This window comes from Furipterus horrens, unplaced genomic scaffold, assembly GCF_987537825.1.
Source record: "Furipterus horrens unplaced genomic scaffold, mFurHor1.1.pri manual_scaffold_17, whole genome shotgun sequence".
Taxonomy (NCBI): Eukaryota; Metazoa; Chordata; class Mammalia; order Chiroptera; family Furipteridae; genus Furipterus; species Furipterus horrens.
The window spans coordinates 418,687-995,402 of NW_028327187.1; the positions used below are offsets into that span (position 1 = coordinate 418,687).

General features: G+C 38.7%; 7 protein-coding genes and 2 pseudogenes across 7 annotated transcripts; 1 reads left to right on the plus strand and 8 right to left on the minus strand.

Annotated features, from left to right (window-relative positions):
* Window positions 1-5,369: 5,369 nt before the first annotated feature.
* Window positions 5,370-5,810, minus strand: LOC149990321 (ubiquitin-conjugating enzyme E2 D2-like). Its single transcript, XM_090264414.1, has one exon. The coding sequence runs from the start codon at window positions 5,757-5,759 to the stop codon at window positions 5,370-5,372; it is 390 nt and encodes a 129-aa protein (XP_090120540.1). The 5' UTR covers window positions 5,760-5,810.
* Window positions 5,811-7,369: 1,559 nt separating this feature from the next.
* LOC149990322 (ubiquitin-conjugating enzyme E2 D2B-like) lies at window positions 7,370-7,831 on the minus strand. Its single transcript, XM_090264350.1, has one exon. It carries the CDS (start codon window positions 7,829-7,831, stop codon window positions 7,370-7,372), a length of 462 nt encoding a protein of 153 aa, XP_090120476.1.
* A 20,591-nt stretch (window positions 7,832-28,422) lies between these two features.
* Window positions 28,423-29,131, minus strand: LOC149990323 (protocadherin-11 X-linked-like). Its single transcript, XM_090265200.1, has one exon. It carries the CDS (start codon window positions 29,129-29,131, stop codon window positions 28,622-28,624), a length of 510 nt encoding a protein of 169 aa, XP_090121326.1. The 3' UTR covers window positions 28,423-28,621.
* Window positions 29,132-71,674: 42,543 nt separating this feature from the next.
* On the minus strand, window positions 71,675-72,115 carry LOC149990324 (ubiquitin-conjugating enzyme E2 D2-like). Its single transcript, XM_090264415.1, has one exon. It carries the CDS (start codon window positions 72,062-72,064, stop codon window positions 71,675-71,677), a length of 390 nt encoding a protein of 129 aa, XP_090120541.1. The 5' UTR covers window positions 72,065-72,115.
* A 1,559-nt stretch (window positions 72,116-73,674) lies between these two features.
* Window positions 73,675-74,136, minus strand: LOC149990325 (ubiquitin-conjugating enzyme E2 D2B-like). The gene has a single exon (XM_090264349.1). It carries the CDS (start codon window positions 74,134-74,136, stop codon window positions 73,675-73,677), a length of 462 nt encoding a protein of 153 aa, XP_090120475.1.
* A 20,652-nt stretch (window positions 74,137-94,788) lies between these two features.
* LOC149990326 (protocadherin-11 X-linked) lies at window positions 94,789-359,162 on the minus strand. The gene is made up of 7 exons (XM_090264435.1): window positions 358,623-359,162; window positions 338,203-340,698; window positions 223,556-223,633; window positions 201,613-201,642; window positions 155,802-156,000; window positions 114,977-115,000; window positions 94,789-95,443 (listed from the first exon to the last, which is right to left on the minus strand). Exons 1-7 carry the CDS (start codon window positions 359,160-359,162, stop codon window positions 94,971-94,973), a joined length of 3,840 nt encoding a protein of 1,279 aa, XP_090120561.1. The 3' UTR covers window positions 94,789-94,970.
* On the plus strand, window positions 136,818-137,210 carry LOC149990327 (small ribosomal subunit protein eS25 pseudogene; annotated as a pseudogene).
* A 44,851-nt stretch (window positions 359,163-404,013) lies between the features above and the next one.
* Window positions 404,014-405,357, minus strand: LOC149990328 (large ribosomal subunit protein uL4 pseudogene; annotated as a pseudogene).
* A 92,876-nt stretch (window positions 405,358-498,233) lies between these two features.
* PABPC5 (poly(A) binding protein cytoplasmic 5) lies at window positions 498,234-500,097 on the minus strand. The gene is made up of 2 exons (XM_090264436.1): window positions 500,040-500,097; window positions 498,234-499,529 (listed from the first exon to the last, which is right to left on the minus strand). The coding sequence occupies exon 2, from the start codon at window positions 499,483-499,485 to the stop codon at window positions 498,337-498,339; it is 1,149 nt and encodes a 382-aa protein (XP_090120562.1). The 5' UTR covers window positions 499,486-499,529; window positions 500,040-500,097; the 3' UTR covers window positions 498,234-498,336.
* Between the last annotated feature and the right edge of the window lie 76,619 nt (window positions 500,098-576,716).

Here is a 576,716-nt window from a genome sequence, read left to right on the forward strand (position 1 = left end):
AGAATCCTATAAAGAGAAATTAAAAAAAAAGTAGGTAGTATTTTAAAATCTTCCTGTTTTATTACAATTTAGTTGAAATGGTTTCCATTTTGATTTATAAGGACAGAAATCAAAGGCTAGGATCCTCAATTTTACAGGTGGTTTATTTTTAAGTCACATCTGAATAAAGAGGAGCAGAAAATGATCCAAGTATAGGTCGTTCTACTCCATGATTCAATTTCTACCTCATCATAAAAGAGTGTCGGTAGATGAAATAAATGGCTATTTTGATTATTTGAGTCTCACCTACCAGACTGATTAAATTAGTTTTTCTTTTTAATCTGATTCTGTAATATCCTTATTTGGCACACTGAATGACTCTCAGTCCTAGGAACTGCAAGTCCTGCAATTTCTACTTCCAAATACATCTCGCATAACTATTTTTTTTACAGTGTCCTGTTCTTTGCCCCAGAAGTCTCATCATAATACTTATTTTTTTGTTTGTTTGTCCTCTTGGTAGACTGTGTACCCCATGAAGACAAAGCCCTGTGTTTATGGATCACCACTCTACAATATGTATATAAGCATATTAAGAAATTGTCCACTGTATAAATTTAATTTCTATCTCTTTAATGAAATGGAAAGGACCACCTTGACTTTATTTCTTCCTACTTAATGTATTACTTTCTTCCCTAAATTCTAGCCTTTCGCTTGAATATTTAATGCAGAAGCTCAGGTTACCTTGAACAAAACAAACTTAAAAACTTCCCTACTCTTTCAAACACATGCTTCATTCCTCAGCCTCTGCCTTGACTGCGCTTCTCAGTTGGATACATCTGATCTGCAAGCTCGGTCCTTAGTGAACCCTGATTGATATAGGCATCATATCAATGGCCTTAGCTCTCCTTGTGACATGAATAGCAATAGTCATATATATTGCTTCCCCCTCAAGTCTTGCTCCCAAACTACCTAAAACTTAAATCACTGATGGATAAACCTCAGAATTCTGGATTGGCCTGGATTCACATTTATATTGTTCACGTTGTGTAGGCCCATGTTGATTAATTCTCATGGATTTTTTTTTCTTTCCAATTCTTATTAAAGTACTGAAGTCCTGCAATATTTTTGTTCACTGACTAGCCTCCCTGCTGCTTTGACTCGCTTGGTCCCTCTCTGCTAAAACTGGAGACTTGCTCCTTAGCCCAGTCTAGGGCACAGGAAATCAAGAATTAGTTCTTTCCTTTCCATAGAAAACTGTGGGGTGGGAGAAGGAGTATATTCATCTACAGTTGAGCTTCGGTGGGGGGCACAACCTCATCAGCAGCCCATGAATCCTGCCTGTCTTTGGTTTCCGAGTTGCCCAAACTTTTAAAAAATGGTATGCAATCATTCCCTCTACTTCGGCAACATCAATCCACTCTAATTCTTTGTATTATAATCCCTTCCTCAACCTTAATGGTAAAATTATTCCATAGACTGATTCCCAAATAATAAAACCAATTTCTTAGTTCTCACTAAGTTGCTTTCCCTGTAGCTGTTTTTATGGAAATGCTCTTAAACTTCATTTGTGACCCTTTCAACTGAGGTTTTGTTGTTTTTCTAATAACTGCTTGCTTTCTTGCTCCTTAAATATAAAATGCTGCTGTCTCATTTCATTTTAGTTTCTGTCTTAGAGAATTAATTTACCTTAATATCTCAATTATCACTTCTACCTGAAGTTTATGTACTTAGTTAAAACCTTTCTGGGACATTTTTCTCGTATTTCTCTTTGATAGTTGGCTGTTTATATTCTGATGCTCCATCGAGACCTCACTTTCAGTGTGTCAAAAATCTGAACCCATAACCTAATTACCAAAACTGTGTTTCTGCTAATGGTTACTACTTTTTCAGTTTTCAGTCTCGACAGATCAGAATTCTTTTTATATGTTTCTACATCACTCCCTATAACCCACTACTCAGTGGGTATTACCAGTGTTTTCCATTACACTGTTTCTCACGTAAGACTCCATCTTGAATATATTCTAGAAACCTAGTTCAATCTCTCATAACACATGCATGAACAATGAACAAGCAACCAAAAGAGAAACAGACTCACAGATACAGGGAACAGACAGACAGCTGTCAGAGGGGAGGGGAGTTGGGGGGCTGAGTGAGAAAGGTGAAGGGGTTACACAAGAAGATGCATAGACACAGACCACAGTATGCTTATGCCCAGAGGGAAAGGCGGGTGGCTGGGAGGTAGGAGAGGGTAAAGGGGGGGACAGAGAGACAGAAGGGGATGTGACCTGGGGTGGTGACCACATGATATGATATAAAGATGATGTGTTATAGAACTGTGCACCTGAAACCTATATAATTTTATTGTAATAAGCAAAATAAGCTTATTACATAGTTCTTTATCAAATAGTGACTATAATTTAGTATGCCACTAAAAAAATACTTGATACGAACTTAATATCTTAATAAATCATATCTTTTTCAATAGAAAATGGAATGCAGTTTTTTTCAAGACTGTGATCCAAGGATCAGCTCTATCCCTGAGAAAGCATACCTCTGCCATATTCATTCCATTCTTACTTGAGATTCCATCTGCAGAAATTTGACATCTGTTTCTCTGTAAGCACAAGAAAATGTATCCACGTGTTCATGTAAACAATTTGGAGCAGGGAGTAAATTACCACAGAGAGCACAGGCTGCAATTAACTCTCTAATATCCCAATTGGGTTTTTTTATATTTTATTACTGTCATTCATTTTCAAAGTATTTCATATAAGTTACTTTAAAACAATTTTTGACCACTGATTGCTGATGCAACTGCAAAGAACATGAGAATCATTTTAAATTTAAGTCATTAAAATATAGTTTTCATCATAGAACGAGGCCTAATTAAATGGAAATAAAATGTGTTGTATAAAGAGTTAACTAAGATTATTCTTGGTTTAGTCCATGTTTTAGTTTTTCTGTATTTTATTCACCCTTTTGGGATTTTATTATTTCTCTACCAATGTCTTAGTAATGTCTAAGCATTTTAATGCTGTTTCTTAAAAATAAAATAACATATAAAATAAAGGCTTTTTTTCAGTTTCCCAATGGTAATACCCATCACCTGTTTTGTGGAGATGAGTCTAGAAATCAGGTGAAAGTTCAGCAATGAATGTGAAAATGGATCGACTGTACCCATGTGGATCAGTCTACTTTCAATGTCATGGTCTATTTATTCAACTGAGATCTAGGACTTCCTTTTAGGGCATTTTATGCAACGATACATATAATTAGAGTTTAAGGGACTGACGGTCTGACAGTGGCACACGGGTTCATCAACTGATAGCTATAATTAAGGAAAGATTTTTGCTTGGCACTTCCGAATCCTATGCAGTTGGGAGATTCCATTCCTTAAAGCGAGTGTACTGCCCGTCGCCACCCTCTAAGCAAAATTCCGGAGGTAAATGTTTGGTGACAAAGGAAAAGAGTCTTTATTGCAAGAACAGCTTCCCACATGCACTAGTCACTTAAGCCTCTCAATGAAGGCTAAACTCTAACACCTGAATTTTCCTATCAGTCTCCCTTGTTTTAATTATCTTATTTCTATAGGATTAGTTTACAAACTAAAACAACGTAAGACACAAAAGGTACACAATTCTGGAAGAATGGCAGGCTTCCGCCTCAGAGCCTGTCCCCTCTAGACCCCTGAAGAAGAATAACCCTGCCAGCCTCTGCCCGGCCAGCCTGATCCTCAGCTGTGGCCAGAGTCCCTTCCCACTCAAAATGCCATCCATTGGGAAATGCAGGCGGCTGCAGCACGGTCATCTGGGCATCTTGGAGGAAGAAGAGCCTCAGAGTCAGAGCTGGCCAGCCCAGGAGCCAGAGACCCAGCCCTCCATGCGCTCTGGAGGCACCAGCTTCTCAGCCAACCCCATCCTAGACTATTTACCTCAGCAACCTCCTCCTACACAGGGCCTCCTCCTTCTCCCCAGTCATCTGATCAGATCTCTCTGTATCATTACCACTCTTATTTAGCACAGTGCACTGGAAAGCCTAGCTAGAACAATTAGGCCGACAAAGAATAAAGGCATCCACATCAGAAAGGAAGATGTAAAATTGTCATTATTTGCAGGTGACATGATAAAGACTCCACCAAAAACCTGTTGGAACTAATTACCAAATAAGGTTGCAGAAATAAAATCAACGCACATATATCAATCACATTTCTATACACTAACAATAAAACATACAAAAAATATAAGGTGTCCCATTCATACTAGCGTCAAACCAAATTAAAATAGAAATAAATTTAACCCTGAAAGTGAAAGTTTTGTATAATAAGAACTTCGAGACTGTGATCAAACAATTTGAAGACGACACAAACAAATGGAACAATATCCCATGTTCAGGATCAGAAAATTTAATTGGATAATTTGTATAACATTATTAAAATATCCATACTAATCAAAGCCATTTGTAGGATTCACTACAATCTGTATCAAAATTCCAATGATGTTTTCCATAGAAATAAGAAAAAATTCCTAAATTTGTTTGGAAACACAGATGACTTTCAACAGCCAAAGCATTTCTGATCATACTTCAAATTGTGCTGCAAAGGTATAGTGATCAGAACAGTCCAGTCCAGGCAGGAAAGTAGCCACGCGGACCCATGGAACAGAATCAAGAGCCCAGAAATAACCGTCACGTGGAGGATCACATATTAACTGACAAGGGTGCCAAGAATACACAACGGGACAAGTGTAGTCTCTTCAAAATATGGTGTTAGGAAACTGCCTGCCACAGGCAGGAGCATTAAATTGGACCCCTACCTTATACCACTCACAAAAATTAAACAAATTGTAGAGGATGAAAGTATTTTTTAAATTTATTTTTCATTGTGTTCTTTTCATCACCATTTATCCCCTGTTACCCACTTCTGTTGGAAGTCCCCTCATACTGCTGTCCTTTTGGTAATCGCCATACCTCCCTACCCCCATGCCTCCGCTACCCCTCCACACACACCCTAATGTGCAAGGTGTACACCCCCCACGCCTCCCCACCCCCACGCCTCCCCACCCCCACGCCTCCCCACCCTCACGCCTCCCCACCCCCACGCCTCCCCACCCCCACGCCTCCCCACCCCACACCTCCCCACCCCCACGCCTCCCCACCCCCACGCCTCCCCACCCCCACGCCTCCCCACCCCACACCTCCCCACCCCCACGCCTCCCCACCCCCACGCCTCCCCACCCCCACGCCTCCCCAGCGCCCTCCATGTGGAAGGAGTACACCGTGTGCCCAGAAAGACGGGCAAACAGCGCTTCCGAGATAACACTCAAGAGACAACCGATGAAATTGCCACGCATTTATTATACAATGTGTCAATTTCCTTGTCAGTTACATGTCAGTTACATGGCGTACTTCCTGGTCCAGGCCCGCGCCGTTTTATCGTACTTGGCCCTATCGGTTAGGTACATTCTTCCGATATGCGGCATTAACGGGTCATCTGGGTTGGGGTTGCATAGGAAGGAGGCGAGGGACAGCAACAGCTGGGGCACAGTCAGTGCCGGGAACCAGTTGGGCCCTAAGATGTCTAGACAGATTTCTCCTTCTCTGTTGATGTTGGGGTGGAAAATCCGTGTGGTGAAGCACACATAAGGGGGGGTTGAGGGGTAATCTGCTGGGAAATACATATTTAGGAAGAAGGCTCCTCCCTCGTACGGGCTGCCTTGGGGCCCCATGATCACCGCCTCCCAGTGGAACATATGTTCCACGTCCACGGGCCCAGCAGAGCACATGGGTGGGGGGTCCTTGTTGATGTGCAGGAGCTCCCTGTGCAGGCGCTTTAGAGCCCTGACTCGCACCTCCATGGGAACGGGCATCAGATCGTCCTGATAGGGAGAAGGGGGCAGAAAGGCCACGGGTTAGGGGGAGACCATGGGTTAGGGGGAGACCATGGGTTAGGGGGAGACCGTGGTTTAGGGGGAGACCGCGGGTTAGGGAGGGGCAACGGGTTGGGGGTCCACGGGTTTTGGGGGGCATGGGTTGAGGGAAAGCCCACGAAGTGTGCCCTACGGATTGGGGGGACCTTTGGTTATGGGGGCTGGCCACCCAGCAGGTCGTGGATAAGTGGGCTGAAGCCGTCTCCAGGGTCAACGGGGTGTCGGGGGACAGGGACAGTGGGGCGGAGGGGGGGCAGGGAGAGCTGGGGACTCGGCTGCACTGCGATGTCTTACCTGTAAACTGCTGTCTGATGCTTCGTCCTCAGCTGATGGTTCTAGCAGCTCCTCCTCCTCAGGGTCTTCCAGGTCTTCCAGGTCGACCAGCTCCACCTCCTCTGAGTCTTCCGATTCTGTCAGCTCCTCCTCTGAGTCTTCCGAGTCTGTAGTCTCCGCCCGCTCCGGGTCTTCCAGGTCTATCATCCACACCACCTCTTGGTCTTCCAGTTCTACGAATTCCGCCACGTCCGGGTTTTCCGGGCCTATCTGCTCCGCCATCTCTACTTCCTCCGAGACAATCTGGTCTGTCAAATCTATCACCTCCTGATCTTCCTCCGTTGTCATATCTACCACCTCCGACTCCTCGTCGGCTGTCAAATCCACCACCTCTACTTTCCCTTTCTCTGCCATTTCTACCGCCTCTGACTCCTCAGTCACTACAAACACCCAAAAACTGCCCTCCTCTGCCGCTCTTTCCTGTTGTGCACACTGGATTGCCCGACAACAGTAGGAGATCCGTTACAGGATGTCGGAGCGACCACTCTGATGATGTCACCGACTCATCATTGCTAGAGAGCTGGCCTGATGGGAGGGGCTGGAGGCTGGGAGGGGCCATGGAGGGAATTGGGGTGGAGGACAGTGGAGGGGAGTGGAAGGGAATGGAGGTGGTACAGAGTGGGAGGGACCATGGACGGGAAAGGGGTGTTACATGCTTAGGGGACATGGAGGGCAGGAGGGTATGTGGAGGGCATGAGGGAGCAAGTGTAGGAATGATGGGGAGGAAGGGTGAGAGGCCTGGAAGAAGGGAAGGGGGCGGGGTGGAGGGAGCCCCGGCTCCTCGGCTGGCCCACCACTTGCGCTCTGTCCTGGTTGGTTGGGTCCCAGGCACTAACCCCCGTGACAGTCGCCGGAATGTACAAGAGCAGTTCCATGAATTCTCCACTCCCACACCCCACGCCTCCCCCACCCGCACGCCTCCCCACCCCCACGCCTCCCCGCCCCCACGCCTCCCCACCCCCACGCCTCCCCACCCCCACGCCTCCCCACCGCCCTCCATGTGGAAGGAGTACACCGTGTGCCCAGAAAGACGGGCAAACGTCGCTTCCTAGAGAGCAGTCAAGAGACAACCGATGAAATTGCCACGCATTTATTACACAATGTTTCACATTTCCTTGTCAGTTACATGTCAGTTACATGGCATACTTCCTGGTCCAGGCCCGCGCCTTTTCGTTGTACTTGGCCCTATTGGTCACGTACATTCTTGCGATACGCGGCACTAACGGGTCATCTGGGTTGGGGTCGCATAGGAAGGAGGCGATTGACAGCAACAGCTGGGGCACAGTCAGTGCCGGGAACCAGTTGGGCCCTAAGATGTCTAGACAGATTTCTCCTCCTCTGTTGATGTTGGGGTGGAAAATCCGTGTGGTGAAGTACACATGTGGGGCTCTTAAGGGGTAATCCCCTGGGAAATCTATCTTTAGGAAGAAGGTTCCTCCCTCGTACGGGCTGCCTTGGGGCCCCATGATCACCGCCTCCCAGTGGAACATATGTTCCATGTCCACGGGCCCAGCAGAGCACATGGGTGGGGGGTCCTTGGTGATGTCCAGGAACTCCCTGTGCAGGCGCTTTAGAGCCCTGACTCGCACCTCCATGGGAACGGGCATCAGATCGTCCTGATAGGGAAAAGGGGGCAGAAAGGCCACGGGTTAGGGGGAGACCATAGGTTAGGGGGAGACCGTGGGTTAGGGAGGGGCAACGGGTTGGGGGTCCACCGGTTTTGGGGGGCATGGGTTGAGGGATGGCCTACCTGTAAACTGCTGTGTGATGCTTCCTCCTCAGCTGATGGTTCTATCAGCTCTTCTTCCTCCAAGTCTTCTCGGTCTATCCGCGTCTCCTGCTCCGGGTTTTCTGGGTCTATCAGTACCACCAGGTCAGGCTCCTCCTCCGCTGTCAAATCTATCACGTCCTGATCTTCCTCCGTTGTCATATCTACCACCTCCGACTCCTCGTCGGCTGTCAAATCCACCACCTCTGACCCCTCCATCACTACAAACACCCAAAAACTGCCCTCCTCTGCTGCTCTTTCCTGCTGTACACACTGGGTTGCCTGGCAACAGTAGCAGATCCGTTACGTGATGGCATAGGGACCATTCTGATGATGTCACCGACTCATCATTGGTAGAGAGCTGGCCTGATGGGAGGGGCTGGAGGGTGGGAGGAACCATGGGGGAGGCCGGGGGGGGGATGGAGAGTGGGAGAAACCATGGAGGAGAATTGGGGGGTGGAGAGTGAGAGGGGCCATGGAGCTGAATGGGGAGGGGATGGAGGGCCAGAAGAACCATGGAGGGAATTGGGGTGGAGGACAGTGGAGGGGAATGGAAGGGAATGGAGGGAGATAGAAGGGAATGGAGGTGGTACAGAGTGGGAGGGACCATGGAGGAGATTGGGGGGGTGGAGAGTGAAAGGGACCATGGAAGGGAAAGGGGAGTTACAGGGTTAGGGGGCATGGAGGACAAAAGGGCATATGGAGGGCATGAGGGAGCAAGTGTAGGAATGATGGGGAGGAAGGGTGAGAGGCCTAGAAGAAGGGGAGGAAACGGGGTGGAGGGAGCCCCGGCTCCTTGGCTTGCCCACCACTTGCGCTCTGTCCTGGTTGGTTGGGTCCCAGGCACTAACCCGCCGTGACAGTCACCTGAATGTAGAAGAGCAGTTCCATGAATTCCCCACTCCTCCCTCCCCAAGATTCATCTTCCCTTAACATTTTACCCCACTGGCAAAGGCTTTAAGTGAAGGGAGAGAAAAAAATATTCCATGCAAGTAGAACCAAAGGAGAGCAGGCATAGTTCTACTTATATAAGACAAAAGAAAGTTGAGGCCAAAAAAGGTAACAAGAGACAAAGAAGGTATCATATAGTGATGAAGGGGTCAATTAGTCAACAGGATGTAACACTCATAAATAATATATTCACCCAACATCAAATTTGCTAAATTTATTGAACAAACACTAATAGATCTGAGGGCAATAATAGATAACCAACCATGCATTAATAGTAGAGTAATTTAATACCCTACTTTTAACAGTAGATAGATTATCCAGGCAGAAAACTAATAAGGAAACTTTGGACTTGAACTATAATTTCTATCAAATAGGTACAGACATATATGGAACAGAATATCTAGAACATTCTATTCAATAGTAGCAGAACACATATTTTTGTAGAGTTAAAGGGAGCATATTCAGGAAAGATCACATATTAAGCCATAACACTGGTATGATACCATAAATCAATCACAGATATAAAAGTGGAAAAAAATCACAAATATGTGGAAATTAGCATGTTTCTGAATAACCCAAATGGGTCAAAAGTAAAATAATAAAGGAAATTAAAAACAAATCTTGAAAGAAACAAAAATGGAAACACAACATTCCAAACCTATGGTATGATGCAAAAAAACAGTTCTAAAAAGAAAACTTATTGTGGCAAACTCCTACATTAAGAATAAAAAAAAGAGATCAAATAAACAAGTTAACTTGTCACTGCAAGGATCTATACGAATAACAAATGCGCTCAAAGTTAGCAGAAGGAAGAAAATAAAGAGCAGAAATAAATGAAGTCGAGACAAGAAAAATGAGGAAAAAAGTCAACTTAACTAAGCTGTTTTTTGAAGATAAACCATATTCACAAATCTTTCGCTAGCCTAACTATGATAAAAGAGGGCACAAATTTTAAAAATACAATCAGAAACAAAAGGAGACGTTACAACTGCTACTACAGAAATACAAAGAATTACAAGAGGTTGCTGTGAACAATTATATGCCAAAAATTGAATAACTTAGAAGAAATGGATAAATTCCTAGAAACATACAACCTACCACCACTGAACAGAAAATGGCTGAAACAGAAAATGGGAACAGGTCATTAATGAGTAAGGAGATTGAATCCTTCATTGAAAACAACAATAAAACAATGAAAACCAAACACAGAAAAACCCAGATCCAAATGACTTCGCCGGAAAATTTTTACCAAACCTTTAAGGAGAAATCAATACCAATTCTTTTTAAACTCATTCAAGTAGTTTTTAAAAAGCAAAAGCTTCAAACTTTTACAAAGGCAACCTTCCCTTTACGCCAAATTCAAGGAAGGACACTGTAGGAAAAGAAAGCTATAGACAAGAACCCCAATGACAATAGTTGCAAAAATGCCAACAAAATATTAGCAAACCAAACTCAACAACACATGAAAAGGGATCTACACTGTGACCAAATGGGATTAAAACCTGGAATGGAAGGATGGCTCAATACATGAGAATCAATAACTTATATACACCACATGAATAGAATAGAAGGTAAAAATCATATGGTTCAATATATGCAGGAAAAGATTTTGACAAAATACAGTATCCTTTCATAATAAAAACCCTCAACAAATTGGGTATAGAAGAGCTCCCCTCAACATATGCAAACACACAATATTATATTCAATGATGAAAAGATCAGAAATAAGACAGCTCTTACTGTCACCCAACAGCAACTGGGGCTCCGCTGCCTGCCACCACCCTCTAGGCAAAATTCCGGAGGCAAAGGTTTGGTGATAAAGGAAAGGAGTCTTTATTCCAAAGCTACACAATTTTGGAAGAACAGCTTCCCACATGCATCTGTCCCTTAAGCCTCTCAATGAAGGCTAAACTCTTTAACTCTTCGGTTACAGCTTTAATCACCAGACCTGTCAGTTAGGCTAAAAATCTTTAACAGCTGAGTTTTCCTGGCATTTCCCCTGTTTTATTTATCTTATTTCTATAGGATTAGTTTACAAACTAAAACAACCTAAGATACAAAGGCTACACAATTGTGGAAGAACAAAAGACTTCCGCTTCAGAGCCCGTCCCCTCTAGAACCCCAAAGAGTAACCCTGCCACCCCCTGCCAGGCCAGGCCCGATCCTTGGCTGCATCTGGAGTTTCTTCTCCCAACCCAAACACGGTCAACTGGGAAGCACAGGCAGCTGCAGCACCATCACCTGGGCATCCTCGAGGAACCTTCTGGCCCATAATCCCATGCGCTCTGGAGGCACCAGCTTCTCAGCCAACCCCATCCTAGACTATTTGTTCTTGTCTCAGCAACCTCCTCCTTCAGTCCCTCCTACTTCTTCCCAGGGACCTCAGCAGGTCCTTACATATGCTTTTAAAGTAAAACAGCAAAGACAAGAAAGACTTGCTCAAACTATCTTTTAGATATTCAGAGCACTTCTTATTTGAAAATCAATTTTCTATAAACAAGAGGCAGTGGGTTCTGGTCTTAAACAAGCATTCAGTAATTTTGGCCTGGTCTTATAAAATTCTACTTTTGAGTTGCCTGGTTTCATAAATCACCTGAAAAAACTTCTGAAAAGCACATCAAGACCACTGCAGTGAGGTATTACATTACAGCAAACATTTCCTAAACTTTTTTTATCTAAGAGAGAAAAGAAAGCGATGTTATCAACATAATAAAAAAGCTGCATATACTACTTGTGCTAAAGAAATCACATAGTAGACTTTCGATTAAGCACAGTCATGCAGTCCAGGGAAAGGACGGAGTTAAACTCCACAGATAATCATTTTCACCATGAGTTTCAAACATCGAAGCCATAGTACCCAATTTTTATTTCACTACCCCATGGAAGGCTGCAAGTCGTTTATGAATGCACTGTGTCCTTGATGTTTCTATAACCCACAAACAATGTTTGAGATTGTCATTGATCTCTGAAAATTGATAAATGAATTGATCAAATGCCTATTATACCTCAACACAAATAATGAATGAAAATACTGTTTTATTTCACTTACAGCTAACACCCAATGTTATTGTATCTTAGTCTTAGGTGTATACAATTATGTAACCTGCAAAGTGATCTCTCCTAACTTCCAGCGCCCACCGATAGTTATGATGATATTATTGACTGCATTTTCACCCAATCCCCTAATGCCCATCCCCTCTGCAACTGTCAGTTTGGAAAGACTATTTTTAATTTTTATGTTATTATGATATATATTATATCACTACCTTAAAATTTGGTAATTACTTCTTGAACATTACTTTCAGCTTTTGAAAACTTTCAATTGGTTCTCTTCTCTTTTGAAATCATAGTTTATTGATGATGTTGTTACAGTTGTCCCAATTTGTCCCTTGGCCCCCTTCCACCCAGCCCACCCCCATTCCCTCTCACTTCTATGTAAATGACCCTCAAATTCATGTCTTCAGTCCTATTATCTTTCTAGAACAGGAGACACTAAAATTTTAACATTTGCAAAACTGGACTCATTTTTTTTGCTCAAAGCAGTTTATTTTCCTGACATTTAATTTATTTCAACAGTCCTATTCAGCCTTGAAATCTCTATATCATTTTTGATTCCTCCCTCTCTCCTATTCCCTATGCTCATCCAGTTGCTGAATTATATTAATTTATTTTTTTATGAGATCCATTTTATTCATTCTTTTCTGTTTCCTCTGTTACTGCTTACGTTCAGGCTTGATGAATTCAAGCTTGTGCTTCTATAAGGCCTATTTATCTGGTCATCATCTCCTTATCCTTCTCACATTCAAATTGCCTACTGTTCTATCAGAAATTTCTTCTTTCAACACAGTTTTATGTATTTTATTTTCCTACTTTAAAATATCTATTGCTTCTCCCCAGCTATCACATTAACTTGAACCATGAAACTTGGCACCAAAGATCCTCATCATTTTATTTCAAATTGTCTTTATTAGGCTTTTATTTGTCTAATCTGCCAGACCATCTACAAATGATCGCTACGCAGCCCTTCCGGGATGCTTACCGATGCATGCTTTTGCTTCATTCATGATTATCTATAGGGAACCGGCCCACGTGGCAATGGCGAATGTAGCTCAGCCCTGGTTCGGAAAACCAGCAGGCGTGAGGCAGCACACAGGAGCCAGGCCTGCAGGTCGGCCTTTCTCGTGGGAATCAGGCCTGCATTGTATCTGTACTGCTTAAAAGCTTGCTTTTGCTAAAAACAACTTCCTCACTCTGAGCTGAAAAACAGCAGATGTTTAATGTATAACTTTAAAGTAACTTCTCAAGGTCTATTCTGAACTATTTTAAGGACAGGATGTGGCCAGATCTCCCATCCTTATCGTTTCCTTGCATGCACAACATTCTTTTCTTTATTATCTGTAAGCAACGACCATGTAAAGCCACCTGAGCAAAGAGATTGGTAACTTTGTTTGATGCGACCCTCCCAGAAAGGAAGAAAAGCCTGTCCAGGCAAAGGTCATGGTGCTCTCACTGAATCAGAGAGTGGCCACTCTGTCCCTTTTCTCCACCGGTGATTTTGTTCGTCGCATCCACAACGCCGCGACAATTATGTTACTCCATCTTTCTGGAATGCCATTTATATCCACCCGGAATTCCAAAGTTTAGTATTCCCCCACTCCCTCTCACTACTTCTTTAATGAAACCTCTTTTGATCCTTCTAAGTAGATGTGATTCTTTATTCATTTTGTACCTACTTTAATGCACACGTCACATACTGATTTTTACTTTAGGTATGTTTCACTTATTTTCCTTCCATCCTCAGCTGCACTCCCAAGTTCATCCCAGCTAATGTGTAAACAATTTAAGAGCATAGATGATCTTTCTTATGTTCGTATTCCCTGTAGTGTTTAAAAGATTGCTTACACACAGAAAGTACTCAGTAAAACCATTCAGTTGAATCAAAATTTCAAATAAGTCAGAATTCCTAATGTATGTGGTAGAGGTATAAACCATCTGTTAGTGCACATGAAGGGAGAGGAGGTCTACTAGATTCTTCAGTAGAGCAAGTGTGACAATAAACATAGCTACACCATGGGCTGTCCCCAAATACATTTCAGATGACACAAAAAATGCGTCATAGATCTTCACTGCACATAAGCGACTGGCTGTGAAATAATGGATGATCAGGAAACTAAAACAGCCTGTGTAGCTCTGGAGGGCAGCAAACGTCCTTATTTCCTTCACCATTGCATCCTCTAAGATGGTGGACAACTCGATACAACCCAGAAATTCCACTGGAGCATTAATTCAGAGACATGACAACTCACTTCACAGAAAAGCTTGTATGTGAATGTTCATAGCAGCTTTGTTTGTAAAAGCCATACATTTCGGTCGACTAGATGTCCCTCAACTGGTGAATGGTTAAAAAGATGTGGTGCACACATACAATGAAATACTACATATGCAATTACAATAAACTATTGATACATACAAATACTACTCAGCAACTTAAACAAATAAACATATTGATTCAACTTAGTTGAATCTCCTTGAAGTTACATAGAGTGAAAAAAATGAATCCCAAAATGTTACCTACTTCCTTTACCCTGCCTCCTGCACTGAAACCCTGGAAATGTCCACTTTTCCTCTATTTCTAAAGACTTTCATTTCAAAAATTGCATATAAATGGAATCAAATTGTAGGAAGTTTGACTATGGTGGTACATTCACAAATTTTCAGTTGTGATAAAATGTCATAGAACTAAGTATAAACATGCACACAGACGCTCACAAATGAATGCGAGTACACCTAGTGAAATCTGAATAAGATCAGCTGGTTCTATTGTCAATATTCTCACTGTGCTACTGTATATCTTTGCAAATGTTACTACTGTACAAATCAGGTGGAAGAGCGTATTTCTGTATTACTTCTTATAACTGCATGTGGATCTGTAATTATCTCAATAAAATGACCTTTCTTTTTAGAGGAAAATAAATCTTAATTTCTTGTTTTAGTGTTAACAGTAGGAGATGAAAAGAATTATACAGCAGGAAAACAAACCACCCAGGGACATATTGAACACTGTATTGTGTCCTCTCGCAACACAGAGTGCTGCTAATATGCTCATGACCTTACCCAGTGTCAGAAGAATTATTCCTGGTGGTCCCATAGAAACCTTGTTAAACATAATATAATGCTTCGTGCTACAATATGCTTAGAGTAATACCTAAGGGACCTTAAAAGTAAAATAAAATATTACCAGAGTGCTGTAGATATTATTTACCATACTAAATATTCCCCTGGGAAAAAAATACTTAATTTCCAAACAAATTACATAGACATGAACTTAGCAGTCTTCTCATAAATTTTAAATGGTTATTATATTTACAGTAATTTTAAAAATATTTTATTTTAATGCAAATAAATTTTCATATCTAAATATATATATATATAAACTTCAAGAATCATCAGTACCACATTCATTATTTGCATTGCCAAGAAAAATTTGATCTATAAAACATGCACCAATTATTTTACACATATATTATAATTTTTAACTCATTTTATTTCCATATATCTCTACTCTAGATTTGTGCTCGTTAATTGTGCTCTTTTTCTTGAATATCTATGAATCAAGTGTGTAGATCTGAAGGGAGAAATGGTTTCATAAAAACAGCTATCCAAGAGATGAATGTTAAGACACTTAAAATTTTAAATTAGGAGTTACAATAAGGAGTATCTCAAAATTATGCTTGAGGGACAGGCACTCAACCAAACCACAACCAGGTTCCTAACCCATGGTAGGGTCATGCAATAGTAAAGCATAAGTGATTTTCAATTGTATCTCTAACATTTTATTTCTTAAAAAGTAGTTCAGAAGCAGATATATTAAATATAGTCAGTAGATAATTGGGGTGCTAATCTCCTTCTTTGTTTTCTCTGCATTTTGGAAATATCTCATAAGTAAACGTAACAGTAATAATGTAAAAATTCTAGATATTTTATGCTTATAAAACATGCTTATCTATATTTTCTGCAACTTGATTTTGTACTGATGAATATAAACTTTTATAGTTGCAGAGTGGCCAATTACATGCAGGTACTATAATGTAGTCATCAACACCGATAAACATTTTAATTGCTTCCAATATTTTATTAAAATGTGGTCTCTAAATATTGTTCACATTTGTGCAAATGCTTGCTCGAAAAAATTTGGAGACATGGATTTTATAATTTATGGTTTTGTGTAATTTACATTTTAATTAATATTTCCATTGGCCCTCTGCATATTCTCCACAAATTTATTGTTGTCACAACATTATATGAATATGTTCTCATGAACACTCTCCATTTTTTATATATGAAATCATTGAAAATGTGATGAGAAGAACATTTTAAGTTGCATCTCTTTGATTAGCAAACTTGAAGTTTCTTTTCCTATTTTATGAGCATTTTGCAATTCTTTTGTTCATTCTTCTTGTGTTCATTTATTTTTATGAGGTTTTCATTTTTTATTGGTTTACACATTCTTGTATATTATAGGTACTGTTCTTTCGTAGTTGTACTTCCCAGTTTGCTACTTGTTTTCTAAATTTGTTTATAGTGTCTCTTGTCACATAGGCTTTTTAAATGCATTTAAACCTGCCTGAGTTATTTTACATTTTAAATCTTTGATTTATGTATATATTCTCTTATATTTTCTTTTGATACTTAAAATTTATCATTCTTTTGGTTTACATTTAAATCTTTCTACCATCTGGAATCTATTTCTGGAAATAGTGATGTGAGCTAAATGTCTAACTATATTCTTTTCCCAAATGGCTAATTATTCAAACACAATTTATTGAATAATTCATCCTTTCTTTCCAATTACTTGAAACACTACCTTTTTAATACAGATTGGACTTTCTAACATACAGTGTGGACAAGCTACATGCAAACATTTCTAAATAGTTTCCTGATCAACATTACATGGGTTAACGTTTATTTTTTAAAATATTTTATTTCTTTATTTTTAGAGAGAGAGAAGGAAGGAAGCGAGGGACAGAAACATTGATGTGAGACAGAAACATAGATCAGTTGTCTCTCTCGTGTGACCTGACAGGGGGACTAAACATACAACCCAGGCAGGTGCCCTGACCAAGAATGGAACCAGCGACCTTTCACTTTGCAGGACAATGCCCAACCAACTGAGCCACACCAGTCAGGGCAATTAATGTTTCATATTAGTTTTTGGTACCAAAAACAGAGCTTTGCACTTCATAGGGTCAGATTATATCAAGTAAAGTAGAAACATCTATTCATAAATGAGACAAAGTTACTGCCAACTTTTTTTTCTAAATTTGTCATGTTTGATTATCAGTGTTACTCCAAACTGATAAATGAGTTCAGGTGGTTTCCTTCTCTATCTATGCTATACAATGGTTTAAAAAACATGAATTATTTATTACTTAAAAGTTAATTGAACACTTGGCAATTATTTAGAGAACAGCAATTTTCTTTGTGACTAAAATATTATTAAATAGATGATTGCTATTTGAAGTGTGCCATAAATATTTGAAGACAATGTACGCTTTCTGTTTAAAAATACTACATAGATAGATGATAGGTGTGGCTAGATGTGTGATGGATGGATGGGGTGGATGGGCGAGTGTATTGGGACATTCTCTGAAACGAAAGATTTGTCTATTGAGGTATGAACAACCTTAAACTACAGCAGATGTGAGGTTACAGTTATTTTCAACATCCCCAGTTCAAATCCTTAGCTGTGTCTTCCTTGTCACTGCAAATAATTTTGCTTTGCTTTAACACCTCAGGCATGGTGAATATTTTTCCCAATTTCACATGAAAATAAAGACATAGATGAGAAAATAATATGTAGATATACAGATAAACACACACCTAGACAACTCTTTAAGCTTTTGTCACCTAACAAATCCACAGTAGATTAAAATGGTTCAAAGATTTGTTTCCTTAGTGTTTGTGATTGTCTAGTAAATAGCCTAGAGAATGATGGCAGTAGCAGGTGATGAATGTCTGCCCCTTAAGCCATAGTGACAAAACTGCACAATCAACTAGCAAAGAACTGGGAGCGTGGCTCCAGGGTCCTCTATCCTGTTAGCTCCTGACTCCTTGTCCTTTAGGACAAATGATGCTTCTGAGAAATGACATTGGAACTGCTTGAGATGATTTTAAACCAATAGCTGGAAAGAAGGGAGTATCCATTTTCAAAGTTGGATTGTAAAAAAAAAAAAGACCTCTAAATGAAAAGTAATCTAGGAGCTCTGGGAGTTGCTGTGGAATGGGAATAAATTTTGACGTATGTACGATGACTGAGTTTTCCAGACTTGCTGCGCACCACAGTGCACATAGTTAGCACTGGACACCTAAATATTTGTTGCGTGTACGTCTCATATTAAGTGTTTTTATCAAACAACAGCAACAAAACAATAAACCTACAAAACTATAAATTCTTCAAAAATTCATAAGGTCTTTCCCAGATGTATGAGAAATATATGATAATGCAAAAGTTAATTCTAGAATCTAAGGATATAATAAATAAAGTTGCACATTTTCATGTATGATTTTTGTACTTTTTAAACTAAATGGTCATTTGTTTTGTGTAACAGTTTGCATTTTTTTCCAGCGAAAGGGATTAAATATGTTTACAGTCCCTAATTTGCTTTTCACATCTCTGGAAATAATGTCATGTCTCCTTTGAAGCTTTTTCTTTACTGTTTGCACATGTGATGAAACAGCCACCTGCGAAAGTCTTCACAGACCGACTGTGACATGGAAGGATCATTAACAGTGAGGTTCCTGAAGCCTCTCAAACACTTTCTACGGATGCATGTTCTATGCTCTTTTGGATATAGATATTGACTTGTAGTGACTTAATGGATTCTTCCTCTTTTCTTTCAAGACCCTGTAATATCTTGCTCCTTCTGGTGTCTTAGAGACATGCTCCGCTGTTCTGGAGGAGGCTTGAAATCTGCCCTTCCTCCCACTTGTTCAGAACAGTGCCAGTCACAGGAAGACACTGTTATTTTTTTGTGGCCTCCACAAAACTCGGTTGGTTCCATCCGGGCTCTGGGTGAAGTGAAACAGAAAGGCCAGCACGCTGGAGACAATGCACATAAAGGCCCAGATGTCTGAGGCATGTTCTCTTCCCTTCCCGTGGAAGAGGTGGGGCCGAGGTGATCTCTCCATGCGGAGCTGGGCTGCCTGTCACGTTTCAGTGGGGCTACCCTTGGAATTATGCTCCTCTGGGGTGCTGCAACTTGCTGTTTTCTAGACCTCTTGCAAAGCTACTTTGTTCCACATCTTACTCTCTACTTGGTGTTTCTGTGGGAAAACCAAGGCCTGGACTTCTGTTTCTCTATCTCACAGATGTTACTCCCTTGTTGGTTTCATTGATGATTTATATTCCAGTTTTCCTAAAATAAGTGAATTGATATCCAAACTTAAGAAAGAGGATCTAAAAGTATTTAGAAGTTCTGTTTAGGTTGATGGAGCTTTTTTTTACTCAATTCTGATTTGGCCATTACGTTGGTGGATGCTCAAGTGCTGAGACTCAGAAAATTTCATTCTATGATAGTTCAATTTCTTTTGATAAAAAAAAAAAAAAAACAACTTCTTGTATCTGGAAGATAGACTTATATCTGGAAGGTAACACTTCTTTTGTAGGGGAGAGGGAGAAAATTGACTCTTTTGAATTCAGTCTTTCAGTCAATTCCTTGTTTTCATCCCAATGTTTCTCTCTAAAAATCTCTTAAGCAGGAGACAAGGTGAAAATAGACACCACAGACTTCCAAAGTGTCTGGAGTGGAAGCCCGTCAACCAGACAGAGAAATGGCATGTCTTTCCAATACCTCCTTCAACTCTAAAAGTGAGCATGCATATTCTAAGTTATTTTCCTAATTCAAATGGCATGTTAAAATTTGTGTTACTTTACAGGATTGATTATGAAAGCAGAGGTTGTTTACCAATTTGGGAGAAAGGATGAAAAGAGAGACAGAGAATCTCACAGAAATACAATTCCTGTCTTGGGTGGAATGGTATAAACACATCCTGTAAGATACGCTAGTGCACCTTTGAAAGGATGGCAGAACCATTTTGTGTAAATGTAGATGAGTGAATTATAATTATAATAGCACTAGCTGCCATCATTGGTTTTCAGGCACCATATTTGCATAGTACAAATAAATTAATCTCCACAGTAACCCTCTATTTTACTCTCGCTTAAGACATTTTTAATCCCAAAGGATACTTTTGTCTTCAGTACACTGAGATTCAACTAATTTTGCAACTAAAACATATTATGCAATTAACCAGTAACAGCAAAAACTCCATTAAGATACATTAACACATCCATTCTGCAGGCAGAAGGCCTGGGGCAAAATAAAAGCTAGGAATTAAACAAGTAGGTTATCTCTATCCCCTTTTCCTAGAGCAGCTGTTATACAAGCCTCACACTTAATCCTAAGGGCAACAGACTAAATTACGTCATTGTTGTTTAACGGATAGCCTCTTCAGAAGTCTACACATTATTCATTTCTTTGATAGTCATGTAAACTCCCCAAGAATTAATAAACATTACTTAATATAGAAAGTTATCACATTATCCTGGCAACTTTGATTGAAGTTTGGCTTTGGAATCAGACTCTTTGAGGTGCATCCTAAAACAATAACCTTTTAATGTCAAAATAACTGACTTTCTAGTCTGTACTTAATGCAAATTTTCCAGTTTATAAGGCTTTCTTTTCATTTTAATTCAGAAAGAATGCACTGTTAAATGTTTCATGTAAGAACCTGACTGGTACCTTGTGAAATATAACTTAATGTGAAGAGTGATATCTTTTGTTACATTTTGAATAGAATATTCAAAATATTCAATTTGAGTACAATTTGTATAATAGGTTCTTTGAATAATTCAGATGTATTCATTTGTTCTTGATTAGTGAATCAAGACCTGAGAAAGAATATATTTTATGACATGTGGCATTAATAATTTATTACTTCACTCACAAATCTTTCTTTCAGAAGAGTAGCAGGAAACTTTCAGGGTAAGTAATTCTAAAAATCATCGCTATACTAAAGCCAGGTAGCCACAGCATGTTATGTGTGATAGGTCATTTTTTACTTTTTTTTTCTATTTTGCCATTTTGCTTTTTACTCCAGTGGCAGGTTATTTTTGCTCACTTATCCCAGGTGCACCAAGAATTTACGAGCTGAAGCCCCTTTGTTAGCTCACCCTGGCTGTTATCTCTATCCCAGGTGCACTAAGTGTTTATCAGCTGACGCCCCCTCTAAATTAGAAAGTGTCTATGTGTAGTTTCTCCCGCCCACTGCTATTATTGGGCAGCTCCAAGGACATGAGTCTAGTTTTTTGCCTTTAAAAACCTTTTAGTCTGTAAGGCGGCGTGGTTCTCCCATCTTCTGCCTCTGAAGGTGGGAAAACCCGTCCCTGGCCAGGTAAATAAACGCCACAAATTTGTTTCTAAATTGCCTCGTGTCCTCTTTGCTTGTGAATGCTCCATAACATTATGAAGAGCAATCTTGATGGAATTTATAAAAGAAGTTTTTCTATGAACTTTCTGCCCTGGTGACCCATCATCCTTGCTCAGTCTGGACCCTGGAAGCAGACAGCAGAAGAGGTTTGAATCTCAGCACCACAGTCTACTAGCTACGGAAGCTTAGGTGGCAGAGGAGTAAGTGGAAGCTACACTAACCCCCTCCCAGGACCAGTCTGGACTTACAACTTAATTGTGGAGAAATCATCTGGAATAACCAACTGAGCACTAGCTGGAGAGAAGCCTTATAACCACAGACAGACAGAAAAAAACAAAAAAACAATTAACCACAACAAGACTGGTAGGGGGCATGGAGGTGGCATGTGCCCAAAGGTGACAGCTGAAGGTCCAGAGAAATATTTCAGCATCCAGGGGGTTCCCCCTGTGATGTATGCGGTCTAAACCTCAAGCTGGGCTCCCCAGCCAACAGCACCTGAGCTGGACAGTAACCCAGATAACATCCAGCTGTGAAAAGCAGTGGGGTTTCTGTCTGCCAGGGAGAGCCAGCTGGAGACTCAGAGTGCCTCTTAAAAGGCCAAGGCACAAAATTTTGTTTGCAGCCACTTACCCAGGGCTCCAGCAGGAGGAGAAAAGAGTAGACTAGAGACACATGAGGAGAGTCTGGGGTTGGTGGCTCTGGGAAGAAAACTGAAGGAACAGCCGCCAGGATCCCCATGCTGAATCGTTCCCCACACTGCAGGGGCCCTATTCTCAGGCAGAGCACTTCTTTCCAAGTGGCTTCAGTCTAAGGGGAAGCAATAGCCCTGCCCACGGACATTCCTCTGCTCCACCCTGTGGATCTTAAGCCAAGCTCCTGATTACAGCTACATCACTTTAACAACCGATGTGTTTAACAGCTGATGAGTGTAACAATGAAGGTGGAAAATACAAAAAGCTGCCAAAACGGGAAGACAAAGAAACAAACCCCAAATGAACAAACAAGAGAATACTCCAGAAGAAGAACTAGATGAAAAGGGAGCAAGCAATTTATCCCATAGATATTTAGTCCCCATTTCTCCCCCATCCGAAACAAAATAAATGTACAAGCAGAACAGAAACAGACTCATAGATACAGAGAGCTTTCTGATTGAAACCGAACACATACATTTGTCTTCTTGCTCTCTTGAGCTAATGTTGCTATGGGATTCGTGAGTCTCTGGAAAGGTTCTACCTATTCTCCAGTGAAAATATTGGAAATCTAAGGTCTAGATAGCTGGAAAGGGTCTTAAAAGGAAAAGCAACAGAATATTTTAATACATGAGAGCTTCTCTTAAAAATACATGAGCTCATGCCAAATCTGTAACAAATATATTTCCTTTGAAAGTCAATAATGAATGGTAATAAATGAACCAATTTCTTTTTTATTGTTTTGAAGATTTTATTTTTAGAGAGAGGGGAGGTGGGGGAATAAAGAGAGGGAAAGAAACATCAATGTGTGAAAGACACATCTACTGGTTGCTTCTCACACGCCCCCAACTGGGGACCTGGCCCACAACCCAGGCAGGTGCCCTGACTTGTGAATTGAACCAGCAACCCTTTGGTTCGCAGGCTGGCGTTCAATCCACTGAGCCACACCAGCCAGGGCTGAACCAATTGATTTTTAGACTAACACATTTTTTATAATGAGAAGTGTCAAACCTATAGAAAAAGTAAAGAGAATTTTATAATAAAGCCACATGGTCTCGTTACCAAATCTGTATGTCCTTTTTGAAGAAGTGTCTGTTCAGGCTCTTTGCCCATTTTTTAAATTGGATTGTTTGTCTTTTTGGAGTTGAATTTTCTTAGAAGCTATTTTTACTACACCATCAACAACTTATTTTATAAATCAGTGTGACGACTTCTGGCAACAAGATCAGCAATTTCAATTATGTTTTTAATCAAGCTAAATATTAGGCCATGAATTTTTGTACTTACTGAATGAAATGTTAGAGATTTTTCAACATTCTTTTCCAGTGCAGCACGTTTCCCTATTCACAGAGTTTATACTCATTGCGTTCACCTTTGCAGGTTCTTGCTCATGTTATTATGATAATGTCTGCATTTGATTCACACATGGCTGGAGTCAGGATGGAAAAGAACACAAATTAACTCACACATATATTATACTTCTCAAATGCCTATATCTCTTTTTGCCGGAGGTTAATTTTCTGCTTGATTTAAATTTTGGTTTTGTCTTCCTTCATCAGCAAACCCTTGGTGATAATGAGTAAGTCAATATCACAATAATAGAAAGGGGGGTAAAAAAAGAAGGAACACATAAGGCACCAGGTTAGGTGTTCTGTGACTGTTAATCAAACTGCAGGACTAATAAAAGTGCAAAATGCAACTGACTATTAACTAATCCCGTGCAGCTGGAGAGCATTCAGTGAGCTGGGGTTCTCCGCAGTAGCCAGAGTGAAAGTGAAGCTGAGAGTGTAGCGATTTTGTTCCACTAGTATTACCGCCATTCTCCAGAAACTTATTTTACTTGGACCCTAAAGGTCTACAGTTGTGAGTACTTGAAACACATGAGTTTGTTGTTGTATTATTATTCATTTATTAATGTATTGTTTTCCATACAAACAACTGTGAGCCTACTTTCTCCCACCCTGTAAAAAAAAAATCTGTTTGTCTTGAAAGATGCAAAATAAATTTTCTAAAACACTACATTATTATTAACCAATGTTACAAAGTGAGAGAAGCGATGTCCATTCAAAGAATTAGTGAAGGTCCTAACGGAGGAAACCAGAAAAGGAAGGTAACTCATGGACATATACCACCAACAAGGTGCATTTTACGCTCTATGATTTAAGAACCAATTTAAAATGAAATAAAAACCGTTGACTTTTGAATGAACAAACACGACAACAAAAGTGCCTCTTTATTTTTATAACTTTATTAATACCTATATTAATGAATATAAGAAAACATGCAATACAGAACCTGAAATAGAACAACCCATACTCATTTGCCACTGGACTACATACCGCCCCCTGGGCCACACGATAGCCAACCAGCTCCCTCCCAAAGCACGACCAAGGCTGCTTTGGGCCACTGTTCATTTCACACGCTGTATGACGTCACAGAGGAGGGATCTTCTCCAAATACAAACTTAAATCTATATTTCATAAAATCCCAAGTATTTTAAGCAGAGATAGCATAAATTTCACACATTTTGTTTCTAAAAATATCACATACAATCACTAAACAATTGCCTTCCTTTTTTTTCCATTTGTGCACACACATGTTTCAGAGTAGCCTTTCCATGACTACTGCTGTTGTCAACTTGCACTGCTTTTAAGTCACATTTACTGAAAGCGCATGGATTGTTAGTGTACAAAAGCTACTATGAATGTTTTAAAGTCTCTGCCTAAAATTGCTCTGGTGTGGTAATTGGCACGTAATGTCACAAGGTTTTGTCCGAACACAGTTCAGCTTCTCTTGCTCTCATGTTTCCAGGGCAATTGGACCCCTTGGAAACAGCCCAAATAGTGCCTAGTGATTGTGATAAAAACTTTATCTAAACATAATTATGAATTTGGCTTGAAACAAATATGAAAGAAGAAGGACAAGAAAATATAAGTCAAAAGAGCGAAAAGAAAGCCTAAACAACTAGATATTCATAAATGTGTGTTAGGAGATATATGAACATCTGGTCTTAATAAAAACAACAAAAAACTTGTTGAAAAATACATGTGGGTCAAACTGACTTAATTTTTTCATGACTGATGAAGATTTCTTTTTAGCATGTGACATGATGACATGATAAGGACTGCACAATTTGTTTTTAGTCGACTTTTGTCCATTTTCACGGAAGTGTGTGACAAATAGTTTGGGAAGGCAAAGGCTCTTCATAACTGTCACCAATACACAGTAGCACTCATCAATAACAGCCATGTTTGCTAACCAAATTTACATTACCAGAAATAAAATGCTCCATAACTAAATTAGGCTACACAAACTGTACTCTCTAAATTTATTACATTGTTTGTATCACATTATGTAACTTTGTTTTAATACACCCACACAGTATTATCTTAAACTTGAAGATAAAATTCAAGGAAACAATGTGTATGCACTTAGCATAGAAGATGCAAGGTGTTTGAATACATACTTATAAATGTGATAATATTAACGCTATAGCAAGTAAATGATCAATCACATGTAACTGAACATGGCCACAAAAATTGAGTAACCAGTCTCACTGAACATATGATCACACTTGTCATTCAATCTGAAGTTTGCATTTCAAACTACGTCAAATCTTTCTTTTTTTCAAGGGAATTGTTTTTGATTGGTGGTAAAACAAGACTTTTCCTAGTTCTGGGACTAAAGTTTTTGTACATCAGAAGAACCACCTGTGAGCTTGGTCAATCTATAGCTTGGCCAATCTGTAGCTCTGTCTATCCACACAAGGAAAGAATTGGCAGTGCGATGAGAAAGATCTCATCAGATCTGAAGCCTTGGAAGTCACAGGTCGCCAAGGCCAGACCTAGTGGAAGCTTGGAAAGAGAATGCATAGGGGAGACGGACTGGGCTCACGCCCCTTGCCTCTTTGGCTACTTCTAGCCTGCTTCCAGTCAAAGCCTCTCTGGTACAAGCCAGAGGGTGCCCAGTCTTTTAATGTTCTGAACACAGTCTAAATCTGACTGTATAGTCAGAGTTAGAAAGGGCAATAAAAGCATATTTGTTCATTCCTATATCTCTAGGAAAGGTATCAAAGCTTTACCAATTTTTAGACATGAGCATTTAAGAGCACATTTTTAACTCAATAAACCACACTACTAGACAAAGATTCCCAAATATCTAACTTTGGTTCCTATTCTGATTTTTATTAACATAGCAACCAGGCATATTCTTAACATATTCTTTAATGATTTTTTCCAGTTTTTCCTTTTTGTCTCTTTTATGTATTTAGTTCTGTGTGTGTAGATCTCAACGAAAATGTGGAGAGAAAAAAATGTGAAAATAACTAAAATACAAGAAAAAAATTCTCACACATTATCTTTGTAAATTTTCAAAGGAAAAAAAAAAAAAAAGAAAACAGCCTACAGTCTACTGGAAGCTCTGATTTTGTCATTCTGGGTTTCTTTATCTTCCCCAGGTTTAACATCTTCATTAGCAATAACATCAACAATAATATCAACACCCATGGTCATACTTCAATAAACTTGCCAACATCCTCAGTCCTTCAGGATTCACATGCACCTGGACTACCAGTATGCTCCAGATCCCTTCTAAGATGAGCAAACACAAAGGAGAAAAAAATATTAATAATACTCATTAAGTTGAAATTTCAGTAATTAAATTCTTGTAGTTGGAGGTTAAGAAGTTATTCTACACACCAAACCAAATATGATTTAAAGAGCTTCACAACGGGAACAATATATCCTCAAACGCTACGTACTCTGCTGGGCACGAGAAGAGAAGCTTTCTCAACATTCAGCGGAAACCTTCACCAATGAAAGTATACATTAACCACAGTTTATATTACAACATTTACACAAAGTTGGATCATAAATTACATATCTTCAAGTTACACATTACAAAGTCTACATCTAATTTAATGAACAAGAGATATTCACTGCCCCCCACCCCCAATTAATACATCAATTGTCTCTTGGTTTAGTGTAATACTGAAACAAGACACTTTCTGGGTTTCACTGTGGAGAAAACTTAAGTCGGTGCTGTTTGTGCCAGTCGGTGAAATGCGCACACAGAAGGGACCGAAAAGGAAATAAAGAACAGGCAAGCGAAGGAAACGAATGTTCCCTACGAATACTGTTGTATTCTTCGCTTAGAACATATTTTGTTTTCATGTATGAGATTTTGTTGGTGTTGTTTTTAGTCATTGTTGTTATCGGGGTATTTCTTGTGTACCCCAAGAAGCAGTCATAGACCTTATTTCTCCCTCTGCACATCTCCTTAAAATTCTGTCCTGTAACACCTTGATGTGGATTTAGAATTATATTTCTTGAAAAGTCCTTCCTGATTCTCATCTTGTTATCAGTGGTTTTCTTCAGTAAGTTGAGCTAGAATGACAAAAATCCCTTAGTCGTATAGGTTTATTATGTGGTTTTATCTACAGTTATATTAATTTATTTATTCTGGTTACTGCAGCCTATTCAGCTGTCATATCAATGTTTAAAACATCCTGCTATTCTTTAGAAAGTAGCAGTTTCCAGTCATCACTCTAAATGAATCACACATCAAATGCATCCACTTTTCTTGTGATTTCTAGGCTGTTCTATACAAATTCCAGAAGGTAAAGACCTAATTGATAGTGGAATATAGGCTTAAATTGCAGATACACTTTAATTTCTGATGCACTTTACACTAACTTACAAAAATAAATTTCTATAGAAAGAGGCCCATTTTAGCAAGCAATTGCCTCATTTGGGCACAGTTATTGCACTTCAGTGTCTCGAACTCTACTAAAGAGTAGAGAATAGGCTATAGACATGTCTGTACAGTGTATAGATATATGTTTTACTGAAAAGGTATATACAAATGTTATCAACAATATATTCTTCAAATAAAGGTAGGAAACATAAAAAGAGAGAAAATATAAGAGTTATTTACACGCTGTCCTGTGCATTTTTGTACAAACACGAAAAACAAAAGACGAGAGCCCGACGAGTATCAAACAGAAGGACACACAGAAATGCTACCCTACGTCTACCTTCTAGCGTTATCTGAACAAAACGAGATAAACTAAAGGTACTCTTGGAAAATCCGATATTTGCTAGTTTTCCATTTGTTACCTCCTAGGTCTACAAAAATCAGAATGGAAAAAAATCAGTAATATTGCACATTTTGTTAAAAATAAAAGGCAAGTTACAGTGCATCAGAAATACTGTACAGTACATATAAATATCTAACGTGGTAAGCCTTTCTGTACAAAGGGGGACGAATTTTTTAAAATCCTTTTCTTTTTAAATACACATTCTGAATTAAACGAGTTGTGAATTTATTTTGATCTTTTGACTAAGGGTCTAGCTCTAGAGTTTGTTCCGGTATCTGCTTCTATTTACATAACTATTTACAAAGCTAACAATTTGGAATAGTTGTTGCAATTGGATCCTAACTTTGGATTATGTACATCCTGTTGACACATAGGAGCTACCGTTGTAGCTTTATAAGGGGTGCTCCTCCATGATGGGAGAATCCCCCCGAGCAGATCGGGCCTGTTGGCCTGGAGTGAAGGTTTTCAAGGGAATGACTTTCATCGAGTCGTCACTGGGATGAAGTCTCTCAGACATGGTGTAAAACTGAGATCTTGCACCGGCTTGCGCTCCCTGCTCAAGAGCCAGCAGCCCTTCGGGTCCAGCCTGCGCCAGGGGAGGGCTGAAGCGGAGAGCCGAGGCCTGGGCTGGCGGGGGGCTGTGACACAGGGCGATGGCCTGGGTCGCCGGCGGGCTATGGCAGAGAGCGACGGTCTGTGTCACCGGAGGGCTGCGGCGGCGAGCGGAGGCGGGCGTGTGCGGGGGGCTGGCGCGGGTCAGGGACGCGGGCATCCAGCAGGCGTCGGAGTGGCCCAGGATGAGGCATTCCTGCGTGCAGTTGTCGGAGGCCTCTTCCAGGGTGGGCTGCACAGTGATCTCTGCAGCTGGGGGCGGGGGGGGGGCGAGAGAGAAAATACGCATGTCAGGGCCCACGTTTATTGGCTGGCGATCGGCAGCTTCACCCCAACGGCGCTCCCGCGCATGCACCACGTCTCATGCAGTTTCCTGCAGGAACATCAAATCACACAGGTGACGCAGCCCTCCCACGGCCCAGACCGGGTGGCCCGCGGCTTCTGGCTTTCCTCAATATGTTAGCAATGGATCCTTGATGTGTCAAAAATCATTCCCAGAGGAACGGAAGCACCCCAGAGTGGGTAGATAGAGTCTCATGTTCATATTTAGGATATTTTGGCTCAGTCTCCCAAAGGTACATGTATGTAATTGTGTTTGTGACTATAAATGGAAACTGTGGTCATTGATCTACACATCACGGTCCGTTGATATGTGGCTGCAAACTAACACAAACTAAGGACATAAGTAAAATGAAGGGGAAAACCAGCCATCAAAACGTATGATGAACTAAACAATTATAACTCACCATTTGATTAAGAATCTAATTAATTAATCTGAGAATATATCTAATAATAATTAACTTGAAAACATAGTTTATTGAACTTTAAAATGCGTTTTTATTTCAAAAATGAAATGTAGCTACAATTATCTCAAATATAATTGATTTTTGCATTTTATTTTCTGAAATAATGACAAACCAGTTTAAGGGCATAATAAACCACAGACATAAAATGCTTAGTGTTAAACTGTAATACTTTCTAAAGCTTTGTAATAAGGTATCTCAGAAGTTTTCAAATGCCAATAGGTATCAAATCTCAATAAGCACACCGTACAAAGACTGGCTAAATAAAAAATAGAGTTCCTATGTCAACATAAAATATAACTTCACAACAAGGAATGTTATTAGCTATATTGAAGGATGTAGCATAATAAAGACATCAATTCCCTGAAAAGACAAATTAAAAATATCAATTCATGATCCTATGAATCTTCAAAAGAGATACAGATCAAGCACAGTCATTATTCTATCACCCTTACAAATAAAGAATAAGATGTATAAGAACTGACTCTCATTAAGACTAAATATTTCTATTAAATAACCATTTACTATGTGATTAAAATTTAAGATATCTTATATTTTTACACAATCGTATTTGAGAAATAGGGAAGGTAAAGTTTTATGTATTGGGGTGATATTAAATTATAAAGTATGCACATAAAAGCAATTCATCCGGCAGCCTTAAATTTTATGATAAATATTGTTGCAATATTAAATCATTTGCCTATTTATAATTCATTAGATATTATTTTTTGTTTATTAAACTTATTGGGGTAACATTGGTCACTTTTAATTACACTGCCTTTGAGGTCAACTTCATAAAATCCTTTCTAAGACCAAAATCCATAAGTTTAGTACCTATGTTTTCCTCTATGTAATTTATTGTTTCAGATGTTGTATTTAGTTCTTTGATCCATTTTGAGCTAATTTTTGTGTATGGTGACAAACAGCAGTCAAGTCTGGTAATAAATAACCAGAAGCTTATTGACATTATTTGCTTTAAAAAACCTCTTTAACTAATGGTTATTGCTATAGTTAGGAACATTTATGATAAAAAAGAAAACTATTCATGAGCTACAGCTGGATGAAATCATATATCCAGAGCTACCAAAAGTAAATCTTATACACAGTTTAGTGTACAGGATATTCTCCACAATATGTGGGTTCGTGTACAATTTATAAAAACTAAAGCTTTTACTCTCAGTAATTCAGGACACCTTGGATGAAAATCCAAGTTTAATTTTTAAAAGTTTCATGATAAACTTCATTGTTGCACATCTAAGAACACAAAAATTCACCAGCTGCTAGTGAATCAATATTAAATAACCGCACAAAAACAGAAGTGCAGTTAATGTTCTAACAGTTCCTATTTGAATGAGTACTGCTAAAATAGTCTCTGTTAGTAGACAGTACAGTAACCCTTAATATTATTGACATCATTTAATTAGCCTAACTATTCCCCAAAGAGATAGTATGAGGCAAGCATGCATTAACTCAGTGTAATTTCAAACAAACCTGTATTGTGAATCAGTAGAGTTAAAATTAATTACACTCAAAACAACATTCTCAGGGTGCTTCTATAACTCATTAATAATATTTAACTTTAAAGAAATAAATTTTTTCCTAGGGAAATATATGATTCTCATGCAGCACCACTACCCTGTGGCTATCACAGTCATCTTTTATAGGGAAAATGTGAGGTAGTCATATAGTTGAGTATTTGATCATGTTGAAAGGCAACTTGAATTAAAGGTAAGGTTTTAACGATGACCAAAAATCTGCCAATATGTATATCAATGAAGTATACTGGAAAAATACAATATGCAGCAGGATAATAAAAATGCCTATTCATAAAAACATATGAGTTACTTCCAGAAAAAGTCCAGCCATTGTTAATATAATGAGAATGATTTGTATGCTATTGATGTAACCTGGCAGCCAAGGAAAGTGCACTGGACTGTACATGCATGAACAATGACTCCTTCACTGTACTACCCAGTGCGGGCAGAAGACTCCATTGAGTGATCACATGTTCTATGTGGCTGTCACATTCAGAATGGCTCTGCATCCAATTTTGCGTTAAAGCTTGAATATTCTGACATGGAAACTATTGGGATGACTCAGAAGGCCACAGCCATGGGCACCTGGTGATTGGAAGCTTCATCATGACAATGTGCCCACTCATGCATCACGTCTCCTGCAGACTCTTTTGGCGAAATATCAAATCACCCAGGTGACTCAGCCCCCCCCGACAGCCCAGATTTGGCGCCCTGTGACTTCGGCTTTTCCCAAAACTAAAGTCACCTTTGAAAGGGAAGAGATTTCAGACCGTCAATGAGACTCAGGAAAATATGACAGGGAAGCTGATGGTGACTGAGAGAACTGTTGTGAGGTCCCAAGGTGCCTACTGTGAAGGGGACTGAGGTGTCAATGTCCTATGTACAATGTTTATTGTATCTTGTATCTTCTTCAGTAAATGTCTCTATTTTTCATATTGCATGACTGGATACCTTCTGGACAGACCCCACATTGCAGAGAAGACGGCTCCGATATCTCTCTTTGGAAATCAGTTACAAAAGAAATGTTTCTCTCTGCATTATATTGAAATATATTTTTAGCACAATGAAATGAAGATTACTGTTAGAGTGTAATTTATATGTTTTGTCTCAGAGAGAAAAGAGTGCTCTTCTGAGGTTAAACAAATTTGTTTGTACCATCTTCTCCTTCATTCTAAATGCTTACTCTTACTTGACCTTTAAATTGCTTTTGAGAACCATCTATTAACCCATATTTATTTAATTGGCTGATGATATATAATATGTATTTCAGGAAACAGAGGCACAAATCACAGTCTCTGAGAATTCAGACATCAAGTTCATGGATGTGATTAAATGTGCTCTAGTGATGCTCCCTATCATTTCTACCCTTTATCAATTTGAGGACAAAGGCATTTTCTTTAGGCTGACGTGAGTGTTCATTACGCAGAAATTTTCAGTCAAACTGTTGCATCTGTTAATCTCTGATAGGAAATTTTACATGATAGAGGTCCTATGCAGGTCATTTGGGTCAGTGCTCAAAGCTGAACTCTTGTGAAAAATAATAAGATATTGTAAATTTGCTTTGATCTCTCTCTCTCTCTCTTGCTCTTTCACTAGCTTCCCAATTGTATTCCCTGAAGATTTTCAATGTTTTGTTTTAGGGGAATAAAGGGTTGTAACTGCTACATTCACTTCAGCAAAACTTTTTGTTGTCCTGAATAAGTCATTATTTGGTTTAATGTGGTCCAAATACAGAGTAAAGGTATTTGAAATATTCAGTCCAGGTTTTACATCTTTACTTGAGAGTTCTGTGACTTAAAAGTTCCACTAATATTGTTGAAGATGCTCATTGCAAACTGAGAGTTTCAACCTATGCATGTAAGCAAGCTAGTCAGAGCAGTGGACGTTTACACCCTCTGGCACTTGTCATCGTCACTAAGGTAATGATTTGGGACCTACAGGGGCAGGCACGCACCTGAGAGTTTATAGGGTGCAAAGGCTTCCTATGAAGACATTAGCGGTGGACACCTTATAGCTACAGATATAGATGCACTGTATGTAAATAAATTGTGTTCAGTTTATATCAAAACTGTAATCAACTCAGTTTCATCATATTTTAGTTTCAATCATTAGACTCCCCAGGATTTTAGTCCTAAAGTCTAACTTAAATAAGTTACCTAGCTTGATGAGGAGCAGGTTTTAAATTGAACAAGTTATTAATATTAACAATCCTGGATTGCACTTAGAATAAAATAGTGAAAGAAGTGAAATTCTCATACAACAAAATAAACTGTCCATGATTAAATAGATATTTTTCTTTTCTCTTTCTGTTCTGTAGCTGCTAACATGTTTTATTTTTTTACTTAGTAATCTTTATTCTATTTTTATTGCCACTTCATCCCTTTATCCCCCCACTCCCCAGCAATCACCACGCTGTTGTCCACGTCCACGAGGCCTTTTCCCTTTTTGCTCAGTCCCTCTACCCCACCAGTGTCCCTCCCACTAGCTGTCACCTGCTCTCCATCTATGACTCTGTCTCTACTTTGCTTGTTAGCTCCGTTTGTTCAGTAGATTCCACATATGAGTGAAGTCATGACTACAAAATATTTTTCCACATCCAATTCTATCCAAAGCTAAAGCAGAATGCACATAAATGCCAAACTTTCAATGACTTTATCCTTTTTCATTTTATCATATTGTTTAAATAATACGCACATACTTGATGAAGAGACAGTGACAACTTGATGGCAGACATTATCATGCAGTTTGTAGTTGGCTTTTGAAATTGGGAAGACAATATTTTTCTAGGGAGCAGAGGGGCATTTCTTTTTTACTGTTCTTTGGGAGTTTGGTTTATATCCTGAACTTAGCGTCTACCGAAGTCCAAAGCAGAGCGGGCCCATTACCTTCGGTATGACTTTTACTTTCTTAGTTTAACAGAGAATTTATCAGACATACATTCTCCTTTCGGAAGACGGAGAAAGTGCCTTTTGGTCTGTGGCCACGGACATTATGAAAAGCATGACAGAATTATTAATGACCAGTAAATGTAGCCAATGCCACTCATCCAACGATCTTGGCCAACTGTGCTAATAAAGTGGGCTACTCCATAAAGCAGGAAAGCTGTGCTTACTTAGATTGGGACACTGGGACACAGCTCCGTGTTAATCCATTCTGCTTGTTTGAATAAATCTTACAAGAAACAGAAGTTGTTCTTTCTAGTTCAAAATTAATAATGCTACCAATATAAATTTCTCCTTTTATAAATTCTGCAAGTTTCTTGCAAGCATGTTAGGCTCTTCAAATAGAGAGTTGTTTTAGAATCCTGAATCATTAATCATAGATGCTGTCCAGTTTATTTATTACCAAACACTATTCCAATACATGTCAATACATGTTATTTCAAGAACTCATAGGTGACTATGAACATAAAATCATTCATAATATTATAGTGATTGTTTTGGGAGAATATTTGTTTATAAATTTACTGTCAGTTACTTATTCAAGAACTATATTTAGCAAAATAAAAAGTTAATATTGATAAAGAGATATATGAACAGTTAATTGGCATATATTTTTAAATTATCAATTACGTTTTAAAATAGCATTGTCTGTCAACTTTTATTCAAAATACTTTGAATTTTAACTAGTCAAACTCATATTCCTAGTATGACTATGTTGATTGCCTTTGAGCAGGAGAAAAATGTTGCTTTTCCTTTTTTTTAGAAATGGCAATTTTTGTTCCACATATATTAGGCATATTATATATTCAATAGGCTTTATTTGAATTACTCTGTACAAGATTTCTAAGGTAAGTGTATATACTATGAAAACACATAGAGACTTATGGAGTACAGTCTTCCTTTAAATAATATTTTCTTCACAGCAAACTAATTTAATTAATAATATAAATAAACTGGAATAATAATAGATAAATATAGTTAAATAAACTGTAGTAATGTAAAGGACCAATCATATGTTACTTACAAAATGACTGAAGAGAGAGGAAGGAAAAAATGGGATTTAAAAAAATGTATTTGATCCTTTGGACAGAAAGTGAATTGGGACAAATGGTCTATCATATCTAATATACTATGTGCATTTGGAAAACAATGCATATCTTGCACTTTTAGGTCAATGTGGTTCTTGTGCTGTTTTGATCTTCTTAATACATTAACACTTTTATAATTATGAAATAGGTTTTTTTATTTTTGGTAATACGATTTTGTCTGGATAACTGTTTTTCTAACATTGATATAGCTACTCTGGCCTCCTTATATTTACTGTTAAATGATATATGTTTTCCCATCCATTTATATTCAAGATCTCTGGGTCTTTGTATTGAAAGTTCATCTCTTCTAGATTTCATAAAGTTAGATCTTGCTTTCTTCCTTTATTTGGAGTGTTCAATTCATTAACATTTTTAACATGTTTTATCGATTATGCTGTTACAGTTGTCCCAATTTCTTTTCCCTTTGCTCCCCGCCACCCAGCAATCCCCCTCTCTCCAGCAGTCCCCACTCTTAGTCCATGTCCACGGGTCATGCATAAAGCTCTTCTCAACATCCCCCTGTTTATTCTGCACCCTCCTACTACACTTCTTAACATTTAAGGTACCTCTTGATGTGATTTAATTTGGTTTCCCATGTTATTATTAATTTTGTTTGCCTTTTTTTAAAAGCATGTGTTCCCCCTTTTCTGTCTTTATTTGATTACTTAATTTTTTTTAGATTTCCAGTTTAATTTATTGTTTTTTAGCTATTTGTATTTGCACATTTTTTATAATTTAAATAGAAGAATTTAAATGTCTATATTTCTCTTTATCACTTTTGTGAGCAGATTGACTGATGACTCATTCATAACAATCATGATATTAAACCCCGCAGGCACATCACAAATACAAGGGTTAACAGAGTATTCCCAGAACATCTTCTTATATTCAACCCAGAGCATTTTAAGGGTGCTTCTTAACTAGGGGTGCCAGCGTTGAAAAAGAACAGAATGGGGTTCCCATTTAATTTTGAATTCCATATAAAGCACAATTAATTTTTTAGTGTAACTATGCCTCATTCAACATTTGTAAATAATTATACTGAAAATTTGTGGTTGGTCTGAAATTCAAATTTATCTGGTAGCCTTATTCTTGTTATGATGCTCCAGTGTATCCGTGGGTTTTCTGCAAATAACATCAATGGTAATTTACTGCCAAGCAGTCATGTGACCCAGGATCCACATTTGCAACAAAGACAAACCTGTTTTTCATCTTTTTATCTCGTAAAGTGCAGGGAGATTTCTCAGCTATGGTACAATAAACATGTGTTTTATACACAAGTGACTGTATGTACCTATATTTATTTTTACCACAGCTATTAAAAGTAAACTTGCATCTAAACAGGTCAATAAGTACGAAGCATGTCTATATCTTTTTATTATCCCTAGTGTTTCAATTTCAACCCCAAACACATTTTTCCCAAGGTTTGAATTATATTTCATTCTCACAGAGCAATCATTAGACATTTCACAATACCGTGATACTGTGTGGTTGCATAAGTTGTAAAATAAAACTTACTATTAAAACGATTTAAAACTTTTGTCATGAATTTAAGATAGTCGACATACTATTATAGTACTCTTTTTGAAAATATACTTTATACCTTAATGATTACAAATTTAAAAGTTTGTTGTAGCTCTGTAATAATGCATGCTATTTACTTTGGTAAAAATATATACTTTCAAAACCTAAATTGGTCTGATAATATTACACCTCTAGGAACAATACAATGCAGGCAATTTTGAACACAACTACTGTGTTTATTCCCACCTAGTCTTGGCAATTATTTCCAATATTGTAGAGTTAGTAAAATATAACTGAAATCTATCTTATGTCCTTGAACTGGGTACATTTTGTATACCATATAATTTGGAAGTTTTATTAGATTCCATTAGTCCTGTTCAAAGAATACAAATACAAAGTAGATAAAAATTCCCAGACAGAATAACAAAATGAAAACAGGCTCAAAAAGAATGAAGAGGGGCTAAGAGAGCAGCAGGACAACATGAAATGTGGTAATATCAGTATAATAGGGATACCAGAAGGAGAAGAAGGGGAACAAGGGATAGAAAACCAGTTTGAAAAAATAGTGACAGAAAACTTCCCTAACTTGATGAGAGAAAAGGTCATGCAAGTCCAGGAAGCACAGAGGGTCCCAATAAAGATGAACGCAAAGAGGCCCACACTGAGACACATTGTAAGTAAAATGGCAAAATTCAAAGACAAAGAGAGAATATTACAGACAAGGGCAAAACAGATAAGAACATACAAGGGAGAGCCAATAAGGCTGTCAGCTGATTTCTCAACAGAAACACTACAAGCCAGAAGGGGATGGCAAAAAATATTTTAAGCGATGAAAAGCAAAGGCTTGCTGATTCTGATTTAAGGACTCTGGCACAAATAAAATCATATGGCGTGAAAAAGATTGTTTTTAGTTTTCTTAATATCTGCAAAATATTGAGGAGTGGGATGTAAATATCCATGTTTTTCAACAGTTAAAACATGCTCCTTCACCCTAGCCAGGCAGTTCAGTTTGTTGGAGTATTGTCCCAATACACCAAAGTTGCAGGTTCAATCCCTAGTCCGGGGACATACGAGAAGCAACCGATGAATACATAAACGTGTGGAACAACAAATTGATCTCTCTTTCTCTCAAATAAAAAAACAAGAGTACTTAAAATAAATATATTTTGAGGATTTCCCAGGTCATTGGAGTGGCCAGTCTGTTCACTCTACTTTTTTTCACTGATGGTGGAAAATGTTGAGTGGAATCAGGAACTACTCACAGTGAATTTATATATCACAAATTTGAAAATGTCCATCCATTTACATAGTTTCCCATTTCATCCATCATTTTAGGGTGCATTTCTCTGCATTGACCCCAGATCACAATACTGTCTATGTAAGCAGCAAATGAGATGAAATGACAATCCACTTCATGTTCAAGATGAAATAATATATATGGAAGTCTTTATAAACTATAACAACTGCTCTAAAATAAGGTAATGGAAGATATCAAATTAAATTTTCAGTTAGGAAAGCAAAGCCAACTACATATATGTAAATCTGAGTGGAATATTACTGTGAAACTTGGCAATTACAGCTTCATATTCCTCATAAAGTCCTGAAGGCAGGAATTTTCACCCTATCCTCATAATTTGTGAGAATATATGAGTCTTAGTTGTAATGTGACCAGAAGTCCCACAGTCAATCCCCTCTCCGTTGTCCTTAAGAGTTTTAATGTCACCTCTGTACAGTGATGACAGAATGAGTTTAAGACTAAGAAAAACTCATTAGCATAAAAATTGCCAACTCTCTTTTTGCTCAAGGTAAGTGTGTATCTCCTAAATTTTTAATAGGGAGCAGCAACACTAAATGTTAAGGGAGGAAAGGATGAAGGAGAGGAGGGAGGGAGGGAGGGGTTGAGAGAGAGAGAGGGAGAGAGAGGGAGAGAAAGACAGTGATTCATATTCACATTTATTCGTGAGAGCACAGGTTAATCTCCACTTGAAAACCCTATGTGGGAGGGAAGTAAAATCTGCATTTAAATAGCCTTATGTTTCCAAAGCGGGAATATTGCCTTAAGCAATGTAAAAAAAATAAACCTGCTGTTAGTTCCCCATGCACTGATCTCTCACCTTTTATGTCATTTTCTAAAGAGTTTATCAAAGCATCTTGACTGTTAAGAACTAATAGAGAAATCAGCCATTAATTTTGGAAGTTCTTGCCAAATCACAGAGAAACTTAACACTCCCTAAAAAGGTTTCTATGCAGAGTTTCTGGTGGTAATAGCACTCTCTAATAGAATTACCTAGAAGTGAGCAGTAGTTAAAAAAAATTCAGTTCTTTTTAAAAGAAAACAAAATCCAAGAAATCATGGAAAACTGAAGACATCATATTGTGACAATGGCTTTGCATTTGAGTACTGACAAGAGGTTTGACCTTCTCAAAGGCATTTTACTGGCTGGGTTTGATGTACTACTTCTCTAGTGAGTTTGTGCTCCCCATAATCTTTTTTATGTTAACATATCAACCTGCCCAGAAAAGTTTTATCTCTGTGGATCTTACCGGTAATGATATTAAGGTAGGTGTCTCATATTTTCAAAATATAGAAAAATAGAATATGGTGGCTTAGTAGTTTAAACAAAGGATTTCAGTAGTCTTACCTGTTTCATTTCAATAAGAGCACTTAAGATTTTTTCTTCAAATTATCTGAACAAGAAATACACACACATCACTATTTAATGAAGATTCTCAATATAATTTGGTGGTAATATCAACAAATCACACTCCTTCCGCAGTCTGTCTGCTACACATGTTGAAACCATGGCAACTATTATAATATAAATCATTATCTTAGCAAAATATGAGTCATATTAGGGTTATTTGTTAAATATTTCAATATTTATAACCGTTTTTATATGTCTTAATATTTTATCTTAACAGGAGTTAAGTTCTGCTATAAAGCTTAGTAAGTTAAAGATTAGTGCTTTTCGTCGGTTCTGCAGTCTTTTGACATACATACAGAGTAGCATTTAATAACGTTTTCATGTAGAAATAACAAAATGTACTAGCTTCAGTTTTACTCTTGAAACTCCTTCCTTGCTAAATACATTACTCCTCACCTTCTTCTGAGTCCCTTTTAATGTATTCTTAAACCTCACTGCATCCAAATGTGAACACTGTCTCACTTTATATGCTGAATTTTACTGGAACCTAATATGCATCTTTTCCCCGTTTTTTCTCAATTTGCCTAAACACATCTTATCTCTACTGTCTACTCTATGCTCAAGTGCAGTGTAGATTTAATTAATTATAATAACACTGTGGTATTTGCTAGTATGCTGTATTTACTAAAAAACTTTGTCTTTAAAGAAACAATGTTAAAGCTACTCCCTGTATTTGAATAGTAAAGGCATCATTAAGTCTAATTTCTTAAGGAGAAGACCATTTTAATTTAAATTCAGGTTGACTTAACCATCTCTATCTGCAAAGGGTTCCCTACTCAGTGTCCCCACTCCCCTTTTACTGCACACTTTGAGGGAGGACACACTATATTTATCAACAGCCAATCTTTACGGACATCAGCTAAGTAATGGAAACTTGAACTAGAAAAAAAAAACAGACCAAAGATTCTACCACAATTAAAATATATTGCTGCCGGCCTCTATTTCTTTTATAAATTCCATTCATTAGACTTTATTTTCCCCAGTGTAGACTGATTGCAGAGGCGCTTCTGTGGCATCATTATTGATACATTGCTGCAGTGTGACAGAAAATCTCATTTATCCCTACAATATCAATGAAAAATAGGTAGTGTATTATCCACATTAGTGAAATTAATGAACTCAGAGATCTTTTCAATTCCAGTCCCTCAGGCACACTGGTAGGCCATGATCTTTCATGATTTTTGCTCTGAAGAAGATAATTGACTTTATTTCTTTGACAATGTACGGCCCTCACCAAACTCAGAAAAGCTCACAGCCAAGGATGATTACGTAAATGGGTGAATTGTTTAATATTAATATCTTTCAAATCAAGTTTTTCAAGTATATCAAATACTCTCAAAATTAAATTTTTCAGTATTAATATAAATATTTGCCAGTGTATTTAACATTAATAAAAACCTCCCTATGACAATTTTTTATAAAATGTAGCCGAGCAAATGTTTAGGGCATGACACATAAAATGCTAATAACAAATAAGACGGCTTAAGGAAATAATATGTAGGGAAATATTTATGAATCCAATGAATTTACTAAGGGTATAGACAGAGTTCAGATTTTCAGAAAACAGCACATTTCTGTCAAAGACATATTACAGGAAATTACATTCACTTATGAGGGTCCTAACTGACATTCTTCTAAAAGAGGTAGCTTTGAATTTTTAATATTATCTATGGTTGTCTTACCCACTGTTCTTGGGACACTGGAGAGAGTTTTATTCACAGAGCTGGTTTTCATTTAAGGTGTTGGATTCAGGCCTAAATCCTTAAAAGACACTTCAGAGGAGTTGAATTAAGCAAGACTGTGTGTGTGCACACGCACTTTTATTTTTATTATTATTTTTTGTACTTTTTCTCACACACACCTTTAAACTGGAGCTTTACTCCCACTAAGTTTATATATATCCTTGGCTCCAAGGATACCTTGACGTGTTTCTCCCAACATATGAGAAATAGCTTTAGAAATAATGTATTACCTTGAGAATTTTTTTTTTAAAGTACATTCTACATCTAAGTTTGCCACCAGTATACCTTAAGACCAACAGAAATTGGCATGGTCTAGATTAGTTTCCACCCACGACAGGATAATTTCAATTGCTTGACTTGAAATTCCCTGACCAGCCTGGTGGCTATGTCAGATGACACTAATACAATTGTTTCTATGGCAATCAGTCATCCAGAAAGATGAAGAAAGAAGTTGGGCTAGAAACAGTTGATTCAGACACTCAGCCCCGAAGTGATATCATATTCTATCTTTGGAATATTTCTCGCTGAGGCATTTCTTGTATGTCCTTTTAAAGTTCTGCAATCTTGTTTTGTAAGCTCAACCCACTGTAAAGTGTTACTGTAATTTATGTACTAAGAGACCGCAGGGTTTTTTAAAGGCCATGCATGACAAAGTATTAAAAAAAATACTAAACATGCTGGTTAACATTGTTTGCACCCGTATCTTGAATTTGCATTGCAAAATAGCTATAGCTTGGGTTTGTTATCGGGGAAAGGATCCATATATTTGACAGTTGGTACAATGACAATGTGGAGCCTGTTTCTGCAGAGGTGGGTGCAAAATAGTCAATAGTCAAATTTTAAGTCTTCTTAGAAGAATTTCTACTTACCCCATGGATGAAGGCTAGTTAGACGGTCTACTAAGCAACTTGAATTTTGGATTCAAAGAAAAATTTTTTAAAATACTAATCTTTAAAAAAATCATTGTTTTTTCCTCTTTAAAGATGAACTGAATTGAAAGCTAAAGTTCGAAGGTTTTTTTTCTTTCTTTTATTTATATTTAGAAGAAAAACATGATGTCACAGTATTTCAAGTGACTTGTTTTAATACTCTCAAGTCTATAACACATTTTATTTATAAAACTCTATTTCACACACAACAATTCAGTGCTCTGCAAAGAATGGGAACTTATGGACAGGTCTTTTGGCTGTATATTCACCAATAAATCCTTATATAAACTAATTTATAATTGACCACAGAACATGTTTTTATTTATGTTTACTTTTTGAAAAAAATATTTCTTAGTATCTCATAGAACATAAAATTGCTGGACTCCACTTATATATCTTTGAGTCAGCTAATTCTGTCTTCTTTTCTTCAACCACGGAATCCCAGAGAATGGATGTGTGGCTTGTTTTCAGCTAATTATTCATGATTTTATATTCACTAACCTTCATCTGCTCCGGGCAAGAGTCTGGATTGACTGTTACTCCTGTAGTTACTCTTTGCTATTACAGTATAAGGGCAATAACGCAATATCGAGGCTCAGGAGCATGAATAGATCATAGACAAATGAAAATATAGAAAGCTGTAGGTGTGGTAATGGCACTCAGTAATGCAAATAATGCATTTAGGATCAGTGGGCTGTGATTAGATCTCTCTTAAAGGTATCACAACTGTGTTCTGCTCTTTGAACAACATTTGCAAATGTGGAATAAATCTAAATGAATCTAGAAACCCTGACTAATGTATCTAGCATGGATAACCCATCCAGAAACAAGGAGTGGTATTTTGCTTGTTATATCAACACAGATTGCACACTAATCACTGCCTATTCTGTAAACATCAATTCATCCGTTTTCTGATTTCCTTTTAAAAACCATTAATCCCATAAACACGTAAGAAGGGCAGCCTTCCAACAGTGAGAAGTACAATGCTTCGGGGAAAGTGTTGTGTTAACAAGTTCTACTCTGTGATCCAGCCAACAATCTAAGTCTAACACAGGCTTGGTGTTTTAAGGTATATGGTTCTGATTATTATCTCATTCCATGTTTCCCTCTGTGACCTTTAGTAACCCTGTATTGAAGTTCTACTGATAATATAAGAAATGTTAGGACTTCAAATGGCATCATTTTCTGAGTCTCAATGCTGATACTCCTCTTATTAACTCTGTAGGTAGTGGGCTCAAGGGTAAAGACCATTGAATGTTCTTTCTTTCACCCTCAGGACTTTTGTACATATATTGACACTTCTTTTCTCAGAGATCTTGATATAATAATTCAAATCCTTAACAAACCATAGAAAGATATGGTCTTTTCTGGGTTACATGCAAATGAATTGAATTAGAATTTCACTAATGATTCTTGTCTCAACTTAGGACTCACTAAGTACATATGCTTTGCACATGTATGTGTATGTGTATGTGTGCAATTTAATCATCTCAAAAGAAAATTTATCTTTAATTTTTAGATGCATTATGTGATTTCTTGGTCTTAGGAAAACAATTAGAAAATTTTAACCAATCAGAGACCTTATTTCACCGCTAGTTCTGCAGCTACCACTCTTCTTCTTCTTTTGTTAGTATCTAGGGCTACAAAAGTGTTTATAGATATTTTTTACTGCCACCCATCACTTCCATCTGCTCCTCTGGGTCAACCCATCAGATCCTGGTCCTTTTCATTTACTCGTGCATTCTGCCATTTATTCATAATATATCAATAATCATTTTTAATTTAATCAATAATTGTTGTTTAACTTAATCTTTCTTGTATTTGTTTCCATTACCATTTAGTCCCCTGACACCCCCTCTCCCCAGCAATGACCACACTGCTGTGCGGGTCTGATACGGTCATGCACTCCTTAGCAATTGGGATACGTTCTGAGAAATGCATCATTAGGTGATGTCACCACTGTGCGGACATCATCGAGTGCACTTACACACACCTAGATGGCCTAACTTATGGCTCTTAGGTCACACACCTGTGCAACATGTCACTGCACAGGAAAGAGCCAGATTAAATCAAGTGCAAGAAAAAACGGATGCAATCAAGAGCTGCAGTAAAGAAAAGATATGCAAGCTCTCTGCCAGCATAACATGATGTACTATTTTACAGAGAACTCCTTTTTTAATAAGTAGAAAGAGTACACTATAAAATACAAACAAAAAGCATAGCATATTGGTTACACAAACCAGTAGCACAGTGGGTCATTGTCATCATCAAGTGTTGTTGACTGTGCATAATGGTAGGCGCGGGAGGCTTGTCTGCACCGGCAGCACCAAAGGCACATGGAATGGGTTCTATCATGGCTTTACAACAATGAAGGCATCAGTGGGGGATAACATTCCAGCTCCATTATAATCTTAGGGGCTGCCATTACATATGAAGTCCCGTGCTGACTGAGACATGGTTATGCGGTGCATGTCTGTATGCTTGACCTTACTGAACCAGAGGAAGGACTCAGTTCAGATATTTGGCATAAACAATTGACTCGCGTCTTGAAGGAGCAAAGGAATGTCCTTCCAAACAAATAGTCCATTCATTATGTTAGCTAGCTCCTCCAGGAATGGATTCTTGAATAAAATTTTATATATTGATCTTTTTGAAAGTGTTTTCTTTCTAAGTTTAGGGTGAGAAGTCTCTTTATGTAAATTAATATTACAGCTAATATCCCAGCCTGTATTAGATAATACAAGCTTTCTAAAGATATGGGAATAACACAATGTGTAATTAAAAAAGGAAAAAATGTGTCCAGTGATTTCAAATATGCTTTATGGGGAAATGTACTATTAAAATGTAGAGACGTTCATTTCATTTTTATATATTACAGTAATCTTTATAATATCTTCATTTATCTATGTGATCTGTCACAAGCATTTCTAAAATTTATGACAAAATTAATTTAATCTGGTATTCTGTCTATAAAGGCACTATGTAAAATTCCCTTCCATGCTTTACACTCATCAAACACATTACATCAGATATCACACTGCTTGTTTAGTTAAATACGTGAAGATTTCAATAATAATGTTGTAAAGATTTAGAAATTATGCACGTCAAGTTAGTCACAACCGAAAACCAGAAGCTCCAATTTTCCCTAAGAACAAAACACATTTGGTGTTACTCCATATCTAAACGTGCCACGTGTGTTTACTCTCACTCTGATTCCAATCAACTCAACCTAAATTTTTACCAGGTGGCTTCAGAATTTTTCTGTAAAAAAAGGATCTTTCTCTCTCTAACCAATTTCATACCATAAAGTCTCTAATTTCCAGAAAATGCAGGGTTTTGTTTTAACGTGTGATGGTATATTTTCATAAGATAGAACAAAGAAAAGTGGAGCAAGACAATGACTCCCCCTTGTGAACACGAGGGATTGAGTAAGGTGAGCACAGCTCCCACCACCGACCGTCCTCCAGAAGCTGCTAATGGACATGCACGTGGGACCTTAGAGCAAAAGCTGCAGCTGGCAGGAGAAGAAAGGAAGGAGTGCTAAGGTCAGTCCACAGGGATGTAACCCCTCCTGTGATGAATAAAGAATGACTTTGATTTCAAGGACAGGTACACTCTTCAAAGTTCAGATGCTGACCTATTGTACTCGGACACCTGGAACAGGAGAGAATCTACTGCCCAGGTACAGAGTTTTTGTTCTTAGTCTCATATCCCCATTAATTCTTAAGTCACTCCACAGCCCTCGGTGCTTTCTCTTCTCCTTAAAAAACTTAGGCCAAGGACTTTGGAAATGGCCTGCGGAATGAATTCTGTGCTCTACTTAAAACTGCATTACCATCGTAATAGTTTCCTTTTAAATAGTTATCAATGAAAACAACAGACTGACTTCCAGAAAGGTTATGGTTAGGATGATTTTAGGACAAGGTTGATAGGCAATGTATTAACTTTTTAATAAGAAGTTGTGATCTGATGGCCCCAAACCTGATAAGATAAAGACTCCATGTTTAAAAAAATCTTATTTTGAGCAATTTTATGCAGTACCACTTTTGTGAATAACTTAAATTATTTTTATCTTTTTCTTGACATCATGCCTGTGTCTCTAGAAAGAAAAATAGTCAGCTTCTTGTCAAGTTGAAAAGAAGACAATTCAGGAAGAAAAAGGTAGCAGTTATCAAAATGAATAAAAATTCAAAAAGAATAAAAAGGATATGATAATGTCAATTATAACACCCCATAAAAAGTAATTTTAAGTTCACTTTTGTGGGTTACAGACATGTAATACTTTTAAAATATTCTACACAGTTTCCATTTAAGGACTCTGTTCTGGCACTGTTTTTCATTCGTGGAGTAAGGAAAAGCTTTACAAAGGTCATTTCTCATTGTCAGATTTACTTTTCTGGGCCACTTGTGAATCAGTGATCAAGAATCATGAAGTTCCTCATAGCAGAAAAACAAGGAGCTGGTCACAGACTCTAACAGAAGACACTAGCTTAACTCTTCATTTTGCTTGTAAGTTAACCAGTCAGTTATCTGTTGCATGGATGGAACGTGAATGTTGGAAGTTAAATTTAATCTGTATTTAGTTCTAGAGAAGACAGGGCTCAATTGACCCTGAAAACAACTGCTCCAATGAAAAGTAAACAACAACCTTTTGGAAGGGTACAAAAACAGGGACAAGATGTTAGAGATCAGAGAATAAGCCAGATAAATATTATTGCCTTGGTTTTACCACACAATGCCTTCACATCAGCTCCTTCTGAATAAAGAATAAGCAAAACATTTAGATTTTTGGATAAGAGATACAGAGCAAATGTTGGACATCGGATAGGTTTACATAGACTAGGTAGGTAACCGGTGTCTTCTCATATTAACTCAAGGTGATTAATGGCCTGATGTGTTTGCTTCATATTATAAACCCCGATCCACATCTGAAGAGCAACTTAAAAAGGGCAGAAGGAAAAGAGCTCTTTCCAGAGGATGAGTTGCCTCAAATCAGTAGAGATAATGACAGAAACTCAGTACTTAAGTGTCATGCCATTTAAATTTTAACTCTACCTAATATGTAATAAATGAAAATGGAATTTTGGTTGCACTTGAAGCCATGTTCCAAAAGTGATAAAACACCAAACCACTGTTGTCTTCTTTGATCAATACTCACACACATGCCTTCTGGCGTCCCTTTTAAAGCATTCTGAAAAATCTCTGCACTCACAGAAAAAGGGTAAAGAAACAGGGCCTGTTTTCACTGATGTGAAAAAATGTTAATAAGCAACATTAAGAATGGATATAACAATGAATTGTGAGATTTAGGACCTTTTTGAAAACCAAAACAAAACAGAGTGCATGTTAAGTGCCAGATTCAGGATGTAGGAAAGGCGACTCTGAGTGAGTAAAAGAAAAGACTCTGATGATTGAAGTTATTAAGTAGAAAGGCCAATGCAATGCTGCAAAAGCTCTTGCCTTGGAGTCTTTCAAAGAGAAGGTCAGTCTGCAGTATATGCATGCGTCCTTTCCTTTAGGGAAACCGTGGGGATGTTAGATGTAGGGTGGCCCAGGCAGAGGTGCGGGATGTTGGCGCTCACGTGGTTAATTAAGACTGTGATAGCGCTGGTTAACGTCAAATTTTGCTCTTTACTCAACATGTCTTTTTTTCTGAGATGTGAGAAATGTGCAGCATCAGTCTTATTATTTATAGAAAGAAAATGTAGCTCACAGCTATCTCGCACATTATGAGGGGGAAATAATGAGGAGATGGGGGGATAAAACACTTGTGGACCAGGTTGTAATAGGAACTTTCAGCGATAGACCAACTATACTCCTGTGTATAATCTAGAAAGTCATTCAAAAGAGCCTGTGGGCAGAAAGTAAGCGAAAGAGGTGGCTCATCCACACTAATAAATATCATCATTTTGGTTGAAAAGCAGTGCATCTTTGACAAAAGGTGATATGACAGTGGCTAGCAATGACAAAATGGATTGCCTGTCACTGTGATGTTACTCTGGGGGAAAAGACTTTCAATGAGATGGCTTTCAAGGGATATGCATACTTATACGATGTCTGCATGAGCTGAGCATATTCCAGACCAAATCATCTCCAGCCAGATTTTGTGGTTTTCTAAAACAGTCTGAGAGGTTTTGTTTTGCTTCTTTCAGCAGTTTTACCCTTAAACACAACATTTAATTGAGTGATCATTAAACTAGTGCAGAACGCTTGGTCCGTCAGTTCCTTTTCTGTCTACGGCAGGTTTGTCAGAGAGCCTTACTTTCTGAATGGTCAACATCTTAACGTGTGGGTGCATTTCATCCAGTGGTGTTAAGTTTCAGGGAAAGCATAGGTATTAGGGTCAGACAGACGGGGGCTTGATTCTCTGTTTGGTGCCTCGTAAATTTTGATCTTGAGAAAGTCAATTAGCTGTCTCTGAGCTGCTTTTCTTAAGCTCCAGCATGAGTTTGTAATTCCTAGCCCTCAAAAGAACTGCTTAGAAAATTAGAGACAATGGATGTAAATTGCTTAACACAGGACCTGTTAAACACATTACAATAGCATTTACTATAAATTTAATAAATGTTAACGTTGATTCCTTCCTATTTCTTGCCCCCACCCCAAGATATTTGTATCTGTCATTGAGTCATGTTTACAAATGATGTCCAATTATACTCTTCTCTCATTCATATAATTGAAAGCCAATCAACCATTCCTTCCACAGGGCAAACAAATCACTTAATATTTTTCAGTATAATTCCTCAACTGTTATGGTAAAAATTCAGATCTACAAAGATGTAGCTATTGATATTGTTATCTCTGGCCACAAACCCTCAAAAGCTTCCAAAATCATATAATGAAACAATAATTTCTTACTAATACATATGTAAAGGGGGCGTTTTAAGGCAAAAGAGAGGGTAAAGGCATAAAGATAAACTACATTAGTCTAATAATAACATCTGCAGAACTGGAATACGCTATTGGAATATACGGTGACTATTAAAAATTAACTAATGATAAAGGTATAATTTTGTAAGTCAGTCAGAGAAAGTGAAATACCATATGATCTCATTTATATGTAGAATCTAAAGAACAAAATTCATGAAATTGACTCATAGATACAGAGGAAAGACCGGTGGTTGCCAGGTAGGTACTAGAAATATCAAGGACAATACTATGTAAAGAATATGACTGTCCAGCCACTAAGCTGCACACCCAAAACCAATATATAATAAAAATAAATAAATCAAAACAAAATGTACCTCTAAAAATATATATAATTTTGATTTATTTTCCTGTCATAAGTAAAAAAAACAAAGAACATGATGTTATTATGGTATTTGTGCTTCGTGATGCAAACAATTAATTGAACTAATTACAAGTGATACGGTAATAAGCCTTTTAATATATGACTCTATAGTCATTAATGATATTTTTATCTCTAGCAAAGAAAGCGTAATAATTAACTTAAGCACTTCATAAGATAGAAAGTGGTACCTGCTTAATCATAAAGTAAAATAAAGACAAAGGACATATTGCCTGTTATTAGGGGGAAAGGAGGAGGTCAAACGTTCATCATGTTTTTACAGAGATGATAAATCTATTCGCTACTCTAATATTAAGATAAATGCAGCTTGTCTCCTTATGAATGAATGAACTCCCAGCCCCACTGTTCCCAAGTCGTCTGGAGTTGAGTGAGTCATCCAGCTTCCCTGCACCCCCTTTCTCTGCCAGCGCAGGTGACACGCACTGCTTTATGTATTCCCCTACAAATGAAGCACTTCGCGTTATCCTTATCTGACAGACGAGGAAATGGGGTTCAGAGTATTTAAGAACTCATTCAAGGTCACGCAGTAAGCAGCAGCAGCAAGGCCTGAAAGACATTTGAATCTGTAAGTCATACTGAACACTTCGTACAAGATTGGTTAGTATCTAACAAAGTCCTCTTCTGCTCACAGGTCTCCGACAGGCCCGTGAAGGGTCTGCTTGTTCTAGCTTTGGTGAAATTGAGGAGGCTCACAAGTTCTGATGAGAAACTTAATATAGTTATATAAATGTGTCAGCCTCATTTCTCTGACTTATATCACCTAGTTCATATGCGTTTTGGTGAAGGCCGGGCTAAACGTTAACTGAAACTTGCCCAGAGGGAACATCCTGAAAGTAATTTAGAAAAACAAACCCCGAACTTTTGGGAAAAAAAGCCAACATTTTTAATATTCAACTCTGGTAAATGAAGGCCATTTTGCAAAACCCTAAACCTGCTCACTTCTGCCATTGTTGCAAAGAACTCATTGGGAAAGGGGCTGTCACAAGTTAGGCACCTCTGCGGCCTTCAACCTTCCCATGTCCAAGAAACTGCAGGTGGTTTACTCAGTCCTCCCACGTGATCAGCTCAGAGAAACTTTCTCCACATTGGGAATGAACCTCTGTCCCCCTGGTGCTCAGCCTCGCTGCTATAAAGCAGCACCTGCCCCGGCGCACGAGAACAGCCCAGACGGCGAGGATAGCTAGTAAACCCCGTCTCTGTCTCCGGTCTTATCCCTCTTCGTTTGCGCCCTTTGAGAGATGCCCTCTTCGTGGGCAAAATCTTCAACTGCTGTTGCTAGAAACCACAGTGTGCTTCCTATGCACTGAGAGTAGATACGCCTTCACAGTAGCTCATAATCTGGACATGTGAGCAAAACAACAAATGCAGCTTCCTTACTTCCAGAGTAAATAAAATTAAAACTGGCCCGGAAGTTAAGGAACTGCTGGGTGCTCTGCGTTTTTCTTCTACTGTAGCTAACTTTAAGGCCTCCCGGCATTCTGCAAGGAGGTCTGCCCTTAAAGGAGCTAACAGCAGTCAAACCTTCGTCATGGTGCAAAGGGATATTTCCCCAATGGAAAACGCAGACATTTTAAATTGCCTAATGGACCGTTCAAGGTCTAGCAAATGGATTTCATACAGCTTCTCCCAGCTCATGGATATAAATACATTTCAGTCACGGTCTGGATGTTTTTTCACTGAACTGAAGCTTTCCCTTTAGACAAGCTGCTGTATCCTGCGTAGTCAAAGTCCTTTGAGAAAAGTTTACCTGTGCCTGGGGACCCCACTCAAAGTCCATAGTGATCGCAATCTATTCTATCCGTCAGGTGCTTCAACAAGTCCGTGCCATTCGGCCACTTTTACAGCAGACCTTTTCACTGTACTTACAACGCTTAATTTTCAGATTTAGCCAAATGCAAAAACAAAGTTATTAAGAATCAACTGGCAACATTTGTCGAGCCTTTCCAAATACCCTGGCCGAAAGCACCGCCATCAGTCTTTTTCAACGTCAGATCCGCCGCCTTCCAGAGCTCATGAACTCTTGCCCTTTGCCGTAGTTACAGGGCAGCTGTGCACTTAGCTCTTTCCACCCAATGCCGGTAAAAATAAACACGTGTGAAAGGGCAAAAGTCGGTTTATGGTTGTGACCCCTCCAGTAGTTCCAGCCACCACCGGGCGCCATGCATGGTTATTAGAATATGATTGATTATGTCCCCTGCGCTCTACTTTACATCCCCAGGGCTATTCTGTAACCGCCGCTCTGTATAATGCCAGGTGGGTGAGGTACGATTGTCCGACCACTATGCTGTACGCTGGAAACCAACACAAAATAACATGGAGTGTAGAGTGTAACTGAAAAATAAATGTCCTCACCTTTGTGTTCCCAAATACAGCCGTTTGGGTGGAGAGCTATCTGGCTGGCATTTTGTTTATGGTCCCACATACTACATAACAAAGATTTTTTTATTGTGTTCTATAGAAATATTACACAATGTCAGTCTTTATAAACATATGTGATGATTTGGTTGCTGCTAAGGAAACTAATCATTGCAGGGAAAGAAAAAGTAAACAATGGAAAGACATTTCAAAAAGAAATGTCATGGCATACGCACCTGCACTCACACACGTCCTCAGACAAAATCTTATATATAAACAAACACATATATGAACTAAAAGCAGGGAGGACAAAACTCATGAGATAGGATAACAACAAGGAAGGGTTTGATCATTCAGATAATAGGGTCAGATGTCCAGTTTGCCTTCCATAGGAACCCGAGTTAGTGGCTCAGGTTCTCACAATCTTCCACCAAAGGTCATTCTCTTCTTCAGCAAGGAAGGGAATTTCTTCATTTTCCTTTTCAGGAAGATAAGCAGTCATGCTTTGCAGGAAGATAATTTGGAGGGAGCGGAGGGGGCAAGGGGTTGAGAAATTCTGCCTGGCCTATTCAGGGAGAAAGTGGGGGCCAAGCAGACAGAAACTGCTACGTTCTGTGTGGTGGTATGTTCATGATGGAATAAAAGCATAACGTTGTACAATGACTGGGTGTAAATTCTCAGAACCATTTATTTTAAGGGCCAAACAAAACAAAGACCTGCGAGCTTTAACGAGAATGGTAGGACATCTCACTTTACAGAGAAACACAGATAAAGCTTTAGAATCGAAACTATTTGTAATAAACCATTATAAACCACGGTTTAATTAGTTTAATTATATGATTTAGCAATGTTTTTCTCCCCCAAGGTTTTTTTTTTTTTTTTAACCAACCTCAGCACTGTGGACTAAAAAAATTGAAATTGTCAAACTATGTGAACTGGAAAGAACTTTTCAAAATGTTTTTCTCCCTTAGAAGGTAAATCCTATTCTCCTGCTCTTCCACAACACAACAGCTCATAAGTCAAACTCTAATCAAGCCAAGAAATTCCAATTTTCTTTCTTCATCTCCCCAGAGGGAATCAGGACATTTCACAGAATCTTTTATTTTCAACCTCTTGATATCAAGACTTTTGTTTAGTCCCGTTCCTTTTTTATTTAGACTCATCATCTTCTCTCTGTTTCTGCTCTAAAATTCTCGTGCTTTTTCAACCTCCTGTGACTGGAAATATTTTGAGCTCAGCAATCAAGTTGGCACAAACATGATTGCAAGGGATTAACAGCCCTCCATTCAGCAGGCAGAGTGATGTTCACACAGCCAAAAAGATATTAATCAGTCGCTTCTTTCATTTTGCTCCAAGTCTGATGAAATTCTCAAGACTCCACTTGGCATAAGAGAAATTTATAGGGAGATACAGGCCTATGAGTCTTTCCTCTTTACTTAAAGAAGATCTGAGCTATACACATTTACTGAATGATGAGCCGTATTAACACCGCGAGAGAACAATTTCTTCCGCATTTGCTCTGCTGCTTCCCCAGATAGATTTGCAAATGAGGGTGCCTTTTCAGTAGGAAATATTAGACATATATATGCAAGCTCTTGTTAATGACACTAAATTCTTACTATTTACTTCGATCAATGAATTATTATTGTTGTACTGAAAAAATAGTTACACCTTTCAGTATGGTGCATATGTTCTTTAGATAAGATTTCAATTAGACGACTCTTTCTTGAAATTCCGATTAGGACATGTGGACATTGAACAGTTGATTTATTAACTTAGGGTATATATTACCTGTATATTTTATCACCTTGAAAGAACTAATTTGTACTGAATCAGCACAATTCAGTAACTTGCCCAACACAACACAGCTCAGCGGTGCCTCCTGCTTTGTATTAAATTTCCGAGCTCACGTTTCAAAATAATTGAGAATATTTTGATTTAAAAAATGCTCTAAAAATCACTCTTCTCATTGTGCTTCAGTTTTATGGCCCGTAGTTACAAGACTGACTATGGTTTTAATTAAACTGTTTTCTTTCTTTCGTATATCATCCTTTAAACATTTTTTCTAGTAATTTCATCCTAGTTAAATAATTCAATTGTCAGCAGCGACTCATCTCAATTCCATATTTCAAAATCGCAGTCTCCTCAAGATGTTTTAGTTGGTTTTCTAAAAATGTTCTAACATAGGTAGAGCATTCTGATAAATTCAATATAATTAGATCTAACTCCCCTATAGTTTCCAGTATTAAAGCGCTACTACCATCTCTTGGAAATGGTGTAGCCATCCAAGGCTGCTGGACTTCCCAGTGATGTGTATGTCTTTCCTTCATAAGAGAAAGCACTGATTTACTGCAATGAACCACACAGATGATATTATTTTCTTTTCAAAGCATAGGCAAGTAGGCAGGCACGTGCATGAAATGTGTTGATGCCTTAGAGAAATAGACTATTATGTTAGCAGGTCCTTCATCTGGCACATGGTATGTGAAACCAACTTCAAGACGATGAGGTTTTGAAAGGTTCTGATATGCAATCCATTGCATTAACACCACCAAGAAGCAAAGACCACAGTGTGGAGTCTCGGGGACTTTGTTTGCAGCCTGGAGTGATTTATAAAAGATAGAGGAATCTTATCACAAACAAGGTCCTCCCTTCGTTTTCTAGCACTAAGAGGGACTGCAATGCCAACAGCAAGCAGGACGACAACCACATAGCAAACGTGCGGTCACAGGCGCTGTGCTGAGGGCCGCAGCACAGTATTTCATTAGGGTTCCTATAATTGCATCCACTTTAGAGCTGAAACATGTTAGGTTAATAACAGATAAGTACAACATTGAAACCCAGACTCGCTCTCCAATAGCCGCCCATTTGCCCTTTGACTACAGAGAATGGGATTTTCAATTTGAAGAGTGTCTGTTGTCCCTTTTGATCTACGTAACCCCTAGCAACGTGTTTCAACAACACTCTGTAACCGTCCCTTCCTGGGCTAAGTGTGCTTACTTAGAATCCTGAAACCACACAGCTGCCAGAGAAATGACCCTCAGGCCCAGGGTCACAGTAGCAATTTTCACGTATATTTTTCTCTCTGGGAGAGATAATACAGGAACGTACATTGGCCACATGCAAAGACACAGCATCCTGTGGGAAATTCATGTCACCACAGGTCATCTGGGGAAACGGATCTGCAGCTGTGTGTGGTCTGAATATTCAGCAAGTTTAAAAGGTATTGCTAGATGTGCACTTCTTGGAGATAAACACTTAAGATAATTGAAAGCCTCAGAATGGATTTCAATAGTTGCCGACTACCTTTCATGCAGTCACGGAAAAGCAGACTGAATCTGGTGCATTGGGGGAAGCTGTACTTGAAAATCGAGAGATGAGTTAGGATAATATGAGCCCAATTTCTTAACAATCTTATAAAATGCACAAACAGGAAAATTCCATTAAGAGAACTGGAGTGTTTCAGATCAACACAAAATACAGTTTATCGAACAGGCAGGCATTGCTAGGAATACTTAGATTGCCCAATACCCGAATCACTCTCGGGTAATAAGTTAGGTTGTTCTGCTAGCGTAGTTACTTTTAAGGCCTGTTCATGACAATGTAGTGCCTTGAAAATTGGCAGCAAGGCATTAAATGTCCTCGGGTTACATCTCCAGGGCAATTCAGACAAAAACTCTTTCCCCAAATTTGTACTGAGAGCTAATTAAAAAAAAAAAAATCAGAGACTGTTATTTGCAGGATTGCTGTCTTTTTATTTAATTCTTTTAACCTTGTCCACCCAGCTCAAGTGTTTACAGTATTGCAGTTATTATTCAGGATTAGGGGAAAACAGCCTTTGTTGACTATTATTAAAGAAATGAAGTAGAGTAACCAATTGAGAACAACTCTGTAGACAAGCTGGGATAGCCTGGTTATTGATGGTCCCTACTAAATATATATTTTTTGCATGTTTTATTGATAATGCTGTTACAGTCGTCCCAATTTCTTTTGCCTTTGTTCCCCTCCACCCAACAACCCTCCTCCCTCCAACAGTGCCCCCCCCCTTAGTTCATGTCCATGGGTCATGCATATAAGCTCTTCTCTACATCCCCATCCATTCTGCACCCTCCCACTATGCTTCTTAGTCCCTGCACCATTTCCCTCCCTCTCCCTCCTTCCCCCTCCCAGCTGATCTTTTGTCAGATGCTCCCCATACCTATGATTCTGTTCCCAATCTGGTTGTCTGCTTAGTTTGCCTTTGTTTCCATTTCCTAACTTCTTTTTTTGATAGTTGTGATACTGTTTTCATTTTACTGTTCATTGCTTTGATCTTTTTCTTCAGTAAGTCCCTTTAACATTTCATGTAATAACGACTTGGTGATGATGAGCTCCTTTAGCTTCACCTTGTCTGGGCAGCACTTCATCTGCCCTTCCATTCTAAATGATGGCTTTGCTGGATAGAGTCATCTGGGTTGTAGGTCCTCTCTTTTCATCACCTTGAATGCTTCTTGCCAGTCCGTTCTTGCCTGCAGAGTTTCTTTTGAGAAGTCAGCTGACAGTCTTATAGGCACACCTTTGTAGGTTACTCTCTGCCTTTCTCTTGCTGCTTTTAAGATTCTCTCTGTATCTTTCACCTTTGGCATTTTAATGATGATGCGTCTTGGTGTGGTCCTCTTAGGGTCTAGCTTGTTTGGGACTCTCTTTGCTTTCTGGACTTGCATGTCTATCTCCTTTGCCAAATTAGGGAAGTTTTCCTTCATTATTTTTTCACATAAGCTTTCAATTTCTTGATATTCTTCTTTTCCTTCTGGCACCCCTATGATTTGGATGTTGGCACGTTTAAAGCTGTCCCACAGGTTCCCAAGCCTCTCCTCATTTTTTCCAATTCTTATTTCCTCCTTCTGTACTGGTTGACTATTTCTTCCTTGTGTTCCAGTCTGCATTGGTTTCCTTTCCCTCATCTCTTGTTTCATATGGACTTTCCTTCGTTTCAGCCAGGACAGCCTTCATTCTTTCCCCGTCCTGCTTAATCTTTGCTGTCAGAGTTGTGAGCGCCATAATCACCAGTGGCTTAGACTGTGCTCCTGTTAGATTAGCTGTCTCCTCATCCGTTAGGTGTGCTACCTGCTCACTGCCTAGTTGTGCCCCTGGGACCTTAATCTGCCCCCCGACCTTCTGGGCCATACTTCTCTGTCTGCTCATCTTTCTGTGTTTGCCTCTGTGGTTTGGGCCAGGGCTGTCGCACCTCTTACATTATGGGGGGCAGAGCTTTAGGGATCCGTCAGTACAGGGCGGCCTGTGTCACCACGTTGTGGTGTTGTGTGTGGGGGGGAGGGGTCTGAGGGGGGACAATGGCGCTTGCTCAGCACTCGCCCCTTTTCCAGGCACTTCTCCCCTGTCCGTACTAAGCAAGCCACCTCCTTTTTGAGACTGGTAGCTTCTTTGAGCCTGTGCGCCGTGGCAGGCGGCTTTGTGGCGCACCCCTTAGTGTGGGCAGGGGGCGCACGGGTAGGGTGGCAGGCAGCTTTGTTGGGGGCCTGTTGGTGCGGGCAGGGGGCACGAGGGCGCGATGGCAGGCGGGTTGGTTTGCGCGCCTGTCAGGGTGGGCCTGGGGTTCCTGGGCGCAGTGGATGTCCTGTTGGTTGCTAGTCTGTTGGTGCGAGCATGGGGCTCGTAGGCGCGCCGGCAGGGGGCTTTGTTGCGGGCCTACTGGTGCGGGCCAGGGGCGCATGCGCACGCCAGCAGGAGGGCTAGTTACATGCCTGTTGGTGCGGGTTCAGGGGTTCTGGGTGCGCCTGGGCGCAGTGCCTGGTGGCTTGACTGCGTGCCTGTGGGAAGCGCCAGTGGCACCTGGGGGCGGCGGCATGCAGGTTGTTTGGTCGCCTGTTGGGGCCTGCCCGGGGTGCCGGGACTCGCCCGCAGGCGGCTTTGTTGTGGGCCTGTTGGTGCGGACATGGGGCTGATAGGCGCGCCGGCAGGGGGCTTTGTTGCGGGCCTATTGGTGCGGGTCAGGGGCGCATGCGCACGCCAACAGGCCGGCTAGTTACATGCCTGTTGATGCTTTGTTGCGGGCCAGGGGCGCATGCGCACGCCAGCAGGCGGGCTAGTTCCATGCCTGATGGTGCGGGTTCCGGCGTCCTGGGTGCGTCTGGGCGCAGTGCCTGGTGTCTTGAGTGCGTGCCTGTGGGAAGCGCCAGGGGCACCCGGGCGCAGTGGCAAGTCTGTTGTTTGGTCGCCTGTTGGGGCCTGCCCGGGGTGCCGGCACTCGCCCGCAGGCGGCTTTGGTGCGCGCCTGTGGATGCGGGCATGGCGCTCATAGGCGCGCCGGCAGGGGGCTTTGTTGCGGGCCTATTGGTGCGGTCTAGGGGCGCATGCGCACGCCAACAGGCCGGCTAGTTCCACGCCTGTTGGTGCTTTGTTGCAGGCCTGTGGATGCGGGCATGGCGCTCATAGGCGCGCCGGCAGGGGGCTTTGTTGCGGGCCTATTGGTGCAGGCCAAGGGCGCAGGCGCACGCCAGCAGGCGGGCTAGTTCCATGCCTGTTGGTGCGGGTTCAGGGGTCCTGGGTGCGCCTTTTGGGGCGGCCAGTGGCGCGTGGGCGCGCTGGCAGCCGTGTTGGTTGCTCACATGTTGGGGTGAGCCGGGGGCGCCTCGGCAGGCGTGTTGGTGCGTGCCTGTTGGAGCGGGCCCGTATCACCTTGGAGTCGGGGCAAGCGGCGGTTGCGTGTCTGTTGGTGCGGGCTTGGGGCTGATAGGCTCGCCGGCAGGGGGCTTTGTTGCGGGCCTATTGGTGCGGGCCAAGGGCGCATGCGCACGCCAGCAGGCGGGCTAGTTACATGCCTGTTGGTGCGGGTTCAGGGGTCCTGGGTGCGTCTGGGCGCAGTGCCTGGTGTCTTGACTGCGTGCCTGTGGGAAGCGCCAGGGGCACCCGGGCGCAGTGGCAAGTCTGTTGTTTGGTCGCCTGTTGGGGCCTGCCCGCGGTGCCGGGACTCGCCCGCAGGCGGCTTTGGTGCGGGCATGGGGCTGATAGGCGCGCCGGCAGGGGGCTTTGTTGCGGGCCTATTGGTGCGGGCCAGGGGCGCATGCGCACGCCAGCAGGCCGGCTAGTTCCATGCCTGATGGTGCGGGTTCCGGCGTCCTGGGTGCGTCTGGGCGCAGTGCCTGGTGGCTTGACTGCGTGCCTGTGGGAAGCGCCAGGGGCACCCGGGCGCAGTGGCAAGTCTGTTGTTTGGTCGCCTGTTGGGGCCTGCCCGGGGTGCCGGCACTCGCCTGCAGGCGGCTTTGGTGCGGGCATGGGGCTGATAGGCACGCCGGCAGGGGGCTTTGTTGCGGGCCTATTGGTGCGGGTCAGGGGCGCATGCGCACGCCAACAGGCCGGCTAGTTACATGCCTGTTGATGCTTTGTTGCGGGCCTATTGGTGCGGGCCAGGGGCGCATGCGCACGCCAGCAGGTCGGCTAGTTCCATGCCTGATGGTGCGGGTTCCGGCGTCCTGGGTGCGTCTGGGCGCAGTGCCTGGTGGCTTGACTGCGTGCCTGTGGGAAGCGCCAGGGGCACCCGGGCGCAGTGGCAAGTCTGTTGTTTGGTCGCCTGTTGGGGCCTGCCCGGGGTGCCGGGACTCGCCCGCAGGCGGCTTTGTTGCGCGCCTGTGGATGCGGGCATGGCGCTCATAGGCGCGCCGGCAGGGGGCTTTGTTGCGGGCCTATTGGTGCGGGTCAGGGGCGCATGCGCACGCCAGCAGGCCGGCTAGTTCCATGCCTGATGGTGCGGGTTCCGGCGTCCTGGGTGCGTGTGGGCGCAGTGCCTGGTGTCTTGACTGCGTGCCTGTGGGAAGCGCCAGGGGCACCCGGGCACAGTGGCAAGTCTGTTGTTTGGTCGCCTGTTGGGGCCTGCCCGCGGTGCCGGGACTCGCCCGCAGGCGGCTTTGGTGCGGGCATGGGGCTGATAGGCGCGCCGGCAGGGGGCTTTGTTGCGGGCCTATTGGTGCGGGTCAGGGGCGCATGCGCACGCCAACAGGCCAGCTAGTTATATGCCTGTTGATGCTTTGTTGCGGGCCTATTGGTGCGGGCCAGGGGCGCATGCGCACGCCAGCAGGCCGGCTAGTTCCATGCCTGATGGTGCGGGTTCCGGCGTCCTGGGTGCGTCTGGGCGCAGTGCCTGGTGTCTTGAGTGCGTGCCTGTGGGAAGCGCCAGGGGCACCCGGGCGCAGTGGCAAGTCTGTTGTTTGGTCGCCTGTTGGGGCCTGCCCGGGGTGCCGGCACTCGCTCGCAGGCGGCTTTGGTGCGCGCCTGTGGATGCGGGCATGGCGCTCATAGGCGCGCCGGCAGGGGGCTTTGTTGCGGGCCTATTGGTGCGGTCTAGGGGCGCATGCGCACGCCAACAGGCCGGCTAGTTCCACGCCTGTTGGTGCTTTGTTGCGGGCCTGTGGATGCGGGCATGGCGCTCATAGGCGCACCGGCAGGGGGCTTTGTTGCGGGCCTATTGGTGCGGGCCAGGGGCGCATGGGCGCGGTGGCAGGCGGGCTAGTTCCATGCCCGTTGGTGCGGGTTCAGGGGTCCTGGGTGCGCCTTTTGGGGCGGCCAGTGGCGCCTGGGCGCGCTGGCAGCCGTGTTGGTTGCGCACATGTTGGGGTGAGCCGGGGCCGCCTGGACGTGGTGGCAGGTGGGTTGGTCACCATTGTTTTGCCATCAACATTTCCCACCGAACAGAAAAGTAATGATCCTAGGAAATTATCAGTCGTTTCAAATTGGTCATAAAGCATCACGCAGCCCTCACTGGTTGAAGTTTGAGTGACACTGAGACTGGTCACTCAAAATTAATTCAGTTCTGTGGGCCTGAACTGACACATCGAGGCAAAATAAAGGCAGAATAGGAATATCCCTGATGATATTATTAAGATATAAATATATTGATTTCCCACAAGTATCAGGATATGGATGTGGTCCCCAAATATTTTTAGTATTAGAAAAAGTTTCCTATCTGCAAACAAACTTTCTTGGTTTTAAAAATAATTTGCTCATTATCATTTGCATTTCATGAGCACGAGGCATACCCTTGCTGAATGCTAGGATAGCGTTTATTCACACACATGGACAACCCACTACAGAGGTTGTTTTAGGTAAAATGGGGTACAATTTGAATTAATTGCTTTCATTTCTTTCAGAAATACGTCACCTGTGACAAACACCACGTGTCAAGTGTGCAGGAGGGAATGCCTTTTCTACCCCTACGTCCTCAACAAATTGTAGTGCTTGCTGACCTAGAGATGTGAAGGATTTGCAGAGGTAGAGAAACACACTTTCAGCTAATATGAAATGTAGCACAACACAAAAGGAATGCAATTAGCAATCCAAACTCATCAGGAATATTAGCCAAACAATAAATCATAGTGGAATTTAATTATAAACGAGAATAAATGTTCAGTGTAACTGAAGATGAGGTCCCATGGGAAGGAAAACTCCAAATTCAATGTCTATACAATTGCAGTTGAGGTTGGTTGAAAGGGCAGAAAGAGGAGATTCTTCGTTCTTGATTTAAGCTCATTCTATTTTCTATCTACTCAACTGTAGATGAATTAGTAATGAATGTAATAATATACTCATTCTCCCACCCCACTCAACTGCTACAGCTGCAAAAGCAGTGGGGAGGATATTACCTTCAGTGTTTAATTAAGCATCTAAACAAATAGAGCTAAAGTACTTGAATAAAAAATCTACATATAGAGGTTACCTGTGGCTCTCCTCTTTCCAAGGAAAAACTGATGGCATTTCACTGAATATCTTGGTGGACAAGGTGACTCAATTACTCTTGTCCTGCCAAGGCCAGGAAATAGCCACATGCAATCATTTCACAGGTTTGGGGCACATTTTAGCAGAATCATCTTGTAAACTGTCAGTCATATTGACATGTTTTTAGAAGCCATAGAATTGGTATGTTTTATTATCCAAAACCTATAGAACTTCTGCATCTTCCCTTCAGGAAATTTCTAGAACCATCTGTATGCCCCAGCTCATATAGTGTTTTAGAAAGTAAGCTGCAACTAGAAGCTAGATTTCCCGAGTACCATTTTTTTGTAACCTATGCTTTGACATCTCACTAGTTTATGGAGAAAAAATAACCCCAAATTAAACTAACAAAGAACAAAAGAGAATTTGATATCTCTGTCACATAGACAAGATGCAACGATTCTCAGAGTTTAGTGTCTAATGACAGGATATACATAGTCTGAGAAAAACCACTGAGCCCTGATAATGATTAACTGGTAAGCTCTGCTAAAGTAGGAGTCATGCTTCAGTGCACTATTTTATCCCCAGAACTGAGCACATACTAGGTGCTCAATATATACCCACTGAAAAAGACAAGAATTTTAAAGTTTTAGTTGATATTAAAGTAGCTATCAACATACTCAGAAATTTTACAATACTGACACCTAGCTCAATAGAGACCATGTAAAAGCTCTGAAAGAAAAATTATATATATATATCATTATACATAAATATATAAAAATCAATATAAAATTATCCTCTATCAGATGAAAGATTCATGGTCCCCAGCACATAAGGGAAAATGTTGTTCATTCAATAGAACCCATGAAGTTATGTTGAATAAATGTGTCATTTTGAAAATAGATGTTTAAACCACTTAAAAGGAGGTTCCAAATCCAAAATAAGGTGTATGGAATTTTGAGTCATTAGCAAGCACACACATTCTTTCTCAGCCATCCTCTCTTGTTTCATCCGTAAGATGCATAAGGTTTTATCTAGAATTAGAAGGGTAAAGAATGCTTTGGCTGGAAAGGCTAGGAGGTCCATTTACAATAATGAACTGCTGTTTGAAATTTTAAGTATGTCCTTATTATGTCTGAAGCCAAGAAAGACCTGGAGGCATTCTGAAACCTCATTTATCATACTCAGGAGGTAATTCTATTAATGACTTTAAGCCAAAGCTTTATGCAGTGTGCTTTAAGGATGTTTTAAGGATCATTTGGTTAAACAATTTCCTAAGGACAACTGATTAAAAAATGGCTGAGTGCAACTAGAACTGACATTCCGTTAGCAACAACCCCCGTCTGCAGTGGGTTGGGCAACATCTCTTCCTGGTGGGAACTTGTTTTGGGAGCGTGGGCTACTTAAAAACTAGCCCCCCAAACAAGTAGTACTGCTTGGTTAGCACTGGGTTTTAGCCTACAGGAGGAAAAAAGTTAACAGTATCAACTGGAAGATTTTCTTGCTTACTCTCTTTGGGATGCAGCCTTTGGTTTGTTTCAGTCTCTAACCCGAAAGGACTTCATTACCTAGGATACATGAGACACCTTGGAGCATTTCTCACAGGCCTGTAGCTATGGCAGAAACCTAGAAGAATCTTAAGCAAGAGTGAGGCAGATGTTGCTTTTACACAGGCCATAATAATCCCATTTATATGAAAAACATAATTATGGTTCCAAAGATCAAATACTGATTATTTCCTTCACAGATGTATTATGTATACAGCATGGAAGACACAGTTGCATCTAATTACTAAAACCTCTCCCAGTTTGCACACAGGAGAAGAAAATACACATGTCTTTGGGAATTCTCTTTGCTTCTGATGTTACGAATACGGGACAGGCCAGTCAACACATGACCGTGAAGAAGCTCCACACCTGGCAGAGAAGCAACGGACAGAGTGGTGCCTCAATGCTGGGAAGGCGTGTTTGTCAGAAGCAGCGGTTCAGTGCGGCCTTTCTCATGGACAGAGGACTGAACCAGTGTGGGCTTCCTCACGGCCACACAAGACAGGTGGGGAACAAATGTAATGGCCTGTTACATTTCTTATATTTTTAAATTATATTTGATTGATTGTGATATTACAGCTGTCCTGATTTTTCCCCTTTGCCCCCGTCCACTCAGCACCCCCCACTCCCTCAGGCAGTCCCCCCTCCATTGTCCATGTCCATGGGTCATGCGGGTAAGTTCTCTGGCTACTCCATTTCCTGTCCTGTACTTTACATCCCCGTGGCTGTTCTGTGACTACCTGTTTGTGCTTCTTGATCCCCTCACCTCCTCACCCATTCCCCCAGCGCCCTCCCATCTGGCATCTATCAAAATGCTCTCTGTATTTATGATTCTATCTCTTTTCTGCTTTGGGGGGGGTATTTTGTTTTTTAGATTCAGTTGTTGATAGACATGTATTCATTGCCATTTTATTGTTCATATTTTTGATATTTTTAATACTCTTAAGTGCTTTGTCAAGACAATATTATTCACCATTTTGTCAAATGAGTCCTGTGCTTACAAGAAAAAAAATGTTTTTTGAATTACGCCCCCTGCACACACTCAAACACACACAGTAGATATTGCACAGTCCTCAGAAGCAGGATAATTCTGAATAGCTGGTAGACTAGATACAAAAATGGTAGAAGAGTATGATTCAATGACTGACATAGATGCCAGAGTGAATCAAGCCTAACCACTTTTCCCTCTCTTATTCTGCTAAAGAAAGACTCCAATTGACTAAGCTTGGCTTTCCTTTATTGTTTATAAACAATAAAGTCAATATGTTTACTGACTTTAGAGAGAGAGGAAGGGAGAGAGAAGTGTTGATTGTTACCCCCTGTATGCACCCTGACTGGGGGTCGAACCCACCACTTTTTGGTGTACAGAAGGATGCTCCAACCAAGTGAGCCCCACCCGATCAGGACAAGCTTGGATTTCTAACTACAGTTTGCCTGAGGAAGGAATGGACACCCTATTGCACAGTCCCATAAAGAATGGTCACCATGGGGAAGGGGAGTTCTTATAAAAGAAAGTCAAGGTGATGGAGAGCCACGGATAGAAAGTTTCTATGGATTTTATTCTAGAATTCAATAGAGCTATTTTGTGTTTTCCCCATTAAGCAGTGGGAAAGGTTTTGAGTCAAGGAAGAAGACCCATTAGATGGTGTGGCAGTTCAGGCTAGTCAGTAGTGCTGGTGATGCGTGAGAAACCATTGTGAGAAATTTCCCTTGTGAATTCATTTTCTGAAATCCATGATAAATTTTCCTAGCATTTCCTCTAGAGGATGAAGAAGTATCATCCCTAGCAAATATTTTATAAATTAGCCTTTATATTGCATGCATGGAGATATGTTGCTACAGACTCCTCACACTATTTTAGAGCCTCTGCATACAGATGAGGTTTCTTATCATTTAAAACATTAATTCTCCTACTGATCTCAAACGGAATTTAATTGTTCCTGTAACTAATCATGAACCTCTCATAAAAAAGCTCTCAAATTGACGTCAGTCTCCTTAAATATTTTTGCAAATCACTAATGACAGTGAAGAAACTCTTCAAGTATGCAAACATCTAATAATGTTTCTAAGCTTTATTGAAGATATCCATTGGTAAATATAAAAAATTACACACATATAAAAATACAACATGGGAAAATAGACACTAAAGTTTCTTTGGGGACATTATTTGTTATTCTTTTTTCTGTATCAAATAAAGATTATCTTAGTAACCATTGGTGCTCAGTTTAGTTAATTTGCTTTAAATCCTACCCACTTCCTTTGACAGTAGAAAAAACTAGGCAACTGACATATAAAACATCCATAACATAACCAGACCTTCAGTATGAACTGGCTTTGAACATTATGTTTCCCATTCCTTTGTTTGTCCTTTTCCGGTGAGAAAATGAAAGCACGTTTTCTTCCTCAGCCATACTCTGGCTGCTGAAATACTATGGGGTACCAATTTTGGTTCTTGGGTTTGCTTATTGCTTGGTATTTCATTAGAGCCTTTCAAACTGTGTTAAGTTTATGGCACATCTACTGTAATATAAAGTCTTAGCATAAATGGGGTTCCCTCGAAGTCAGCAGCTGCCGTACTGTGCCTCTTGCACCTGCTCGGAGAGAAATGGAAGGTATCCTCATTTGGCTCTGCAGAGCAGAGAGGTGCCTCGACAGTACAGTTTCATCTATTTCAAGAGTACTTATTCATTTAGTCATAAAGGAGGAATGGTTTTACAGTTACATAATATACTATCGCTTTAAACCAGACACAGATGTTTCAAATTAAAGTGGGCCATTTATAGAAGCACAGAACCAATGAAGCCTTGATTGTACAATAACCCTTCTACACATAATTAGGATTTTAAAACATTAAAATGGCAAAAACCATGAAGTAGCACCATTACCAATGTAATAAAATTGTCCAGGAAGAAAGACCACATTTACACTTGTATTAACTGAGAAGGTCAGGGAACCTCCATAGCTAATAATATTTATTAAACGGTGGTACACTTACACAAGGGAATGCTATGCAGCAGAGAAAAAGAAGGAAGTCCTGCCATTTGTGATAACACGGATGGAACTAGAGAGAATTATGCTTAGCGAAATAAGCCAGGTAATTCAAGAAAAATATCATATGATATCACCTAATACAGGAAACTAAAGAGCAACACAAACAAACTAGGGGAACAGAGCCAGAGGCAAGTAAACAAGGAACAGACTAATAGTTACTGGGGGGGGGAAGAAGGGGAAGGGTCTAGTCAAGGAATCAGTATTAATGACCCATGGACACGGACACCAGGGTGGGCAGGGCAGGGGAGAGCAATGGGAAAAAACTGGGGCAACTGTAATAGAACAACAATAGAAGAATCCTATAAAGAGAAATTAAAAAAAAGTAGGTAGTATTTTAAAATCTTCCTGTTTTATTACAATTTAGTTGAAATGGTTTCCATTTTGATTTATAAGGACAGAAATCAAAGGCTAGGATCCTCAATTTTACAGGTGGTTTATTTTTAAGTCACATCTGAATAAAGAGGAGCAGAAAATGATCCAAGTATAGGTCGTTCTACTCCATGATTCAATTTCTACCTCATCATAAAAGAGTGTCGGTAGATGAAATAAATGGCTATTTTGATTATTTGAGTCTCACCTACCAGACTGATTAAATTAGTTTTTCTTTTTAATCTGATTCTGTAATATCCTTATTTGGCACACTGAATGACTCTCAGTCCTAGGAACTGCAAGTCCTGCAATTTCTACTTCCAAATACATCTCGCATAACTATTTTTTTTACAGTGTCCTGTTCTTTGCCCCAGAAGTCTCATCATAATACTTATTTTTTTGTTTGTTTGTCCTCTTGGTAGACTGTGTACCCCATGAAGACAAAGCCCTGTGTTTATGGATCACCACTCTACAATATGTATATAAGCATATTAAGAAATTGTCCACTGTATAAATTTAATTTCTATCTCTTTAATGAAATGGAAAGGACCACCTTGACTTTATTTCTTCCTACTTAATGTATTACTTTCTTCCCTAAATTCTAGCCTTTCGCTTGAATATTTAATGCAGAAGCTCAGGTTACCTTGAACAAAACAAACTTAAAAACTTCCCTACTCTTTCAAACACATGCTTCATTCCTCAGCCTCTGCCTTGACTGCGCTTCTCAGTTGGATACATCTGATCTGCAAGCTCGGTCCTTAGTGAACCCTGATTGATATAGGCATCATATCAATGGCCTTAGCTCTCCTTGTGACATGAATAGCAATAGTCATATATATTGCTTCCCCCTCAAGTCTTGCTCCCAAACTACCTAAAACTTAAATCACTGATGGATAAACCTCAGAATTCTGGATTGGCCTGGATTCACATTTATATTGTTCACGTTGTGTAGGCCCATGTTGATTAATTCTCATGGATTTTTTTTTCTTTCCAATTCTTATTAAAGTACTGAAGTCCTGCAATATTTTTGTTCACTGACTAGCCTCCCTGCTGCTTTGACTCGCTTGGTCCCTCTCTGCTAAAACTGGAGACTTGCTCCTTAGCCCAGTCTAGGGCACAGGAAATCAAGAATTAGTTCTTTCCTTTCCATAGAAAACTGTGGGGTGGGAGAAGGAGTATATTCATCTACAGTTGAGCTTCGGTGGGGGGCACAACCTCATCAGCAGCCCATGAATCCTGCCTGTCTTTGGTTTCCGAGTTGCCCAAACTTTTAAAAAATGGTATGCAATCATTCCCTCTACTTCGGCAACATCAATCCACTCTAATTCTTTGTATTATAATCCCTTCCTCAACCTTAATGGTAAAATTATTCCATAGACTGATTCCCAAATAATAAAACCAATTTCTTAGTTCTCACTAAGTTGCTTTCCCTGTAGCTGTTTTTATGGAAATGCTCTTAAACTTCATTTGTGACCCTTTCAACTGAGGTTTTGTTGTTTTTCTAATAACTGCTTGCTTTCTTGCTCCTTAAATATAAAATGCTGCTGTCTCATTTCATTTTAGTTTCTGTCTTAGAGAATTAATTTACCTTAATATCTCAATTATCACTTCTACCTGAAGTTTATGTACTTAGTTAAAACCTTTCTGGGACATTTTTCTCGTATTTCTCTTTGATAGTTGGCTGTTTATATTCTGATGCTCCATCGAGACCTCACTTTCAGTGTGTCAAAAATCTGAACCCATAACCTAATTACCAAAACTGTGTTTCTGCTAATGGTTACTACTTTTTCAGTTTTCAGTCTCGACAGATCAGAATTCTTTTTATATGTTTCTACATCACTCCCTATAACCCACTACTCAGTGGGTATTACCAGTGTTTTCCATTACACTGTTTCTCACGTAAGACTCCATCTTGAATATATTCTAGAAACCTAGTTCAATCTCTCATAACACATGCATGAACAATGAACAAGCAACCAAAAGAGAAACAGACTCACAGATACAGGGAACAGACAGACAGCTGTCAGAGGGGAGGGGAGTTGGGGGGCTGAGTGAGAAAGGTGAAGGGGTTACACAAGAAGATGCATAGACACAGACCACAGTATGCTTATGCCCAGAGGGAAAGGCGGGTGGCTGGGAGGTAGGAGAGGGTAAAGGGGGGGACAGAGAGACAGAAGGGGATGTGACCTGGGGTGGTGACCACATGATATGATATAAAGATGATGTGTTATAGAACTGTGCACCTGAAACCTATATAATTTTATTGTAATAAGCAAAATAAGCTTATTACATAGTTCTTTATCAAATAGTGACTATAATTTAGTATGCCACTAAAAAAATACTTGATACGAACTTAATATCTTAATAAATCATATCTTTTTCAATAGAAAATGGAATGCAGTTTTTTTCAAGACTGTGATCCAAGGATCAGCTCTATCCCTGAGAAAGCATACCTCTGCCATATTCATTCCATTCTTACTTGAGATTCCATCTGCAGAAATTTGACATCTGTTTCTCTGTAAGCACAAGAAAATGTATCCACGTGTTCATGTAAACAATTTGGAGCAGGGAGTAAATTACCACAGAGAGCACAGGCTGCAATTAACTCTCTAATATCCCAATTGGGTTTTTTTATATTTTATTACTGTCATTCATTTTCAAAGTATTTCGTATAAGTTACTTTAAAACAATTTTTGACCACTGATTGCTGATGCAACTGCAAAGAACATGAGAATCATTTTAAATTTAAGTCATTAAAATATAGTTTTCATCATAGAACGAGGCCTAATTAAATGGAAATAAAATGTGTTGTATAAAGAGTTAACTAAGATTATTCTTGGTTTAGTCCATGTTTTAGTTTTTCTGTATTTTATTCACCCTTTTGGGATTTTATTATTTCTCTACCAATGTCTTAGTAATGTCTAAGCATTTTAATGCTGTTTCTTAAAAATAAAATAACATATAAAATAAAGGCTTTTTTTCAGTTTCCCAATGGTAATACCCATCACCTGTTTTGTGGAGATGAGTCTAGAAATCAGGTGAAAGTTCAGCAATGAATGTGAAAATGGATCGACTGTACCCATGTGGATCAGTCTACTTTCAATGTCATGGTCTATTTATTCAACTGAGATCTAGGACTTCCTTTTAGGGCATTTTATGCAACGATACATATAATTAGAGTTTAAGGGACTGACGGTCTGACAGTGGCACACGGGTTCATCAACTGATAGCTATAATTAAGGAAAGATTTTTGCTTGGCACTTCCGAATCCTATGCAGTTGGGAGATTCCATTCCTTAAAGCGAGTGTACTGCCCGTCGCCACCCTCTAAGCAAAATTCCGGAGGTAAATGTTTGGTGACAAAGGAAAAGAGTCTTTATTGCAAGAACAGCTTCCCACATGCACTAGTCACTTAAGCCTCTCAATGAAGGCTAAACTCTAACACCTGAATTTTCCTATCAGTCTCCCTTGTTTTAATTATCTTATTTCTATAGGATTAGTTTACAAACTAAAACAACGTAAGACACAAAAGGTACACAATTCTGGAAGAATGGCAGGCTTCCGCCTCAGAGCCTGTCCCCTCTAGACCCCTGAAGAAGAATAACCCTGCCAGCCTCTGCCCGGCCAGCCTGATCCTCAGCTGTGGCCAGAGTCCCTTCCCACTCAAAATGCCATCCATTGGGAAATGCAGGCGGCTGCAGCACGGTCATCTGGGCATCTTGGAGGAAGAAGAGCCTCAGAGTCAGAGCTGGCCAGCCCAGGAGCCAGAGACCCAGCCCTCCATGCGCTCTGGAGGCACCAGCTTCTCAGCCAACCCCATCCTAGACTATTTACCTCAGCAACCTCCTCCTACACAGGGCCTCCTCCTTCTCCCCAGTCATCTGATCAGATCTCTCTGTATCATTACCACTCTTATTTAGCACAGTGCACTGGAAAGCCTAGCTAGAACAATTAGGCCGACAAAGAATAAAGGCATCCACATCAGAAAGGAAGATGTAAAATTGTCATTATTTGCAGGTGACATGATAAAGACTCCACCAAAAACCTGTTGGAACTAATTACCAAATAAGGTTGCAGAAATAAAATCAACGCACATATATCAATCACATTTCTATACACTAACAATAAAACATACAAAAAATATAAGGTGTCCCATTCATACTAGCGTCAAACCAAATTAAAATAGAAATAAATTTAACCCTGAAAGTGAAAGTTTTGTATAATAAGAACTTCGAGACTGTGATCAAACAATTTGAAGACGACACAAACAAATGGAACAATATCCCATGTTCAGGATCAGAAAATTTAATTGGATAATTTGTATAACATTATTAAAATATCCATACTAATCAAAGCCATTTGTAGGATTCACTACAATCTGTATCAAAATTCCAATGATGTTTTCCATAGAAATAAGAAAAAATTCCTAAATTTGTTTGGAAACACAGATGACTTTCAACAGCCAAAGCATTTCTGATCATACTTCAAATTGTGCTGCAAAGGTATAGTGATCAGAACAGTCCAGTCCAGGCAGGAAAGTAGCCACGCGGACCCATGGAACAGAATCAAGAGCCCAGAAATAACCGTCACGTGGAGGATCACATATTAACTGACAAGGGTGCCAAGAATACACAACGGGACAAGTGTAGTCTCTTCAAAATATGGTGTTAGGAAACTGCCTGCCACAGGCAGGAGCATTAAATTGGACCCCTACCTTATACCACTCACAAAAATTAAACAAATTGTAGAGGATGAAAGTATTTTTTAAATTTATTTTTCATTGTGTTCTTTTCATCACCATTTATCCCCTGTTACCCACTTCTGTTGGAAGTCCCCTCATACTGCTGTCCTTTTGGTAATCGCCACACCTCCCTACCCCCATGCCTCCGCTACCCCTCCACACACACCCTAATGTGCAAGGTGTACACCCCCCACGCCTCCCCACCCCACGCCTCCCCACCCCCACGCCTCCCCACCCTCACGCCTCCCCACCCCCACGCCTCCCCACCCCCACGCCTCCCCACCCCACACCTCCCCACCCCCACGCCTCCCCACCCCCACGCCTCCCCACCCCCACGCCTCCCCAGCGCCCTCCATGTGGAAGGAGTACACCGTGTGCCCAGAAAGACGGGCAAACAGCGCTTCCGAGATAACACTCAAGAGACAACCGATGAAATTGCCACGCATTTATTATACAATGTGTCAATTTCCTTGTCAGTTACATGTCAGTTACATGGCGTACTTCCTGGTCCAGGCCCGCGCCGTTTTATCGTACTTGGCCCTATCGGTTAGGTACATTCTTCCGATATGCGGCATTAACGGGTCATCTGGGTTGGGGTTGCATAGGAAGGAGGCGAGGGACAGCAACAGCTGGGGCACAGTCAGTGCCGGGAACCAGTTGGGCCCTAAGATGTCTAGACAGATTTCTCCTTCTCTGTTGATGTTGGGGTGGAAAATCCGTGTGGTGAAGCACACATAAGGGGGGGTTGAGGGGTAATCTGCTGGGAAATACATATTTAGGAAGAAGGCTCCTCCCTCGTACGGGCTGCCTTGGGGCCCCATGATCACCGCCTCCCAGTGGAACATATGTTCCACGTCCACGGGCCCAGCAGAGCACATGGGTGGGGGGTCCTTGTTGATGTGCAGGAGCTCCCTGTGCAGGCGCTTTAGAGCCCTGACTCGCACCTCCATGGGAACGGGCATCAGATCGTCCTGATAGGGAGAAGGGGGCAGAAAGGCCACGGGTTAGGGGGAGACCATGGGTTAGGGGGAGACCATGGGTTAGGGGGAGACCGTGGTTTAGGGGGAGACCGCGGGTTAGGGAGGGGCAACGGGTTGGGGGTCCACGGGTTTTGGGGGGCATGGGTTGAGGGAAAGCCCACGAAGTGTGCCCTACGGATTGGGGGGACCTTTGGTTATGGGGGCTGGCCACCCAGCAGGTCGTGGATAAGTGGGCTGAAGCCGTCTCCAGGGTCAACGGGTTGTCGGGGGACAGGGACAGTGGGGCGGAGGGGGGGCAGGGAGAGCTGGGGACTCGGCTGCACTGCGATGTCTTACCTGTAAACTGCTGTCTGATGCTTCGTCCTCAGCTGATGGTTCTAGCAGCTCCTCCTCCTCAGGGTCTTCCAGGTCTTCCAGGTCGACCAGCTCCACCTCCTCTGAGTCTTCCGATTCTGTCAGCTCCTCCTCTGAGTCTTCGGAGTCTGTAGTCTCCGCCCGCTCCGGGTCTTCCAGGTCTATCATCCACACCACCTCTTGGTCTTCCAGTTCTACGAATTCCGCCACGTCCGGGTTTTCCGGGCCTATCTGCTCCGCCATCTCTACTTCCTCCGAGACAATCTGGTCTGTCAAATCTATCACCTCCTGATCTTCCTCCGTTGTCATATCTACCACCTCCGACTCCTCGTCGGCTGTCAAATCCACCACCTCTACTTTCCCTTTCTCTGCCATTTCTACCGCCTCTGACTCCTCAGTCACTACAAACACCCAAAAACTGCCCTCCTCTGCCGCTCTTTCCTGTTGTGCACACTGGATTGCCCGACAACAGTAGGAGATCCGTTACAGGATGTCGGAGCGACCACTCTGATGATGTCACCGACTCATCATTGCTAGAGAGCTGGCCTGATGGGAGGGGCTGGAGGCTGGGAGGGGCCATGGAGGGAATTGGGGTGGAGGACAGTGGAGGGGAGTGGAAGGGAATGGAGGTGGTACAGAGTGGGAGGGACCATGGACGGGAAAGGGGTGTTACATGCTTAGGGGACATGGAGGGCAGGAGGGTATGTGGAGGGCATGAGGGAGCAAGTGTAGGAATGATGGGGAGGAAGGGTGAGAGGCCTGGAAGAAGGGAAGGGGGCGGGGTGGAGGGAGCCCCGGCTCCTCGGCTGGCCCACCACTTGCGCTCTGTCCTGGTTGGTTGGGTCCCAGGCACTAACCCCCGTGACAGTCGCCGGAATGTACAAGAGCAGTTCCATGAATTCTCCACTCCCACACCCCACGCCTCCCCCACCCGCACGCCTCCCCACCCCCACGCCTCCCCGCCCCCACGCCTCCCCACCCCCACGCCTCCCCACCCCCACGCCTCCCCACCGCCCTCCATGTGGAAGGAGTACACCGTGTGCCCAGAAAGACGGGCAAACGTCGCTTCCTAGAGAGCAGTCAAGAGACAACCGATGAAATTGCCACGCATTTATTACACAATGTTTCACATTTCCTTGTCAGTTACATGTCAGTTACATGGCATACTTCCTGGTCCAGGCCCGCGCCTTTTCGTTGTACTTGGCCCTATTGGTCACGTACATTCTTGCGATACGCGGCATTAACGGGTCATCTGGGTTGGGGTCGCATAGGAAGGAGGCGATTGACAGCAACAGCTGGGGCACAGTCAGTGCCGGGAACCAGTTGGGCCCTAAGATGTCTAGACAGATTTCTCCTCCTCTGTTGATGTTGGGGTGGAAAATCCGTGTGGTGAAGTACACATGTGGGGCTCTTAAGGGGTAATCCCCTGGGAAATCTATCTTTAGGAAGAAGGTTCCTCCCTCGTACGGGCTGCCTTGGGGCCCCATGATCACCGCCTCCCAGTGGAACATATGTTCCATGTCCACGGGCCCAGCAGAGCACATGGGTGGAGGGTCCTTGGTGATGTCCAGGAACTCCCTGTGCAGGCGCTTTAGAGCCCTGACTCGCACCTCCATGGGAACGGGCATCAGATCGTCCTGATAGGGAAAAGGGGGCAGAAAGGCCACGGGTTAGGGGGAGACCATAGGTTAGGGGGAGACCGTGGGTTAGGGAGGGGCAACGGGTTGGGGGTCCACCGGTTTTGGGGGGCATGGGTTGAGGGATGGCCTACCTGTAAACTGCTGTGTGATGCTTCCTCCTCAGCTGATGGTTCTATCAGCTCTTCTTCCTCCAAGTCTTCTCGGTCTATCCGCGTCTCCTGCTCCGGGTTTTCTGGGTCTATCAGTACCACCAGGTCAGGCTCCTCCTCCGCTGTCAAATCTATCACGTCCTGATCTTCCTCCGTTGTCATATCTACCACCTCCGACTCCTCGTCGGCTGTCAAATCCACCACCTCTGACCCCTCCATCACTACAAACACCCAAAAACTGCCCTCCTCTGCTGCTCTTTCCTGCTGTACACACTGGGTTGCCTGGCAACAGTAGCAGATCCGTTACGTGATGGCATAGGGACCATTCTGATGATGTCACCGACTCATCATTGGTAGAGAGCTGGCCTGATGGGAGGGGCTGGAGGGTGGGAGGAACCATGGGGGAGGCCGGGGGGGGGATGGAGAGTGGGAGAAACCATGGAGGAGAATTGGGGGGTGGAGAGTGAGAGGGGCCATGGAGCTGAATGGGGAGGGGATGGAGGGCCAGAAGAACCATGGAGGGAATTGGGGTGGAGGACAGTGGAGGGGAATGGAAGGGAATGGAGGGAGATAGAAGGGAATGGAGGTGGTACAGAGTGGGAGGGACCATGGAGGAGATTGGGGGGGTGGAGAGTGAAAGGGACCATGGAAGGGAAAGGGGAGTTACAGGGTTAGGGGGCATGGAGGACAAAAGGGCATATGGAGGGCATGAGGGAGCAAGTGTAGGAATGATGGGGAGGAAGGGTGAGAGGCCTAGAAGAAGGGGAGGAAACGGGGTGGAGGGAGCCCCGGCTCCTTGGCTTGCCCACCACTTGCGCTCTGTCCTGGTTGGTTGGGTCCCAGGCACTAACCCGCCGTGACAGTCACCTGAATGTAGAAGAGCAGTTCCATGAATTCCCCACTCCTCCCTCCCCAAGATTCATCTTCCCTTAACATTTTACCCCACTGGCAAAGGCTTTAAGTGAAGGGAGAGAAAAAAATATTCCATGCAAGTAGAACCAAAGGAGAGCAGGCATAGTTCTACTTATATAAGACAAAAGAAAGTTGAGGCCAAAAAAGGTAACAAGAGACAAAGAAGGTATCATATAGTGATGAAGGGGTCAATTAGTCAACAGGATGTAACACTCATAAATAATATATTCACCCAACATCAAATTTGCTAAATTTATTGAACAAACACTAATAGATCTGAGGGCAATAATAGATAACCAACCATGCATTAATAGTAGAGTAATTTAATACCCTACTTTTAACAGTAGATAGATTATCCAGGCAGAAAACTAATAAGGAAACTTTGGACTTGAACTATAATTTCTATCAAATAGGTACAGACATATATGGAACAGAATATCTAGAACATTCTATTCAATAGTAGCAGAACACATATTTTTGTAGAGTTAAAGGGAGCATATTCAGGAAAGATCACATATTAAGCCATAACACTGGTATGATACCATAAATCAATCACAGATATAAAAGTGGAAAAAAATCACAAATATGTGGAAATTAGCATGTTTCTGAATAACCCAAATGGGTCAAAAGTAAAATAATAAAGGAAATTAAAAACAAATCTTGAAAGAAACAAAAATGGAAACACAACATTCCAAACCTATGGTATGATGCAAAAAAACAGTTCTAAAAAGAAAACTTATTGTGGCAAACTCCTACATTAAGAATAAAAAAAAGAGATCAAATAAACAAGTTAACTTGTCACTGCAAGGATCTATACGAATAACAAATGCGCTCAAAGTTAGCAGAAGGAAGAAAATAAAGAGCAGAAATAAATGAAGTCGAGACAAGAAAAATGAGGAAAAAAGTCAACTTAACTAAGCTGTTTTTTGAAGATAAACCATATTCACAAATCTTTCGCTAGCCTAACTATGATAAAAGAGGGCACAAATTTTAAAAATACAATCAGAAACAAAAGGAGACGTTACAACTGCTACTACAGAAATACAAAGAATTACAAGAGGTTGCTGTGAACAATTATATGCCAAAAATTGAATAACTTAGAAGAAATGGATAAATTCCTAGAAACATACAACCTACCACCACTGAACAGAAAATGGCTGAAACAGAAAATGGGAACAGGTCATTAATGAGTAAGGAGATTGAATCCTTCATTGAAAACAACAATAAAACAATGAAAACCAAACACAGAAAAACCCAGATCCAAATGACTTCGCCGGAAAATTTTTACCAAACCTTTAAGGAGAAATCAATACCAATTCTTTTTAAACTCATTCAAGTAGTTTTTAAAAAGCAAAAGCTTCAAACTTTTACAAAGGCAACCTTCCCTTTACGCCAAATTCAAGGAAGGACACTGTAGGAAAAGAAAGCTATAGACAAGAACCCCAATGACAATAGTTGCAAAAATGCCAACAAAATATTAGCAAACCAAACTCAACAACACATGAAAAGGGATCTACACTGTGACCAAATGGGATTAAAACCTGGAATGGAAGGATGGCTCAATACATGAGAATCAATAACTTATATACACCACATGAATAGAATAGAAGGTAAAAATCATATGGTTCAATATATGCAGGAAAAGATTTTGACAAAATACAGTATCCTTTCATAATAAAAACCCTCAACAAATTGGGTATAGAAGAGCTCCCCTCAACATATGCAAACACACAATATTATATTCAATGATGAAAAGATCAGAAATAAGACAGCTCTTACTGTCACCCAACAGCAACTGGGGCTCCGCTGCCTGCCACCACCCTCTAGGCAAAATTCCGGAGGCAAAGGTTTGGTGATAAAGGAAAGGAGTCTTTATTCCAAAGCTACACAATTTTGGAAGAACAGCTTCCCACATGCATCTGTCCCTTAAGCCTCTCAATGAAGGCTAAACTCTTTAACTCTTCGGTTACAGCTTTAATCACCAGACCTGTCAGTTAGGCTAAAAATCTTTAACAGCTGAGTTTTCCTGGCATTTCCCCTGTTTTATTTATCTTATTTCTATAGGATTAGTTTACAAACTAAAACAACCTAAGATACAAAGGCTACACAATTGTGGAAGAACAAAAGACTTCCGCTTCAGAGCCCGTCCCCTCTAGAACCCCAAAGAGTAACCCTGCCACCCCCTGCCAGGCCAGGCCCGATCCTTGGCTGCATCTGGAGTTTCTTCTCCCAACCCAAACACGGTCAACTGGGAAGCACAGGCAGCTGCAGCACCATCACCTGGGCATCCTCGAGGAAGCTTCTGGCCCATAATGCCATGCGCTCTGGAGGCACCAGCTTCTCAGCCAACCCCATCCTAGACTATTTGTTCTTGTCTCAGCAACCTCCTCCTTCAGTCCCTCCTACTTCTTCCCAGGGACCTCAGCAGGTCCTTACATATGCTTTTAAAGTAAAACAGCAAAGACAAGAAAGACTTGCTCAAACTATCTTTTAGATATTCAGAGCACTTCTTATTTGAAAATCAATTTTCTATAAACAAGAGGCAGTGGGTTCTGGTCTTAAACAAGCATTCAGTAATTTTGGCCTGGTCTTATAAAATTCTACTTTTGAGTTGCCTGGTTTCATAAATCACCTGAAAAAACTTCTGAAAAGCACATCAAGACCACTGCAGTGGGGTATTACATTACAGCAAACATTTCCTAAACTTTTTTTATCTAAGAGAGAAAAGAAAGCGATGTTATCAACATAATAAAAAAGCTGCATATACTACTTGTGCTAAAGAAATCACATAGTAGACTTTCGATTAAGCACAGTCATGCAGTCCAGGGAAAGGACGGAGTTAAACTCCACAGATAATCATTTTCACCATGAGTTTCAAACATCGAAGCCATAGTACCCAATTTTTATTTCACTACCCCATGGAAGGCTGCAAGTCGTTTATGAATGCACTGTGTCCTTGATGTTTCTATAACCCACAAACAATGTTTGAGATTGTCATTGATCTCTGAAAATTGATAAATGAATTGATCAAATGCCTATTATACCTCAACACAAATAATGAATGAAAATACTGTTTTATTTCACTTACAGCTAACACCCAATGTTATTGTATCTTAGTCTTAGGTGTATACAATTATGTAACCTGCAAAGTGATCTCTCCTAACTTCCAGCGCCCACCGATAGTTATGATGATATTATTGACTGCATTTTCACCCAATCCCCTAATGCCCATCCCCTCTGCAACTGTCAGTTTGGAAAGACTATTTTTAATTTTTATGTTATTATGATATATATTATATCACTACCTTAAAATTTGGTAATTACTTCTTGAACATTACTTTCAGCTTTTGAAAACTTTCAATTGGTTCTCTTCTCTTTTGAAATCATAGTTTATTGATGATGTTGTTACAGTTGTCCCAATTTGTCCCTTGGCCCCCTTCCACCCAGCCCACCCCCATTCCCTCTCACTTCTATGTAAATGACCCTCAAATTCATGTCTTCAGTCCTATTATCTTTCTAGAACAGGAGACACTAAAATTTTAACATTTGCAAAACTGGACTCATTTTTTTTGCTCAAAGCAGTTTATTTTCCTGACATTTAATTTATTTCAACAGTCCTATTCAGCCTTGAAATCTCTATATCATTTTTGATTCCTCCCTCTCTCCTATTCCCTATGCTCATCCAGTTGCTGAATTATATTAATTTATTTTTTTATGAGATCCATTTTATTCATTCTTTTCTGTTTCCTCTGTTACTGCTTACGTTCAGGCTTGATGAATTCAAGCTTGTGCTTCTATAAGGCCTATTTATCTGGTCATCATCTCCTTATCCTTCTCACATTCAAATTGCCTACTGTTCTATCAGAAATTTCTTCTTTCAACACAGTTTTATGTATTTTATTTTCCTACTTTAAAATATCTATTGCTTCTCCCCAGCTATCACATTAACTTGAACCATGAAACTTGGCACCAAAGATCCTCATCATTTTATTTCAAATTGTCTTTATTAGGCTTTTATTTGTCTAATCTGCCAGACCATCTACAAATGATCGCTACGCAGCCCTTCCGGGATGCTTACCGATGCATGCTTTTGCTTCATTCATGATTATCTATAGGGAACCGGCCCACGTGGCAATGGCGAATGTAGCTCAGCCCTGGTTCGGAAAACCAGCAGGCGTGAGGCAGCACACAGGAGCCAGGCCTGCAGGTCGGCCTTTCTCGTGGGAATCAGGCCTGCATTGTATCTGTACTGCTTAAAAGCTTGCTTTTGCTAAAAACAACTTCCTCACTCTGAGCTGAAAAACAGCAGATGTTTAATGTATAACTTTAAAGTAACTTCTCAAGGTCTATTCTGAACTATTTTAAGGACAGGATGTGGCCAGATCTCCCATCCTTATCGTTTCCTTGCATGCACAACATTCTTTTCTTTATTATCTGTAAGCAACGACCATGTAAAGCCACCTGAGCAAAGAGATTGGTAACTTTGTTTGATGCGACCCTCCCAGAAAGGAAGAAAAGCCTGTCCAGGCAAAGGTCATGGTGCTCTCACTGAATCAGAGAATGGCCACTCTGTCCCTTTTCTCCACCGGTGATTTTGTTCGTCGCATCCACAACGCCGCGACAATTATGTTACTCCATCTTTCTGGAATGCCATTTATATCCACCCGGAATTCCAAAGTTTAGTATTCCCCCACTCCCTCTCACTACTTCTTTAATGAAACCTCTTTTGATCCTTCTAAGTAGATGTGATTCTTTATTCATTTTGTACCTACTTTAATGCACACGTCACATACTGATTTTTACTTTAGGTATGTTTCACTTATTTTCCTTCCATCCTCAGCTGCACTCCCAAGTTCATCCCAGCTAATGTGTAAACAATTTAAGAGCATAGATGATCTTTCTTATGTTCATATTCCCTGTAGTGTTTAAAAGATTGCTTACACACAGAAAGTACTCAGTAAAACCATTCAGTTGAATCAAAATTTCAAATAAGTCAGAATTCCTAATGTATGTGGTAGAGGTATAAACCATCTGTTAGTGCACATGAAGGGAGAGGAGGGCTACTAGATTCTTCAGTAGAGCAAGTGTGACAATAAACATAGCTACACCATGGGCTGTCCCCAAATACATTTCAGATGACACAAAATATGCGTCATAGATCTTCACTGCACATAAGCGACTGGCTGTGAAATAATGGATGATCAGGAAACTAAAACAGCCTGTGTAGCTCTGGAGGGCAGCAAACGTCCTTATTTCCTTCACCATTGCATCCTCTAAGATGGTGGACAAATCGATACAACCCAGAAATTCCACTGGAGCATTAATTCAGAGACATGACAACTCACTTCACAGAAAAGCTTGTATGTGAATGTTCATAGCAGCTTTGTTTGTAAAAGCCATACATTTCGGTCGACTAGATGTCCCTCAACTGGTGAATGGTTAAAAAGATGTGGTGCACACATACAATGAAATACTACATATGCAATTAAAATAAACTATTGATACATACAAATACTACTCAGCAACTTAAACAAATAAACATATTGATTCAACTTAGTTGAATCTGCTTGAAGTTACATAGAGTGAAAAAAATGAATCCCAAAATGTTACCTACTTCCTTTACCCTGCCTCCTGCACTGAAACCCTGGAAATGTCCACTTTTCCTCTGTTTCTAAAGACTTTCATTTCAAAAATTGCATATAAATGGAATCAAATTGTAGGAAGTTTGACTATGGTGGTACATTCACAAATTTTCAGTCGTGATAAAATGTCATAGAACTAAGTATAAACATGCACACAGACGCTCACAAATGAATGCGAGTACACCTAGTGAAATCTGAATAAGATCAGCTGGTTCTATTGTCAATATTCTCACTGTGCTACTGTATATCTTTGCAAATGTTACTACTGTACAAATCAGGTGGAAGAGCGTATTTCTGTATTACTTCTTATAACTGCATGTGGATCTGTAATTATCTCAATAAAATGACCTTTCTTTTTAGAGGAAAATAAATCTTAATTTCTTGTATTAGTGTTAACAGTGGGAGATGAAAAGAATTATACAGCAGGAAAACAAACCACCCAGAGACATATTGAACACTGTATTGTGTCCTCTCGCAACACAGAGTGCTGCTAATATGCTCATGACCTTACCCAGTGTCAGAAGAATTATTCCTGGTGGTCCCATAGAAACCTTGTTAAACATAATATAATGCTTTGTGCTACAATATGCTTAGAGTAATACCTAAGGGACCTTAAGAGTAAAATAAAATATTACCAGAGTGCTGTAGATATTATTTACCATACTAAATATTCCCCTGGGAAAAAATACTTAATTTCCAAACAAATTACATAGACATGAACTTAGCAGTCTTCTCATAAATTTTAAATGGTTATTATATTTACAGTAATTTTAAAAATATTTTATTTTAATGCAAATAAATTTTCATATCTAAATATATATATATATAAACTTCAAGAATCATCAGTACCACATTCATTATTTGGATTGCCAAGAAAAATTTGATCTATAAAACATGCACCAATTATTTTACACATATATTATAATTTTTAACTCATTTTATTTCCATATATCTCTATTCTAGATTTGTGCTCGTTAATTGTGCTCTTTCTCTTGAATATCTATGAATCAAGTGTGTAGATCTGAAGGGAGAAATGGTTTCATAAAAACAGCTATCCAAGAGATGAATGTTCAGACACTTAAAAATTTAAATTAGGAGTTAAAATAAGGAGTATCTCAAAATTATGCTTGAGGGACAGGCACTCAGCCAAACCACAACCAGATTCCTAACCCATGGTAGGGTCATGCAATAGTAAAGCATAAGTGATTTTCAATTGTATCTCTAACACTTTATTTCTTAAAAAGTAGTTCAGAAGCAGATATATTAAATATAGTCAGTAGATAATTGGGGTGTTAATCTCCTTCTTTGTTTTCTCTACATTTTGGAAATATCTCATAAGTAAACGTAACAGTAATAATGTAAAAATTCTAGATATTTTATGCTTATAAAAACATGCTTATCTATATTTTCTGCAACTTGATTTTGTACTGATGAATATAAACTTTTATAGTTGCAGAGCGGCCAATTACATGCAGGTACTATAATGTAGTCATCAACACCGATAAGCATTTTAATTGCTTCCAATATTTTATTAAAATGTGGTCTCTAAATATTGTTCACATTTGTGCAAATCCTTGCTCGAAAAAATTTGGAGACATGGATCTTATAATTTATGGTTTTGTGTAATTTACATTTTAATTAATATTTCCATTGGTCCTCTGCATATTCTCCACAAATTTATTGTTGTAACAACATTATATGAATATGTTCTCATGAACACTCTCCATTTTTTATATATGAAATCATTGAAAATGTGATGAGAAGAACATTTTAATTTCTTTGATTAGCAAACTTGAAGTTTCTTTTCCTATTTTATGAGCATTTTGCAATTCTTTTGTTCATTCTTCTTGTGTTCATTTATTTTTATGAGGTTTTCATTTTTATTGGTTTACACATTCTTGTATATTATAGGTACTGTTCTGTCGTAGTTGTATTTCCCAGTTTGCTACTTGTTTTCTAAATTTGTTTATAGTGTCTCTTGTCACATAGGCTTTTTAAATGCATTTAAACCTGCCTGAGTTATTTTACATTTTAAATCTTTGATTTATGTATATATTCTCTTATATTTTCTTTTGATACTTAAAATTTATCATTCTTTTGGTTTACATTTAAATCTTTCTACCATCTGGAATCTATTTCTGGAAATAGTGATGTGAGCTAAATGTCTAGCTATATTCTTTTCCCAAATGGCTAATTATTCAAACACAATTTATTGAATAATTCATCCTTTCTTTCCAATTACTTGAAACACTACCTTTTTAATACAGATTGGACTTTCTAACATACAGTGTGGACAAGCTACATGCAAACATTTCTAAATAGTTTCCTGATCAACATTACATGGGTTAACGTTTATTTTTTAAAATATTTTATTTCTTTATTTTTAGAGAGAGAGAAGGAAGGAAGCGAGGGACAGAAACATTGATGTGAGACAGAAACATAGATCAGTTGTCTCTCTCATGTGACCTGACCGGGGGACTAAACATACAACCCAGGCAGGTGCCCTGACCAAGAATGGAACCAGCGACCTTTCACTTTGCAGGACAATGCCCAACCAACTGAGCCACACCAGTCAGGGCAATTAATGTTTCATATTAGTTTTTGGTACCAAAAACAGAGCTTTGCACTTCATAGGGTCAGATTATATCAAGTAAAGTAGAAACATCTATTCATAAATGAGACAAAGTTACTGCCAACTTTTTTTCTAAATTTGTCATGTTTGATTATCAGTGTTACTCTAGACTGATAAATGAGTTCAGGTGGTTTCCTTCTCTATCTGTGCTATACAATGGTTTAAAAAACATGAATTATTTATTACTTAAAAGTTAATTGAACACTTGGCAATTATTTAGAGAACAGCAATTTTCTTTGTGACTTGAATATTATTAAATAGATGATTGCTATTTGAAGTGTGCCATAAATATTTGAAGACAATGTACGCTTTCTGTTTAAAAATACTACATAGATAGATGAAAGATAGGTAGATAAAGGTGTGGATGGATGGTTGAAGGTGTGGCTAGATGGGTGATGGATGGATGGGGTGGATGGGCGAGTGTATTGGGACATTCTCTGAAACGAAAGATTTGTCTATTGAGGTATGAACAACCTTAAACTACAGCAGATGTGAGGTTACAGTTATTTTCAACATCCCCAGTTCAAATCCTTAGCTTTGTCTTCCTTGTCACTGCAAATAATTTTGCTTTGCTTTAACACTTCAGGCATGGTGAATATTTTTCCTAATTTCACATGAAAATAAAGACATAGATGAGAAAATAATATGTAGATATACAGATAAACACACACCTAGACAACTCTTTAAGCTTTTGTCACCTAACAAATCCACAGTAGATTAAAATGGTTCAAAGATTTGTTTCCTTAGTGTTTGTGATTGTCTAGTAAATAGCCTAGAGAATGATGGCAGTAGCAGGTGATGAATGTCTGCCCCTTAAGCCATAGTGACAAAACTGCACAATCAACTAGCAAAGAACTGGGAGCGTGGCTCCAGGGTCCTCCATCCTGTTAGCTCCTGACTCCTTGTCCTTTAGGACAAATGATGCTTCTGAGAAATGACATTGGAACTGCTTGAGATGATTTTAAACCAATAGCTGGAAAGAAGGGAGTATCCATTTTCAAAGTTGGATTGTAAAAAAAAAAAAAAAGACCTCTAAATGAAAAGTAATCTAGGAGCTCTGGGAGTTGCTGTGGAATGGGAATAAATTTTGACGTATGTACGATGACTGAGTTTTTCAGACTTGCTGCGCACCACAGTGCACATAGTTAGCACTGGACACCTAAATATTTGTTGCGTGTACGTCTCATATTAAGTGTTTTTATCAAACAACAGCAACAAAACAATAAACCTACAAAACTATAAATTCTTCAAAAATTCATAAGGTCTTTCCCAGATGTATGAGAAATATATGATAATGCAAAAGTTAATTCTAGAATCTAAGGATATAATAAATAAAGTTGCACATTTTCATGTATGATTTTTGTACTTTTTAAACTAAATGGTCATTTGTTTTGTGTAACAGTTTGCATTTTTTTCCAGCGAAAGCGATTAAATATGTTTACGGTCCCTAATTTGCTTTTCACATCTCTGGAAATATTGTCATGTCTCCTTTGAAGCTTTTTCTTTACTGTTTGCACATGTGATGAAACAGCCACCTGCGAAAGTCTTCACAGACCGACTGTGACATGGAAGGATCATTAACAGTGAGGTTCCTGAAGCCTCTCAAACACTTTCTACGGATGCATGTTCTATGCTCTTTTGGATACAGATATTGACTTGTAGTGATTTAATGGATTCTTCCTCTTTTCTTTCAAGACCCTGTAATATCTTGCTCCTTCTGGTGTCTTAGAGACATGCTCCGCTGTTCTGGAGGAGGCTTGAAATCGGCCCTTCCTCCCACTTGTTCAGAACAGTGCCAGTCACAGGAAGACACTGTTATTTTTTTTGTGGCCTCCACAAAACTAGGTTGGTTCCATCCGGGCTCTGGGTGAAGTGAAACAGAAAGGCCAGCACGCTGGAGACAATGCACATAAAGGCCCAGATGTCTGAGGCGTGTTCTCTTCCCTTCCCGTGGAAGAGGTGGGGCCGAGGTGATCTCTCCATGCGGAGCTGGGCTGCCTGTCATGTTTCAGTGGGGCTACCCTTGGAATTATGCTCCTCTGGGGTGCTGCAACTTGCTGTTTTCTAGACCTCTTGCAAAGCTACTTTGTTCCACATCTTACTCTCTACTTGGTGTTTCTGTGGGAAAACCAAGGCCTGGACTTCTGTTTCTCTATCTCACAGATGTTACTCCCTTGTTGGTTTCATTGATGATTTATATTCCAGTTTTCCTAAAATAAGTGAATTGATATCCAAACTTAAGAAAGAGGATCTAAAAGTATTTAGAAGTTCTGTTTAGGTTGATGGAGCTTTTTTTTACTCAATTCTGATTTGGCCATTACATTGGTGGATGCTCAAGTGCTGAGACTCAGAAAATTTCATTCTATGATAGTTCAATTTCTTTTGATAAAAAAAAAAAAACAACTTCTTGTATCTGGAAGATAGACTTATATCTGGAAGGTAACACTTCTTTTGTAGGGGAGAGGGAGAAAATTGACTCTTTTGAATTCAGTCTTTCAGTCAATTCCTTGTTTTCATCCCAATGTTTCTCTCTAAAAATCTCTTAAGCAGGAGACAAGGTGAAAATAGACACCACAGACTTCCAAAGTGTCTGGAGTGGAAGCCCGTCAACCAGACAGAGAAATGGCATGTCTTTCCAATACCTCCTTCAACTCTAAAAGTGAGCATGCATATTCTAAGTTATTTTCCTAATTCAAATGGCATGTTAAAATTTGTGTTACTTTACAGGATTGATTATGAAAGCAGAGGTTGTTTACCAATTTGGGAGAAAGGATGAAAAGAGAGACAGAGAATCTCACAGAAATACAATTCCTGTCTTGGGTGGAATGGTATAAACACATCCTGTAAGATACGCTAGTGCACCTTTGAAAGGATGGCAGAACCATTTTGTGTAAATGTAGATGAGTGAATTATAATTATAATAGCACTAGCTGCCATCATTGGTTTTCAGGCACCATATTTGCATAGTACAAATAAATTAATCTCCACAGTAACCCTCTATTTTACTCTCGCTTAAGACATTTTTAATCCCAAAGGATACTTTTGTCTTCAGTACACTGAGATTCAACTAATTTTGCAACTAAAACATATTATGCAATTAACCAGTAACAGCATAAACTCCATTAAGATACATTAACACATCCATTCTGTAGGCAGAAGGCCTGGGGCAAAATAAAAGCTAGGCATTAAACAAGTAGGTTACCTCTATCCCCTTTTCCTAGAGTAGCTGTTATACAAACCTCACACTTAATCCTAAGGGCAACAGACTAAATTACGTCATTGTTGTTTAACGGATAGCCTCTTCAGAAGTCTACACATTATTCATTTCTTTGATAGTCATGTAAACTCCCCAAGAATTAATAAACATTACTTAATATAGAAAGTTATCACATTATCCTGGCAACTTTGATTGAAGTTTGGCTTTGGAATCAGACTCTTTGAGGTGCATCCTAAAACAATAACCTTTTAATGTCAAAATAACTGACTTTCTAGTCTGTACTTAATGCAAATTTTCCAGTTTATAAGGCTTTCTTTTCATTTTAATTCAGAAAGAATGCACTGTTAAATGTTTCATGTAAGAACCTGACTGGTACCTTGTGAAATATAACTTAATGTGAAGAGTGATATCTTTTGTTACATTTTGAATAGAATATTCAAAATATTCAATTTGAGTACAATTTGTATAATAGGTTCTTTGAATAATTCAGATGTATTCATTTGTTCTTGATTAGTGAATCAAGACCTGAGAAAGAATATATTTTATGACATGTGGCATTAATAATTTATTACTTCACTCACAAATCTTTCTTTCAGAAGAGTAGCAGGAAACTTTCAGGGTAAGTAATTCTAAAAATCATCGCTATACTAAAGCCAGGTAGCCACAGCATGTTATGTGTGATAGGTCATTTTTTACTTTTTTTTTCTATTTTGCCATTTTGCTTTTTACTCCAGTGGCAGGTTATTTTTGCTCACTTATCCCAGGTGCACCAAGAATTTACGAGCTGAAGCCCCTTTGTTAGCTCACCCTGGCTGTTATCTCTAACCCAGGTGCACTAAGTGTTTATCAGCTGATGCCCCCTCTAAATTAGAAAGTGTCTATGTGTAGTTTCTCCCGCCCACTGCTATTATTGGGCAGCTCCAAGGACATGAGTCTAGTTTTTTGCCTTTAAAAACCTTTTAGTCTGTAAGGCAGCGTGGTTCTCCCATCTTCTGCCTCTGAAGGTGGGAAAACCCGTCCCTGGCCAGGTAAATAAACGCCACAAATTTGTTTCTAAATTGCCTCGTGTCCTCTTTGCTTGTGAATGCTCCATAACATTATGAAGAGCAATCTTGATGGAATTTATAAAAGAAGTTTTTCTATGAACTCTCTGCCCTGGTGACCTTTGGAACCTAGCCCATCATCCTTGCTCTGTCTGGACCCTGGAAGCAGACAGCAGAAGAGGTTTGAATCTCAGCACCACAGTCTACTAGCTACGGAAGCTTAGGTGGCGGAGGAGTAAGTGGAAGCTACACTAACCCCCTCCCAGGACCAGTCTGGACTTACAACTTAATTGTGGAGAAATCATCTGGAATAACCAACTGAGCACTAGCTGGAGAGAAGCCTTATAACCACAGACAGACAGAAAAAAACAAAAAAACAATTAACCACAACAAGACTGGTAGGGGGCATGGAGGTGGCATGTGCCCAAAGGTGACAGCTGAAGGTCCAGAGAAATATTTCAGCATCCAGGGGGTTCCCCCTGTGATGTATGCGGTCTAAACCTCAAGCTGGGCTCCCTAGCCAACAGCACCTGAGCTGGACAGTAACCCAGATAACATCCAGCTGTGAAAAGCAGTGGGGTTTCTGTCTGCCAGGGAGAGCCAGCTGGAGACTCAGAGTGCCTCTTAAAAGGCCAAGGCACAAAATTTTGTTTGCAGCCACTTACCCAGGGCTCCAGCAGGAGGAGAAAAGAGTAGACTAGAGACACATGAGGAGAGTCTGGGGTTGGTGGCTCTGGGAAGAAAACTGAAGGAACAGCAGCCAGGATCCCCATACTGAATCGTTCCCCACACTGCAGGGGCCGTATTCTCAGGCAGAGCACTTCTTTCCAAGTGGCTTCAGCCTAAGGGCAAGCAATAGCCCTGCCCACGGACATTCCTCTGCTCCATCCTGTGGATCTTAAGCCAGGCTCCTGATTACAGCTACATCACTTTAACAACTGATCAGTTTAACAGCTGGTGAGTGTAACAATGAAGGTGGAAAATACAAAAAGCAGCCAAAATGGGAAGACAAAGAAACAAACCCCAAATGAACAAACAAGAGAATACTCCAGAAGAAGAACTAGATGAAAAGGGAGCAAGCAATTTATCCCATAGATATTTAGTCCCCATTTCTCCCCCATCCGAAACAAAATAAATGTACAAGCAGAACAGAAACAGACTCATAGATACAGAGAGCTTTCTGATTGAAACCGAACACATACATTTGTCTTCTTGCTCTCTTGAGCTAATGTTGCTATGGGATTCGTGAGTCTCTGGAAAGGTTCTACCTATTCTCCAGTGAAAATATTGGAAATCTAAGGTCTAGATAGCTGGAAAGGGTCTTAAAAGGAAAAGCAACAGAATATTTTAATACATGAGAGCTTCTCTTAAAAATACATGAGCTCATGCCAAATCTGTAACAAATATATTTCCTTTGAAAGTCAATAATGAATGGTAATAAATGAACCAATTTCTTTTTTATTGTTTTGAACATTTTATTTTTAGAGAGAGGGGAGGTGGGGGAATAAAGAGAGGGAAAGAAACATCAATGTGTGAAAGACACATCTACTGGTTGCTTCTCACACGCCCCCAACTGGGGACCTGGCCCACAACCCAGGCAGGTGCCCTGACTTGTGAATTGAACCAGCAACCCTTTGGTTCGCAGGCTGGTGCTCAATCCACTGAGCCACACCAGCCAGGGCTGAACCAATTGATTTTTAGACTAACACATTTTTTATAATGAGAAGTGTCAAACCTATAGAAAAAGTAAAGAGAATTTTATAATAAAGCCACATGGTCTCGTTACCAAATCTGTATGTCCTTTTTGAAGAAGTGTCTGTTCAGGCTCTTTGCCCATTTTTTAAATTGGATTGTTTGTCTTTTTGGAGTTGAATTTTCTTAGAAGCTATTTTTACTACACCATCAACAACTTATTTTATAAATCAGTGTGACTACTTCTGGCAACAAGATCAGCAATTTCAATTATGTTTTTAATCAAGCTAAATATTAGGCCATGAATTTTTGTACTTACTGAATGAAATGTTAGAGATTTTTCAACATTCTTTTCCAGTGCAGCACGTTTCCCTATTCACAGAGTTTATACTCATTGCGTTCACCTTTGCAGGTTCTTGCTCATGTTATTATGATAATGTCTGCATTTGATTCACACATGGCTGGAGTCAGGATGGAAAAGAACACAAATTAACTCACACATATATTATACTTCTCAAATGCCTATATCTCTTTTTGCCGGAGGTTAATTTTCTGCTTGATTTAAATTTTGGTTTTGTCTTCCTTCATCAGCAAACCCTTGGTGATAATGAGTAAGTCAATATCACAATAATAGAAAGGGGGGTAAAAAAAGAAGGAACACATAAGGCACCAGGTTAGGTGTTCTGTGACTGTTAATCAAACTGCAGGACTAATAAAAGTGCAAAATGCAACTGACTATTAACTAATCCCGTGCAGCTGGAGAGCATTCAGTGAGCTGGGGTTCTCCGCAGTAGCCAGAGTGAAAGTGAAGCTGAGAGTGTAGCGATTTTGTTCCACTAGTATTACCGCCATTCTCCAGAAACTTATTTTACTTGGACCCTAAAGGTCTACAGTTGTGAGTACTTGAAACACATGAGTTTGTTATTTTATTATTATTCATTTATTAATGTATTATTTTCCATACAAACAATTGTGAGCCTACTTTCTCCCACCCTGTAAAAAAAAAAATCTAAGTTTGTCTTGAAAGATGCAAAATAAATTTTCTAAAACACTACATTATTATTAACCAATGTTACAAAGTGAGAGAAGCGATGTCCATTCAAAGAATTAGTGAAGGTCCTAACGGAGGAAACCAGAAAAGGAAGGTAACTCATGGACATATACCACCAACAAGGTGCATTTTACGCTCTATGATTTAAGAACCAATTTAAAATGAAATAAAAACCGTTGACTTTTGAATGAACAAACACGACAACAAAAGTGCCTCTTTATTTTTATAACTTTATTAATACCTATATTAATGAATATAAGAAAACATGCAATACAGAACCTGAAATAGAACAACCCATACTCATTTGCCACTGGACTACATACCGCCCCCTGGGCCACACGATAGCCAACCAGCTCCCTCCCAAAGCACGACCAAGGCTGCTTTGGGCCACTGTTCATTTCACACGCTGTATGACGTCACAGAGGAGGGATCTTCTCCAAATACAAACTTAAATCTATATTTCATAAAATCCCAAGTATTTTAAGCAGAGATAGCATAAATTTCACACATTTTGTTTCTAAAAATATCACATACAATCACTAAACAATTGCCTTCCTTTTTTTTCCATTTGTGCACACACATGTTTCAGAGTAGCCTTTCCATGACTACTGCTGTTGTCAACTTGCACTGCTTTTAAGTCACATTTACTGAAAGCGCATGGATTGTTAGTGTACAAAAGCTACTATGAATGTTTTAAAGTCTCTGCCTAAAATTGCTCTGGTGTGGTAATTGGCACGTAATGTCACAAGGTTTTGTCCGAACACAGTTCAGCTTCTCTTGCTCTCATGTTTCCAGGGCAATTGGACCCCTTGGAAACAGCCCAAATAGTGCCTAGTGATTGTGATAAAAACTTTATCTAAACATAATTATGAATTTGGCTTGAAACAAATATGAAAGAAGAAGGACAAGAAAATATAAGTCAAAAGAGCGAAAAGAAAGCCTAAACAACTAGATATTCATAAATGTGTGTTAGGAGATATATGAACATCTGGTCTTAATATAAACAACAAAAAACTTGTTGAAAAATACATGTGGGTCAAACTGACTTAATTTTTTCATGACTGACGAAGATTTCTTTTTAGCATGTGACATGATGACATGATAAGGACTGCACAATTTGTTTTTAGTCGACTTTTGTCCATTTTCACGGAAGTGTGTGACAAATAGTTTGGGAAGGCAAAGGCTCTTCATAACTGTCACCAATACACAGTAGCACTCATCAATAACAGCCATGTTTGCTAACCAAATTTACATTACCAGAAATAAAATGCTCCATAACTAAATTAGGCTACACAAACTGTACTCTCTAAATTTATTACATTGTTTGTATCACATTATGTAACTTTGTTTTAATACACCCACACAGTATTATCTTAAACTTGAAGATAAAATTCAAGAAAACAATGTGTATGCACTTAGCATAGAAGATACAAGGTGTTTGAATACATACTTATAAATGTGATAATATTAACGCTATAGCAAGTAAATGATCAATCACATGTAACTGAACATGGCCACAAAAATTGAGTAACCAGTCTCACTGAACATATGATCATACTTGTCATTCAATCTGAAGTTTGCATTTCAAACTACGTCAAATCTTTCTTTTTTTCAAGGGAATTGTTTTTGATTGGTGGTAAAACAAGACTTTTCCTAGTTCTGGGACTAAAGTTTTTGTACATCAGAAGAACCACCTGTGAGCTTGGTCAATCTATAGCTTGGCCAATCTGTAGCTCTGTCTATCCACACAAGGAAAGAATTGGCAGTGCGATGAGAAAGATCTCATCAGATCTGAAGCCTTGGAAGTCACAGGTCGCCAAGGCCAGACCTAGTGGAAGCTTGGAAAGAGAATGCATAGGGGAGACGGACTGGGCTCACGCCCCTTGCCTCTTTGGCTACTTCTAGCCTGCTTCCAGTCAAAGCCTCTCTGGTACAAGCCAGAGGGTGCCCAGTCTTTTAATGTTCTGAACACAGTCTAAATCTGACTGTATAGTCAGAGTTAGAAAGGGCAATAAAAGCATATTTGTTCATTCCTATATCTCTAGGAAAGGTATCAAAGCTTTACCAATTTTTAGACATGAGCATTTAAGAGCACATTTTTAACTCAATAAACCACACTACTAGACAAAGATTCCCAAATATCTAACTTTGGTTCCTATTCTGATTTTTATTAACATAGCAACCAGGCATATTCTTAACATATTCTTTAATGATTTTTTCCAGTTTTTCCTTTTTGTCTCTTTTATGTATTTAGTTCTGTGTGTGTAGATCTCAACGAAAATGTGGAGAGAAAAAAATGTGAAAATAACTAAAATACAAGAAAAAAATTCTCACACATTATCTTTGTAAATTTTCAAAGGAAAAAAAAAAAAAAAGAAAACAGCCTACAGTCTACTGGAAGCTCTGATTTTGTCATTCTGGGTTTCTTTATCTTCCCCAGGTTTAACATCTTCATTAGCAATAACATCAACAATAATATCAACACCCATGGTCATACTTCAATAAACTTGCCAACATCCTCAGTCCTTCAGGATTCACATGCACCTGGACTACCAGTATGCTCCAGATCCCTTCTAAGATGAGCAAACACAAAGGAGAAAAAAATATTAATAATACTCATTAAGTTGAAATTTCAGTAATTAAATTCTTGTAGTTGGAGGTTAAGAAGTTATTCTACACACCAAACCAAATATGATTTAAAGAGCTTCACAACGGGAACAATATATCCTCAAACGCTACGTACTCTGCTGGGCACGAGAAGAGAAGCTTTCTCAACATTCAGCGGAAACCTTCACCAATGAAAGTATACATTAACCACAGTTTATATTACAACATTTACACAAAGTTGGATCATAAATTACATATCTTCAAGTTACACATTACAAAGTCTACATCTAATTTAATGAACAAGAGATATTCACTGCCCCCCACCCCCAATTAATACATCAATTGTCTCTTGGTTTAGTGTAATACTGAAACAAGACACTTTCTGGGTTTCACTGTGGAGAAAACTTAAGTCGGTGCTGTTTGTGCCAGTCGGTGAAATGCGCACACAGAAGGGACCGAAAAGGAAATAAAGAACAGGCAAGCGAAGGAAACGAATGTTCCCTACGAATACTGTTGTATTCTTCGCTTAGAACATATTTTGTTTTCATGTATGAGATTTTGTTGGTGTTGTTTTTAGTCATTGTTGTTATCGGGGTATTTCTTGTGTACCCCAAGAAGCAGTCATAGACCTTATTTCTCCCTCTGCACATCTCCTTAAAATTCTGTCCTGTAACACCTTGATGTGGATTTAGAATTATATTTCTTGAAAAGTCCTTCCTGATTCTCATCTTGTTATCAGTGGTTTTCTTCAGTAAGTTGAGCTAGAATGACAAAAATCCCTTAGTCGTATAGGTTTATTATGTGGTTTTATCTACAGTTATATTAATTTATTTATTCTGGTTACTGCAGCCTATTCAGCTGTCATATCAATGTTTAAAACATCCTGCTATTCTTTAGAAAGTAGCAGTTTCCAGTCATCACTCTAAATGAATCACACATCAAATGCATCCACTTTTCTTGTGATTTCTAGGCTGTTCTATACAAATTCCAGAAGGTAAAGACCTAATTGATAGTGGAATATAGGCTTAAATTGCAGATACACTTTAATTTCTGATGCACTTTACACTAACTTACAAAAATAAATTTCTATAGAAAGAGGCCCATTTTAGCAAGCAATTGCCTCATTTGGGCACAGTTATTGCACTTCAGTGTCTCGAACTCTACTAAAGAGTAGAGAATAGGCTATAGACATGTCTGTACAGTGTATAGATATATGTTTTACTGAAAAGGTATATACAAATGTTATCAACAATATATTCTTCAAATAAAGGTAGGAAACATAAAAAGAGAGAAAATATAAGAGTTATTTACACGCTGTCCTGTGCATTTTTGTACAAACACGAAAAACAAAAGACGAGAGCCCGACGAGTATCAAACAGAAGGACACACAGAAATGCTACCCTACGTCTACCTTCTAGCGTTATCTGAACAAAACGAGATAAACTAAAGGTACTCTTGGAAAATCCGATATTTGCTAGTTTTCCATTTGTTACCTCCTAGGTCTACAAAAATCAGAATGGAAAAAAATCAGTAATATTGCACATTTTGTTAAAAATAAAAGGCAAGTTACAGTGCATCAGAAATACTGTACAGTACATATAAATATCCAACGTGGTAAGCCTTTCTGTACAAAGGGGGACGAATTTTTTAAAATCCTTTTCTTTTTAAATACACATTCTGAATTAAACGAGTTGTGAATTTATTTTGATCTTTTGACTAAGGGTCTAGCTCTAGAGTTTGTTCCGGTATCTGCTTCTATTTACATAACTATTTACAAAGCTAACAATTTGGAATAGTTGTTGCAATTGGATCCTAACTTTGGATTATGTACATCCTGTTGACACATAGGAGCTACCGTTGTAGCTTTATAAGGGGTGCTCCTCCATGATGGGAGAATCCCCCCGAGCAGATCGGGCCTGTTGGCCTGGAGTGAAGGTTTTCAAGGGAATGACTTTCATCGAGTCGTCACTGGGATGAAGTCTCTCAGACATGGTGTAAAACTGAGATCTTGCACCGGCTTGCGCTCCCTGCTCAAGAGCCAGCAGCCCTTCGGGTCCAGCCTGCGCCAGGGGAGGGCTGAAGCGGAGAGCCGAGGCCTGGGCTGGCGGGGGGCTGTGACACAGGGCGATGGCCTGGGTCGCCGGCGGGCTATGGCAGAGAGCGACGGTCTGTGTCACCGGAGGGCTGCGGCGGCGAGCGGAGGCGGGCGTGTGCGGGGGGCTGGCGCGGGTCAGGGACGCGGGCATCCAGCAGGCGTCGGAGTGGCCCAGGATGAGGCATTCCTGCGTGCAGTTGTCGGAGGCCTCTTCCAGGGTGGGCTGCACAGTGATCTCTGCAGCTGGGGGCGGGGGGGGGGGCGAGAGAGAAAATACGCATGTCAGGGCCCACGTTTATTGGCTGGCGATCGGCAGCTTCACCCCAACGGCGCTCCCGCGCATGCACCACGTCTCATGCAGTTTCCTGCAGGAACATCAAATCACACAGGTGACGCAGCCCTCCCACGGCCCAGACCGGGTGGCCCGCGGCTTCTGGCTTTCCTCAATATGTTAGCAATGGATCCTTGATGTGTCAAAAATCATTCCCAGAGGAACGGAAGCACCCCAGAGTGGGTAGATAGAGTCTCATGTTCATATTTAGGATATTTTGGCTCAGTCTCCCAAAGGTACATGTATGTAATTGTGTTTGTGACTATAAATGGAAACTGTGGTCATTGATCTACACATCACGGTCCGTTGATATGTGGCTGCAAACTAACACAAACTAAGGACATAAGTAAAATGAAGGGGAAAACCAGCCATCAAAACGTATGATGAACTAAACAATTATAACTCACCATTTGATTAAGAATCTAATTAATTAATCTGAGAATATATCTAATAATAATTAACTTGAAAACATAGTTTATTGAACTTTAAAATGCGTTTTTATTTCAAAAATGAAATGTAGCTACAATTATCTCAAATATAATTGATTTTTGCATTTTATTTTCTGAAATAATGACAAACCAGTTTAAGGGCATAATAAACCACAGACATAAAATGCTTAGTGTTAAACTGTAATACTTTCTAAAGCTTTGTAATAAGGTATCTCAGAAGTTTTCAAATGCCAATAGGTATCAAATCTCAATAAGCACACCGTACAAAGACTGGCTAAATAAAAAATAGAGTTCCTATGTCAACATAAAATATAACTTCACAACAAGGAATGTTATTAGCTATATTGAAGGATGTAGCATAATAAAGACATCAATTCCCTGAAAAGACAAATTAAAAATATCAATTCATGATCCTATGAATCTTCAAAAGAGATACAGATCAAGCACAGTCATTATTCTATCACCCTTACAAATAAAGAATAAGATGTATAAGAACTGACTCTCATTAAGACTAAATATTTCTATTAAATAACCATTTACTATGTGATTAAAATTTAAGATATCTTATATTTTTACACAATCGTATTTGAGAAATAGGGAAGGTAAAGTTTTATGTATTGGGGTGATATTAAATTATAAAGTATGCACATAAAAGCAATTCATCCGGCAGCCTTAAATTTTATGATAAATATTGTTGCAATATTAAATCATTTGCCTATTTATAATTCATTAGATATTATTTTTTGTTTATTAAACTTATTGGGGTAACATTGGTCACTTTTAATTACACTGCCTTTGAGGTCAACTTCATAAAATCCTTTCTAAGACCAAAATCCATAAGTTTAGTACCTATGTTTTCCTCTATGTAATTTATTGTTTCAGATGTTGTATTTAGTTCTTTGATCCATTTTGAGCTAATTTTTGTGTATGGTGACAAACAGCAGTCAAGTCTGGTAATAAATAACCAGAAGCTTATTGACATTATTTGCTTTAAAAAACCTCTTTAACTAATGGTTATTGCTATAGTTAGGAACATTTATGATAAAAAAGAAAACTATTCATGAGCTACAGCTGGATGAAATCATATATCCAGAGCTACCAAAAGTAAATCTTATACACAGTTTAGTGTACAGGATATTCTCCACAATATGTGGGTTCGTGTACAATTTATAAAAACTAAAGCTTTTACTCTCAGTAATTCAGGACACCTTGGATGAAAATCCAAGTTTAATTTTTAAAAGTTTCATGATAAACTTCATTGTTGCACATCTAAGAACACAAAAATTCACCAGCTGCTAGTGAATCAATATTAAATAACCGCACAAAAACAGAAGTGCAGTTAATGTTCTAACAGTTCCTATTTGAATGAGTACTGCTAAAATAGTCTCTGTTAGTAGACAGTACAGTAACCCTTAATATTATTGACATCATTTAATTAGCCTAACTATTCCCCAAAGAGATAGTATGAGGCAAGCATGCATTAACTCAGTGTAATTTCAAACAAACCTGTATTGTGAATCAGTAGAGTTAAAATTAATTACACTCAAAACAACATTCTCAGGGTGCTTCTATAACTCATTAATAATATTTAACTTTAAAGAAATAAATTTTTTCCTAGGGAAATATATGGTTCTCATGCAGCACCACTACCCTGTGGCTATCACAGTCATCTTTTATAGGGAAAATGTGAGGTAGTCATATAGTTGAGTATTTGATCATGTTGAAAGGCAACTTGAATTAAAGGTAAGGTTTTAACGATGACCAAAAATCTGCCAATATGTATATCAATGAAGTATACTGGAAAAATACAATATGCAGCAGGATAATAAAAATGCCTATTCATAAAAACATATGAGTTACTTCCAGAAAAAGTCCAGCCATTGTTAATATAATGAGAATGATTTGTATGCTATTGATGTAACCTGGCAGCCAAGGAAAGTGCACTGGACTGTACATGCATGAACAATGACGCCTTCACTGTACTACCCAGTGCGGGCAGAAGACTCCATTGAGTGATCACATGTTCTATGTGGCTGTCACATTCAGAATGGCTCTGCATCCAATTTTGCGTTAAAGCTTGAATATTCTGACATGGAAACTATTGGGATGACTCAGAAGGCCACAGCCATGGGCACCTGGTGATTGGAAGCTCCATCATGACAATGTGCCCACTCATGCATCACGTCTCCTGCAGACTCTTTTGGCGAAATATCAAATCACCCAGGTGACTCAGCTCCCCCGACAGCCCAGATTTGGCGCCCTGTGACTTCGGCTTTTCCCAAAACTAAAGTCACCTTTGAAAGGGAAGAGATTTCAGACCGTCAATGAGATTCAGGAAAATATGACAGGGAAGCTGATGGTGACTGAGAGAACTGTTGTGAGGTCCCAAGGTGCCTACTGTGAAGGGGACTGAGGTGTCAATGTCCTATGTACAATGTTTATTGTATCTTGTATCTTCTTCAGTAAATGTCTCTATTTTTCATACTGCATGGCTGGATACCTTCTGGACAGGCCCCACATTGCAGAGAAGACTGCTCCGATATCTCTCTTTGGAAATCAGTTACAAAAGAAATGTTTCTCTCTGCATTATATTGAAATATATTTTTAGCACAATGAAATGAAGATTACTGTTAGAGTGTAATTTATATGTTTTGTCTCAGAGAGAAAAGAGTGCTCTTCTGAGGTTAAACAAATTTGTTTGTACCATCTTCTCCTTCATTCTAAATGCTTACTCTTACTTGACCTTTAAATTGCTTTTGAGAACCATCTATTAACCCATATTTATTTAATTGGCTGATGATATATAATATGCATTTCAGGAAACAGAGGCACAAATCACAGTCTCTGAGAATTCAGACATCAAGTTCATGGATGTGATTAAATGTGCTCTAGTGATGCTCCCTATCATTTCTACCCTTTATCAATTTGAGGACAAAGGCATTTTCCTTAGGCTGACGTGAGTGTTCATTACACAGAAATTTTCAGTCAAACTGTTGCATCTGTTAATCTCTGATAGGAAATTTTACATGATAGAGGTCCTATGCAGGTCATTTGGGTCAGTGCTCAAAGCTGAACTCTTGTGAAAAATAATAAGATATTGTAAATTTGCTTTGATCTCTCTCTCTCTCTCTCTTGCTCTTTCACTAGCTTCCCAATTGTATTCCCTGAAGATTTTCAATGTTTTGTTTTAGGAGAATAAAGGGTTGTAACTGCTACATTCACTTCAGCAAAACTTTTTGTTGTCCTGAATAAGTCATTATTTGGTTTAATGTGGTCCAAATACAGAGTAAAGGTATTTGAAATATTCAGTCCAGGTTTTACATCTTTACTTGAGAGTTCTGTGACTTAAAAGTTCCACTAATATTGTTGAAGATGCTCATTGCAAACTGAGAGTTTCAACCTATGCATGTAAGCAAGCTAGTCAGAGCAGTGGACATTTACACCCTCTGGCACTTGTCATCGTCACTAAGGTAATGATTTGGGACCTACAGGGGCAGGCACGCACCTGAGAGTTTATAGGGTGCAAAGGCTTCCTATGAAGACATTAGCGGTGGACACCTTATAGCTACAGATATAGATGCACTGTATGTAAATAAATTGTGTTCAGTTTATATCAAAACTGTAATCAACTCAGTTTCATCATATTTTAGTTTCAATCATTAGACTCCCCAGGATTTTAGTCCTAAAGTCTAACTTAAATAAGTTACCTAGCTTGATGAGGAGCAGGTTTTAAATTGAACAAATTATTAATATTAACAATCCTGGATTGCACTTAGAATAAAATAGTGAAAGAAGTGAAATTCTCATACAACAAAACAAACTGTCCATGATTAAATAGATATTTTTCTTTTCTCTTTCTGTTCTGTAGCTGCTAACATGTTTTATTTTTTTACTTAGTAATCTTTATTCTATTTTTATTGCCACTTCATCCCCTTATCCCCCCCACCCCCCAGCAATCACCACGCTGTTGTCCACGTCCACGAGGCCTTTTCCCTTTTTGCTCAGTCCCTCCACCCCACCAGTGTCCCCCCCACTAGCTGTCACCTGCTCTCCATCTATGACTCTGTCTCTACTTTGCTTGTTAGCTCCGTTTGTTCAGTAGATTCCACATATGAGTGAAGTCATGACTACAAAATATTTTTCCACACCCAATTCTATCCAAAGCTAAAGCAGAATGCACATAAATGCCAAACTTTCAATGACTTTATCCTTTTTCATTTTATCATATTGTTTAAATAATACGCACATACTTGATGAAGAGACAGTGACAACTTGATGGCAGACATTATCATGCAGTTTGTAGTTGGCTTTTGAAATTGGGAAGACAATATTTTTCTAGGGAGCAGAGGGGCATTTCTTTTTTACTGTTCTTTGGGAGTTTGGTTTATATCCTGAACTTAGCGTCTACCGAAGTCCAAAGCAGAGTGGGCCCATTACCTTCGGTATGACTTTTACTTTCTTAGTTTAACAGAGAATTTATCAGACATACATTCTCCTTTCGGAAGACGGAGAAAGTGCCTTTTGGTCTGTGGCCACGGACATTATGAAAAGCATGACAGAATTATTAATGACCAGTAAATGTAGCCAACGCCACTCATCCAACGATCTTGGCCAACTGTGCTAATAAAGTGGGCTACTCCATAAAGCAGGAAAGCTGTGCTTACTTAGATTGGGACACTGGGACACAGCTCCGTGTTAATCCGTTCTGCTTGTTTGAATAAATCTTACAAGAAACAGAAGTTGTTCTTTCTAGTTCAAAATTAATAATGCTACCAATATAAATTTCTCCTTTTATAAATTCTGCAAGTTTCTTGCAAGCATGTTAGGCTCTTCAAATAGAGAGTTGTTTTAGAATCCTGAATCATTAATCATAGATGCTGTCCAGTTTATTTATTACCAAACACTATTCCAATACATGTCAATACATGTTATTTCAAGAACTCATAGGTGACTATGAACATAAAATCATTAATGTCTGCCTGGACCATCTAAGGGCAGAGCAGTCTTTACAAGATCATACCAGATACCTTGGAACACTGATACACTTGGAAAATAACTCGAGACATTTATTGAGTCCTACCTCAGCCTTGTTTCCAATATAAACAAGATCATTCTCTATTACACTAGTTAATGACTTGAAACAAAGCAATACAAAAAGTTTTAATGATGGATCAAATACTCAATTACAATAAATAGTTCTCATTTTTATAATTACTAAATATATAAAAATTTCAAGTGAAACTTTCTACTTGGGAGGATTTATCATTCAATTGTAGAATCACAGTGTTGAAATCCTTATGGAAGTCTGACACTAATGCAATATTTTAAAAAATAGTACAACAGTTTTCATTTATCTTATGTTTTGTATTAGATTATGAGGATTTACTTTAGCTTCTATATTAACATAACTTTGTTTTTACTGTATACCATGAGATTCATTGGTATCCTCACAGAACATTTGTTTAGTCTTGATGACTGTATTTTCATTCAGCTTACAAAGTTATTACATAATTAACCAACCAACATTGTAAATCTTGTTTTAAAAACACTAATGCCTCAACTAAGACTCAACTACTGGGATTTTTTTCCTGTGGTTGTTTATTTGTACTTTTGAAGGAATTACCAGTTCTAAATATAGAAAGAGTAAGTAGGCCATTTGCCTCCTAGATTTCTTAATTTTTAGAGAATCTCATATAATTTTTACTTGTAGGTATTAAAACAATCTGACCTATATCTTGGGTAATGAATTATGATTTTATGTATCCTACAAAATTATACTGCCTAATAAAGTCATTTCAATCAATAAATATTGATTGATAAATTATTAGAGTCTAAAGTGATAGCCACTGCCATAGGTACTGGGGACTTAAAGATGAAAAATACATCACCCAATAAATATATAAATACAATAAGGAACCTCCACTTGCTTCTAAGATGGATAAAGAAGGACCTAATTTACCATTCTTCCTAAAACAAATAATGACACAAACAAAAAGAAAAATACAAAAGAAGTGAAACATGCCTTTTAAAATATCCTAGATGGATTAAAAAAAAAAATAGACACTGGAGAAGGAAGGATTAGTGAACATGAAGGCAAAGCAATAGAAACTATTTGCACTGAAACACAGAGAAAATAATTAAAAATGAAAATAGCATGAGAGACTTCTACTTCCTGGTCCAGCGTATAAGGAGCTTAGAAGTTGCCATTCTGTTTTAACAAGTAAAAAGCTGAACAAACTGAAAAACCAACTATTCTTGTCAGATTTAACAGGAGTGAGGTCACAGGGCAAACCAAAGCCCTCAAAACTAGAGAATAACAATTTATAGGAGCAGAAAACCACAAGCAAAGACTCGCATGAAAATTAGTGCCAGAGAAGGAAAGTCTAAGCTATAATCGATGAATGGCTGGAGGCACTACATTCAAGAGAAACTACTGACAAACGCTTATGAAGCACACAGTCCAGAGGCACAGGTTCTCTAAAAGGCTACAGAACTAGGAATTGAAAACAGAGATGGAAAGAACTAAAAAGAGAAGTGGTTTTGTGTTTTGGTTTTGCGTGCTCACAGAGGAGAGAGTGCTCGGTCCTACTGGACAGGAGGCCTAGGAAGCAGTAGATCAGGAACTGACTCTTCACGTTCCCTGTGTATAAACAGAGCAGCTAAGTGAATCATTAAGTGAACTTGAACGCATTTGGAATGTTTACAGCGTTGGGATTGGGTGGCAGATCACGGAAGTCTTGTTAGACTAAGCAGCGCGCAGTAGTCTGTGAGAAGACTGGCACCCAGGGAAAAGGAGTTGCATCATTATATAAGGATACAACTGTGAAATGAGAGCTCAGAAAGGCAAATGATCTTGTTCATTTTTACTGACAGTGCACGTGAAACGCTCCCAAGTTTGATGCATTGGTTGATATCTCAAGTGAGAGAAAAAAGCTCCTCCGTCTCTTTCTCCTTGAACGCATTATGCAAATTCAGAATTGTCAACGAGAAAGGATGGATTACAGCGCCACTGTATTCCCTGGAGAAAACAAAGCTGAATTAAAAATCAAATGTCAGCCTCTCTCTAAACAAAGTGAAAGGTAAACTGTTTATACATATGGCATGACAGCCCCACTAACATATACTTCATTTTTTATAGTTGAAACTGACAGTGACATTTAATACTCCTAACAGGGGAGACGTGCTCTGATCGGTGACAAAAGTGCACTGATAGGCTATTGAAAGGCACCTCTTGAATCACAAATGACATGAGAAGGGTTTAGAATAACTCTATTTGCATGAGCTTCAGGTTGTTTTATAATAACAGGTTCCGAACAATTCATATTTTGTTTGTATTTCACACAGAAGACTTTGACCCTGATTTTCTTTAAGGGACTTGTTAGATTGCATGTGAGTTCAGGGCGTGGTTTTCTCGACTCCCTTTAGGATAGCAGTGGGTAAGCCAGCAAAATGGATTTTTTCCTAAGGGTATATGTTTGGCCATTTGGCATATGCTTTTGTTTGTACTACAAAACTTAGCCTTGTGAAGGCAAAGAAAACAACTTTTTCTTAAAATGTTGTCATAATAGGGATTTAAAAATCAAAGGGGCAGATATTGCATATTGTAGCTTTTACTGCTTCAGTATTGAACAAAAGTCCCCATCTCTGTTGGTTGTAAAGACGGATTTTGTAGTAGAAATGAACACGCTGCGGCCTTATCGGCTTCCACTGAGTCTGAAACAGACGGAGGTGTGAACTGCGCTATTTACTCTGTTGCAATGCCGATGTTATCTTTCATTGACGACTGTTTTGATGTTCTTACTGAAATAGACTTTGGAAGTTGATTTTTAAAATAACATTGCAATCAATACTAAAATACGTCACTGGACTACATTCTCACACAACAAGACATGTATTTAGGCAGGGTGGCGCTGATCCTCCCATCTGACAGGGGACCATTTGAGCCTTATACAACATGTAGAATGCTTCTCAAAGTAAATGATAGAAAAACAGCTAGGACTAGATGCACATCTCTAGGTCCCCAACCCCAGGCATACTGAGTTCCTAAAGAGCTGATATAGGGCCGAGGGAGGAGATCCGCTTAAAATATATAGCGTACTTTCAATGATCAGAAAACATCTGTTCATTTTCACCCACACCCCAGAAAAAAAAAAAAAAAAAACGCTAAGCAAGAACAAAGCTTATGGTTGAATCAAAACACTGAGTTTGGTTCCAGACACCACAATGAAGCGAGTTGCAAAACAAACTGAGCTGGAATCTGTTTGCTGGTGGAGGGTCTTGCTTTCAGTTCATACAAAAATGCAACATCTGTGAAGCCCAATAAAGTGAAGCCCAATAAAACGAGGTGTGTCTGTAGTTAGCACGCATGATTTAGACAAAGCACATTCCTTCCCCTTTTATGGCACAATTAGGTCTGAAACACACTTTCCCCCCAATTGCATGCCCATTTGGAGAAAGTTTTGCTACCTGAATCTCTAATGAATGACACAATAACAGTTTGGCTTGGGCCCAACGATGTACAGAAAAAAGCAGCTGCCTTCAAAGCAAATATATTGCACTCTGAAAACTCCAAGAGAGAGCAAAATAAAGTGATGTCTGAAGAAATATGCTTTGCAAGTTATGTGACTGTTTTGTTCCTAGCTATTCTGTAGTGAAGATGATATCACAAAAAATGTTGCTATACTTGCAAAAGTGAAGTCAGATGAGTTGAATGAGAGCAGCCTATTTGTATAGACTACCATTGTAAAAACACTGTTTTCTAATATGATGCAGACGACTTTAAAGTTTAAGTGGCTTATTATTTTATTGTAGAAGTACAAGTAGCTTGTAATCCTTCAAGTTGTTCCCAGAGGCTCAGAACCAATTGGCAAAAAGTTAATAAACACATGAAATTTTTTTTAAAATTAAAAAGCTAATTAATCACAGCTTACATTAATTTTTAGAAATAGCTAAAGTAGAGTAGGTCTGAGGACAAAACCCCAACTTGCCACACCAGCCACGTGAATCCTGCTGTTAATAATCAGACACTTAGTATAAATTTTGAAATAGAAAAAATAGCTTCTTCAAGCCTGTCTGAGCCTAGCAATTAAGATTTTTAGTAGTTAACTAGCTGAAAAATATAAACCTCACCTGTTTGTAGTGCATGGGTCTCGCATCTATTTGTAAGACACCTAAAAATCTTGTTTTATACTGAAGGAATAGACAGACAAATGATTGATACAACTGACTACAAACTCACTGAGCAAGTCCTTGTCACAAAGCTTCTGAGTGCCACTTACGGTTGTAGGCACGTGAGGAACACCAGTGAACAATGCAGATGAGACGTCTGCTGTCACGGACCTTATGTCCTGATGAACTGACATTGCAGTGATTGTAGAAAGAAATTCCTCTGCGAACACTCACTACAACTGGCAGAGGCTCTCACATCTTGAAAGGAAGCTACCGATGCTCAGAGCTTAACCAAGAAGATTGTGTGATATGGCTCTAATAATACACCCACCAAGCTGGCCCCTTTCTGATGATATTCAGGACCTGAGATTAATCGGAAGGTCATTTGATCGCATTATTACAGGGTGTTCACTGAAGGATGAAGTATTCTTGCCAGTGGTATGTACACATCATTACTTTGCCAATATTAAAGGTCCTGAGAGAAACATGTTAGTTCAGAAAAGTCAAAAGAGATTTCTTGGGAATGGAAAGCTCCATAACTGTACCTTCACTTAAGATATTATACGGAAGGAATTTACTTTGAACCTAAATCTTTCTGAACGCCAGGTTCCGCCGCAATGCTCAGTGAGCTATCACTGCAAAACAATAAATCTTTTCTTACAGTGAAGATTTAAATACCGTTTATAAAGAGCAACTCCTTAAAATCTTACCATTTTATGCTATTTTTTTCTATATACAGGATAACATGGCATAATTAAGTATTTGCTAAGTTTATTTGCTCATATTAATGCAATTGCACAAGAAAAGTAGTTTCCCTAGAAAAAAAGAAGTTGGGGCAAAGAAAATAAATGAATAATGAGTATGATGTAATTGGGTTTGGAACACACTGGATAAAATTAGTATCTTTTCTTCTAAAAATAAATTCAATATAGCAGTATGCAAATATTTGAATTAACTTGGAGTGAAAGTCACTTTACTTTCTAACGGCTTTGCATAGTACGTCCATGATGATTAGCTTTTACAATTCTGTCTCTGTATATTGCAAGGAGCACCTAATATATATTGACCGTTTATGATATGACAGGTGTTTTGAAAATACTAGCTTTAACATAGTACTATCCCACATTTTTTGATAAAGAAATAAAAACAATTAGAGTTTCAAACTATGAGGATTAATAGGAGCTAAGTAAAAGTCACAAATGTCCTGCTTGTTATTTAATGGATTTACACAGAATTATTTTCATGAAAGCCATTGCAAGGGGAGACATTTATAAATAAAAATTTTAATACATTTACAATACTCGACACGTTAAATATAATATCTTTTGTGTCATTCAATCTTTGTATCTTGTCCATTTCCTCATCGCAATGAATAGTTAAAAGCGGTAATTTGTGTATTGTTATCTTTTGAGCATTGGGGGGATCAATGCCACTTCCCTTAATAATAATAAAATACTTTAGTTGTTGTTTTTAAACTGGTGAAGATGCATCTACGTAGTTAGCTCTTGATCTCCAGGAAAGGAGCGGCACTCAGACTCTCCATCCAATGCAGTTGTAATAGAAAATATTACTTGACAGGGAGGTATCAGACTACTCAGTGCTGTACTTGCTAATTAAGTAGGCTGCCCGAAAAGCCTTTCCACTCCACATTTAATGGAATAATAAGGCTTTTTAGATATTTTCCATTTCTGCTCTGTTGACAGAAAAAAATGAGTCTCGAGAACTACAAGACTTCCTTCTCTCGTAATAAATGTGTCTTCTCAGTTTAACAGAACTGATCATTTCATCAATCTTCCTGTTATTATGCAAGTTTTTATCTTACAGGAATATAATATTACCTATTATCGCAAGTAACTAAAACTTTATTGCTTATTAAAAATAATGAGTTGACCCATGTTCTTCAGGCCTTAAAAAAAGTTTCATATTCTATTACCTTTATAAATAAAATTTATATTTAAATAGAATAATTGTGTCATTTTGCTATAATATTAATCCTTTTTATTATTAAAGACAATCTTCATTGTCAATGTACTTCTTATGTAACAAAAGAGGAGCATTTTGACATGATAGATGCAGACTTCCCATGTCATTATCATTAATTACCAATTTCAGGGGGAAACATGTTTATGTCAGTTATTGTTTTATATAAACATATCAGCACTTAGTTAAAAAATATGTATTAACCATTTTTAAGATGAAAATTTAAATCAGCCTTTAATAAAAATCAAGTAGTTCTAGTTAGGACATGAAGAACAGAGGAAAAGAAGATTAACACACTTCCCGATTTTGAGTTTGTTTGGGTCCTGGAGTACATTCCATTTCTCACAGAAAATACTGCATCCCTCCTTCAGAACATACCATATACAAAATGAGCTCAAAGTACATCACATAATTAAATGTAAGATCTAAACCACCTATATATCTCTGAGAAGAAAACAGAAAATTGTGACTTGGGTTTGCCAATGATTTCTTAGATATGTCACCAAAAGTGTAAACAACAACAAAATTGGATTTTACCAAAGTTTAAAACTTTGCTTTAAAAAAAGCCCAATTAAAATGGTCACAAACCTGTTAAAAGGATGAAAACAATAAGTATGTAATGGTACAAAGTATTTGCAAATCATATATGCGACAAGGGAATGTATCCAGAATATACAGAAAAGTCTGACAACGCAACAATGAAGAGACAGATGACCCAATTAAAAATGGGCAAAGAATTTGAGTAGACATTTATATAGATGAAATACATAAGTGGTAGATAATCACATGAAAAGATGCTCAACATTATTAGTGATTAGGAAAATTCAAATCAAAATCACCAGATATTTCTTCACACCCACTACGATGGCCACAATAAAAAGAGAATTGAAAACATATGTCCACACAAAATTAATGATAGCACCATTATTCATAATAGCCAAAAAGTGGGGAAAAAATATCCATCAAATGTGACTGGCTAAACATTATGTGGGATGTTGATATAATGAGATATTATTCATCAATAACAGACTAGTGAGCTGTACACTTAAAATGGTTAATATGATATATTTTCTGTAATGTGTTTTTTACCACAATTTAAAAAAACCCCACAGGAATTGAAGTACTGATACATAGGCTGTAATGGGGAATGAACCTTGAATGGATTATGCTAATTGAAAGAAGACAGTAACAGAAGACTCCAAATAAATCAGTTCCTTTAATTAAATGTCCAAAATGGACAAATCAACAGGGACAGAGGTGGAACGGAGTCATGAGGGGTGATAACCACACAACTCTGTGGATATACTAAAACTATTCAGTTAAATATTTTAAATGAGCAAATTTTATATTATGTAAATCATAGCCCAGTGAAGCTGCTACACTTCGTCTATCTGTCTGGCTGTCTTAGTGGCACACTTCTGAAGAATGTGATATGGAAAGGGGAAAAAGAGCAATTTTGTAAATCCGGCAAAAACCACCTCAAGCAAGTGTCCAAAGACATAATGTGACAAAATACCCATCGAGGTGTTTTTCCCACTGCTCAAAACAGTTTTTGAACGCACCAGACAGACAGCAGACAACCCGAAATGGAGGGTCTACAAAAACCAGACCAATACCCGTCAAAATTGTTAAATTCGTAAAAGATAAAAAAGAACATTCTCAGAAAAACTGGTTTAATTTGGATAGTTCAATACCTGTGTAAAAGGTAATGAATCGCTTAGCTGCAAAGAATGTCAAACAAGGCACGTGGCACAGTAGTAACGATTCTCTTTGTCTTTGGGAAATGATGGGAATCCACATGTCAGTGCTAATTTATAAATTTATCTTGTCATCTTTTTTTAAGGAACAGCTTTTGAATTATCATAATGTCATAAAGCCTACAGGAACTGGAGAATTTCGTCTGAGTTTAGTTGTGTGTCATATGACTGCAGGGAATTTAATAAATACACTGATTATCATTGAAGGGTGAAGGAAAGACAATTAATTTACATGTTCCACATCTTTCCTCGACACACCTCATACACTAAAAAACGATCAAAGGATGAGATAAGAGAGGAAATGCTATGTTTAATGTCTAGTGTCAGATTCTTAATTTAGACACAATCTAGCATTCCTATGGATGTTAAAATGCAAGTGTTGCTGCCTGATCCTTAAAATTATAATTTTCTGTGTCACTAACAATCAAGTTGAGACTTTATAATGTGTCTACATACATAAAAGCATGGGGACTAAGAGAAACAGACTAAAAGCAGAAAGTCCTTATAGTTTTAATAAAAAACACATAACCATAGATTTATATGAATATATGTAATAATTTCCATCAAGACTTCACTGAGATTTTAAAATATGCAAAACCATGCAAATTAAACCTGGCTACCTGGCTTATCATCTTTACAGTTAGACACTAATTGAGTTAACAGTGAAGCTGGCTTGGTTAAGACCAAACTGTATACAGTTAGGGCACTAGAGGGTTGGAAACTATTTAACAGTTATAAGCTTCTTTGATAAACTCATTAAAAAGTCTTTGTCCTGATTTTTAACTTAAGATATATATGCTAAAAATACTGAAGGTGATAACACAATTACACATCCAGCTTTATTTTTTAAAATATAGAAAAGTAAGTATTTCATGGAGCAATGAAATACAAGGCACCTCTTTATTTATATTTGGAATAAAAATACAATAGAATGAACTTGGCCTAAAGTTGAAGCAGGCATCCAGTAAAAGTTGCATCCAGAAAGATAATAATGTTATTCTTGTATTAGCATAATATTGAACACCTCTAGTGTCCAGGGGGTGTATTCCACATCCTTATCAATAAGCAATGGTATAATTAGTTCTGACTGTACTTAAAGTATAAAGCATGTGTCAACTTATTTGAATGCTGTTCTATTAAATGAGCATTGAATTTCATCACTGTGTAAGGTGTTCTCCGTTTTTAGTTTGGTGATATTTTGGACCATGGATAAGTAAGTATCAAGTGACTAAGACAATGTTTTAAATGGTCTCTGACACACACCTATTACATAAATATATTTGTTTAAGATACTATAGACTTCTATTAAATATTTTTAGAAATCCAGCTTCTCACATTCACATTCACGTTTTAAGTTATATCACTAGTCTTTTTAAACGGAGGTACCACATTTTACATGAACTGGGGGATGGGAACATGGCAGCCTTTGAAAAAATGTAGCCTCCAGAGTGGCTAGTGTCCAGCAGTGCTCTTACTCCTCAAGATTTTCAAGGAGCAAACGGCATGAATCGTGCCATTCCTAAGAGACTCAAACAGATTATACAAAGTCTGCAATTAACAGGGTTGACTTTGATCTATACAATCCGTTGCTGCTCCACATTCGCCATGTTTCAATCGCCCGTGGCAGTAAAAATCAACCAGAGTGTTTTTTCCCAAAAGTTTTGTTTTCTTTCTTTGAACTTTGACCAGCCAGGGGGAAATATTCTTAGATGAGCAAGCACAAATTCAAGGGCTTCAAGGGTTTCAAGAGCTGTTGCTTGTTTGTCTGTCTTTCTTCAAGGTATAATATCAAACGAATGTGTACCAATGTGCGTTTTCTCTCCGCAGCCCAAAGCCAGCAATTAATCCTCGGGCTTTGAGAAGGAGCTAAGGCTGTGTGCTGAGTTAGCTGAACTGAGGTTAGTTGTACTTGAAAAGATATGTAAAATATTTCATTAATAATTTTTTATTGACTACATGGAGGAATGATGGTATTTTAGATATATTGGGTTCAATAAAATATATTACTACATTTAATTTCACCTGTTTGTTTTTGCTTTTTAAAAATGTATTATAGATGTCTCTCGTTGTGTTTTCATTTGACAGTGCAGATCAAAATCAATGATAATTGATCACTTGAAATTCAAGACTCTTAGGCTATATTCTTAGATTCACATGTTACCTATCAAGAAAGCTGCCTTTTCAACAATCCATTTCTGTGTGATTGTAGAAAAATGCCTACTTGTAAAGTTGACTTCAAACAAAAATTTCTGCCTCATAATAGGCCTAACTTTTGATGTGGCATCTGAAACATAAGTAAAGAAATGTGATATTTTATCTTGCTCCATGTCAGTCAAATAGAATCAATTTCAAGACAGTTCAGAGAAAAGTGATATATATGACAAAGTCTGTTTGGAAAAAGTCCAACCATTGTTGATATAACAAAAATGGTTTACATGACATTGCTGTAACCTGGCAGCCAAGGAGAGAGCACTGGAATGAGCATGCAAGAACAATGACAACTTCACTGTACTAGTCGGTGGGGACAGTAGACACCACTGAGTAAGCATGTGTACTGTGTGGCCATTCCATTCAAAATGACTGAGTGAGCAGAGCAAGGAATCTGCATCCAATTTTGCGTTAAGCTTGAACATTCCTCCATGGAAACTATTTGGATAACTCAGAAGGCCGCAGCTGTGGGCAACTGGTGATTGGCAGCTTCATCACAACAATGTGCCTGCTCATGCATCACGTCTTGTGCAGAATTTTTTTGTGAAACATCAAATCACCCAGGGGACTCAGCCCCCTAGAGCCCAGATTTGGTGCCCTGTGACTTCTGGCTTTTCCCCCCAAACTAAAATCGCCTTTGAAAGAGCAGAGATTTCAGACCATCAATGATATTCAGGAAAATAATAATGGGACATCTGATGGCAATTGGGAGAACTGGGTGAGGTCCCAAGGTGTCTACTTTGAAGGGGACTGAGGCATCACTGCCTTATGTACTGTGTTTTTGTATCTTCTTCAATACATGTCTTTATTTTTCAAATTACATGGCCAGATACCTTCTGGACAGGCCTTGTATTTTTGAAATGAATAGGGGCAAAGAGGTGGATGGTAGGTTGAGTAATATCCACAGTGGAAACAGTGCAGGATGCATAGTGGGGAGTCTGGAGAGGAGGCTAGAAGAGTAGGCTCTGGTGATGTTTTGTCCAGTTATTTGACTTCTGAGAAATCTGGGTCATCCAAGAATCTTGGATCCAAAGATCATCCAAAGTTGTTAAGGGAAGGAGACTGATTATTAGAAGGTAGGGGGAGCTTTGTTATTAAAATAACATTAAAAACAATACCATTTTATCATAAGGTATATATTTAGTTCCTCATGTCAATGCATAATATATAATGAATATAGTAGAATGAACTTGTTATCTATTATCTAAAGAAGGCAATTTTAGATGTTAAAATATCCAAATGCTTCATAAGACTTAATTCATTTTACAGATATTGTTCTATGACATTTTAGAGTCTACTATTAATACTCTAAAGCAAAACTTCATGTTGATTCATTCCTGTGGTCAGAAAACTTAGGAAGACCTTAAATTACCATGAAGAGATTAATATTATGACCTGTGCTAGAAATTTGTCATTGGAAACTTATATGTGCATTTTCATTAACTGTTGGCCATGGGGGAAAAGATACTTTGTAAAAAAGCATTTCTTTGCTTATTAATTCACATATGAAACACTTCATATCTGTCATGCATAAGGATGAATTATGCGTATGTTCACAAACTCTTAGTCATGAAGTACTGAGACGGAGATGGGTGCGCAGTTCATTTGGCTCAGAGGTAACTCCTTTTGCCAGTCTCTCCTAGAACCTTCCAGCTCGACCTGCTTCCCTTCCCCCCTCTCAGCCCCAATGTTTCTCCTGACTCAGAACTCAACAATTCAGGTCTACAGTAGCAGACCCTGAAATTTCAGCTGACCCTTGAGTACAAGCAACAAGGACTGAACAAGTACTGAGGGTAATGGTTGTGTTATATAACACTGTAAGGATGTGCTCAAAACCGTCTTGCGTAACTATGAACAACAGACGAATGACTGCAGACAGGCAAACCAGTTAACTTTCTACCACTCTATGGAAACAGATGTGCAATCGCTCAAACTCTCACCCGTGTACAAAAACGTGTTCCAAAGAAAGGAATGTACACTCGCAAACAGATTCAATGGGAAGCATTAATTTATAAGTGTGCATTAAGTATGTTTTCCTTAGGAGGAGGGACAAAAGAATTTGCTCTGAATGAATTGGTTTATTCTTGTATTATTATTTATTAATTGTTGTGTTGTTTTCCATATGAACAGGTGTAAAGTTACTTTTGCTCAACCCTGTATCTGCAATTTCTTCCCTGGGGACAAGTAAAGCCTCTGCTAAGAACTTGCATGTACATATCTCATTTACTATGAGAGACAGAGCCTACTTTCTTGTATTTAAGATAATAATGTCATTCCTGGTTATTAGTCAACCTTCAATAGAAAAGTTAAAAGAATGAAATAATCCTTGTTTCGTAAATTTCTGATTAGGCTTACAGAGGGCTTCCCTCTTCTATGTACTGACATTTAATAACATGAAATATCCCTAAGAAATTGTATTACGTGAGCTGACAATGGAAAGTGGTTTTACAAAATAAGGCATGAAAATCATCATAAAATATAACCACAACAGGTACTGTGATGTTTTAATACAGCTTCAAGTCAGAGCCCAACTGTATTATGAATATACTCAATAAATTAGAGCAACATTTAAAGTATGATTTTCCTTGTAATGACTATTACACATTGGTGTACTGAGGAAGGTTAATGTGTTGCACAGGTAAGGAAACGGTCTGTCTGTTCCATGTATCCTGGCCTCTGTGTGGATTTTGCCTGTTAGTTCAGTTTGTTCGTTAGATTCCACATATAAGTGAGATCTTATGGTGTTCATCTTTCTCTGACTCGCCTGTTTCACTGAGCATAAATGTCCCACAGCTTTTTGATCTACTCATCATTACACCTCTGAGTAGCTATGATCAAAGTGCTGTGACTTTGTATCACATGTACAGACGAATTCCCATGACTCCGAGGTTGCTGTAGCTCCTGAGCAGTATCTCAAGAGAGCTACTTGAGCAGGGTATAAAAGAGATCAAAGCAACATTTTACAAACATTTATACTACCCCAAAATGATAAAGCATGCTGTTAGTACTGATATGTCAAAAAAGATGAAAAGTGAGGTTCTTTACATAATAATTTAGATTCTTATGACTGATTTCAGGAAGAGTTATTCTGTGAGTATTATTTCTACTTGGTCAAAATATCAATGGACTACAAAACTACATTTCAAAATAAGTGTATGAAGTGAATCAAATTCTTTTTGAAAAGAGCAATGAAACAATGTGACAGATCCATCCCCAGATATGAAGTAGACAATAAAGAAATGGGCACATATTCAAAGCGAGTGCAAATATACAAAATATCCTGTAGCATTTTAACACTTTATCAGCCCCATAAAAGTATATCCATTTTAACTGATTGCTTAAACTACATACTTAAAGAAATTTCTTTTCTACCAACCTTAACTTGTATATATTTACAGGTAATCCATACACTATTGGTTAGCAAAGAAAACGCATATTACTTAACAAGTTCACAAAGAATGTAAACTTGGATTATTTTGTTAGGGTTGTACACAATATGTGCAATTTACAGATAAATTTTGAAAACCTAAAGTAGAATTATATCTTTAATGCTTCCTCAGAGGAAAAATTGAATAATAATTAAGTCGGTAGGTAATTTGAAAGTAACCACTGTAAATTAAAAAATATGACTATAAGGTTATGGTAATTTTGCTTTCTAAAGATTAATTACACATAACTTGGAAAGAGCATCCAGTTATACAAACTATCCAACTGACTGAAAATCTTTCCTAGATATCAGTTCCTTTTAAACAACTAAAAATGTGTTTGAAGCAAACAGTTGAAATTGCAAAGGCCAGAAGTCCTTAAAACAAACACAAATTAGCAATACATCTGAAAATGGAACATGCGCCATGGTTATGATTTGTGGTGACTTCTACTGTACCTTTCTTTAGTCCAGGAATGAAAGCTAAAAAAAAAGAGTTTAATAAAGTTAAACGTGATAAATATTTTCTCTTATTCTCAACACATTAACATGTAAACAAATGTACATTATAATATATCACAATAGATTTTGAACTTCACTTTGCAAGATCTTGGTAGATTTTCCAGCTTCAATTTCCTATTTTCACAACTAAAACTTTATTTATTTTTTACATTTAGAATATGGGATATTGGAGATCATTATCAATTTCTACATAAATAAATTTAGGCATTGCATTAAGTGACTTTCTTCAAAACACTGTGAGATAATGCTTGGCTTATGACCAACAACGAAGTGTAATTTTAAACAAAACAAGTACATGTTTATAAATACTTGGGTATGTGTTGATCTGGACAAAAGACTCTCAAAGTCATTCTTTGTAAAATTTAAGACCAGCAATAAAAATTATTTCTTGATATATTTAGTAATATGCATACAAGGATAAAAACTTGAAAGATAAACATTTTGAACTTGTTTTAAAATACTTATTGAATAAACTTAAAAACGATTAAACTAAAGACATTAGATGCTTACAGAGAAGGAGTAGGTCAGAAATAGAAAAATGAAAGTGGAAGAAATGTTTCTATGCAATGACGAGGATTAATGAGAGAACATTGCCAAACATTTTAAGTGTCATTGACTCAAACAGTACACTTATTTTTCATCATAAAGTGCTTTATCCATAATCAATATACTTTCATGGCAATACAAGTGGAAGTATAAAAACAGTACTTTCCTACGATACTTCAGGTAGGATTGATCCTCTGAATAAATGTCCACAACCTCACCCCTCAGATAACGATTCTACTTCAATAAGTACTGTGAGTGTGCACACAAAAGATTCTAATTTATTTCTGGAATAAGCAACCAACTCTTGTACTATTTAAATGTAGAGTTTTCAAATATGCTGGAGTGAGGAAAAAAAAAAAAGGCTGCTTTAGCCAGTCCAAACCTTAGTTATCAAATCCTTTCTAATTTGGTAACTGCAAAGGTCAGAAAGAATTACTGTGATGGGGAAAAATAAAGCAGCAAAACAAGTGGCATGACAGGAAGATGGCATATTCAATACGTTGTCTATGTCTCCTTAGCTAACTGCACTACAGTGTTCATTATGTTTCCTGATCCAGAGAAAAATCGGATTAATCTGGTTTTGATTCACCTAAAACTCAACACACGTTCTAAGTTATTATAGGCTAACTTTTGAGAACAAGTTTCTTATGTCAGCCCCGCAGGAGCTTGCACTGAAGGTCATAGAAGATTCCAAAAATCAGTATGAAAAACAACCCAACATTGCACTTGGAACTTGTAATACCAAATTAATAGGCCCAAACCTAGTTTTCTTTGAATACAGGTAATGTTAAGGCATTCTACAAGATATGCCAGCAGATCCAAGTCTTCTGACGTATAATTCCAATCACCCCCATGCATCTCCTGTTGATGGCAAAGAGTCTGAACCACAAACATTGGAGTGCAGCGCAAATCAAGTTTTCTATTCAAATTGTGTGAGAGGGTAAGGCTACAGATGCAAAAGCTGCAGAGTGATTAATACAATGAGCATCGTATTTACAGTGAAAGCAATGCTGTGAGCATAGAATAGATTTCTCATCTCTGGGGCTCCTGAGTTTCTGTAAAAGTTAATTTGCTTCTGGATCAAAGGCACATTCCTTTCAGAATTGATGACAGCTGTAGTCATAGTGTTGGCTTTATTATAGAGGCAACTAAAATCTTAGAAATTAAAATGAAAGATTTTCATCAAATATGTAATTAGCATTTTGTACATCAATAGAATACATCAGTTGACCAAACTCATTCTGTGCCATATACCAAATGGCTCCTTTCCTTCAAAATTTGGCAAAGAAAATACTAAGAAATCAGTATTTCTGAAATGTGCCTCTCAGTTATCCAAAATGTTTGGAACAACTGCAGCTCTCAAACATTTCACACCTTTTAATTTTCATTCTGTTCTTTAATAAGAACAGATTAAATTCAGATCATTCTAAAATGGGACTGTGTGGTGTCTGCAGTCTCTGGGTCAGTGTTCTCTTCTCTGGTTTAATGCAGACAAAACACATGCCTGCAACATACACTAATAAAGGATTTATGTTTTTAACCTCTCCCTTATGAAATGTAATGATTTTCTTTTAAGCATGTTATCCAATTTTAGAAGCTTTGGTTGGCTTGTCAACAAACCTGCATGAGTTGTGTACTTAGAAAAAATAATAGAGATAAATCTCAATTATATCTAGAGACATGTACTGTTTATATTATAAATATATTACATAGTTTTCTGCTATATACAGTATATATAATAGAAAACTGGAAATGAATACCACTAAAAAAATATCTGCTTGAATTCTATTTTGGGTAGAGGTTGGTACATATTTGTACATTAAAGCATGCTTTTTTAAAATCCATAATAAATATGAATGAATCTCAGTTTTAAGAATTGTATAAGCTAATGCAAATGCAAACATGAATTAACTCGTTATTGTTCAACAACATTTGGGCTTGAAAACACGAGTTGTTTGTGACCAGTCAACAATGTGTTAACATATAGAAAACGGAGATAACCTTGAAACAATGGGCCATTTCTAAAAATATAGTCTCCAGCTAGTTTTATTGTTTTAACAGTTTGGGACATTATATTGAATAAAACATAAAAAACAAATGTATCGGAAGGTCTATTTTTTCCATTAGGACAATTAAAAGAATGAATTAAAGTTCAAATCCATGTTTGCCTGATATCAAATGAATTTTTAGCTTTGTCTTAAATTATTTTAAAATCTAGTGTTTAATGGCGATATCCATGCATCGTTGGTGTTCATAGAATTATTTATTTTTGTATTTCAAATGTCAATGGGTAAATCTGATTATAGATTTTGGGAATAAACAGGAAGAGACGTTTTCCATGTGGTGAAACATTGGGCATCGACTGTGGAGAACCAATCATCTTAGAGGATAAATATTTTATGTCAGCAAAGAACAAAGCATAAAAGACAGTGCCACAAACAGGAAAAGAGAATGAAAAGTAGAAGCAAGCTATTTCCAACTGAATTAAATAAAAGTTTATATGCACAGGAAGAGAAGTATAAAGGCCTTATTTTATCGCTCTGACAAGTTAACTGACTGCACAAGACATGTTAAAAGGGTTTTTGAATAAACCAAATGCTATCTGCCTTAGAAATCATCTGCATTTTATGATTAGAAGACACAGATTCAAGATAATGGCTCTTTAGATGCTCAAAATATAAATATTATATTTTGGTATTTGCAAAAGGAGAGCATAACATTAAGAGATAAAATATGGCTTAAGATCTACTTTTTGCATTATAAGAAAGGAAATATAAATCTTTCATACAGTATCACTTTGATTCTGTATTCACTTGAATTCGTAAGTATTAATCTCTCCCTTACTTAACTAAGTCTCTTCAAACATAAAATTATAATGTTTCTGCTTGCCAGGTTGGGGAATTGCTACGTGAATTAGGTCAAATATGCACATTAGTATTGCTAAGAATTTGATGGAAATTTAGCGTAAGAGAATCTAATCCATGACCAACCAAGACATTTATTTATGATACGCTAATCCTATTGTGCTCAGCTGAAACATTACAACACAAGGGCGTACAGAGAAGGACAAAGCCAACCTTGATCCACTGTTTCTACGTATCAGCCAGAGAAGTCACAACTGACGGAAACATTTCCAAAAGTGAGTCTACTTTGCTTCAATATTTTGTTGCACATAGAATTACTTTCAAGTTGTACATGTACTTTCACTTGTAAAAAGTGAAGGAAAATTTTTATAATTAAGTTAACTACCTAAACCACAATGTGTGTTTCCCAAAAATACAGCAATCACTTATTTTGATATGTTGCTTATGATTTGAAATACTATTCAAGGATTTCAGGTGTTGAGAGAGAGAAACATACTCACATTTTAAATAATAAATACAACTTGGTTTAAATACAATCTAAAAGTAGTATTTATTATTTAAAATATGAGTATGTTTCTACTGGAAGTGTGTGTTTTTTAGAATATAGATTATCTTCATATGTAGTTTTGAGATAAATATGCAGGATTTTATAATTATTTTATTTTCTGTAAACTTTTGTTATTTCCAATATATAGTTAATTGAATAACATCAGGAAGAGCCAAAACTAGTGCATCATTACATTTTTTCCAAGATAAAACCATATAGTTTTGAGATAAATATGCATGAATTTATAATTATTTTATTTTCCAAAATTCTCTCTCTATTCACCTTCCCTCAACACACACAAACTTTTGAAAAAGGGGCACTTTGGGGGTTGAATGAATGAAAACACAGTGACATTCCTTCCAGCTGAGTGAAAAGGAACAAAACCAAAGCTACGGATGAAAGGCAAAGTCTTTCATGCATTTTGTACCTAATTCATTTCTCGCTCTTCTAGACAAAGTTTCTAAGTGCCTCTTATATGTAAGTATAGATACAGCTCATAGACCATCGGCTCATTAGAACTATCTTTAGTATTTTAAATTTGAGAATCCTATCAAACGGCTAGTATCTTTCTCCCTTCCCACCCCCTCCCTCTCCATAGACTACATATTGCAAGTAGAAAAGGTTATCATTGAAAATGTTGTTAATATTACAAGATTCAAAAAATAAATAGAAAGAATTATTACAACAGTGTGGTGATTGCTGGGGGGAGGGGGTTATAAAGGGGAGTAAACAGTAATGGGAAAAATACAATAAAGATGAAATCAAAATAATAATAATAAAAAGGCTCAGTCTTACAAGAGTGTCCCCCATCCCTTAAATAAAAAATAATTAGACAATAAAATAATGTCTAAAAGATGCATATGTAGTATCATAGAATAGAAAAATAACTTTATTCTGCTGACTAAATACTTGTGTGTGTTTTCTGTTTTTATGATTTTTGAATTTTTAAAAAATATTTTATTTATTTGGTTTTAGAGAGAGGAGGAGGGAGGGAGAGAAACATCAATGTGTGGTTGCCTCTCATGCACCCCCAACTGGGGACCTGGCCCACAACCCAGGCGTGTGCCCTGACTGGGAATCGAACTGGTGACCCTTTTGTTTGCAGGCTGGCACTCAATCCACTGAGCCACACCAGCCAAGGCTGAATCTGATAGCAGTTTTAAAGCGTCTAAATTTAAGTACTGAGTAGAGAGATAACTAACCCAGTTCTCAAGTATCCACCATTACATTGCTTACTTGCTATGTAACTTCCATTGACTTAATGCACTTTGCAAAGTCAATACTTCAAACAAACAATCAACAGTTTACCTTCCTAGAGTTTCAAAAAGCAATTTTGATTAGGATGAAATCCAGAATTATTACTCATGACCAGAATATTTGCTATTGCTTCTGTACACTGCAGTTATGTGGGATGTAAGAGTACAGATGAAATGCTTATCACAAAGCAAGAAATGTAAGCCATTGCACTAGTTTCCAGTGACTTAGCAGTCAAGGAAGTCACCTGGTCTACAGCATTAGTGTATGAACCCCAATTAATACTTCATACCGCATTAGATATGTCATGCCCGGTCACATTTATAGCATAGATTTAGGAGAGGAACCTTTGTACCTCAGACACTATTATAAATATTGGCATGTCCATAAATGTGCAAGGTAATTATAATTCTATATAGGTCATTTTCTAAGTATGTAAGGCAACTTGTACAAGAAGGGCAGAAGAGAATAAAAGCAAGAATATAGAAGTTAAAGAAGGCAGACATATAAATACCACAAATATTGTATTGTGTCATAACTTATTAAATATTACATAACATTATACCTATAAAATCGTGTTTTGTCTTTAGATTACCTGTTTTACACTATAGCACTAACATACTATTTCCATACCGTATCAGGATGGGTTCATCTTTGATCTTACGGGAAGTTTTTGTTGTAGATGTAAGAGGACTCAGAAAATGAGTTGGTCAACTTGCCCAAGCTAACGAAGCTATTAATATTTGGATGCAGATTATCTGCTTCTGAGGCCTGTATTCTTCCTTATGATAAATGTTTTGTTTTAATAAATGAGTATGATACATGAATCACCCTGCTCAGAAGACATTCGTCCTGGGTGTAATATGTTTATTTACTTGCCACTCTATGTATACATAGCTACACGCAGGTAATATTAATATATGATAGAATTCACACACTCACATGAATTAAAATATCATTTTAAATAGTTCCTCAGTTTTTACACCAATTCTATGAATACCCTCAGATTAAAATATTATTGTTGGAGAGTCAGCAGATGAAATTTTAGTACCCATTTGAATAATTACTGATCTCCTTCCTGTTTCTTTTATTTTGACCATTTAAAAATAATTGAATTTAGCCTAAGAAGAATTTACCATCATTCAAATAAAATTTTTACTTTCCATCTGTCTAGTATTTTGTGATCTTCAAACAAATACTGTTAAATATACTCAGCCATAAACAAATGAGAATGCTGGAACTTTGTGTCTCTTCACTAAATTAATTGCTAGTAATCAGATTTCTTTGTTTTTCTCATCATGAAACCTTTACTATGTTATATCCAGCCTGACAAAGTTTTGAGAACGTGCTTACTTAGCAAACACATTTTCTTCCCTCTGACAACCTCAAATGATTAATGACTGAAATATACCTTAAGTTTTTCCATTTAAATAAGTGGTCCTCTAATTTGCATACACATAAAATCAACTGGGTAACTTCACAAAAATATCACTTCAGCCTCCATTCCCAGAGGAAATAATAACATAGACCTCGAGTGGACATTCACTTTTGCTGCCAAAATGTGTTTGAACACGTTTAAGTCAGCTGCTTTTGTTATTACAATTATTTGGTTTGGTGAAAAGCTATGTTAACTACTGAAATACGAGTGCAAAAACAATTACTTCCGAGAAGATCACATTTTTCAGAAAGACTTGTTGAAAGCAGGTTGCACAAAACCAGTGGCGCAATTATGTCTGAACAGGACAGCGGCCGAAGGTTCTGGAAAGGCGCCACGTAACTCTAGGAGCGTTTTGTCCTCGGAAAGCTTCTCAGGAACGTTTGAATATACACAGCAATTTATGGGACGCCGAAGGGGCGGTCACAGATAATGCACGAGGGCCGTGGTTTGTATAAGAAAGGCGATATGTGGCTGTGATTGGGGAACACATATCCAAAGAAAAGGCAAAGCCTGACGCCAAATAATTGAAGAGAAATGTACACTTATTCGTTCCAGTTCTCTGTGTACCACACGTATTTAAGGTGTAGATGCATTTTTAAACAATGTGCCTTTTCATCTCATTTTTTAAAAATAAACCATCATACGACTGGTTCTTACTGAATCTGTTAGAGGTTTCCTATTAGAATTAAATGTAGTTATATTCTTATAAATCCTTTTAACCAAAGGTTTGTTAAACTTGTAAATAAACTTTAGCTCTAATTTCTGGTCTTTGTGTTTTCATTCTTGGTGTGCGCACATAAATGTATATTCATGTGAAGAGTCTATTCCCAATGATCTGGAATAAATATAACGTAACAGACTTTATCTTTGTCATTTCATGAGCATCACGATAAGTTATTATTTATTTAATGTGATGTGCAATAGCAGTTTTTAAAAACTGCACAAGTCTACATTTCCAAATATAAAATTTGCTATAATACACTTACATTTGTAACACATACTGTGTACCAAGAACTTTTTTTCTGCATGCATCTTATCCCTTCCACATCTGTCTGTCTGTGGTAGATGCTGTCATTCCTGTTTCATAGATGAAAAACCAAGATGTTTATGACCCTTGAGCCCCCAGAATGTTCCCTGGAAGAATAGGCGGAGCACAAGGCAGACTAGGCCCTTCTGTATGATTCAAATATAATTTTGAGACTTTGGGTTTTCACCCATTGTGCTATCATTCCATTGTTGTAAAGTCTACATAATGGAATGTATATTACCTTAAATTTTCACTTTAGCGTTAAAATATTTTTATACTCTCACATGAAGGACATGCTCTTTAATCAGAGGGTTGACCAGAGACCTAGTTTCTCCTTCTCTTGCTTGATATCTCTTCTTGGTCTTCTACAGCTCATGAGAACAGCTCCCTGAGAATGGTATGGAGTCAAATGAAAAAAATAATTCAATTGAATACTTTATTAAAATGTGTGGTAGAGAAAATTGAAGCTATTGTATTAGACGTTAATTAGAAAGTGTACTTTTCAAATATCTGCTTTGTCCTGATTCTGTTTACTTGGCTCTAATATTTGTTCAGACTGTCCACATATGAAATGTCTAAATACAATACCTATGCTATCTACTAAGACTTTTCTCTAAAGCTAAAATCTACACACTACTAGTAGGTTAATTATTGTAGTCCGTCACAAGTTAGCAAAAGATACAGAGCATGTCTATGTTGCTCTTTCTGTTCTCAACCAATTTAGTTCATAGATGAATGTCAAACATTTATTTCTTCGGCTTGGCAAGCTGAAGTAATGACTTCTGTTTCATTTGAAGACAGGTTTAGAAAAGCCCTATATGTTACATCACATCTAAGCAGTGCCTATCTGAGGAATGTCAGAGCCATCTGCAAATGAGAAGATTTTATGTGAATCATTCTTCAAGGATCTGGAAATCTGTTGCTATATATTTTTAAATGTAATATTTTTGCCAGATAATGAACAATAAAATCAGGCCTATAAAAAGTTACTAAAAATGAATTTCCTAAGCCAATACTTATATACACCCTACATAAAATTTTATTTTCCAAAATTCTCACATTGGGAATGGCTAATTAAATCATGCTTCTTCCCCTCCCCTGACAATGTTTTTGGCCTATAGGCCCATTCTCTTTAGTTAGCATGTAAAGAAAAAAAAAAAAAAAGAAGCAATTACAAATGATAAATTGAAGGCAATTTTATATAATATTCTGTTTCATATGTGCTCACTTCTGGGTCTATTTAATCTGGAAAAAGGCACATCATTTGCATACCACGTATGAAAGAGATAAGGCTGATATTGATCTAATGTCAAATACTGGGCAATATTTAGGAAATATCTTGCTTTTGTTAATTCTGCTTCACGAGCTCTTGAAGATGACTTTCTAAGATTAAAAACTAGCTATTATTAAGTAATTATAGGAAACTGAAAATCTAACCTGGCTTTGATGAAATGTGGAGCCATGACAATAAGGCAATATGAGTTTAAATTAAGGGCTTCGGTGCAGTTGAAAGCATTTGATAACTTGATTTTTCCATCAGAATTTTCATGGAATCAAAGAGCAGGGACAAAATAATAGTTCTTCTAATCTAGTCTTCTACCTCATTACAAGACTGACTTTTGGTTATTTGTGACAGTACCTCAGGTCTTACTTTTAACTGTATTCAAGAGAGATGCTTTACCTAAAGGTCTGCCTTACTCTGAAGAAAGTGTTAATGAGAGCTAACATAGTCTCTAATTATAGTTCAATTCAAAGGCCTTCTCTTTATTAGTGGAAACAAGGAACACTTGATTTTCAAATATTCTATTTCTCTAAATAATTATATATTTGTAAATAGTTTGAGAATCACTTTTCAGTCCTTCTTTCTCCCAGTCTCCCAGGAACAAAGGGATGGTGTCAAAGCTTTTCTGTTTCATGTAGCCTGTTACTTATAAAACTTATAATTCTCTAACATGGTCCAAAGTTTATGGTCCTAGTTTGTTTCAAGTGAAATTTGGGCATCATTCCATCTGTGCTGTAATTTGGTGATATTTAAATCATTTTACCTAAAAATTGTTAATTTTATTACATAATGCAAAATAGGTTTATTATGCATGGTCGATGGGTCAAAAATTCTATTATTCACTGCCTCTTATGTTGTGCTTAAAAAACACTTTTCTTTGAAAAATAAATTTTAAAGGACTTCCAGTCAAGATGGCAGCATAGGTAAACATGTTTTGCCTCCTTGCATAACCACACCAAAATTGCAACTGAAATATAGAGCAACCAGCATCCAGAACCATTAGAAATCAAAATGAATGGAAGTCTGACAACTATGGAATTAAAGAAACCACTTCCATCCAGACAGGTAGGAGGGGCGCAGAGATGGAACAGGCTGGTTTCTCACCCACGTGTGGTGGATAAGAATTTGGGAGGGAGATCTGAGAGTGAGGAGTCCCAGACCCACACCTGGCCCCCCAGCCCAGGGTTCCAGTGCCAGGAAGGTAAGTCCCCACAACTTCTGGCTGCAAAAACCAATGGGGATTGAGTCGGTGGAAGAAGATGCTGGAGCCCCAGTCAGTTCCCCTTAAAAAACCCACACATGGGCTCACCTACTCAGACTCCCTCCCTCTGAGCTCCAGCACCAGGGCAGCAGCTTGAAAGGCACCAGTGGCATACAGACCAAGACACAGAGTCAGAGCAGCTCTACCCAATACATAGAAACAAACACAGGGAGGCTGTCAAAATGAGGAGACAGAGATGCATGGCCCAAGTGATGAAAACTCCAGAAAAAAAGCTAAACAAAATAAAAATAAGCAGGATTACTGTAATAGCATAATCAATAAAATATAAGTTTTTCTGAATTGTTTGTACATTAAGATCATCCTTAATGATAATCACTTTGAGTATTTGTATTTAAGACCTGAGTAATACACTTCTAATTTTCTCATCCTCTAAATGGTAGATAATGAATTTACCAATAAAAATTTGATTCCGTTAGGATGCATGCTATGTAACTTTATAAAACGGCTTCCAAGCAATTCTTTAATTGATACACCTTGAAATTAAATTGAATACTCATACCTGGTGAGAACTATTGAAATCCATGCTGGCATTAATTTATATTTTGTATAATTCTCTAAGTCATTTATGGTATTTAAATATATGGAATCTCAAAAATTATAAGATATCATGGGAAGAAAATGGTTTATAAAAAAGTTAACATTTAACATTCTTCAATGTTAGAATGAGGACTTGTATCCGAGACTTCAAAGGGAAAAACAGAATGAAATTGAATAAAAACTAGTTAGCACAGCACTGTTTAACGATAACACTTTAGACTCCATACTTCTATATTACATTCTAAAATTTACACTATTTTTGGCTTATTATTTTTTAAAAAGTCTTGAGTCTTACAAAGTTTGTGAGTATTGTGTCCTGCTTGAAATTATTTGGCTTAAAATGTGTCTGATGTGTAAGGAGATACAAATGAAAAAGGGGAAGGAGGGAAAGGGAACAAAGAGAGAAGGAGAGAAGGAAGGAGAAAAATGAATGGCAAAGACAGAGCTGGGATTTTAAAGTTGACATTTTTTTTTTATATCCCTAAACCTGAATTATCAAAAAGTTCACAAGCATGGTTATTTCAATAGCATGTGTCTTTAAATATGCATAAGAAAAATCTTTTCTGCTTCGACACTAAAATGGCTTGAGTACCACGTACAAGCTGATTTGATTAATAAGCATTCAGAAAAGTTGCCTTTTTATTTATTTATTTTTTAAAAATCATCATATGGAGAGAGACCCTGTGGCTCCAATTCAGTATGTATTCTGTTCATAATCTTCCAGATTTAGGTCATATTTCAATATACTGTAAATGACCACCATGAAAGGTGATTGCTAGGGCAATAAATGAGCTGAATGAATTTTATTATTACAGCACACCTGGTGTTGTTACCATCAGAGGTGTGATTCGAGGGACAGTCCTCTTTCTGTCTTCGTTTTTATGACAGTTCATAACCTCAGTTTAATTATGCAAATGACGTTAATCCCTGATAGCGCCTTAGAAGCCCAAATGAGGTCTGGATTACATCTTTATGCCTAATCTGATATTCACTGAAGTTCCCAATTTCTCCTGCGCATTTTGTTGTTAGAACAGTAAAAAATAAAAAAGTGTTACAACGCTTCCACAGTGACTAAACCACCCAGGTCTTTAGCCACGATCGGGCGCACCAGGGTCACCTCAATGAATGCCGAATTCACTTTTCTCAAGTGCAACAAAATCCTCAATTCCTTTCACTGATAAGTGCGTTGGGTAAAAGCAACGGCCCTTGGCTAGCTTTGTCATTACAGTGTGTGCCATATATTTTATAAACTACGTGCTTAGACAGTCTTCTAAGGCGATGAAAAGAACCTTTCGGGTTGCTATGTGACTGGCTTTGTCACTATGGTGGGATCATAAAAAGGACAGTATGCAGATTGTGTTGCTTGACTGCATACGAAGATGGACTACATGACCTCTAAACTTCCTTATGAGACTAAATTTGTAAACTGTCTGAAATATTGCCTTCTGCTCACGTATGCCTACTACCTGCCGGATCAGGTTCAAAGCAAGTGGTCTGTCGCCTAGGTGCCACGCAGATTTCTGTTTACTCTTATCTGCAATGACTTAGCACCGGTGCCCTTATTGTTGCCCGCGCACCTAAACGACATTCCCACACAACCTGTGATCTGCTCCTGTAGTGTTAGTAGCTTTCTCGTCGTCCTTTCTGCAAAAGGCTGTATGTACTTTCATCAGGGCTTACATCGGGGTCCTTTTCCACCTTCCAGCTCTTTCACACTAACCGTAAGTTACGATTTCTCTCTTGCACGAACATCACATACGCACCACCATCGTGCCTACTAATTGCCACCTAAGAAAAGCTGTGCGCGCGTCGCAGGACCCCCGTCTCCATGTAACACCGCGGACCATCCCGCGTGGGCAGTCTCTGTAGCGGTAAGAGCGCGCCGGCAGGGCGCACGGCGCAGCGAGCAAACCCTGAAAGTGATGAGCAGGCGCTGAGCTGAAAGGGAGAAGGGGGGGTACAGGTGGGCAGCTGACAAACCAATCATACCCGTAGCTCTACCTTTACTACTACGGTCGCTGTATATACATTAAAATACAGTAATCTGTCCTTCATTATCCGTATATGATTTTCTAAACTTAGTTTTATCTTTCAAATATGTAGATTTCCTTAGCAACCGCCCCAAGCTTAGGCTACAAAAAGGGACTGAAATAATTATGTGATTATCTCTGAGTAGAATTTTAAACACAGTCTTGACTCAATACTTTGCTAACCACTCACATTGATCTGGAGCCATAATATAAAGCATGCATAGCCCACTGCATTTGTCTGCTTATTTTTAAAAAATGTGATGCTTGTGTTTTAGGTTACTTAGTGACTCGTTAATAACAACGCTATCAAATTTCAAAGCCCAGTTTTGAAAACCCTCAATGGAAACTCTCATATCTTCAACCCCTGTTGTCCCAGCAATGTTGTTGCCCATGCTTGTTGCTAACAAGGTGAAATGCTGACTTCCGGGTCAATGAATATTTACCTCTCATTTTAACAAAAGGCCCGCAAAAATTATGGTCATGTCTCTGGCAGAATTTCCTTAGGGACGGTTTTTCATGCATATTCTATAGGTATTTATTCATCTACTAGATATCAAACTAACTACCAAAGGCAATGCAAAAAGATAAAGGGAGAATTTGGGGCTTAAGGTATGGGATGGAATTTTTCAACTCTTGAAGATGTACCAATCCTAATCTATGAAATCTTTTGAACTAACCTAAATGGTACTTCTCTTGACCCTTACCGACATAAGTATATGTCTGGTTATAGGAAAAACTGGTCATAAAAACTTCAAAAGAGTGGTGCCACATTATTTGTGATCAGTTATTGTTAATCAATCAAAAATGGACAATAAAACTTTTAATGACCCTGAAATGAATGTTAAGAAAGATTAAAAAATAGAAGCAATTCTGATATAAATATTCAATGAGATCATTAACTAGGATAAAATGGTCAATTCATTACTATTATTTAAAATATCCTTTAATTCATATGTGTTAGGTGCTGCATTGTTGAAACAATAAGATGTTAAAAATGTATTTTCAAACAACTGTCTAACTTATATTAAAATTCTATTTAGTTACTAAGTTATTGCAAATTTAATTGAGTTAGAGGTAGTATTTCCTTTACAGTGTTTCTCTACAGAAAGTTAAAAAAAATGTAGGATTCTAACCTTATTTAATTTTCAGAAGAGTGAAGAACAGATGGGCTCTTAAACGTAAGCTACTTCAATTTCTGTATAGGTGAAACAGTGAGGTAATTCAGTTCTTCAGCAATACACGGCTTGCAGAACGATTGGCGGGACTCTACATTGTAGGCTGGTGGCTGTACACAGCACAGGCTATGCACAGGGAGTTCATTCTCACACAATTTGAAGATAATGTGTTTGAGATGGATGAGTAGTGAATTAATATCAAGCATGATAGATAATAACAGACTGATGATAATGCCCCCTACCTATCCCTCACCCACCAAAATGTATACCTTTAGGTTTTGTGTATTTATAAAGGCTTTGCTTACTTGTAACTACATTTTCCCCTGATGCCTTATGTCAGAAAGTTTGTCAAAAATGCAGATTGAGTTCTCTTGTTAAGTCCTAAACTTGAATAAAATTCTGTTAAATCCTAAATGTTTCCTCTAATCAATGACAATATTATTTTATAGAAAAAAACACTGCCCCTTTTTAAAAAGTACAATTATTTAAGTCAGAAATTTTAATGGTCAGTGCCTGTCTACAAACTTTATAAATGAATTGTTTTTACCACACAAAAGATCAACAAAATGTTTTCTTCAAAAGTATGGAGACTTAGAACTACAGGTGTTAAAATATGAGGAAAATTCACTGTTTTCAGGTACATTGTGAAGCAGAATGTTAAGAATCCTGTGGTTTTCATTTTGTTTTCAAAAGATAATATTATTACATAAGGTAAAATTGACTTTTTTTCACATTTTCATCTTTAAAAAATGTCTGCTGCAGATAAATCTGTATTTTGTAAAACTCGGTAGATGAGAAAATTAAGTACAATGGCATTTACTTTAGCTTTTAATTCTCAAGCATTAATTTCTTATCAGCAAAAAAATTTCAAGTCACGGTTTTGAGAATAAAATGATATTTTCTCTAAATGAGCACTATAAAACATAAGCTATCATGCATTGAAGATGGATGCAAACAGTTTGAAGCCTGTCCTACATATAGGGCTGCCTCTGAGTTTTGACAAGTCATTATTATAATATGTTGTATTTTCAGAATACTTCTAACCAATATTTTCAACCAGTCTTCCACAACAGAAATAACACACTGTTTTCCTTTATGACTTTCAGATATATTTTCTAAGATATCGTTAATGACATAGATTTAAGATTGATCCCAGTGGAAGTTTCAAGTTATTTTTAGAGGAGAAATGTTGGAAGTTCAACAACCTAGCCAAGAGATTTATAGCTACTGAGAAGACAAAACTGCTTAGAAATTAAACTGATCTCTGAGCAAGTTATCGCTTGCTCAGATGTAATTAGTGCAAAAACATTAAAGTTATTATCATAAAAAATGGACACTGTAAAGTACGATGAATAAGCTGCTGCACTGGCCTTGGAAATGAGAGCCATAGTCTAACAACTTAGATAAACATGCGCTGGTCGGCCGTGAGAAACTGTGTAGTGTTAATTCTTAACTGCTATTTTGCACATTTCGTATTTTTCTTCTGAATGTTAGTTCGCCGTATCCTCATGCTGAGATAAAAATAGAGCACAAAAGTTCAAAAATGGGAACAGAGCAGAAATACTATGCATTTTAAGATGAACTGTCACAAAATTCCACAGGAAGGGACCCCAATTTGGCAGAATGCCATTTAGAAGGTATTTGCACAATGGGCGAAATCCTCAGGATGCTCATAATACAACACGCTCAAGTCTAGCAATTTTAACCCTGGAAATAAGTCATTGGTAACTGTCCTCCCGGGACATGAAAGCAAATAGTGAGTCTCCTGTTCTCGTAGGAAGCTCGCTTTATGTTTTTAAACTGACAGAAGCTGCCAAAATTGAAAGAGCTTCTCTCTTGCTTAACAGTACACTGGAAGCTTTAAAACTTCTTGTGGAGGAAGAAGAGTTACCCGTGACTTCTCCCCCTTTCCTCCACTTGGTCAGCGCTCGGTGTGGGCACCGTCGGGGCTTCAGAGCCTGTGGGCAGCGCGAGGCGTCCAGTGCGACAGCCCATCCGTTCCCGGATCCGAGGCTCCCGCAGGCGCATTACCGCCCACTCCCGTTCCCGAGAATCACTCATTTCTCTTCCCCTATGAAACATAAAACACTATGAACAAAGGCTTGTGTATAAAATCTGCGACGACTGGATCTGTCCGAGCCGTTCGTTAGCCAAGTGCGGTTCTTCTTTTTCAATTTCACTAACTGCCTGGCGTCGGCTTTCAATGGTCTGTTCAATTCCTAAAGGATGTGAACAATGGGGTGTCCTGGAACCTCGATCATCAGGCTGCGAGCTCTGCATGCTGCCTGTGCAGGTGATTCTGTACCAGGGTCTTTCTGCCACCTGAGGGGTTACAGACCTCGCAAGGGCCTTCTTTTCTCAACACCCAGAGTTTTGTCCTATTCCTTCAGGACTTTCTTTTCAGGTACTATTGGATTTCTCATTAGTCAAGGTCAGCTTTGTCATACAGGTGAAAGGGGAAAGTCCTTCGGCATTCTGAGTGATCTCGTCCTGAACAAATGCAAAAGGTTATTACTGCTAGTTTATGTTATTGACCAGTGACAAGAGAATTATTTATTTTCCTTATAAGCTAACAGGTACTTTTGATTGAAAAATGTAGGACTAAAAATCCCAGCATTGGGGCATCTACAATGTACTGGGTTGGCCAAAAAGTCCATATGGCTTTTTCCATAAAATAAAAGACACATTTTTAATTTTCACCAACAATTTCATTGATTTGGATATTTTCAGTATGTAGGCTGTGTCCCGCGTGGTATAATGTTGATTTTTCTCAATTACTGTCTCAATCCGATCGCTATCAACTTCAATGGGTCTGCCTGATCATGGAGCATCGTCCAGCAAGACACCTCCAGCACGAAACTTCGCAAACACTTTTGAGACGTTCCATCAGTCACAGCACCTTTTCTATACACTGCACAAATCTCTCCCTTTTTTTTTGCACTTCTGATGCCCTTTTACCTTTCTTGAAATAATAAAGCATAATACGCTGAAAATGTTGTATATTTCCTTCCATCTTCAATATTAAAATGGCTACACAAAAATTCACCAATTTTGATGTTATTTTTTAAATGCACGCTGGTATGACAGTTGTCACAATCCAATCTAACAAAACTGGTTTGAATGAAGCTAAAGAACTAAGCACTACTACAGCCGTCTTATGGAGAAAATTAAATGAACATTTTGGCCAACCCAATATGTGGTTGGCTGCGGCCATTGTCTGGTGTGGGACATGTTCAGTTTAGCACCCCAGACAGCCCTGTGTCCGGCTCTGCACACGGATCTCCCCTACTGCTGTACTGGAAGCCAGACTCCATGAGGCCATGTGCTCCAGATTTGCCCTAGGCATGGTGAAAGCTCTCCCACCCCAGAAGACAGGGTGGAACCATAAACGCCCAGGTGCCTTGACAGCTGTGGCGCAAGCTGGGTGTACTTAGTCCACGATAATTAGACATCAAAGAATGAAAAGGCTAAGTTTTCAGATGGCACAAGAGAACCAGCATGATCCCTGACTCAAAATAAACAAGTGAGCGGATAAGAGCAGGCATTACTAAAAGAAGAGGCATTATTACACATACAGGTGAACAAAGGCCACGGTGTGCTGGGCGTTCAACACCTGTGCCATCTGTGGGTGGGAGGGGCCCTATCATGATGTGACCTAAAGGACTTTTGTCTACAATGTCAGACACACAGAAAGGAAATAAAGAGGGGCACCGGAAAAGGGAGACTATGACTATCGTACATTTGGAGGCAGTGTCCCAGACAGTAACGCTGGGAAGGGAAAGCTTCCTCCTGACCGAGGTGGGCTGGATAAGGAAGGACACAGACCAGGCCGAATGGAAGGGAAAGCCCAGGAGTGTGTACAGGGCAATCCACTGCCACGTGACTCAGCCAACTGCGGGCACAGGTGGACAATGCAATCACGCTAACCAGGGCTGCCGGTTCTGAGAGAAAATGCATCGCCATTTCCTTGACAATGCGCACGCATGCTCTGAAAGAGTTTTATTACTACTCTGAAGGTAGCACCTGCAAAAGATGTTGCTGTACAGTTTGTATACATATTTGTATACAATGGGAAATTACAATGGCATCACTAAGTGTTCGTTTGAGGTTCATAAATAAAATTCTCCACATGGCTCTTAATATCAAATCCATTTCAACAGTACAGTTAAGCACACTAATAATAAGTTCACTTTGATTACAATTATTAAAAGAACTGGATTTCATTGGAGGAAATATGGACACTTGCCAAAAGTCTTCAAGCAAAGATAATATGACTTTAGGTTATGCATCTTTTCACGTCTTCATTTATTTAGGATGTCACTAATGGAATTTTAAGTAGACAAGCTTCATAATAGTTCACCAGTCCTACTTACGGCTATTGTTTGAATCATTGACTATTAATATATTCATGAGTTTTCAGACAGGTATTTTCTATTTGAAGAGTGTTGTTAATGATAATAACATTGATAATAATAATAAAATAATTAACATTTATATGTATCTACACTGTACCAGGTGCCCTGTTTACAGATGGCAACAGCTTTACAAGGATGGCATTATTATCACCCTACTTTCTAGATGAGCACATTGAGGATCTCAGGAGAGAAATCACCTGCAAATGTTATGTATTTATTTTTTAAAGAATGTATTTATTTATCTTTAGAGAGAAGGGAATGGAGAGAGAGAGAGAGAAACATCAATGTGTGATTGCTTCTTGTATACCCCCAGCTGGGAACCTGGCCCACAACCCAGGCCCATGCACTGACTGGGAATTGAACTGGTGACCTTTTGGTTCGTAGGCTGGTGCTCAGTCCACTGAGCCACACCAGCTAGGGCTCACCTGCAAATTTTAAAAGACTGATATGAAAAGTGGAATTCAAAATCATAGCTGTCTGCACCTTAATGTCAGTAACTGTTAGGTGTATTGGTCCATAGCCCAGAGAAAAGAGCAACCCTAGAACATGACTGATATGAAGTTTATGAAATAAATCTGTAGGGTTAATGTCAATTCTTTGTGTCCTAGGATATATGGGCTACTTTGTTCTTTGAAATAGTAGAGGTTATTTTTTCAAACTATGAAGAATTGAGAACATTAGAGCTCTTTGCCTTATGTCTTCCAAATGGCTATAGAGGTCGTGTGTGCATATGTGTGTAGGTAAAAACTTATTAGCAAAGCACTAGAATACATTTCCTCTTTAGACTTTCTTCCACTTAATTACCACTTACATATTCCTTTCCTAAAGAAGAGGAATAAGAAAGAAGGTAAAGGGAGTAGAAAGAAAAGAGCGGAGAGAAGAGAAGGAGGAAGGCAGCCAGTGAAGGAAAGGAGATAAGAAAAGACATTTTCCCCACATGGTTCACTATTTTATTTAATGCAAGAATCCTGAAAAACATCCAATACCAAACTTGGTCAAAATTAATTGTGTTCCCTTCGGTGAGTCCTTGCATACACTGCATTTCCCCACAACTTTAACATATAGACAAATATTGTTAAGAATTTTATAAAATAGTATTGTTTTATGTCTCAGTGTGTAAGCCTCGATAGTGTTAGGTATGACACTGTTAAAACTGAGCATTTGCATTGTTCCTTTATACTTCTTTTTAGCATCTCCATGACGCTGTAGTTTGACACAAAATTTTCCTTGTTTTGAAGTATATATACATCTATATCTTAAATATGTTATTACAAAATACATGAAGTCGATCAAAATACATTTCTTAATCATTCCAGTGGCCCTCTTTCTCTACCTTGCATTGCCCTTTTAATACAGGACAGTAGTGTTTCAAATTGCTCCCAGCAATGCCTGCAGTTTAAAACTATCAAAATGTTCTTCTAGCTTTGTAAATATTATGTATGCTCTGTTTATTAGGAGTGAAACATTGTGGTCAATTCCATTATACTTTGAGGTTAATAGATATCTATTGATTCTTCAACAGCTTACTCATAAAAATAGAAAAATAAATGCAACAGCTGAAAGAAGCAACATGTTTTAAAAAAATCACAATCTTTTACCAAAATGCAAACATTCTAGATTTCTCTTCTTTGGAAGATTCTCTGCTGAACTCACACAATTTCTCTGCCTCCCTTTTAGCACACTCTTCAAAAATAATTGTCTATACCAGATGTATCCAATTTCTCTCACTCTGTCTCAGACCCGTGTGATCCAGACTTTCACTTTCAGTCCTATTCTGGAAAGTCTGACTTTTTCTCTCCCATGACACTGCTCCTTCTGTCTGCTGCACAATCGCCCCTCTCCTGCTCTGCTTCTAAAGGGGGGAGTGGCTTCGGGATCAGTCTTTAGGCCTTTTCACTTCTCCATCTATGCCCGAATGTGCTTCTCTGTATTATCATTTTAAGTTAAAACATATAAACCCCTACTTGTCAACTTAAATACTGGAGCAACCCTTGATTCCTCTATTATTCTTTAACTGCATACCCAATATATTGAGAAGTTCTGTTGGCTTTGTCTTCAAAATATACCTGCAGTCTGACAACTGTCCTCCACGTGTACTGCTGCTCTCCTGGTGTAAGCCATAATAATTCACCTGAATGATTGCCGCAGTGACTGCCTGGTGTCCTTGTTTTTGCTCTAGTCCTCATTCCAGCTGTTCTCCGAAGAGCAACCGGAGCTACCCTTTTTCTTCTTTTTTTAAATGTATTTTTTCATTACCATTTATCCCCCTTATAGCCACCTCCCCCCTCCCCCCAGCAATCCCCACAGAGCTGTCCATGTCCATGAGTTCTTTTTCCTTTTCGCTCAGTGCTCCCACCCTGTAACACCCCCCTTAGCTGTCATCTGCTTTCTGTCTATGAGTCTGTCTCTGCTTTGCCTGTTAGTGCAGTTTGTTCATTAGATTCCACATACGAGGGAAGGAGAAAGACACAGCAGTCATGTTAAAACAAACATGAGATCACGTGCACATTTCTTCTCAAAACCTTCCTTCGGAATGATTCTCAGCCTTTCTTCACGCTGACCGGAGTTTGGCCTTGGAGCCTCTGTGTGTCATTAATTATAACGAAAATCTCTAGAAAATACTTAAGAAACAACTATGAGAACTCTGAGGTATTAATAAAAAGATGACACACTGTGGAGAGGAGTCAAAACATACAGGAGCAACACATTCAAAGGTGACAGTCCCCATGGATTCTTTTCCTTTTGCACCCCAAGTGTAAAGCTGGGCAAACGTGTGTAGCCGGCAGCTAAGTCTGCAATAGAGTTGTGTCTTTCTGAGTAGAGGAACCATAAAAGGGTCAGATAATGTGAAGAAAGTTCTAGAAATAGAAAGGTTAAAAATAAAGAGACTCTCTAATTCTGTGTACACCCCACAGAAGTACCAGGCTCACCTTTGAGCTGCACACGCTAGACACAGACCCAAACCACATGGACTCTTGAGGCAGGCAGGTGCTGGATTAGCTCAGGTGTCATAGCAATATCTTGGGAGTTTTGAAAAACTGAGATTAGGACAACTGTCTGCTAAAGAAGCAAACACATGAAAACTCAACATTTGGAGAACGCGAAGAATCCGACATAAAAAGACTGAGGACAACATGACCAACGCTAAAGACTTAGGGGAAAAAGTGAGTAGCTGCCGATACTGACATGGGCCACGTCTTGTGCTTTTCACACAAAGGTTTGAAGCAGCCATGACAGCTATATACTAGCTCCGTGAGAGCAATGGAAAGACAATTTCTGTTTCTCTTAGAGAAGGAGAAGCTATTTTAAAAATATGTATCTAGCTTTTCGTCCGACATCTTCTCAGGAAAAGGTGGTAGCAGCTGCTCCAGAACTTTCGCTATGCCGCCCAAGGACGACAAGGAGAAGAAAGATGCTGGAAAGTTGGCCAAGAAAGACAAAGACCCAGTGAACAAATCTGGGGGCAAGGCCAAAAAGAAGAAGTGGTCCAAAGGCAAAGTTCAGGACAAACTCAATAACCTAGTCTTGTTTGACAAAGCAACATACGACAAACTGTGTAAGGAAGTTCCCAACTACAAGCTTATAACCCCGGCTGTTGTCTCTGAGCGGCTGAAGATCCGCGGTTCCTTGGCCAGGACAGCCCTTCAGGAGCTCCTTAGTAAAGGACTTATTGAACTAGTTTAAAAGCACAGAGCTCAAGTAATTTACACCAGAAACACCAAAGGTGGGGATGCCCCAGCTGTTGGTGAAGATGCATGAACAAGAGGTCCCACAAGCTGTACATTTTGAAAAAATAAAACTTTGTTAAATAAAAAAAAAATGTATCTAAATGAAAATTATAGAACGAAAAATGCAATATTTAAAATAAACAATTAATGTGATCAATAACAGAATGGAGGTGTTAAAAGAGTCAATAGATCTGAAGATAGATCAATTGAAATTATGCAATCTGAAGAACAGAGCAAAAAAAAAGTGTCTCAGGGAACAATGGGACAATCTTGAAAGTTTGGAAACATATCAGTATATCATTAGAGTGTCAGAAAAAAAAAATCATTGCCAAAATACATATATTTGAAGAAATAAGGGCCCCAAAGTATTACATTTGATGAAAGACATAAAATTCTAGATTGAAGAAGGCCAGGAAACCCTAACCATGATATACTCAAAGAAAACAATGCTCAGACAAAAGAAAGAAATAACAAAGAAAAGAATTGAAATCAATAACATTGACAACAAAAATGGTTAAAAGCCATTAAATCAGAAGCTGGTTATTTCTTAAGAGGAAATAACACATAAGATTTAGTATATATTACATTTTTTGCAATGATACTTTCACATGGAGGATTTGAAAAATCACTGTAATTATGTAAGCCTGATGATAAATGAAGCATGATTGTGGACATTGTCTTTATCAGTTCATCAGAACTGGATGATCTAATACTGTGTAGCAGGTAATTAGAAATAAAATTTGGAAACTACAGGATCTCATTCCCCCGTGTTTTTCAAATATCTCAAAGCATATTTAGTAGAAAAATAAGCATTAGTGGTGCATTCCCAATATGGAGCTGGAGCTGCCAGAGGTCTAATTTGAGACCCTTGAAAATTTAGATTGTGTTAAGGATAAATTTATACTATCTACAAATCTACATATATTCCAAAAAAAGCATTGTTTTTGGTCTTAATTTTTTGAAGAATAAGAGATTCTGAACATAATAATTACAAATGAGTAATAGATATGAAACTCTTGGAAATCTCTGGAAAGCTTTTGTAAATAAACATAATTTGAAATTGAATAAAGAGGTGTTAGCTGTGAAAACCATGATCAATGTGCTTTGGTGACTTACATGGTGATCAAATTGCTTCTCTGTAAACATAGTGGAGTCTTTTCATAAAAAGTCTCAAGACTTAATGGGGGGAAAGAATAATGTCATATGTGATTCATCAGAAAAAATTTTTAAATAAAAATATAATTGTACTTATATTTCTTAGTACATTTTGTTTGGCATTTTGTTCCTCTCACGATTGCATTGGGTGTCTTTTCAATATAAAGTTTCCCCTAAAAATGGAATTTACTCTGGATATGTCTGGGAACACTCACACTGACGTAGCAAAGTGCAAAGCCCTTATCAAATTGATCAGGCTTTGCGGAAAGCTGGATGTTTGCACTTATTAGGCTCTGGCTTATTGCCCCGGGAACCTGTGTCCACGAACTGGCATTTGTCTGACAATTTCCCCTTAGCGACACATTATTAGATGGATTTTGACAGTAAGTGAATGTAGGGAAATGACAGCGAGAAAGAAAGTGGAAAGCTATGGACATCTTGCTAAATAGATCATAAAATGTTGTCCTCTGGTGCCATTTTCTCACCATTCTGAATATGTCGCATTGCACCAAGAAATAAAATAGACACGGCTATCACTTCTGTTGGAGTCCCTCACCTGCACAGCACAGGTGATGTGATGCCATTCTAGGTGGGCGTTATGAATAATTTATGAAGAATCTCAGAGCAACCGAGCTTGTATTTTTAAGATGATAAATCCCACTCTCCCTTCCTTCAACTTTACTGGCCTGATTAGCTAAAGAATTCTTTGATCTTAGCGACTACTATAAAAAAGGCAACATCATCATTATTTAACAAATTAGTATTAAACACCAGGCCTCCTGTGGCTTGCATATTCCACGCCCCTCTCTCACCCCAAGTCCGGGGAGCCTCGTCTCTGGGCTTATAGGAGCCTGAGGCTGTTGGGTGCTGCCTCGCAGGCCTAGATGTTGACCGAAATGTAAGCAACCAAGTGTGGCTGCAGCAAATCAGCTCTGTGGGTGCTCTGGTATAACTGCACCCGGGCATGGAAGATGTCCCTGTGCCTACAACCACCAGTCAAGATGGGGACGTAGGCAGACGGGCTTTGCCTTCCTGAAAGCCATAGAACCAGATCTCAAACACAAATGACACCCAGAACTATCAGAAAATCCGACAACCAAGGGTTTAAAGAGGCCACATTCATTCAAACAGGAGGTGCGGAGGTGCGAACAGGGCAGACAGGGGATGTGGTCCCACACTCACACGTGATGGGTACAATCAGGAGCGAAGGATCCCAGCCCCAGGCCAGACCGCACAGCTCAGGGTTCCAGCACCGGGAAGGTAAACCCTCATCACCTCCGGCTGTGAAAACCAGTGTGGGTTGGGGCAGCAGAAGAAACTGCCAGATTTTCGCTGCTTAAAGGGCCCACATGGTGTTAAAATGTATGCAAAGCCCAGGGCAGCAACTGGAAGGGCACCAATCACATACAGGAAGTGGGTGATGTGACTGGAAATGGGGCAAGTGCAGGGATAGCCTCCAGAAGCCAGGCAGTGGCACTGTTCCTTCTCCTAGTGGCCCCCCTCCCTCCCACCACAGACAGAGCCACAAAGCAGTGAAGCGGGCAGCCCCGCCCTGGCAATGACCTGAGGCTCTGCCCATACAGTTTTCCAGGTGCCTTTCCTACAACAGGGCCACACTCCTAAGACGGGGAGTCAGAGCAGCCCTACCTGACACACAGAAAAACACACGGGGAGGCTGCGACTTCTTGTGTCTCTTTGTGGATAAGAATTTTCTCCTGGGACTCAAATGGTAATGTTTGATTTATCTCAAAGAGGGAAGGAAAAATAAAGGCACATTTAAATTAATCTAAGAGTGATAGCAAAGTAACAAGTAAATGCTATTTCCTTGCTTTACAGAAAATAGCCCAAAGAAAGAAACATGAGTAATAGCTTTTGCTTACCCTCAGTCAATCCAATTATCCCTCTGAAATAGCACATTCAATCTGTTAACTCTTACTCATACTTTCTCGGACAATAATCTCTTGCAATCTATTTGGATTTTAAAACTATTCTGCCTATTTTTATTAGTTTAAGAAATTAAAGATACAAACCACCAGAAGTTTAAAAGAACACTGAAGTTATTTAACTATAACTTGCGACTTTATCTGCTTCCACAGCTAAGAGCGGAACCGAAGTGGCTTTTGCTGCATTAAGTCTTTTTCTCACTGACTCACACCACCTAGGTTTACATTGCTTTTCAGGGATACTGTCTTTTCTTCACTCCCGTTCTCAGTCTCCCTTTCATGCAGGTGTAACACTAAAGTTCTCTTACTTGGTATTGCGGGGCCAATTCTGCATGACAGGTACTACTCAAGTACCAATTTCACCTTGAAAATATCTCACAGTGACAGCATGTCATGGGGAAAGTGACTCACTGTGTCTCTAGATAAACACCTGCAGGGTTGCCTACCGGCAAGCGATGGGAAGAAAGGAGATCATCACCCTTGGTAATACCTAAGTGTGATTTCTCTCCCTTAATTATGTTCCTTCCTACCAATTTCCCCAGGAACAGTGATGGGAGAGACCCTGAACTGCATAACAGATGGTTTCTTTAACAATAATTTCTCCGATGCCACTTGAGGTAAGGAAGTCTTTATTCTCCCATAGAAACGTCCTTTGAAATTTCTCACAAAGTAATTTAAGCATTTACTACAGTCGTATTTCTACTTTAAATATTGCTATCACTAGTCTTATTTATAAATATATCTTTATTTTTAAATGTGAATACTTCTGGGAAAAGATAAATATTTCACTTTTCAAAGCATAAGTCTTAAATAAGCAATTTCCTTGCATCGATTTTCAGTAAATACAAATGTTAAGAGTCCACTTACTGAAATAGGATCAGCGCACCAAAATGAGGTAGAGTAAAGCAATGAACTAAGAGCGATGGGAATCAAATAGACGTCCAGGCCAAATGTGTGCTTGAGTGTAGCCATTGTTACTTTTTTAACCCAATTATTAACAAAGCATGATTTGAATACAATGCATCTCTTATAATTTTATGGATCACAGGCTTTGAAATTGCTTGTTTTCCAGAGCTGGGGAGTAAAACACTGCATAACTATCATTTCAACCAAATAGCATCGTTCTCATTAGTGTATACTTGCCATAGCTACACTCTACCCCCATGAATATACATAATTTGGGAAGCTTATTCACCAGCATAGAATTTATTCATAGAATACAGTGGTCATAGTGACAAGGAAGGTAGTGCTTTATCCTCCATCTTGCGTTCGAAGCAATTAAGAGCGGGGGAAATTTACATCCGATGTGGTCTTCAAACATGATGTTAAGCCAAGTTCTAGCTTAAATATTGTGTTGTATGCTTATGTCAATACGAGAGAACTGCTATTTAAGATTGTCCTCTGCTGAACTATGACAACATCAGGCATATTATTGGGTGACACATAATTTATGTTAATTCCAGAAACCCATTTGGTATTGTAAATAGCATCTCTCAAATGGGTCTTGCGTGATTAAAATAAGCACAGCCACAATCAGAGGAAGTCAGGCCAGCAAAATAAATTCTACCAAGCTACTTTAAAACTTATTTCACATTAGCAACTGATGTGTTTTCCTCTCTAGTTCTAAATGCCTATCAGCAGGTGAAGTCAATTAGGGTCCATTAATTCATTAAATTACGCAGCTTCCATTAAAATTAGTAAGGTAGATGAGTTCTTTCTTCTTTAATTTAAAAAAAAAATTATTGTTTTTCTATTACAGTTTTCCCACTTTTTTCCCCATGACAAGTTCTTTTTAATGTAGAATGTTCTGCAAGACATTTTAAGTGGAAAAACAAGGCATATGCACTAGTGAAGGGAGTTGCTGAGGAAGACGCTGACTTTCCATCTCATGCCTCACCAGTGGGGTTGACAAGTTCATCTATGCCTTTTATTTTTTATATAGCCGGTATTAATTATAGCTAAGGAAACAATGTTTCTACCCTCACAGGAATTAAAAGTTTTGAAAGAAGATAAAAAAAAAGATTTAAAAATACTTATGTATTACCCTGTCTTCCAAATAAATGAATGGATTTCCAATATACCCACATTTATGTTCAAATTACTTAGATAGGGAAGTATTTAGCTGCCTCATATAGAAATGAACTTTTCTATTACATGTGCTCTCTTCACTAAGTAATGAAAATCAATCCTATTTACCATTTTGGAAAATTATCGCTCCAACTAGGAAAATTAAATCCTACAAAAGGGAGGTGAAAATGTGAGTCACTTTGACTTTTCTGTAAGATTTTATCGAGGAGACAGAGCCTCGTCGATCAGCCAATCTTCTCTTTCCCTGATTGCAATCTCATTTCACTCGCCCTTGGTAAGACATGTCTGCAGCTTGTTAAATATTCAGCAGAAAGTTTATGGACTTTCCCATAACCTTGATTAAAAGCCTTATGGGAAACTAAATGCTGAAACAAGAACTTTATTTGAAAAACAACTTGAGTGCTCCATGCTGATTTCTGTTTCACTACTAGGACTTATAATCAGCGGTCATTGGCATAAGAGGAGGGCAGAGGTGAAATATAGGAAGGCAGACTAAACGAGATCTTTGAAATACAACTTGATTTAACAACCAGAGGAGATTTAGTTTTAAATTCATGAGAGGAATTCATAAAATGACCTACAAATTTACAGTCTACAAAATAAAGAACGAGTACCCACATATAAACAGATGCTCGGGTACTCAAATACACACAGAGCATGATGTTTTAAAAGGAAATAAACAGGATACTTGTAAAGTTTAAAGTTGAATATCTAGGTGGAAATTAATAAGCCACACTCATTAAAGTTCATTTAAAACCCAGGAAAATTTCTAAGTTATGAGGAAGCTTCATTATCTTAGCATAGATGGTAATCCTCTGCCAAAATGTCTAGTAAGTCATCTTTATCTTCAGTTGGATAAAAATGGACTTGTACTTTATTAATGACTTATGACTTATCATTTTTTCATTGTATAATTTTGTTCTGGAAGCTCTCCATTATCAGTAACTCGGGAGATATTGTAGTAAAGTTTCCTGGATTTAAATACACTATTCATTTTTATTTAGAATCTATGAACACCTCGTACATTTAATTTACTATCTGCTGTCCTTTGAATCTGTTTTGTCTTGTTATATGTGTAAAATAAGTTACTACATACAAGTATTCAACAACACTAGATCTCTACCTTCAATGCTTAGATTGCAAAAGGTAATCAAGAAGCTCAGAAATAAACTTAGTTCTTATATAACATTTGAAAATAGAAGTCAATACCATACTTGGATCTTCTTGCTGTATATATAAACAATAATTTTTCTTTCTGTTATTTATCCTTTATTTTTAAAAAAGAGCCCTAGACCGGATGGCTTCACAGGTAAACTTTACCAAACATTTAAAGAAGAACTAACATCTTTCCTTCTCAAAGTATTCAAAAAAAAATTGAAGAGGGAATAGACTCCCTAGCTCATTATCCCCATTTCAAAACCAGATAAAGACACAACAAAGAAATAAGTTAGAAGGCTAATGGCTCTGATGAACTTAGGTGCAAAAATCCTTAACAGAATATTAGTAAACAGAATACTGCAAAAATGAAAAACATCATACACCATGATCAAGTGTGATTTATTCTGGGGAGCAAGGTTGGTACAATATCTGCAAATCAATAAATGTGATACACCACATAAACACAATGAAGGATAAAACCCACGTGACCGCATCAATAGATGCAGAAAAGCTTTTGACAAAGTCCAGCACCCATATATGATAAAAACTCTCAGGAAAGTGGGAATAGAGGGACCATACCTAAACATAATAAAGGCCATGTAAATATAACAAGGCCACAGCGTAGTGATAGGGAAAAACTACAAGTGTTTTCCTTAAGATGGGGAACAAGTCAGGGATGTCCTTTTTCACCTCTCTCCACTCTTATTCAACATAGTCTTAGAAGTTCTAGCCACAGCAATCAGACAAGAAGATATAAAAGGCACCCAGACTGGAAAGGAGGAAGTAAAACTGTCTTTATTTGCAGATTACATGGTACTATATACTGAGAATGCTATAGATTCCACCAAAAAAAAAAATGACTAGAACTGACAAATGAATTCAGTTAAGTAGCAGGATACCAACTTAACATCCAGAAATCAGGTGCATTTTTATATGTCAATAATGAACTATTAGGGAAACTAAGAAAGCAATCCATTCACAATTGCATCAAAAAATAATAAAATACCTAGGAATAAATTTAACCAAGGAGGTAAAAGATCTGTACTCAGAAAATTATAAGACACTGAAAAAATTGAAAAGATGCAAATAAGTGGAAGTATATGCTGTACTCATGGATAGAAAGAATTAACACTATTAAAATTTCCATACTATCTAAAGCAAGCTATAATTTCAACATAGTTCTTATCCAAATACTAATGACATATTTCACAGAACTAGAACAAATAATCCAAACAAATTATATGGAACCACAAAACCCTTGAAAAATCCTATGGAATATTATTCAGTGATCATCCTTGTAAGTAATGTTGGCATGAGAAGTATGCTATAACTTCAGAGAAAGAGTGACGTTGTTTAGTATTGAATTATCAGGAAATAATGACAGTCTAGCTCTCATTCTATAGTGCGAGTTAAAAAAATAAGAGGAAAGTATTAGTCGAGGAACTGGTATGAATGACCCATGGACATGGACAATGGGATGGGGACCAACTGTGGGAGAGCGGGTAGTGGGCAGGGCAGGGGAGAGCAACAGGAAACAATGGGACAACTGTAATAGAACAACAATAAATTAATTTAAAAAATAAAATAAAAAATAGAAGATATATGAAGCTAAATTTTCTCCAGATTTAAAAACTGTGCTTTCGTATGACAGCCGCCGTCTTTTCCATAGAAAACCTCCCAGTGCCTTGGGCGCTCCGCAGGATGAACGGCCTAACTTAGATGAAAGTTCCAAGATCTTTGAGCACCTAAACCACAAACAAGCCGCTAAACCACGGCGATGGCTGTGCCTGGACAGTAGGCATTCCGAGTACCAAACATTGTGTTGGAAAGTCTTTCAAGACGCCCCCAGCTCATCGTCACATTCACAGCCTTGGAACAAAACGCGCGTTCTGGGATTATACTGTCTGTGCTATATTGTTTACAAGCTACATTCTAATGGATTTCAGATATATTAAAGTGGTTTGCCTTCAGAGATGTGGCAGATATGTAATATGCCTTTACTACGAACTTTAAGGATCATTCCAGAAGTAACACAAAATACAAAACATTACTGAAAAAAATATATGGATGTGTATATTTGCAATGTGTGAATAGAGTACCTAATTGCTCCCAAAGAGGGAATATGTTTGCATAAGGGTACCTCCTTCTCCTACCTGTGTTGGATGCTCTAACAAAAAACATTATCCCTAGGCTGTGATGACTGAAGCAAATCTTGTCAGACCATATGAAAAAGGGAAAGAAGTAGTTAGCTTTGTTTTTACCTACACACACCCTCACTTCCCCGTGACCAAGGAGATCCAATGAAATCATCATCACTGTTCATCAGCCCACAGGTGGGAGGTAAGGCTTATCATTAACCTATAACATGCATAAGCCCTCAGCCGATTGACAGGGAGAAAAATGGCATGGTTCCATGGAGTTCCTTGCAATAAATCCCGCTAAAATATTCCAATAAATGCTTGGTCTCATATAGTGCTGCCATTGTGCAGAGCATTAGAAAGTATAGTTGACAATGAAACACTCCCGTGATGCAGTAAAATGGGGTCATGTGTATACAATAAGAACATGAGAGTAAAGATGGTTTTTGTCTTTGAAAATTGCGGGAAGTTATAAAAATGGCAAGTACAGTAATCTTTTTATTATTTCTTGCTGAGAGAAGGTTAGTTTGGTTTACCTCCTAAAATATCAGTCCACCCACGCACAAAGAAAAGTATATCCTCTGCAAATTGAAACATGAACATTTTACTTTTGACTACATGATTATTGCTGCTGCTGCTGCTGTTAACATCCTAAATTATTCATGTCCGGGAAAGGTTCTGGTGGTTAATTTGAGAATTCTAAAATAATTTGAGATAAACAAGTAATTGATATACTGTAAACTGGGTGAAGTTTAAATTCAAATAAGCGACAATGGTGACGAGAATTTAGCTACCTTTCGTTCTTAGTACAGAATAGAAAAAGCCATACACACTTCGAGAGAGGAAAACACATTTGCCTACGATTTCCCTAAGCATCTATATTCAGAAAGCATCGTGCATACTAAAGACACAAACTTCCCTTCATTTTATGTCTATTAGACTAGAGGCATAGAGCCCCCTAAATCATATTGGGAGGGGGAGATTAAGGGAAAAGATTGCCAAAATAATGAGTGATGATAATGAAACAAGATGCAAGAACAAATCATCAGTCGATAATTCTTCGCTCTTTCAAACTAAACTAGGATCTATTAGTAAGCAATGAGATAAAGAAAGGAATAAAACTCACACATAATCAGCAGCTATCCAATTAAACTTTCTATCATAGAATACATCTACACTGAATCGCTAAGCAAATATGCTTTCTCAAAACTATTAGGACTTTAACAACAGGACATTTCTTTTTATGACTCTGGAGGCGCACACAAAAAGCAGGCTCCTCTGGATACACGCAGAAGTAGTCCAATAAAACCGTGCAGCACCCCATGTGCAACTGGAAACATCTGGATTGCTTCCCTATTCCATTGATATATCTTTGAGGCTCTATCACACGTCATATGAGTTATTTTAATGACTTGATGCATCATGGCCAATCGTTGCAGTGCTCTCCCTCATCCCTATTTTGGTCAGCTACTCAACACGTTTGTCAGGGCTTTGCTAGGCACAGCGTGGCTCCCAGCGTAGCGGCATTGGCATCACCTGGGCACTTTATTTTTAAGGTTTTATTTATTTATCTTTAGAGAGACGGGAAGGGAGGGAGAAAGAAAAGGAGACAAACATTCACGTGTGGTTGCCTCTCACACGCCCTCAACTGGGGCCCTGGCCCGCAACGCCGGCACCTGCCCTGACTGGGAATCGAACCGGCAACCATTAGGCTTGTGGGATGTTGGCCAGCTCACTGAGCTGCCAGTCAGGGAGGGCCTGGGTGCTTCTGGGAAATGCAGAATTTCAGGTGCCCGCGTTCGACTGCTGAGTTCACCTTTTTGAAACAAGATCTCCAGGTAGTGTGTGTGCACGTGAAACTCTGAAGAGCCCTCCCTGTGTGGGAATATGCAGTATCTCAAGAAAAAACAGTGTAAAATTCTGTAGGTGTGTGTGTATACGCAGAGACGTGTGCACACACTCCTTTAAGGCAACAACGCTGTGAGGTGGCTGTTTTCACCGCCCTTGTCAGGGTAGAGAAACTGAGCCACAGGGGACTAAATGTCCTGCCAAATGTCCCATCACCAGTAAGTGGTGGAACTGAAGCTTCTCTTCATCACTAGACTCACGAAAACGGAAGAGGACAAAACACATGTGCACCGCCTCCATCTTAACGCATTTCTTTTCATCTTAGGAGGGTTACAATTCTTCCATTTCAGAGAAAAGTCTCTCCAGGAGTGGGCAAAACAAAGAGAATCAATGTGTTTTAAGACTAAGGACTCTTAAGGACTTAGTTTGAATTTGCTACAATATTTTTTTTTCCTTTTGGAAAAACTAGAATCGCTGAGAGCTCTGAAAACTCCGCTGAAAATGTGTGATTAATTTCACCTGTCCAGCGGCTGTTACCCTCGGCCCTGAAAGCCCTCTGCTTTTATTCTATATTGAGCGATAATGGAGAGAGAGTTTCACTTCACACTGTTGGGATCGTTCTAGGAGAAAGGGTTTTTTGGTTTTTTTTTTTTTTTTTTTAATTTAGCCACAGTTCATATCCTTTGAAACCCTGAGGGGATGTTTCAAAGAGTAACGCGGGTATTGAAGTGTGTTCAGCCTGTTTAGGATAGTTCCCCGTGATATTTGGCTTTCAGATATTTTAGGAGCTGAGCTCTTCTGCAAAAGGTAATGGCTAGTTCTTTCAGGATGGAAGACTTAACAGATCAATACAATGGCGCTTTTAATTGGAACTTCAATATTTGGACTGCATTCTGGTTGAATCCTGAAACTCCAATTTTCTCCTTGAATAAAAACAGATGTTTGTGTGATGTTGTTCAATACATCCTGTTTTCCTGTCCAATTCAATTCTGAATCAACCCTGGGGGCAGGGGACTGAACGTTAAAAATCATTAGTATTGCAATGTTGCATAGCTCTGAACCAGTGAAAGTAGTTTTATAGAAAATTATCTATGGAAAAGAACAAACAGCTGAACAAGGAACATGATAATCCAACAACTGCCAAGGCCTTTGGTGCATTCATACTCCAAAAACATCTCAGATGATTAGAGTCTCAGTTAAGCAAAGTATCCTTGAATTCCTTATTAATTTTTAATTTAATCTTAAATAATGACATTAATTAGCTACATTCTTTAAAAGGACTTAACACGTATGTGCCTCCGTAAAATTGGCTCCTTTTTAAACTCAAAGCCAAGAAGTATTTATGCATTCTGAGGACACATCTTTTTCAAAGGGCTAGGAAGTATACAGTGAAATGGATATCTCAATTAGGAAAGAATTGTGTGGTTCAGTTCTGAAGGAAGCACAGTCTCATCCCACCACTGGAAAACTATACCAGGTGAAGGGATTAAGAAAAAATTAAAACAGAAAAGAAACAGACACAGACCACAGTGTGATGATGTCCAGAGGGAGGGGGGATGGGGGAGGAGAAAGAGGGTGAAGGGGGGATAAATGGTGATGGAAGGAGGCTTGACTTGGGGTGGTGACCACATAATATGATACACAGAAGATTCTAAAGGAGCATTATGGCAACAAAGCTAATCTTTACTATTGTTCTCTAACACAGAATTTATTATTCATTAGTATGTGTGCTACTTACACAGCAATTGGGATTAAGATAAATTACAGAAGGTGAATTTCCTCTGAATATTTTGAAAATAATGTAAAAAGAATATCAAGAAGGTGAGACACAGCATGAATATGGAAATATATCCCTCATTTAAACTACTAAAAACTCTGAAAACTCAACTCTCCATTCCTAAATTCCTGTCACTCTCCACTTGACACCTATATAAACCTATTAAGCAATGTTACCCCAATGAATTCTATATGTCCCTACGGAGAAAATGTTGTTATATATGTGATACAGTCCAGTATGACAATAACATTTCCAATTTTTTCTCTCTATGAGTTCACTTTTTTGTATGTTCATTTATAAGTGAAATCATAAATATAGTGGGTGATCATTCCTAAGGTATGTACATGACTAATCACTGTGATGTACTCATGAAACTAATACAGTTCTGTGTGTCAACTGTCATTGAAAATTAAATTAAAAAAAAAAGCTGTAGAAAATCCCCCCTAAATCAACATTTCCCTTGAGGGCTGGTACATAATTCAATTTTATACTTGTGTATTCTTAACGAATTGCTCCTTACTGACATTAGTGACTGATCTAATTTAGAACATGATAAAGATTAAATCTTGGTTTAGGACATTTAGCTATTGCTTAAAATGGCTGATTCTCAGTTTTCTTATTTGCATAACAAGGGAGTTGGACTAGGTGGCATTAAGATCCCTGAGAGCTTTCCAACCCAAGGACATATATAAAAGACAACACGGGGATGTGTGCACTGTAACAGTAGGGAATTCTGACCCCAGAAGGGGCATTACAGTTCAGCCTAGTTCCCTCATTGTTGTGATCACACAGCTATGTGTTACAATAACATTATTACTTAACATCCAAGGTTTTAGAAGTATGATTTAAATAGATACCCAAAATTAATATTTAAAATCACGTGCTTTCTCATTTCTTTGGAGAGCAATACAAATTATAGAAGAAATTTCTGAGGAAAAAACCTTTAAAGGCTAATTTTATGTATACTATTTAGAAGAATTTTTTAAATGTAATCTGCAAAATTTTCTAATATAACTTTGAAAAAATAAAGTACCAGACAAAGACTGTGTACTTTGTTTTCACTTTAGTGGGACTTAAACAATTAATAAAACAACTGATTAAAATGGGGAAAGACTGTGTTCAGCAAACACTGTGACTCCTATTATCAGTTGGGTATGTCCAACATTTGATAAAAATATAAATTAACATATTGCATAAATCCTGGTAAGATTGTTTATGGTAATTCCTTTTTTTTAAAGTTCTTGATCCTCACTAGTTGTTGAGTGTTCTGTTGATGAAAGCAATTATGAGAGTTGCAAGTTACTCTACAATCTAAAAGTCACAGAGACAAAATATATTGCTGTATTGCTCCTCATTCATTAAAATATATAAATTATTTTAAAAGAAGAAATTGGAGTGTGGCTAATGTTAGTAAATATCCCAAGTCACCCCAAACTTTCATCTTGCATGACTAATTACATTAGCTTTCAAAAAAGTATACAAAGGCAGAGTCTTATCTTACAGGCAAAGAAAAGGGAGAAATGAGACTAAGATAAAAGAAGCCGAAGAAAGAAAGTCATAAAAAACTGCCTCGTGGCTCATAAATAATAGAATGAACTTTATTATATGGCACAGGTAGCCTAATAAAAATTTAGTAGCAAAGGAAGGGTTATTGTGAAGAGGAAGCCGCGTATTCTCTGTCACTGAAGGCAGTCATTCAAGTTTCTGACATTCCAGACCTATGGCGCTGGCTTTCAATTGCCAGCTTGGGCCAGGCTCCTGGAATTTGTCATTTCCAAGCAGAAAGTACAAGATAAAAGACTGCTTTGCATAGAGCGGCCTGCTTTTGAGTGATAAAGCTCTATCTAATCTATATTAAAGATACTGAAGATACAGTCAGGTTTCCAACTTTAGAGATAGACTTTTCATTTTGATCAATGACTTTGTTACTTTTAAAAATTACCTCTAGTATAAATCCTTCATGGTCTTCACAAAGCCTAGATACTGCAGATTTTAAGTCATTTTTCAATTGGTCTGTGTTGTGATTGCATTTCCTGTATAGGAAAGTTGGATATGATAGGACGGTATAGTAAGCTTGGTTTCATCCATTTTGTTATTATGAAATATTTTTTAAACTTTCTTAAGCTTGAATAGGATACAAACTACTGTCAAGTGTGGTTTATTCTTTCCCAAGCAGTGGCTGACAGCTGAACTTGTGGGTGGAACCAGTCTTTGTAATATATATATATATATATTATATATTATATATATATATAATGTATTTTCTTTATATAACACATCAAAGACTAGAATGCATTGGTAGGCATAGACAGTACTGAGTAACCTTTCTTTCAAAATACATGACTTCAGGTTTGCCGAGCTGATTCAAATTACTTATTTAATTATTTTACTCCTTCCACCTCATTATTATTTTTCTAACAAACTGAATGATATTTTTGTTTTGTTTTGTTTTTTTTTAAACAAATAGCTCACATAGAACCCATTGATCAAAATCTTCCTGGTAAGATATTTGAACAGTTTTGTTTTGCCTTCAGATATCTGACTCCTAATATTCTTAATTATGAAGGGTGGGATTTTAACAGTCCATTATTAGGTGATCCTTTAGAAGTTTCATAGCTTTATTTTGAATGTTCCAAGTTGTCTACATTCAGAATTAGTTAACTAATGAAATGTTCAGCTAATAATTACTGTAATATTATTTATGCCAACAGTCTCAGCAGATCAAGACCAAATTTGGCATTTCTCTAGTCAATCCAATTGGTCTTGAACTTTTTATAACATGTAATTAGAATACTGGTAGAGGATCAATCAAAATGTGTTGCCAGGGAAAGATTAATTAATTCCATTTTGTGAATTAATTAGTACCAGTACCACAGTAGAGTGTTAAGCAAACCTGATCTAGTGAAAGAAAAATGCATGTCAAAGACATGTTCACTTGAGATACAGTCTAGCAGAGAAATTTATAATTTTAAAATTAATGATAAAATACATTTCTTCTAAGTTTAAATCTAGAACTTACTTATTTCTCAGTACTGTGGGAACTCTATTTCTCTTTTGCATCACAGAAATTTGTAGCGTAAAAGAAAAGCGTTGACACTTTTTAAAAATTGATGACATCTCCTGCATGAGTACTGTTACTTTAAGCTCAAATTTTAGACACTAGACCAACGGTAACAGATAGAGTGGCTTCATATGTGAAATGACCATATCTGGTGAAAGATTTGAAAACTTGCGGCTGACCTAACTTTGGCAGTTGAAGCAAATGAAACAACTGATTAAACGAGGTCCTCTTCCCCCTTCACAAAGACCGACTTGGATCTCTTTAGAAACATTCTGTTTCACTATTTCTCTTCCAAAGCAACAGGGATGTTATCTATAATCATTCCAATTATAATATGCCGGTAGATTTTTAGAAATTTAGATGCTACCCTTTTCTCTCCAACTCACCCATAATGAGAGAGTAACACATATGCACATCTGACTCCATGTACATGAACTATTCAAAAGTCTCTGAGGTCTAACATGGCAGACCTTTGCTAATATTTCCATGTCTCAGAACTTAGCCTGAATTATTATATCAGAGCAATGCTTTACAAAAGAACCCTGGAAAGCATTTTAACTCTTCATAAATTACATTTTACCTAATGCTGCTTATAAAGAACTAGATATGAATGAGAGCCACGTGTAGTCTAATGTGTTTAGAGTATTCCCAAGAGGATCACACTGCCCCCAACCACCTCAGTCAATACTATCTCTTGATATCTACAGTTCCTAGTGGTGCCCTGTCACATCTGCTCCTCTGCGAGCCTTTGATCCTTTGACGATGCAAAGACTTCGGCTGTTAGAGACCCCACAGACGGCCAGCAGCACTCTAATGCTGCTTATGGATTGGACTTGGTTTGTTCTTAACTGAAGAGCTAGCTTTGAAGAGCTGGGTCCATTGGAAATGGTCCCCGTTGCCTGCTCAGGTGAAGGTGGGAGGGAAGCTCTGGGGCAGGGGCTGTTCTCCAAACAAGACAAAAACCCACAGTGTGGCATTAAGTGACTCTCATACCAAAGGCTGAAGTCAGAAGATTGCAATTGTGAAATGAAAAAATTCAAAAAGTTTTGAAATGGACTGGGACAGCATGTTTTATTAAACTTTTCTCCTACAAGAGAAATAATTGGATTGCATATGCTTGTTTCTTTATCTTAAAAAAGAAAGTTAATATTCTTAGCAAAAGACTGGAGAGAATGGATGGCACCATTTAATTTCTTCATCTAACCAGCAGATTTTTATCAACCTGGGAACTATCTGTTAACGTAGTATTCATAAATCCCTGTAGTAAATTGTGGGCAAAATCTTATTTACAAAAGTTGTGTTTCTCTCTGTTTTTGTGAAGTTACAAGGGATTGCTTGGCACAAGTCATCAGCAGAAAAGGAAGCAGACTGAAGATGTCAGAGTATGAAATGGGATCTGCATAAGCTAATTCCATCGCTCAAGGAAAGCGTTTATTTCCTCTAACGGTTTACATTGTTATTGGTGGTGCTATTGCCTGACACTGCTGCACATCATGGATCCCCTCACTATGTACTATTTCAGAGCTACAGTTTCTTTCTGAAGAACCAGTGCACCTCATCCTCTGTATTAGCCTAAAGAGATGCTTTTGCTATGGCAAATTTTGCATCAGCTATTTTTTTGATCAAGACAAAACACACGTATGTAATAATAAGGTCCCTTATTGTCCAAAATGGACAATGAAAGTTTTTGGAATGTGGCTTAGAGGGAAGTTTCAGGTCCAGCATGAGAGTAGATAGTCAATATTACCCATAGTAAAATTAAACTTTAAACATTGATCCATTAATATGGTTATACATATACAGAAATGGACACTCATTTTTAATTATCTCTACCCTTTGCATAAGCTTACTAAAATAACAAGTAGCAAAAATATATTATTATTGCCTACAGCCATCCTAACTTTAAAATAAAGCCTAATTAATAAAAAAAACTTTGTTAACTTAGATTTTGCCATTGCTTCCTCCTGTAATTATGAACAAAATATTTAATGAGCAAAGAAATAGGGGCTACCAGAAACTAAACATTTCTCTCCTCTATTCCTACACTGTACTTTACATCCCCATGGCTATTCTGTGACCACCTATTTATGCTTCTTAATCCCCTCACCTCTTTACCCCATTTCCCCATCTTTATGTTATTCGTATTGTCCAATAAGTGATAGGCCTACGCTTAACATAGTCATTTACGGAGCAAAAAAGAGCAAGGATACCTTGTTCAATGCATATTTGTTACTTGTGACCACATTCTTATTAGAGATTGACTCTGAGTTTATTGTAGTGACGGATACAGTTACAACTTTTTATTTCTACCAGAAGTCATTATGTCCTCTTGTACATAGTAAGTGAAAAGTAGATTAGTGTTGCAGGTTGCAGAATTTCTCATCCACACAATGAATATTGATAAAAAATTCCAAGTATACAACTGAATATAGGGATAGCTGATGTTTAGGGCTTTCTGAATTTAGTGACTGAAAAAAGTTGATGTTCAATCAATTGATTTCCCTTATTTTTTGGAGTTTCAAAAATAGGGGCTGAAAACACAATGATGTGTAAGCCATTTTGTTCTCAAAACTAGATCCTTTATTTAACTTATGCACGCATACAAACCTTAATGCTCAAACTAGCTTTTCAAATTTCTATTTTATATACTAATTTATTTTCTATGCTTTTGCTAGTTATTTGGTCTGTTTTTTCATATTTTTTATACCCATGTCTCTTCTGTTTCACATATAATTCATGCTCTTTTGTACCTACACACTTATACAAATAGAACACATATCTGGAGAAAATTAAAATTCTTGGAATTCAAGAATCTTTAGAGCTCCGTATAATGTTACCAAATTTTGCATTTCCTAAAATTATGAGGAAGCGAGGATGTTCTGTACATGTTCAAGATAATAAATGTAATGAATTCTCTATTTAGTATTGGCTTCCTGACCTTTTTAAAGAATTCAACATCCTTGAATTTTGTAAAATATAGCCTTTTATGCCTTCAGTCTGGAGACCAAATCTGAATATCTTTCTAAATGGTAACATGGCATAAGACATGTGGTTTCAGTACCTTATTGAAAACCCCAGATCAACTCTTCAGCTTTGGAGTCAGGATCTCTTATTTGCTTAAGAAAATTAATTTTCTACAGTTCTTATCTAGAAGAAAAATAAATCTAAACACTTGCCCCTAATTATAAAAGTACTCTCCATGTACACAAACAAGCGAATAAAATAAAACGAAAGGCTGGTTATGTACGAGTAATTACATGTATGTGCAGATGCAAATAGAAAGTTGTAGCTACGCCTGAACAAAATGACAACAGGAAATAGGGCCTTTCAGCTACTTTCGCGTTTCTGCCTTAGAAAGCTGTGGGGCCCGTATTAACGCCGTGAGCTGGCCAACGGTATGGTGAGTGCAGGTGCGTGAGCTGCAAACCCTACCACGCTTCTACCGCAGGACGGGAGAGGTGTCACTTACCGGATTCCGGATCAGAGTTGCCGTCGCCTTCGGTGCGGTTGTTGGGCGCAGCGTGATCAAAGTAGTCCTCCTGAGGGTAGCCCAGGGGAAGCGCGTGGGCCGTGCTGGGGACGCCGCGGGCCTCCTGCTCTCCCAGGCCTCCGTCGCTGCCGCTTCCCTGGGAGCCTTCTGGCAGGTGGAACGTGACGCGCCGCTGGGACTGAGAGGAGGCAGGAAATGACAGCGTTTCAGCTACGAGCTGAATAATTGCTTAATGCATCCAATTTAGAAAACACATTATTTCCACCACCTAGTGAAGTCACATCCACGCTGTCTTGATGTGGGAACAATTTCAGGCTTTTGTGAACCCGCTTCACCTGGCAGCAGTGCGGCTTTCATGCCATTTTGAAGCAAGGCACGTCCAGATACAGAATAACGTCAACTTGTTGTAAAGCAAGCGGCTGTCAGCCTTTCTAGACATTCCAGCGCACTGGAAATGCTGATCACTTCAACATGGATTTATTGAGCTACTATTTGACAAGGAATCATGTTTTTGAATAATAAGCATGAATAAATATAAGAGCATTTTATTGCTATGTCTGTAAGATTTGGGTGGGCTGAAAGAGTAAATAATAAGGAACTTATTCAATCATGTAGGCTTAGAAACTTTAAAGTACAAATCATCTTTTCAAAGAATCTTAGGGGCAATATTTTGAATTGCAACTTATTTAAATCGATTCTATCCTCTGAAAAATAAAAATAGTTACATGGCAGCTGATGGTAATTATAATAGCAAACTGTACCTCTCATCTTAAATGGTAATTATAGCAGAATATAAAAGATAGACACCTGCCAAATATACAGATGGAACATTACATATCTAAAACGGGAGGTTCAAGACCTCCCGGAAGGGTGATACCGCCACCAGATAGCAGTATTGTGTCTGCAGCATTGCTACAGGGACCGGAGCCTCCAGTGGGTCTCCCTTCTTGGTATTCACACTTTCCGTTGCCTTTTCCACGCTAACTGCGGGTGGGCCCTGTGTCACCAAGCTCTGCAGCTTCCGTCTCGCTCCCTTTGAGTGCTCACTCTGCGGAAAACCAGCCGCACTGAAAGAAGTCTGACCCCTAGGAGGCCGCTGTAGAGAAGAAGGACAATACCCAGAGCGGCCTAGCAGTTCTGGCCACGCCAGTCCAGTGCTCAGTGTATATGTGAAGAGCCCGTTCTGGACATCCCAGCTGTGAGCCTTATTTGCTTCATTCCAGCCATCTCCGGAATGACATTTCGTGTCCACTTTCTTGTGTAGGCACCAACCCCCATTCCTGACCTAAAAGTGTCACGTACAATTCGGTTTTGTTTTGTGCTCCCAAGCTTAGGGGTAGTTTCATCAACCAAAACACTTCACTACTAGCAGCATGTAATACAAGGAAGAGAGCACTTTAAAATGTCCAAAATACTACATTGTAGACATTAATCTATAATTAACTATTGTCTGTAACACAGATGAAAAATCATTACATGTAAAATAACACAGTTTATCATGAGACTAATTTATAATTGGTTGCACCAAAGTCCATAACTGTTATGAGATCTTTTCCATAAGACACAAGTAATGTATTGCAAGTACACAGAGATTCATAATGTGCCATACGCATCATGTGTGTGCGTGTGAATGTGCTTCTACCATATATATCGTTTAAAGCATTACACCCAGATAAAAGAATCCACGAGGAAGAAAAGAGTTGCTGCTGACAAAATAGACTAATGTAGAATTTCCAGTGTGCTGCTGAAGGGGCAGGCGTGTCAAATGCTAGGGGGAATGAAGTTTTGTGTTCACTGTCTTGTCCATTTGCAAAAGGGTGGCAATCAAAGTCCCACCCTAGGCCGCATTTACTAGAAAGTCCCTTAACTAAAAGCTCTTGCATAGCAACTTGCGGAATTCATCTATAATTAGCCCGCTCATGTACTCATCCTCAACCCTGTTGACACTCATAAATTGCTCTCCTCAGGGGTAAATAAGAGAGAATAAAAGGGGTTGGAAGGACTCCCTTGAGGGAACAATAGTGCTTTTTGTCCCTTCCTAAATGTGCATAAAAACACTACCAGCACCAACACTGTCTTCCTGAGATGCAGTTCCTATGTTGGGCATTATCACGCACACACACCTTTGGCATATCCAAAGCAAACAGTCATGTTAATAAACAATCTGGTTTATGTCAGCTTTAAGCAATATCAGAATGCCTCGTGTGGAGATCAAAGCATGTTGCTGGGACAAGAATGACTATATCATTTTAAAATTGTATAAAATTCAACCACATTATAGAGATTTGGTATCTTTCTCATGCACAGTTTCAAAGTTTACAGCCTGGAACACTGTCTTACCTATTTCTATAATCCATAGAAGGCATCCAGGTATCATTATTCACATATAGATATTCTACTTTTTAATCAGTGACTTCACAAGAGGCTCTGTACTTGCACATCTGTGAATAACTAGGCTGTCCACTGGCATGTAAATCTCCATGGGAGATTTCCTTAACTCAGATTATTAGAATTTCATTTTTTAGGAATTGTTTTAAAAAGCTTCTGAAAAATTAACGTTGAATAAGACAAAAAACAGTTAACTATTTTCCCTGTGGTTACTTCAATAATTCCTACTTAAGCTTACATTTTGCGATGTGTGACACTTCCAGAGAGATGTGAACAACATAAAATAATTATATGAACGTAACAATTTATGAATCCTGTGCAGTAACTTTCGGAAACATGGTTTAACTCATTTGCCCTTCACTTGTTAAGGGATAAATTCTTTCTGCTCAGATTCATCACTGGAAGACATTCAAAATACACAGGCATTCCCCTTATCCAATATATTTACAAATAGTAACCATTTCACGGCAATCATTCCTCAGGTCTCTCACACAGAAGGATAAATCATCCCCCTTTTCAGGTGCTGAAGATGATTACTATGCAATATAAAAGAGCTATCATGCTAATGACTGCGTCATAATGTGCCTGTCTGCAGCCCTTCAAGCAAGCTGTGGCATACAAATTAAACAATCTATTGACTGTAATAGTGCCTTGATGGGATGGAAATAAATCCTGGATCACTCATGAATAAATGTCTCACTGAATGGCTACTTATTTTTCTCCCAGGAGGAGAAAAATTCACGAGGTGGCTCTCCCTTTAATCGGCGCGCCTTGTTTTTAGCTCTAACCCATTGAATTTCCAGAAAGTATAAATGCATAGAAATAATACTGCTGTCACCTCGGTGACTCATTTACAAGCGAGCTATCAAAGTCCTCACTTTCTTATGTCTATTATACCTCAAGAAGGCATAATTCCATACTAAACATCAGGTGAATGTCGTTACATTTCCATAACATGATGTACGTGGCACCTCAGAAAGGTCACGCTGGCAGACGGGCCCAGACTGGGACTGCATTACGGAATGCTTGAGTGTCGTGTTCCAGAGGGCTCATTAGAATGACCTGTCAAAGTTTTCAAACTCATCCTCCCAACCTTGCACTTCCCCTGACTCCAGTTCAAATACACCCTGACCCAGTCTAGCTTAGACCCTCTGCCAATGCCAGTGCAGGGTTGTTTTTGATTCATATAAAATTCTTCGTATCAAACTAGTAAGCATATTTTAAGCTCCTGTGATCCTATATATTGTAATAATAAACATACATTTTGTGGCCAACACATATATCTCATTTTCCCATTTGCATTCTGTTCCTGAGGTTTTCATCCTTTAAAGCTTTTTTAAAATACCATAACATATTACTCACCTATCCCAGAATCAGATCCTCCTTTAGCTCTATTTTACTCTTCAATCTTTTATGGCATTTGATGATTTTTAAAATTTATTGTATGTAATTAATTTTTGGCAAATGAGTCAGGAATGTTTATTTGATAATAGAAGACTGTGTGCTATTCTATGAGGACATCTTTCCTTAAGCCATGATTCATTTCAGATCAATCAAAATAGGATAAGTCCTGGCTGGTGTGGCTCAGGTAGTTGGAGCCAAATCCCATTACCAGAAGGTTGCAGGTTTGATTCCCAGTCAGGGCACATGTCTAGGATGCGGGCTTGGGAGGGAAGGGAGGTAACCGATTGATTTTTCTCTCCCACATGGATGCTTCTCTGTCCCCTTCCTTCCTCTCTCATTAAAACCAATGTAAAAAATGTCCTCAGGTGAGTATTAAAAAAAAAAAAAAAACAGGATAAAACTGAAAATCAACATGCTTTGAAACTGGCACATGTTCAAAAATGGTATTAAGTAATATTAAAACCAGATATTAAACCAAAAGCAGACCATTGCAACAGTCTCTAAGATGAAACCGAAGTACCAATTTAAAGAAAGAATCAGGAGAAACATCTACATTCTTGGTGCTAACCATATTTAGGTTTAGGGACTTACATGAAAACTTATAGGTTCCCACGGGACCCTCATTATCCAGCAATCAGACCAGGAAGTGAGAGGGAAATAAGACAGACCAATTGCTAAAATATTTACCACGAAGTTCGTGCTCAGAATCAACTACCTTACTCTGCTTCAAACAACTTCAGTTACCTACTTCTTCAGCTTAGAGCGTGTTACAAGGATTGGTAGCTGCTAGAAATGAAAACCTTGACAGAAGGATGCATTTCCTCCAGCTTTCCCTAGATCTGCCTTTGGGAGCTGTGCAGAATAAGTGTGAGTCTTCTTCTATATGACATGCCTTTCAGTGTTGCAGTAATTTAGCCTTACATACTAATATTCCAATTCTGTGTCAATATTCCCATCCTAATTTGGCATAGTTTTCAGACCTTTTACCATCATATTAACTCTCTTCCTTTTTGCCCATGTAATTTAGTTACATAATTAACCAAGTCAGATACGTAGGCACTTTTTTATTGCTGGTGATGATATGAGCTTGAGAGACGATGTATTTCTAGATCACATATGATACAAAGAGTCACCTTAATTTTTATAACATTAGTCAATATTTTACATTTTCTAGTTGTAAAATTATTTGTAAACGTTTCCATGAGAGGAGCTACAAGTTTTGTTTTGAATGGTGCTTTCTCTCAAATGCCAGTTCTTTTTATATTTGCAAAATATTTTTTCATTGCCATGGTTACACAACATGTCTGTTTAATCGATGCATTTCAAACAAACCAAATGTCAGTCAAGTAACAGATGGTTTATGACTTGAATTATATAGGTTGGCATTATTATGGAATGTGTGGTGAAAGGTAAAAAACTCACCATTGTCATTAATTGCATAACCAATATTACCTCAATGAATTTAATTTAAAAAAATGGAATAAATAGAGCAATAAAATGGAAAGAAGTATGTGATGGTGATCAAATACAAGCTTAAAACTAAGAACGACTAGAACATTTTCTTAACCAAACTGAAGAATGTGCACATCAACTAGGGACTGTAGTGTGTGGTACCGAACACTGAAAGCTCATTTGCTTTGGACCGTTTGCAAATGAAAAGACAGTAGATAAGGCAAAGCTATATTAACAATACCAGAAGGTTTGATATTTATCTCTGAAATTATTGACTCAAGTAATATGCATGGAGATGTCTGACGTCTCTTGAAAGTTAATAGTAAATTCGCTTTTCTGTACTCATGAAGTCGTATAGAACAAGAAAGCACCCATGTACAAATAAGGCAAATGCTGTAAGCAGGTTACACTCACTAGGTGAAAAGTTTATACGTCTCACACAGATATTCTAAGCTGTCTTGCAGTATAATAGAAAGTAACGAAAATCCATTATCTAAAAGTCCTTCGGTCAATACTACGTAAACATGCCTTCTTTAAGAAGATGATCATGTTTGAATTAAAACTGCCTTAAATACCCATAACATTCTTAGGCTATCAGAACTCCAGAATCAAAAGCAACAAATATTTTAGGTCCACATATTTTTTTCAGACTATCAATTGGCCATGGCTTCCATTATGAGGTAATTATTTGATTTTATTTAAAATACATATGTTTTTAAAAGTCCCTACAAATAACATTGGCATAATAAATTATGAAATGGCCATATGATCAACCTAATTCTCATTTCCTCTTTAACCACAATCCATCAGCTTAAAATAATCTCGTATGCTATTTTTAATAATACCATCTGGTTGTTCTGAATTACCACTGCTCTCTCAATATCATATGCTATTGCCAAAAATGGGAAATCAATCTGGCTTTAGAGACTTTTTAAAAATCATGATGCCTAGAGAGCTGGAATTGGGACAATAATGAATTATGTACATAAGAGAAATATGAATGAGTTGAATGTGAAAATATGCACATGGCAGGCACTCCCCTATCAAAGGTAAGTATTATGAAAAGTTAATTCCAATAAACTACTAATGAATGCATATATGTGGCATTCTAAAAAATAGAGCTGCAATGGCTTCTGTGTAACTCTTACAACTCATTTCAAATATAAGTACTTTCAATAATAGATGCAGGAAGGAGGCCTGGTGTTCCCCCACTGTTTTACCTTGACTTATTTGAGTTCTACCATGAAGAGTGTCCCTTAATCTAGCAATTGGAAAGTGAATGACAATTGGTATGGAGAAATGTCAACAGAGAGAAGCTGCACAAGAAAACATCCCAAATATACTTAAAGGCAACAACCAAAGGAGGTCATTTAAGATCTTAGTTGAAAACAAAAAAAACCAATAGGAGTTCTTCCTTTCTTTCTGCTCTGTAGTATTCTATTGTGCAAATGTAGAACCTAATGAACAAAACAAACTAATGAGCAAAACAGAACAGGAGTAGACTGACAGTGACCCGGGGGCGGGGGAAGGGAAAAGAAAGGGGAGGGCCTACACAACAAGGTGGGGATTGACTGTGAGAGGGGGGAGGTGGGCAGGGCAGGGGAAGAATTGGGACAACTGTAATAGAACAATAAAAAAAAGGAAAAAAATAACAGTAAATTTGAGTTATATTGTTTGTTACAAATAAGAAGCGATTAAAGCTAAGTCCTTTTTCTCACATCTTTAATAGGTTAGTAATAGCTAGAAAACCAAGCAATATTTAATGCAGAAGGGGAGAGCCTGTTGGAGAAATTGCCTTTTGTATTGTTGTAGTTCGGTTCATTATAAAACGTGTTTTTCAAAAACAGTTTAAAAGTGAGGGTAGGATTATTGTCCACTATCAAAGGAAATCAGCAGGAATTGTTTGTTACAAAAAATAGCACAGTGCCTCTTCCAAGAATCTCTTTTTTTTTTCACATGTGTATCAGTACACTTTTTTGCTAGTCCTTGGAAAAGACATCCTGCTATTGATAGTCATTCATTTCTCACTGCCCTGTTCTGGCTTTCATTTCTTCATTCACTGGCATTCATTGATTGGATATGAGCTTAAGAGAGAGCCACTGAGTTACTTATCATTTTCTAGGAGTCACACTGAACCAATGTGATTTGTAAATGAAACAGATACATAATAGCATTCCTTACATTATGAAAATAATGCCAATCTCATCTCTGTCCCAAAATGTAATTAGGGTCACCTCATACACATTTGCACTATGACTCAAAGTCAGCTGAAATTTTCCTTTATAGACCCAAACATATCAAAATGTTTATACTCAAGAGTTATGAAGAGAAGGGGAGAGGGGTGGTCCCCATCAACATTTGATTTATAATCCCCAAGGACCTGGAGAGTACTGTGTTAAGTGAAATAAGCCAGGCAAAGATGACATGTACCGTATGATCTCACTCATGTGTGGGATGTAATGAAGAAAGTGAGCTAACAAGCAAACTAAAGACAGACTCATAAAGAGACCAAGCTGACAGCTCTGGGGGGTTGGGGTGCGGAGTGGTGATTGCAGCGGGGTGTGGAAGCGGAAGACGGTATAGGAGAGATAAATGGTAATGGAAAAAAATACAACAAAATAAATAAATAAATAAATAAATAAATAGGAAACATTATAAATAAGTAAAACCACTCTTTTCAATATTCAAAAAAAGCAAGAGATAAATTTATATTTCACTTTCACACCATGAAAAAAATAGTGTACAATTACTTCAAAAACAGGAAACAGTTACAATCAATATAGTTGTAAAATGAGGTAGAATTTTAAGTTTTCTAAAACTTGACTTCAGATCTTTCTAAATCAAATTTGTAAGAAATACTACCTAAGGAGTGAGGAAATAAGGATATTAGCAATGAACTTTTTGAGGAATTAAAAAAAAAATACTTTACACATGAAGTTTTGTTTGCTCTTATACAATTCACTGAGAAAGACATATTGAGTACATGCTGTGTGCAAATGACTGAGGAATATCAGAATGACTTTTTTTTTTTTTACTGGAGCAATATTATGTTTTAAGAAAAATTTATAAAATTAACAGAAGCTTTGCCCTGGCAGGTGTAGCTCTGTTGGTCGGGCATCTTCCAGCAAACCAAGAGGTCACCAGTTGGATTCCCTCTCCAGGCACGTGCCTGGGTTTCGGACCCCATCCCTGTTTGTTTCTCACCCTGTCTCTCTCCCTCCCATCCCCTCTCTTTAAAAATAATAAAAACATTTAAAAAAAATTAACAGAAGCTTTAAATGATTCTATGAGAAAATATCTATCATATCTTATTCATAATGAAATAATTCTGCTTATGTGATGTTATTAGGTAGCGTGTTTGTTTGCTTGTTACAGTAACATCTGGTTACCACACACACAGTCCAAAATGCAACGATGGAAAAGACTTGTCTTATTCACGCAGCCACCAAATTATACATATTTTAGTTAACTTGCTGGATCTGTTTGTCTTAAATATACAGAGTTAATCAAACCCATTGTGTTGTGTAATGAGTCCGATGTTGTCCGCTACAAATACGGTTTTGTCATAGAGACCCAAACTTTGCTTTAAACTAAGGGTTAACTTCAATAAGTTTGCCTTTATTTCACTGTGTAAGACTGAATACAACAATCCAAGCTGTTCATGGTGTATATGTACCAAGGGATGGATTTATCCTTAGTTACTGTGAGAAATCTATTTAGATGTTTTAAGCGAATGCGGTATACCCTATAGACTTTTAATTACAATTCCTTCTCACAGTGCTTCTTCTTTCCTAGTGATCAATAAGTTTAAATAATGAGACACCGGATCTGAATTTATTAGTGGTGATTACAAATAATCAGTCCCTTCTGAACAACCCAAAAGACAGAGGTGATTTACGCGTACAAAAATATGCTCATTCTCCTTTGTTCGTAAACTAATCAAGGCAATGTATATGTTTTCCAACAAAGGGCAGATCGTATGAAAGAACACAAATGAGATGAGATGAAAAATAGCCATTCCTGCCCCACTGAACAATGTGACAATCAATTTCCAGGGAAATGTTCTTTCTTTATTAGGACTCCACGGCCTGAAGTATAAACTTCTTAGAAGGTTAATAGCAGGTCCCTTACAAACAGAATTTGTAATAAGTGGATGTAAGAACCTACAGATCTCAGGTTCTCATTAACCTACAGTCTCTCAGCCTTATAATCTGATTCTTGTGAAAAGCTGTCATTCAAAGTAGTGTAAGTGTACATTTTCCCTGAAACATAAATCTAGGTCCTAAAAGGATCTGGTAATGGCCAAAAATGCAGATTCTACTCTTTCAATACCTTTGTGTCTTCAGTAATATAAATCTAATTTTCTCAATATTCTGTGTGTGACACTCAAAATTATCCACTGGATACATGAGTAAATATGTACATTAAGAGGTCCTAAAATCTTCACAACTTAAATGATCACCTCTAACCAATGATTTCCAAATATTTGCATTCAGCCTAGTCATGTCTCTTCTGACATTCAGACCTACGTTTTGTTTTTCCAAGTACATACTGACTTCTCATAGACATTTTATGATAAAATCAACATAAAATAGACTCCGTATTGCCTCAGACTTCTCCATGTACTTTCTGCTTCACATCCTTTGTGACCTTGTGGCCTTGGCCTCATGTACAGGACATTCCCAGTTCTTGTCCATTCTAAGCTCTTCCTGCCTGCCCCCAATAACTCCCTCCCCTCCCTCCAGACCTCTTGCCTTATTCCTACCGTCACTGACTGTGATCAAAACTACCTGCAGGTTAAAATACATCATCCCACATTCCTACTATTTCAGCCTATATTTACTGTGTTAGGGTTGAAAGAGACCTAGTTAAAACTATTTCATGACTGTGGCATTACAATAAAAGAATGTCATTACCTCATTTATAAAAGGCAGCCCTTCAAATTAACCTTGTTTTCTGCTTTCACTTATGCTATTATATTCTTGCTGCATTTATGTGTTTACTGTATTGGAGGCCAGTATATGGATTTTTAATTTTATTATTGTGAGGTGATTCTATTCTAAATTATGTTGTAACTATAAGCAAAATATTTCAAAGAGTGGGTCACTTAACAATTGTAAGCTAAAGATAAATAGTGAATGGAATTTTATGACATATAGTCGGGTACATTAGAGTTATATTTGGTATTTGTATTTTAAGTAATTCAGTATTAAGTAATTACATACCACATTTTTAGAGACATGAAAGTTTTTAACATTGTTAATGGATCCTTTTTATAAAACAATATAAATTGCAGTTTCTTTGCTGGCAAAGAAAGGTGAGTCTGTGAATAAAATTAATGAATTCATAGAGCATCAAGGAAGCAGAAAAAACATTACAACTTTTGCTTTGCTCTCCAAATGATCTCCAAAGGTTCCTTCCAAGTGGAGGCATTGACCAGGAGCACAGTCCTGGTGGCTTAGTCAGAGGAGACAACAGGAGCTTTCTGTGTATGAATTACTTGGCCAGCACTATTTTTAATAAAAGATATTCTTCATCAACTATTTTTTTCTGAGAAGTAATCAGCCTACTTTCATCAGATGTCAAGGGAGATGAAGATTACAAGAATACCAGTTTCTTTTAAAAAGTGAAATCAGTAAAAATTACTATTAATTAGGACTATTATTACAAACTAGCTCAAATAGAAACGATTTATTTCAATGTCTCTGCTATTGTTCAGATTGAATTTTACTGCTAGCCTCTAAGCCACATAAGATGACCATTGTCATGTTTACTGATTTACCTTGCCTTTATCAAGGTTTCCAAAATTACTAAGCTGATTACCTTACTAATTTGTGATGGTTTTCCTTTGTGCTTTGCCATACATTCAGCTGATTTTAAACATTTGTTTTCTCTTTGACTATATATGTCAACAACACTTCTCTTAGTGATGAAAAAACCCTATGCTAAATTCTTGCTTTTCTATAAAATTGGCAGGACATAGCTCATAATGAAGGGAGCTCCATGGAGCAGAAAGTGCCCTTGATTGTGAACTGAGAGCCCCACACTCCAGTTGCAGTTCCAGCTCATGGACATTGAGCATCAGTTTTCTCATCTGTCAAGTGAAAAGCTTGGGTCACCATATCATGAGTCTACCGTGTACCTTTCCTTTCTAAACTCCCATGGCCTTTCCAGGAATAGGTTCACCATAGGCATGAGCCCTGGCTGTTTTAAGGTGTAAGGTCAATGGACGGAGTATGAAGATAACATACTGCACCTTCACAATCAGTGTTTTTATTGTATAAAGTAGAAAGTCTTGATGATGACAAAATTACTCTGTCCATTGGAGAATAACTTGAAATAACTTTCTCCCCATTTGAGGTGGTGGCCATGTAGTTGGATTGACTTACTGTCCCCCCCCCCACATTTTCCTACTGTTTTAAAATAACAAGTTTTCATATAAACACTCCATAGCTCTCCTTCATAATCTATGTGATGTTTTATAGGCAACACCCAGGTATGAATGATGACTTTAAGGGACCATATCATCCTTTCAGTAAGTCAACAGTTAATGTGTCAGTAAATCAGGGTGAATGAACTATAAACAACATTGATAGAACTTAAGATGAAATTGTGCATAGCGTAGTTATAAATCTTAGAACATGACTGGATTTGAATTTTAAAGATAGTTAAAGAAATAGAGAAAAACTTACTATTAAGTACACTTCACAGATTTAGGTGGAACAAAATATTTTTATTGAAATTGAATATCATTAGTTTCTATGACATTGAAGTAAGTAAACTTTGATTTGAACCCAGTCTGAGTTGTTCTTTGTCAATTTATTCTGAAGGCAAGGAAATTTGATATTATCTGTCTGCGAAGCGCCACAAGAGCTTTGCAGGGGTATAATTCAGTTGAAAGGCTGGTTCAAATGCAGTGAGTCCTATAAAACAGTTATTTTTGGCTCTTGAGACAGACGTACCTGATTAGGGATTATTGTCTCTTAGGACTGAAGAACAATAGTCCCGTGATCACACTAAGTAAACATTGGGCTGAACAGAGGTTACTCAAAAGTTTGAAATCAACTCACAAGTTCTTTCTTCCACTTTGAATTGCAAAGTACTCTATCCAAGTTCAAAAGCTGCCAGCAGTGAAATGGAAAACTGACAGAAACATGCCAATTTCCGTTGTCTATCAGTGCACAAATATTTCATGACCGAAGAAGACAATAATGGATGGTATGAGTGGAATAAATATGTTCTGACATATGATAGTGCAAAAATAAATGCAACAACAGAATAAAGGGTCACAGGTCTGCAATTTTTACGCACATATTGATAAGCTATTCTACTTCATTTATACTCAAGTTTGAAATATAAATCTACAGGGATTTATATATACCACAATTTTTTCTGAAGTAAGGAAAGAGATAGCAAATATTTCTAGACATTTACAAAATCATTATATAAGCAGGATAGGGCATGGTTTCAATTATTACACAATCTACTTTCAGTCAACTGTTAAATTTCCTTATATAGGTAACTTAATCATTAACCAAAACCCATTAAAAATCATTCAGCCTGGCCAAGATGGAGGCCTAGACAGACAGGCTGTGTCTCCCTCCACAGCTAAGAAGGAGTACAACTACCTCACAGCTAGAGACAACCACAAGTCCCAGAAAACCGAGCTGCACGGAAGTCCAGCAAACAAAGATATAAAGAAGAAATACTCATCCAGACGGGTAGGAGGGGCGGAGCCGGGGCGGAGAGGACGCGGTGTGGTGGTAGCAGTGGCGGGCCGGCGGAAAGCACAGTTACACGTTTTAAAGGGAGGGAGATGACGCATGTGAATACATATCTTTATATGTACATCAGCACCAATGTAGATACAGGTATCCAACACATAGTGGCAAACGCAATGGAAAAAATGAAGCAGAGAATCATGTAAGGAACGTTGGGCAATGAAAATTTCAAATAGGGTTTACAGGACAGATTTTATAGAATTTTAAAATTGAAATACACAAACAAGAAATTGTCATTATTAAGGCCATGTATATAAGTGCACGATGGCTTTGGCCATCTGTATATGGGCATTAACGTCCATTTTGCAAAGGTCTATGCGAAAAGGTACAATGCTGACAGCCTCTGCACTGGGTTTCAACTGAGAATGTAACAGACAACGTCAGGATATTTAAAGATAAAAACACATTTTTAGCACAAGAGGCATGTATATAACTAAATATTTCAAGTGAGTAAGTTGAAAGTAATTTCATAAAACCTAATTCTTCTTACTACTAATTTACAAAATTAGAAAAAGAAATAATATATTAATGGATGTTACATAGAACGTTTTGTAGCAGAAACATATGTCATCCTCTTCTTTAAGGTTTGAATACTTGTAGAAAGATGCATGTTAAAAATCATGACTAACAACAAGGGTGGACCAAGATAGGCATCTTGACTAGAATGAAATATTAAGCATCAAATAAACAGACCAAATAGAATTTTCTGAATATATAATTGTTTTGTAAGAAGTAAAGATTAGCAAGCATTTATTGTTAACTGTTGCTTGTAGTCTAGTATATATGCTTATGATTTTACTTAAACATATAATTTTATGTGTTACTTGTAAATTTTTTAATACAAAGCCTTACTTTCTCAGAAGACAGTCAGTTAAGGCTTTTGGTTCTTGGGTTTGTGCAGATTTTATTGATATTTATCAGAGAAGGGGGTTTGGATAGTAGAAATAACTTGTTTTGCACTAAGGATCTACCTAGTAAGTGACCAAATCTTCTATACTTGCAAAGTTTAAAGGACTGTAAGCCCCAATGTGTAAAATGAGGTAAAGATGCTTTGCTCTAACAAAAAAACCTGTGAATCCCCATCTGGGTTGTTCACTGACATTAAACAGTCATTTCTATTTTACAGGACAATATGACTGACTGATAAGAATCCATGACCTTTCCTTTTCCTTCTTTCTTCCTCCCACAACAAAAACGGTCTACTTCGAAATGTCATGGGAGGTATAAGAACTTAATCTTCTATCTGTCACATGAGTTGGTAGATTCATTGCTAATACAGCATTGGTAGTTTTCAGTACATGCAAGAATCCCATTTGTTTCTTTTACTTTGATTAACAAAAGAAAAAAGACCCAAAACTTGAATATGGGGAGGGGGAGGTGGGGACTGATTGAAAGAAGGTGAAGGGACTAGTCAAGGAACATACATGAAGGACCCATGGACATGGGCAACAGTGAGGGGATTGATTATGGATGTAGGGGGTGGGCTGGGTGGAGGGGGCAAAGGGGAAAGAGTGGGACAACTGTAATAGCATAAATAATAAAATATTTTTAAAAATACAAAACAACATTTTATTTTAAAGATGGAGTTTTATGAATTTTTTTGAAGTCTTAGTCATACATTAATTAGAAGTTATTCATTTTATCAGAGAGAGTTAAAACACAGACAGTAACCCTTTGACATGACTTTAATATATGCTCAGGGGTGACTGCTTGGCTATGACTACCACATCAACTTTGGTCACTTATTTTGGAAGACAATCCATGAGTTTATGTTGGTGAGTTGCAGAGTAACTGCAAAGGACAGGTTCTAATGATAGAAATAATTTGTTGAATTTCTATAGTGTGAGAAAGGAGATAAGTATCTATTGAGACCAAGAGTTTGTTTTATAAAGCAATTCCATTTTGTTTGAGATTTCTTCTGAGATTACTACAGTCCTTGAAACTAATATAAATTAAAAATTGAAAGCATTCTGGATTTAATTTAAAAAAATAAGTAAACAAAACAGAAACAGACTCATAGATACAGAGAACAGATTGATGGTTGCCAGAGGGGAGGCGGGTGGAAGGTTGGGAGGAAAAGGTGACAGGATTGAGAAATACAACTTGGTAGTGACAGAATAGTCATGGGGATGTAAAGGACAGCACAGGAAATACCGTCAATACTACTGTAATAACCATGTATGGTGGCAGGCGGGCACTGTACTTATCGGGGGGGTCACTTAGTAAGTTATGTAAATGTCTAATCGCTATGTTGTACACCTGAAACTAATATAATATTGCGTGTCAACTGTCATTGAAAAATAAAAAAAAATATTTTGAAAAGAAATACATTGTTGAATTCAAATGGGAGAGTTTTCTTATGTTGTCAGAAATTAGATTTTGATACAAGTACAAGATAACGTGAACAATCAAAAGTTAATTAATGAAAGGTTCTGGAAATATATTTACTGTATATAAAATAAGCTTTTTTAATATTTATTTTCAGAGTCATGTTTGCTACTTCAGCACTGCAACTAAATCTTGAAAACACCTCAGGATTCAATGTGATTATGACACTGAGGGCATCTTTGTTCCCAAAGAATTTTGTGTGTCCATGCCCTTGACAAATTTCATGGCGAAATGGACTTTCCCTGCGTATGGGAAATAATATAAGAATAAATTAAATTAGTTTTCATGTAACTGTAATGTAACGACCACAAACAAAGTCACTCAGATAGTTTCTGCAGTCATTCTAAGATTCGTTAGTAGCTGTTACGAATGTTTTATAAACACGTGCTTACACTCAGTAAGGCATCTGTCTGGATGCCGACACCCATACGCCTTTATAAGGTGCTGGCTATAAAGAAATGATCTCCTTTCAGTGACTTTACAGGCTAACCAGCAAAGTTCATTTAAAGAAACTCTCTGCACAATGCTCCTAGAAGATGCTTTCTGTTACTCATTTGAAGTGTGATTTTCACACAGTTTGGAAAACTCAAGAGTGTTGGCCTGCTCCATTAACAGATGGACTGTTATTGATCCGATATTGCAGATTAGAGAGGAGCTCACTTTCACTTTTAAGATTTATCATTTCATTGCTTCCAGTGCAACAATGGATTGGCAAACATGCCTATGCATGCGAAGCCATTCAAGATGAATGCTTTTCGATTTCCTACAAATGCCTTGATTTGCACTTATTTTGAGACAACTTTCAGGAATGCAAAGCCCGGAGCACAGTACTTTGAGATTCCTGATTATAGATGCATGGATGATTTAAACATAAGGCTCTGCTTACAAGTGAACCATATAGAAAAGCAATCTCTCGTGCTGGATCAAGACTCACCAGAGGTCTAAATTTATGGACGTCAGTGCTCATCTGGAATTGAAAGTAGTTATTTTTATGTCTCGGGCTCTGAAAAAAATGATTTTACATAGAATAAAGGTGGTTACATGCAACCAATGTTGGGGAAATAATTTATCATCTGAAAGAAAGCTGTATTTGCAGAGCTGGCAATGCAAATGCAGCTTTTATGCTGCAGTGGAATCTCAGAAGCACACAGTGAAGATTTCAAGTCCAGTTTTTAACACCAATGATAATTTGCAGGTTGTTTATGAAGGTAAAAAAGGACTGTAGGGTTCTCTATCACTAAAGACGTTAATAAATGTACCTTGCTAAATTGCAGCTTGCATTCTAGAAATATCAAATACAATTAATAACTGTTAAATCGACATCAAAAGAGTGAATGAAACAAAAGTTTCTAAGCCATATTGAACAAATCGTCAAGTGAAACCCAGCCTCTATTCAGAACATGGAACCTGCTTCTTTGCCCATCCTCCTTCAGGCAAGTTGTCAAAGTACGTCCTTTCAGTGTCCTCATGTGGCTGTACAGCATTCCCTCACTTATTGCGGGTGTTACGTTCTAGACCCCCCCGCAATAGGTGAAAATCCACGAAGTAAGAACCTTACATTTATATTAGTATTTATATAGATTTTAAGGCTTTATAAACCCTTCCCACACACTTATAAACTGTTCCCAGCCCCTTATTAACCTTTCCCACTCCGTTATTAACCTTTTCCACATTTTTATAAACACTACTGATGTTCTTAAACATATTCTACACTCTTAAACCTACGCTACTTTAACAACATACGTATACAGTACTGCAAAATCCCGTGATATAGCAAAAAATCCGTGATAAATAATTCAATATAATATTTTTTTAAAATCCCACGATACAGTGAGGCCATGATAAGTGAACCGCGATACAGAGAGGGACCGCCGTATATGGCCTTAGAGAGGAAAACGCACTTCAAGTGGAGTTATGAATATTGAAAAAGTATTTCCAAAAGCAATCTTTGGGAAGTTAATGCTTCAGAAAACATTCTTTTGTGCAAAATGCTTTCCCACACAGGGAGGAAGGATTTCATGCAAAATCTTAGGATTTAAATCGTGTGCAATTCAAATCCCCCACAAAATGGTAGCCTACCACACTCTGCCTTCGTTTCCTTGCTCTTGCTTAACACTGCTAAAAGTTAGTGTCTAGCTAGGGATCATTGTTCGTGGTCCATCGCTTAGTATCACTATCCCTGTAACTTTATGCAGAATATGTTGAGAACCGCTGTTTCATACATTTTTGTTTGGTTTCTTTATTATTTCGGGTGGAGGATAACCCTTCTTCCTCTTACTCAATTGTGGGCAGAAGTCTCAAGTGATTTTATTAGATGTTTTTTATTTAAATGTAATTAGTACCTAAAGCATCCGGATTTCTGAAAACAATTTAAAACAAAGCATTCTTACTAACGCATTTCATGACTAAGAATCATCTAAGTTATCTCTTGGAGATTTTCTATTTCTGAGAAAGAAATGTTTACTGGTCTGATCTTATTTACATGTCAGTTACCAAAATCTTAGTTGCTCAAAAGAAAATTTTCTATTGAAAAAATTTCCTTCAAGGAAGATTAAAATATATTTTGAATAGAAGTCTCACCATGTGTACTAATGTCAGGTACATATTATATGGAGAGTTTGAGATGTCTTAAATTATTAAATTCTTAACAAGCCACAATCAGAAGGTGCCAGTACTAAAGTAAAATAATGAAATCAATTATTTCTTTTCAGAATGAAAATTACTAATTCTCCTTGAATAAATGTCATTTTATCAAGTAGCAAAGAGCACATGGCATCCTTGTGAGTTCTCTCTAATGAATCCACTTAAAGCTTCGGAACACAGCTCAATGTGTAGGTGACAAGTGCAAAATTTTGAGGACAATTGAGCACTGCAAAACCACATAATGGATCAACATAAGCTTCTTTATCACAGTTGCTTTTGAAACAATTTAATTGAAACACTCAACATTTCCGAGGGTTTCCAAGTTCATTGTTTGGGCCTCTAGTGTCACATTTTCAGATCCAGTGGTAATACCTCTATTTCCACACCATAATGCTAATTTCTGCAGATATGGCCTTTGGGTGGTTGTAATTGTGGGTTAAGGATATACGGGATATACATGCTCTCATTTTTCAGATCATTAAATAGATACCTAAGAAGACTGCATTACATTTGCAAGTCAGGAGACAAAGGCTTGGTATTTCTAATATTTTCCACATATTTTTCTTATATTCATACAGTAAAGTTTCACTTTTAATACACTGATAAAAGTAACAATACCTTCATTAAACATGGAAAATATAAATGATAGTTTATGTGTTTTCAGGTAGCCTTCCTGGGGGAAAAGTGGAAAAAGAAAATAAAAATTTCTTAGTGGCAATCAGTCAATGTTCCTATGCATTTATTTTTTATTATGTAATAATAAACACTTAGCAAAAATCATTGAATATAACATAGCCCAGAGTAAATATAATTAAGGCCACAAAATGCCCAAACTACTCCACATGGGAAAAGTGGCAGAATTGATATAAAGAACTGTCCTGTCAAGTCACATTTGAATTCCTGACTCATAAATAGCGTGGGATGTAAAATATATATATATATTAATAATAATTAATGTTATTTAAAGTCACTTACTTTGGAAATGACTCATTACATAGAAATACATACACAGAATATTTATTCCTTTGATGCATTTTAAAACATTGATATCTACAACATGAATGGAACTAGAGAGAATTATGCTTAGCAAAATAAGCCAGGCAATGAAGGACAAATACCGTATGATATCACCTATTGCAGGAAACTAATGAACAACACAAACAAATGAGCAAAATTGAACAAGGAACAGAGTAACAGTTATCAGGGGGGAGGGGGGAGGGAGAGACGAGGGGAAAAGGAGGAAAAGGGTCTAGTCAAGGAACTAGTATAAATAATCCATAGACATGGACAACAGGCTGGGGATAGAATGTGGGAGAAGGGGTGGGCTGGGGGGGGGGGAGCGGGGCGAAAATGGGACAACTGTAATAGAAAAACAATTTAAAAACTGTTTGCATTTAAAAAAAAACATTGATATCTAAAACGGATAGCGTATGTTGCTATGATCACTTACTAACTCTGGCACTGGTTTCTCCGAGGAGCAGTTGATTACAGAGCGGCATAATGGGGACAGCGTGGTTTTGATAGGGAACTGGAGCTCAGAAAAATTCTGGAGCTCAGAATGAAATGAATGTGAGGTGGACAACCGGGGCCCGACAGGAGGACAGGAGCTTGATTAACAGATGTGTGGGAGGCAGCGATAACCTTTGCTGAATCAGGTTGTTAGCAAAGACAAAGTCACGGCTGTGCTGACTTGCACTTGCCCGGCTGGGAGTCTCCCGCGGGACAGGTGCAGTCTGCCTCTGCAGCACAGGGAACTAACAGGGATAGCGTTTAAAGTCCAGTTTGCTATCTACATTGGAAAGATGAATTTCTAACATTTTCGTGTGAAAACATTGTTTGCCTTCACGTGAGAATTATTTCACATAGAGACTATCAATATAATTTTGGTTGGCCTTATGGTTACTGCATTTTGACATTTGAAATCTATATAAATTTTTTGAAAAAATTAAAGGTGTTGGTCATTATCATTTTTTTCAGTTATTATTTATTTGACCTAAGGTCGGAGAATGTGTGGTGTGAAAAGGATAGAGAATCATTACTTTTTGAATTCTCAGCCCTACGAAGTCATTAACTGGAGCAGTGTACAACACAATCCATTTGCTTTAAAGAATTGTAGTATATTATTAATAATGGTTCTTAAGGTGATCATGATAAATAATATTATTATGTCCTACACCACTGTCTTTTCTACATTAGGAACTTAATTCCGCAATAAATTGTGTATAAACCTTACTCAGGATAGTCTATGTTCCTGTTACCTGAATACCCTGGAAGAAAAATAGAGAATTGTCACTGAGTTATTTCAAGAACTCCACAGAGTGTTGTAAAGCTCTAAGCTATGAATGAAGGTAAATTTATCTGACCTGTGAAGTCAGATCGTTCACTCTATTGACACTGCAGAATAGGATGGCCAAGTAGATTTATAAGGACTGGCGGGGGTGGGAGTGGGGCGCTTATGTGTGACTTTAACGCAGCTTGTTAAAGCCTTAACTGTACTACAAATATCACATTTCTACTCATCAGAAAAGCATTTGAGGGATTTTTTAATGGTTCTTCCTTTTATAAACCAGGGGATTTCCTCCCTATGCTAGCCTGACCCTAAACCACCAGCTTAATGAAGAAACACTTATCATTGTTCCCAAGATAATTTTAATAAATCAATATTTGAAATAAAACACCTCTCTGGAGTGTTGACTTAATTTTATTTTCAACAAAATTTATCTTGCATTGGTCATAGGAGTGTTATTATAGCCTGGAAAATGTAAAAAATAAAATAAAATTATCTCATTTCATTTCTGTTATTGAAATAAACAGAAATCCATGTATTTATAAGAAATACATTAGACACTTTTAGAAGCTGCTAGTAAAATATCAGCATCTGCATGTCAAGGAGAAGGGACTATACTCCAAGATAAGCACAGAAATCTCTTCTAGTGGGCCAGCAGACCACCAGGGATTTTTTGCTGCCTTACACACTTTATGGAGTGAGGTAAATAACAAATCCTACAGTTACCCCACTTTCTGGTCTGCAACAGGCTGACTACCAGCCTACCTAAAGACTAGAATAAGAAGGAAAAAAATCACAGCCTGACACCTTTTCTGATTAGTGTTTATAGTGTATCATACTTTTAATTGAAACTATATAAGAAATCCTTATTTCCCCTTTAGAACAAAAGTTTTAATATTTTCTGTTCACATAGCATAGTGATAGCGTTAAATAGAAAGAAAGTAGCTTTTCCCCCCTATGAAACCTGTATGAAATATTTGTTTATTACAATGCCCTTGCTTGTTAATTGGTTGGTTTCTTGCTTAAGCAAGCAAATAACCTAGAAAGTATAGTGTCATTACTCAGCAACTAGATGAAGTAGGTCTAAACGTATCAATTTCAAGTTAATAGTCTTTCCCAGTGGTTCCAATGAGACGAAACACAAACTATTTGACAGATATAAAGGACATAACGCCATTAAAAGAGAACTGAAATGTCTGTTAAAATGAAATACTACTTACAAGCATGCTCTTCATCATTTAAGTTTTACTATGGCCCTTTGATTTCAAGCTATTTTTATAGTTGTCACTCTTTTGTCCTTAAAATGACAATATTACCCTTGCAATAGGTTTTATCAGTGCTGTTAATAGTATTGTTATTAATAGCATTGTGGTAGCAATTGAATTAGTATTGTTATCTTGGAAAGTACATGGTAAATACCAAGTAAATGTTTTTATTTTTGTTTTTTGTTGTTACTATTGTTAGTGTGTTTCCTCATACATATTTGAAGACTATCGCACAGAATTCTGACAAATATTGGTAGTAATTACTTAGGGTTAAATTAATTTCGCTTAAGGTAATACTGAATATTTATGTTAAATGCATATATTAAGCACATGTGGTTAGTATGAAAGACCATATTAGTATAGTATATAATTGACTAAATTAGCCATCAGGGAATATTAATAGAAAATTATACAGAAATTAATTATAATTTAAAAAGCTATATATCAACAATGTACATATGTTTCTGTTACAGAAGTTTAAAAAAAGAAAAGATATTGTATACTACATGTGCAATCATGTAAAAGCTATGTGTGAATGTAGTCAAAAGCTGGAACATTACAACACATGACATAATTTATTTTCTTCCTAATATGTTCATATAGAGTAGTCTCTTGTTCACTTATCGCAGCCTCACTGTATCGCGGGATTTTTAAAAATATTATATTTAATCATTTATCGCAGATTTTTCACCGTATCGTGGGATTTTGTGGTACTGTATATGTACGTTGTTAAAGTTACATAGGTTTAAGAGTGTAGAATAAATGTAAGGTTTCTACTTAGCTGGGGGGATGGGGGGAGTCTGGAACGTAATACCCACGATAAGTGGTGGAATACTGTATTGTTATAATTAACTATGAACAGTGAATCGTAATGAATCAAACAACCTGTAATACCATTTATGTGGGTCATGTCATCTTTTCTAATGACTTTAAATACTACATATCATGTCCTGACTCCCACATCTCTGTTTTGATATTCTCCAATGTCTCCAATTCTGTTTCTTTCCACTCAGGTTTGTTGCTACTCTTATTTGTGTTGAAACCAGAACTTAGGTAGAAACTGTTGTTCCATTACCAAATTTCTACTTGTCCCATATTCACATTCCTTATTCAATCAATAGTGTCTCAGCTTTCTCTCTCTTATTTCTCTTGAACTTATTCTCTATCTGTTGTACTCCTGGGATGCATGCCTTAAGCTTTAGATTACTTAAAACAAAACTGAGCAACAAACTGTTCTATCTAATAAACTCTGATTTTATATCCCTTCATCATAAAATCATGGTGTAAAAAATGACTTTCAGCATAACACCTTAGGAGCTCTGTGGACTCACTCCCAAGTAAAACAGGTGACAATTATTTAGAAATAACATTTAAAGTCACTGGAAATGGTCCTAAGGCATCCCACAAATGAAGAAATACTTATTCAAGAAAATCTACTAATGTTTGACAGAAACAGCAAGAGTTTTCAGTTTCTCAGTGAAGGTGCCTGTCTTCCCTTCCCCACCTGAGGCAGCCAAGGTCACCAGGCTAGCTATTTCCTGCTTACTAATTGTAATATTATTTCCTGAATAGTCCAAAGGTCAGCATTTCTCATCTGGGCCCTGTGTAGCTGCCTATTGCCGATGCTAAGTTCCAGGTGCGTGTGGGATGGAGGCTCTACCTCGGACGAGATGCCCCTGAGAGGGGTTCCATGCCCAGAGAGGAAGGCTGTGCCTTGTAAAGCAAAGTATCGCTCAGAGAGAACTGGACCAGGTAGCTTCACTGGCAGCCAAGGAGAGTGGACTGGAATGCGCATGCGTGAACAATGACGACCTCACTGTATTAGTCAGTGGGGGTGGTAGACACCACTGAGTGAGCATGCGTACTGTGTGGCCATCGCATTCAAAATGACTGAGTGAGTAGAGCAATGAATCTGCATCTAATTTTGCATTAAGGTTGAACATTCCTCCATGGAAACTATTTGAATGATTCAGAAGGCCACAGCTATGGGTAATTTTATCACAATGCACCACTGATGCATCACGTCTCATGCAGAGTTTTTTGGCTAAACATCAAGTCACCCAGGTGACTCAGCCCCCCTACAGCCCAGATTTGGCGCCCTGTGACTTCTGGCTTTTCCCAAAACTAAAATCCCCTTTGAAAGGGAGGAGATTTCAGACTGTGATGAGATTCAGGAAAATATGACGGGGAAGCTGATGGTGATTCCAGCAAAGGATTTTGCAGAGTGTCTTTTTCAATAAATGTCTCTATTCATCATAATGCATAGGTTGATACTTTCTGGACAGACCTCATAATTAGAACGGCATAAGAAAGTGTAAAATGCTGACTAAAATTCCCATCTCCTCAGAATTTGTTTTTATACCTCTGACATTTTAACATCAGTACATAAATCACAATGAAAATAAACTAAAGGATGCATTTATTCTCCCAAATAACTTCAAGTTCTGTTGTTAAAAATGAAAGATTCATCTCATTATTCTCCATAAAGAGGTAACAATAGCATCAGGGCAAAAAAAAAAATGTTAAAGATTCAAAGGTACTTGCCTGACTCCCTTTCACTTAGTAATTAACTTATAAGATACAGATTTTCTGGTAAGTGTGACCAAGTAATTTATCAACTAATTGATGACATGGGATTCTAAAGGTCAAGAAAAATGAGTTAACCATTGTATCTTGAGTTCTGCATTTCCCAAATAATCATCACATTTTGCCTTGTGCATCGAGGCAGAGCAGCAAGAACAGGCCAATTAAAGGCCTTAGAATTTCTTAGAACAAAATACATACATATATAAACACATAAAATATTTGTTTTTACTATCACTAGAAAATGAACAGAACCTTAAATTTAGAAAGGTGATTGAACCCATTCTGATTCCAAAGTGACTCATTAAATTTTATTCAATGTTGCATTAAGTTTTACTTTTAGTCACACTGAAATATTTTATTTAAGTGAAAAACTCTTGTATGCCAATTACCACACACAATTTTTTAAAACTTGGCATCAGAAGTGACATTTTGGTGTCACTGAGAACTGCCTGTACTTCATTTTTCTCTTCCCTTCATTTTCCATCTTAGTTTGTGCAAGTTCATGGTCAATTACAGCTTTGGTCATTGCTAACCCACTTAAGAACATTGAGAAATCCAATAGTAGATGTTTCCAGAAATTCATAGAATGTAACATATGATATATATTTAAATCTTTCCTGTCAACTCAACTTTTTGTGGGCAAGTAGACATATAATGTTATTCTTCCTGGAGAATTTTTAGCCGTGAGATATGATCACCATGATCTAAGAACACATACAGTTCACAGATCCTTAAAGGAAAGGAACATTTTAATTCTCTGAGCTCTCTCCGATCGTTTGGTAATGGCTATTGGACGCAGCAGAGGAACGCGCCAGCTGTAATTACAGTGTTGGACAGTTTAACAAATAACAAATTATATTCCTCGACAGTTACCAAGCATTTTGTGTTTTCTTCCTTTCAAGGGACAAATTTAAAAATCTCTGCACAGATGCACAGATGTACCGCATGACAACTGTCTTGGCAAAAGGCTCTTTGTTTTCCTGAATGGCTCCATTATGATCTTCAGTTACTGGCTGCTATTGATTCCTGAAACAAATATGATTCTTCCTTGGTTTTATTAGGCAGGCTGTCTCTTGTTAATTACTCTTAGTACAAATCACTTTGTATTTCATTAAGGTGAGTAAATTGAAGGAATTAAATAAGTAATTCAGGCTGGACTCTCTCTGCAGTTCTCCCCCCACTTTTTGGTTCTGTGAGTACTAATAACACTAAAGTGGTTTTCCTCTGTCTACAGTTCTCGATAATGACTGTACACATTACATAGCAAGAGGCAGGGAAACGCACTCATTCTTGAACATTTTGTTTTTACTTATTCTTTCCTCTTCAGATAGTTGTTGCTCCTCTAGGTGACATTTTCATTTTATTATCTAGAGATATATTTATTTATTTTTATCATCCTCTGTGTACCAAACTCTAAGTAGTCTCTTGAATTTTTAAAATAAAATAAGAAGCAATGTGACCTAGCTGGCAGCCCACAGAAATGACTTCCATCAGAAGATTGCATAAAAAGCAATAAAATGAGAGTGAGCACATTGAAAGCACAGTGTGCAGGCAACATGTAAGTCCGTTAAGGATATTTGTATTTGATAAATTCTCCCTTGTTTTCTGTACAACGGTTTCTTTTTTAAAATATTTATTTGTTTGTTTGGTTATTTATTTATTTTTAGAGAGAGAGGGAAAGGAGAAAGAGAGGGAGAGAAACATCACTGCGTGGTTGCCTCTCACTCGCGCCCCTAACTGGGGACCTGACGTGCAACCTAGTCATGTGCCCTGACTGGGAATTGAACCAGCGACACTTGGCTCGCAGGCCGACGCTCAATCCACTGAGCCACAGCAGCCAGTAGAACAGTTTCTTGTTTCTAAAGTGGAAGTGTTTTTTTTTTTCTTAGCTGCAGAATGTATGTCTTCATTCATTGATCAAGGAAGATTAGCCATTTTATTAGTTCTAAAATGTAAATGACTATGCATGCATAATCCACAGAGAAAAGATTAAACTCTGTGTCTTATATCTCTAATATAATTGATTCTACATTCTTTGCAATCAAGGCACATTTTCCAAATAGTCTCTAGGGTAAGTAGTTAAAAATATATTCTTGCTTTTATTGGCATTTATGCTTTGTAGAATAATGAGAAATACAAAGCCTACATCATTTTTGTTTGTTTATCAAGAGAAGCAATGCCTTCCTTCCCTCAGAAGTATTTTCTCTTGAACTTGTAGGTCAGAAAACTTGATTACATGAATACCTGATTAAAATGAACTTGATTGGTAGTTCTAAAACAAATTACCCTTAATACCCTTAATATAATCAACAATACACTGTAACGCTTTCTTTTTTGAATCTAAATCTCAGTAACGGCAGTTTCAAATGAGGACAGTCTCAAAGATAGGTATTTTACACAAAATTGCAAGGCAGACTTAAATGATGATGCTCAAATCTATCTTACAGTAGGTACAGCACTGTACGTATCGACTCATCCCCAACTGAAATATATTTCTCACAATCAGAAATATTCAAGTAGAAAAATAAAAGTTTACACCACATTTCACCTGAGAAACCCAAAACATGCAGTTTTATTTTGCACTATTTGGCATCTTTCTCTGTAGAATAGCATCTTCTTCACATTTGTGAATGCTGAATGAAGTCAATACCAGGGGCAGTTACCACATCCTTGGAAGCCCAAGTGAATGATGCTTGCAGACCTGCATTTGTGGTCTAGCTCTGCTGCTAGGAAGTCAGACAGAGCGTGTGTTCTGTCAATTCGCAGACACTAACGAACATCTCCAAAGCATATATTCCTCTTGACTCTTTCTCGTTTCCTCCTCCTGTTCAAAGTGCTCACCACCCTTCAGTAATTGCCCCTAGGAAAATCGGCCTGAGAGTTAAACAAGGGAGGTGATACTCTATCTGTTTTACTTGATGCCTGCTATCAGACAGTCTTAAGTCAGTCCTTTGAGCATAATGAAAATAAAAATTCTGGTCAAATGTGCCACCAGCAACCCCCTGTGCTCAGTCCTCAGGGGTGGCTGTACACACAGAAGGCAGTGAGCACACGAACGATCCAACTTGTTAAATAACCACGTCTGTCTGCGCGCTCATACCCACAGTGTCCCGTGATGAATAACTAGTTACTGAATAGTAGAGATTCATTCTTCTGTTAAAGCCAATGTGCTTAGAGCAACCCTTAAATGAAATGCAATTTCTCCCACGGGGGTAGAAATTCAGCCAAAGCGCAAGGCATGGGAATACAATGAAGAACGGATAGAGTCTGAACGGACAGAATCTCATGAGGGAGAGAGAGGGAGGAGATGGGGAGGAACTAAAGACAAAGACTATTTCAAACTTAGTAGTGAGCTGCCAGTCAACAGATTCGGGTTCTAGTCTTGTATCTGACCTGAGATGGTTGTCGCCTCCCCTTCCGAGGCCTCAGGTTTCTCAGCGGGAAAACGATGCGGATGAAACAGGTAACCCCTAAGAGAAGAGACCCACTAGCTTGGAGGGTTCAGGAGAGACACCTTAGAAGAACCACTTTATCACACAATTGCACTCAATATGCCTCACGGGAGACGACAACCGTCAAAGGGAGTAGCTTCGTCAGTTTGTTATCTGCTTCTGCAACTCCAGCTCTGCATCCTGTGATGTGCAGCGCAGCTGGGAGGAGAACCGCGGCAGACGGGCAGTGACCGGCCACAAGCTTTCTGTTCTGTCCCTGTTCTCGTCCTTGTGTTTTGCGTCTCCCTCTCTATAGAAAACTGTCGGTCATTTGCATACTGCATCCGGTCTATAGAAGAGGAAGTTAGAGCACAATGATTTCATAAAGTGAATCTTTATTTTCTCTTCCTGAGACAAAAGGGAGGCAGGAAGTGAAGGGGAAAGTAAAGAATGTTATGGACGCTTCCGAAGGAAAGGGAAGGCCGGGCAGGGGAAGAAGAGAATGAAGGGAGAAGGGGCTCGGGTTACAGGTCCATCCTCACCCTTGCTGCTGTCCCACAATTAAAAGAAGAAAACCTCAAGTTCTCTCAGGGCAAGCAGCTGACAACCCCTACAATCCAAATCCAAAACCAGTAACTCTACCAAAAAATATTGTTGTTACTAGAGACTTGCAGTAGATGGGATTGTAAGCAAGTAGCATTTACTATAAATCTCCCTCAGAAGCGTCGGCAGCAAGACTTCATCATGGAAAACAATCAGGGTAACTTGAGTCACATAAAGGGCAGCAAGAAAAATGTATCCTTCTTCCCCTGCAATTCGAACCTGAGATCCAAGGAAGAGGCTGCTTTTTACATAATGGAAACAATTTCTTCAGAAAATCTCTTCTTAAACTTATTATCTCCACCTATGCGGTCAACAACCCTCACTGAATCTCAAACGAACCTCTGAGTCGTTAGGAGAAAGGTTAAATGATATTTGTTAGGGTGTTAATGTCAACTACTCTATATTGTATGGCAGTGCTTTTTAAAAAAATCGTCAAATGACGAGATAGATAACTATTCAATTTCACCAACCATAACTCCCTTTTTCCCTCATTCCGATGAAAAAACAGCAACTTGACTGTAGAAAATTCTCACCGGGGCCAAGAGCAGACAATCACAGCTGTATCTTGCAATAGCCGAGGAAGAGCTCTGTTGAATGTGCGGCTTCAGATCTTTCTATGTTTCAGGCTCTGTTCTATTCACAGACATAAAAGGTGCAGTTGAATGTGGTCGCAAGGAAGGAGGCTGAATTCATCAGAGTTCCACATTGCTTTCGACTTAAAAAGCTATTTTTTTGTTATCTCAAAAAAGTGCCGTTAATATTCTGTCAAGTGTCACGCATACTATTTCAGCAATTCACATTTTCATAGCCCCACACGGTAGGCTGTCATGATTTAAATGTATTTGCATAAGTCATGGCTCTAATGCGTTTGTCCAAGAAAGGATTTTCTACCTCTCCGTGTTCAGGTACATAAACACTATTTGATTCACTTCCAAAGGTGAAAAATAAAAGTGAAGCATATCATTGTAGTAATAGCTTATGGAATTTGTTCAAGAGCAAGAGATGCACAGCGGAACGAAAAGTTAATTATCCTTAATATATTTTAAGCAACTCAGACTTGGTAGTTCACGTTGCTGGCTTAAGATCCCATAACCGTTTCTACCCTATATTGGCTGCGTACACAGGCTTTCAAAGGTTGGAATTGGGTTAGAGCAGATGTGTATTATATTTCAGTAAGCCTTAAAAGTTACAAATGCGGTGGCTCCATCTGTGAGTTCTCTCTCTATGGTAGGAGGGCAAAGCTGGGATTTCAACAAAAAGGAGCATTTCACTTTTTTTTTCTGAAACTGTTGTTAATTAGTTAAAGCTACACAACAAGCATGTAGGCCACAGGAGACTTATTTGTCATCCCATAAGCAAAAATCTTTGGAGAGACAATTCTATACAGCGTAAATCGAATAATTAATCAATGCTAAAGTATGTACATTTTTCTTATTAACACAAATGTAACTGCTATCTAATAACTTTGCCAACTGAAATTATGTGACTAAGAAAGTGGCTCAATTAATTCAATCAGATTTATTTATTTTGGAAAATATAATTGCAACATATTAAATGTTTTTCAGACAGACAAGATAACATAGGAGGACGAGTCCCTGTAACGCTTGATTTTCAGCTTTTACAGACATCAAGCTCAACTCCTCCATAAGTCACACTGATATGCTTTCTACAAAATCACCTCAAGCGTGTTTATTATGACTTTCCTTGACGGTTCCAAAATGATGGAAAGTGTTGTTTAGAAAGTGAAATTTGAATTGAGGTAAAGCATGTGTTTGTGGAGCCAGAAATTAGGAATCAGTTATTGTTTCTGGGTTATTTCACTGAGTAGGCGCTGAGTGAATTTGTCCAAGTGCTGTGGTGGAAGAAATAACTGCGGGCGTCTGATAGGATGAGCATATTTTGTGTCTGCAAGTCTCCAATATATGTATGTATGTTCAAATAGATGGCAATAAAGGAATAATTAGTTCTCGCAAGTTTGATTCATTCATGACTTTATCAAGATGTGAAACAAAGGGGAACAGTTGCATTGATCATAATCAAATTATAACAAAAATAATCAAAGAAAACTACAGTTATATTTAATGACAATTTATAATGTCATCTGTTGTTACCAGTACTACTCATTTAAAAGAAGTGTTTTAGATTCCTATGAGTCAATTCCTTTAAAAATATGTCACAGCAAAATATGATTTAAAAAAGCTTAAATAAATGATAAACTTCCCGAGGAAATCTTTATTAGATGAGCTCATACATAGTTCTATGAAACTGTTCCTATAAAGAATCATGTTGCTATTAATTAGTTAAAGGACAAATAAAAGAAAAGTGAATTGATTTCTGTGCATTAAATTATGCTCTTTTTCTAGATTGACCCTCCAATTACCGAGTCTATGCAGCATAAAACATAGTTATATTTTTTTTAGCTGAATCTAACTGTCTAACCTAGTCATGACATTTTTTGGTATTTATATGTAAATATCCTCACAGTTATTTTTTCTTTTACTCTAACTCTATAGTATTAAGTGTTTAATTTACTAACACTTATTAAAATAATATTTACCTTTTCCATTTTAAGCATATTCATTCATATTCATAAGCACTTATTTACAACAATTGAAAGCTGAAATAAGTTGAGCTGTAATTTAAATCATTGAAGTACAGTTATTTGTCTTCATAATGTTTTTGTAGAATTAGCTGTGTATCAGTTTATTAGGTAGAGAACAAGCCTGAAGAAAAAAATGGATTGGGCAGGAACATGTTGATGTAGGATAATTTAAAGGAAGAGACAGGAGAAAACAACTCTAGATTCTACAATATTGTCCAGATTGTGCTGGGCCATTTGGAAGGTACAACACAAGCATCCATGCAGGTGGCGGATACTGAAATGGAGATGTGTTGGGACAGGTGGAACAGATGCACTATTTTCATATTCTATTTTTGTTCTACTGACAGTCACTTCTAATAACAAGCTACTAGTTTACTATTGTCACGTAAATACACTGCAATGAATCATACTATCACCACTACTACTAGTAGTGATAGCTAACCTTGCATAGCTTTTCTATATGCCAGGCACTGTTAAAATTAATTTTAGATACATAAACTTATTTAATATATACTTATTTAATCCTTACAACAATCCAATGGGATATGATTATAATCTCCATCTGACTACTTTGAAAAGCAATTTGTTTGATTAGTTAAAATACTTCCATGTTTGTAAATGTGGAGATCTGAGATTATTTTAAGGAAACCTATATCTGTGGATTACAACCCCTTTCGAGCTGTCTCTTCAGATTTTCAGTCAGCTACTTTGTTCTTTACAACAGAAACAAAGTAGAAATAGACTCTTAGATTCAGAGAACAGACTGACAGCTGTCAGAGGGGAGGGGCATTGGAGGGCTGGGTGAGAAAGGTGAAGGGGATTGAGAAGCACAGACTGGTAGTTACAGAACAGTCATGCGGATGGGCAGTCCAGCACAGGGAATATAGTCAATAATGCTGCAAAAACTAAGCCCTGGCTGCTGTGGCTCAGTGGATTGAGCATCGGCCTGCGAGCCAAGTGTCGCTGGTTCGATTCCCAGTCGGGGCACCTGACTAGGTTGCACGTCGGGTCCCCAGTTGGGGGTGCAAGTGAGAGGCAACCACGCAGTGATGTTTCTCTCCCTCTCTTTCTCCTTTCCCCTCTCTCTAAAAACAGATAAATAAAAAGAATAAAATAAAAATAAAATAAAATAACCTTGTTAAAAAAGTAAATAAGTTAATTAATTTAAAAAACTGTGTACGGTGCCAGGTGGGTGCTGGAATATTAGAGGAGCACTCTTTAAAGTATGTGATTGTCTAACCGCTACTGAAACTAATACAGAATAATACTGAATGGAAACTGTAATTGAAAAAAAAAACTTTAATATTTCAATAGCACTAAAAAATAAGGTAAATCCTCTGATAGAGAATCTCCAGAACTGGAAACTAGTAAGGTCACTTAGAAGAACATACCTTTATCTAAGCATCTATTTGAAAGTACAGAAGCCCATTTGATTTAGAATGAGATAAATGTCCTCTTTAGAGGAGTCTATCTGCATTAGATCCACTTGTTTTCCCTTTTACTTACTTTAGTTATTTATATTTTTGCTTTTTGAACTGCATTTAAAGCACTAAAGTACAATGTCTAACATCTTACTCTATTTTTCAAAATGTCAAGTTGACATTGGCCTAAACCTCAATTAAGGACTAATTCTGAACCTCCTGTGAGTGTTGGAATATATTTGTGCACCAAGAGTACAGAATTATTTCTAGGCTCATTAATGAGAATAAAGAAAGAAAAATTTTAAAAACCACCTTCATGGGATAAAGCAGTGTGAAAACCTTTTTTTTTCTAGTGAATATTCTACATATACACAAATCAACCAATGATGTATCAATAAGTGCAACAAATCAATGTTTCTCTTTCTGTCTTTCTCCCCTTTTCCTCCTCTCTAAAGTCAGTTAGAAATTTAAACATAATAATAATATTCTGGTACTGACTAAATGGTATCTTTCATCACGGTAAAATACATTTGCAGTTCTGCGGGGTGAGAAAAAGCAAAGCAAAGTGCTTTCAGAGCCTATGGGCCTCCAGATACTGCAGCTCAGTGGCTGCCCGAATTGTTCGCAGGCCTTCAGATTACATTTGAAATGTGCTCCCAGATGTGAAAAGACAGGACTTCATGCTCTAGACACCAGAGTTTCATCTTATTTTTACACAAATTTCTGCAAAAAGCCATTGAGAGTTGACACCAGATATCCCCCAAATAAAATCTAGATATTGGACTGGAAAATATCCTGTTCTGACATAAAAAAGAAACTATACTTTTCCAGACAATTGAAGTGTTCTTGTACAAGGTTAACTTCCTTAAAAGCTTCTGAAAAAACTGGCCCTAACTCTCAACATAGAAGAAGCTCAGTAATACACATTTTCTCTAATTCTCAGAATTCCCCTGACTTGTGGATAATCATGGTGGATTAAAATATTGTTCACTGATGTCTTTTGTTCTGAGGAAGCATAACAGAATACATGTTACAGCAGCTACCAGCATAATTATTTTCTCTGGGTACAAAGTAATTGCTTCAAAAGCACATGGTAGCTTACAATGCCTAATACCTTGATCTAGTCTTGTACACATTCTATTCCATACATGCAGCCTTCAGTTTCGGTCTTTCTAGAAATGCGAGTCATAAGCGCAACTTGAGAGCTAGCAGGAATAAACAGGAGCCATTTCTCCCAAGTAAAGTAAAAGATAATATTTATATTGGTCATTCAAGTTACATAAATATGTTCATGTTAATAGTATTTGACTAAATTGACTATCAATACAACTCTAAGTAGAATTCACTTATATCATAAGTGAATCCTAGTTCACTCAGTTTATGTTTATATAGAGAGTTTGAAAACTTGAACCCACTGAAACAAATGTGGGCCATTTAGTCAAGTAATAGAAAAAAGGTAACTTGTCTAAAACAGGGAGTTTTAAATCAGTTGATGAAAACTGTGTAATATTCATCAAGAAAAAAACCCATCTCATATTTGTCTTTTCTTGAATTATGTCACTTAGCACAATATCCTCTAGGAAAAGAGACTAAAATGTGAAGAAGCACATTCTCTTATCCCATACTCAACTTCAGGTACAAGGAAACATTTAACACGTCCAAGAATATAGCTCAAATAAAATAAGTTATATGAAGCTCGATGGCTAATGAAAGGTGAATGAATGGAATGACTACACTTAGAAATGGTAGGTATATTACACAGTGATGTAGTGTCATGAAAAACGCTAACTTCTTTGTATTAGAAAATGATGTGATTTTTGGAACTTGAAATTATGTTGGAGAAAAGGAAGGCATTAGAAATCAAAACATAGCTGTAGAAAGCAAAAATAAAATGAACTAAATTATATTCATCAACGTTGCCCATTAAATGAAAATTATATTAAAAGAAAACTTCAAATTCCTTTTTCACACTTTTATATAACTATTTTTTGTTTTTGCCTTCTAATATATTTTTTGATTTTTCAATTACAGTTGGCATCCAATATTGTTTTATATTAGTCTCTCATACAGAGAAAGACAAACACCATATGATTTCACATGCATGTGGAATCTAAAGAATAAATGAACAAATAAACAAAATAGAAACAGACTCACAGGGGAGCGGGGTTGGGGGACTGGGTGAAACAGGGGAGGGACTGAGACGCACAGATGGACAGTTACAGAATAGTCACGGGGCGCTAAATACAGCACAGGGAATAGAGTTCTTAATATTGAAAATCTTCAATTCTGATAGGGAAAAAGGTTTAACATATCTCCTTTGTATCTTTCATAACACCTGTACTAATCCTTATTTTCATTTTATTTTTGGAACATTTATTATGGCACATTGTTCTTAATGTTATCATGCAATGATATTCTGCCCCAAGGTTTTATATAATTGAGTGATATAGGCTTACTACCTAATACCAAACCATGTCCACTTTCCATCTATTTATAGTCTATCTATATTAAATCCTATAAATGTAATTTCTATATCTCTTTCAAAACTTGAACTAAGGCATTAGTTTTGGAGGACATTAAATGTATAACTGAACAAATAAATGTGAATCTCCATAGCATCTAACATAATGTGTATTTTAGATACTGCAGGCTAGTTCTTATTCTGCTACCAGAATAGTCTAAGGAGAGTATGAGGCCATCATGCAGGATCCAGATGGGCTGAAAATATGGGGTAAATATCCCATCATTCACTGGTTCTTAATTTGGGTCTTTGGTGTTTGAAGGAGAAGGCACGTGACAAGGAAAGCATAAAGCACAGTCACAAGAGATTACAATTCCATGCTTCATAATCTAGGACTTTTAAGGTAACTGATGTTAATTTTCCCTATAAACTGTATATCACTCGATCACATTGCTATCTCTTCATTTGTTTATGTCTCACCCTTTCTTTTTTTGATTTAACCTTTGTTGTATTTTTTCCATCACCATTTAGTCCCCACATGCCCCCTCCCCCCAGCAGTCCCCACACTGCTATCCATGCCCATGAGTCCTTCTTCCTTTTTGCTCAGTCCCTCCCCACTAGCTGTCTTCTGCTCTCCATCTATGAGTCTTGTTTCACATGGAATATTTTCTTCATTAATTATCTTGCAAGAGCCAACTTAGCAACTTTAAATGTCACTGATACATAAAATGCTTACAATCCTAGAGAGGAAACTCATGCTGAACTGTAATATGAATTCCCTTCCTGTCGACTTGAGGGAGTATGGGTCCATTTAGGGCCCAAAAGCTGTTTGATGAGTGTAGTTGAGACGGTTTCTCAATGGCCAATGTCTAAATTGTGTTTGTGATACGAGAAAAGTGTAAAAGTCTGCTCTTGACCACTTCCTCAGCATAGTTCTGACCTGCACTTGGGGAGTTGTACATCGGTCACATGAGGAACCGGCCATGTTTGCTTTCTGCTCTAGGGCTGAGGGGAATGGCCTGCACTAAATATGCGCTGAAACATGGTTAGTGGCCCAGTGAGCTTGAATTTCTGCTGTTGTGGATTAAGATATCAACAGAGCCCTGGCTGGTGTGGCTCAGTGGACTGAGCACCAGCCTATGAACCAAAGGGTCGGCGGTTCAATTCCCAGTCAGGGCACAAGTCTGGGTTGTGGGCCAGGCCCCCGGTTGGGGGGGCATGAGAAGCAACCACACATTGGTGTTCTTCTCCCTGTCTTTCTCCCTCTGTTCCCTTCTCTCTAAAAATAAATAAATACAGTCTTTAATAACATAAACATAAAATATCAGCAAGGATCCTGAAACAGCAATAATATTCTCTGCTAGAAAAAGTATTAATAATGGAATGTTGTAAAAACTTAATGCACAATGAATACGCCTCTTAAAACTATTCTTATGTGCCATGTAAAGAGGTGTTATATACGAAATAGTTATGTGCTAGGCAGGTCATGACCCTTCTTTTAAAAGGTTTATACCTAAGAAATTCCTCTAATCTATTACACTGCAAAGAACACATCAAGGATTTGTGGGGTGCTGTTCATATTTAAACAGGCTCCTTGATAACAGTCGTTTGAATAATGAATACAGAGTAAAAGATCAAAGATTCACAGTTCACACTCTTTAGGGAACAGCAATATAATCTTGGCTTTTGGCGCATTTTGTAACTGGGTCAGAGTGTACTCCCATACATCATCAGTCTACAGAGCTTTATGTCTTGCATGCTTGATATCACCTTGCCATCCAGCTCCTGCACACCTCTGTTGTTACCATTGCCTCTCATGCACCCCCCCATCCCCTCGGGCCCCACTGTTAGCTGGCTACTTCCTCCTATGCCAATTTTCCTGAAACCTTTCTGGTTTGGCAAAGCCTTTATTTATCTGCTAGTACTACAATGTAGCCACAAGAGGAGTAAAACTGTTATTCAGCTATTATGTGTTTATAGATTTCAAATGAGTATATTAACACACTATTAGCTTGAATAGGGAGAGGGTCATGAAGCAGTGCTACTGCAATATTTCAGTCAACAACAAAATATGGGAAATTATACATTCTGTGGTTGTTCTTTGGGCCAGCATAAATGGGCACATTAACATTCTTACTCAATCCCTAGACCTGAAATCTAGTCTGTGAAAATCATCACACACTCTTTTAAGTATTTCTGAATTGTAAGGTTGGGAAAACAATCTGAGGCTTATTTACCAGGAACTGAATAAACACATCGAAGACACGTGCTGCCCTTTTGAAAGGTTTTATATCATTCACAGTCACATGTGCGTGTTTTCAGTAATGCTGATTAATCCCACCGGCAAGTACGTTACTGGTCATTGCTTGCCTTTTCCAGGGCTACTGGCCCCGTTTTGGTATGTGAACTGCATTTACATCGCAATGAAATTATGGCACTATTTGACGAAAAGTCATAAAAAGACCAACCAATACAATTGTTTTCTCAATGAAACTTTGGAGTTAATATAGAGGCTTTCCCACACAAACAAATAAAAACAGTAAGAATTGCATAAAGTACTTCTCAAATTTGGCTATGTATTTGAAACAGCCAGGAAACGTCAAAAATAGCCACGCCAGGGTCCTCCCCAGAGATGCTGATGTAGTTGGTCTGGGATGCAAACTGGTCTTCACAAGTTTTCAGGGGCCCCTCGGTGACTCGAACACACAGGCAGAGTTGAGAAGCTGTACAAAAGCTCACAGCCTTGCCCGTTGTAACTTTAGTTTACGAAGTAAGTTTAGCCTCAGTGGTTTCTGCCGTGAGCTGTGAGTTTTTCCTGCTGCAGGTGGCTTCTTTGCTCAGTCTTTTAATGGGATTTCCTGTTTTGCAACAACCGCTGCAATGTTTATGGCTAATCCAACGCCTAATGTTTTCAATCAATCTGACACCCAGACAACTTCACGCAGGCATCACAGAGATGGTATCTCATCATCAATAAAAATGATACACAGCCTGTTTCGGAGCCGCACAACAAACAATTCCCGGCAATCACCTTTATTGCAGAATATGAAACAGATCTCAGAGACATTTTCTTTAATGGGAGAGATTTACAGCAGTGCATTCGCAAGGGTCCTGTTTTCAGGAAAGTCGGGAGGGTGATCTGTCATGTCAGTGAAGGGGCGCACTGTTTGAAGCATTCTCCACTTCAAGGAGAAAACCCGACTTCTAAATCGTTGCTTAAAGTATATTTGGATAGCAATAGCTCTCTTTCATAAATAATAAAACAAGCTGTTAAAGGGTATCTGATAATACTTCAGGCCAAGAGGAGTCAAATATGATAGGAACAAAATGAAAATGCAATGGCTTCTATGACTGATATAATTTTTTTGAAAAGCCCAAAATGTGAGGATGGTCCAAAACATTGAGCTAATCAAGAAGCCATTATGTTCTGAAGAGAAGTTTAGATTTATTCAAGAACATTCTATGTAATAGGCCTTTATAGTAAAACTGAATTAGTTACATGAGTTTGAGTTTTTGAGTTACATATCTGTTTCCCTTGTTATCCAGTCTGGTCTTTAAGGTCATTCCTTTAGAACTTCTCATCACCAAACACAGACCCCAGTACATTGAGACCACCCCATGTATGCTTGTTAAATAAATGACGACAAATTTTTATTAAATATTTACTAGGTTTCAAGTAGTGTGTTAGGCATAGGCTAAAGGAACTTATAAGACATCTTAAATTATTAATTTTCTATATCTCAACATTAGGCTGTAAGATTTATTACTTCAATGTCTCTAATTCAAAGCATTAAAGTTAATCCAAGCAACTTCTTTTAAACAATAAAGAAATAATTCAAGTAAATAAAGACTACTTTCACAGTCATTCTCAAGAAGTAGGCTAGAAGATTTATGGTAAATTTATAATTCTTTGGTAAAATAAAATCTGATAATACATTTTCAGAGGTTTCCTTGTGATTTTCTGTGGGTTAAGTAGGATACTTGCCCATCTTAAAAAAGGAAATGTACAATGAGAGGCAACATACGAGAAGTAAATGATCACAAGATACGAGACTTTCAAATCTCAATTTGTATTTGGTCTCAATAGTGGACTCAGCAACCCACCCTAACTCTACTGAAGAAATACATGTTCAGAAAGCAACTTATTCACCTTCACTATAAATGTGGCTTGGTAGGGAAGGGTAACCCTAAGTCACTATTACCGAATGTTCTACTTATATTGCACTCTTACATCCAGGTGTTTTCATAGAAATATACAAAACATTAATTTTTTATTTGTATTTCATTTAATTTATTTTTTAATGAATGGAAATGGAAAGTTAATTTGGTGTTTACTCTGAGATGAGAAAACAGTAATGATATATCCATCTATTGTATAGTAATTTACTTGAAAGGTTATATAAGATGAAATTCAAGTACATTACTATAGTCCTCAAACCATAAGGCTTAAAAAACATAACATGTATAATTCAAGAGTTTTGAATGTTTGGAATACTCAGTGAAAATCCCATGTATGTTATTACTATAAAGCTTATGAAATTATGACTATTAGAATGCTATGTTATTACTATAAAGTTTACAAAATTATGAAACATAGAATCATTGCAAGAAAAACCATGTTGTAACAATAACACATGTGAATATGACATATATTCAGTAGATAGTGAAAAATGCTCTTATATAGTCATTGAGTAAATTTTAGCTCAACCAAGAAGAAAAATGTATTTGATGGAATAAACATGGCTTGTTAATCTAGTAGTTCAAAAGAAAGAAGTCAGCAGATAACTCTATATCAATAATATTGGCAAACTTTATTAGAAAACATTATCCAATAAAAATAAATTCCCTGACAAAGTTTCCCCTGCTAGTTATTTTCAGAAATAAAAAGGTAGGAATTAAGAAGGTGAAAGCAAAATGACTTCTACTCCTAAAATGAGAGATTTTTTTATTTCAAAGATATAATTAATTTAACAGTGAGGATATCTATGTATATGATCATCTAAAGTTAGAATAAAAGTGCAATTGTTTCCATTGTTTGGTTGAGAAAAGAGATAAATTATGATCAAAGCTCTATAGATTTGGGGTGTGAATTTCAATGTATCAGTTGTTGACTTAGTCATAGTAGCAAAAAAGGGCTGCACGATGATGTGCTGACTCAGATGTCATTGGATGGACAGAAGCAACGACTTTCAATAGTAGCTAGAAAAAAAGAATGGGAAGCATACATATGCAAAAGGCTGAATTTGTAACTACACCTAAAACTATTGTAAAGCAAAAGATCTGGGAATAGTGTATTTAATACACATACAAGTACTAGTCAAATAAACCTTTTAACTGTCATTTGTCAAGGGAAATAAATATGAAATAAACGTTCCCCCCTTAAGTAAGCTCTTTAGATATTGCTGTGATTCAGCACCAAATTGAAGGAGTCATCTCCCCGTATTAACTGCAACTGCCAATTAAAACAGACCCCTTTTATCATTTGCCCAAGATTTTCTGCTTACTACATCCTGAACTTTCTGTTACATTTGACATTTTACTCATGTGTCCGTCTTTCTCTGGTCTGTTCATAACTGCATTGCGAGTTCATATTAATTGAGTACATATTTCTTCTGTAGTGCTTCAATTGTTAGCACACTATCATTTTTCACTTTCTAGAAACACTTAGTATATTACCTTTCTTTTTAGTTCCAAATTTTGAAGAGTTTAAGAGAACTGACTTAATCCAAAATGAAATGTAGAGTGTGCTAATAACATAATAGGACATGCTCATCATACAGGGCATTGAATGAACACGAATAGGTATGATTTTAGTTCAGAACACCCTGAACACACCACCACACACAGAGTGATACACCTGTTTCTCAGAGATGCACGGTATGAGGAGTATAAAAAGACTTCCTACAGCTTAACACTAGGCATGTGTAGTGAGCTGAGTCTTCAGTACAGTTTCACGCTTTTCCGTCCCAAACAGCGTTCCGTGGACTGCAGTTGGAAACTGGCACTATAGACAAAGCAAGCAAGAGGCCCAGGATGGCCATGATGAACTACAGGTCAGCGAGTCTATTAACATGCAAGCAGGGCTCATTGGTGATGCGTTCTCGTGGGAGAGACGGGCAGATAAATGTAGCCCGGAAGGAGGGCCACGAAGTGGGTAAAACACAGAGGGACTGAGGAATTGGAGGGGCCAGTGAAGGGAGATCTCGGGTTTACCAGGCAGGACAATACAAAGCAGATAATCAAGTCACAATCATAAAAATGGAGGGCAATGTTTATAACCATGAAATCCTTGTAACCACATGCAAATAAGACCCTGGAGTGCACAGTTGTACATCGAAGGGCCACAGAATCGACAAAAACAGTACCGAAAGTCAACACAAAGAAATCAGCACAAGCAAGCATGTTTCTCTGTGGTGATGGCTACATTAACAGTTGTGACGCTGGGTGCTAAGGGCAAGCACAAGCCTTGAATATGCCTATTGAAGTGCCCTTCAAATTCTTTGCCACGTTTTGCCCCCAACCACACGTTCAGTCATTACCTGTTGAGTTAATTAAAGACTCTATTCCAAAGCAAAAGAAGAAGGTTCACAGTGTACCTGCAACACCAAGTCCCTGGCAGAGCCCGTCTGTGGAACATATGTGGGAAGGAGGTAAATGTACCATTCCGTCTTCAGACTCCCAAATGACACATGTGTAGCCTTGGAGCGATGCGTACACAAATGACAGGAAATGACTTTTGTTCGCTTTGCTGCTGCAGCTACCCTTTCTGTGACCCACTAGCTTGGTCTAAAAGGAGCCACTCTGTAAATGCACCTTGGTTCCATGCCTGCTGTCTTCAGTTTAACGCTTTGGCAAACACTCTCGAACAGGACTGACCACTGTGCCAGCTCTGAGGGCAAGTTAGACTCGGGCTGAGCCGAAGGGACTCTGACCTTGAAGTAACATGTCTACACAGAAGTCATCAGGCTAGGGCTAATGGAACCAGGTTCTGTTTAAACAAGAAATGATTGTTTTAACTATCCGCCAGGTTCAAAACTTTGTATTTCTCTCTTTTAATTGCATTAAATGTTGCTTACATTAATGGATTGAAATGCTCCCCCCAATTATCTATTGATTGACTGGTGAAAGTGTTATGGGAGAAACTCCCAGAAACTTGGTTCTTCTCACCAAGAGCAAAGGTGGCAAGGGAAGGGGGTGGTCTCAGGCCAAGGTGGCCAGAAAATGATCCTTTGTTCTGAGGACTTATATAGCTGGCCAATGGGGGAGGGTGAAGAAGCTACATATTGATTGACAGGTGAAGGTGGTGAGAGCTTTCCAGGATGGATGTGTGTGTGTGTGTGTGTGTGTGTTTGTGAATATCCAAAGGTGTTAATGGGCCTCTTCCTTTGGACACTGTGGGCCCTCTCCCGCCCTTCCTGCCTTGGGATGGAAGCACAGTTTCAAAGGCTTTCCTCCTGGATAGTGGAGAGAATACATAGAATTTCAAGGACTGCCCTCCTCCCATGTCAGCGTGGTGTTTCCTGTGATATTGGAACACCTGGCAGTATGATCGGACCGGCCTCAGGACTGCTGAGTCAGCGGGTGAGACAGGCCTCCCTCCTCCTCCCTGCCTTGGTTTGCTATCTATCTTACCTAACAAAAGAATGAATGAATTATGGAGTGTATTATTTGCTTTTATTCTACATTTTGAATGCCACTAGCTTCTCTGTGAAATATACAAAGTCTTATCGGAAGAAAGTAGAAAACAGTGTCTATTTCTATAACCTAACTTTCTGATTTGGAATATGGAAACAGGCCCTGTTGGTTAAGTCCTCTGAAGCCGTTTAAATTTAAGTGAATGGGGAAATTAGTGGGAAATTGTAGGTCCTTTGATGCTTTAGAATCTAAAAGACAACAAAGCGCTCATTTACATGATTTTTCTTAGTTAAGATAATATGTTGCCACCCTCCTTTTTTACAAATGCACAATCCTAATACTTTTTACTTATTCTGAATTAAACTTAACATGGGGGAGGTCAGAGGGTGGAGGGACTGAGCAAAAATGACAAAGGACTCATGGATGCTGACAACAGTGTGGGGACTGCTGGGGGCAGGGGGTATTTTAATAAAGCTGTATTTTATAATGTATATTAACAAAGCTTAAAAAGGTGAAGTTCTGGAGTTCAAGAGATTAATTCGAGTTTTTCCATGGAAATATTTGCAATAAAACCAAAGTTAATGAATATTCTGACACAATATATTTAAGGTTTATAGCTTCTTGAATTCAATATCCAAAATACCCTTCAAATGAATACATAGATGCAATGAACCAAAAGCAAAGGACATCAGAGGACAGACCTAATCTCCTTGGTATATGGTGACCATATTATATCAGCTTCTGTCTAAGAGTGCAAAAACCATGCTGGAAACCGCTTTATGTCATCTCTGTAGTATCACCGTAGTGTTACAGAGTGGGATCTCCAAATTCTCCAGAGCTTGTGGGTTCGGGGGTGAGGGATGGCACTCTGTGGAGCACAGCCATTTTCCTTAAGAGAACCTCTGCATATCTACGGCTGGTAGCTAGTGTCTTAGTTACGCAAATGGCTTTGGTTCTTCCAAGGACCCAAGGAGATGGGAGGGGTTTTGACCATGGAATGGTGAGGGAAGAGCACACAGGGCCTACGAAAGGTTCTGTCATTGGTCAGAGCCGGTTACCACACCCACGGCATCACAGTCCATGGTCAGGGTTTTAAAAATAAGGTGACAGCCATTTGCAGAGAGGGAACACCATGCAGTTTGCAAAGAGAAAGGAAGCCATGCAGTTTGAAAGGAGGCAGGGTGAGAGCCATGCAGTGTGAGAGAAGGAAAGAGCAGCTACGCAGTTCCTGGGGATGATCCGGCCACGCGGCCTGGGCCAGCAGGAGAGCAGGCCCGCTGATGCCTGGATCGTGCCCGCTGCTGCTGACTCCGAGGCCGCCAGGGACTCAGCCTCGCACACCCGGACTCTCTCCGGACTCTTGGAACTCGGGACATGCGGAGAGGACTGTCTCTTAGGACGTGTGCCTTTCCTGGACGTCACCAGGGTCCAGTGTAACACGGCACATGCTTTCCTGGACTAGTACATGGAGGCTGATGACATTGTGCCCCAGATCCTGGAGGAGACAGCTGGCAGATAAGGGGTGGGGAACTTCTGGGCTTGGTTTTGGTTTATAGCCTTTTGGGGGGCAAGGGAGGTGCTGGGTCCCGTGGGAGAACAGGGCTCTGAGCAGAAGGGTCCCCAGCAGCCCCCCCTCACTGCCAGGTTGGCATGTTGTGAATAAAGACCTGGTTTTCTCAACACTAATTGTTGGGTCGCCACGTGCATGAGCCCCTTTTGCTTTGCAACAATAGTTCACAGAAATAAAAAGATTTAAAAACCTTATTCTTCCATAAATATCTTATAACATTAAATATATTCAATAGGACTAATAAAATACAATAAAACAATTATTTTCAGATGGAAGTATTTGTTTTGTGATTTCGGATTTTTCTCTTTACATTAAGAAATTTTTTTAAATTGTCTTTTTCCATTACCATTTATCGGCCCTCTACCCTTGTGTTTGGGTTCAGACCATGGTTCTTCTACTACTGACATGTTTTATGTTAAATTTCTTGACCCAGGTGTTTTTAGACCAGCAAAATGAGTTCACCCCAGTGTGCTCTACACACACATCCTTCTTTCCAAAACAAAGACATTTCCTATCTATCAAATAACTATGCTAGATAAAGTTGTCAATATTTCTGTTCTTCCAAATTGCAACTTTTAGAGAACTGAGCAACACATCCATTTATAAATTTGCCAGAATGGTTTAGAATGTTGTAACATCTAAAATCTGGAGAGCTTCCCCCCTCTCTCTCTTCCTCCCACCCCCCTCTCTCTCTAGCATTGTGGAGAACTCTTGCATGATCTTTTCCTTTCTGGGAAGAGCAGATTCTCAAAAGTCATCACTCCGAGGCCACAGTGATAAGATAGTTCAGACAGGCATTTGGAAACTCTCAGAAAGGTTTATTGACTGAAAGCTCTCTGCATTTGGTTTATCTTTCACACACTGATGAAAATCCATCTTTCCATTCCAGGCATGCCCCGTTTTCAGGGATTTCTCACACTTGATAAAGACATCCAGGGCTAACAGATTACTTCAGTCACAGCACAGAATGCCCTTCGGCAAGTTCTTTTTCATCCAAAAGTTGCACCCTCAAACTAGAACAGCATTATTCATCCTAAATACTGTACTCACATGTAACCAAGAATACAGTTACGATACATTTTGCTTTCCCATATTGACAGCATTTAAGACTAAATGAATTTAATTTGCAAAATACCTTACATCAGAATCTTGCAGGAAATGCATATCTTTCAACCCCAAAGTTGAGGAAGCTAAGGCAGACATTCTGGGAAAGAAATGTCAGTGAACAGCTGAAAAATTCTTTATTTGAGAGGTCGTATAATTTAACTAGTGAGAAAATTCAATTTTGACAATATTTGTAAGACTGCATATTTTTGATAGTAGAGGCCAAAGTTTTCTAAAAAGCCATACTGTGCATATATATGTAAGCAGAACTTAAAATGCTCACATTGGAAGATGATATTCTAAAGCCCAGTTTCTCAGAGAATATCAGTTTGCTGATGAAGCATGTTCCGTTGAGTTAAGAGTATGTTTCCCTGTGACCCTATTAGACATCGTCATGTTACACAGTCACTAACTTTTGCTGTCACCGCTAAATTGTGGATTGATACTGAAACGGTTTCTTTTATTACTAAAATTTATCATAAAATAACTGCATTACCAGAACATTCACAAAGTGATGCTGTCAGCAATATGATATTTTGGCACCATGGGAAAAGAAAGTGGTAGTGAAAAATAAAATGAAATAAGACTTGAAAATTGCTTCCAGAACTGTGGAAGCGATACAAAATGTGAAGACAGCTCAGCTTGAAGTACACACCATCTTAAATACTGAGTTTTCACTCCACGTAGTAACTACTACAGCCTCAGAAATTTCAGAAAAAGCAGCACAACATATTTTGAAATCAATTTTCCTTGAAATGTACAGTCTTACCTTTCCTGCCTTTTTCCCCTCGGATTTCCGCTGATTTACGATAAAAGGGAGGCAAAGGAGGCAAAGGAAAACAAAACAAAAACAAAAATCAGCTCCAATTTGTTACCGCAAGTACATTTTTAAAAAAACCAAAAAAAAAAGCAGAAACACACAGCACGTCACTATTCCCAGTGCACAATTCTGTTCCTCTATTAAACGTGTTTTCCCCACAAGAATCCCTCAGGGGCTTCAGTCAGGGCCTAGAACAACATTGTCAATCTGAAGCAACAACGCGGAGCACCATATAGAGAACTTAGACCACCATCAACAAATTAAGTTTTATGCTTTGTGAACATAGGCATTGGCCGATGACATATTCTCTTATCATGTCACATAGCACATTTGCTAATAAAAACTAGGCTGGTTGGAAATTCAGGAATTAAGAATAAATTTAAAATATCTATGCTGCATCAGATACTATCTCTGATGTTAATTTTGATGGCTCTTAGGAGCATCTTAATTCAATTCTGTTTAACTCAATCCTTTCTGAAGTCATCCTGGTAAAGTCATTTTGTTTCTTTTTATTTACAAACTTGTTCTCCTCCATTCAACGTCAGGAGACAGGATAGAATAATTCTCAAAATATAGCTTGAGTTTCCCAAGTTGACATTTTGGAAGGAAAACAAGCTCAGAATTTTCCATAGTATACATTTGCCGTACAGTTTCATGTCCTCTTATTAATCTTCTGGTATGAGTACGCACATTTTCAGTCTTCTGCCAGTAGATGCACATTTCTCCTATTATATCTAATTTCCTAGATTGCTAAAGCTGGTTCAATGTAATTGATGGGAAAGAGAAACAAGACATGATGTACAAGAGAAATAATGAAGTGGAATTGCCGGGTAATACAATCCCTCTCTGTTTTATCATTTGAGGAGCTGCCAGGCTGGTCTCCAAAGCAGCTGTGCCACACACTATATTCCCACCAGCCGTGCGCGAGGGCTTGGGTTTCCGCACACCCTTGCTAACAAGGTGATTGATTGTAACTCTTAGAATTGGAACACGCGGAGTTTATGTAAAGTATCAGAGTAAGAGTCAGATTAAGGGGAGGGAAAGCAAGGCTTTATTCAACATCCATCCTAGAATGGATCTAACAAAGCCAAACGAGAATCAAACACTCCAAAATGAGCTAGAAGCCGGCTATCACAGATTATAGCAAATTCGCGGGTTCTTACCGGAAGCCAGGGTCTAGTTCGCACATAAGCTCAGACGCTTGCTTTGAAACATACTCATACTACGACAGTAACACAGGCAACGTGGCAGACACATCTGCTTTCGGAAAATATCGTGCGTCAGTTAAAATAATTTTCATTTTTAAGGGCTTGAATTTTGCATAAGGACACCTTTGTTTGTTGCAAAAGACGTAGGCAATTGTCTCCAATATCACTTTAAATTACAGATCATCTTTACATGTCATTCTTGTGAAATGTGCAAGCCTGACTGGGGATTTTGCATTGTGTCTATTAAACTGTGTCGATGATTGCAAAGTGAACAGCAAAGCAAGAAAGTGATTATGAGGATAAACATCAGAACACAGATGATCTTCCTTACTTTGAAGAAAAACACTTTTTAAAAATGCAAGAGCTATCAGAGTACATAATTCTGTGAAGACATAGTTTTTTCTTAAACAAAAGAATTAGAAACTGGGTGTATGATAAGAAATAAAAAGTAAAAAGTGGCCTATGTGCTTGCATTTATATCAAAGTTAAGGATAGACAAAATAATACTTTATTTAATTTTATAAGTGTATGTTATTGCTTATGCTGTTGTCTCAATTTTCCCCTTTGCTCCCCTCCACCCAGTACCCTCTTCTCTCCAGCAATGCCCCCCTCTTAGTTCATGTCCATGGGTCAAGCATATAAGTTCTTTGGCTTCTCCATTTCCTATACTGTTCTTAACATTCTCTGTCCATTTTGTTCCGACAAATTATGCTCCCTGGTCCCTGCACCATTTCCCCATTTCTCCCCTTTCCTCCTCCCAGCTGATAACCCTCCAAATGATCTGCACACCTATGATTCTGTTCCTATTCTGGTTGTTTGTTTAGTTTTTCCTTTTATTCTTTAGATTCAGTTGTTGGTAGTTGTGAGTTTGTTGTCATTTTAGTGTTCATAGTTTTGATCTTCTTTTTCTTAAGGAAGTCCCTTTGACATTTCATATAATAATGGCTTGGTGATGGCAAACTCCTTTAGCTTTACCTTGTCTGGGAAGCACTTTATCTGCCCTTCCAATCTAAATGATAGCTTTGCTGGAGAGAGTAATCTTGGTTGTAGGTCTTTGCTTTTCATCACTTTGAATACTGCTTGCCAGTCCCTTCTTGCCTGCAGAGTTTCTTTTGAGAAATCAGCTCACAGTCCATTTGGAACACCCCTTTAGGTAACTAACATTTTTCCTCTTGCTGCTTTTAAGATTCTCTATTTATCTTGAACCTTTGGCATTTTAATTATTATGTGTCTTGGAGTGGTCCTCCTTGGGTCTAGTTTGTTTGGGACTCTGCACTTCCTGGACTTGTATGTCTATTTCCTTCCCCAGGTTAGGGAAGTTTTCCTCAATTATTTTTCCACATAAGTTTTCAATTTCCTGCTCTTCCTCTTATCCTTCTGGCACCGCTATGATTCAGATGTTGGCACTTTCGGACATGTCCCAGAGTCTTCATACTCTCTCCTTGTTTTTTTTGAATTCTTGTTTCTTCATTCTCTTCTGATTGAATCTTTACTGATCCCTTATGTTCCAAATTTTTTTATTTGAACCACGGCTTCCTCTCCTTCACTGCTGGTTCCTGTGTAACCTTTATTTCTTCCTTTATGCTTTTGCCAAACTCAATGAGTTCTCTGAGCATCCTTATCACCAGTGTTTTGAACTCTGCATCTGATAGGTTGGCTATATCTGTTTCAGTTATTTATTTATTTTTTTTCCTGGAGATTTGATCTGTTCTTTCATTTGGGCCATATTTCTTTGTCTCCTCAATTTGGCAGCCTCCCTGTGTTTTTTTCTGTGTATTAGGTAGAGCTTCTTTGACTCCCTGTCTTGGGGCACCCATTAAGCTGTATGGGGTGGAGCCTTAGGTATTTGCCAGAGCAGGGGAACCCGCTTCACCACTTTGTGGCTGTGTGTGTGTGTGTGTGTGTGTGGTTGGGTGGTCAGAGAGGGGACGGTGCTACTGCCTGGCTGCTAGAGGCTTGCTTGGCACTAGTCTTTTTTCCAGGAACTTCACCCACTTCCCATATGTCACTGGTGCCCCTCTAGCTATTGTCCTGGTGGTGGTTCCTCGAGTAGGTATATTTGTGTATGTTCTAGGACCACTCTCCTGTGAGTCTGGCATTTTCTCCCTCTGCCCCAACCCCCACTGATTTTCAGTCAGAAGCAATGAGGTTTTATCTTCCTGGCACTGGAACCCTAGGCTGTGTGGTCTGGCTGGGGCTGGGATCGCTCCTCAGGAGTCCCTCCCAATTTTTATCTGCCACATGTGAATGTGGGACTGTCACATGGTCTCCACCCCTCCTACCCATCTGGATGAAATTGGCATCTTTAAATCCTTGGGGAGTGAATGAGTGAATGAATAAGATAACTACAGTACTTTGGTATTGAAATAGTTTGGCAGGTTTTTTTTTTTCATTAATAAAGGTTTTCTTATATAGTATCATCTCCCAGAGAACAAGTTCTGCTCATTTAGTTGTAACTTTAGCAGAGATATAAAGCGAACATTAATTAAAGGCACACCTTAATATTTACTACGGCTCAACTTAAAAATCTGTGATGCTGCCAGACTTCTATAATACAGAAATAAAAGCACTTCTCCTGAGTGATCCATGAAGTCTTGAATTATCAAAGACTTACATTAAAACTGCATAAGATAGGGTCTGTGCTTTATTTTAAAAGCTATTTCATTCCCCTAGAGGCTCATCTGCCTTAGGCGTCTTCCCAGTATTTAGGTCTAAAGTATCTAAAATATTTTAGGCTTGTACATTTTTTACTGCTTTCTGAATCTACCATGTAGATTTTATTTTTTCCCCAATTTACCACATTGACATTGTTATTTTCAGCTTCCAATTGAATATAAAACAGCAGATAGTTCCATTTATCTCTCTGACTAAGTTTATTCACAGCAGAGCTCTGTATTCAGGATGTTTTCATTTTTATTATCGGTTATTTATCATGAGTACTTTTAGAAGAATGACGGAGTTGTGATTTTTTGGAGCTTTAACTGTGGAATTTTATCAGTCAACAAATATTTATTGAACATCTACTATTTGACAGGCATAGTCCTTAAGATCAGGGACTCTGGAAGTAGACTGTCTAACTCAGAATTCAGCTCTACCACTTAGTAACTATAACCTTGACCAAGTGGCTTAACTACTCTATTTGGTGCTTGAGTCTGTATATCTGTAAGACACCAATGTTAAAAATAGCAGGCACATTATACTGTGTTTGTGAGGGCTAACTGAGTTAATACAGTAAATCACTTAAGATGCTGTCATATAGTAAGCTCTCAACAAATACTGCCTACGATTGTTATATCCATCATTAGTATTTTAACCTTGAGAACACTATGATGAATAAGGAAGAATTTTGTAATCTACTGACCAAATCAGCTAGTAAAAAATACTTAGAGATGATCAATAAATTTATTGCTGGTATATGTGAGAGTGCCTTGCCCTGGCTGGTGTGGCCCAGTGGATTGAGTGCCAACCTATAAATGGAATGGTCATTGGTTCAATTTCCAGTCAGGGCACATGCCTGGGTTGTGGGCCAGGTCCCCAGTTGGGGGCATGTGAGAGGCAGCCACACATTGGTGTTCTTCTCCCTCTCTTTCTCCCTCACTTCCCCTCTCTCTAAAAGTAAATAAATAAAATCTTTAAAAAAAGGAAGTGCCTTGAGTGGTAGTAGAAGACTGTGAGAGAAGCATGTAAAATGAAGTCCTAGTTTTTAAAAAAGCCAAACATTTTATTCAGCTAGTGACTGCAGTCCAGAAGTTTGCCAAGGGCTTCACACTTTTATAAATCTTCAGAGCCACAGGACTTAATGCATGGTCCTTAATGTTAAGTGAGTAGTGAAACAGAGGTTTGTATCTTGGGCTCATGGGATCAGATGATGAGTTTTTTCTCATGTTCATTCTAATTGTGGCTCATCTTGAAATGATTACATATTACTCGAAAGAGACCTTGTCAGCACTAGGGATGCGGCCATGGAGCCACGGTATTCACATTCACAATGAATTAACCATGGTATGCAAAGAAGAGCAGAATGCAAAATATTTTATAACTAGTACTATACAAGTAGATAGCAAAACTTAAAAACGGGCTCCCGGTGTTTGATATAATAACTCGGATCAAAGTAAATCATTAGAAGTACTCTCACAAAATCTGGTTTAATTTCAGATGAAGGTCAAATTTACCCTTGGGGCACGAAGACTGTTTTGTCTTTCACTTACTTATTTCCTTTTACTCCCAGAAAGGGCACAGAATCCATTTGTGTCAGCTGTACCTAATTATCTCCAAAAGTTTAGCTCAATAGCATGGTGTTCCTAGAGAAGTTCCTATTCTCATGGTTCATTCATCCCAAAGACATGTTTCCATTGTTCCTATGAATAAGGCCATGGTTAAACTAAGCAGAATTTACTGTAGGTACACTTGTTTAGAATGAGGGAATATATCAAAACAGGAGTCAAGTGAATATAGAAGCAAAACTCCTAAACAAAATTTTAGCAAAGCAAACTCAATAATGTATAAACATAATTATAAACCATTACCCAGAGTGTTTCAGGTAGTCAGGACCTGTTCAACATTGGAGAAAAATGTAATCCACCATATAAACAAGCTAAGGAGGAAAATCATATGGCTCTATCTTAACTGATGCAGAAAAAGCATTTGAAAAAAATCAATACCCAGCCATAATAAAAAAAAAAACCCACCACAGTAGATTGAGAATAAGAAGGTTCTATTTCCATGAGACGATAAATAGCACATACAAAAAAAAACTTTTTTTTTTTTTTTACCTAACATCATATTTAATTGGGAAAGACTGAATACTATTTCCTTAAATGGAATAAAATGGGAAGAACCATTCTACGTGATATTAAACAATTCCAGAGTTTTAAATCCCATTCATTAATACTATTTCTGTCTCCTCCATTTCAATGATCTTTGTTTCTGTTCCTTGGTCAGTATGGTTGCAGTAATCAAGACAAGGAATTGTTTCTCAGTTTTAGATATTCAGAGTAGTTACAGTATGAAAACTACTAAACATGTACTTGGCAGAGAAAAAGTCTCAGATTTGTTGGTTAAAATTGTGAGAAATACGCTATCTTTAATAAAAATGGTTAGGTTCTTTGTGTCTAAAATAGAGAAATTTTTATGACGATTTAGTATATGACGATGCTGTGGAAGTTGATTAGGTCACCTAAGACAATATCATCTGTATTTCTTAAGAAAACATCAATACAATCCTGAATTGATGATTCATTTTAGGTGCAGAAAACCCAAATCCTGCACATAGCCAGGTTCTGAAGTGTTTTTTGTCAACAAGCATTTGCTTTTAAGATGCAGTTCGAGCAAGTGCAAAGCTGATTTCTCTCAATATGGTCCCACTACACAGGCTTCCAAATTGATTCTTTAAACAAATTGACCCTTACTTTCGAGCTGCAAAGCAATGTTGCCATTTTCTACAACAATGATATTAAATAACTGGCAAACGCTGATAGGTCAACACAGGCTATCAAAGCAAAACCACGGAGCCAAAAAAGTCCAGATAGTTCAGTAATATTGTTACAATTCATTTCGAAAATGGGAGAAGCACTTAGTTCTTTTTCTAGACAAACATATGTCCTTTTCAACTACATTTTGTTTTTCATTGGCATAAACTGGACAACATTGAATAGAGAAGACTGTATGCACCTAGGTGCTAAGTATGAAATAAAAATAATCAATGAGGCATTAGTTTGTTACTATGGTATAATATTGCTAAACATAAGGAGTTACTGCCTAGGAGTACGAGCGTGTGAGGCTCTAGGAGGCACTAGGTGGGCGTTCAGGGTACAGGGAATCACAGGGAGCAACAGGCAAGGGGCTGGGGCAGAGTCCGATTTTACTGCTGAACTGTATTTAGCCACCTGAATGTCAGGATCAGCAACTTTCTTGCTAGCCGTGAGTGTCTGAATTACATTGTCACCCTTGGTCTTCGTGTGGTGTGTACATCTACGCGGCCTGTGAGCGCTTCAATGAACCTGTAGGTGCCCAAGTGTCATTCCCCAGAGACAAGAAAATCATATTACTTGGCGGGTTCGGTTGTATGCACTCACCTTTAGAGAGCTGCCAGCAAGACAGGTATTGCATATTTCTTACAATTTCAGGAGGAGTAGTTAAATATTTTATACACACAGGGCTTCGGGAGCAGCTTTCAATATTTGAGAGCACTTGCAAGCAACAAAACTGCGGAGTGCGCCATCTAGTGCTTCGGTGCGGTATATACGGCCGCACAGCCTCCAGGTATCAGCAGTCTCGCTCCGCAGCTGAGCTGTTCTTACTGCTTTTTGTTTCGTTGCCCCTGACCATTCTACGCAATACTTTTAAGAGCCATGAACACAATGAGCACAGCCGTTATAATGTCAATTGCCGCAAATCTAGCCTATGGCATCGTTCCTCTTCCACTCCAGAAACGTGGTGTCACCGAACGCCTAATTCATGCAACAGTGACGGCTGTGATTTAGATCACGGTCAGAAGAGGACGGGTGGGTCCCAAGGGAAGTCAGCTCTCTCTGCTCAGAAATCTGGCATTGCGTTTGGAGGTCCACGTGGACCTTTGCCTTCCTCGCGGTTCCCCAAATCTCCGAGTGTGGCTTACGTGCTTATGTTGCTCTGCATAGTCACATCGGAATAAAACGAGGCTTCTTTGTTCTTTTCAGTCCAGAGGTGCATTCAAGAGACTGTCCGTGACGCCTCCGTGACCCTTTGTACAGTAGTCCGGCATTACGGTCGGTGACCTCCCGTGGGAGGGGCGTGCACAGGGCCATAAGAACTTGAAATTGACACGTGTCTACCTGTCTCTTATCTCAAGTACAAATGATCCCTTTCCTACTCAGTAAGAATCTGATTCAACTCACTGTTAAGGACTGAAGAGCACGTGCCGCATGTTTAACTGGACCAGCATATCGTGATATCTCTACACAGCTGAAAAGGGCGAAGGCGAACACGTTAAAGGCCCTACACACTGCATACAAGCAACCTTCTTAGCGTGCGGTTTCCCTGTACAATGCTGTTTCCCCAGTTTGCCCAGTCAGCCTCCCACTAACATTTTTATTGCTGTTATTAAAATTGTTTGGAATTATGAAAAGACAGGAATGAAAATTTTCAAGATGCCCTTTCTTCCGCATAATCTGGCTTTTCCCCCCTGAGATCCTCAGCTATAAAACAGCAAACAGTACTCACAAGTATTACAATTTTTGAATGACTGAATTTTTTTCTCCCACTAGCTCACTTTGAAAAAGAGCTTGTTTTTATATTCTGTCTTCTAGTATTTCAAAATGGGCACATTTTGGAAAACCTATGGAAAGGATAAAACACTTCTCTACTAAGACAGACTTAATGAGGAGGATTCAAGTTCTCTTTGTCTTTGTACTCCGGACGAAGTTGTCTGTGATGCAGGCAGATTCTCTACTACAAGGGCACTGTTTATGAAAAGCTGCCCAGCAACTCCAGCCTCTGAATTCAAAATTTCATTACTGGTTTAGGTAAGTTGTGGGAGATCGGGGAAAGCCCATGGCCTCTTTCCTGTTGACCCTCAAGCTGGACCCGGGTTCCTTCCTGCGCCCCCCTACCTGGGAACATGCATTCTGCTTGCCTTCCTCATGCTAGAAGCTGCCCAAACACACAGCCCTGAGATAGCCATGTGCTGTTGAGACCACCCGGCCAGTGGACATGACCGAGCCCAGTGACGGCTCTATGCAAACTGCCTGACTCTTGCTGAAATGTGCTCATGTGTGTTACCCATGAGATGCCTCCTATGCAAGTTCGCGTGCTATTAAACTGCCACCTACCAACCAAAAAGAAGAAAGAGAGAGGGAGGGAGGGGAGGAGGGAGGAAAGAAAGAAGGAAGGAAGGAAGGAAGAAGGAAGGAAGGGAGGGAGGAGGAAGAAAGGAAGGAATGAAGGAAGGAAGGAAAGAAGGAAAGAAGGAAGGAAAGAATGAAGGAAGGAAGAAAACATGATTAAGTATTAACAGCTCTAGCATCTTGTTCTGTCACTAATTAGCTGTGTGTCAATGGGGAAGTCCCTTTCCTGCTCTGGGTTTCAGTTTTCCCATTGATAAAAGACCTGCCCAAAGCCGCTATCTCTGCTCTCCACGCTCGCAGAGGTGAGTGATGCACTGCAGTGATTTTCCTGATTATTCCCTGTTGCCCCCTTGTGTACTACCAGACTGTATTCTATAGCTGTGGCCGATTAAAAAGAAGTCGCTGAAACAGCGACAAATGTACTCCACGGCCTTTCTGCACAGCAATACTCTCTCGTGGTCAGACTAGCTGCAGTCTTTGCATCACCAAAAAGTAAAGGAACGAGTTCCCTGCGCACCAACTCAGTGGATAACTCTGGCAACACCCATATTCGCGCAGAGCAGAGGCCTTCCAGGGGGGACAACGCCCCTGCGTCCCAACACGAGAGACATACGTGTTCACATGCATCAGCGGGAACTCTTTCAGACAAAAACAAGTCCGTGAGAGAACAGCCTGAGTTTCAAGGGACAGTGTCTTAAGGATAAGCTTTTACTTCAGCTGTAATAAAAATTACAAGGAAAAAAGAGCTCGCGTCCCCTGTTTATGGATACTATTCTTCTAAAACAATTTCCTTGTAGTTAAGCATGGTTTTCAAATACAGTTGGCATAAATATCTTTCAGAATACACCAGGATTTTTGCCATACAAAAATGGGATAATTTACTTTAAGATTATCCAAATTTCTGGTGATCACCTGGGCTGCATAGTAACTGAGGCTGTGCTTTAAGAAATAAGATTACTCACAACCTTCTTTCTTTTTTCATTTCAGTTTATCCAGAAGGAATATTAAAATCTTATGTTAGCACTGACTGGTGCGGCTCAGTGGGTGTCCCACAAAGCAAGACCGGTCTGGGCACATGCCTGGGTTGTGGGTTCAGTCCCTGGTCAGGGTATGTATGAGAGGCAACCGATCAATGTTTCTCTCCCCGTCTTTCTCCCTCCCTCCCCCTCTGTCTAAAAATAAATAATCTTTTCCGAAAAAAGTCTTATTTTAGACTTGTCAACGGCCTGAATGGCTAACGACTTAATATAAAATACAAGGAGTTCTGATATAATTATTCCCAGAATAAGCTCATGCCAACTCTGCCACTCCTCTGATAGGAGCTAACAATTTATTGCAGGTGCTGTCACGCAAGTCTGAGGTCTCGAGCCTCCCAGCCCTCCAGGCGGCTAATGCGCTCTGACATTATTAACTGCCCCCTTGCGGAGTCACACGGCGAGCCGAAAGCGCGGCTCTCCAGGCCTTAGCGTCTACCTTTCAGGCTTACTTAGCGGGGAGGGGGGAACCAACTTGGGCTCTTCTGTGCGGAGCTTCCCGGCGCTCAGTCATCGCTGGAAATTGTCTGAGAGGCAAAAGGAGACCTTGTCAAAATGCCGGGAGGCCCCGCAAAGAGCGTTTTGCTTGCCCCGTGACAGCTTTGCTGGCCCTGGTGACAGTTCCCCCACTTCACAGCCCAAATAGGACATTCTCCCTATCTTTGGCAGACAATAATGTCTGAGGGCCCAGATCTAATCTCTTTTCTGAAAAGGTTTGACTGGGTACTAGAGCACACAGCAGTCCCAGCAGGTTTTAACTTCAGTAGTACCTCACGTTAGCAACGCACAATTTCACACTCAATTACAGCAGATTTGAGGTTTTTTAAAATGGGACTCCTTTCGTCATCCAAGGCATAGGTCTGTGTGAAGAAAGAAGGGGTCTTTAAATATTTATATACATCCCTTAGCCTCTACGGTGCACGTCTAAAAATCTGATTATTTGCTTTGGGGGAGATGTCTGTATGGATTGATGAGATCTCACAGTGAGAAACTTGTTCACCATTTCTTAGCACCCTGCTTGCATGTGGGGACATAGAAAGCTTCAAGGAATAATAACAGCTGCTTGCTTTAGAGCTCTGGCCCCACTGTTTTACATCCGTTCTTCAGTTTGGTCCTTCAAGCAGGTACTCTATTCTCATCTAAGCTCTGCTGATGAGAAAACTGAGAGTTGAAAGAGGTGAGCTCTCTGGTCTACTATTGTTGAGGGCGAGCAGAGTTTCTGCCACCTCAAAATATACTTTTAAGGATATCGATTAATTAAAGGTGGTTATTTTTAAGAAACAAAAGACTCACAAAAAAACCTTTCAACCTGCCCTTATTCTTGCCTTAAGGAACTCAGATAGAACAACTTGCCTAAACAAAGGAAGTTATCGACTTAACAGCATGATATAGACTACGTGCAGCAGAAGGAATAAAGGGGTTCTGTGGGAGGTAACCTCACAGAATGACTTGATCATATAGGTCCTGAACTGGGCAGGTGGTGATGGGCAGTCAGACCCCAGGCCCCACCTGGTTCTTTCCAATCTTCCTTAATCTCAAATGCACAAAAGATCCTGCAAAACTGTTATTCTCCAGAGCGGTTGACATCTTGCTCCACAGACCTGGGAGAAGCTCAGAAAACCAAGCTTAGGTTCCCCTTTGTAAAAGACATCTCCATTTGTCAGGGGAAGCCCTCTCTGCTAAATTGTTGTTTCAAGTGAAAATAATCTTCAAAGTCACTTGATCTGACATTTAGTATGCGCAGATTTAGCTGACTGCACCAAGGCTGCGGAAGCCCCATAGAAAAAAAGGTTCTCAGATTTCTTAGGCGTTGTTTAAGACGTCAAATGACTGAATAGTAGTGTCAATTACCAGTGTTTCCAAACCTGGTCTAAATATAAAAGATTTAAATTCATCTTAGAATTCGTAGGTTCTATGTCTCCTTCTATTATTTTATACTGTCTCAAAGCTCTGCGCCTCTAGCAGTCAAAAACAAGCTTCTTCTTTTTATTTGTTAAATACCTTGATCTCAGTAAGAATAAAGGTAGGAGAGATCCACAAAGAAAAATGTCTATTCTTAGTTCTTCCCATTGGAACGACATAAATTCCTCCTTCAGTTACTGTCGTCCATATGCCCTGTTGGTACGTATCTTATGGCTTGTCCTTCAGAAAACAGTCCAACCTCACAACTTTTAGATTAAGTGAAGACTACTTAAATTCTCTTGGCACAAATCAAATTGTAGTATACTTGCAGTAGATTTCCTTAGATCTAAAAATATTTGCTTAACATGTTTCCTTTATGCCTTCTATAATGTGTACAGGAATATTAATGCCAAACCAGCACTAGACGTCTGACTGCAGTCCATTTGCTGCGGCCAAGAAGGAGTTCAGAGTCAAGACTCAAATACGAGTGGAAGTTTGTTTAGAAAGTCACAGAGGGAGAAGAAGTGAGCCATGGAAGAGGTGAGCCAGCCAGGCTGCGTGGGCTCAGGAGGCAAGTCACAGAGGCAGAAGGAGGGCCCTTGGAAAGGAGAAGAAAGAAAGGCAGAGAAAGCGCCTGCTGCTTTTCTGGGCAAGTGCTTGTATGGGAGTCATTTGAGGCTATTCTCTTCGCCTTTGTCCCCCCCTCTCAGGGGGTCTATCACAGAACTAGAGACATTCCAGGGAGGGAAGGTCACCTGGGGCAAGGTCACACCTTACAATTGTACATTGGTAGGCGCCAAGGTCTGGCCAACTAGCAGACACCAGAAAATAAAACTCTGAGTCACCGTGTTTCGGCTGTAGGTTGGTAAGACTATAGTCTCTTAAATACTGAGCACATCGAAATAAGAATATAAATGAATTGGTAATCTTTCAGTAGAGGGTGTAACATAGTTCTCATGTCTCTTTTCAGTCAGTGTCTAATTCATTTTATTATGGTATGATTTTGACTGTTTTTCTATCACTGCTTCTTTACATATTTCACTTTCAAGGTTTCAGTCTTTTTGATAAAGTATACACGTACACTTTTCATTTTCTGACAGATCACAGTTTTTCATGTTTATTGTTAAATGGTATGCTTGTTTCACTTCTAAATTGTAATTGTTAGCAGAAATTTTCTATATGCTGCTACTTTATCTTCATAGTACCTACATGAACGTATCTATGGAAGTATAAAAACGAATGTGAAGCTCTCATGATCTGAATCATGAAAATCCCCAAGGAATACACTCAGAAACGCGAGAATTTGAATTAAAGCACCACAGTAATATTGTTTAAATTTACGTGATATTTCTTCTTAAAACTATGGCACATGACCTTTAAATTGTGTTCAGGAGGATATAAAACAGATTAAACAATTGCTAGGGGATTTTATTTCAACCAACAGAAGACGCAGGTTTGTTTGTTCAAAATGTACAAACTAATGTACGCCAGGAAACCCAACAGCAGCAGGAGCGCTGTCACGTTATCTTATAGGCTGTATTTCTGAACAGAAAATAAAAATGAGTGAATACAGGTGACTAAAATTGATTGGAATTTGCAGCAAGTTTATAGAAAGAGGAGTTAAAATGAGCGTATTTCACAGGATCAGTGCAGGGATCAGGTGTTACACTTGGCAATGGAATAAAAGCAGAGGAAAGCTGGGGAAGAGCCAAGGCGTAGAATTCAAACGCAGGGCAGTTGATGTTATTTGTAGGTCAGCGTGTATGACAGGGAACAGTAAACTACAGCCGCTTGCAAGCTTGTTGATGCTGAGAATGTACACTTTATTGATTCATTATTAAAACGACATGCGCTTCTAAAGTATATCCACATTGTAGGTAACTGGGCGCATTTAGTCACCTGTTTCAAAATGTTCTTCAAAGGGTCAAAATACTGTTAATGACACACGCATGTGTGTGTGTATTTAATATTCCCAAAAGGTTCCTCTGATTTTTTTCCCCTGAATTTTGGTTTTAAGCAACCATTTGGTATCTGACAATCAAGAATGGTTTTTGAAAAAATAAATAAATTTTACTATTGGCAACAGCATGGACGGACCTAGAGGGTATTATGCTAAGTAAATACATCAGTCAGAGAAGGACAGATACCATATGAGTTCGCTTCTATTTGAAAGTCAACCACAATATAAACAAGCAAATAAACCGGGTTGATGGCTGTCAGAGGAGAAGGAGCTTGGAGGACTGGGTGAAAAAGAGGAAGATATTGAGAAGTCCAGATTCGTTGTCACAAAATAGTCACGGGGATGGAAAGGACAGCATAAGAAGTATAATCGATAATATTGTGAAAAGTATGCATTATGCCAGGCGGGTGCTGGAAATATTGGGGGGGGGCCACTTTGAAAAGTACATGATTGTCTGACCACCACGCTGTACACTGGAAATGAATACAAAATAATATTGAATGTAAAGTGTAATAAAAAATAATAAAAATTAAAAAAATAGTTTTTGACCTTTAACCTGTTTCTCAAAATGGAAGTTCTCACGGTAATCCAGTTCAATCTAAAACCGACTCATTTTTTTTCTGCTGACGTTGAGCCGACTGTGAATCAGAGCATGCTAGGGTTAGGGACAAAAGCGTTGTGGGAAGGAAGCATCATGGAAAACAGGAGAGGTGGGCCCTGACTCTGCCACTTAGTACTGTTCCCAGCAGAAGGATTTCACCCGCCCCGCACCAGCAGGGTCAAATACTAAACACCAAGGATGGCACGGAGGACTGGCGATTTTATTATGAATGGTGCCGCCCAGGAGAACAGGAAGCTCACGCCTCACAATCCCTGACTCTCTGGGGTGGGGGCAGGTCTCTAAGGGGTTTAGGGGAACAGGGGTGCAGAAGTGTTGGGGCAACACAGATCTTCCTAGATGACAAACCCTTCACTTCTGCTTGTGTCCCGGTCCTTTGGTTCCATGTGTGGGCCTGCTGACTGCAAAGTCCTGTTTTTTAATTTTAACAAAGGAGTCATTGATCCTAACCATTCTCATCTTTGAACTTCAGCTCCTGTTATCTGACACAGGTAGTAAGTAGCAGAATTAGAAATCAGGGCCTGCATTTTTTCCCCTTCTTTTCTTTTTCATGATTATATTTTCAGTATTTGCCTCAGGACTTAGCACAAACTAAACCCTCAATAAATGCTTTTTTTTTTCTGAATTATTGAATTAAGTGACAATAAAGCAAGGAAGAAATAGTACAAACAGCTTTCCCTGGGAAATATTAGAGAGTGAGCCATATGGCACAAATAATTTATTTACCCCCATTCCGAGCAAATTGCAGTTTGTACAGGTGTAAATTATATCGCCTCTGAACAGCCAAGTCTCCGAGACACTTTTATTAGAATATTAAAAGGAAAAAATGGCACCTAACATGTTGTAGAACTCTCTTACAAACTAACAACGGAACTCTTAAAAGTTGTCGTAATAGAAAAATATCAAGAGAAGCTCAGTGTGCTCCTACGCTACATATGAACAAAAATGCTCAGCACTCGGAGGGGAAGAGGGAGAAGGACAACCGTGTTGGTGGAGGACCCCCAGAGTCCTCACTGGCCTAGACGTAAGCATTTCAAAATGAAATAGCCCGTCCCTCTGCACTGCAGCTCTTGGTGTCCAGTGTTTGGGTCCGTTAGTGCCGGGGGGGGGGGGGGGGGGGGGGATGAACCAAAGGGCGTCGGCGCTGCCTCCCTGGCACTTCCACACACCTGTCCCCCGTGAGGGTTCTCTCCTACAAAGCATCGAGGAGGAGCGCAGGGGTGCTGGGTAAGCGACCCGGTGTTCTCTCCCAGTGCCAGAAAGCCTACAGGAGAAGAGGCAGCACCGATGTGTGACTAAATGTTCACCTTGCCTTAACTGTCAAATACCTCTTTTTGTATATCAATTCTATCTCACAGTTTCCCCTCATGATACGTGGGGCGTGTGTCTTCAGTACTCATGCACAGCAAGCACATTTCCGTTTTTGGTAAATACACAAAACGTAAACGTACTTTGTTAAGAGGTACTCCAGAAAGAACCCCCCCCACATTCTTTTACAGAGTATTTTAAGAGATCGCTTGATAGTACTGAGCAGAAGAGTTAAGAGCTGAGTCTGAAAATGTAGCTTTAAGCAGGATGTCAATTCTTGAAGCGTCCAGGCAGCAGCATCCATCTGATCACATTTCAGATTTGGCCTCACGCACCGTTTGAACAGGGGTAGAGTTTAATGAATTCGTTATTTTAGAGGCTAAGTGATCTCCCTGCTTAGAGACTTTGAACTACAAAGGAAAACCTCTATGTGAATGAACAGATCAAGAAAGGGATAAAACTGCATTAAATTATAAAACACTAATTTGTGGGCTGGAATTCAACAGGTTTCCACAAAGGAATTGATGTGGATGATGCAGATAACCTACATAAAGTACTTAGTACAATGCTTGGCATGCAGTACATATTTAATAACTGTTAGTTGTATTATATATTAACGTATAGTTTTGTTCTCCTGTTAATCTGTTTCATGTCAATTTAATTAGTAGACCAGCCAGAAGAGCTTAGAAGGGTAGAATTAAAATGGTTCCCCCCCCTACAGTAGAAATACTTCTGTCGCCCTGCTTATTTTTCAATAGCTTTAGGTAACGACAACAAAACACCAGCTCTACAAGGTGTGCGAATAAAAGTGGACAGGAGGACATAGCAGCAGGTGAGGACTATCTACTCTCAAGTCAAAACAAAACAAAACAAAACAAAGAACACAGAAAACAAAACAAAAAAATGAGAAAGTGGAAACCTGTAAACTCTGCTTGTGACACAGAATGTTTTCTAAACAAACAAGTCCCGGAATGGCAGATTCACTACTCACATTCTTATCTGCCAAAATCCTGAGATGAAATACTTTCACATCATACTAAGAAGGTCCCTGCTATTATATATTTATGTTAATAAATATATTTATATTTAAGAACAGCAGACTGTGAAACCCAACTCTACCTTGGGCCTGGGCTGATCTGCACCATGTTAGAGATGCAGACACAAATTCAAATAGTCTCTCGTTGGCCTCAGGCTTCACGTATTGTTTATGGCAGAGAACCCGATGGATGTTTCTCTCGCACACTGATCTTTCTCTCCCCCTCTTTCTCCCTCCCTTCCCTGCACTCTAAAAAATAAATTAAAAACCTATTTTTTAAAATCATAAAGCCTGTAATAAATAATCAGCATATATTAACATTATAGTTAGGAAATTCTTTTCAAAATTGGTTGTTAATACTTTGTTGTTCCAGCTAGGCTAATAATCAAATTAACAGAGACAGATTAACAGGACAAAATATATGAAGTTTATTAAGGAAATAGGCAACTTTACAGGTAGCTGAGGAAGAGCGGAACACACGTGAGTATGACTGGATAAAGTTGATGGGCTTCAGGATCACAACATTTATCTTTTCACTCTGTGAAACCTCATGCTGGGCACATTATTTCCCCAGCCTCAAAAAGGGGATATTAGTAGCTACACCTCAGCGAAACTGCTATATGAAATGAAGAAAAGGAAATAAATTACTGTAGACAACTGAGCACGATGCCTTTAGTAGCCATTTAAAAATACAATTTATTAATAATTAAAAGTAAAATATACACACTTCAAAAGGTCAAGGACAATAGCTAAGTCATTGAGAACTCTGGTCAGGAAACGATGCTGAGCATTTTCCCTATGTAAAAAGATAAAACCTTTCGCTTATGTGTAACATCACATCAGGGCATGTTGACTTTCTAAATTAGGCTTCCTATTGTGTAAAGAGTTATATTTAAACCTGGCTTGGCATTTCAAGGCTTTCCACAACACAACCCTTGAAAATGAAAATAATCCTCAAAAGTTCCCCAGTTAAGGTTTGAAAAATTCTGATCTCAGATCCTTCCATGATAATAGTTATCTTTACATTCCTATAGAGAAATCATAATAACAGCAATCACAAAAACACTTCCTGAATTTCCAGCCAAAAGATAGATGAGTGCTTTGGCCTTTCAGAAAAACATGACTTATGAAGTTAATGGTATGTTCACCTTGCAAACTGGTGTGCGGTTTCCTGACCCCAACGAATTTTTTTCAGGACTCTTTTGTTGCTAAAGAAACACAGCAAGTGGCCACCGAGTAGAAACATTAAAATCAAAACAAAATGTTGCTGAAGTGTGCTCTAACATTTGATGATTCAAATAGGCATGGTCTAAGAAGGTTCTGTAGTTTTCCTGAATTATCTTTTCTTTTTTTTCCTGGCAAAAGAAGCAAAGACACTGAGTGGTATTGACCCTTAACTTGAGTGTCTAAACTTTCGTTGGTCTGTGTTTCATTTCAAAACGGACGAAAGTGAAAAGCTCCAACTCAAGTGACTTAGTCTGTCAGGACTGTAGGTCATTGAGGATATGAAAGAATTATAAGAGCTGATTTTACTCTATGGAAACTGATTAGCCAAACCCCTGTGGGTTTCGTAACCCTGCTGTTGGAAAATATAAGGTTAGTGTAGCAATTTCTTCATCAAGTGAATTTACTGTTAACACATTAAATTAGTGATCCTGTTAGCCACTATTTCAAGATTATAAGACAATTCTTTAAAATTGTGGAAATTCTCAAGTTCTATCACTGTTAATTAGCTTTCTTCATCCTGAAGAAATATTTCCATCAGGGATTATTCTGGGAGATTTAATACTTCTAAAAAGTGCATTCTCTTCCTTGTTTCAATACCTCATATTCTTTATGGTCCCCATATCTTATTGTTCATTCATTTTCATGAGAGCATCATAAAAGGGTCATTTTAATTTATCATATGCAAATATATGCAAATGTTCTAGCTAAATAGAAGATTATTCACATAACTTTTAAAAATTTTTAAAAAATACTTCTTATCCCAGGGACTACCTTCCATTTGTACTGTTCATTCTTGGTGAGAAGTTATCATATAGTTGTTAAGAAAAGAAGCTTTCAAGGTAGGCCCAAGGGGTTTTCATCCTGACACACAATAAGTTTATATTAATTTTGTTAAATAAAATAAATTTCATTGCCACATATAACTTCCATTATCCTTTCAAAGTAAAAATTTGTTCTACTTGCCTTATTTTTCTTGGGCCACTCCCTAGCGTTTGCACTATCTTATTTCCTTTCTGTGCCAGAGGTCACTTATGTTCTTTGGGGGACACATATGAACCACTAGCTATGGACGTTAAGACTTGGGGAATTAATGTTAAGCAATAGATCTTCCCCCCACCCTCATACCTTCTACAGCAGGTGCCTAATACTATTGCACAGAGGTAGTTATTTCTCAATGAACATGAGTCATAATCACAATATATCTGTACTTAATGAAATAAAGTGGTAGGCAGGTTAATGTCTTTGTTCATGATCCGAATGTCATCTTAAGAGAAGACTATTTTCACAAAGCACTTACTATCGAAAGTCATAGAAAACCATGAAAAGGCCCCAAAGAGTACACTAGTTTTATTTTGTTCCCATTTTTTTTGATGGAATAGTATTCAGTTTTAGAATTGCTATATCACTGAGCATTGTAATTACTAAGAACGGGGGCAGGGAAGGTGGGGGAGAGTCTGTTATGCAAGGGGGAAAAGACTGAGTCACAATAAATTTTTTTCACTAGGAAAACAAAAATTCTATGCCAAGTGCAGAGCTGGCTGAGAGGGAGTAGATTTTTGTCACCCCACAACGTGTCTTTTGGGAATATTCATTATGTTGAAATAGGTATTTTTAAGAAACAGACTCAAGAAGAGTTTTGACCTCCCCTTTACCTACTGAAAGGAATTCAGACAGAACCTGATCCGGGAAGGGAGCAATCACCTAAGTATGATGTGAACTAAGGAACCTAGCAAGTTTGTTTGTGAGAGTTCCCTCTGTGCTTGCTTTCCGTGTGTCCTGGCAAGAGTTTATCAAATGTTTGTCTTTCTCATCAGCCTCTGAGCTGCTCACCTTCCTTCTGAAGACCGAACTACTACCCTCTCCTTCTTAGCCCAGCATGGCATACAAACCTCAACTGCAGGACTTGTCCTCCAGACCAATATTCTTATGTGACCCCGGTGTGTACATATGTAATTAAGTATGGTTTTCTACTATTAATCTGGCTCATGTCGATTGGATTATTAGACAAGCCAGAAGAACTAAATTAGGGAAGAAGGGAAAATCTCCCCTCCGTCACTGCCTGAGACTTCTATTGAAATCCAGCATACATTATGGAGTCATGAATTGAAACCTCAGGCAGTAAGGACAATCAAGGCTATCATGTAAGTAAAAGGCTTAACTGGTAAAACAACCTCAGGCAAAATGCACCAACTATGGAAGAATACTGTACCTTTACCAAGAGTTTAAGCTTATAAGCCAATAAAATAACCAATAATCAAATAATTGGTAAGAGATTAGTAGAGTTAATCATGCTACACTCCAATAGCTTCTCAGTCATGGGTACAGACGTACATTGCAGCACTCTTCTGAAGGGGCAGCTCGTGAAAGTCAGTGTGAAATTTAGCAAAACTTCACTAGTTCAGAAAGATTTAAAACTTGTTTCAATGTCGACTACTCCTGGGTTGCAATGTACCTTTTTAAAATTAATCATTTCTTCCTGCTGTGCATATATTAATTCTGTAACTATTCCCCCAAAAGCATGAATTAACACTGTAAAGTTGTAGAATATGATCATCATTGAACACATGACTCTTGTGAATTTCCAAAGCATAGATAAAGTGATAAATAATAAAAAGATGTGATTTTCTTTTCATTCCATTTGGGTTGTTTTTCTAAAACTGTAAATATGTAGTTATGTGTCTACACGTTCTGAAATTATCCCCTTTAAGACAAATAAAAGACATTTAGAAATAATACAGTAGAACACAATGTATGGATTTTAATTAATACCCAAACCATCAGATTTAGGACCTTTGCTTTATTAACAACATAACCTTAATCAACCACTGAATCACAAATAGCACAAGAGTGTTTAGATATTGGTCCCCTCGTTCTATTTTTAAAGTTCGCTTAAGGCCTTTACTCAGGAAACCAATTTGATTGTATTTGTGAGTCACGTTCTGAGTCATCCAGACTGAAAGAAGTAAAAGTGGATTCTGCAAAACATACCTTATTTGAATTTTAAACTGGCTTCCCCTGGAATTGATTTGTTTTAATGAGACTTTACTAAAAGTCACCTTTTTAAGAATTCCTGAACTGGGCAGCATCCCACATAGCAAGTAGAAGGTGAAACCGAGTGTCCCCAGGAAGGAAACCTGAGCGCTGCCAGGCCGGCATCAAGACCTGAAATCAGGATTTACCACTCTCGACCCATCAGCAAGGTCCACAACTCTCAACCCATTCATCATAAAATAGCCCATCTTTCTTTCCTCCACTGCAGTTCTCGGCGTCTGGTGTCCGGCTGTGCTAGTGCCGGGTGGGTGGTCTCTTTCTATGAGTAACAAAGCGGGTGGAGGTGGCCCAGGTGAGTGATTCTTTTACCTAGTATTTGACCAGAAAATTCCAGACTGGTTGATTAAGATTTTTTCTGAAAGAGGTTGAAACTGTAATTATTTAGATCAGATATTAATTCTAGGTGTAGCATCATGGGCTTTTAGCATGAGCGACACCGATTTTGGCCTGTGTTTTCTCTCTAACAATATGGAAACTTAAATTTAAGTAATATTATGACACAGGGGTTCTCAGCTTTTCTCAATACCTGCTCTCAGAAGTCAAACCACACTAGGAAGAAATATGTATTTACTGCCATGTCGTGACTTCAGAGTCCAGCACAAGAGCACCTAATGAAACTTCACAGAACACACATTGAGAAACACAACTTAAGACTATTTTGTATTCATTGATAAAACTCAGTTAAAAGGAACAAAGAGGAAACATCAAGTGTGTCCCTTCATACCTGTGGTTGGGGGTGCATCCAGATCTCCACAGTTGTCTCTTTCATGGGGGTGCGAGATCTCACAGCCTCCTTCATCGGCTTCAGAAGGGATAAAAACAGAAGTGGTTTTAAGTGGGTTGTTAAAAGGTAAAAGCATACTGCATTGCAAACATGCATCAAATACAGGCAAATATGTTTTCGTAGACAGCATACTTATTGAGAACTTACAATGTGCTAGGCGCAGCTCTAGGAACTGGGAATAAACAAGAAAAGAGGAACTCATTTTCTCATCGAGCTTACATTCCAGTGTTACGTTTTAGAGTTCCATTGCACATTTGCTATAATATATTTAATAGATCTTATAGATGTCAATACATTTATGAACTCATACACAGATCCACATCTACCAACCCAGAATAATTATCAAGGTCTTGAAAAGATTATGACTGTATGAAATGGGGTGAAAAGCAGGGGACCCCAGAATATGGGAGAAATTCCCCACAGCCCATTAAGGTAATTTTCAGGTAATTTTCACAACAATGGCTGGGCTGGGGGTGGGGTGAGGTGAAAGGGCTGTGTCAGTTTCAGAGAGCATTGTAGGAGGGGCCGAGCATAAGGTCCTGTGGGAAGTTCCAAGTCTGCACTGAGAGAGAAGGAGGTAGCAGCCATGGGGTCCAAAAGGGTGTGGTTCGCACTGGTCTGCCAGGAAGTCTGGCGTGTAAGGAGGTGCCATGCAGTCTGGATGAAGAGCTGGAGTAAAAAAGAGGAGACCCACTGGGGAGCCTGTCTGCCCGGAGAACACGGCGGCACAGCTGATGGAGCTGTCATGCCCTGGCTGGTGTGCCTCAGTTGGTTCAGCATCGTCCCACAAAGGGAAAGGTCGCAGGTTTGAGTCCCGCTCAGGGCACAAGCCTTGGTTCTGGGTTTGGTCCCAGTTCCGGGCACATATAAAAGGCAACCCATTGATGTTTCTCTCTCTCATGGATGTTTCCCTCCTCCTCTCTCACCCCCCCTCCCATAACCGCCTGTGAAATCACTAAGCACGTCCAGAGAAAATACACTTAAGTCTATGAGCCTTTCAGCAAGTGCAGTGACTCAAAACAAAGGGAAGTGGTTCCGAGCGCTTTCCCTTGTCCCCTTCAGGAGTTAACAGATGTTACAACGCTTAGTGGTGGTTCTGGACGTGAGGAAGCAATCCCAAGCTTTAAGCGACTAAAGAGTTGGCCCTAATGAACAGAATGGAAGAGAATTAGATGGGCTACAACAGGACAGGAAAGGAGAAAATAAGATGATAGAAAAACGAAGAATCTTTTCCGTTTTGATCTAAAGGTAACCAATACCCTGCAGAGTCAAGTGAAATTTTTGCTCCCACTTAACTACCTAGAAAATTTTCAGTTACGAGTTTTGCCCATAATAAGGGGTTATCAGAGATAACCTTTTTGACCTATCTTAGAAGCCTATTGAATTTCTTTTGTACAAAAATAAGAACTTAAAGGTAAAATAACACTCCTATCCCCGACAAGGTTCTTCCCATTATTTCTCCCTTCTTCACTAAAACCTACAGTTATAAGACCAATAGGTAGTAAATTATATAATAAAATAGCTCCAATATACAGAACTGTGGATTATTAAGTATCGTGCAAGTGAGAGAAACGGCTATTCTAGAAAACATTAGTGCTGAAAACCATTTATTAACTATTCTAAGAAAATAAAATAAGATTCATTAGAGGCACCTGAGAAATAAACTGCAGATTTGCATTTCTGTTTCCTTACATGCACTGAATCAAACTTTATTTTCCCTTTTAAGGAATCAGCTGTCAAGCTGTCAAGATAAAAGTAAAGTGCTTTATAATAATCACAGACTTTACAGAGTTAAGCCTCATATTAATCCAGTTCATATTAAGACAGTGCTCAAAACTGAAAAGTGAGAAGTGTCTTACCATTGATCTTAAAGTGTTTTGAGTAGTGTCACACTGGGTAGATATATTATTAGATCTTCTTATTTTTCTTGATTCACATACTATTAGTTCATAGTTTAGAAATTGAGAGATAATTTGACGATGTTTAAAAATCTATTAAATCCTTTAAGCATTAATATATTATTTTACCAGTGATGCACTGTTGGCCTAATGAAATAGACATATGTGAAAGAAAAGATGTTCATTTATACAATTTTACATTTCAGAACCCATTTTTTGCTCTGAAGCAAGAAGAAAATTTTCAGCTAAATTTCCATGCACAGAAATGTGACTTACAGCTGAAAATATATACAGTGATACAGCTTTTGTGATAAATGGGAAAATATTTTCAGCTTGCAAGGGATTTAGTCTTTCAGGAAAATAATAAGACAGTGTTATAGGTGACCTAAAAGTGTAAAACTCACTTCTGAAAAATATAGGCTCCTTGCAAGAACAGGCTTATGAAGCATCATAATTTGATTGAAACTTCTAAATCCGGCAGGACCTTCCAACTGTTCCTCTCAAATGTTTTCCCAAGTGTCACAGAGATTCTGAGCTTCAGCGACCTAACATATTAACTGCAATTTTTAACCTGATTCCAAAATGACTGTGTGAGGTAAACCCAGACTGATTCTGTGATAGTTTTAAAGAGCGATGTGAAATGCATGCTTTATTCTCCTACTTGGAAATTCAATTGCCACTCTAGCCTACTGAGAGGAAAATCATGGTTGGAATAAGATCATGATATTTCTGACTATAGTCTCAACATTAAATTATTTTTTCAAAATCTAGCAAAATGAGAATCCAGAGGAATTTCAATGTATTCAGCTATTCCATTTCATTCTCAAATGTAGCAGATTTTCCATGAGAAATGTTAGCATGCTTCCATGTTCTTGGTAATTATAAATATTCCAGAAATCTTGGGTTTTACAGAAATGTGACATTCTAAATTGTCACAGTAATCACTTTACTTTAGCTTATCAAAGACTATAAGTAAATTTAAGTGATAGATTACAGTTGTTTTATTGCCATATAGTTGATGTATTGACAGGCTGGGGAGAGAATTTTCTGAAACCAGCATATAAGACATTTTTTGGAGTCCCAGGTAATATCTACCATAATGATATATTCCTAAAGACATATTGGCATGTGGGTGATGTTTCTAGTGATTACACTTTTAAAACCTTTCCCCTCATTGTGATTTATTTTCTTATTAAAAAAAAAAAAACAAGATCCTTACTATGGAAATAATATCCATCAAAAAAACCTATGACAAAGTTTACAAAATATGAAGTGAAATCGGGAGCATAGTTTGGCCCAAGATATATTTAGATGAAGGATTTTGTGTTAAAAGCCATGGTAGAATATTGATTTTTAATTTTTATAATAAATTACAGGCACACGTTTCAATGACAATGAATATACTGCAGAGGTTTTCTGAAGAAGGACACAGGCCTTAGTTAATTCGTCCTTTCCCTGATGTGTCTTACGGTCCTCCTGCCATGGATTTGCCTTACAATAAGCAGAATCAGTATCGAAGGGGCAAAAGATAGGTGTTTCTTTAAAAAGAGACTCAGATCAACTCAAGCAACAGTGGAAAAGGCAGGGCCTGTCAAATCTGCATCTGGCTTTTACATCTTACACATTTTATGGACTCTGTCAAGGTAAAGAGATTCTTAGTTTCGTCATCTGTGAAACATGTATAATCACCTGAGCCTCTGAGGGTCAATGTATTATATTGAGTTCGGACGGTAAAGTGGCACTTAATAATGGTATTCTGTACTTGAACTGTTATGGATATAGCTTCCTTACTAACATGAAGTGGAAGCTGCCTGGAGCCATCCACCCCATGCTTTCCTCTCTAACCCTCCCTCTGATTACTTATGAAAGGCTTTTTGCATATCTCAAAATTGTTGCTTTGTTTATTCTGTTTTGTCAACTTGGTGTCAAGAGAAATGGACTTCCGGGAGCAAACCATACAGTGATCGTGGTGGATGGGATGGTGCAGAAACAATGTAATACCAGTTTAATAAACTTCAAACTTATTTAAGGACTGCATGCTTTTTCTAGGCTACCCGCCACGATGATGAAAGCTAAAGCGGTGAGATGTTTGGGGAAGCAGGGTCGGGTTATCCCATAGGTCGGTCCAATGTTTCTCAGACTGGTCTGAGTCCTTTTGAGGTGATTTGACATCACTCGTATATGCTGCTACTCCTTCCGGATATAGTTAGACCTCCGGGGAATGCAATGAAAAGAAGGGATTAATTTGGGAGGAATATGTGCATTTATCCATAAAGATTCTAAGGATTCTGCCAAGAGCAAACAACTGTTTTGAAATTGTCTTCAAGGGTAACAGATCACCAGGTGGAAAAATCGACATGCTTGGAGCACTTAATTAGATCTTTTATCTTAATCATCAACAAGTCAAGTGCATACGAGTGCGTTTAAGGAAGGGGAAATGCTATAGAAGGGGAATGAACGAACACTTAAGAGAGCCCAGAGGTCTCACAAAACCTGGCGCGAGATTTGCCAGATGGTCTGCTACCGGATTGTCAAACTTGAAACTAATCTTCATTTAAGAGTTTTAATGGTTGCATCTTCCTTATAAAGCCTCTTGCTTTTCTGCTGGGGTGATTCTGCCAACTTAGAGATCAGGCTTTTATGAACAGCATCCAGAAATCTCAGCTAAACTGAGCAAGAAGATTACATGCTATTATGAGGGAGCGCAGCAGGATTTTCCCGCAGCAAACACGATGATGTGAAAAAGGAGAGAGCTATCACTCTGTGAAAGAGGTCATCCAGAGACGAACAGTGCTTTTCACACAGATTATCCGCACATGCTGAAATGTTCCCAGGGCAGAAGTGTTTCCTTCGTGTTTCTGTGAGGACCCCGGGAGCACATATCTCTATGAAGTGGCCTGTCCCAGAGCACTTGGGAGAGAGTGCAGCTGTGACAGAAACTACTGGAAAAAATTAAGTATTGAGTAAATTGTATTTAGTCCTGGCTTATCAAATTTAATTGAAGAAGACATCTTACAGAACTTAAATTGATTAAATTTTAAAAATACATACTTTTTTGCTTAACACATGAAAGGCCAAAAAAGTTATGACACAAAACTACAATTCTGTATGTATTTTCTTATTTCAGTGTTTCTACTGACCCTCAAATATTCGGTAGAAGGGTGATCAAGTCATCATATTACTTAATACTAATCAGTTGAACTTTCCATATTGTAAATATCAAGTCTTACCAGGAAATATCACTCAAATGTGTTTAAAAACCTAAAATAATAATTTACTTTTGCATATTCATTAGATTGTTTCTGGCTTTCACTTCTGTGAGAATGGCCAAAAATTATTCCTCAGAATAGACACAGATATTTCAAACCAATGGCTTACAAGTAATTTTTCAAGATCTAGGCTCAAACAGGGACACATGTATGCTCATGCATCACATGTTGGGCAGAATTTCTTGGCAAAACATCAAATCACCCAGGTGACTCACCCCCCCCCCACAGCCCAGACTTGGTGCCTTGCAATTTCTCACTTTTTCCAAAACTAAAATCACCTTTGAAAGGGAGGAGATTTCAGACCGTCCATGGGATTCAGGAAAATACGACAGGGCAGCTGATGGTGACTGGGAGAAGTGTGAGCTCCCCAGGGACCTACTTTTAAGGGGACTGACATGTCACTGTCCTGTGGACAATGTTTCTTGTATCTCATATCTTCTTCAATAAATGCCTCTATATTTCATAGTATGTGGCTGGATACTTTCTGGACAGACTTCGTATACATATCAACCCAACAGATTAATTTAGTATAAGTGTATTTGTTCGTACACAATGGGAGCTTAATAAATATGTGTTAAATAAAAAAAGAAGAAAACGTTGATGAGACATAGGGATTATTGATATAATTGGAACTGAAAGTAAAGAAGTAGAAGGAAAATTTGAAGAAGGGGTCTGACTTGTATGGAGAAATACAGAAGAGATCCATGCCTCCAAAATCATGAGTATTTGTGTAAAAAAGAAGAGAGGAAAAAAGCAAAGCAAAGCAGAGTCCTTTCTTTCCCTGGAGTAAGTGACTGGTGATCGGTTACTTCTTAAAAATGAGCGGCTGACGTTAAGGCTACTGTGTCAGGCAGAGCTGTAAGATGCAGGGTCAAGGGAATGAGCTCTCTGAGCTTAGGCTGGAATGCAGCAGAATAACTGCAATAACGAGCAACACAAAGGCTGGGGCAGACCACCAAGGGGTGAACCCAGAAGGAAGAAAGAGGTAGGCGAGTGGAAGTGGCAAGGTAACCTCTCACAACCGTATCTCCTCGTTTTCCCAACCATTCCATTCACAGCATCTAGTCACATCTTCCTTGACCTGCACCACACAGATCACAGGAATTTCTGCTCACTCCAGTGGGCAAATACGATAATACAACTCCCCCTTGGAAGCAGGTGACATTGGTCTGTTAGATGTTGGGCCTCACAGTCAGCTTTCTATTTTTACTGGGGATAAAAATCAATACCGAGGATTTTCACGCCCATGATAACACAGGGAAGAACAAATACCCTTATGTTTATACTCAGGATTAGCCAAGGTTTAGAGCAAACAAAACTCGCTCGAACCTTCATCCCAGACCAGAAACAAACCAGTCTACCTTTTATAAAGACCTGGGAATGGTTTAAATATTTTTTTCTTAGGTATCTGCATTTCCTTCTTGGCTAAGATGAAAACCAGAACTTGCAGGCTATCTCTCAGAATATATTCTTTTAACAGTACTGGTAGAATTATAAATGACGTGAAAAAATGTTACTTTTATACCTAATGTCATATTAAGATCCATATATTACCTTGGGGATGATTTCAGTATTTGCTGTGAATCTGATGTGTTTCCTAGCCCCACTTTCAATTCATTTCATTAAAAATTCAACTCGGTGTGGTAGGCAGAATAATGACCCTTCACAAATCTCTACATCCTAAGCACTGAACTTGTCAATAAGTTCATTTGCAGATGTGAATAAATTAAGAATTCTGAAATCATGCTATGATCCTGGGTTTCCAGGTGCATGCAATGTAATTCCAAGGGTTCTTACGCGGGGAAAGGGAGGAAGGACGGTCAGAGGGGCCTGAGGAAGGAAGCAGAGCGCAGGCTGAGGCGGGAACGCAGCCCTGGCAACACCTTGGCTTCACCTTGAAAGGAGCAGGAAACTAATCAATTTTCACTGTTTGAAGCCGCTACTTCTGTGGTCTGTTATAACAGCAATAGGAAATGAATATACCTATGAAACATTTAGTTAAACTGAAACCATGGCTCTTCTGAAATATGTAAATAAATAAGTGAAACACAAAGCATTTTAAATGGCAACCACAGGCGTCTTCTGTGAAATAAGAATCGGCCATAAACGTGAGGGTTTATGTCTGGGCTCTGCATTCTGTTCCATGGATCCATATGCCTGCTCTTACGCCAGGACTGGGCTGTTTTGATTACAGTGGCCTCGCAGTATAGTTTGATATCAAGTAGTCTGTAACTCTGGCTCTTAATGATAGTGAATGTTGTGTGATGTATAGCCCGTGGTAAGATTTTTTTATTTAAATTATTAGATGAAAACTTTTCAAACTTGGAAATACATGTCAATACAAAGGACTATTCTCCCTCACCCCTGAAAAATACAAATGAAGCCTCAGAACATAGAAACCATGGAATTCAAGACACGAGACAATGATACAAATGAGAAATCACGTATTTTCCTAGACACATTGCCCAAACGGCATGAATTCGCCACACTATTTTGCCATTTTCAAAAGTTTCAAGTAATACAGAATAATATCACAGAGATATAAACGCCAAACACATTCATTTTCTCAGTGTTCTCTCTGCAGCTAGATGCAATTTATGCTTACAGGACACATGCTAATAACAAACATAGCTGAGCGACAGGCCCTGCTCCATGTCTTTGGTTCTGTACTTGGGAATTTTTATCTTTGAAATCGTGGGGGAATCAATCCGACTCCATTTCTCTCACAATCCACTTACCCAAGCCTTCTCGCCTTTGTGCGGAACAAACGGAAGACCCTCGTGAGTCAAGAGTGGGCAGTGACGGTACCCGGTGAGAGGTGTCACCGGAAACCAAGGCGAGCAAGTCCGCGAGGCTACCGCGTGTGGAGCTGTTTCTAAATTGTGTGCATGTGTATATCATTATTCACAATTTAAAGTCCTTCAAGCCCTGGCTGCTGTGGCTCAGGGGATTGAGTGCTGGCCTGCGAGCCAAGTGTTGCTGGTTCGATTCCCAGTCAGGGCACATGACTATGTTGCACATCAGGTCCCCAGCTGGGGGCGCGAGTGAGAGGCAACCATGCAGTGATGTTTCTCTCCCTCTCTTTCTCCTTTCCCCTCTCTCAAAAAAAAAAAAAAAACAAACAAACAAAAAAAACCAGATAAATAAAAATAAAATAAAATAATAAAATAAATTAGCCTTGTTAAAAAATAAATTAAAAAGACAACTTTGAGAACAGTTAAAAACAATAAATAAATAAAGTTCTTCAAGTGGTTATGATAACATGCAATCCTCACCCACTGTCTAAAGACAAGTGCAAAGAACTCTTTCTACTAACACATTCTAAGTTCTGTTTAAATGTCGTGGTGAAATTCAGGAATTCAACTTGCAAAATGCCTATAAGTTCATGCGTGTTCCAGTATGTTAAATGCATCAAAATATGTTTCCAAAATTTACTTGGGCAAGCCCCAAAGGATGAAAATTTATGTGGCTAAAGGATGACAAACTCAGAAATGTCTCCATAATTTAACTGAACCTGTGAGTTTTAGTGCCCATTCGGAAATGGGCCAGCTCCAGGGTGAGCAGGGTATAGAGTGACTCCATTCTGGCTCCTAGGCCCCCCAAAACCTCTGTAATGAAGTCAGAATATCCTACTCTCAATTTGCTGAGTTTTTATCCTCTGCTCTTTAATACCTAGCCTCACTGCTTATACAAAAACTTCCCCAAAGCACCATGCCCCAAACTAAATGTGAAATAAGAATCACTGACTTGTGGTTTATGGCTTAAAACAGCGCAAGCTATTAACCCGGGCAGGGATATTGTAGCATCTCCCTGTGTATCATTTTTCTTGGTTTTCACTTCTATGTCAGAGTAGTAGAAGGCTTGAATTACAGAACTGCATATGGTTTTATGAACAAGGGTATAAATGTTAACTTTCAAAATTGACAAATGTTCAATCCGGATCTCATTCCTGAAACCATATTCCCTACTATATGAGCATGAATGTCTGCATTGGCAGGTGTTGTAGGAATTGAGGAAAGTTAAACTTGGGAGATTAAGGCTGCTTTACTTTTTAAGCAACTCAGCACATTGCCTGCAAATATCTACAGGCCCATGATTTGACTAATGCATTAAATTCCTGTGGCATTTTCGGTTAGGGCTTTAAAAGTCTAGTGAAAGCCATTACGATGACTAATAAGGATCAACTCATAAGTATCTCAAAAATCAATTCGTTTTTGTCCAATCTGACAAGTGAGTTCCTGGATGCATCCTGAGTTTTTTTGAAATCAAAGGGACAGTCCAATGAGGAACCACATGTCAACTGGGAAAGAGTCCGTAACAGATCAGGCGTTTGGGTGCTGGGCTTCCTTTTGCCATTAACTTCTGTGGTTTTGACTATCAAGTGGAAAAACTGCAATATTTTCCTGAAAGAGAAAACCAATTTGAATCATTGCCTTTGTGGAATTACAGATGGGCAAGTCCTCACTTTGCGGGTTTTAGGTTATCACAGAGATGTGCGTCCTTTTTGGGGGAGAGAGAGTATCTTCTTCAGTTAGTAGCACTTTGATGCGTCATTCATACTGGTTTCAAAAGGTTAGAGATTTTAAACCAAAGATGCTAACATTTGAATCTTATATACCCAATGGGGTGATTTAATGAATCATCAAAAATTATGGCTTATAGTTCATGCTTTCTTGCAAAATCAGACTTCTTCCCCCGTACAATGAACTTGTGGCCCATTTTGCAGGGAAGATGCAGATGTACAATATCTACTTTTCTTCACTCTGAATGATTAAATGACATTTTAAAAATTTGTGTATTTTAGACGCTTTTACACTGGAACTGAGTTTCTGAGGATTGTTCTGCTGTGGTTAACCACATTTAATAGCTGCCGGGAAACAATCATTTTTTATTTCTGAAGTCCAAGAAGCTATGGAGTTACAGCACTGCATACTTTGTAGAACAAAAACGGTAGAGAGCCTAGATCTTAGTGTCAAGCTAATTGTAGCCATGAGGCCTCAGAAATATAGGGAAAAGGTCAATGGCATTCACACATACACATTCATCAGATATTTAAGGGGTGCATCACAAGCAGCCATTCTTAGACAATGAGATCCCCCTCCTTTTAAAATCAAATGCATGCAATACTCAGGCAGTCCCTGCTTTTCCAGAACTATCCTCATCAGTGTGATTACCAAGCACTGGAAATGTCACATTTCCCCGCAAGCCGACTAATAACATTTTCACCTTTTGCTCTTTTGCTCCTCTTTGCCTAATTAAAGTTGGGTTTTATGAGTTTATTACTTTCTGCATTAGTTTTGTTCCAAAGGTGAAACATAGGTTTACCATGTGACTCATCGACTCAACTTCTAGAGAACTGAAAACATATGTCCATTCAAAAACGTGGACACAAATCATACAGTGGAAATAATCAAAATGTCCATCAATTGATAAATGGATAAAAATGTGGTCTATCCCTACAATGGGGCATTATAAACCCATAGAAAGAATGAAAGATTGGATAAACACAAAAATGTGGATGAACCTTGAAAACATAGACAGACCGGATTCTGTCACAGGAACTATTAAGTTTTTGTACATTTATTTCCACTTTAATTTCAACTGTCCTTTAGTAATCTTAGACTTTCCTGAGCATTTATTTTCCACCAGATACCATGCTAAGTGGTAGGTTCTTAATGTACTTAATGTTTAGCACAGATCATAGCTTACAGTAAGCACTGAATAAATGTTTATGGAACTTCATGAAGCAATAAATTAATACATTCCAACATATCGATAACACAAAATGGGGGGAAGAAATTGGCGAGGCTAATTATAAAAAATGGATGATGCCCTCTCTTTTCTGGTCCACAAACATAGCGGGGGGAGGAATTCTTATAATAATAGTTACTATTTGCCATTGCAACTTAATCCTAAATCCAGGAAGATCCCGAGCTCTCTCCTTGTGAAATGGAAACTGTGGCTCAGTCTCCATCTGCTGTGAGCAAGATCGTTGGTAAAAACGTTCAGAACAGTAAGGACGCTTCTGAAATTCCTGCTCTGCTCTGCTCTTATTTTGTTGTGTTTCTGTGCGATGGGAAAGCAGAGAAACATCTAGAGCCAGTGTCCATGTCTTGGCTTTTCTTTTTGCCCCAAGGCCACGTGAGAAATTAATAGTTATAGAGACAAACAGCAGGAATGTGAGGCTAAAACTGGAACTTGAAATTTCGTTTCGACTCTTCCAAGAACCACACAGTTCCCTGAAATTAAACATCATTAGGCCCCCGGCTGTTCAACTGCAATGTCATTCAAAGTCGACGTTAAAAGTCCTTCAGAGACGGTTTCCTCTTAGCACTATAACTTGCAAGCGTATCGTTTTTAGATAACCCTTTCCGAACGAACACAGCACTTTACACTGAGTGAGGAAGAGGAAACGAAGATGAGCTGACAGAAGGATAGTACACAACCAGGCTAGGGTGTTTCGGCAAAGAGAAACGCAGGTGCAGGTTCAAGTGGCAGGAAAGGAGTCATTTTAATGTTCCTGATGACGACAGTCGCCAACACGGTAATGAAGAGAATCATCAATTCAGAACCGTTGGTTACATTTCCTGTTATTATTCACCGAACTAATTGCCTCTTTTGTCAGATGGATTTCTTATAACAACAATGTTACAGGAAATTCAATTTGGGGAAAAAAGTTTTGATATTTAAAAACTTCTGCTTAGACCATTTTTCCTGATGTATGGTTACTGTTGAGATGACTGAAGTCTGTGGAAAACCCACATTTTGAATAAAGGGTTTATAATATTAGAGACCAGTTTCTGATATTCAAAGGCATAGTCGTATTTGTTTCTACTCAAAAATAACATCAAACTATAAATAGAATATCATTTTATAAAAATAAGATTGATACACCCTGGCTGCTGCGGCTCATTTGGTTGGGGCATCAACGCATAAGCTGCAAGTTCGTGGGTTCGATCCCCAGTCAGGGCACATGCCTGGACCGCAGGTTTGGTCCCTGGTCAGGCACATGAGAGGTAGATGATCGATATCTCTCTCTCACATCTATGTTTCTCTCCCTCTCTCTTTCTTCTTCCCTTCGTCTCTCTCTAAAATCAATAAGCCAGTCCTCGGGTGAAGATGAAAAAGAATAAAATAATTACAGTACTAGATCAAAGTAAAGTATGTATGTTTTCTGAACACAGTGACATAAGTACTAATATATATCATTGATAAGTAAAATCAATATTACTGTAGGTTATATTTACCCATACATTGTTTAAGAAGATTTTCATAGAACTAGACAAGGGGAGTATTGTCATTCACAAATTCTTATCAATAGAGTAACTAAAAGAATGAGGTAAATGCTCTTCTGCCAGTGTTGAGCATTGAAGTTTCTTTGTAATGCAAATTATATACCTTTATTAGTTTCCGTTTTTTTTTTTTTTTTTTTTGGACAAATTCCCCTTGCAAATCTGTGTATCTAGCTATTGTCACATAATCCATTTAGGGATTTCATGAAAATTTATTTTCTGCTGTGGCAGATGTATTTATAACAGGAAGTGCTAGAAATGCAAAAGTGCAAACAATGGTTTTTCATTAGCTGGGAAGCCACCCTTAAGCATTTAAATAGAACACAGACACATTACCAAAGCAATTACAGCGCGCATGCTATTCCAATGTGAACCTGGAGCAGTTCTAAATGGCTTTAAAATCAATAACGTATATCACTGGTCATAATCACAGAACATCAGAAGCGGTATCGGGCTCTATATAATTACGGTACATCCATGGCTCTTGACAACAAAGCCACCAGCCTCTTGAACTGCATGTCTTTCACTTGTGCTGCCTAATTCTGTTTAAGTGGGACATTATGTATGCAATAGAGCAAGCAAGAAACACAGATTTTATAATAACAAATGCCCTGTGCAGAGATCAAAATACCATAGCAAGGGTACCTGAGAGTACATTAAGGTATTGTAGGGGCTGCTTTAATTGAGTGGGAGTCCATGTTCATTGTTAATGATATCAACCAAATAGAAAACCAGATTGTGATCTCAACTCATTTTCATTTTTCAAATTATGCATGGAGATTACCGCTTATCAGGACAGCTTTAAAATACAAAGATTTTATGCTGAGTCTGCAGTGAGTCTCTCTATCTGTTCATATATATCAGCAACTCTTCCTTGTATCTATTTAAGATACTTTTAAATCATTACTTAATTTTTATCAAGTCAATGACTCTTAATCCTGCATCACACTCTGAGTGGAGTTCTTGCCTCAAAGCTAGAGAGAATGCCACTTTTTAATTTAAGCAGTTCTCTGTGTTTTAACTCTTATTCACATTTCCATTGCTGTTTTATATATGTTCACACTTCCCTGTCAGGCTTGCACTCAAGAACATTCATAAATATGTCATTTATTGCTGGCATGTCTCAGACCATTTCTAATGAAACAATAACAGCAAAATAGAATTACTTGTCATTAGTAAGACAAATGAAAAAATAGTTATCTTAGAGCTAAATAACATCAAGTTTTTAGATGACAGTGTATTATTTCTTAATCAATTTTCCACTTTGCCCTCTTTATATGAACTAAACTGTACTTTTCTAACATTCTGACTCAGTAATAAAGTTCTTCTGTTTATTAAGCCAAAACAAAGCAAAAACAGCAATCAGGTTCTTTACTAGTGTATCTCAGTGACTAGAAGGTAGTGTTGTGGATGATACTTCTAACTAGGTAATTATTCTGATTAAAAAGTATTTCCCCATAAAATTCCCAAGTTAAAGTTGGAAAACACTATTTATTACTAGGTAAAATTTCAGAGGATTTTAAAGATGGCGATATAATTCAGTTGTTAATGTTTTCTTCTTTGGGTCAAGATGATTCATATATATTTAGAAAATATAGTCTTAACATTTTAAAATGACAAAGAACTAAAGGTTTGATTACTTTGACATATAATGTCAAAACCAATCCCCTGAATGGCCATATTTTGCTCCTGAGATTGAGTTCTTCACCAAATCCCTTTGTATTTGTCCTAAATAATTATTATTTATACTGTAGAACAGGCAGATACTTTTGTTTTTTATTCCTCTGAGCACCAAAATCTTTTCTAAGGAGTTTCATAATGCCAAAATATATAGACTATTACCCAATAAACTATCCACATCTGAAGAGGCAGCCAACTTGGAGCTTCTGCCCATGCATTGATCCCATACGTAGAGTTTCCCAACTTCATCCATTCACGATTACATCATGTAATCCAGGATATCACTTAATTTAATCCTTTCTAAAGTTTCTGTACTTTTAAATATTTATATTAGAAGAGCAAATATTTTGTCAATAGTACATTAATGTGATCAAGATTACAAAATGTTTGAGACAGTAAGTTCTTTTTATAATGTGCACTTGATGAATATAAAAATTATCTATTCCAGAGAAAAGACTAATGTGCATTGATATCTGGGGAAGTCTTAAAACCCAAGTTATGGTCACAGTGATAAATAAGGTGAACTGAGTCAATTATCTATGAAATATATTTTCTCTGAAGCACAGCTATGTTAGCATAAAAGAATTCTTGATATTCCTTAACGTTGAACAGAAAGCCATTCATGAACTGGCTTTCAACATACAAGTCTTTCTTTTCCATGTTAAAAAGGACAAGTATTATTCTTGATATTATTCAAATAAATATATTATAAAAACAAACATGAGAAAAGTCTAAGACAAAATATGCATGATGAAAATACAAATCTAGTGAGAATAAAATATGTATAAATTCTAATTTAGCTTATGAATAGATGTTGATAATAAGATGAGACTAAAAAAGTGAATACTTGAGTCTATTAATAATTATTCACTCCCTTTTAACATAAGTACCATTTTAAACAGAAATAAGTATATTGCCACAAACTACTTCATTTCAAATAGTACCCTGATGCGCTTTCAAATAGTTTTATTACAGCAACTAGCCATTTATTGTAACAAGTTTTTTTTACATTCTGTCATTTTCATTTGGTTAATAGGCCAATGCTTCTAGCTTTTGCCATTAAATAATTCTACATTCTCCACTTCTGATCTCACTTAGTAATTAATAGCAAATTGCATTACTCCTTAACAGGGAAAGAAGTGTAGAGTATTTGTAAGCTGTGGACTGTACATTTAAACCAGTATCTGCCATGATCAGCAGAGAACAGAAGACAAACCATTTCATGCATTTGAGGAGAGGGAAGACAGGGCCTTTATCTCAATAATAGAAAACTATCCTATATCCTATAATTTCAATAAACTACAATCAAGTTCTCTGCTGGACATTAGGAAGACCTGAGAACATTTTGCCAATGCATTAAACAAAAGTAGGATTTATAAGTCCCTTCAGTTGTATGTCATGGTGCTGTCAAGCTTCGCTGGCCCAAACGCTAGTCAACCAAAGGCAAAGAACTGTAATAGAACAATAAAAATAAATAAAATAATAAAATGTTTAAAAATGAAAGATAATAATAATAAAATAAAACCACAAATACATATTAGAAAGAAATATTAAAAGAAGGCCCATAAGAATGAAATTTGAAGTTTCCACAAAAATCTAAAGATGTAAAATAAAGTCAATCAGAAAAAATGTTGCAATTACAGATTTTGATCAAATGAAAGCATTAAATTTGTCAGGTTATATTGCCATTTAAAAAAATAACTAATGTCTCAGATCTAAAGTAGTTCAATATTCCCATTATCAATTTTGTTTCTGCTGATGATTTTAAAAATTTATCATTTCTAATCCCATTTTCTTTCTTCTCAAAATAATATTAACATTTTTTATTTGAAAAATAGTCTCGCCTCACACCGGTCAGAATGGCTACCATTAACAATCAACAAGCAACAAGTGCTGGCGAGGATGTGGAGAAATGGGAACCCTAGTGCACTGTTGGTGGGAATGCAGACTGGTGCAGCCACTGTGGAAAACAGTTTGGAGACACCTCAAAAAACTAAAAGTGGAACTGCCTTTTGATCCAGCAATTCTATTCCTAGGACTATACCTGAAGAACACTGAAACACCAATTCAAAAGAACCTAAGCACCCCTATGTTCATAGCAGCGCTGTTTACAATAGCCAAGTGCTGGAAACACCTAAGTGTCCATCAGTAAATGCATGGATCAAAAAGTTGTGGTATGTTCACACAATGGAGTACTATACAGCAGAGAGAAAGAAGGAACTCCTGCCATTTGTGACAGCATGGATGGACCTGGAGAGAATTATGCTTAGTGAAATAAGCCAGGCAAAGAAAGAGAAATACCATATGATATCATCACCTAATATAGGAAACTAAAGAACAACATAAACAAATGAACTAAATAGGACACGGAACTGAATAACAGTCAATAGGGGGCTAGGGGGAGGGACTACTCAGCCATAAAACAGAATGGGTTATACGATTCAAAAATTTATGTTACCGATTATCAATAAAACCTTCCATGCCACTCATACCAAATTTCTATTTAATTCATTTGTGTGAGAAGAATGTGAAGAAAAATGAACTAAGTTAAATTAAGTCACTGCATTTTTCTACTCTTCACTTGTTTCTACTTTGAATAATAATAGTAACTATAAGAATTATATACATTAGGATCCAAGATAGTGGAGGAGTAAGTGGAAACTACACTAACCTCCTCCCAGGACCAATCTGGAATTACAACTTAATTGTGGAAAAATCATCTGGAATAACCAACTGAACACTAGCTGCAGAGAAGCCTTATAACCACGGAGAGACAGGAAAGGCCGCTACATCACAACGTGACCGGTAGGGAGTAAGGAGACATGAGAGGGCTGGCTGGGCTCCCACGGTGGCAGATGAAGGGACTGAGAAACAGCTCAGCAGCCGGGGGATCCCCCTGAGAAAAGCAGGGTTTAACCCTCCAGATGAGCTTCCCAGTCTACAGCAACAGAGCGGAAAGTAAAATATCATTCAGCTGGGAAAAGCGAAAAGCCACAGGGTTTCTTGCTGGTCTGAGAGAAACAGCTGGAGACAGAGAGCTCTTAAGCAGATCAGGTATGAAAACATTTTGGCACCCACTTACCCTGGGCTCAAGCAGAGGGAGGGCAGAGAGGACTGGAGACACTTGGGGAGAGTTTGGGGCGGTGGCTTTGAGGAGAGAACTGGGGGAGCAGCTGACCAGGTCCCAGTGCTGATTCATTCCCCACACTGCAGGCAGACCATTCCCCTCTAAGTGGCATCAGCCTGAGGGGAAGCAAAGCCCTGCCTGCAGGACTTAATCTGCCCCACCCTCGACGGCTGATCACAGATTGAATAGATTAGCCACTAAAGGAGACCGACAAAGGCAGTAGGTCTTTGGGAGTCTGCAGCAGGCTGCCTAGGCCCAGACTGGTACACAATCTGATGCCACCAGGGGCAGATCCAGGAAGTGCCATAACAAGGGAGCTCCGATAAGGCTATTATCAGATTTCTCAACAGAAACCCTACAAGCCAGAAGGGAATGGCAAAAAATATTCCAAGCAATGAAAAACAAAGGCCTACAACCAAGAATACTCTACCCAGCAAGGCTCTCATTCAAAACGGAAGGTGAAATAAGGAGTTTCTTAGACAAAGGAAGACTGAAAGAATACACCTCCACCAAACCAGCATTGCAAGAGATGCTAAAGGGTCTGCTTTAAGAAGATGAAGAAACAAAGAGAGACAGAAAGGAACACCAGTACAAAGGGGGAAAATGACAATGAAGAAGTACGTGTCAATAATAACAAAAGAACCTATGCACTTCTATGTTCTTAGCAGCGCTATTTACAGTAGCCAAGTGCTGGAAACAGTGTATGTGCCCATCTGTAGATGAGTGGATCAAAAGCCTGTGGTACATTCACACAATGGAATACTATGCAGCAGAGAGAAAGAAGGAACTCCTGCCATTTGCAACAACATGGATGGACCTGGAGAGTATTATGCTTAGCAAAATAAGCCAGGCAAAGAAGGACAAACACCATATGATATCACCCAATACAGGAGACTAAGGAACAACACAAATAAACGAGCAAAACTGAACCAGAGGGCATAAGCCTATGATCTCATTACCTGAGTGATTGTCTAATACAACAAGGATGCCAGCCTGTTAAACCAAGCACGCCCGCCGTTGTCCGGGGACAGCCAACTGACCTGGAGTCTGCATGATCCTTCCCCATGTGGGAAGGCCACCCTCCCTGCTACACCCCAACTCTCATTAGGGATTTATAGACCCAAGGGTAGGTAGGATGACAAACATGCCCAGCTTGAAGCAGCTAGAGGAGCACGAGACCTTCACCCATTGTCCTTTATAAGATTATAAAGGGTCTTAAGTCTGAGAGGGGGGAAAAATGACAACAAACTCACAAGTATCAACAACTGAATCTAAAAAATAAAAACAAAGTTCAACTAAGCAAACCAGAACAGGAACAGAATCATAGGTATGGGGATCATTGGGAGGGTTATCAGCTGGGAGGGGGGAGGGGGGGAAATGGTGCAGAGACTATGAAGCATAACTGATTGGTACAAAACAGACAGGGGAAGTTAAGAATAATATAGTAAAGGGTGAAGCCAAAGAACGTATATGCACGACCCATGGACATGAACTAAGGGGGATGGGATTGCTAAAGGGAAGGATGGGTCTGGGCAGAGGGGAGCAAAGGGAAAAGAAATTGTAACAACTGTAACAGCATAATCAATAAAATATACTTAAAAAAAGAATTATATAGAGTGACATTGTAAACAGATACAAATGAAACAGAATGATGATGTCCAAATTCACAGATGAAATTGATAGAATAATAATGAATAAGGATGTATATTACTTATGTAGATCATTTCTATAGCTTTATTTATGTAGTCATCAACCTTTTGTCTATTACTGTAAATGCAAAAAACGTACTTATTGACATATCTTTATTTCATGTGAATCTTCTCAGGAACCTCTTAGACTGGAAGCCAAGAGAGAAGAGGAATCACAAGCTACATATATCCCAACACTAAGTAAATGCTTTTGGGGGGCAACCAGACTTTACAACACTGAGCTGATTGTTTCTATAAACCTTGCTCAAAGGGGGGTTGAGGAGAGTAGAAATTCATAAGAAACACAATTTGGAAAACTACGTGTAAGGTTTTTTTATTCCTCAAGATTTTATATTTTCATGAGTTGTCGGTTTGTTTTTTTTCCTCACCTGAGAATGTTTTCTATTGATTTGAGAGAGAGAGAAACATCAGTTGCCTCCCGCATATGCCCTGACCAGGACTCGAACCCATGACACTCCAGCCAATTGAACCACCTGGCCAGGGCATGAGTTGGTGTTTTTAACAAAAGAAAAAAGTATAAGAGGACCTTTATTTAAAGGTTAGAAAAAAGTGATCTGAGGCATGTCATAATTTCTATTTTTACATATTGTTTTATTTTATTTACTGTTATTGAGCAAATTACACAGGGGCTTTCAAAAACATATCTTTTTTAGTTTGTCCATCCTAAAAGAATCCTCAGCTAGTAAAGTCTCTTAACAGATAACTTCACTTAAAAGTAACTATATTCTAAATATACAATAAGCATAGTTTAAAAATGTAAAATCATATAAATGTGTTTGAACAGAGATTAAAAATCTGCTTAGATATTGAACCAGAAATTAATAATGATAAAAAATCTTTTGAAACAATCATTAAACTAATGTTGCCTCCTGTTTATTATATGCATATGTATTATAAGTAAATACATGCATATATATACACATGTATATAGTTTTCCATATACACATACATATTTATACTTTGAAATAAAATTTATGTTTGAAGATATATTTAGACATGTTGAAAATAATGTTTTTACATTTGTACTTTAAAATTGTTCTCTTTTTAATATGTATTATTACTTCCTTTCATATTTCACTTCTTAGGTCAAAGAAAACATGAACAAAGTAAAAGGGGATGGGTAATTTTAATCCTTTTCTAAAAGTGATTCTATAAATGCAGTAGGTTAAGACCCAATGTAAATAAATGGAATATAGATAGATTGTCCCCTGCTTATTGATAGATCCTGGACGCTATAATAGCATTTTAATAATAAAGTGATATATCACATTTCCTGCTGAATCGTGGCACATAAACACAGGTTTTTATATGCATGTAATTATTAAGCATGAACAAATGATCAATAAGTTTTTGAAATGGCTTTCACAGCCACAATGCATAGATTAACTACGTTTCTGCTAAATGTCCCTTTTCTTGTTTCATGAATAAGTAGTTCATGGAGAAACAGCTACAGGGTTGTTGTTTTTTAAGTCAGATTAACTTTCTTTTCAAAAAGTACCAGATATGATCTGTAGATAATCTGTTGTCACGTATTTTCAAAAGGAAAAAGAAAACGTGAGCTGCATTTTCATAAAAAAATCACAACGGTTATTTGCTATTTCTAAACGACCCATCAAAGAGGAGATGTGAAAATAATCTCTATGTCAATTCATTTTCAAGGCCATATGCCCTGCTACTGCCGTTCACATTTAGCCAAAATATGGGCATCCAGATTGAACCTTCTCCTCTGTCCGAAAACTCAAATGTGTTCTGCGTGAGGAGCCCAAGAAAGTTGTCGGTGAAGAAAATGATATTGATGTTAACCATCAGCCTGAGCTTTCCTTTTGTGCACTGTCCTAAGTGTGTTAGAAAATCGGAATCTTAGCAGAGCTATTTTTGTATGTGAATGCTGTTCAATACATTATGCGTGTGATATAGAAACTCATTAGATAAATTAATATTAAGTTAAATATTTGGATCTGAGTATACCACAAATGATTGCCCCTCATACATTATAACTATACTGAGCATTCCTTTAATTTCAGGGAACACAGTTTTAAGCCAAGACTCACATAAGAACTAACAATTGCAATGGGCCATTTCAATATGTGCAGAGGATATTATAAACCACATTTGATACTATTTTTCCAATGCACATATTAAAGACTATTTCTCGCCAAGTGCCTACGCTGCAGCAATTCGTGGAAATGCAGCTAGAGGAGCACTGAGAGCGTTCCAGCTGGCCTTGCGCTCGGTGAAAGACGCCAGTACCACAACCACACATCGTATGATTGCATTTATGTGAAGTATTCCGAAAAGCTTAAGCCGTAGGGACAGACCGTAGGTGCACGGGTATTGCGTCTCTCTGGGGCGTAAGGAGCCCGCTGTGAGTGTCATCACGACGCCATTGCATTGTACGCGGCGCGCTGAACAGGTGAATTGCGTGGCTTTCTCGCCTCCCTCAGACCGGCCCGTGAGGCTCGGAGTCAGGGCGGGTGGGCAGACAGTTTCTGTAAAGGGGGCACTCAGTAGCCATTCTGGGCTTTGCTGGCCGTTAGGGTGCGTGCCGTCGCTGCTCCCTTCTGCCCTCGTGGAATGAACGTGACCGAGGGAAGGACAGAAAGAATAAGCATGGCTGCGTGCCAATAAAACTTTATTTATGGGAGTGAAATTGCAATTGGGATTTTTCCCTAATCATTGAAAAAGGTAAAAACCACCCGTGGGTCTCAGGTTGTCCGAAAAGAGGCGCGTTGTTCCTCCCGCATGGAGTCTGCGCTGCCCACATCACGTGGTTCTCCCCCTTGCCCCTTTCCGGTCCCGACTCAGACGTCACCCATAATATCCACAGCAAGATGTCTGACTCTGCTTTGCCTTCTTAATGAATAATGCTTAAGAGCTAACGTGGGACTAATTAGCATTCCGGTATCTTAATTTGAGGATATAAGAAGACGTTTTGCCATGTACTTGTGATTTGTAAATGGAAACCAATTATCGACGAAATAATTACAAGTGAGCAACCTATCACCCACTCCCAAATTTTGTTGTTCAGGGCTAATGACATTTTTTGCATATGTCATATTCAAATTACAATGTGTTCTCAGCTCAATTATTGCTTTCTCATTACCAAAAACAGACAACCCAGATTTTCTTCACCAAGATTATAATTTTCATTCTAATAACTGTACTCGAAAGGGCAATTCTCCAATTGACTACACACATACACACACACACGCACACGCACACACAGTACATCATAATCCCAAACCTAATGTCTGAGTTTTGGGGAAAGTACAATTTGTTTTTGTTTTTGTATTTTCTTATATTTTACTTATTTATTTTTAGAGAGCACAGAAGGGAAGGAGAGAAACATTGATCGGTTACCTCTCACATGCTTCCAGTTGGGGGCCTGGCCCCTCAACCCAGGCGTGTGCCCTAACTGGGAATAGAACCACTGACCTTTAGGTTTGCAGGGTGATGCCCAACTACTGAGCCACACCAGTCAGGGTAGCACAATTTTTAAAATTTAACCTTTATTGTTTTTTTTCCTATTACCATTTAGCTCCCTTACACCCCCGTCCTCCCTGCTGTCCCCACACTGCTGTCTATGTCCATGAGTCCTTCTTCCTTTTTGTTGGGTTCCTCCACCCCCTAACCCCCCCCCCCCACTAGCTGTCATCTGCTCTCCATCTATGAGTCTGTCTCTGTTTTGATTGGTAGTTCAATTTGTTTTTTATAAGGGTACTATTCTCTCCAAGAAGCATGATTAATTTCCCTGCACAATGTTCAAAATAATATTGATATTGAAACATAAATCTTACTCTTGCAACCGCTTGAGGGACATATTTGACCACTCTTATTGGAAACAAAAGAGAATATTAATGAAATGTAGTGCAGTGCCTTCCTTGCAAAAAATATATATTGACTTTCACACGGGACTTCTTACTGGCCAAAATCACCATGGCCCAAAAAGGAGAGTACTGTTATCATATTTGAACAAATTATTCATTCTTAGATAGGATATTCATTGAACAGAAATAATGTGCTTAATGAAGCTATCACTGAAACAAATTGGATTTGATTTTTTTAAAAAAAGGATGCTAATCTTCCTTGAGTTAAGCTACACTGAAGACAGAGACAGATTCAAGATCATAAATTCTGGACTCAGAGAAGACCAGGAACAAATTTACATTAGGAAATACTTTGAATACGCTGCTTTTTACATTCATAGTAAAACGTGGAAGGAAAAATCCAAGAGGGTACCACCTTTTAATACAATGCAAACACTCTCAAGGATATTACTTTTATTTCCAAATATTTATCATTTTGTACTATATAGAAATGACTCTTCCTCTGAGAAAACATTTTGTTTTCTGTTTTTGTTTTTGGCTTACTTTCTGAAATATATCATCGCAGCAACACACATTCTGGAAATGGATCATGCTTTCTTCATAATAACACTGAATGCATTGCCCTTGTCTCCTAAGGTGTGTGGTTTCTAATAAATTACATTTATCAAAATCAACAGCAAAGTACTTCACAACTTCCTATAATAGTGGATATCTGTGAAAAGTTTCAAAATATTTTTTAAAAAGTATCTGACCTTTACTGAGATTACTGTGAACATAACTTTTGAACTTGATCTGAGCAAAATATAAGTAATCATTGACAATTTGCAGAGAATGTTAGAACTCATCAGCATAGTGGCATGAGCCAACTTCGTAAGCTAATTAGCATGGCTTTTAAGGTAAAAAATCTAGCTGGGCGGAAAAGGTGATGGGATTAAAAAATTCCTCAGACACAGACAACAGATGAAAAGGGTGGGGGGAGGGGATAAGTGGTGATGGAAGGAGACTTGACTTGGGGCGGTGAACACACAATACAATATATAGATGATGTGTCATAGAATTATACACCTGAAACTTATATAATTCCATTAACCAATATCAGCTCAATAAATACAATGAAAAATAATATCAAACTAAAAATCTATTTGATGTGATTATGTTCTCTTTATATATAAATGAACGTATAATGTTATTAATTGAAGGATTATTTTACATTAAATTAAAATGAGACAAAGCACTTAAGAAAAAAAAATCATGAACACTGCACATATTTTTAAACTCGGTGAATATTCATGAGATGTTAGCATAAAATAAAACTATTTATGTATTTATTTAGAGAGAGGGAAGGCAGGGAGAAAGAGAGGGAGAGAAACATTGATTTGAGAACCATCGATTGGTTGCCTCTCTCACGCCCCCACTGCGGACCTGGCTTGCAACCCAAGCTGCGCCTTGACCAGGAATTGAACCGGCGACGTTTCAGTTTTCAGTCCAGCGCTCAACCCACTGAGTCACACCAGCCACGGTAAGACTATTAACTTTTTAAATGGCATGATATAAAAGATTAGAAAATCATCTTGTCCAGATAATAATCCAGTCAGATCCATTCAAATGCATATTGTGATTTAGATTTGTATTGTTTTCGATATTATGGAAGCACGCACAACTGAAATCTTTCCGGGCAGTTCACGAAAGCTTAGAAAATGCCCCATGAGTCATTACAGACCGAGGTTAAGATCATCTGCACCCTCGCGGTCCTTATACGTAAAGTGGAAGTTGGACAGTGAAGGAGACTGACAGGGACAACAGTGATTCCTTTGCCACCAACCAGAAGGTGAGGAAGTGGGCCTGAGAGCAAACTGACAAAACTGGCCCTGCTCGGGGCACATCATGAGGAGGCAGCCAATCTAGTTCAAGAGCACAAGGCGTAAGACAAATGAAGTCAGGAGCAGGGAGACCAGGTAGGCCAGCAAGCATCGACTTCTCTGTTAATAGAACGAGAACACTAATAAGTTACATGAAATGTTTTAGGTACTTATTACATTGAATAGCTACACATTTTAACGATAACTATGCTTAGAAGCTTGATAATAAATACACCGGATCAAACATACACGTTTCCTAGAAGCAGTAACTGTAATTAGGCTTATATATCGCATTGTTCCACACCATCTTGTGAAAGTTTTCATTCATTACATGGAATCAGCTTTCAAACAATTATGAACATTTCTGTATCACATATGCCCATTGAGAATGGTAAAAATTTAAAAAAACAAAGACTTACTATGGATTAGAATAAAATCATGTATTTAATAAAAATTTTCCTACTCAGCAGCAAAATTCAGCTTCTCTTGTTTGAAATACTGAATTATTAGCAGCAGAAATTAAAAAATATATATTCTAAACAAAAGCATCAAGTTTAAGATATCAGTTTTTAAATTACACACACATCTTCACTCTGGTGAAGATTCTATTCCAAATTAAAAGAGGTAGTATTTACCTTTCCACTGTTTAATTACAAATCTATAATTATCAAAATGTACTGAATAAAATATAATTTTAAAAACAGCCTAAAAGTGCAGATGTGCTTAGAAAACAGCTATTTTCCTCTCTAGATATGAGGTGAACTTATTTTTTAAAATCACTTTATCGAGGTATGATTGACACGTATACTATTCCTCTTCAATTATGAAAATTAGTTTGGTGCCTTCTTGAACTAATTCAGAAAGGTCAGATTGCAATCAAGTTTACTTCCAAACGCCGAGCAAATACCTTACAGATTAGTTTCGTCTAACATTCCCTGTTTGGCGCAGCGGCGTAAATAGAAAGTAAGCAGCTAGACAGATGTCGTTAGAGATGAAAGAGTCATCAGCATCCTGTTGACACCGAACCCCTTACAAACGACAGCACCGAGAGAGAGAGCCGAGGAACCACAGCGTCTGCAGGTCGAGCAGGCGCCGTGCCGGTAACACAGTGTATGTATGGCTCCTGCTCACGAAGCGCTCGCAGTCGAATGTCACACGTATCGCCGGGCTGCAACGGACCGAGTAGCAGCAGCGACATGCCGTGTTAGGTGAGACGAGGGAAGAAGTATTCACCGATGAGGCGCAGGACCAGGGTGTTCGCGCTGCGGGAGCCACTGGTTGCCCAGCTGGCCAAAGCATAGGGTGAATGAAGGGCGATACTTTGAGATTATAATTTTCTTAAATGGAAACATTAAGGACTCAAGAGTGTCGCTTGGCCTTCATTCTCACTATACCGCCATTCTCTGTGGCATTTGCTGATCCGTCTTATTTCTTTCCTTAGAGCGACATTGCCAGCCGGGTTCACAAATACAATAGGCACTTCAAGCACAGAAGAAACAAAGATGATTATGAAACAGAGACTTCTTATGAAACCATTTTTGAATTTTATTTTTCAGTCACCGCTGGCATTCAATATTACTCTGCATCGATTACACGTGCTGCGTAGCAGTTAGACAATCAGATACTCTGAAACTAGCTACGAGCCAAGCAAAGAGACACCGACCAGTTCCGGTTCGGTCATTTCCAAGGCTGTTTCAGACATGGTCCCTTGACGTTTATTTCAGGCATAGGAATAACATCGTTAAAATTCTCATTGGATATGGTTTTTTTCCCATTACCCTTTAGTCCCGCTGCAGTCCCCACACCGTTGTCTGTGTCCACGAGAAACCATCCTACGGTTTCTCAAGAGGTGACTCCTTCTTTTCTTAAAAAAATGTCTTTTTGTAGGTGGGAGAGGTGGGAGATTGTAAAGAAATACGCTACTGTGTTCTGCCCTTGATTTTGATGGCAACATTGAGCTGTTTAAGTTGATGCATAAATTAGAGCATGACATTGAAGGGACCCAGGGGTTACTAGAGATGTTGAATCTTTCCTGTGAAATTGAATACAGCTCCCTCAAACTGCACTTCCAAGGCATTTCTTTCTTTGTTTACTGCGTGGAAGAATTTCTACTGGCCCAGAAATCAGTCTCTGGGTTTAAAATTACTTTTATTTTCTTTATTTAAAAAAAGTTAATGAATCGTCTTTCCCATGCATTCCATGAAGAAATAAGACAGTAGCATGTATAGATCTTTTTGTATTTGTTCTCCTGGAGAATATTTGTGTAAATATGATATTACTTTTTGAGGATTTCCCCTACATTGTGTAAGCCTAAAGATATAAAATCATCAAACCAGAGGGAACACCTTAGATATCTACAAGTCCCAAACAATCATTCTACAGAAGTGACAATTTTAGGTGCATGCTGGGAAACAGGCTTTCTCAAAGCCACACACCTAATTCCTGCAGCTGACTCTAACTGCATCAATGCTAATGTATTGATATTCATTTTCATCACCATTGTCAAAATTGGAATCGGTTAATTAGATTATCCAGAACGATGATAGAAAAGGATATTACTTGATTCTCTCTTCAGTTCAGTAATTTAATCTAGATGTCATGTGTCAATTTTTAAATTAATAACTTCTTCAATTAAGTAACATGCTATAAGCTATAAGAAGAACATACCTTCCAAATGATATATGAACCCAAGACCAGTTTTAGGAAAATTCTGAAGAAAAATTAAAAATAAATTTCAGGTATATCATGCTAATGATTAGACAGTAAGGTATTGAAAGACTTATTAAAACACACATCAATAATTCATGCAAAGTACACTGCTGCAGAGTAATGAACTTTTAATTTTAAATTATAGGCAACTATCACTCAGAGAAATTCTGAATCTGAGACTATAGAGTTGTAACATTACTTGAAAGTGATTTACCGTAGTTCAACACATACTTTTTATTTTCTAGTGCTTGAAACTTGAAAGACTTTATGGATGACTTTTACAAAACTTGTGAGCCGTGAATAAGTTATTTATTTTCCCTTCATTCAACACATACGAACTGTCATAGTAAGGAAATGTTCATCGAGTCTACATAGATAAGAATGACCGGTAAGTGGTACTGGGGCGCAATGAGCACACGACTTTCCGAGGACTTCAGGGGAGGAGTTTAACTTAAACGTTGAAAGGACAGAGGCCGTTGTGACAGAAGTGCAGGGACTGGGGAGCAGGGAGCGAGAGCTTCCCGATGGAGCTTCCAAGTCTACACAAAGGCAGACAGCACAAGAGGACCACTGGGTATGTTTAGGGTGTAAGCTTGGATGGGACAAAGTGTATAGAGAAAAAACCAGCAAAAAAAAAAAAAAAAAAGAAGAAGAAGAAGAAGAGGATGTGGAGAACGCTAAATAACTTTGATCTTTGTTATTCCAGCAAGTGATTTTCAAAAATGTGGAAAGCGTAAACTTGGTAAAAGAGGTCCCTGCCTTTTGATGGCAGCTTCACTGAACTCAAGCCCCAGTAGAGGCAACAGACCAAAGCGCAGCTATTGCGGGGGATGGAGGAGCAGGCCCTCCCCGTGCGTGGCCCGCATACACGGACGCGTGCAAACAGCTGAGTGTCATTACAGGTGCTTTTTAAATTTTTAAATAGATTTTATTGTTTTTGAGCAGTTTTAGAATCACAGCAAAATCGAGAGAATACCGTTTAATTTTTCTGTGTTGTTTCTCTGGTTTTCTTTGTTTCTCTAAACACAGACACAGTGCGGAAAAATGAACAATAACTGTGTCAAATAAAATAATTTAGCCGTGAGGTTAATTACTTGCACCAAAAATACAAAATATAAAGAATCATCTTCTTTAATTTAAATAATTTACAGTAAAAATACTTAAGTAATTCTTCCAGGAATCTCCAAATGATCAACTTAAATGATTACCATTAGAACTCAGATGTCTCGATTTAACTAGGAAGTCAAAAAGAAAGAAAGAAAGATGGCTAAATAAATTAATAGAAAAGATTTCTTAACTCATTATTAGAAGCTTAATAATGGTGAATTAATCCCTGAATGAAATATTGTGGTAGAATGAATGAAGTTAAGAACAATATAGGAAATGAAGAAGCCAGGGAACTTACATGCACAACACATGGACATGAACTAAGGGGGTATTGCTGGAGGAAAAGCGGGTGCTGGGCAGGGCGAGGGGCAAAGGGGGAATATTGAGACAACTGTAATAACATAATCAATAAAATATGCTTAAAAACACAGTATAAGTGAACAACATGGTGATATAAAAATGGCATATGAAAACATTATATCTCCTAGCTAAAAAATGAGCGTGTTCAATCAGATTATCCATACAAATACTGATAATTAGCAATTATATGATTGTAATAATGAACATTTTAATTAATACGTATTTTGCATTGAGAGAAAAAAGACAGATTACCAAGAACTTCTTAAACATTTGGAAAATAATTGATTTTAAAATTTTAAAGCAGTATGACAACGACATTTTCTCCTGCTGCTCCCGCTCCTACAAGCCCACCATGGTATGTGTGCATAAATAACACCTCTTAGCCGTCATGATCATGTGCAATTTTCATTCTGTCTATGTCTCTCCTGCTAAATTACAAGCTCCAGGGGAGCAGGGATCGTTGCTTTTATCTTTGCTCTGCATTCCTCACAGCGATTGGTTGAGTGGCCATCGGTGTGGTTTAGTGAATTAGAATTTACAGTGGCAGTTCCAAGACGGAGGTACGTGAGCCCAGCCTTGCCATTCAGTGTATGGTTTGGGAAAACTACTTATCATTCAGGATTTCAGGGTCCCGTCGGGGCTCTTTCAACTTAGTGATTCTATGAATGAAGGAGCAGACAAATATCTGACAGTTGTTTTATTTTCTTTCATTTGCATTTTCCTCTAATGTGCTCCCTTAAATTGAAAAATATATGTGAAATATTGATTATAGCCTGAAGAAACTTACTTTCATCGAGTACCATTACCTTTTTGTTTGAGCCTAGTAGATACGGCTCATTTGAGCAGCATTTCTAATGCACAGATAACTACATTTTCATGATAAAAAAATCCTTTCTTATCTATAGTTAGAAATAGTAAGGCGAGATATGAAATTTCTAATTATAGATAAGAAAGCAGTTGAAGCAAGGAGAGATTTGTAAAAAAACTTTTGTCTTAAGCGAGTCAAACCCAGTTCAGAAAATGTAAGGAAAATATAGCCTCCCAACCTGCAGACAGAATGTTAGTAATAAAATATCACTAATGCAGGTGAAATTAAATCAGACTCCTAATAACCCTTCTTTTGCCTGGAAGGCCAGGGATGCAAGCACTTTCTCCAGGTGAAAACAGTTGCCGTCTGCGTAGCTCCCAAAGTCCCTGAGTGCCCCAGACGCTGACTGCATGTATCGACTAGCCTACCTTTCGAAGGTTACATGGGTATCCTGGCCCCACGGAAGACAGAGCCGAGCCTGACAGGGCTACCTGGAGCTGCCAGGAATATGGTATTTAGTGTACACTGCTGTTCTCACTGTGAGTCCTTAATCTGGGATTTTATGTTTCTCTTTGTTTAAAAGACCCTAAGATTTAAAAATTCTAACTGATTTACTTAAGCCACACACACACACACACACACACACACACACACACACACACACACACACAATCTCCATTTTCAACAAACTGGAACTTCTATTTTGTTTTTCTCCACCTTTCAAGTGTAAGTTTAACATTAAAACTCAATGCAGTCAGAGTTGGAAAATCTAAATCCCCTTTGTTTATATTTTTAAATACTAAATTTACTGGGGTGACATTGGTTAATAAGATTACATGTTTTCAAGTGCACATTTCTCTGATACATGGTCAGCATGTTGCATAGTGTGCCCGCCACCCAAAGTGAAATCTCCTTCCATCACCATGTATTTGACCCCCTTTAGCTTTTGCTATCCTTCCACCCCTTCCCTCTGCCTGTGACTATGAGTTTTTTGTTTTCTTGCTTGTTCATTTGTTGCTTTCTGTTTTATATCCCACATACGAGCAAACTCAAATGAGTTGTAACTGTAAGACTTATTTCACTTATCATGATACTGTCTGAGTCCATGCATGTCACAAATGGCAGTGTTTCATCTCTTTTATGGCTGAGTAGTCGTCGTCGTCGGCAGCCGTCCGTCTCGAGAGACGATGGTGTAGCTTCTTAAGAGTCTATCTGCACCGCCGAAAATGGTTGTGCAGTCCGACTCGGGAGTGACACGGTATCTGTCTCCTCCCATGTTGAATCAAGTGCGATGACGCTGAAGTGTCCTCTCCAGTGAAGCTGAAGCTACAGAGCCTGGGCAGGGTGATATGGAGGGTCTGCTGTTGCCCATGCAGCAGACCCCCCCTCTCTTCGCAGCTGAAGGGTTCAAGGGAAAGACGGAGTCAATACAGCTTGGCTTCAGGTGCGCTGCAGGAGTTGCCGGTGTTGACTACAACGTCAAACCGCCTTAGGGACTCCGGCTCCGGATTTTCTGTCGGGGTTTACTCCCTTAGCCTTTCCCCTGAAGAGGTATGCCGCAACGCAACGGAGGTTTTTTGGAGTCAGAGTTTTCCTTCTCTGTTTATTGATGTAAGTCTCTGATAAGTATCCCACTGTATACTGAGAACAGAAAACCACACGCAAAAAAAAACCAAAACATGAAACTAGACTACTGTTTGTCCTCAGATACAAAAATTAACTCAAAATTTATCAAAGACGTAAATATGAGACCTGAAACATTAAGTTACATAGAAGAACACGTAGGTGCTAAACTTGCAGACCTGGGTCTTATAGAAGATTTTATAAGTTGGACCCCAAAGGAAAAGGGAGTATATAGGCAAAAAGAAACGCATGGGACTATATCAAACTAAAAAGCTTCTGCACAGCAAAAGAAGCCGCCAACAAGAGAAAAAGGCAACCAACCGAATGGGAGAAGTGTGTGCAAACCTCAGCTCTGACAAGGGGATCCTATCTGAAATACAGGGGTGGGCAAAGGGGCGTGTACGGATGTTTGTATGGAAAAGGACAGACAGGTTATGCTTCTAAAAATAGGTTTATTCAGGCTGCTTTGCTTACTCACAACTCTAAACCTACTTCTGCGCACCCCTGTCGATAAAGAACTCATGCAACTCTACACCAAACAAATGCTGAACAGACCCTTCTCCCAAGACATAAAAATGGAATAAACATAACTGGAATTGTGTGATTTTTTTTTTATCCTCACCCAAGAACATTTTGTCATTGTTTTTTAGAGAGAGGGAAAGGCAAGGAGAGAAACATCCATGAGACAGAGAAGCATGGATTGGCTGCCTCCCGTGTGTGCCAGGAGGGAATCAAACCAACAACTCCACTGTGTGCCTCCACTGGGAATCAAACCCGTGACCTTTTGGTTATGGATGATGCTCCAAGCAACTGAACCACACCGGCAAGGGCTGGACAATTTTTATCATGTAACTATAAGCAGATTTTCGCTGAGTGATAGCAGGATACAGATGCATAGCAATGGACTAAATGCTTGAGTTTTGTATGAAAGTGTGGCTCCGGCTCTTGATCTCAAGGTGCTAACAGTGTAAATTTACTTAAAACACTCACGGCCTGCCTTCTGCATGTCCGATCTGCGCCTTTCTCTTTGCCTACAGTTATTCCAGGCAGAGGATTTAGATTTGTGAGTGGGAGAATAAAGAAATTCTTAGCAACCGCAGTTGCACTGAGGTTGAGGTTACTCGATTTGGGCAAATTTTATTCAAAAGATTAAAATGATTAATGTACCTCAGCATATGACCTGCAATTGAAGACACCTGGCTCACAGCTTGCTGTAAGTTTGATACATGAGGTTCTTCGGCATTTACTGCCACGAAATTTCAAAGGAGCATACTGAAGACACAGCAATAAAATTTTGGCAATAATTTCTCTCTCACAGTTTCTGCCAAGCTGGAAAGAAATGTCATTTATATTTCTTAATTGGATTCATTTCCAAACAAACACAGACTTTCAGTAAAAGTTTCTAAACAGCTGTACACATGGAATTAATAATAACACAAAGCACTTATTGAGCCAAGTCGTGAATGAACAGTTTGAACAGAGAAATGGCAAAGGGAGCCAAGACCAAAAAATGATTAAGGTACAAGAGTGGTTTTGAGAAACATTTCTGTACGATAGGTATGAATTACAAGGTAGGAATGTGCTTTCAGGGGCACGCGCATCCATATGTATCTGCTATTATTAAATGAGAGAGGCCATTTGGACCCTCGCTGGACTGGGGCAGCTTAGTGGGTTTCTGGCCATGCTAAGAACATTTCCAGAACTGTGCTGCGCTTTAAGCACAGATGAGATTCTAGCTGGTGGCCCAAGGGAAGAAAAATAAGATGAGCCAATTCAAACATGATGTTTCAGTTTAGCCTTTCAGTTGAAATGGCGGACGACATGTTTAAGAAAGAGTTCGGATTATTTAATGAAAACAAAGTAAAATGAATCTTTATGGCATTCTCAGTCATTTGCCTTATTAGTTCTGTGCCTTACCTTAGAAATACACGTGACGGGTACTTACTGATCATTGCATGGACTCTAAATCCACCTCAATGTTTTCCTGCACTCAAGTGCTGATGACATTCCCTCACAGTGATTGACTCGTGTTTGGCAGATACTATTAAGTTCAGTTTCCATATTAATTCCAGCTTCTCCCAGATAATCATGCAGGCCACCCACACTCTGGGCCTTGTAACTCTGTGTGAGCTTAGCTGCTCTCTGGGAGAGCAGGCAGATGTAATGTCCCATGTGCTCAAAGTGCCCTGCGTATGAGCTCATAATGCTGAAAGGAGCCTTCCTCGATACCATTCCGAATGAACCCCCACTTCTTTACCCCATGAATGAGTGATGTTCCCTTGATTGTACATTTGAATGAAGGTCGATCTTCTAGCAGATGACTTTAATTATAAAATATAACAGATAATATTTCAATTCTAACTTATTGTTGTTTTAAAATACCTTGTCTTTGATTTCCTCTGTGATAAGATATGTTGGTAACTAATGGCACTGTTTGCAATTGTATCACCTTTATTTTATTGTAACATAGCTTTCATGGTTTGCCAAAAGTGTGGAAATCCTTAGTTTTTCTCTGAAGAAGATATTCACAATGATCAGCCTAAAAGCACACAACGGTCCTCTCTGGCCAGGAAACTGAATAGCAAAAAATAATTCTGAGTCAATTCTATTGCCATTTGAAGGACATTACAAAGATTTTCCAGGAAAAGGAAAGATTTTCCAATATAAAGATTTCTGGCTTGTCAATATCCATAAGTAATTTCAAAATGTGTACAAATGTAATTATTCAAAAGTATGAAGTCACTAACGTTGAGGTGTAGGGCACAAGGTTTAAATGGAATAACTTTTCATATCATGGATCATTTACATTTCACATTTAGACACGAGGAACTGACAAGGAATCACTCAATTAAGATTTCTCATTATCTTAAACTTTGAATTAGAATTAGTTCAGGACTATAGAGATGCCTACATGAAAAAGAGGTTGCTTTTACATGAGAAATCCCACCAAACTTACAGTGTGAGGGAGACATGCAGATTTCATTCCTTAGGATGTGCCAGACTCAAATATTTTTACTTTATTAAATATGCACAACTTATTCAGGGTCATGTAGTTCCAAAGAATAGCAACAAAAGATATACTGTATTAAGAATGGAATTTTGAAGAAATATACAGCCTTTCGTCAAAGTCACCAGAGAACAAAAAGCAGGAAAACAGGCAAAAAGATGGTATGAAGTGTTATTTCAAAACGCTTTCCAAGCAGACTTCACAAAGCATTCAACTTCTTCTTTCTATATCCAGGAAGTATTTGTGGTGGAACAGCATACTGTCCTAGAGGATACTTTTGGCAAAATCAAACTCTTCTACAATGCTGAATTCCTAGGGGCGAGGAGGATCGGAATGTACGCTCATGAATTGTCCCCAGGTGTAACATGGGGAAGAAAAAAAGACATGTTTCCATACCCTGCACTTTTGTAGATTTCTTTAGGAGGAAAGAAGAAAGCGGGCTATTACTGTAACGTAGCTGGATATCTTCAAAGTTGGATATAAGCAATTAAATCTGAATAACATATGCATATCAGAGGGCATCAAAGGATTTTTTAAGAAGAGATGATGGTTCAAAATTAAATTTTGATTTCAAATATCTAAGAGAACTAGATTCTATAATGATGATTAAACTTATCTGTACTCATTTTATATATTTATTTCAAATATTTTTGAAAGGAAGAGTTTGATAAAATGCTCTTGTGCATTTTTTCCAGTTATTAGAGCCAATGTATGTGGAATATTAACCAACTATGCTGAGTACTTTTGAACAGCAAAATGTCAATATGGAGAAAATATAAAGCTTTTGAATTAAGAAAAACCTCATACATAATTTACATTTAACCAAAACACATAGATTTAGGACAAAAATGAAGTCATGAGTTTTAGCAAATGTGTTTTAAATTATTTATACCAAGCAATAAGCTAACCAAATGATGAATGTGGACATTTTTAACATTCTGGGCCAAAATGACTTTCTACATTTTATTGAGGGTTTACGTCTTGCATATAATTATGCGCATGAGTTTGTCTTACAAATCCTGATACACTGGCAAATCTGCAACTAATTTTCCAACGTTACTGCTCCTCACATGACAAAGGTTGAGTGCACATGGGTGAGTAGTGACAAGGAACAGTGATTAGGCATGAAATCATATGGCACATTTGTGCTTGCTCAGTTCTCGCCAGGGAAACTCTGTCCCAAGAATCCGGGCAGTTTGACTGGGGACATTCTTACTTCCAACGTAGAACCCCTTTATCCAGATGTTAAGTAATTATTAAAATATGGTCCTGATCACATTGATGTCGCACTAATTTTTTCTGTAATTCAAACTGTACATAAAACTGTATCATAATTCATAGTGATTTCCTCTTGCTTAAATGGTTACTTGGTTTAAAATGTGCAAATTATGCTGAGTTGGAAAAGCAGTGAAATTATACCTATTCATCAAACCCCATTCTCAGGTACATTCTTCTTGTCATTCCTCAACGCACGAGGTGAAAGTCTGTGCCCCCACGTGCACTTCCCAGAGGACGACCTGTGTCCCCAGCGCGTTCCCTGGCCAGGCCCTGGAGCAGACAATCCGTGCTTCGTTGCGTGCTGACCTATTGGCCACTATAACCGCGTCAACCTCCGTAGACCTGAGAGTAATTTGGCATGGAGTTGGAAACTACAAAGATAGGCACATCTGACAACAGAGAAGACAAGAAGTCTGAGAACAAATCTATACCTAACTGGGGAGTTTCAATGGAAATGCGAACAGTTGTCAGGATGCACTTCACAGCCTTTCTCGCCCGGAGAAGGCGGACTCCTAAGTCCGCAGTCTTCTCGGTCGGCTTTGTGTTTCAAGAACTCGAAATGCCTGAACCACCTGATAGATTGTGGAAAAGAAAGAAAAAGCAGAAACCTCACGAAAGCATTACTACTTATGTTAATATGATAGCAACTCAATTTTTTCAAGTGCTGATCAATGCTAACAATCAGAGAGGCTCATGAATTATGTATTTGAAAAGAACCCAGTGCTTCTGAGTGGAATGTCACAAGGTTAACCAACTGGTAGACACGGGGTCCCTTGGGCACAATTTCAGCTGCAGTGCTTACTGCTCCCGTTGATGGAAGAACAATAGCAAAACAGGGCTCTGTTTGAAATACATAATGAACTGCTCTCATAAACCTCAACCTTCAAAAATCATTAGACAGGAGCTTTTGAAACTGCAGACAATTACCGGACCTCCATTTGTCTGGTAACATCAGCCCTCGCTTTGTCTATGCCTTCACCACGTCTCAGTCATTATTGCTAGCACAATTGCCAGAGATTGCCCATGGCCCTGCAGATGCATTAGCAATCACAACAACATGTTACGTGTTTCCTGGGTCAGGGTCCCACAGTCTGTCTCAGGGCTGTCTCCGCTCCTCAGTAATTCTTACTTTGGCAAAACGTGAAGTCCTACCTTCCGCTTTCCTCCATCTGTCTCATATATGCGACTATTTCCACAATTTTTCTTGTTATTAATGTTTATGCCAGTGTCCCTGCACCCTGCCACTTTGAAATCTAGGACAATTACCTTTGAAGCTAGAGTTGGAACAGTGATATCAAAACTGATACCTTTCTAAGTGACAATGAGGGCAGAAACTTAGGCCATTCACTCGAAGACCGTTTGGAACCCGTTTTTGCAAGGAGTTCTTCTCACACAGCCCTTGCTGTTAAAAATATTGCCGTTGTGCAGAACGTTTTGAAAAACTGCATTATCAACAGTATATCATGCTCTCAATGAAATAGCAGCAACATATTTAAGCCATATCTGAAAATATTCAATTCTCTGTATAGCTCTTTCTACACACAACGGTAAATGTGGATTGCTCCACCATCTGCGACTCTCAGCAATGCATGCGATCATAACTCCTATGCACAGGGTCCACTCGTTCGAAATGCGTTTCAAAATAGAGACCTTGAAAAAATAAAAGAAGTAGCTGTGTGACTTCGCCAACATGGTAATGGACATGCTGAACTTGAAGGAAAGTGGGAGCAAACGCCCAAAGACTTGTTGCTGTAACATTACAGCGCTGAGTCGGGCTCTGAGAGTGTCACTTCCTCTAAGCAAGCCTCAAACTACCTGCTGCCACGTGTTCATGCCAAATCTCTTTCTAAACGAGCAGGAAAAGGCTTTAATAAAATTTACTGAGGTCGGTCGGGCCTCATGACCCCAAAGCAGTGTGGAATGTGGACTTTCGTTTTATGTTTGAAACAGTACATTAAAGACACCATGAAGTATTAAAAAATGAAATGACACAGATACCAGAAAATTTCACATCTACTGAGATTAGGCTGTTCAGAAATCAAATTAGTAAATAATATTTAAATTGTTAATTGTTCAGGTAGATGACATGTTTTCCAGTTTAATGAATGGACACTGTAATTCTCTGTGTATTAAAACATGTTAGTTCTATATTAGGTGTGTAGTTATATCACTGATTATAAATGCTTTGCAAATGTTTTCTACTCAAGGTACAAAATTAGAAGACCGATGTGCTTATGTTTCTTAAGAGCATATCTGTACACACATGAAAAATGGTTCCAAGAAATTGTCTTCAGATGTTCACAGGAGACACTTCCTTGGCCTGAGGCTTATTTTATTCTGCATTCTTTTCCCTCAAGTAAAACAATCTGTGTTAGGCTTTGTTTCTTTTTGTTTCGGTAATTTCTTCCCTTCTGAGATATAAGCACAACAATGTGAAAATACTATTACGAAACTAATATATGAATGTGTTACCTTTAGTATGCCACAAAATAAATGTTGCTAAAGAGGTAGAGGGAAAGAAATCCGAATCTGGTGGAACTGTGGAAATAAAGTAGTGTAAAAAGTTATTGGAGGATTTTGCATTTAATTCCAAGAAGGAAACACACTTTACACTAGGGAAATATAGCCCGTGACTATCTCTCTACTTTGACATTCTGATCTGAATCTATACAGTATTTCCCACATGTCTGTTGGCTCCACCAACCACTCGCTAGCTAATAAATTAAATATGTCTTTGAGCTTTAGAGCACAGTTTTGGGAAACTGTAATAAGCAAAAGTAATTTCTCTCCTTATAGAACATTTCCTACTTATTTAAAATGAGAATTGTCATAAAATTCAGGACTAACTAAATGAGCAGACTATTCCTAATGATTTCCCAGAACATGGGATCAAATGACTGAAAATGAAAGGAGAATTCCTTAAAAGAGAGATATCTAATGCTTAGTCTAAAACAGTGACATAATTGTGATTATTGCTTTTTTAATTTATTAATGAAAAATAATAAGCTGCTATAACTATTATGGCAATTGAAAATAATATTCAAAATAGAAAAATGTGTTGCTCAGAATTATATAGCCTAATGGTTCTATAAGCATTCACATTTATTAAATCCACTTAGTCTGTTATTTTAAATGCAGTTTTTATAGCCACATATATTTCCTTATTTCATTTTACTGACTATAGCTGGAATAACTGCAAATTTGAAAGAAATGAGGTCAAACTGGAAACCTCACACTCAAAATTATTGGAGCGTTAAGAGAACCCTTATTTACGCAGCTAAATCACTTATTAAGCCAGTAGGAAATATTTAAGCTAATTAAAATCAGCATTTTTTAAACTCTCATTAATCATCGAGCATAAGTATTTGCATCGCAAGTGCATGCTGCCTGGGAAAAAAACATACACACGCTATGCAGTGAACACCCGTTTCATCTGCCACGGTCATAATTCCAACATTAAATGATAAACAAAATGTTCAGCAAACATTTGAAAGCGATTATTATTTGATTAGATATAAATCATGTGCAAGTTTGTCTGTCGTGCACATACTTAATATATTGAAGAAATGTGTGTGGATGTTTTTCTCATCATCCAGAAAACCTAAAATAAGTTTGTGTTTTTGAGTGCAGAAAAGTATAAAACACAATGGGGTAGAATGAGTATGTTATGTATTTGCAATAAACAAACACAAGTTTTTGGATTCTGAAAAGCATACTTAATGGTACTATACATGCGGTGAATACCACTAATTTAATCTTAATATTTACTATTAAAATGCATAAATAGTACATGACTTTTGTATGTCTTTTTAATTAGACATAACAAAGAATAAGAAAGTGGAACACATCAGTATCAAGCGAGCTTCAACAAAGAAGTAGGACAAGCTACCTGTGCAATTTTTAGTAGCCACAATAAAGAAAGCAACAAGAAACAGGTGATTTATTTAATATGAGGTCTGTCCAGAAGGTACCCAGCCATGTAGTATGAAAAATAGAGACACTTATTGATGAAGAGACAAGATACAAGAAACATTGTACATAGGACAATGATGCCTCAGTCCCCTTCAAAGCAGGCACCTTGGGCTCTCACACAGTTCTCCCAGTTGCCATCAGCTGCCCCATCATATCTTCCTTAATCTCATCGACGGTCTGAAATCTCTCCCCTTTCAAAGGTGATTTTAGTTTTGGGAAAAGCCAGAAGTCGCAGGGCACCAAATCTGGGCTATAGGAGGGCTGAGTCTCCTGGGTGATTTGATGTTTCATCAAAACACTCTGCGCGAGACATGACGCATGAGCAGGTACATTGTCATGATGAAGCTGCCAATCGCCATTTGCCCATGGCTGTGGCCATTTTTGTGGCATTGCATCTCTCAAGTGATGAAGAACACTGAGTCAGGACTCCTTATTGATTGTTGGGCCTGGAGGGACCTACTCGTGTTGGACAGCACCTTCCCAATCAAAAGACACAGTTAACATGGCCTTGATCTTGCTGCAACTTTGCTGTGTCTTCTTCAGGTGTGGAGAACCAGGCGACTTCCATGGGGACAACTGGGCCTTCATTTCCAGATCATGGCCATAGACCCACCATTCACCTCCGCTTATGACCTTCCTGAGGAAGTCTGGTTCATCGGTAGCGGTTTCAATGAGGTCCTTAGGGACTGCAGCACAGTGTTTCTTCCGCTCTCGTAGCAGGAGGCACAGCACAGGTATTGCCACAACGCATTTCATGCCAAGATCCTGCGTCAAAATCTGGGACCCAGCGGTGTTTGGAATCTCCAGATGAGCTTCTGGTTCTCGCGCTGTCAGTCAGTCACAGACCTTTGCTGATTGCAGCCTGTACACGTTCAGTATCCTCAGGTGTCTGCTTGTTGCAGGCCTTCCAGGACGTGGGTCACTTTCAATAGATCCTCACCCATCTTTGAAGCGTTTGTGCCGCCCTTTTATTTGCGCTGCACTCATTGCCTCATCTCCAAAAGTCTTCTGAGTCATCTGAATGGTTTCCGGGGAGGAACGTTCAAGCTTAACGCAAAATTGGATGCAGATTCGTTGCTCCACTTGCTCAGTCATTTTGAATGTGATGGCCACACAGTACACATGCTCACTCAACAGTGTCTACCACCCCCACTGACTAGTACAGTGAGGTCGTCATTGTTCACGCATGTGCATTACTGTCCACTCTCCTTGGCTGCCAGGTCACATCGGTGTTGTGCAAACCGTACTCATTATATTAACAATGGCAGGACTTTTTCTGGACAGGCTTTGTATAAAATATATCTAAAATATTCTCATTTCAACATGCAAATAATGTCAACATTATCAATGATATTTTATATTCTTCTGTGCATACTAAGTGATCGAAATCTGGTGTATGTTTTACTGATAGCACATTGCAATTGACACTAACTGTATTTTGAGTGCTCAATAGCCACACATGGCTGCTAGCTAGCAGGACGGCGGTCCCCAGCAATGAATACTATTTTCCTTTTGACAGTTTTAAGTGAATTAAGCCTGTGAGGTTTCAGCTCTGTGATATTTTTTATTTTTCTCTTTTTCTTACATAGCTGCTATTTGGGAAGAAAAAAAATGTTCTGACTGTAACTTAACATTCCTTCCTTCATTTTCACAGTCTCAGGATGGCAGATGGTAGAATTTCTTTGGACTATTTTGTTTTCCTTGGATTCTATGAGGGTGCGGATTGTAAAGGATCTCACACAGCTGAGCACACACTAGTAAGTAGTGGCAGGATTCCAGGGTAGAAGGGCACATGCAGCCATGGCCTGTGGGTGAGTTTGTTCCTTTGCTTGTTTTTTTGAAACAAGTTGAGAGGAGACTTTTACCAAATGAACTTCTAGCATAAGAGGTGTTGGATTTGGGGGAGAGAGGGAGTTTTAAATTGAGTCTGCAGGACCCAGTGAAATGTGCACTTTAACTCCAAACAGCAAGAGCTACACGTAACATTATTTCTCCTACGTCGATAAAGAAACCTATGGCCAAACGAACAGCTGACTGCTGGAAGTCATAGTCTGATCATAAATGAGCTTAGCCCACTTTCTTTCACACCATCTGAGTCCAAGCAAGGGCCTATGATCCTCTTGAGGTGCTATTACCGCATGCTAACTACACTCCCCCCACAAAGTTTTCTTATTCCTGTCATCAAATCTCCTTTAATTTTACATATAAATAAATTATTTAAATCAAAATCTTTGATCTCTTGCTAATATTAGACTACTTCAATGAAGTGAGACATTCAGAAGTTTATTCAATCACAATCAAGCAAACTCTTACAAATTCTTCCCCCAAAACCTGGACTATTTTAATTTAAAAGTGGCAACAACAGAAATATTCTAGTAAACTGTATAAATAAAATCAGCTATTCAAATGCTAACTTCTTACTGATGCTCGTTTCTTCTGCAGGATGCAAGTTATCATATTTTCAGATTTTGAAATTATTCATCAAATACAACAAGGTTTAATTTGGGGTTGAAAAGGAAGCTTTATGAATTAAAAGGAATACACGCATACTATTTAACACAATGCAAAATAATGCTAAAGTAGTCGTTTAGGGTCCTTTTGAGCTTTGTTACTACAGATATGAAAAACAGTAGAAAGGAATTGTATACTTAAAATTTGTACATTTCCTAGTTCGTACTTTACATAACTATGTATTCAAACATTATTCCTATATTTATTTATTTATTTATTTTAATTTTATTATTGGGTTTTTCTATTACAGTTGTCCCATTTTTTCCCCCATTTCTCTCCCTCACCCAGCCCATCCCTTCTCCCGCAATCATATCCCTCCCCGTTGTCCATGTCCATGAGTCTTTTATACACGTTCCTTGACTAAACCCTTCCCTTACTTATCCCCCTTCTCTCCCTCCCCCCTCCCCCCTATTGACTGTTATTCTGCTCTTTGTCCTATTTAGTTCATTTGTTTATGTTGTTCTTTAGTTTCCTGTATTAGGTGATATCATCCATATTTAAAATACACAGAGTGCTATGTGTTCTTCCTGAAATCTAAAACAACACAGAGAAAGTGCTAGACTCATTTTAAAAGCCACATTCCCTGAAGTTGCAGCTTCCTTAGTTCACTTTAATTTATTTCTCTGGTTTATTCTGTACCACTGTTAAATGGGCACACAGTTTAAGTCAGGCACAGATTTCAGGGCTACAAAAGATTTCTCTAAACCAATAGGGTTAGCCAAGATGCCATGACAGTAAGGTTTTCATGAGATGTGGTGCCAGCACTTAGTATATTCTAAGTGTATTTTATTGATTATATCACAGTTCTCCCAATTTTCTCCCTTTTGCTTGGTACCCCTCTTCCCTCCAGCAATCCCCCCATTAGTTCATGCCCATGGGTCTTGCATGTAAGTTCTTTGGCTTCACCCTTTCCTATACTATTCCTCACAACTATCAACAACTGAATCTAAAAAAAAGAAACAAACTAAGCAAACAACCAGAACAGGAACAGAATCATGGGTAGGGAGATCATTTGGAGGGTTACCAGCACTTAGCACAATTTAAAAGTAAATAACATACAGTAAACTAAAGAATTGTATGCTTTACATAAATTTCTAGTAGCTCCTGCCAGTTCTGACACAGGTCCATTCAAGCATATATTTCCTAGACAACTTTATTATCCCTGACAAGATAACATCCTCTAATATGATAGCATTACAGTGTTGGCTGTGATCACTCACAACAGTAAAACTATAACTGAGAGCCTGTCATCTGAGCACTGCTGGGGTCCTGACATATCTTCCATCTGTGTTCCTACAAAGTGACTTTGTAATGAACGTGACATAACTTGGCATTTCAAGACAACGTTTTGAATAACTAATCATGTCCATTATTTTCCTTCATTTCTCCTTGCAAGTATTAATTCACAATTCCTATTAACACTAAATATCTGAGAAAAGTATATTTTACTAACACAGAAGAAATAGATGTGTTTATTTTGCTTTTCAAATAGAGCCAACTGCATTTAATCATTTTCTTGAAAATATGTAATACCTCTGTATTAGCCAATGCCAAATCAAAGGGCCTTAGAGTTTTAGAGTCAAAAATACACTGGATAAACATCTAAGCCACCACCTAACTCTAAAGATGAAGAAATGAGGTTAGGAGGATGGAGAAGTCCGTTTTCCCCGGTCACACTAGTTAGAGTATGGCTACACTAGGCAGCACGTGTTCCGGTACTACAATAAAGACAGCGCCGGCTGTTAGTTCTGCCATCAGCAAATCTTGGTGGTTCACATCAATTGCCCTACTGAAATGCAGTAGTTGTATTTGTTTAATTTTAGTAGTAAGCAGATCAGCTTAAAAGAAGCAATTATCAGGACCTTTGTCTTGGAGCAATTTCCTAACACGTGAAATTGAAAACAAATTTCTTTTTTTCACTTACGCATAACACTAGCGATCCCAAAAATTTATGCAAACTCTAATATTTAATATACTTTACTCCTTTATTTTTTGATGACCTCTAATTCACCACATATCAGACTTTGTGTATTCAGTTATGCGCTTCAAATCCACTGCGTCTTTTTTAAATCCTGTAATAATTGCGTTATTAAAACTTACATATCTGTGAAGTTAATGCTCATTTTGTTTAACTTAAGTAAGGCAAAAGTTGGAAAGTGAAGCTATTTCTCTTCTAGTTATTTGCAACCTGAAGTTTAGAGTATGTGCCATGACCTGGTAATTAAATCTCTGCAATTATTGAGAAACTTAATGAAATTTTTGTACACCGTTCTAAAGCATTTCATATGTAGTCTTCAATAATAATTCAAAATTTTATAGGTTCGGAGCCATTTTCTAGCTTTCCCACACAGTGAAATTACTCCAATTCAAGCCATCTACCCACTTGCTTTAAGTATCACCAATTGACATTTCTCTATTTCTTCAAAAAGAAATATCCCTTAGCACACTCAACAGAGTTTTAGTGTTCTTTTTAAAGTGTCTAATGGAATATAACTATGCTATCATATCACATAGTATTGTTGTGACAACAAGAGCCAAGTCTATCACACCTTGAACTTCATTTCCACAACAGGCACACAGACTATTTTAGTTGATACTGTGTACTTCGGCACCGTACATGGTTATGTCCAAGAAATACAGAGGCCTCCTGCAGGTTGCTAGTTTAATCTGTTGAAGAAAGAATAACTTCTTAAGCGTTAGGTATGTATATATGCAAAGATACGCCTCATACGGAAGTAGTATGACTACCAGCTGATTGCAGTCTCCCTTAAGTATTTGAAACATACCCAGTCTTGTTTTCTCTTCACAGTCCAAGTCTTCAAGAGTGTGGGAGCAGCGTGGTAACAGGCAAGCCTCACTCCCCGTCTCGGCTTCGGCTCACAGTAGCTCTGTGAGCGTGGGAAAATTCTGAAACCATTCTGGGTTTCTCCATCAGGGAAATAAGGCGCTTAGCCTCTGAAGCGAGTGTCCAGTTCTGTGTGAGTGTGTGTGTGTCTGTCTTACTGGTTTAGCTAAAGCCCTATCTCATTATGTTATTCTCTAACTTTCAGAGCCTTACATGTTAGTGCTTAATTATGTATTATATCATGCTAATGATGATGTGTCTGTGTGTTTTATCTTCTCAATTAGACTGTAAGTTATTAAGAAAATTATAATGAGTCATAGATCTCTCTTGTAGCCCACAATGATTAGCCACATAGTACGTGCTTAATTGATCAACACCAGATGAATTATGTATTTGGTACCAGTTTCTTATCTGTAGCACACTATTCATATGTCATTGTCATATGTGTCCCTCACCATACACAATGTATTTGGAGAGGAAAAAGCACAGAGGCATGCATGACACACAGGTATTTGACTTGGCTGACATTTTTTTTTTTCTTGGCCAGAGTCTACCTCTCTCTCTGTCTAAATATCCTGATTCTGCATTTAGGTCTTCCGGGCGCTGAAAATTACATATGGCAGGCACTCTCTAGTACATTACAATTATCATTTTAATAATATAATTTTTGCAGTTTTACAAAAACATATGATACACGTGATCCATCGATGGGAGACCCGCTCCCTCTGGGACTGAAAGGAGTAGTATTTTATTGGTATCAAGGCAAATCATCTTATATGTCCGATAGTTGCTCTTGGTAAAGTTCCCAGCTCGCACTGCCACTTCCAGCCTTTCCTCCCCCGTGATGGCAAATGATATTGAAGGGGACCTTTTTTTCCAGCTTATAGGGTTGTTCTCATTTGACTGTTTTTTTTTTTTTTTTTTTTTTTTTTTTTTTAGTACCAGGCTAATTTATTTGTTTTAATGGAAACAGCAGTAGCAAAACGTATCAACTTATAATTTTAATTTTAAGACATCTGGATTTGTTTTCTCTCTCTACTGTGAAAAATGATTACAGACTCGGTGACTTTAAACAGCACAGATTTCTTCTACAGCTGGGAAGGTCAGACTTCAGAGAAGGAGCCCCCTGCATGAAGGCGTGGGCCTTTTCCTTGCTTTTCACAGCTTCTAGAGGCACCCAGAGTTCCTGAATCATGGTCTCCTAGCCATTCCACAGTCAGCGGGGCTGGGCTGAGTGTTTGTCACACTGCCACCTCTCTGCTCCTCCTTCTGCCTCCCTCTTGCACGTAAGGACCCTTGTGATGACACTGGGTGCAACATGACCATCCATAATGATCTCCCTATTTCAGGGTCCACTGAAGAGCAAATTTAATTCCGTTTGTAACCATAATCCTCCTTTGCCGTGTAACCTAACATATTCATGGGTGCCGGGGTTAGAATGTAGACCTCCTTGGGGTGCTGTTATTTGGCCAGCCACAGCATTCTTTGTGGAATCACCAAGCAATAATTACAACCCATTCATGTAAAATGGTCATAAACTAAATACTATTAATTGCATACAGTTTCTGGGTCAGTGATTCATTCTTTCATTCAACAAACACAGTCCACTATCGTTATTTGCAGAGTTCCGTTCTACAAAGTTGTTGTGAACACTGAACTAGCCAATAATGAATTCTTATTTCTAGGGAGAGTATATATATACATATATATATAAATCACAAATCATAAAAACAGTTCTTCCTGGCAGATTTCACTTACATTACAGAAGAGAAAATGATGGTCATACATGCAAAATGATTTGCACTGCAGTTAAGATTTAAATCCCATTCAACTGGCTCCAGAGTCAGAGCTTCTCACACTGCACTGTACCGCTCCCTCCCATCCCCATAATTCTGGTCACTTCTGCCTTAGAGCTGAGATAAGGTAGAGTGGCACCAGGTGGACCTCAGCTGGGAACATGCACTGGAGACAGCTCCAAGCTTCCACGGCTCTCCAAATGTCTGCGAAAATGCTACAGGTGTTGATTTCAGCATTAACGAGTACGTTTCAGTGAGTAAGTCCATTCACAAATACTGACTCCACACACAAGGAAGTTCAACCAAGCACTGTTCTAGGTTCTGGAGAGAGATATATTCTCCTTGGTCTTTTAACACAGGGTGTAAGCCAGACAATAAAGTATTTAGGTATGTAGAGATAGATCGATGACATATATTCATGACAGCTCCTATGTAGATATGTGTGTTGCGTATGTGTGTGTGTGTACAAGATCATGAAAGAGCTACGGTCAGACCGAGATCTGCAGAAATACAAACATGCAGGAACACATTGGGTGACAATGCCAGGGAAGCAGCCCCGTCATCTCGTTTTCCATGACCTTGAAAACTTTCATTTTCTCTTGCTATTCCTGGCAAGCAGGCTTAGGGGGACATGAGTGAGGCTGAATCCAACACTGAAGGGCCAGCTTGGCCAGCTGCCGCTCTGAGCAAAGGTGTTGGCGGGCCGCTCTGGGGCCAGTGTCGCTGCTCCCCGTTATAACTGCCCGCGTCCTGCCACAAACCCCGAGGCTCACGAACCAGCGTCCTGCAAACAACTTGAAACTGGTACCCCCTGCAAATATCACAAGCAGGTCTCAAGAAAACTTATCTAAATGAAAACCCTTGTAAACACATATCTAATGCTCAATTTCAAGAAGCAGAGCCAGCGGTGCCGAAAGTGAGTATATTATCTGTATAAGTAAAAATAAAGAGGAAAAGTGAAGGGCTTAAGGTCTCTGTACTGTTGAGATTGAATGAGATTAGATAAAGTGGCTTATAAATATTTTGCAATGTGAATGTATCTTTGCAATGCTTGAAATGGAATATTGTAAGGATTTCAAATCTTCCAGCAACCTCATTTTAAAAGAAAAGAACAACCCTGAACTTCCATTTTCAATAAATAAGGAGACAGATTTATTCTGAACTGACTCCATTTGTTGCAAAAATTAAAATAAAGGTGAAATATTTGCAGGATATATATTTCTGCTCAAGTGTTAGATGAGAATATTAATTTTTTAAGTGTTCAGGAAAGAGCCAAAATAGTTTTAATAATCTGTAGTGTCCACAGGGAAAAACTTCTCTACTTTGTTTCCAGGAAAAATTGAAGAGCAAGATTTATAAGGCACTTATTTTCCCTACTGAGGCGCTCAAAATATGACAGATTAAATATGATCATAAATAAAAAATTTAATCTTTTTAGGACAATAATAAAAATTTTGAAAATGTTCAGTTAAGTTTTCAGAGGTCCAAAGTCTTGACAGAAATAAAGCTATTGCTGAATTTGCCAAACTGAAAGTATTTAGCTCTAAGCTTTAGTTTTAATTCCCTCACTCAACTTGCACAAAAATACACCCAGATGCTTCTTAGTTTTTAGGAGTTAATGTTCTATATAGTAAAGTGAGGTTTATAAGATGTTTGTTTTCAGTTGACATCATTTTTCTGCCCTCCCCTCCCCCTTTTTCCCATTCTCTCTCTCTCTCTTCCTCCTTCCTTCTCTTTTTTTGAAACATGGAACATAATCAGCCAACAGGAATAAGGATTCCTGTAGAAGCAATAGTGAAATATCTTCCTTCAATCATTTAAAAATGATACTCTCAGTATTATATAGTTCTACATTGGTGGACATAGAAAGAAAGCAATTTCATGACGTCAACTACCCTGATTTTACAGTCAAGAAAACTAAAGTACTTGAAGTGGGAACGATTTTTAAAACATCAAACATCCCATGGTAATACAAAAATAGTATTAAAGGTAGAATGAATATTTCCTGATTTTCGTTCAGGTGTTTCTTCAATTGCAGTATGGGTTTTCTACAATGTTTACTATGATTGCAGGGCTGGCCCACTTCTTTGTCCCCAAAGATCCAAGGTTATGACTTAAAATGTTATTAGTTAGAGTTTCATTCCAGGCATGTGAAAGAAAGTTGCATGCTAGAGTAATTTCCCTGGCCATAGTCCTAGTCATATGTAACTAGCTATATATGTCAGAAAAAGATTCTTGTTGTCATAATATTTAACATCAATAAATGTATGAGGGCACTTAGAGGCTGTGGCTATTTCTGAAAAGCTGTCTGAGGCGCTGTAGCTAAACCGTGAGTTTTGTTGCATGGATTTTGTGTTTCAGAAGGTTTATGAGCCAGAAGAACAAGAGATGATGAGCCTATTTCATTGAACATCCGCGGTTCAGAACCCAGGAGGATTTTATAAAAGTATTTCTAATATTTCAACTACAAAGAGTTATTTGTATCCCATAAGTCCATTCTTCCCCAATGATTTTTCAGCACATAGTTCTAATACCTAGATTTAACTTGCTATGTAAGAGATCATTTGAATGCACAGAGAAAGGTTTTTGTGTACTTTTAGTGCCAGAAAAATAAAAACTGAGGATTTAGACATTTTGAGCAAACCCAGCTGGGCAGATGTCAACTTTATTGTATTTATGCATTCAGCTCCGAATATTGTGTTAGCTGGCAGGAAACAAAAAAATCCAAATGCCGATAAAAATAAATGACTCCAATTGGGTTTTACTGAAATAGTGTCATTTGAAAATTGTACATATTTGATGAGGGAACCCTCGGTCCCACAAAGGCTATAGGGCTTCAGCTATTTTTCCCTTCTGGTGTAATTCCGCCTTTACGACACTGACTTTCTTCCAACTCTTTCTGTGTGTCTGTTCCACATCACGCGCCTCCAAGTCTGATCTCAGTAAAATCCAGCAGAGGAACCACTTAATTGATCACAGACCTTCCTGGAAACATTCCCGAACAAACGATAGCTGAGCCCTTTGCTTCCCTTTCCGGGTGATAAACATTGGCTTCTCTCTGCATAGCACTAGGAATGGCTTCTAAGTCTGGTTCCTCTTCATTTGATCGTGCAAATTATGAACAATTGCTGTGGTCTCTCACTGGTTTTCTCTCAGAGACAGGAAAAATGTTAGGAAAAGAATTCAAGTAAAATGATACATGGCCTTTTTAGAGGCCATAAACCTGCTGTCGTTGGAACAATGTCTGGGCCGGAGGCTAACAAATCTCCTTCCACAGAGTTCCCTTCTCTACGTCTCTCACCAGCGAGTCTGGCTAATGTCTTCGGTGCTCATTCAGATGAAGATTTGCAGTCACCAGAATGGTGCCAGCACGTCTTCTTCCTCCCTCATTGGCCTAATAAAGAATGGCAGACAGACTAAAAGTCACTCACCCCTTCCCACAGCCTCTGATTGTAAGTGCATTATCCACCATCTTTGAACACTGATGCCTACTACAGTGACGAGAGAGTTGTGACCCGAAGTGTGGATATGCTTTTACTAAATGAACACCTTGGGGAACTTGGTCATTCTGAAGTTTCATTTAGCCATTTGTAAAATGAAAAAAAAAAAAAAGACAAGTATTCTCATTGAATTTTTGTGATGTTTAAATCACATAAAAATATAATTGAAACTTTAAATCCAAGAAAACTAAAATACCCTTGAAAAAGTAAAGTTTGCTCAGAGAGTTAATCAATGGTTAAAGTAATATTTACTCAGAGTCGGTCACGTTCTCGGTGCCTCTTGTTGCTTTGTTTAACATGGTTAACTTACACTGTGGTGCTGATATGCCATAGAGGTGGCGTACCCCAAATCAGCACTTCCCAGAGCGAGCATCTTCTCCCCGTCAGTAGGCGGGCTTTCCGTTTTGTTCACGGTTTCCTCTACTGTGCAAAACTTTTTAGTTTCGTGAAGTCCTGTTTATTTTTTATTCTATTTCCCTTGCCTGAGGAGATATATCTGAAAACAAAATGTTGCTCTGAGTAGTGTTTGAGGTTTTCTTCTAAGGTTTTTAAGGTCTCAAGTTTTACATTTCAGTCTTTAATCCATTTTGAGTTTATTCTGGTGTGTGGTGTAGGAAGGTGGTCTGGCTTCATTTCTGGCATATGTCGGTCTGGTTTTCCCAACACCTTTTATTGATTGGACTGTCTTTACCCTGTTGTATGTTCTTGCCTCCTTTGTCAAATATCAGTTGATCATAATGCCAGGGCTCTATTCTGTTCCATTGATCCATATGACTGTTTTTATGCCAGTACCATGCTGTTTTGATTACTAGGGGCTTAAAGTATAATTTGATATCAGGTAGCATGATTCCTCTTTTGTGGATCCATATAAATTGTTATAATATTTGTTCTAGTTTTCTGAAACATGCCATTGTTATCTTGATAGGCATTGCATTGAATCTATAGATTGCTTTGGGTAATGTGACCATTCTGAGGGTGTTAATTTTTCCTATTCTTGAACATGGTATGTGCTTCCACTTATTCGTATCTTCTTCTATTTCTTTTTCCATGTCTTATAATGTTGATCCAACAACTACCTGAATAAAAATTATACTTTCACAAGCTCCCAGAAAATTCTTATTCAGATTGATATAGGTCTTGTTCTTCTGATATAGATCTCACTTTAAGAAACATACCTAGTGAAAATAAAGCACTGTTCAATGATTAGATATAAATGACTCACCATAAGAAAATTAAGTAAATGAGCACAGTGAGCTGAGCATCACACTGTATTCTATTACACACACACAAGGCACTTGGAACTAGCACCTTAGCACTGCCCCATACATGTTTACAGTATCCCCTCACTTATCGCGGGTATTACGTTCCAGACCCCCCACGAAGTAGGAAGCTTACATTTATTCTACATTCTTAAACCTACGTAACTTTAACAACATACGTATACAGTACCGCAAACTCCCACGATATAGCAAAAAATACACGATAAATAATTCAATATAATATTTTTAACAACCCCGCAATGCAGTGAGGCCGCAATAAGTGAACCGCGATATAGCAAGGGACTACTGTATAGCTTGCTTCTTCCCCAAGTGGATGGATTCACAGCTCGTTTACCTGCTACAATACTGAAGTGAGTACAGCCGTTTCTCTATACAAAAAACCACTTCCGCTTTTAAAACAACATCTTGATTAACTGTCCCTTCATTAATGAGTTTATCTACCTCATCTAGGTTTCAGTTAAGCTGCCTTGCAGACACTTAGAAAATGAGTAGGTATGATGATGAAACATCGTGATAGAGCATTTTATTACCATTCTTTTTACCAGTTGTCTTTCCAGTTTATAGCCATTGTACAGATATGGAATTAAATATGTCTGCCCCATTTTCATTATTGTTTTAATGTAAAAGAAGCACACTGCACACTTTTCTTTAAGAACATGGCCATCTTTGCTGATCTCAGTTGGCAGGATCATTCTGGCTCTATATCAGCACTCCTTTTTGGCCTAAATATTATTTCTGGAAAAATTATGATAATGTAGCTCATAGAAATGGCTACATTTTGAAAAGCCAAGGCACATTTGAGACCTAAAATTTTGTAATAAACTGGACTTAGCGAATTTTATAAAGCATTTTCATTAGGTATGTCTGACTGTATGTAAGACAATTCTTCCTGTCACTAACATTTATAGATGTCGGTTTGTTTTCTTAGACACAACTTATTTTTTAAACTATACACACTAACTTATTTTTAAAGAAGTATGGAGATTTATTGATTGATATTGTTTTTTTTTTTTTTTTGTTTGTTTGTTTTTGAGAAAGAGATAGAGAGAGATCAATTCGTTGTTCCACTTTGTTAGACATTCATTGACTGATTCTTGTATGTACCCTGACCAAGGATTGAACCCACAACCTTGGAATATCAGGACAATGCTCCAACTCAGCTATCTGGCCAGGGCAAGAAGTATGGAGATTTAAACATCTATAATTTTAATGTGCCTTTAGGTGTTCAATTACTGAAGAGATAAAAGGGGGCTAAAGTAAGCATTACTTTTGTAATGTTTAGAAACAAAAACAAGTCTGATTAACAGCAGTGGCAGGTTTGCAGTAGCAATTGTACTAATTAACATTGAAAAGCAACTTCTATTACATGGGAGATTGACTGATATAGATAATCACATGAATAGCATTAGATGAAATTTAGTCCAATGTATTTTATTTTCTAAAAGCAGTAAACTTATATTGTTTTCTACTGATTATCCTTTTTTTCTAGTAGGTGTATACTAAATTAAATGTATCTGTTATGGAATTGAGTTCATCAACAGCAATTTTAAGACAATTAAGACAATTTCTCTTTTTAAGTAAATATTCAGATATGTACCTCTCAATAAGAAGAGGTAGGAAACAATAGTTTTGAACATATTCAAGCTTTGTTCAATAGAAATAACATTAACATAAGTATGCAGATACATGCTTTCATAATACAGAATTGAATATAATTCTAAGAAAAAACTTCCGAAGGAGGCAGAATGGGTCACTGCTTTAACTCTTAAAATAGAAGAAGTGAATGTTTTGTGGATAAAGCAAATGATGAAGCCAGACTTGGATCCATGGTCTTTCCTGTATTTAAATATCCATCAAAGCTCAGGTGAATCCAAGTCTTCTAATTTTGTCTATTATTCTTTTCATAATATTATAGCAGAGAGATGTAAACATTGGGGGGGGTGAATTACTTTCTCTGTGCTTTGTTCTCAACACATCAGAGTGGCAAAAGAAAGACCATCGTGGCTTGTTCTAGTGACTAGACCGGCGGTTCTCATTTGTAAGTCTACAACAGAATGACCACAGGACCTTCGTTATCTTTGAATGCGCTCAGGAAATTACAGAGTGCAGCCCAAGCTGAGGGTCATGGTTGTAAACAGCAGGGCAATGGTATGAAGGCAAGTTCCAAGTATAACTGTTGCCTCCTCTGATTTTTAAAAATATCTAAGGTATTAAATGATTTTTTCTAACTAATAGAAGAACAAACTTAGGGTCACAAAACTTTAAGAGACCTACAGATGATCTCATCCATAAGTTCTCAAATTTGTCCACATATCTGAACCCCTCAGGTGCCATAATCAAAGTATCTGGGGAAGGGTCTAGTCAAGGAACTAGTATAAATGGCCCATGGACATAGACAACGGGGTGGGGACTGACTGTGGGAGAGGGGATGGGCTGGGTTGGGGGGCAGCAATGGGAGAAAAAGTGGGGACAATGTAATAGAAAAACAATAAGTAACATTTGAAAAATATCTGGCTCTGGGGCCTGGTACCAGTATTTTCTAATAATATGCAGTCAAGATTAAGAACTATAAAAGAGTTTCTCAATAAGTTGCAATTAAGCACTAAAAGCTACTTGCTCTAGGAAGGAAACGTTGAATTAGGTTGGTTGAGTAATTGCCTTTTTACTTAAAATAATAATGTGCTTCTAAGTACAGAAGATGATTTACGTGCTGCATAATATTTTAACTTTAACGATTGCCAATGCATTTCAATACTTTCACTGAATATGAGAAAAAAGTGCTTTTGAAGAGAGACTGTCTTTGTCTTATAAGGACAAATATACATAGCATATCCATTATCAGTCATCTTTAATGCATTTAGTGAAAGTAAAATAGAATTCATTCCACAGACCTCAAGAATGTCTATGGTATAGTCTTTCTTCTTCAGGTCAAACAATTTTGAGAAATTTCATACTCAGTAATTCTCTCCAACATCTCCCATTACAGCATCTGCCTTTAATAATAACTATGCTTACATGAAACTTTTAAATGAATGTGTGGTATAGTTTTTGATATTCATAATTATCAATATTTTTCTTTGAATATATAATATACTCATAATTTTTCAACTTAAGTATAACAGACATGGTAGCTATAAAATAACTGTAATGTTTTGTACCTTGAAGTGCTACTGACATATTTACATTTTAATTTTACAGAGCCTTCAACACAAAGCAGGGAACTGAAGGGTAGCTAAGTTTGGCAGTCTGGATGGTCTTGTACTTGATACAAAATTCTCAGTCTTTGTTATCTTAGAGTGGTACCAGGACTCCCTACACTGCCTAAAAAATGAATTTTTAAATGTCAAGCATCCTCGGCTGTAGGGTTTTATGTTATTACTAAACCTCAAGAGTAAGTTCCCTTTATAAACATTACTGCACTGCTCAGTGTAGACCAACAAGTTTCTCGGTTATCACGCAATCACAAATCTATAATTCCTGTATGGCTCCATTTATATGAAATTCTAGCACAGACAAAAGTAACTTAATAGAAAGCAGAAAGCAGATCCGCAGTTGCATGAGGAAACTATTTGATTTGATGGAAAATATACTATAACTTGACTGCGGTGATCTTTACAGGAATGTGGACATTTGTCAGAACACATTGAGCTCTACATAAAAATTGGTATGTTATAATATGCAGATTATATTGAAAGAAAGTTAGATTTTTAAAAGGACACAAAAATAGACTCTATGGTAATGGGCCCTTTGAAAGGTTTATAACTTAAATGACCATGAAATTATATGGCCATTGAAACTTACAGAAACGATCCCACTTCATATAGAATTCTTTTTCTCTTAGGACATGTAGAATAAAGCCATAATTTCTATTTAAATAATTTTCAGTCTTTTTAAATTAAGACTTAATCAGGGTATGGATGAAACTGTCTCAAATGCCAAGTAATGAGTTAGTCCAGGGTTTTCGAGTAAACTTTTCCTCAATGATGCAATTTTAGTGGTTGCATCGATCTATACCCAGAAGTAAAACAGGAAAGCCTAGTTGGATCAAGGAAAATTCTTGGCTGTACATATCACACTGCATATGCTGAGCACAGTGGTTAGACTCTATATAATGAGTAAATAATGAGTAAATCAACATTAAATATCTGTAAATTAGGTAAGCATGGTATTAAGTAGTAGCTATCTCTAGGCGTGATGAGTTATAAAATTATCAAGTTGAAGAGGTCTAAATTACAAGAATGTGATTCTATGATCAAAACTCTGATTTTGTTCAAATTTTATTTGAAAACCAGCCAAAGCTGGTCTTCAAAATCCATAATTATATATGTTGTGATGGGAGTGGGGAGCAAGTGTTGATGGATGCAAATAAAAATTAAAATAAAATTTAAAAACAAACAAAAAACTCTGATTTTGTTCCCTGTCATAGAAATCAATGTGTTATGCTTTCTTCCATATATATATACAAATATATATTCCCAACTGTGATATTTACATAATTTTTATATATTGAAAATAGGAAACTGACATCGAACACTTTGTTGCTAGAATTTCTATGGTATAGAATTCATTTGATTTCACTATTGAGCTTTTATATCTACACACATATTATAAAGATATATAGACTTAAAATCATTCTAATTTATTATTATTCTTTATTCTCAATTAGGTGAAAATGAGATTCTGAATTCTCAGAAGCAATGTGGTGTTCTAAAAATATCACTGGACTTAAATTAGTACTCTCGAAGAGGAAAATACCTTCTTTTAGTTTTCTCATTTTTAAATGGAGATTAATCTGTTTTAGCTAATTCACAAGAGTTTTTATGATCAAATGATATAATATTTGGGGAAGTTCTGTCCAAACATGAAGTAGCATCATTACTATCTAAGTTTTGTGGCACATGTTTATTGTCAAGAAGTATACATTAGATTTCTACTGTAAATAGGTAGTAAACATTTATAAACAGAAATGTCATTTAAAATACAGTAGTGACGCTAGAAAACTCACACACTTGTCACTCCTGTCCCCAACAGGAAGAGATGTTACATTACTAGTCAGCGGGAGGAAGAAACAGTGCCTCCTGCCCAGTAACTGCTCAGCCCATGAGAAGTGGCCACACTTGGCCAGTTTCCTCCAATGGGTTCTTTGTTTATAACGCTCTTCCCAAGTCCGTAGAGAAGCTGACCTCTCCTTTGTTTCTCTACACTTGCATTTGGTTTGAGAATACGTAGACCTCATGTCCCTAATTCAGTTTTTGTTGTTCCTTAACAGACCCACTTTTTCTGTTGTTTATGGTCAACAATATTATTTGAACATTTTCCTTAGTCATTTTTCATTTCAATATAACACTAATGCACTCATGTCATATAGCCAAATGTTTATAGATACATGGAATCAACATTTTAATAGCTTCAGCTTAACTTTGATCCAAAACCTAATTCAACCCTTGGGATTTTTATGTTTTAGAAACACTTATGGGCAACTATTTCCTCTAGACCTCTGAGAGCTTGCCAGGGTTTATAATAATGGAAATCATTCAGACGAGAAGAATACATGCACCTTGAACTGTGATAAAGAATTCAGTTATACACCATAATATCTGGGTATTATAAATCATAGGAACAATTCAGCATTAAAATAAATATTAATATTTTTAACCTGAATATTTAATAAGTTGTGCTTTTTATGCAAACCTGAGTTTTGGTCAGATTTCATTAGCATAGACATACGTATTAGTACACTTAAATTATGAAATATAATATCAATATCAATGACTAAGTATCAATACGTATCTTTGCCCAGAATGAAGTATAACGTCACAAAATCTAGTATAACAATATATATGAATATGAAAGCAAAAATCAATTATGTTCTCATTCTAAACATAAAAAATATCAAACACTTTTCCATCCATGAAGACTATTCTATTCTTTTGTAGGTGCTGTTTTCCTATAAGTAAAATTCAGAGAACTTCAAGCAGTTTAATTTTTAAAACAGGAATACAAATCTAAAAATTTGATCTAAAGTCATTAATACAAACTTAAGTAATTGCTAACACAGTTCTTATGAAAAGTTCAAATGCAACCGAGAGAAGTATATTCAGCAGAAGTAACAATGATGTTAACATTTCAAATAACCTAGATAGCTTCAACGGAAGACTCACAGTCTCTTCCATTCCAGTATACGTTTATGTGTGGCTTTCCACATTGTCTTGTTTTGTTTCAGCATTGATTTTCTGTTTAAAAACAAATTCTAAATTGGGTGTTAATGGATGGTCTGAACTGGGTCTTTTCACAACTGAAACACGGTAATGAAATGGTCCTGCAGTGTGTAAACTGATATGTACCAAGGGGTGGTATAAATCCAATGGGAGCCTCGTTCCCATTTTGTTCGGGCACATTTATCAAGACATCTCATTCCAACATACCCCTGTTGAACTATTTGCTCCTTGTTGCCACTTTCCTCTAGGAAAAGTTAAAATGACGATTACTTTAAAAAGTCCACTTTACATTTTGTGGAACGGGAGATCCAAGTCTTCTGGGGCACCAGGTAAGTGCCCTTGATAACCACACAATGGCTATTTTGTATTCATCGAAAGGCAAACTGCATTCCTCTAATGTGTACCTTACACACTTGGATACTTTCTCTTCAGCAACTGGTTTCCTTTAAAGACTTTGCTCTATTTTGAGTTTCAAAGGCTACATCAGAAGTCACACTGAGAAGGAACGATGACTACATTAAACTTAGACTAACACAGACAGTATACTGACGAGGAAGTAGAAGTTCTCATGTGAAATATCTCATGGGATTGGAACAAAACACTGTGAGTTTGTCATAAACCATCCTCACGGGCCATTTAAATAGACGAAGTTACTTAAAAAAAAGGATCCAGTACCAAGACAGAAAGATTTATCATAATCTGATAAAGGAAAAGGGAGAAAATGGAAAAAGTATCATACTGGTTTCAAGTTTGGAATTTAATGGGCATTAACAGGTTCACACTATATTCTATATTATTTATCTGGTTGTATAGTCTTCCAGTCAAGCATTTATCTCTCCATTCATATATATGCTAACTTATGACATGGTTCTACTGAATTGTGGACATGGTGAAAAAAGGGGAGGGGTTAAGAGGTACAAATTGCCAGTTATAGAAACAGCCCCAGGGATGTAAGGATGTATATATATTGGTATTTAGAGTCTATAAGGTATCAAGGTTAAGACCTGGCCTTCAACATGAGACATGCCACCAAGCAGCTATGTTAGCTGTGGGAAGGTATTCAACCTCTCTATTTTTACACCAAATCTTTTAAGTTTGGAAATTAAATCACAGCAACAATGACTGGTGCTAGGATATACTTTAACATGATCAATAAAATATTTTCAATTGTTAGAAAAGTATTAATTCTATATAATATGGAAAATAATACAATAATAATGGAAGAAACAATCACCTTAGTAAATATAAAATATTGATGATATATTTATCTTTAATAAAGAATGGGTATTTTCTTACAAATCTTGTTTTTCCATCTATGAGTGCAATTAGAGAACTTCCAAGGTTCAATTTTGTGAATAGCCTTACATTTCATAGGTGATCCTTTAAATTGGCATTCAATGGGAAATTATAAATGACCAGTGCCATAATATGAATTAATTTTCTAATAGACACTTTACACAAAGTACCTGTAACTAAAAACTGTTATTTTTAACTGAAAAATTCAGGCTTTGGGCTGCATTTAGCTTCTTTGGGTACATAACTGCAGGAAGAAGGCGTATTCTTTGGTAATGAATTCTCTGTCTTTTGAATGTAAAGTGCATTGAATTTAATCATTGAAAGTTGATTGATAATCTTCACTCATTTTTACGTTCATTTTATTAAACCTAGGTCCTCTAGTCTCAAAGTTTTAAGGAATAGGTATTTGAACATGACCAAAGTGAGAAATTAGCTGTTGGGAAAGAGAGAAATAAGTTTCATGTCACTTTACAAGAAATAAGTTTCATGTCACTTTACAAGAAATAATTATTTGTATTTTGAAATTATGTGTTCTTTGATGGTCTTATGACTCATCCGAACCACAGGAAGTGAAACTATCAGTCATTTCTTCTGAATCATGTGAATCCTACATTGGCAGAAATTAGTAAGCACAGTATATAAACAGAGAAGAATCTATATCTGCTATTGATATGAATAATATTACTTTAGCCTGACCTGAAAAAGGCAGTCAGAAAATATTCTTGTCCCTCTAGTACATTTGAATGCAGCTCTCACTTAAGTTTCATCCATAAAAGGAGTATGTAGCCTCAAGTGGCTCCTATGAATGTAGCTACTTTGATTGTGACAATTCACCAACTTGGATAATGCTGGCTTTTTGCAGGGTTGTTAAAACCTTTTCTAGCTACTTGAAAATACATTGTGTGAATGTCCTGAATTAGACTTCCAAAAATCTGTCTCTGTATTCTTCATACCACAGTGGATTTCAAATTTTTGTGTGAAAACAGAGAAGATAGGAAGAAACTGTTTACTCTGACTTCTTAGAAACAACAATAACCAAAAAGAAAATGCTGTTCACCTGTTTATTCATTAACTTCAAGTTTGAGTCATAAATATATCCTATGTGGGTTGCACTGTGCAACATATCAGCTTTTAATAGCACAGTAACATTTTATCTCAGACCAACTGAAAATATAGCTAAGCAAAGACACTAAGTGTAAGCACATAACAACAGCATCATCATAAATGCAGACTATTAAAAAGGCCTGGAGACTGTACCAACGCAGAGTCCCGGGGAGACTGTCCATGTCTACAGAATAAGATCAAAACAGAAAGAGAATGGCTGGGGTGGAATCCCAGGTTTTCCAGGTTACACACTTGAACCATAAAGACCAAAAATGTTTAAGTATCAAGAATGTCAGAAAATAGGACAAAAGTGAAACACAAAGGAAAGTATTTCCAAATATAAATTGTACAGTACTTTTATTTTCATAATCACAGTAAGTATATTTTCTATAGCCTCATACTTCGTATTAGAGTAGAGGATATATTATGCAAAGGAGATAATGTTTTAAATAACCATCAAAATGTAAGATACCATTACGAAGATATCTTACTACTTTCAAAATACACCCTAAAGAAAATAAATCACTGTTCTTTCCCTTTCTTCTTCCTCAGATTTTATTTATTGCATCTATCATTGTCTATGAATAGATGAATATTTATAGTTTCCCTTTTGTTACCATTTTGTCTTTATTTCATTTTGTAAACTCAATAAGAATGCTGTATAACACAAGAGGCAAACAAACACAGGAGCCTTTCAAGATGAGGAGACCACTTCTGGCCAAGACGGAGGCCTAGACTGACATACTCCATCTCCCTCCACAAGTAAGAAGGACTACAACTACCACAAAACCAGAAATAACCAGAAGTTCCAGAAAATAAAACTACATGGAAGTCTAACGTATGAAGTTATAAACAAGAGGTGCTCATCCGGATGGTTAGGAGGGGCAAAGCCGGGGCGGAGAGGTCAGACTGTGCTGGCTGCGGCGGTTGTGGTTATGGTAGCTGGATGGTGGTGAGCACAGATGCCCATATTTAAGGGGAGGCGAGAAGTGCCTGGGGAGCACCCCTGGCTGCAGACCAGACCCATCAGCTCATGATTCCAACGCCAGGGAAGGCAGACCCCCATTGCGTCGGACTGTGAGGCCCAGAGGGCGTGGGGATGAAGGAGGAGGCTCCTGGTCTCTCAGCGGAAAGTTAACGGCAGGAATCCATCTTGGACCCACATTCCCCACAGAAAATGCCACAGCGTGGTGAGAAGGGTCGCCCGGTTGTGATGAGTGCATGGGGCTCTACCCCTTATAGCGTAAGAGATGTGACAGCCTCGCCCAGGAAGCAAAGGTAAACACAAAATGGTCAGGATGGCAGGGATCAGGATAGAGATCCCGGTGAAGCAGCTGACCAGACAGCTAATTTCTAATCTAACGAAGCAGCAGATAGGACATCTTTCTGAGACACAGTTCAGAGCTTTGGTTATAAGAATGCTTACAGATCTGACAGCAGATCTTAAACAAGACAGGGAAGGAATGAAGACTAGTCCTGCTGAAATGAACAAAAACACATATGAAACTAATGGTGAGGGAAAGAAAACCAGGGATCAAATCAACAAATCAGAACATAGGGAAGGAACGAACAGTCAGCCAGTGCAGAAAGAGGAAATGAAAATGAGGAGAGGCTCAGAAACCTATGGGACAGCTATAAGTGGGCCAACATCCAAATCATAGGGCTGCCAGAATGTGGAGAAGAACAAGAAATTGAAAAATTATGTGAAAAAATAATGAAACAGAACTTCCCTAACTTGGGGAAGGAAATAGGCTCACAGGTCCAGGAAGCAGAGAGAGTTCCAAAACAACGGGACCCTGGGAGAACCACAGAAAGACACATAATCAAAATGTCAAAAATTAAGGATAAAGAGAGTATCTTAAAAGCAGCAAGAGAGAAGAGAATTACATACAAAGGGGTCCCAATTAGACTATCAGCGGATTTCTTGAAAGCAACTGCAGGCAAGAAGGGACTGGCAAGAAATATTCAAAGTAATGAAAAGCAAAACTCACAGCCATGATTACTCTATCCAGTGAAGCTGTCATTCAGAATAGAAGGGCAGAGAAAGTGCTTCCAGAGCAAAGTAAAACTGAAGGAGCTCATTGGATCCAAACCACTATTATATGAAATGTTAAAGGGACTTGTTTAGGAGAAAGAGGATCAAAACTATGAACATTAAAATGAAAACTGTATCACAACAACCAACAATAGAAGCTAGGGAACTGAAACAAAGGCAAACTAAGTAGGCAACAGGAGTGGGAAAAGAATGATAGATATGGGGAACATTTTGGGGGGAGGTCAGTGGGGAGGGAGAAGGGGGGAAAGGGAGGGAGATGGTGCAGGAATTAAGAAGCACAGTAGGGGGGAGTGGAGTAGATGGGAAGATGTTGAGAAGAACTATATGCACAACCAATGGGCATGGACTAAGGGGGGGCAACTGAAGGGATGGGGGTCCCTGGGTGGAGGGGAACAAAAGGAAAAGAAATTGGGACAACTGTAACAGCATAATCAATAAAGAATATTTTTTAAAAAAAGAATGCTGTATAAGCTTTAAATGTGAACGTAATAGCACTTGATCCCATGGGAAAGTATGTTGGGGGCAACTATATTTGAGAAGAACCTGGAATCAAGACTTATTTGAAGAAAGTTTTTTCCTATTTCTAATACTAATGGATGTTTTGCTAAAATTGACTCTGCAATGTATCTTCTATAAACGTGCTGGTATTTAAAGTAAAATAGTTTAATATAATATTTGCATTGTTTTCCTAATAATGCTCTAGTCGTTTTTGCTGCACATACTGTCTGGAGCCAAAATCAAACAGCATCTACTACAGCACCAGTAAGAATACAAAACAAACAAACAAGATAGTCTCTTTGGTTAACATCTAAGGAATTGATGGTGCTTTCCAAAGTTTAAATTTCTGAAGGAGTGTAATTCTTTAGAAGGTAAAACTCTATAGTTCTGTCTTTGGCATCACTATTGTCTCTCAAAAGTCTGTTATCACTGTGACAGTTGTAATGAAAATGAGGTCTACACACCAAAAAATCACCAGTAAAAACTAGCACAGTATTCGTTCAGCAGTGGAGAGGTAAAAATGTAGCCGCCAGAACTTGGCAAATGCTCCATGGAGTTTTTCTCCCCCTTCAGAGAACTGGTGGTTACATCTTTACCTCCACACCACAGTTGAATCTCTTCTCAGCTCCATCTAATGACACCATGTACTTGTCTTGAAATCAGTGACAGTGGGGTATGTCAGGGGTTGGTTTTGTAGTCACACCCCTGCTAAAACTTCCTGAATGATAGTTCATTGGGGTGCCAGAAGGAGAAGAGGAAGAGCAAGAAATTGAAAGCTTAAATAAAAAAGTAATGAAGGAAAACCTCCCCAAATTTGGTGAAGGAAATGGACATACAAATCCAGGAAGCAAAGAGTCCCAAACAAGCTAGACCCAAGGAGGACCACACCAAGACACATCCTAATTAAAGTGCCAAAGGGTCAAGATAAAGATAGAATCTTAAAAGCAGCAAGAGAAAAGCAGAGAGTTACCTACAAAGGGTGCCTATAAGACTGCCAGCTGATTTCTCAAAGGAAATTTTGCAGTTAAACTTTCCAGCCCCCAAATGCTAAAGGGCCACAGAACTCCTTTAGCTGGCAACCAGGACCCAGATTTCACATTGCAAATATTCCTCCAACAACCCTATTTCATATACTAAGCCAATATATACATACATACTGAACTATTCAATGTGTATCAGAGCACACAAGAAATTTCCTGTTTGTGCCATTAATAGCCTTGTTTTTACATCACAAACATCCTTTTCTTGATGATGCACATGTGTAAACTTGATCTTTCAACAATTTCCTCAAGTGCCACTCTCTTCTCTCCAACTGCTCTCCCATTGCTTTGAATCTCTCCCTCCTTTCTGCAATCAATCAGTTTATTCCTTGAGTTGTAATTATCTGTCTGTATTTTGTACCTTCCCAAACTTGACGATGAGCACAAAAATTGAGAAAAGTCAATATTGTTATTTTAGGAAAAGCATTCTCAGTTTTATCAAAATGTAATGTAACACTTATCTTTGTTGGTAATTTCCATGTAGCTTTCTCCCTAGCAATCCCATCTATAATTCAGTGAAAAAACAATTGGTAAGAGAGGCCCAAGAATGCATGACCATGTAGGTGTGGCTATATATCATGCTCATTATTTGATGCAGATAAAGGTTTCCCCCAATAACTCATTTTCCTACTTAATCCTTTAACTTTTAGCTTCATTGTACTCACAAATTCAGATGCTTCAATTTTATATATTTAAAACTGTAAGCTTTTGGTAACTATGTATGCCCATTAAATATGCAGATACATGATCTCATTGCTGATCTGCAAAAGGAGGTGTTGACAAGATCATAAAATATTTGAAACTGATTTTTTTCTGGAAAACAAATCAAAATGAAAACAAATCCTCTAAACAATAAGAAATATATTCATCTTGATTCAGCCTTCAGCTCCTCCTGTTAGTGAAAACTTTCCTAGACAACATAGTCATCAGAATTACTCTGTTACAATTCTACAGAGATTTTGCTAATTCTTTTCAAGTTCATTTCATTAGTTGGAAAAAATAAATATTTTAAAAAGCCAAATCTTGATTTAGTAAGTGGGGGATTTGAATAAATTACATCCTTCCCATATTCAATGAACTTTAAATGAATTTCACTACAATCCATTGCCAGGCAACCAGGCATCATCCTTAGGAATTTCAACAACATACTTATATTAAATTAGCAAGTTGAACAAATAGTTTACTGAGCATTTCAGCCTTGTAAGATTTTAAATAAGTGGGATTTTTCTCATTAACTTTATCAATCATTTATAAATGCAAGATTATACTTAATACATTGATGCTGCTATTTTAAAGCTCAAGAAGTTTATGCCTATGATTGTATGTTTGTCAATGAAGCTGAAACCATTTAAAGACAAATTAAAATTTTATATTATGATTTGTATGATTGAACTTCTTGGGGATTATGTGTCATTTTGACTGATAAATTGACAACTTGCTATTTCTGTGAAGTTTCATTTTATGCAGGGAACATTCGCTCATAAATGATAGCAGCCAAAAGATTATCTTTTTAGCATATATAATTTTCTTTTCTACCTCCAGGTGTTCACTTCATCACTATGGACCAGTGGCCCATGAAAACTTGAAAGGGAAAGATCATTTAATACGCTGATGAAGGACTAAGAGAATATCGGTATAACCATTTGGAAAATATGTTCATTCCTAAACACAAGCTTTAAAATATTTTAGAAATCATAGGCTTTATGAGATAACAACCCTGACAATTTGCTAGAGAGTTTTCAGGCCCGTGGCTGTGCACAGATTCAATGATTTATACCACGGCCCTCTCTCTGCACTAGACCCAACCACGCTTACTTGCACTAGCAAGGAAGAAAAGTACAGAGATAACCACCAATTGCAGAAACTGCAATAAAACTTCGCTTAATCAGAGCCACTAGAAGTCAAATATGTTAACTAAGTTATTTTATATTTCAACTGCCATTCTTACATGCCAATATACCAGAGGCAATATTTAATTTCTGAAAACTATTGTACATCCTTACTTTTAAATATATATTAAATATGTAAACATAAATAAACATAAATAAGTAAATTTATACAGATAATTAAATATAAATATACATGACAACTCTTTCAAGAAAAAAGGCAAGGGTGCCTTTTTTCAAAAATAATATAAAATATTTAATGTATGAAAACTTCATAATTATATGTGAGTCACCTAAAATGGTTCGTTGAGAGAACATTTAAGTCTGTATGTCACTATAGAACTTATCGTAGGTGTTCATTAGAAAAAATAATAAATTATATTATTTAAAATATGATTTAACCTGAGTCATATATTTCAAAAACAATAATCTTCAGGAAGGTGTCAATATTCAACAGAGATTAATTTCCACTAACATTTATGCATGCATTTAGTAAAAGTAAATGAGTCTAGCTGATAATTTAGTTAAGATGCAAGTTCTGATTGTTCAGTAAAGAAAGTGACAGCACCCTCCGCAGTATATTTTAATTCAATAATTTAATATTTTAATGTTATTATGGACTATTTATAGTCTTAATTTTGAATGTTAACTTTTGATGGGTTATGTAGGACATATTCGTACTTATGCTCTTATCTCTTATAGTTTTTTAATCCTCACATGAGGATACGTGTACTGATTTTAGAGAGAGAGGAAAGAGAGAGAGGGGGTGGAGCAAAACAAGTGAAGAGGTCTTTTTAAACGGTAAGACTACTTAGTTATGTGGTACTCATTCATCTTTTTGCAACTCTCTCTCTATACACAGACACACACACACACACACACACACACACAAGGTGTTTTAAAATCACTAGAAGTTCAAAAAATGGAACCTAGAATTATTTGCTTCTTTTGTGATCTATTACCAAAGCAGATAATCTTACATTGCCTTTTGTTTAATGTGAAATTTTAGGGAGAAACAGATACCCTGGACTGTGATTTCAAAACCCTGCTTGTTTATATAACCAAATTATGTTGTTATGGTTTGCACTGGATTATTATGAGGCAAACTGTCAAGGCCAAAATAGAAAACTGCTCTTTATTCTGGAACAGGACCAATAAAACGGTTGTATACCACTTTACTTGTGTTTTATAATTTATAATCTACTCCAAGAACAGGTTTACTTCTCAGGCATTTTCCGAAATGACCAATAATGTAAACAGTAACTCCTAAAACATTCAAAATACTGAAGCACAGTTTTGCCTTAATGGCAAAATCCTGAAATTAAGGGAAAAGGAAATGCTTCTGTCATTTTAAAAATGCATTAGTCTTTGGTAAAATCTTTGCCCCACTAGAAAATATCATGAAACTATAAAGCATTTCAGTTACTATTTAGAAACAGTAGATGGTTGAAATCTGCTTATCGTCCCCCTGTATGAAAAGGACAAACAAATCAAGTAAGAGTCCTCTTTTTATAATAGGTGGTAAAATTAGGTTTTATGATGCAAAAATTTTGTGAATTAAATGTTCATTTAGAAACATTTTTGAAATACGGTTTTCCCCTGATTTTCAGAAACACTCAATGATATGTAATGGCAGAAGCAGTTTTGAAATGGACTCCCTCTTCCCTATTTCTTTGCAAAGAGGATTCCTGAAATAGCATATGCTGTGGGGAGTCTTGAGAATCCGTCCCCTAAAATCAGACTGAACTGTCAACCTCAAGGAAGTGGATAATCCCTGAGATATGAAGGACATGAACAAATCATGACAAAAGAATGTGAATAACGTAGGCAGCACTGCAATCTCGTGTCCATTACAGACATCACATATTTTAGTCTTGAACCACCTAGAGGGATCAGTTTCATCCTCTGTCACTTGACTGAACGAAGTGGGGATGAGTAGTAATCCAGTGCACTGAGACACGAAGGCCGCCAAGAGGAACGGAGGGGGAGGATTTGAGCATATAACACGATGCTGATCACGTCCCCGTAATTACCTGCGTGACGGGGGAGGAAGGCACGTTGGACTCGGAACAGAAGCCTTAAGCGCTATGAAGTCGGCAGTAAGCGTGCGTAGACCCACCGAAGGCTCTTCCATCAGCAACGGCCCATACCCTGTCCTGCAGCAGGTGCGCGCTTTGCCAGTGAGCTCAGCCGGGTGCTCCTGACGCGCCCACTGCTCCCGGGGTGTGTAATCAGCTACATCAACTCTTTCAGGCATCGAGGCAGTAATTTTCAATGGCACCCTCTGGCCCGCCCAAAAGACAAGAAAATGTCAAAGCCAACAGTGCGTGCAGGTTGCTCACAATGGCTCGTGGAGTCTGCACTCCAACCTGGCGTAATTTGTAGTTGAAGCAAAAAAATCTCAAAAGGAGATCAAAGACAGCCCCTTTGTGCCAATGTGTACACCCGTTGAGTCCCAGGGAAACCGTTCGGAGCACAACAAAGTAGAAAGGGAATCATGAGTATTTCAGCCTCCCAGCGTTTTAAGAAGGAGATGTGAATATTCTCCAGTCCCATTCATTCATTCGGAGAATGATAGACGGCATATGATGTCACTTATATGTGGAATCTAACAAAGACAGTAGACTAACAAACAGAACAGAGACAGAGCCTTAGACACAGCAGACTGACAGCTGTCAGGGCGGAGGGCGTTGCGGGCTGGGCGAGCAGGTGAGGGGTTGAAGCAAAGGATAAAAACTCACGTGGACACAGACAGCAGGGAGAGCGGGGGGAGGCAGCAGAGGGTAAAGGGGAGGGGCGTGGGGTGGTGAAAACTATAGTAAAGCCCTGAGTCTATAATGTTATTAGCCAATGGCACCGCAATAAAATAAAGAACAAAACCAAACACGATAATTCATAGAGCAAAGAGGCCAAGTTGAGGAAAATGTAGTAGGAGGTGACATTAAGTAGAAGCGACTCACGTGGGTAACCCAAGGGAAGATCTTACTGGGCCTCACAGACTGTTGTTAGGACCTTGGGTTTCGCTCTGAGAAGGCGAGCTGTTCGCGATTTGAACAGAGGAATTAGCCGTTTGACAGTTTCTTTGTGGGTGCCATGTTGGGAACAGAGTGTGGGAAAGCCAGTGGGGAAGTACACAGATAATTATAGATATTATTGAAAGAATTCAGCTGAAAGAATAACACTGGCTTCGACCAGTGTGGAAATCGGGAAGGTGGGGAGACATGGCTTTTCAATAAACTCTAGGTTCGACTTGCAGTCACAAGCAGGAAGCTTAGCGGTGACGGCCGCGCTTTTACGTTCGGCCCATTCTTCGTGGTCACTGGTGTGCAGAATTTGAAGCAGGTAACGGAACCCACTGACCGCGCAGGGAGGAAAGTAAATAATAATATTTCAGAAAACTCTTTCCTTAGACTAGAGAGCGAAGGCTAGGTGGCAGGAAAGCTGGCAGAAGAACATTTAAGGTATTTAATGAAAAAGAGATGCAAAGTCAGGACTCATCTCTGACAAATAATAAGAAAGAATAAAGTTAAGTGAAAAGGGCCTGATGTTATTTTTAGCATTTATAACAATAGCTTACATCTAATAGCCTGGCTGAAACATTGAATGTTAAGTCAGTTCTCTCCAGAATGTTACAGTGTCGTTGACATCAGTGATTGTGAGACGCTTAAGTATGTTTTTGCAGTCCTATCACAGGATTGCACGGACTTGACAGTGTCCCTTTCATGCATGGAGTGGCCACTAAGCGTAACTGATCAATCTAATAACCACGGATGAGTGAAGAGAGGGGTGATCTGGTATCACTTTCATGCTCCTCTTGCTTTCCCATATACGAGATCTAATAAAGCTAATTTATGATTCACATTTCTGTCTTTCTTGGCCATAACACACACAGTCCCTAGGGCTACTCAACTTGTTCTGTATATTTCCTACCCTTCAACTAAGTAGCAATCAGTGGGAATTGCTTTGGCCGCTGATGCTCTACGTTATTTGGCTTCTGTACAACCAGAAGGTGGGAAGGTAGCTACTATGGGGGCATTTTAGATCCCAATTACAGGTTTTCTTATACAGATGAGCAAGCCACCTGGCAACTGTGCTCTAATGAAATAAGAAAGCTAACTTTTATTAGATCATGCCAATAATTATCATGTCACTATGGCCATGACACTATCATTAGGACACATACACGCACACATATATGTACATATATATGTGCCCACACTGAAGTACATACTATGTGTATACACACATACAGACACATATATGGTCTGCTTATATGTGTGTATAATGGGGATATTCACATGTACTGATTTTAGTACAAGAAAGAAATTAAAGGCATATTGTTCAACGGAAGGTTAGACAGAGTCACGAAGTGGAGCTATATAACCTTGATGACTGTGAAGAATAAATAGTCATCACAGTCACATTTCCGTGAAATCAAGGACAAAGACTGAGCAAACAGGCTCAATTCAAAGGGCTCCCCTGCACCTGTGAAGCAATGAGGCAGCGGGGCAGAGCCGCAAGCTGTCTTGTCTTCGTTTTCCCGACGCGCTACCCTCGGTACCGTCTGATGTAAGCAGCACAGTGCTCAGAAACGCAGGCCCGCAGTGCTCTCGTGCCTGAAGGCAGGTAAGTACTTTTCCTTCCAGTCCCAGGCAAAGCTGAGGAAGATATCACTTCCCCTCATTTAGGCCACTTGATAAACCCATGTAGTTTTTATCTCAAGATTAGATAATGAGTCTGGGGGAAATGCACTCCCTCTGCTAGACTCACACTTTCTCCCCAGGTGGATAATTTATGGCAAAAGTCAGCAATGTTTTTTTTTTTTTTTTTTCCTGTAAAGGCCTAGACGGTGTATAATTTAGGCTTTGTGCACCATTTGGCTTCACATTTCAATGTCAGTAAGTCAACTTTTACTGGAATATGCCACATTTGTGTATATATTGTCTATGGCTTCTTTCACATGATGAAACATTGTTTTCTTTTGTGTTCCCCCTACCCCCGCTTTTTACAAATGGAGAAACCATCCTTAGCTGACAGTTAGGCTGGATGTAGCTCAGGAGTCAAAGTTCGTGGACGCCAGATTTACAGTCCCAGGTGCTCTCTTGCATGTGTGATTATGGATAAAGGCGTAGTGAAACTGGAAGGCAGGTAATGAGGTTTTTCTTTTCATTTCCAACCGAGCAGTTAGATTTATGTGAGACATAGCTGCACATTAACTGAAGTGGCTTTTAACAAACATATCGGAACATATATATATCAGAACAAATGCCCACAAGTGACTTTAGGCAAGGATTTTATAAAGTAATGTTTACGCTAAATTAACTGCTTAACATTGATTGTACCTAGTCTTGTTCAAATGCGACTATAAATTTGTAATCTCAAGAAGACCATACTTGCCAAATTTGGTTTGAAACTTTCACTCGAATCATTTTAAAACATTTGGTACAAATTCAGGTTTCTACATTTTAGTTTCAAGTGAAAAACAACTTCGTATGGAAGCCAATTACCAAGAGGATATGGCTCCTAAAGCAGTGCAGATGTGCAGAACAGTTTTACATCTGGGGGAACTTCTCTTTGCCCGTTTAAGGAAGCACCATCTATTCCCAGCTGGAGCTTCTTTAGTAAGAGGTCTTCCAGGGTAAGACCAGCTGCCATTTTACTGTCTCCCAAAGACAAGTAACTCAGCAGCGTATCAAAACATGACTGCACGAAACAAAAATCACACATGGTCTTTATGAACACACAGCTGTTTGATGGAGTCACCACCATGGCACTATTTTCATATAAAGCAAACATCAAGTTGCGTCTGAAGTTTCTAGAGTGAAAAGGATATATGATGGATTTACCAATTGGGTCGTTGTCAAAGACACATCTTTTGATTACCTGTCTTAAAGCTCTCACAAAAAAACAAGAACTGTCTCATAGATATTAGAAAATTTACTAAAGGGACATAAAATATAGCTGAAGTACTGTACATAAAAATATTTGACCAAGAGTGAGTAGCCCAAGAGTGATATTCTAAGGCTGGCTCTACCAACAAAACGCTGGACTCCAGGCAGATCACTGTTGTCTGAGTTTCAGTGGCTCCATCTGCAAGACCATAGAAAATGTCCCAAATTTGGTGAAGGAAAAAGACATATAAGTCCAGGAAGCACAGAGTCCCAAAGAAGTTGGACCCAAAGAGGACCACACCAAGACACATCATAATTAAAATGCTAAAAGTTAAAGAGAGAATCTTAAAAGCAGGAAGGCAAAAGTAGAGAGTTACCTACAAAGGGGTGCCTATAAAACTCTCAGCTGATTTTCAAAACCACCTAGAGTTGTTCTTCCTGTTTTACCAGTAATCTTCTTCTGTGTATACATAGCTGTATCTACCTACAATATCTATTTAAATTACCAAAATAAGTAATTATGTCACGTAAATCTTTTCTTAGAAAATAGTTTATGGTGTGTAGAGTTTATGCCTTCTTCAGATTTTAAAATCCTTTGGGGCTCTAAACTGCCTTTTTTACATACTGTTGTATACTTCATAGCTCTTAAATAGGGAAGTTGGCCCAGTAAGTTAGAGGCCATTTATTTTCAGAAATAGCTGCCTTCTCCAGACTGAAACATATTTTATATTAAATTAGTTAAGTGATAATCTTGTAGCTAGGGCCTGGATAAAAATACATTATTTGTATTATTATTTTATCAACTACTTTTTAAAAACATAAAAATAAACTGTTCAGTATGCATGGAAAAATGTGAGGATTATGAATTAATGAGATAATGAAAGGACTCTTTGGGAGGGTATATCCAGCGTTGTGATGAATTTATAGTGTCATTGTGGGGGGTAATGTCAGGTAATTGGCTACATCCGTAAGCACATAATGGGTAAGGAGAAAAATAGGAACTATAATCACTTAGAATATTTTAATGATCAGCAAAATGACGTAGAGTTTAACATATCTCTGTAACTTGGTTTCCATGTTCAAAATATAAAGACTAATTTGCATTTACGGAACAGTGCAATTTACATGCTTTCTATATCAAGTGATAGTTGATAATTTGCAAGAGTATTCTTGTGTTCTTCACAGTTCCTTATGTCAGTATTTGTTTATTTTGATGAAATAAAACGTTATTTTCATCAAGTTAAAAATACATGTTACTATCATAGCATTCTTTTGTGCAAAATTCCAAGATATTAGTATATTTAAAATACAGAAATACTTTAGAATTTATTGTAATTGCTTCAGAAATTTAATTTTATTTTAAATACATCATAAAGGATCAATGGAAAAAGTTTTTAATAACTTTGCACCATAATCCCATCACACAATAGAGTTCATTCCATTTGAAATATGTACTGAAGAAAAATAATTGTTTGAACACTATTAAATGTTATTGAAAATTCTTATAAAATTATAAATTTCAAAATTATATTTCTAGAAGAATTTATCATAATATTACTTGTGAGAAAAAATGAGTCATTTCAATAAAGAATTTCTTAATTTAAAATATACAATTAATTACATGCCAGATATAATCATCTAGCTTTTGTGTAAAGCTTTAAGTTTATCATCAGTGATTAAAGATAACTACTTTAGAACTATTGATATGATGATAGATAGAAGCTAAACAAAAAGAACATATCGAGACAAAAATCAATTAATTATAAAACTTTCCATATTTTTCATACCTCAGCATCTCATATAGAAGAAGCCACATATTTTTGATCATTTCAAAATTTCTTTAACAGTTTTCTCATTCTATGTCATTTTATTGCTGATTAGCATATCTAGGCTTTAGGATACAGTGCCTTGTTAAAAAATTAAAGTTCAAAGACATAAAATTACACTCTTAATACTTTTAGTACTGAACCACAAAATACCCAGCATAACCGTTGGAAATAAAAATTGCATTTTAATACTTCCATTATTCTTAGGTTGAAGCTAAGGGGAATAGAGCAAGAACACTTCTTTTGAAGAGAAATCCACTCATAAGCATGTCCAATCTTAATAACGGGGATACACTTAGAGTTGTTAAATATAGTTACTAAGAAAGAGCACGGAGAAAATTTACTTGTTATCCATAAAACACAGTTGTATTGACTGCATTCCCATTTGACTAGAATTAGAATTTGTGCTTTGTTTCGGGTTCACTCGTTCTGGGCAGTTTTACACTCACCGCTGTGTCTCTCATGCAATGGAAACTGAGCATAGAAAATGCCACTTTGAATAACCAAAAAATAAAATTAAAAAAAAATACCAATGGAATTTTCACAAGACTAGAACTAAAACAAATAATGCAAAAATGTATATGGACCCCTATAACACCCTGAATAGCCAAAGCCACCTTGAGAAAAAAGAATAAAGTTAAAAAAAAAAAAAAAGAAAATGCCACTTTGTACCGTGTGTGGTCACACCTGAGCTCGCTGAACCCCTTTTGGCACCGATTGGTAAGATGCCAGCGAACAGAGGAAGTTCCAGCTAACGGAGGTGCTTACATGAACGAAGGAGGGCGCTCCAGAGCAGCCTACGCGTGAGCTAACACTGGGCACGAATAACCATTCCTTTCTTATCCCAGGAGGGGGGAACATGTTTGCTTGCCAACTGTCTCATGCTGTTAAACTTCATAAATAGGTGGAGAAAAACTATTCCTCTTTTAGCATAAGGAGAGAGTTCACTAGTGAAGAGAAGCAGAGATTCTGTCTTTTTGTCATTTAGATTTACATGTTCATGCTGTGTCTTCAATCTTGCTTCAGTAGGAATAAATAAATAAACAGTATTTGAATCACGTCCTAGTGCCAGCTTTGTAGACTTCAAATAATAAGGTTGAACATGTTACTTTTTACGAAGCTTTATTCTGTCAACTGTTTTAAACCATATGACTTTTAGACAAAATAGTTTAATTTTCTTCTAAGTTTATGCTTGTATGCAGCATTTTTGGTAACGATTCGGAATATTTGTATGTGGCCTCTTTCCAAGAGTATTGCTCTGATTGAAGTTTCATGAGAAACATAGTTGTGTCCCAAAGTAAAAGATAATTAAGAGTACAGGCAAATACCAATACACAAGTCTGAGTATTTTTGTGGTTGATATAAATATTCTGTTCAGGGGATCCCCTTCCTTAAAAAATTACACTGCATAAAACGATGAGCACCATTAAATGAAAAACTCATTAACAAAATATCATAATCACCACATGCCAGTTAACTGAGACATTACTCTTCTACATAGCCCTGGCTGGTTTGGCTCCGTGGATTGAGCGTCGGCCTGCGAGCTAAGTGTCGCTGGTTCGATCTTCCAGTCAGGGCACATCAGAGAAGGAAAACTCTGACTCCAAAAAACCTCCGCTGCCTTGCGGCATACCTCTTCAGGGGAAAGGCTAAGGGAGTAAACCCCCGACAGAAAATCCGGAGCCGGAGTCCCTAAGGCGGTTCGACGTTGTAGTCAACACCGGCAACTCCTGCGGCGCACCCGAAGCCAAGCTGTATTGACTCCGTCTTTCCCTTGGACCCTTCAGCTGCGAAGAGAGAGGGGGTCTGCTGCATGGGCAACAGCAGACCCTCCATATCACCCTGCCCAGGCTCTGTAGCTTCAGCTCCACTGGAGAGGACACTCCAGCGTCATCGCAAGATGTCGATTCAACACGGGAGGAGACAGATACCGTGTCACTCCCGAGTCGGACTGCACAGCCATTCTCGGCGGTGCAGATAGACTCTTAAGAAGCTACACCATCGTCTCTCGAGACGGACGGCTGCCGACTCTTCTACAGAAACATGCATTAATCAGGCAACAGATTTACCAATTCCTTATGAAATGCTTAATACTGTATTAGGTGTGGTAATAGCACAGAAAATTTAGACCATCAATCCTGTTCCTTCAGAAGCTTATAATTTGGTCGGAGAGAGGATTACCTAAAAGGATGATACAAATATAAATGCGTAACTATGCACATGCGCACACACGCACACTGAAAATGTTATGAGATATACATATATGTGTATTACTACTATAAAGAAATGATTCATCTGGATGGGCTAAAACTACAGTTAAGATACAGTAGAATTTTGTGAGACTTTTGAAATATTAACAAGGACACCTGTAGCAATACAGAAACACTAATAGAGATGAGGGAACAAAATCATTAGAAAGTCACTTGAACCATATATTACTCATTCACTGAAGACAGACTCAAACGCAAACGTGCGGATGTCGCTGAATTGCATTTCAGTCTTTCTTTGTATCTATTAAACAATGACCCCTATTCCTTCCTTCCCCAAGCCACTGGCAACCACAAATCTGTTTGCAAGGTTCATCCATGCTGTAGCATGCATCAGTATGTCATTTCCTTTTTATGGCTGAATAATATTCCATTGCATGGATAAATACTATTTTGCTCACCCGCCAATCAGCTGATGGACATTTGGTCTGTTTCCAACTTTGGGCTATTTCATAGCATATATGTTCTATTAAATGATGTACCTCTTGTTATGATAAACACAATAATCACACACACGAGCATTTTGTTTTTTCTACTTATATTGATTGTTAGTCTTTGGTTTATGTACTTTTAATAAAGAGATCATGGGGAAAGCCAGTTGTTTCATGTGAACTATTCTGGGAACACTAAGATATAAGTTTAAATGGGCAGCCTGAAGGATATTAATGCAGTGTTTCTGGCCATAGTCTAAAGATGTTGCAATTAGACCTCGGGTATAAATATAGACCTCATAGTCCTTTATGTGAAAAATCTCTCTCATACATACCTCCCCAGTAGACATTTGTTTAACTTACAGCATTTAAAAAGTTCACCTGTTTATAATTTTACTTTACCACATGTAAACTTACAATATATTTGTAGGCTTTCAAAAGCTTTAGTTCATGTTTCTCTCTTTGTTTAATAAGGGTTAATATTTTTGGTGCCAACCTCCACTACTAAAAGAATGGTTAAATTTAAACATAGCTTAAATAAAAAATCCTCAATAAGGAAAAGACGAGGTAGTTATGCATATAGAATATTACATTTATCTTCTGCTAGCTTCACTAATAAAAAAAAAACTGGACACTAATTGGCAAAATATTGTAGAGTATCAATTTACACTGAATAAGCACAGTAACAGGAAATGTTATTCTTGAATTTAATAATAAATATAAGTGCAAATGAAATCAGTCTAATTATCAGAGAGAAGCATTACTCCTCCAGCCAAGAGGAAAGGGAGGATACCCAAGCAGGCCCCTTGCTTCATGTGTCCCTGAAAGTAGACTTGTCAGGCAGTTTTGCTGGTCTTCCTAATGATTTTCATGTCCTGGGGAAAATTAGATTTTTTAATTTCATCAGCTCTACATTTATCACTGAGTTTTAGCAGAATTCATAGCATAAAGTTTTTAAAATATGCATACTGTTCAGTTAACCTGCAGCTTCCCATCTGTAGAAGGATAATTCAAAAACAGTGGTGGTAGTCATAGCAACTTTTCTCCAATCTTTGAAAGAAATAGCAGCCCCTCTAGGTGAGGAAAAAGTTAATAAAAGATATACTGTTCTAATTTCTGTTTAAGTGCTGAAAGCACTAGGTAATGTGTTCAAAATTACTTTTCATCAAACACAAAGCACCTTGGTGTAGTCAGTATGTTCATCTCTGCAAACAGATCTAAGCTCTTTTCCAAAATATTTTGTTATTCCTGCAAATGCACAATTTTATCTCCTGATTGAATGCTTTTTATTGCTTCTTGGTAACAAGAGCTCCACCACTCTTATTTACCTTTGTGTTTGCAAGGCCAAGCCCAGCACCTAGCATATGCTAAGTGTTTACTACATGTTTAATGTATACATAGAATAATTAATGAATTACACAGATTAGTGTACCCGAGCTCTGTCCCAAACTAAAGCTTTATTTATACCAGTGGAGAAGCAATCCCTATGAAGTCAAAAGTACAGTATTGCTTCCATCACTCGGCTTCAGTTATGTCATCTAATGATAATCATACTTGACCTCCGGGGTTATAAGCTTAGCCCCCTCCAAATGTGATTTTTAAATGGAGATTTGTAACAGGTACCTTCCACTTTGCAGATCAAAAGAAACTACGGAACCTCCGAGCAGTTCATGCAACCAAATGCTGCCTAATCTCCGATCGCGTGAACTCAGCTTCGCAAGCTTTCCCGCTCAAAAATTATTGATTTTCCCTATTAAAACAATTATGGGCCCAGGTGATACAACGGTCGTTTTTACAGATAATGGGATTGCCATATGGAAACTGATGACTGCAGTTAGAACGTGGTTATTTGTATGAGAGAAAGAGCAGGGAATTGTCTACAGGATTTTAAGGGAGAAGAAAGATTCTGAGAGCGCATCCCTCGGCCACCCGGCAAAGAAAAAACACATTAACATTACCGATCGCTGGTGCGCACGGGCGAAGAGAGGAAGAGAAAAGAGAGGCATTGAAGAGGAACGGAGAGAAGGAGAAGGAAAAAAGGGAAACGAAGAGGAAACCCAGGAAAGCAACAGCAACAGAAGGAAACAAGCACACGCACGATTCAGTTGCTGCGCTGAGCACAGAATCAATGGCACCCGGAAAAATGTGCTGTGAAACGGTGGATTTTTACCGAACTTAACATAGAGTCAGCACACCGGTGATTCCATTGATTTACTGCATATGAACTTCCGTAAGGTGATCGGAATCCTTAGACTTGACCATGACACGCAAGGAGAAACTGGCAGCTGGATGAGCTGGCCTTCCTCCTTACCTCGCCGCGTAAAATCTCCTTTCAAAGAAGAGACCGCGGTTAACCGTGCTGAAATAAGCTCGGTTAAGCGAATCACTGAAATAAATAGACGCCGAAGGACTGGAGCCAGACAAGAAAGTGGGAGAAGAGGCATCTGCTGTCCTCGCCGACTGGGGCAGATCCCCGTGGGAGGCTGAGAAGCAGCTGTGCTTCATGAAATCGTTTCGGGAGAGAGTTACGCTTCTCCACCAAACATTTCAAGCTCCTAAAAAGGATGCCTTTGAAAAAGATAATTTTCCGTACTAGCATTTAACTTAACATTTAGTTTATTTTTACTCTGAATTAATTTAAACTCTTCCTATAAAATATATTTCAAGTGAGATGCGGCTTTTTTTTTTCTAGTTTTATGAAGGGTACCCTTTCCTTCCGAAATGGTAACTGTGTGACTGAGAACCCAAGAAGAGTGTATTTAAAAGCGAAGCCTAGATGTAAAGAAATCAAGGGTTTCCAAAGAGAAGCCCTCACGTGTCTGCTGGAACATGGCACCACTTACAGGGGCGAAACAGATTTTGAGTATTTTTCTCTACATATCACACACGAGACTCCTGAGTGCGGAAACCAAGGGGGCTTCTGTTCCTGCTAATACAGGCGTGTGAATAACCTGAAAGGCTCTGTTACGAAAGCCACAGGACAGCAGGAGAAACTGTAACGCCGTCCCTCTGCGTGTAATGCTAGAGCACAGGGAGTGGAAGCGGTTCTTGGGGACAAACCAAGGAGACAGAACTGCCGATGTCGCGGGAGGAAAGGCTCACAGGCCCTCGAGGCGAGGGGCTTGCGATACAACTGCAAGAAATAGGCACGAGGCTTCGTTTAGGTTCACATGAGGTGGGAAGTTGTAAATGAGTTCCCGGAATAAAGACAAGACCTTTAAAGAACTAAACATAAGTTGGATTTTTTTTGTTTTAATTACCAACCAGAGCAGTGAGATTCCAAGGATCTGTGTTTATCTTAGCTTGGCTTCTGGGTAGGAAAAAAAAAAGTCTGTTCTGAAAATTCATAAGCACAGACTTCATTCTAACAAGTCGTAGTCTACGTTTATAATAGGGATGCCTGACAGCAGTGAAAGACAAACAAACAAACAAACAAACAAATAAAAACACTCGTCTAGAAAGATGCACATTCAGTCCAGGCTGAAGAGGAGTCCTGCAGATAAATTATCTTTGAAGGTTATTTCCAAGTTCAAAATTTACCATAGGAAAGAGTCAGCAGCCAAACAAATAAATAGCCCTGTGGTTACTCCCAGGAACTTTTGAGAGTCCTTAGATGGATGAAAAGAAGTACCTTTATATCAATGAAAGGAATAATAACAAAATAATTTTTAAACCATAGCAAATAATAAGACATCACATATATATTTAAAAATTAAACTAGTTAAAATGAATAAATATATAGCTATTGAAATTAAAATCTAGCAGGCTACTCAAAAAGTAAAGCTCTCCAGAGTGATATTACTTTAATGAGTAAAAAACTATTAAAATATTTTTAATTAGGTAATATAGTAAAAATTAGGGCAGACATGCCACATGGATTTCACCTTATTTTAGATTTAAAAATAATACCGTAACAGTCCCAAGGTTAAAGAACACTGATGTAAGAAGTCCAGAGGTACATTTGTGGTTCAAGAAAAGAAGCAATTTCCACAGTATACAGTAATAAATTGGGATGCTTTTCAATATTCAGCTCAAATTAAAGACTTCAAATGTAACTTTAAATGTTAACAGACCAATAAGAACACAATCTACATAGTAATATGATAAACTTTTATATGCTATGAACAAGTTCTATGATCATTTTTGTCTACGGTTTACATGTATTTTTCACATGCATATCTATCTTTCATTTTATTAAGTTGGATTTGTCAGCAATATAAATGGTTAAGTGGTAGATCAGGAAATAGAACCTCCAAAAAATAAAAATAAAATAAAATAAAATAAAAAAGAAATAGAACCTGTAATTTTGGATTTAAATTTTTTTCTAATTCATTTTATGCAGTCCATAGAGGACTTAACAATTAGCCACTGACATTTTTCATTGGGCCAGTGTCATTGTAGATTTCCAGACCACTTAAGACACCACAACTATAAATCCCTGTTGAATATTTGATTTTTATAAGAACAAGTCAAGTGTCTGTTGGATTAGCGCATGTTACCTGAGACAGTGGTTAGTTTGATAGAACTTGTTTCTCCTTTAGTTTTCCTTACTCAATTGTTCACTCAGATATTGAACACGGAGGGAGGTATAATACAAAATAACCTGTCAGGGCTACTTATTTGTACCTCGAGAGCAGCGCAGATTTTCAAAATTAACAGGCACAGCTGTTAAGGTGCCTTAATAGTCTTACACAAGGCAACTTATTTTACAACTGCTATCCTGTTCGTGTATGTTACAGACATGTAAACAGGAGATCACTAGGACCTGTGCTAGTTTACCAGAATCTTGTTAAAATATTTTCACAATAATGTATTCACATATGCAGAAAATTCAATACCTTTGATTGATTGTTAAGTTGTAAACCAAGAAAACTGCCTTTAATGGGAGTCTTATGTTGTATAATAAATGTGGACACAAAGTACTGAATTCCAGATCTATTTGAGTGGTGAAAGATTGCCAGTTTGATTCCCAGTCAGGGCACATGCCTGGATTGAGGGTTTGGTCCCCAGTCAGGGCACATATAAGAGGCAACGGATAGATGTTTCTCTCTCTTTTTCTCCTTCCTTTCTCCTCTAAGAATAAATAAAATCTTTAAAAAGTTATGTGTTATAACATTAACAGAGGCTGAAATGACTATATGATCAATAGTGATTTACTCTTGTAATTCAGCTATAACTTGATATATTTAATCCTTTTGCTCCTGTAATCTATATTGAAGAAGACATATTTAGACATATTTTCTATAACCATGGTGTGGCAAGAAAGATCGCAGACATGGAGTCTCCTTAGACTCGGAGTGAAGGAAACATAAAAAAGAAAGTACACAGACTTGAGTCTAAGGGTGGAATGATTTCTGGACAAAAAAGAAGTGCTAATGGATAATAAGAATAATGGATTATATACAGGTGGTTATCTCAAAACCAAAGTGGAACTATAAAATGATTTTCCTACTTAAGCTAACCCAATCATAAATGATTACTGAAGAAATATGGAACAATATTATCTTAACAACTACTGTATGTGATAAAAATAGCACCATATGCAATTCTGGTTTCGAAAATGACGGCAATTTACATGTATCACTTGCATAAACACAGTATGTCTCCTATATGCCAGGTGATTAATGAATAGGTTAATTGAGAAAATGGTTAGATAACACAATAATAAGAATGACAAATGTCATGTCACAAGACCAATATGGTATACTTAAAAATATTCAAGAGATGAGTGAAAATTTAGTCTTGATCATGTCACAGTTGTCCATTTGATGTACTGCCTTAAGCAAGACACTTAACCTCTGTGTTCAGATTCATCTTTTGTGAAGAGGGATGGAGGAAGAACAAATTGCAAACCATATGAATAAAAATAACTGTGCCTTCACAATTACATTTAATAATTTTCTTGGTGTGAAAAAATTAGGAAGGAAAACCCCTAATTTGGGGAAGGAAATAGACATGCAAGTCCACAAAGTGCAGAGAGTCCCAAACAAGCTAGACCTAAAGAGGACCACATCAAGACACATCATCATTAAAATGACAAAGGTGAAAGACGAAGAGAGAATCTTAAAGGCAGCAAGAGAAAAGCAGAGAGATAACTACAAAGGGTTGTCTATAAGGCTGTCTGCTGATTTCTCAAAATAAAGTCTGCAGGCAGCAAGGGACTGGCAAGAAGTATTCAAGGTGATGAAAAGCAAGGATCTACAACCAAGATTACTCTATCCAGCGAAGCTCTCATTTAGAATGGAAGGGCAGATGAAGTGCTTCCCAGACAAGGTAAAGCTAAAGGAGTTCATCATCACCAAGCCATTATTATATGAAATGTCAAAGGGACTTAATTAAGAAAAAGAAGATCAAAACTATGCACACCAAAATGACAACAAACTCACAACTATCACCAACTGAATGTAAAAAATAGAAACAAAATCCAACTAAGCAAACCAGAATAGGAACAGAATCATAGGTATGGGGATCATTTGGAGGGTTATCAGTGGGGAAGGGAAGGGGGAGAAATGGGAAAACGGTGCAGGGAGGAAGACACATAATTGGTAGGTACAAATAGGCAGTAAAACAAGTTTTCTTACAGTTTCACTTAAAGTATCAATGCTTAAAGTGGAGCAGATTAGCTACTTGAAGAAATATCAAGGGCTTGTTTGACAGCTTTTGTTCACTGTCAGAATTCTGCCAACTAGCTTTTAGAACAGGCAAAAAAAACCAGTGTCACTTAAGAGGCTAATGCATTAAGTCTAGAAGACAAATTGTTCTCTAAAGGTATAGTAATCGTTTTCAAGAAGAAACATTTGTATTACCATTAGAGGTAAAGCTCTCAGGATCACAGGGCTGCTTATATCAGAAACTCAGCCACCTTTCCGTCAGTGGACAATTTGTCTTTCGGGCTGGACTCACTGTCAGGTTTAAAGCTTATTTACCTGCTGAAAAGTGAGTAACACGTTCGAATGGATTTAAACGTTTACAACAGCAGAAGGCAAGGCCCCTTCCGATCTTGCTCACAGTGAGTGCGGTTAATGGGTTTGTTTTGTTTTATCAAAGTATGCAAACTTGCGCAGTCCCTTCCCTTTTGTGTCAATCGTAACCTCAGGCTCTCAGAAATGAATGTGTGGCTCACTTTGAAGAAAAAGATCAAGAAAAAATCCCCAAGTGCAAAATCAGGAATAAAAGGAAGCTTTTTTTGCTTATTTGAACTGTGTATCTTGCTTTAATGTTGCTTTTAATGTTTTCTTAAATAATGAAAGTGAGCACAGAACAGGTATTTAGGGTTTTTTTCTCAGCCATTCCTCTAAGGAAATAAATTTTTGAAGATCTCATTTTTTTTTTTAAATCATGATAATACTAAGTAGTAGCATTTTCATGGCACTATGATCTCCAACACCCGACCCCTACACTCGCACTTGGACTTAACAATCCATTTCACCGCTGAAAGCAGGTGACAGCCATTGGGAGCTTAGGGGGGGGGGATTAAGACAGGTACATGGGGTCCCACTATGAGTTTTGCTTTATTGCTAATTGTCATGAAAACCATGTGACATACAAATAATTATACATATTTTTACATCTATTTCGTGGACGACGACACTGAACCTCAGCGAGGTCTGAAAAAATGGTCACAGGTCACATAACGAGAACTGGCTGAATCAGGACTCTAGGCCAGTCTCTTTCCGTCAGACCAAACTGCCAAACAAAATGACCCTCCTTTGGTCCTCCTTTCCACATGGATGCTTAGTGAATTCAAGCCAACGTGTTTTGCATTTTAAACACAATGCTATGTTTTTTTAATCCTCACCTGAGGACATGTTTATTTATTTTTGAGAGAGAGGAAGGGGAAGAGAGAGAGAGAAGGAGAGAACCATCGATTGGTTGCCTCCCTTGGGCGCCTGGATCTGGGATCAAACCCAAAACCTGAGCAAGAATCGAACCCTGTAACCTTTGGGCATACGGGATGATGCTCCAGCCAACTGAGCCACCTGGCTGGGACCATGATGCAGTTTTAAAACAATCATTAGCACTTGATATGTAAGAAGACACTGTCTTCCAAGACATGCACATAAAATGAGCAAATATGATTAAGCTGCCCTTTCTGAGGTGGCCACTTTTTAACTAAATATATATTCTTTACTACCTACATTCCTTTGGGCAATGTTGGGAGAGCATGTATAATGCTGTATAGCCCTTTAATTGAAGGATGTATCACTGAATACTAAAACTTTCTGTGCCTACCAGGACCTACAATCATTATACAAATGCAAGGGAGCAGGATAAGACAAAACAGAACTTTTCTGTTTATATTTCAGTAAGACTGCGAAAGCTCATTGCCAAAACTTAACATTTTGCATTATCTAATAGATATAAAAAGTTCACGCATGCCTTTTTTTTTTTGGTTCTAGCTGCACTGAATTCCACCAACAATTTAATTATAAAAGTTTAATGATTTCCTGTTATACATATATGTTGTATTTGAACCCACAAAGTATCGCTGAACTAGGTCATCCATTTTTAGGTTTGTAACAATATGATGTCATACATCACAATGATTTATTGTGATATTTCACTGTGGCCTGATGAGCTAGATCCTTACAAATTGATCAATTCTTCTGAACACAAGAACTCAGACACACACTTTTCAGGGAATCAGGGCATTTAATAATGTCATGTTTAAGCATCCCTGAAGCATATTATAGTAAAGTGCTATTAACCTCAGAAAAAATAAGCCAGGACTACAGAAGAGGAGACTTCCCATCATCTGCTTGCTTTTTACTCAGTTGCAGAAACTGTTAAGTGGAACAAAAATAACAGATGCGGTTGCATTTACTGTACACTATACCATATACTATGTACGAATGTAAGTACTTCTATTGTTATTTTAGTTTATAATGCAGATGGATTGAATATAAATAGCTAACTGTGCAAACCTGTTGGAAAGCATGAACACAGCACAGGAAGGAATATAAAGAAAAGTGAACTCCCCATCTGAAATCTAGCCTCCAGAAATCACTGCTGGGAACATTTCTTTCTCTTACCAGATTTTTCAAATAAATGCGGAAGTTTTCAATTAGAATGGAGAGTAAAAATTTAAAATTAGCTCATGTTTTCAACTCTCTCCTGCTCACCTGTTCCCACAGCAGTTCTCACTCACCCAGCCTGTTCACACCCTTCCAGCTAGCACACCGGCTCCCTTCCACTTAACTTCCCCTCGCCCAACAAGCTGTCAAAAGCAATGAGATAAAATCTTCAGGTGAGAAACACATCTTCTCTATATTTTAGGAAATGATATCCTGAATAACTTAATTTAGCCCCAAAAGCATCAAATATTCATGCATTCAACTCACAGGTTCATCCTCTGCTTTTCCAAGGGCCTCACTGCACTATCAACTACTGAAAACAAAAGGGAATAAAATATTTCCCTCTTCATGCACTTTTGAAACTGAGACGACTTCAAACCCAGCATCTGTCTTCTTGATGTAAAAAAACACCTGGAAGAAGATAAAAACTCGGCAACCCACGGCCGTTAGCTGATTTGGCACCATTTAAACTAAAAGGAAGACAGTTCCTTCAGCTCCGTCCTGATCTATTTCTCTCCTTTTTAAGAGCTGACTAAAATTGCTCATGATCCCAAGGGTAGGTATTCTGGAAAGTTGGCTAAAAGATGAGTTTCCACAAGGCCTATTTCCTATAGAAAGGAGTCTAGTTTGGGCATCCAGAACAGAAGAACAAAGCACCAAGAGTTACAAGAAGCAGGTCCAGGACTTACCACTACAAATTTCAATGTATTGAAAATTCAATTCACACAACAACAACATTTAGGAACCATCTATGATTCTAATCTGGGTCTGAAAACATCTGCCTCTCTATTCTTAACACATTCTTTACTGGGCACGAGTTACCTCATGTTTGCACCTGCATTAGCTGTTACAATTCCTAAGATCCAGGGTAATCTACGGTATTATAAAATCTTTCTTCATCTTGTTCGGTCATGTTCACTTTATTATGAAAAAATTCTTTTCTTGATATTTAGGTTTTTGTCACAATTTTAGTATTACAAAAATTTCAGTCATCATGGATCATCACAGGGAAAAGTTTTTCAATGAATTCTATGCAGATGCTTTATCTGATTGTCCAAGTGATTTTGAAATATATTGTAGTGATTTGGAAACTGACAGTTTATTGGAAGACAGTTATCAATCTGATACTAGACCACCAAAATGGCAAAAAAGAAATGTAATAGAATCTGAAAGTTTTTTGAAGAAGAGTGGATTGAAAATGATATTACACCAATTTTGGAGGATCATTCACATATTTCTGGTGTAACTGTCGAACTTAGGGATCCACAGAGCATCAGTGAAGTGATGGATTTACTTTGTGATAATGATTTTTTTATTTAGTTGTTTCTCAAACCAATTTATACCACTGCCAAATGGAACAATTTTATAAAAACTCTTCTAAAACTTTACCATGGACGGAAGTTACCACTAGTGACATAGAGAAGTCTCTTGGTTCATTGGTATTGACGGGACAAACTAAAAAATCCCATTGGCAAGATTATTGGTCAACGGGCCCTTTGGTTGAAGCACCAATATTTTCTAAAACTATGAGCAGAAAGAGGTCCGAGCAACTTCTTACATTTTTCCATCTTAACGATAATTCACAAAATACATCCAGTGAAGACAGACTATATAAAATGAGGCCTCTTTTGGGTTACTTCATTCCAAAATTTCAGTCTTAGTATTTACCTAAACAGGAGTTCTCCCTACATGCAGCAACGGTACCATACAGAGGACGTATCAGCTTCAGAACATACAATCCGGCAAAGATAAGAAAACATGGGAATTTAGTGAAAACGCTTTCTGAATGAGACTGACTATTTTTGCAACTTTGAGATCTATTCGGGTGAAGGCAAAAAGCTACACAAAACTATATGATCTGTCTTAGAGCCATGTCTTGATTCTTGGCACCATGTATATCAAGATAATTATTATAATAGCATTTCTACAGCTGAAACATTACTAGAAAAGAAAATGCTGATCTGTGGTGCCATAAGGGAGAGCCGTGGTTTGCCAAAGGTACTAAAATAAAAGCCAAAGAACCTTCAGAGAGGGGAAGTGACGTTTTTACAGAAAGGACTCATTGCTCTTATATCATGGGAAGACAAAAGGCTAGCGAATATGACATCAGCTATTCACGATGCTGCTATGAAACCCACCGGAAAGTGAGAGAGGAATTCTATGGAAGACACAGTTAAGCCCGCGCGCGTGTTAGACCCCAACGAACACACGCAAGGAGTCAATCGAGCAGACCAGTATTTGGCGAACAGCAGTATCTTTCGAAATAGTACAAAGTGATATAAAAAGTAGCATTCTTTTGATCCATTGCGCTTTATTCAATGCATTCCAAATTTACTGTGATTACAATTTTCAAAACAAAATAAGACACAAAACATGTCCACTGGAAGTGGTCAGGGAACGGACAGCTGCTGATTCACAGAGCCTGGCACTTCTTTGGGTGCCTCTCACAGAGCTCCTCACACTGATTCATCTTCCATTGGCCACGTTTTAGAAAGAATAGTCATTGGCATAAAAATGAATCCAACTGGAATATACAGAGTATGCCCTTCAAAGGGAAAGTGCAGTGAAAGCAGATATATTTGCAAAACCTGTTGCGTACCATTGCACGCAGGTGATGGCTGTACAGTTTATCATAATAAAACAATATTAAATTTTATATAGAAGATATGTACAAAGTTTCATTTCAATTCCCTATGTATAAATAAAGTGCACTGAAGTTTATTAGATTGTTGCGCTTTCGTGCTCGGTTACGGAATAACAGCCCGTGACATCAGCCCGGGACATGAGCCTGCCTCTGCGTGAAACTGCTGGGCAGTGGTGACGGTAACGCAGGTCACTTACGGCCCCAGACCTCTCGAACTCTGCCACGGTGGGCAGAGCTGCTGTCCTGCTGTTTTAAATCGTTTCCAAGAGCGACCAGCACGTGCAGATGTGCCGACTTTCAGACGGCTTTCCCCCGGCGGCGGGCGCCCTGTCATTTAGCACAGAGCCAGAGAGTGAAAGAATAACCCACGGCTGGCTCGCCACCGTTTCTACGTGAAAAATGGAGGTCCATTATTTACTGATACTTAGGATGGAGTCATAAATGCCTTAAGCAAGCTACAAAAACGTCTAGGTCTACTTTTGAAAAAATAATAAGTGTGCTCAGAGCAACTCTATCTTCCCTGTATCTGTCTCTACGCGGGAGTGATTTCACAAGGCCCCTTTAGCGTCCAATACTCCATTTTTCGACTTGTGAAAGCCAATTCTGGGTTTTAAAAGCAACCTGTAACCTGGGTAAAACGGATTGATATTCCAGGCGCTGCTCTAAATGCTGGAGCAAGGCAGACAATGATCGCACGGCGCTTACGCACTCTTGCAGGCCCAGTTACAGCCGCTCTGAGCACTGACTTCTCCTGCACGTCAGCTCCCCCGCCCCCCGGAGCCAAGCTGTCCTTGGGGGCCGCTGCAACACAGCGGTCAATTGGCAGACTCTCCAGCTATGACTTCGACAAAGCTTTCTTCCTTTGGTTTGCTTGTCTAATTTTCATCAGTGTTTCTTTCTTAAAAGATATTATTTTGGTTTAAGCTCCCCTTGGTAGAAGAATTAATATTTCATTGAAACATAATTTTATTCTAATAACAGTGAAATGCAGAGTGGCAGAGATAAGAGTTACTAACACAAAGGCCCACCTTGTCGTCCTCTTGAGAAAAGTCTTCATACGCATTTCCTCCTCCCTAAGATTTCTCTTTTTAAGCTTCGAGCTGCAAGATTATATTTAAACCTCTCACAAAGTTATATCGTAAAACTTCACCTGCAAAATTATATTAATTTCTGGCTGCAAAAATGATCAGTTGTGTCTAAAACAACCATATAGAGTACAGGAGTTTCAAACATCAATCTCACTACAATGACCAAGTGTATGGAAAAATAATGGAACTCTCTGTAGAGGATACTTATGCAAAACAGATCACACAAGCGCCCCTATGTTCCCTAGGTGTGACTGGGGAGAAATGGATGATGTCTGTCACCCTGACCTGTACATTGCTTCTTACGCGCTTGTTCTCTTTTTGTTAAAAGAACTATTTCAAGTACCCCCCCCACACACACATTCACCGGCCTCTGGTTTGCAAGCACACATGTAACTTACAGTGTCAAGATGTATGAGTGCGTTCCAATGTGATTAAAAGGTCTTCCTGGGGAATTCTTTGGTAATATGGGTTTTTAAAGATTTTAGTTATTGACTTTTAAAGAGAGGGGAAGGTAGGGAGAGGGAGAGGGAGAGAGACATCCATGTGAGAAACAGGGATGGGTGGCCTCCCACACGTGCCCCCCACCAAGGGGAACAGTTTCTATGACAACTGTATTAGCAGCCCCCTGGTTAACCGCTATCTGAAGTCAACTCTGTGCGTATGGAGACCAGGGGTTTCTCATTCTCTGTGGGTACAGTTGCATTAGCTGCCTCGTGGTTAAATGACCCTCTCCGACCCCATAACTGAAACACAAATTCAGGCGGAAAACATGCACACACATTAAGTAAAATGCAGACTGCAGTGAGGTCCATCTTCATGAATCTTAACCCAACCTGCTTTATTAAATAGCTGCAAGTATACCTTATGGAACGCTCCCTACACATATGGAAGAAACCTGAATGGCCATACTGGGCACATGCAAAAGAAGAAGAGAATGTTAGCTGGTCGGACAGAGACAGAGGGTAAGAAAATGAAAATCAGAATTAATGATATGCAAATCACAGCTACATTTAAAAGATGCACATTGCTTCAACCTGGGCTTTACTTAAAGATATGACAACCGTTCCCTGAGTATTTTAAATAGCAACAAATAGAACAAGGAAGCAAGTTTGAGTTCAAGTGCAAACTGCAGACATCACGCACACATCACAGAAACACCGTTCCTTATTATTTTATGGGAACTCACAATACTTGCAGTCAAATACAGTACAGTTTTTTCTGAACCTTGGCGGGATTCCTACATTTTTCAATTCAAAATGATCTGTTAGGAACAAAGTCAAATTAATGAGAAAACTTCTTCAGCATCAATATATTAATTGTATAATATTTAAAGTATAAATTATAATATCCCCAATAATAAGACTGTATAAAAGCAAAGTATAATATCTCACTGAAGCAAAATAATACAGATGTGGATTTCTGAAGGGCCTATTATATCCTGGCTAGTAATTTAATGTGTCTGCAACTTCTTTTCTGTTAAATGCGAGTAACAATAATAATTATAGCAAAAGGGGGAGTGTGTGTGTGTATAGTCTCTCTCATCTAATATATTTGCTGGGTGATCCATTAAAAAACATGATTGGTTCATACCCAAAGTAGTTCATGCTAAACGTCTAACCTGAAATCTGATGCTGCAACTAGGAACTTAACATATAATGTTGTGATCATATCAGAAAATACATTCTATTGTCCTTAAAAATATCAGAGATCTATTATAATGCCTTCTGATCTAAAGAGATGTTTAAAATAATGAAGATAATTACATTCTTTCAAGGTTAACACAAGGACATTGTGTATCTAGTTCATCATGCATAACAACCATTTTATGGTATAGATTAAAGAGGCCCTGGAAAATTAGAGACTTCATTTAGGGCTATGTTTTATTGTCATCGTAAAGGTCAGAGTTATTTATATTTCCTTCTCACCACCATAAAATCTTAATCTTTCGGTTTTGTCTCCTAGCATGTGATAGCAAAATGAATTGGCATGGAACCCTAAAATTGTCACAATCCTTATTTGCATATTTTAAGGATGCGATTTAAAGACTTATCCCTGTAAGATTATAAGGTAGAAATAAAATTAGTCACTTCATATAGATTGCTTAATTTTATTACCTGAATAGTATTGTCCCTTAATCTAAACTTCTAGAGGTGCATTTTTTAAAGGAACGGTGTATTTTTAAAAATCTTATTTTTTTCTGCTCTATATAAAAAAGGTGACATCATTCTGACAATTTAAAAGGTATACATAAGTTCTATGAAGACCTAGGAAAAATAAGTGCAACAGCTGCAGTTGTAAGCAGTTCATATATTTAGTTATTGATGTGATCACTCTAAATGGATTAATATATTTGATTTTTGTTTTGAAAACCATTGTAATAGTGTTAAACATCTTGTAAAAAATCTACAAAAAAAAGCATGCTCTGCAAAGTAATGATAACATTATGTTAACTAATAAATACCCCAGTTTCACAGTATTATACATTGATTCATTAAATGTGTAAGTCCAGTTAATTCTTTGCTTATTACTGAAGGTTTTTGAGGGATCAACTAAAATAAACTATTTAAATTTGCATCCTGTAACAATATTTCCCTGCCAATCTATTTTCCACAGATAGAAGCAGTGTGTAAATATCCAAGAAAAATGAGGAAATATCAAAAAATTATTTTATGTTATATAGTACATTACATGAGCCATCTGAAAATAACTTCTTTCATATATTTTATTCCTTAATATTTAAAAGTGACTTATGTATAAATTTTTGGTGAATATCCATATTGTCTAAAGTGAATTTTGATGTATTTTTGAATTTATGGAGTATAGGTAACTTTAATGAAATTTCACAGTACCCACATTCTCCCTATTCAAATTTCAAACTGAATTGTTTTTGTGAGTACGTCTTACCAATGAAATTCAGCCCCTCCTGCTCATTTCGCACATGAGTATCAGTTTCCTCTTTTGTGCATCTATTATGGTGTGATCGAGGAAGTTCTAATTGTGTATTAAAAGGGCCAAGCTGTTGCATGTCTGTTACTAAGCACTGAACAAGAACAGCAGCAGCACCACCACCAGAAACATCCATGAACACAGACTGTTTGGGACCACACAGTGTAACAGAAGAAAAGCAGTTAAGCAAGCGAGGATGTTTCTCACCAAGTATGCCAGATACTTTAGTAGTCATATCAAAATATGGAAATAAGCCTAGCCTTAGCCTTGTGGTGGTGGTTTATTTTTTAGTATGAAAGAAAAGCAAATTAGCATGGTTAGCAGAAATCATGCGTTCTGTCTTCAGTATGTGAAGTGCTGACAGATCAGAGATTTCACTGTTAGCCTCTTAATACAGTAGCAGCAGAAAAATACATTGAAGCAAATATTTATGTACGCATCTAATAGCACTTAACCGAAAAAGCTGCAAATGTAAACATTTGTTTTAACAATCGTCTTAAATCTTGCAAAAAATATCAAGAATGGCAGTAATACAAAAATAAAAATAAAAACATCTAAGTTCTTTTTCTTTTCTAACTGAAATATGATTTACTTGTGAGTTTTTAATGAGATTAATTCAGACTACTAAATTTTTAATTACTTGTAACAGCTTTATTGAGGTATGAGTATTACATGATAAATTGCACATATTTTAAGTGCACAATTTGATATGATTTGAAATATGTATACAGCCTTGAAACCAAGAAGACAGTTCATCACCCCCAAAAGATCCCTGGTACTTCCTACACTTCCACTTTGTAGGCAACCGCGGCACGGTAGGTTCCTTTGCATTTGTAATAATTTTATGTAAACGGACCATCCACTCCATTATCTTTTAATCTTGATTCTTTAAGTATAATTTAAATTCATCCATGTGTACGTTTTTTTATTAATTCTTTCTTTTTTATTGCCAAGTAGCATTCTATGGCATGGCTATATCAACCTGTGTTCATCTATTTGCTTGCCGATGAGTATTTTGCATTGCTTACCATTTTTAGTTATCATAAATAAAGCTGCAATGAACATCCTTGCACAATTCTTTGCATAGAAATAAACTTTCATTTATTTTGGGTAAATACTCACTATTGGTTGGATCACATGGTAGGTGTATACTTATCATTTTAAGAAACCTTCAAACTGTTTACCAAAGTGGTTGTACCATTTACATTTCAACACTTTGGTCAACAATTGGTCAGAATGGCCAGTTTTTTACAACTTAGCCATTCTAATTGGTGTGTGAGTACAGTTCTGAATCCATGTCCTTTATCAATGACTTGTGTTTTCATTCTCTTAAAAGTATCTTTTGAAGAGATTTTTAATTTTGTTGAAATAATTGATTAGTTTGATCTGTTACAGATCATGTTTTTGATGTCATATTAATAACAGTGCCTATTTATTAGGCAAAATGATTTCTAGTTCTTGACTTGACCAACGCCATCTTAAGAATAAAGGGGCTCTTAACCATTAGTTAATACCAGGAGGGGTGGGCCCACATCTCCCAAAAAGCTAAAAGGGCCCATTAAGTTGTTTACTGTTGTGGAATACACAGCTTTTAACAAGCATGTGTCACTTGGATACAAGCCTCCTATGTTCATGGAGGCCATGTGTATATATTACATATAAAATATACAATAAAGTTATTACTATATATATATATATATATATATATATATATATATATATATATATATAAACCCACCCCCTTTCCCTGCAGAAATCCACTGTCTTTCTGTCCACCTGAGACTCTGCTTCTGTCCATAAGTTCCCTTAATAAACTCTTCCTTGAATTCTGGAATTCTCAGCCTCTTTCTTTGGTCTCTTGGCCCCATCCTCCTTTAGAGCTTGGTTCTGGTACACCATGGGAAATTCTCCCAACATTAGTTGACAGTCACAAATATTTTCTCCTGTTTCCACCTCTCCCCCCCAACCCCCAGAATCCTTATAGTATTAGGTTCATTGGTATTGAGTTAATTTTGATAGATGGGGCAAGTTATCAATCAACATTCATTTTTTGCACCTTGATACTCAATTTTTAGTACAATTTAATAAAAATACTATCCTTTCTCCTTTGAATTACCTTTGCCTGGCTACGGATTTATCAATTTTAATTTTATTGATTTGTTTTCATTGATTTTCTCTGTTTTTGTATTCTGTTTTCAATTCTATTGATGTTGGCTTTGATATTTATTATTTCTTTATCTATCTTTATCATTTATCTTTTTATGATTAATTTGTTCTTCTTCTTCTAGTCTCTTCAACCGGCAGCAGAGGCCATTGATTTTATGCTTTGCTTCTCTTCTAATAAATGTCTATAAAATGTTTTCCTGGCTCCTGATTTAATAGCATGCCACACATTCTCATAAATTTATGTTTTCATCTTCATTCAGCTTAAAACATTTTCTTCTTGAAGCCATGATTTCTTTAGAGCCGTGTCATTAAGGTTTCAATATCTGGGCATTTTTCTCGATCCCTTACCCTGATGGATGTATAATTGAATTCCACTGTGGTCACAGAACATACTGTATATGACTGGACTTTTTTTTTTAATTACAGTCCAGCCCTGGTCACTGTGGCTCCGCTTGTTGGAGCATCATCCCATACTTGAGGGCAAAATGAAGAATTTCATGTATTGGGTAAGAATTTTTTTAATTTTACTATGCTTCTGAGACTGTAACAGCACAGTACTAGTATATATTATTATTTCAAAGGGAAAATAATCATGTATACTGAATGATAACCATACTAAAATGCTCATTTTATTGTTTTTTTTCTTATTGTGTATATGGACAGTTGAATGAAATATGAGTTCAAATTCATCTGCATATAGTCTTCAAAAGACACATTCATACTAGTTGGTAATTATCCAATCAGTTATACAGCATTTGAATTTAAACTCTTAAAAGCTATTGTAGTTTAACAAAAGTGATTCTTTTGCCACTTGTGACCTTAAAGTAATTAAGTTATTGCTTAAATAATTACAAAAACATATATTCAAGCTGATTGAAATACTAGTTAAATCTAACAAAATAAGGTAGTAAGCATTCTCATTGAATTTTTAAAAAGATAAAATATTAAGATCATATGATTATTGATTTTAAAATTCTATGTTGACTTAAAAATCTAAGTTAAATGTTGTTTTAATCTTGTTCTCACAATGTGGATAAGGTCATTCCAGTCTATTTCAGAGTATCTGAGAGAGATACATAGAAAATACCCTATAACTGGTGCCTATACATCTTACTGGAGTCAGAAAAAAATAATCTGGCTAACACTAGAATGCTATGCAAAGAACTTCCAATTTTAGAAAAGAATAAATGGTGACCTATAAGTCTTAGTGGCGGGGGGACCTCTATTCTTGTAAAAAGCTGGTTTTCTGTTTAACAAGTCTAGGCAGTTGACAGACACCTTGAATTGTGGGTACTATTCGAACCAAGCCTGAAGGAAGGAGATTTTCCCCTGGAGCTGGTTAGGGACAATTAACAAAGGAAACCACAAAGAGAGAAACATTTAAAAGGAAATAAAGATTTAAATAGCTGAGGTGAAATATTCAGCTTTCTGTCGGGGTGTCTGAGATGTTCATTCTATTGTCCTAATTAACAAGGCTGCGAATGTTTTCCTGGGATGGAGACATATCTTTAACCACAAGTTTGCTATCCTCCCTTTCTCTAAAGCACTTAACAACACAGCCATTAGGAACGTTTCTTACTCAGAAACCTGATTTCTGCGTGATTTGTGTTTATTGCTCACATGTTATGGTTGTTATTATTTTCTCACTAGAAACTTCGTGAAGGGGAGAATTTAACACTGGTTTCAAGCCAAATAGAGATTTGCTTCTGCATGTCTGGCACCTAAAATATTCACTTATTTACACCAACTATCCCATTCAGCAATTCTTATTCACTGACAAATTGAGAAATAATTGCTTACTACCTAAGCAGTTCATAAATATGCATTTATTTTATGAACAAACTAGGAAACTAGAATATATTTTAATAAAAATGCATCTAAATATATCAAGGTTACTAGCTCACATGAATGTTGTCTTTCCTATATAAGCTGGATTCTTTTGTCTTACTAAGAGAAATTTGCTTTATAATACATCAAGTGTGGAAATATCTTCAAATATTTGCATAGAGAACTGTGCTAAATCATGTTTGAAGTCTGAAATAATGTATTGTAGGTATTTGAATTGCCTATATTATAATATAAATCCGTTAACATGAAGCAATACTCTCATAAAAACAGTCTAATATTTTACTAAGTGTAGTTCACTACTGCTCTAAGAAAACCTGGTTGATGAGAAGCTCACTTTACGGTTGTGTCTGAATTTTCTGAAAACAGCTTGATCTGTTAATTCCTTTTTGCTTTTTTAAATGTTGTATTTATTTTTAGAGAGAGATGGGAAAGGAGGCGAAGGGAGGGAGGAAGAGAGGGAGAGAAGCATAGAATGTGTGAGAGGAACATCAAATGGGCTGCATCTCACACGCCCACAACCAGGGACCTAGCCCACAACCCAGGCTTGTGCCCTGAACTAACCGGGAATTGAACCGGCGACCTTTCAGTTTGTGGGAGGGTGCCCAACACACTGAGGCACAGCAGTCAGGGCATTTTTGTCTTTCAATTGGCACCTAAGAAGTAGCAACTGGTTTTCAAGACACAGATCTGCTTTTCCCAGTTACAGGGTATCTTCAATGTAGTTCAATCAAGGCCTCACTCAATTGTCCTAAAATAATCTTGGAATCAAATCAGTGATATTTAGGAAGCCAAGAAGTGACATAATGCTTTTGTATGATTAAACTTTTCATGAGCTCTGCAGAGAATGCATCATTTCAATATTTGGTCATTTAGACAGGATTTTCCATTTAAAGATTAACAACAGGCGTGTCATTCCAGAAGCCTTACTTGCTTGTAATTAAGTCATTTTTTAACATAACATGATTGTAAGACAGTGAGAAAATTTTCACATTATTTAACCGTGGGCACGTTTCAGTGGAGAGTCATCTCGGAAATTCTCTTTCTGTCTGTGTCTGTCTGCCTCCCTCCTCCACACACTTCCTTGTACCTGAGTTTCTCTCCCCTCCATCTTCACGTTCTTCCTTCTTTGCCCCTTTCCGCGCTTGCTGGAGATTCTCTCTGCCCTCTTCCATTTCTCCCATGGGTTTTCTCTGCCTCCTCCACTCTCCCCACTGTTTCCTTCTCGAGACACTTTCCCTGGCCCCCTCCGACCCTCGTCACCCTCTCCACTGGCTTTGTCCCCGTTTCTCTGTCCAAAATCACAAAAGCGCGTGCCATTTCTTTGTCTTTTCTTTTTCACTTACACACGTGGCTCATGTGCAGTGTTCCACATCTACAGCTTTGTTTGGCTGAAATTGGGTCATCAACCAAGAAAAATATTCTTTGAAGTATCTTTTGCGGAACCCAACCCTTGATGAAAGATTGGATAATACATGTCTAAAGTGTTTTGTTTCTTTGGCAACTATAAATGTTTAAATAAATCATAAAATTTAAGAACACAGGTATATGTAGTCTTAGAATTCATACTGTACAACCCACTAGAAACCTCTTTAACAGAGTTGCCTGTAAGAGGCCATCCATCTATCTTGTGCTTTTTAAATTTCAGTGCTTATTCTATTTTATTAGAAATTTCTGCCTCTTAATGAAATAAAATCTGTCTGTGTAAACTCCCCTCATAAGTTAATACTAATTACTCCTAGTGCATTAGCAGATTGTTTCAACTGAATTAATTTTGCCTTTTATAATTTTTTTCTGGCAGCTCAACATATACAATTTTACTGCATCCTATTATATAAAAGTTAATTGGAACTAGCTGAAGAAAGTTTCAGAAAGGTTTTGTCTCAGGTTATTTTATGTTGACAGTTAATTCAAGAGTAACAATCACACCTCCCCCCCACACACACCACTCATAATTTTGTGGGGGGAAAAGCCGAAAATGTTACCTATAATGAACCCCAAAGACTAAACACATCTAAGCTTCTTTTCTTCAACACTGTATCTAAATATTCCTTCTAGAATTACTTGGACTTGTAAATGTACATTAGATATATAAATCTATTGTAGATTAACCATAGGAGTGGCCACACATACACATACATATATATATATATATATGGAGGGAGGGAGTGGCGGGGAGACAGAGAGGGGTAGACAGAGGGAGAGAAAGAGAGACTGATTTATGTATCTTAGAATCTTAGGTTTCACGTTTGAACACCGTAACCACAATGAAACTGTCACTGGCATGACTGGCGATGGGAAGATGCAAGGCTGCCTTCCAAGCTTAGCCACCACGCCTCCCGGTGCCGGCATCTGCGCACAGTGCATTAGGGGAAGTTATTCTCTTTTATTAATTTCCCCACTCTCTCCCGCTCCCTCTCGCTCTCACACACACACGCACACGCCACAATTTACCACCACTATCAGATAAGCTTCGAAATTTGGTCTCTTTTAAATTTAAATTAGATTTTTACCTTTCCCTACAAACCATTTTCTATCCATTTAATGTACTAAGTATTCTGTATTTCAGAACTAGCTATAAACATTTGGGCTGGATCTAACAGCTTTAATGGTGCTTGAAAAAAAATTCTCTTATTTGGGCCTATTTTGTTTTATTGTCTAATTCCTGGAATTATTCTGAGATCATGTATATAGTAATCAATAAAGTGGTTAAAACTGGATTTTTCCAGCCAGAGTGCCTGAGCTTGAATCTTAATTCTACCACCTTTTAGGTCGGCGACCTGGGGCTTTAGTTTCTTCATGGAGGAAACAGGATGAGACAGCACATTTCCTAGGGCTCTCATGTCACAGATGTCCAGGTCCTTAGGTTAGTGCCTGTGATGTAGCAAGAACTCAACCGGCCTTACTGAGATGGACTATAAGTGTAATATGTTAGCTATCACTGACTATAAATGAAAGAACTCACATTATTAAAAGGACTGAAATGAATTTATGAAATAAATGCATCACTGGTCATTTTACTTCTCAGGAAAAAAAATAGCTAAATAGAATTGATTTTGCCAGAATTTGAATTTATTACTTCATCTTATAATTCAAATTAACTTACTAAACTGTACAGAAAGTAAACTTTTCATTACTCTCTAGGCTAGGCACCACTGAATTAGATTCAGTTTATAGTTTGTATATGCCTTAAGGCATCAATATATAGGGGATTACTATGTAAAAATTAGTTTGTTTTCCATTGTTTACTGAATGCAGGATATAAGTTTGAATTATTGAGCATAGAAGGGAGTTACTGCGGGCCCTGAGCAAACCCCTCTGGTACAATGTAGCGCATCTCTGGTCTGTCCACCGTTGTCCAGAACACCTCTAAGCGGCCCTCCTGCTCACACAGGGCTCGCATGCTGCCATAGGATTCATTCCCAGGACCCCTGGGCCGTGGCTACTTCAAATGCTCTGCCCATGGTTCTGCGCTCTAACACGCCCTGGAAGAAAATCCAAATGGCCCCTCAAAGTCAAAGCAGACCCGCACCAGGAAAGTGAAGCCAAGGGAATCAAATGTGCTTTCGTCGATGTAAGCCCCTTAAGCTAAGCTCTGGAAGGTGATGCACATAGATTATTCAGTAGGAAAGCTTTTAATTAGTGTTACTTTGCACTTACTCCCGGTAAAGGACAAAAATAAAACAGTCTATCAGGCTCGTTGAATGTATAACTAAGCAAGTTTTCAACATGCTGAGTTTCCATTATTAACTGCTTGAAACGTCCCTGGAAGTTAATGTCAGACGAGTTATAAGGAGTGGCTAATCGAGTTCTTTCAGAGAAAACGTACTTTGTTCCTTTAATGCTTCCAATAATAAGAGTTATTTTGATCCCACCCAAACTTTATTCTTTTTTTCCTCTCCCTTTAATGCTTGTTTTTCCTCTTCCTAATAGGCTTCTCCTTTTTCTCAGTAACTCAGTCTTTATGTCCAGGATGTGGGCTATAAAGTGCATGAAAACAGCAGTTTTCAAAAGCTTTCGTGAGGTCATAATGACAGGAAAAAAAAACACACATATTTTGCCTCTGCCTCCTTATTGATTTCTAACTAGGCCCATGTGTTAATACAATGGCTTAAAAGGGTGATTGTCTACAACTTGCAAATTTGAATCAACCCACATCACTCCTCTTCGGGCACTTCAAATTTCATTTGGAGACTGTGTGGAAGCGACACTCGGTCAGTGCTTGCCGTCAGCTGACCTGGACAGCTGCGACATTTGAAACAGGCAGGTGGTAGAGGTGGACTCCCCAGCGGACCGCTCATTAGTTAGAGTGCCGCCTCTCGCGGAGCCGCCCTGCTTCTGACCCGAGAGGCTTTCATGTGCGCCTGAGCAGTGGAGAATTACAGATCCCTACTGAACTGAAAAGTCATCTCTTCCTTCGTGTTCCCCAATTTGATGGCTCTCATTTTTGCAGGCTCCCTGAGAGCTAGACCCCTCCCGTGGTTGATAACATAGCCACTGTCCCAGTGGGAAGTAGTACCGGCACATGCACTTCTCTCAAGTGTGTGTTGTCCGGAATTCTAGCCTTTGGATCGTGATTCTTTTCCGTATTTGAAAAGAGAGAGGCAGAGTATCAGCGGTTGCTTAAGGAACTCATTTATCATGTGGCCATGGTCAATTTAAAAAGAAAATCCCCTACATGGATCTGTAAGAATCGGGTTAATTTTCCATGAGGTTTAATAAAGAGAAAATTCCCTTAAGTAATTGAGGCCTTTCCTTGATTAAAAGTGGAAAATCCACCATTAGTACAAATGGTGAGAAAATTCTGCAGTAAATATCCCCAGAGCAATATTCCCCAAACACACTTGAGACCCAGTAAAATGCCTCTTATCAACCACATTGTGATCCACACCAAGCTCATAATTATCTACCAGCATTTGATTTCTTCTTCCTCTTATGCTCCAAAGTTTAGATGCCAAGTAAACTTATATTCTTCTTGGAATATTAACATACATGCTTTGTGTCAGAAAATTATGCTTACCAATCAGCATTTTAAATAGCATTTCAATTAAAAATACATAGCTTTCTGCTTCTGCTGCCAGCTAGTAAATGCAAAGCACTATTCTATGTGATCACTCTTCAAGGTCAAAACAATACAGTGAGAAGTTTCAGGCAAATATTTTTAAAAATGTATTTCATCCCAAGAAAGGAAACTCAGTCTAAAAGATGGAAAGACTTAACAAAACTCACTGTGCCAGGAGTGACGTGGTCAGAACTAAACTCATGATTAATAGGATCTAAATTCAATGCCCCATTTTGTATACAACCCCCCAGCTTCACAGCAAGGATGGGTCACGGACACCGAGATTTTAAGCAACAGTGATCATTATAAGAATAATAACTGTGATGCTTCCCTAAACCCTCTGCCCCAGCTATGCATGCACACACACACGGGCACACCACTGTGACACTTAAGACTGACGGCTCCCTAGGAACTTCTTAGAAAGGACAAGACTCTAACTAAAATGTTGTAGTGAGATACCCTACTGAAAGCAATTGGGTAAACATGTAAGTAAGAATGAAATAGTAAGAAAGAACTCTGAGAAGAGAGCTGATTAACTAACTAGAATTAGGACTGAGTCAACAAATTTGGTTTCAACTACGTCTAAAAATTAATTAGTGGAATATCTCAAAGCATACTTCGTCTCTGAAAAACATCTAATTCTAGACATTAAAGGTAGCGCTCCTTTTATTGTAAGGCCACTTTGCTAGAGCAAGGCCAAAACAACAAAGAAGAATGAAAAAATAACAGTAAAAATATGATAATAAGACAAATAACAAGTTTAGATTTATACTCTTAACAAAACAAAACAAAACAAAAACAACCTTATAGTTTAGGTCTTTAACTCCTTAGAGTTTTCTGGATAATGACCTCAGTTCTAGATTTAAAGTGGGAAACCGGGAAAAGTTTGTTTTGCTAAGAAATGTATTATCAAGAATTCCAGAATATATATTGAGTTTTATGAATAAAATATTCCCTTACTAATTATGCATCATTTCCTCAAACTAGTATGATTCTAATTGAATACTTTATAGAAATACAATTTAATTCATATATTAAAATGCACATAGTTCATAAAGAAGATATTCTCATAAGCTTAAATAAAATGATTTGGTGCCTTCATTGCATAATGGTCCAAGATTTTATTAATACAAAATAGTATTAAAAATAAATGTATTGTCTCAAATCGCTATTTTATCATAAAGTTTAAAGATTTCCTATAAATTTCTTGATAATTTCAGCTCAAATTAGCTATAGTAATCCTAGAATAAAATTTTAAAACCTGTAACTTCTATAGGATGCTACTCTGCTCCATAATTTTTACTTTCTCTAGAAGAATACACTGCACAGATTGCATCTATTACAGTTTTGTTCTATGTTATAGAAGATAAGGTGACCTTGAGAAATGAGTTGCAAAGTGCAGCTTGCAGCCAGATCACAAAAGATCTTAAATGCCACATGAGGAAATGTGGCTCCTCTTCATTAAGTGGCCAGTGTGGAGCAGAGGATGACATTGTTAGGACTGACTATAAGAGGATGACTTTGTTGCCAACCCATTGCGTAAGCTGAAGAGGAGACAGCTTGGAACCAAGGAAATCATTTAGGAAATAACTTTAGTACTTAAGATAAAAGGTAATGAAAGTGTATGTTTTACTTCAATACAAAACATTTACAAAAAATAAGAAAACTACATGTAACTAATTCACACAGTTTTTAAGGCTTGACTTAAGATCATTTGAATTAAGGCTTAAAGTATGTTAAGTGTTGTTATCTGTATATTAACATCACCCTGCAGGACCATGTCTCCCCATGGCCACATCACCCCTGCAGCCATGTCTCCCGCAGGGCCACGTCTTCCTGGGAGGCCGAGAAGCGCAAGGCCACCAGTCTCTCCTAAAGCTGCATGATCAGGGCGGTGGCCGGTCTCTTCCAGGACGTGCGGAGCTGTCCCAAGAAGACGAGTTGATACCCAGGGCAACAGGGAAGCCGCTCTGGGCCTGGAGAAGATGCCCGCACAGCCCCCCAGCCCGGGAATTCCTGCAGGACCGCGTCCTGGATGTGCAGGAGAAGCCCGCCCAGAAGAGGGGCGACCCCTGGCTCACCTCCTGGGCGGGTGTCTCTTCCCACGGCTCCCCCTCAAGCACCGCCAGGAGCTGTGGAGCCCAGAGGCCCTCCAGGGGCCCCTGTGCACCCTCTGCTGCTGGAGCCCCACCCTGCGGCCACTAGGCGGCCTTTCGACCAGCCTGGAGCCTCTCCTAGGCCATGGACCACATCCAAACAGTAAAGCTTATTGCAGCAAAAATATAAAATAAAATAAAATAAAAATAGCTACACACAAATTGGTTAAATTAGGAGCGTAATCCAGAAACCAAATTTCTCCTATGTAACCTAAATGTCAGTATAAATAACTAAAGTAAAAATTCGTGTTACCAATATATCTCACCCGTTGCATTAGAAATTCATATCTATACCAAACAAACATCCTGTCTGCAGAAAGTTCAATTGGATGCCATTGTTTTTAAAGAACCAGTACGTTCAGAGCTTGTTCTGGGACTCACATAGTATTGAGAGTGGAGTTAGGCACAAGAGCAGCTTTGTTGTCCATGATATTTACGGTTTTCCAACTGACCTGCTCACAGCACATTACGCCCCATGGCCCGTATCTGCTAATAGTAAGAGCTTCCAGGATGAACACGGAGCTTGCCAACGTTATGGAAATCTTTAACAAGACTGCTCTAAAACATCATCTGCCTGAGCTTAAATGCATGAGTTAGTTTCAGAAGAGGCAAAACGAGTTGGAAACATCTACTTAAACTGGGTGTTGATACGGAGAGCAGAGGAGAAATTTACCAGACATGTGATGAGGTAGAGAGGAGGAACTTCAGAGTGAATCAGAGCTGTCGTCTGCTGCCGAGTGTGTAACTTCTCTGAGATAAGAACTATCATATGTTAAGGTGCCCAGCATACTTCCTGACATAAAACAGGTGCTCACCGAAGGCGGGGTCTCTTGCTGGCTTATCTCTAAAATGGTGAAACAAGACAGTATATCTCATAAAGGTTATAAGGAGTCCTACAGACCTGGGAATTACACTGGTCAGTGTAATGGAGCCAGAAGGGCAGAAAGCATTTTCAATAATTCAAGTACAACATATATCCGGGTCTAAAACAAAAATGTTACCATTAGAAGTACATAATCTTCATCTTCTTAGTTTTGTTTTTAAATTGCAATTAAAAGTTTTCTATTCACTCTATTTTAATATATTTGGAAATTGAATGTGTGTGTGTGTGTGTGTGTGTGTGTGTGTATTTCCATACAGATATAGATCTTTCTAGATGGAGATCTTTCTGGACTGTTAGATTTTTTTAGGCCACAGAGAACCCCAGGGGGTGGTATGTTTCGGCTGAAGGGCCAATAGTCGTCCTCATGAGAGATGGCAAGTGAAGAATGAGATACAAGTTGACCAGACTGAGGCGATATGAGCAAGGCATCCTGGTTTTAACCCTCTGGCTCTCAGGACCTCTTTCTGTTCTCCTGTTAGGCTTCTGTGGTTTTCAGCACCAGCACCTGCTCCTTGCATCTCAATGTCTTTTCATAAAAGACTCAATGACCTTGTTGCTTCAGCTCTGTGCAGGCCACACATCCCTCCCTGTGAGCGATGTAACTTCAGGAGAGCAGCTTATGTGAGTAACTAAACTGTACTCTTCACACAGTGCATATTTCCATGGCAATGAGCGCAGTGATCGCTGCTCAGGGAATGTGAGCGTTCGGGTGATCGGACTGAAGCAGATCGGAGTGTGTTATAAGGACAGGATGTTCAGAGAACTGTTTTCTAGGCGAAAAGGGGCCACACTGTTGAGAAAGTGTCCAGGTAACAGGCTTTTCTCTTACTGGATTGACATCGATAAATGAAAACACACTTATGCCCGCAGAATCTAGAGGACGGGCTTTCTCAGCAGGTCCAATGCGCCATATGACAGCCAGCCTAGCGCTGTAACACACAGCACACACCAGACCTACCAACAGAAGAAGGGAAATGCTGACATGTCGACTTTCAGAGTTTTGTCTCACGTGCGTTTCTCTCCACGGAAATAAGGATGTGCCAGGAAATTGGCCATTTCCCACACAAGCACTAGGACAGTCATGGTAGGCACAGCGCGGAGGCAGACTTGGCACCTAACCACGGTATTTAAGTTATAGTCATTATACATAGGGTGGTCCCTAAGCAAGAAATCAGAGTAAAAACTGCTCTTCTGCTCTATCAGACTAAACAAGAGCGAGCGAGGTGTATGTTATGAGCACTAATCCTGACAGAGGCGCTCAGCAAAAATGAAAAATGTCAATAGTTGCTTTCATTTGGTCTGGGATGGTTGGAAAATTCTCAGTAACTTTGACAGGTAAATAAGCACAAGTTATCCACTCGTGACGATGTGCATTCCCTTCACAAGATGAGGTGAAATAAATAGTGAATTTTTGTAAACCATCATCAGTTTACATGAAGATGTTTTGTAGTGACGTAGGTGGCCCGGCCTCCTGATGTAAGACTGCTGAGCGCTTGACCTTAGCCACAGTGGAGAAGCTAACACTCTTGCCCCAAGCGCCCAGCAAAGAAGAAACAGTCTCGCAAGCCTGGCCCTTCATTCCTCCCTCCCTGCAGGCGTTTGTTTGAGTCTCCAGCAGAGAAGCAACACATCACGAGCCACACCCACCATCTCTTTTCAGAAAGGTGCCGACATATGTAATGTAGTTGCACAAAAACAAGATCCGAAATTATGCAAAGAATATAAACCCTGTAACTATTTGGCTGCTTGGCAAAGATATAAAAGAGAAACTCACCAAAGCAAAACCCTAATCTCCAAGGATGTTTCCTGCAGACAACTTACACTTTTCTCTAATGAGGGCAAAGGGAAAAGGGCTAATTTAAATAAGAACGACGTGGTTTATTTTTATCTCATCTATCTCTAGGAAGCAGCTGGTGTACTTGCTTTCATTACGTGTGCCAAGGGGTACATTCCTTAAAGATGTGTACCTTACACACACACACACACACACACACACACACACAGACACACACACTTCTCAGTAGGGATGCTTGGTTTCTAAATTTTCAAGGTAACCCTACTATGTTGTAATTTGGGCATTGTATATATTTGACATACCATGCTCTTCTTCATCAGTTCCTGTTTTCACTAAATTCATAACTTTGATTTTCAGCATGGAGGGAAAGAGATCAAATGGTGTCATCTTAGTACTTAAGTGGCAGGATTTATGTACGTACAAGCACATTTTAACCCAAGTGATCCATATTTGTTTGTTATAATTCACTCTCGAAAACGTTCCTGGATAAAGACCAAAACATGTTATTCTTGTCCTGTTTTTCCTTTGAAGAAATGTCACCCTGAGATGCTTCTTTCCTTAAATGCCTATGAAAAAGTATATAGTCTCTTTGCATGTGGACTACATTATGATCAACGAATGGATTGTTCTTCTTTTGATACTTTCTATTTCAACTGCAACACATGGACAGGAAATATAACGAGAATCAAAATATCTAAGGTAAATGCTTAAAAATCTTTCTTGGATGAATTAAAAATGACATTGCATCAATTTTCTGTAAGTAGTTTCCAGAAACTAATGTATAAAAGGTTATATGATCTAGTCATTTAGTCATTTAGTCTAAATTTCAAGAAACTAGGAATGAATACTTAATACATACTTACGAGGTAAATTATAAGTGATATCTACATGCACACGCACTGAATTATTATGATAAAAAAAAGAGAGGTTTTGTATTTTCTCAGTTTGGTATGCTCTTATTTTTTCTTTTAGTGTTTTTTTTCCCCTAAACCTGGTATACTCAGGGAATTTCTACACTAGAGAAAATGAAACTTTTTTTTGGAAAGATTTTTAAAAGCATCTCAGTTAAACTGCCCAGCTTAGAGGCTTTTTACACTAATAGTAAGCAGAGGAGAACCTAGAATGAGTTTGAGAAATATTTCACTGATCTCATTTGAACTCATGGTAAACTCCATTACCTAGCATGTTCTATGAAATACTGTGCTTAATAAATGACAGCATATTACCAATATTCAAATAATTTAAGGACAATAAAGTACGCAAAACTAAACCTTAAGTAAATTTGAATCACTTCATTGCTTTGGATTAATTGCAAAACACCACTTAATACAACACAAATAATGAGTTATACCTTGAAATTGTACGGTGTTAATGTGCTAAAAATTATTTTAGGGTTCTCCATGATGTTAATGAATTTGGTAGCCTCTCCTGACAAAAAGCACTTCAAAAAAATATCAGAAGAGATGTTATTGAAGTCCGGAAACAACTTTATTTATAGATATTCACTTAATACAGATTACACACACTTTACGCACTGAAATTACATCAAATATAATCAGTTTTAGTACCTACATGTATTTCACTTGAAAGATGCTTCATAATATTCATTACAATTTATTTACACAAAAATTTTTCATTCTTTTTTAAAATTACAGCTACAAATAACAAAGCGAAAACAAAAATTTAAAAATGACCATTGTGAATGACTTTGTACCATAAATCTTCATATTTCTAATGTTATACAGCTTTTTTTTAAATTGTTGTTCTTAGTACTAGAGTATTATTTAAAAGTAGATTTATTAAAAGAAGTATTATTTAACATTTTCTCAACCGAGTATTAAGATAAAAAGAATAAAAATGGTTTTTAACTGCATTTCAAAGAGAATAACATTTTATGAGGTATATCAATGAATACCTGATAAATATAAGGCTGCAGGATAAGGGAGAAAAGTGCAAATATTTCTAGACCATCTATGAAAATAGTCCATTTTTACTATTACATCAATTTGACTATCTGAAACTTAATGGAGTGTGATTTTTTTTCACTTGACCAAAAATTTGACACCTGATTCAATAGCACCTGTGTATGTGAGCATAATTAAATATAATGAATCACTTTAAAGGGACAGTTAAAGTGATTTTAGTTGGGAATATCTAGAATATGAAAAGGTGAGAGTTGGACATAATGAAATAACTTGGTTGTCTGTTCTAAGACAACATTTGACAGAAATTTAGTCAGCATTCTTTTTAACTAAAAAGGTTTTTCTTCACCCAGACTTGATATTTTCACTGAGGGGAGGTTAGTATGCTTCTCTTACACTATCAGCTAATCAACTATACTATTACATGAATTTGCCCAATCATACATCTATAAAAATAAACACTATGTATAATAAATAAGTCAATTACCACTGTGGAAAAAGTTTTGCATGTATAATTTATCATATGCAAATAATAGAACATTTCTGTAATTTTAAAGTGTACCACTTCCAAAGGTTATAGAACCTTTAAATAGAAATACTAAGTAAGTTATAAAGAAAAAACTTGCTGATATCACTTGAAATAAAATCAAATAATTTAAAAATACTTCATCTAAATTCTATCTATAATGTCCTAAGTTTGCTACAACAAATGTGTATTGCACATGCAATAAAATTAAAAGCCTATGGCTACTCTAGAATTTTAAGAGTCTACTTACAACTTTAAATAACCACAGAAAACCATGGATAAACCCCCATAACGCATGCAAAACAAGTTGCACAATAGCTCTTCTTAAGAATAGTAATTATACACAACAGTACAGCTTTGGAGTATCACAGCACCTTTGAATATGCTAGAAACCTAAATTTAAATACTTAAAATAGAGAAATCTAAGCTTCAGAAAATCTAAGGAAACACGCCTGTTTCAGAGGAGTAAGCATTACTGAATTACAAAATCAAATTAAACAGGGTTGAGTGCGGGCAACAGAAGAGTAAAATGAGGCCGTATTATTTTGAGTTGAAATGAAGGGAGTAGTAAAACTATAGCCGAAACACATGCTTGATTGATTAAATCTACATTCAACTTTTAAAAATTATCGTAAAGTATGTGCGTTGTCATTGATAAGTGCATGGTGCGGTCCCCAAAGAGATTATATTATATTAAAATTATATTATATTATATTACATTATATTATATTAATTAATGGACAGAATTAAAATTGTTTATAAATTTTAAAATTTAAATCCTTCAAAATAAAAATAAGAACTGTAATACCTTGACTAGCTTAGTTCTAAAATTAAACTTTTATATTTAAGGTAAAATGAGGGAATTTTTTTTTCTATGTATGCACTGTGGATTTTAATCAAAAGAAAATTATACTTTTCGAGTGCATGCAAGAGCAAAAATATACAATACAGTTCATCAATTAGATCATGTACTTATTACTCAATAGATGAAGTTCACTAAAACTTTCTTTCAGAAAAAATCTATGAGTACTAGTGTGAAGATTTGCTTTCCTTCTGCCCTCAGAGCCAGAGAGACCATCAGAGTCTATTAATGCCAGGGCAAAGGATGGGAAGGTATAACAATTAAATTTAAAATGGCACTAAAGAAACTGCTAAGAAGGAACCCTCATTGGTTTATACAGGTAAATATTTTAGCCTCAAAGAGCAGGAATAAATTTGAATTTAGAGGTTTGCTTCTCTTAGAAGTTGGATTCTGAGAAATACAGATTCCAAAATGAACTTTCCATTTTTATCTTCTGCAAGTATGGCACCCACTAAGCTATCAAGTGATGGTTTTGAGAACTTTGGGATAGCTATTTCAAGCCGTTTTCATCTGCGTCAGGAGCTTGCCTTAATACAGTCCTATTTGAAAGTGTCCCTGAAGCAGGAGCAGAGAAATCAGAGAGGTCACAAGGATATACATGCATTTATATAATAATTACATAGCATGGTCATGAAGCCACCATAGTTTATTATGGGGCATTTGAAATACTGATTCATTTTCTTCTGTACCATTTTATTCACAATTAAATCAAGACTGGATTTCGGAAACTCATGCTATTACTACAACTTGGTACCTGCAAAGCACTGACTCTAGACACCTCTGAGTTGGCTGTTTGGGCATTCCTTGGAATCATGAAAATTAAGCTCATAATACTTAGTTTATCAGGACAAAGTGGAAAAGGAATTATAAAGTTATTCTATGGGAATAGCTTTCACAAAGGTAAGTTTTAATTTTAAATATCTTTCCACAACAGCTGTTTATGAATATGTTAGATGATACTGTAACTCACATGACATTTCTCATTACCAGTACAATAGTTGCACTCACGGTCATTATAACTAAGCAGTGTTTAAAAAGCCAGAAACCAAGTGTGTTTAAGAAAGATGACATTATTGGAGGTATGAGGAATTCTGTATTGCGTAAATAGGAACACTAAATTTTAACTGAACTATTTAAAATATTACCTGTCTATCAGCATGCAATAACTACACTCCTTTGAAATGCTAAATATAGCATAGACTTTTTCTAAATACCTTTACATCAAAGAACACTTCGAATAATACACTAATTTAATGTACAGACATAATTGACCAAATCCTATTCACACTTTCCAAGGTAAAATGATACACAATGAGGCATTTGAATGAAAATCCAGGAAACATGTGTTATGTCTTGATTATAAGGGTTCTTTATATACTCCCTTTATGTACCAAGAAATAATGTTTTTTTTTTTTAATTCTGTTAATAGTGTTAGTAACTCATAAGCAGGTTAAAGAATACAGCAGAAAATTGGACTCGTCATTCTTTCCCCAATAAAATATAATTTATATCCAATTTGAAGCATTTACCCATTTGTGTAGGAAATGAATTAATTGACATACAGTAAAAAAAATGAGTTAATTTTAAAGGGCAAATTACTCAAAGTGATGAAATATATTCAGTAATTTAATGCCAAAGAAATTAAATAGCTCTATTTAGATATGACTCTAGTACCTTATATTTTCCTAGGCAGTTTCAAAATGGATGAAGTCTTTTAAAATATAGTATCTAAATCCTTGTTTCTACTCTCATATGACTGGAGTTATGTTTCATTACACAAGAAACATCAATACTTTTTTTCAAAATACGCAGGAGTATAACATTACATTCCCTTCTGATAGATAAAATTAAATTTTTTCCAGTATTTATAGAAAAAGGAAACATGATTAGAACAAAACTGATTTTCAATGATTAAAGTAGTGGAACATGATTACAATCTGCATGAAAAACCCAATGAGATTATATATAATCATCCAACTTTTAAGCACAGCGATGGGTAATTGTAATTGCATCAGTGACAATTAACTAAAGTGTTTGTTGTTGTTGTTTGTTTGGGTCCGAAAAAAAACCTCTGGCCCAGCTTCACTTCCAAACTCCCTGAGACGACACTTAAACTCCTCAGCAATCAGGACATGTAACTCCACGTTTCATGACTGATGTATTAACCACCAGTTTGCACACCGAGGCGGCGATACATCACATCGCAATCACTGACATTCAGAGCAAGCCAAGGGGGAAGAGGCACGATCAAACGGTTTTATCACACTGCACTGTTTCTTCCCAAAGTTTTCAAATGGTCATTGCTAAATGGCGGCTGCAGGAAGCACGCGGGTCAGTGGGGCATCACTGTGAGGGTGCTTTTTGGTTTGCTTGCCTCTCTAACTGAAAGTGCCAACGACAAAATTAATGCTCTTAACCAAATTTTGAAATCATAAACTATTGGAATTTTTTGGAAGGGGAATGAAATTATGTTGTTCCTAGAAAGTTACATCTCACTGCAGATTTCAATAACTGATGTCCTGGAATGAGTCTAGGACAAGAGAAATAACACGTTATCAAAATCAGATGGCTGCGTTCTCAGAGCCGTAGCTGCCAAGAATGCCACATGGCTAACATTCACGTCACTGAAACACAGATGCACAAGAGCTAATCCCCTGGATTGAGCAAGAGTGAGCGCCAGTTCGATTCCAAGCTAACTCAGACTCCGGCTCCCATTTAAAACCCACGTGCAATACCTACAGGCAGGGTTGCATCCTGTACAGCCTGCCAGCCCTCCCGCCGTTCTTTCTACCTCATTTCTGAAACTACAAGACTATTCCAACTTCAATCACAGAGCCCTGGAAGCAAAGTACCTCAAATCCACATCCGAGACAGTTGACTGGTATTATACTTAGAAAGCCCTCTAAAATTATATTTTCACTTTTATTTACTTCTAGTTTATAAATGTATAGTCTTCACAATATTTTAATGCTAGATGTGTGGGAAGCAATATTTGGTTTTGGCAGTGGATCTCTTTTAGAAAACAATCATCAAAACGGATTCTAAAATGGTGTTACTTATCGGTTTGTTCGAGTCATACCAAGCAAAAGCTAGCTGCTTGTTCTGAAAGATGTTAGTTGGATATAAATTGTAGAATCATGTTTAAATTTCCTGTTTTTCATTTCCACTACAATATATACAAAGTGCCTTCCAGGATACTTCTAAAAATCTGTACCGAAGGGGAGCATCATATTCTCCCAGTATAAATGGTTTTATGCAATAGAAACATTTCTATCTCAGAAATGTTGCATATATTTCCCTGAACATCAGTGCCATAAAAATTAGAGAACATATTTAATTTCCTTTTAAAACGTGAAATTTCTGACAAATGCCCTGATACCTTACAGATAGAACCACTTCATTTCTTCAAATTCACTTTCAGGTAAGTCATGAGTTAAATGTAAATATAATCATAAACTCTGCTTTGGAAAATGCATCTCTTACTTTGTTTGAAATCAACTGGGATGTTTCTGCCTTCTGATAACAGTAATAATTTTATTCCACTGTCAAAATTTCCTTAAGGAACAATGAATTTTTATTTTATTGGTTGACATTTTCTCCTATTTTGTGTGACATTTCTTTAAAAAGAAGACATCTACTGCATTTGAATTTTTAAATGCACTAGTTCTTTTTCAGCTTTGCTTATCTTATTAGCATTCTGCAACATCAGTGACTATAACCTGCTTCTCCTGGTACTAATGAGAAATTAAAGACTATATAGATAGGATAAAGGACATTGTAAGTATATCACAAAATATAAGGAATCACATTATTTTTAATACCATTTTAATCTGCCTAAGTTCTTCAATTCACGTCCAGGAAATATTTAGTCATCATTCTGAAATAACTTTGAACCAAAGACATAAAATATAAAATTTGCCTTTGTTTCAAGATGTAAAGAAATAGAATAAGCCATCTGAGAACTCACTAAGTCCTTTAGCTAATAAAAACCTAATGATAACCAAAAACTTATTCTCATGAACATTTATTTTACATATTTTGTTTATCTCATGAAGATATCTGGGCTATGTTTAAGAAAATGTCTCTTCGCTAAATGAAATAAAATGCTATTGTGGAAAAAGTTATTAATTGTGTTGCATTTTAAAATATTACAGCATACCCCCAAAATAAAAGGAGGGTATTTGGGAAATACTTCAATTTTTTTCCCTTCATCCATACTTTGCTTAATGTACATACTCAAGTTAAATAAATCTATCTCAGAACCATGCCTCCCGAAACAGGTGAAACCACAACTTACTCTCTTAAGAGACCTCCTGAGCCAATCTATTAAAAATGATGATATGCAAATGTAATTCCCAAGCATCACCTTTTGTAGACATTTGTGAGTCACTCATTTAGTCCAGGAACAAATGTTATTAGGGTACACAACACAAAGTGTTGTTCATAAAGGATACTTCTCTGTTGATAAATGTTTCCAAGAAACAGAACAGTAGCAAGGAAAATCAGACAATAAGAGCGTGGTTTTCAATGGTTAAATATAAACAAAAACACACCCTGAGGACACATCAGGCATCTATTGTATTTATCACCCCCATCTAAGATCCATTGAAGTAGGAAAATATGGGCTCGTTCACATTGGAGAAATAGTCCCTGCCCTGTAAACTCATTAAAAGCATAACAGAAAGTCTCTACAAAGAGAACCATGGACCAATAGCAACAAACATGTATCCACATCTTAATTAGCATCTTACCTTCACTGTGTGCTTAAGAGAGAAAAATGAATGTTATTGTATAATTAAACTCTGTATAGCCTTGAATAGTTTCAAAGACTTTGCATCACTGACAGAGATGAGGCCCCTCTTTAACAGTAAGACAGACAATAATAAAGTCAACAAGTGGCATGACTTTGAGAAAAAAATTAGATAAATTCCATCCCTTGACTTTATTGAGGAAATAACCTCATTTAAATCATTTAAGTACTTACAAATTGCTAGGCAACTTTTCATTCATTTCTCTTGTCCATGGGATGCATATAAAAGAACAGTGTATAAAGTTTTCGCACATTTATTTTGAGTTTTCAATTTTTGTATACAGATTTCTTGGGTCTTAATATAACCCTATTTTCCTTTGGACCCATTAGAGAAAGCAAGTATATTTCATTTTTCATAAGTCATTATCTTTCAAGGATGTAGCCTGAAGGGCTCTCAACTACTTTCATAAATATGCAAATACTTAAATGAATATCTAAAATAGAGTTCTGATATCTATTTGATTCTCCGGCTTGAAGATGAGAGTGATTAGGGAGACTTCACTTTTGTAATCCCATTCCTGTTACATGGTGTGAAGGCAGATCTTAGGAAGCAGAATAATGTGAGCACCTGACCTGAAAATGATACTCTGCTGTCTACAGACAACCGTGGCCCTGTTACAATCATAGTTCTGACCACAGTTTCCTACAATCAAGTTATTTGTTCTCATATTCCACCCAACTTAAAATGAGTCTATATATTTATTCAGATACTTCTGCAGAGCATGATCGTTTGATCCCTTGTTGAGCTAATAGATTCTGTGAAGTTCTACTTTAACTTAAAGTAACTAAAACAATAAACTAAAGTTAAGAAGCTTAGTTAGAAAGTGGGAGTACCTACCGGTCTGGTGTGCACAGACACGGGGGTCTTGAAAGTTGTTACCGGAAAGCTGCACTCGGAAACGCTGTAGGGGTCAGAACTGCTGGATGAGCACTTGGAGATGGAGTCACAAGCCACGAAGGTGTTGTCAAGAGGCAGCTCCTGGATAATGTGGTGTTTGGCGTTCAGGGGCGTTTCCGGCTGGATCTGGAAGGCAGGCTGTGGAGAGGCAGACTTGTAGTGCCGGGCCAGGTCAGGGCTCTCAGGCTTGAAGGTAGTTGGTGTGGTGCTCCAGTTGTACTTGCCCATGGTTTGCTCCTCCAGCTCAATGGGAAGGTCCAGAGTGACGCTGTTTCCATCATTGTCAGCGTCATCGGCCTTCGCTTCCTCAATAGTGACAAAGTTAAGCAGCAAGTTCTTAGGGGGTTGCTTCTTCTTCTTCTTCTTCTTCTTCTTCATCATTATCATCTGCCTATTTTCTGGGTTTGGAGTGACCCACTCAGAATTCTGCTTGTTTTTCTGAGCAGCCTTTAGGTGTGGTGACTGGTGGCAGCGTACTACGGCAGTGATGAAAATAACGAGGATGACAGTTATGGTGCCAGCAACAATGGCGACCATAATCTTGACATAGTCACTGGTTGGGGAGGGGGCATCAGCTGTTTCAATATTTTGGGTTACTGGTGTTTCAATGTTCTTGCGCACCAGCTCATAAATCAGCGTGGCGTTGGTCACGGACTCGTTCACGAACAGGTTGACAACTACAGCATTGGAGAGAGAATCGGGTTGTCCTAAGTCCTTAGCTTTGACTACCAGTCTGTGCAGACCCAGGTCCGCAAGAACACATTTCTCCTTCATGGTGATGTTGCCTGATGTCGGGTCAATTAGGAACAGGCCTCTTGTGTTGCCTCCGACGATGCTGTAATGAAGCTCCGCGTTCATGCCGGTGTCATTGTCAACAGCAACTACCGTGAAGACCACTGTGTCTGGGTCGGTGGATGGCAGAACCAGTTCAAAGGAGTAGTTGGAAGAAGGGACAAGAAAAACTGGCTTGTTGTCATTGACGTCGACCACATTTATGGTCACTTTGGCAGTTGAAGAGCGTGACACCCTGCCGCCATCCTCAGCCTTTACATAGAAAGTATACGATTCTTGTTTTTCTCGATCGAATGAAACATTCGGTCGGATGACACCAGTCTGTGGATCAATGGTGAACTCATCGTTCACATCTACGATGGAGAGAGTGACCGCAGAATTCTCACCATAATCAGGATCGGTTACAGTGATCAGCCCCACCGTGCCATGTCTGGGAAGGTTTTCTGGGACATAGAAGTTGTACTCACTGTGAGTGAAAATTGGGCTGTTATCGTTTTGATCCAGAACTGTCACTAAGACGGTGACGTTGGTGGTTAAGGGCGGAACCCCGTTGTCTGTGGCCAGGACCGTGAAGTAATACTTCTCCTGCCTCTCTCTGTCCAGTTTCTTCACAGCCGTCAGGATCCCTGTGCGATGGTCCAGGTTGAACTCGGCCGGAGCGTCAAGGCCCAGCAGGTAACTGACATCAGCGTTCCGCCCGGTGTCCGCGTCGGTCGCGCTGATCTTCGTCAGCTGGGAGCCCGGGGAGTTGTTCTCGGGAACGGAGACGCTGATGAAAGGCTGCGTGAACACCGGCGCGTTGTCGTTTTCGTCTCTCACTTTCACGAGGAGCATGGACGACTGGTTCAGAGGGGGCTTGCCGGCGTCCGTGGCCAGCAGCTTAATGGCGTACTCTCTCGTGGACTCGTAGTCAAGGTAGGCAGCCGTCTCCAGGAGGAACTGGTTGCTGAACACTGGCCGTAAGCGGAAAGGGACGTCGTGGTCTGTGAAGCACGTCACCCTGCCGTTGTGCTCGGCGTCCTTGTCCGTCACGGTGATGAGAGCGATTTTGGTGTTGAGCGGGGCGTTTTCGGAAAGCACCACGGTGCCGTTGACCGGATTGATGATGTACCTTATGTCGATCGATGGCACGTTATCATTGACATCTGTAACATTCACTAGCACCATGGCCCGCGCGGGGGTCAGCCCGCCGTCGCTCGCCAGAACCAGCAGCTTGTGGTTGGGCGATTCCTCCCTGTCCAGCGGCTCTTTGATCGTGATGAGCCCGGTGGTGGTGTTGAGGTGAAAGAGCCTCTTGGCGATGTGGGAGACGAGGCCGCTGAAGGAGAAGTGAATTTTGGCGTTTTCCCCGATGTCGGCGTCGGTGGCGTGCAGCTGCGTCACCGAGGTGCCCACGGGGGCGTTCTCGGGGATGCTGACCTCGATCTCGTTCTCCGTGAAGACCGGGTGGTTGTCGTTGGTGTCCGCGACGCTGACCTGCAGAATGGCGGTGCTGGATCTCTGAGGGAAGCCGCCGTCTTCCACCTTCACTTTCATGACGTAGGTGTCCTTCTCCTCCCGGTCTAACTCCTGTTGGACAATCAGCTGCGGCACCTTGTCTCCTTCGGGAGTTTCAATGACATCAAGCCCAAAGATACTTTGACCCTGGAAAATACAGAACGGAGCATTGAACTTACGTTATTATGTAATGAGACCACTTTTCAAGGTGTCCAACCCACGAGATCTACGATCAGCTCAGAAAGAGATGCCAGAAGACTTGAGTTCGATCTCCCAGCTCTGCCTATAGCCAATATTATGATGAAAAGCAAGTTACTTAATATCTCTAGGCATTACTGAAATTAGGAGTTTTGCTAGAAAGTGCTCTGAGGGATTTTAAGGTTGTATCGTTTTATGGTAGTGGGTGTAAGTCATTTATGTAAACTATTAAAGTTTTCAAAAAAAGAAGTATGTAGAATTTTTAAAAAGAACTGTCCTTAATTTTCACGTGGCGCATGAAGTTATGAGTGAATTAACCATGATTACTCAGTATGAACTAAGTATTTTACTGTAGATTCCGCTTGTACGGGATGCCTTTCAACCCCCAAAGTGTCACTCAAGTATGAAATATTCATCCAAGACAGTATCACATATATTATATCTAATAAATAGAGCAAAAGCCTTTGCTGAAGTGAGAAAACAAAACTCTAATAAAACTACAACCTTGTGTAAAATACACAGAATTTCTTCTTTCTTTTCTATGAGAACAGTTGCTAAAAGTAAAATTTTCTTGGAGAATAAACACGTCATTTAATTTTTTTTTTTTTTTGGTAAACTTTTTTTTTTTTTTCTGCTTGTACTTAGCTTCCAGGGTGACTTCAACTTACTTTTTTTTTTTTTTTAAATTTGTTCATTGTTTTTCTGTTACAGTTGTCCCACTTTTCCTCCCATTGCTCACCCCCATCCTGCTCACCCCTGCTCCCACACCCAATCTCCACCCTATCGTCCATTAAATGAGTAAGCAGAACAGATTGAAGTCACATGCTAAGATGTCCAATAAGAAACAATACCTATGGCATCTTCGTGCCCATGAAGTCAAATGATGGAAATCTCTATAGAACTGTTTCTGGTGGTTGGACCATCCAAGGAGGTTCAATCAATATAAAATTGTGCAATACTTATTCAGTACTCATGGGCTCTCTTAAATGCTGCTGCTTCTCAGTACACAAAGGGTCTCATACTCTTCACAAGTCTTTTAACTAGTCAAACATCTTAATGTTGATAAAGTCCAATTCATCAAAATAAATTGCACCTCATAAAAATTCATGTTACTTCTTGGCATGCCAGTAGGCTAAATGAGAGAAAATCAATGACAATTTAAGCAATGACAGCATTGCTATTAACACATTTATATTAAGAGAATAATTACATTTTTTATTACAGCTATAAAGAGAGTTATGAAGTATTTTCAGAGATTATATAAGGGGAAGCTAGCATATATAATATAGTATAAAAAGAATAATTTTTAGACCCAGTTATATAATTTATGACTACACTACATCTGGAAAAAATAACATGCTCATTTTAATTTTTAATTTTATGTATTTACGTTTGTATATTTTGTTTGTAGATTTACATTTCAGTCTTTTTAAAAATTCTTGTTTATTCTATTATAGTTGTCGCAAGCAAATGAAGGCACATTTATGTCTGTTGAAAAATCCAAGAACAGTATGTTTACTGCCTTTTAATTATTTTATGTGAAGTGGCAGTAACATTAAGAAATAAACTTTTCAAATTTTCTTGGTGACAATAAGATATACGTGTCAGAAAATGGATAATGTCCCTATTGCTCTTTTGTTGTCTACGACTGCTCTGTGAAATGCAATAGCAATTAGCCACAATTACTTAAATTTGCATCAATTAAAAGTAGATAAAATCTAAAAGCAGTTTCTCAATCTCACTAGCCACATTTCAAGTTCTCACAGCCACACATTGGTCATGGCTACTGAGCTAGACAGTGCAGACACAAATGATCTCCATGCCTACACAATGTTCTACCAAACTGTATTTTTCTACTATGTCATATTTTTCTTTAACAAAAAGCTACATTCATCATTCCCAGCAAAGACAACCTCCCACAATTGGTAGTTGTGTGTCTTCTGTCAGCCCACAGGAAGAGCATCCCAATTTTGAATTTAATAAGAAATTCTGTTCAGTCATGTGATTGCTGGTTTACATAATGATAACTTTCCATTGGCCAAGGAATTTGAGGAGGAGTTGCCCATGTGTAAGACAGCAATACTTTTTAATAAAGTTTAAGTCTGATGCCAATATGAGCTTACTACCATTCTTATTGAATGAGTAGTCCGAGGATGAGTCACACATGGATCCAACATCTGTCCTACCCCATGGAAGCTAGTTCCTGTAACATTCAGGCCCACATGAGCAATAAAGACCTGAAGCCCTGACATGAGCACATGGGGGAGCTGAAAGGGGGAAATAAAGATGTACTGATACGTCTCCTTAATTCACCACCTTGCTCATGGAGCATGGACAAGATTTAGGTACTGGTAATTGGCCGGTAGTATCCTCAATTCCAAACCTGCTAAAAATGACTCACCTTGTTTAGAAAGACAACCTCTACCTGAGAAAATCCTTGGACCACTTTCCCAAATGGCCATCCTGTGGTAAGAGCACTAGGTATCACTCTTGTGTGTGCATCACTCAGTAATTAATGAAGCCTTAATACACTAATGGATGTGACTCTTTGTAACAGCATCAAGCTTTGTTTACAGTTATAATCTCTAAGGACCTAGCACATACAACAGACACATTCAATAGGCATTTGTTAGATGACAAATGGAGGCATTAAGCAGGATAATTCCTATTCCAGAAGGCAAAACAGGAAAGGGAATAGTTTGATTGTTCTTATTTTTGATTCTCAGTCTGTGTAGGACTAGAAATATGCTACAATGGTTCACTTTGGTTTTTTATTTTTTATTTATTTATTATTTTTTTATCCTCACCTGAAACATCTTAAAAGACATTGATATTAAGTACACAAAATTGCCAACTCCAGTTCAGATTAAGATAAATTTAGGGACTTCTTAATAACCTCACGCAATGCAAAGGCTTAATCTCATTTGTAAATGATATGTCTTCCAAAACTCTGAACTGAGCTTTGCGTTTGCAAACCCAGGACAAAAACTGCTGAACTAAGCAACATGTTAAGCTCGTCTGAGACTTTCACATTTTTTGGTAGGGATTTGTAAAATCAAAGAAGAGAAAGTTGCTGTGGGATATGGATAAAACACATGCACTGCCAAATTAAAAGTCGTATTTTTGCTGATTGTTCTGGGAAAGAATTAACTGTTCCATTGTACCAGACTATAACATTGTTGACATATGCATGTGCAAGACATCAGTTCATTGCTTACTGGAAGGTAATAAATAACACAGCACTTCCAGAGCTATAAATCTGCTATGGTTGCCCAGAAAATGCATAGAGTGCCAGGAAGGACTAAAAATAGTTCCAAGGAGATTGGATTTTAAAACTGATGAAATAAAAGCTCTTTATTCTGTAGATTGAGGAACACTGGGGAAAGAGCTATCAAGAACCAACCAACCTGATTTGTTTTTTATTTTTAATTTTGTTCTTACTGTTACTAATATATTTTGGGGGCCAGAGAAACGCAGAAACATGGTTTCCAATGGACAAAACCACAGAGATATGGTTATTTTAGAAAATGGTAAGAAAATGAATTTAATACTCTCAATATCAACATGATGGGTACTATAGTAAATCACTTTCATTCCAATAAAAAGTGTCTTCATTTGCAATGGGTTGCCTAGAACTACTGGAGAAAATAGCAGCTGTCTTTTTAACTACTCAATATTATGGTATCATTTAGACTCTATAAATTATTTCTAAAATATTTATTTTGATTTAAAAAGGGCCTGAGCTGTCAGTCACATATTTGACAATAACCTTGAAGTCACTGAGTCCCTCCTTACTTTGAAGTTATGTAAGGTAAAGGCAAGTCATGTGTCTAGAAAACACTAACTTTTTTGAAATAAATAAACTTACATTTCAATATTAATATTAGTGATGCTAATTTTGGCAGAGCCACGCGCAAGTTTTAAGATGTCACATGGTGTTTATTTTACCTATTGTGATCTAACAAGGCCTATTTAGTAGAAGAGTGGTATTTGTATCATAGGGTCTTTCTTCTTTTTTTAGCATTGGTCCCAAAAAAATCAATTTCTTTCATTGCACTTTTTTCTCTATTTTATTAGATTTTTAACACTAGAACACTTAGTTTTTCCTCTTGGACAAAAGAGTAGGCACTCAAGAAGTTTTTTCAAAATGCTGATAGTTTTGGACTAAATTCTGTCTTATAGTGTAATCCTGACTTACTTCAGGATTTCTTGGATGACATATGATAAATGCCATCTATTACCTTTTTATCACAACAAAAAAGCAAAAATAAAAATTATATAATTATCTCAATAGATGCAGAAAAGCATTTGACAAAACTCAACATCCATTTTTGATAAAAACAAAAACTCTCAACCAATTGGGCACAGAAGGATATTACTTCTACTGGATAAAGGCTGTATATGTATATGACTAGCCCACAGCTAACAACATACTCAGTGGTGAAAAGTTGAAAGCTTTTCCTTTAAGGTCAAGAATAAGACGTGGCTGTCCACTCTCACCATTATTATTCAACATAGTACTGGAAGTCCTAGCCATGCCAATAAATCAAACAAACAAACAAGGAAAAGAAATAAAAAGCATCCAAACAGGAAAGTTTCTACTAAAACTGTCATTATTTTCAGATGACATGATACTCTATATAGAAAACCCTAAAGCATACACCAAAAATTAATAGAATAAAAATTCAGTAAAGTAGCAGGATACAAAATTAACATACATAAACCTTTCATATTCATGTGTACTAAGAACAAACAACCAGAAGGAGAAATGAAGCAAACAACCCCATTAACAATTCATCCAAAAGAGTAAAATAACAAGAATAAACTTAACCAAGGAGGTAAGAAAATTTACTCTGGAAACTATCAACACTGAAGAAAGAAACTGAAGGAGACACAAATGAATGTAAGGGTACCCTGCGCTCATGGATAGGAAGCATTAATAGTGTTAAAAAACCCAAACCAATGTGCAAATTCAATGCAATTCCGATCAAATTCCAATGGTACTCCTCTCAGAACTAGAACTGATAATCTTAACATTTATATGAAACCACAAAAGACCCCAAATAGCCAAAGCAATCTTGAAAAGGAACAAACTTGCAGGTAACAAGCTCCCTAATCTTAAAATAGACTTCAAGGCTATAGTAATCAAAACAATATGGCAGTGGCACAAAGCAGACACACAGATCAATAGAACAGAGAGCCCGGAAATAAACCCTCACTTAGTACGGTCGGCTACTCTCTGACAAACGAGGTAAAACTATTCACTGGAGCAATGACAGTGTCATCAACAAGTGGTGTTGGGAAAACTGGACTGACCCATGCAGAAAAAGAAATTGGACCATTTTCCTACACCATGAACAAAAATAAACTAAAGATGGTTGAAGACTTAGATATAAGACCTGAAACCATAGACCTCCTAAAAGAAAACATAGGAAGTGTATTATCTGACATCAATCTGAATGATATGTTTTGGACAAACCCCCTAGAGCAAGGGAAACAAAAAATAAACAAATAGGACTAGGATATCAAACTAAAAAGCTTCTGCACATTGAAGGAAACCTTCAAAAACAAAGGCAAGCTATCTATTACGTTTTTGGTGGCCATGTGTCTATGTAGAAGAATAATCAAACCACTTGATTATATTATTTAGAATAAGTGCTCAGATTGAAATGTCTTAAAGTGTTAAATTCATAATGTGACGAGCTGGAACAAAATCGATTTCATTGACGACATCAGAGCAGTTATATCCATGAGAACAGAAGGATACTGAGACAGAGCCATACATTAGGATTCTATTTTTTCAGTCTGCTCTTCACTTCGTTTGGAAAGCCAGATTTTTAAATTCAGAAGAAATATCTTAACCAAATGACTGAATATGCAATACATAAATTGAACAAGCCATAATTTGATTAATTCTAACTTCCAGAGAGGAAACCAATCATTTTTGCTACTCTGTATAATAATTTGGCGTTCCCTTTCTCGCTTGTTCCATTTGCAAAGACTAAGCAAGCTTTGTACTATAGACATACTCTTTAATACTAGACAAATGTTTAAATTACAAATTGGACTTGATCCAAGAAATTTTCATGTCTTCGATTGTAACTGAAAATATTTTCATCTCAGGAATGTGTTTTCCAGCACGTCATTTGAGTCACTAACTGCTTTTAATTGAAACGACGTGCAAAACAAACGCAATGTCACTCCGCATTGTTGTTCATCGGCTCTTTCTAGCAGCTGCTCTCTGGTGCCCAGGTTAGATGAGGGGTGATAGGGTAGTGAAAACAATGGTTTGCTTCTCTGTGGCTGGTGCTACAGGAATCAATCAGTGTCTTCAAAGTGACGCAGAAACAGGAAAAAACCTGTTAAATACAGTATTTCCGCCCTTATCCTCAAAGGATATGTTCCAAGGCCGCCAGCGGATACCTGAAACCACGGATAGCACCGAACCCGAAGCATACATTTTCCCCTATACCTACACATTCCGACAAAGTGTAACTCATACATTAAGGCCAGTAAGAGCTTAAGCGGGGGCGCAGTGATACCGCCGCAGTTCCCTCGGAGACCCAAGATGCCTACTGAGCTTGAATACACTGGACAGAGGGATAGTTCGCATCGTGCTACTCAGAACGGTCTGCAATATAAAACTTAGGAAGTGTTTATTCCTAGAATTTTTCGTGTGATATTTATGGACTGGGGTTGATCGTGGGTAGCTGAAATCACAGTGGTTTTCATTTTATATGGATTTCTTTATCAAAGGCCATTGCAAATCAGGGAATTGAATATTCCTTAGTTTGTAACGAAACATAATTATAATTTCCAGCTCCCTGATAGCCACATGCACTCATATTCATCCATATAACCAGTGACTTAAAAAAGGAGTATGTGCAACTAAAAGTAATCTGTAAAGTTCTGCGCTTAATTTATTTATAATCCATTAAATTGTTTTTTTTTTTATTTGTACATCCTTAGATTGTTTGGAACACCACTTTGTTCTTCTGTTAACCATTTAGTTCATTATAATTTCATTACTAAAAGCTAAGCTCTCCTTGTCCCTGGCCAAGCCATTTTTAATGGATGCTTCTAAACAAACTTTTGTCTTCCAAGGATAGTTTGGTCCCCTCATAAAGCCAGAAAATATACAAGCATCATGAACAGCTTGTCCTAGAAAATCTCCTGCTTAAAAAGTTATATTTAAAACCTACTAAATTTAGAATGATTAAAAATTTAAAAAGCTTAAAGTTATTATTGCATACTTATCCACAGAACCCACTACAAAAAGACAATAGTGATTCACCTACAAGAAATAGAGAGACAGAAAAGATTTCAGCTTGAAAAAGAAAAGGTAAGAGAGGAAACTGTATTTTTTAAAAAATGGCATGTGAATGGGATATAAAGAAAGCAATTCCAGATGGTCGAAGTTGTATATGAGAAAGAATTCACGTTGCCACAAGGAGGCAAAGACAAATGAGGAGAAGGAGACCTTTGAGTCAAGACATAGCTAAAGGAAGTAAATGGAAGTTTGTTTGTTTATTTTTAAGTTGAACTGGGTCCGAAATAAATGGGGAGCCGGTTACATTGATTGAGAAAGAGAATAATGCTGTTAGATTTTTCTCTGAATACATATATAAAATATGTATGAAAAGAGGGTTAGGTTGCAAAATAAGCTTTTAAAAGGGTATAAAGTATAATTTTAGAGAAGTTGGGGAATGCTATAAATTATCTTAAACTATACAGTTAAACCAGTAACTATTGTTTCTAGAATTCTTTTGTATAAAGCACTCGGCAAATTCCATCTTTTTCTTATTTTATTATGTCCTTCATGGTAGAAAAGGGCAATATTAATTTTTCTGAAGCTATGAAGACAAAATAATCCTATGTGTTTAATGGTAGAATGACCAATGCAAAATAAATTTTAACATAATAAATGTTTCCTCCTTAACATCGTTAGTGCAAAAAATAAAGTTTCTGTGACTGTTCTTGAGCCCCTTGCAGACAGTAACTATTTTTCAAACTTATTTTTATCCCTCAAGACTTTGTATACTGGGCACTCATTAAGTATATGTTAAATTTAGATGACGGTAATTAGACTAACATGTTAATAATCAGTTATTGTTTAAACTAAGACAATATTTAGTAAAACAGTTTCCCATTCTTTAGCATTTTACTCTATTCTATTGGAGAAGCTTAAAATAGTGAATTTTTCAGTTCAAAATAAGCTAGAGGGTGAGAAATGCTCATGAGACTGTCCTCCATAGAATAAAATTCCCGACTAAATGAGAGCTCAGGGGCAAATGTACCTTAGTTTACGTAGTCCAAAGCTTCATTTCATAACACTGAACTCTTAAAAGCCCTTGTTTTTGTTTACTAAAACAAAAGTAAAGTTACTTTTTCAAAAGGCGTTTTATTTCTACGTCCTATTATACAACTTTGTGTTACCTTTCTTCTTTCAAGTGCAAGTACACAGATGTCTACATGTAGCAATTAAAATATAATGTCACTAAACATTTTTGCAATGTATCAAAGAAAAGCAAATGAAAAACATGGACAGTTATAGTTTTATTGTTTTAGTTTCTAAAAAACACATATTTGTTTCTGCATGCACCTGGATATTCTATTGTGATGCAATGAGCTTTCTAGTAATAAATATTTAACACTTTATGGAGAAAAAAGTGCATTATTTCATTTTTGTAAGCTGAGACTGATGGACGTATAATAATTTCTGCAAATAAAAAAACCGATGCATAAAAAGCATTTCAGAAATAGGTAAGAAAATTTAGCTTTGTTTTATAATTAAATTGAACTTAATATTCTCCTTTATCTGATAACTTCTATCTACATTCAGAAACTCAAATTTAATTTGCTGTCACAGCGATTTATTTGATCTATTATGCTATTATAATATTTAATTATTTGCACTTTTTAATTTATTTATGAACAAGACTGTAAACTGATAAATGCAAAGGGAGAATATTAATTTCTTTAGTATTTGATTTTGAAGTGAAAATTTCTTTTCATGGGCAATTTCTTAAAAAATGATCCAAATTCACATAAAAGCATAAGGCATAATGCTTGACAAAAGCTTAAAGCTATATGAATTATCTCATAGATCAATGAAAACAAAATGAGAAAGTTTTCCCCAAACTGATTTTATTGCTTTAATCATCAGTTCTGAACAAGAAGTTATCACCTCTCATAGAAACCGTTTCCAATCCATCAATTTTTTTAAAGTCTCAGAACAAATGAAAAATCACACTTTAGCTCATTAAGAGGGCGCTACCATAGCAGAAAGGGTTTCTATAGTATGGTCAGTATAAAGTGGTGTAGCCCAAAGAATAATGTATGCCAGATAAACTACCCACATTGCAGCATCTATTATCTGAGATTATTTGCACTGATCAGAATTATGGAAGCCAAGTAGATTTGTATAATGGATCCTCACGTTTTCATTGAGGAGATCTGTATCAGATTATTTTTTCCTGTATAAATATGTATTTCTATTGGGTTTAAGGTCATAGCATTTGGCAGGAACAAAATTCAGCATCATATTGGTTTGTATTTACAGGCAGTGAACAATGAAAGGACAAATGAATAACTCTGTACCGAATATTAATCAACATAAAATGTAGCATTTTTTATCATTAGTTGGTATTATTAGGTCAAAGAGCAGAATATCAGTAAATTAATCAGCCTTGGATACACGTTTGCTCCTCAGAGCCTCAATTTATAAGTTCTAAAACTGAGCTATCGAAAATGTCCTACATGTATGTTTTCCATGTGGGATTACTAATCAAAGGTGTATTTAGTGAAAGGCATTAGTGGGCTATGAACGTTAACCAGGACTCCGATAATAGCCATGAAGCCAAAAGTTACTTAATACTGTTGATGTCACACTCTAATTTTAGTAACACTTGACAGCAGTAGTAAAGACCCCTGTGTGAAGAGAATGAGCTTTCCGTTGTCACTTCCCCGCTGGAGATGCACCCTGATGATAGCCCCCAGCTTCCAGGGACCTAAGAGTCATTAACATTTGATCACCCTGTCTCTTGCTTTTTAGCACAGATAAAAATGTTAATCAGCATGTCTTAGAATTCAGAGAATAAAAGGAGGAAATCACTATCCTTAAATCTCTTCTGAGCCTCTTAGAAGCAACTACACTATCTAAAACAATTAAATGCATTGTTTGTTACAGCATAATCTGCCTGCAGGGGAATTGAGGAATCTTTACTCACTCCTCTTGAAACTAGACGCCACTCTGAGCTGCATCACAAAAGATAAAGAAATATTAACTCATTTGGAATAATAAAGTATCCTTGCCCTTGTTCTCCACAATATATTATTCATCGTCTCATTCTTGGTGATTTGATTCAACATGAACAAATCTAGTGGTAGATAATATTTTTAAAATTTGGATTTTTTAATCCAAGATTTCAACACAAATCTAACTAAAACTTTACATTCCTAAATCCCAACTGTTGGTCAAGAGAGAAGACATTTTGTTCTCATTTAGTTTTAAAGATACTGACCCAATGTATCTTGATGATGGAAAAAGACTCTACCCGAGATAACATGCTCTTTGGAGGCTGATGGAAAAGAAATGAGGCTGCTTAATGAGGTGGGCAAAAATGAAAAGCACCCGGTCTCCACGCTTTCTTCATCAGCTGTCAGCCTTCGAGACAGCGTTGCTGAACTTGTCTGTAAGTAATACTGCTGAGACACAGGGAGGAAGACGGAAATTGGAAGGAGGAAATGAGGACACGGGTTCCAACCAGGGGAACAAGTGGGTCCTTGCAGTTTATATCTGTACCCTGAGTCTCATGTGCTTGAGGTGCCCTTGTTTTCGTGAAACTACTGGCTTCCCTGTCTACGTACAAAATATGGAAACACAGCTTTGTAAACAATAGTCTACAAAAACAATAAAGTGACAGACAGTTCAAGAAATATTGTAATGTCCTACTCCTAGCCAATAGCTATGTCAAATATTACCATATAGGATAAACGATAGATGCAGATAATTATATACATATAGTAACACTATGTGTAATGTTCCCTATACATCACGTGTCATATATAAAATATATTTAACCCCAGCTGCTGTGGTTCAGTGGATTGAGCATCGGCCTGCGAGCCAAGTGTCGCTGGTTCGATTCCCAGTCAGGGCCCATGACTAGGTTGCACGTCAGGTCCCCAGTTGGGGGCACGAGTGAGAGGCAACCACACAGTGATGTTTCTCTCCCTCTCTTTCTCCTTTCCCCTCTCTCTAAAAATAAAATAAATAAATAAACAAACAAATAATTAATTAAAAATAATAATAAATAAAATATATTTAAATATATTACTTAATAACAATTATTAAAATGATATACTTATAATATATTTGTAATATGTAAAGTCACATATGTATACACATATATACACATACACACATATGTGTATATATATAAATAGGTAAAGTTATACATTTTTAGCCAAGGTACTCTAAATTAATGGAAATTATATCAATATCATGGGGACTTCTCACTATAGCATTATTTACCTAAAACATATGGAACAGATTAGATTTCACTTGTTTATTTTTTAAGTGACAACCACCATCAAGAAATTTTATAGATGAATCTTTTTTTCTTAGAGAGTAACCTCATCTCTTAAAAAGCTGAAAATTACCCTTACCATGGTCACATAGATAAGTTTTATTCTAACATAATAGTCTTTGTACTGAGCAAAGTCACTTGGTTTTAATGACTTTATTCTTCCAATACTCACTTTCTCCTCTTTTTCTCTTTTTTCCTTCCTTTGACTTATTTCATGAACTTGCTGTGATTCCCATGCTCAAGATTATCTATCTGTCTGTTTGTCTGTCTATCAATCAAATCTAAGAGTCAGAGACCTTATTCTGGTTCCAAAAAGTATATCAGTCAAAAGAAAAATAAATTATTAGCCTGAAATGCATTTGAAAATATATGAAATGTACAATATTAATGCTTTTCAAAGCATTACATCAAAGCATACCTAATACAACAAAAATGCATAAATTAATTAAAAATATTTATATACATGGGTTGGCAAAAGTAGGTTTAGAGTGGTGAGTGCACAAAACTATTGTTGTATCATTATTTATTAATTATTGTATTATTTGTTTTTTCACAACCGTGAACCTACTTTTGCCCACCTGTGTGTTAAATTTTTAATATAGTCAAACTTTTAAGTCTTTTTTTAAAAAAATTATTATTTATGTTTGTTTGTTTATTTATTTTTAGAGAGAGGGAAAAGGAGAAAGAGCGGGAGAGAAACATCACTGTGTGGTTGCCTCTCACTTGTGTCCCCAGCTGGGGACCTGGCGTGCAACCTAGTCATGTGCCCTGACTGGGAATCGAACCAGCGACACTTGGCTCTCAGGCCGACGCTCAATCCAGTGAGCCACAGCAGCCAGGGCAAACTTTTAGGTCTTATGCTATTTTATATTATACACATTTTAAATACATTTAACAAATTTCTACCACTACTTTTACTTTTTTTCATAAACACTTATTTTTTATATTTTTAATTAAATTTATTAGGGTAACATTGGTTAATAGATTCATATAGGTTTCAAGTGCCCATATCTATGATACATGACCTGTATATTGCATTGTGTGTCCACCTTCCAAAGTCAAATCGTCTTCCGTCACCACATATTTGGTCCCTTTACTACCTCTCCACCCTCTCCCTGGGGTAACCACCAGGCTGTTGTCTGTGTCTGAGTTTCAGCTTTATAATCCCACATATGAGTGAAATCACATGGTTCTTAGCTTTCTCTGGCTGACCTATCTTGCTTAGTATAACATTCTCCAGGTCCATCCATGCCCTTGCAAATGAGAGTGTTTCTCCTTTTCTTAGTACCGAGTAGTATTCCCCGCTGGTACGCCCATTATTCTTGCATCGCTCCTTCTGGCTGAGTCAGACAGTTCTAGCAGAGCCCTTTCATTTGTTATGCCCAAGTCTCTCCCTTCCCCCTGCAGCGTTTCTCGGGTTCTGTCTTCGTTATCAGTGATTTGTTCTTCCGGCTGGTCCACTCTATTTCTTAAGCTAGTTCATGCTTGATTTCTTTTGTTGGGTTCTTCATCTCGAGAATTTCTTTTTGTCAGTTTCAATCTCTTTGTTAAAGTACTCATTTTGTTTGTTGACCTTTCTGAGCGCATTGTTTCCTGTCAGTATGTACTTGCATTTCATTGAGTTTTTTTCAGAACTGCAACCTCGAATTCTCTGTCACTTAAGACACATAGTTCCATGTTTTTAGGTTTGTGTCCAGGTGATTTTTTCATCTTCTTTCTGAGACGTCTTGCTCCCTTGGTTATTCACGGAATTTCATGGGCTCCTTCTCTCTCTAGGCACCCAGGAGTGGCACTTCTCTAGCAGACAGATACAAAGAGGTCTTTCTATTATTTCCCAGTAAGTGGAGCTGGATCACAAGTATTTAAGTTCTGTGACAGCCCACTGCTGTCCTCTGCAGCACTGCCAGCAGTGTAGCTCTGGCGCGGGGCGTGCGGGGCGTGTGTTGGGGAACCAGGCAGTCCTCTGTTTTGTCCTCATGGTAGTGGCAACCTCAGACCTCTGTACTGATCCCCTCCGTGCCTCCATCTGGGACCAATCACAGAGTTCACCCTTCGCTCATGGAGAAAACTGGCTCTGGGGTACCAGCCCTTGGGTTTGCAGGCACTGTCATGTGCTCCACAAACCAAAGCCAAGGGCGAGCGGAGGTGAGCGCAGGGAGGTCACTGCGAGGCCAGGCGCTGTCTGGACAGCCACTGCTCGATGACAACCGCGGCAACACCCCTGTGCTGTGTCCTTGCCCAGTCACCGGCTCAGGTCCCGCGTGGAGCGCCCTATCCTGCAGCAATGCACGCAGAAGCTCTTTGCTCCTCCTGGATGAAGGGAGAGCCAGCCAGAACCAGGCTCCTCCCTTCTCTAGGCTGAGTCCCACCGTGAGCTTCCGGCTGCAAGGTTGCGTCCATGGCTCACCTCAGCTTGTCTCCTTTCAGTCGGTCCCACTTGCCCACTTTTACATGTTTTAATGTGTGGATCTTGCAGGCGAGTTTGTGTACTGAGCGGGAAATTCTAGGTTGAGTTATGGTTGTTCAAATTGTTCAAACTTCAATGGGAGACACCCAGGGGATCCTTCACTCCACCATTCTTCAGTCACTTTCTTTATTTTTAGTTAATTAACATACAGTTGTCATAGCAGGACCTCCTCCTGTGTAAATTGACCTATCTTTGCCTAGAGATATTCTCTACATCTCCCCCTTTTCTCCCTTCGTTATCTGGATTTTTCATACAAATGTTATGTTTCCCTAGTTAGGATAAACTAGAATTTTGCTAGTCTCGTCTATCTCACAAATTTGTGTGGATTAAAAGTTTATGTTTTTCTGCACGACAGAGGGTCCTTTAAAATAACTTATTAGGGTTGGCCTACTTATTTTCAAGTTGCAACATTTATTCAATGTTATAGACCAATCAAAACCATGTTTCTTTCCCATTTTTATGTCACTCCCTCCCCCCCCCCCAGCATACATACACTTTCATGACAGGGGCTTTCTGCAACTGCAGGTGCTCTCAGCGAACATCACGCATGCCCAGGGCTATGTGCCTTGTATGCCACGCTCATTATTTTTAACAAGCAGTCAGGACAGTCTTTGTACACGGACACCTGCAGATGCCCCAGTACCTTAGCTGCGCCACACGCTTTGCTTCTGACTTGTCACATGTTCTAGAGCAGAACGAAGTTTTAGAGCCTGGCTATTGTAAGGCACATCTAGGAATGAATGACCAGTGAGCCTGCCTTTTAGTCGTTTCCCGACAATCTCTTGAAGACATTCAAACAAAAACATATTATAACAAAGTTAAAAGAATACAGGTAGGTTTATGTGTTTTATTTGAATTTAGTCAGTAGCTTTCAAGATAAGTAATCCCTAATTTAGCTTGTCGTTATCTGCCAGAAGTGGAAATACTGGGTCAAAATTTATGAACACTTTTATGGCCCTTGAAACATGTTGCCAAATTGCTTCTAAAAGTATAGTTCCAGAATACACTGAAGGCTTTGTTAGGCAAATATGAGAGGTATAGGAATGGGGTGGAGTCCCAATTCCAGGAAATAGCATGTGTAAAAGTGTATTGACCAGGACAGACTTCTGTGATTTATCCCTGGAATGCCATCACATGGCCAAGATGTAGAATTCCATGGCAAATTCTGTTGGTTGATAAACTCGGTAGCCATTTTTAATCTCTTCCTCTCTTGTTATTCTCTCACTATAGAATGTAAAGGCCCTGGCTGGTTTAGCTCAGTGGATTGAGCGTCGGCCTGCGAGCTGTGTCGCTGGTTCGATCTTCCAGTCAGGGTACATCAGAGAAGGAAAACTCTGACTCCAAAAAACCTCCGCTGCCTTGCGGCATACCTCTTCAGGGGAAAGGCTAAGGGAGTAAACCCCGACAGAAAATCCGGAGCCGGAGTCCCTAAGGCGGTTTGACGTTGTAGTCAACACCGGCAACTCCTGCAGCGCACCTGAAGCCAAGCTGTATTGACTCCGTCTTTCCCTTGGACCCTTCAGCTGCGAAGAGAGGGGGGGTCTGCTGCATGGGCAACAGCAGACCCTCCATATCACCCTGCCCAGGCTCTGTAGCTTCAGCTTCACTGGAGAGGACACTCCAGCGTCATCGCAAGATGTCGATTCAACACGGGAGGAGACAGATACCGTGTCACTCCCGAGTCGGACTGCACAGCCATTCTCGGCGGTGCAGATAGACTCTTAAGAAGCTACACCATCGTCTCTCGAGACGGACGGCTGCCGACGAGTCAGTAGCTTTCAAGACAAATCAAAAAATTTTTGGAAGTTCATTAAGCTGTCTAGAGAACGACATGAAAACAATTATTATTTGAATAAAACATTGCCTTTCTAAACAATAAATTTTTCAGGCTGGCTGGGTGGAGAGATCCTATTTCTAATACCTGATTTTTATGTGGTAAATGTTTGATTTTTCCTGTTAACGTTTACTTTCAATTAACCTGTTTCCATTTAGGCTGTGCAGTCCAATATGGTTGCGACCAACCACATGTGATTATTAAAATTAACATTAACTAACATTTAAGATTTAGTCCCGTGGCAACACTAACCCTGTTTCAAGTATTCAGTCGCAGCTTGTGGCCAGTAACTGCTATATTGGATATCACAGATCATGAAAATGTAGTCATTGTAGAAAGTTCTACTGGGTGCTTTAAAGATAGAATCCACTAAGCCTCACATTTCAATAAACAGCCAAATGTTTTAAAGCATATCCCAAAATCTTCTACGCAGGTGTATCTACTCGCTAGTTATGGCTTATTCTTTCCAATTCTGCCCCTGTAAAATTTACCTCCTCCTCCTCCTATTGTGTTAGAAGAAACTAAAAGTCAGAAAGGGTAAGCTGGAGGTAGCATTTCTAGTTCTGCTAAACACGAAACTGTGATCAATATCTTTCTGCCTCTTACATATTTTATCCAGTTCATCAGATAAGAAGGTATCATTGCATGGCCTTTACCTAAAAATGTTATTTATAAATAATCTATCACTTTTTTTTCTGTTTTTACTTCTTATACTCACACACAAATCTGCATTTTGATCAAATTCACTCTAGAAATCTGTAGCTTTCAATTCCTAAATGTATTTTTTTAAAATATTTTATTTCTTTATTTTTAAAGAGAGGGGAAGGGAGGGAGAAAGAGAGAGAGACATCAATGTGTGGTTGCTTCTCGCACGCCCCCAACTGGGGACCTGGCCCACAACCCAGGCCTGTGCCCTGACTGGGAATCAAACTGGCAACCCTTTGGTTCACAGGCCAGCTCTCAATCCACTGAGTCACACCAGCCAGGGCCTTAAATGTATTTATAAACAGATACCTTATTTATGTGTTGTTTGAATATTTTTAACATTGATCAGTATGTTAATCATAATATGATAATGAATTGTTAGAAAATGTTCATAAAACTTTGAAAACTCCAGGATCATATCTATATTAAATCTATACATTCATATTGATTGTACTATTTTACATAGTAAAATTTCAGGTTTCTACCACTCTGTATACCGTATAGGTAATTAAAATATTTCAAAGAATATCCAATATTACATTTAATTTTTCCTCTGCCTTCTCCATTCCAAGACCCAACTCAAGCCAATATGGGCACTTCAGATTAATGGTGGCTTTTTCAGTAAATGGCTTAGTTATCCTCTCCAGCTAATCAGTGATCTGTGTTTTCAAAGAATAGGAATAAAATGAAAATATTTAACACAAACAACACATTGGCTGAAATTCACTCTCATTCTGATGACCCGAAATGCTGAAACATCTTACCTTCACTTGAGAATCATTATGAAAGATATCATTATTCTATATACATGTAAAAATGTAATGAAAATGTTCATGTCACCTCTCGAGTAAATGTATCTGGCATATTTTCAAGAGGCAAGATAAAGCTTTGTTCTCAAATCATCACTGAGAAAAAATGGATCCATTTGTGTATTCAGTATTAACGTTTAGATTTACTTGTGTAGGTCAAAGTGTGGCAGTCATAACCAGACAGATAAAAAGTAAATGCTGGGTCGGTTATTGATTTGTGAGTAGCAAAGGTGAGTCCCTTGTGTGGCCACTCTAGTGGGTTAAGGGAAACACAAACAAGTGCTTGAAAATGAATACACAGAAAATTAAGATTCAGACCCACAAACCGCATGCAACTGCAAATACTGCAATTGACGAAACTTAACTCTGTAAAATCAAGGAGAAGACCAATTCAAAATCTGAAGCACACTTTGATCCTTTGTTGCCCTGAAACAATGAGCTCTCCCTAGTGGAGTGGGTTTAAAACGCACCTTAATGAGATAGTAGTTTTGAACCCCGTTGATTCCGACGTCAGGATCCACGGCCGCTGGGAGAGAGTACCGAGAGTTTATAGCTGAGTTCTCCGGAATGGATATGTTGATAACCGTTGCTGGGAATAGCGGCGCGTTGTCATTTATATCTTCGATCAGAAAACGTATCTTAACCAGTCTGAAGATTTCATCCGGCAAAACGGCCACCTCCACCTCGTAAAAGCAGCGGTCATCCACCACGACCCCGGCGCACAGCGTCTCCCGGTCCATGCGGGCCGCGGTCGTGAAGATCTCCCCCGTGCCCTCCTCGATGCGGATGAGAGGCACGTCCCCGGTCTTGTACACTAGCTTGAACTGCATGGGCGTCGTCAAGGACTTGTCTGGGATTAGCGACAAGTTGAGGTCTTTCACCAAGTCGCCTATGAGGACGTTTTCTGGCATTTCTTCCCGGACGGTGTAGTTCTTCTCCTGGGCGCCAGACTGAAACACGACGCATGCTAGCAGGACCGCAAATATATACGTCCCGGACAGCAAGTCCATACCAGGCGCGGCGGTGGCGGTTCCCTGTGGCGGCCCTCACCGTGCTGCTGGGAAGACAAGGGGGGGAGGGAGAGGCGAGGAAGAAGAGCAAATTAGAAAAGCCAGCAATAACGTGTGTGTTAATTAGTGATTAAAATCATTCGACGGAAATGTTAGCACAATCACGCTATGAAGTAAACTGACGGGCTTGCTTGGGCACAAATAGTGCGCGCCTCTACATTAAGATGACAGGTAAGCAAAACAAGACACCTACACTCGTTGAGAGGCCGAGAACTTATGTGTTCACCATCGGTAAAATATATAAAAGATAATATTGTAATATATCAAGTTAGTTAAAGGTAATAAAAATAATTAAAATATTTAATTCAATGGTTAAGGAAAAGCGAAGGGGTACCTTACCAATCACAAAACACACAGTCATTCAGTCATTATTCTTTGTTATATTATGGGTTTCCAATGCAATTCTCGTATTGGTAACGAAGGATTTATACAGTTTTGGGGGGTGTTCTGTTCTGGACCTGAAAATGTAAAATCGATCTAAATAAAAGAACATAAAGAACCATGACCTAAGAGGGACTTGGATTAAGAAAAACTCCTTTGAGAGAGGAGAGTGGTTGACATGCCAAGTATCTAAATATGGGAAGGATGAACATGTGAAAAGAGTATTAAGTTTCCTCCCTCTCGGTGAGAGGAACAAGAAAAGAATCAGTTACAAGGAAGCCACTTTCAGATCACCACAAAACACCGCCTATTAAAACACTTTGGAAACCACTGGTTTTCAGTAGAGAATGAATTCCATATCTTCAAAGATACTGCCAGAGGAGATGGAGGGCCAGATTAGCTGTTCAGATCTCCAATACGGTAGATGGCACCCAAACGTTCAGTGGGCGGGCTGCACTGAACATTTGGAAGACGCCTCAACTCTGAGAATTGGTATTTGTACATGGGAGAAAGTAGTCCATGTAAAATGGCTTTTCACATCTACAAACAAATAAAATTTACCCTGCTTGACTAGGGCTTCGAAATAAGAAAGGCATTTGAAAACACTTTGCTGATAAAATTCAATAAGAAATATTGATTCTTTAAACTTTGTAACTTTTTTATTTTCTTTTATTATCAGTTCTTATTCTTAATTAGATTGGTTTGATATGGCCTCAGTTTGGTAAATTAAATATCTTTCATATCTAGTATCTTGAAACATTTAATGTGCTTCTAGATATTATTTGTACTTAATGTTATATAAACAATGAAGTTTGTATCATACTGCACTAAACCCCATCAGATTTTATATTTTTATAATTAATTGGTGCATTAATGCAGCTATCAATGCATTCAGAAGTTTTGAAAGATCAGCTGACTAAGGAAGTTCTTAATATTTATTGGTAATCAATAACATTAATAAAATTTTAGTAATGGTTCTAAAAACAGGAGGACTCATCAAATGCAATATCTGGCTACAGATGTTATGTTATGATTATGTCAGACCCGACAATGTATTATGTTAAATAATTTTCCCACTGCATAACTATGTATCAGCATTAAAAAGATGTGCATCTAGACAGGTCAGAAAATGTAAAAGTGGAGAAAACAAAAACTTCTTTTTTAAGTTTATCTTTTAGAGTGAGGGGAAGGGAGGGAGGAAGAGAGGGAGAGCAACAACAATGTAGGGTTGCCTCTTGTGCACCCCCAACTGGGGTTCTGGTCCACAACCCAGGCCTGTGCCCTGACTGGGAATTGAACCAGCGACCCTTTGGTACACAGGTCGGTGCTCAATCCAAAAAACCCTCTTATTTGCAATCAGTAATAGAACAATTGAGATGGTTTAGGTTATGAGGAGAAACAAGAAATGAAGTTGAAACATATTACTTCATATTTTCTTATCACTGAATTTAAAAGGTACTTATTACGGGCTCAACCACTTCCTTGCATTGAGTGATTGCTGGCATTTCTAAAACACTTGAAGTATAATAGTAAGCATTGCTACTGCTGAAGGCAGTTTTCATCTTAGTAAACAACACAAAAAGACTATTGCCTGGGATAAGTTTAGCATCACTGGCTCACTGATGAGCACTGAGATTACTTAATATAGAAGCCTCAAGATTCATTCTCCTGTGAATTATTGATTGGCCTCATACTCCTTTATGAGCGTAAGAATAAAGCACCCCCTTTCTACTTACTCTGAGTGAAGATTCATACATATACGTGGGCACTCTACATTGTGAATCTAGGACATCTGAGAAAACTGTGTCTATGTGTGTGAATTTATAAATACCCTGCAAACATAAGCAGAATTAAAACGGGGACACTGACAATTAGAATTAAAACTACCACTCTATTCTTATCTTACCCTTAGGTATTGCGCATTATTACAATGGGCAGAAGAGTACTGCAGCCCATTTTTAAAACATTGCGTGAATGTTGCAGTGTGTCTACACAGGCGGAAGAATTAAGAAAACGACCTCATTCCAAGGGGGCCCCCTCTCCCACCCCTCTCTCGATCTGTTGTGCTCTGCCTTGACTGACACCGTCAGATAAAACACCTTCGGTGTTTTGTCATTGCAGACCTGGAATGTCGGAGGTAAACTTATCGTGCTTTTATAAAACTAAGCATTTTGTTCACTGACCTACTCTCGGTGCCTGGAACAGTGACTCTTCTTAGTCATATTTAGGAGCTAAATTTCTGTACGTATTGGTCATTCAAAGACTTAAACTCAGCGTGAGAAACGCGCCTGAATATGTTCTTTCTCCCGAACAAGTGCTAAGACAACCTGAATTTTTTTCATCATTCCTCCACATGCCACTCAAGTTAGTTTGTAAATCGATGGGGGAAGCGCAATGAAAGCAGCAACTGTGAAATTTTAAGACATGAAAAGCAAAAGTGCAGGTGCACCTCCGAGTTGGAAAAACATCGTTCTCCAAAGGTAAGGGTCAGGGAGCTAAGTCTCTAAGTCCCCAGTTGGTTCCCATCGTTCTAATTCTGTCTCTTTAAGTGAAAAAGGCACCATTGAGAGGCCAAGAGAGAGTCACTCCTGTCTCCTTGCTCTCGGGCTCTGTCAAAGCTTCTCGCACAGGCGAGGACAATGATAAGGTCGTTCTTAAGGCTGACAGGAAGGAATCTAGGACTCTGTAGGAAAGCAACCAATCTGGACAGTCAAAAACACCTTGCTCCACTGGAGAAATCCCCACTTCAGAGAGGATCTGTTGGGCGCAGTTTCAATAGTAACAGTATATTTTAAACTGAACAAAATGAGCAGTAAAAAGGGTTTTTATGTGTTAAAGTCCACATAATACCTGGAGATTTACCTTTAAAAAATGTTGAATACAAAACTCATCTTCCATAAAATATATTTTTAATTAAAATAATAGTAAAGATCTATAATATTTTATAGTGTAGTTCTCTACTCTGAATGCAAATGACCCTGTGCCCAATACACAGGAAGTGTTTAAGGAATTCTTCTGTCTTGAACTCCTTTTCTCAAAATCACAATAATACAAGAACTGGCAAAGACTCCAAGAAGCAACAGATGCATTCTAAAACAATCTGGAGTGTTCTTTGTTTCATGCATTCTGTTTTATTACAAGACCTACATTTTTCTTACGAGTATATTTGAAGAACAACCTTCTCCTGCGGGTATTTTCATTACAAATTACACTGTTTTTCCAACTAAAAGTAAAGCGATATTTAAATTAATTCTAACCTTGCATCTTTTCAAAACGCGTAGGTTCCTCTATAAAATTGTTTTATTTTTCTTTTTATCCTTTCAAACTTTTATAACTCTTGATAACATTTTCAAGAAGGATCTAATCCAATGACCTTTATTTTTGGAAATGATGACTAGTCTTGAAAGGCTTAAATTGACCAAATTATTCCTTTGAGTCAACAGGGAACATATTGAAACCAACACGTCTTACGAAACCAAGTGATTTTTGAAGTCCAATTTCCAACTAAAATGTGGCATCCCGGGTTTGCATTGAAGATGGTAAGAACTCAGCTTCTGTTCAGTTGATTGCTTTAAAGCAGAAAAGACCATTAAAGCCTGCGAGAGCTGACAACTACAACAGCACCTTCAAACTTTCCCGCGGACTCAGCTGATACTTCTCTAGAGGGACCGGTAAAGGGACGGCTCCTCCGCCGTTTGTTTTTCCAGAAGACATGTTTTCCTGAAATGCTTTTTAAAAAAACCAAACACTCCCCAATGTATTATGTATCCAACCTTTACTTCTTAATGGGATATATTTATTCATTTTTTATTTAAAAAAAATAAACACTCTGTAAAACGTATACAACTAAACTGAATAAGCATAAGAGTGAGGATAAATCTAAGTGCTTAGGAGGCTCACAGGAAACATGTGACTGCCTTTACCCTTTACTGCCCCCACCCCCTACCTTGTGATAACTAACCTACAGTTTTCTGTGTCTGTGAGTTTTTCTTTGTTTTTCTTATTGGTCCATTTGTTGCTTCCGGCTCCGTATACCACATACGAGCGAAATCATACAGTTCGACATTTCCATCTGGGTTATTACACTTAGCGTGACGTTCTCAGTATCCATCCGCGCTGTTGCAAATGGCACTATTTCATCTTTCCTTATGGCTGAGCAGTGTTCTTCTGTATATATGGATTACATCTTCTTTAGCCAATCATCTACTTGCTTCATTGAAAGCAAGCTTGGTACAAATAACAGGACATTAAAGTGTTGGGTGCATGCCCTGGCTAGCATGGCTCAGTGCACTGAGTGCCGGCCTGCTAACCAAAGGGTCGCCGGTTCGATTCCCAGTCAGGACGCATAGGTTGCAGGCCAGGTCCCCAGTTGGGAGCACGTGAGAGGCAACTGCACATTGATGCTTCCCTCCCTCTCCTTATCCTTCCCTTCCCCTCTCTCTATAAATAAATAAAATCTTTTAAAAATGTTGTATGCAAGCCCTGGCTGCTGTGGCTCAGTGGATTGAGCATCGGCCTGCGAGCCAAGTGTCGCTGGTTCGATTCCCAGTCAGGGCACATAACTAGGTTGCACGACAGGTCCCTAGTTGGGGCCACGAGTGAGAGGCAACCACACAGTGAAAAAAAATGTTGTATGCATAAAGGTCAATAAAAAGACCACCATGTCAATGATTCAACTACAAACTGTCTTCTTCACAACAGTCTGTAAATACAAGCTGTTTGTAAACGAGAAGCAGAGGCTACCAAAGCAGCTGGAGAAAACTCAAAAGAACATGAATAAGAGAAAAAATAAACAAATAAGAATACATCAAACTAAAAGTGTTTTTGCACAGCAGAGAAAACTATTAACAAAAGGAGAAGAAAACTTAATGAATGGGAGAAGACATTGGCCACTGATACATCCAAAAATGGGTCAATATCCAAAATTTACAAAGTACTCAGACGTCAACACCAAATAAAAGAAACAATCCAATTAAAAAATGGGTAGAGGACCTGAATAGATCAAAAAGGACACACAGAGGGCCCATAGGCATAAGAAAGAATGCTCAACATCACTAGCCATCAGAGAGATGCCAATAAAAACCACAATGAGATACCACCTCACACCTGTCAGAACGGCCATCATCAACAAATCAACAAGCAACTTGTGCTGGCGAGGATGCGGAGAAACGGGAACCCAGGTGCATTGCTGGTGGGAATGCAGCCTGGGGCAGCCACTGTGGGAAACAGTAGGAAGGGTCCTCAAAAACTTAAAAGTGGAAAAGATGTCTTATGTCCCAGAGATTCCACTTCTAGGAATATATCCAAAGAAAGGCAAAATGCTGATTCTAAACAATATATGCACCCTGTGTGCACTAAAGCACTCTTTACAACAGCCAATATGTGGAAGCAATGCAAGTGCCCACCTATAGATGAGTGGCTATAAAAGTGGTGATACATATACAGTGGAATATTACGCAGCCATAAAAAAGCATAGAATTTTACCCTTTGCAACAGCATGGATGGGCCTAGATGGCATTACGTTCAGTGAAATAAGCCCGTCTGAGAAAGGCAAATAACATAGGATTTCACTCCTGTAGAATCTAAAGAACAAAATGCACAAGCAAACAGAACAGAACCAGACTCACAGAGAACAGATTGATGGTTCCCAGCGGGGTGAGGGGTTGAGAGACTGGGTGAAAAAGGTGAACAGATTACGAAGTGCAGATTGGTAGTTACAAAATAGGCACAGGAATGGAAAGTCCAGCGCAGGCAATATCGTCAACAGTGTTGTAGGAACTACGCGTGGTGCCAGCTGCGGACTGGAAAACATGGGGATATCACTTTGCAAGGCCTGTGACTGTCTAACCACCACGCTGTGCGCCTGAGCTGATACAAAATAATACTGAATGTCAACTGGCATTGAACAATAAAATTTAAATTGAAGAATGGGGGTACTAGGGTGAGGCAAGGAGTGATTCTGAGGACTGGGGTGGGGAAGAAGTATTCGTAGAGTCTAGGCTGGACAAGGGTGCATGGAAACTAATGGTGAGAAGCTGGAATGAAAGAGATAAGGGACCTAAGGGCTGGGTAGACACTTGGAAGAAATATGGAAGCTCAAAAGTACAGCGAGGAATTGGCTCAAACGGTAGTAGAACTGGGAATGCCTTCAAAGAATGGGTAGCTTGGCGGCCTGAGTAGTACAGAACATGTGCGGGGAGATTTGAGGGTTACCGGTGGCCCCGCGGGCTACTGAGCCTGGATCTGAGTACCTGCAGAGCATGGGGGAAAGACAGAGGGCGGGAATGGTGGTAACAGAAGGGAGTGATGAAAATCACGGTCAGGAAAGCTGACCCTGCGGAGGGGATGGGTCAGAAAAATGAAGGCGAAGAAGAGACACACACCTTCCAGGTGTAACAAATAGGCCACCGGGGTATGTGCACAGCACAGGGAGAAAAGTCCACGCTATCGTGAGTACGTAGTATCACCCAAGAGCTTCCTGGCGTGCGATCTGTGGAATTCTCCTCATTCACACTTCGAGTTGGATTTCGAGAGACCACAAATCTAAATTCAAGAAGTAGGTAATAATGACAGAGGTCCATCATTGTATGGCAGGATCCTCCCATGTGCTGTAATGGCTACAAATCAAGAAAAGGTCCATGCTTTTTTTTTCCTTTCTGCCCAGTATTAGATTTTGGAAAAGGGGAAGCAAGACATATAAAGTTTGTGTTTTCAATATGATTTTATGGATCTCTCTTGTATTAAAAAAAAAACACAAAAATGCACATACTTTTGGAGATAGGGTCTACTGGAAAGGTATTTCAAAGCTTTAGAGTAAAAGAAGCTTTTGAAAGTTTGAAACACCAACTTACGCTACTGCATTCTTAATTCTAATTAAGTCTTATAAGCTAACTTATTTACTGCACATTTGTGTGGCAAATATGTGAATTTTCCCTTAATTGCTGTACAGAATTCTTACTGGGAGGTGACATATAACCTAAGATATATCAAAAAAATTTTATGCCTCGAATTCCTCAGCTAGTATTCCATTTTGTGTTCATCTAAAAGCAAAGATCAATACTCTTAAGGGAAGTAGACATCCTTATAATGTGATGTAGGTACACAATATAATGACCTAATATAGAACTTAAGCGATGGATTTAATAATGCTCAGGTCTCCCATATGTTTCTTTTGAATACAGACGTTAAATAAAAAGAAATAACATTGATCTACAGAGATCGCTGTTATTTTGTTTTGCTTCTCTGAATTAATCCCCATTATCTTGACCAGAGCATCAATTTGATTCATTTGCAGGTAAAGAACAAAAATCAGAGTTTCAAAGTCCTAGTCAATATGATTTTAAATAAAGAATCAAGTATAATGTAAGTGCCTAACCAGTTTGAATGTGCGACGAGCTACCTGCCAAGTGTTGAGTCTGGCAATGGTGACTGCAGTGTGCGCTGCACAGGAAATCGAAAGGTTATGCGAATTTTCAGGTGTAGGAAAACTAGAGGCTGCAGTAACATTGTAGGATGTTTGTAGGGTTAATACTTTCCTAAGTTGCTCTCTTCTATTTGGCCAACATGTTTTCACCAGTTCAGATAATAAAATTCCATGATTTTTGCCCATGAGCTTCCAAGAACTTACTAAAGAATATTTGAAAGAAAACAAATGAAAAATCCTTAGAAGACGTGTCATTTATAAGTAATTCTGGGGCTAAGAAGTTATTCTAATAGTTTAAGGATTAAGAGAGAGTCAACCATCTTGACTGGTTGATTCGAATTTATGAATTAATTTATGAAGTCCGGTTGCTGTCTGCCTTAGGCATTGATTCTCCCTGTTCACATTTGTATCAATAAGGGTTTCAGAGATGTTTCTGTTCAAAGTTCAACTATCTGAACTGTGTTTTTGATTGTGGAAAACCTTCATCTCTATTTAGATTTCCCAGAAGCTTGGAGTAAAGTGTTTACTCTTTGCTCTCCTGTGCCTGCACAAAGATTGTTTGTTGTATTTTTCTTGCACTCAATTAGTGTGATTAAGTACCAAATTCCACATTGCCTACTATCCTTCCACCAGTTTAAACCTAAGCCTAAGCTCAAACTCTAACTTGCTTATGCAAATTACTTTGCATAGGGAAATTATGATCTTCAGCAAGATTAAAATTTCCATCCACTGGGGGCCTTCTTAGATGAACAGGAATAAGAAAACCCATTCCCACAGGTGAGACAACTGAAATTTACACTCCTTGTGACTTATCTTGAGAAAAGCTTCTTTTGCAGTTTCAGATTTCTGTGGGCTACGAGTTTTTAAGCAGGTGGACTGTAGAGATTAGTGACAAATCTCCACTTAAAGAATTTAAGTTATCTAAGAAAATTGTCCCCACCGTGAAAGGTGAGAAACGTCAAATGCCCAGGCTCTCCTTTGAAAACAAAACAATTCTTTCCAGTGGAAATCAAAGCCTTTGAGTGGTTGTGCTGGAGCCAACACGAGACGTTCCTCCACTTTTATCCTTTCTCCCAGCAACTTTTATTCAAGAAAAACGTCCAAGGCACCTCACTTATCCAATGTCACTTTTATTTGGGGGCATAAGCATTATGTTTATTTTGCCCTGTATCTATTAGTTTTGATCAGGTATTTAATGTGAAACTTCTCTAAACATAGTACCTGTAGCCAGTGATGTTATCAGTATTCTTCTCGCTTCAGTTTTCCAAAATGGAAATTGAGTCTTTTTCTTAAGCATTTTTTGTATCATATCTACTCGTTTTCAAAACTCTTTGGACTTTATCATGTTAAAAATGAAAGAAAAATGTTATTCTTGGATCCATTTCTAGGAGTCAATAAAGTTCTTCAGCAAAATTGGTCTTTCTAAGTAAGATCAAGTAATAGGTCCTTAAACAAATGTCTTTTATCATGACATTGTATATGGTGTTTATTATTGTGACTGTGAATCTTTTAAATAACGCATAATTAGTTAAGTTATTTCTATATATGGTGCCTCAGAGCTAAAATATTTGAAAATATTCAGTTTTACAATAAATAGTTGCACTTTAAACTATATCCTCTTTGACCAAAGTGAACAGTTTAGAAATAAAATATCACTTCAAACATAATAGAAAGGAAACTCGCAACAACATATATGTTGACTGAGTAGCCATGGAAAATGAAGTAACATGTTTATTTGAAAATAGAATTTTCTGAGATAAACCAATAAGTTCGTTACTAAAGACATAAAATAAATTTAAAATGTAATCTAATAAATTAATGACATTTAAAAATCTTTAATTTTTCCTACTTCCCCACTGGTTAATTTGAAATGGGCAGGACCATTTGTTTTCTGGCATTCTTGTTGATAAACAATATTCTGAATCACCACAAAAACCCACATTAAAATATGGCAACTTTAATGATATAATATCTTTTAAAACAACTTTAATACACTTTTTAAAGGAAGTGTGATTAATTTTACTAAGAATGTGAACAGACTTGCATTTGGTAAAAGGGGAGATCATATCACATTAACATTGCTTAAGTTATCAAGAAAGAATATTCTTTATTTATACTGACTGCTACCAAACCAAGAAGTGTCCAATTTCCACCATTTAGCAAACAATAGGCTTTATCGGTAATCTCACTATCAATATGGGATTGAAAATAATCTAGGAAATTGGATAGTTCTTCACTCAGGCTATTTGAATTCTTGCTTTCAAGATTATGTACCCACTGGTAAATTCCTGCAAATCATAATCTTATTAAAATAAAATATAAAGGAACTAAAGATCCATGTTATTATGGTGACAAACATTGATACGCTCAGCAGTTAGCTTCATCTTAACACAACTTCTGATGTTTATAATCAGTTATTAAGGTAATAGTAGCTATCATTTTATTGAGTTCTTGTTGAATACCAAGCACTGTGTGCAGTACGGTTAATACAACTACCCTATGATGCATGTACTATTTCTGTCACTTCTAGTTACATATGAGTACATGAGGCTCTAAGAGTTTAAGTAACTTGCCAGACATGTCAGAGCTATTAAGGACTTCAGCTAGAATTTGAAAGGAGATTTATCTGACTCCGAAGTTTAAGCTCTGAACTGCTACCCAGACTTTATACAAGACAAAATATGTTCGTGTTCTCTGATATTAAAACAAAGCCAACCTAGCAATGTCTTGGCATTGGAATCCAGACCATCAAAGGGCTGACTCAGTAACTTCAGGAAAAATTGGAAAGGTGTTTGTTGGCAAATAATTTTGTTAATTGTAACTTTTTTTTGGAATAAATGTTTTTAAATTTTCTGATAATGGGAAAACAATTCTATGGAGGTCTCATTCCACGTGTTTCTATAATCCATATTAAAGTAGAAACACTATAAATCGTCTGTACAAAGAACTAAATATAATCTTTTGTTCCAAAAGCCTAAACGCCTATTTTCTTATTAGAAAAACATCTACTCATTCAGTAAGTAATTGAATTTTAAAATAGATTTGCTTGATGCTACATCTCATTGAAATCGATGTTGCATAATTGGGTAATTTGTACTAAGGATATTTAATGGAACTATAGTTTCATTTTTGGGAACTTATGTGAAAATTAGGTCAGAAGTCCCAACTTTACATATTTCACTTTCTCCAGAAATTTGCATTATTCATAAGGATTTCTCCAACACTAATTTTTACTTAAGTCTTACGGAATGATCTTGACAAATCTGCATATGTGAGGACTACACTCAGGAAATGTCTCCATTGATAATACTGTAACTTGGTAATTAATAACAGTGAAGCCATGATTTCTGCTTTCCAGTGTGTCTGCCAGACTGTTTTGGAATATATGCATAAATATAAGTTCTTATACAATTTCAGATATTAAATTGATTGAAGAAGAAATAATTCATGTCTGAGTAAAAACCATACTGCTGTCTGAATATTAGTATGAGAAATACAATTTTTAGAAATTATTAAAGATAAATATATATTTGTATCTAATTTGAAGGCCCTTGCATACCATACATTTTGAAAGGTGTTGCTTGTATTTTTTAAAAGTGCCTCTACATTTTTCAAGATTTAAAAAGATCACTATAATTAAAAAATGTATAATGTCTGCCTACTAGAATGAGAGTCTACTCAGGTGAAATCCCACCATGCTGAGGTTCCAAGGGAGGATATTTTAACTTTTGACTAATCTTGGATTGATATTCCTGACTCACAGTTTTCCATCCTGGCTGATAAGCCTTGAAGATATGAGTAAAGAATAAGAAATCGCTGCTCTTTATTTTCTGAGGTAGAAATGCAGACTGAGTTCTTTAAACGGAAAGACTAATGGTCAAGTTCTTGGATTATTTGGGTGCTAGTTTTGGCCAGATGTTGGCTGTTTTAAGTCAGGCTGTAATTTCCAAAGAGTTAGATGTTTAGAGCAACAAAATGATCAATACTGACAAAAGACTAGGCTCTAGCCGGTATCTCAGTTAGTTACGCTATGGTCTGCGTACGCCAATGTTGCACGTTTGATCCCAGGTCAGGGCACATACAAGAAGCAACCACCGAATGCATAAAACAGCGGAGCAACAAATCAATCTCTCTCTCTCTCTCTCTCTCTCTCCCTCTCCTTCCTTACCCCTAATTCCTCTCTTTCTCTCAAAAAATAAATAAAATTTTGTAGAAAGACATGTGCACATAAAAAGAAAACTAGCAATTAATTTGAAAAAAATTACAGTCAGCTCTAATCACCAATTGACTCAATGAGGTTTGATGCAATGCAGATGAGGATTGTAAGTAAATTCAACTCTCCCTTTGTAGTTCAAGAGTGTCAGGAATTAAACTGGGGGACATTTTATCCTAATATTTATCCCAGTGTTAGGTATCAGGATTCTGAACAGAAACTAGAACTGAAAGCCATTATTTTAACTTGGGATTGTCCAGGCAGATCCATTAAATATCAAAATTGCTACATGGCTCTAGTCAAACCTGTTAAATCTGTATACAAATGAAGTATTATCTTTTTTATAAGAAAGATAATAAGCCGACTATAATTTGCACTTGTTTACACTGATTATGTAATCTATAACAAAAATGCAATTATCAAAGGAGAAAGCTTAAGTTTTAAATTAGACTTGTAAAGTATGTGTCCACATTTTCCAGGTTATAACTGAATTGTTAATGACAGTGATTTTATTGATTGAATATTTCTCCTGCCATTAAAATGCCAGAAGAAAAAATGACCTTAATAAGTTAGCTCCTAGGAGATCCAAGATGGTGGAGGAGTAAGTGGAAGCTACACTAACCTCCTCCCAGGACCAGTCTGGACTTACAACTTAATTGTGGAGAAATCACCTGCAATAACCAACTGAACACTAGCTGGAAAGAAGTCCTGTAACCACGGAGAGACAGAAAAGGCCGCTACATCACAACGTGACTGGTAGGGAGTGCGGAGATGAGGGAGGGCTGTCTGGGCTCCCACGGGTGGCAGCTGAAGGGACTGAGAAACAGCTCAGCAGCCGGGGGAATCCCCCTGAGAAAGGCAGGGTTTAACCCTCCAGATGAGCTTCCCAGTCTACAGCAACAGAGCGGAAAGTAAAATATCATTCAGCTGGGAAAAGCGAAAAGCCACAGGGTTTCTTGCTGGTCTGAGAGAAACAGCTGGAGACAGAGAGCTCTTAAGCAGATCAGGTATGAAAACATTTTGGCACCCACTTACCCAGGGCTCAAGCAGAGGGAGGGCAGAGAGGACTGGAGACACTTGGGGAGAGTTTGGGGCGGTGGCTTTGAGGAGAGAACTGGGGGAGCAGCTGACCAGGTCCCAGTGCTGATTCATTCCCCACACTGCAGGCAGACCATTCCCCTCTAAGTGGCGTCAGCCTGAGGGGAAGCAAAGCCCTGCCTGCAGGACTTAATCTGCCCCACCCTCGACGGCTGATCACAGATTGAATAGATTAACCACTAAAGGAGACTGACAAAGGCAGTAGGTCTTTGGGAGTCTGCAGCAGGCTGCCTAGGCCCAGACTGGTACACAATCTGATGCCACCAGGGGCAGATCCAGGAAGTGCAGATCAATCTAAGAAGCAGCATCAAACAAGAAGAGTCACAAAAATGGGAAGATGGGGAAACAACCCCCCATCGAAAGGAAAGGAGGAATCGCCAGAAAGAGTGTTAAATGAAATAGAGGGAAGCAAATTATCAGACATGGAATTCAAAACATGGATTATAGAGAAGCTCAATGAGCTCAGTGAGCTCAAAGAAAACTACAAAGAACTCTGAGGAAAGTATAAGGAACTTACTGAGAATTACACCAGCATGAAAAAGGACACAGAAGCTATCAATAATTGCCAGGAGGAAATGAAGAATACAATTTCTGAATTGAAGAACACAGTAGAAGGAATTAAAAGCAGGCTAGAGGAAGCAGAAGATCGGATCAGCGAGCTGGAGGAAAACATAGAAAAACATTCCCAGACAGTGCAACAAAATGAAAAAAGACTGAAAAAGAATGAAGAGGGTTTAAGAGAACTGCAGGACAACATGAAATGTAATAATATCCGTATCATAGGAACACCAGAAGGAGAAGAAGAGGAGCATGGGGTAGAAAACCTGTTTGAAAAAGTAATGACAGAAAACTTCCCTAACTTGATGAGAGAAAGAGTCACGCAAGTCCAGGAAGCACAGAGGGTCCCAATGAAGATGAACCCCAACAGGCCCACTCCAAGGCACATTATAATTAAAATGGCAACATTGAAAGACAAAGAGAGGATCCTAAAAGCAGCAAGAGAGAAACAGCTAGCAACATACAAGTGAGCTCCAATAAGGCTGTCATCAGATTTCTCAACAGAAACACTACGAGCCAGAAGGGAATGGCAAAAAATATTCCAAGCAATGAAAAACAAAGGCCTACAACCTAGACTACTCTACCCAGCAAGGCTCTCATTCAAAATAGAAGGTGAAATAAGGAGTTTCCAAGACAAAAGAAGGCTAAAAGAATACATCTCCACCAAACCAGCAATGCAAGAGATGCTAAAGGGTCTGCTTTAAAAAGATGAAGAAACAGAGAGACAGAGAGGAACACGAGTATAAAGGGGAAAATGACAATGAAGAAGTACCTATCAATAATAACAAAATAACCTATGCACTCCTGTGTTCATAGCAGCATTATTTACAGTAGCCAAGTGCTGGAAACAGCCTAAGTGCCCATCAGTGGGGGAGTGGATCACAAAACTGTGGTACATTTACACAATGGAATACTATGCAGCAGAGAGAAAGAAAGAACTTCTGCCATTTGCAACAACATGGATGGAACTAGAGAGAATTATGCTTAGTGAAATAAGCCAGGCAATGAAAAACAAATACTGTATGATCTCACCTAATACAGGAGACTAATGAACAACACAAACAAACAAGCAAAGCTGAACCAGAGGCATGGAAACAAGGAGCAGACTAACAGTAACAAGGGGGGAGGGGGGAGGGAGGGAAGATGAGTAAGAAGGGGAAGGGCCTAGTCAAAGAAAATGTTTAAATGACCCACAGACATGGACAACTGGGTGGGGACTGACTGTGGGAGAAGGGGGGGCAGGGTCCGGGGAAGCAATAGGGAAAAAGTGGGACAACTGTAATAGAAAAACAAACAAAAAAATTTTAGTGGGGAAAATAAAATGAAAGCAAAATAAATTAACAAATGAGCCAGCAAGCCCCCTCCTCCCCCACAAAAAAAAACCCTCACATGTAGGAAAGTGAACAAAAGGAAATGTAAAGTATAGAAATGCAATTTTAGTGACCATTAGAAGGACAAGGATTTTCCTTCACACTGTATATTTTTCTCCCTACATGATCCCTCCAGAATTTGGCATTCTGAAAAAGTAAGTAATGGCATGAGGTTCTTTGCATAAAACTAATAACACCCGTTTTTAATAGAGGTTTTGTTGACCAAGACTTTGGAATGTCATGCCTAAAGGAGACCTGCTTGGGCTCTGGTTGTCACCAAAAAGTCCTGAGGAACTGGGATTGACTTTCAAAGGTAATAAAAGCGCACGAGATAAAAGGCCTGGTACCTAGGTTGGATGTGCAGTCCATGGCAATCTCTCCAGCGAAGGAACGAAGGTTGTTTTCCTGAAAGATGGCTAGAAGGGACCATAAGGCACAATGGAAAACCTGAAGGACTTGGAAAAGACAGGTGTTTACAGGCAAGGCTGAATGGCAGGTATGTGACTCAGCTCCTGTGCCCTGAAGGACAGACTTAAGGTCACACTAAATGTTCCTTGCATAAGTTCCAGCAAAGCAGAACTCAAGATCATAAGTGATCATTTGCTGCTCTTGTTGTGTTCATGCAAATGAACAGGATAAATTAAAAATGGACTTAATGTAGTCCCTTTAATGACAAGGAGGGTAATCTTAAGGAGAAAAATTGTGATCCAAAGAAGATCACAATGCTCAGTGGTAGACTATAAAGTAGTGCAGCTAACCATCATTAAAGATTCTTTAAATTTAACATTTCTTTTCATTTTAAGTTAAACTAGGTCTATGGCATCATCAAAGATTCTTAATTTACAGGCAAGAAGAATGTCAAATGCCTTGCAACTGGATGTTTTTCCAATAAGACAGTCTTACAGATTTAGAGACTGGTTTGTGGGTTATGTTGCATAAATTAATATGTGTTTTCTGTTTTTAAAGGGCATAAGCCTATGATCTCATTACCTGAGTGATTGTCTGCACATATAGGCCTCACTTAATCCTGTCTGCATCGCTGTCTCCTGAGATTCAACTGTTTGGCCGAACTAAGTGGCTGGGTTGGGGAAGTATGGGGTGGTCTGTGGGCTTCACTTTAAAACTGGTTTCTCTTTTCTGTCCTAATGGCTTGGACAAAGGGCCCAGAGGTCTGAAGGGGAAACCTAAAATATTTCCCTCAGCCCAAACTAAGTATAATGGGCAAAAGGGCTATGGACAGGTGTGATGAGCCTGGCACACCTTCCTCCAAATAAGCCTTTTTTTTTTCCCTAATGTGGGACGCTGAAAAACTAATCTCTGCCTTTTGTCATCTAGTGGTTATGGATTGAATGATGTCTTTTAACCCTGTTGCCAAATCTGTTGCCCCCAGAACACAAGGACACCAGCCTGTTAAACCAAGCACGCCATTGTCTGGGGACAGCCAGCTGACCTGGAGTCTGCACAATCCTTCCCCATGTGGGAAGGCCACCCTCCCCTCCACACCCCCACTCTTATTAGGGATTTCTGGACCCAAGGGTAGGTAGGACGACGACCATGTCCAGCTTGAAGCAGCTAGAGGAGCTTGAGACCTTCGCCCATTGTCCTTTATAAGATTATAAAGGGTCTTAAGTCTGAGAGGGAGGAATTGTTACAGATCAGGGGTCCCCATGTCAAAAATTAATTAATTACAATTTTGAAAAGGGGGGTAGGGGAGGCTTGGCCAGTTGAAAAAAGGTAAAGGGACTAGACAAATAACGTATGTACCCCCCATGGGCATGGACAACAATGTGGGGATTGACTGTGGGGAAGGGGAAAAGGGGGAAAAAATGGGCCAACTGTAATAGCATAAACAATAAAAACATTTTAATTAAAAAACATGAAAAGAAAAAAAATAGCTCCTACTGCACTAATAAAATTAATAAAGCTGAGAAATAGATATAAAATGTTTGTCTAAAGAGAAATAAAAATAAAATATCCATGTGCCTAGCTAGTCATTATTAATATAGTTAAATGATATTTCAAAAATGCAGACAAAAATAAACTTCTATTTATCACTGTGGCTAAAAACCAGGACAGTGAAGTAAAAAAAAGAAAAAAAAAATTCTGCATTTCGTTCCTGACATGGCTATTTAATATGTGCCTAACTTTGGGCAAATCTCAGTATCCATATTTATAATATGGAGAAAATTAGAATACCTCTTGCCTCACAAAAGGGTCTTTTGATTCATTTGCACCAACTAAAAATAACATATATGTGTGTGTAGTGATTATCAAGTGTGCAGAAAGTCATTATTGTGGGTAATTGTTCTTTTATATTTTAACCATAATCTGTTAAATAATTGACTCTGGATTTTTCATTTATTGGGAACGTGTTAAGTCCTGAGAAACAGCTTATCAAGTAAGCCTTTTCGAGAAGCAGAACTAAGAAAAGGCTATTACCAATTTTTGTAACCTTTTTGTCTTTTGACCATTTGCAACTCTACTTGTTCATCTTTAGTAGCTTCAAGAAGGGGGAGATTCTTCTATGCTTACTTTTTTACCATGTAGTTTAACATTTCAAATTTTATCTGCCATTAAAAAATTTATACCTAGACATTTTCTCTGGAAATCAAATTAAGTTAAAGACATTCAAATTATTTCTTAAAAGAATGTAAGCTATGCAGAAGAAATATATGGCTCTGGTAAAAAAGAAAAAAGAAAAAAATGTATAAATAACTATGGAAAATGCTGTCTGTTCATAATGAAAACTCTAGGAATTGAAATAGAAGATATAATCTTAGTTATGTAAAATAAATTTTTATTCAAATAAATACAACCAGAGAAAAACACCATGGGGGTCAATGGCTTCTAGATGGTTTCCTTGCAACGTCATTAATTCATATTTTGAAGAACTGCATGACTTTTGAAGGTGCGTTTGCTAAGTGAAAGTTTGCAACACCATTTCATTAATCTATTAAAAGCCTAACGTGTTAGACATCTTTAGCAAGAGAGAAAAACACCTTTAAAATAAACAGGGGAAATATTTTTCTGCAAATAAGTAAAGCATGTTTCATAAATTGGATAATTAATAGCGTTTATGGAACATTAAAACTTTACAGTAATGCTTTTTTTGGTCCAAAGTAACAGAGACATGCTGTTAAAGTAGAGATGACTATAAAACTGTTCTAATATTCTTCAAATCAGAACTCTTGGATTTAAGAGAAATCTATGTTGCAATACAGCAGAGTATTAAAGTGAAATTTCAGTGGAGTTTAAATTGCAGCATACCAGTCATACAGAGAAGATGAATCTAACGTTTAAGATGATAAAATTTAAAAAAAATATGTAATACTGCCTTATAAAATTTAGGTTTTATTCAGAAAATATTGTCAATGAGTCAATAAGTCTTTGATCCATTCAAAAACAGTCTCCATTTCTGCTACTTAATATACTTTTGATTGGTATACAAAGTCTATCCAGAAAAAGTCCAGGCTTGTTAATATAATGAGAATGATTTGTGTGTTATTGATGTAACCTGGCAGCCAAGGAGAGTGGACTGGAATGCACACGTGTGAATAGTGACGACTTCACTGTACTACCCAGTGGGGGCAGTAGACGCTGCTGAGTGAGCATGTGTACTGTGTGGTTATCGCATTCAAAATGACTGAGTGAGTAGAGCAACAAATCTGGATCCAATTTTACTTTAAGCTTGAACATTCCTCCATGGAAACTATTCGGATGACTCAGAGGCCGCAGCTGTGGGCAACTGGTGATTGGCAGCTTCATTGTCACAAGGCACCTGCTTGTGCATCACATTTCATGCTGGGTTTTTTGGTGAAACATCAAATCATCCAGGTGACCCAGCCCCCCACTGCCCAGGTTTGCTGCCCTGCAACTTCTGGCTTTTCCCAAAACTAAAATCACCTTTGAAAGGGATGACATTTCAGACCATCAATGACATTCATGAAAATACAACGGGGCAGCTGGTGGTGATTGGGAGAACCGGGTGACGTCCCAAGGTGCCTACTCTGAAGGGGACTGAGGTATCATTTTCCTGTGTACAATGTTTCTTGTATCTTGTATCTTCTTCAATAAATGTGTCTATTTTTCATATTACATGGCTGGATACCTTCTGGACAGACCTCATGCACAATACTATCCATATCTATAACCCACATTAATTGTGGCACTTTGGAACATTCCAGGCTATATGACCGTCATACATCTAATTTTGTAATATGTACATGGGCCCTTTCACTATGGTGGAGTGTGACAGTATGATATAATGAAAAGCACCGATCAGAGAGACCTAGACTGTCACTAACTAGCTCTTGTGACCTTGGACAAATCACTTCAAAAGGAATGGACCCTTCTGGAAAGCAACAAATCTTAAGTTGGTATAACTGATCACAGTTCATACTTACACAATATTTTTGTTTTTATTGTTACTCCAGAAAAAAAGTACATGTCATGCAGAAAGACAAAATTTTGCCAGTGATGAAGGAAATATATACTGAGTACATTAGGGATCCGAGGGTCTCTAAGGTCCAGAAACATGCATTTCACGGAAATGTCCTTCCTCTATTGGGAGGCAATAACTAGAACAGAAGGAAAATATTAACAGCATACAAATTAAGTACTTTCATCAAAACACTGCTAGTTCAGTCAAATTCGAGTATCTCGTTGCAATTTGCATTGTTGCTGCAGACAAGTGTTAGCCCAAAGCTGGATTACGCATCTAAGGAATGCCTCCATTCTTTCCCTCCCTTTATTAAAGGTCATTCAAAGCACGGTATAATTTTCACGATGAGTTATCTACAACCGGTGTCCCCGTCTGTACAGCACAGCAAAAAGCTCTTGTATGGAACTTGAAGTTACCCCTAAGTAACTTGATGACCTTAGGTGAAGCACTTAGTTAACTCTGGACTGGTTTGACACTTTGTTTGGAATAAAAAATGAAAAAAGAAAGACAAGGGGTTTAAATATAACTGCCCTGCCTAACTCATAAGGTTGTTTGGAGTGTTAGGTGATTTTATGTGACATATTTTGTCAACCACGGATTCACAACTTCACAAACAAATATCAAGTTCATGTAGAAAAACTGCAACATGCAGGCAACATCACAATAAGGATGGTGCTTTTCTACTAAGTGTGTGCCATCATTTATATTTTTAAGTCTACTAATTTTCCCATGAGATTCATTAAAGAAACTAAACAGGGTTTGCTGCTCTGGCAACAAAAGATATTTTTGTAATACCTTCTAATAATCTACTTCTTCCAAGGGAAAACAAAGTGTCATCTCCCAGAGGGTACAACTAGTCAGCCCACGCGGTTAACTACTATTACAGAAATCTGTCTTAGGGAAAGGCTTGGTGCTTGAATGGAATTCACCGTGAAAGGAGAAACCTGAGACCTCCCAATGTTGAGGACCACAAGCATTCTATAGTTAAGCCGTAAAACATTTTCCTTTCTTCTCCCAAATACTGTGCTTCCAGACCTATTCCCTCAAATAGATATTTTTTTTATATTCACAGAGAAAGAAAGCTCTTAGGAACTTGGCTCTGGTTTCTGAGCTTATTTTAAAGTAGAACCAAGTACTCATTTTTTCCCCCTAAAAAAGACTTATCGATTTATCTACTTGAGTACTCTGCAGTTAATCACATCCTTATGTTTCAGTCCACAACGACTATTGCATCATTGTGTATTTATGTTATCAAGTATTTTAAATTAGGAAAGCCAGGGATGTTATCCTAATTGTGTGTGATTAACATTCAATGAATGCTCGCCAAAATTTCCTATGACAAATTCAAAACTCTTAAAAGGTTAAATATAATAAATACATTGTTAAATGTTTCTTTGATAATATGTGGAACTAAAATTTTAGTACATACATTGGCTGATGGAATTAATATTTTTTCAGAAGATCGTAAGAGAAGAACCTAGTGATGCCTGACAATAGGTATATGATCTTAACAGAGAAAAAAGTCTGTGTCTCTCTCCCCGTGCCAAAATAGTGTAGTACCTGTTAGATTCAGATGAAATAAAATCTCTAATACCCTCAAACGCAATGAAAACCATTTAAGCTCTTAAAATAGCCATTCATATGGTTAAAACCTGGTAGAAGTGCCTTTCCTAGTTACTAAAAGGTTCTATTTCAGGTAATTTTGTTAGCTTGAATAGACACTCACGACAAATCTTTGCTTTAAAATTGTTTTTGTTTTCAGGAACTCAGCTGTTTCAGCTACCACAAAAGCATGTTCTCGGGTGATTTAGTGGCTATCATTAGTGTGCGACGTAAGGAAGATAGAAGTGTAGTAACATTTTCTAAGGGAATATTAAACATTCTGCTCTCACAGGGTCTTCGTATTCTTTAAGTGACGATGCCTGCTTAAGTTGTCAATCTTCATCTTAACTTGGAATTCTAATTTTTTTCTAATGAATATAATCAACTCTGTTCCTTATTCATGCTCCTGCTAATTTCCTCATGCTATTGTATTGTTAGCAATGATAAGTACTTCAAAACATAATGTACATTATGTGGAATTAGTTACTGGTTAATTGACAGTTTTGTTTAATATTTTTAGCATTTCTAATATTTGTTAGATTAGTCCAAGAAATTATATTTCTTCCAGTTGTCATGACCCTTGAAATAGACTGATTTTTTACATTGTATTCAATTTTATATAATTCATGCATTCTAATGCCATTATAAGTTAACTCAATTTTCCCCTCATTCTGTCTTAAAGCATAAACAGCATATTTTCATAGAACTGATATTTATACTTTCTATAGAGTTTCCATCTCTAGTCTTTGACAAAATTTAAAGAGGTCTGTTATTTTCCCATTTTTTTGTTTTGTTTTTCTTACTCCTTTTCTTTTTTTGTACATGTTGGAATTTCCCCCTCCAAAACAAAGATATATGATATTCTGGCTGCAATATACGCCTCCTTGGGCACATGGAAGCAGTATGATTAACATTATTAAATAATGTTAAGAGTAATGACATCCAAGGCAATTTTGGCAGACACCCAAGTTCAATCGGCCCTTTTGTTTCCTGGGATCTTCAAGTGCCCTCCCGCAGTACAGTTTGAACACTTAAACTTGACTGCTTTCAACAGCTGCTTTTAACATTGTCTGACTTTGACACTGGTCCCACACCAAGATGAACTACACAAATAAAGGGAGGAATGGAAATTTCCTAGACTGACGATGACTGAAAAGTTCCCTTCGATTAAAGGTAGTCTAGAAGGCTGGGTATGAAGAAAGAAGTCAGGCAGCATGGTGTCTGATTTAATATTCCTTCATGCTTTGAAAGGAGATTCGAGGGAGAGCAAATGTAAAACATCCCCTGAGATCTGAATGATTCCCTGATATGTTCATTTTCAGTATTCCGCTAACTACTATTTTCAAGGATCTATAGTATATTAAACTTCTGAGAAGTTTTGTAAAACGTTGGTAAGCTAATGACATTGTGTGGCCGATCGTTTTCTTTTTTCAAATGGTGCAATTATATGTATATAGTGTTTGTAAAATAAATTTGACTATATAATGAACAAGCACCTTATTTTTTCTTTTGAACTAGTTTTTCAATGAGCTAGTTATACCAAAGACTAAAACCAATTTTAATACCCACTGCAATAATTGTAATTCATTTTAGTTTTTTAAAAATTTCACCCAGGAACTGAATTTTAAAAGAATAAGTTAGTAGCAGTGATGGGGATTGGTTAGTCCTGCCTTATAGTCCCACTTGTTCACGCCTGTATGCAATCACAAGACATTCATTCCGAATCCATGTGCTCTTTAACAGAGTCAAACCCTCTCTCGCAGATAATGTTGCTTTGCCCTCATCCCGTCATAAAATAACCGGCACATATTGACACTGATTTATCTCCTGGGTATAAAAACTGAGCTCGTGGGCTAATAAAAGATGTTAAGACTGAGCAGGTATTTTCCTGGTGTGGAGTAAGACAACTGAAAATAGGGCCAATGACCATAGACCAAGCTCCCACGTAAAAGATTTATCTTGTTAGCTCGTGTGATTTTGTGCGTGTGTTGCCCATTTAATAAACTTCTCTTTTAAAAATTTAATGTAGTCCCAAGTTTTTGAAATTTTGTGATCCTAGTAAAACTAGCAAACAACTATCCAATAACAGGCCCTCTCGCCCACACAATCTTTCGTTGCTTGATTTCCACCTTTTCTCCCTTCCTTGCCCCTCGCCACAAAGTAAAATAAATGAGTCGGAGGTGATTCAGGGAGTCAAGGGAAGCTTTGCTGTGGCATCTTCTGTCTGCTTACCTTTGCCTGACTCAGACTTCCTAGCCCACACACGCGCGAGCGCGTAGCAGACAGACCAAAGTCTAGGAAATCAATTAAAAATCTTTCCCTAAATATATTAAGCCTTCAGGAACATGTAAATTTTAGGCTTTATTTAAATAGTAAATTTAAATAAATTTTATTTGTAAAAGTAAAACCATCCCTTGAGGAATGTGTATTTCTTGCTATCTTAAGTAAATGGGCTTTTCAAGTCATTTTTTAAAATTTTATTTGATTGATTATACTACTATAGTCGTCCTGAAGTTTTCTCCTTTGTCCCCCTCTGCACAGCACCCCCACTTCCTCAGGTCATTTTTAAACACTTAAACTATTTATATAATTTAATGCTTTGATATTTTGGTTTATTCTCTGGGCCTTCATGTCAATACTGCCTTTTGCAGCCTTTAGAACATAATATGCCCAATACTGTTCTTTTTAGTAATCCAAATTCAAAACAAAGTATGGTAAATATAATGTTTTCTGTATCTGAGTCAGATTGGGAGGTTGTCCAGGTAAATAGTACAAAGAAAAAAATAAGTCTTGAGGCTGAACTTTACTCAGTGTAGCGTAATATACCACCTGGCATCATATTTATTAAATTTAATTTAATGTAGCTATATATTACTTGGTTGTTGTTGCTAGACTAGCAATAGGTTTTTAGTTATTGCTGGTTAATGGATTAATGAAGTGAACTGGTATGTCTACTGTCTTTTGTAAAACATTGCATAAATTTATTTCATTTAGAAGTGCTTTGCAATAATGTACAATATCTGCATTTTAATTTGGGAAAACTGTACTCCAGGAAGATGAAGTGATTTGCCCAAGATCACTCTCTAGATACTAATAAAATATGTTATAAAATAGCTTGTGCTTACACAATTTCAGTAAACCTTCTGCCCTCACTCCCCGTATGAACAACCACTGGATAAAGGAGATTATAAAGTTAGCAACAATAAACAATGATTTGCATACTGGAAATTTAATGTCATTTTGGTTGATATGATAGAAACTTACATGCAATGGATTCCCCAAAACAAGTTGCTTCAAAGATGGCATGTCAAATACCATATGATCTCACTCATATGTGGAATCCAAGGAACAAACTGAACTAGGAAGCGAAACAGAGAGACTCATAGATGGAGAGCAGGCTGACAGGTCTCGGGGTGGGGGGGTTGGTGGAGGGATCGAGCAAAAAGAAAAAGGACTCATGGACATGAACAACAGTGTGGTGATTGCCGGGGGGAGGGGATATAAGGGGGCTAAATGGTAATGGGAAAATATAATTAAGATTAAATAATACAAGATGGCATGTCAGAAGAAAATCTGACATTTAAAAATCATTGGCAAATATTTCTTAAAATAAATTGTATGTAAACCAGATCTCTACCCACCTTCTTTTTCTCTTCTTCTCTACTCAAAGTGTCTTATGAGACTAAAATAATTTATTTACTTTTAAATTATATAAGATATAAGATATGACACAAATTAAAGTTATTAAAGAGAATGAATTAAAACAAAAGTGTGGCGGAAAACAATTTTTTTGTTTTCATTTCATACGAGGACAGGAACTGGATTGCAGAAGCATTACAAGGCTCTATTTGCATTCTAATCACTTAAGGACTTAAAAATGAAATGAGTTTCCATATAGTTTAATTAAAATCCATCAATAAATTAGCTTCATTATTGTCATGCTAAAATATATTTTGCATTAATAAAATCGTATTGAGGAGAGAAAAATCCTCTCCTGGGATTCAGTCTTTTTCTTTTTTTTTTTTTCTTTTCCTCTCCTCTTTCTGTTTTCTCAAATCTACACAGCCACGATAAAGCAATTAGGTGGGGAAGATTACTATCCTGACCTGGGCTGGAAATGACAAATATAGCCACTGCCGCTCTCAGTTTCAAATTTTATTACAATAATTTGATGTTTAACGTGTTAAAAACAAGTAAAAGGACAGCTGAAGTCCTTGATCAGTTGAGGATTTTTTCGAGTGCAACAGATAAGAGCACCATTTAAGATTTTTGCTGAGTCAGTCTTCTAATTGAAACACCATAATTAAAAAAAGACTATTCATTTTTTTACCATTTCATAATGAGAATGCAGCCTTTCCACAGGTGTATCCACACCTTAAAAGATACTTTTGACCCTCAAAGGCCTTTCTCCATGTCACAACCCTGCGCTTTACAAACAATGTCGCACAGGGCATAGGTACGGAGAGACCATGGCATCCAGGTCACGTTAGGGATGGTGGCTTCCAAATGAACTGCTGTTGAAAAGTGGTGCCATTTGCAAGTGGACCGGATTAATTTCAACATTGCCAGCCAGTCTGAAATATCAAGGCATCTTCCACAGTTTTCTTCATTCTGGATACTGAATGGCCAATAAAGTCTTCAGATAATAGAACTCTGCTCAGATAATGACATGCAGTGTGCGATGTTATAATATAAAGTCAATCCAATTAAGTGTGCTTATATACTTTATGTTTCCCAAAGGTAAAATTTACACGTCACAGGTAAAAGAATGCACTGCTTCCCGTCCCTATTTGCAGAGGTATTCAGTCTTGCGTGTGGCATGGTGTAAGGGCGACACGTTATAAGAATAGTTCCACGTGAGCCCTGACAATCCCACACAGCAAAAAGGACAGGGGAATAAAAATAAGAACCTCTTACTGAAAACATAAAAGGGGTGACCCCTGGGACGGGTGCGGTGAGAAATTCCGAAAAGTTGGAAATACTCCCCGATGTCCAATATTGAAACCCTTCGTTGTATCTGAAGAAAAGCAGACTTTTGCAGACATAATAAAAAATATAACAAATCTGAGAAATTCCAGTACAAATCTTGTTTGAAATAAAACAGCAAAAGGCACGCACAGACAGCAAGAAATCTCCTTGCTGAGGAAAATTGGACAAATTTCTGAGTTTGATGTAGAGGTTCTTTGGTTCCTCTCTTTCCTTTGCTTTTTTTAAAGCTTCTTGGAGGTCACTGAAGGGGAAGAGAGTCCAGCGGTGAGAGAAAATGGAAACGAGGGTGGCAATGACCTAGGTAGCCAATGCAGGGAAGGAGCAGGGCAAAAACAATAGGGATAGGGATGTTTTGTTCCTGGCCAAGGGCAGGAGTAGGCCAAGATGAAGGGCCTCTGGTCAGCGGGGGAGAGAGCTGAGGCTGGTAAGGCCCGGAGGCATGATTCGGGGCGGTGTGTGGGAAGGGCTGTGGTGGGGGTCAGCGTACTTGCTGAGGGTTTATTCTGATGGAATAGCGTAGGAATCTGCAAGGCTGGGTGGGGACGGTGTGATGACTAGAGTGGCACTGATAAGTCAGCTGATGACTATGACTGAAGAGCAACAACACATTTTCTTTCCATTATGTGCCACCAACTGCCCAAGTTTCTCACCCTGTTTTATTGCTGCTTTTATTTCCAATTTTGTTGCAAAGGCAGCCTAGGTCTACCATAGTGGGACAGCAGCCAACCTCCCCCAATGTCTTTCCTCTCTCAGTGGTAGCAGGCGGGCCCCTCCCTAGGGACGCCTACTTTACAAAGCCAGAGCCCCACCCTCTCCTAGGAATCTTTTCTCAGCCTCTTAGCAGAGTAATTCCTCTCTCCATTATGCTCAGTTAGTCTTTATCATGTCTCATAAATTTGTGACTTCTCCTGGCTCACAGAAGCCCAGGCCAGGTTTGCATATTCCCTGTTGTATTCCTGGCACAGTAGGTGACTAACTAATGTTTGTGGATTCATTGCGGAATAAGTACACGGATGATAGCTTTAAAATATTTGAGGAAAGATTTTTGGAGAAAATTACATTTCCAGTGTTCAGCCCCTGAATAATATCCCTTCCTACTCTCAGAAAACCCTGGCAGCCATAGTATCTCAACAATGTAGCTTAAAGGCACAGGTTTCTATCAAGTGTCCTTGTGGGTGTGCCTCCCTTCTCCTCCCCGACAACCCGATAAATCCCAGCTAAAGGCCATTGTGGATTGCCTGGGTAGAGCAAAGGAGAATTGTCTGGTGGTTGTTTTTTTTTTTTTTTTTTTTTTTTAAATCCCTTACCAGATTTCTTACTGTCACCAGTAGTCTGTAAGCTATCAGGAATTTCTATCTTCAAAAAAGCATAAAAGGTTTTCATATGAAGATAAGAAATAATGTGAAACCTGCAATCCCTTCTGCGAGGGCTCCCAGCTGCCAAAACCCACCATTACTTGGGGGTTCATCAAAATCTCATTCAGGTGATGAAAAGAAAAGGGACCTCTTTCCACCCATAGCAAATGATTTAAATCTAGAAAATGAATGTGTGTATGCTTGGTCTGAGTCTCCTCGTTCTTGTATTCCACACGCATACCAACTTTCAAGTTTACAGCCTTCGCTGATATATATATATATATCATGTAAGGGAGGCCTTCCATCAAAGAGAAGAAAACAAAACCCTAGTTGTACAAACCAGAGGACTTTGCTCCTGTTTCCTTTCCCCCAAGCTCCCACCCGTCTGCAAATGAAAATACAACAGGAAATTAGTTACTTCTTTGGAAAGGTCAATGTGTTTCAAGGCCAACTTGCCTGCAGGCGTCCTGCCTCAGTCCCCTCCCTGTCGCCCTGAGCAACCTTCTCCAACTGCGCTCTGCGGTCCTTCTCCGACAGCTTAAACAAAATAAAAAATAAAACAGAATTGTCTGCAATCAGGGGCAACAGATCAGCCTCCGGCTCAGGAAAGCGGGAGCTGTTCCTTCCAACAAAAAGAGCAAACTTAGGGAGGAAGCCGCAGTGGGCTTCAGTCCTGTAAAAGCCTCACGTTAGTGCAGCGCCCCTACTCGGCGCGCTGGTCTCTGCAAGTGACTGCGCATCGTTACAATAAAGCACGGTGGCCTCTCCCCTGCGGCAGCAGCTCCTACAAGGATTCTGTCCGCAACTCCCGGTTCCCAGTCCGTCCTCTCAGTTCACGGGGTTCCCCACATGGCTCCCATCTCCCACCGCGCCGTTTCTTTGGGAAGACGACCCTCTGTGGCTTCTAGGGATCTTTGCTGCAGGCTGGGGCAGCCTCGGGATTTTGAAAACGCCGGTCTTCACAGGCCCCTTCCCGATCACCAGGGCGGGAGAGAAAGCAGCAGAAATTTGACACTGGTAACTGTTACTGTTTTAGCTGACGAACTTGCCCTCTAAAATGCCGCTAAATAAGTACAGTCACAGCGACTAGCGAGGGCGAAAGATAAAAAGGTGGGAGAACGGGGGCAGGGCAAAGGAGGGGGAACCCCGAACCTGCGTTTGATCCTCGGGTACCAAAGCGGCCACGCCGGGCCCGCAGGGGCCCCTCCCCCGCCCCGGGCGTCCGGGCGCCGGGAGCCTGGAGCTGGAAGGCGGGGCCCCGGGTACCAGCGCGGGAAGGGGCCGAAGGCGAGCATGACGGCTGCGCAGAGGGAGCGCGCCGGGACGGGGGAGGGCTGCCGGAGCTCGGGGCCAGGCAGCCACCGCCACCTCTGGGCCACCCGGCCTTCCAGGGGCTGACATCATCGCCAGCAGGAGGGGCTGCCGTGCCCAGGCGACGGGACTGAGACCGTGGGGCACTTCATGTAGCCGAGGAAGAGAGGTGTCTCAGCGCGTCCATCGCGGTTCAGTCTCCACCGCCCGCGCTTCCTCTCAGGAAGCAGACAAAGACAAGAAAGGGGCAAATACGTACACTTGCCTTCAAATAGCCCCGCAACACACATACCAAAGGACAGTCCTGGGGGCGATATTCCGGCTGTGAGTGTGAGAGTTTATTTCAAACAAGGACGAGAGTGGAATTCCATCGACTCTGTACCTTAGTTCATAAGGTGCCCGCAGGTACCTTGTTTGAATCGCACGTGGTTTTAACCTTTTATGGGAGGGGTCGAGTCGCTTTACTCCTAAAGCGGTGCTGCCTGCCCTGCTGCTGTTCTCTGCATGCTCCTCAGGTTGTTTCTTTGCACTAAGAGCCTGCTAGCCGCCCCCCCCCCCAATACTTCCTGCCTCGATTGTAAAGACTTTCTGCCCCACACTTTTCTTCGTACAGAAACAGGTCCTATGCTAGGTTTGAATCCCATCTCGGGCTTTGGTTTTGTTCTCTGTGTTGAATTTTCGGTATTCTTTTGTCCTAGCCCCCTTTCCATCCGATCCCCTGCTTTATGGGTGTGTGCCGCAGTGGCGCAACTTTTGGTTCCCAGCCCTGCAGCCAACATTGTAACGGAAAGGCACCCGGCTCGGCAGGGCGAGCACCCGCTGGCAGACGCGCGCTCCGACGCACTCCGAACACGCAGCCCGGGCCCCGCACCCCGAACCGCAAAGGCAGCCGGAGCAGCGAAGCGCGGAATCATTTCTTCTGGAAGCCAAAGGGCCGATTTCAGTTGAGCTCTCAAAGTCCTTCCTGCGGGGAGCAAAGGAAGTGGTTCCCACTGTACACTCTTGGAAGGGCGCACACATGCCAGCCTTGTCTCCAACCGAGGACAGACTGCCACTCTGCTGTTCTCAAGTCTCTGAAGACAACGACCCATGCGCAGCTGAGCGCTGTTAAAAAGTCACCTTTTCTGAGGGCGCTTTTATACAGAGGCCATTCTCTTAGCTAAACAGGCTGTTTTATAGCCACGCGCTTAAGGAAAAAATTCCTTTGTGGAGAGATGAAGTGTTTTTTCGGTTGTCTCAGTAAACGCCTTTCTCTTACGGGATAAGGCACGCATTTATGACTAAGGGATTAAAAGTCATTTCTTCAGAGACAGAGTAACCCTCTTACGTTCCCTTACGCTCTTAGAAAGTATTTTTTTTCCCTTTTTGTCAATGAGGAAAGGATGCCGGATTTTTTTTTTTCAGCTACGGTATGGTAATGAGTTCCTTTTTAAAAAAATCGGCTGAATCGTACACACCTACCACCTGCACATCCAGCAGGTGCTGGCTGAGCACAGCCCGGGAAGTAGGGCGGGAAGGAAGGGTGGCGAGGCGAGTGCCCGGCGGAATGGCCCGGGGGACGCTGCGCGCTCCCCCTCTGGGCCATGGGTCGGGTCCCCAAGGATTGGACTCATGGTGGCACAGACCCAAAGCCCAGCGGGGCCCAGCCGCGCAAGATCCGAGGTGGGTACTGTGCTCCGGGCATTGGCCCCTCGCTTGGACCTCTCCGCCCGGCTAGCCCGAGAGCTACGTGATGTTTTCTCAGCACCTGCGCCAGCCTTAACACTTTCTCCAAGCCTCAGTGCAGGACCTTTTGGCACAGGCGATGTCGGGGGAATTCATGCGCAGACACTTTTCTGACATTAGTGAGAGTTTCCGCGAAGTAACCAAGCCAAGCCCAGGGGTGACAGTGCCGAAAAGACTATCTATGCTCCTCTGCGAGGTTTGCTCTTTCTGTTACGCCCAGGCATGTTGGAAAGCACTCAGGTCACAGCCCCCTCCCCCCACCGCCCTACCCCTCCCGTGCAGGCAGCAGGGACTGTGGGAGCGCTCGGTGCGGGGCTTGCCCCTCGCACGCCGCGCTCTGCGCTGGCCCCCGCCCGGCACTTACCCTGTGATTGTAGCCTCTAGAGGAGAATGAAGTGGGGAGTGAAAAAAGAGAAAAGGCCTCGCGGCTCCACGGAGACTGCGATTGCCGTAGCGGTGTTCCGCCACAGCTCGCAGTCCGCGGAGCAGCCGGTGGTGTGGGGCTTGCTGGTGCGGTTGTCGGGGCGCCCGGGTCGCCTGGGCTGCCCGTGCCGCGGGAGTCGCCGCTGTCACTGCCACTCAGCGCGCTCTGCTCGCCTTGCTCTCCGCCTTGCTCTCCGCCTGGCCGCTCTGTGCAGCTCGGACTTACAGCAGCTGGGACTCACAGCTCCTCCCGCCCTGACAGTTCGCTGACTGCACGGAGCCTGTGCCGAGCCAGCCCTTTTCAATGGCGAGTGGGAGGGGCTACATAGAGGGGGAGCAGGGGGAAGGAAGGGGGGCGAGCGAGTGGAGCTCGGGGCGCGGGGGAGAGAAGTGAACCAATGCCTGGGCCGCCTGCTGAGAGGGGATGGCGCAGCACCCACTGCTGGGTACCCCCTTCTGGCCCCCGCTCCTGGCCCCGCACATGCCCCACGGCTCTTGGGGGCGGCCCCTCCCGGCTGAAGGGAATCAGGGGAGGAGGGCGGGGGCGAGATGGAGGTAAGCTTTGGAAGTTACTGTTCGCTGCCCGAAAAGGCGGCAGAATACGTGCTGCCGGCACAGTTGCGTGCGGGACCCGCTACGGGGGAAAGCGCGTGGCTTCAGGGATGTCACCTTTGCAGAGCAAAAGCGGGGGCTTGCATTGCTCCGCTCGGTGCACCGCTGCCCGCTCTCTTAGGCTTCCCTGGAAGTTTAACTCATTCACGTTATCTTACAGAAGTTTTATTTTTCTTATTCCTGTGCTTCTCTCGAGATCCCGCTGACCGCCCTGACTCCAGCTAAAGAGCGAGCATCCAGCAGCTCCATTTTCCCATACAAAGGACACTTAAGGCAGACTAGCGGAACGAGGGGCAGGAGCCCGGCAGAGCCGCAGTTGGAGCAGAGAGACTGTGTCTGCAGCATATATCGCTTGCCTCCCAGACTGATCTCCCAGAGAGAGCAAGTGCCGACCAAAGCGTTAAGCAGCTCCGTGGCTTCGGACTGCTTTAGCGGGGTCCGGTCGCTTCGCGGCCGGGGGGAGCGGGCAGCATCGCAGGCGTGGACAGCGCGTTTCCGAGGTAGGAAAGGATGCAGGAGAGGGAGCGACGCAGCCCGGAGCCGCGGGCGGGCGGGGCGTACGGGAAGGCGGTCTCCAAAGACCACTAAAGCGACCCGGGGCAATGAGGCTGCTTTATGGCTCGCATGGGTAGTAGGTATTTTCTAGAAGTAGGGCTAATTCTCCTGTCCCTGCCATAGGGTGAAAAGCCAAAAGCAACAACTAAAATCTCCCAGTTGGCCCACTCTGATTCTTGCTGCAAGGTGCAAGTCCTTAAATTTACCCAGAGGCAAGAGAATGAGCCAGGTGAATTCTCTCAGTTCCTCTCCAGAACGGTATAGGGTTTTAGGGGAAAATACATTTTCCGTGCTTGACCAAAAGAAACAAAAAACTTCTCTTTCTAGTGCTTGCTTTATTTTCAGGAGACTCTTTCCTAAAATAAAAAGGAGAAAAGGTAGGTCATGTTTTTTTAGATGCCAAGAGCACAGTATTCATTCTTTTTTGTCTGCTAAATGGAAGCAGGAACATACCTGCATAGGTATAAGACACCAAAAAGGAAACATTTTGCTAATTTTCATGAGTTAATTTTCTTTAGTACACTCTTCATGGGACGTTTTGGTAAAATAATTATTATCGAAGGCCAAATCTTTATGACTGCTGTTCCCAGTATGCCCTTCTCCACCTTAATAACTGCCATCTTTTTTCCATTGCTGATATTTTTAAAGGTTAAAATGTTGCTTCAAATAATCCTCACATCACTTTGTAAATTTAACACCTAAAGCCCCCACGGACGGCCACAGCGACATTGGCTCTGCAGTGAAGGAAAGGATACTGACTAGTACACTTCCCGCGCCTTGTATCCAGCACGTGCATTTCCCCTTTTTGGGCAGCTCTGACTCTTGGGGATAATACTGCCATGAGGGCTGGCAGGAACTCAAAGAAAAAACCCAGGGCGCTGTGGCAAAGTCATGCCATCGAGCACTAATAACCATTAATAACATCTGCACCCACTACCACATCTGATTCCTTAAGATTTCTATCTAAACCCAAGGCGGAGGGAGAGAACTATTCAGTGACTACTATGAAGTATTTGAAGTTGTCATCATGATGGGCCCATGAGGTTAATATTATTACCCACTGTTCCCAGTTCCTGAAATGGAAGCTCATACAGGAACAGGCTCTGGATCCTTCTATAATACATAGCACAACATTTTCATGTAAGTGTATGTGGGTCAACACGAAATGATCTCTGTAGAATAGAGACATTACTTACATTTGGAGGTGAATGAAGCAACCCAGAACATTAGCTGAGAAATTCACTGGGTTGATAAGACTGACAGAAATCCACATCTGAAAATAATGAAAAACGTTTTCCCATTTTCTCTTTCCCTGTGTTCTGTCTGCCGGTGGCACCAGTGAGCAATGGAATAACCAAAGCCCGGGCACCTGGCAGAAGCCCTCCTCTAGGTGTTCTGAATCTAAAAGGAATGATGAGAGCTCGACTTTGCTGACCTAGAGAAGGATTTCTTGATGGGGTGTTCGTAATGTGTCATCTGCATTATATGCATTGTCCTATTAGTCCTCAAAGTTACTCTGTGAGGTAGATATTATCAGCTTCAGTTTTTTTTAGCAAATGAAGAAGTAGAGTCACAGTTCATAGAGACTAGGTAAAATATCCAAGGTTACACAGCTGTAAAGCACAGAGTTTGGAAATGTCATTGTCAGTGACTACACTGATCACCCGCATGCGGTCCTCACATTGTGGGGCGACACATTTTCAGAAGTTATATTACATCAAATATCATGTAATTAACCCAAGGCCTCAGGAGTTGAAAGGGAACTGTAAGAACTGATTTTCTTGGTGGAGCTGCCATGAAGGAACTGTGATATTTATTTATTTTGTTTGGTCAGTATTCCAATTTCGACCTCGAGCCAGGGTTCTGCTAACACCAGAAAAGATAAATTATGGTACTGTCTACCCTATAAACATGGAACTGTGTCTGCTCTCTGAGGATAAAATTATCAAACCATTATCTAATTATAGGGTGGATCAGATAAGAGTTGTAATTTAAAACACTTGGAGTAAAGATGTTTCTCAGACCAGTAAGACTTGATTAAAACTGAGAAATAAGGCATTTATCTGAAAAAGGCTTGATCAGCCCTGGAGACCTACTGAAAGAAGACTCAGAGAGGTGAGCCTTGGTGGCCCCTATCCATGTACATTTTCACCCCACTGACAAAACCCCCCTTAATAAGACATTAATGAAGCCAATCAAATATTCTGGGGTTTCAATGACCCTTGTGTTGAAACACCCCTTACTTAAGCAGACTGCCATCTGATTGTGACTTGCCTTCCTATGTACTCTGTCTGCAGAGAATGCACGGTCCATGCGGATGCATGAGAATGAGTGTTCTGTGCCACGTGACAGCTGTTTTGCATCAAATTCCTTTTCTTCATGTGTCCCGCAACAACGTACACTGTACATCACACATAAACATTAGGGTGGATGAGACGGCGTTGTTATGGAGAAAGTAGGTGGGTGTGTGGGCATTCTCCATGCTATTGCTCACATTTCATCTGAACCATCAGTGACAACTGCAGTTAGTAGGAACCTTGGTGTCAGAGGCCGTTTGGGGCTCTCGTTCTCGCTCTGTGGCTGTGGGCAAGTTCATCTCCAGACAAGATCGTCACTAAGGCACATGTGACTATCAAGCACTTGAAATGTGCTGTGAATAGGACCACACGCATATCCACACATGTATCGAAGTATGTAAAATGTATGGCTAACGTGTTTTCTAAATTGCATGATGAAATGATAATATTTTGACTAGATCAACATTAAAAATAACTTTGCTTGTTTATTTTTAATATTTGTAATGTGGGTGTTAGAAACTTAAAATGATATATGTGGCTTGAATTATAATTACTTTTTGCACAGACCTATGTTAAAAAGCTTCAGTTTCTTCATCTAAGAATGACAACTTATTCACCTCCAATTATTGTAGTGATATTTAATTAAGATAATGTGTCTAAAATGTTTCGTATAGTGCCCAACATCAAGCAAACAGTTGTTCTCTCTCCAAGAGTTAGGAAATGAAGATGCTAAGTAAAATTAAAAAGACAGCTTAAACCCTAATGGTTTAGGGACTACTTAAATAGAAAGATTTAGTTAAGAATTGATTTTCTTTCTCCCAGGTGAAGTCATCTTAATGCTCTCTCTAAAAACAAAAGTGATAATGTATATGCCAGTGCTTTGAAGAGTTAAAAGTACTTTCTCGGTTGCGAGCATTTATACTATTATAATTTGTACACAGAGGACCAATGAGTTTCTCCAGAAGGTAAAGAAACAGAGAAGGGAGAAAGCCTGGTCGTTACAGAGGTTTATGTATTCAGTAGTTGAATTGCAGAAACACTGTCTGTAGCTGATGAGAAAATGCGTAATTCAATTGAAGACACTAGAGGGTGCTATTAGTGAGAATTTAGGAAGATAAATGAGGTCTTCATCACCACCACTATAGATTCTACAAATTGGAAAAGGGCATACCTCGGAAATGAAGCTAGCGCACTTCTTCACTCCCTACAGGATGTGGCCCACAGGGTTGTTTGTTTTTCTTCTCTTATTTTTAAGTCCTGGGGCTGGCCTTACATTGCCCAAATCCTAAAATATTACAAGTTTGCTGTAGTGCTTGTGCAAATAATTGGGGAAAGTTTGGAATGGCCTCGTGCTCTGAGAATCACTTTATCAAAACCCAAGGAAGTCAGGACGAGAAAGAAAATCACCCAAGAAAGAGCTTTCACAGAAGAATGGATTTCAACAGGAATTCCTGACAAACGCAACGACCTCTGCCATTAAGTAGGGGTGGGGCAGTTGTTCAGTAATCGTGCCATACAAGGCGGTTGTTTTTTCCCTCAGGCTCTAGGTGTGAACGGCTACATCTACGCGGTGGACAGAACCTGCAGGTGAACTTCTCTCATGGGAGTCCGCGAAGCAGAGCCTGGTGTGAACTTGGCTGCGTCCCCGAGCGCTGACGAACGCAATTTGATGAGTAAACGTAGGTGGTGCGCGCTCCTGTTTCCACTGATGAGTAGTTGCGAACGGGACCAGATGTGGCTTTTTATCTGCGTGTTGTTCACCTGCAGTGCACAAGGAGCAGGATGCTATTAGCAGTCTCTAGACTTCTTGTTTCCTTAGGACAGGCTTCGGCTTGAGTTCTGCAGATGTTGCCTGCTGAGGTGCAAGATTCAAAGGGATTCTGTTGCTGAGGGAAACAGAATTCTTTTTCCTTTTTTTTTTTTTCTTTTCTTTTCTTTTTTAATTGAGACTGAGTTTTTTTCAATCCTATCAAGTCTTCTATATGGGGTCATCGCTTCAGAAAATAGGTACCAACTACTGCTCTAAATTCAGGAAATACACATGTGGGAACAAAGTCACATAGTGTTTACAAAGGAATATATTGCAATTGATAAAAATACATACATTTTAAAGAATCCTGGGCTAATCCTCCACCATTCCAGCCCTTCTTTTACTTTTTAAGCCTCTTTATTTCTATGATAGGGTATGCCTATGAGCAAAGGAGATTTCACTTTTGTTTGCCTTGAATCATTTTCATTCCATTATTATTGAAACTTAGCTGGGTGTCAGTTTCTGTATTTGTGTAAAATATAAAAATGAAGAATTCTTCTGTCCTGCCAAAATGCTGGGAGTCTCAACTAACCCTTTTACACTTCTTTTCACATAAGGTAAAGAATCGTGGTTGATTTTACTCCAAGAAAAAACCAAAGATACCTTGAATTCTTCAATTAGTTGTTCTCTCTCAACTAACTTCTGGGTAAATTGAAACCACAGATGTAGCTTAGCACACTATGGATGGGTCCTATTGTAGTTATGTATTTTGACAGGTTAGATAGTGAAGGAAAAGGTTTGGAGCATAGACGGGTTCTCCTTTAAAGGAAAAAAAAAGGCAACACCAAATTGGCAAGGAGAAGAAACTCTTGTTTCTGGATTACTTCCTCTGTGAATGTTGCTGTTAGCAGGCCCCATCATCTCTAGGTCTGTTGTGGAGGTCAAAGGACGAAAGGAGCTTCTCCAGACTTAACCTGTTGTCTGTGTCCATGGGTCCTTTTTCCTTTTTGCTCAGCCCCTCCACCCCCTAACCTCCCCCACCCCGCATAGCTGTCACCCTGCTCTCTGAGTCTGTCCCCACTTTCCTTGTTAGTTCTGTTCGGTCATTAGATTCTACATATAACTGAGATGGCATAGTAATTGTCTCTCTGCAGCGGCCTTATTTCACTTAGCGTAATGCTCTCCAGGTCCGTCCGTGTTGTCACAAAGGGTAAGATTTCCTTCTTTTGTACAGCCAAGTAACATTTCATTGTGTGAATGTCCCATAGTTGTTTCATCCACTCTTCTACTGATGGGCACTTGGGCTGGTTCCAGATCTTAGTGACTGTAAATAACAGTGCCATGAAGATAAGGGTGCTTATGTTCTTTCAAATTAGTGTCTCAGGTTTCTTTGGATAACTTCCCAGAAGTGGGATTGCTGGATCAAAAGGCAGATCCATTTTTAATTTTTTTGAGGTATCTCCACACTTTTCCACAGTGGCTGCCCCAGTCTGCATTCCCACCAATAGGGCACTAGGGTTCCCTTTTCTCTACATCCTCGCCAGCACTTGTTGCTTGTTGATTTGTTAATGATGAGCATTCTTAATGGTGTGAAGTGGTATCTCATTGGGGTTTTAATTTGGACCTCTCTGATGATTAGTGAGGTTCAGCAATTTTTCCTATGTCCGTATGCCCTCTTTGGAGAAGTGTCTGTTTGGGTCTTTTGCCATTCACAATCACTGCAAAAAAAATAAAATACCTAGGAATAAGTTTAACCAAGGAGGTAAAAGACCTTCTTGGAAAATTACAGACACTGAAGAAAGAAATTGAAGAAGATACAAATAAGTGGAAGCATATATCATGTTCATGGGTATGAAGAATTAGTGTCATTAATGTCCATACTACCCAAAGCAATCTATAGACTCAGTGCAGTTCCTATCAAGATTTGAATGATGTATTTCAGAGAACTAGAACAAATAGTCCAAAAATTTATATGGAACCACAAAAGTCCCTGAATAGCAATAGCAGTCTTGTGAAAGAACAAGGTTGAAGGAATCATGCTACCTAATATCAAACTATACTGTTAGGCCATAATAATCAAAACAGCATGGTATTGGCATAAAAACAGACACATAGATCAATGGAACAGAATAGTGCACAGAAATAAATCCATAACTTCATAGTCAATTCATATATGCAAAGAGGTCAAGAACATAAATGAGATAAAGACTCCATTCAATAAGTAGTGTTTGGAAAATTGAACAGATACTTGCAGAAAAATTAAACTAGACTACCTTCTTACACCACACACAAGAATAAATTCAAAATGGATTAAAGACTTAAGTGTTAGACCTGAAACCATAAAAATCCTAGAAAAAAAACATAATAGGCAGTAAAATCTAGGACATTGTTTATAGCAATATTTTCTCTGCTCTCTCCCCAAGCAAGGGAAACAAAAGAAAAAATAAACAATTAGGACCACTTCAAACTAAAAAATTTTTGCACAACAAAGGAAGCCATCAACAAAATCAGAAGATGACCCACTGATACATCTGATAAGGGGCTAATATGCAAAATTTATAAAGAACTTATACAACTCAACACCAAAACGGGGTAATGGAGTCTCATTCAAAGATGTTTATAGTTTCCTGAACAGTGCAACTGAATGATCTACTGTCCACACATTCTCTCTCATCAGTTATAAATTATTCTCTGATAAACAACCATAAGGCCATAACAATTTTGGAAAAATTACAAATAACATATCAGAAAATGTCAATTACCTTTGTCAGAAACTTGTTAAATGACAGAAGTTTCCAAAAGTCCTATGAATTGTTCAAACTTCCCCCTCTTTACAAAGACCACTTGAGGGGGAGAGCATGAATGGGTTTCTGAAAAAACAATACTGTTTTAAAAACACATTTACAAGGTGAGATGTGTGGCAACTCTGAAGTGTATATCAGTTAGTGACACTGACAATCGAATGTACATCTTTGAAGTTGGTTAAGGGTCTCAAAGATGATATACTTATACTGAAAGTATTAAACTGTATTTGTGAGCTATTGTTATTCACTAGAAGCCAATAGTGCAGTGGTTCTCAACAGGGGTTGCCTAAGACTATCAGAAAACACATATATAATTACATATTGTTTTTGTGATTAACCACTACGCTTTAGTTACGTTCAATTTGTAACAATGAAAATACATCCTGCATATCATATATTTACATTACGATTCATAACAGTCGCAAAATCACAGTTATGAAGTAGCAATGAAAATAATTTTATGGTTGGGGGTCACCGCAACATGAGGAGCTATATTAAAGGGTCTCGGCATTAGGAAGGTTGAGAATCGCTGTTATAAACTAACATTTCATGGAGAATTAAATACTATAGTTTGTACTAAATTAACTTCTTTTTATGTCTGTGTCATTCTAGTCTCTTCTTCAAAATCCTTCTGAGTTAACAATGCATAAAAATAATATAAATAAAAAGTTTTTCTAAAGTATAGTGCCAGGTTCTTATACTTTACAGAACAATTTGTTACATTATATTTATTCTACCAAGAAACTAAGAATCTGGTTTGGGTCTCAAGGAGAAGGAGGGATACAGAGAGGATGGGATTTGTCCTTTAATTAAAGGACAAAAAACATGCAATACGTAAAATATGGAGCTCTATATACTAGGTAGGAGTGGCCTTTATCATCTTAGAAATTATAGAATTTGTTCAAGTTTTGGACTTATGGTCATAGGCATTTTTCTTCTCAGATAATCATTTGTCATGTTTAAAGGATATGTGAATTTCCTTAGAAATCAAATGAAATAGAATCTTGTATTGAACATAAAATAGAAAACTATCAAATCAATCTTTCCTTCAAGTTCTATCATGACAGTCCTCTCGGATTAGGTTTTTTCCACTTTGAACTGCTAAGTATATTATATTTCACACAAAAGGAGTATTAGTCAAACTTTAAAACTTTTCTTCAGACGACTTGTCATTTTTGTTATTTTTAAATGACAAGGGATATGAAGCAATGCAATGATTTTATTGACTCCAATTGAAATTTCGTGCTATAATTTACAATATGCCCCAAGAAGAAAAGATGAAACCATAACTGATACACTAAACTGAAGCGAATGGGATTCTGTTATGAAAATAAAGACTAATTAGATTTTTGCAGATAATAATAGCCCGGGAGTCTCTTAATTGTTTTTGCTTGTGATAGTACTGCACATAGTATTTTTAATTAAACAAAATATTGGTACTTCTAAGAGAAAATGCAATCTGAAATTTATTAACATGGGACATAGTTATGTATTTATTTGTGTATTTTTCAATTACAGGTTATAGTCGGTGTTTTAATTAGTGTCAGGTGTGTGGCATCAAGGTCAGACAATCATGTACTTTGCACGGTGCTGCCACTGATATTTCCAGCATCTGCCTGGCACCACGCACAGTTGTTACAACATTAGTGACTCTATTACCCTATGCTGTACTTTACATCCCCGTGGCTATTCTGTAACGATGAATCCGTCCTTCTCAACCCCTTCCTCTGTTTCACTCAATCCCCTCCCCTCTGGCGGCCATCGGTCTGTCCTCTGTACCTATGAGTCTGCTTCTGTTTTGTTGGAACCTTGTTATTTAAAATGTGACTGCATCTTGAATTTCCCCCCTTGCGAAGTTCCTTTAAGTAAATATGTTTTTACAGGTATGCCCGAAGATCTAGTAGTTAATGATGAACAAGTGTTCTGTCTGCATATGCATATGATCCTGCTTGCTCTTTTTCTTTAAAAAAAAAAAAAGTCAGTGCTGAAGTTTTCCATATGGTAAAAAATAGACATTTCTTGGAGGGTAGTTAATGGCAAAGGGCCTAGTGTGGGTGGAAACAAAATACTTTCTTCTGTACAAAATTAACTGGCCTACATGTGACTCATCTCCATGGCCTTGGACTCATTAGCACAATCCTCTACTAATTAAACTAATGAATCTCAAAATAATGTCAAATCCTACGTTTGAAAGAATAAAGTTCTTCTTTAACTTGGCTTGTGAAAACGGATGCAAGCTCTTCAGCCAGGATGCCAGAAATGTGCTAACACTTCCTGAAGTCACAATGACAACAGGGAAAAAGAATTGCCTTTCACTTTTTTCCTTCTAGAACTTGTTCATGCATGCACAGAATGCCGTAAGTTCGCACTCCCTGATCTACTGGGCATGTACTGATAATACTAAAAAATGTAAAAGATAATAGAGAAACCCCCAAAATAAAGAAGTGGAGGTCAGAAACTCTGGCTATGGCTAATATACTATGTATACACACTCACAAAGAATAGCTACCAAAGAAATGTAAGTGATATGTTTACTTCGTATGGTGTTTTCTAAAGCATGTCCTTGGATTTGTAATTAATATTAGCTTTAAAGACTCTAAGGTGTATTGAAGCGAAGAAATCAGGTCAATGTTTTCTAACCCAGAATCCCCTTAAATTAATTGCCCGTGGGGTCTGTTTCTTTCTTTCTTTTTATCAATGGCATCGATTATAGATGTTACAAGGTACTTATATTTTTACTGAGAAAAGCATGTGAAAAAAGAGGCAAAAGTACTTGAGGGTTAAAGTAATATCACAAGAGAGAAAACGAGGTCCAGTCATGTGTAGAATTACTTGTATCTCCACAATGTTCACTTTTATATTTTTGTGATAAAATTATACAATACATATTTAAAATGTTGAAAATCTAATTCACAGATTGAAATAGCAGTTCTTCAAATTCCAGGCCTTTGGATTAGACTGTCTTTACTCTGTATCAAAACATTCCTGAGAGGTAACATCAGCTTCTTGGTCAAAGTACAGTTTTTGCTAAATTACATTCTGCCTAAGTAAAGACGCTCTTGTAGCACCTATTACGTGATCGTTCTCTTTTATCTTGGCCTCAAACATCTATGTAAATAATGCTGCTATGAACATAGGGTGCTAAGTAGCACCCCTGCAATGACTGATATATTAGTTTAAAAAATGACTTCAGCAGAGAGCCACAATATAACTGAGAGTCATTTTCCTCGATTATAATTTCTTTGTTAATTTCCTTTTGTCTTTATTTCATTAAGAAGTCAGCTTTTTTTCCCCCGTGGAAAAGAACTTGGAAGTATTCCAATGTATATGATTCAGCAGGTCAGCCTGATCCCTCACCAACCAATTCCACCTTATAGATTATTGTCACGTTTAGGCAACAGTTTGGCCTCCCCACAGTCAACCATGGGCACTAAGACCATGGTTTCTTTGATTAAGTTTAAAAATAATGTTCAACATAAGAGGTGTCAGAGGTAAAACACTTACGTTCAGTAGTTTTATTAAAGTATCCACAGGAAATAATATACTTTATAGATCAATGACATTTGAAATTTCATTGTTTGCTGCAGTCCTTTTTGTTTAAGCCACCAGATATATGCTCTTTTAAGATTAACCGGACTCAGATATACATATAGGACTTCAAATCGTTTTAAAATTATGTTTCTAATTGTATAGCATAATAACCATTCAGCTGGAAATGGTTGCTCCTGTGGTACACTGTTTTAAAAGTTTAAGACAAATGCAGGTCATCCTTAAGTCAAATTCTGAAATAATTAGGTGTACGTACTGGGTGCACCGTCAGTGCTTATTCGTTAATGACCTGCTCTCCCCTCCACCCCCCCCCCTGACAGCCGTCAGTCTGTTCCATGTATCTGTGCCTCTGCTCCTATTTTGTTCATCAGTGTATTTGGTTCATTAGATTCCACATATGGCTGAGATCATATAGTATTTTTCTTTCTTTGCCTGGCTTTTTCACTAAGCGTAATTCTCTCTTGTGCCCATTTTCAAATGTTAATTGACCATATAGGTGTGGATTGACTTCTGGGCTCTCTGTTCTGTTCATTGGTGCATATGCCTGCTCTTATGACAGTAGCAGACTTTTTTGATGACAGTGCCCTTTTAGTATAGTTTGATACCAGGTAGTGTATTCCTCCTATTTTGTTCTTTCTCAAGATTTCTGAGGTTATTTGGGCTCTTTTTTGGTTCCATATAAATATTTGGAACATTTGTTCTAGATCTGTGAAATTCGACATTGGTATTTTAATAGGAATTGCATTGAATCTATAATGATGTTAATTTTTCAAGTCCATGAGCACAGTATATGCTTCCACCTATTTGTATTTTACTCAATTTCTTTATTCAATATCCTGTAATATCCTGAGTACATAATTTTTACCTCATTGGTTAATAATTTCTAGGTACCTCATTTTCTTTATAGTAATAGTAAACGAAATTGTTTTCTTAGTTTCTATTTCTGATAGTTCATTATTGGTGTATAGAAATGCCATGAATTTCTGATTGTTAATGTTGTATCCTGCTATTTTGCTAAATTTGTTTATTAGCTCTTGTAGCTTTTTAGTGGAGTCTTTAGAGTTTCCTATGTACAATATTATGTCATCTGCTAATGATGACAGTTTTACTTCCTCCTTTCCAATTAAGATGCCTTTTATTTCTTCCTCTTATCTGATTGCTGTGGTCAGGACTGTCAGTACCATGTTGACTAAGAGAGGTGAAAGCGGACATCCCTTCCTTGTTCCTGAACTAAGGAAAACACTTAAGTTTTGCCCATTGAGTATGATGTTGGTGGTAGGTCTGTCATAGACGGCCTCTATTACATTGAGGTATGTTCCTTTGGTTCCCTCTTTGCTGAGAGTTTTTAATATAAATGGTGCTGGATTTTATAAAAAAATTTTTCTGCATCTATTGATATTATCATGTGGTTTTTATCCTTCATTTTGTTTATATGGTGTATCATGTTTATTGATTTGTGACTATTGTTACAACCTTGCAGTCCCAGGATAAATCCCACTTGATTGTGGTGTACGATCTTTTTGATGTATTGCTGTGTTCAGTTTTCTAACATTTTGTTGAGGATTTTTGCATCTGTGTTCATCAGAAATGTTTGCCAATAATTTTTTTTCATCATGGTGTATTTATCTGGTTTGGGAATTAGGATAATTCTGGCCTCAGAAAATAAGTTTGGGAGCTTTTCTCCTCTTGAATTTTTTGGAATAGTTTGAGGAGGATAGGGGTTAGTTCTTACCTAAATGTGTGGTAAAATTCACCTGTGAAGCCATCTGGTCCAGGGCTTCTGTTTGTTGGGAGTTTTTATTTCTCTGGTTATAATCTGTCTATTCAAATTATGTGATTATTCTTGATTTAATTTTGGAAGATTTTATGTTTATAGGAATTTATCCCATTTCTTCCAGATTCTCCAATACATAAGCATAGAGTTTTTCACCATACTTTTTACACCCCATTGTATTTCTTTGTTATCGGTTGTTACTTCTGGTCTTTCATTCCTAATTTTAATTTATTGGGCCCTCTTTTGTTTTTCTTGATGAGTCTGATTAAAGGCTTGTGAATTCTGTTTATCTTTCAGAGAGTCAGCTCTTGGTCTCTTTGATGTTTTATATATTTTTTTGAGATTCTATTTTGTTTATTTTTGCTCTGATCTTTATTATTTCTTTCCTGAGGTGGGCCTGTAATGCTGTCAACTTCCGTTTTAGGATTGTTGGGTTCTCACTTTCCTTTGTTTCGAGGTACTTTTTTTTTTTTTTTTTTTTTTTGGCCTTTAACATGCTTTTTTTATTCAAAACCAGCTGTCCACAGTGATTTGACCTTTACGGAGTAAACAAATTTGAGTTTATGCCACAGGCTTCTTTTCTTCCGTGGTGGGTTTCTTTTCTGCAGGCTTCTTCTGAGCTGCTGCTTTCTTGGCTGCAGCCTTTTTTCCCACCGAAGGCTTCTTTGGCTTCTTCAGCTTCGTCACATGAACATCCTTCTTTCCTTCCTTCCCTACCTCAGGCTTCTTGCCTGGAACCCCCTTCTCATCTGATCTGGCTTCTAGCGCCACTGCTGCTCTATCCACCCGGAGCTTGTGGTTCTTGGCCTGGCGAACAATGGTGTTCCGGCGCACGGTCTTTGCATATGGGTTTAACTTCAACATGACTCTCGGGTTTTTCAGTGGCTTCTTCTTCAGAACTCTGCGAAGCATCTTCTTGCGTGGTGCTCGGAGGGCTCTCGGGCTCTCTGGGCTTTTCAAGGTTCTGCTCAGGTCTGTATTGAGCATCTTGTGCACGGGAAGGTTGTAGTGACTCCTGAGGGCGCCTGCTTTACACCAAGTGCCATACAGATCATCTAACCTGCGGAAAGCACTTTCAGTCCGAACACAGAAACGGCCCGCATGCCCACCAAGAGCAAGTTTCAGAATGTTCAGTTTGCTGACATTAAGCAGAGGAATTCCAGGGATGTTTCTGAAGGCTTTGATGATCCCGTTGTCCTCGTTATAGATGATGCAGGACCCCCCGTGCTGGATATGATGATGGTTTCTCATCTTGCCCTTGCCAGCCCTCATTCGCTGAGAGTCATAGACCTTTTTTATATCATTCCAAGCCTTAAGCTTCTTAAGAAGCAAAACAGCTTCCTTGGTATTCTGGTAGCTTTCAACTTCATCTTCAACCACCAAAGCAAGTTCAGGAACTTCCTCAATGCGGTGACCTTTAGACATGACCAGTGCTGGTAAGGCTGAGGCAGCCGGGACAGAGCAGGTGGCGTATCGCTTCTGTGTAGTGTTCACTCTGCGGTGCCAGGTTTGGGTTGGTGCGAACATGCGGCCCCCACGACACATATTTCCAAAAGCACCCTGGCCAGAGCGATGAGTTCCACCACCTCGAGCTCTGGGAATTCGAGCCACAGCCCCGCCAGCACCGCAAGACTCAGCACTGGTTTGATGTCCTGCCAATTCACTGACAGCACAGGGCTGTCTATTGTTTTTGCACAAGTTGCTGTGAACAAAGTTCACAATATCTGGTCGAATGGGAGCCTTGAACACAGCAGGCAAAGTGACATTTTTGCCAGACGCTTCCCCCTTTTCGGAGTACACTGTTATCAGTGGGTGAGCACACGCCGTGGTGTGCAGAGAGGAAGCCCCAGTCCTCCCAGGCCCGAGGCTCCCGCAGGAAAAGCTCAAGGTACCTTTTGAGTTCATTGCTAACCCATTCAGTGCTTAGTAACCTGTTTCTTGTTGAGCTGCCGTGTCTCTGTGTATCTTCAGGTTTTTTGACTTCCTGTGCTTCCTGCACTTGTGTCTTTTTCCTTCACCAGGTTAAGGAAATTCTCAGTCATTACTTCTTGAAACAGTTTCTTGACTCCTTGCTGTGTCTCCTTTCCTTCTGGCATCCCCATGATGAGTGTGTTGTCATGCTTCTTACTGTCCCAAAGTCCCCTTAAACCAGCCCCATTCTTTTTTATTCTTTTTTCTTTTTGCTGCTGTGACCGAGTGTTTTTTCCTACCTTCCTTGCAAAACCGCTGAGTTGAATCTCTTCTGCATTTGTATGAGGTCAGTTCTGCTGCTAAAAAATGAAAACTACTTAAAAAATATCACTGATCTAGGCCATCAGCCTCATTTTACCTTTGAGAAAACAAAGGCCTAATGGATTTAAATAAGTTTTTCACAAGAATATCCATTTATTGATTAGCAGAATAAATTGTTCATCACAGTAAATTGCCAGGATGTATTTATTATCTCTGATATTTCTATATAATTTCAAACTTTTCAAATGCTTCATGTGAGTTATTTGATTGATCCACTGGAAGTAGCACTATTAAATGTTTCTAGAAAGCCTTAGCTCACTCTTAGAGATGAAGAGATGTGGTAGAATCAGGATACAAACTAAGTTTTCTTGACCTTCAGAGGCTTGCCCTGGTCATAGTTTGTTCTGATAACAGATCGCCTAAAAAATACCAGTTTACAAAGATGTGGAATATGCATGTGTCAAAATGCTTATCAGAAGTCCTGATGCACCTTGGCTGGTGGGGCTCAGTTGATTGGAGCATTGTCCCATAGACTGAAAGGCCATGGGTTCACTCCCCGGTCAGGGCACATACTTCGGTTGTGGGTTGTGGGTTTGATCCCCTGTCAGGGCACTTACGAGAAGGCAACCAATCGCTGTTTCTCTCTTACATCTATGTTTCTCTCTCTCTCTCTCCCTTTCCCTCTTCTCTAAAAGTAATGAAAAAAAAATGTTCTCAGGTGAGGAAAAACATTTTAAAGAAAAGAGAACTCCATGATACTGTCACTATAGACTTTCAGAACTCGCAGAGATCTTTTTACAAATGCTGCCTGCATTGCTATTTTACTGTTGAAGAAACTGAAACCCAGGCTTAATAAAAAAGTCTTAATCAAGAGGTTGAGCTGGATTTAAAATCCACACATCCTAAATTCAAGCCTGTGTTTCTTAACAAACTGCACTGCATCTTAACTTCACACATATGCTAACTAGGGAAAGTACGCATTCCTGCCAGGGTTCCAGCACACTTGTTTTTTAACCGTCTAGCTCCTCTGCCTTTGGCTGTCAAAGACCTTGCTGTGGTGGACTTACTAACCCTTTTATGATTTTCAGTGACCCTCAGGAATAACGGAGTGCTCACGTTTGAGGGGGTATTAAGGTGATCTAACATTTGCATGGAAATGGTGGTTGCCTTGGTCAATCACCATGACAGCTTGCAAGTGAAGAAGTTCGTGTCCACTTTCCTACCCAGTAGATAGGTCCAATCTTCATGTTTTCTGAATGAGGTTTCAATCATCTACTAGACTTTTAAAACCCTTCAAAGGTAAATAAAGGTGTTTTTTTAGTTATTTGTTTGTTTCAAGGTAATTCAAAGTCAAGAATTGTGATTATTTTAAGAACTGTTTTTCTAAACCTCTACAAGACCCATTAAAAGCATTTTTATACTATGTCGCTTCGTAACGGCAGAGCTCCTTTCAGAAATACATTTGCAAAATGAGATGTCATTTAGTACGTGTCAGGCAATAACGCTAACGACACAACTGTAGACCCCTCAATTGACCGTTCTCTGTATTGGAATTTAATGACCACATTTTTGCCCGTAGAAAATGAAGACAAGACATAGACGCCCCTCACACGGGTTTATGGCTTTTCACTTAGTTGAAGTTAAAATAAGAGATTGTTGAAGAAGACTTGAATGGCAGAGCCCACTGGAGTAAAACATGCCCCTGCCGGTACAAATAAGTTAGGCGCAGAGATATATTTGAGATCAACAGTTACTTACACATTATTATTAAATACACATGCACAAATGCCCCAAACTGACTCTTCCTTGTAGATTGTCTTAGTCTGTTCACGCTGCTATAACAAAATATCATGTCTGAGTGGCTTATAAACAACCACCATTTATTTTTCAAAGCTCCAGAGACTGGGAAGCTCAATATGAAGACAGTGGCAGATGATAAACATAAAGAAGTAACTGTAAGCCCTGGCTGCTGTGGCTCAGTGGACTGAGCATCGGCCTGCGAGCCAAGTGTCGCTGGTTCAATTCCCAGTCAGGGCACATGACCAGGTTGCACGTCAGGTCCCCAGTTGGGGTCGCGAGTGAGAGGCAACCACACAGAGATATTTCTCTCCCTCTCTTTCTCCTTTCCCCTCTCTCTACAAATAAGTAAATAAACAAAACAAATAAATAAATAAATTAATGTAAAAAAATCACAACAGAGGAAACAATGACTAGAGTTTAAGAGAAGGTGAGAGGGAGCTAGGTTGTGAAGATAGGGTCTTGTCAATAAATTGGGCCGGGCAAAGCAAGAAAGGTGCTAAGGAGAGAAAGAAGCCAAAGGGTTAGTACAAGACCCTGGAAGATATAGCTCAAGGTTTTCACGCCCTGCTTTTTCAATCAAACATTGATCTAGGTACTATCATGAGGGCATTTTGCAGATGTAATTAGTGCCCCAAGTCAGTTGACCATAAAATATTATCTAGGCAGGTTGGACCGACTTGCATGACTCCCTTAAAAGTAGAGACTTTTCTCCTGGTAGTCGCAGAAGAAAGTGAGAGATCCCAAGAATCTGGGAGATTCAGTGTGCCTTTGCTAACTTTGAATATGGAGAAGAGCATGTGAGAAGGAACGCGGATAATGCCCAGGCAACAACCAGGAGGGTTGCAGAAACCTCAGTCTGACAACCATCGGGACCTGGATTCTTTCCCTAACTGGAATGAGCTTGGGAGTAGGTTCTTTCTCAAAATGTACACTGGAGGAGCACAGATCTCCCCAAACTTTGATTTCAACTCTGTAACACCCCGAACAGAGGATCCAGTCAAGCCCATCTGGACTTCTGACCTATAGAACTATGACATAAAACGGGGTGTTTTTTAAACCTGTAAGATTGTGATGATTGGGTATGATTGCAACAGAAAACCAAGGCAGGCCCTATGACCGAGTGGCAGTGCTCTCGAAACCTTTCTGCCTAGTTCTTCACAAAAGCAGAGGAAACAGTCTTTCTGACTCTCATTCCAAGTCTCTGCTTTCGGGGACAATTGGGACAATTTTCACTGTAACTACCGCCCTGAAAAAAATCAAAGGTACAAGACTGTTTGTTCTCATTCTTGTTTCCCTTTTTAAATTCACTTCCTTTTTCACCTCTAATCTCTTCCAGAGAACATCATTAAGAGTGACTTTGTGGCAAACCCGTTAATGAGGCTCATTCTTCCATAAACAGATTTTTAGGTAAGATTTTAATTGTGAATGTCATTAAATACATCTTAGAACTAGCGTCCTGTTTATCAGAAAGAGGTAATAATTCATTAGGGCTTTGGTTGTGCAGTGTGCTTGGAGTGAACAGAAGGAGTAAGATTTTATATTTAACCTTGTAAACTAAAAATCTAAATTTTGTAACTAAATAACCCTTTTGAAATAAGGGAGGGAAAGACTCTTGTGACTCATCACACAGATGCTTCTAAAAAATAAAGAAAAAGAAAATAGAAACATGGCTAAGAGTGTACTGATGAAATACTTTCAATTATAATAAAAATGCAACTCTGTCACTTTACTATGGAGTTAAAAATCTATGAAATAACTTATACTTGGTATTTTAGCCTCTTTTTCTGTGCATTAATATGCCTGGTTTTCCAGCTTTCCCAGAGTGACACAGTATTTTAACTTGGAATGTTCACTAAAAGTTCTGGTTAACTCTGCATTATTTTGGATCTAAAAACAGAAGTCAAACCAAAGCAAATATAAAAGCATATTGTTACAACGAAATTTTATAAGCAGAATTTTTTTTACTGTACTTTTTTATATTTATATTTCATTAGATTGAGGCATTTCAAATTTCCTAAGTAAATGTCACTACCATATAAACTCCTGGGAAAGGAATGCCCGTGACTTAAACCTTATGACCAGTTTATGTGTTGTCGTGCCAACAAATGCAGATTCCTTGTGTTCAGCAGTCGGTAGAATAGATGAGGCAAGGCTGGGGTCTCTGACCTTTCCTTTATGGCAGATATTATTACAGTATTCACACTTGCACCCCCGCTGTTCAGTCACTCAGCGCTCGGCACTCGCCGGCGCCTGGTGCCGCTCCTCTGTTCGCTCCTTGCTGCAGCACAAATGCGAAGGAATGAACGAACACTCCCGCGTGGGGTCCCACGTCTCTTATGTTCTGTATAAGCAAAGCTGACCACTAGCCAAAGATGCGACATCAGTGCTTATATAACTGCGAGTGCACTGCGCAAGCCTGTTAGTTATCCCGGGTGAGGAAGGCCGACTAGATTCCATTGTCCTCACGTGTGTTTAGCGTTTTAGAGTAAGCCAGAGAACAGGTTTAGTAGTAGCTTGCTGACGTTTATGACTTAAAGGAATGTACAGAACAAGGTGTTTTTTCACCCAAGGCTGTAATCTCTAATGAAATGGATGAAAATTAAAGTATTGTGTACACTTTTAATAGATGAAGATAATTATTTTAGTAAAAAAAATAAAAGTGTTCTTGTGGCCAAAGCAATAACAGTCTAGTCATGGAGTAACCACTGGTCACTATATCTAAATTATAATGCATCCTAAAATCTGGCTTGTTTTGAAACGTTTGCCATTCATGAATTCCTATTTAAACATCACTCAATGACGGGCTTGTTCTTTGAATCAGTCTGTTTCTGTACTTCATGTGCCTCCATTTCATTTCATCTAAATTGCTGTTTAGAAATGAAAAATGCAACATTTAAGGGCTCTCTGAAGAAATTAGAAATGCAAAATGTAACAACATTTAAGGATTCTCTAAAGAAACGTGATTTTGGATTCCGTTTGGCTTGCCATCTAAATATCGATTATTAATGAAACATGGTGAATAAGATGATAATATTCGTCTGTATGAACAGAAAGTGAAAAGTTCTGAAGTCTTATTCTTTTATGTTTAGCTACACCACTGTGAGGCAGTCACAACAGCTGAAATAGTCAACTGCTTTTAAACAAACTGTGACTTTCAGACAAAACTATATGCCTGATTTCAGAGAAAACCTACATATAACCATTTTTTTTCCTGAGATCTTGAAAATTTTATAGCTCTGTTTGCTAAGCCCTCTGGTTCATTTTTGCTTATGCGTCCTATTTCTTCTTTCTAAAGATACCCTTCAGTTATAACTACATTAAAATACCAAAGCAATTATTTATTATTTTTAAAAATGGAAATGCTGATCCAGAAAATGTCGAACAGTGAATGGGAACCAATGAAAGCTGTGTAAGTGATGCATTTACTTTCTTCAGCATCATTTAAGAAAGAAGCTAAGATGTTAATAAAGATGCTACAATTATTTCCATCAAGTTTATCAAGAAATGTGGGCTACAGAGGATTTGTAACAATTTGTGTTACAACTGTGTCCGTGTAATGACAATATCAGCCCCAGAGACAGGCAGATAAGCCTATAAACAGGCGGAGAATAAAACTGGAAAATTCAAAGCCACAAAGGTCAGAGAAGCCTGAGAGCTAATACAAAAAGGAGTCCTGGGCTATTAGGGTGCAAGACTCTCTGGGGAAGACTACTAGAAGAAATAACATAAGTTCTAGCCCTTCAGTTACTTGAGTATTGAAGAATACAAGACAGAAATATACAACCGTTTGTCAAAATTATGTTAGAAGAGCCTCGGTTTTCAGAATAAGACAAAAACTCACTTATCAAGGTACACAGTCAGCATTGTACCCTTCCTGGCTAATGATGAGATAGATTTAATAACTAGGGCACAAGAAGTCAACAGGCAGAATAGCTGAAGAGGAGGAGGAAAAGAACCTATAAAGGTTTAGGAATAAATATGGAACTAAATCAGAGGGTTAATGAGTCTAGACAAGAGTGGCTCAATCTTGGCACTGTTGATATTCTTGACTAGGTCATTCTTTGTCCTGGGCAGAGTAGAATATGTAGCACTATCCCTGACCTCTACTCCACTCAATACCTAAATATGGACTTTAAAGTGGTGTAGTATCTGCTCCTGAAGGAATGTTAACACAAATGCTAGTGCCCACAGTGATTCATTGTGTCTAACCACAGCACATTGTTTGTTAGGTAAGATACTGCTCTTCACAATATTAAGGGTTCCGATGCAGTTACCAACTTAGATTGTTTGGGATGATAAATCAACTTTAGTTTATAAACACATGAATGATAATATAAAATAAAGCAAGCCAATGTTTATTGTGCATAATATAAGTTGTTACTATAGCAGAAAAAAATTTATAGTATCTTATAATTGTCCACAAGAATCTTATAACATTTATAGGGACAAATAAAACATGATTTTACAAATTGTAAATATTCGTCGTCGTCGTCGGCAGCCGTCCGTCTCGAGAGACGATGGCGTAGCTTCTTGAGAGTCTATCTGCACCGCCGAGAATGGCTGTGCAGTCCGATTCGGGAGTGACAATCCCTGCCGCACTTGGTACAGGTGAAGGCAGATGGCCGTTGTTGCTGCTGTTGACGCTGCTTCTGCCCCGATCTTTTCTGGGCCGCCTCCTCATTGCGCGCAGCCTCTGCACGTGACGTACCTTGCCTGACCGCGAGCCTCCAGGCTAGGCGGTCGTCTGCTTGAACTTCCCATGTGTTGAGATTGATGGAGCATTGTGTCATGTCCTTTTTGCAGATGTCTTTGAACCGCAGTTTTGGGCGCCCTGTCATCCTCTTGCCTTCTGCTAGCTCGCCGTAGAGGAGGTCTTTGGGGATACGGCCTGCATCCATTCTTTTGACATGGCCGAGCCACCTGAGGCGTCTCTCGCTAAGAACTGCATGCAAACTGCTCATATTGGCTCGCTTCAGCACCTCGGTGTTGGGGACCTTATCCTGCCAGGCGACCTGCAGGACGCGTCGCAGGCACCTCATGTGGAAGCTGTTGAGTTTCCTTTCGTGCCTTGCGTAGGTGGTCCACGTCTCGCTGCCATAGAGGAGAGTGCTGAGTACGCAGGCTTGGGTAGATGCGCAGTCTGGTTTTCTCAGTGAGGCTGGAATTGTTCCATGCTCGCCGGTTCAGTCTGGCCATAACTGTGGCTGCCCTGGCGATTCTCCGGTTGACCTCCAAGTCGACTGACAGAGAGCTCGAGATGGTGGACCCGAGGTAAGTGAAGTCGTTGACAACCTCCAGGGTGTATCCGTCGATGGTGATGCATGGGGGAGTCCCCGTGCCTTGAGCCATAACATTCGTCTTCGTCAGGCTGATGGCTAGTCCGAACTCCTTGCATGCGTGGGAAAGGCAAGTGACTAGCTGCTGGAGTCCCTCTTCGGAGTGTGATGTCAAAGCTGCGTCGTCGGCGAAGAGCATCTCACAGATGAGCACCTCTTTGACTTTGGTCTTGGCTCGTAGACGGGCCAGGTTGTAGAGCTTGCCATCGGATCTGGTGTGAATGAAGACACCCTCGCTGCAGTCCTTAAAGGCGTATTGGAGGAGCATGGAGAAGAAGATTCCGAACAGCGTAGGCGTGAGGACGCAGCCCTGCTTTACTCCGCTGCTGACTGGGAAGGCCTCAGAGGTTGCGCCGTTGTAGGACACCGTGCTGTGCATGTTGTCGTGAAAGGACATGACCACAGCAAGCAGATGTGGTGGACAGCCAATCTTCCGTAGCCAGCTGAAGAGTCCGCTTCGACTGACCAGATCAAACGCCTTCGTGAGGTCAATAAAGGCGAGGTAGAGTGGTTTATGCTGCTCGTGACACTTCTCCTGCAGCTGGCGTAGGGAGAAGATCATGTCCACTGTTGAGCGGCCAGCTCTGAAGCCACACTGGGACTCTGGGTAGACGCGGGAAGCAAGGGTCTGCAGGCGGGCAAGAGCGACCCGGGCGAATACTTTGCCGACGACGCTGAGGAGAGAGATGCCCCGGTAGTTGTTGCAGTCGCTGCGGTCTCCTTTGTTCTTGTACATGGTGATAATGTTGGCGTCTCTCATATCCTGGGGGATGTAGCCCTCCTTCCAGCAGAGACAGAGTAGATGGTGGAGCGGCTGTAGCAGGACTGGTTTCCCGCTCTTTAGGATTTCTGGAGGGATTCCGTCGCTTCCTGGTGCTTTCCCGCAAGCGAGGCGGTCGATGGCTTTGCCGAGCTCTGCCGCAGTAGGTGGGGTGTCTAGCTCCTCCATGACTGGTAGGTCTGGGATGGCGTTAAGAGCAGTGTCTGTTACGGTGTTCCTCGTTGCGTACAGCTCGAGGTAGTGCTCGGTCCACCGCCGCATTTGCTGTTCCTGGTCAGTGATGACCTCACCTGTCTTGGACTTAAGGGGGGCGATCTTGGAGGGGATTGGGCCTGTTGCCTTCTTGATACCCTCATACATTCCTCGTGCGTTGCCTATATCGGCGGCTTCCTGAATGCTTCTGCACAGGTTTAGCCAATAGGTGTTGGCACAGTGGCGGGCGGTCTTCTGGACTTTGTTCCTGGCAGCCCGTAGAGCTTGAAGTGTACTGGGAGTGGGCGTGGCTTTGTAAGCCAGTAGGGCCTTCCTCTTAGCCTCGATCACGGGTTCCATTTCTTCCCAGTGAGCCTCGTTCCAGTCAGCGTTCTTCCGCTCTTTCTTCCCGTAAGCAATAATGGCGGAGTTGTATATGGCGTCGCGGAGACGTGGCCAATTGGATTCGATAATGTCATCTGCCGCCACTCCTTCGCTGAGTGCATCTTCCATCTTGTTGATGAATTGCTGGGTCTTAACTGGGTTGCTGGCACAACTGGTGTTGATGCGTGGGCGACCCTTCATCTTAGAGTGGTGCAACCTCTTCGGCGTTATGCGCACCTTGCTTACCACGAGGGCATGGTCCGTGTCGCAGTCTGCACTGTGGTAGCTGCGGGTGAGGAGGGTGCTGCCAATATCCGTTCTTCTGGTGATGACGAGGTCAAGCTGGTGCCAATGACGGGAGCGGGGGTGCCTCCATGACACCTGGTGGATCTCTTTGCACTTGAAGAATGTGTTTGTCACGCACAGGCCGTGGTGACACAAAAGCTCAAGCAGTCGCTGACCATTCTCATTGATCTTTCCTCTCCCAAAGTTTCCAAGGCAGGTGGGCCAGGCCATGTGGTCGGCTCCTACTCTTGCGTTGAAGTCTCCAAGGAGATAGAGAGCGTTACTTCTGGGAATCTTGGATAACGCTTCGTCCAGTGCATGGTAGAACTGTTCTTTCTCTTCGGTGGTGGCGCAGAGGGTTGGGGCGTACGCGCTAAGAATGCTGACTGGGCCGAAAGTTGTTGACAATCGGAGGGTAAGTAATCTCTCTGTGCCTCCTGTGGGTGGCTCTATGGAGTTAACAAGCGTGTTCTTCACAGCGAACCCAACACCGTGCTGTCTTGGTTGGTCCGGAGACTTCCCTTGCCAGTAGAAGGTGTAGTTGGTTTCTCTGATAGTTCCGTTGTCGGCCAACCGGGTCTCCTGTAGAGCCGCAATGTCGATGTTTAGTCGTGCCAGTTCCCTATCGATGACAGCGGTTTTCCTGGCACCCTTGATCCACGGAAGGTCTGCAGTAAGTCCGGGGCACATGGTCCTGATGTTCCAGCTAGCGAGGCGAAGAGCCGGAGGCTTCTTTCTTGTTTGCTTGGAATTAACTGGTGCGGGTGTTTTGTGGCCCACTTTTCGAGAGGCGCCTCTCTGATCCCCACGCACCCAGTGGGGCAGGTGAGCCATGGCGAGACGGTAGCTGTCCAGTGAGGTGCGATGACCTCTCCCACCGTCAGAGGAGACCCCTGGCGCTCGTTTCCTTCGCCAATCGGATGAGCTTATAACCAGTATCTGTCTCCTCCCGTGTTGAGTCGACATCTTGCGATGACGCTGGAGTGTCCTCTCAAGTGAAACTGAAGCTACAGAGCCTGGGCAGGGTGATATGGAGGGTCTGCTGTTGCCCATGCAGCAGACCCCCCCTCTCTTCGCAGCTGAAGGGTCCAAGGGAAAGACAAAGTCAATACAGCTTGGCTTCAGGTGCGCCGCAGGAGTTGCCGGTGTTGACTACAATGTCAAACCGCCTTAGGGACTCCGGCTCCGGATTTTCTGTCGGGGTTTACTCCCTTAGCCTTTCCCCTGAAGAGGTATGCCGCAAGGCAGCGGAGGTTTTTTGGAGTCAGAGTTTTCCTTCTCTGCTTTTAGAGATGTCCTTATGCAGACTATGTTAGTCATATGCAGAACTCTGATTATGTGTATGTATTAAGAATAAAAACAGATGTGGTATTTAAACTGTCACAGAACTGGTCAGTGGTGCTGTATTTTGTTTGAACCTGGAGGATTAGTCTTCATATAGCTCATTTGCCATTAATGAAGCATTGTGCTAGCATTGCATTAGGTTACATATTGTTTTAATATGACTTGGAGCAGTAAGGTGTATAATTGTTTGAATGTTTCTTTCTACTCACTGCACAGCATTTTCTTCTACCTGACACGTGAGAAGCAAATTTCCAGTCGATTTAGAGCACATCTCATTCAGATAATTAGGATTTAAAATGAAGCAGATTACCAAATAGCATTAAGACGGCAGACACGCAGGGACAATTGTCTTCTGTTTATGTTCCCCCACCCCCATCTCTCTCTCTGTTTGTATTTCTATTTCTGTCTCTACCGCTATCACATTAGGATCATAGGAGTTACTTAAACCAATGAATCAGTTTTTCCTCTCACGAAGGCGGTAACGCTGCAGAATCAGGAAAAGAATGAAAAGTAAACGGCTCTCTCTTTGTTTTCACTCGGAAGTGCCATTATCGATACATTATGGGATGGGATCGTGACAGTTGAACGTGCTTTTTAGCAACAATAACGCACGTACTTGAGAAACAATGGGCATTACGTTTTACACTGAGAAAAAGGTGTTCCTGCCAAGCCGCCGGGATTGGCACATGACTGAGCTACGAGGCTATGTAAAGGGTCTTTAACTCGCTGCCACTGGGAAAATAGCACATTCTAGTAAGCTTAAGTCTCTTGGCTGTCAATAGATACACTCTATGTTTCATCTGAAGCTTTAATCACCACCCTCAATTTTAAACTCGAGGGCAAAAACTTACATAGCGAGGTGCTTTATTTGTCAATATTTACCTTCTGGTGTAGTGGCATGAACAAAACATATAAAAAGGCCTGGGTGACATACCTCCACATATTCCCTATATTCTAAAGTGAACAGTGAACTATCTTTCTTGTATTTAAGAATTCATAATAAAAAAAATCAGCCTCCTGAACTAATTGGTTTCTACCTAATCGCTGTTTTGTTCACCTACCCCCAGAGTGTTCTGAAAGAGGGAAAGAAAGATTCCTTACTGTTCTTGATATAGATTTGTGCTCTCTCCTGGATAGTTCTCAGTACGATAGGCTTTTAAAATGTCCCAGATTCTAATATGCATAGCACGGTCCAGGAGGAAAAAAGACAATGGTTCTGAAATAGATGTTACTGCACCAATTCTGATATATTAACACTTATACAAACATACACGATTTAGAGTACAGTTTCCACAATTCCTCATATAGTTAACTTCTTGTAAAATGCACATATTTGTAAATTATTAATTTTGATCCTATTCTTAGATACTGATTCATCATATTTACATCACCGATAAACTTGGTATAATATTTGAATACATAACTACTGGACAGAGTAAACTTATTATAGGAATAGAAGATTTTTAAAAGGGCAAAATTTCTGTGAGAATTAAGCAAAAGACATTTTTTTGGCTGTTACAAATTTCAAATAATACTCAAAATTGTGCATGCACACGACAGAATAATGAGATTATTTTGATCTCAATTACTGAGGGAACAGAGATGACGGAGATTAATTGTGATCTGTGGCACTTCCTTCCTTGGTGACCATGGCCACATGTTTCCTGTGTTCTTTTTATAGTTGGGGTAATAATAAGTTTAATCCTTCTCAAAAGGATTTGATATAAAAGCACAAACTGCTTCCTCCCATTAACACTCCCTAAATCTTCCTGCAGGGCAGAAAGGACTCCAAGTTATCAACTCTGCAGCTGACAAAGCGCAGGTGCCTTCCCGTCTCGGGTACATCAGTTCAAGGCTCCTGTTGACCATGAAAGATTTGTCTTCAATATAAGAACACACACTGACAGAAAAGGAGAGGAGCAAATGCAGGTAAGGTACAAACTGAAGGGGTTTCTGTGGGAAAACGGTTTGAAGGGAATCAGAAAAGACACTTAGACTGCACATCTCGAGAACCATGAATAGTGTCTTATTTAACTTTGCATTCACAAGGTATAGCCACGTGCCTGGCACACAGTACTATTTTAATACATTTTTGCCACACTGAATTGAGAGCAGAATGCAGCCCTTGGAATCGGCGGGAGAGGGCTTTTGCTCGGAGGGAGGTGTTTCAGGAGGCCATTTGTGCGTAGCGGGTGTTAGCCATCGAACTTGGAAATAAGACCTTTTGTCAACTGAGGCAATATGGTGCCTACTGTGTGTAAACCCACTTCATTCCTTTACTGAATACATGAAATTGCTTGCTGTCAACTCCTTTACCCTTTGAGTAATAAATGAACAAACGACTAAGTCTACCAAGTGTGAATACATGGCCAAAATGTAGGCAGTTACGAGAAGTTTCAAAGTAAGTGATATTTTTGAAACTGTCCGAAGTTTGCAAGCCCTATCAGTTAGCACACCATGCTGAGGTCTGTGCAAGGGACAATGACAGAAGTGACGGTGTCATTCCAGTCATGCTCTCACTGTGGAGGAAAAAGGTTTTCTGGAAAATGGTGATCAAGACACACTTTCAAGCTTTCCTGCAAATCCCTCTATGAGTTAGGAAATGCTGGGCTGGGCTGTGGTAAAAGTAATGCATGTGACCTCAGTAGCTTAAGACAAGGAAACTTCATTCTTTTCTCAGACCGGTTCTGCCGGGCCACGACAGCCTCTTTCTAGACCGTGAACTGCGCCACGTAGCAATAGCAGAAGTAACGTGCGCTAACACAACCCGATGTGGCAGGTCACAGAAAAATGCTCTACTTCCTTGTGCATTCTTGACGCCACCCTCCGCAAGGCTCAGTATGCCACATGCTGTGCCTTGGCGTGCTCAGGGCACGCATTTGCCACGCTTCCACGCATGCTAGTCTGCTTCCAAGGACTCAAAGTACCAAACTCCACTCACAGCTCTTCCGTCATCAAGGTCTCGTTCTCTTTTTCTTTGCGGATAAAATCTTATATTTACTGTTGTTGTTCCCCATTTATTAATTTAACCTATGTTTTGCGATTAGCGCTATCTTTTCTGAAAGGAAAAAAAGTTAACTTTGCCCTAAGAGAATAAAGACAAAATAATTGACTTCCAATGAGTAATCTTTGGTTTGTAAGCTTTGCAGGAAATGTTATCATTGACAGTCACCTTTATTCTCTGTCCCCTCCGTAAAAGTATGCGAATGCATTTGCACAGTCACTGCAAGGTCTGTGGCTGTCGTTACTGTAAACCCCATCTATCTCAGTTTGAGACCTTGGGAAGGGTGGCCATGACACACTAAGAGTATGGTGACACATGATGTCCTTTCTCCGTGACATTCACATTTGATTGTATACAAAGGCTTACATTTAAAACCATGGGATATGCTTAAATATCATATTTCATCTCTCACTCCCCCCCCCAACTCCAGTTGTTTTTTGGTAAAGAAAATGAAGTATGCTCTAAACTAGGGTCCATTCAGAATGGTCCACTTAGAATTCTTATTTATTTATTTATTTATTTATTTTTAGAGAGGGAAATGGAGGGAGAAAGAGAGAGAGAGAGAAACATCAATGTGTGTTTGCCTCTCGCACACCCCCAACTGGGGACCTGGCCCACAACCCAGGCCTGTGCCCTGACTGGGAACCAAACCAGCGACTCTTTGGTTTGCAGGCCAACGTCCAATCCACTGAGCCACACCAGCCAGGGCAGGAGAATTCTTGTAATCTGCACATCTGTCTATCAGATCTACTGCAGCTGTACATTGCAAAATCTTTTCAGAGATTTATTCCACTTATGATTTTTCAGGATCCTGTGGCCAACTCAAAGGAAGGGCTATCCGAAAGGGCTTGGAAGTGATTTATGGTAAAACACAGTGCTAGAGCACTAAACTAGATAGTAGCACTAGGAAAGCTGCTACAGTTTTATGAGATGGACATGAACTAAGAGGTGCACAAGCATAGGGGCTCTCAAAGGTCCCTTCATCAGTCACCACTTCCATCCTCGAGCAAGATCTGGCCCCTCCAAAGCAGGTGCACTTCGTGGTATTCTACGCCACTTAATGAAACACATTATATTGTTAAAATATCGGAGTCTCGGGGGAACATTCTTTGCAAGGTACTTCAATTTTAAAAGAAGGTTTGCGAAAATAGTGTATACGATGATCTGTTTGTGTCTGGTTCTTGGTTTAGGGGGTAATTCGGTTCTTGTTAGAAGTTACCACTTAGTCAGGGTTTTAAATGGAAAATGCTATCAAAAATCACATCAACATTTGGATGTTCAATAGATCGTGTGGAAATATGCACTTAAAGTCTACTGTAAAGCATTGCAACTCTTCTCTTTCGGTGTCCATCCTATAGGGAGTCACGTTGCTACAGGAAAACACAGGTTCAGACACCGGAGGCAGGGATTCTGAGCCTTATTTGTAAAGTGGGAATGATGCTTATATCCTCACAGGTTTGTGAGTTGTCAAATGCTCTGCAGGTATCAGTCCTAACCCTGGTGCCATGTACAGTAGGCATTGATATTTTCTGAACTGTAGTTAGCAGCCTTTACTCCAGTGGCAGAGAAGACTGCCTTATGGTTTCACCAGTTGCTTGGGTTTCCTGGTGAAGTCAAGTGGCTGTCTATGCCATTTGATCACTGAGAGAGAAAAAAAAAAGGAAAAAAGAAAAAATGTATCATGTATATCCAACAGAATTTTGGGAAGGGGCAAGGGAATACATTGGAGCTAGCTCCAGCCATCTCAGGCATTTTTCAAGAGATGGCTCCGTTTTTACCCATTACTAGAATTCTATTTATATTATTGTGTATTTCTGAACAAATACAAGGGACTGGAGAAAAAGTTTGTTCTCTGGCTTTACTGTACTCTTTATTTGGTTTCCTGGGTCATGCTTCCTTGGGGAAAATTCCAATGACATCTGTAATCATTATGCTTGTATTCATCCTCTGGAGTATTGTCTCAAAGTATGAACAGGAAAAACAGCACTGAAAAACATTAAAATTAATATATCTTTCAAGTATACATTATCTTAACTGACCACAATTTAGACTTCTCTGTTGAATAATTTCAGTGAATAAAGGATAAAATAATTTTAACCCCAAAAGCATAGGTGTAAGTACAATTCAAATTGAACATTTGAATTGCTGTCTTATCATTTTTACAATTTATATTATATTTTTGGACACGAATGGTGCTATTCTGAACTTAATGATTGCTTGATAGAAACTAGCTGTTCTAATAATGTGTGTATGTGTGTCATCAAGCACATCTGGACATGTATTACAAAATATACATGATTTTAAACTATCTATTCATAGATCTGAAAATTTATTTTTGTCCAATGGACATTTTAGTTCTCTTTCACTTCTTTTATCTTAAATAATTTAATTCTTGTAGTGACGCTACCAAAATTAGAGCCTCTGAAATGTGCTACCCAACCTTATGACTATTAATCTAGTAGTAAAGCATACATATAGTTGGAATACAGAACTACATGTTTTCCAGTTGTTAAAAGAGAAAAAAAATTGAAATTATTTTCTTGGCTTGGGATAAGAGACCAGTCCTGGATAGCCTTTTTGATTTCAACATTGGCTGAAGCTGTGAGGTTTAGCAAAAGCTTTCACAAAGGTTGATTCCTTCTTCCTCGGGAGCGGCGTCACTGATACGTGCTGTGGGCTTGTGAACTCTACTGGGGAAGTGGAAGGCAGGGCTACTTTCACAGAACCTTGCACGTTGGAAATGTTCAGTATGTTGAACAAATGAAAGCTATTTGCAGATTTCTCTAATAAATGCCTCACATCCCATGCCCTGCATCATAACGCAGGCATTCTATGTATATGAAAATTCAGGTTCACACACACACAAATATCCCCTCCTCACCTGCATTATGTTACTTGCGAGAATTAGTAGACAACCGCGAATCTAGACTTCCGGGGGAGGGCAGGTCTGGTGTGTTGGAGCACTGCAGAAAGAGAAGATAATTTGAGCATTGTATTTCTGCGTGGAAAGCGCCATTCTGGGAGCTGTGTAAAAGCTGTTCAGGCACTGGAAGTGCAAAAGAATCAAATTGAAAAAAAGCCAGCCGACAGCAGTCATGGCTGGATTTGTCAGCTATACTGAAGTAAAAACTCAAGATCTATTTTATGTGAGACCTTTAAAACAGTTTGATTTCATTACTATTATCTCACTGACCCTTGTCTGTGCATGTATTTTTAATTTGAAATACAAATAATAAGGTTATATACAGTTACTGAAGTCGGATCTTAGAAAGACTTTTAAAATATAGTATTTGCTTAAAAACACAGTATCTTTTATTATATTTTGCACTGACCACAGCTAGAGGAGGCTCATATTCACATAGCTTTCACTAATTAGACAACCTATTTCTATTTTTGTCATTTGCAAAGTGCCAAACCAACTGCCTGGTGCTCACTAGATTGTCACCGTTGTGATTATCTCTTTCAAAGGTCAAAGAACACATTTTCATTCTATTTATTCTTGGTGTTTTCTGAAGTTGACTTTATATTAAAAAAAAAAAAAATCTAGCAACCAAACCCAAGTGCATAGTATAGGGATACTGAAGTAAGTCTTTTGTTAATTTTTTCTCTTTCATTTTGTTATTTTCTAAAGTAGTCCACAGTCAACAAGGACCGAAGTCCTGCACTTAGCTTTCAAGTGACAGTATATGTAAAATAGTTTTTATTTTTAAAAAACTAATTTGTTATTCTTTTCTGAAGTGAGCTAACTCATATTTCATTACCTTTCAACTTTCCTTAAAGCTTATCTGATGCTTTTCTGTCCACTGAAATAGTCATGTTAGAGCTTCTCATGGTGCAGCACATTCAGATTAATTGACATATTTCTCCTTGTTCCCTTTGACTCTGCGCCATTTCAGTTATCTGAGAGCTAGGGAACAAAGCTAGATAATACCCTCTGGTACACAGGCTTCCTCAAGGTACGTATTTAAATGACCTAAGAAAGGGGTGTCTTCAAGTAGGCGGAACAGACGTCCACTCTTGTGCTACCATTGAAGGGGGCCGTAACCAGCTCTGTCCTTAGCTCTCTGCATGGTGAGGGTGCTAAGCAATTTTTAGAATGCTTTATTTAGGTCCTAATGGCTTTCCTGGGTTCAGGGGAACCTTACTAATCATTGAAGACTTAGCTTACATTTTATTTTCTCTTGGAACACCAGGCAATTAGACTTGACCTCATTTTCTTTTCACTCCTTGCCCACACGTTACCTGTAGCATCAGATTAAAGTCCTTGTCTTCACGGTGGTTAACACAGTGTCTAGAACAAAAAGGCTCAATACGTATGTGTGAGCAAGTTTTTTAAAAATGAATAAGCCAAATGCTTAGGGGAAAGCTTTTATCTTAAACCCAGAATAGCTTAGCTAGGAATATATAATAAGGTGTGTGTGTGTGTGTGTGTGTGAACAATGGTGGATTATGAGGAGGGAAGGGAATGGAGAGAACTGGATAATTTGAACGGTTCTACTTACACCAAACTACACCTCTGTCCACCTGACTATGACCTTCTTGCCTCCATTTCATAACACCGTCCCACTTCCTGTCCTCAAACCCCCTTCCAACAGTTTCTTTTCATACTTCTGTCTTTATGCAACAGATTTCCTACTGTATGCAGGATCAAGTATGAGCTAGTAAGTGCTATTGCTATGGAGAGCATATGGAAATATTGAACAAATATTAAGAAACAAAACAAGTGATAAACTTTAAAGCTGCACTATTCTGATTTGTACATATCCATTTAGAAATATTTGTTTCTTTGGTAAAGAAGCTGTGTTTTAATTTTTCATCAAGGGTAACATAAAATATTTAAAATTTTGAGTACATATGTTACATAAACAAAATAAAAAGAGTCATAATATTGCTCTTGGACGAATTCCTGTCACTCAGGAATTCACGCATCATGGGGGACTTGAGGGAAGGGTCTTTCTTTTTTATTTTTAGCAGTTTTCCAGAAGAACAGAAGAATTTAGGTGGGTTAATATCCTTTTGAGTGACAAATGCCTATGACTTTATTACTATGTACCCACTACTGTTTTGTTTATAAAGCAATATTTTTCTGTGAGACACTTATTCAATTTTTATGTGCTTTATTTTATTAAACATAAAGTAATTATGACATTTCCCCATTTAGGGAATATTTTAAGAAATGGTGTTCAGTTAAGAGGTAAAACATTAATACTACCTCTACTACTACTACTAATAATAATGAACTGATGTAGACACAAATAGATGTAATCTTGACTATTACGGCAATAAAGAAAACCACTTTGAGGAGTGTGAATAAGAAAGACTGAAGCATCACTATCATACATTTTAGCATTTGTGGGAAAATGTCCCCCCCAGGTCCTGAATGGCTCATGTATGTTTGGGGAATGCCGGTGATGTCGCTCTGAGGAGGACACATGGATACTGACCACATCTTAACTAAATTCCTGGTTCCCTCAGCCCTTTCACACGATTTTCAGTCACTAGTGGCGTCCTGTCAAAGTCAGCACGTGGGAAGTGGCATGCCTTCCCCACAGCCGCCCTTTGAGAACATTGTTTACCACTTGCAGCATCGGTCAGCCTCATCATGTTTGATTCCCTCAGGATTTGGTCCCTGTGGCCTCTTCGGTTTTCATTAGCTCTCTTGACAAGCTCCTTTACTGTCATCCTTACTGCAATGCCGTGCCAACATCTTAGCTTCTTGTAGCTGCAGCGTCTTGGTATGTCCAGTGAGCATAGTAACAGTTACTCTTAGGCTCAAGTGAGATTATTTGCATGAAATGCTTAGAAAAGCTTAAAGCACCATATGGAGTAAACACGTTAATGACGTTAAGTTTAACTCATGCCGTCATGAAGGTAATTCCATTTTATTTTTGTGCAAGAGTTCAGAACTACTCACCAGCATCTCTGATTCTTCTTCCTCTCAAGGGAAAATGGGGGAGTGGACTTCTCTTCCAGTTTGAAAAAAGGTGTAGAAATAGAGTTGCCTTGGATGGGCAATAAAATGTGAGCAGAAGTTACGCGTGGTCTCCCTCATAACTCTCCACAGTGAGGACCTTCAGGTTTTAATAAGGATGGCACTGAATCTATACAAAACATTGGATAGTGTTGACTGGATTTTTTCCCCATTGTCTTGTATCTTTTCCAGCACATGCTGTAGTTTTCAGGGTACAGTGGTTTCGCTTCCTTACTAATATCATTGTTTGACATACTGTTGGAATTGCGTTAAAAATATTTACTTGTAAAGAATAAAAAAGAATAAGAAGAAAAGAAAAGAAAAATATTTACTTGTATATTTCCCTTAGGTTTTTATGTCATTGTTCTCTTATAGACATAGTCACAAAATGTTTCCATTTAAGTTTTGTACTTCTTTAGGTTTTTTTTTTTAATTTCAAAACAATTGTGCACGTTTTCACACTGTACGTGATACAAAGTGTGTAAGGCTGCCAGCTGAACAGAGTTCACGTCGCATGTTTGCCTCCCATGTCAGACTGCAGAGTCTGCTGACACTTGCCAATCTTATGTTTTGTGAAATTTACCTGGAAACAGTAAACAATGGTAGGTTTCAGGCCTTTCTGTTTCTGAATTTGGAATAAGTTACTACAGATGATGTTGCCAATATTGTGTGTCCACATGACAAACATAAAACTTAAACTTCCTCTCCAATACTTCCTGGAAATACTTTTGGTGTACTTGGTAGAATTTAAAGTGATGTTTATGAATTCATACACCTCTTCTTCCTGAGGAGGGAGAGGAATTGATTGATTTACATACTTATCAAATGTATCTTACCAGAATGCACACACCTGCAATATTTCACCTCATGTACAGGGCTGCTTTGGTGCAGGTGGTCATTAAAGAGAAAGTATGAAATAGAAGTTCACCTAAGTTAAATATGTAAAACAAAAATAAGGTAAAATATGATAAATAAATAGATGTATCATATCTGTAGACATAGAAATATAAAGAATATAAACACAAAACAAACAAAACATAAGCCTTTTAAAATTTTTCAGGGCTTTATTTTTTTAACAATGTTACAATAAACCCAAACTCTAAAATTTGTTAAATATTAAAATTAAATATTATCTGTGAAATATAATTCAGGCTTTTATTAAATAAAATTTCATTGTTATTCTATTACAGTTGTCCGATTTTCCCACTTCTTCCAGCCTCTGAGAGCCCCAGCGTTTCCTGCCTTGTGGTCCCGTAAGTCTTCTCTCTGCCTCCAATGCCTATGGCCATCTTCTTTCTGAGTCTGTCCTTGCTCATGAGGACACGGGTCATATGGGATTAAGAGTCTGTCTTATGCCAATGTCATTTCATTTGAACTTAACCAGTCACAGTGCAATAACTTATTTCCAAATACATTCACATTCAGCATATCTTTTGGGGAAGACACACGTCAATGCATAATGATGGATGAACTGTAATATGAGTCCTAAAAGGGAACTATATTTCAGTGTCTTGAGTGATCCTCATGCCATGGGTGTGGCTTTGTTCACACCATTTATAAGTGCATGTGTAAGTGCATTTATAAGCGAATTATAGGAATTTTTACCGTGTCCTTAAAAGTCAGATTTGAAAGAAATCAAGTTCAAAAGAGGTGTTAGTATTGTAGATTACAGTAAGAAATTTTAGACATCATATAATCTAATGCATCAGTTCAGAAGACAATATTTGAAGAGCAAGACCTAATTCAAGTACAAGTTGTTTGTTTTTTTTTTTTTAATTTGAGGCTAGTTTTTCAAACATTAGAAAAATTGAACCCATATTTTAAGATTCACTTTTCTCTCCACAAGATGAGTGCATTAGTTTTCTTTTGCCCTAAAAAAATCACCACAAATTTAGTGGCTTCAAACAACATTTTTTTTTTCCTAATCTCAAAATTTTGTTGGCTAGAAATCTTTCACAGCAAAGCTGGGTTTGCTGGCTAAAGTCACGCTGTTGGCCAGGCTGGGTCCTCCCTTGAAGGCTTTGGGGAAACATCTGCTTTCTAGATCATTGGGCTTGTTGGCAGTTTCTTGTGGTTGTAGACTGAGGTGCCTGTTTTCTTTGCTGGCTGTCCATGGGGGGAGATTCTCAACTAAATGGACCACCTGTGTTCCTAGGCAAGTCTGTCCCCTCTGGCAGCAGCATGTTGAATCTTTCTTATTTTAAAAAGTTATGACCTCTGCCTCTGTGTCTAGCCAGAGGAAACTATGCTTTTAAAGCACCCACATGATTTTGCCTGGACTGCTGTGGCTCAGCTATTGGGCCTCTTTCCCCAAAGCAAAGCGAAGGGTCACCGCTTTCATGCCTGGTGGGGGTGCATGCCTCGGTTGCCGGTTTGGTCCCCGGTTGGGTCACTTACGAGAGGCAACTGATCCATGTTTCTCTCTCACATTGCTATTTCTCTCCCTCTTTCTTCCTCTCTTCCCGTCTCTCTAAAAATAAATAAATAAATCTTTAAAAAGAAGTAAACAATTAAAGTAAAGCACTCATCCGGACAACCTCCCTCTTTTAAAGTTAACTGTGCCATATAATGTTACCATGGAGTAACGCTCATTGCATTTACGGTGTGAGAATTTGAGCAGCCCGCACATCAGGGCGTAAAATTATTATAATGTGCTGATATACAGGATGAAGTGACTGCTTCGAGTAATGTTAGAGCTGAGTAAGGATATGGAACAGATTCAGTAAGCTATGAGGAACTTGCACACTTTTTACTTAAATTATGATATTTGGGAAAGTGAAGGACCCAGAAACGTGGGCCCTCTTTCAGTGCATTATGCGTTCTGCCAATCAGATGACTAGTTTTTGGATAGTTCTCATCCGTAAAGTGAAGATGTTAATGGAAATCACTTCACAGGATTTTTGTGAGGCTAAAATGAGTTAATAAATGTGAAGCACTTAGTACAGTACTTGCCACATAGAAGGGGCTTAATGAAGATTTTCCTGTATAATCAATATTATTAACTCAGCATTAACTCTGTTCGCCCCTTTATCTCATCAGTCGTGACTAAAGCTCAGCTGGCATTACAGGTTTGGGGTTCCTTAGGCAGAGAGCAGGGTACCCTTTCTGGACTTGGATTAGATCTCATCGTGAGTCAGTTGTCCGGTGTCCTTAATCTATTGCATGTTGGCTGACCCTGCCTGGGGGGAAAATAAACAATCAGTGTCTTTTAAAACAGTATCAGTTTATAAATTCCTCGCATGTGTCATTGGAAGGAAATTAGCATCAAGCCACAGGGCTTTTGTATCTCTGCCAGCATTGGACTCTGCTTCTGATTTCTCGACAGAAAGAAATAGCTTCGAGTGACTTGAGTGCCGTGTAAACCACACTGTTTCCTTTAATTTGAAAAGTAATAATATTTATGCTTTTGTTTATTTTCAGATAATGAGGCAAGTTTAAAGGTTAGCTCGATAGAGAGGTTCAGAGAATGATTATTTTGATTAGTGATTTACTGGAATATGTTAAGTCATCTTTTAAGCGATGCTTAGAGCATACTTATTTTAAAAATACCCAGTGATTTCTATCGATATTGACTGGAAACATTGAAGAGAATGTTTCAGCTACTAAATGTTCCCTCAAATACTGTTTTTACTTAAAGAGAGAGGATATAGTGTTTAAGAAAATGCTAGGAATAAACAGATTGCCAGCTTGAATCCTGACCCACACTTAAAAAATATTATAAGGCCTATTTTTATTATAAATTTATTGAAATCACTTTGGACCCAGTATGTCCTCAGGCTTCACCCACCCATCAGGCTGCTCTGCTGTGAGATAGCCAAGTTCAACAGCAGGTTTTTTCCTCATTTGAGAAATACCAATGTCACGGTTTTGTTGCGAGGATTAAATGAATTAGTGCATGCGAGATGCTGCAAACACGCCTGGCATACATTAAATGCTCTCTAAGTATGATCTATTATACGTACTGTTAGATTTTAGGACATTATCACATTTGAGTGTCTTTTTTTAAAAAGTCTCACGTTTTACATTATGTGTGTGTGCGTGCCAGTAGTAATAAGTATTTCAGGATGTCAGTTTTTGAGTTGCAGCTTGTTTTTGAAAGGCTAGTTAAAACACATATGAAATAAAATTTTCCATGTGGAAGATGGAATTTCCATATCTGTCAGGTACTTTAGAAAACAAAATAATTGCTTTCCTTATTTATTGCATTTCTTATTATAACAATTGGGTAAAAAAAAAATTGGAAAGCCATTGAATACCGTGACATCTTCTGATATAAATAATTATTCAGATAATGACATTCATGTCTGTATGGAGAGGTGACTGATATAATAAGCCATAAAATATAGCAATAAGACTGCCTGGAAACAAGGGTCAAACTCCCATACACCATATGCAATTTTCTTTCTAGTTGTATCAGTTCCCTTTTATTCCATGAATATTTCTGCTCATTCTTGTCTCTGCCACTTTGCTCATGTCATCCCAGTAACTCCTGCTAACCCTGATTTTTCATGCATGCCTTCCATTGTAAGTTCCACATTTTTCAAGGAGCCTTCCCTTACCATTTCAATCTTTAAACATCTACCTTTTTTTGGAGCTATTGATATTGTCTTCTGTTTGCAACACAGAGTTTATCAGACAATTTTATACTGTAATATTTGCCCTATTATTTTACTAGTCTAGCCTCATTACCTATATTGTAAGCTGCTTGTGGGTATGTTTGGATATTTGTGTTCTTGGTGTCTGCCATAGTTCTAAAACCAAAGTAGCCAGTAAAGAGTTACTGATATTTCCTAAGTGAATTATTTCAATCTCTGGGATCCACCAGGAAAACTGCTCACTGATCTTTTAAATGTAGATCTTTGAGATTTTATTCTATTGAACAATAAAGTCTGTTGCAGATTTTGTATTAGATTTCAGAAGTAAGAGACCCGGAATACACAGTATGTACCCTAATGTAGTTTATGCGTTAGTGGGGAGCAGAAACCATGACAGTTCCCATTGTACAAGGAGGTGGAGTGAAGTGAGAAATGAAAATGAAATTATTCACTCTATTTAACAATTAAGCTACAACGGATGATGTTAGAGCCATTTAATTGGAATGGCAAGAAGTAAACAGGACTGCACTGATCTCAGAAATAAATGTGAAGTGGGGACATTTTTCTTTTGGGAGAGGGGGATCGAAAGAAGGAGAGACATTAACCCATAGCAACATATGGTTTGCAATGCCTTATGTGCATTAAAAAGTGACCTACATTTTATGTTCATTTTGGCAAAAAGCATCCTGGAAGCACAATGGAATAAAATAAGACATCTCTCAGCAAGAAAAGGAAAGCAAAGATTGAGTTCAACATGACATAAAAACAACAGGAACAAAACAAGAAACACGGTGTTTTAAAAGGGCTCCTAGGCCTCTTTCAGGGAAATTATTAGGAATATAGCAGATTATAACCTCCTGGAGCCACTATAACTGGGATTATGCTATTACAGTAGTCCCAGTTTTCCCCCTTTCACCCCTCTGCCAAGTACCCTCTTCCTTCCAGCAATCCCCCCCTTAGTTCATGTCCATGGGTCATGCATATAAGTTCTTTGGCTTCACCCTTTCCTATATTATTCTTAACATCCCCCTGTCTATTTTGTACCAACCAATAGTACTTCTTAGTCCCTGGCAGTTCTTACTCTGATGCCTGATACTCAGTAAAAATTCCATAAATGTTAACCATTATCATTGTTTGAAAAAATCTCAGATCTCATGACTGGCTTGTGATATATCACGTTTCATGCACGTGTAAAACCCTAATTTAACTTATTCACTTTTGCATTAATCTTAGCTTTGGTGACTTGAGTGCTTTGCTGTGTTTTCTTATTCGATCTTTAATTTAAAATACTAAAGTAGTCACTATGGAATAAATCCAGAGCTGTGTTGAACTTCTCTCTCTTCGTTTTGATGTTAATACCATTTTTATTTTTAATTCATATGGAACAGGGCATCTCTCTTTGTTGTGAAAGTTTTCTGAAGGCACTCATTAGCTTCAGCTTTAAAACACTGAACTTGGAAGGTAGTGGGATTTGGTTGTTGGTCATCTAAACATAAAGTACATCCAGAAATTGAGATGTTGATTTATCTCTTATGATATATATCCCATGCATACCTAGGTGTGAATAAAATTAGTTTGTGTGCTGATTGAAAACCATTAAATGGCCAGTCAATGTTACTACTAATTACTATTATCATCATCACCGTCATCGGCAGTTTTGAAGCATGCCTACTATTACTACTGAACTTTAATTTTTCCCACATAAATGCTGTCTGTAAGAATAGAGATTCCATCGTAAAAAAACATGGTGAGGTAGATATCTGTGTCTTTGTGTTAGTTTCCTATTGCTACTGTACCAAATTACCACAAACTTACTGGCTTAAGTAACACAAATTTATTATCCTAAAATTCTAGGTAATAAGTCTGATCTTAGTTTCATTCGGGTAAAATCACAGTGTATTCCTTCTGGAGGCGCCAAGAGAAAATCTATTTGCTTGCCTTCCCCAGTGTCTGGAAGCCGACCACATTTCTCAGCATGGGTTCCCCCACCATTCCCATGTCTGCCTGCATAATAGTGCCTCTGCGTCTCTGACCCTTGTGCTTCCATAGGGAAACACATTCACAGGTTCCAGCGTTGCGGCAGCCATTATCCTGTCTACCTCAGTTTGTGTATTTTCCAGCAGATAACACTTTAATGTTTATATTTTGAAAAAGGTGCAGGTTGATTTTTTTTTGGTCACCAGTTATAAGTGATAGGAAATGTATTTTAAGACTCAGATGCTTGAAAGTTTCTGTTGATTTGACAACTGTAAGCCAGTTAAAAAGGAGGCCCTGTTCCCTACTTTAGCATTGTTCATCTGTAGACGAGATACTGACCACTCGTCTTACTGATTTATTGACATTCAGCCCGTTGTTGCCAGACAGAGTTTTAAGTAGTTCATTGCGTTCGTCAGGAGTTTCTGTTTCTGTTTTATTCAGTTACTAGCTCAGTAAAAGAAATTAATTTTGTCTCAGAATAGTAAAGAGAAAATGTGTGGAAGTATTCCTTTCTGTTTCAAGGGAATGAGAGTCTTATTTTTCTCTTTCTTTTAAATGGCTAAAATTGGCTTTTCTGTGGTTGTTGTCTGTCAGCGTTGAAGGTCATGGCTGAGGCCCGGCCTAAGCCTGTTGGATAATGTTTAGAGTGTTCTCAAATGACTTAAAAATGGACTAAATTGTTTAGAGCCGACAGTAGTAAAGGTCACAGAGAATATCACTTTAGTCATTTTTGTCTAGTTTCTAAGTGCACACAACAAACTGTGCCATAAAGTGCAGGGAGGAACTTTTAACTTGAAAAGAAACTGGTAGCATAAAAATTAGGATGTGTGTCTTGTATGTTTAAATGGCTGGACAGGGACTTTGAAATCAGGGTTATTATTAAGGTTTCAGATGAATCACTTTTAGATTTTCCCTTTTACATTTTCACTCTTAGCCACGTTAGAGTATCCATATAAAATATTTTACTTTGTCCCCTTTTCAAGTTGTTGAGGGGAAGAAAAGAGAAAATACTCAGGATTCCCACTTGCCTTAGTGGTTACCACATACATGCCTGAAAAACCTATATACTTGGCTTCAGGATTTTATTCTCCTTCTCAGGAATCCTTTAGAAATAGGATAAATAAATAATAAGTAAACCATTGTCCTTTGTGTCACCCACTAAAATGTCAGTTCAGAGATACCTCACAGGGATCGTTAATACCGGGGGCCTCCCTCAGCAGATCCTCTCCTGCTGCATCTGCAGAATCGACGAAAATAGGATTTTTAATAGACTTGTAACGTGTTCATTAGTCAGAGTGCTCCTGATTCAGGCTGTCAGCAATTACACAAATTGTCAAGTAAAGTTTAAGCCAGAGCTTGGTTCTTGTTGAAATATAGTGACCACAGGTCAGAATATTTTAATGATGCTTCTGTTTTTGAGAGTGGGCAAAAGGCAATTATTTTCTTTTTTACAGTCTATCCCTTCCTAACAGAAGATGAATGTTGAAGAAAAATGATAGGAATGAGGAAAACTATCGCATTAACTCCCTCTGTGATTTACTAGGCCCCTTCATCTGAGGGCAACACAGTGTGACGTCCAGGTCAGCACACACGCATATTATGGTACCTTCCTATGTATAAGGCACGCAGCCTTGGAAAAACGACATTGTTCCTGTAAGCAAACATCCCAGCCTGGGATGTCCTTTGCACTAAATTTTATGTATCCCGAATCATGGCTGCATTTCTGTTCAGTGCCACTTTTCCACCAAGCTTTTCAATTTCTCTAGTAGAGTCCAAACCCAGCTGAACAAATAAGAAGTTGCGGGACTATTGGAAGCACGCCCTGTAACCCTCTTACAGAATGTACTTCCTCTACCCTCCCACATGTGGCAGCTCCTCCGGTGAGTTGTGTTTGGTGTCCCTAAGGAACTTTTGTGTTTTATTCCATATCTATGCATCACTAAATGCTTTTGTAATAGTTTCCCAAACTTTGTAGGAAAAAAGTCAACATTCAGCAAATTTGAAAGACTTATACAATCAGCACTCGCATACGCACAGCCTAGAGTCTACTCTTGACATTATATACGATTGCTGGCCATTCTAGTAGCCTTTCATATGTTTTGAAACTTCATGGAAGTTTTCCCATGTGTTTCTTTCAGAAAACAGACCCATACCTTAGTCCAGGTACTGCATTATTAGGTTACTATTTTTATTTTACCTAATTTATTTTATTACACACTGACTTGCTTCAAGAACGATTTAGTTGGCTTAAACGTATGTACAAGGTAAGATGAAATTCCAAAAATAAAGGAGTAAAAACATCTGGACAAAAGGGAAATAGTGCAGAAAAGATAAAGCGCCATGAACAAAATAGGCGCTAGAGGAGGCTCACAAACCTGACTCTCAGGTTCGTAACAGCCAAAGCAGAGAAAGAAACATCATTAGTTCAAAGACACATTTCTTCGTGTATTTAAGATGTATTCATTGAGCTCTGTTCAGATACTCCCATCACAGTCTGAGACTGCATACAAATAAAAGCCAAGGAGCTCCTAGGGAGAAGCGTAACCCTTCCTGGGACTGTGGCCGGAGTGAAACCCCTTTCCTGGGCCATCAGAAAAGGAAGCCCGTGCAATGGAGCAGAGATCATGCTCAACCACGTTTTCGCTGTCAATAGAAGGATGCGTTTCAGAGGGTCGTTTTGTCCAATGTCGTCCACTGTAGCTTCATTCCCTAATGCCAAAGAGCATCCAGGGAAGGCCATCATTTGCGAAATCAAAATGATCGGTCCCGTCACAGAGCTCTCCAGTTGTCTGCTCTCACCTCAGGGTCACCATGGTCTTCAAAATGACACAGTAAAACCCAAGGGCTTGTGGGCACAACATGGAAGCACTTTGTCGGTGACACATTAAACAAAAACAAGCAAATGATAGGAACCTAACAAATATGGTACCACTGTTGTACCTGTGTTGAATCGGTAAAAAATAAAATATACGAAAACTACAATAAATACGTCACTTTACCTTGAAAAAGATCTGAAGTTTGCTTCTGGAAGCGGGTTCCGGAGGAGTTACAGCTTATGAGCTGCTGAGAGGTTGTGTGGAGCAATGGCCTGAAGTCAGATGGAAAATTGTAGCATCAAATTTGGGTGGTTGTGGCTCGTTTTCCTGGCTTTGACACTGTTGTCGAATGTCCCAGTTAAGACTCTTCCCCAGTCCTGTGTTCTGCCCATGTTTATCTGCATTTCAACTGGTCTCCCGTAGGAGAGAGACACTTTGAGAAGCCCCTTTGCTTTTTGGCACTGTATAATTTAACAAGCAAAATGAACAGCAGTGTCAGCAAAAGGCATATGAAAAGCTGAGTGATGGATCTGAACATTAGGCGCAAAATATTCTCTTTCTTGTCCTTTCCAGCAGACAACATGAAACTTCAACTTGAAAGCTGTCTGTTTAGCAGATCATCTGAAATCAGCCGGCTCCCCTTAGGGTGTGGGACTGTGACTTGTGGTTCTATATAGTAGGAAAGCTCTATAATATGAGAGAAAACACAATTGGGAACAATTAGCAGTATAGAGACCGATGATGCTTATATTAAAAATGAAAAGAAAAAAAAGGAAAGTAGGCCGTCTGAAATGCTAACTCAAAAACATAGTGACTTTTCTCCAAAGAAATTTGTTGTATCATGAATTAGACTGTAAGGCACTGTTCTCCGCTAATTTGTAATCGGAAGAAGTACGTTTCTGAAATGCTTCAAAGTGTTGATACAAAGAAGAGTATACTTGTGAAATATGAATTATAAAGACCCATGGGAGATGAAAAAAATTACTTAAGCTTAGGTCCTGCCTTTCCTATTTATAGTAGGAAATAAAAATACTTACTGTATTTTAATTTTTTGTATGGTTTATTGATTATGCTGTTACAGTAGTGCCAATTTCTTTTCCCTTTGCTCCCCTCTGGCCAGTACCACCCTTCCCCCAGCAATCCCACCCCTCTTAGGTCATGTCCATGGGTCGTGCATATAAGTTCTTTGGCTTCACCTTTTCCTATGTTATTATTAACTCCCCCTGTCTATTTTGTACCAACCGATTATGTTTCTTAGTCCCTGCACCATTTCCCCATTTCTCCCGCTCCCTCCCAGCTGATGACCCTCCAAATGATCCCCATACCTTTCATTCTGTTCCTGTTCTGGTTTGCTTAGTTGGATTTTGTTTTTATTTTTTAGATTCAGTTGTTGATAGTTGTGAGTTTGTTGTCATTTTTGTGTTCATAGTTTTGATCTCCTTTTTCTTAAGTGAGTCCCTTTGACATTTCATATAATAAGGACTTGGTGATGATGAGCTCCTTCAGCTTTACCTTGTCTGGGAAGCACTTCATCTGCCCTTCCATCTAAATGACAGCTTTGCCGGAAAGAGTAATCCTGGTTGTAGGTCCTTGCTTTTCATCACATTGAATACTTCTTACCAGTCCCTTCTTGCCTGCAGCATTTCTTCTGGGAACTCCTTTTAAGATATACTTTCTTAGTAACTTTCAAATTTGCAGTAGAATGTTATCCTGTGCTGTACATCACTCTCCCACATCTCCGTGATTATATAACTAGAACCTTGTACCTCCTTATCCCCCTCACCTGTCTAACCCATCCCCCAAATTCCTCCTCTCTGGCAACCACCAATCTGTTCTCATTATGAGATTGGTTTCGTTCCATTTTCGTTCTTTGTCTTATTGTTTTTAGATTCCACATGTGAGATCAGGTGGTCCTTGTCTTTCTCTGACTTATTTCACCCAGTGTCACACCCTCCAGGTCCATCTGTGTCATCCCACATGGCAGGGGCCCATGCTCTCTCTCATTGTGTGTGTGTGTGTGCGTGTGTGTGCGTGCGTGTGTGTGTGTGTGCGCGTGTGTGCGTGCGCGTGTGTGCGCGCGCGTGTGTGTGTGCGTGCGTGCGTGTGCGTGCGTGCGCGTGTGTGTGTGCGTGTGTGTGTGTGTGCATGTGTGTGTGTACGCCACCTCTTTAGCCACTCACTTCTCAGTAGACACTTCGGTTGCTTTCATATCTTGCCTATTGTAAGTAATGCTGCAATGAATATAGACATGCGTGTAGCTTTTCAAATTGCTGTTCTCATTTTCTTTGCATAAATACACAGAAGTGGGATTTCTGGATCATACAGTAGCACTACCTTAAATTTTTCCAGGAACTATCATGCTATTTTGCACAGTGGCCATGCTGATTTGCATTCCCACCCATAGTCCATGAGAGCTCTTTTCTTTCACATCCTGGCCAGCACTTGATAGCAGACATCCTAACGGTTGTGATGTGGTATCTCATTGTGGTTTGGACTCATGTTTCCCTGGTTACTACTGATGTTTGGCATCTTTCTCACAGTGAAATATACCTAGCAGCCTTAGGAAGAGATATTTGTGTCCTCCGTCTTTTGTTCCTGGCTGAAGTTCTCTTTTTTACCCTCCTACCTAAAACAAACATGATGCATATTATTCAGCACATTATCTGCACTTTCTATTGGAGAACAAACTGGGAAGTGTTCAAAGGGAAAGATAAGCCATAAGCAAAAGTATATTTGAAACCCAGAATATAAATAGCATTTCAAGGCTCTTTGTACAATATTACAGACAGCTAAATGGAAAAGTATAGAAGCTCTTCCTTTCCTGTCACATACTACAGCCTCATGAATATGCTCTCTTATAAGTTTGATAATTGAGTATTATTCATATTTGAAATGGAAGTTCCAGGAAAGTGTGTGGGTGGGCAGACACAATGAAGGATGTCCTTAAAAATCCTAGAAGCCCATGAGATATGATACAGATCAGGAACTTTTATCCTTACAACTTTCAGTTTCGAATCTCTATGAAATATTCATTTAGCATTCTATCATCAAATGAAGGATGGGTAAGTATAGTAAGTATTTATTTACAACTCATTTGAACAAAAATATAGCTTTTTAATCCCTAGGCTGCTATACAATGCCTTAGTATAAAATAAATGTCAGTGTGAGCATGAGAAACATCCGTGTGATTTTTAAAAACAATTCTTTTATCATCAGCTGGATTTTCCATTGAATTTGTTGAGGTGACCATTGGCTAATGTACACTTCTGAAATACATTATCTGTACACTGTACTGTGTTCACCACCAAGTCAAGTTTCCTTCCACAACCATTTACCCCTCTCATAAGAAACTTATAAAACTCAACACCAAAAGCTTACACAAAAAACCCAATTAAAAAATGGGCAAAGGACCTGAACAAACACTTCTCCAAGGATATGCATGGAGTCCATAGGCATATGAAAGAATGCTCAACATCATTAGCCATCAGAGGGATGCAAATAAAAACCACAATGAGATACCACCTCACACCTGTCAGAATGGCCATCATCAACAAATCAACAAACAACAAGTGCTGGCGAGGACGTGGAGAAAAGGGAACCCTAGTGCACTGTTGGTGGGAATGCAGCCTGGTGCAGCCACTATGGAAAACAGTATGGAATTACCTCAAAAAACTAAAAATGGAGCTGCCTTTTGACCCAGTGATCCCACTTCTAGGATTATACCCAAAGGACCCTGAAACTGCAATTCAACAGAACCTATGCACCCCTATGTTCATAGCAGCACTGTTTACAATAGCCAAGTGCTGGAAACAGCCTAAGTGCCCATCTGCAGATCAGTGGATCAGAAAACTGTGGTACATTTACACAATGGAATACTATGCAGCAGAGAGAAAGAAGGAACTCCTGCCATTTGCAACAACATGGATGGAACTAGAGAGAATTATGCTTAGTGAAATAAGCCAGGCAACGAAGGACAAATACCATATGCTATCACCCAATACAGGAACCCAATGAACAACACAAACTGATCAACAAAATGGAAATAGATTATCAGGCAGAGAGAGTGACAGCTGTTAGACGGGGGTGGGGGTGGAGTGAGGGCAGGTAGAAGAGCATCACCTGGATTTTTACAGAAACGCCCCCTGCTCCATCCTAGAAAATCGATCTACCCTATCGCAGTCACTTGTGCCAAAAAAGGATTGCAAAAGGACTGTGAGGGAAGAGAGAATATCGTCTACATAATGTGAAAGCGTAGATTTAAACTGCTGTTAAAAGAATAAACGACCTAATTTGGGTTAAGATGCTTTCCATGATAAAACTTTATTATACAGCGCAGCGTTAAAACGTGCCCCATTTTCCATAGGCAGTTCGCACTCTTGCTGATAAATGAGATCGTACTTGCTCCATATCCCCAGCCCCAGATTGCTTTACAAGACCTAAAAGGCACAAGCCATGTTTAAAATGAACCATTCTCTGTACTTAGTTGTGAACATTCATCGGCTCACCAGTAGTGTGTTTCACAGCATTGTGAAAGAAAACGTGAAAAAAAATTAATTTTCAAATTATAGAGAAAATTACCTTTGTAGTCTAATCTCTTTTCTTAATTTTTTAAATTGTTGTTTTGTTACAGGTGTCCCATTTTTCCCCCTTTGCTCTCCCCTGCTCCACCCACCTCCCCCTCTCCCACAGTCAGTCTCCATTTAGTTTCTGGTTTGTAATGCATGGTTTTTTTCCGAGCTTCTCAATCAGAAATATAAACATCTCATATTAGTTCATATGCTGTGCAGATTACACTGGATACATCTGACTGACACAAACTACACAGTCAGAATAACTGCAGAGAAGGGATTTGGGGAGAAGTATTCATGATTATACTGTAAATACATATTTGCACATGCACTGCCTCAGAAGGATGGGTAATTACTCATTGATTTATTCCACAGCCATTTATTGATATGTCCTAGAGCCGCACTACAGCCATTCTGGTTGAGGAGCAGCATGGAACACAAATAACCTGTGCATAATATGTAAGTGCAGTTATAGAGATATCTTTTAGGGTTAGCGGTACCATAGGGAAGGGCCTGTAAATTCTACTTGCTTGTGTCAGAGGGAGTTTTATAGTGTGGGAACCATTTGATGTGGATCTTGAAGGAGCGACATACACTATTTATGTGGACATTACAATAAACTTATTATTTCCAAGTTTACATGGATATGCAGTTCTTTCCCGTAATTTGTACTCACCAAAAAATGGATAAGACACATTCATACACTGCTCCTCATTGTCCTTCGTTTCATTTAACATAGCCTTCACTTCTTCCCTTATGCGTTTGCCACACTTAAGCATATCTGTCAAGCCTGTGAGCATCTTTATTACCAGTGTTTTGAACTCTGCATCTGTTAGGTTGGCTGTCTCCTCGTTGCTTAGTTCTCCCACTGGAACCTTGATCCTTTCCCTCTTTTGGGCCATACTTCTCTGTCTCCTCATCTTGACAGGCTCCTCAAATCTAATGTTCTACCTTCTTTTTCAGTCTCAGCAGTAGATAGCCTCTCAGTGTGCTGAGGAAATTGAGGGCATAAGGCAAGAATTCCTACAATTTTATTCCTTCCTTCCTACTAGGATTCTTCATATTCAGGGTTTTTTTTTTCTTTCTCACCTTATTATTCAAATGCAAGGGGGTCTCTCTTCTTCTCCACCTGGCTGATATCTCCCATCTGTTTCTTCTGTTTCTCTATGAAAATTGTTTATCAGATACCTTCTTTTTCCCTCAAATAAGTAGATTTTATTTATTTCTAGAAAGAGGGGAGGAGAGGGAGGGCAACACCAATGTGCAAGAGATACATCAATTGGTTGCCTCTCGCGTGCCCCCAACTGGGGATCTGGCCCACTACCCAGGCGCGTGCCACAACCGGGGCACCCAATCCACTGAGCCACACCAGCCAGGGCAGATACCTTCTTCATATCCTTGGAAATCTCTTTTGTCACTTTGCTTTCATTCTCTTCTCATCTTTTTGATGTTTGAGGTGGTGTCCTTCCTGAGACCGCCTTTGCTCTGCCTCTATGACATGCTTTTCTCCTGGTTTTCTGCTGTCATTTTTCAGGTTTTTGTGCCTGGACACTCCTGACATATTGATGAAGTCGAAGGACCCACCCTCTCCTCCTGCTCCTTGGACGCCAAAGCTTCTATCTGTAGTCCTGAATTCACTACAGAATTCCCAACCACACAGTGGGAACATTAATCAGAATATCACTTACAAGAAAACATAGGTCTAGGGAAGGAATTTGTGCTGATGAACTTAATTTGGGACAGTTTAACCTTTAGAAGCCTGTGAAAATGTCCAATTGAAGTTGGTTGTATTCATCTTAATCTCAGGAGCAACACCTGGGAGGAGGGAGAATTAAGATTTGTGACTTGTTAGTATATTGATGGTAATTGAAGTACGGATAGTGATTGAATTTATCCAGGGAAATTATTGTACATTGAGTGAGAAAAAAGATGGAAAATAAACCCCTAAAGCACACTTGCATTCTATAGAAAAAAAGGGAAGAAGTCAAGGACAAAAGCCACTCCCCCAATGGTAAAATGTAAGAAAAGGACAAACCGATTGTGTTATTAAAGAAGCCTAGCAACATAAGACAAAAGAAGTAATTAGCTGTATCAAGTATCACAGAAAAATCTTCTTTTGCCCAAGACCACTCCCCAGCAGGACTTAAAAAGAAATAATCGCAGTTATTTCCTTCATACTCAGCTCAGCTGCCAAAAAGTGATATTTGAGCTAAAATATGTAATTGTCGTCTTTTCTCATTCTTAGAAAATTATAATGCAAAGAGAATACACAAAAAGAAAGCGAGAGGGCTGGCTGACATTGATGGTTTGCGTGAAAGTGAAGAGAAACACACTAGTCATCCTTGACCAGATTTGGATGTGTTGTGCAGCTAAATTTTGATAACTAACTTACTGCCAAGAGCTTCTAGGTTCAAAGATGAATATGATACAGGCCTTCTCCTCAAGGAACCTGCAGCTTAACAAGGAAAGCTGAGATAGGATTCTAAGTCTGGTGCAACGCAATTAGAGACACTTACAAGCATCCCTAGTTCTGCCTGATTTGAGTGTTTAGATCATAACATCCCCAGTTTGTTTGAAATGTTAAAAATTCTAAAAAACATAAAGCATATCATGGTCATAAGTGTGTTTAAGCGACTTCTGATATTTTCCTTATGGATATTAACTTAGTCATAGGTCCACATGGATGTCCTGATCTGTTATCCAGTTTAAACACTTCAAAATAGTATCTGTATATATGTATATAGCAAATAGCTCATCATGAATTTCTTTCTACTAAAAAAAGAAAGAGGAAAATAAATATTGCAGACTCAATTGTGTTCCTCTATACATATACTCTGCCCTTTGGAATTGCAGCTTAGTGCACAAAAACTTTTGATAGCTGTAAAAAATATACATTAGGTGCTTTTAAGCAACAAGGGTAAAACAGACAATGCATTATACTGATGTGTAAGCCAACAAAATTATATCATTAGCCTACATCAAGAGAATAAAAATAATAGCAACTTTCAAAGTAAAATGTTTTCAGACATATGATCTCGGTCGTGCTCAGACTAGCAAACTAATGTGTCTGGCAAGCTAATCACCACTTCACAATCAGCTGGAAATGAAAAATATTCCTCAAACTGTAATTTTCTCATTATTGTTCTCACTTCAAGGGTCTAAATGTTTCCCTCTCTTGGGAGCCATAAAGCAAAAGATGATAAAAATTAAGGTCCTGTACTGGAGCATATAGACTATGGCAGCGATTTTCAACCTCTTTCAACTCCTGCTATAATTTTGTATTCGTTGGTATGACATTGAGGGAAGGAAGGAGGGATAAGATGGAGAGATGGAGGCAGGGAAGTGCCAAAATAGAATTTGTTCAGCTGCAGTAGAATGGAGCAGAATTCCTTTTTCCTTCTTTGACAATAGAAATTTGTAGGGCAGCTCAGCTCTCCAGAACTAAGCGGGAAAAAGGTTTTACCTCTTGACCTCCAAATGTAATGACTGAACACGAATTCAAGTGTTTTAGCAACACTTGAATACTGAAAGTCATAGTGAGACTCCTGTTCCCTCTTCCGGAGAGGTAGCTCCTTTCTCATGTGAGAAATATTTATTTTGGAGGCAAAGATCATACAGTATTTTTCGTACTCTGTTTAAACATTGTGGAGTGATGCTAACTGTAAACACACAGGGGAGAGAGCCGATCCATTCCCAGCTGCCCAGCAGTGCCTGTTATCTATTTGGGGATTAGCTGGTTGCTCCACTAAGAATCAAACTTCAGATGAAGATATAACGTTTTGTTTTAATATTTACTAATGTTGTTCAAGCACTCGTAGGCAATTGCTTTTATTTCTTTCCCAATTGAAATTATGAATCTTATTTTAAGAATCATTTAAACTTTTCAGGTTTACATGTTATTTTCAGTGTACATGAAAATCTTTTTATTTCAACCAGTCGTAACACCCATGTTTCCTTTAAAAAGTCTAGTAAAATGTTAATTGGATATAGAGGTGGAGAGTAGGTTATGTCATTTAACACAGAGATGGTTACAAATTGCAGGGAGATGCGGGCTCCCTAGGCAAAGCCAAACGGTATTGACTAAGTGTTGTGTCCCTGGCAGCAGACATTCCGACTCCCTGATGTTTTAATTTTCATTTAATATTTTGATAATGTACACAGTTGTATCCGCGTGTCTCGGACAGGAAAGAAAAGATGATAAGCTAACCCATTAGAGGGTTTGTATCTCCTTACCGGTGTCTTTTTATACTTTCTCTATTTTTAATGTCCCAAGTCCAGAGGCCTCTCAGGGTAATAAAATAGATGTGATTGGGTTATTATCTGTCAAAGATAAAATACAGTGACTCATACAAAATTAAATCAAAGAGAATTGTAAAGTCTAAAATGATATCACTTTCCCCACGTTCTCATAACCAAGCTCCCATTTACCTTGGGTATATAAATATGCAGTTCGGGGCTCTATCTCTTCCTATTTCCCTCACTGCGATCAATGTCATGAGCATTTATTTGGGTCATAAATCGAAACAAATAGAAATATATTTTTTATTCTAAAAGCATCCATTTGAACATATGAAAGTCAAACTCAGTGAAAGGTTTCCAATTGTTTAGGGAGTCCTGTTTTGGCTGTGTCGATTTAAATAACTTGATTTTATAACTCCAAATCTTAGGTTATAAAACTGCATGTTGCATTAGTTTTCTTTCAACCATATTAAGGGCTTTTAATAGTAGCTTTTTTTCATGATTAGTCGATGGCTCTATTAGTTATGGAATCAGAACTAAAAAAGTGCGAAAGAAAGGAGGTAAAAAAGGGAGTAACTACCACTTTTGAAACTATCACCTACACAAAAGATAAAAAATAAAGTTTGTCATCCCAATTTTTCTGCCTACCATGATGATGATGAACATAAAGTTCCATGAACTGTGTACTGTGTATACATTATAGATAAGTTTTTTGTATTTTACATACATATGAAGGATTTAACTAATTAGGCTCCAAGTCCCTCAAATAGTAAGTGGCTACGATTAAACCCAATTCAGTTAGACATCGAGGCCCACTCTCACTGTTCCTGCAGTGGCCACCCAATGTATAACACACTGCTGAAGTTCAACTCATGAAGTTCAACTTCTTCCTTTGGGACAACTCAGATAAATCTGTGCTTTCTAGTAAAATAGTATGCTCTACCAATCTACTCAAATGGCTCAATGAGACTATATTTGTATACTTTGTGGAAACAATTCAAGGGATGGCTTAATTCTTCCAGCACATGGAGGTTTCTTACCTGCAAGTTATTTTTTTTTTACCACCATAGCAGAAAAATATATATTCATTTATAGAAGAGTGTTCAAAACTAGTGAGTTGTGTGTCTGTCTGCATGTGTAACAGAAGAGATCTTGAAGCACTCAGGGTTAGGCGACGACACTAGCAATCTTTCTTGCAATGACGGCACAAGGAAGCGTCAGCAACTAACACACAAGGGGGGCAGGCACTTTCAACCTATCTTTACTGTGAATTTTGATAACTCTCCCTTATTAGCAAATTTTGCTTCAGTAAGTAACTCCTCACAACTGTTAGTGACTTTTGACTAGCTCAAGTCCCAGGACGCCTGTCATTAAAAACTTGGGTAGGTGTTGATTGATTCTGCAAGATGCTATGGTTTCGTGAGGATTTCTGTTCTTTTCAGCTCCCAAAACCGAACCTTCTGAAATGTCCCAGATGATGAAATTTAAAGTTTGATTAAATTGAGAGCTGGAAAATAGTGGCTAGAGGGCATGCAGCACAGTTGAAGAAGGAATAAATCACAAGTGAGAGTTTATTGTCTTCCTCAGAAGAGGTCCTGCGGTCATGGTTCTGTTCTTGTTCCATGAATACATGTAGTGCCAGGTCTTTATTTCCCTGATGTTTACTTAGCACCATAGAGTGAAATACAAAGATTGTTGAACAAAAACTATGAAGTCAGAAATGATTTAATTATTTTGGCTATACCTTTGGCATTGAACTAAAAACAAAGAAAATAAATAATCTGGACTATGAAGTAGGCAATTCGTGAGATAAGGAAGAACATGGGGAAATGACTCAATTTAATATTTTTATCATCAAGTCTTGGCCTTGGATTGGCAAAATTTATCTGAACAAGTAAGAAAAACTTAATTTAGCAAAAATTCAAATGATTACTACAAGCCAGTTTTGGTGTAGGGAGGATGCACGTATAAATCAGAGGAGATCTTTACCTTTGAGGGATGAGTGCAGCCGGAATGATAATTAGCAAAATAAAGTCTCATTTTTCACAGATCTTAGTTAGTATTTTGATTATATGGTTTCGGTGTACACAGTGAAACAATTTATGAATTTATTCAGCACTTTCCACTTTTCCAGACACGTCTCCCACTTCCGTATGGGACTGGTGCCCCTCTAGCTGCTGCCCTGGCCGTCGTTCCCTGAGTGGGTGGGCCTGCGGAAGTTCTAGGACCGTGGGGGCCCTTTAAACAAGCAGACTCTGCTGAGAGACCGGCAGTTTCTCCCTCCACCCCAACCCCCACTGGTCTGCACAGTCAGAAGCAATGAGGCTTTATTTTTCCTGGCGCTGGGACTGTGAGCTGTGCAATCTGGTCTGGTGCTGGTGCTGGGAATGCTCCCCAGCTGTCCCTCCCTAGTTTTTAAAACATGTGACTGTGCTTTCTGCTGGCCTGCTGCTGCTGCTGCCACTCCTGCCACCACACCGCATCCCTACAATTTTTTCTCATCTCAAAAAATATTTTATGGGAAAACAGAATCAAAGAAAGGTAAAGTAAAAACCCAGTTCTGCTACACATTAGCTATTGCTTCTCCCTAAGCATCCTTACCATTTTTGGAAGTGATTATAGAAATAACACCTATCTGATAAAAATTGAGACAATTAAAACACTTAAGTGTAGAAAGTACTACTTACAGTGCCTAGTGCATTGTTATCGTCCAATAAATTGTATATATCTCTATTAATATTATTATTATTATAATTTTCATAGCCTCTGTAAACCACTACATTCTTCTCTGTATTTGACTTCTGTGTTGCTATCTCTCCTATTTCCCCCCACATGTGCACATCATCCCTAACTTCAGTACCCAAGCTTTCTATGTCCCTCTTTTAATCCTTTCTTTTGTTGTCTTGGATGACTACAGATTGCTCCAAATTTTCTCTTCGCTGTGGCCCCTTTTGTGAGCACCAATGACTGAGGCCTTGCCAGGACTTCCTTTATGAAGTAGATTACTGCACATAACTGGTGTTACTTCTACTTTTGACATTCCAAATCATTTTGTGGGGCTCCTAACAGTCCTCCCAGGCACAAATCTTTCACTCTTAACAATCCATATTGTATATTGCTTGGACCGTGGTTCTCATCTGCTCCAAAAACTTTAACGTCTTCTTGTGTAAGATAAATATACTGCTTGGCTGACATTTAGAGACCTCTGAAATTTATTCCTATCTTCTTTTTCAGCCTTTTTCTTACAAATCCAATACCTGAGACTGCCACTCTAATTAAACCGGCTTGCTCCTCAGTATCCCTTGAATACACTTAGTGCTTTGAAGTGCCAATGTTTTCCCTCACCTTGAAATCCCCTTCTCCCCTTTTGTATTAAACTCAACAGATCCTTCAAGGCCCCACTCATCACGTCAGTGAAGGTTTCCCTTGGTGACTCTTCCCCCTGTGTTCCCCATCTCATCTGGAACTCAGCTGCATGTACTGTATGTTCATTCCATTGTAGTTGCAGTTCATTTGTCTGGATACACATTTTGTAAGTGAACATTTCTGGAATGTCTATTATATGAAAGACACTGTAGTAGACCCTGGGAAGAAATGGTTTCAGTTCTTCAAGGAATTTCATGCGTCGTCTTAAATTAAGTTCACATTCAATCATGAGCAGGCTCGTGTTCAAGGCGTAGCTGGGCCATAGTACAAAGAACTGTTGGCATTTGTAGATATTGTAACAGGGGTAATTGTAGAGTTGTAGATGGTTCCAGTAGGCTGTTTCCCCAAAACCAGTTATTGGTGAGCCAGGGGCAGAAGTCTCCTTCTCACAACCACAGGCATGTGACAAATAAATAAGACTGATCTTCCTGCTCACAGCTCCACATATTCATGTTAGCCAGTATAGGAGAAGATGAAGACTCAACTGGATATGATTATACCTGCGTGAAAAACTAAGAAACATTCTAGTATCAACTTGCAGCACAGGCTCATTTAGCACATAGACAAAGGACATATTTTATGTTGATATCTGAGGAGTCAGTACCTACTAGTATGACTGTCTGTGCTACTCCTACAGCTGTCTCAATTGTTGTTCCCATTTCAGCGTCAGTCTGTTGGACTATAATGGCAACAGCTGGGCCACTCCTGGACTGTTTCGCTTATATACAGGAGCAGATGGCTCTGCCATGACAAGTGTGCAACATGCTAGGATATGAATTGTATCCTATTTATGCTCATAGGTTTAAATTTAAGAAACGTAAGGAGCAGAGCATAGCAATAACTAAGTAGTAAGGCAAAACAACCATTCTAGCTATTGTTAAATCACTTTTAAAAAATCCTGATAATGAAATTAACTCCTCAAATCCTTCCCTAGCTAATAACACCAAAATTCTTATGATAGTTTTGTCATATTTTCAAATTTGACTTTTAACTCCAAATGACTCTCAAGAGAAGACTGTCATGGAGGAAGTAAGTCATTTACCTATGTAATAAGATTTTCTTTTTAATTAAAAAATAAATAAAATTATTATACACTTACTTGACAAAAATCAGCCATCTTTAGTGAGAAAATACCTATAAGAGGAGAAATATTTTTCAAGATATAAATAAAGTCAGGAAATTCTTTTCTTGATGAGATGGTTATTGCAGATGAGAAGCTTATTTGTGGGACCAATTTTACCTGAGTCATGGTGGGACTTTGTCTAATAGTATTAAACATCACTAAATCAAATAAATCCCTCCAAGCACTATGGATGTTTATTTCCAAATTATTAAAATTTCTTCTTCTTCCAGTATTATCGCTTAGCCTTTATTATTGAGTTCATGTTTATTTTCATGCAAAAAGGACCCATTAATAAAAAGCAACATGTTTTGATGTAAAAAAATAATGGATTAGGAGTCAAAATTATTTTGATAATGTTTCTTGTTGACATATCATACCAGTTTCATAAGCAATAATAGTTCCAAGTTTCACTTTCCTAATCTGTGAAATGAAAATAATAATATTACTGCTGTTCTCCACAGGGACTGAAAAATCTTGTAAGTATTGCTTCTTCTTTAGAAAAAGTTATAAAACGTGGTGAATCTTCAAAGAAGTTGACTCATGGCTTCCATACTCGTTGGCAGTTTAAACAATGAAAAATATCATTTTAGAGTCTTTTGTAAGTATTTTGGATTTACAGATTTGACAGTCTTGCAGATTTATAAATCTTAAAATGATAGACTGTGCCAAGGAGGGCCCTTCAGAGGTATGTAATCCTTTCTATAATATCTCTGACTTGCTGTGTTTCAGTCTGGGCTGAAATAGCTGGAGTAGCACATGCATTTAGTTTCTTAAATAAATATTACAAAAAAAGTTTGTCTATGTTGCCCCCAAAACCCTTCCATATGTGTTGTGGCCAGTGGGGTCCTGGATTTGTTGAAGACCACACAGGATAATACTAATCACTTTTCTCCATGAGAGCTTTTCAGATATTTAAAGGTAGTTTTCAAAGCCACCTGATATTATTTACTGCAGGTTAAACTTAATATTCCTTCAACTGTTTTTCATAAGGAAGCTATTGCAGTTAACAGGTGAAGCAGTGAGAACTCAACCTTGTGCTGGAAATGAAGCAAAATATATTTATGAAAGTAGAATCAACGGGACTTGAAAACGGTTGGTTTTATGTGGCAAGGAAAGAATCAAAGATGACAGTGAACTGTCAAGGCCAAATCAATGAGAAGATATAAAACAGCAAGATATTGGCACTATCAGGCTAGATAAAGTTTTTTTAAAAAGTTTGAGATGGAAGAAGCTAAGTTGATGTTTAGAAATATAGCTTGAGGTACTAAAAGCATATAAAAATGGTAATGTGAAACTGATTTTAAAATGTGGACTTAGAGCTCAAGAGAGTATGTAAGAATAAAAATGTTAAAGACACAGTAGTTGAGAATGGCTTGTAAAAATAGATGTGTAGAACAAATCAGTTATAATATTTAACTAAAGAACACATGCTCAATTTGAATGCCGATGAAACAAATCATATCTGTAAATTGTACTTGATACAGAGACTGCCAGTTTATATCTCTGCTTTGTATAGAGAAGCGATCTGAGAGGGAAAATTCCCAGGCCACGTCGTGGTTTCCCATGAAGAGTAAATGGGACCAGAAAAGCAGATTGAGAGGGGGAGGGGAGCTGGGAGAATGTGCAGAATTGTGGCAGCTGCAAAGGGGTCAAATAAGTGAAATCAGTCAAATATCAAAGAGCACTAACATGAAGAACAGGAAATGGCTATTGTGTTTTTTAGCTGCTGACCTTAGAGTGCCATGGGATGGATTTACAGAGTGATGTGAGCAACGAGGTTTTGGAAGTATAAATAGATTATTCTTTTAGGAATTTTGAAGTGAATGGAATTGTAAAGGCATTTCGTCTCGGACGGGGTAACAGGATTTAGGAAGTTTTTTATTTTTGTTGTTTTGTTGAATGGAGACATCTTGAATTTGTTTTTATAATTAAGGGAAACTTAGGTGTCAAGTGAGAAATTGAAAATAAATGAAGAAAAACCTGAGGTGAGGGAAGGAAAAAAAAAGGAATTTCTGGCTTTAGGTAGAAGACCAAATGTTTTGCCTTAGATGGGAGGAAAAAGGATAGTATGTATAAATATAGATAAAATTTGAATCTGAGAAGAGATTGAAATATGTCATGTTTTAACAACGCTTTCAAATAACATCTGCGTCATGTTTGACCATATTTAATTGACGAATAACCTGAAGTACAACTGAACAGTACGGAAGTATAAATTGAACATGTTCTATACGTGCTTTAAGCTTCCCATATTAACAATTAATTTGTAATTAAAAGAAAGTAACATTTACAAAAAAAAAAGTAATATTTACATGGTGTAATCATAATGAGTAGAATTAGAGTCAACATAGTTCTTAATATTGTGGTATTCGGAAAGAATAAAACAAAATTGCAGGATATTAATTCATTTTGTGTATACGTCATATTTCGTGCCGTGAAATAGCCGCTGAAACAATATATAGGGCTGCCAGTGGCGGGCATGCGCACTGGGGCTGACGCAGCGTGCACCGGCGGCGGCGACGCACTGCGCATGCGGACGCCCGAGGCTACGTGCCGTCGCGTAAGTCCCGTAAGTCCCGCTGCTGCCCTCGAAGCTCCGTTCACGGCCCCTGCCCCGTGGACAGTGCCGCGTTCGTGCCGCGTTCGTGTGTGCCCCGGCGGCGACGGTGCCCGAAGCCCCGCGCGTGCTCGGCTGCTGACTGCGTGCCTCGGACGCTTTGGACCGGTCGTGAGGTGAGAGAGCTCACAGGTCGTGAGGGCCGCGACGCGAGGCCGGCGTTCGAGGGCGAAGGGCACAGGCAGGGCAGCATGAGTGGGCAGCAGCGGGCAGAGGAGGCGCCAGGCCCGGCGGCGGAGGCGGCAGCGGAGCCGGAGCGGCCGTCAGAGCCAGAGCCACAGCCCAGCACCTCGGGCGGCCTGCCGGAGCCAGGGGCAGTGGGGGGTGTGGAAGCTGTGCCCCCCCAAAAGCCTGCGCAAGCGCCGAAATGTCGCCGTGACGCGTCACTGTTTGTCAACACCCTGAAATTCATGAAGGTCGTCAAATCCGCCGCTGGGGGTGTTATTCCCCTCAAGAACCTTGCAGCGGCACTGGGGCTGCCGAAACGCAGGGTGTATGACGTCACCTCGGCCCTATCCGGGCTGGGCATGCTTGCCAATGTGTCGAGGAGCCATGTTCAGTGGGTCGGACCTGACGTGAGCTCTTTCGAAACGCTGTCCCGACTGAAGACGCTCCAGGACGAAGTCTCTCAGTTGTCGTCCATGGAAGCCGAGCTGGACGAGCTCCTGCAGGGCTGCACCGAGCAGCTGAATCAGCTGAAAGATGACGGGGACAACCAACGGCTAGCCTACGTGACGCACGGGGACATTAAGGGCATCGAAGCGTTCCACGACCAGATAACTCTGGCCGTGAAGGCCCCGCCAGAAACGCTGATGCGGATCCCACCGCCCACAGAGCACTCCGTGCGGTTCCACGTGCAGAGCACCCAAGGGCCCGTCGACGTCTACTTGTACGAGCCGAGCCCGGAGGCGGCGCCCGCGGCCGCGGAGGCCCCCGCGGCCCCGGAGGCGGCGCCCGCGGCCGCGGAGGCCCCCGCGGCCGCGGAGGCCCCCGCACCTGAAAGCGAGCGCGCCGAGCCCCCCCCTGAGGAACCCGATGCTGACGACGACAGTGAGGAGATTGTGGTGGACTGACTTGCCCACACATCGTGACCGAGACGGGCGGTCCTTCGTGGGCTCTGCGCCCGTTACTCCAAGGACTATGCACTTATAACAAAATGGATGGCCTTACACAGGTTCGTGACTGCGGTTACCTGTTGTATACACGCATGTACATGTGATATCTTTGTATATATGTTTATAATGTTTAGATTACTTCCAAGGTATGTCTAAGTGAAACTTTTCACCATTGTACACTCAAAATAATGTCTGTATGGAAGTAACAAGTGCTTTAAGGTCTGTGACATCCAAACTTCTGCATGTACATGTGTTCTAAATATGCTAGATATGCTTAATGGTTTTAATGGAAGAATTTGAGTATGTCTCCCATTACCAGACTTGTATTTCAAGCTACCTACAGTTTATTGTGTCTGAGCAAACCAGTATTGTGACCTAACCTTTCAGGGCAAGTACAGAAACGCCATCAGACGTGTAACAAGAGAGGACGTACACCAAGGTGACTCTGAGAAGGCATTTTAACCTTCTTGCCAACAGGTGTTCTGGTATGTTTCTGTGTGCGGCCTTGCTCTTCGATCAAAGGGCTTTACACTTGATGTGTTCCTTACCAGCCCTAGTCCCCATTGCCAATTGCCTCACTGGATAAACTCTGTGGTTTACTGTGATACCGTGAGCTCCTTGGGGGACTTTGTCTTAATCATTCTTACACCACAGCCTTGTACCATGCCTGACACATAAAAAGGGCTCAAGTAATGTTGTAAGAAATCAAAAAAGTTTTTGTTTTAAATCAGACGTTCTTTAAGTTATAATTTAGAAATGAATAGTGGATGTTTTTAAAGTGTGCAACTTGATGTTTTGATACTGAGTCGTTGTGTGTAATAACCGCAGTCAAGCTAGTTAATATAGCCAGCACCTCTGCATGGTTACCACTCTTCTGTGTGCATATTGAAAAGGCAATAGAACGTCTGCTTTCCTAGCAGATTTCAAATAGACAGTACAGTATTGTTGTCTGTCATCACCACAGTACTCTCTTGCTAACTGAAACTTTGGTGATTTTGGTGGAAAGGTACAAAGTTTCAAAAGATTTTGGATTCAAAATTATTTTTCATAATATACTTTATAGTTTATTAAAACATGAGCACTGATGCCCAGCATATCCCTAAGAAACCGTAGACTGTGGACTGAATAGTACTCTAGGATGCCTTTCTTGGGAAGCTGTACTATTTCTTTTCTGTTAAGTCAAAAGTAAATATTTTTGGTTCATTCATACATAGTGCTTAGATGATCATATACTTTAAAACTCAATAAAGCCATTTTTCCTTCTTTACCTGGTTTTCCAAATGTCCTTATATTTATTTCATTAATATTTAGTTTATATGTGTGACTATGGCATCGATTATATACTGATAAAAAATCTCTAATGATCTCAGGAGGATCCTTTTGTTGTATTTACTGTGCATCTTGGTGTGGAACTCAGCTCTTACTTTTTCTTTCAGAATATTTTGACATGGCAAGCGAAATATTTCATGACCAGTGAAATATTCAGATTCTCTTTATGGGTAGAACCAAATACAGGGTGCAAAATGCAAACACTTCCACCACTCCATTTGTCTCCTCTTAAAAAAGAAAGAAGTAAATGTGAATGAATGGCTTTTAGCTCTTAGAAAATACACATGTTTCTCCAGAACTCAGTAATCAGAGTCTAGTATTTAGATAATATTCTTAATGAAGATGAATCTAGTTACAGACATAAAACAGTGACATCATTATGTGTCAAAATCTCCTGAGCAGAACAGCTAAAGCAAAACTGATCCCCTCAAACACAATTACTGCGAACTCTGTAAAAAGTCAGTAAAATTGAAGATCTGTAGTCTTACTCATTAAAATAAAAGTGTCAGAGTGAGGCTGACATTGTGGAGTGCGGCCGCTAAACACTGGGACACTTGCGTGCAACACCTGACTCATTAGAGGTCTCCAAGCTATTGTTCAAACAGAATGAGAGCAACATACTGTATGTAACGAGGTTTTGCGCTGTAGTGTAAAATAACCTTTCCATAAAAGGGTAATCTCAGAAAAGCACTTTGTTGGAAAGACCTTTTTTATTGCAGACAGGTAATAGAGTACTTTGTGATAAAATCAAATCTGCTCTGTATATTTCAAATTACAGAGAGGGGAAAGGAAAGATGTACTTCTGGCTTCATACCACCCAGAGTACTTTTTATAGATGTTTCATGGATTTCAAAAGTTGTTAGTTTCTGTCAGCAGACTTATTTTGGCAACCATTTTGAAATTAGCACCTTCATAAACATTAATCTGAATTATAAGGGGCTTCATTTTCTATTCAGTAATCAATTTTTATTTATAAATTTGTCATTGAATTTATTGGGGTAACAGTGGTTAATAGAATTATATACATTACAGATGTGTAATTGTTCAACACATCACTTGTATGTTGTATTGTGTGTCTCCGCCCCAAATCAAGTCTCCTTCCATCTCCATTTACCCACTTTACCCTCTTCTTCCTCCCCCACCCAGTCATCTGTATCTGAGTTTCTTTTTCTTTGCTTAAATCCCGTCACCCAGCTCCCCAACCTCTGTCCCCTCTAAGAGCTGTCAGTGTTTTCCATGTTTGTGTGCTTCTGTTTCTATTTTGATCATTAGTTTTTTGTTCATTAGGTCCTCTTAAAAGCGAGATCATATGGTATTTGTCTTTTGTTGCCTGGCTTATTTCACTAAACATAATTCTCTCCAGTTCCACCTGTGCTGTCACAAAAGATAATCTTTCCTTTTTTATACCTGTGTAGTATTCCATTGTGTAAATGTACCATAGCTTTTTGATCCACTCATGTACAGATGGGTACTTGGTATGCTTCCAGATCTCGGTGACTGTAAATGAACATAGGGGTGCATATATTCTTTCAAATTAATGTTTTGAGTTTCTTTGGATATATTCCCAGATGTGGGATCGCTGGATCAAAAGTCAGTTCCATTTTCAGTTTTTTGAGGAAACTCCATACTGTTCTCCATAGTGGCTGCCCCAGTCTGCATTCCCACCAACAGTGCAGTAGGGCTCCCGTTTCTCCACATCCTCACCAGCACTTGTTGTTTGTTGATTTGTTGATGGTAGCCATTCTGACCGGTGTGAGGTGGGATCTCATTGTGATTTTTATTTGCATCTCTCTGATGGCTAGTGATGTGCAGCATTTTTTCATGTGTCTGTGGACTTTCTGTATGTTCTCTTCAGAGACGTGTTTGTTTAGGTCTTTTGCTCATTTTTAAAATTGGGGTTTCTTTTGTTTTTGTTTTGTTTTTGCAATTAAGTTGTATAAGTTCTTTATACATTTCGGGTATTAACTTATGAGATGTATAATTGATATGTTTCCCAATTCGGTGCGTTGTCTTTTCATTTTATTGACATATATGTCGATGCTAATTCTTTGCATTTCAGTGGACATATGTTAAGTCTCGAAACAAATGGCTGTACTTGTAGGCACCAGTCATGAAGTCGATTAGGAAAATCACTGAAAACAAAGAACCCAATCTTTGCTTAAAACAACAGAACACCATCTTTTCATTTGTGGCCCACCTGTTAACATCACATCAGTGACTTTTAAGACCAGCCACAGTGCTCAGTCATGAGAACACGTGGTCTTACCACTAGTTCTGTTATGAGAAGAGAGGCAATTCAGGCTCTCCAGTGTTTTTAAAACAAATGCAGCTGTTACTAAAAATTGTTACTTCTCCACTCGGGGGTGTAGCTCAGGATTCTGTGACTTCAGTGTCTTCCTGTTGTTGGTCTATGTGTTTCTTCTCCCTGCTTGTGTGTCCCTGAGTGGATTTCCTGAGTCCAGATTCATCCAGAGGGAATTTGTTCTGTTTCAGTGGTAATTGGATTGTCATCTATTTTTAAGTTACCAGATAGTTGTATCAAGTTCCCATTTTTAAATTGTTTAGAGATGATTATTTTATTTAAACATGACCAGGGTCCCTATTACATTTGCAATGATGGTAAATGTGCACCGTTTTACATTAGGGTCCTCTGAGGAAAACAAGAGAGGGATTTAATAGCCACATGAGATGCTGTAAGCACTCTCCCACACACACATACACAAACGACTTTTTGTGGTGATTTAGGGACTATAAATATTTAAGTCTATAAATAAGTTTGTCTTGCGGCGTGCATATTGTTTGGACATTTTTAAATGTTTGTTTTTTTGTTTGCATATTTCATACAATATAAAATTAGGACCCTGTGCAAAATCCATTAGATATCCAGAATAAAAGACACACTGATTCCAGTGAAGTTTAATCTAATGAAATCGTTCTGTGCCTTATAAATCATAATAGAATCATTATAATTTCTCTAAGCTGGTTATTTTTCTTTTGTTTACTCTTATCCTGTCAGAAGCTTGGTGAACTCCTGCAATGTTTTAATTTAAAACTCCATTCATTGGGTGCTGCTATCCAAGCAATCAGTGAAGTATCCAGTACAGATTAAAGGAGACACACAATACAAAATTCAATTAGGTTACATATGGTTGCTTCATATGTTGAGAGCTGTTTCTACAAGCAGCCTAAATTGTAATTATGTGTAGCTAACGAAGTATTGTTTTATCTTCAATATCTGTATTTCCCATTGAGTCACAGAGCTTTTTGTTTATTAAAACAGAGGCGGATGTTTAATCATAGGACATTTCTCAAGCAGTTTAATCACCAAGTCATGGTTATGCTGTTGGTTTTGAGCACCTACATGTTTTAGTTCTCCAGTTGGTAGCTGGTTGCTCTGTGCACTCTGCCAGTGCATAAGAATATGATGACTACTCAATTTCAACTTCTTACTGACTAATGGTTTTGGGTTTCTTACATGTTATTAGAAGATCAAAAATATGCATCGCACTAATTTTTTATGTAGAATGTAGGCAGTTGTGTAAATGCAGCAGTCTTTTCATAACAAATGCTGTGTTTTCAGATCAATTTACAAGTCTGCCAACTGAAATAAATACTCCAAACTGTAAGCCATGACAGGTACCTCATGGGGATTGCATTGAGAGGGGTTCATTTGGGCAAGGGAGTTGTGAGCGTCCTGCAGGGAAGGATGTCCGGAGCCAGGTGGGCGGCAGAGCAGATGAGGTCTTCTGTCCAGCAGGGCAGAGCCTCTGGTGACCAGTGCCAAGGGCGGTCAGCGTGGCGTGGAGCGGCGCTCTGGCGTGTGGAGCTCAGCTGTCTCAGCAGCGGTCTGGAGCCTGCCTCAGTTATACCTGGAAAGTGGGGTACTCTGCCCTTCTGGGTCTTTTTGATAAGTGTCTTGGCACCCCTGATGCCAAGCATGGAATTTCCCCAGGAGCCTATGGGTGGCCCTGCACTGCAGACATGGCTGTTCTGACCAGGTGTGCAGATATCTCAGATGTGCCTGTTCTGACTAAGGTAGTTTCCTCTTGAAGCAAAGTGTTATGGCTGATGGCAGCCATCTTGGCTGACATGAGTGACTCCACTTTGCTTTATATACTTTATGCTGTCCTGACCAGACCAATACCATTTTATTGGTCCTGCTCTCCACATACTGACATGACTCCTGGTTATTTCTTTTCCTCTGCAGATATTTTTTAGTTTGATATACTCCCACTTGTTGGCTTTTGCTTTTATTGCTTGTGATAAATTATTATGTTATTTTTTTGTAGTTGTACAATGTGGTAGCTTAAAAAAAATAACATCTGGATTGTTGTCATCAGAACAGCATTAAATATACTACGTATTGCCAGTATGCAATTACAGTATTTATAAATGTTACACATTGCTTTAAGCTGACATCTTTAAATTGAATTAAGAAAATAATTTTTCTGATAGGCACCTAAACCAACAATTTGTTTCTTCTTTTTTCTTTACTCTTTTTTTCGTTTCCCTGTCTTGCTTTCTCTTTTTCTGCTCTTTGTTCTTTTTCTGTCTTCTATTAGCAACAGAAAAGAAATAGAATAAACAAGTGTTTCTTTTTCATGAAACAATCTGCTAGTCAGCTAATGATTGCTAGTTTGAATGATGGAATATTGTTTTTATCGATTACCAAATATTTGTGAAATTTATTTTCGTATTAATAATGTGTAGTTTAAAAATAGGCATAGTTCTCAGTATAATCTGAAAAATAACAAATGTATTTAGTCCTAAAAATGTTCAAACACTAACTTTATAGCAAATTAAGGCAAATAAGCCTCCAACTTACCAAAGTAAAGTCATTTTACTGTAATGGTTGGTTATAAATGGCATTTGCAGTAATAAATGCAAACTAAAGAGTCTGTGCAATAATTATGACAAAATTACAGCAAAAACTGTTTTCCAAAACATAATTTTATTAAAAACTATTTAAGAAGTTGCTAAAGATAGCATACAAACTATAAGAACGGAGTCGCTCAGAAGACCATCAGGACGTGGCTAGCAGGGAAAAAGAAGTTTATTGGGAGAATGAACAAGCGGGGTGGGAGCCGTGCCGCGGGTGGCTCCGATTCCAAACTCTTAGGGGATTATTGAGTTTAGTCGGCCGTTTGGTTATCTCGCAGCTGCAAGTATGACAGGCTGATCAAGGCCAAACTATTGAGGATATGATAAAATTGATATATATTCAAGATATATAAGAATCATTCTTTGAGAATGAATTTCACATGTGTTACTGAACCAAAGATCAAATTTTTTGGTTGATGTAGAGGCCATATTCTTGAATCTTCTACCTAGATTATTCTTTGTGCTTCTACTTTAAGTACCCCAAGTATATTATCTGTAAGTAAAATAATATGGTGATATCTAACCAAACAATGTTTCAATGGTATGCAATTTTAACAGGCTACCATACTAAGACAATGAAAAAAAGAAAGATTGATTATTCATTTAATATGAATTCTTATATGTGAATTTACATTTTAAAAATTATACAGAAATATTTTCTATACCTTGCACAGGAAGGTTGCTAAGGCTACCTTACAGTGCAAATAAAGCACTTATGTGTTCTCATATTAAATATTACTGAAGTAATTGCCTGGTTAATCAAGACATACATGATGCAAGTAGGAAACTAATATGTATATTATAACCATTTTAAGGGAGCATCATAACACATTTACCATGCGAAATATTCTTCTTACCATTTTATACAGACTGATAGTGAAGTTTATGAAAATGTCATAATTTCTAACATCTATGAAAATCCATAACAGTAGCCCATGAACTCCGTTTGGCAGGGTAATAGCAGTTTCAATTACTTGTCTTTTAAATGTTGGGTGTCAAGTCTCAGCCATGAAACTGTCAAACTGTCAAAAATATCTATTACATGCATTTCTTCCTTATCATTAAGAAGTATGCAAATATAGCACAGCAATTGTCTTCATAGAGCTAACACTCTTTCTTTCTACTCAGTAATAATATTTTTCATAACAAAAGTTGCCAAAACGAAGTCTATACTTCAATGTAATTTTTCTGAGATTGGTGAAAAGAAGGATCTCAAATCTATTGGTGCATTTATTTCATGATCTTGAATCTTTTTTTTGTAAGCATATAAATAAGTTTGGAAGTGTTCACTTCATTGATATTGCAAGAGGAAAATTAAGATTAGGAAAATTATTCAGCCTATAAACGAATTTCCCAATGCAGCACTCATTATATTCCAAAATCAACACGGCTCATGACTCAGATAATATTTCTAAGCTAAACAATGAAAATATTTCATGGTTTTCATAACATTAGGAGATAGGAAAGAGCTGGGATTCCTTCGCCTTTTTTTTTTTTTTTTTTGTACTCATTTCCAGATTTTAGGCTTGCATTGTTGACATTAATTTTTTTAGCAATTCAGAGCACATGATATGTGGACTTAACGTGTTGAGTGTTGGGGCTCTCAGAGACAATATCTCCTCAATAAACTACCTATCTTCAGGCAAGTACCCACTTTGATCCAAATTACTTGTGTACTGCAAACTGTTTTCTGGAATACAAGCATCAGAGAATGTTGAGAATAGACACTACTTCATAGTCATGATTGTCCGGAGTGGGCTGGACTTGGAAACTTGGAAATGAACATTTGCAGATTGTTAATGTTCATCATATGAGATCTATGCCCAAGGCCAGAATATTTAACTTTAATCCCGTCCTTACACTCTCAATCAAATGGGTTTTATTACACTTTCATTCTGAAAGTGCTAGTTCTTCATTTCTCTGTCTCTTAATTCATCTTCTTGTCCTGCTTGCTCAGGAAGTTATGTTATAATACTCAGTGTGTGACATTCTTTTTACTATAGTTCTGATTATAATTGCAATTCTGTAAGCTGAGATTTATGAACAGTGATCAGTATAGTGTTCAGGATGAAAAGATGAATTAGCAAATGCATTTTTAAAAAGTCATCAATAAAAGTTCTATAATTATGAAGTTAAATTAAACATAATTAATATACTTGACATTAGATAGTTTTTTCATATTACAGGGGAAAGTCCTTGAGTATCTTTAGGTTTTCTAAGTAAGATATTGACTAGATATGAAACAGTACCTACTAATTATAGAAGTTCTCCACTGTTAAAATATTGCAAGAGTTTGCTGGGAATATTTTTTATATAAATATAGGCCATCCCTTTATTTGGAAAGTATCAGTGGAATGAAAACGGTCAGATGATTTAAATACTTATTCTCAAGTATCTTCTTTGATTTTCTGAAGTTGTGAATTCTTCTTTGTTTTTGTTTTTTATTTGTCCACTCTTAAAGGAATAAGTAAACACAAATATAAATGCATGTGATGTATCTAACACAAATCCATTTTTCTAAGATTGACAATGAAAACACACAAATAACAAGTATGGAAATTATGCTGTGCTCCCCTCAGGACACTTTCCTGCAATTAGACTTACATCAAAGGACCTTCATTTACATAGTTCAAGTTACTAATTCACCATAGAGTTCAGTCTGTTTATAAAACCAACAGAACCATTCATGAGATTATTAATACTTTTTAAGTGAGGCAAGATTTGCTACAACTGCAGCTACTTCAAAAGTTTTATTCCAGAGCTAAGATATGAAAATATATTGATTTAAATAAAGTTATTTATTTAGGCAATTACTAAGCAACTTGTTCAGCACACTGTTAAGCAAAATAGCCTTCATAACACTGTTGGCTCCTGTAGCTTGAGCAGATTTAAAGCATAATCACAAAACTTATTTTTTACTGCTTTAATCAATTTCATTTGTGTACAATGGTCAGCCTAAAAATTATGCAATTATCCACATGAGTCAAACTATATTCCCTTAAATCAGTCACAGGGGCTTATTTTTGTGAGAAAACAAGTGGCCTTGGACCCTTAGTTCCACACTTGAAATCCAAATGAGTGAAAACATCCATCTGTTTTCAAAAGCAGTAGAGATGGATACATTTTAAGAAGAATGCTAACCAGTTAAGATTTCATGCTATAATTGTAGTGTTAAACTCTCTTCATTTGGAATTAAAAACAATTTGTAATTTTCTTCTGATCGTTTTTTATTTGCTCGTGATGATAAACATTGTGCTACTTACTTTTTATTGACAGGCTTAATGATTACAAAATTTTAAAACATGTCTTGTTTTCCCTATTTTTTAATCCTTGAATATGTGCTGGTAATGAAGTCAGGAAGTGAATTATCTGGCAGTTTTTGAAAGTCATAAAAATACTTCAACAGTAAATTACAAATTCTCCTGAAACAAATGAAAACTAGAATATTTTTGGAAAAGAGATAGAAGTTCTAAAAAAACAAAGTGGGTGTTGTAGAACAGGAAACATGTAATGACAGAGAAAAAACTCTTTGGATAGACTTTAAAAAGGAGTCAGGGAACCTGAGAATGGATAACAGAATTTGCCTATTTTGACAAATTGAAAACAGTGAAAAACTAACAAGAGCATCAGTGCCCTGTGGGAATATAACAAAAGAGGGGTTGAAAGCTTCTATAAAGAAGTAACAGCTTCAAACATCACAACTTGGTGAAAAAACAGTAACTTACAGATTTCAAGACAGTGAGTGAACTTTGACAGGGTGATGTCAAACATCCACATATAATAATTAAACTTCTGAGGTTTCAAGTGCACATAGTGTCATGTGCCCATCACCCCAAGAAGCAAGTGTCTTCGTGCCCCCATTTATCCCCGCTTTGCCCACCTCCCCCACCCCCTTTCTTTCTGTGTGTGTGTTTGCTTAATCCCTTCACCTTCTCTCAGCCGTCCCCCCAACCCTCTCCCTTCTGGGATCTGCCAGTCTGTCCCATGTGTCCAGGCCTCTGCTTCTATTTTGTTCATCAGAGTATTTGGTTCCTTAGATTCCACATATGAGTGAGATCATATGGTAATAGTCTCTCTCTGACGGGCTTATTTCACTTAGTGTGATGCTCTCCAGGTCCGTCCACGTTGTCACCAAGGGTAAGATTTCCTTCTTTTTCGATGGCCTAGTATTACAATACCCAGAGCGTGCACTCTGAAAAGTATGCAAAGACACACACTCAAACACATATAAATAAATCAAGACGAAGAAAAAAATATAATGTGGTGCCAAGATGAATGCTAGAGGAGAACTGCCGGCAGGTCTCAGGAGTGGCCTTTCTGCACCACGGCCTGTCCATCTCTAACAAACAAGTCTTTTGTTGCCTGTCATGTCCAGTGTCTTCAGAGCCACTGTTTAATGTATTGTTTTCTGGATTTTTTTAGTTATTAGAAGAAGTGGAACTCATCTGTTCCCTGTAAAAAAAAAAAAAAAAAAAGGCCAGGCCTGTGCTGCATTCCCAGTGTTTCTCTCAGAAAGCCCTTCAGAAAACTCAAGTGAGACCCTGTATTAGACAGCAGAGCAAAAACTCATTTTACTTGTACTTGATATTTTAGTTTGGCTTAGTTTTACAGTGTAAAACTTTCCATTTTAGAGGGTTTCTCTTAATTTATCTTTTGAAAATTATTTTAAGTTTTCATGTTGACATAGTTTAAAAATATTTGTAAATTGATATATGGATGGCTTTGTTATTTGATTTTCAGTTAATGCAGAATGTAAAGCAGTGTTTTTGCTTTGTCTTCCTTATTTCTCCAGGCCACTCAACAGCTTTTCATTCAGAAAAAGATTTCATTTTAACAGTTAATGAATATTTGAAATGGTTCTTAAGGCTTTATTAGAGCAGTGATAAGGCTCTGCCTAATTAAATTGTAACTAGCACCATTTATAGATAATTTATTAGAAGCTAATATATTTTTTTATAAAGTAACATTGCCTGAACACGGTATAGCGAATAAAATACATGAAAATGATGGGCATGTGTATTCCTATTTCCTTTTGAGGGTGAGTGATGGAAAGCTGGCTGTAGTTATAAAAGTGCATATTACTCATTTAGTGAGAATTGAGTGAATATGAACTGCTTCTATGACTTCTGATGAATCATAAGGACATTATTCATCATGGAGGAAGGCAAAACCGTATGGCAAATCATCTGTTGAGTACATTTGTATTCGGCGATGCCCAGATCCTAGCCTTAGTAAGTCATATCGTGATGTTAATTATTCAGAAACTAAGTAATATGAGTTCATAGAACTTTGCATCTCAGAATTACCTGATAGACCCTCCTTGACTGATTGATGATCAAATTATGAGATTAAAACAAAGTAAGTGAGAGAGGTTTAATCCATTCTATACATAATGTTCTTAGAAGTGTAGCTTTAAAAAAGCAGTAGTGTACTGCCCATGCCAAACCCAGCGATTAGAAGATGTCATTAGCTAATGGTGAAAGTTGAAGTCTCTAAATTCACTTAAAGGTATAAACTTTCATTCTAGACTTCCATATTTTAGGTTTACTTAATTTTGTTGTATTTATAATATTTATGGCCAAATAAATGTTATAAATACAACAGTGAGAATAGACAAATGATATAGTTTTTTTTTTTTTTAGAAAAAATATCTTTAAGCGGCAATTACATTTGGACATGACCCTGAGAATAATCATTATTCTCTACTTTCTCCCCTAAAATGAAATGAATTAGGCTTATTAAAACATTTATTTGTACCTAGGATATAAAAACTGAGAAACTACTTTTTAGATACTAATTAACGGAGAGCAATGTGTCATTGATTATAAACATCAAAGCCTGTTTTAAACAATTTCAAGTATAATTTAATGAAAATCAGAAAGCTTTAATTCTACGTGGACATTTATTGTTTTCAGTAACTTACATGTAGTTTATTCCTTCATCCATATGTATGTATATTCGTTCACTAAACACTTATTATTAAGCACTTACTTCATTGCAATGCATTATCGTATCCTCTGGGGATTGAAAAAAATAAAGAAGACAATGTTTACAGTGTAGTTGAAGCCTACTACTGTAGGTACCACACCACAGCAATAGTTAATTATGGTGGGAATATAAAGGCAGGGTAAGATCTCACACTGAAGTTCGTGTTTGCTGGACTTTCCAAAATAAGTAGAATTCTCCAAGTAGAGAATAGAGGGAAATACAATCTAGGCAGAATCAGTAGCATTGGAATAGGCAGGGAGTCATGAAAATTGAAGGTACAAATGAGGGAAAATAGTCATTTGTCATTGTGGTTCAAATGTCTTTAGTTAATGAGGGTAAGAGAGGTATAATATTGCTTACGCGTGGGAAAAACAAGCAAACGAATGTGCATTTAGAAAATAGTGTGGACTCTGAAATCAGCCATTCAAAAATATATTCACAGAGTTTCTTAGCTGTAAAGGTGAGTTTTTGTTGGTTTCTCAATAGCAATATGAAAATAACAGTGGTAGAAATACAGGTACTTTTTGAAAGGCTTTGTACTGGTTCTAAATATTTTAAACTGACATGTTATACCTGGAATGCATTCTTTCTGCTGAAGATTTCTCCTACTAGAAAGATTTGACTGGTGTAACTACTCAGCTCAGGCTGTTGTAACAGAAGTACCATTGACTGGTGTCTTTAACACACACACACACACGTGCGTGTGCACCCCACAGACACACAGAAAGTTCTCTGGTGTCTTTGTTTATAAGGGCAATAATCCCATTGGACTAAGGCCGCACCATTCCCTAACAGTGACTGTGTCCCAAAGGACTTGTCTCCAAATGCCATGACATTGAGGGCCAGAGTCTCAACATATGGACTTCGGAGAAGCACAGAGAGTCAGTCCATAACAACTGGTCACCTGGGATATTACATCTGCATTTCTATCAGAAATCAACAAAATGTCTAGGCACACTTAAATATTCACTATTCTTTTGAGTAACCAGAACTTGGATCACATTCTCAAAAAGACAAGTGACTCAAAAATATAGAAAGCACTATAATATAGAAATTTTGGCTTGCATCTGTGAAGAAATAAGCCTACTGTGACTGAGACTTTTAGCAAACACTTGGAATTATCTTCCTCTCTTCTCCTGAGCTCCATCCAGCTAGCTCCATCTTACCCGACAAGTCTCAGCTAGAAGTTGTATCACAGTTGTCTCAATGTTTCCCCCTTTGCCCTCCCCCACCTAGCCACCCCCGCACAGTCAGTCCCACCCCGTTGTCCATTTCTTTGGGTCTTTCACACTAGTTCTTTGACTAGAGCATTCCCCTTCTTTCCTCCCTCCTCCCCTCCTCCCGCCCCCCTGGTCACTGCCAGTCTGCTCCTTGTTTACTTGCCTCTGGTTCTGTTTTGCTCGTTTGTGTTGTTCATTAGTTTCCTGTATCAGGTGAGCTCATACGGTACTTGTCTTTCATTGCCTGGCTTATTTTGCTAAGCATAATTCTCTAAAAGCTAAAATTCTCCGTAGTTCTTGTGTTGACGGCTGTCACCCATATGATAGTGAATTTTCTCTTTATAAATGACATCATTTATCCCATTTTCTAATAAATATATTTAGGGACAAAGTTCTGGTATAAATAAGCCTCAGAGAATGACTATTTCTTTAATCTACCAGAGGCTGTAATCATTTGCAAAAACAGGTTGTTGGGTAGAGAACTCTTCAAGAGGAAACCTGGGAAAATAGGAATATTAACAACTGTTTAAAAAGATTCCAATGCCTTGTCTCATCTATGCTTGTTTTCATTCATATATGCCTTCAAATATTATATAATCACTGATTGTGTCATAATTATTTCTAGAATGAAACTTACCTGACTGTGAAAACAGTTCCTTAAGTGGCACAATCTTAGATGGACTGTGACTGACACAGTTAAAAATGCAATCGTTCTGTTCATTAGGAGCGGGGACTGGAAGGAAGAAGGGAGGGGACTAGTCATAGAACAGGGAAACAGCTGGGGACACATGTAATAGCATAAACAACAGAAAATAAAGGAAAGATGCAATTGTTTTGTGCTTTTAACTGTAAACTCCTAATTACTCAAGACATTTTACTCTATTTGTTTAAAACCCACGTCAGCGATGCCGTCTAATGATGGGAACATTTTATTTACTAAAGCGGGAACGGATACCTTATTTACTTATAAATAAGTAATCTTGAGTGATCCAGATTGCGAGGCCCCTGTCCCTGCTACAGGACAGCTTGTCTATGAAGATTGGGGCTCATCATTAGAACAGGATGAAGCGGGAACTGGGATTTCTCTCTTATCCTTAATATGCATTTATAATTTTTTAAAATTATTAACAAAGTATAAAACCATCTGTTATTTTCTTCATTTGCAGCTCTGAGCTTAAAAATATGACACTGAAAAGTAATTGGTTAAATAACTGTGTGACTGCTGCCAAATTTGTGGGAGGGTCCTTTCAAAAACTACTTTCTCGGGACTTTTGGAAAAGCAGAAACAAGTAACTTAAATCCATCTGGGGAAAAACACTGTTTGATTCCAAGATAATAATATAGACTCCTAGAACTGAAAGTTACCTCTGATTGCAGAGAGAAAAAAGATTTCATTACAGCCAGAATATAATTTGTTTAACAGCGAGTAAAAGAAGACCACATATCACCTTACATATACGTTGGTGCTCCTGATCTTTTTGCCCCAAAGTGTTGTTTTCAAGACCCCCCCCCACATCTGTGGGTAATTGAAACCTTGTAGTTATTAGGGGAACATGATAACATATACGTTTTCAAGATGCGTAGAATCAGCACAAGTCTTTATAACCCTATAGACTCCTTTCTTGATTATGTATTAAGCCATCATAATCCAATATGATAATATAGACTCCATCTTTATGAACACTCTCAAGTATCCTATAATTTCCTAACGAAGCGACAAAGACCATGAGTAGGAGCTTGCACATTCAAATACCAGCATTGACTTCTGTCCAACTATAGATGGTTAACTCACGGATACTTTCTGCTGTCTCCTTCCCTACCCTTTATTGCTTTTCTAGCTCATCATTTCATATGTATTTGATTTAAAATAATAGAAATAGCAGTAGTTTAAAAGATAATAAACTAAACATCCTTACATTATCCAAATAGCCCAGACATTTAATTGTGTCCCTGAGGAAACAAAGACTAGCCCACTTCTTTCTGCTGTCTTCTTTTTATTATTTAATATGAGGAATTGTGACAAACATTAGAATACTTATTCTGCCATTTAAACCTGCCTCTTTTGAGTTCTTCCTTGAATGGATATCAGGAATTTTGATAATAAAAGAACCAAGAACAATAAATGTAATAAATGTCATTTCTGGCTCAAATACTTAAGACACCAAATATATAGAAAGTGAACAGATCAGAAAATGTATAAATGCATCACGATTCAAGACATTAAAACCAAGAAAAGCTTAGTGATAAAGTTGTGAATAACAGATGAGGGAATATCTTTGATTTATTCTTATATTCTGAATACTGGCTTGTCCTGATTCAATGTATTCACATTTACTTAAAATAAAAATTAATAAGATAATTGAGATATGATGAACAACTGTTCTCTTAAATTACCAATGTATTTGATGTTCACACTTCCAAAATGTTCTATTAAAGGCTTAGAATGCATAAGATTGTTGTATCTCAATGTCTCAAAATGTACAAATGTTATCCTTCTTTTAGATAACTGAAAAGAAAACAATGAACTTGCTTCATTTGGCAGGTTCAATAGTGGATGATTAATAAGAGGAATCTGACAGCATAAATCTAAATGCCTTGAACTTTTAGAAATCTTAGAAGTGGGTGATCCTTTGCTAATAAGAAGTGGCCCACAGGCCCAGCTGCAATAACTCTTATATTTATATGCGTGACAGAGATTATATTTTTTCTTAAAGAATAGGCAGATGCCCCCATTGACCCGTTTGCTGAAGTGTGGGAGGCCCATGAGGCAGCCTTTGGGGGATTAGCTTAGCATAGATCTTGTGAGCAATTTATTCAAGACCTGATTCTCATTCACACAAGGCTGCTCAACAAGACACCTTTGATTCTCTGGCATCAAAAGGTGAGTAGCTTGTGAATGGCACTTAGTGCTTAGGCAGTTTCTTCCCTCAAAATCCGCTCTATCCTCGAATCTGATTAATATGGGGGAAGACCATTGAAAAGCATATGTACAGGCAGTGAGTGTTTATAAAGGGCGGAAGAAAGTGGGTCATTCATGGCCTCCTTCTATATATTTTATGTGTTCCTTTTGTTTACCTCTACATTTTTGATAAAAGCACTGGCACTTTACATTTTAAAGCTACCAAAAGTCAAACTGCAAAAGAATAAATTCTGTAATGGAAAGAAATAGACCTGAAGATGGCTTCATTTTAGGGCCTGCACTTTTTAAAATTACAGTTTACATTCTGTATTACTTTCGTATGTACAACAACGTGGTTATGAAATCATGTACTTTACAGAGGGGTTCCTTCCAAGCGCATACATAGTTATCACGATATTGTTGACTATATTGAGGGCACACATTTCTGTATTGTAATAGGCTACACTGTTACCTACAATATTTTGTGCTAACTATCCCATATTAATATTCAGAATTTTATTTACAATAACTTAATGTGCACCTACTTTGTGCTGGACACTACCGTGAAGGAAGGCAGAACTGGGGTAGCCTCCAGTCAGTGCCTAACCTGAAAGTACAGAACAACTGGTGATCATGAGAATGAAGGGCAGACCGTTTGGGTGGGCACAAAGATCTATAACAGGACTCATGAGGAAACTGGTATAAGGGGAGACTCAAAATTAGGGCCTTATCTGTCTCTCTCGGTGAGTTTGCGTGTTATTATAATTCACCCTGTAGGGGATAAGGCGCTGCTAGGGAAGGATGTGGATCAGAGGACAGACGTGGGATCTGCACTAGAGGATGGTTTCAGTTTTCGCCCGCTGCAAATCAGTGCCTGCGTATATTGCTGCGGTTGCAAATATTAACCATTGTTTCTTTATGCATGACTTTGATAATGCACTAATACTAGGCAAATGGATTTGCATGTCTCTAGTTGACTCCACTAAGATGTCAACCTTTTAAATTTCTCTACAACTATAACGATGAAATAGTCCTCTGATGTATTTACTTTCTTCCAATTCATGCACATCACCTTGTTAAATGCTTGGCTCAAAACCTGCCTCTGAGATAAATGTATATCTTCTTTTAGATACCTTTCACTCTACATCTCTCAATATGCACTATTAGACTTCCACTAGCTTTATGCTTATTGATTTGCTACTTTTTGTTTCTAAACCGTTAAAACCACATAATTAATAATTTTCTCATCACTAACTATCATGCAGTGAAATGTATAATGATCTAAATTGAGTTAGACCTGTTTCTAATTATTATAAAACTTGCTTTTAATTTTTTTTATTCTACTGGATTTTAACTTTCCTAAGTTTAAGGGTTAAGTCTTCTGTTTCTTTGGAATCTACTACTGGTCATAATACATAAGTCTAAATTGCAAACATTTATTTTTACTTTTAAAATACTAATTAGAATCTAGCCTTGGCTGGTGTGGCTCAGTGGAGTGAGCACCAGCCTGCAAACCAAAAGGTCATTGGTTCGACTCCCAGTCAGGGCACAGGCCTGGGTTGTGGGCCAGGTCCCCAGTTGGGGGCAAGTGAGAGGCAACCACACATTGATGTTTCTCTCCCTCTCTTTCTCCTTCCCTTCCCCTCTCTCTAAAGATAAATAAGTAAAAGTGGGTGGGGCAAGGGAGAGCAATGGGGGAAAGATGGGATAACTGTAATTAAAACAACAATGAAAATGGGGATAAATGACTAGGCAGAAATTTAAAAAAAGAAGTATCTAAGACTAATTTCCTTTTGACTTCCTTGGATTGCTGGAGAAGCAAAGTCTTACTACTACACATTCACGGTATGAAAAGAACTTCCAGACTTCTGCTTTATGCAGATCTTGAAGTAGGCAGGTTATTATTGCTGGCAAACTGGCCAGTCCTTTTCCAAGCTTATCTCTTTTAATACTTTTTAAAAGCTGAAAATAAAAACCAGACACACTCTGTCTCTGACTCTGACTCTGACTCTGACCCTTTAGCGCTGTAGGCTCGCTGGCCATCTGGTCTACCTTCCAGGTTCGAGCAGGCACCAGTTCGAAGGAATGTTTTGCCACCTGACTCTCATGGGTCTTCATCTTTTCAGCTTCCAAATCAGTGACCTGCTCACTGCCTGACTCTTTAAGTAATGGATTTTAGGGTTCTTTTGGGGCGGTTCACCACTTCAAAGGACTCATTTCTGTTAAATACAGTCCTGATAGCTATGGTAACACACTGGCTGGACATGTACATCAGGTGAAAAGTGCGGGGTTCAGAGGAGCAGCTTTCATCTGACTGGTGATTTGGGAACCCAGGCTGCTTCTGTCTTATGGCTCCTCTCTCTTTAACACATAACTTAGCAAGTTATTGATATTTGTAATACTTCCTTCTTGGCACACGTCTGCATTTCCCAGCCAAGAAGAAAGTATTATTGCAAATATTAATAATATGCAATTACGTAATTTATAAGTAATATGCCAAACATATGTTAGAGAACTGTTTTTCAGTTGAGAGAACCGTTTTTCGGGTGAGAGAACTTTTTTATATGACTCAGAAAAGCAAGTTTTGTTACCTTCCTCTTTCTCTGTAGCTCCATTTCTCCAGCTAAGTACTAGAACAAAAATATTTTTTATCTAATATATATTAGCAGTAATACACAGATTCATCAACCTGTTTTAAGGAGAAAAATACAAACTAAATGCACAGAGGTGAAAGGTATTTACAGAAGTCCAAAATAACCTAATAAACAAGAAAATATTTTTTTCTAGTATTTCTGTTTGGGAGAAATTGTGTCCATTAACTCAGTCGGCCACATTTCCAGAACTCTCCATGGGAAATGCTTGGTAAAGGACTATTTCTTCATTACTGGGGATAACATCTTGTGTTGATGATAGAGGACAAGATTGGATAGTAATGATAATAATAGTAAAACAAATTTGTTTAGATTCATTTATTCAATAAATACTTCTTAGTAAGCAATTTAGAGCCAAACGATGTCACATCTTTAGTGTGGCCTGTGGATATGAACAAAATTCCTTAGGCTTTATTTATTATAGTGAGGACTATTGAAGAAATATAAATAAAGAAACTTCCCTGAATAGTCACGTTAACCGAAGGCTCTAGTGCGTCACCCTACCCCGTAGCACAGCGCTGTGCTAACATGCGCATTCTTGGGTACCACTCACAGAAACTGTTTCAGCAGGCCTACTGAGGTGTGGCAGAAGATGGCATCTTTAACAAGCTCCTTAGATGCTTTTGCAAAATATTCTTGTATGAAACCCCCCCTTTTTTTTACAAGATTTTATTTATTTATTTTTAGAGTGAGGGGAAGGGAGGGAGAGGGAGAGAAACATCAGTGTGTGACCCCCAACTGGGGACCTGGCCCACAACCCAGGCGTGTGCCCTGACTGGAAACCAAACTGGTGACCCTTTTGGTTTGCAGGCCAGCGCTCACTCCACTTAGCCACACCAGCCAGGGCTCTTGTATGATCCTTTAAGAAAATAATATATAAAACTTTATATACCTAATTTTATCATAGTACTACTGTCTCTAATGCAAATATCAATAACTTTTAAAAATTCTAATAATAATATTCCAAATTGTGCCAATTGATGTTGGGTTGGCCGATAGCCCTCAACTTGTGTTTATTTTTAAACAAATATTAGGCATGTGGGCCAAGAGAGGGCACCTTCTTTCATTGGAAGAATACATTTAGCTACCACACTTTAAATAATAATTAACAAATAGATATCTCCTTCATTTCCAAATTTTATTATTGAATGCTTTGGTCACAGGATGAAATATTGTTAATTTACCTTTTCTACCACTGAAAAAGTAAATTATCGAACAGTAACAGAAACAGAAATTTGAAAGATGCCAGTATAATTAATGTTAAAAAGAATAATTAAATCGTTTGAATATATTTCATAGTTTATGGTAGTTTTGCATTGTGAAAATATGCCACAGCTGTTCTATCCACTCATCTACTGCTGGGCACTTGGGCTGCTTCCAGATCTTCGTGACTGTAAATAACGAAATTGACTCTCTGGGGGAGAGTTCACCTCCGATGGCAATTTCAGATTTAGAAAAATGCAGGTCTGTGAAAAGGGTCAAAGACCTTTTACCGTAATTTGTTTTCTGATTTTGAACACAAAATGTTATATTTCCTTATACAGATAATGTTGCTATTGCACTAGCAGATATGAAATACCTTTTAGAAATCCACTTTCCTTCAAATAGTTCGGCATATAAAACATTTTCTGAGATTTATGATTCAGCCAAACTTCTTTCACATCTTGAACCTTCTGATACCACCTGAGATGGTCATGGTCTCTTATTGCCACCGCATGATTATAATTTGTATCATGTCAGAAGAAATGTAACTTAAATAGTGCTCTAATTCATTATACCTAGTTTTGGCACCAAGAAAACACCATAAAACAAAGTCTCCTTGTTTTGCATGATAATATACTAATCAGGCGATAAGTCATCATCCTTTTTATGAAACTAATCAGACTGGGGTGCTTTATAGTGTTTCGCAATTGTATTATTCATTAGAGGGGCTCCTGTTGGCAATTTTCTAGTCAAATGAAGCTGCAGTAACAACAGTGTTGAGAACTAATGGAGATTATATCCGAAGTAGAGATTTTACAACTCAAACAAGAAACGTTCTGTCATTTTAAATTAAAATCTAATAGCTAGTGATTATAATTAAGTTTCCAACTATACAAACGACAGGAAGTAATTTCAAGTTGCCGTTCTTGTAATAAAAAGAACCTTTCAAATCTCAGTGGCAACATTTAGTGCACAAAATCAAAACTACCCATCTAGGGTCTCATTGCTCTTTCATAACGGACTGTCCCATTAACAACCACTAAATACTGAGTTTCAAAAGCAGCTGTGCTAAGTATTCTTTAAAAACATTAAGCACTAATGAGTAGTAGTGCATCATATTTGAAGGGAACAAGTTGTAGTCAAAGTGTGTTTGGAGGTATACATTAGAGAATCCACAAAGTTAAGGGGCTCAGATTATACAGTACTTATGTTTTTATTTTACCTGAATGTTGAGAAAAATATGTCAGTTACATAGCTGAGTGATTATGGATACATTTGCTTCTTAAACCAGTGAAACATATTAAAAATACAAATATCACAGATTGAGAATTTTCAATATTCTTGAGCTGTTAAAAAAATTAAAGTTAGTGGTTTGTGTTGTAAGCATTAATGGGATTGAAAAGTTTGGTAAACAGAGTAGCTTTACAAACTTCTTACTTTTTATTTTTTAAGGAGTTTATTTTTAGAGAGAGAGAAAGAGAGGGAGAAAAACATGAATGCGTGGTTGCCTCTTGCGTGCCCCCAACTGGGGACCTGGCCCACAACCCAGGCATGTGCCCTGACTGGGAATCGAATCAGGGACCCTTTTGTTCACAGGCTGCTCAATCCACTGAGCCACACCAGGCAAGGCCAAAGTTTTTATTTATTTTTTAATACCAGAATTGAGCTAGTCCCCTTAAAGGCAAAACTCTTATATGTAGGGCCATTACCTAGAAGGTTCTACTTCTTTTTGTTTTGAAATACAGTAAAGTCTTCATGTAAAAATCAGGTCTAAATAATTGTTCTGCTTCTAAATGGTGACCACATTAAAATGTATATATTAATTTACATGGTTGGTGCAGCTTTATGCTTATTATCAAAATTTGTTTGAAAATGCTCAGTTAATGTAAAGATTCTTATTAAAGCATAGACATAACACAAATGATTTAAATGTCTTTAGTTATTGTATTTTGTCATAGATAGCTTAAAATATGTTTGAACACTTGCTGATGAGCATGAAAAAGATCAATAGTTTATGAAGAAGAAATAGATTTCATGTAATATTGTTTTGTATTGCCTCTTTTTCCTGAGAAACGTTCTTTTCCAAAGAAGGTTTATGTATGGCATTCAGTAAATGATGAACAACTGAAAATGGGAGACTGATAATAACCTTTTAAACCTTCTGTTGAAACTGTGGCCTTCTAAACTTCAGAGGAACAGGAAGCCGTCCTAATGTAATGGATCAGTATTGGCTCTCCAGGATGAAGATATGTTGCATTCAAAAAAAAAAAAAAAGTCATGTCTTTATAAGGAAAGAATGCAAGCTGAACTTTATTACTATAAAGCAATTAAGTGAAAATTAGATAATCACAAGGTGAGAGAAGCTCCTTAATTAGAGGAGCAGAAAGACACAGCAGACTGCCAACAACGAAACCCTCAGGATAAAGCAGATCTGTGGAATAGTCTTTATGACAGGGTCGACATTAGCTGCAAAGCTACTGAAACACAAATGGATACATTTTTTGGAAACCTTGTAAGCTGAAGGGTTTTATTTCCTTTGCACTTAGGGTTCACAACCCCTTCTCCTGCCCCTTTCAAAGGTCTCCTTCAGCAATAATTTTTTGTTGTGTCTTATGGCTATTAATGAGTGCACACACATCCCATTTTCCATTAATCCATTTTTAATAGAACTAGACTCCTTTCAGCATCAAAGGTCATATTGGAGCAACCAAAATGTATTAATCTGTAAAATTTGTGTCACAGTTTTTGAAGCTCCTCTAATAAATATTTATAAGACAGTCCTATGAGTTTCTTGACTTATTAGTGAAATTATGTTTTAAATGACATTTAACTATTAGTATTAGTTGTTCCATAACAAAAGCCTATAAATGTAAATTAATTAAAATCTTATTGTGAAATATACAATATATAATGTTTTTTGAAAACCCTGGATAATCTCCAGTATTTCCAATCCCACCTCAGCTGAAGGGAGTTATATCATCTGGTTACCACTTTCATTATAATAAATTCCTTTTTGGGAAAAATTAAAAATTTTCAAAAGCTCAGACCTAAATACTGACCAATATAGTTTCTCATGTAAACTAAATAGTATCTAGCAATTTAGCTACCATTAGTTTCCTGCTTATACAATAGTCTCTTAATTAGAATATTGCCCTCTATTAGAACACTCATGTTTGGTACAAATTAATTCATTACTTTGGGACCGATTATGAGCTTTTTCTGTGGAGGAGGTGAATAGGGAAAAATACCTAAAAGTAGAACTTTCTCTGAGAAGACTTTCCGAATGCCTAGTTACTGATTCTATTCCCAAAGATGATTTTAAAAAACTTCTCCTTTCTGACATTATAGAAATAAAACATTTGAAGAGCTATTAAGAGTTTCATAAATAATAAAGATGGCATCCGTCCTGAGCATAGATTGGGGACTTCGCTGTTGCTAATAGCTGGTTTGTTCTATCATCTTTAAGGAAACAGGCAAATAAAATAGTCAAGCGTTGAAGTGTTTTTCTCATTCAGTGTCAAGCTGGCATTGTCCTCACCTGGTGTTTTTCTCCAGAATTACTATTAAGAATTTCATGCGGAGATTGTTGCAGTTTACTAGTGTACCACGACATGTAGCTGCAAGCCAAAGTACTTGAAAACAAGTCACCATAAAATAATAACAGTAAAGGTAATTGTGTATACAACTCTTGGGAAACCAAAGATTTGCCTAGAAGAACGATTCAATAATACAACAAGCCCCTTGTCAGTGTGTCCTTAAGGGACAGCTCAGGTACCTAAGCAGAACTTGTGTTATTATCGTATCAAGAACTTTATAAAGTAAATCATACCAACATGCTCTCCTTTCTGATATTTTATTCCTTCCAAAATCAAACTAATTTTGGTGTATCTTTGAATGGGAATGGGGTATGCAAAGATTCATTAGGTAGTCTTACTCTGTATATATTCATGAGAGTGTGAGGGTGTTGAAGAAAATAATATATCTAACTTGGCAATACCTTGGCCATGTATGTTTTTATTTTTATAAAACCTTGTATTTTTATTAATGCTTTTATAACCTTTCATTTGGAAGTGACTTCATTGTGTGGGATTCCGGATATATTTTAGCAGAGCATAATTTTTTCAGAGTAAACTGCATAGTTAAGAGCAGACTCGGAGTTCAGCAAGAGAACGTTCCACCTTTTCATTAAACCACAGTTAAGCACTTCCTACGGGCTGGGCATTGCGGACCCAGTTCTGCCCCTGTAAGATTCACGGCGGGGAGTCAGCATGTTGTTTTCTTTGTAAATGGACAGGTAAGTTTGTAACGCATGTATATTAAATAGGTTAAGTGAAATTAATAGCAACGTGTTATCAGATTTAAGGTCAAGTTTCATTTTCAGTACAAGGAAGCTAATTCTTTATTTCATGTGTGTGTAACACACATTAAAGAAATAAAGTGCGGCCAGAAAACTCCTATATCTACCGACATGTATCTGTCAGATTCCAAGTCTTCTACAGGTTTCGATTTTTACGAAAAGAAGTAGCATCTGGTATTCCTGAAGTTTATAGCGATTGCCACGTATCTAAATATCAGACGCGCGCTGGCAGGTTTTATCGGCTGTCAACAACTAGGGGGGACGGTAGCGACTGCTGTCCCTTCAGCCGAGATGCTCAGGAGTATTACAGGCGCGTGTTCGTCTATTATGGAAGTGGAACCCTCTGTTTCTCAAGTTAATCAATGCATTAAGGACACTATAGACTTGATGAGTCATTGACAGCGATCTACTGAAATACTCTCCACCACTAGCTGAGTCTGTGGGCCTCAGTGTTCCCTTCGGAAGCTCACTGCGGTAACTTCGTCACACACGCTAAATTAGCGCAAACTCTCCTGGCGGCGGCATTAACGTAAAACGCGCAGGGACGCGTACCAGGCTAGCAGAGGTCGGGAGCCAGGGAGGCTGGAGGAAGAAAAGCGTGGCCTCTAGGACTCCAGTGCAATATTCATACTTTGCAAAGGCAGACACTAACTTGCTACTTAATCCATACATCAGGCCCTGAGGGCTGCAGAATCTGCATAATACCCCAATTGTGTTTCAAACTATCTTCCTCGCTGGGAGAAAGAGGCCCCATTCATGAGATGGAAATGCGGCTTTCCTGTAGCCTGTAACGTCAGCGAGCCTTCTGCAGCTTTGCCCAGGAACGCAGAAGAAAGCCACCGAGTGTCCCTGCACAGCTCTCGTCTACTATAATGCTTAACTAATAATCTGCGAAAAACTTGGAAATGCCATTCTAGCTTTCAAAGACGAATAAACTTTTACAAGTTCCTTGATTATTAGTCTCTTGGGAGGTTAACTGCAATGATGGCACAGATATTTCTGGATTATTTTTTTTGTTGTTGTTAGAAATCAAAAATCTTGCGTTTTTCTAAAGGTCATCTTACCTACTCAATATATTTCAGCGAATCCCCCTCACCACCTCTGTACCTTTGTATCCAAGTAAGTTCATAGGCACGATTAAGGCACATTTGTTTACTTTGGAGTAAATGAAAAATCAGTGGCCTCAGGGGTGACCCTGTGATTCTCTGGGAATCACACGGAAGGGACATGGAACCAAGGTCAGCCGAGGAAGTCACACTAAAGAAACAGAGGGAACGAGGGCTAGAGTGGGGAACGAGGTGAGCTGTGAAAAAGCAGCAACGGGAATCTTTCCCGGAGACTGCAAGCTGTTTGGCGGGTATTACCCTTAGCACTTAAAGTCCAGGACTGGAATATGCAGATTTCCCAAAGGCAGACAGGAGGAACAAAGACTGACCCCCAGAATTGGAACTACTGCAGAGTAAAAACACCTCACATGCAATAGCGACTTAATGTTCATCACAACTCTGTGAACTAAGCGCTGTTAATAACCCCACGGGACATTTCCTCACCCCTAAAAGGGATCTCGTGTCCATTAGTGGTCACTCCTCGTCTCCTCCTCCTGAGGTGCGAAGCGGCCACCAGTCTTTCTGTTTTTATATATTACCCTGTTTTAGACACTCCCTATCCTTCCCTTGGCCTGGAATTTTTGAAAACCGATCCTCTAAAGGATTTCTCTTACTCTCCATATATTACTGCAGGATTTGTTACAGCCTCTTGAAGAAGTTGAGACAGACAGAACTATTTCAGGAGAAAAGCAGTCTCCACGTCGGTTATGTAATTTTATTCTCAGGAGTTATAAAAATGGAATTAGAGAGGTGGCATCTGTTGCCTATTATCACAAGTAGAAGTCTGAGCTCTTCTGCCAACCGCATCCTGATACCGGTCTCCAAGGGAAACAACGCAGCCGAGCGCCGGGTGCAGCAGAATGCCTGTCCCCTCCGCAAAGGGGACAGATAGAGCAGTGGCCACGGCCAGATGCAGACACGCACACCATTAGGCAGATCAGTGGCGCACGCGCTGGGTACGTGACAGGCTGACGACTATTCCTCCCTCAGTAAGGAAGGGTTCCAGGCCCAAGGCCATTCATGTGAAGCTGGGAAGGGATCAAAAGCCCGCGCCCCTGACAGTGCTGTTCCCGACTCACAGTCATGAAATCCAGGTCCCGCCCCTAGTCTTTCACGATGATATTTTTTCAGGCAATAAGCCTCTGTTGAAATGTGCCCAGCACAAAGGATGTGAATCAAAAAAGATCCCCCTTTTCAATGTGCTTATAATCAAGTAAAGTAAGCCCATACAAAATAAGTTCAGTAAAAGATAATGCAGTGTAGGAAATACGCATGTGGTGTCTTGGATGGACAAAGAAAAGGTATTTTTTAGAATTTGGAGAATCTTAAATCAAAGGCAGATTATGAGGAGATATGATGGTTCCCTGTATCTTCTTTAGGATGTCAGTTCACCAAATAGCAAACGTGGTCTTTTTTTTATTTAAGGGAAGATGCTTAGAAAAATGATCTTTATTATTTCTTTCAGTGCTATAATTCACAGTGAGGGGAAGAAATATTCTTACCCACACCCTTCACTTCTGAAAAAAGAGAAAACCAAAATAGAAACCGTGACACCACCACAAATTGTTTATGTAGCATCTGTAGGTCTGAGGAGTTTGAGATGAAATATTTTTATCAATTATGAATTCTTCAGATTACTTTTACCATTCATTCATTCATTCAACATTAATTACTTAATATTCCCACATGCTTATTCTAAGTGCTGATGTGAGAGAACTGAACAAATTGACTAAAGTGTAGATAATTTCCCTACTTTGATGTGTGTTTATTTCTTGTAGCTTTCTAGACATTAGGGTATATTTCCTATATTAAAGACTTCAGTTTTCTAGTTTTCTTACGCTTGGAAAATTGTAGGCATACTTATACTTGCTTCAGATAAATATGAGAATTTTAAACTTATAGTAAATAAAACAATAATACTTGCTCGACAGTTTATAATAACAGCCTTCTCTATTTCGGCAGCTGCTCTATGACTTCAGATGAACAAACGTGTAAGAATTATTTCTACACTCAGCTCTACTATATTTAGTTATTGTTCGTGTTCTAGATAACAGTCCAAGCAATCTGGGCTATGTGTTTCCCACTTGGATGCTTTTATTCACATTGTCCTGTTTCTGTCGTGCCTATTACTTCTGGTCAATACCAGACCTCATTTGTGCTTCTGTGACATGTGTGACACGCACAGAGGGAGGCAAAAGTGAGTTGTTTTATGAAAAATAATATAATAATTAATGAATAATAATACAAGTATAAACTGTTTCACATTCTCACAAGTGTAAACCTGCACACACATAAATATAGATATGTGTATACGTATATACATATTTGTACATATATGTATAATATGACATAAATTTTAATGACTTTACTGGATTAGGACTTCTTTTCTTATCCTTTAGTCCACCAGAGGCCTTATACATAGTAGATACTGAAAAAATGTTGACATAAATTGCATTGCATGGGAGTAAGCACAGACTCGTTCTTTCGTTCATGAACTATATTCATCTATGTCAAATAGAGGTTATGTGCAAACTTTTCTATCCCGTATCATTGGACATGCCTGACTGATCCATAATATAATAGAAATTATGCATGGGATGTCTGTTGCACACCACTTTTTTGGACTTTCCGTGTCCATATTGGATTCACTAATTGAAACAAACCCGTATCATTCCTATCCCTAATCAGCAGAGGAAGAGGGAAGAGGAAAAGAGTATCAGAGAAAAGAAGACTCTGCTTCCTTAATGGTGTTCTGGAGAGGGAACCTTGAAAAGCTGAGGTGTGTTATGGAAAACTCAGCAATTCTTGGTTCTAATTTTTAGGACGCCAACTTACTGCCTGTTCATCTCCAGCTTTATTTAGTAAGACAGACACTATTGTTATATCAGGTAGAAATCTGTAGTGAAGAATGCCTTCTTGGAGTAGCATTAATCATGTGACAAAAAAATCCCCAAAACTTCCGTTCAGAATTCAAGTTTCATATATACCACATATGTTTCTTTTCATATATGTGCAGGCACACACACACACAATTGTGCTCTCACAGTGATAGATGCAAATAAGGATTTCATGGAACACAGTCTAGATTCAAAAGTTTAATGATATCCTTCATTTTTTTATATGCTCCATGTGTACGTATTCATCTTTTGTTAATTGAATTGAATGGGACAAATTGTTTTTTGAGTTGTAATAGTACTGACATATTATTTATGACTATGAATATAGTAAGAAATGTTATATTTAATTCCTTATAATTCAGTGTGTGATGGGAATGAATGTAATTTCCCACAATCTATGTCTATTTTTATAGAAATAAATTTGGAATTACATATTCTAAAATGACTATTAGAAATATCAGAATGAGCATGATATTCAGAATATACAGGCTAATTTTTAATCTTAAGAATATTCTGTGCTCAACTACATTCTTTTCTAACTTTTCTGACAGAACAGTAGAGTTTATGAATTTTGAGTATAAGCTGAAGCCACTCAAATCCCTAATAACAAAGGTGATCCATTTTGAGTTAATTTTTATATATGGTGACTACTTCTTGACTTAATATATTTAATAATACTTTCATTTATCTTATTGTTCACCAATACTTAAGGTAAAAATAAAATTTTTTCCTTTTAATTTTTTTCTAATTAGACTAACCTGGGAAAAGAGCAAATTAACTAAATTTTTGAATTATCACCTCATGTGTCCTTACTCTCTGTTTTAAAGCGCCAAATCACATATTTATTAGATGATTTTTGAACAGTAGGAAAATGTTGATATTGCCACGGTATGTTCTCTGTTACAGTTCAGGTGCCACCATTGGAAAAAGGAAGTATTTTTGAAACCATGTTGCTTATAGCAGGACTCAAGTATCCCCAGTGTCTGATAAGGTTACTCACATAATCTCTGTAGGACCCAAATGCATGGTTAGTATTTTTTTATCTCTATACAAATTTTCTGCAGGGTGTTTCCCCCCAGGATAGCACCCTTAGAGAGAAGGGAGCATGAGAGAAGGAGGAAAAGCACTTCCCCCCTTTACCACCCAAGAGTACAGAAAACAGCTGAAGTTCGGTCCAACAGAATATCTTTTCTTTTTAAGCCGTAAATATAAAAACGTTGCCATCGGTTAAAGAAATGGCAGTGAGTTTATATTTTCTACAATGTATGTCCCACGCACAAACATAACCTCCGCTACGGCGAACTAAGCAGCGTCTTCCAACTTTTCGGGGAACAGTGCTTACCCAGCAAAGAGCAAAGCGTCAGACAGCTCTCTATATACCCGTTGGTGTAGGAGCATGTTGCGTTTGGTTTTCCTGTGAACAAACCTTAAATAGACTGAAAGTGCAGAAAGCAAATGAAATTACAGAACAATTTAAATCATTAACTTAATAGAGAAAATAACATTTGAATAGCATTTGCACTAGGAAACATTGAGTATATTTACTTTGGCCTAATTTAAGATGCATTTCTAAGACAATGTTGCTTAGAGGTTAGCTCCTTCTTTTTCTTTAGTTTTTTAATCTGAAAAGAGGTGTGTCCAGAACTTCGGAGGATCTGAGATTTTACTCAGCTTGCAAGCTAATGAATTATCCTACCACAAGATAGGTCACTAAACAATGACTTTATTACTCAATTTCCACAGAGTGGGGTTGACATCACATGACAAGCTTCCTGCCCTGGATGGAGACGAGATCTTTAGTTTATCAGACAACATACAAAACTGCTCTGTGCTTTGGGGGAGATCTTATCTCCATCTTCTGAAGCACTTCATTGTACAAACGTTTTTGCAAAAACAGCCTGGAATAAAGGCAAACAATGCCTCTTCTTGCAAGAATTGTGTCTTACCAGTTTATGTCCATTAGCCTATGCAAATGAAAATAAGAAAATTCGGATGAAAGACATTATATAATTCACTCAAAGGCATATTTTGACAAATTGCAATTAGAGAATATCTTCTTTTCATGGACCTATTTGAAGGATCATACAAAAGGTACACATTTTTAGCTAGGAAGTTTACTGCTAGCCCCCGACTGAAAGACAAGCTCAGAAGGAAATAGGTAAAGGGAGATGTCGAAGAACACCTACTTTGCCAGCAATTGCTCTTCAGCTCTGGACAAGCAATGCCACAGCTCCTAAGGATAATTTTCAGAATATGGCATCTTGGGTGTTGAAACACACTATGGATATTAAGTGTGTATCACAGAGTCATGTCTGTGTGGCACTAGTATCCCTGGGTCTGTGTGGTTGAAAGTATAAGTGAAGTAACAAAGATCCTTCCTCTGCCGGGCATGAGGGAAGGTGAGTACATATCATCTGGGTGGTAATGATGTATCGCTTTGTTCCTATTAATTCATAACACTTTGTGCAAAGATAGAGCTTTACCACATTGACGTGATGTTTGTTGAAGTTGGTTTGTGCTATTATTTATTTTTATTACTATTTGGTAGCAACCTCACCATCTCCAGATTTATTATCTCTTTGTAATATATACTTTGTTGCTGTTGTGAACAAACATTTGAGAAATTATCCTGATGAAACTGGCTTAAAAACCACATTGAACTTAGACTGTGTTAATATCTTAGAAACAAAAAATTTGAACACTAGCGATCATTCTGTCACCGTGAATTGGTTTTAAATTCTAGGTAATAACCAAACCTTGTTCAGTGTACATACACTCTTTGGCTTCTATATATTTTAGCAACTATCAAAATGTAAAAAATAAGCACTAAAATTGAGAAAAAAAGTGAAATCTTACAGGAAGACAGAAAAAGAAAGGATTGATTTTGACCGACAGAAAGCTTCATTAAAGCGTTGATATTTTAGTGAAATCCTCAAGGCTTGAATGTGGTTTCCATTTACCATATCCATTTTTTCCCCCATATTCAGTGTGTATAGTATTCTTGAATTCTGGGTGTGCGAAAAGATGGATCACTGTGGACAGAGCCAAGGTTACGTACAGGAAGGGAAGGGAGAGAGACTCAAAATATTTCTGAGCTGAACGGTGACGTAAACTTCCCTGTGGGAGCTTTGGAAACATTCTGGCAAGAATTAGTAAAGGTATGAAGTATGGTCATGGATAGGAGGGAGAAGACACTGTGAAAAAGTGCCCTTTATATATATAACGTCTTCAATCTGTTGGGATGTGAGGTGGGAGAAAGGAATGAGTTAAAATATCTTCGAAGTTACTCCTGTAAGTGCTTTGAAAGACGAGAACCCAATTAATGAAGACTTGGAACGGGAGAAGAACCGGGTTTGGTGCCTCCGATAATTTTGATATTAGAAATGTCAGCTTTAGGATCCTGGCAGGATATTTACACGGAGACACACGCCAGGCCATATGTTGGAAATGAGTCTGGAGCTTGGAAGAGGCAGCAAGGCCGGATTTATAGCTGTGGTCGGCATCAGCCTGCACGGCAAGGCAGCTGAGCGTGTCTGCAGTACATTTAACTACACAGCCTGACTACAAGAGAGGCGGGACTGGCGCAAAGAAGGGCCTGTTGAAATGCCGCCCCAGATACAAGCACAAGGGTTCCCATCGCTGCCCCGAACACGCTCGGAGGAAGTTACCTGCCTCTGTTTATTTGTCCATTTTTGTTCGTGGTTTGCAGTATTGCCTTTTCTCCATTTAATTATCTCATCTTTCCATCACGTGGGTCATTTTGTGTGTCTAATTTTTCCTGCTGAAACCTTTTTCTCTCAGACTTTTACAATTCCCCATACTCTATCTTCCCTCTTTCTTTGTATTCCACTGAGTTTCAATTTTGATGAAATACGCATAACATGGAATTTACCATCGTGACAATTTTGAAGTGTTAATAAAATTCTCATTGTGGTGCAGACACTCTTTGGACCTTTTTCATCTTGCTAAACTGTGACTCTGCACACATAAAACAACTACCTGTGTCCCTGGAAACCACCCTTCCAGGTTGTAACAGACATCAGAATTTCCCTACTTTTCGAGGATATATAATATTCCATGGTGCATATATACCATATTTTGTTTATCTGTTTATCTCTCAATGGATACCTTTTAACTTGTGAATAACAGTAGTAAGGATGAATTTACAGGTATCATGTCAAGACGTTGTTTTCAATGACTGGGGGTATAACCAGAAGGTGAATAGTTGGATCATGAGGTAAATTCTATTTCCAGTTTTTTGAAGTGTTGCCATGTTATATTCCATAGTGGCTACAACATTGTACATTGCCAAGGAAATGCACAAGGGATCCAATTACTCCACATCCTTTCCGACACTTATCACTATTTTTTTTTATACAACACATTATAATGAGTGTGAGGTGGTATCTCACTGTGCTTTTGATTTGTATTTGCCTAATAATTAGTGATGTTGAAGCATTTTTTTATGTACTTATTGGCTATTTATATATCTTCTTTAGAGAAATATCTGTTCAAGACTATTGCCTATTTGTAAATTGCTTTTTATTATTGCTATCGACTTGTAGGAGTTTATTATATGTTTTGAGTATTAACCCCTTTGATGACAAATTTTCTCCATTGAGCAGGCTGACTTTTCACTGTGTTGATTATGTCCTTTGCTGCATATGCATTTTTTTCTATCTTTTTTTTTTACATTTTGTCTTTCTCCTTGCATTGATGGAGGTGGCCCTGGTTAATAAACCCATACAGGTTTCAGATGCGCAATCCCACAATGCGTGCTCTACACGGTATTGTGTGTTCACAGTCTGCTCTTCTTCCGTGACCACTTACCGCCCTGTGCCTTCCTCTTCATGTTTTCTGAGACTGATTAGGTAGTTGCCTGTGCTTTTAGTTGTGGGGTACCGCTTTGTGTGGTATTGGGAACTGTAGCCTCGCCATAAGCCAGGCCTTGAAAGAGGCCTGTAAGTCTTGACTGGAAAACCAGGAAAGCTAGAAGGCAGGCCTGACCTGATAACTACTCCAAGGGTTCCCGTGGGAATTGGACTTAAAAGCTCTGCTTTTCTGATCAGTTGCTTAACAGAAATAGAATGTCCAAGATCCCAGCCTGGAAAACATATGAAATCCTGCGCTTGGTAGTCATCTGATGCCAGAATGTTCGCTGTGTTCCTTGCATGGTTATCTATTATCAGTAGCCGTTGATAGTAATGCAAGCATTTGAAGCCGATTGCTGATTTACGCATCTCAATCAAAGGCACAGGAAAAGAGAGTTCGGGCTCTTCTCCTCTTGGAATTGCCACCTTTCTTCCTCCCAGACAGAAATCAGTGTCTGGGTTAACTCATTTCTCCTCATCCGCGATTCTGAAACGCGTGCCGGACAGAGAGTTGCCACCAAGCCAGGGCATACAGCCACATTTAGTGTTTTGAAGGTTTTCCCTTATATTTTCTTCTAAGTGTTTTCCAGTTTTAGCTCTTATCTTTGGACCTGCTATCCATTTTGACTTAATCTTTGTATAGGCTGTAATGGAAGGGTCTACCTTCATTATTTTGAATAGGGATATGCAGTTTTCCCAGAATTTTTGAGATGAATGCCCTTCCCTTATTCAATGAGTTTGGCACCCTTGTTGAAAGTTGTTTGACCGTATATGCAAGGGTTTCCTTCTGGACTCTATTATATTACATTGGTTTCTAGACCTATCTTTATAGCAGTGGCATGCTGTTTTTAACACCGCAGCTTTATAATAAGCTTTGAAACTGCTCAATGCAAGATCGTCGTCGTCGGCAGCCGTCCGTCTCGAGAGACGATGGTGTAGCTTCTTAAGAGTCTATCTGCACCGCCGAGAATGGCTGTGCAGTCCGACTCGGGAGTGACACGGTATCTGTCTCCTCCCGTGTTGAATCGACATCTTGCGATGACGCTGGAGTGTCCTCTCCAGTGAAGCTGAAGCTACAGAGCCTGGGCAGGGTGATATGGAGGGTCTGCTGTTGCCCATGCAGCAGACCCCCCCTCTCTTCGCAGCTGAAGGGTCCAAGGGAAAGACGGAGTCAATACAGCTTGGCTTCAGGTGCGCCGCAGGAGTTGCCGGTGTTGACTACAACGTCAAACCGCCTTAGGGACTCCGGCTCCGGATTTTCTGTCGGGGTTTACTCCCTTAGCCTTTCCCCTGAAGAGGTATGCCGCAAGGATGAGAACCTTGAAATAAGAGGGTGAATGCAGCACCATTTAGAGGGCTGGGGGCTCCCATCCCAAGAGTAAATGGCAAGGTGAGGTCATCTCCACAGAATGGAGGTTTGAGACTGGGGATGGGTCAAAGCTCAGGGAAAGATGCCAGGTAATCAGTATGGGGTGTTAGAAAGTGACCTATTCTGTGGTCACATGACTAGGTAGTGTTAATGGCCCAGCTGACTCTGGCGGTCAGGGGTTTGCTATGGCGCCTATCAGTGCCTATTTTGCTAGCTCTTATTCTGTTACCCCACCCAGCCTGCTTATTGACCTGTTGACCTGTTAGAGACCTACCTCATGAATAGCGCTAACATCTTTTCAATCCTAAAATCTTCTTCCTCCTATCTGTGCCATCTCATGAGTGTCCTAGAAGTTGCTTAGGTAAGCCTTTCCTCTCAGTCCTCACCGCTCCAGCGACAGGACTCCTCATCTGTGCCCCTAACTGGTTGCCCTGCCTCTCATCTTATTTTGTTGAAATCCATTCTCTTCACAGCCATCTGATCATGATTACTTACAACCCTTCAATATATTCCCATAACCAATAAGATTTAGTCTAAAGAAGGCATTTCAGCCCCTCCATGACAGTGTCGGACTACCTCCTCAGCCTCACTCTGTACACTGTTCTCTTCCTCACCTTTGCACTCCTTGAAGTTCCCTGCACACTCCACTTGTTTTTCACTTCGGGGCTTTTTGCTTCCTGTTTCAAAACTGTTACAACTGTAGGAAACAAGGACATAGTGACTCCCAAACCAGTAGCAAAGTCATTAGTAACAAAGGGCAGGTGTAATTAAAGGGTCTCTGAGAAGGGAGCTGACAGCGTTGGCATATTCACAAATCACAATAGGGGCATTTAGATGAACGCGTTAGATTGTAACTCTGGAGTAACCAGTCATGGAGAAACGGGGAAGGAGGACAGGGGAGGGGGAACTAGTTGCGTTAGGGCAGGGGAGCTGATCGCTCTCACTTTACTGCGAGGAAGCTAGTCAATTTCACTTCACAGTGGCAATTTCAGGGTGGGGAAGCTAAGACTCTAAAACCAGCCATCTTTGGCTACTTGGCGCGCATTCTCCTGACTGTGAGGGTGCGCCCGGCTCTGCAGACTTGTGAATAAAGGCCTCACTTTACTGCTCAACTCCTGTGTCCCAGTTTTTATTGTGAGCATTTCTCACACAACCGCCCTTGGTAAAGCTAACTCCTACTAACCTTTCACGACAGCGTAGGCATCGCCTCATTTTCTGTGGCCTTTTTTCTCCACCATGATTATAATTCTCTTAGGTTTGCTTAATTGTTCTTTGAAATTTCCTACTGTCTTGTATCGTCGGCAGCCGTCCGTCTCGAGAGACGATGGTGTAGCTTCTTAAGAGTCTATCTGCACCGCCGAGAATGGCTGTGCAGTCCGACTCGGGAGTGACACGGTATCTGTCTCCTCCCGTGTTGAATCGACATCTTGCGATGACGCTGGAGTGTCCGCTCCAGTGAAGCTGAAGCTACAGAGCCTGGGCAGGGTGATATGGAGGGTCTGCTGTTGCCCATGCAGCAGACCCCCCCTCTCTTCGCAGCTGAAGGGTCCAAGGGAAAGACGGAGTCAATACAGCTTGGCTTCAGGTGCGCCGCAGGAGTTGCCGGTGTTGACTCCAACGTCAAACCGCCTTAGGGACTCCGGCTCCGGATTTTCTGTCGGGGTTTACTCCCTTAGCCTTTCCCCTGAAGAGGTATGCCGCAAGGCAGCGGAGGTTTTTTGGAGTCAGAGTTTTCCTTCTCTGATGTGCCCTGACTGGAAGATCGAACCAGCGACACTTAGCTCGCAGGCCGACGCTCAATCCACTGAGCCAAACCAGCCAGGGTAATCAATGCAAGATACCTTTCTGGCATTTGGATTGGCATTTCACTAAATCTATAAATCAAATTCAGAAGAACGGGCCTGTTCACAACACTGAGTCTTCCTGTCCGTGAACACGAGACAAGTCCCTATTTATTGAGCTCTTCGATTTTGTTTCATCCAAGCCTTGCGATTTTCCTCTGATAGACTTAGCAAATGTCCTGTTAGATTTAGAGCCTGCAGTTCCGTCCGCTGTTGTCTCCCACATTTTTGGCACTGAGTTGTCAGGCCCGTGCACATCAACGGCTGTTGTGTTTCCTTGGGAGACCTCCTCCTTTATTATTACGTATTCCCCGTCATTAGACCTGAGAGCTTTGCTGGCTCTAAAGGTGACTGCGTTTGAAACTAATAGAGCTGCTGTTGCTTTCTTTTCATTTGTGTCAGCGCGGCACATTTCTGTCTGTCCCTTCCCTCTTAATATATATAATTGTGTCTTATACACATATATGTCTTCAAAATAAGTTTCTTGTCTTCCACACTTTTTGTGCCTTTTGTTCTTTTAATTGAGCAGTTTATAGGAGTCCATTTTTTTCTTTCTTGGCATATCAAACATACTTTATTTTGTTACTTTTGAAGTGATTTCTCTAGTGTTTCCAATTAACATTTACAACTAATATAAGTCTACTTTCAAATAACACTATACAATTTCACAGATAGTCTAAATATCTTATAAGAACAAAATATTCTTAATTCTTCGCTCCTGTCCCTGTTATCCTTGCAGCCATTCATTTCATTTGTATCTAAGCATCTATAAAAATACATTGTTGTTGTTATGACTTGGGACAAACTGTTATCTGTTCGATTAGGAAAAGGAGAAACTATTCTATTTTCTTTCAATTATTTATTGCCCAGTGATTTTCCTTTCAGGTCTCTGACCTATATAATTTTGTCTCTCTGAAGACCTTCTTTTCATTCCTTGCAAAGCACGTGTATTGGCCATCACTTTCTCAGGTTTTGTTTGTGTGAGTAATTTTTTGGTTTTCCAGCCATTGTCCCACTCATCGTAACTTGAAAATAATGTTGATCTGCTAATTCCAACATTCCCATCATACGTGACTCTAGCTTTCGTGCTTGTCCTGTTGCCTTATTTTTATTTTATGCATTCATAGTTTTAGTAAGCCTTGTAATCTTCTTTGAGAGACAGACGTGATATACTGTGTAAAAGGGTCTGCGGCAAATGGGCCTTCGGTGGTGTAACAGAGAGCTTTTTACGTCTCAGGCACTGAGCCGCCAGCAGTTTCTCCGTGACAGTTTGGCTCTTCCTCCTTCGGTCCCATTTCTGCAGAGAATGCTGCTTGAAGGTTTCTGTGCAGGTAAATTGCGACTCCCCGCGTCTTCCCATCTTTGTCCAATATTGGCGCCGCGTCGCTACTCTGACAGACCTGGGGAGAGCTGTGGATCTTTCCGTCTGTTCAGCTTTTTGCTTGTTCAGGCAGAGTGAATACTTTCGAGATCTTTACATGCTGGTGGATACCACAAAGCTTAGTCTTTTTAAGTGCTATTTTTAGATGATGGGAGTACCGTTAGTATTCTCAAAGTAGCCGGCAAGTATGCTGTTTAAGAAAATTGAGGAGCGCAAATAGAGAAGTCAACATTAATAGTTAACTTTTTTTCTATTTCTTCATGATTGAAGCTCTGTGCTTAGAATTACATATTGAGGTAATCGAACAGGCTTTTGTTGTTAATATGCTTCATTAATTTTGCTATGTTAGTTAAGATGTGGATTGAATAACAAAAGTAGCATAAAGATATTTTATCATTTGCAATAAATCTCTCCAGACGTTGCTTTTGTAATAGTAAACAAAACTGGCATTCTAATGGCAATGGCGTTAAGCTTCCTAACACACCATCCAGATAGTTCACATTCTACTCTGCAAGTTTATAAGTATAAACAGGCAAACTTAGAGAAGTCCTTGCATATAAATAGATTGAGAACATGATGGTGAAACTGGTTTTAATCAAGTCCTAAGTGTGGAGTATCATGTATCATATTAGAATGAGTACAGATTATGGCACCAGAATGACCCGGTTTCAAATCTCAGATTCTGCCATTTTCTACCTGTGCAGCCGCAGGCGATTATTTGTTCACCTATCCCTGTCCGTCACTGTTCAGGATTATTTTGTGAGAATTTAACGCCCTGCCTTTGGTCCTACTGGATGGCATGCTGAGCGAGTGGGCTGGAGTTACAGTCTTTATATCTTACATGAAGAACCTCAGATAATCTGTCGTTGCATAAATGTAGCTAGTACTTATTTTTTTTGTTGATCAAATCGGAAAATAACTGAGAAGGCACAATGCCTATATCAAAGGTCATTATAAAATTGAATGTTATGGAATTTTTAAAATACTATTTTCCTTCCAAGCTCAATAGACTTATCTGCTGATTTTTGGGGGAGGGTGTAGAAAAGGTGTCATTCTTGTGTGATAACATTAGACTGTGCCAACTTTGCAAATATTGTCCCCCTTTTACTACATTACCTGTCATAGTGTACGTTTCAGGTAGTTTCAGAGTCGAAAATGACATTCAAAACCTACCCTGTCTCAATCTGATCTTACTTAGGTCTAATAGTGGAGAATAAATCTAGCTTGTTAGTAGCATTAACATCACTTTTATGGTGGCGGGAAACCACAGCTAAGTTCTCAGGCAGGACTCTAGATTTGATTCCTTTATCTATATTGAAGTGAGTTAAGAGCTCCGTTGACATCAGTGGAAATGGAAGTTTTCTGTACTGATCCAGATATCCCCAATTCTGCCAGGTAAGCGGTACTGAAGTATCCTGTAACCATAATCTGAATAGATCTCTTCTTGGCAACGGAGCTACATCGGCCTTCCCTGGTCCCTTCTAATCATCTGTGTGAGTTTAGATTGTGCATATACTAATATAGCCTGAAGCATGAAAATTCAAATGGGTTAAATCTACTCAAATCCTTCATTGCTACTTCTTCCTAATTGCTTTGAATTTGAACATGGATATGAAGTCATGGCTTTCTATTCTGTTCCACTAGTCTATAGAGCTGAATAATTAACTCACCATCCAAATTATTATAATTTTATAATAGCCTTGATTACAAGCTTGTCTCTTGGCATGTCTTTTTAATATAGGCTTGACTGTTTTTAGAACTTAAAATTTCCATACAAATTTTAAACTCAGTGTATCAAGTTGTACACAAGAATAGCTGTTGGGAATTTGCGGATGTATTTAATCTATAAATCAATTTTGCTTCGTTTCTCTCTTTAAACTAATACATTTTCTAATTTGTAAACATTGTTCATCTCGTTTATTTAGCTTTCCTTTAATAACTGACAATGAAGTTTTATAATTTTCTGTTGGCTATTTTCTAATTATTTGATATTTTGGACCATATAAAATGGCATCTTTATACAGTTCTAAATTTTGCTTTTATACAGAAAAACAATAATTTTATATGGACCTAATATCCAGTATACATCAAAAATCTAGTTTATATCCTTATAGTTGATTTGCAGGTTTATTTGGGTTTTCAACCTACAAAACCACATTCTGTAAGTAGTAATATTTTTATTCTTTCTGATCACTTCAGCTTTTATTTATTTATTTATTTATATATGTAACAGCATTCACGATTTGTTTTTCTGCTGAGAAAGTTGACTTCGGATTTAAAGAAACTATGAGGAACTTTCACATTTACTTATAATGCAGTGAGTTCCCAATTAATTAAGTTAATGAAACAGTCTGGTTGAAATCGAGTATATGACTTATTTCATTATTCCTGGCTTCTTTGCTAACTCACAAGTGTTTGGACTATTAACTTTAATTTTACTGTTTTGAATTAACCTTTTCTTAGTTACACTTGTATATACTGAGCGTCCTTAATTTCAGACAGCACTGAACCTTTTCAGAAAGAATTCAGCCTCTTCATATTTGTGCATGAGAATTTGTGCATTATATAGAATAAAATGCCCTTATGTAATCTATGTGGATATCCCTGAAGGTAGATAACTACAGAGTAACTACAGGCTACTCTGGGCTTCTTAAGCTTTCCAAAATTATTCAATGTTTTAAAGGAAGCTGGGGTATGTAATTAGTAAGAAGAACAGAGCTTGGAGATACCTTCAGGGCACCAATCCAACATTAGAACCATAAAATGGGGGCCAGAAAAAAACCCATGCTGTATGAGGATTGAATTTCAGGGAGGATGACACTATTTTTAGAAGGGCATGTAAATTTAAAAATTGATAGGAGCACATATGCAAATTATTTGCATAGTTGCTGACTTTTCCCTATCAGGGCAATTTTTAAAAAGTAGAGCTCTCTAGCTGCACTTGGTGATGGTGAAAGGAATATATAGGCTCCTGTTTGTAAACGTAGGCTTCATCTTGGAGGGAAATTTATTATCGGTCATTTTGGCACTTTTGTGAACACTGTTCCTCAGTTGCTTAAGGATGGTGGATACGTCCTCCGCCCCTAAGTACCCCAAATCTTTTCTCCATAGATGAGAGAAAATGTATTCTCGTTTAAAACGGTTCAAGGAATTGAAAGCACTGTGACCGACTTAGCCCAGGCTACAACCTAACAGGGAATCTGAGTTTAAATGTGCACTGATTTTTGTTGTCAAACATCCTGGCAGATAAGAGGATGCAGGGCCCAGGGGGCAAGACTGCTGTGTTACCACAGGCTGCTGCTAAAAACCGCATCTATTAGATTGAAACCTTTTTTAATATAGAGAAAAACCTGAAGAAGTGTTTGTTTTTGTTTATTGCTTTTCTATTACAGTTGTGTCCCTTTTTCCCCCACTGCTCCCCCCCACCCAGCCCACCCCTCTCCCACAGTCAGTCCCCACCCCGTTGTCCATGTCCATGGGTCATTTATACATGTTCCTTGACTAGACCTTCCCCTACTTACCCCCTTCTCTCCCTCCCCCGTCCCCCTGGTCACTGTTAGTCTGCTCCTTGTTTACACTCAGGAAATTGACTTTCGTTATCACTAATTAAAATGTGGGAACAGAGTATAGTTTACAAATAGACATATATAGATAAAGGAGCACTAGGTACTATTTTACATAACTACTAAGCTTTCCGTTAGCTAGATGGCGTATTGCCAAAGTAAGCTGCTTATTTGCCACAGGTACCCATTCGTCTGAATTCTTGCCATCCCTGTAATTGGATTAATGGCTTGCTCCTTGTGCTTATCCATGGATAGTTGCGTTGTTCGTTAAATGTGGGCTTCACCTATTATTGGTCATTTTAGATGTGACTACAGATCTGTATTGAGCCTGACATCTACATCATCCTCATTGTCAAGTGGCTGTGCTATTTCCTTTTCCGGGGAAATTATACAGAATATTATATTTCCTTCTGCAATGGATGAAAACAAACTATTTCTTTCAATAACAGTGTTCCTTTAACACTTATTCTGTTCCAAGTATACTTTATTTGGTAAAGCTTTTAAATTTTCATTTTTCTCAGTAAATGCTCAAGTTGTATAAGGAAGTCAGAATACACTTTACAGCTGTTAGTATGTGAAACAGTTCTTTCTTGTGTTGTTATTTATTAGTTATTGTATTATTTATTATTATTATTAACCTACTTTTGCTCACTTCTGCATTGGAAGCTCTCTCTACTCCTGTAACTGGTTCAAGTACTTTAATTAGTTTAACCAGATAACTCTGGTCATCCTCTCTCTTTCCCCAAGCACACAAACACATGTAAACAAGCACACACTCACATATGAGCATACACATGTACACAAATGTGCACATCAAATCAATAATTGGTGTCATTTGGACAGCACCATAGAAGAAAGTTTAAGATCAAGGTAAAGTGATGAGTTATGGCTGAGCAGATAGTAACTTCATTTGAGTCTCTCCCTTCTTTATGGGTAACATCTTCCATTTCTTACAATAGAAGGCAAACCTCTGCATAGGCAGAAGGAAGAGAACGGGACTGTATGTTCAGTAAGTCAACAATGAAGTACTGCCTCCCCACTTGAGGTGAGGTCAGTGAGGTAAAAAGAAGAGAGGAGTCCTGACTGGTGTGGTTAAGAGTTGGGGCGTCGTCCTGCAAACACCGCAGGGTGCAGGCATGGGCTGAGGGCCAGGTCCCAGAGAGGCAACAGATCAATGTTCCTCTCCCTTTCTTTCTCCCTCCCTTCCCCGCTCTCTAAAAACTAAATAAATAAAACCTTCCTTAAAAAGTAGAGAGGAGCAGATTAGCATTAATAATTAGTTAAGAAATTCACTTACAAAAGAAATGTTCCTGCGGTTTAGTATTACTCTAGTAGTTAAATCAGTGAAGCACAACGGTACAAAGTGAATGAAAACTATTCAGAATGCTTCACATGAAGGCAGATATGGAACAAGGCAGAAATTTACTGTCTTCACAGTATTAATTTGCATTCGTAACATTTAAGTGATTCTTTATTTCCATAATGTAATAACTGTCTTCCATCACAGAAATGTAAAGTATTTGCTCCTTTATTTAAGGACATTAACATATCATAGATTTTTGTGCAAGAGAACCAATTAGGGCTATATGTTGGGCTTCCTGAATCACTGGGGGAAAAAGCATGCATATCCCTCTCTGTTTGTCCTTCTGTGTAAATTCGCTTAAAATTATTTTTAAATGTCCCCATGTTGATTCAAAAAGTCCTTGATTTTTCAAAAGTAGAGTTTATTCTTTTGAAAATTTGAACTCAATCTCGAAGGAATGTAAAGTTATTTATTCTGTATAATGGAAAGCTTTTTAAAAAAAATACAAAGGTTGCCAACATCTGGTGTTCTAAAACAAAGGAATGATGGACTGATAATTCCTTCAGTATTAGCACTCAACCTGTTTCTTGCAGTTTCTCTAAAGCACTAAGAAATATTTTAAACAAACAACGTACAAAGGTCCAAACTTTTGATGAGACATTTAGTGATAACTCTGAAGTTTTTTTTTTGTTTGTTTGTTTTTGTTTGTTTGTTTTTTTGGTGCCAAATGGGAGAAATTTAGAATTGACTTTGACTTACGAGAATTCAAGTACTTGGAGTTTATTTTGTTAAGTTTCATAGGAATCATATCCTCGGTACTTGTTGTATGTTTAAGTTATTCGGGCCTTTCTCTCAGATCATTTGTAACTGCTGACCATGACCCCCTGGTGCCAAGTGAGAGACATTAACTTTCCTGAGGCTGAATGGGAAGTAAGTAACACCCCGATGGACTTGGAATCCGTTCAGTTTCACCTGCACAAGCAAAAGTGTCTTAGGGATTAATGTGATCATTTGGTCCGATGTATGATCCAAGTTTTGTGGAAATGTCTTGGTCTTGAAGCAACCGCCCACTAATTTATTTTTAAAAGTTACTCTCCAAATAGACTTTAATTTATGTCAGTTATTAGAAGCTTTGTCTAAGACAGGCCCATCGATCAAGAGGTTAAAATAACAAAAGAAAAGAGTGAGAGAAATGGGAAAGCATCGGTAATACTTTAACAATCTATGGAACCACTTTTCAAATATTTTTTCATAGGGTGACATTTAATAAAAGTGGCTTGTTCTTTAATAACTCATCTCTCTTACTAGATACTGAGAATTGGAAAACAAGTGGAAGGATATGATTTATAGATTATTTATTAATTAATTCAACAAGTTATCATAGAATGCTAACTACATTCCAGATGTTGTCATAAGACTGGGGATATCTGTATCATCTATATTCAGTCATTTATTAATACAATTCTCACTATTCCCCTAAATTAAAACTTTTATTTATGGGTGAGATGGTATTCACTCTGTTCCTAAATATTCCCTTTAAAACGTCTTCCTAGTTTTTTTCACTGGGATAAGAATATCACTTACACATAGAACATCTTCTTTTTCCCCGGAACTACAAATGCAATCAGAAAGCCTCCTCAAAATAACACTTAATATGATGTTTTTAATTTTCTTCTCCCAGGGCACATTTGAAACTTGTAGAAGTGATTGTTTTGAAAAGAAAAGAAAAGGGGGGGGGATGATAAATGAAAAGCAAACAAAAAAGCTTGTAGTAAATAGTCTGTTCTTAGGTTGATCACTGATAGTATAGTTTTACTAATTCTGCCACTTATCCTGTGCTAGGAAAGGAACACTAGCCTATTTTTGGATGCTTTTTGCTGACTTAAGCTTTTCTGCAGTTTGGTCCACCCCCCCCCCCACCGGAAGCCTTAATTATTAGGAGTCTATTAAATGTAGCTAAGAATGAAAAGTACAAGTTTGCAAAGCTTCCCAGGTATTTCTGCTCAAAAAGATATTGTCTTTCCTTGATATTTCCCCTGCTTTCAACCGACTCCATTAACAGAGCTCCTCTGACTGCTTTGCAGTGCCCTAACGTGTATGTTGTACCTGCACTTGGGTATATTTTAATTACTCCTTTTCTTTACACTAGCTTTTTGAAAATACTAATAATTTTAGTACCCAGTTTCCCGAAATGTGTTAAATGCTTAAACTTCAATATTTTTACTTTCTAGAAATCTTAAGTGATTTATATTGAATCAAAGCACCAGTAAAGGTTTTAGATTGAGACTACAGGTCTATAAATTGAAATGAAAACTGGTAATGAGAGGAACAGAGGGTACATATTTATGATAAGTCATTACCACTGCACGTATTTTAAATTTTATTTGGAGTTGCCTCGTTTTCATAATTTTAATGATTACAATGATATAGAGCAAGTAGGCTCATAAACTGTGAAAAATTATATCCCATTATTTTAGTTTTCTTTTGTCAATTTAAATGAAGAGTATATCTTGATCGTTTTTTAAAATGCTGATACATATATCAATATGATATGCATTTTAATTTTTCTGGATTTAAGTTTTTACATGCTACAGATTTTTTTTCAAACTGATATAACTGAAAAACATTTTGAAGCGAGGATGTTCTTCACAGCATTGTTTACAAATGTAGAATACACTGCAGTGTATAAATCCTATGCAATCGTGAACTACTTAGATAAGTTAGAGCACACGCCCACCCACACATGGAATACTACGCAGTCACTGAAATGATGATACACATTGATATTTATTGACATGAAAACATGATTGTTTAAAATTTTAACAAAATTCACCACCGTGTTTTGATTTTGTTTGTAAAACAGTGTGCATAAATAGGACAAAAAAAGGCATGGAAGCATGTGCACATACAGAAAATATTATTATTAATAATCTGTGAACTATGGGAATTTTACTCTTTATAAATTTTTGCACTGTGTACATTTGTTACAATCAACAGGTGCTGTGATTAAAATTTTAAAAAGTGATTTCGATTTGAAAATATTGGATACGGAATACCCATGTAATTTGTAGATAATTACATAGGAATAGCTTACTCATTATTTTGTGGGCAAATTGGTAACAAAAGTGTTAACAAATTATATAGTTGTGTTGAATTATGTACGGGCCCAAATATTTTTATGGAAAGAGATAAAAGCTGAGAATAGAAACCAAACATTTGCTTCTGTATACATTCAATAGTTCACAAGAGAGAGTGACAAGCCGAATAGACGCTCTTCACAGTAGTTTTTCAACATCATTATATGGTTCGTTGACCTTTGTTTATTGACAGTAAGAGCTGAGGGCAGAACCTTAAACCTCGCTATATGTAAAGGCAATTCAGTGCAGTTACAGTTCTGTTAATTTAACATTACCCAAGTATACATACAAAGGAGTTTAGAAAAGTGAGTAATAAGAACGCTCCTTAGAATGTTGCCAAATATCAAATCTCCCAGAAGAGGTTTTTAAGGTGAAACTCATAACTTACGTACTTAATGCCTAAATTGTGAATTTCCTAAGGTATTGATTGAGAAACCACCAATATGCTATTTCTCTGGGTATTAATGGCGAAAACTCCCAACACTCAGTCACAGTCACTGTTAAGTTTGTGGTATGCCCCAAATATATCTGAAAGTGAAAATAATTTAAATAAATAAAGCGAAGAAACACAGCTCACATCTTTGGAAAAGAATTATTCCTGTTAAGTAATAATTTAAAGTGAAATTATGCACAAATGGTAACTGCATCACCAAACTTTTCCCCTGTGCTATTGATTTCTGAAGAAGCAAGTTAGGACTTTTCAGTGTAATAGAATCAGAAGTATGAACCATTTTGAGAATATGGTCATAGAAGAAATTAAATTTAGTAGTATTCCTGAAAATAAGGAAAGAAATATACTCAATTACCTCACCTTGACTCATTTAGAAAAATGTGTGGGGGAATGAGCTTTATTCTCCATATGCTTAAGACTTGCATCCAAAAATAGTACAAAACGAGTTTTACAATTAGAAATTATGTTCTTCACGGAAATGAACACGGCTTTGTAGTTTCACTTTTTTTGAAAACACTCACTTAAAAAAAAAAAACAACCTGTGAATTGGCATAAAATAACCTCCTATCACAAAGGAACCCAAAGTAAGAAGGCTGCAGCTTAAGGCGGAACCAAACTGAGCGTTCTTCTTCTCACCATCTGCCCCTGGCTTGGCCCAGGGTGACATGCAGTGGCCTGGAGCCCACCAGGCGACCGTTCATCTCGTCCACGGCTCTGATCGCGTCTTCAAAAGTGGAGAAGCAGACGACACCAAAGCCTTTGCCTTGGCCCACTTCCACCATCACTTTGGCCCGGCTAATGGTCCCGAAGGCCGAGAACTCCTCCTTCAGTTTGTCCTCGTCCATGGTGTCGTCCAGGTTTCTAATATAAATCGGCACCCCCGGAGACCGAGTCTTGTCTTTTAATTTGAGCCGCTCGAATCGCCGCCGCAGCTCGGCCAGGCGCTCGATTTTCTTCTGCGCCCTCCCGACGTACAGGACCCTGCCGTCCAAGGACTTGCCGTGCAGGTCCAGCACTGCCTTCTGCGCGGCCTCGTGCGTCTCGTATCTCACGAAGCCGAAGCCCTTGGACTTCCCGCCGGCATCTCTGATGACCTTCACGCTCTCCGTCGGCCCGTACTCACCGAAAATCTCCTGCAGCTTGTCGTCGTCCACGTCCTCTCCGAAGTTTTTCACGAACACGTTGGTGAATGTGGCTCGGTCGCGCGTGCGCACCTCGGCGGCGCGCTCCTCGGGGAACTTGAAGTGGCCCACGTACACCTGGCGGTTGTTGAGCCGCATGCCGTTCATGTGCCAAATGGCCCTGTTGGCGGCCGCCGGGCTCTCGAAGTGCACGTACGCGTAGCCCTTGGAGCCGTTGTCGTCGCAGACGACTTTGCAGGACAGGATGTTCCCGAACGGCGCGAAGATGTAAAACAGGGCGCGGTTGTCTATGGACTTGTCCAAGTTCTTGATGAATATGTTGCCCACTCCGGACTTCCGTAAGCGGTCATCTGGCTGAGACCACATGAGGCGGAACGGTTTGCCATTGATCAGATCAAAGTTCATGGTGTTCAGGGCCCACTCTGCGTCGGCGGGGAAGCGGAAGTTCACGTAGCCGTAGCCCAGGGGGCTGCGGGTCTCCGGGTCCCGGCAGATTCTGGTGAAGCGCAGAGGGCCAGCGGGACGAAACTTTTTATACAGCATGTCCTCGGTGACTTCTGGGTCCAAGTCACCCACGTACAGGGCCGCCTTGAGGTACTTCTTCTTCTTGCTGGCGTGGTTGGGCTCCGCGCTCCCCATTTCTCCGGGCGCAGAGCGGAGGCTCCCTTGCGAGAGCAAGAAGGCTAGAAAATGAAGTTCAGAAACAGCTGGTGAGCACCCGACAGAAACGCATCTGCTGTCCCCAGGGGAGTTACGACTGCCACCCCTTCAGACACCAAAGCAGCTCCCCAGGCCAGCCGTGGGAAGGAAATGTCCCTTCTCCTGCTCGATTGTTAACAGATCACCAAGCGGCTGGCACATCCCCACGTCTATTGTGGATGGAGGCCTTCCGACCCGCTTTCAGCATAAACACAGGCCGCGCGCTCCTGTTGGCTTAAAATCACATCAACAAAGGCAGGGGCCGGCCGCGTATTCCTCCGCGGGCCGCCCCGCCGCTGCGCCGCGCACCGCCCGCTGCCCGAGGCCTCCGCGCGCGCTCAGCCGCGCACCCAGGGCGCGCTGGGCCGCCCGGCAGGCTGCGGGCGGCGGGCCGCGCAGCAGGACACACACACACACACACACACACACAGACACCCGCGCGCGGAGGGGCCCGGAGGCCGCCCGGAGCCCCGGGACGCCCACTGGGTACGGACCGAGTGACGCACGCTGATTTCGGCGGCCCGAGACTCGCGGCAGGTCCGGAGGGACTGAGCGGCAGGAGCGCACTGGGTCGGCTCCGGCGCGGGGCGGGGCCGGGCAGATGCGGGGCGGAGTCAGCGGCGGGCGGCCGGGCGCGCGGGCGGGCGCAGCGGGCCGAGGTGGGACAGCGCGACCCGGGCACTGGAAACCTGGCGCCGCGGGGGGGCGGGGCGCGAGGGAACCCGGAACCCCGCTAAGTAACTTCCCACTTCTCTGTGGCAACAGCGTAAAAAAGAAAAAAAAAAGAGACCTTAAAAGAAAAAAAGAAATTAAAATATTTTACTTATTCGTGGAATTTTAGGGTTTTTTTTATTATTTTAAGATATCAACTTTAGGCTGCTGATCCCAAAATCAGAGGAGATGACCACTTAGGTGGCAAGAACTCCCATAATTTAAAAAAAAAAAAAACGAATTCCCTAAATCCCTTGTCCTGAGCGCATTGCAGAGTAAGAATTACCGGCTGGACTGGACTCTCCGTCCAGTGCTTACTGGTCATAGGTGTACTAAAAGCACGTTGTGCTTGGACTTGATCCTTACTCCACCATAATGGAAGCATTGTCCCCAAGCAGTGGGCAGACTTCTTTGCACTGCTCCACTAAAACTAACGTTTGAAGGACCGGAGAGCCATGAAGTAGCTTCTGATGGCACTTAGGGCCACAAAGCGTTCAAAATGTGCTACCTCCATAATCACAAATAATAGAATTTTACGAAAACGCACAAAAGCTGCAGAATCAATGCAAAATATATCATTAATGTTCACAGATGAAACAAACACACTGACTGACCATATAGAGCACATTACCTAATAACTAATTTCAAGTTAAAGCCATTGCAGAGAATAATGCTATAACATTGCACCCAGCTCAGGGGTTTCCCAACAAGACCTCTTTAGAGTTTGCGAGAAACTGTTTTGCAGGCTAACGTTATAGACCTTGTGAATTTTCCAATACAGCACCTTCAACAGCTTCTCCACTCAAAAAACAAACAAACAAACAAAAAAAAAAAATCCAGACAATACAAACATAAGGACTCTTAAGGTAGAAAAGATTCTGCATTTTAAAAAAAATTTACCTTTTCAGATTCGGTTTTTGCTTAGCTACAACATGCAAAACTTTTGAGAAAAGGTGAATACAATTAATATTTTTTTGAGCATCTGCTTAGTTTTTTGTATTTTGAACATCATTTTTATAAACATCTTTTTTTTTCTGACGAGCTTAATTAATAGTGGGCTTTTCAACTTTTGACTTTTTATTTTTCTCGTTTGAAAATCTCACTTTACTGAAAATGCCATATTAAAAAACAACATAAATCCAACGGAATCATTCCCACAGTATTCATACTGAATTAAATCTTTTAATCATTATATGACCATCTAAATGTTCATCTTCTAAGTCATTTGTCCATATTTTCTCTAAGGTTATATAGAGAATTGGATTGTTGAGAGAAATTATTTTCACAACAACGTCCTCTCTACACTCACCAGCCTTTTGTTGCTCATTGCAGTAAGCATCTTATTATTTCAAAAACCACAAATTGCATCTGCTTTGAAATGCATTAATGTTAGTAATATTCCCTCTGCTAAACAAAAATTTATGGGAAAAAGGAAAGCATTTTCACCTGTAATTTGTGTAATCATTTTAATATTAAGATTGAGAACATTCTCTGGAATAAAAATCAGATACAGAACATTTCTCTTGTCATTTTTATTATATGTTAAAGCTACCTTTATACTCTGTGTAACGTATTCAATGCATTAAAAATCCCCACCCAGATTCCTTGATACATTGAAATTTGCATCGGAATGGGATTTATGGTAAACCGTTAGTAAGACAAAATAACTCATTCTTCAATATTTCAGCAACATTTTTGTATTTTTATTTTTAAAAGAATACCAAGTACTTTATTTTTATTTCAGGGGTGAGGTGCTTTATTCAAATCTGGCTCTAAGTTATACATTTAAAACCCTGCAGGATTCATTGAACATTAAGAAAAATAGTATTACAAAAGTTTAATATTTTTTCATTTGTCTCGTGTACTAAATCCATGTGGAATTTTTAAAAAATCATGCTTTCAACTGCGAAAAACTCTGAATATTAAAAACATAATAAAATAATATAACAGCTTTATCTACTTAGGTTTCATTAGGTGTCCCTTTAATTACTTTCTATTAGTTTCACATAAACCCACAGAGCAGCACGTGTGCATTTATGCAATCGTTAGGTGTTGGCGACCCAGGCAACTTAAGAGTTTTATATGGTACACGTGATGGTACAATCAAAGCATTCCCTGTTACGATGCATTGAAATAAGGGAGGAGCATCACCTACTTGACAAATACTCTCAGACAAATCTTTTTCCTACTAAGGCCTGCTTACTGAACGCATGTTTCATACAGAGAAAGTACACACCGCTCAAACACAAACACACACCACATTCTCTGATTAAAAATCTTGAGTTATAGCCATTTTGCTTGACCTAGCGCAAAATATAAAATAATGTTTTAAATAAAACTTTATGTTTGGTTTCTATTTGCAAAGATTTTATTTTGGCAAAACGTACATAAAATTGACCTTACCGATTCTGAAGTGCACAATTCAGCAGCATTAAGTACGGTTACATCATTATTTATCTCCAAAACTTTTTTTTATCTTGCTAACCTGAAACTGTGTACCTAATATATGTATGCTTTTAGATGACACTTAAAGTACGTTCAGGCATTTCTTTCTTGCTGGGCATGAAGGCTGCTTTTAGGTATCTTCATGACACACAGGGCTACCATAAACACCCTAACTCGTAGACCATGATAAGCCCTCACTTCTATTAGCTAGGTTCTCAGAGGTGGGGATTGAACACCTCAATGGCATGTGCATTGTTAAATGTTAATACATCCAGCCTGACTTCTCTCAAAAATGCTTCGGCAATCCAATTACTTTGCGAACATGAAAATTTAGAGGAAATGGGTAGGTAATTCCTAGCAAAACAGGCACTACCAAATCTAGTTCAAAGGAAAAGAGCAGATTAGAGACTGATTACACCTCTGCTATTAAAAAAAAAAAAAAAGACGTGGTTTTTATAATTGAGTATTGTTACATAATCTTTAAGAAAATACATGTAAGGGTAAGACTATTCAAACTATTCCCAAAATATAAAAGGCTCCCTAAGTGATACTTAGTAAATGATCTCCAAGATAACATTCTCGTAAGCCAGGCAGGCTCTTCTTTTCAAACCAGAATAAACTGGTGGTCAGTCTGTTTACGCATAGAACTTGGATGTCTGTGGATCCAGTTGTGCGTGTACGTGGCTGTGGGAAGAGGCAGGAGCCCAGGCTCTGTTAACTGTTACATAGCAAGTCAAAACAAAGAAGACGTATTCCACGTACTGACCATCACATCTTGCAGTTTTTTCTTCTCTTCTGGACTCCTGCCCACGAGACGGATCGACTCCCTAGAAATCTCTGCCAAAGAACCGCGCCTCCTCGTGATGAACGCTAGGACCAACTTGTTCACATTGTCCTGGGCTCCTGCTTCAGAAATATCAAACAGAGAATAGTTTTCCACAGAGAAGAAAAACCTAACGTTTACATAAGCAGAGAACTGAGGAAACTTCTCAGCTTGTCTTCGTGACATAGAAGTTTAAAAACAAAACAATATAATACTGTTTAATCTGTAGCAACTGAAGGGTAATCGAGTTACTGTCTCTTAAAACACCCAAGCCCCCAAATGCCTGCCTTGTGGTTAATGACACACTAAGTATTCACACCATTTCTCTGTGTCCCATTTGTTTTGAAATTATTGTCTTTCCACTTTGATACGTGCAGCAGTAGTTATATTAAATACACGTTAGTTTTACAGGGAGAGGTGCTTACATTTTCCATGCGGTCTTTGAATTCCTCAGTATTTCTCCTTTCAAACAATTTAGTTTATTTCCTTATTTATTTCTAAAATTTTTTGTTACAATTGACGTACTTTATTATGTTAGTTTCAGGCCTACCACAGAGTGACTTGTCACTTGTGTAGCTTGCAATGCGCTCTCCACAGTGAGTCCAGCAACCATCTGCCAACTTGCAAGGTTATTATATTATTGACTACGCTTCCTTGCTCTGTATTACGTCCCCGTGGCTTATGCATTTTATAACTGAAGGGTGTACCTTTCATTCTCCTTCATCTTTTACATCCAGACCTTCATCCCACTCTGTTCTGGTTTATTTTCTGTAACTAAGCATCTGTTTCTGTTCCGTGCTTTTTTGTTTGTTTGTTTGTTTTTTGCGGGGGGGGGTGTGGTTAACGATTTTATTTATTTATTCTTAGAGGGGAAGGGAGGGAGAAAGAGAGGGAGAAAAAAATCAGAAAATCGATGTGTGACATTGCTGGGTGGCCTGTCGCACGCACCCCTGACTGGGAATAGAACCGACAACTGTTCCCCTTGTGGGCTGATGCCCAGCCAACTGAGCCACAACAGCCAGGGCCTGTTTTTGTTTTTCTTTCTTTCTTTTTGGTGTTGTTGTTCATTTGCTTTGTTTTCTTAGATTCCACAAGTAAGGGACATTATATGCGATTTCACTTAGTATAATATCCTCTAGGTCCATCCATGTTCCAAACGGCAAGATTTTATTGGTGAATATATATATCACTTCTTTATCTATTTGTCTATTAAGGGACACCTAGGTTCCTTCCACATCTCGTCATATAAATGATGCTGTCATGAACATAGGAGTGCATGTATCTTTTGGAGTTACTGTTTCTGTTTTTATAGAATAAATAACCAGAAGTGACATTGTTGGGCGGCATGGTACTTCTTCTCATTTTTAAATTTTGGATTGACCTCTGTCCCATTATGGATAGCCTTTCTCTGCCTATTTTTATGGTCTTGTTTAAAGCTTATTTTGTCTGATATGAACTTGATACCCCAGCTACCTGTTTGTTTCTGTTTGCATAGAGTATCTTTTTCTTTTAATTTCCTCACTTATTTGTCTGTGTGTGTATTTATATGAACGGAGTTTCTTATATGCAGCATATAAATGTGTCTTCTTTTTAAATTACTTCAGCCACTCCTTGTCTTTTGGTTGGAGCCTTTAGTCCATTTACTTTTAAAGGACTTATTGATGGCTATGTACTAATTGCCATTTTGTTAATGTATGGTTGGCGATTTTCTATTTCTTTCTTATTCCTCTGAACTCTTCGCTTATGGTCTGCGGCTTTCCTTTAGTGTTTTGTTTGGATTTCTTTCGCAGTCTTCATGTATCTTTTGCAGGTTTTTGGTTTGTGGTTACTGTGAAGTTCATGTATTTTGCTCTAAATCTATAGTAGGGCATTTAAAAACGACAGGTGTTTAAATTCAAATGCATTTTTAAAACAGCAGCTTGTTACTTGCCCCTCCATACTTAATGTTTTTGACATCATATTTAAGATTATTCTGTTTTGTGTATTCCCGAACTTATTATTATAACTACAATTGCTTTTGCTACATGTTTAAACCTTTGTACTAGCTTTTTCCATGACTAATCCACTGACTATTACATATTTGCTTTTATCAGTGAGGTTTTTTCCTTTCATATATTTTCTTTATTTTTGGTGATGACCACTTGTTTCCCATTTGAATATGATCCTTTTACATTTCTTGTAAAGTTAGCTTATATGTAACTAGATGTTTCTCTCTTGCTGCCTTCAAGATTCTCCGTTCATCTTGTCGCGGGGTCTCTTTTTGGCTCATTCTGTTTGGAACTCTGTGCATCCTGGACCTGGATGTCTGTTTCCTCCCCCAGAGTATGACTGTTTCAGCCATCATTTCAATATATTCTTTTTGCCCCTTTGTCTGTCTCTTCTCCTTCTGGGACCCCTCTAATGCCAATACTAGTATGCTTGGTGTTTTACAAGAAGTCCCTTAAACTATCCCTGTTTTCTTTTCTTTTTTTTTTTTAAATTTCCTTTTTTCCTTTTGCTGGTCTGACTGGGCAATTTCCACTATTCTGTCTTCTAGGTTGCTAGTCCATTCTTCTGCATCATTAAATAGATTGTTGGTACCCCCCTGTGTTCCTCTATTCTCCTCTCAATGTCAGTGAGCATCCTTATGGCCATTATTTTAAGTTATTTACCAGGCAAATTACATACATCTGTTTAATCAGGGTTTTTTTCCATTGTTCTTTCTTTTGAAACATATTCACTGTTCTCCTCAGTTTGTTTGACTTTGTTTTTTGTTTTCTATACGTTTGATAAATCAGCTAGCTCTCTTGACCTTGATGGACGAGCTCTGTGCAGGAGATGCATGTGTGTAGGCTTCGTGTGCTGAGTGGATTTGGAAGGCAAACTGCCAGGTGTGCTCCGGAACACCAGCTGGCTGCACCTGGGTAGGCGTGGGTTGGGAATTCCCAGGGCGTGTGATTCTGGAGGCACCCTGGAAGGCCAGCTTGCTGAGGCTGTAGCAGATGCTGGCCAAGGTGACCGGGGTCACACTATGGTAACCTTGCAGGTTGGCTAGACCATGGCAACTGAGCTCCCACCTGCACCATCTGGGGCAAGGGTGTAAATAATAACATTCACTGACACCTCTGATCCCTGAAAATTCCCAAAGACCCCAGAGAGTTCCTGTGCTTCCCCAGCCTTCTCTGTGTGTTCTCTGTTGTTTGCTGTGCAGAAGATGTTCAATCAGCCCTCAGTTGTTGTCAAGAGGAATTGCTTTATATCTAGGAATATATGTAGCTTGTTGGTGAGAGGAGGTAAGTTTGAGATGTTCCCATGCTGCCATCTTAGAGATAAGATTCTTTCAGCACAGAATTGTTTTCATGCATTCCTCTTTTGGGGTGGGGCATCATAAAAAAAGTAGTAATAACTTTATAAAAAGTCATGGTTCTTTCTATCATTATTCTATTCAAATTATACATTTACTTTCTTACCTTTTCCTTTACATTTTTAATTTCTGTGAAATATTAGAAAGCCTGAATAACAAGTCTATAATCTGACAGCATAAAAACTTGCAGAAAATCCAAGGTTTAAAATAAGTGAATCCATCGGGTCGGGAGAGGAGATACACGTTCTAATTACTTTGATTTCTCTTTAAGGATTTGTCATTAATGCTTCCTTTTTAAATTATACTATAATCAAAATATTTATTCATTAACTTGGAAATATACCTAAGCTCTAGCACATTTCTATTAGAAATACTGTCCACTTTTGAATATTTAAATTTAGAAAGAAAGGGTAAACCTATCACAAAATTTCAAAAGATATAAGAAATCCTGGGGTTGTTATCATTGACTGGAGTATTCTTCTGGGACTCCCATTATTTCCTCTTATTTTTTTTCAAAATGAATTTAAGTATTAATACTAGACTTTGGCCGTGGAAACATTCTCGAGACTAATTTACTACTAAGACTAAAAGTCCTTCACTAATAATGCAAAGATATTTCTCTTGGTTAATTTATTTACCTCTTTGTGCATTCGATGATATTGAAATGAACTTTAGAATGTTTGGATACATAATTCATCACTTTATGTGAACTCTCTATTTCAATGTGACTGCTAGACATTCTGTGTTTGTGCTTCAACTCCCTTCCTCACTATGACTTTTTTTACACACCTGTTTCAAGATGACATCAGGCCTTTATGACATTTGGTATCTGATGGGATCAATACATTTTAACATCTAGTTGTATTTATAGGGTCTCCTAAGTGTCAGGCACTTTCCTTGGCTCTGGGGATACCTAATAGTTCTTACATTATAGAGGTGAGGATATCATAGACAAATAACAAATAAACTACATAAAGTAATCCAATCTGTGACAAGATCCATACAGAAAATAAACGGGGTGATGTGATAACAGCTAAGAGTGAATCACAGCCTATCTTAAGCATACATTTTATAAACTTATAAAATATTTAAATGGAATTTATGTTGTTAGATTTAACAAGAAACTGTGACACTGAATGAGGTCTATAGGTTACAGATAATGAGCAATTTCGGCTTCCCAGGGTAGCAGCTGAGTGAGAAAGGATTTGTCATATTGAAAACAATATGTGTTCAAGATGGATTATGTGCTCAGTGTAGCTTCCAAGCCTTAGGAATGAGAGGTCAAGCATTAAATACGACACCTTTCCCAGGCTTCTCCACACACTGACTTCTCGAAAAAGGCATCGAGAAGTTAAAAGAAAATAATCATATGAATAATTGCCGCAAGGAAGTAGGATTAACAATGTTTAAAATAACGTTATAATGTCAGCGTATTCTTATCCATAGATGCTCTTATTTAAATTGTATTCTTATTTACAGTTTGCACTCAACAGTTTTTGTAATAGTAACATTTGCATAGCACAGCAGATAGATATTCCCGCGGGTCGCAATGGGCCCACCTGACATGATCTATGATTATGACAATACCGTCACACCTCCCAACCCCATGCCTGTTTTGAGAGCTCCAATCTGTACTTCTCGGCCTCTTCAAGTTCTTTTTGAGAAAAGTGTCTCTATAGTTTTTACAAGGTCCCTCTTCCCCTCGCTGTTTATCCCTCTCCTGTATTGTTCTGGCCATGCTGAAGGGTGATCCCCAATGTAGGTCACAAAGACATAAAGATAAGGGTGCTTGATAGAGCTTGTTGAATGACTGAATTATTTTATTGACTTAACTGTAAATACTGTATAGTAACTACATTTGGAATGATAATTTAAGATGCGAAAACCAAAAAAGAAAAAAAAAGGAACAGAACAAAAGAAACCCTTTAGAATAAAAGATTATTCACTTTCAAAGTTAACTTTTTCTACTTTGCCTCAAAAAGGTCTAAAAGTAAAATAATGTTTCTTAGTTCTTATTCATTATCCATTTCTTTACACTTATTTCCTTTTTCACCTTCTGTATTTTAAAACTGTTCTTCAAGGCCAGGCATAATTTCATTCTTTCAAGAAAGCCTACTCCATTTTTGGCCTATTTAAATATTTCCCTTCTTTTCTTTATACAATGTTTCAATATGTTAATCAGTCAGTCATGTTCCTTCATATATATGAAGTCTGTCCAGAAAGTATCAAGCCACATCATGTGAAAAATAGACATTTACTGAAGAAGAGACAAGATACCAGAAACATTGTACACAGGACAATGGCGCCTCAGTCCCCTTCAAAGCAGGCACCAGGGACCTCACACGGTTCTCCCAATTGCCATCAGCTGCCCCATTGTGTTTTCCTGAATCTCATTGATGGTCTGAAATCTCTTCCCTTTCAAAGGGGATTTTAGTTTTGGGAAAAGCCAGAAGTTGCAGGGCGCCAAATCTGGGCTGTAGGGGGGCTGAGTCTCCTGGGTGATTTGGTATTTCACCCAAAATCTCTGCCCGAGACGTGATGCGTGAGCAGGTGCGCTATCGTGACGAAGCTGCCAATCACCGGTTGCCCACAGCTGTGGCCTCTGAGTCATCTGAATAGTTTCCGGGGAGGAACGTTCAAGCTTAACACAAAATCTGATGCAGATTTGTTGCTCTACTTGCTCAGTCATTTTGAATGCGGCGGCCACACAGTACACATGCTCACTCAGCGGCGTCTACCGCCCCCACTGGGTAGTACAGTGAAGTCGTCATTGTTCACACATGCGCATTCCAGTCCTCTCTCCTTGGCTGCCAGGTCACATCGATGTCACACAAACCGTTCTCGTTATACTAACAATGGCTGGACTTTACTTTTTTCAGGGTCCTTGGCCTTCTTTCTGGATGAAGTAAAATCCTGGGGAATGGATTTTAAATTTCATACTGTCAAAAAATCACTTTTCTTTGTTCTCGTTCATTTGAATTGAACTGAAATGAACGAAAGTGAGTCGAATTGACAACATTTGTGAAGGGTCAACACATACTTGGCTTGTGTGCCTTCTTAAATCCAAGAGAGACAGAGCTAACCAATCACGCCTTTCAGCCTGGCCCTGGTTTTATTATATTTGTAAGTAAACCTGCTTTCACACTGTAATGGCAGAGCTGTGTAGGCACAATAGAAATCATATCTCCAAAGCCCAAAAGTGTTGCTATTTAGTCTTCTATAGAAAAATATTTTTGGCTTCTAGCCTGAACTATAAATACCCAAATGCTGATCAACAGTGTGTCAGTGGTTTTCGTTTAGTGGGCTCCAGAATCCGTGGAGGGCTTGTCTAGTGCCAGTCGCTTGTCCCCACTCCCAGGATCCCTGATTCTAAAGATCTGGATGGAGCCCAGGAATTTCCATTACTAACCACTTCTCAGAATGCTGATTCCTATGGTCCAGGGCACACGCTGGGAAGGCACCGCTATGAAATAATGAACATGAATGTGTTACTGCCACAAGCAGCGACACGGATGAATCTCAGGACCATAATGTGGAACAAAAGAAGGAAGAGTACGTGTTTATTATGCCATTCATAGGAAGTTTAAAAATATGCAAAAGAAACCAGGGTATAGGCTTAGAATTCGAGCAACTATAACAGGGAGTGATTGCACTTTCTAAGGTGCTGCCACCATTTCTTGAGCTTGGCAATGCTCTTACTGTAGGAAATTTCTCAGAGTCCAACACTCACAATGTGTGTACTTTGCTTCAATCCCATGTGTACTAAAACTAAGTCCGTTATTTTTGTTTCTCACAAAAACGTCAAGATTGGCGCGGTTGACAGCAAAACCGAGAACTGCTTTCAGATGTGTGAAGGAGACCCCTACTTCCTGAGACTTACCCAGTGAGGGATTACTTTTCTCAAGGACCAAGAAGCCCAGAGCGTCTCTGACATGGTGCCAAAGCCCTCCGTCCCAGTCACGGTATTGACAGTCCGAACAGGAAGAATTAAAAAAATGATAATGATAAAGTGGGGAGCTACTACAAAAGAATGTAAAAGAGCCTCCTAGCCCCCCAATATCCTTCTGCATATATATGTGATAATTGTCACACAGGATCACTCCTAAATGCAAAGACAGCCGAGAAAGAAGTGGACGTTTGGTAAGTAAACAGCAGTGTTTCACACCGTAGGTTAAAGCTACTAAACATATTATAGCCACAAAATGAATGTATCAACCATAGTCCACATTTCAAATGTAATTTCCTTTTGGATATTGTTTTAGACTGGACTTGGACTGTAAAGACCTAAAGACATCTTTACATATGATACACATATTTGTGTTATACATGCCCCACATTCTTGACAAATAGTTTCCTACAACTGTTTTTAATCCTGTGCTGAGTTTTTGAACTGGGGGTGTGTGAAATAATCCCTGGTGAGTGACCAAGCTTGAAATTGCTTACGGACGAGTATCACAGACAGAAAATATGCACTCATTTAAAAGTTTAACTCTTGTTTAGTTATGCCACACTTGTCAGTGTGCATAACCTGATTACATCCTGAGGGACAGAAACATTTTTTTTTTTGCAATATTACTATAAAATGTTACAGTAGGATTTTTCAAATACTGGATTCATTCAGCCGTTCATCTCTCCATCCATTCATCCCTTTCTTAACTTATTTCTCAAATATTTGTTCTGTTTCTCTTAAGTGATAAGTATTGTACTAATATCGATATTGCATTGAATGAGAGAGAAATAGTCCCTGCCCTCTTGGAAACGAGTCAATAGCAGAGAAGGGAGACACTGAGCAAGTCTTTGCAAGACTTCTGAGGAAGCACCGTGAAAGGTGGCCAGAGCTCAGCATATCAGAGAAGGCTGGTTTGAAGAGGTGGCACTTAATCTGGGGCCTGAAAGGGGGAAAAAGAGTGACCGAGGCAAAGCTAGTTGGAACTGAAAGTCAAAAATGTCCCAGGTTTAAAATGCATCTGGTAAAAGTGCTCATAGATTTTTAGAAAGTGCATAACATAGTCAAGAGACTCAAAAACAGGAAGTTTAATGACCACATTTGCCTTGAAGTAAGGCCTATGTTAAGACTGGATTGTAGGTAGAAATGAATATAAAGAAATATATTGATGAGGTTCTTTTCTTTTTTTTTCTTATTGTTGCTCTATTACAGTTGTCCCATTTTGCCCCATTGCTCCCCCTCAACCCCCCTCTCCCACAGTCAGTCCCCATCCCATTGTCCATGTCGATGGGTCACTCATACTAGTTCCTTGACTAGAGCCTTCCCCCCATTTCCCTCCTTCTCCTCCTCTCCCCTCTCCCCCAGTCCCTGTCAGTCTAATGAGGAGGTTATTTTAGTAGTGAAGATTAAGCATAATAATGATCTAAAGCAGGAGAGCAGTTAGTGGAAGTGGAGAGACGTAACCGACTTCCACAGATAATGAGCAGGTTCGGGGCGTGTGGGACGAAAATGGGCTTCTGGCCCTAGCAGCTGAGTGGCTGGTAACGCTGTTTCCTAGAAGAAAAGTGGGTTGGAGACGCAAATGCCTACTTTGGTCTGGGAACCAGCAAAGTGGGATTGTTAAACACGAAGCCGCATGATTGGATGTGAAGTTGAGAGGAATGTTAAGCATATAGTGGATGAACTTGAAATCAAGGTGATGGTAACACCTAAGAAGATATCCAGAGCAAGGAAAAGAGAGTCAAGAGTAAAACGAGTCTGCCAGAGAACACCTTGCACATGGTAAAAAAGTCAATTTTTAAGAAATTGTGCATTTCTAAGGATTTGGCTCATGCAATTGTGGAAGCTGGAAATTCTGAAATCTTTAGGGCAGGCCTTCAACTGGTTGAATGGGATCCAGCAATATTATGAGAGAAAAGCTGCTTACTAAAGGTGTACTGATAAGAATATTAATCTCATCAAGAAAACACTCTCACAGCAATTTCTAGACAGGTGTTTGACCAACAAAATGGTACTGTGGCCTAGCCAAGTTGATATGTAAAATTAACCATCATAATTCCTGATTCTGATCCTATTTACTTGTTTAATGTAAAGCATATTAAATACTTATAGAATCAAATATATCAAATCAGCAGTTATTTGTTAAATGTCTACTGATAGAAAAGTTTCGATCAAATACTGACTCTCCACTATAGTACAGGACATCATTTAACAAAAGCCATCCTTAAATTTTTCTAGGATTGTTTGTTTGGAAGGAGATTTGTTTTTTTCCTGTGGGAAGGGCCCAAAGATTTCAAAATGCGAACTTCAACTTAAAAAAAGGCAGTGTTGCTGGTGCGTGTGTGTGTGCGTGTGTTTGGTGAACTTCCAAGTGCAGTGTGCCTCTCACTAAACTTAAACTTCACTGTGCTCTTCATAGAATACCTGGCAGTGAGGCAAGACTTCAGTTTTCTGCAACACTAACGGTATGATAATGGGACCGTTTTCTCCATGGAGAATTATGAGGCGATCCTCCGTCTTTCAGCAAAATGCCAAAGCCTGTGCCCACTTGTGATTATGGAACCCGAGTCTGTATCCTGACATTTTGACTTCTAACACAGCTGGCAAACAATTATTTCAATGCAGCATGGACATCTCATGTTCAGGGTTTATGTGGCAATGGATAATTTAGGTGGCATATGTTAATTTTAAACTGTTTTCTTGTCCCAGCATTTTATTCTGTGTGATCGACATGACCATCCCAGTGAATATATCACGGGGCAGGCCTGTGGTCCTCGATCTGGGGCATTTTCCCTCTGTCCATTCACACACAGACTCCCTCCAAAAAGTGACTAATAACACTGAACGTATCACGTTTATTAGCGTCGATTTTAAAGATGACCGTCCCGGATCAGGTGACACAGAATCGATGACTATAATGGCAATTAGGCCCCAGGGAATATGAAAATGTAATTAGTGTTTCTCAATTTCGGCAAGAAAGTCTACTTCCGAAGTTCTTTATCACTATGCTGTAGTCGTTTTCATCAATCTTGAAAACTGTTGTTGCAAGCCAGACTGGCTGACGGTATCACTCGAACAGTTAGAAAACAGCATTTCAGAGAGAGGAAAACATCACCAGTTTATGATCTCAGTCTGACCCGCAGTTCGGGCAGGGGGTGTCACCGGACTGCGCTCGGGTTTCCAGTTGTTCCTGATGCTTGTAGGGCGAAGATGGCTATTTTCCTCCTGGCTGCCAGCCAGCTGTTACAGGCCATTCGCCTGCCTTTGCATCGTTGCTCTACCACAGACCGGCAGCTGAGTTTTGAAGGCCAGCAAGAGAATCTTCCAATTTCCTGTGCTGAAAAGGAGTCTCACCCAACGTAAGCCAATGTTTCCTTAAAGGACCATTTCCAAATACGGGGACTTTTCCCACTTTGGGATTACAGAATGACCAGTTCAGTAACAATTTTACAGTTATGCCTGGGAAAACAAATGAAATCCACTGATACCCATCCGATTAGATTTATCTTGCATAACCCGTGTTCAACTCCAAAAAGGAGGTTTCCTCTCGTGCATGTTACTCTTGCGTACCACCAACTAAAATAAAGGTTTGCATTCATAATAGTCCTTTTGTTTTTCAAAACAGAAACCACGAATATAAGGTTCTCTGAAACAGAGATGCTATTCCGTTTACAGAGAAGCTGCCTCTTGAAATGGCCCCTGCGGCGTCCGTCACAGCAGCAGCCATTTACTTGCAGGGAGAGAGACTGTGCCTTGAGCTTCGCCTTGTCCGGCTCCCTGACGTGCTCTTCACAAAGTGTAAAGGTGTTTGTTCTTTCGCATGTCAAGTGAATTCCTGCACGATGCTCTGCTGTGAACTACAGGCTTTAAAATCGGCTTTTCTACCATCCCAGTTATGCCTCTGATCAAAAATAGCACTGAAGAATAAAAGTCTTCGTTGCCTTTGAATATGGAATGGCACTAATTGTTTATATTAATCAAGTTATACCCCTACTTAATGAATTTTCCTTCTCTGATTATTTGGAAATTTACTTTTATTAGAGTCTAAAATCTATTCCCATGTAGGTATCTGACCAGTCTTTTTTTTTTTTTTTTTTATCAGAAGTCCTCTTTATCTTCTCTTGTTCCAATGGAAGCATTGTAATGTAAAACTTCAAGGACAAATAACTGTTTTAATTTTAGTTCTAAATTGATGGACCTTACAATTTTGTGTGCTTATGAATTAAATACTATGGCTGACAAAAATAGGTTCCTGGGCTCAAGTCCCAGACATCTTTATCCAGTATGTCCTGGGTGGGCCCAGAAATCTGCATTTTGACAATCAACTGGGATGATTGAAAGGAAAGTGATTTATAGAACACATTTTGAGATATATTAGAAGAACTCACCTTTGTATAGTATTTTAAATGCTTTAAAAAAATCTCATCTATTGGCTCCTGATCTGAAACCATAAAAGGGACACAAATAGTAAGCATATTTAATTTAAATCTAATCAGAGTTCTAAAGACAAGGGAAAGAATGGAAAAACATTATACTTGCATGAATATAGCTGACGTTTTCCAGATCAGTGAAAAGAATGTCACCCACATATTCTACAAGCCCAATGAATTCACACTTACACAACATGGGAAAAAGTGAGGAGCATCAAAGGCAAAAAAGATTTAATAGCAGCCAGATTAATTATCTTCGAGGGAACACTGTTTGTACTATCTGCCAACTATTCAGTGACAATGGTAGGGCATTTTCCGTGATTTGAAAAACATAATTCTCAGGCAAACAAGAACTGAGTAAGTTTCTTTCAGACACCCAATTATAGGAAATTACAAAGAACAGATTTCAGGCAAAAGAAAAGCAACCCCAGATTGAGGATCAGACATTTGAGAAGGATTTAAGAGTAAATAATGTGAATATAATTAAAAATACACTAATTATATTAAAATTAACATATTATGGGGTTGAAGAACAATAAAATTAAAATGGAACTGTTATAACCCTTGGCAGGAGTTAAGTGGAGTTGAAGGGTCCTAAATTCCTTCTATAACCTTAAAAAGCAGAACAGATATTTACTAATTATATTAATTGATGTAGCCAGTTTAAATTTCTAGGTAATCACTGAAAGAATAGAAGTAGACTATGAACCTACCTAAACTAGGAGAAGAAAGCAAATGAAATATTTAAAATAATCAATCATTGTATTACAATGAAATAATGATCCCTTTTGTAACAAACAAGAATATGTTTGATTCCTTCATTTCTTCCCATACGCAATGTTTCAAGAAATGCTGTTGATTACACAAGGTCTGTCAGGTTACATGGCAGGTTCGATTCTGGTCAAGGCACATATGTAGGTTGCACAGGTCGTGCGGGACGTAAAGGAGGCAACTGATTCAATGTCTCTCTCTCTCTCTCTCTCTCTCTCTCTCTCTCTCTCTCTGTCTCTGTCTCTGCGCCCACATCTCCCTTCCTCTCTCTCTAAAAACAGTAAGTATATCCTCAGGTGAAGACTTAAAACAATTCACTCTATTAACGTTACACTTCAGTGGTTGCAGCGTATTTAAGGGTTTGAGCCATCATCCACTGACCTGATGCCAGTATATTTCCATCACCTCCCCGAAATGAAAACCCATAACCATTAGCAGACACTCTCCAGTCCTGTTTCATCTGAGCCCTCCGCGCACCCACTAGCCTACTTCTCCTCTCCGCGGGCTCGTCTGTTTGGATAGTTCACAGAAACGGAGTGATGTGTGGGCTGCTGTGACCACTTGCTTTCCGTCAGAAGAATGTTTTCAAAGCTTCCCTGTTCTGCATCATGCCACGATACTGTGTTTCCTTTGCGTCGCGTTTTGTGTATCTGGTCATCCACTGATGAACACTGAGGTAGCTTCTCATTATGGCCATTAAGACTAAGGTTGCCGTAAACATTCATGTGGCCATAATGGGTTCATTGCTCTTCGGCAGGCCCAGGAGGAGAGTGGCTAGGTCACATGGTAACTTTGGGTTTGACTTTTTGAGGAACGTCCAGAATATTTTTCAAAGTGGCTGCTCTATTTCCCTGTTGACAGAAAATTTCTTTAAATGTTTGGTTTGAAGGATGAGCGAATGATATAGTTTGGCAGTATTTATAAGCTACTTTAAATAGAAAAATATAATTGTCCATCAACTTATTTTAAAATGTTCTTAGATAAAATCAAAATTTCCTCATCATTGGCACCTATTCTGTTTGTTTTCCAATGACATTGCTCCACAATAAAGTTCTGGAAGGTACCTAAAAGAGTAAACTTGGAAGAAGTAGCTGTGCTATATACATTTTGAAAACGTGTGTGCCTATGTGGCAATTCTTAATATGGCCACTTTCCCCATTCTACCCTGACATTAAGGTCAAAATGTTAGAGGTTAGATATTAAAAATAAAATGGAGATGTTAAACTATGAGTTATTTCCATTTCTGTTTCCTTTATTTAGCATTTACTTTGCCATATTATTATCTTTTTACACTCGTAAAATAATAAAAGCTTCAACCCAAGATAGAACAACTAACTCTCACAAACATTAGAATTTGCAAAGTATTTTTAAAAAGTGACAAAATGAGTGTGATGCCGTAAAAGTATAGATAGTTATTTTAACCTAATATGTGAGTTATATAATGATCTTCAAAACCTAGAAAGTATTTCTATCAACATGGCTACTCTTAGGGAATAAGACCTATCTGTACATAAAAAATAAAATTCCTATTTGCCTGCGACTATTCAGTTAGGAAATCCTGATGCCGATATAAGTAAAAGCATATAAAAAGTATATGAAAAGTATATAAAAGTATATAGATGAACTGGTTCTTACATAATATTAAACTTGATTATTTTACTTGCTTTTTTTATTTTTAAATAGCCATTAACCAAACAACAAAGAATAATATCAAACAAGACTAGGATCGATAATATCACTTAAAATCTATTTTTACAAAGAGACATTCTTTATTTTTATCATCTAGAAAAAGCAGCCCTGGAGCTAGACTTTGCATGGGACCCAGGAAAACACAAGTTAGCTGGGAGCATTTTTTAAAACTCATTTAACTGTTAACCTGCTATGCTGTTCCGCCTTCAGCCACTCTACAGAAGAATAAAACTCAGCTTTTACTTTCTAATGAGGTAGAAAGCTATTTATTATCTGTTCAGCAACAGTCTCAGGGATTTAAAAACACTGAAAATTGCTCTTTTTAAAAAATCCATGCCAGTGAGCTTTTATGAAAGCAGAATGTAGTACGCTGTTTTCAAATCTTCTGACAGATAAAATCGATGGCTATCAAATTATGCTAATTAAAATTGAAGTAGCCAATCATTATAATCATTTAATAGCAGAATAATCGAACTCATTAGAATTAGACTATTTCCTTAGTAAAGTTTACCTTAGATTCTTGGAGGATCATCAGCGCCAGCGATGCCCATGTTCAATAGACTTTTTCACTTCCTTATTTGAGTGCGAGCCACAGGCTTTGTTGGGCCGTTTATTTTAGTGCGCGAACAATCTCATTTAGACCTTGGGAAGTTTGCCTTCATATTTGCTCACATTTTCCTTTTACTAGCAAATAACGTAGACAGAGTAAGATAATATAATAGCTAATGAACTTGTTGTACTATCCCTTTCCACTAGCAAGTCTTCTTTTTAAAATATATTTTACTTATTGATGAGAGAGAGAGGAACATTGATTTGTTGTTCCACACATCTATGCACCCTGACCAGGGATCAAACCCACAAACTTTTGGTATATGGGATGACACTCCAACCAACTGAGCAACCCAGCCAAGGCATATATTAACATTTCTTTTGAAAAATATTTGGATCAATTCCATTATGAGTTCAGACACCTATTGTTTACTCTATTGAGCCCTTATAATGTGTAATGTTTTCTGCTGGTCTCATTTCATTAATTTACCTTGATATTTTGCAGAATTTTGTCAGTGGGCTTTCTTATTTTTTTAAAAAATTTTTAAGAAAGATTTTATTTATTTATTTTTAGAGAGAGGGGAAGGGAGGGAGAAAGAGAGGGAGAGAAACACCAATGTGTGGCTACCTCTCCTGTGCCCCCAACCAGGGACCTGACCTGCAACCCCGGCTTGTGCCCTGACTGGGAAGGGAATTGAATCTGTGACCCACTAAGCCACACCAGCCAGGGCTGTCGGTAGGCTTCCTTTCCCTAGAGTGCATGCTGCGATCTGAAGGAGAGAAAATTTACAAGATAAAGGAGTTTGAAATATGTAAAATCAGTGTAATGATTAGACATATTAAATCCCATCTGAACCCAAACCGATATATTTTACATTAGACATTCCCCTTGGCTAATAATGTGCAGAAAGGAATGCCTGATAGAGTCTTATTACCATTCCAAATTTCAGTGTTCAAATTGCACTGATATCTAGTCATCAGAATGACAGCTTATTCTGGCTTCAAACGAATGTTATTGAGTCATGCTTTGGAAACGAAACATTTTCTTATCTACCTAATGAGCAGGAGTTAAGGCCCACAGACTACGACTATTCCGCGGCACAGAACAGCTTGAAGAGGTCATTCACTCGGTGTGCGCACATAGATGCACGTGCGTTTGGATGATTAGCATATGCAGTTTCCTACTGAACATATTGGTCTCATATCAGGATAATGCGTTATAATTTAACACGTGACATTAAAATATCAGACTGTACTGATGCACAGGGTAATAAAAAAAGTCATTTTTGAAATATGAAAAGTGTGAGCCTCTAGAAGTAGCAACAAAGTTAGTTATAATCAGCATTTAACTAAAATGCATAGTTAACTATTCAGAAAAAGAAGCCCAAAGCTGTGGAAATTGGACAGTGATAAAAATCATGATTTTTTAAAAGCATCTATTATATATGATATAGTTTAGTGGTGTATGTTTTGAGGCATTTATTTTTTCCTTCTTGTTGCTCATTTTTAAGTGAGGTATAATATACATTCATTAATAGGAAATAAAGAAACCGTATGTAGCCTTTCGTGGAGGTACAGCTGTGTTTTCCACCTTTAACCCTTCACGACCAGAAGTGGCAATGTTCGTTCCTCTGCTGTCGTTAACTTCAGCGTGCTTTATAATACAGTGTTGTTTTCACACGTTTGTAAGTGGTCTCCTTATTAAACTCCTTATAGTTACACTGACTTAGTGCCCCATCTGTTTTCTGTCAAGAATTACAGTGATTTAGGGATTCATCCGTGTTGTGTCAAGACTTGAAATGATCCGATGCCACCCGATGCATTTACTGCTGGTCATAAAAGTAGTGGCTATACTGCCATCCAGAGAAGATACATTCACACTCTAAAAGTGAATGAGACCTGGCTTGGGATATTTTTTTAGTTCTGAAATATTTGATATGTCTTGAGAATGAATGAAGCCTCCATTATTAAAAACATAAACAATCCATCTGTTACATTAAAATATTTTAGCTTTTATTTCCTGTTAAAATTGGCATTTTATATAGAGTATATAAAATTGGCATTTTATATAGAGTATATAAGTATATAGAGTATACTTATGAGTATCGAATCCAATTGGCCACGTCTCCGCGACGCCATATACAACTCCGCCATTATTGCTTACGGGAAGAAAGAGCGGAAGAACGCTGACTGGTACGAGGCTCACTGGGAAGAAATGGAACCCGTGATCGAGGCTAAGAGGAAGACCCTACTGGCTTACAAGGTCACGCACACTCCCAGTACACTTCAAGCTCTACGGGCTGCCAGGAACAAAGTCCAGAAGACCGCCCGCCACTGTGCCAACACCTATTGGCTAAACCTGTGCAGAAGCATTCAGGAAGCCGCCGATATAGGCAACGCACGAGGAATGTATGAGGGTATCAAGAAGGCAACAGGCCCAATCCCCTCCAAGATCGCCCCCCTTAAGTCCAAGACAGGTGAGGTCATCACTGACCAGGAACAGCAAATGCGGCGGTGGACCGAGCACTACCTCGAGCTGTACGCAACGAAGAACACCGTAACAGACACTGCTCTTAAAGCCATCCCAGACCTACCAGTCATGGAGGAGCTAGACACCCCACCTACTGCGGCAGAGCTCGGCAAAGCCATCGACCGCCTCGCTTGCGGGAAAGCACCAGGAAGCGACGGAATCCCTCCAGAAATCCTAAAGAGCGGGAAACCAGTCCTGCTACAGCCGCTCCACCATCTACTCTGTCTCTGCTGGAAGGAGGGTTACATCCCCCAGGATATGAGAGACGCCAACATTATCACCATGTACAAGAACAAAGGAGACCGCAGCGACTGCAACAACTACCGGGGCATCTCTCTCCTCAGCGTCGTCGGCAAAGTATTCGCCCGGGTCGCTCTTGCCCGCCTGCAGACCCTTGCTTCCCGCGTCTACCCAGAGTCCCAGTGTGGCTTCAGAGCTGGCCGCTCAACAGTGGACATGATCTTCTCCCTACGCCAGCTGCAGGAGAAGTGTCACGAGCAGCATAAACCACTCTACCTCGCCTTTATTGACCTCACGAAGGCGTTTGATCTGGTCAGTCGAAGCGGACTCTTCAGCTTGCTACGGAAGATTGGCTGTCCACCACATCTGCTTGCTGTGGTCATGTCCTTTCACGACAACATGCACAGCACGGTGTCCTACAACGGCGCAACCTCTGAGGCCTTCCCAGTCAGCAGCGGAGTAAAGCAGGGCTGCGTCCTCGCGCCTACGCTGTTCGGAATCTTCTTCTCCATGCTCCTCCAATACGCCTTTAAGGACTGCAGCGAGGGTGTCTTCATTCACACCAGATCCGATGGCAAGCTCTACAACCTGGCCCGTCTACGAGCCAAGACCAAAGTCCAAGAGGTGCTCATCCGTGAGATGCTCTTCGCCGACGACGCAGCTTTGACATCACACTCCGAAGAGGGACTCCAGCAGCTAGTCACTTGCCTTTCCCACGCATGCAAGGAGTTCGGACTAGCCATCAGCCTGACGAAGACGAATGTTATGGCTCAAGGCACGGGGACTCCCCCATGCATCACCATCGACGGGTACACCCTGGAGGTTGTCAACGACTTCACTTACCTCGGATCCACCATCTCGAGCTCTCTGTCAGTCGACTTGGAGGTCAACCAGAGAATCGCCAGGGCAGCCACAGTTATAGCCAGACTGAACCGGCGAGCGTGGAACAATTCCAGCCTCACTGAGAAAACCAGACTGCGCATCTACCCAAGCCTGCGTACTCAGCACTCTCCTCTATGGCAGCGAGACGTGGACCACCTACGCAAGGCACGAAAGGAAACTCAACAGCTTCCACATGAGGTGCCTGCGACGCGTCCTGCATGTCGCCTGGCAGGATAAGGTCCCCAACACCGAGGTGCTGAAGCGAGCCAATATGAGCAGTTTGCATGCAGTTCTTAGCGAGAGACGCCTCAGGTGGCTCGGCCATGTCAAAAGAATGGATGCAGGCCGTATCCCCAAAGACCTCCTCTACGGCGAGCTAGCAGAAGGCAAGAGGATGACAGGGCGCCCAAAACTGCGGTTCAAAGACATCTGCAAAAAGGACATGACACAATGCTCCATCAATCTCAACACATGGGAAGTTCAAGCAGACGACCGCCTAGCCTGGAGGCTCGCGGTCAGGCAAGGTGCGTCACGCGCAGAGGCTGCGCGCAACGAGGAGGCGGCCCAGAAAAGATCGAGGCGGAAGCAGCGTCAGCAGCAGCAACAACGGCCATCTGCCTTCACCTGTACCAAGTGCGGCAGGGATTGTCACTCCCGAATCGGACTGCACAGCCATTCTCGGCGGTGCAGATAGACTCTCAAGAAGCTACGCCATTGTCTCTCGAGACGGACGGCTGCCGACGACGACTTATGAGTATAGACAACACTGAAATGCATATCTGTTTTATAACATAGATCATTATTTTCATACATTAAAAATATTACAATAGATTGTGGATTTTTGCCTCTTGTATACATAAATTAAACTAGGAGAATAAAAACAATTTTTTATTCATTTATTGGACTATTTACTATCACATAATATAAGTATGCTTGCTCACATAGTGATTTATATTTGCAAATAGGAAATAAGCAAGCTTTTACTACCCTAAATAAAAATAAAATGTGCTCCAAAATATTTCAAAATGAAACCGAGCAAATTAATACTATATTCTCTGACTTCAATGAGAAATGTTATATGAATAAGTGGTGAAGGAAAAAGAATCACTTTTACTTTGTCACTTTGTTGATTACAAATATCACCCTTCCATTTTTCTTTGTTGTTCTCTCCACATGAATGTCTTCCATTTGGTTGTTCCTGGAGATTTCATTACTTTTTCAAGGTAACGCGATAGTAAAGATCAAAGAAGACAGTGAAAAATAAGCAAAATTGGGAATGATCTTCACCAAACGGTTATTTCAGCTTGAGCATCCCGGATCCACGGTCCTGCCCTTGTACAAAGCCAACCAATGCTCTTTTGCCCACTGTTATCATTGTTATTTAAAAGAAAATGTAATTTTCTTCATATAAACCTCTTGCTCCTCTACCTCATTAATCCCTTTTCATGACCACACTGGAGATACTTGCTGAATTCGGATATTTTTCATTCCTTAATCTTTTCTTATATCAATATCAAGAGACTAACTGCCTGTGATTCCCTTGTGGACAAGACTCATATCTTATTAATCTCTGTATTTCTTATGTTCACTAGCATGGTAGATGTGTAATTCAAATGAAAGGAACTAACATATTGATAACATAATAAATTATTTTTGTGATTTTTTGAAATGCAATAGGCGTCTTATTGTAAGGAAGCAATACGAGTATTAACATCACAGCGCCAACTGGAAAACGACACTATTTAAATGTGTGCTTTTCACTTCAGTGCATAATAAAGATCATTCCTAAAATGTGAAAAGTAAAAATATAATTTATAATGCATTTCTTGGCACGTTTACAAATTTCTACTTAAAAAAAAACAAAAAACAAAAAACTGTGCGTTAAGAAGCACTCTCCCTGTCAGATTTTTGTTCTTTTTGTATTTTTAACGATTTGGATCACTTCCTTGCATTTGTGCTCAATCTCCTTTCTTCTGTCCAGAAAAATTAGAAAATAGTATTTTAAAAAGCAGTCATGCTTTTTGTGGAAACTGATAACTTTTCTAAATGATCGAATAGAGCTGGGTTGTAAATATTGAGCTTGAAGTCATAGGTGTGATAGAAGGTGAAATGCTGTTCGTTAGCAATTTCTGCAAAGCTATCACTATTGAGCATCTTTTTGTGCGCTTACCACAAGAGTAGGAAATAATAATAATAATATCGATCCCCTGTAACACAAATGATTTATTCATATTTTATTACATTTATGTCAGTATACACTGAATTCTCTGAAAATCCAATTAGTGATCACCTTACTCCCTGATCAAATCTGAAAAAAAAAGTTTAATTAAAAAAGGGATTAGCAGCCTGGGACAAGACTTCGTATTTATCACTGAGAGAGCTCAGGTTGCCAGACACATAGCACACGCGTGGGGAAGTGAGGCTGCTGGTCCTGGGCCCCATGTAAAACCTGCTCACTCTGGTTTTTGTGTCCCATTGCGTGGTTTGGCCAAGAAGCCCGGGCGTCCGTAACGAGGGTCAGTCCTCAGGCGGACAGACGCTCAGGCACTCGGTTATTAATTCTCCAACTTCCTAATCCTAAAAGCCACTCTGCCTCCCTGAAGACAGGCAGAGCAAACGGCATGACAGTGCTTACAGACAGGCGTAGCAAGAATCTCTTCTTTCAAGTCTAACAAAGTGGGGGCACGTGTCTATCAGTTTGTCCCCCTTTTTAATTGTTATTCTGTGGCGTGAATGCACCATTCACTTATGGTCTGACAATAATGCTTCAATGAACAAGAGTGCACAGATTTGGTGTGGATATAAGCTTTTATTTATCTGGGATAAATGCACAGGAAAATGATTGCTGGGTCATGCGTTAAGTTTCTATTCAGTTTTTAAAGAATCCGCCGAACTATTCCCAGCTGGACTGTTTGCATCCCTGCAAGTGATATAAGAGAGGGTCTGTTCATCTTCACTAGCATTTGATATTGTCCCCATTTTTTATTTTAGCCGTTTTAATAATTGTGCGGTAAAAGCTCATTGTGCTTTTATTTGCATTTCCCTAATTGCTAGAGATATCGAACATTTTTTCCCGGGCTTATTTACCATCTGTACATCCTCTTCTTGGAAATGGATTTCCATGCGTTTTGCCATTTCTAATTTGGATTGTTTCTTTTTCTTAACTGGTGATGCATTTTCAGTTAGATATCTGAAATAAAAAAATGAACTGGGTTCTAAATTTAACATACAAAAATTCATTGAACTTGAATGTGTTTTGAGGGGAAACAGATATTCTGTCCATAACATCCTTCACTCGGCTCCTCCAAACCCAAGTCCTTCTCACATTCAATAGACGTTGAGTTCATCACTGATTTCAGCATCACCTCTAAAGCCTAAAATCAAGTCTCGTCTAAATAGCATTTATATTAGATATGGGTGAGACTCGGAGTATTCTTCATCCCCAGACAATACTCTCCAGAATACCCTGGTGGGACAGGCATAGGACAGACATCGCCATTCCAAAAGCAACTGGGGAAAATTCCATCCGGTCTTAGGGCTTGAGAGTAATCCTCTTTGACTCAAGGCTCTGCCATCCAAACCCCGCTTCTGGATGCACTTCCAGACCCACGGCTTTAACAAACAGCGCTTGGGCCCTCAAGTTCTGGGCAGTCCTGTCCTTGTGGCTCTGGGGGACATATCTCCTGGGGGGTTGCCGGCTCGGCTTGCAGTGCTTTGAAAGATGCCGGGCGTGGTTGCATCCTTCCGTTGTTTTACACAAGGGCCCCTGGCTTCTGCAGAGATGGCTGATCAATCTCCTTCCATAATAGTTTAGTGATATGGATCGGCTTTGCAAGTCTTGAAGTCCCGGTTGCTTCTACGTTAGCCATTGATCGTTATGCCACTTCTGTCTTTGCACACTTCGTCAGAGGCAGCCAGGCAGACCCCCGCTGCTCCTTCTACACTTCTCTTATAAACTGGTTCAGTTAAGTGCCGGCCAAGCCCCTTGCCACGTTAACACAAGGGTCACCCTCCTTCCAGTTTCCAGTACCGCGTTCCTTGTTTGCACCTGAGACTTTATGAGATCGGACACTCTCAAACACTCGAGGCTTTCTTTTCAGCTCTCCTCTCTCCCCCTGAGTCCTCACGAGACACACCCCATTCCCAAGCAGCTTCCACACCATGTATCGCTTGTTCCAGAGATCCCCACTAGGTACCAGCGTTCTGTCTTAGTCTGTCCTGGTGGCAAATCACCCCCAAATGCCACCACGGTGAGCTCTGCTGGGTGAGGAGCGCCCGCCCCCCCCCCCCCCGTGGATATCTTCCTCCTCTGACCTCTGTCCAAGGAAGCCTGACAGAGTTTTCCGTGAGGCTCCTGTATGTCTCAGGCCATTGACTGGTGTTGGCAAACTTCCGGGGGCAAAAGCTCTTAATCAGGTCAAACGAACAAAAACTCTCCGGGCACGGCTCTCTTGGAAGACCACGAAGGCCACGAAGGCCACAAGGCCATGCCGGCCAGGTCAGATAGCGACAGTACCCTGGGGGGTGGGCTTCAGGGAAGTGACATTTGGAGTGAAGCGACAATGTCTCAAACCTTACTTTTCTTGACAAAGTAGGTCCAGCCGTTTTTCTTGAAGAAATATCTCGCGTATTTTTTTCAAACCTCTGGTTATCTTCTGAAAATTTTAATTTTGGCGATAGTGTTTTCTTCCTTTCAAACGATGAGTATAAAGATGATCGCGTTCGAGCAAAAGTACCCGAGGAGTCCTTGTTGTCTCCGAAAATGCCCAACTTCCTGCCCCAAGATCTGTTTTCTTTCCTTCTGTAAGCAGCGACAATGAGACCCCGGAAGTGCCCCGCAAGGATTGTTTGCTCGCTGCTTTCACTGACACCCCGACACCGGCAGGCTGTGTGCAGGCTTCATTTGCCCTTAATAGTCCAAATCGCCTTCATTTCAAAACGCAGCTTGTCGTCATTTCTGTGGCTGCGACCTGATTTTCTTGGCCTAAAAGTCTTGTGTAAATGACAAGAGACTTCACTGTAAGTCAACCCCAGGACCAGTGTGCACGTACTTGCAATGACATAATTCTTCTGTCAATGAAGACGCATGCGTTTTCAGCGTTATGGAAATGCATGGTCCAAATGTCGCCAAGGAAGGAAGTGCTCAGTTAACGAAGAGATGCTGTGCGTACTCCCCCAAAGGTGATCTCAGATCATGCTGTTCTTTGATGTATCGTTTTTTCCCGTTAACGTTAGGAAAGTAATGGATGCTTTGATACAGTTAAATTAGCACACATGGATTGCGTCATGTAATAATTATATCTTTCTGAAACGAAAATGTCTAGAGTAAATCTGAAGTTACTGGGTCGATAATTCCCTGAAAATTAAAAATATTTCCCTGTCTGATTTAGTCTACAGTGTTAGCCTACTATAAAAAGTTATGATAGACTTTGGTTTTGAAAATCCAATAATGCGCCTTTAAATATAGAATGTTGGCAGTAGAAGTGCTGAACTTCTAATATAAAAACACAGACATTCAGTTCCTCAAAGGCCTAATGGGAGAGAAAGGTCTACTAATATGAAACAATTTACATCATATCTCAGCAAATAGGGATAGAAGACATTAAGAGATCAAGTAAATCAATTGTTTAGAAAACATCCTGTTGCCTCTCATCACTCATATGCATTAATCTGAATCATGCTGGGACTTTTGAATTAATTTCTAAGCCTTGAGGCTTATAGTCTTTAAATTGATACTTAGAAAAATCTCCAAAGCACAACGAAGTTAACAATATTACTGTTCTATTTGTAATTAGAATTCAAAGCTTTCTTTCCTGAGATGGTTTTATTTTCCATTAAAGACATGTCATAAGTGCCCATCCGTAGATGAGTGGATAAAACAACTGTGGTACGTTTACACAATGGAATACTACGCAGCCAGAAAAAAGAGGGAACTCCTTCCCTTTGCAACAGCACGGACAGGCCTGGAGAGCATTAAGCTGAGTGAAATAAACTAGTCAGAGAGAGACAAGTACCGTATGATAACTCATATGTGGAATCTAGTGAACAAAATAAACTAAAGGAAAATGGGAACAGACTCCTAGATGGGGGGTGGGATTACAGCTAATGGTGGGGAGATTAGGGGGTGGAAGAATTGAGCAAAAGAAGGAAAGAGACAGAGCTACAGGTGGGGGGGGTGGAAGTGGGACGGGGGGATAAATGGTAATGGAAACATGTCATCAAAGGTAGACATGCGGATATCACTTATGGCTATTTTTCTTTGATCCTAGATTATCAATGACAATAATTAGAACTATTTTATCAGAAAATCCTTGTGGTTATACTATTTTATAGCTTGAATTTTCAGTGAGTTTCAACATACATCACCTCATTTAAATCTCACATCCTTTTAATAGAAAAGCATTGATGGCAAACTTTTTATTTTTTAATTTTCCTAAATTACACATACAAATAAAAGTGAATGGTAGCTTTAAGATTTGATTGTGAGATATCACTATCTAAATATCAATGACGTGTGTTAGCTATCATGTGCCAACATTTAAGTCATGTGACCATTTCAAAGTAACATCTTCTCTTTGATCAGCACAGCTGGATATTCACTACTGGACTGTTTTGAGTTTTGAACTTTAAAATAATGAACACCTAAGACTGTAGCCAGAGACTGTAGTCTAATGCCAGGTTAATTTTCACTGATAATTAAAGTAACGACTTTGCTTTGAAATTGAATAACATATCCCTGATAGTCAAACTGATACCAGATATATATAATAAAACTGAGAATATCCATATTTTTATATCTCTCAGGTTATACGCAGTATTTACAATAGCCTGGCTTGGGTCAATGTAACAACTTTGCTTACTTCTGTTGTTTCCCAGTCTTTCGCTTTACTTGGATCACTTGACTCTAAACATTGTATTGGCTTCTCGAACAACCTAATGAAACACACAGACTGACAGTAATACATAGGAAGATACACATGGATAAACACACACAAAATTGTTCAGGGAAGTATATGTGTAAATTAAATGACTTCCAAGATGGATCCCTTCTGGACATTGACAAAAGGATGGTACAAGTCAGGTGGTCAGAGGACAGTGCCAGCGCCCTGTGTTCAAGATGATTTCTTTTGTAGAATTCTTGATTCAGGATGGAAATAAAAAACAAAAGCAACACAGAGAGCTGTAAATAAGCAAGGCTTCAAAATAGATTAGAAGACATAAATCCCATTTGTTTTTAAAATTAGAATATTATTTTAAGAAACGCACTTTCTTTTTATTATTTGTCATTTAAATGGTTAATAGTATAATAACTTTATCATATTAAAAAGCCATCATGCACATTTCTAAAGGAAGAATCTTCAGTTAGCTCTGAATAAAATGTTCTTCAGTGTGTGGCACAAGATGGGTGTGGCTGGCATGCAAGTTAGGTTGGAGAGGGAATGCTTTGTCATGGTAAATGCAACATAAATTCATTTATTCTCAAAGTTTCCTAAGATTATAATTCTCAATTCTTTATGTGTTATCACTTTTGATTATTTCACAATATTCTGTTATAACACCTGAGTGTTATACAGACTGTCTACCGAAACTATTATGGCGGATGCTCTATAATTTATAGTTAACTAATCATCTTGTGTATGTACATCTGTAGCATCAACCAGCTTCTTAACTCATTTAGCATTTCAATAACTTGTCACTAAAGTCGGTTTTGCCACAATAAAATGCAATGTCTGCTACATTCTCAGGTATAGCTTTCAGAAGCCACATGTTTCCTATCCCCTTAGTTTCTTTCTTTGTATTAGGATATTGTATTTGACTTCACACTCAGTGAAATGAAAATCTCTGCTGGCTATAATGACTTGCTTCCAAAGAATAGAGATGAAAACACATTCATGGAGACATAATAGTGAAGAAAGCTTGTAGACACCACCTTGACCATCACCAGCACTGTCATTTTAATGTCCCACGTCCCTGATTGAATGTGATGAGTAGGGCACTTGGTTTCTGTGATTCTCCTCCAAGAAAAGCCCATAGCTGCAGCCCACTAGTGACAAAAATACATCAGACAGGTCCAAACTGAGTACCACTCCACCAAAAACTGACCAGTCCTCTTCAAAACCGTGACGGTCATAAAAAACAAGGGCAGAGTGACAAACTGGCAAGGATTGGAGGAGGTTAAAGAGACATGATAACTACAAACAAGCGTCTACTTATGGAAAAGCTTATGAAATATGAATCAAGTCCAGGGTTTCATTAATAGCATTGTACCAATGTTAATTTCTCAGTAACTTCCACTGATGTTAACATATGTACAACCTTCAGCAATTGGAACAATCGATACTATGTTTGCTTCTTTTCTCTAAATCTAACAAGATTCTTAATTAAACATGTTTATTATTTTACAGTTGTCATTTGCATCTGTTAAAATAAATAATTTCTGAATATATGAATATTTTCTAAAAGTAAATAAATATTTTCAAATGAAGTGTAAAAAATAAAGCTTTCCACATTTCTATAACTCATTTAACAAATTTTGTCTGTATGGGTTTTTCCTTGGAAAGTTGTTTTCTGCATGTGAAGTTCTGTCTTATTTAGGCTTAATGCTTGTTGATGATATGAACATTATCTAAGGTGGCTGTTCATCATTGAAACTCCTTAGTCCTACCTGATGTCAGATGTCCTCAGTACCCCAGAAAAAGAGTATGCGTTTGGTGATATTTTGCCCTCCACTGCTTCTTCTGTTCCGCACACGCACGTTTCACACATACCGTGGTTGTCCTTCTGATCGCGTCTTATCTCCATTCGCCTGTTTCAGTTCGGGGCGCAGCTTCCCCGCCTTTTACATTCTTGTTGTCCCAATGATCTCTGTTACTGCTGAGCGTTCATTTCCGATTGCAGTAGCTGCTGTGCTCTGTTCAAAGTTGCAGCGGCTTTAACGTTTATGCTAAGCGTTTACTGCCCTGTTTTTAGAAGAGTTCAAAGTTTCTATGTCTATCCGTGTGTCATTTAGTCATATTACTCACAGTTTTGTGTGCTTTTGTCTTTTTGTTTCATTTTGAAGAACACCTTTCAGCATTTCTTGTTTTTGTTCTTTGGCCTCACCTGAGGACACGCTTATTGATTTTAGAGAGAGGGTAAGAGAGGGAGAGAGAGAGGGAGAGAAACTGATGCAAGAGAAACATACATCAGTTGCCCCCTGTATGCGTCCTGACTGGGACCAAACCCGCAACCCAGGCATGTGTCCCGACTGGGGATCGAACCCGTGACCCTTCCATCTATGGGACAATGCCCAACAATGTGAGCCACACCAGTCAAGCTTTTTTAAATTGTCAATTCTCTCCCTTTTCCACTGGACTCATTTGTAGAATTCTGTCTTCCATATCACTAATTCTTTATTCCATCTTGTCTCTTCTATTTTTACAGTTTGATAGTTAATTATTCATCTCATTTATTAGGTTCTTAAGTTCCAGAATTTCTGCTTGGTTCTTTTTCGAAGTTTCAAACTCTTTGGTGAATTACTCCTTTTGTTTGTTGATTTTATTTCTGAACGCCTTGAATTGCTTTTCTTGTATCTCATTTTGCAAAACTGCAATCTTGAGTTCTCTGGCATTTAAATCAGCCTTCCATGTCTTTTTCATTTTCTTTCTGAATTCCCATGTTATCCTGGTTATTCACTGTGCTCGATGGATTATTTTTCTTTCTGGGCAGTTGTCGCTTGAAATCAAATCTTGTTTTAAGTGTATGGAACTTCCCTCTTTGGGAGGTTGGTAAGTGAAGGTCTTTCTCTTTTCTCACAGTAGGTGGCGCTGAAGCACACGCTTTGATTTTCTCTTTGCAGGTGGGGCCTCTGGGACCTCGGTGTCCTAACAGTCATGGGGAATGCCTTGTCCTCAGACTCACCCACCTTCCTGTGTCTCAGCGCATGGATCTTTCAGGTCTGTGTGTATTGAGCAAGGAATGTTGTGTTGAAGTAGGGCGGCCCAGCTTATCGTAACTTCAAGGGGAGAGACCTGGAGGTCCTCTCACACCATCAGGCGGCGACATCCCTCTCCACGATAAATTAATGGTCAAAAGAACTTAGAATCCATCCACTCAGCTTGAGTGGCAGCGGCTTATTCTTCCTATGTATTGATTCATCTGCTTTGACAGAATAATCAGGAAGAATACTTGGCATAGCCAAATTTGCTATTCTGCATGGCTAAGGTTTAATATATTTAGACCTGTCTGTCTCCATGTCTACTGAATATGATTTATCGATGATATTAGATTGCCAATGTTCTAAATCATTTGAAAGATAACAAATACTTTCAACATCAAAAGTACATTGTACAAACATCATCTTCCTTTGATAACCATCCTAAATAACGCCCTACACCCTCTCATACCAAAGATCCAACGTAGTAGATAGGGGCAGATGAGTGCCCATGTGGCTTAGAGAGAGATCCCACTTTCCCTGTTAGGTAATTGTAGTGTTTCTATTTGCAGTAACTACTACTCAAATACATGATAAATAATTGGATATAAATATTTCCCTCATAAATCATAGTCCCTTATCTATGTATTTTTTTTCAGTAGCAATTAAATCCTGAATCAAAAAGAGGATTGAATTTTTTGTTCGAGCAACACATTTGGGAAATTAAGAGATTAAAGGAGACTCCATTAATCAGAGATATAAGTAGGTCTTGTCTTGAAGCAATTATGTAAATAAGTCAAAACTCTGACTATTCAAAACGTACACACTGCACAATGTGTGTTTATGTGTGAATAACTATGATGTACATATCAGACACTCTGTTATGTATTTTTAAAGATATTTGAACTAACACATGAGAAATAATACCAGAGTAAAAAACATATAAACATAAATTACGTTACTATATATCAAATGCTATCCTAGCTAAAAACTAACCTGCATTAATTCCGTCTTTATATCACCTAATGAAGCCAAACAGGTTTCCTTTAAATTATTCCTTAAAGAATCACATAGCTGAAAACAAATATTACATATTAGAATATTTTTGAGCTTATATAGAAATAAAACTGTTATTTTTATATATTACCATGTCAACTCATGTAAAATGAAATGTTATATTACTTAATATTATCTTACTTTGAAGCATATTATTTTCTTTTCACTTAGGCTCCAAAAATAACCTCATCTAATACAAAATAACATTTAGTAAGTATCAACTACTTAAATTTTTACAGGTAATAACATTAACACGTATTACTTCATTTAGCCCTCACAGTAACTTTATGATACAGATACTAGTATTACCTACCTTCTTTTAACAGGTAGGTAAACTGAAGTACACAGAGGTTAAGTAACTTAAGCAAGATTACACAGGTAATGTATGAGACATTAATATGTAAGAAAATTTTTTAAAAAGTTAAGATACATATTTAAATTAAAATCATGTCTTTTGGTGAAAGTGAATTGACTTTTGGGAAGCACATTTATTTTTTCCCCTAAACATTAAAATCTGGATTTTTAATAATACTGGCAAAATAACTATTTAAATGTTGGGGTCTTTTATTTAATAGAGTAAACATTTCCATTTCCCCAGACTTCTCATTACTACTGTTTCCAAGGAATTGACTATCTACACCTACTGGTAAATGTTAATGTCTTTGTAAACTCTAACATGCGTGAAATAATTGAATTGACCTCACCATGGCTTACTTGTATGAGACCCCAAATAGCTTCAATGATCCTGAAAAAGAACAAAGTTGGAGGAAACACACTACCTGATATCAAACTATACTACAAGGCCACTGTAGTCAAAACAGTCTGGTACTGGCATAAGAACAGACATATACATCAATGGAACAGAACAGAGAGCCCAGAAATAAACCCAGGTCTCTATGGTCAATTACTATTTGACAAAGGGGCAGGAGCATACAGAGGAGCAAAGACAGTCTCTTCAATAAACGGTCTTGGGAAAATTGGACCTGTATGTGCAAACAAACGACACCAGACCACCAACTCACAACATACACAAGAATAAACGGAAAATGATTAGAGACTTACTTGGAAGCCATGAAGCCATACAAATCCTAGAAGAAAACATAAGCAGTAAAATCTCAGATATCTCTTGTTACAATATTTTTGCTGATGTACTTTCTCGGGCAAGGAAAACAAAGTAAAAAAATAAGCAAATGGGACTGCATCAAATTAAAAAGCTTCTGTACAGGAAGAGAAACTACCAACAAAAAGCAAAGGGAACCCAATGTATTATATGTAAAATAATATTTGCCAATGATACATCTGATAAGGGGCGAATTTCTACAATATATAAGGAACTTATACAACTCAACACTGGGAAGACAAACAACCCAATTAGAAAATGGGCAAAGGACCTGAACAGACAATTATCCAAGGAGGACATGCAGAGGGCCCATAGGCACATGAAAGGATGCTCAACATCACTATTCATCAGAGATGCAAATTAAAGCCACAATGAGATACCACCTCTCACTTGCCTGAATAAATACCATTAATAAATCAAGCAACAAGTGCTGACAAGGATGCAGAGAAACGGGAACCCTACTGCACTGTTGCTGGGAATGCAGACTGGTGCAGCCGCTGTGGGAATAAACCCTAAGAATCCAGAAACACCAGTTTAGAAGAATGTGTGTACCCATTTGTTTGTAGCAGCACTGTTTACAACAGCCAAGTGCTGGAACAGCCCAAATGCCCATCAGTGGATGAGTGGGTAAAAAAAACCATGGTACATTTACACAGTGGAATATTACATGGCCATAAAAAGAAGGAAATCTTACCTTTTGCAACAGCATAGATGGACCTGAAGAGTGTTATGCTAAGTGAAATAAGCCAGGCAGAGAGAGACAGATACCATGTGATCTCACTCATAGGTGGACTCTAATGAACAAAAGAAACTAGCAAAATAGAGACAGAGGCACGGACACATGGGACAGACTGACAGCTGTCAGAGGGGAGGGGGAGGGGGAACTGGATGAGAGAAGGTGAAGGGTCAGCTGAAGAGCATCTATGCGTGACCCATGGCCACAGACAGCAGTGTGGTGATGGCCCAAGGGGAGGGGGCAGGGGCTGGGTGCACGTGGGCAAAGGGAGAGAAAATGGGGACGTCTGCAATAGAGTCCACAATAAAAATAAAGTTAAAAGGCATGGCCATTGGTAAAAATTCTGTCCCTATTTGGAACCATTGGTAAGTTATTAGCAGGTCATCTTTTGTAGTGCTTTGTACGACGGTGCTACTTTTTCTAGAATGTACCTTGCTCTGCTCAATGCAAGTTAGATGCCATGTATTCCACTTTGTGCATGGTAAGTTTACAAACTGTAGTTAGGGATGCTTCTTCCAGGAGACTTTCTACTCAAGTGTGGAGTGCATTCATTACACTGAGGAAGAGAAGCCCTCAGAGAAAAGCAAATGAAAAGTTCACTTAAAGCTCTTCAGTTTCTAGGAACAGAACACTACGAACAGTATTTCTTCCTATTGCTTTGAGCAACTGCCCGGTAGATAGGACACACCGAAATGTATTTCCTTTCTTTTCAAGTAACTTACAGTTTTCTAAGAAAGACCATTGAAATGTCTATATTTTTCATTGTAAGCATTTGCCTTCCGGGGAAAAAAGTAACATCCTAAGAGCTTTTAGAAAAAGCAGGGTTTATATACATCACACATGATAAATTATTTTCCCATATTAACCCTAAACACAACACACAGTATTTACATCCACATCACAGATAACGATGCATATCATCTTTGATATTTATGTTTTACTTAATTTTATTTGATGCTTTATATTTTTATTGAATTCTTTGGAGTGACATTGGTTAATAAAATTGTATAGTTTTCAGGTGTTTGTTTCTATAAAACATCCTCTGTCTATTGTATTGTGTGTTCACCCAAATCTCTTAAATAAGTTACTCCTTTAGAAACTATTTAACTGGAATGGGTAATGAAAAAATAAAAAAAAATACTTAGTTTATCATCATGCTCTTTGTTTGTCCCTACCTTCACTTATACCCTGGCTGGTTTAGCTCAGTGGATTGAGCGTCGGCCTGCGAGCTAAGTGTCGCTGGTTCGATCTTCCAGTCAGGGTACATCAGAGAAGGAAAACTCTGACTCCAAAAAACCTCCGCTGCCTTGCGGCATACCTCTTCAGGGGAAAGGCTAAGGGAGTAAACCCCGACAGAAAATCCGGAGCCGGAGTCCCTAAGGCGGTTTGACGTTGTGGTCAACACCGGCAACTCCTGCGGCGCACCTGAAGCCAAGCTGTATTGACTCCGTCTTTCCCTTGGACCCTTCAGCTGCGAAGAGAGGGGGGGTCTGCTGCATGGGCAACAGCAGACCCTCCATATCACCCTGCCCAGGCTCTGTAGCTTCAGCTCCACTGGAGAGGACACTCCAGCGTCATCGCAAGATGTCGATTCAACACGGGAGGAGACAGATGCCGTGTCACTCCCGAGTCGGACTGCACAGCCATTCTCGGCGGTGCAGATAGACACTTAAGAAGCTACACCATCGTCTCTCGAGACGGACGGCTGCCGACGACCTTCACTTATACATATTTCCATTTCTTCCAATTTTGGTTTTGATTTATATTAACTAATGAATAAGTTACATGCTCCATTGCTAGTTATCTAGAAATGATACTAGTTCTCGAGCAAAAACTTCAAAACACTGCTTTCTTGTACTTAGGGAGTCCATGACTAGCCATACACATCGTACCCTGAGCTTTACCCCTTTTCCATGCTGGGGTTTCTGGATGGAGTCTCTCCTTGTAGAGAAAAGGGGTCACTAGTAAGTGGGTAATGGACAAGGTTTCTTTTGCTTGTTCTTGCATTGGCTTCTCCCCATTGTCATTTGCCAGTTTTTAATGTTTTTAAAATTACATATATCAAGGTGACGTTGGTTAATAAGATTATATAGATTTCAAAATCACATTTCTATGACACATGATCTGTATATTGCATAATGTGCCCACCACCCACAGTCAGATCATGTTCTGTGACCATGTATTTGAACCCATTTGCCCTTTACTGTCCCTTACCACTTCCATCTGGTAACCACCAGACTCCTGTCTGTGTCTGCGAATTTCCTCTTTGTATCCCACCTGTGAGTGAAGCGATGTGGGTCTTTGCTTTTTCTGTCTGGCTTGTTTCACTTAGCATGATATGCTCAAGGTGCATCCATGTTGACACAGAAGGCAGTATTTCATCTTTTCTTGTGGCCGGGTAGTGTTTCATAGTACATACACAGCGCATCTTCTTTATCCGGCCCTGTATTGAAGGGCCCTTTGCTCAGGGGAAAAAGTGATTCTGCAGTACCAGTTCTTGGGTTTGCAGATAATATGCCCCGCAAGCTGGCACTGCAGGAGAGGACAGGTGAACTCTGGGAGGCCCGGGGAGGGCGGCCAGGCTCCGTGGCTTTCTTTCTCGGTCTGAAATGCCAATTTCCAGGCAGCCGTATCTGCACCTCCGCACTTCAGATGTTCAGTGCATGGGTTTCTCAGACGTGTTTGTGTGACGCGCAGGGGATCCTTGGTTGGGCTATAGCTGTTCAAAGTGGCTCGAGTTCCATGGAAGACACCAAGGGGACCTCTCATGCTGCCGTCCCTCTGTCACCGCTCCCGTTTGCTAGTTCTATATGCGGACCGGAGCTGCGAAAGGGGTGCAATCTTGGTAGAATAAATAATGGTTCAGAAGTGAGTTCCCGTGTTTATGGAGCATGGCCACTGTATTTTATACATATAGAATATATATATCATATATATATAAAATTGTAAAACGCTAATAATATATTAGTGTTCTACGATCATTCTACAAATTCTCTACTTTCTATAACACGTTTTTCAAACTTGTAGATAGAATACTGCTGATTTTGTAAATTTTGTGCTGCTTAAGTTTCAGACTTTAGTTTCTTCAGATCTCCCGGAGATTTTAATAGAAGCTAGTTCAATGGTCCAAATTATTCTCAAATTAGAAGTTATGATATTCATTGTCTGCGGGTTAAGTATAGTAAGATTGCCTCTTTATATATTCTACTTTTAGAAAATAGGTAGATAAGACCTGGAGAAATAATTTATGGACCACGGACATACTCGTGGTGGCTTAGAATTTGTTCATTTAAAACAGTTTGCGTAATAGCTTTCTGTTTTACTGCTCCTAATTATTTTTTAAGTTCATGATTAGCTCCTTCCTATTTTAAAGTTTTGTTCTACTTAAAATATTCAGAAGCTTGTTAGCCAAAAAACATACATGCGTGGCCCATAGACACGGACGACAGTGTGGTGACGGCCGGAGGGAAGGGGGCGGGGCTGCGTGGAGGTGGGCAAACGTGGGAAAAATGCGGGGCATCTGTAATCGTGCCAGCAATGACAATAAAGTGAAAATAGATAAATAAATAAACTACTTAGCAGCTTGAGTTTTAAGGAAGTTTTCAATGGAAAAAATATAAAGACATCGTTAACATTTCACCAATTGTGGAAATTCTTACTCACTCATTAGCAGAAGTAATGACTGTAATTTTTTTAGCCTGCAAAAAGCTATGCTTCAGGATTATTTTTAGGCATAACTGGTGGCGTCAGTTAAAATGCCAAGTACCAGATTTTTCACTGGGGAAATGCAAAAAAAAAAAACAAAACAAAACAACCAACCCCATTGACAACTCTGGGGAGAGGCCCTTCTCCCGCTGCCGACTCCAACTGTTCCCTACGGCGCCTCCCAGATGACACCGCCTCCTCCGTGGCCACACGCGGCTCCGGCCACCTGCTTCTTCGTTTGCTCCTCCTCCTCAGGACATGCTACTTGCTGTCATAAAACTTTGGAGGGGGAACCTTATTTGGCTAGTGAGCTTCCTGCCTGCGTAAGGATGTGAAAAATGGAATTTAGTCACTTCAGAATGTCTTGATACTCAATGAAATTTGTCTAAGAAAAATGCTCATTGACTTACATGATGCTTCATATTGGTAAAGAAACTCCACATTTTATCTAGTGACTTTTCAAAAGTAACCTTATATAGTTGATTGTCCTAGTAACAAAATTATATGCAAATAAGCTTGTGAGTATCTGGATATACTTTGGAAATTGAAGACCCTGACATTCATATTATGTTTACACAGAATTAGGGTTTAACAGAAACTTCAGTTAATCATTAGTTTAATTCAGGCAATGAAAATATTATATAGGCTGAAGAAAAAAAAAAAAAAAGGTTGACTCATCCAAGAGTTTTTGTAATGAAATTCCAGGGAAATGTATTCTGGAACTTTGCTTATATTTCTAGATATGTAAGTTACTGCTACACGTGTGTTTTTTGTGTATTTAGAACTTTATCTTTCAATGATGGCTTACATTCAATATTATTTTACTTCCTAATTCATTTGCCCTTTTCACCCAGTCCCCCAACTCTATCTCCTCTGGCTGCCATCAGTCTGTTCCCTGTATCTCTTGAGTTGCTTTCGATTTTGTTTGTTCATTTATTCTGTTTTCAGATTTCACATATAATTGAAATCATATGGTATTTCTTTCTCTGAGTGACTTATTTCACTGAGTGTAATATCCTCTAAGTCCATTCATACTGTCGCAAATGGTAAGATTTCATTCATTTTTTATGATTAATGAATTTTTCATTGTCAGTATGTACCACTGCCTTTTTATCCACTCATCTACGGATGGGCCCTTGAGTGACTTCCATATCTTAGCTATTGAAAACCATGCTGCAATAAACAGAAGGATGTATATGTTTGTTTTGAGTTAATGCTTTTGGTTTCTTCAGATATATACCCAGAAATAGAATTATTGGGTCATAGACACTTTCATTTTTAATTTTTTGAGGACCCTCCATAATGTTTGCCACAGTGGTGGCCCCAATCTGCAATCCCACCACATTGCAAGATGCTTCTTTTCTTCCAACATCCTTGCCAACACTTTTATATATTGGTATATCAGTGATCAGCTTGCTACGGAAGATTGGCTGTCCACCACATCTGCTTGCTGTGGTCATGTCCTTTCACGACAACATGCACAGCACGGTGTCCTACAACGGCGCAACCTCTGAGGCCTTCCCAGTCAGCAGCGGAGTAAAGCAGGGCTGCGTCCTCGCGCCTACGCTGTTCGGAATCTTCTTCTCCATGCTCCTCCAATACGCCTTTAAGGACTGCAGCGAGGGTGTCTTCATTCACACCAGATCCGATGGCAAGCTCTACAACCTGGCCCGTCTACGAGCCAAGACCAAAGTCAAAGAGGTGCTCATCCGTGAGATGCTCTTCGCCGACGACGCAGCCTTGACATCACACTCCGAAGAGGGACTCCAGCAGCTAGTCACTTGCCTTTCCCACGCATGCAAGGAGTTCGGACTAGCCATCAGCCTGACGAAGACGAATGTTATGGCTCAAGGCACGGGGACTCCCCCATGCATCACCATCGACGGATACACCCTGGAGGTTGTCAACGACTTCACTTACCTCGGGTCCACCATCTCGAGCTCTCTGTCAGTCGACTTGGAGGTCAACCGGAGAATTGCCAGGGCAGCCACAGTTATGGCCAGACTGAACCGGCGAGCGTGGAACAATTCCAGCCTCACTGAGAAAACCAGACTGCGCATCTACCAAGCCTGCATACTCAGCACTCTCCTCTATGGCAGCGAGACGTAGACCACCTACGCAAGGCACGAAAGGAAACTCAACAGCTTCCACATGAGGTGCCTGCGACGCGTCCTGCATGTCGCCTGGCAGGATAAGGTCCCCAACACCGAGGTGCTGAAGCGAGCCAACATGAGCAGTTTGCATGCAGTTCTTAGTGAGAGATGCCTCAGGTGGCTCGGCCATGTCAAAAGAATGGATGCAGGCCGTATCCCCAAAGACCTCCTCTACGGCGAGCTAGCAGAAGGCAAGAGGATGACAGGGCGCCCAAAACTGCGGTTCAAAGACATCTGCAAAAAGGACATGACACAATGCTCCATCAATCTCAACACATGGGAAGTTCAAGCAGACGACCGCCTAGCCTGGAGGCTCGCGGTCAGGCAAGGTACGTCACGGGCAGAGGCTGCGCGCAACGAGGAGGCGGCCCAGAAAAGATCGAGGCGGAAGCAGCGTCAACAGCAGCAACAACGGCCATCTGCCTTCACCTGTACCAAGTGCGGCAGGGATTGTCACTCCCGAGTCGGACTGCACAGCCATTCTCGGCGGTGCAGATAGACTCTCAAGAAGCTACGCCATCGTCTCTCGAGACGGACGGCTGCCGACGACGACGACGATATCAGTGATGGCCGTTCTGACTGGTGTGAGGTTGTATCTCACTGTGGTTTTTATTTGCGTCTCTCTGATGGCTAATGATGCTGAGCATCCTTTCATGCGTCTACAGACCCTCTGTATGTCTTCCATGGAGAAGTATCTGTTTAGGTCCTTTGCCCATTTTAAAAAAATTAAATTTATTGAGGTGATGTTGGTTAATAAAATTATATAGGTTTCAAATGTACAATTCTGTGATACATCGTCTGTACATGTGCCCACCATAAAAAGTTAAATCTTCCTCTGTTACCATATATATGATGCCCTGTACTCTTTATTACTCCCCTCTTTATTTGTTTGTTTGTCATGTTTGTTCATTTGTTGTCCTTCAATAGATGATTGGCTAGAAGATGTATATATATATACACACACACACAAAGTGGCACACTACTCAACCATAATAAAAGATGAAATTCTGCTATTTGTGACCACATGGATGGACCTTGAGAAGATCACGCTAAGTGAAATGAGTCAGATAGAAAGAGGAAAAAACCCTATGGTTTCAATTACATGTGGGATATAAAACCAAACACCTGTGCCCAGTTTTTGATTGGATTGTTTGAGTTTTGGGGGATTGAGTTGTATGAGTTTTTTATAAATTTTGGATATTAAGCTTTTATAGGATGTACTATTGGTGAGTACCTTCATCCATTCATTAGGTTGTCTTTTCATTTTGTTGATGGTTTCTTTTCTTAGTTTGATGTAGTTGCATTTGTTTCTGTTTTATTTTGCCTCCCTTGCCCAAAGACACATATCAGAAAAAAGATTGTTACAAGAGAAGTCAGAGAGTTTACTGCCTATGTCTTTTAAATGATTCTTATGGTTTTGAGTCTTAGATTTAGGTTTTTATTCCATTTTGAAATTATTCTTTTATATGATTAATGAAGATGGTCTCATTTTTTTTGCATGTATCCCATCCAATTTTTCAAACATCACTTATTGAACAGTCTTTACCCCAATGTAAGTGCTTGCCTTATTTGTCAACTATTAATTAATCATATAGGTGTGAATTTAATTCTGGGCTCTTTATTCTGTGCTACTAATTTATATGCCTCTTTTTATGCCAGTACCATGCTGTTTTGATTACTATAGCCTAGAAATATCATTTAATATCAGGTAGCATGATACCTCCAACTTTGTTCTTCTTTACAAGATTTGAGATGCTATTTAGGGTCTTTGGTGGTTCCATATAAATTTTGGGATTATTTGTCTGCGAAAAATGCCATTGCTTTATGATATATGTTGAATATATAGATTGCTTTTGGTAGTATGAACATTTTAACCATGTTGATAGTATATGCTTCCATTTACTTGTATCTTCTTCCATTTCTTTCTTTAGTATCTTTTATTTATCTGAGTACATGTCTTTTACCTTTTGAGTTACATTTATTCCTACTTATTTTATGTACATTTTAAAGAGAGGATTGTAAATATGAATGTTTTCTTCATTTTCCTTTCTGATAGTCATTATTGGCATATAAAAATATGGCCAAATTCTAAATATTTATTTTGTATTCTGCTGTTGTTGGTGGAATCTACAGGTTTTTACATTAAAAAATCATGTCATTTTCTAATAATTACAGTTTTACCTCTTTTCAATTTGGATTTTGGATGCCTTTTATTTCTCTGTTTCTGCCTGCTTGAGTTTTACAACTGGTTAAATAAAGGTAATTATTACCTACTCAAAGAGTTTTAAAGTTAACATTATATGAATTAATACATGTAAAGTGCTTTAGTGTGTAGGGACATAGTAAATAATAGGCCATTATTAATGTATTGTCTTGTGGCTTCAACGGGTACTTTTAAGGTCCTAATATGAGACAGCCACCATGATAGGCATTATAAAAAAAAAAGATGAAAAAGAATGTAATGAAATCAATATCCTAGGTATTAAAAATTAAATATAAGAGTAAAAAGTAACAGAGAGCTAGAAAAAAACTCTATGTAGAAAAAGTCGGGAGATTTCTCAGAGAATCTGATGCCTGAACACAAGTTTAGAGAATGAATGAGAATTTTCAGTTGGATAAGAAGATTAAAAGTATTTCAGAATGAGTGTCCAGACTGTGGATAAGCACAGTCTATTTACACTGTGGAAGACAGCTTATTCTTACTGAAACCTGAAGAGGAGATACCCCTGGGGAGATAGCTAAGGCCAGGCCGTTGGTGCTTTTTCCATTAGTAAGGACGTGGGCCTTGGATTTGTGTACAGATGACTCACTAATCATTACCTTTAGTCTTAATCAGTGTGTACTCAGGCTTTTCAGGCCCTTAATCTTCATATTTAAAGTATTATATTAACCAGATCGTCAGTTGTACTTTGTCCAACACCACACTCTTACCAACCCAATTCTGATTATTCTTCTTCCACGTCCACAAACAGCTGAAATCTGCTCTCTAAGTAAAAAGTAGGTCCGCACTCCAGAACCTCCCCTCAGTTGAATTATGTCACTTATCTCCCTTCGCCTTTATTCACAGCCTCTGTTCACGCCAAGTTTATTTTCCTCAAAGGATTCTGCACTTTGATAGCTTTGCAGCATCCCACGCTTTCTCCTCTCTGCCTGGAATGATATTCTCTCAACAGTCCGTGGCAAACAGAATCATACCTATCCTTCAGGTGAAGCTTTTCTAAATGCTGCTTTCGTCTATTAAATGTGACGGCTCTCTCTCTGCTTCGTCTGCGTTTATTTGGCCCTTCTCTCTGCTGTGCGTGTCTCAGATGTGCTTATATATATACTCTCTACTGTAACGCTCACACAAGTCACGTAGGGAAACATCGGGGTTCCCCTTCCACAGGATTCACAACTGAAGGCGAGGGAAGTGGAACCAAGCACACCCAAGCCCATACCATTATTCAGTGGCAGGATCAAGGTTTAAACCCAAGTTGGCTGTTATACTTGGCTGTCTCCCTATTTTTTAGCTCACTTCTGAATTTTGTCTTCACACATTCTCCAGCGTTTTAGCATTTAAAAAAAAAAGGTCTTGTCTGTGTCTGAATCTCTTGGGTATCTGCCCTAATACAAAGTGCACTGACTTGTATACAGGCCTTTCAAGATGGAAAACGTGAACGTCTCCACTTCTCATGGCCTTGCCCTCTAACAGGCTAGGGTTAGGGACTCAGGGACAGAACCAGCGAACAGTCAAGTCCCACAAAGCAGTTTAGCACAATTCCAATGTTCCCCTCACAAATCCTGAAAGTAACTGATGCCTAGGAACTGTTTAAAGCTTTTCATTTAAGTGGTACTATGTACATTGAAGTTTTTTTTTTGAAAAATCATTGTAGATATTAAACCTTGTGGGAAATGAGTTCAACCTATTTTGAGATGTCTTTACTGAGGTAATTGGTTTCATGATCTAATGACATATGATACAGCTTGTGAGCCAATATTTAAACAGTCGGGCCCATTTACGGGACACAAGGGTACCATTGATCTAAAGCTTACATTTAGGACGTACAATATCCTCAGTGTTAGTGGCTATTATTTTCTAGAGTTCATAAAATTTCATTTGGCCAATATTCAAGTGAAGTGTATGAGTGGATCGCTTAAATATGCCGGCCCAGGAACTCAGCAAGTCCTCGCCAGTTCTTTCTAATGTTGCTCTCCTCCCTTTTTAATTAAATCTCATTTAAGCTTAATCAATCGACTTAGCAAATTAAGACCCAACGTTACAAGGCAGAGTCAGTATTAGACTAAAATAATTCTGATGCAGTTAAAGCCTGAGTTTGACTTGCTGAGATAACTTCAGCCGCTATTGAAAACATTGACAACACCTAGAAAGCAAACCTGCATATTCAAATGCTGTGGACAAGACCTCTATGGTTACTTCATGTATGATGCACCTCATTTTTTCCCCACTTTAAACATGTGCCTTTATTTAATGCTCTGAAGGCTTATACACAGTATGATGATTTTCCACAGTTGTCAGGAATTTCATATTAGTCTTTCTACTGTTTAGCTTTCAGGGTGTGTTTGAAGATCATCGAATTGTATATAAAATGTAATTGTTTTTCTCCCCATTGGAGACTAGATCAAAGTTCCAGCAGCATGTCCCACCTATTGGTACTGACCTATATTTCTTACTTGTTAGGGTACAGAATATTTCGTACGATAACATGTCCTCCAAACACACAGCATGATGATAAAGGGTATAATGAGAAGTGTTCTGAGTGGTTCATTTTGTTGAGCTCTCACTCATAAGTGGACAGATGCATCACAGAGGTCAAAAGAGTAAATGGGGGTGGGGTGGAATTATGATTCTAAATGACTAAACCGAACTGGGCTAGAAGATCAATGAAGTAATAATTATTATATCATGCAGATTTGAACATCAAATGAGAATGTTCTGAGGGGTGTTGGCACTGGGCTTAAATAATTACAAGAACATATCTGCCTTTGAACTTCAACATATTCTGTGATGGTCAAGTAAATGTTACTTAAATCGCTCCTTGATATATTTTTCTTAAGCATTTATTTCAGTAATATACTTACTTCCATAAATACTAGTTTACACATTACATGTCAAATTTTAATAAAATCTTAAAACTTCTTGAAGACTAAATAAGGTGGTCAGGGTAAAAGGATTAGGACGGTACCAAGAATAATATAAATACTCATTAATTATTAACTATTATTATTATTTCTTTCTTCAGGATGATGTGAATTAATTTAATTGTACGTCATTCTTGCTGTTTAAAATACATTTAAAGTTATAATATTAAAAAACATTATAATAGTAAGTTAAAGATTTTATTTATTTTTAGAGAGAGGGAAGGAGGGGGGAAATAGAGGGAGAGAAACATCGATGTGCCAAAGAAGCATCAATCAGTTGCCTCTCACATGCCCCCAACTGGGAACCTGGCACACAACCCAGGCATTACCCTGACCTGGAATCATACCTGTGACCTTTCAGTTTGTGGGATGACACCCAACCCCCTGAGCCACACCAGTCAGGGCCTATAAAGGTATTTTCTTGTGATTATATCTTGTACTGTGTGGGTTGTACACCATTATGGCAAAGAGTGAAGTGAGGAAGTTAAAAAGCATGAATTTAGTTAGCTTTTCTGTCTTACCACCCTACGTTTGTACCAGTAGTGTGCTCTGTACTTCCCACTAGGGTATAATACTGGGCATAGAGCAGAAGATACCAACTCTGGTACCATTGGCTTTACGCCTCTGTACAAGTCACTCGTATTTTCAAAGGTTCAATTACCTGACTTCTAAAAATGAGGACATTCGTAAGCCTCAGCAGGCTGCTGTATGGATCAAAAGAGAGAGTTATTGGAAGTGTGCTTTGTAGAGCGTAAGGTTCTTTTTTAAAGTACATTTTATTGATTACATTGTTACAATAGTTCCAATTTCTTTCTCTTTGCTCCCCTCTGCCCAGCAACCCCCTTCCCACAGCAATCCCACCCCCCTTAGTTCATGTCCATGCATTGTGCATATAAGTTCTTTGGCTTCACCTTTTCCTACACATTATTCTTAACTCCCCCCTGTCTATTTTGTACCAACCAGTTATGCTTCTTAGTCCCTGCACCATTTCCCCATTTCTCCCCCTTCCCCCTTCCAGCTGATAACCCTCCAAATGATCCCCATACCAATGATTCTGTTCCTATTCTGGTTTGCTTAGTTGGGTTTGGTTCCTATTTTTTAGATTCAGTTGTCGATAGTTGTGTTTGTTGTCACTTTAGTGTTCATAGTTTTCATCTTTTTCTTAAGTAAGTCTCTTTAACATTTCATATAATAATGACTTGGTGATAATGAACTCTTTTTAGCTTCACCTTGTCTGGGCAGCACTTCATCTGCCCTTCCATTCTAAATGATAGCTTTCTTTGGTAGAGTAATCTTGGTTGTGGGTCCTTGCTTTTCATCACACTGAATACTTCTTACCAGTCCCTTCTTGCCTGCAAAGTTTTTTTTGAGAAATCAGCTGAGAGTCTTATGGGCAGCCCTTTGAAGGTAACTCTCTGCTTTTCTCTTGCTCCTTTTAAGATTCTCTCTTTATCTTGAATCTTTGGCACTTTAATGATGATGTGTCTTGGTGTGGTCTTCCTTGGGTCTGGCTTGCTTGGGACGCTCTGTGCTTCCTGGACTTGTATGTCTATTTCCTTCGCCAAATTAGGGAAGTTTTCTTTCATTATTTTTTCACATAGGCTTTCAATTTTTGGTCTTCCTCTTATCCTTCTGGCACCCCTATGATTCAGATGTTGGCATGTTTAAAGTTGTCCCAGAGGTTCCTAAGCCTCTCCTCGATTTTTTCAATTCTCGTTTCCTCATTCTGTACGGGCTGACTGTTTTTTTTCTTCCTTATATTCCAAGTCATTGATTTGAACCCTGATTTCCTTCCCTTCACCATTGGTTTTGCGTGAATTTTTCTTTTCAAGCATATCTGTCAAGTCTGTGAACATCTTTATCACCAGTGTTTTGAACTCTGCATCTGTGAGGTTGGCTGTCTCCTTGTCATTTGGTTCTTCCACTGGAACCTTGATCCATTCCCCCTTTTGGGCCATACTTCTCTGTCTCCTCATTCTGACAGGCTCCTTTGTTCATTTGCCTCCATATCCCAGGCAGAGCTGTTGTTCCTGTTACGTTGTAAGGGGCGGGGCCTTAGGGATCCGTCAGTGCAGGGCGACCCGTTTCACCACGTTGTGATGCTGTGTGTAGGGGAGGGGTCTGAGAGGGAACAATGCCGCCTGCCCAACACTCGCCCCTTTTCCAGGCACTTCTCCCACTTCTGCACCGGACTGGCGCCTCTCTAGCTGCTACCCTGGCTATCGTTCCCAGAGTGGGTGGGTCTGCAGACATTCTAGGTCCATGGGGGCCCTTTAAACAAGCAGACTCTGATGAGAGACAGGCAGTTTCTGCCTCCACCCCATCCCCCACTGGTTTGCACAGTCAGAAGCAATGAGGCTTGATTTTCCCCGGTGCTGGGACCGTGAACTACAGGGTCTGGTTAGGAGCTGGGAATGCTCCCCAGGTGTCCCTCCTGATTTTTTAAAACGTGTAACTGCGCTTTCTGCCAGCCCACCGCTGCTGCCATCACCACACCACATCCTCTCTGCCCTGGCTCTGCCCCTCCTTCCTGTCTGGATGAATATTTCCTCTTTATATCTTTGTTTGCTGGACTTCCATGCACTTTGATTTTCTGGAACTTCTGGTCATTTCTAGTTTTGAGGTAGTTGTATTCCTTCTTGGTCGTGGAGAGAAACCCAGCGTGTCTGTCTAGGCCTCTGTCTTGGCCAGAAGTCAGAGCGTAAGGTTTTATTAAAAAATCTAATAATGTGCTCAATAGAATTTTGATTATATATATTGCTTTAGGCATAGAGGATCAGTTTCCAGCCTCAAGCTGATACTAAACTAACCCTGTGATTTGGAGCAGAGTTTCAGGACCTGTGCCCTGGAGCCAAGACAAATGAATGGAACAAGAACCTTTCTGAGAAGTGGTCCTGAAAGAGCTGTACATAACACACACAAAAGGAGAAGCTAGACATCTCCTTCACATCATATACAAAAAAAATCATTCAAATGGTGCCAATCAAAGACATCAATGTTAAGGCACAAGCTATAAAAGAAAAATAGATAAACTGTACATTATATACTTTTTAAATGTGCTTGAAGGTCAACATCAAAAGAATGAAATTACAGCCTACAGAAAAGGATAAGAATTTTGCAAGCCACATACCTGATAATGCAGTGGCATCTACAAGACATGTTTAAAAACTCTTAAAGCTTAATAACAAGAAGACATATGCCTGGCGTGGCCATTTCCGCAAACAAGATAGGTAAATGATCAATCAGCACACAAAAAGATGCTCAACATCATTAACCACCAGAGGAATTAAAATCAAAGAAAACTGATGCTCTGCTTCGCATACACTATGAAGGCTAGAACCAAAAGTCACGTAGTGACAAGTGCCAATGAGGATGTGGAGAAATCAGAACCCTCAAAAAATGCTGGCGGGAATGTAACATAGCGCTGCTACTTGGGAACACTGTATGGCTGTTCCTCAATTAATTAAACATAAGGATACTATGTGACCCAGCAATCCCACACCTAGAGAATTGAAAATATCTGTCTACACAAAAACCTGGAAACAATGGAAATATCCATCTGAAAAATAAAATGTGACAGTATATGAATACAATAAATAAAATGTAGTGTATCCGTATAATGAAATATTATTTTACAATAAAAATAAATGGAATACTGACACGTGCTACAGCATGGGTGAGTCCGTGAAATTATTATGCTAATTGAAAGAAGCCAGTCATAAAGGATCACTAATTACATTTAAGTGAAATGTTTCTAATAGGCAAATATTTAGGGACTTAAGGTAGGTTAGTAGTTGCCAAGGACTGGCAGTTGGGAGTGGTTTGTATTCATTTATGAGATGTGGCCATGAGAAGAGACTCATAAAAAATATAGTTTACTATACTGATAGGTCTGGGAGACAAGAGACAGAAGAAAGAGATTAGAGGGGTCATGAGTGAAAGGAAGGACTTCAGACCAGAGCTTTCATTGAGGGGGGGGTCCCAGAAAGTGAAGCTGGGGCAGAGTGAACAGGTACACATCGTCCAGTTTTAATAGTTTCTGTCAGTTTCCGGTTAGTGTCCTGATACTTGGCCATGGGATGACAAAGGCAGAGAAGTAGTGCTCTGAACTAGCTCGTTTGCATTCCAAAGTCTGCTCACAGCTGGAGGGTGAGCGATTTGCTGCTTCTAAGAAGTAGGGAGCCCAGGAAGGAACACGCTCTCTCCAGCCATGCCAAAACATCATTCTAAATATAGAATTCTATATCTATAATTAACACACACACACACAATACAGATAGTAACTGGTAAATGTTTGTCAGTATAGGGTTCATTTTTAAGGTTTTGACATATTTGGAATTGGATACTGTTAGTGGACCATACTGCGACTGTGCTAAACATTATCGATTTATACACTTGAAGTGAGTGATGTGGATGATATGTGATTATATCTCTCTAAAACTCTTTTCAAAAACAAAGCAAGTCATGAAACTAGACAAGTTTGGGTTGGGTTAAAAACTAGCTTTGTTACCTAGAAGGTTTGCAGCTTTAAACAAGTAAAACAACCTCTCTAAGTTGCGATTTTCTTGTTTACAGAATCGATGTAATAATAATAAATAATAACTATCACATGGAATTTTTATATGGGTTATTTGATCTATGTTTGTAAGGTGTTCAGCTCAGTGTTTGACATAAAGTTTAAACAAACTATATAAGTGTTTGGTTTGGCCATTTGTTTTCTTATCTGTAAAAATTAAGGAGTTGAACTAAATAAATTCTAATATATCTTTACAGTTCTAACAGTTTCCACAGCATCTATCTCCATTTAATGGATCCAGATGAAACTAATGTTCCGTATAAGACAACTTGGGAACTATGAATCTAGAACAAGCTGACATGCTGGCTTTTAACTACTCCATACGTAACAGAGTATGTAATACTAGGTTGATACAGGACAGCCAAGCAGACCAAGAAGGGGAAAGGGCAGGACACATGAGAATCTACAGTTGCAGAGAACCTCTGCATAGGTAGGTAAAGGCCGGAAGCTCTTTCTCTGGCCTACTAAAATCAGCACTGTACATGCCATCATCTCATAGTTACTATTAGTAGTCAAGTTAATTGTTATTTAAATTATAGATTCTATAAAAAACATTCTTTTTTTTAAATTAATTTATTTATTTGTTTGTTTGCTTATTTTATTTTCAGAGAGAGGGGGAAAGGAGAAAGAGGGAGAGAAACATCACTGTGCGGTTGCCTCTCACTCACGCCCCCAAATGGGGACCTGAGGTGCAACCTAGTCATGTGCCCTGATTGGGAATTGAACCAGCAACACTTGGTTCACAGGCCAACGCTCAATCCACTGAGCCACAGCAGCCAGGGCAGGAACATTCTATTTTTAAATTAAAAAATATTATTGATTTACCAAATTAAAAAAAAAAAACATGGATCATGTTAATTTAAATTGCTAGATTGATTTACTATTCCCAGTAATCATAAAATTATTGAAACAATCATTTAATACTGAGGCATTTGAAATTAGTCAGAATTTTGTAACTTTGAGAAGCAGAGAATAGTTGCCCAATACTCTGTGATACTGTCAAAACAACGTTTCCCATAATGCAATTGGAGGTGTTTCCAGATGCCTAATGAGCAGTGTAAAGTGGGTCAATGGAGAAATGAGAGAGCCAGCGGAAGAAAAAATATAAACCTCTTTTCAGATTGTGCTTCTGAGGACCTTGGAAGTCCCAAGGGTCCTGCGCAGGAGGCAGGGATTGCAGACCTCTCTCTCTGTTCCTGCGGATGCCGTTCTGGGGCTGGAACGGCAACAGCAGTCAGAAGCCATACATCACGGTCTGGAAGACAAATGCTCCCAAGATTCAGACAGGGAAACAGGGAAAGCCAGCGGGTTATAAAACGTCCGAGAGCAGCCAGGAAATGGACCTGCCCCTTGTAAGTTATTCAAATTCGAGAAAGATTTTAAGGCACTGTGGTAGCCAACTGAAATTACCTGAATGTAGTATTTTCCCCTCTGACAGCAGCTTCTTTTGGGTAAATAAGCTCATAGCTTTATTATCAAATATGATTGAGCCTAGACTTATCCTGATTAAACACATGAATTTTGAGCTTTGGGCTAAAAACAGCAGCCATTCCTGTGTAGAATTGTGAAATAGGATGATATTTTTACTTCCCTTCTCTTTACATGTTCAAGAACACTCCATGTTCTTAGGCAACCTGTAATCCCACTCTCTTATTTCTCCCTTATTCTCTTTTATCTTCCCCCACTTTCAGGATCCTGTGGTGGTGGTGGGGGGACCGGGTGTGTGTGAAGTGTCTTGCTAGTTACTATGACAAGTACCAGCGGCATTCTAACCTGAACCTCTGATGTTTACGCTGAGAAGAATGGGTAGTGTGTGGAAATCCACGGCCATTGTGGTAGATCACTTTAGATAGGGGAGTGCTTTTTTAGTATTTCATGGGGTCATATAGTTAAGCCGGAAGATGGCTAGAATGCTACAGGAAGGGGGGGATGGGGCGGCTGAAAATGCATTCTTCTCACATTGCTTATCATGTTCGGCATTGTTTTCAAATTTACTTGATATGTATCTATCCTAAAACTAGTCCATCTTAGGAAAAAAAGAAGAAACTCTTGTTTAGATAATGCATTTGAGAGTTGGAAAACATTCAGTTTTCCTTTTTTTGGCAGTCTACCCACCTCCCCACAATTACAAATATATGAAATAGTTTTCTGCTTGTCCTATTGTTACAGAAACAGAAGAGTCCAAAAATCCCCGGAGTTTGCGGCTGGGGGATGGGGAGAAGGAAGCAGCTTTCAGAATGCCTCCATACGCCTGAGGCTGGTGGCTGGTGTCTTTCTTATGCAGAATTGCTTGGATGCTTCCAAGGCCTCAGGCAGATGGGAGGGGTCTTGAACCAGGGGACGGTATGGAAAGCACACAGAGCCTGCGTGGGGTTCTGTGAATGGCGAGAACTGTTGGCAACACCCGCTGCGTCAGACGACGCAGTCAGGGATATGTAGGCAGCTGCGAACACTTTGGGGGGGCGCGCTCTGGGGCTGTCTCCCTCGCTGGCGGGTGTTCGTAGGGGTGCTCTGGAGAAGGAGAGGAGGTCCACGCGGTTTACAGAAAGAAGACAGTTTGCAAGGAGGTTGAGAATCCCGGCGGTTTTGCATTGAGAGCTGGAGGGCACCACAGCACAGAAAGGACCTCCCCGATCAGATTGAATGATTGGCAGCCGCTGGTAAAGCTGAACTGTGTTTCTGACCTTCCTAAAGCTGGCTAGGTTTGGTAGGCCGGAGGCAAGGATATGTGTAACTGCTAAATAAACAATTTTCTTTTCACTCAACTAAAGTTGTAATTCTGGCGGCGGGCAATCGGACCCTTAACTAAAGAGCCCATGGGTTTGTTTTCAGTTGGAGCATCCCAGGGGTTCTGTAAGACTATGTTACATAGTAAGATCAAAGATCCATAATGAGGAAGTTGTAATTCGTATGATTTTTATACAAAACTAAGGACAAGGGGTTGATTACAGAATCTACATAGACAATGTATGAAACTGTGGCCAAGTGATCAACAGCATGAAATTTGCCCAGACATAGGTCAGATTTTAACAAAGTCCTTCCTTGTATGTTTCCATGCTCTGTTTCTTACATCATGTTCCCGAGAAAAAGTTTACACCCATAATGTCTTAGGTGAATTCCATAGTAGGCAAATGTTAGTCATCAAGGAAATCTCTTATTTTGTCCTTTCATTTTAAAACATCTAAAAGAAAAGATACTTTGTGACAGATTGCTGGAGCGGAACTGTGACTGGGATGCTGAGCTGCAGACTTCTGCTTCTCTGAAGGACACACAGACAAGCCACTCCCTTGGGACACGTGCCTCCGAGGAAGCCACCAGGACCCAGTGCAGCTCGCACACGTTCCCCTGAACCAGCACGTGGAGGCTGAGGACAGCGCACCCCAGAGCCCGAAGGACAGGGCGGCCCTGACACCCACAAGCGCACCTTCCAGAGGGACCGGAGACCTGCTTGCGCAGCCGGCTTAAGATAGGGACACGGGGGTGGGGGGGGGAGCGGCTGTCGGGCTTGGTTTTGGCTTCTAGCCTGGTGGGCAGCAAGGGAAGTGTGGGGTCTCGTGGGAGAACAGGGCTCTGAGCCCCCTGCCCCCTGGGCTGTCACCCCTGTAAATAAAAACCTGTTTCCTTCAACACTAATTGCTGGGCCCTGTATCAAGGCACCAGGCGGCCAAGCCCCAGCGGTTACAGTATCAGACAGAGATCTGAATAAGCCAAAGGACTGGCTTCATAGCCCTTGAATGGAGCAAGTGTCCCAGGTGCCACAGACAAGCGTGGAAAGTGGTAGAAACCACAGGCTATTGTAAAAGAACCTGTCCTGGGAACATAGATCACAGATGGGCACTGAGGGGTTTTTAAGCACAAAGCTCTTTGAATCTTAGGGCAAAACAAGAAAAAGTTTTGAGCAAATTAAAAAACTCCTTCAAACCTTCAAATACACATTATTTTGCAACCTACAAGAATTCCGTGGAGAGTATTTCTTTACATAAATCGCTTTAATTGTGTTGGAATTATTAATAACTGAACTCTGAGCCCCTTTTACAGTCATCCAGGAAGACTGTTCTATCACTGAGCACAGAGAGACTTTCTTCCCTATTAAGAAACATTACTTTGTACCCTATACCATTTTAAAACCATTTAGGAAGAACAAGGACATTAATCACAGCAGAAGATTTCAATTATTTATGGACTAGCTTGGATGGAGCAGTGAATATTTTTTTCTTAAGCATTCTTGTATTCCTCTGAGTGCAAACAGCAGCTTTTCTGATGTCTGCTACTATTATGTACAGCCGAGTGTATTAGTCGTGGGATGCTTTGGGAAAGACGCACAGACGCACTTGCACAAACGTAGGTGGTCTAGCCTGCTGAATGGTATAGGCCGTTGTGACGCACGGGAAGTATTTGTCGGTCTGGACAGAGCTAAACACAAAGAAGCTGCAAAAGTGTGCTATCAAGGATAAAAAATGGGATGCCTGTCTAGGGCCTTTAGCATAAATGGAGGTTGTGGGACTGAAGTCGTTCTGGATGAGTCAGTGAGTCAGGGAGTGAGAAGTGAATTTGAAGGCCAGGGGCATGCTTAGGCTACAGTAAATTTATAAAAATACTTCTGTTAATAAATTTACCTTAGCTTACTGTCAATCCACTTTCTAAACTTAATTTGTTTACCTTCTTTATTCTTTTATATGTACAAAAATATTTTCTTTCATTATATCCTTATTCTATAAGCTTTTGTCTATATTTAAAATTTTTAAAGTTTATTATTTTCAAACTTTTTTGTTAAACATGAAAGCACAAATACACATGGGAGCCTAAGCCAACAGTGGGTCATCAGTATCACAGGAAGGGCTTCGGGGGCAGTAACCTACATGCGACTGTCGCCTCCCATGACAATGCTGCCTTCTTCTGGAATAATCTCCTGAAGGACCTGCCCAAGGTCCTTCCTGAGGGGTGTCACTCATTTTAGCAATGTATCCATGGTGATTTTCTTTTGTTTTCTTCATAGACTTGCTTGTAAGTAGATAATACAGTATGAACATTTCTCTCTATTAATAAAAACTTTTTGATGTTGGGGTCCCTATCATCAAACTTTTTAAGGAGCCTGTTGAGGTCTGAAAAACTTTTGTTAACCCCTTCAGTGTGAATTTTATTGGGAGGTTCTTTTTCTTCTGTATTCTTTTTTCCTCTTGCTTCTTCTTCAGGCATATGTTTCCGCTCTGGTTCCAGCAACACCTCACTAGCCACCTCCTCAGGAGCCACGTCTAGGAGCTCCTCAATGTCGCCCTCGTTGACACCCAGGTTCAAGTTGTTTGCTGTTTCAACCACGGCCTCATTGACTTTTGCAACCTCTTCATCCTTGGCAAATCCTTGGAAGCCACCGACAAAAAGCTTGAGTGCGTTGTTCCAGGTGTCACTCACACACTTCTTGGTGATGTCACTGCAAACCCCCAAAGGATCTTGATGCAGTGATGGCTGCTGCAACTTTTCCAAAATTGCATCACTGTCTTCCTCAGTTCATTGGATGAAAGAGGTGTTGTTTTAGTGGGAGAAACACCGCTTTGATTTCAGGATGAAGATCACTGCTAAAAGGGATGTTCAGAAGCATTATCAGCTACACTCAAACTCTTGAAAGCTTATGTTATTTTCCAATTGGTATTTCCTCATTTCACTGGCATCGCAATTCAGGAGGGCATATTGGAGAAGCAATACTGTGCCCAAGCAAGACTATCATCCCGTCCTTAAAAGCCTTGATATCTGGCATTGACTGGTCTCCCAATGGATGAGAGTCCTTTCGGACATTTGTTTCCTGAATAGAGAGCTTTCACCCGTATTGAATGCTCGCTTTGCCAAGTAATTTTCCTCCACAGTCCGCATATCCAGAGCTTCCAAACATTCCTCAGCTGCCTCCACTCCAGCACGCTGACTCACCGCTCCCTCTCACGCTGTGTACCCAGCAATGATTCCTGAATCACTTGAAGCACCCAGAGCTAGTGGTAAACTCAACATCATAGTCTCATCTGGCCCTTTCTGTCAACAGCACACACAGGAAAAACTTTCTCTTTGGCTGTAGTAACCATGGTACTGAGAGAGAGAGGCTTCTGTGTCTGGTCTTCAATCCAAGTCGTTAGAAGTGTCCCCATGTCTGATAGAGGTCCTTCTTGAATTTTTGTTAATTTTGTTGACTTCAGTGACATAGACCTTCTAACAGCTTCTGTTCTCTGGTTCTTATTCAAAATCGTAGTTGTGGTGGACAGGACCTGCCCAAGCAGGCAGCAAAACCTCACCGACGTTCTGCTTTCGGGGCCCTTAATCACTTTCCGTTTCATTTCCAGGTCAGTCACTGCGTGCGGCCTCTTACCGGCGACATTAGCAGTGGATTTTGTACACTTAGGGGTCTCGATGAGCAAAACAACCGAAGATTAAATCAAGCTCAAGAGACAAATGATGCTATCAAGAGCCGTGGTAAACGAGAAGTATGAATGAAGCTGCTGCTGCTCTGCAGAAACTTTACTGTTTTATTAGGAAACAGATTATGCTCTAACATAATTATAAAAAGACTAGCATAGTAAATACATAAAGCACCAGCAAGCCTTGATTTTTCCAGAATGCGCTTTCCCTTCATTGCCCAGGGCCACCTAAGTCCCCGCTTCGTAGCCCTGCATGTTGCCTAGTTTCACTAGGTATGCACCTCACGGTCAAGCACTGAGTAAAGAACTGCCTTCTAGGGGATACTGTTTTACACAATTGTGCTCACTTGTTCACCTGTCTTTCATAACTTTCACACAGGGGTCCTTGTATCATACGCCTTGGTTTTTCTCCCAACATATACCATGTTAATCATTTTAGAAATCTTTGCGATCCTTAAATTGAATCTAAAACCAGCATTTGCTCTATCAAAGCTAATTGATGAGTTGGGGACAATGAAATTAACCTGATCTGGGAATCAAAATCCCCCCACAAGCCACGTGTTCACTGCGCTATCAACATGACAATCCAATTGGAATGATACTGTACAAGTTTTCAAGGAAAATGTCTGTGCAGATGAGCGTTGCTTACGTAGTGGGGTTCGATGTAGCTCGTTATAATCCACGCAGCCATAATATGTCCACTTGATAATGAAGGACGTTGCCAAAGCCCAGTGAGTAACTGTGGCAAATGCCCTGACGTTCTGCCCTGCTCAACAGGTGTGTCCGTACCTGAGTTAATTCGGTAGATACAGATGACCAGAATGACTGTCCAACATCTCACAGGGACCCTGCATCAACATGTGGAATTCCGTTCCGTCCACCGTTTGGGCCAGCTGCAAGTGTTAGAATCATTCTACTTAGAAGTTGACAAAAACATAGAGTACATATGACAGAACACACTTTTCCGACTGACTGACTGCTTTTTTTCTGGGATGAATTCAAGTGGGAATTAAAGTCTGTTTTTATCTATTTTTAATTTTCCTTAAGACTTCCAGGTAAGGGAAGTCAAGGGAGCCACAAAAATAAGGGGCCTTGTAGACAGACACATTGGCTCTCATTTGTGATTAAACCAGCAGAATGGAAAGTGTGTCAAAACTAAACATGTCACCGTTTGGGAGATGGGTACTGTAGAGATCGCTGTGGGGAAGGGGCAATAAGGGGACAGTAAAGGACAGACGCAGCCGGACATCGGGGTACACCCGCTGAAAGAGAGTGGTTTGTCTGACATGTGGCCTGGGCACTGAGGATAGATCTCCTTTTAAATGCTCTCTGCGTTTGTTTATGGACGTTATTACTGGTTATTCTATTATATATCTGCTTTGATGTGAAGTGCTGGCGTAATTAATGCCTGTGAGTACTTGGCGGCATGGAACGTTTTGGTTTATTTTGTAGACTCTAAGGAGCGCGGTATAGGACTAGCTCAAAAGGAAGGGTAGGCCTTTTATTTAGCCTCGTCAGCAACCACAGACAACGTAGCTTTAATTAAGTTGTGCCATATTATAGCTCATGGAATTTTGTGCTAAGGGAAGATTGCATTGAGGTATAACTAAGAGTTGAACATAATAAATTTAATTATTGAAAGGCAATTAAAAGGAAATTAAATATTTCCTTTTTGTAGCGAAAAATAATCACAGGATACAAAATAGTTATCAAACTCAATTTTGCAAGGTGAACATTTCTAGAGATCTGTTGAATAGCAATGTGAATGTACTTAATGCTACCGAGCTATACACTTAAAAATGGCTAAGATGAAAAATGTAACGTTACCTGACTTTTACCACAATTGAAAGATACATATACATTAGAAATAGATATCAAAGATGCTGACAATACTGGAAGAATGGAAATCACACACACGAAAAAACTATTGTAAGGTAAACATAGGTGGGAGAAAATTCAGATATGGTCTTCCTTATTTGAGTCAAATATTAACAAATAAGTAATAAATATGAAATAATGCAAAATTATAAAAGATGAGGAATTAGTAATAATGAACAAACTTTCATGCATTTTTTGTTCTGCTACTCATATATATATATATATATATGTGTGTGTGTGTGTGTGTGATTTTCAGATCTAAATTTATATAGTTAAGACTATTAATTATAAACATATTCATTTATTTATGCCATAAAGACTTTTCTTAAGCCAAGAAAATACAGATTTTAAATATAAACTTTACACAGGTTGCCAGGATTCTTGGAATAATATAATTATTTTGAATTCGTTAGGCATTTTTTCAACAGAGGTAATGTTTTACATTTTTGAGGTGGTATTTTTTAAAAGCTAAGGGATAAAAATTCTGAGTTTTTTTCATCAAAATTGTATAACTGTTTTATTGCAGTATATTATTGGTAATGGTATTTGTTTCCATTAAATTAGATCTATACTATGGAGATGGAAGAGCGCTGTTTATCAATAAAGTGTGTGAATGATTTGGGGGATGAAATTTCACACTGCTTCTCCTGAAATAAGTGAGTAGGTTGTATATGTAGCTACAATTTATACTTTTTAAGAAATTTTTATTTATTGAGAGAGGAAGGGGAGAGAGACAGAGACAGAAAGAGAGACAGAGGGGAGGGAGGAATGGGGAGAGAGAGAGAGAGATAACTCCTGTATGTGCCCTGCCTGGGATGGAACTCACAACCCTGGCATATTGGGTCAATGCTCCCGATCGACTGAGCTGCCCAGCCAGGGCCACAATTGATATTTTCATCAAGAAACAATGGCAGGGTGTTTCCACCTCAGCCTACTAGAGCAAGTTGCAATCGTAAAAATTCAGGGACCAAACAGCTAGAATTCTGACATCACTTTGGGATTAAAGTAGACATGGGTTCACCTGGGACATGGCTCTCACCCTCCAAATATTTCAGAGGAGAACGAGTCTATCTCTATAGGCTACGCTTTGAGCACATGCAATTCAGAGGGAGAAAAAAGCAAAGCCATGTTTGAGGGAGGGGACCACAGTAGGCCCCAGTATTCCGGAAAGAATTGCCTGGGGTGAGCAAGTTCCAGCCCATTCCAGGGCAGTTAGGCAGGAGTCCTTCAGCAGCGTGTGGCCCGGGCTGCATAGCCCGGCAGCGCATTCGGAAGCACTGATCTTAGCGCCTCTGTGCTAATCAGGCTAGCTCTGAATCGTTCATCCTCACTGGAGAACAAAAACAGCGTTCAGCAGGCTGCTTTCCTTCCAGCCCAGATCACGTTTATCTCAGCCTGGAAAAGCAATGGCTTGAAGGAATTTCACAAGCTCATAAATCTGGAAGTGATTTTGAGAGGGTAACTGCACTGCACGTTTAGACCACCCCTACGCTGATCCTCCGGAGAGGAGCCTGCCCAGACAAATGACTTTTGCAAATTCTTTGGCAAAAGAAACGAAAGGAATTCTGAGATCTTTCGCTCCAGTAATAATACAGTATCTCTGTTTTGTGCTTGGATCCCTGGTACCTCCATAGGAAATCAATGAAAATTCCACGTGGATATAGTAAGATTTTATCAAACACCAAGTGGGTGAAACATGAACTGTTCCTAAAGAAACATATGTTGTAAGACACTTACTTTAAGTACTGTGTTTCCCCCCAAATAAGACAATGTCTTATATTAATTTTTGCTCCTAAAGTCGTGCTAGGTCTTATTTTAGGGGGATGTCTTATTTTCGGGGAAACACGGCATTAAGGGTCTTCATATGTATACAATATTTGGGGAAATAAGCAAGGAATGTTATATAGCTTAATCTTCTCAGTTTTGTTTTTTATTACTTAACACTATTTTTTAACATAATTACATTGAGAACAGTGACCTCTGGTTTATTTTCTCTATTCACTATTAAAGTGATTCCTAGTTTATTGCTAATATAACACTGATGGGTGAATTTTTGTCAAATATATTTTTCAAAATATGGTGTCATTATTTTATCTTAAAAGTACAAATCAATCCCTTTTAATAATGCTTTGTAGTTTTCAGTGCATAGGTCGTTCTCATCCTTTAAGTTTATTTCTAGGTATTTTTTGTTGTTGCAATTTAGAAAAAAAAATTTTTTCTTTCTCTTTCTGAAATTTCATTGTTACTATAGGAACATAATGGGTTTTGGTACATTGATTTTGTATCCTGCAACTTTATTGTATTTGTGGGTTATTTCTAATAGTTTTTTGATCGAGTCTTTAAGTTTTCCATATAAATAATCGTGTCATCTGCAAAAAGTGACAATTTTACCTCTTCATTCTTAATTTGGATGCCTTTTACTTATTTCTCTTGCCTGATTGCTATGGCCAGGACTCCCAGTACCGTGTGGAATAAGAGAGGCGAGAGTGGGCATCCCTGTCTTGTTCCCGATGTTATAGGAAAAGCTTTCAGTGTTTCTCCATGGAGTGTAACATTAGCTAAGGGAATGTCAGGTATGGCATTTACTATGTGGAGGTACTTTGCTTTTACACCCACTTTTATTGAGTGTTTTGATCATAAATGGATGTTCTATGTTATCAAATGGTTTTCTACACCTATTGATCAGATCATATGGTTTTTATATTTTCTTTTAATGTGGTGTATCACTTTGATCGATTTGCATACATTGAGCCATCCTTGTGCCCCTGGAAAGAAACCCACTTGATCGCGATGTGTTTTTTTTAAATGTGTTGTTTTATTTGGGTTTCTAGCATTTTGTTTAGGATTTTGTCATCTGTATTCATCAGAAATATTGGTCTATAGTTTTCTTCTTTTGCATTACTCTTGCCAGGTTTTCGTATCAGGGTTATACTGGCCTCATAAAATATCTTAGGAACTGTTGCTTCTTCTTCAAATTTTTGGGGGGGTTTGAGAAGGACAGGTATCTTATCTTCTTCGAATGTTCGGTGGAATTCACTAGCGAAGCCATCTGGTCCTGCACTCTTACTTTTGGGGAGGCTTTTGATGGTTGTTTCAGTTTCCACACTGTTGATCGGTCTGTTAGACTTTTCAGTCCTTCCTGCCTCAGCCTAGGAGGCTCATGCATGTCTGGGAAGTGGCCGCCGTTTGTTGACACGAGCCGCGTTGCTACTGGCCTTCCCTCCTTCACTCTCAGGAGTGCTCAGGCTGCGGTTCAGGGGGGAGAAGCGTCAGGCGACTGTTTTTGACTATTAAGTTGGCGATGGCTCTCGGGTGTTCAAGTGCAGATGAGCATACTGGTGGCGCTTCAAGCCGTGACAACGTGAAACCCGAAACGATACGTTACCAGAGCAGATTTATTTCCCCGCTGCTATTGTACTTTTGCAATAGAAGTGATTCCTCTGCGTGTTGACGTTCTTGCTTCAACCTCTAGAACAAATGCATCAAACTTTTCTAGTATAAAGTAACAATTGTACATCTGCGTTGAGAGGAGCGTTGACTTTTAACTGCCAACCTCCGCTTCCCCCTCAGTACGCTTGTAATAATAACAATACACGTAACTCGGCACACGCCTATGCAATAGTAACAAATGACGCCCCGAAGGCGGTGTTATCTCCGTGTAACGTTAGCGGCCTCCAAGCAATGTCGTGAGATGGGGTAATATACATGAAAGCGTTTTATAAACCATGTGAGGGCTGCAGTCAGGGCGGGATCGCAGCCTGCTCCTGGACTCACTTGGATTCCCATAGCCATGCGCAATGCAAGAATATAATTTACGGGGGAGGAAATGGAGCGACGGCGAGAGAACAGAATGGAGACTCAAGTGACATTTTAATTTGTTATTTTGTTGTGCAGACTCTCATGCCAATATCCCCTTTCTCATATGGTTGCCACACACTTCCCATTCATTGACCGTTCATTCCTTTTATGGTTATCATACATTAAAGCAACATTCTTTTCCATGCGATCACTTGAAAGTTATTTGCTGCTTAGATAAGATAAAAGTTGGCAGCCCAAGGCCAGATGAGATAAGGACCCTGGAGCAGTTCTCTGGGCTTTGAGAAAGAATGGAAATAATGGTGGTGTTGACAACAGCTGAGATTCGTTATCGTTGTGTGTTCGCAGCTGGGAACGGTTTCATTCTCCTCTCACAGTTCTAACTCTGCAAGGAGGTGAAATTCTTGGTAGTTATATGTTGTCTGATAAGGTTGGTAATTTATGGGCCACTCCACTCCCCAAGAGGGTTATGTAGCCAGGGTACATGATGCTAGGATAACGCCAGATCACAGAATTTGCCAAGACATGCAATATACATGTAAAAAACTCTCATCTTTTAAACTTTCCAATACTTTAGGAAATTCTAACATAGTAAATTATCCCTCAAGACAAATAAGGGAACAGATTACATGATTTGTAATCTCTGCCATTTTAATCATATAACTATACTATTAAGATGATATATTATATACATGTTAATAACTACAAAATTCACTGTTATATATGGATGAATAATAACATCAGTTTAGGAAATATTGCACCAGCTCCACATTTTCTAATCTTGTAGCACTTTGTGATCGACTATGTTGTAAAAGTTACTTTTAACAATTTGGCATAAGTTAAATATAAAATTATTTCCTTACTAAATGAGGATCAGTAAATAATGCCACTTTTCTGTTATGAATTGTTATTTCTCAGCTTTTTCCTTGTTCTTGGAATTAATGGCCTTAATTTTAAACTTTTCATCAGAAAAGGGAAGCAGTCACTTTCCATTATTGCCATCAATATTAATTTTCCAATAAATGTAAGAGGTTAGATGGAATCAATTATTTTTAATATTAGGCAGAGTTTAATTGAATATTGGTTCAAAGAATAGCTCAACTCCTGCAGTTAAAGTGACTCAAAGGATAGGCTGATTTGATACCCAGTTGTCATAGGGGAAGACAAGGATATCAAGTTAGAAGTCTTTGTGAAAATCTTTATGTTTGAAGATGGAGAAGAATAGAATCCAAGTTACCCAGACTGGGTGAGATGCTAGCAAAGGTTTCCAAGCAAACCCATTGGGAAAAAATAAATAAATAAATAAATAAAAGCTCTCTAGCAAGCTACAGGAAGAAAAAATAGGAAATAAAATGCATTAGGACATTATTTTCAAGTCAACATTTTGTACCTTTTTTCCTTATTTTTGACATGAAAGAGTGTGGAAGGAAAACGTGATTCTCCTCTCAACACATAACGTTGTAAAGGCACTGCATAATAAACCCCCGTAAGGTGAATATGTGTCCACTCTGTATTTTTCCCACTGGCTTAATTGCACTGCTGGTAATTTGTTCTTGTGCAGAAAATACGTGTAGTAGGGTTTTGTTATCAGTGGGAAGGGTGGACGGTTAACTGAGTGAGTGACAGGGATGACAGTGACATGACCAATTATGACGCCCCTGAGTGTTGGTTCACTCCTGATCGGCATGATCTCTTTTCATTTTTTGTTTTAATTGAGAGACTAACCTGCCAAAATTTTGACCTGTGCAATGTCCAATTGGCTTTTTGGTGACGTCCCATTTTGATCACAAGCAAAGATTTAATAGTTTACTTCACAACGAAGCTCAGCATTTCCTGTAAATTTTGCAGAAGTGGTCCCAGGTTGCTACTTCATTATTCGTGCACGTATGCTCTGTTACCCTCCCTCCAATGTTTTATTGATAAAATATTTGTTGATTACTATTTTATTTTATGGATACATACACCTTCATATGCTAGAAAATGCCTTTAATCTTGGGTGGTCCAGAGAGAATGACCAATTGTCCTGGGATATAGCAGAGGCATCATATACAGGCAAATAAAATTGTTACATTAGGAAACATTGATCTGAGGACAGAGAACTCCAAACTCAATGATACCGCCTTCTGTTTAAAATCTAGGTTTCTATAACTAGGCTCAGGGAGGTGAGTGATTTGAGCGTGATTGTACGGGTCAGAATCCCCCCTTTTCCCTCAGCTTCTCTTTCCCTCAGCACATCACCGTGTCATGTTATATTTTCTCATCTGAGTCCATGTGAGACTGCTAAGCTGGTGACCAGCTTTAGCCCACTCGTTACTGTGTTCTCAACCCTTGGCCTTATATTGATCCTCTGGTTGATATTCCTATTTTTACAGGAAGCAGAGAGGAGAGCTGGATTGAATTTCACGTATATATAGTTTTTGTATTTGAGCAACAGGCATTGTGTTGACCACATAGACAATAATGAAGACATATTCTTGAATGAGAAAATGCTGATATGACCTGTGTTGTGGGAGGCTTGCTTGTACTCTAACGTTAACCTTAAAGGTGAATTTAGCAAGTTTCCCTAATGCGTTTTCAGAAATAAATTGTGTTGTTTTAATCTATCACAGGACGAGTAAGTATAATAGGAAATGAGGCAGAACCTTGTTCTCAGGGAGTTATCTATTTAGAGAAGACAAGATATAAATGCGAACAATATCTTGAGCTAAGGGTGAAGGAATACATTAACAAAGAGGAGGGCGTGCTGAATGCACAACATACGTGCTAAAAGACAATAAAGGAACACGTGTTTCTTGTGGAGTGCACTGAATCAAGGAATGCTTTTTGGACGAAATTATTTTTGACTCATCTTAAGTGAGAGAGGGGCATTGATTCTCAAAAAAGGAGTTGGAAGTGTGCCTGCATGTGGCAAAAGGGCAAATGTACATGTTTAATAATTCCACAAATCTTTGCCATCAATTTTTAAAAAGTGATACTTGAGCTTCGTTGCTTTTACCGATGTGCAGTTGGCCAGTCAATATGCCTTATTTACAGACTCTTTGCTACCTGGAGAACAAACATGTTATTTGACAGCAATGAGACCTAATGAATTTATAGTCTCGACAGATTTCCCAAACCCTCTCCAAGGGTAAACACATTAGGTATTCTATCAATTCCATCACCTTGAAGAGACTCTTCCTGGAGTCTTGTGACCTACTGCAATAGTGATTGCCTTCTCATTAAAAGTGGGGTTCCCAAAAGCTACATGGAAGCTCTGGGCACAAAAATGGGGTTCGTTCACTTCAGTTTTCACTTTCTGGTGATCTCCCTGAGGAACCCACAATATTAATATATTGACATATTTTCTCTTAGCGCAACCATGTTTCCCAGATAAGACTATCCACAGCGTCGGGTAGGATCATGTGTCATAAAACAAGATATGTGACTGTCTGCATAAGCAAATAAAAAAGTGGTCAATAACTTTTTATAAGTAGAAGTTAAAAACACAATAAGATACTGATAATTATATACTAGAATGACAGACTCTAAAAGCAACCTAACCATCAGCCAATAGCTAAGAAAACATGTTGTGTATCCATACCAACATTATTCTCCCTAATAAATCCGGCACTGTGGAAAGACACAAATGCATGTGAGTGACTCCCTTCGGGGCCACTCCCTTGCTCATGACACTCTCTTTGAGTAAGTTGTCAGAATTTCTGGAAAAGGAAGCCTTATTCTCATTTTCACATAAAATGAGGAAAAATGGATTGGGGATTATTTTGAATCAGGAGGAAAATGATAAAATATATGTTTTTAACCAAGATATTACAGTGGGACTTTGTTCACACATTTTCTACCTTTGTGATAGTGTTACCACTTCAGCTTTTAGAAAACACCCATTAGTAAGTTATTTTATGAATATAATACAGGAAAGAAAATGCAGGAATGTTTTTCTCTTAATGTGAAGGCAGATGTGTTGTCACATTAATATAGTTAATTTGAAATCCAAATTAATTATGGCAATTTTACATTCTGAAAGAATTCTGGCTCGCTGTGTGGGTTTGGACTCATTAACAGTTTTGTTTTTTACAGAAATACTGCAAAGAACATTTCATGAAGGAATAACACTTCAAAAAATGAGAGGAAACATGGTCTAGTGGATGAAACATAAAAGTAGAAATAAACATCTTGAGTTTTACTGGTTTTTAATCCACTGATTCTATAATCAATGGTTAATTATTTGGAATATTTTCCACTACTTTCTTTATTGAGGCTTTACTTTCATATAATAAAATCGACCAGTTTTAAGTGAATTCTCTGATGGAATTTTCTAATTTTATACAATCGTGTGACTTCTACCTCAATCAAAATCTAGAATGTTTTTCTCACCTTGGCGAATTTTTTCTCCCTTTATTCTTGCTCCTAAGCAACCAAGGTTCTGCTTTCTATCATAACGGTTTTCCCTTTCTCAGATTCCCTAGTAACGGAGTCATGTTGTGCTTAGTCCTTTGTGTTTGACTTCTTCTGCTCTGCATGATGTTTTTGAGATTCATCCATGTTGTGGCATGTTTTAATAGTCAGATTTTTTTCCTGCCTAGCAGTACATGGTATGGATACACAACATGTTTTCTTATTCATTGGCTGATGGTTGGGTTGCTTTTAGAGTCTGCCATTCTAGTATATAATTATCAGTATCTTATTGTGTTTTTAATTTCTATTTCTAAAAAGTAATTGACCACTTTTTTGTTTGCTTGTACAGCATTCGCACATCTTGTTTTATGAGAGTCTGTTAAATTTTTTTTCATATTTTGTGTTGAATCGCTTCTCTTTTTATTATCCAGTCGTATGCTTTCTTTGTATATTCTGGATATAAGCACTTTGCAAAGATTTTCTCCAGGTCTATGCCTCAATTTTTGTTTTCTTGACATTCAGAGCCCTAACTAGAAGATTCAAACATTAACCCAGGAAATATGGGCCTTGCGTTGAGATGTGCTGACCAACCCCTAAGAGTTTCCTGAACTCTTTGTCTTAGAAGAGAAACGTGGATGGTCTACAGCCAACACCTCCTGTTCCCTGAGACTCAGTGTTAGTACATTTTCATTTGCACTGGCACGTATTGCATGAAAGGTAAATGGCCCCCGCTGGCTTCGAAGGGCTTTCCAATAGGTTACCATAACTTCTGCGGGAAGGAAACTTCATTGGCATCCCCTGGGTGTGTATGGGGGGCTGTTTGTGTAGAGTGGCCTTGGTGCTTGGTGCTGTTAGAGTTCTGCTTTATTAGAATGATGCCGCCTCATAGGAGGTTTTTCCATGAAATATATTATGTCCAGTAATAATTTCTTTTGAAAATACAAGATTTGAGAAAAGGTGGGTGAAATGGTTATATTCTGTACTTTTCAGCTTATCATTATTGATATACATTTGACCTTTTGTACATAAATATTCATTAATAAACTACACCCAAAATTGTCAGAATATTTCAGATTATACAGATGTATAATGTAGACTGGAAAGAATAGTCCACTTAGCTGATTTTATTTCCTTCACCCTTCTGGTTTTGCTATTCTTGACATTTTTTAATACACAATGATAATAATTATGTAATAGCTGATGCATGCTGGTAACTTGGTTCCAGCTAATAGAAGTATTATTTCATTTAATAAACAAGTGCTTTTCTTCTTTTTTGAGATATATTTGACACATAACATTGTGTTAGTTTCAGCTGTATGAAATAATGATTGAATATTTGTATTTATCATGAAATAATTACCACAATAAATCTAGTTAACATCTGTCACCCTGCATAGTTACAGATTTTTTTCTGGGGATAAGAACTTGTATTCTCTATTCTTTCTGTTCTCCTCAAGATTATTGCTAACAATGCATAACATAATAAAGATGAAGTAAATGTTATAGTTCCTGGAAAAGAAGGCTGTTAAGAAATGGTAGATGCCATTAATATCATTTCCCTCCCCAGTCCTTCTTTCTGCTCCTTAATGTGAGTGTTTATTAGCCACTTGTTCCATGCATGACACCATGTTAGTCTCTGGACCCTACAAACATGAGGCTAGATATCATCACAGTGGACCAAAAAAGAATGCACTCTGTCTTTCTATCTATCAGAATTCTAACCATTCAGAAAACAGAGGGGAAAGGTTGGTCATAAGTCCAGTGCTTATAAGCATGAAGTACTCTTGCCTTCCCAGATGCCTGGTGGGCGTGCATTCTTGATCAGGGGCTCCTTTAGATGCAGCATAGAACAGTCTTCCAGCTGTTCTCCGAGCAAGTCTTCACATAGCAGCTGTCTTCGATGAAACTAATGTAGCTTTGCACTATGAAATATTGAGAATATCCTCTATCCTCCGAATCTCTGAAAAATGGCGGTTAATGAAAAATACAGTTATGGATAATTTTCTATTGATTTCAGTGTTGATTTTTCTAGGTACTTAGTCATGGAGAATTCTTTCTTAAATCCAGTATAACTCAATGGTAAATCCCAAAATTCTCTTTAAAAAGAAGCATCTGCCTGCAATTTTTATCTATAAATATTTCCATAAAACCCTGAAAGAATGGTTAATGTAAAACAATATTTATCCAACACTTATATATCCATTTAAAGCACATACACACTTATAAAATTTCAATATATGGTTATTGTGAATCATTACTAAGTCTACAGTCTATTTTAAATGGCTATGGAACTGCTCCAAGTATTCAGCAGACTTCACTTATTGGAAAAGCTCCAAAATTCTGTTTTGAACAGAAATGCTACATTTTCTTATTGTTAATCTGCTACACAAATCTACAAAGCTAGCTAGCGAGAGTATCTTCTTAACACAGTTTTCTTCTTCAGGACCAGACACTGTTGTCATTGATATTTAATTTAATGAGGAATTTCTCTAAGATGTTTTTGGGTATAATCACCCAATTACTTTTAATGAGGGTTCTTAGATAAAACCAAGTGTGCATGCAGATTAGATACCATTGCTCTTGTTCCAGCTTTGAGGAAGCTGCTGAGTTAGGGCTCCGGAATAATTTTATGTTGGTTTTCCGTTCTACTGGGAACCAATTTTAGTCTCAAAAGCTCCTCTCCGGGCAGCGAAGGGAGCAGAGGGTAGGACCGTGTGAAGGTTATGGCAGAGCAAAGGGGTGCATGTGTGTGGTCTCCACTGATCTCCCATAACGCTTTCTGTTTTTCATAAGCGTGACGGTGAAATTATAAAACAAAATGAAGCCATCATGCAATGACTCCCCTGGGGATCAAGCCCGATGTGGACGTGGGATAAAAAGTGGCTAAAACTAAAGGCATTGACACAGATAGCTGCTAGTCTGGGGCAAGATGTGGCGAGGATCAAGTCGAGAGAGTTTTAAACAGTGAGAAAGTGTTATGACGCTCAGGCTTTTGAAAGGCGGCTGCGGGTAGTGAGGTTTAGTCCCTGCTATGGAGAGGCACCCATCTCCAAGGCAAAGATGAACAAGGGCATCAGTAGGGCAGCATCACAAATACGGGAGAGAACAGACACGTCTGACTTTGGGGGTCCTCAGCTCGATATTGAATGAATGGTCATTTTTCACAATGCTGCTTTTTGTACTTCTCTACAGCTGGTTTTCTGGGACTTATCAAGATATCTGAGGCATCTTCTATGTATCAAAGGATTAGACAGTGCAGATATATTTTGTGCTCTTGGGAAGCGTATAATCTAATCAATGAGACATTTGCATGCAACTAACATCAGGCAAAAGGTAAAGACTTCTATACAAAAGATTATAGATTCACACTAATTATGAAGATAATAAAGAACATTCATCACAGATATAACAATTAAATTGGATTCTTAATAATGAGAACAGTTTTTGGAAGTGTTAAAGAGAAGATTATCATTTGTGGCTGAGACACTATTGAGAAAAGGACAGAAGTATAAATGTGTGTGCATGGAATGTTCCAGAAACAAGACAAATCATAGTATGCCAGAAGAGTACTGGACACTGAGTGGAGAGAGATAGTTTAAGATAATGTTTGAAAGATAATGTTGAGGGTTAGCATATATATTTCTTAAAATGCCACAGGTAAAAAAATTTGGCGCTCAGTGAGGAAAAAGAGGTATCAAATGGGGCAGCAACATAAACAGAGAATTATGTGTTGTAAAAAGCTATTTTGAAGTCACGTGAAGGCCTCTCTGAAGTAGTAGGGACTGGACAGAAGAAGAGCAGGTGTGAGATGGAGTCCCTATTTCTCATCTCAAAGGGCCCTATCTGCTACCTTCTCCATATGCCAGCTCTTGAGATCTGCTTATTTCCAAAAGAGTCAGACTAGCAAGATTTTCTTTCAAACATAAGAGAAAACTTCTAATCAGGTGATTTATGTAGGCCTCGTTGGACTATAATTCCACAATACAATGTTCATTGGGTGTTGGATAAATGCCTATTTGTAAGTTGTACAGTGTTTGATCCTAGGGAATTTTTATGGCAATGAATCTATGGTCCAATTTCATACTAAGAAAACTAAAATAATTGATATGTTCATACTGCATAAGATAGGAATCAGTATATAGAGAGCACTTCCTCAACACTAGAAGACTAAAATATTTTGAAATAGGTTTAATCAGATGTCTAATTTAATTATAAAGTAATTCAGTAAGCCACCGATAACATATTTCCTTTTGAGTCATGTAAATTCAGTGTGTCCTCCAAAATAAACTTGTTCCAAATGTAAAAACAAAATCCTAACTAATCAACAATTGGGGAATATATTCGGAACAATATATATAGAATAGAATTAATAAGAAATAACAACAATCATTGGCAGAAGCAATGGAAGTGTTTCTTAGGGAATGTATGGATGAATAAAATGTAATACGCACAAGGTGAAATACAATTCAGCCTTTAAAAAAAGAAATTCGGAAGCATGCTACAGTTGGATGAACCTTTAGAGGTTATGCTGAATTGAATACAGCAGTCAGAAGACATAAATACTGCGTGCACACGCTTATACGCGGTATGTAGAGTAATCGACTTCACAGGGAAATAAAGCAAAATGGTAGTTGCAAGAAGCTCAGTGAGGGGAAAGGTTTCATTGTATAGAGTTTCAGATTTGCGAGGCGAGAAGCTTTAGATTATTTCCACAACAATGTGAATGCATTAAACTATATATATATATATATATATATGTATATATATATATATATATATATATATGGCTAAGATGGCAAAATCTATGTTATGTATATTTTATTAAGAAATAATAAATAGCAAAGGCATGCCTACGGGTTTGAAAATTCCAAGTGTTTAGAGGCGACATTACAGGAACCAGGGACAAAGGTTAGATGATTTCCTCATTATGGATGCTGTAAATTAAAAAGTAAACTGCCTCTGAAGTATGGTTCCATTTATGTCAGACATATTTAATAGAAATACAAGGGCAGAAAATATGCCAAGTTATTGTGTTAATCTCTGTCATTGAATGATAATTTTCACACTTTTTCCTATTTTCCTAAAATAAACGTATATTAATTTATAATTAGAAATACAGAAAATATAGTCAATAATATTGTAATTACTATGTATGTGGCCAGATGGTATTTGAAATATCAGGAGAAACACTTTGTATAGTATATAATAGTCTAACCACTGTGCTGTACACCTGAAACTAACACATAAGAATATTGAATGTATACAGTAATCAAAATATGGTTAAAAATAAATATATATATATTATTTAGAGATGAGTTTGAAAGTGCATTTGGAGAAAAAACATTAATATATGTGCCAATTCTTTTCTTGGAATTGTTTTACACATTTTTCAAGTCACTGAAAATAGACTAGAAGAAGAAGTATGGGCGTGAGTACAAGGAGACCCCGCATTAAAATATGGAGTCTTTGATCCACTGATGTGAGATACGATAGATTTCAAGTACGGATTTTCTTCTTTTGTAGACCCAGGAGCAGCTTTGTCATCAAAAAAAGTGTCTTTGCAAACTGCATGACAGAGATTCAAGTCAAAGTGTCTGAACAGCAGCAGATAATAATAGTAGTTAATTAACATAGTTATTATCTTGAACGATGTTAATATTTTTAACTTAAAATGACTCTTAAAAACTAGTATATGTAATGAATGTCTTATTAGACATCTTATTCTGTACTTCTCAGCATGTTCAGCTCTGAAAATGTATGCAAATTAATCCTTTTCAACCTTTTCATCAGAATGTGAGGAGCATCTTGAATTATCATAGGAGACTAACAAATTACAGTGGTTTTCACTTAAATGAATACCTGTTAAAGAGCTAAGACACTTTTGTAGAACATTTATTCTACGAACCAAACCAAAACATACACAAAAATACACACAGAGACACTTTCAAGTAAACATCAAAAGTGCTGTTGGTTTAAACACACACACACACATACACAGAGAAAAAATCCCAGTGGAACAGCAATGGAGAAATATGACTTGATAAAATAAGAAAAAATAATCAAAATGTGTATATCTTACCATCTGTGACAGCATGGATGGACCCAAAAGGTGCTATGCTAGGGAAAATAAGTCAGGCAGAGAAAGACAGATAACCACGTAATTCACTTATATGCAGAATCTCAAGAACAAAGTAAGCAAAACAAAACAAAAAGCAGAAACGGGCTCATAAATACAGAGAACAGCCTGATGGTTGCCAGAGGGGAGGGGGTTTGGGGGAACTGAGTGCAAAGGATGACGGGATTGAGAAGCACAGACTGGCAGTTACAGTCGTACGGGCATAAAGTCCAGCACGGGGAATATAGTCAATGATGCTGTAAAAACTGTGTACGGTGCCAGGTGGGTGCTGGACTGTCAGAGGAGCACTCTGTAAAGTATGAGACTGTCTAACCGCTACGCTGTGCACCTGACACTAATACAGAATAATACTGAATGCAAACTCTAATTGAAGAAAATGGCACTAAAACATATTGCACATATTTGATTTGAGCTTCACTTTTATATATAAGCTTGCCTAATAGTCTTTGTAAAAAGGCTTGGAGCCCCCTGGCTGCTGCGGCTCAGCGGATTGAGCGTCGGCCTGTGAACCAAAGTGTCGCTGGTTCGATTCCCAGTCAGGGCACATGACTAGGTTGCACGTCAGGTCCCCAGTTGGGGGCGCGAGTGAGAGGCAACCACACAGGGATGTTTCTCTGCCTCTCTTTCTCCTTTCCCCTCTCTCTAAAAATAAATAAAAACAAACAAACAAATTAATTAATTAATTAATTTTTTACAAAAAGAGTAAAATTTAAAAAAAAAGCTTGGAAATGTTTCAATACTTTATTTCAAGTAAATATATGAAATAAAAGGAATGAAGATCAGCAGCCCATCAAAAGTAAAAAAGAAAATCAATGGTAAAGCCAGGTTCCTACTTATTTACTGTGGTCCCTGACAGACCCATTACATCTTTCCTGCTGTTTGCAGCTTTTGTACCGGCACAGAAGTATTCTTTGTAAAAGCTTTTAATAAAGGAGGGCTTTGTTTGCTCATTATTCTTGTTTTAAAGAAAATAATTCGATCACAATAGATGTGTATGTGTATCTGCCCCGTTAAGCAAAAAGGATATAATCATTCATTAAAAAATAACTTCCATTTTGTATGTATGTGTGACGAATTCTAGAACAACAATACATTCCAAGTCTTCTCTGTAGAAACAAAGACATTGGAAACTAAAGAGCTATTATAATGAACACAACATTTCAATCTGAACAGCTTTTGACATTTCATTTTGAGCAAAAGGAAGGCTAATTTATTTAGAGGAAAAAAAAACGCAGAAGTTCAGGAGAAGTAGCCACTTAGGGACTGCGTGAAGACATATCGGCTTTGTACCTGTGAGTAGCTCAGGAAACTCTGCTAAATCACACCAGCGTGGTCGTGAGACACGTTCTTTCCTGTAAGGTACAAGCAATACATGTTTCAATGGCCGATAGTCCCTCTCCGTGACTAGGGAAGTTACAGACTAGATAGAATGTATCAGAGGTGAAGATTAAGTGCACAAGGCAGCTGCCTTCCTACAATTTCATATTACAACGCCCTCCACGGCCTCTCTGTTCTAGTTTTGAAACTGAGTTGCCTGGCCCGAAGACTTCATAGCAGGGCCTGGTGGAAACTCTTGAAGTCCTTGTCACGCTCCTTGTGTTCTGGCTCCAGATTTGGCTGTGTACCTTTACTCTAAAGTCCAAAGACAAATTCAGAAAACAGTAACTTAGGTGAGTCAGTGTGCATTTGTTTCTTCCAAGTATGTAATATGAATTATTGTTTAAATATGTTGCTAATTTAAAAATATGGTAGTAAAAGACCTTTACACATAAAATAGAGTACAATAAGAGGAAAAGAGCTAAGAAAGCTAGCCGCACCGTTAAATAATTAAGTGACGATGTAGTCCTGGCTGCTGTGGCTCAGTGCATTGAGCGCTGGCCTGCAAACCAAAGGGTCTCAGGTTCGATTCCCAGTCAGAGCACAGGCTTGGGTTGTGGGCCAGGTTCCCAGTTGCGGGTGTGTGAGAGGCAACCACACATTGATATTTCCCTCTTTCTCTTTCTCCCTCCCTTCCCCTCTCTCTAAAAATAAATAAATAAAATATATTTTTTTAAACAGAGAGACTATGTAAATACACTGTATTGGGTAAAGAAAAATAGCAGGTGAAAAATAACCTACATGAAGTGAAAAAGAAAATGGAACATAATGGTATTTAATCTTGCCTAAATGAGTGAAAACACATGTTCAAAAGTTATGATTCAAACAACATTTTTTTTTCAAACAACATTTAATCAGAAGATTAACACAGATAAAGGAAGGATGTTCTTTTGAGTAGAATTACATAAGAAGTAACTCGCAAAGTTCATTGATTTGTAGTTAACAGGACATAGCTTTGAAAGGCCAACAGAGACATGGGTTTTTAAATGTGTTTTCAGGATTCAAGAACATTGCTCATGGTTTAACATAGGGGCTGATGTGGAAAAAACTAAGGTATGAGAAAACTTTGTTTCTTTTCATTTAAAACTTGGCATTATATTTGGTGTATTTCCGTTTTCATATTTCTAAGAAAAGCATAATTTTCATACATGTTCATGTACATTCCAATATTTTCTCCACATTTTCCTGAGGGGAATTTCCAAAGGGTTAGAGAGTCCAAGGTTTTATCTTATTATTCATCATTAGAAGTAAGATCAAGCTTCTAAAATAAAAATTTCATTTATTGGTAGGAAGGTTTTAACATGAAGTATTACATATTGGGTTGATAGTTGATTCATTATTTCTACAAGTTATTGATAATTAAACAACTTGCAGGTGAAACCAATGATTGAGTTATGATCAGTTTTCAATTACAAGAGCAAATAGTGTTTCCAGACTCTGCCCATTAGAGATTTTGTTTATACAAATTTCACAGTGTATGTGAATGACCTTGCCTTTGTTCTGGCCATTAACATTTTGTCTGTGGGATCCACATGGTATTCAAGTAATAAGAGGGGACAGCGTTCTTTTCTCAACTTAAACTTATTGGTACAATGATAGCTCATAATTTGGATCTCAAGTTTAACAGATGCATTTCAAACAAACATCTTTTCTCCTGAATAATACAGTACAAATTAGGTGAAAGCCGGTAAATGCTTATCTGTCAAAGGAGTTGCAATGGACACGTGGACTTGGATATTGACAATAGGGAGCGTCCACGGTGTTAGCTAGAATTCTTTCTAGAGATTATAATTGAGCAGTGAATTTCCCTTAAAATTTGAATAAATAACCAAGTGAAATCATTAAAAAGTAGATTCATGTCTATTAACCTATCCGCTCATATGTTACTCATATGACATACTTCTCTGCACTTTTTATATTAGCCCAAAAATAAAGATGTGATTGATTTACTAAATTAGCATGGAGCTTGGATGGGAGTGTTCAAAATGACCTGAATACTTGAAATTACAAAATGACAAAAGTACTTGAGATGTGAACAGGGTCATAATCAAGAAAAATTAATTCATCTGCCCTTAGTAAAGATTTTTAAGCAATTATGTACTATAAGAAAGTACAACAACCAGACATCACTGTTTTTTAAAATCTCTACTTTATTTATAGTTTTCTCTCTGAGCATTTATATATTTTTAATAGTATTGGTCCAGTTATTACCAGTGGCTTTCCTGACGCAGCTCTGACAGTAAGTAGAACTGGGTTTATTGGACATATCTGATAGCTGTAATCAAAATCTGGATAATTAAACAGGATAAACAGTGAGCCCTTCAGAATAGTGGCTAAATGAGTCTTTTTGGATCTGAGTGTCTGACTTGTAGAAACACAATCACAGGAACGCTTATATAAATACATATAAATACATA

What these genes read in the sequence shown, in the direction of transcription:
- LOC149990321 (XM_090264414.1), bottom strand. Translation starts at nt 5,759, where the DNA reads ATGTGCTCTGCTGGGCCCGTGGACGTGGAACATATGTTCCACTGGGAG.
- LOC149990322 (XM_090264350.1), bottom strand. Translation starts at nt 7,831, where the DNA reads ATGGAGGTGCGAGTCAGGGCTCTAAAGCGCCTGCACAGGGAGTTCCTG.
- LOC149990323 (XM_090265200.1), bottom strand. Translation starts at nt 29,131, where the DNA reads ATGCGTATTTTCTCTCTCGCCCCCCCCCCGCCCCCAGCTGCAGAGATC.
- LOC149990324 (XM_090264415.1), bottom strand. Translation starts at nt 72,064, where the DNA reads ATGTGCTCTGCTGGGCCCGTGGACGTGGAACATATGTTCCACTGGGAG.
- LOC149990325 (XM_090264349.1), bottom strand. Translation starts at nt 74,136, where the DNA reads ATGGAGGTGCGAGTCAGGGCTCTAAAGCGCCTGCACAGGGAGTTCCTG.
- LOC149990326 (XM_090264435.1), bottom strand. Translation starts at nt 359,162, where the DNA reads ATGGACTTGCTGTCCGGGACGTATATATTTGCGGTCCTGCTAGCATGC. An exon ending in AGGGGAAAAAGGCAGGAAAG is followed by an intron (nt 156,001 to 201,612) that starts GTAAGACTGTAC and finishes GCCTCCTCTCAG; the next exon opens with TCCCAGCGGCGCGTCACGTT. An exon ending in CAACTCTGATCCGGAATCCG is followed by an intron (nt 115,001 to 155,801) that starts GTAAGTGACACC and finishes CTTTTTTTTTAG; the next exon opens with CTTTCATTCCTGGACTAAAG.
- PABPC5 (XM_090264436.1), bottom strand. Translation starts at nt 499,485, where the DNA reads ATGGGGAGCGCGGAGCCCAACCACGCCAGCAAGAAGAAGAAGTACCTC.